This window comes from Typopeltis vanoorti, chromosome 11 (assembly GCF_054136105.1).
Source record: "Typopeltis vanoorti isolate ZY-2024b chromosome 11, IOZ_Tvanoo_1.0, whole genome shotgun sequence".
Classification (NCBI taxonomy): Eukaryota; Metazoa; Arthropoda; class Arachnida; order Uropygi; family Thelyphonidae; genus Typopeltis; species Typopeltis vanoorti.
This window is the reverse complement of record NC_143559.1, coordinates 20216665-20645371: the sequence shown is the minus strand read 5'-3', so window position 1 is coordinate 20645371 and position 428707 is coordinate 20216665. Positions and strand designations below refer to the sequence as shown.

Here is a 428707-nt window from a genome sequence, read left to right as displayed (position 1 = left end):
ATATTACGATTTAGTGTCTGCATATTTAATCATTTTGATAAATTTATCATATAAATGAAACTGATTTGTGTCTAATAAGTCAGTTTGTGGCAGTTGATAATGTTTTATGTATCTTTCAAATTTTTTATAATCGGTGCCAATTACAAATTTATTCTGACTACCTGTGCAACTCATGTTAACACTATCAGGTATAGATAGTTTCAAAAGTATCGAATGGTGATCTGTTATATTACTAATGTAGATTGCAGTGGATACCTCATAGGCCATTCTGTTTCTTATGTGATCAATGCAACTAGTCGAGTTGTACACTTCTCTTGTATTTGCCATCAATGTAAGCAAGAAACCCATGATTAGATAATATATTTTTATATTCTTCAGTTTTACTATTAATCTTATGAAGGTCCAAATTTATATCCCCCACTAGTATGATATTGTCATATTTTAAGGGTTTTAAGTAAAAGTAATATTTCTGAAACTTGATGCATATATCAGACACTGAATTAGAAACCTTTATGCATAAATAAACATCACTTATGTAGTGTATATGCTAAATACTTGGTCATGTGTGTCACTGTTTATGCAACTATTTAAGAATTCCACTTGCTGCTGGCAGTAATCATCAATAGTGTTGATCAAAATGAGAAAAACAAAGGATCTTTCAGAGTTCAGTAAAGGGTTTATTGTTGGTGCTCATCTGGCCTGAGCCACAGTTTTGAAAACATCAGAGCTGACTGGTTTCTCAAAAGGTAAGATATCCTGGGTGTTTAATCAGTGAAAAAATAACCCACATAGTTTTTGTCTAATAGGTGTAAATGTGGTCCAATTTCATTCCTGACAGACTGAGAAGAATTGAACGGACAATCATATGAGAAGGATTGTACAGACAAGCAAAAATGGAAACCATTGATTTCTGCAAAGAATCAGAAAGTTTGTCTGCAGTGGAGTCAAGAACACTGTAACTGGACACTGGAAGACTGAAGAAAAGTCATGTGGTCTGATGAGTCATGGTACACCTTATTCTGTACCGACAGTAGGCAAAGAGTTTGGCGAGAGCGCCATGAAGGAGTGAACCCAGCTTGCCTTGTAAACACAACTCAAGGTTGTGGAGCAGGTGCCATGGTGTGGGTCACATTTTGTTGGTATGGACAGGTCCCCTGATATTGCTGGAAGGTTGGGTGTCCTTAAAGGATATATATCTGAACATTGTAGCTGATGTCTGTCCTGCAATGTTGACTTTTTATCCAGCAGGTGATGGTTGTTTCATGGTCAACAATGCTACTGTCCATCACTCAAGAATTGTTCAGCAATAGTTCAGTGAGCATGACAGTAACTTCCATCATCTTCCCTGGCCACTACAAAGCTCAGATCTGAACCCCATTGAGAATGTGTGGAACATGTAGAAAAAAGATCTGGAATCTAAGCCAGTTAAAGGACTGTCTGATGAATTCCTGGTATGTTGTAGACATAGATACAACGCTGTGGAATCTATGCCAAAGTGCATATGTTTTTTAATTCAGACAAAAAGAGGTTCAACATGGTATTAAATAAAAGTTTCTAATTCAGTGGCCACATGTTTAGAAATTTAAAAATAAAATACAAACAATTATAGAATTTCTTTTAATGATCAGTGAATTATATAACCAAGAACAAAATGTCTTTTCCCATTTAAGATAACTTTAGTTCCTCTGGAAAGCACACATGACAATTTACTGCATGCTTTTCAGGTGGCAAACTAGAAGTACGAGATGATTTATTACCTCTTGCTCCATGTAAGTGCCAAATGATGCAGCTTATGTCATACCCAGTGTGAATATGTTAATGCAGTCTATGCTGCCTGGAAAGAAGTCAACAGACACCATAGTGTGATGAAGAATAAGCTTATATGCATTCATCTTAATAAGATATAGGATCTCCTTTTGTTATGATGGCTGCAACAATCCTACAGGACATACTTTCCACAAGTATACAATAGCGATCAGTGGGAATTTTAGACCATTATTGTAGGCATGTAATGAGGTCTTGGATTGTGGGGCAGATGCCCCTTGACCTCTCCCAGTACTCTAGTTCATCCCACAGATGTTCAATAGGATCAGGCTTTGTGAAGGCCAATCAAGTGTGCAGATGTTCATGTTCACAAACCACACAGTTATAGCAACAGCCTTGTTGTGCATTGTCTTGCTGAAAAAGACAATGGCCGTTTCATAGGGATAATAGCTTTGTCCAGATACCTCTCGGAGTTCAATGTTCATCACACCATAAACAGAGGTCCAAAGCCAAACTAGGAAAAACAGGACCATATTAATGGTGATTGCTTCCAATTTCATAACCTCTGTGCACCTTAGTGTTCTGCACCAGAGAGAAAACATCACTATCAAAAATAACATAGCCAACGAGACTTTTCTTATTCCCTGCATCCTCTCTCCATGTGAATTTGTGCACATTTTTATGTTGGAACGTTGTGTGAGTAATAACCCGTCCATGTCCTGAGCAGAAATCCAACAGGTATTTGCCATTATTATTAGCTTTGCTCTTTTCTCCAAATTTTCCCAAAATATTTTTGTATATCTGACAATCATTTCCTACTCTGCTATTTAGATCCCCAACAAGGACCAACTTTTCCTTTCATTGTGTCAGTTGCTTTCTCTAAGCCACAAAAAATTCCTCCATTTCTACCTTAGTAGAACCTTGTACCATAGGCACAAATACCATAGGCACAAAGGCCTGTGGTACCATAGGCACAAATAAGTCTCATTGTCCAGTTACCCATTCTGATATTTGCCCACATCACTATACTTGAGACTGCCTGCCATTCAAGAAGATTAGCCTATATTTAGTGTTGAATACTATTTCTACTCCTTTTCCTTGATTGTCATTGCCCAAATATAACATTTTGTATTTATTGCTCAGAAAGATCTCACCAGATTTTGTCTTTGTTTCAGTCACCCCAATTATGTTAATCAGGCTTCTTATGTTGATAGTACCAATCTTGAACTCTGGTGATGTTGAGTTGGGGTATGTTTTAAGATTTGTTCCAGTAGCTGACTTTTTGCTGTTTGCCCTGGTTCCCTGGTGAAAATAACGGGGGCCCCTTGTTACACCGGCCGATGCCCCAGCCAGCATGAAATTCTGTCATTTTTACTATCATTTTATATTTTGGTTTAAGCCAATAAGAATAAAATTTGGTCGGCTAAATCCCAAATTGCCAACCTATCCTCATTCGCTTGGTATCCAGGTAGATACCTGTTAAGTATCTACCTGGATACCAAAGGGTGCACCACAAGAAGGTGAGGATTGGATATTAGGTCAGAGGCACTGGTTGGTTCTCTGCATTCCTTTAAAGGTTATACAGCTTTGACCCTTAAGCACCCCATGGAGGTACCTAATAAACTTTATTATATTGCAAATGCAATTAAAAACTAGTCTACATGGTATTTCTACCAACTAGGAAGATATGCATTTGTCACGGCAGTGCGACTGCATAGCAAGTTGTATACCCTAAGTGAAAAAATGTTTGATGTAAAGTGGATGACTAATGAAATCAAAGAGGAACTACAGATGAAAAGGTGGATAGCAACTGCATGAGGAATATAAGACTCAGGCCAGCAGAGTGACTAGTAGAGATACCGAGAACAAAATAGATATGAGAATAGATTAGTCCTGAGATCCAAGAAAAATCCTATAGTATATTTTTATTATGCTACCAGTAGTAGGAGAAATGACTGTGGAAGAATAACATTGTTGGATAAAAATGAGAGTTGATTGACTGATGCAGAAGACATATTGGGTTGTTTAATGATGATCACTTTATTAGGCTATCTTATCCTGAAAAAGTAAGTTTCATTACTAGAGGGATGGAGAGAGTTCAAAGTTTAGAAGTGCATGAGGAGGGCATGTTTCAAATACAAAAGTATATTGGATATCGATAAGGCATTGAGACCAGATAGGAGTTTGTCACATGCTTTAAAAGAATGTGCTAAGGAACTGACAACTCTATTGACTTGGCTTTTCATTGAGAGTCTACCAATGGGAAAGGTGTCCAAGGAGTGACAGGAGGTTAAGATAGTGCCATTGTCACACAATACCTAATTAACTTTCTTTCTGTAGCCATTAAGGTTTCGGAGAAATTAATGATAGATTGTATACAGCATCAGACACCAAAGGGTGCACCACAAGAAGGTAAATTTATCTCTGATGGTTAGCATGGATTTGTTAAGGGATGTTTTAGTAATCTGATTACGTTTTAACAACTGCTCTTGTTACGTTATAAATAATAAAGTAACAAGAGCAGTCGATGAGTGGAAGGCATACAAATATACTGAATTTTTTTTTTTGATTTTACAAAGGCATTTGACAGAGTGCTACATGATAAGCTGATTTTGAAGCACATGTGATTAAATATCAAGTTAGTGAATTTGATATTTGCTGTCTGATAGACAGCATATGATGGAGTAATATCAACGAAACAGAAGGTCACAAGTGGGATTCCACAGGGCTGAGTACTGAGATTTGTACTGTTTAACAATATCGGTGACAATGTAATATTTATCATATCATTGATAATGTCAGTGGATTGTAGGGGATATTCAGTTATTTGTAGATGATGATGTGATGCTATGAAGGATTATTAGTAATAACATTGATGTAATGGTCCTTGAGAAGAATCTGAATTAGCTAGAAAGATGTGAAATGAATGGGAATATCAGTTTAATGTAAGATCTTGAAATTTAATATAAGATCTACATCAAGATCTTGCATCTAAACATAAGATCTTGAAGTTTGGGCTCCACCATGGGAGGCTGCATACTCCATTAGCAGAGAAGACATGGGGCCTTGAGGCAATGATTAATAGAAACTTGTAGTTTAGGGGATATATTGCAAAGATGGTATAGGTAACCCAGAGGACTGCTGCAGTATACTGAAAAGGACACTGACCAATAGAGATAGAAGAGTGGTGATTCCATTGTATAAAGTCCTGATAAGGCTACATCTGGATTATTCTGCTCAGATTCATTCACCAAGATTCAAAGCAAATTAACTTCGAAAAGGGTGCAGAGAGCAGATAACAAAAATCAGGACTGTGCAATGTTACTGAGGGCATCTTTACTAAAGAGGTGGCAGATAGGAGAGGTGATATGATTGAGACATTTAAACCATTGAGATGTAGTTGCATGGTTGACACTGGGGTGATCTATATGGTAGAACAAGGGAAGGAGTGAGTATAAGGGATTAAACTGTAAGTTACAAATAGAGGTGTGAATAAGAGCAAAGAAATGTCTTTTTTGCATGGAATTTGGTTGGACTGTGGAATGCATTGCCTTATAGGATAATGAGAGCATGAACGATGAATAAGTTTAAGTAGTGGTATATGATTGACTTTGTATTGTCTAAGATAGGCCTTCCATGATGAGTCTTGTGACTCCATGGAGGTCCAGAATAATAAAAATAACTTGCATTCTTCTACTGTGCTTCAATATATCATAGCCTTAAATTTGATAGTAATTGAAATCCAAGTTGGCAGATTTGGATTATTCAACAGACTTGTTATTGATGAGAGGGAGAACAGATGCTTTACATTTTAATAAAACGTATGAAGGAATTATGATGTTACCTTTAAACGTGGGTGTTTAACTAGAATTGTATATGTAAAAAGTTTTCAGAAGAGAAAGATGCTGCAAGCATATGAAGGGGATGACAAATAGCAATATCAAACCAATTTGATTTTTCTCAATTTCTGGATTTTTTTTTATTTTTATAAAACTGAGTTGTGTAGATAAGAAAAGAATATGAGAAATATCATATGTTAGTGATAGCTAATTATTGTTATATGTCTCTAAGAATTAGACTTTTGTAAATTCTAAAGCTCTTTTTTTTTTTTTTAAGGCATATCGAACAGGAATTAGAAAGAAAGTGGCTATTCATGATCTCTCTGTAAAAATATTTCATGGACAGATTACAGCATTACTTGGACATAATGGTGCAGGCAAAACTACTACAATGAATGTTCTTACAGGTTGGTATGTTATGATAAAATGTTGTATCTACTTGAAGTGTTTTTTTATGTAAAATTTTTGTCTTTATATTTCTTTTGTGTTATTTTAGAAAGATTGTTATCAAATTCTTGATATTTATCCTTATGAGGTTAATCATGTTCTAGGATAGCACTACATGATTAAATTCAATATTACTGCCTTCATTGAATTATACTTGCCAAAAAATTATATTCCTGTTTAATCCTTTATCCAAGTGCAAGGAAACAAAGTTTGCACATGAAGCATCTCTCTCTGAATGGGTTTTTTCTATATAGAGGCTGATCCATTCATCCATCCATCAGTAGCTTTAACAGGCACTTAAGCATCCATAGCCTTCCAAGTATCCTTGGATTTGCTAACTGTAATACCTCATATTATGGTTAGGTTACCCCATGCCTCCAAGTATTCTTGTCTGTAAATTGTTCAGACGAGAATACTTGTCTGAACAGTTGTCTGGGGCCGGTTTCCCTGTTCTGGGAATGAAAAACCTGAGTTTCCAGGCGAAAAAAATCCCCTATCTCTGCATGAGACTGGCTAACTTACCTTTTGTCAAAAGAGACCAGATAAAGGTTCCTCACGTCACTGATGGGAATCGAACCCAGGTCTTTCTGACAAAAAGGCTTTGTCTATACTGACTGAGCTACGGAGCCTCATAGAGACTGATGATTTCACATCATTTACCTTAGTATCCCATGATGCAAAACACACTTCCTTTTGGATGTGTGTGATGCTCTCCATTATGGGAAGGGGCTACTACACAGACCAGTTCTGATCTTTATTGAGGTCTCATTAGTGGAAGCTAGACCCTGAAGAGATAGATGTTAGAGACATTCCTGTAAAAGAAGTCATATTGAAATTCCTATTTAGTAAACTAGCATGTCCTTGGATTTTGTTACATTTTTCTTATTAACTTTATACATGCTTTTTTTTTTTTGAGACAACTGTGGAAAATATCAGACGACTAAATTATGATAAAAAATGTCATGGGAAGATTTTAAGAATATGGAATATCCATATTCTTAAAATAAGAATATGATAAGATGCTAAGAATATAAATATCACATCACAGAGATTCAAAAATAACAACAGCTATTGAATAACATAGATGAAAGCATACTAGAAAAAGAAATCAAAAATTATAAAGGCAACATAAAAAACTGAAGGTAAGGATATTTTCTGGATATCTATTCTTGTAGATAAATTTATACGTTGGTTATACATGACTTTAAATTTTTCAGGAAATGACAACATATACTAAATAAAATATTAATTAAAAAACTTTAATCAATACCTTCCAATATTTTGGTTATGATACGTGCATGCAGGCACTAACAATTAGCAAATGAAGTTCGTTTGCTCGTTGTTAGTGCCTGCGTGCACATATCATAGTTTTATGTTCCCAGAAGATGCCAATGTAACATTGCCAAAATATTGGAAGGTATTCATTAAAGTTTTTTAATTAATATTTTAGTATACGTTGTCATTTCTTGAAAAATTTAAAGTTCTGGATATATAGATTAATATCTTTGAAAAATTATTAGATAATTAGCAACAGAACATGTTAGAAAATATCTAGCAGTACCTTCCAGTATTAGAGGTAAAAGAATCTATCAAAAATGTGGATGGGCAGCTGGAGTAGATGACTTTCTATAGAAAGGCTCGAAATCCATTCAGGTTTACTTGAATGTGTATCAGCATGTTTCACTAATACTGAAAGCATTGGGAATAAAGGTGGTGAATTTTTAGTGTGATGCCCATACTTTCTGGCCTTATATTCCAGCAAGTATGGGTATATGCAGGGCCGGCCTTCTCTATAAAGGGACCCGGGTGCAAGAAACCTTTTGGGGCCCTAAAATATTTTTCAAAGGTAAAAATTAAAGGATTTGAAATAAATGTATTGTAAAGCCTCTTACCTGCAAATGATTTTGGCACAGGAACACAAAAAAAAAAACACATTCGAAATATAACAGGTTAACATAACGTTTACTAAACACAAAACAAAAGTATTAAATAATTAAATAAAAAATATTTAACACAAACCAAAGGAACCTGGCTCACCAACTAGCGCTCAAACTATTTACAATTAATTATTGTTTAAAGTAATAAAAAAAATTAATTTAAACACATAAAAAAATAAATAGGTTTACCATTTAGGGGCCTAGTTTTACTAACACGTATATTGCTTAATATGTATTTATTTAAATATGCGTTTTTTTTTTTTTTTTTTTTTTTTTTTTTGCTATGTCATTAGTCATTTCCGAAGAATTACAGTTTTTGGCATTTTCCTTTTCGATGCTTAATATAGCAAGTGCATTTAAGCGTTCTTTGCACATACTTGACCGAAAATAATTCTTTATCAATTTTAATTTGCTAAAAGAACGCTCTGCATTTGCTATAGTAACTGGTAACGTAAAGAAAATTTTCAATACAGTTAGCACATTTGGAAATAGTTCATTATAACTATTATTTAATATATATTGCAATATGTCTTGCACGTTATTTACATTTTTTTGGTCCAAGATCAATTCTCGTAACAAATCAATTTCCTGGATTAAGTCTTCATTTACATCTTTATTATAATATTTTACAAAATCCCTTGAGCGGTTTTCTAGTTCATTTTTTTTCTAATGTTTTTATATCAGTGATTAATTTAAAATAAGAAATAACATTGGGTATATTTTTAAATCTCTCATCTATTTGTACAATAACAGTATCAATCACAACGTTGAAAAAGTGACATCTAAATTCCTCTACTGGGTTTAGTAAAACTTCATCTTCTGCTAGTTCGGAAAATAATCTTTTTCTTTTTCGAATCTTTTTTCAGGGAAGTCTTCGGAAATATTCAAGTTTCGTGCTATCATTTTTGCGTCATCTAAAAATGTGTTAAATTTTGAATTTCATTTTTAATTTTATTCACTAAATTAAAAGCAAAGTCAAGAACAATTGTTTTTGCTTGAAATAGTTTGTTGATACTATTAATTTTTGACAATATTGTAAACCACACCGATAAGCTTAAAATAAATGGCATTTCTCGTAATGAATATAGTAGACTTTTAGCTTCAGATACTGCTGTGTTATCGTTAATTGCATCAATAAATTCTTCTAAGGCATTATAAGTTTGTTCAAACTGTGTATACACTGCTTTGACTGTGTCTATTATGGCTTCCCATCGACTATCACATAATGGTTTAAGTGTAATATTTAAATGCTTTTGTATAATTTCCCACCTTTTTGTAGATCCAGAAAATACGCAGTATAAACATTGCAATATTCTGAAAAAAATTTTACAATATATACTACCGGAAGCAGCATCACAAATTGTCAAATTAAAAGAATGTGATAAGCAAGGTACATAAATTGCATGAGGGTTTAAACTAATTATTCTTGATTGTACGCCTTTATATGTTCCCTTCATATTGCTACCGTTATCGTATGCTTGCCCTCTACAATTCATAATATCTAAATCAAGCTCACCTATTCTTTTTAAAAGCGAATTTGCTAGTCTTCACTAGTCACATCAGTTACTTCAATAAATCCTATAAATGACTCATAATTAATTTTTTGTCTACAAAATTTACATATCTAATAATTATTGAAGTTTGTTCCTTGTGAGAAATATCAGGGGTACAATCCATTTGTATATAATATATGGCTGTGGTTTTTATATCGTCTTTAATTTTATTAAGGACTTCATTACCTAATGCAGCAATAATTTCATCTTGAAATCTATGCACCAAGTGATGCACAATTCTTTTTTTCGTATTTTTAATTCTGTTTACATGATCCATTAGCACACATATTTACTTAATAATTCCATTAAACTTAAAAAATTTCCATTATTCCGTGTTCCTATATTTTCATGGGATCCTCGAAATAACAGATTATTACTTGCTAAAAATAGAATTTTAGACGTTCCGTTTCTTTATTTATATTAATTTGATTTGTTCTGTCAACAGTCGAACATAAATTAAGCCTTTTTAATAATTCTTTGCCAAGCAATAAAATAATTAAAGTGACCAACAGAAAGCTCATGATCTCGAATTACAGATGACAGTTTTCTCCATTTATTAAAACCATATATAAATTATGTTGATTGATCTTTTCCTCTTCTTTTGGAAAATAATACACAACAAAAGCAAAATACTGAGTCTTGAGCTTTTGAGTAAACTAACCAGCTGCGAAGCTGAGTGTCACCATTTGGCATTTTTTTAAAAAATAGTACGATGTAGAAAATGATCTACCTTCAACATTCTTAACGAATGCGTCTTCATGATGTTGTTTAGGTCCGGTTTTAACACAAAATAATCTAAATTTATCAGTTATAATATTTGGCCACAAACCTGGATCATTTATATTCACTTGATCACCATCGTTATTTGCTGTATCCAAAATGTTTGTATAATCAGACGCATCTTTTTCGACGAATCCCACAGTTTCTACATTTTCGTTGAAAAGTTGTGTAGCTTGTTTTGGAGCTTTCTTCTTCAGTTGAAGTTTGAATCACAACTGCTGAAGTCATAACAATTTCGTTGTCAGATTTATTTTCTAGCCATGAAAACAAATTTACTTGCGACTTTTTGAGATTTTGCTTTTCTTCTTTTTTCTTTTCTGCTGATTTCCTTTTTTGACACCCAGAGGGATACTTTCTTGGCATGGACATTATGGGTTAGGCTTTGCCTGTCGAATAAGTAAATAATATTAAATATTTTTATCCCATGAATTAACAAAAAGTTAAATATGTACATACTTTTTACAATATTACAAAATTTTAGAAACACTCATGGAATGTGTTTATTTTTTTCGTTTGTTTACTTCAGTACATCAGTTTCATCCTTCTCTATCACTATTAACTGAGTTGAAATTAACATAGTTGAGATCTAATCACGTGCAGACAGCACTTCATAATCCTGAATATTGATAATGCATTTTACATAGCTTTAAAAATAACTTACCGTATTTACTGGAATATAACTGGTCCTCGCGTATAACTCGCACCTCTGATTTTACTTCACGAAAAAAAGAAATTGAAAAGTTTCGCATAACTTTGCACAGAAAAAAAAAAAAGTTTAATCACGTTCACCTCATGGCAATAGTGACTTGCTTCCTGTGGCAAACCACGTGCCCTCCATACTAGTCAATACGTCTACAGACGCAAGTAAAAGCAGGTCGTTTTATTGTATCACTGAATAAGGTACAAACATTTGCAGTCTGAGTAATATATTTCTCAAAAAATAGTGCAATTAGAGACAGCTGGGATAAAAATGGCACTAACTAATGAATTGCATGTCCCCCTCCTTTAAAAACCATGCTATTTAGCCACAAGCAAAACCATATGCTGCACTGGCAAAGACTAAAAACTAGATGTGTGGGAGTCTGTTCCCCCCAGCTCAAATGCAGAGCAACAATAAAAATCAACAGAAAGTGTTAAAATTCGTAAACGTGTTAAAGCTAGGAAATATATAGTGAATATTGTTATGGCACTTTCAGATATTGAATTTGGTTGAAGAGAATTAGCATTTCAATTCAAAAATTGTCTGCTGACTTTTATTTTTGACTCGCGCAATCTTTTGTTAATACCACACCAATCATATGCACATATCTTTACTGACCTACTACCATGGCTGCCTGTTCATTAGTCATTCGTGAAGGATTGTTCATTAAGTATCTCAAGACTTATAAATTACTGCTAATTTTTGCTTGAAATAATGGGAAAGCAGATGGTGCTATTCAGGTAGGATGCACACAAGGAAACTGCTCTCTAGGAAGTAAATAGCAATTGCAATATATGCGGGGATTTTACGAAAAAAACTGAAAACTTTAGTTTCCGAAAATCAATGTAAAGGAAATTTGCATTTATATCTAATAAGTTAAACACATTAATTGACAATAAATACTTCCAATCCATATTTTAATGACTTACGATTTAATAAAATCCAAATCCAAATACACTTTAGAAAACGGATACGTTCTTTATGAAACGTGAAAAGATATATCAAATGATGCTAAAGGAGTCATGCCACATCTGGATGCCTGATGAATAATGCAACAACTGAACTGGACAAAACTTGTACATCAGTATATCCTGGAGATATATCGATAGCTTTGAAATAGGATGTTTGTTTCTAATTTTCTTATTACTTATTATTATGAAACAGTTGGTAGAGTTTAATTAATTATTGTATTTTTATTTGGTATAGCTGTACTTAATAAAATTGTATTATATTAAGTTAAAATATGTGTCAGCGAAGATGTTTGAAATGTATTTTTTTATTTAATTATTTTTTAAGATGAGCCCTGGGTTGCATGTCAGAAAAAAGTCATTGGCTTGCCACGTTTGGCAGGCATTTTAAGGGTTGTCCACCCCTGCTCTAGATTAACCATATATAAAGACTATAATAAATATTTTTTTCAATGGTTTCGATAATGACCAAATGATATAAATGTGTAACAGATTAGAAAAAAACTAATGATGAATCTAGCATTTTAGGGTAAAAACGAAATTGTGTTTGTTAATTTTTATATACTGCATAAATGCATCAAAAGGGTTAAGCAAAAATCCTAATATAATAGAGAAACATAGAGATATTATTATTACCGGGGGCCCTAAAATCCTGTCGATGGAATCCCTTTAGTTATAAGCAAAATTAGAAGAAGAAAAAAAATATGTTTCCGCAAATGTGTACCGACTGTGCCCACTGGATCGTGGGGCCCGGGTGCATTGCACCCACCACACCCCCTGAGATGGCTGGCCCTGGGTATATGTGAGATCTGACTAACACTGAATGAATGCTAGTCAGAAAGGATGAGAGAGTATTGCATATGTACAGATCCAATACCAAGAGAAAGCAACGGCAAGGCCACAGGTATAAATCCAGCCAGAGTAGAGATCCATCCTGAATGATGGTCATGATTCAAGTAGTTAATACAGTCAGTGAGTTTGAGATAGAAGCTAGTGGAACAAAGTACGTAGTCGGATGCTGTTAGAGAACAGATTCTCGTGAAGAGGACATTTAACTATAGAGACAAATGAACTTTATGAATACAATAGAAATATCATTATGGTGATTTTGACTATGGGGATATAGACTGGAGTCAGGAGATAGCATGCATGACAAGGGAATCAGTTTATAGTGTTATTGAGGGATAACAACCTTAAGCACCTGATGGAAGATATCTATAGATCAAGAATATTGAATCTAGTAATAGCAGCTAATAATCTGTATATAAATGAAGCATTTGTTTTGTTTACAGTTGGAGAGAATATGTGAATGATTGTGTAGTTTTAACTTGAAAGGTGACATATTATGTGAAATTTAAATAAAACAGGATATATCTTGAACTATAAGGCAGATAAACTGATTATGATAAACTGATAAAGCATCTTGGATCAGTGCCTCAGCAGAAAAAACTGCATGGTAGAGAAATTAGTAAATCATGGGAAGTGGCCAAAGGTTGTCTGAAGCAGTAGCTGATTGCATCCCTAGTCAGGAGAATAAACCAAATGAATGAACAACACTTTGAAATAAAGACTGCATAAAAAGAATAATGTGTGGATCCAATATCAAGAGATAGGCAATGACAAAGCCCTGGAGAAGTACAAAAAGCAGACTAGGAAAGTGACAATTATAGTGAGGAAAGTGAAATCAGACTTCGAAGTAGTTAGTCTTACTGACAAATAAAAATCCAAGAGTGTTTTTGCTATGTGGAAACTAAAATTATTTAATTTTTTATTTATTTTGGGAGAATAATCTTAGTAAATGTGGATGCAAGGAAGTTATTATTATTATTACCCCAAGACCTCATGGAGTCAAAGACTCATCCAGGAGGTCCTTTTATCACACACACATCTCATCATACCGTGTCTTAAACACACTCAAACTCCTTGCAGACACCACACTCTCAGGCAAGGCATTCCAATCATTCACAACTCTGCATGAAAAAAACCTGCCTCTCAGTCCCCTACTCACACCTTCTTTATACAGTTTCCAGGGATGACTTCTGGTTCTTCCCCGATCTCCCACCATTTTCTGTAGAACTTCTCCAGCATTGATCCTATAACAACCCCTTACCAACTTGTAGGTCTCTATCATATCTCCCCTCTTCCTCCTATCCACCAGACTCTGCAAATTACATCTTCTCAATCTTTCCTCATACTCGACATTCCAGAGGTCAGAAACTACTTTAGTCAGTCGCCTTTGGACCCTTTCCAACATCTCTTCATCCTTCTGAAAACCCGGTGACCAAATCTGGACACAATAGTCCATGTGTGGCCTAATCAAAGCCTTATACAACGGAACAAGAATCTCCCTACTTCTACACGTCAGTGTCCTCCGCATCATTCCCAGAAGCCGTTGTGTTGTTTTCACAATTTTGGCAATGTGTCCCCTAAATTTTAGATCCTTATCCACTATCACCCCCAGATCTCTTATTTCCTCTACCTCCAACAATATATTCTCACCAAGCATAAATTCTGCATCCCATCCCATCTTTGTTTTCCAAATATTAAAACCTTACATTTTGCAACAGTGAACTCGCATCCCCATTTCCGTGCCCAATCACTCAATTTATTCAAGTCTTCTTGTAAGGCCACATCATCTTCACTACTCTTTATGGTTCGTCCCAACTTTGCATCATCTGCAAACAACTGAATATCTTCAATATCTCCATCCAAATGTTCGACAACATCATTAATATACAAGTTAAACAGTAATAGCCCTAAAACATACCCCTGAGGCACTCCACTAGTGACTTTCCTTTTCCTGGATCGCACCCCCATACACAACTTGTTGATACCTATCAGATAGCCATTCTCCAATCCAATGCACTAATCTAATATCCAACCCCATCTGCTCTAGTTTGAGTGTCAACTTATCACGAGGTACTCTATCAAAAGCCTTTGCGAAATCCAAGTATATTACTGTGTATCCTTTTCCTCTGTACAAGGAAGCAGTCACTTTATTGTAATAAGTAAGTAGATTACTAAAACATGATCTCCCTTTAGCAAATTCATGCTGTCCATCAACCATAATACCATTGTTGTCAACCCAACTCTGGATCCTAGTTCTCACAAGCTTCTCCAACAACTTAACCACAACACCTGACACACAGATGGGCCATATAGTTTGATGCTTGAGTTCAATCACCTCCTTTATGAAGTGGCATAATCTTGCCCTCCTTCCACTCCTTAGGAACTTGACCAAGTGCAAGACTCGTTTTACGAAAATATGTCAAGGCAGGTGTTAACTCCCTGGCACATTCCTTCAGAGTACGTGGTGATATATTATCAAGTCCCACAGCCTTATTTACATCTAGTTTACTTAACTCCCCAAACACCACTTGCTCACTTGCAGTCAGTCTCTCCTCTTCATCATCAACTTCTCTCAATCTCTCCATGAAGTCACATTCACGAGATTGAAAGATCTTTATGAACTGCTCATTAAGTATCTCCACCACACATTCTGCAACAGCTGTCTTTATACCATTTTCTCCAATCAATGTCATCCTTCCATAATCATTCTTTCTTTTGCTGGCTACATATCGAAAGAACTCCTTAGGATTCTTTTTGGCTTCATTAGCTAACTGCTGTTCATACCTCTCTTTAGCTACCCTCACCAACCAAGTCACCCTCCTTGCCTGGCCTTTGTAGACCTCATGGAATTGGTTATTTCCACTTCTCTTATACTGCCTCCACAATGCCCTTTTTCTCTGTATTACATGCTTAATCTCTTTATTCATCCATCTCACACCTACCTTATTTAACCTTCTCACCCTTGGAATACATTTAGACATTGCATCTACTAGATAGTTTTTGAAAATCCCCCAAGCTGCATTGATCTCTTTTCCAGCTAACTCCTCATTCCACGCTACACCTGCAAGCTGTCTCCTGAGCTCTTCATAATCATCCCCCCCCTTGTAGTTCCACATATACCCTTTTCTCACAGTGCTTTAGAAATAGCTGAGTAGTTAAGCAATCACTTCACTAAGGTATATGTCCCAGGCAGATCACATCACTTTGATTACTGAGATGGAGGAGTTTGGGGCATGAAATCTATTGCAAGAGCTTGATTTGGATGAAGCAGTGGGATTAGTTGGGATATCAATTAGTGTTGAAGGAATGTGCAGAAGAATCATCTGTGCTGTCTCTGGCTTGTTTATTCAGAATGAGTCTCAATATAAGCACAATTCCTAATGAGTTGAAGGAAAATAAGGCAATTGCATTAAACAAGGATGAAGCCAGGACAGAAGCAACCAGTTATAGACTAATCAGTATCTCTGGAGTGGTTATTAAGCTACTGGTGAGGTTAATTAGGATCCACATCCAGAGGAAGGTGGATAGCACCTTAATCCCATATAGAGGATAGCATGGCTTTGTTTAAGGTAGGCTTGCTTTAGCCCTTTGCTCACATTTTATAACAGAGAGATAAGACTACAGAATTGAATAAGGTGAATTTTTATACCAAAATACTTCTGGATTTTGTTAAGGAATTTGATAGGATTCCACACTGGGATACAAACTGAAAGTTCTGTGTGCGCGTGTGTGTGAAGAATTGTGATATGAATAAGAGAGCAGTTGAATAACAGGTATCAAAGAGTAATGTATGGAGGTACAGAGTCTAAGAGAAGGTGACCAGTGGTGTACCATAGAATTCTATGCTTGACCCATTCAGTGCTGGAATATTTATGCTCACTGGCTGTTTCATTTAACAGTCTTTATTATCATGATTAATTTTAATAATATTATTATTAAACCTTAGTGTCAAAGACTCATCAAAAGAGTCATTGATCATTGCAGACATTTAGAATATTTTATCTTCACTTATGTCACTTTTATCAACTGTGATTCCTTTTGTAGTACACTTTCCTTCATTTCTAATTTCTTTTATCAATAGTTTATTGGTCATTTTGCCAGTTTCCTGCTATTTGTCTTCTATATTTTTCCTAGTCTTCTCATGAAGTCTTCCCTGCTAGTCTGGTTGGCCAAGTTGTTAGTGCATCCACTCTCCAACAAACAGGTTGTGGGTTTGAATACCACTGCAGGCATGGATTCTTGTGAATGTTTTTAAGTGGGAGATGAATATCATAGCTTGGTGTGAGATCACTGCCCTGCTTATTTGAAGGCATAAAGTGGCTTGCAAAAGTTCCTAGCTTGGTTTTGTTCCAGACTATGTGTATAAAAAATATATACCAAGCCATCCTTGAAAGTTGTATAAAGATGTGGTGAAGAAAGGTGTGAGGAGTATATTTTTTACATGGAGAATTGTTGGTAAATGGAATGCACTACAGGAGTGCTTTGTGAATGCAGGAAGTGTAAATGATTTCAATCTGACAAGTTCAGTATGATAGAGAGGTTGCTGATAAAGTACCCTGTTTCTGCAAGTTGACTTAGTTTAGACAGACAGGTAGATAACCATCCATTTAGATGAACACAAAATTTACGTCTGCAATCATGACTATGGTCAATCTGGTCTTGCAAATCATGTGTTGGATACCACTTACAGGATCTCCTGGAAGAAAACAACCACTCTCTATCACAGTATACTGAAAAAAGAAAGACTTTTTGGAATCTGTAGTGGCACCCAGAAATCAACCAAGTTTAAACAAATACAGTGTAAAACAATTCCCAAAATTTGAGAAACATTAATCATCACAGGTCCCAATTTACATCCTAAGCTGCCCAAATGCCCATAGAGAGCACGCCACTTAAATAGGACTTAAAAGTCATCATAGAAATGTGTTTCATTGAGTATTGTGTTGCCAATTATATATTTGGTTTAATCCTTTATCCAAGTGTAAGCAAACAAAGTTTGTTTAAACTAAACGTATTTGGTCGTTTATATAATTAAAATACAAACTTATTATTACTGACCATTACAAAAGAAAAACTACATTAGAGCCTACCAGTTTCACCAGCAAACTGTCTGGCTTTTTCAAGGTGTTTACGGAGACATAAAAACTAGTAAATGCAAATTGAAAGGAACATAAAAAAAAAACATTGTAATCCAACTAGTAGCTAAGGTTACACGTTCGTGTGACAGAGAGGACTTATTGTTCTTATTCATTATCACGCATGCGTGTTTGTTGTAAACGTGTAATGTGATTACTTGCTAGCTGTAGTTCAGATTGATTTAGAGAGAGGATCAGGTTTTTACATGAACTGTTTAGGATTTCACCCTGATTTCTGTTGAGGTTTCCACTGGTTATTAACACTATTGTGGCTTCCTTGAATAAACGATGTCTGTAGTCGTCATCCAGATATGACATGGAGCTGTTTTGCCACTCTATCATGTGGTTAGATGTACTGAAATGATGTGCTAAGCTGGAAGAGATACTTCTGTTGTGGTTTACATCACCAACATGTTCTTTTTGTCTGATTTCAAGTTCATGGAAAAACCTGATCCTCTCTCTAAATCAATCTGAACTACAGCTAGCCAGTAATCACATTACACATTTACAACAAACACGCATGCATGATAATGAATAAGAACAATAAGTCCTCTCTGTCACACGAACGTGTAACCTTAGCTACTAGTTGGTTTACAACGTTTTTTATGTTCCTTTCAATTTGCATTTACTAGTTTTTATGTCTCCGTAAACACCTTGAAAAAGCCAGACAGTTTGCTGGCGAAACTGGTAGGCTCTAATGTAGTTTGTTTTTTGTAATGGTCAGTAATAAATAAGTTTGTATTTTAAACAAAGTTTATGCCTGAAATATTTTCAGGACTGGGGCAACTCGTGGCAAAGGTGGTATAACTTCTCATCACCTGCCTTAGTATCCCATAATGCAAAGCACATCTCCTTGCAGACATGTATAGTGTTATGCATTAAGGGACCCGTTTCGACCTTTACAGAGGTCTCATCAGTGGGGAGCCAGATCCAGAGGTGGTTATACTAAGGTGGAAGTAATGGAAAAGTCATATTTCCATATACCAGTTGCCAAAAGGTGTCACACCTTATTATTAAAATTCTCTGGATTAGAGATAAGTTGATGGAAGTTTTTTCCCTTCGCTATGCTACCAATTATATATTTGATTTAATCCTTTATCCAAGTGTAAGCAAACAAAGTTTGTGCCTGAAGTATTTTCAGGTGCAAACCTGAAAATACTTCAGGCACAAACTTTGTTGTATTTTCACTTGTAAACGAGTGAAGTATTTTCAGGTTTGCACCTTAAAATACTTCACTCTCTCTCACTCTATCTCAAAACTCTCTGAAGATGTCTCAGTAACTGAGATGATTTATTGGAAGCATTAAAATTAGTTTTTAATCATTTCTTAGTGCTGTCAATACTCAACATTCAACTATGATGTCCTCCCTGCACGTAAGCCTTAATACATGCGCACCTCAGAATTTGATAGAAATGCAGGATGAAATGAAGTCGGCCATATTGATACACATGAACTCCATATATATGATCGTATAAAATTACCATTAAAAGCCCAGCATAAATCTAGGCTAAAACAGCTCCCTTTCGATAAAAATAAATGCTGTGATAAAAACAATTGCAAATAAAAATTTAAAGGAAGCAAATCATCTTTTATATGGCACAGCTTATATCATTACATAAACTAAACATACCAAGAAATTATATACTTAATTTAATCCTTTATCTAAGTGTAACCAAACAAGTTTGCGCCTGGACTATTTTCAGGACTGGGGCAATTCGTATAAAGAAGCTAAGGCTTCATATCACTTGCCTTAGTATCCCATAATGCAAAGCACATCTCCTTGTGGACATGTATAATGCTATGCATTATGAGAAGGGTCACTACACAGACCAATTTCAACCTTTATTGAGTGCTTAAGTACAGGTCAATCTCCAAAAACTTGTGCGATCCCCCAACAATGAGCAACCCGAAGGATCAAAAACTCAGCTTTGTTTCCCATATCACCGAGAACTCTCAACATTGGCTCTCTACCCAGTAGCAGGCTCACCCCACCACCGAGCAGAGCAGCTCATATTTCATCTGGGGGTGTAACAGCAAAACTGTGTCTCAGTTGACTTCATGGGCTACAGCATTGCCATTCATCACCCAGGCTTTCAGTCAGTTTTGACCTTTATTGAGGTCTCTTCAGTGGGAGCCATACCCATAGGTGATACTAAGACAATTGACTGATGATACAAAGGTCGAAGTAATGCAGAAGTCATATTTTCATATACGAGTAACCAAAAGGTGTTGCACCAAATTATTAATATACTCTGGATTAGAGAAAGTTGTTGGAAGCTTTTCCACTTGGTTATACTATAACCTAAAGATACCAAGAAATTATATACTTGGTTTAATCTTTTATCCAAGTGTATGCAAACAAGTTTGTGCCTGAACTATTTTTCAGGACTAGGACAACTCGTATAAAGAAGCTAAGACTTCACATCACTTGCCATATTATCCCTTAATTCAAAGCATATCTCCTTGCAGACATGCTATTCATTATGAGATGGGTCACTACTCAGACTGTGGTCTGGGTAATGACCCTGTTATATATGTCTGCAAGGAGATGTGCTTTGCATTATGGGATACTAAGGCAAGTGATATGAAGTCTTAGCTTCTTTATACGAGTTGTCCCAGTCCTGAAAATAGTATAGGTGACGTGTTTGCTTACACTTGGATAAAGGATTAAACCAAGTATATAATTTCTCGGTATCTTTAGTTTATATCATTACAATGAAGCTTGGTTGCAAACTGCAAGAAAGTCAAAGATGAAGAAATCTGCACCATGGAAAATCCACTTGGGAAAAAAGTCAACAAAGTTATGAATACATATAATTGATGGTGATGATGATAATTCGACCAACAAAGCAGTTATTGAAGTTAGTTACTGAAGAGCTAAAGCAAAGAATTATTGCAACTGCACAAAAATTAATTAAAAGAAGTGAAGCAAGAATTGACTAATATGTACAAAATATTCAATTTAGACTGAACCAACATTACTTCTTTCAATCTCTACTAGAAAATACAAATGCAAACAATCATTCACTGGAAAAAAAAAAGAAACACTCGAATTTTGGAAGTCAATCTGGGACATTCCTATTGAACATAATAAAGATGCATCATGGATTAAGGAAATAGAATCAGAAATGAAACAAAAACAAATGCAAAATGTCATTATTAGTGAAGAAATGGTTAGTGCACAAGCTAAATTTTAAAAAAATGGAGTGCACCTGGTAAAGACGAATTACATGGATTTTGGTTCAAGCATCTAACCAGTCTGCATGGTTGAATGGCAGGACAATTTAATTATTTGTTGAGGTCAGGCTCAATTATTTCTTAATTATATATTGAATTATTTCTGGCGATATCATTTCCCAAGCCCTCAAAATCCAGTTGCACGACAGTTCTAATGATGGGCTCTGTGAAGACATGCATATGACTGGTGCATATGCACGTTATTAACAAAAGATTGCACTACTCAACAACAAAGGCAAGCCAACAATTATTGAGTCGAAATTCTCTTCTGATTCTCTTCAACCGAATTCCAAAATATCTGAAACTACCATAACGTTAGTTTTAGCATGTTCATGTCGGGGTGGTGGTGTTTCGTCCATTTATCATTCTGACTGGACTTCTCATTACTGTTTGCGTAAAGTTTCAACCCTTCAGTTGAATTTTATTGCTGCTTGTTTGCATGCCACTTCTATGTCAGACAGGTTCTATGACACACACACACACATTAGAAGGCATGTTAGTTTCAATTCTCAGTAGAATTTTATTTGAAGTTACCATTAGTGATATGTCTTAATGACATCAAAAATTTCAAATGCAATTGAACAAACACTTATTTCATGTAATTGAAAATTTGGACAAGAGATTTTAGTTAGAAACTGTGTTTGGTGGTATAACATACAGTGTTGCTGGAGTCTATACAGCATAGTTTCTGTGGGAAGGGACATGCGATTCATTAGTTATCCCATGCCATTTTTATCCCAGTTGTCTCTAGTTACACTATTTGTTGACAAATATATTACGCAGACTGCAAATATCTCTGTACTTTACTCAGTGATACAATAAAACTACTTGTTTTTCTTGCGTCTGCAGTATAGTGGCTGTTAGGAGGGCATGTTGTTTACCACAGCGAGTGAGTTACTATCATTCCGATGCAAACATGTTTAAACTATTTTTTGTGTGAGGTATATGCAAAACTTATTTATTTCTTTTTTTGTAAAGCAAAATCAGAGGTGCAAGTTTTATGCGAGGGCAAGTTATATTCAAGTAAATACAGTACAATAAGCAGCACTGGAATACTCTAAAAGAGTCGGGAACATTCTGAGGAAAAAACTTAATGCATTGAATACAATTCGAACAATGAACACGTGGGCTATATACCAGTGATCAGATACACAACTGGCATAGTAGACTGGATAAAAGATATGGACATATTGGACCCCAAAACTCAAAAATTTATAACTTTGTATCATGCATCATGTTCACGAAGTGATGTTGACCGGCTGTATCTACCAAGAAGAAGAATAGGTGGGCAGGGTGTGATAAACTGTTGGAGAAGAAATTAGTTTAAAAAAATTGCATCTACAATAGTACTGAACAGATGCTCCAAGCCATTTTACATGAAGGCCTTCTAAAAGTAATAGGAAATGAATTCAGTTACAAAAAAGAACAGCAAAATTACTGATATATGCATGGGAAAAATAAACCCTTGCATGGCCAATTTCTTTGAGACACTGAGGAAAAAATTAATCTGACCAAGACTACAATATCTTTTATATTAATAAAAAAAAACAATTGATTCATTCCAGCAGCTCAAGAACAGGTGTTACGACCTAATGCAATTAAAGCAAAAATTGAGAACATTCAATAATAACAGTAAATGGACATATGCAATCAGTAAGATGAAACTGTAGAATATCTGATTATCTGAAGAACTGATAAATACAGCCATGATTGAGTGACCAAAATAATTCATTGGCATGTATGCAAAAAATATGGTTTTCTTATTTCTCATAACTGGTGGCAGCATAAAATAGTGACAGTACTGGAGAAAACAAACAAAACAGAAAAAATTCTCTGAAATAGAAAAAAATAACTTTAGAATACAAACCGATCAGCCTTTGGAAAACAATAAACATGACATCACAATTGTCAAACATTGACAAGATTGGATTACTGACATCATGGTACCCAATAATAACAGGGAACTGGAAAAAATTACTAAATATTGAGATCTGGCAATTGAAATTGGCAGACTGTGGCTTAAACACACCCAAGTCTTCTTGATTGTTATCGGTGTACTTGGTGCAATTTCAAAGCTATCTAACTATTTACAAGAATTAAACATCAATAAATTAACCGCATACGATCTATATGTGCTATACAAGTGATCCAATAAAATAAAAAAAATAAAAAAATGGCATTACTTGGAACAGTCCATATTTTATGATGCTACCTGACAGACTATTCTCAGGTTCTTGGGTAGAATCTAAATTATTCTGTATTACCAGTCAAATTGTTGTTGGAATGATATTTTGTTTTGTTTGTGTTTCAACTGTGATTATAATAATAATAATAATAATAATATATATATATATATATATATATATTTTAAGTGTGTAATATTTAGTACAGGTAACTCTTGTATAACATGGATGTTAGGTTCCATAGAAATGCCACGTTATATAAATCGTATTATACGAGACTCAGATCACATAGAAAAAGTAGGGTTAGGTTCCAAAATCGTTTTTTTTTTAAAGATTATATAAACAATGACATATCCAACAAAAATATATTTTTATTTAATTCAGGTAATTTATGTAAGTTAAGAAAACATATAAACTATGAAACAAATACATAGTATAAAATTATAAAAAATTATAAATTGTACGTAAACTTCATTCCACATAATGAATAAGTGTTTTAGGCAAAATAAAATGAAGTGCATATTTTAATTGTCATCACTGTCTTCAAAACTAACATTTTGTAATATTTACAAGTGACCGGATGTCATCATCACTTGAAATCTCTTGAACATCATTTGTATAATTCTCATTGCATACTTTGGCTGGTTTAATTATCAAGAAGTCAGTAATAAGACCTTGCTTATCACTATGCTACGATTTTTATTACGTTCATAATGCGGAACTAAACAAATATCCAATTGTCTCGTGAATTTTCCGAAATGCTCCATTGAGAGATCATTATCCGTAAAATAACTTTTTTGCTAATTTGTTTAAACTGAATTCTTTAATGGATTTATCACAATCAGAATCTTCGGCAGAACTTTCCCTGCCATTTGGTTCGACATCATCTATTAATTGTACCAGTTCCTCCTCATTTAAATCTATTTCCCCATCAGTTAATTCAATAATTTCATTTTCAACCATATCGCAAAAGCGCTCTAAGTGGCTATTACTATAAAAATAAATTTTTTACATAAAGAAATGCATTATATATTGTATGTAACTCACCAGAAAATAAAGTGCTCAGCTTCAGATTAACACACTTATTATTTTTAATGCGCTTTCCTGGCAGAAAACGAAGACAATTTTCAACAACAAGCACTTTATATGGTAAACAATTGATGTACTTATAAGTTTAGCACATATGTAACTACATGCGCGATACAGGTAGACGAAAAGTTTACGAAGATCGTTGAAAAATATATGAAAAGATACAGGGTTACTACAGTTTGTAGACCGCGTTATATCGAAACCGTGTTGTATAAGTACTGCATTGTACGAGGGTTACCTGTATATGGATATATATGAATAATATATAAGATGGTGATAAGGCTAAGGCAACAAATTGTAGGCCAATCTGTATATCTCAAGTTGTAGTTAAGGTATTGGAGATGTTGGTGAGATATAGAATACAAAAGCGGGTTAATAACGGTGGTATTCTTTGTACTTGTCAGCATGTGTGTGTGTGTGGGGGGGGTTGTTTAAGGGAGATCATGTTTTACAAACTCACTTATGTACAATAACAAGGTGACGAATGTATTGGACAAGCGAGATGAATATACTTAGATTTTGCAAAGTTACTACCAACCTGTGGTGTAGTAACTAGACCGAAGCAAATGGGATTGGATGATAGACTAGTGAGTTGGTAACTAGCTATCAGATAGGTATCAGAATTTGTGTATGAGGGGGCACTATCTTGAAAGAGGAAAGTCACTAGTGGTGTGCCACAAGGGGGTCTGTTTTGGGACCACTGTTATTTAATTATGTATATTAATGATATTGGGATGGGTTTAACTGGTAATACACAACTATTTGCATAAACACAACTGGTTGATTCCTCATCACTTTCCCCAGTTTTGCATGGGGGAGCATAGGTGCAAGGGGTGGAGCCCCCCTGAACTTGACACTCAGGGTAGCCCCTGAGTGTCGAGTCTTCAAAATTCGAGTCATCAGAATTGAAGGAGAACCGGCCTACCAGTCCCAGTCCGGAACATGGGGAGGGGGGCATACCCCCCCCCCACCAGTGTGTGTGTGTGTATATATAAATTAAGAAAAAGTAGAAAAAAATCCTTAACATGCTCGCAGCAGTAGAAATGTATTATAAGTTTACAAAAAGAAAAAACAATGAATAGATTTAAGATGTATGATAGGTATTGTGTTAACGGATAGCGTGGACCTCCTGTGATGAGACTTTTGACTCCGTGGTTTGCCCATATAAATAATAATAATATTGATTGGCAGTCTTACATTTTTCTTTGTTCTCTCAGAGCACAAACTAACTTACTTGCTAGGAAGTTTTGATATGCTTTCTTCTTTTCCATGACTTTGTCTTTAACTTCTTGAGTCCACCGTGAATTCTGATTTTTCTATTCATTTAGACAACTTTACTACTTGCCTTCTTAACTAAAATAATCAATGCTTTCTTATGAGTCTGCTACTGAGTCTCCAAAGTTTGATTTTTGTTTTCAAACTCTATCATTTTTTCTTGAGTAATATTTTTTAGGGTTGAGTCTACAGTTAGCATCTAAGATTTGCTCACTTTGTAAAACTTCCATAAGTATTTTTCTTTTTAGTATCAATTTTATCTTGTTTCAAACTAAATGATGATTGCTTCCTGTTTCAAATCCCCTGTGTACTCTTGTTCTTAATTATTGTGAAAAATATTGCTATTAACAATAACATAGCCAGTGAAATGTTCTTATGTCGTTTGTTTTCTGTCTATGTGAATTTGTGCATGTCTTTATGTTGGAACATGATATTAGTAATGATGGTTTATGTCCTGAACAGAAATCCAGCAAATTCTCCAAATTTTAGCCAAATATATTTAGACACCAAAAATGTAAACAATTACAATTAAATTACATTTCTTTATTTGAAAGTTTGTATTGAGAAAGCTGTGAATCTCATATTCATCCCAAATGTTTGTAGAAATTATTGCTAATACTGTTCCAGTTTTGGGCAGTTATCCTACTTAATACCTTTCATGGCTGTGTTAAATGTGATTTTAAAAATAATTTCAATGTTAATTTTCTTTGAATTTTAATGATAAATGTATGAGGACAGCTTGATCTGTGACAGATCAAGCTCTCCTCATGCATTTATTATATACTGTACCACATGCCGTAATTTTCAGTTGTTAATTCTCTTGCATTACGTACAATATTTTATCAAAACCAGCATTATTAGGTAAAATCAAACATGAACAATAGGGAAAGGAGAAAAGAATCACTGTTGCAGAAATGAAAAATAAGAACAGCAGATTATACAGGCACTGACAACATCAGCCTGGCCAAAGATTATTGGAATCAGAGACGTGGTTGACAGAAAAGGATATAATAATAGGAATAGAAGTAGCAGGGTACAGCATTTTTCGGCAGCATAGGAAGGGAAAGCATGGTGGTGGAGTACTGTTTATGATAAGTGATGACTTATGTCCTCTAAGAGTGGAGACTTTGGAAGGCAGTGACAATAATGATGTTGAAAGCATATGATGTGAGGTAGAGGTGGGCAAGACAGGATATTTATTTAGTGGGGTGTTGCTACAAACCAAGGCGCACAGAGGGTGGGGACCAGGAGATGTTTAGACAATTGAGCTTGGCAAGTGCAAGAAGAATGATTGTCATGGGAGATTTTCAGGAGGAGGGTGTGTTCCAAATACTGAGTACTCTGGATGTCAGTAAAGCTGTGGGACTGGATGGTATTTCACCATGAGTTCTGAGAGAATGTGCTAAAGAACTGACAGCTCTTTTGACCTGGCTTTTCAATGAAAGTGGCTACAGGAAAGTTGCTCAGGGAATGGAAGGAAGGTAAGATAGTGGCATTGCATGTGTGGTAGCTGACTGGAAGTATGTAATTATAGGCCAGTTTGTGTGTCATCAGTAGTTAAGATCTTGGAGAAATTAGTGAGGGACCGTATACAGCATTGGGCAGATGAGGGTAATGTTATCTGTGAGAGTCAACATGGATGTGTTAAGGGGTGCTCTTGTTTTAGTAATATGCTAGCCTTTTATAATAAAGTTACAAGAGGAGTAGATGAGGAAAAAGCATATACTGCTATTTTCTTGGATTTAGCGAAGCCATTTGACAGAGTGCTACATGATAAACTGATATTTAAGTTGCAGCACATGTAAGGTTTGGATGTCAGGTTGGTCAAATGAACTCAGGATTGGATGTCCGCTAGGTATCAGAGAGTTGTGTATGGTTGGGCAGTTTCAAGGAGGCAGAGGGTTACAAGTGGGGTCCCACAGGGCTCAGTACTGGGACCTATATTGTTTAACCATTATATCAGTGACGTTGTCAGTGGATTGCAGGGGTATATTCTTTGCCTGTCTTGCATTCCTGTTCTCTTATTCTCATCTGACACTCCTTCTGTTACTCCTATTGATTTTTACATTGCTGTCCTCTTCCTGTCTATTCACCGACACAGAGGTAAGAGCACGACTCTTACCTCTGTGTCATGCTCTTTCACATCACTTCTTAATCCAATGAAAGTCTTATTTATCTCTTTCATTATACTTTCTCCAACTAATGGCTTCTCCAATTGCTTCACAGCGATCCATTCAGATATTATCTGTCATTCTGATGCAGGTTGATCTTTCCCTCAAATTCCTCCCATTCATTCACAAACTGCACTCTTTTCTCTTCAAACAACAATACCATCATACCATTCATAATCATTACATGGGAAATCATCATCACTATCGTACCTAGCATTGTGATGCCAATTACTTTTCCTGTCACATTGTTATCTTTTGCTTTCTTCAATAATCTTCTGATATCCATCCTCAATAACAGATTATTTTCCAGTTATTATCCATGATAGTTAATATATATATATATGAATTGGTATCATATGTTGCGAACTCTTATAACAAGATATTTGCATAGTGTGTGTATTTTATGCACTCTTTTCACAGGTCTTTATCCTCCAACAAGTGGTACAGCAATCATCAATGGCTATGATATTTTAACAAGTACTAAATTAGCCCGTAGGAGCCTTGGTCTTTGTCCACAACATAATGTACTGTATGACAATTTAACTGTGGAAGAACACCTCAGATTATTTGCTGGAGTAAGTAGAAAGTAATGTATGTTGTTTTACATTACATCAGAACTGCATTTATTGAAATATGTAATACAGGCACTGTGCAAATGATTAGATCAATGTGGTTTTCCATAATGAGAATGTTATATATTGGGGATTATGTACCAAAAACAATTGAAAAATTTTCAAATGTTTAAATTGAAAATTAAGCAAAAAAAAAAAATGTAAATTTGAAGTTTTATTTTTAATAAAGTATAAACCCATTCTTGTAGATAAGCTTAAACCTGTATAATGTACAAGCATAACAGGAAGCCAAGTTACCTGTTCATAACCTGAGAGCAGATTATGAAGCTCTCAAGGCAGAAGAAATTAATGTTTTATTGTGATGTTATTATTTTTATAAAAATTTCTCTTGCAAAAGTTTGTGAACCTGTCATACAGTGGTACTGTGGATAGGCGTAAGGGATCAATAATCCAAAAACCGTGCTTTAGAGAACAAACGTTAATCTTTTTCAAGCATCTTCAGACTCTGGTAAGCAGAGTAGTGGTTTCATACCAATTAATCTCCCACTTAAAGATTCACAAACATTCTATGCTACACAGGATTCAAACCTATAACCTGTTGGTTGGAGAGTGATATAGTATCCACTCAACTGGCTGTTGATTGTATGCATGGCAAGATTGTATACTTGGTTTTGTAATAGTGGTATAGGTGAATGAGTGTGTGTAGTTTTTAAGTTAACTGGCTAATTCTGATTAAATATGTATTACTGTTGTGTATATGATAAGAATTTGTATTCTTATTGTATAATCTGTAGCATAAAAGATTTCAACAAAGATAAAATTATTTATTTTTTATGTGGCTTTCAGTTTCACCCATGAAAAGTTTCTGTAAACCTATAGTACATTCACACCATGGGTGGGCCATAAAGATTTATTTTTTTAAATTAATTTTATACATTTTTGTATTTTTATTTTTATTTTTTTACATAGTTCTGGAGACTAAACATGAAACTTTTGTAAGCCACTTCAGGCCTCTATTAAGTGAGGCAGTGGTCTCACACCAGGTGATGAAATTCATCTTCCACCAAAAGATAATCATGAACATCTATGCTCAAAATGGGATCAAAATTCATAGCCTGTTGGTTAGAGAGCAGATATGCTAACCACTCAGCCAACCAGGCCAGAAATTATTTTATTATTATTATTATTCAGGCCTCCAAGGAATCAAAAGACTCATCGAGGGAGGTCCTTCCTAAGACATAAAGTCTGTCAAGACTCATCGAGGGGAGGTCCCCCCCCCTGAGAAACACAAAGTCTATCATACCACTCTTTAAACTCACTGACCGTTCTCGCTTCCATCAGGCAATGCATTCCACAGCTCAACCACCCTCCACACAAAGAAACCACTCCTTACCCTCTTGCTCACAGTTTCCTTTCGTAACTTCCAGGAATGGCCTCTTGTCATCACTCCTTCCTGCTGTTCAAACAAGTGAAAGAACTCCCCAGTGTCAACCCTGTAACCACCTCTCAACAGTTTAAAAGTCTCAATCATATCACCTCTCCTTCTTCTATCCGCCAAACTCTGCAGTCCACATTCTCTCAGCCGATCCTCATAACTATCCTTGTACAGTCCTGAAACCATCTTTGTCATCCGTCTTTGTATCCTTTCCACAGTAAATTTATCCCCTTCAAATCCTGGGGACCAAATCTGAGAACAATAGTCCAAGTGTGGTCTGATCAGAGACTTATAAAACGGAATGATAACCCTCTTATCTCTGCAGGTCAGTGTCCTTCTCATAATAGCAGCAATCCTCTGTGTTACCTTCACCACCTTTGCAATATGTCCCCTAAACTTCAGGTTTCTATCAACCCCAGATCTCTTGTCTCCCCTACTTCCTCCAGTATAACTCCTCCCATAGAGTATGCAGCATCCCATCGATGTTTCCCAAACCTCAAGACCTTACATTTTGCTGCATTAAACTGACACCCCCCATTCATTTGCCCATCTATCTAGCTTATTTAAATCCTCTTGCAAGGCTACCACATCTGAACTATTACTAACAATCCTTCCCAGCTTCGCATCATCCACAAACAACTGAATATCCCCCTGCAATCCACGGGCTATGTCATTGATATAAAGGTTAAACAATATAGATCCTAGTACTGAGCCCTGTGGGAGCCCACTTGTAACCCTCTGCCTACTGGAAACTACTCCACCATACACAACTCTCTGATACCTATCAGACAGCCAATCCTGAATCCAGTTGACCAATCTGACATCCAGACCCATGTGCTGCAACTTAAATATCAGCTTATCATGTGGCACCCTGTCAAATGCCTTCGCCAAGTCTAAGAAAATTGCAGTGCCTTTCCCTCATCTAATGTTCTTGTAACTTTATTATAAAAGGCTAGCATATTGCTAAAACAAGAGCGTCCTTTCACAAATCCATGTTGATTCTCACAGATAACATTACACTCATATGCCAAATGCTGTATACGGTCCCTCACTACTTTCTCCAAGATCTTAACAACTACTGATGACACACAGACTGGCCTATAATTAGACACTTCCAGTCTGTTACCACCCTTATGCAATGCCACTATCTTACCTTCCTTCCATTCCTTGGGCACCTTTGCCAAAGCCAGACTTTCACTGAAAAGCCACGTTAGAGGCACTGTACAGTCCTGAAACCATCTTTGTCATCCGTCTTTGTATCCTTTCAACAGTAAATTTATCCCCTTCAAATCCTGGGGACCAAATCTGAGAACAATAGTCCAAGTGTGGTCTGATCAGAGACTTATAAAACGGAATGATAACCCTCTTATCTCTGCAGGTCAGTGTCCTTCTCATAATAGCAGCAATCCTCTGTGTTACCTTCACCACCTTTGCAATATGTCCCCTAAACTTCAGGTTTCTATCAACCCCAGATCTCTTGTCTCCCCTACAATTCCCTAGCACATTCTCTCAAAATTCGTGGTGAAATACCATCTAGTCCCACAGCTTTACTGACATCCAGAGTACTCAGTATCTGAAACACACTCGCCTCCTGTACCTCCAGACCTCGAACCAGTCCTATCCCTCTATCATTAAAACTGACTCCTCTAGGATGAAATACTCCAATAAAGTGTTCATTGAACAATTCCACTATGTCCTCTGCATCAATCACTCTATTCCCATTTTTATCCCACAACATCATTCTTCCACAGTCATTTCTCCTCCTACTGGCCACATAGCTAAAAAAATTCCCTAGGATTTTCTTTGAATCTTAGGGCCAATCTCCTCTCATATTCCAGTTTCGCTTTCCTTACCACACTAGTCACTCTTCTGGCCTGTGTCTTATATTCTTCACGCATCCTCTCTTCACCTGTCTCCTTATATCTCTTCCATAGCCTCTTTTTCGCATGCAATTCCTTTTTAATATTGTTTGTCATCCTCTTCTTCACTCGTGGTATACAACTTACCATTGCTCATAACAAATATTCTTTCACAATTTCCCACGCACTAGTGATATCCCAGCCTTCCAATTCCTTCCTCCATGAAACTTCCCGAAGTTGACGTCTAAGACTATTATAATCACCTGCCTTATAATTCCACATAAGTTCCCGTCTCTTTGATACTCCTTCATGTCTATTCATTTTCCAAGTCAACACCATATGGTCACTCTCTCCAACTGGTGGGAGAGAGACGTCAACTCAGTTATTATCAACTCTTCTGATGCTATAACCAAATCCAAAACTTTTGAACCTCTTGTTCCCTCTGTTACATGTTGCCTAAGACATTTGTCCCTCAAGAATTCTAGAAATCCCATTCCCCTATTGCTACATGCATCTTCCTCTCTCCAATTTATACTACTGAAGTTAAAATCTCCCATAACAATCATTCTATTTGCACTTGCCAAACTTAGCTGTCTAAACATCTCCTGGTCCCCATCCTCTGTGCTCCTGGGTCTGTAGCAACATTTGTCTCACTTCCTTCCAAATTCTCCACTCTGAGGACATAGGTCATCACTTATCATAAGCAGTACCCCACCACCACGCTTTCCCCTCCTATCCTGACGAAAAATGCTATACCCAGCGACTTCTATTCCTGTTGTTATATCCCCTTCTGTCAACCACGTCTCAGTGATCGCAATAATTTTTGGCCAGGCTGATGCTATCTGCGCCACCAATTCCTCTCCCTTATTCCGGATACTCCTGGCATTAGTATAAAGCATATAAATGCCATTGTTTCTATACCCAGCATTATCCCTTCTAGACTCCACTGGGCTCGGTGTTACCTGACGTTGTCTCCCTTCTCCCAAGTATCCATTCCCACAAGAGGCCACCCCTGCTATCATCCTCCCTGGGACACACTGACTCGTTCAGAACAGCAATCTCTCCAGATGCCTACGTCCTTCCTCATTCAAATGTAAACGGTCTCTCGCATACAATTCCTCTCTTTCCTCAAACGCACTCCAAGCATCGCTATTATGCCATTCAATATCACCGCTCTTCTGCTCAGCTCATCATTATCATACCTAGGCAACACACACACTATTTATCCTCTCTCTGTCTTCTTCCGTACAGTCTCAAGCAAAAATATCGTATCTCTCGCTGCCCGACTTACGTTACCACTCAAGTCATTCGTTCCTACCATCACAATCATCTCATCCATCCTTTCACCTCTCTTAATTGCCATAGCCACCCTTTCTATTGTTCCTCTGGCAAACACTCCTCACGCATCCTATCTTGAACACCACGGATCATTGAGTCGCCATACATTATACCTCTTACCATTCCCTTACTCCTATTGTTTCCATTCTCTCCTCTTCTTTCATTCCCATACCTCTCTCTCCTACCGTTTCCATTCTCTCCTCTTCTAGCACTTCCATATCTCTCTCTCTCATTCCGTCTCTCCTACTGTTTACATCCTCTCGTCTGCTAGCATTCCCATACCCCTCTCTCATTCCCTCTCTTCTACTGTTTCCATTCTCTCCTCTTCTAACACCCCCATACCTCTCACTCATACTCCCTAAATTCTCTCTCTCTCCTACTCTGATTCGCCTTGCATTTATCTCTTCCATTCTCCTAATCTTATCTTTCATACTTCTGCTCTCATTCACAAGACATTCCACCTCCTCTTTCAACTCATCTATCTCCCTCTGCAGGTCAGTCACTCTTAATCTAAATTCACTCTCCCAAACAAAACCATCTCCTAAACTTTCACAATCACTCACACCTTCCACACTATCAACTATTATTTTCTCATTCTCTCCTATCACACTACTTGTCTTCCTACATTCATTCCCCATTCCTGGAGCAACAAAGTCGGATATCGATATATCTAATGTACTTATTTCCTCCAACTGCCTGCATTTTGCGCACATACACTCTCCACTCTCTTTAACAAGCCACATATGTAATTCCCAAGACGCATACATGCCGCAAGTACTGCATGCCACAAAGTCCCTTATGATATTGCTAATAATTGAGTTCTTAAATGGCGGAGGACTTGGCGTTACACCACTTGCGACTGCTGCTAAATCCACCATCATTCCTTACTGCCGATTAGCGTAATCTTTAATAATTATTCAATTAATAAATAAGAGGAAAAAAAAGTACAAACATCAGAACATTTAAGTACTAAATATAATTAAATAAAATGAAATATAACTAAATACAGTAACTTAGCTTCGTTTTGTCTTCCACCATTACGCGTTCGATTCCGACATCCGATTTAAGATAGACTGTCAGTAAAGTTTGTGCTCTGAAGAGTATAGAAAGAAATTGTACAGCTCTTTGTGTAGAGGACATAAATATGAAAGTGAAAATAAATGTCTGAATAAGCGAGTAGTGAACATTATGAGGTATTGTATGTAGTAGGAGTGGATAGAATGAAATACTTAGCTGGATGTTGCTATAGACTAGATAATGTGGAGGGCAGTGACGATGAAATATATAAGCAATTTAGCCATGCAAATAGGAAAAGGATGGTCATTATGGTTGATTTTAATTATAGCTAGGGGTGAGATAGCATCCAGAAGTAAAGAAAACAGATTTTTCGAGTTTTTCAGACAGTATATAACAGAGGTAATGCTAGAATCGAGGGTCTTGTATTTGATCATCTTATCAGAGGATGTCATTATTGAGCAAATTTTATTTGCTTGAAACGTAGACTGTAATTTCTTGGCATCTTTAATTTATAAGATAACCAAGTGAAAAAACTTTCAACATAGAGATTCTTGGAGATTGCTATTGAAACCATTGAAGTATTTGAAAAGTTCAAATACTTTTCAAATTTTCAAGTAATTGAAGAGGTTTCAAATACTTCTTAATACTGATACTATCATACTGATTATTTTCTTATCACCCTATTTATATGTATTGATTGTTTTGATAAAGACAATACAAATTATAAATTACATATTTGTTGGAATAAGTGAGACATGGTTAGATGAGGATGACATCCTGACAGGAATAGAGATGGAAAGGTATGATGTGTTTCGTGAGGATAGAAGGGGTAAAAAGGGAGGGGGAGTGCTATTGATGATAGAGAAAGAGTTATGTCCATACAAGGTAGAGATGCAAGAGGAAAATGGGGCCAGTGGTTTTGAGGCAGTATGGTGTGAGATAGAGGTGAATAGAATCAAATACTTGGTGGGATGTTGTTATAGACCTGGTAATGTGGATGGTGGTGATAGTGAAATGTATAGTCAAATAAGCCAAGCAAATAAGAAAAGGGTGATCATTATGGGTGATTTTAATTATGGCAATATAGACTGGAATGAAGAGATAGCAACTGGAAGTAAAGAAAATGAGTTTCTTGAGTTTTTGAGGGATAACTACCTCAGACAGTATGTAACAGAGGGCACAAGAGGATTAAGGGTCTTGGATTTGGTCATCTCATCGGAGGATGTAATTATCAATGAGGTATCAAATCATCCACCAATTGGTGAAAGTGACCATGAGGTGATTACTTGGGTGGTTGCCAGCAGTGCAAGGACCCCAGTGAAAAAAGGGTATATGTGGAACTACAAGGGGGGTGATTATGAAGAGCTCAGGAGACAGCTTGCAGGTGTAGCATGGAATGAGGAGTTAGCTGGAAAAGAGATCAATGCAGCTTGGGGGATTTTCAAAAAATATTTAGTGGATGCAATGTCTAAATGTATACCACGGGTGAAAAGGTTAAATAAGTTAGGTGTGAGATGGATGAATAAAGAGATTAAGCATGCAATACAGAGAAAAAGGGCATTGTGGAGGCAGCATAAGAGAAGTGGAAGTAACCAATTTCATGAGTTCTACAAAGACCAGGCAAGGAGAGTGACTTGGTTGGTGAGAGTAGCTAAAGAGAGGTATGAACAGCAGTTAGCTAATGAAGCTAAAAAGAATCCTAGGGAGTTCTTTGATATGTAGCCAGCAAAAGAAAGAATGATTATGGAAGGATGACATTGATTGGAGGAAATGGTATAAAGACAGCTGTTGCAGAATGTGTGGTGGAGATACTTAATGAGCAGTTCATAAAGATCTTTCAATCTTGTGAATGTGACTTCATGGAGAGATTAAGAGCAGTTGATGATGGGGAGGAGAGACTGACTGTAAGTGAGGAAGAGGTGTTTGGGGAGTTGAGTAAACTAGATGTAAATAAGGCTGTGGGACTTGATAATATATCACCGCGTATTCTGAAGGAATGTGCCAGAGGGTTGACACCTGCCTTGACATATTTTTTTAATACGAGTCTTGCACTTGGTCAAATCCCTAAAGAGTGGAAGGAGGGCAAGATTGTGCCACTTCATAAAGGAGGTGATCAAACTCAAGCATCAAACTATAGGCCTATCTGTGTGTCAGGTGTTGTGGTTAAGTTGTTGGAGAAGCTTGTGAGAACTAGGATCCAGAGTTGGGTTGACAACAATGGTATAATCTTTGATGGACAGCATGGATTTGCTAAAGGGAGGTCATGTTTTAGTAATCTACTTACTTATTACAATAAAGTGACTGCTTCCTTGGACAGAGGAGAAGGATACACAGTAATATATTTGGATTTTGCAAAAGCTTTTGATAGAGTACCTCATGATAAGTTGACAGTCAAACTAGAGCAGATGGGGTTGGATATTAGATTAGTGCATTGGATTGGAGACTGGCTATCTGATAGGTATCAACAAGTTGTGTATGGGGGTGCAATATCCAGGAAAAGGAAAGTCACTAGTGGAGTGCCTCAGGGATCTGTTTTAGGGCCATTACTATTTAAGATTTGGATGGAGATATTCAGTTGTTTGCAGATGATGCAAAGTTGGGACGAACCATAAAGAGTAGTGAAGATGTTGTGGTCTTGCAAGAAGACATAAATTGAGTGATTGGGCAAGCAAATGGGGATGTGAGTTGAATGTTGCAAAATGTAAGGTTTTAAAATTTGGAAAACAAAGATGGGATGCAGAATTTATGCTTGGTGAGAATATATTGTTGGAAGTAGAGGAAATAAGAGATCTGGGAGTGATAGTGGATAAGGATCTAAAATTTAGGTCACACATCGCCAAAATTGTGAAGACAACACAAAAACTTCTGGGAATGATGAGGAGGACACTGACGTGTAGAAGTAGGGAGATTCTTGTTCCATTGTATAAGGCTTTGATTAGGCCACACATGGACTATTGTGCCCAAATTTGGTCACCTGGTTTTCAGAAGGATGAAGAGATGTTGGAAAGGGTCCAAAGGCGACTGACTAAGGTAGTTTCTGACCTCTGGAATGTTGAGTATGAGGAAAGATTGAAAAGATGTAATTTGCAGAGTCTAGTGGAGAGAAGGAAGAGGGGAGATATGATAGAGACCTACAAGTTGGTAAGGGGTTGTTATAGGATCAATGGTGGAGAAGTTCTACAGAGAATAGTGGGAGATCATTGGAGAACCAGAGGTCATGCCTGGAAACTGTATAAAGAGGGTGTGAGTAGGGGAGTGAGAGGCAGGTTTTTTTCGTGCAGAGTTGTGAATGATTGGAATGCCTTGCCTGAGAGTGTGGTGTCTGCTAGGAGTTTGTATGTGTTTAAGACCCGGTATGATGAGATGTGTGTGAGATAAAAGGACCTCCTAGATGAGTCTTTGACTCCATGAGGTCTTGTTTAATAATAATAATAATAATAATTTAGTTTAATCCTTTATCCAAGTGTAAGCAAACAAAGTTTGCACCTGAACTCATGGCAAAAGTGGACTGAGGATACTAAGGAAAGTGATGAGAACTCACTCCACATTTGCCATGAGTTGCCCCAGTCCTGAAGATACTTCAGGTGCAAACTTTGTTTGCTTACAGTTGGCAACAATACAAATTAATATTTTCTGTAGAAAGTAACTTCGGAATGTTTCTTGAATTTTATATGCTATACATAACTTGGATTATAAGAAATATATATATTTTTGGGTTCCTCAATGAGCTTTGTAGATCCCCATATGTAGTAGTAATAGGTATTGTACAAAGACTTCTCATAAGCTCAGAGGAAAGAAATATACTGTATATTCTTGTATTTTTTTGTATTTTCATCAGGTGTTGTAATATCTATAAATTCACAGTATGTAAATTTATTTTCTCTGTTTGTAATTCTATAAAGAAATAAATCAATTCCTTGATGTTTTAATATGTTTGAGATCCCTAGCAAAAGCTGACATTGTAAAAATTGTCTTTATTTTGTAGCTTAAAGGAATGAGCTGGTCAGAAGCAAAAATCGAAACAAACAATATGTTGAATATGCTACAAATGACAAACAAGAAACATTCATTATCCAAGACTTTATCTGGAGGAATGAAGAGAAAGGTGTCACTTGGCATAGCTATTACTGGTGGGTCTGAGGTAAAGGTTATGTATATAACATTCTAAGGTATATAAAACTGTGCATCCAATTGATTCAAGAAACATCATCCTCTAAGAGGAGTTGGAAGCTTGGATTATCAATATTTATTTAGCATAATTTATTAAGAGAATAATTATTTTCCTTTGAATAACACATAAATAACAGGCAATTATATACTTGGTTTTAATCCTTTACCCAAGAAAGCAAAACAATGTTTTTCACATGAGTGAAATATATTCACGTCTGAACTATTATATGCCCACAGTTAATATAACCGGGGCTGGCAATGTGCCAAGAAAAGTCAATTCATGCTGAAGGAGAGAAAGAAATAAAGGATGTACGAATTGGTCACCAACATGCGAAATCAACATGCTTTGTATGTAAAATTTTCCAACTGTTATCACTTTAAAAACTACAATGTTCATAAAAGAAAAGTTAATTTTCTGACGTAACAATAAACAACACATCCCACAAGACAGATTGATTATCCTATTATCGGAATGGATTCTCCTTCTGACATGCGCAGAAGTGTTAAAGGGTCTCTCATCTGTGGATGTACAGTACTTGTATATAGAAGCTAATGACTTCACATCACTTGCCTTAGTATGTATCCCATAATGGGAAGAGTCACTACCCAGACCAGTTTCGACCTTTAAAGACACCATGGTTAAAATAATGCAGAAATTATATATACCTCATATACAAGTAGCCAAAAGGTGCTAGACCTTATTAATAAAAATAAAAATCTCTGGATGAGAGAAAGATGTTAAGTTTTTTTACCTTGGTTCTACTATACATTAAGGATACCAAGAAATTATATACTTGGTTTTAATCCTTGACCCAAGGTATACAAGTATTAAAACCAAGTACAGGTATCCCCCGATTCACGCATTTAATTAATCCCTCGATGTTACCGCATATATCAAAATCGTGTTAATCAAATCTAATAATCAATGGTAAAAATTACAATTCGTTCATGATCGATTACTGTATTGATAATTCGTTTTATATGGTACTCTTTTAGGAAAGATAAAAAATGAATGCAAAGTAAATGTTTAATAAATACTTGTACCTACATTATTTAATGCAATTTTTTTATCAAAAAAAGTTATCAAGAGTCATTTGAACAGTTTTAGTTTTTTTCTTATTGGCATAAATCCAGACCTCGGCAAACAAGCAATAAAACATAAAGAAAAAACACTGCAAATATAATACATGATGGTACAAATTAAGTGGATATTGAATCCAACATTATTTCATAGCGAATATAGAAACTACAAGAGTTTCGTGCCGAATATATAGAAACTAAAAGTTTCGGCTTATGCAAGCAGAAACAACCTTATGGGCAACTCGTCGTAAAGGTAGAGTTGCTCCAGATCACTTTCCTTAGTATTTTCCATAATACAAAGCACATCTCCTAGAGCAGTGTTTCTCAAAGTGTGGGACACGGACCCCCAGGGTCCACGAAAGGACTTCAGGGGGGCCGCGGCAATTTTCGGCTATGCATCATTAACGCATGGAATAAAATTTAACTTTGAGATCGTAAAACGTTTCTATTGTATCACTGAATAAGGTACAGAGACATCTGTAGGCTGTGTAATATGTTTCTCAACAAATAGTGCAATTAGAGACAACTTGGTAAAAACGGAACTAATGAATCGCATGACCCCTCCCACATAAAATGCTGTACAGTAGACAATCAAAACCATATGGTGCACCGGCAACATATGGTTTTGTTTGAGTGAACGTGTTAAAACTAATAAATATATAGTGAATGTGTTTCAGATATTATATGAGGAATTCGGTTGAAGAGAATTAGCATTTCAACTGAATTGTCGGCTTGCTTTTGTCAATTAGTAGCGCGATCTTTTGTCAATTAGTAGCGCGATCTTTTGTTAATACTGCACCAATCATATGGACGTCTTCATAGCTGCTTTATCTCTACGGGCCTACCGTTGCTGTTTGTTTCGAGTTCTGCATTCACTAGCCCATTTGTTGAAGGACTGTTCATTAAATATGGTAATTTCTTTTTAGCTTTCAAATTCTTAAGTATGGATCACTAGTTAAAGACTGGATTTTTAAAATGTGCAAAAGAGAGGAACATAGTAGATACAAGCAGCTGTCAGCAACAAGAAAATGTTGATATTGTATCTGGATCAAGTCAAATTGATAAGTGTGTGTCATCTGACATCTCTAAAGAACTAACTAGGAAGAAGATGAGAAAACTTCGTAAGTACGATATAAATTACTTGAAATGTGGATTTTCATGGACGGGAAATGAAGAGGAACCTATTCCATTATGTGTAATTTGCGGTGAAACTTTAAAAAATGAAAGCATGAAACCATGTAATTTAAATCGCCATTTTGAATCGAAACATAATGAATGCAAGGACAAACCTGTCGAATATTTTCAAAATAAACTAAAAAATTTAAAAGAATCTCAAAAAGTGATGTCGATGATGTCAGGTGAAAACATGAAGGCTTTAGAAGCTTCATATCATGTGTCGCTATTAATAGCAAAAAGTGGTGCAGCAGAAACAATTGATGAAACTTTGGTCAAGCCTGCAGCAAAAATAATAGCGGAAATTATGATCGGAGATAATGCAAAAAGATCTTTTGATAGGATTTGTCTTTCAAATAGTACCGTTCATCGAAGAATCACTGAAATGGCTGAAAATATAAAACAAACATTGTTATCCAATATACGTAAGGGTCGTTATTATGCGTTGCAGGTAGATGAATCCACCGACATTACAAATTTTGCAAATCTTCTAGCGTTTGTTAGGTATGAAAAAAATCAAAAAATTCATGATGACCTTTTATATTGCCAACCCTTGCCAGAACATACAAAGGAGAAGAAATATTCAACAGCATAAATATTTATGCATCAAAACAAGCTTGATTGGAAAAGTTGTTTTGGAATAAGCAAGGACGGAGCGAAATCCATGGTCGGATATAAAAAAGGTCTTGTTTCAAGGATTCAAGCTGTTGCACCAAATGCAAAGTTGACACACTGCATACACAGGGAGGCTTTGGCTACACATATGATGTCTACATACCTAAGAAAAGTTCTTGATGAAGCTGTAAAATCATAAATTATATTAAAGGCCATCCTCTAAATGCCAGCCTTTTCTCTCAACTTTGCAAAGAAATGGGAAGCAACTATACACAACTTCTTTTCCATACCAATGTTCGTTGGCTTTCTTGTGGAAAAGTTCTTACTTGTTTATTTTAACTTCGGAATGAACTACAAGTTTTTCTTGATGAAAAGTTTGAATTGAAAAAGTATTTACATAATTGGAAATGGCTCAGTCAGTTAGCATACCTGGCAGATATATTTACTGTATTAAAATCAGCTAAGCTAACGCCTTTTTTTATTCCCGTATACGGGAGTAGGCGAGGCCATTTAGCCCTATCTAACTTTTGGAGACTGAGTGGGCAGTTCAATCTCCACTGGTACCCAATCAGAGACAGATGGCCCAAGGCTATCACTAATTAAGCGGTACGCAGTGAAGAGAGACGGCTCAAATGTGCCGCCATCTCGTGGTCCCTAACCCTAACACAATATATTTAATGTCTGAAATAATGTGGGTTCTACGGTCGATTTTCTTGAGTTTACAGGACGAAAAACCCGAGTTTCCGGGAGGAAAAACCTGCTTGCCCGTGCCAGAGATCGACTAACTCGGGAACCGGTCGAAAAAAGGCTTAGAAAAATTTCCTCTAGTCGCCGACTAGACTCGAAACCAAGTCTTCCTTCGTGCGGCCAAGCGTGGCGGTGTGCAAACGCCACATCCGCTGAGCTACACAGGCTTTGCTTGTATTAAATAGTCTTAATTTATCTTTAGACGGCAAGGAAATTTCTATATTTCATGTCCAAGATAAAGTGAACGCCACGTTGGCAAAAATGAAGTTATGGCAAAAGTGGATTGGTAATGGAGAATTTGACACGTTTCCATTGCTTCATGAATTGCTCGCAAGTTCAAATGAGCAAATTGATGATGATGTCAAAATTACTATCATGCAGAATTTAAAAGCTTACAAATCTAGAAAAGTATTTCCGTGAATTGGACATTAATACTGAGTGGATAAGATACCCTTTCAATAAAAACAAATTTTTGCCAAAGGGTCTCGTCAATTGAAGAACAACAACTTTTAGAACTAGCTTCTGATGGTTTCCTAAAAAATAAATACAGTGAGAATACGTTATCATCATTTTGGCTACAAATACAGAATGAATTTCCTGAATTAACAGATAAAGCTCTAAAGTTCATTTTTCTATTTCCAAGTTCATATCTGTGCGAAGTTGGATTTTCTGCCCTTGTAGATATTAAGACGAAGAAGAGGAATCGCATTATAGATGTCGAACCGCATCTGAGATTGAAATTAACAACTATAGAGCCAAATTTTGCTGAAATGTTATCTCACCATAAGCAATTTCGCTCCTCTCATTGATGATAAATTATTTCAAGTGAGTAAAACTTTATAATATCTTTATAAAGTTTGTTCTATTAAAAATAAATCATATTTTTTGTTTACATGAACATATAAATTCAAATAAAATAGATATTTAATTTTTTAATATTTTAAATTAATTTATTTGTTTTAATTAATTTATTTATTTTTGAATTAATTAGGGATACTTGGTAATAATGAAAATTTAAGAAGGGGTCCACAGATATCTGAAGTTTGAGAAACACTGTCTTAGAGGACATGTATGATAAATGTTGAATCCGACATTATTTCATAGCCCAATATAGAAACTACAAGAGTTTTGTGCTGAATATATAGAAACTAAAAGCAACCTTATGGGCAACTCGTAGTAAAGGTGGAGTAAGCTGCAGATCACTTTCCTTAGTATTTTTCATAATTTAAAGCACATCTCCTAGAGGACATGTATGATAAATAAGCCTTTGGCTCTCTATTTCAGTAATACATGGTGATTTATTTTCAGTTACAATCTAGAAATTATTGAACAAAGAATAAAAAACAACTAAACCATGCTATACTGACATTGGAGGTCACGGTATCTCTTAGATACAGGTTACTGTCAAATATGACAAACTTTTACATAACATGTGTTAAACCAAACTTACAGCAAAAAACAGTGCGAAATATCACTCATAACATATGAGTGCACACTACTCATGACCTTCAAGCTATCCACTGAATTGTGTAAGAATATTTATATTAAACATTTTGCATGCATCTGTCAGATCAGCTACGAGCTCCGCAGGGTTAAAGGCGCATTAATCAAAACGCTTGCCGTATATATCAAGGGATTGCCACAGTAATTTCGCCACATTAATCAAATCCACGTTAAGCAAGGGATACCTATATGTATTATTTCTTGGTATCCTTAATGTATAGTAGAACCAAGATAAAAAATTTTCAACACGTAAATAATAGGGTATAATAGTACAGGAAGATGGTTTAATGTTAAATCTGGTGAGACAAGGATGTACATTATCCCCTCTGTTATTCATTATCTATCTGGATCACATTATGAAGGAAAGTGGTATTAAACCTGATATCAAAATTGGAGATGTTAATGTCAGCTCTTTGCTTTATGCGGATGATTGTTATACTTCTAAATAAATCTGCTACAAATCTGCAAGATTCTCTGACTAAATTGAATAGCTGTTGTAATACATATGGTATGAAGGTCAGCAATAAAAAGACAAAGACAATGAAAATAGGCAGAATCATTGAAAATGCCAACTGTGTTGTGAATGGAGAACCTGTGGAACAAGTAAAACATTTCAGCTCCTTAGGCACAATTTTTACCGAAGATGGTAAATTAAATATAGAAATAGACAACAGAATCAGCAAAGCTGGTATGGTGGGAAGTCAATTGAATAAATTCATATGGAATAAGAGAGAAATTAGTCGGAACACTAAATTAGCCGTATACAAGACAGTGTTCAAACCAGTTTTAACTTATGGATCTGAGAGCTGGGTCAGAAGTAAAACACTTGACCAAAGACTAGAGACCACAGATATGAGAGTCCTGAGAAAGATTAGAGGCGTGAACAGATGTCATCAATGGCAATATCATATTAAAAATGAGGATATTAGGAAATAAATTGACATTGTCAACATCCAGGAATGCATTAGCAGAGCTAATCTCAGGTGGTATGGTCACTTAAATAGAATGGGAGAGACAAGATTAGCAAAACAAGTGTTCTCTGCCAGGTTGGCTGGAAAACGACCCAGAGGAAGACCAAGATATAGGTGGATTGATACGGTACAAAGTGCCTTAGACAATAGAAATATAAGATCTGATAATGTTGGAGTCTTGACAAGTAACAGACTGATTTGGAGGAAAATTGTAGATAGGAAGTTGGTAATGATGTAATTTTTTCATGTAGTACTGTCATATCCTGTACACCCCTTGAGGGTACATGGCAGGAATTTGATGATGATGGATAATAGGGTTTTTCTCGGACACTTGATTTTTTTTCCTTCTGCAGAACAGGCAAATCAGAAAGAAAACACATAGAATTAACTTAGAAAAATACTGTTTAGTGAATGGTATTAGATGGTGGATTGTACATTGTGGACAATGTGCTGTGTATTGTAGATGTGGTCTCCACAATGATCACTGGACTCTATGGAAGTGTTGTGTAATAATAATATTTATATACACGTGACCATGTCAGAAAGAAAAAGAAACATGAACTCTATTGTATATCTCACATCTATACATTTTATTTTAAAGTTCACATTGGAAGAAAAAATTTCTGGAATGATTTTTTTTTAAATTTTAATATCATAATCATCATCGTTTTGTATTTTGGTTTAAGCCAATAAGAATACAATTTAGTCGGCTAAATTCCAAATTGCCAGCCCATCCTTGTTCGTTCAGTATCCAGGTAAATACCCAAGAGGATGCACCACAAGAAGGTGAGGATTGGACATTAGGTCAGAAGCCCTGGTCGGTTCTCCGCATTCCTTTAAAGGCTATGTGGAGGTCTCCTCTCGGTTATACAACTTTGATCCTTATTTTTACATCATTAAAATATTTGTGAAGCCATTTCAGTTTTATTTTAAGCAGATCATTTGCAGGGGCATATGACAACAAAATGTGTTGAAAATTTATATTGCAGTAGCTGCATTCGAGCATTATTAAAATTAAGAATTGAGTGTGTAATCAAGAATGTGTTCCTGTGGTTCAATTTTATTTTCATTCAGATCTTTGACAAAAAATATTCATGATAATTCTAGCCTGAATATTTTTTGTCAAATTTGACCTGAGATGTGAATATTCTTTAAAGTTAACAGTAGTAAAGTTCTTTGATAAGAAAGCAAGCATTCGTTTAAATAATTCTGACTGGATTATGAATAATGAACTCTTCAAATACTACTATGACCACTCTTATTTAATTTATATATCAACAGTGTATAGGTCAATTTTGAGAAAAGCTATTCCGTTGTTTGCATTTGCTGATCTCTAAATTGGAGTGAAAAAAGTGATTAAGATCTCTGATGTGATTAGAGTGCTTTCCTTAACCTAATATTGGTCAGTAGGGATGGCAATGCTACCGTGCAATGGTCAGCTTTGTATGGAGGCAGTAGCATCCCCTCTTTCAAAAACTTTCATTCTGCAAAAAGTTGACATAGCCAGATGAACTCATGGCATTAACAGACACTGAACTCCTAGCCTTAGTTGCTTTGGCCTTACTTCTAAAGAACAACAGCCACAAGCATTGATTAGGCTAAATCTAGATTTTCATGTTCAGTTCTGGCCACTTGGATGCTTAAGTGATAAAGAAGCATTAAGAGTATACAGAAGTGAGTGTCTAAGATTGTCTAATGATTGGAATGTTGAATGAGGACATATTAAGGGAATGTGCTGTGCAGAGTTGGCAGATATTATTATTGCACCCTCCAGTCAGCAGACTCATCATGGGAGGTTCATTCAACTGACAATATGTTAATCATAAAGAATCTTAAAATCCTTAACACTCGTTGCATTAACAAAACATTCTGGTAATGCGTTCCATTCACTGGCAGTTCTCCATGTAAAAAAATCTACTCTTCACCATACTCTTTTTGTAATCTCATCTAAATTAATCTGATAAAATCCATTCACTAACTTAAATGTCTCTATTATATCACCTCTTTTCCTTTTATCCATATTTTATCAACCTCTCTCCACAGCCAGCAGTCCAAAGTCCTGATGTTGTCTTAGTCACTCACCTCTGGACCCTCTCCAGTGTCTCCACATCACACTGAAAACCAGGTGACCAGATCTGAGCACAACTGAGAGATACAATTGATCATTTATTGAGAGATATAAGTTGATGAAAGGTGCTATCAGATAAATATAGGCAAAATATTGCACCAGATGCAGCTTATGCCAGAGAAAAATGGAAAAACATAGTGCTGCAGCATTAGACCTAAATGTCCATTAAGCTGTTGAAGAAGAAGAATAGGTAGTGGAGAATGAAGTGTCATACCTGAAAATTGTATAAGGAAATGAAGAAGAGATAGATTTTTGCATGGAGAATGGTAAGTGAGTGGAATACATTGCCAGATTGGGTGCTGAATGTCTTCAAGCTGAGGTATGATATGTATCATGATCTAGAAAGTGACATCCTGCAATGGGTCTTAACTCCAAGGAATCCTGAAAATAATACTAATACCATATAGACTTCATGGCAAAGGAAGATGTTGATGTCAAATTAACACAGTTAATCTGGTGTTCACTGAGTCAAATTAACTCAGTGAACACCAGATTATTAATTGCATTCTGTTGTTTGCATTTACTGATCTCTAAATTGGAGTGAATAAAGAGATGATCTCTGATGTGATTAGTGCTTTCCTTAACCTAATATTGGTCAGTAGGAATGCCAATACTACTGTGCAATGGTCAGCATAAATTGGAACAAATTAAAAGGAGGAAAGGACGTGGGGGAATGATATGAAATATATGCAGCTCAAGATAGATTAAGTAAAACACATGATAGGAAAAGACAGTTTATAAAGTGGAGTTGTAGTTCACATGATACAAATACCATTAACGAATGTCCAAACAATTTTTTGGATTATTTATCATTCTTATGCTTCAACTTGGGAAGAGTGGTAACAGATCCCAATTGATGTTGCTACACAGTTTAAATCTGATTGTCAAGTTGACATTTGTAGAACACCTGCTAAAGAAATGCCTACCCACATATCTGCACAGTGTATCATATATATATATATATATATATATATATAAAAAAGTTTTGAAAAGAGAAAAGTTTTGAAAGAGGTGAAAAAGGAGATCTTCGAAAAGATGCTTAAATAATGTGGTATCCCTAGAGTTTGAAGAACAAATAGGATAAATCAATGTGCAACCTTATTAAGCAAGAGATCCATGAGAAGATAATCTGGAAGGAATATTCAGAGAATAAGGGTGAGAGGAGTTAATACAGGCAATCCCATATAACATGGTACCTACTACAACATGGTTTCACTCTAACACAGTGCCTAATGGCAAAGGAAAATGTAGATGTCATGTATTGTCAAATTAATGTTAATCTTTTTAGCGTTCTGAATGTAATGCAACATGGTTTTGCCCTAACACAGAGAGCTATGGCTATCCTTGCGCAATGTTATTTTCAAGATTTTTTTTTTGCAAGGGGAATCCTGTTATTATGTTGGAAGTATCCAGAAAATTCACTGAAAACAATTAATTGAAAGATAATTTATAAAACAGCAATTTACCAAAAGGCAATTTATCAAAAAAACAATTAATCAAATAAATCAAATAAACAATTACTCAAAAAAGCAATGCATTGAATGGCAGTTAATCAAAAACATAATTTATGGAAAGTAACTTATCGAAAACCAACAGTTCATCGAAAAATCAAAATTTGCTGAAACTACAAATCATCAAATGAACAGTTAATTGAAAGGTGAATTATAAGATGTGAAGCGAAGTGTATTTATCAAAAATAACTGCAGTTTTAATTGATAAACTTGTGATGTACTTGAAGCTTAGCATGATTTATTGGTTCCCTTTAATGTAGACGTGTATGCTCCTTTTTTTTTTTTAGGTATGTTCCTTTCAGCCAGTGTATTTGTTTCATGTATTTTACGTGTGTTTTACACAATCAGGAAAAGATGTAAAAAATATTAATTATTATTATAATTGTTATTCCCCTTATCCTCCTCTCTCTTCAACCTAATGGTTGGTGGAGTAGCAATGCTTACTAGAGAATAATTACAAAACAAGATGGTTTTTCCCATTGCCTTCTTTATCCAGTAAGTGTTTTATATTCGTAGATATGTGTATGTTCGTGGGGAGTAGTTTGAGGGATGAAATGGCCAAGTTCCCTGGAGTAAAACATTGCCATATGAGACTGGATAACTTGCCTTCATTTGAAGAGAACTAATAAAAATTTTTTGCATCCTACAAGTGACGAGAACTGAGGTCTTTCTAACTAAAGGGCTTCATTTATACCGACTGAACTATGGAGGCTCCATTATTATTAGTAGTAATAATAGTATTAGTATGATGACATCTGCACACTCACCAGTTATATGGGATGAATTTTACTAAGATTTGGTATTTGAACCATTTACAAAAATTTGTTGAACCATTCTAGTTTTCAGTTCAAGTATATTCGGGATTACAAAGGGACAACATGTTGACATTTTATATTGCAATAACTCTCTAACTTAGTGGAATATGTCCAAATGTCGGAAATTGCAAAACAAATAAGAAGTCTGTGTGGTTCAGTTTTAGTTTCAACAGGATCATATCTATTAGAAAATTTTGGTAAAGGAGTTATAATATAATAAGCTAACGCTTTTTATAGGGAGTAGGCGAGGCCTTTTAATCCTATCTAGTTTTTGGAGACTGAGTGGGCAGTTCAATCTCCACAGGTAGCCAATCAGAGATAGCTGGCCCATGTTTACCACTAATTATAGGCAGCCACTGATGAAGAGAATGACAAACAAGTGCTGCCATCTTTTGGTACCTAACACTAACAGGATATGTTACTGTCTGAAATAATGTGGGTTCTATGGTCGATTTTCTTGAGTTTACAGGATGAAAAACCAGTTTCCCAGATAAAAAACCCGCTTGCCCGTGCCAGAGATTGATTGACTCTGGAACTGGTCGAAGAAAGGCTTAGAAAAAGTTCCTCCAGTCAGCAACTAGACTCAAACTATAAGTCTATCTTCCTGCAGCATGGTACAGAGGATGCAAGCTCCACTTCCACTGAGCTACACAGCCCTTGGGAAAGGAGTTTCGAAATGATATTAATAATTCCGCTCTAGCTGGATGAAATTTTATAGTTTAGACCTATATTAAAATTTGTCAGTTTTGATTTCAATCTGATCATTGTTGTGAAAAAATTAGGTAGGACAAACTTTTTTTTTCTGAAGATAAATCACTATTTACACAATGAAGTAGCAGGTATGCTTGCAGAATAATGTAATAAAAAACAACAAAATAATTATAACCTTTCAATGACCACCTACATATGTTGTCTGCATCTTGGGTAATGTTAAGTATTCTTACCAAATACCTTAAAACAATAGTTTTGAAGAAAATTAATCTTTCGATGAATTATGAAAGAATTAATGAAAAAATTATCGTCAAATTTTTTTTTTTTTTGATCAATTGCATTTGCACCTAATCGTTGTGTGATGAACTGTAGTTCAACAAATTGTTTATTCAATACATTGCCCTTTCAATGAATTTCCACTTGTTAAATTGTTGTTCAATTAGTTTATTCGACAAATTGCTTTTTTTGATGAATAGTCTTTCAATAAATTGCCATTTGGTAAACTGCCTTTCAATTAACATAGTTTGCTGAATTTTCATGGAACCGGGGTTAATTTTTGAAATTTGCATTTTACTTTATGAATTCCTGCTGTTGATTCATTGGCCATTATTGGAAAATTTGTGACACACAGCTGTTTGCTGATGATGCAAAGATAGGTAGGATAATCAGGAGTGCTGCTGAAATTAGTACTTGAAGAATGATTTGAATATGCTGGAATTGTGGGCATGTGAAAATGGGTGTCATTTCAATGATAATAAATGTAAAGTCATGCACTCTGGTGTGATTAGATATCCACTGTTGTATTATATTGGTGAGATTATGCTTGAAGAAACTGATGAGACCAGGGATCTTGGAGTTTTAGTAGACAGGAAGTTGGAGTTCAAGGGTCATATAGCAAAAATTGTAAATACAACTCAGAGAATAATGGCAATGCTGAAAAGAACCTTGACATGTAGAGATGGGGAAGTCATTCTGCCTCTTTACAAGGCCTTGATAAGAATTCACTTGGATTATTGCATTCAGGTCTGGTCTCCAGACCTGCATTATTCATCATATCATCCCTCTTTCTCCTGTTTGCTAATGTCTACAGCCTAGAAATTCTCAGATTGAGAATTTCTAGGCTGTAGACATTATCAAACAGGAGGAAGAGGGATGATATGATTGAGACTTACCAACTTCTCAAAGGGTTATACAAAATTTTTGTAGATGGAATATTTCATTTTATAGAGGGTGGGAGAAGGACACAAGGGCATCCATGGATGTTGAGGATGAATGCTGTCAAGAAGGGGATTAGGGGCTAGATTTTTCTTTCATGGAGTAGTGTGCGATTGGAATGGACTGCTATTGGATGTTGTGTGTGCAAGTAGTGTGAATGAATTCAAGAACAGATTGTTGGTGCGGTTGGTGCGAATAGTATGGCTTCCCTCGGTGAGTTCCTGACTCCCTGGAGGTCTCTCTATTAATAATAATTCCTATATTTTATTTTGTTTGGAAATCCTAGTGATAATTTCTGTGCTATTCTTGTGCACTTGTTTGAGACCATTAAAAATTGTGACTGAAGCATGCATTTTATGACTTTAAGGGGTTTTTTTAAGTTATTTTTTTTTATTTGACCATTTATAAATTTTTCCAGGTATGTATTACAGAGCCTTGTTCTGAAGAACAAATTTAGAACCGTAATGAAGTAATTTATTTGTTGTGAGTTAAATTCAAGTTCTAAATTATGCCTATTGAAAGTAAAAAAAAAAAAAAGTACCAATCAAAAGGAACTTTATTTTTATAGAATTAAAGATACAATTTTGGATTGTCTTAAAAAAAGAGACATGGTAACATACGTTTTGTTTAAAAAGTTCAAATCTAAATGAACCAACAGTTGAGACCATAAAGAACAACTGAATAGAGAATTAGACTTTAATTGCTGCAGGATCTTTCATTTCCATAAATATAACCGTTTTTCCCTCAAGTAACAATAATTGAGAAAATGGAAAAAGTGCTTAAATATAAATGAACGATGAATGTACATTGTCTGGCATATATGTAACTCAGTTTGTAAAATGTTACTATTTTTAATAAAAATTAAGATTGAGAAGAGTTTCCAAAAGTTATGAAAAGATGGCATATTTTTGTTAGCTTTTGAAATGTAACTTTTTTTTTGTACTAGTTCTTATTCCCATATAACATGGTTTTGTACTAAACAACATTTTATAGGAATCTACCTACATTGTTATACGGGGTCACCTTTATATAAAGTGCAGTACAGAAAAATTGCAAGTATTGTACAGAAATCCGAGTCAGAGTATGAAAAGAAATTGGCTCTGTGGGTTAAAGGCAACCCAAATTAATTTTATCATTATGCAACAAGTAAAAGAAAGAATGAATGTGAAGAATAACTTTAATGAATAGAAATATGATCAGAAGCAGATGTAGTTTTAGATGATAAGTTCTCACTTTGCTAAGATCTGTCAACTAGGTACACGTAATATGGTGCATGATGCACTACATTGGATGAAGATCAAGAGATGAATGAGAAGTTCTAGAGCTGTTGCATGATCTGGATAAGAATTCAACAACAGTTACAGAATGAGATATTAGTACATATTAGAAAGGAATGTTCAGCTGAGCTGACTTGACATGGTTGTATAATTCGACTCTCACAGGAAAGATCCCATAATAATGGGAATAACGTATGATAATCCCATTATACAAGGGTGGTGCAAAGACCAATATGTCTAATTGTTGACTTCTAAGTATCTTGAGTGGTTATAAAGATGATCTGTATGCAAGTTACCGAATGGAGATCATGTCTGAATGATTTGCTCATGTTTTACTACTATGATACTGTTGAAGATTTTACCACTTGAAAGGCTGTTGCATAAATTCGAGAATTTATGCAACAGCACCCATTTATTCAAGTCAGTAGTTTATATTCAAATTTCATTTGAATATAAACTACTGACTTGAATAAATGGGTGATTGAGAAAAACTATCAGAAAGTGGCATATAGGGAGTGTGAATTTGCCAGATTTAATGTGACTAGTGGTGTTCCTCAGAGATTAGTTCTTGAATAATCGTTTCAATCTGTATATTAATTGGGTGGAAGTTACTGCATTAGTGATGACTGAAAAAACAAAAAACATAATATATTTATTTAGACAGAATATAAGAGACATAGAATTTTCATGGAGGATAGCGAAAACAGAATTGGGTGTGTTTTTACTGATGAACTGCATTCAGTTCATCAGTAAAAACACACCCAATTCTGTGGAAACACACCCAATTCTGGAAAGCAGTGCAGTGAGGCTTCTTCTTTTCAGCCATTTTCTGTCCACTGCTGGACGAAGGCCTTCTCCAGTTCCTTCCACCATTCTCTGTTCTTGGCAGTGATTGACCAATTTTTGCCAATAAAATGTGACAATTCATCACTCCACCTTCTTTTGGGATGTCTTTGGCCTAGTTTCCCTTCTTTTAGAATCCAGTTTGTTAGCATGGTGGTCCACCGCTCATCGTCTCTTCTGGATAGATGTCCAGCGCATTTCCATTTTAGTTACTTGTGGTGAAGAATGATGTCAGTGATATGAGTCTGGCTTCTTATCCAGTTGCTTCACTTCTTATCTTTTAATGTGATGCCTAGCACCAACTTCTCCATTTTTCTTTGAGTTGTTGCTAGTTTATTTTCCAGTGCTTTGGTTAGGGACCAAGTTTCACAACCAAATGTGATGACTGGAAGTATACATGAGTTAAATGTCTTCCTTTTTAAACAGAGTGGGATATCATTGTTTTGTAAAATGCTTTTCAGTTTTCTGAATGCACTCCAGGCAAGTTGAACTCTTCTAATTATTTCCTTTTGGAGTCCACAGTTTAGATCAATGAGATGACCTAAGTATGTATATGAAGAGACTCTTTCCAAGAAATTGTTTTCTATTATTATGTTTTTTTGGTATTATAAAATGATTAAACATGATTTAGTTTTTTCTCTGTTTATTTTTAGACCGATTTTTCTGCTTTCATGATATAGGTCTTCTATCATTATATTAAAGTCTTCTGGAGTGCTTTCAAAAATTATATCATCTGCATATCTTAGGTGTGTTAAGTTTCTGTTATTAATATTTATACTAAGGTTTGTCCAGTTTATATTATTAAATATTTCTTGAAGGACTGCTGTAAAGATTTTGGGTAATAGTCTTCTTGTTGGACACCTTTTTCAATTGATATTTTATTGCTACTCGTGTGAAGTTGAGTTGTTGCTGTTGTGGTGTGGTATATTTCCTGGAGGAAGTCCATATATTCTCCAGGAACTCCCTGATTTTGGAGTGCTTTGATTATTGCATTAGTTTTGATCGAATCAAATGCTTTTTCATAATCAATAAAGGCTAAACAGAGAGGCAATCTAGTGTAAAATAGATATAATGAACAAAACTATAAACTGTATAATAAATACTATGATAATGCCAAAGGCATTATATGCAAATGTGTATTGTCATCTTCTGACCTCCATGGAATCAAAAGACTCATCATGGAAGGTGTCTTTCTTTCTATCACACACACAGTTCATCATAGCATGCCTTAAATAGCCTCACATTAATTGCAGTCACTACATGCAGACAATGAATTTCCAATCATTCACTAATCTCCATGCAAAAATCCTGCTTCTTACTCCCTTGCTCACACCCACCTTACACAGTTTCCAGGAGTGACCTTTTGTTCTCTCCCCATCTTCTACCGTTTTGTGACAAACCTGTTCACCATTATGTTCATCATTAATCACCATCACCATTATTTTCATCATTAATCCAATGAAAAACCTCTTATCAACTTGTGTCTCTATCATATCTCCACCCTGTACCACTAAATTACCATTAGACTCTACAAATTGTATTTTCTCAAACCTTTATTTACTCAACATTCTCTGGAGACCAGAAACCACCTTAGTCAATTGCATCTGGACCCTTTCCAATATCTCTTCATCCTTTTAAAAACAGATGATGAAATCAATGTAGATCTACCATATGTGGCATAATTTAGGCCTTAATCTCTTTACAAGTCACTGTCCTCTGCATCATTTCCAGAATTCATAGTGCTGTCTTCACAATTTTAGCTTAGTGTCCTCTTAATTTTAGGTCTTTATCCTCTCATCCCAGATCTCTTATTTCCTCTGCCTCCTCCAGTATATTCCCACAGAGTGAGGATATATTTTAGGAGGTGGAGGAAATAAGATGGTATGCAGAGTATGATACTCTGTATCTCATCTGCTTTCCAAATTTAAAAACCATATACTTTGCAACATTAATCTACTTTGCATAATCTATAAACAATTCCCAGGTGTCATCTATCTGTGTGCATCAAGGGTCTGTTTTAGGGTCATTGATATTTAACCTGTATGTTAATGACACCAGGGAAGATCTGAATTGGATAATTTTCTTCTTCCAGAATACTGCTCCTCCCATACACAACTTTATTGATACCTATGAATCAATATCCAATCTAGCACACTAATCTATTATCCAACTCCATCCATTTCAGCGTGCTTATTAACTTACTGTGTGGCAATCTATCAAAAGCCTTCACAATAACTAACTATACTACTGTGTATGCATTTCTCTTTTCCAATGTACCTGTCACCTTATTGTAATAAGTTAGCAGATTACTTAACCATTAACATGATATTCCTTTATTTAACCAGACAAGTCTGCAATAGATATATAAACAATATGTGATTTTTCATTTTATATAAATCTACAGTATGCAATTAAATGTATCTTTTCCAGCTGTATACCATTTACTAGGTTTAGTTTCAATTTAAATTTTCAGTACTGAAACCCATGTAGTTTTTAGCTACCTTTTGTGGCACAGAAACTAATTTTAAAATGAAGTTATAACAATTTGTGCAAAAACTGTCATTAAATCTAATGCTTAATTCATTTCTTTTTAGTTCATTATTTTTCTCTTTAAAACTAAAAAATTAGTAAAATTTTCTTGCTTTTACAGATTCTTGTATTAGATGAACCAACAACTGGCATGGATCCAGAAGCAAGACGTGTAATATGGGATATACTTCAATCCATTAGACATGAAAAAACAATACTTCTGACAACTCATTTCATGGAAGAAGCTGATATATTAGGTGATCGTATTGCTATAATGGCAAAAGGAACCATTCAATGCTGTGGGTCTCCTGTATTTCTGAAGAGGAGGTTTGGTAGGAATCAGCCAATAAAACAGTTAAAATATTATTATTATTATTATAATGATTATTATTTTGGTAACCTCCATGGAGTCAACAGACTCATCGTGGGAGGCCCACTCAACCAGCATGTCTATCATAATGAGCTTTGAAGTCATTTACACTTCCTGCATTCACAATGCACTCCAGCAGTGCATTCATTCACTGACAACTCTCCACATAAAATCTACTCCTCACACCCTTCACCACATCTTTATACAACTTTCAGGGATGGCCCCTTGCTCTTCTGATTTTAACATCCACACTTTTTATAATTCCCTCTGTATTAATGTCATAGAATCCCTTAACTAACTTGAAAGTCTCCTATATCCTCTCTTTTTCTTATCTACTCCAAACTCTGTAATCCACATTCCCTCAAATGCTCTTCATAACCAACATGACAGAATCTTGATATCACTTTGATCATTCGTCTTTGGACCCTCTCTAGTGTTTCCACATCACAATGAAAAGTGACCAAATCTGAGCACAATAGTCTGTATGTGGTCTGACCAATGCCTTATATAAAGGTACCACCACCACCTCTTTATCTCTACATATCAATGTACTTTTTTTTATAACAGCAGCAATGCATTAAGATGTGCAGCTGTGCAACACTTGCGATGTGCCCTCGGGACTTCAGTCCAATGTTTACCATCACTCCAAGATCCCAAATTATTATTTTTTTTATTTTTTATTATTCAGGCCCCCATGGAGTCAAAAGACTCATCGTGGGAGTTCCTTCCTAAGAAATACAGTCTGTCAGGACTCATCGAGGGGAGGTCCTCCCCTGAGAAACACAGTCTGTCATACCACTCCTTAAACTCATTGACCGTTCTCGCTCTCACCACTCCATCAGGCAATGCATTCCATGGTTCAACCACCCTCCATGCAAAGAAACCACTTCTCACCCTCTTGCAAACAGTTGCCTTTCGTAACTTCCAGGGATGGCCTGTTGTCATCACTCCTTCCTGCTGTTCAACCAAGCGAAAGAACTCCCCAATGTCAACCCTGTAACCACATCTCAACCATTTAAAAGTCTCAATCATATCACCTCTCCTTCTTCTATGCACCAAACACTGCAGTCCACATTCCCTCAGCCGATCCTTATAACTAACATGGTACAGTCCTGAAACCATCTCTGTTATCTGCATTTATACCCTTTCCACAGTTAATTTATCCTCTTCAAATCCTGGGGACCAAATCTGAGAACAATAGTTTAAGTGTGGTCTGATCAGAGATTTATACAACGGAATGATAATCCTTTTATTTCTGCAGGTCAGTGTCCTTCTCATTATTGCAGCAATCCTCTGTGTTACCTTCACTACCTTTGCAATATGTCCCCTAAATTTCAGGTTTCTATCAATCATCAACCCCAGATCTCTTCTCTCCCCTACTTCCTCCAGTATAACTCCTCCCATAGAGTATGCAGCATCCCATCGATGTTTCCCAAACCTCAAGACCTTACATTTTGCTGCATTAAACTGACACCCCCCATTCATTTGCCCATCTATCTAGCTTATTCAGATCCTCTTGCAGGGCTAACACATCTGCACTATTACTGATTATTCTTCCCAGCTTTGTATCATCTGCAAACAACTACCCTTGCAATCCACTGACAATGTCATTGATATAAAGGTTAAACAATATATGTCCCAGTACTGAGCCCTGTTGGACCCCACTTGTAACCCTCTGCCTCCATGAAACTGTCCCACCATACACAACTCTCTGATAGTTATCGGACAGCCAATCCTGAATCCAGTTGACCAAATTGACATCCAGACCCATATGTTGCAATTTAAATATTAACTTATCATGTGGCACCCTGTCAAATGCTTTCGCTCTCTAAGAAAATGGCAATATATGCCTTTCCCTCATCTAATCCTCTTGTAACTTTATTATAAAAGGCTAGCATATTGCTAAAACAAGAGCGCCCTTTCACAAATCCATGTTGACTCTCACAGATAACACCACCCTCATCTGCCCAATGCTGTATATAGTCCCTCACTACTTTCTCCGAGATCTTACTAACTACAGATTACACACAAACTGTCCTATAATTAGACACTTCCAGTCTGCTACCGCCCTTATGCAATGGCACTATCTTACCTTCCATTCCATGGGCACCTTTTCTGCAGCGAGACTTTCATTGAAAAGCCAGGTCAAAGGCACTGTCAGTTTCTTAGCACATTCTCTCAAAACTTGTGGTGAAATACCATCCAGTCCCACAGCTTTACTAACATCCAGAGTACTCAATATGTGGAGCACACTCTCCTCCTGCATCTCTAAACCTCGAACCTGCTCTATCCGACTAGTATTCAAATTGACTCCTCCAGGATGAAATACTCCAATAAAGTTTTCATTGAACAATTCCACTATGTCTTCCTCATCAGTCACTCTATTCCCATTTTTATCCCACAATATCATTCTTCCACAGTCATTTCTCCTCCTACTCGCCACATAGCTAAAAAATTCCGTAGGATTTTCCTTGGATCTAAGGGCCAATCTTTTCTCTTATTCCCATTTTGCCCTCCTTACCATACTGGTTACTCTCCTGGCCTGTGTCTTATATTCTTCATGCATCTTCTCTTCACCTGTCTCCTTATATCTCTTCTATAGTCTCTTTTTCGCATGTAATTGCTTAATATTGTTTGTCATCCACTTTACTCCAAATTGTGTCCTCTTCTTCTCTCGTGGTATACAACTTACCATTGCTGCCAACAAATATTCTTTCACAATTTTCCTTGCACTACTGATATCCCAGGCTTCCGATTCCTCCCTCCATGAAACTTCCCCAAGTTGATATCTTAGACTATTATAATCACCTCTCTTATAATTCCACACACGTTCTCATCTCTTTGGTATTTCTGCATGTCGGTCTATTCGTTTTCCAAGTCAAAACCATATGGTTACTCTCTCCAACTGGTGGGAGAGATGTTATCTCCGTTATTATCAACTCTTCTGATGCTATAACCAAATTCAAAACTCTTGAACCTCTTGTTACCTCTATTACATGTTGCCTAAGACATTTGTCCCTCAAGAATTCTAGAAATTCCATTCCCTTATTGCTACATGCACCTTCCTCTCCCCAATTTATACTACTGTAGTTAAAATCTCCCATAACAATCATTCTTCTTGCACTTGCCAAATTCAACTGTCTAAACATCTGCTGGTCCCCACCCTCTGTTCTCTTGGGTCTGTAGCAACACCCCACTAAATATCCTGTCTTGCCCACCTCTACCTCACACCATGTGCTTTCAAAATCATTATCGTCACTGCCTTCCAAAGCCTCCACTCTTAGAGGACATAGGTCGTCACTTATCATAAGCAGTACTCCACTACCACGCTTTCCCTTCCTATCGTGCCAAAAAATGCTCTACCCAGCGACTTCTATTCTTGTTATTATATCCTCTTCTATCAACCACGTCTCAGTGATCCCAATAATTTTTTTCCAGGCTAATGCTATCTGCACCACCAATTCCTCTCCCTTATTCCGGATACTCCTGGCATTAGTATAAAGCATATAAATGCCGTTGTTTCTATACCCAGCATTATCCCCTCTGGACTCCACTGGGCTCAGTGTTACCTAATGTCGTCCCCATTCCCACAAGAGGCCACCCATGTTACCATCCTCCCTTGGACATACTGATTCGTTCAGAACAGCAATCTCTCCAGATGCCTACTTCTTTCCTCATTCAAATCTCATCAGGAAGTGATGACATCCATCAATACAGTATGTAGCCTTATATTTCTGTACCAAAGTGTAACTCCTTGCATTTATTAATATCAAAACTGCAATTCCACTCATTTATCTAAGCTAAAAGTTTATTCAAATTTTCCTGTAGAGAATTAGCATCTGCACTACTCCTGATAATTCTAACTAACTCTGCATCATCGGCTAATATTTGAAGATCCCTGTCAATCCACATGAAATATCGTTAAAAAATAAGTTACACAGTAGGGGCCCAAGAACAGAACCCTGAGGCATGCCACTGGTCACCTTCCTTTTCTGAGACTGCTCCATAATACACAACTTGTTGGTAGCTTTCAGAAAGCCAATCTTGAATCCATCTAACCGATCTACTATCTAATCCCATCTTTTGCAGCTTATACACCAAGTTCAAAAAAATCACTGTATATGAATCTCCCTTATTCAACACTCGTCACCTTATCATAAAACATAAGCAGATTGCTAAAACAAGACCTGCCCTTCACAAACCCATGCTAACATTAATAGAGAGTAACACAGAGGATTGCTGCAATAATGAGAAGGACGCTGACCTGCAGAGATAAGAGTTATCATTCCGTTGTATAAGATCCTGATCAGACCACACTTAGACTATTGTTCTGAGATTTGGTCCCCAGGATTTGAAAGGGATAAATTAGTGTATAAAGGGCACAAAAGCAGATAACAAAGATGGTTTCAGGACTGTGAAATGTTAGTTATGAGGATCGGCTGAGGAAATGTGGACTGCAGAGTTTGGTGAATAGAAGAAGGAGAGGTGATATGATTGAGATTTGTAAACTGTTGAGAGGTGGTTACAGGGTTGACACTAGGAAGTTCTTTTGCTTGGTTGAACAGCAGGAAGGAGTGATGACAAGGGGCCATCCCTGGAAGTTACGAAAGGAAGTTGTGAGCAAGAGGGTGAGGAGTGGTTTCTTTACATGGAGGGTGGTTGAACCATGGAATGCATTGTCTGATAGTCGTGAGAGCGAGAACGGTCAATGAGTTTAAGGAGTGGTATGATAGACTTTGTGTTTCCTAGGAGGAACCTCCCGTGATGAGTCTTTTGATTCCATGGAGGCCTGAATAATAATAATAATCTCAATCCTGTATTCTATTTCTTACCAGTTTTTCCAACACTTTGATTCCAACTGCAGATATACAGACTCCCTGTAATTGGAAACTTCTGTTCTCAAACCATGCTTGTGGAGAGGTATTATTTTGCCTTCTTTCCACTGTAAGTCTTTCATTAAATAACCAGGTCAAGGGCATGGCTAACTGCAGGGCCGGATTAAGATCTATAGAGGCCCTAAGGTTGATGAACAATTCATCAACTTAGATGAATTGTTCATCATCCTTTATTGATGCTAGTTGACTATGGAGCTTCCCATAATCACCCTTCTTATAGTTCCACTTAACCTTGATAACGACTTTTGATATTTGACTATAATTGGAAATTAACATCGTCATCAGTTCTGATATGTCTTCACAGAATGTGCAGGATTCTATGATAATAGTGCATAATCAAGTCGTACTATGAGAAGTGTTTCTTAAATTGTTATTTGTCAATGCTTCATTATTCTCAGATCTTAAATTTCAGTCTTCTAATTCAGTGCTGTTTGCATACTGTCTAGTTGAATCTCCTCTGGGTGTTTTTTTTTTTTTTCTTCTCTCACTCTGGCATCAAAAGCTATTTTGTTAACCTTTAGTCTCCTTTTCCAAGTGAGTGACTATACTCCCTTTAACTCTGCTTGCTTACTTGTATGCAATAACATCGGTTTCCTTTCAATTATTTTCATTGTTATTATGGCAGTGTGAATCCACCATTTAAGAGGACTAGTAGTGTACCCCAGAGATCAGCCCTTGGGACCAGTATTGTTTATTATATATCAGTGATATTGGGAAGTATCTGACAGGAGATATTCAGTGGTTTACTGATGATGCAAAGATAGATGGGGCAATTAATTCCATAGGCTGGAAATGTGCGGAAATGATAATAGCAATCAGTTCAATGTTAGAAAGTGCAAAGTTATGCACCTTGGTATAACAAGATATCCAACAGTATATCATGTAGCTGGGATTATATGCTACGAGAAATGTGGCTATGAATTTTGGAAAGTGGATAGGTTGCGTTTGCAAAAATTCCAAACGCAGCTCAGAGGATAATTGTGATGTTGAAATGAATGCTTACATTTTGCCTCTTTACATGGTCTTGATATCTGCACTTAGGCTACTGTGCACAGGTTTTGTCTTCTGGTTTTGGAAGGGGTAAAGAAGCTGTGGAAAGGGTACAGAGAAGAGTTATGAAGATTATATCTGGAATATAGAATGTAGATTATGAGGACAAATTGAAAGTATGTAGACTTCAGACACTGGTAAGCAGGAGTTAAAAAAAAGTGTCATATGATGGAAGTCTAAAAGCTTCTAAATGGGTGTTATAGGACATCATCTGATAAAATGTTTCATTAAGTAGAAAGTCGGGAGAGAACATGAGGGCATCCATGGAAGTTAAGTTTATGCTTCTTCATGAAAAGGATAAGAGCTGTGTTTTTCTCTCATAGAACAGTGAGTGAGTGAGTGAACAATTGGCCTATTGAAGTGGTGAGGATATTTAGTATGAATGAGTTTAAGAGAAGGTATGACAGATGGTGTGGGTGATGTATGTCCTCTCTCAATGAGTCTTTGACTTCAGAGAAGTCTCAGATGATAGTAATATTAATAATACTGGTAGACAGGCTTATACATTGGTTACTCATAACTATTGTTATTATTTTTTTCAGAAATAACAATATACACTAAAATGTTAATTATAATAACTTTAATACTTTCCTTTATTTTGGCAATGTTACATTGCCATCATCAGGGATCACAAAAACAATAATATATGCACACAAGCACTAACACTAGGTAAACGAGGCTGAAGGAAGGCAGCCAAAGTCAGGCCTAGAATCCTAAATGTCCCCCCCCCCCCCCCCGCATGTGGGTTGGGCTGCAGATCTGAGGATGAGTGTTTCCCAGATTTTTGGAAGGCTCATTCATCCAAATCTGTTGAGTTTAGGAAAGTTTCTCGGGGCTGAGGCAGATTCGAGGAATAACCTCTCATATTCATATTTTCTGCGGTGTAATAGAGTGGCCTTCTTCCAGCATATCCTGTCATGGGTGTCCAAAGTATGGTCAGCAAGTCCTTAGTAGCTGTAATGGTGGAACCAGATGTAGTCCTTATGTTCAGAAATTCTGATATTGACTGTCCTGCCTGTAGTAAGACAATAATAATAATACACTTGTGTGAAAACCTAAGGACGAACACTACTTCTGAAGATTACAACTACAAATGCAGATAAATCAGCTTGTGGCAATTTGTATATCAAATTATTTGTATATTTGGATAGAAAATCTTTCCTAACATATAATTGTGTACATATATACAATTTAATTTTATATATAAATCAAATTATTATAATTGAGTAATTAAATAATTATTATTTAATAATTAAATAACTAAATAATTAAATTATAAAAAATTAATTAATTAATTAAAAATAATAATTAAATAAATTTAGGAAATTTAACCTTAGCTACTTAGGTCGCGCTTTTGTGAATATAACAGTTATTGTTTAATTAGCCTTGGATGATGCCTGTGATACTCAGGTGAAAATTGTACGAATAAAGAATAATTTACGTGAGTTAATTCCATTATTATAATAGTTAGTAATATGTCTACTCACGGTATTTCCTTACTGAAACTTATTTTTTTTATTCATTCATATAAAATATATGAAATAGGTACTGGCTATCATTTGCGGATTGTGAAAGAAGATGACTGCAATATCACACAGATTACAGATATGATACACAGATATGTGCCTGAAGCTACTCTTGCGAGTGCCATTGAAAAGGAACTGATATATTTACTTTCTGGAATGTCTACCAATTTTGGCAAAATGTTTGAAGATCTCGAAAAATCAAAAGAAGAACTAGGAATAGGTGCATGTGGAGTAACAGTAACTACCATGGAAGATGTCTTCTTAAAGTATGCAATTTTTACTTAATGTATTTAGAGTGTTACTTTTACTTTCATTACGTATGTTTTTTCATAAAATATATCCATTAGCTATTTTTCTTATCAAGATGATTCTGAAATGCATTTGGAACACACATAGGCAAGTAGAAGAAATAGCTGCCATCTTCTGATAAACAAACCTTTGCTGGTAGTAAAGTAGCAAAAATATCCATTAAATATATATATAGCATCTCTGTTTTGCTAATAGTTCATTAGTAGCAAAACAGAGATGTTATAGGTCTCATTGTAACATCATTAGAGCATGGGTGGTTGTTTGTGAAGATCACCAGTTGGTATATGTTGCTCGTTGTCCAATGTGAGACTTTGACATTGTTTATTGCCTGAAATAAAAGTCTGAAACAACCCTGTTTGGTCTCTGGAGCTGGGTTTCCTTGTTTAACTTGTAGCTACCAATGGTACTGATGTAGCTTCCCGAGCTTCATTTTGTTTACAAAATTAATCATACATGTGAAAGGTTTCAAAGCCACTACCACTAATGCCTTTGATTCCCTTACAGAGAGCCCAACACTATCATTAACACTACCTGACATCTAGTGAAGAGAGGTGACTGGCAAGTACTGCCATCTCATGGTCCCTAATCCTAACACTATATTTATCGTCTGAGATAGTGTGGGTTCTACGGTCAATTTTCTTGAGTTTATGGGACAAAAAATTTGCCCATGCCAGAAATGGACTAACTTGGGAACTGGTTGAAGAAAGACTTAGAAAATGTTCCTCTAGTCAGCGACTAACTTGAATCTAGGTCTTCCTTTGGATGATCAAGTGCCATGGAGTGCAAACGCCATTTCCACTGAGCTACACAGGCTCAGTTTATTTTGCTTTTACAAAATTAATCATATACATAAAGGTTTCGAAACTTGCAATACAACTAGTGCCATATGTAGTCAAGAGTTTAAGCAGAAAGAAGACCTGTCGATGTTTTTTTTTGAATGCAGGGAGATTGTCCTCCATAGAGAGCACCACAATCTACTTAAATATTTACATTTTTAGGTTAAGAAAATGCTGAATATCATTAAATATCAAGATTTTCTGCATGATTTTTCTGTATAGTATTATTGTTATAATAAGCATCTGAATAGATGCTTATTCACGGAAATCCAATTTTAAAACATGTTATAGACCTCTCGTGTGTGTGTTTGTGGTGAGTTGATATATAAACAAATGAGGATATGCAGTTGGTTGCAGATAATGCAAAGTTGAAGGAACTATGAGAAGTGAAGCAGATGTTTTGACTCTAAAAAGAATATGAATAAATATTTGAATGACAAATGATTTTGGCTGTCAATTCACTGTATCCAAATGTACATTTTTGAAACTTTGGAGATATGGATGGGTTGCAATGTATTCAGTCAGTGGGGATATAATGAACATGATGGATATAAGAGATGGAGAGGATGATTGTGAACAAGAATCTGAAAAAATTTAGGAGCCACACAGGGCTGTCACCAGATTAGATCATGCCCTGAGGCAAACAATTAAATATTGCTCCTGATGGATTATAAGACAAAAATATAAGAAAATCACCAATTGCTATTTTGTTTTTATTACAAGAGAAACATTAATGTAAAACTATTACATAATAATGTTAATTAAATGTTTGCTCTCCGGGGATATCGCGCAATAAAACTATTCATAAGCTCTTCTAAATTTAAATTATAAGCTATCTCTGCCTCTATTGATATAGTTGCTAGACCAACCAATCTTTCTTGGGTCATTGCTGTTCGCAAATAATTTTTAATGAGTTTAGGCTTGGAAAAACTTCTTCCTGCACTTGCTACACTAACAGGAATTGTAAACAACATCTTTGGGCGGTGATTACTTGGGATAAATTTCTACAAGATTTATATATATATATGATAAAATCTGATGAGGACCACTTTTCTATTGTTGTAAAATATCTTGTTGCCCTATGGCGCCTACCATAATATGGCTGAACAAGAGCCCTTAATTAAGCAGCACCATGAGGCAGGCTGCCTCTATGCTACACTCTGTCGACGGTACTGGAGCCACCTTGCTAGAATTATGAAGATGATTTTGTAACAATTAGCGATATTGATTGCATTTTGGTAAAATTTTGTTTATTTTTAATAACATAATGTGTGATTATGGGAATTTGTGGGTTCGATACAGATTTACAGTTTTAGTAAATTTTGAAGCTTGTGGTGAATGATGATAAACTGGTAGTATGAATGAGATCTGCATGCTGAGCGGCATTAACATCAAATGTAAGTAATGGCCTCGATTTTTCAAGAATAGTTTGTTTTGTTGTCATGAGTGTAACATGTATACATGGCAGAATGTCAAGAATGTGTTTACAAAGAGAGTGAACAGCAGAAGAGAGAAGATATAGGTGCGTCAAAAATGTGATATTCTGTTGAACTAAGAGTTATTGGAAAATGAAATTCTGACTGATGAATCCAAAGTAAGCATAAATGCAGGAGCAAAAGACTATGAATCAAGTCACAAAAGTGAGCAAAACTTTAGAAGTGAAAGAAAAGTACTTATGAAGAAATGAACTGAGTGACACTGTGGAAGGCAAAGGAAGGTAAGAATGAGGAAATGAAAGAAATAAATGACAGACTGAAAGGGAGTGACAGATAATGTGATTGCCAGGTGCAAGACTAAGGTGGTACAACACCAGGGCAACTTGTTGCAAAGGTGGATAAAGGATCACACTTGGATAAAGGATTAAACTAATTTTATTATACTCTAACCAAGTGAAAAATAAACTTTCAACATCTTTCTCTAAATCCAGAGTAATTTATTAAAAAAGGGTGGCACACCATTTGGCAAATCCTATAGGTAGAGTTGACCTGCAAATGCTTCTGCCTGGTATCTCCACTTGGGCCTGACTCCCACTGAAGAGACTCAATAAAGGTCGAAACTAGTCTGGGTAGTGGCCCTTACCTTAATGCATAACATTAGACATTTCCGCAAGGAGATGTTTTGCATTATGGGAGATACTGAGATAGGAGTGTTGGTAGCTTGCTCTGCCTTTGCAACGAGTTGTCCTGGTGTTGTACCACCTTACCCCAGTCCTGAAAATACTTTCAGGTGCAAACTTTGTTTGCTCACACTTGATAAAGGATTAAACTAATTTTATTATACTCTAACCAAGTGGAAAAAAAAAAAAAATAAATAAACTTTCAACAAGTAAGATTAGAAATTTGGTGAATATGAATGAAAAAATGCAGAACAATAGAATGAAGGAAGGTAAAGAAAAAGAGGCGATAAATGACTCAAGAATAGCAATGTATAGAGATTCCTTTATGAGAGATGTGGTAAATGAGAGAGTCTACAAGGTCTGTTTTCAAGGGGGGGGGACGAGGATTAACAAGATAATTGATGCATTGGATATGAGAAGTAAACAAATAAGAGAGTTAGTGGTGGTTGTGAGAATAAATTATTTAGTTGACATAATGAAAAAGTAAGAATGGACATCACAAGGTTATTGAGGAGAGAGAAAGATAAGTGTGGTAGGAAAGGTGGTCAGTGTGTTACCAAGATATTATTATTATCTGAGACCTTTAGTGAGTCAAGGACTCATCAAGGGAGGCTATAAATCACCCAAACCAGCTGTCATACCTTCTCTTAAATTTATTCACACTAGATGCACTCACTACCCCTAAAGGCAAATTATTCCACTCACTCATTGCTCTCTGGGAGAAAAACCTAGCTCTTACCCCTTTCTTGACTGCAAATAAATTTAACTTCCATTGATGCCCCTGTGTTCTCTCCCCACTTTCCATATAACGAAAAAATTCATCAGATAATATCCTATAATACCCATTCAAAAGATTATAAACCTCTATCATATCACCCCCCCCTCTTTCTCCTGTTAACCAAAGTCTGCAATCCACATACAATCTGTCCTCATGATCTAAATCCCATAATCCAGATATAATCTTCATAACTCTTCTTTGCACAGATATGATAGTGAAGAGTTGAGATGGATAGCAAGAATCACAACTAGTGTGTTGGCAGAGCTGTGTGAGGAGAAGGGAGTGGAGTTTATAAATGTCTGGGATGCATTTGAGGAGATGGATGAAATTATACAAAAGTTTAGTAACAGGTTTAATTTAAATGGATTTGGTTTGAGTCAAATAGAGGGACTGTTGCTGGAAAGAAGTGTAATGAGTGATACAAACAAGAGATTAGAGGAAGTAAGAGATGAAGTGAGAGGAGCTAGTGAGCTAGTTGTAAATGGGAATAGTAATAGTGTGAATGATGACAATAAGAGAATGATGATGCAAGATGGACAGGGAAACTGGGTGTGTGGGGGGGGGGGGAGAACAGAAAGACACAGTATAAGGAAAGTGGATGTTGGAAGCAGTAACTAATGTGAGTATGGGGATGGCCTGGAATGTAAGAGGGGTAGTTGAGTCTGAGGAGATGTATAGCGTAAGTGGTGATAAAGGCATTTGGGCTTGGGTGGGCATGGAAATAGCATGGGTACGGCTGGTTATAGACCTAAAAGTGATTTGCTGTTTTATTTAGAAATGACAGGAGCATCTGAAATAAGGGAGATGACATGGTTTCACTGATTAAGTTTTTTTTGACCAAAAATTGTTGGAATAACATGCTTGGATAAGAATGATATCCAGAAGGGAATAGAAATATAAAGATAATGTTTTTTGCAAAAATAGAAAGGACAAGAAGAGAGGGGAGAGGTGAGGTGCTGATGATAACAAGGAAATTATGTCTACACAGAGTGGAAATTCACAAGGAAAATAATGGCACTGGTTTTGAGGCAGTATGGTGAGGGGTAGAGAGGAGATTGGTAGAAAAGGATATTTTGTTGGATGTTGTTATAGGCTGTGGGAATGTGAAGGATAGTGATGAAGAAAGGTGTAAGCTTAAGAAAGTGAACAAGAGGAGCGTGATAATTGTCAGTGATTTTAATTATGGTAATAGAGATTGGAATGAAAAGATAGCTTTTGGGTATAAAGAAAAGAAATTTCTTGAGTTCTTGAGAGACAACTATCTTAGGCAGTATGTAAAAGGACAAATGAGGATCAAGAGCCTTAGATTTAATCATTTCATTATAGGATATGATTGTAAGTGGAATGTCACATTTTCCCCTATCTGCTGAGATTTACCATGAGGTCTGGGTGATAGCCAGCCATATGAACATTCTGTGAGGAAAGAATATATGTGAAGGAACTATAAGTTCAGAGATTGAGAGGCTTAGGAGACAGCTTGGTACTGTAACATGTAATGATGAGTTAAGAAGGAAGGAGATAAATGATGCTTGGGAATTGACCAAGAGATGTCAAAGGGGGTAGATGAATGAAGGGATTAAGTACAATATCTGCAAGAAGGTAGTGTGGAGACAGCACATAGTGAATAATAGTAACAATCACTTGTGTGAGGAGTATAAAGAGCAAACCAGAAAGGTGATTCAGATGGTGAAGAGCAAAACTGCTTCAATATAAGCAAAGATTTGCAAAGCAGTTCAAGGAAAATCCTAGCAAATTCTTCTGATTTGTGGCAGGTAGAAGGTAGAATGACTATAGTAAGATATTACAGGATGAAGATAATAGAATGGTAACTATATTGCAGAGGACACAGTCAAGGAATTTAGTGAACAATTCATCAGAATGGTTCATCCTTGTTGGTGTGAAATCATGGAAAAGCTCAAATGCAGAGGAAATGGGAGAAGATGGCTTATTGGTGAGCAAGCAGGAGGAGTTAAATTAATTAGGGGTTAAATAGCTTGATATCAATAAGGCAATAGGACTTGACATATCACCCTGTGTGTTAAGACAGTGCTTCCCAAACTTATGGATGTCAAGGCCCCCCCTTTGGAAAAATTAAAAGATTTCATGCCCCTCCCCCCAAACGGGGAAAAATCCTAATACAGACATATATTATTATAATATTTATTGTATTTATATTCAATACAAACATACACACTAGGCGTATTTCTTTCCCGTGCTTCGCCGCACCTGTGTTCACTAGTAATGAAACATTAATTTAAAGCACAAAAAACATGGCCGTTTTAAATGGGCGCAAAATTTTGCATTTGTAAGCTTTTTTTGTGCTTCTTATCAATACCTTTGAAATGAACCTTATATGAATAAGTATATATTTACTAATATTCATTAAGCTCCGAAATACGCAGGAAGCAAAATTTGTGAACCAACACCAATATATGAATTTTCCATTAAAATATAAAAAAATAACAAAAAAGAAATAATAAAAATTAAATACATTTCTTTTAAGATTAAAAAAAAATCTACTTAGTCTTAAAACATTTTAAATTTGTTTCATTATTTCATGGCCCCCCTCTCAATAAAACTAACGGCCCCCAAGGGGACCGTGGCCCACAGTTTGGGAAGCACTGTGTTAAGGGAATATTCCAAGGGGTTAGCTTCGGCATACCTGTTCAACAAGACTCCTACAACAGCACAAGTCCCAAAAGAGTGAAAGAAGGTAAAACTGTTCCACTTCACAGAGATTGTGGCTACAAATTATAAGCCAATCAGTATAACTGGAGTTGTATTTAAGGTATTGGAAAGATTAGTCAGAAGTGGGTTGATAACAGAAGTATTCTCTCTGATTATTAGCATGGATTTGTTAAGGAAATCACGTTTTACAAATTTCCTTATTCACTATAAGAGGATGACAAATGCATTGGACAGGGAAAATGCATATCCACTTTAACTTAGATTTTACAAATGCTTTTGATAGATTGCCACATGACAAGCTGGTAACTGAATTGAAACACATAGGAGAGATAGCAAACTAGTGAGTTGGATAGGCGGCTGGCAATCAAATAGATATCAGCAAGTTGTATATGATGGCGCAGTATCTTGAAAGATGAAAATCACTAATTGGTGTGCTGCAGGGAGGCTGTTTTGGAACTGTTGTTGTTCAATTTGTATATTAATGATACTGAGGCAAGTGCAACTGGAGATATGCAACTGTTTGCAGATGATGCAAACTTGAGAAGAATGATGCAGAGTTAGGCAGAAGTTGTGATTTTACATTAGTACATGTACAAGTTATATGCAGAGGCAAGTAAAAGAACTGTCACTTCACTGGTATGAAATGTAAGATTATGAAATTTGATAAGCAATGATGGGATGCAGAGGTGGGGGAAATTTTGAAGCATTTTTGTAGAACAGACTGGAGATCTGGGAGGATGCTGGAACAAGGATCTGAAGTTCAGGGCCACGTTGCACAAGTTGTGAAGTCATTACAATGGATTGTGGCAATGATGTGGAGGATCTCAACATACAGAAATAAAAGGGTTATGATTCCATTGTATAAAGCCTTGCTTAGGTTTCATATAGATCACTGTGCATTGAATTTGGTTCAGAAAGGGTCCAGAGAAGACTGACTAAGGTGGTAACTGATCTTTGGAATGTGAGATATGAAAACAGGTCTAGGAAATGCAATTTCCATGACCTTGTGAATAGGAGGAGAAATGATTGAGAAGTTGGTCATAGTGCTGTTATCAGGTTAATGTGGAAGAAAATTTTCATAGTATGGGAGAGGTGGAGATAGAATAGGAAGTCATCCCTTGAAACTGTATAAGGAAGGTGTGAGCAAAGGAGTAAGGAGCAGATTATGGTGAGTGAAATGCAGTGCTTGAAACTATGGTGAATGTGGACATGTTGAATGAATTTAAGGCATTTGATGAATTTTGTGTGTGATAGCATGTACATCCCATGAAAAGTGTTTGCTCCATGGAGGTCTGACATTAATAATAATTATGATATGATGGATTATGACAATGAGGAGGACATTGATATTTTCCCTATCCTGGTAACAATATGGACAGCTTACTATTCTCCAATTAACTGGTTGCATTCAAATCCTGCCACAAAAGTTACTGAATGTCTTTAGATGGTTGATTGGTTGGTTGATTGATTTGTGGTTTTTATGGCACAAGGACAGCAAAAGTCATCTTGTGCAGGACACAGGTTACAGCAGTACAAAGGGTATTAATGAATAAATTAATAAATACTTATGCAGAAATAAATTCATGAATAAGATAAAATGGATGTATAAAGTGTTAAGTATCTGCATATTAAAGGTATTTATAAACAGTTATAAGAAAATAAATGAATAAATAAAATCTTTGTACAAGGTTTAGTATCTACAATGTGGTATCTTCGTATGAACAAATTTAAAATCAAATGTGTTTGAATAAATTCATTGTTTGCAAAAATTTTAAAAAGTCATACAATTTGTCCAAGTCTGATACATCTGTCTGAGTGTATAGGACTCAGCCAGATAAGTGAAAATATCATTTCTTTCTTGTGTGAAGTGCTCACAATCCAGCAGAATATGACTACTGGTAGGGCAGGTGTTGCATTTCTCACACATAGGCAGGTCATCAGCCCTCGTTAAATAAGAATGTGTGAGATGACTGTGGCCTAGCAAGAATAACTTCCTCTCTTCTCTTCCTACATTGACTAGACACTCAATACTTCATTTCAGGCTTAACCTCATGAAATTTGTTTGTCAGTGTTTCCTGCCAAGAGTATTGCTATTGGGCAATTAACTTTGATTTTATAAACCGGGTGTAGTGTGTAGTCAGTATAAGGGGACTGTCAAATAGTATGTTGAAAAAGTATCAGCTGATCTAGCAGCTGCATCTGGAATGTCATTTCTCTTAATTGAGATGCATCTGGGAGTCCAACACAACCAAACATCAGAATTAAACTTTATTTTGCACAAGAGTTGGAACACCTCACTAAGCACTTGATGTGGATTATACAGTGGGGAGATGATGGCCTGTAAAGAACTCTAAGGGTCTGTATAAATTATACACATTTTGGTATGAGTTTTCTTTGATATGCACAAGTTCAAGCTGAATGGCATGCAACTCTGCTGTGTAATTACTGCAATTGAGTGGGCTGGTTGGAGATAGTAATGTTAGGAAAGTAAGCAACACAGCCAACAGAGACCTCTGATCTTGAACCATCATTATACATGGGCAAAAAATCAATGGGTTACTCTGTGCATTGCACAGTTGAAGTTAGACAGATGAGGGTATTTGAAACTTCTGCATTTGACAAAGTGAGGTTGCAGGATAGGGTGCAAGCCTGCCATGGAGGAATGCTGTTTTGTTTGGTGCAGGTAATGTTATCAACATTCATGCCAATAGCTTTCGTATATTGACTTTTAACTGTTGACCAAAAGGATGGATGGCAGTCTGACATGTGTGTATATGATACAGGACTAGTCTCTTTTCTCAACATAGAGAAAAGAGACTAGTTCATGTAGGATGATCTGGAAGGTGCTTTATTTTTAGGACATAATTTTAAGAGAAATATTTTCATCTATCATTTGATTCAACATAAAAATCTGATCCATAATCGAGCTTTTGAATGAACATACATGTGCACAATAAATGCGGAGCGTGGACCATCGATCAGCACCCCCATTCAGTAAAGGATAGTGTGTGGAGTAGATTCAGTGCTCTTTGTGCACATTTTCTGAAGATGACAAATGTGTAAGAATGTTAGCTTTCTGTCAAAGATGAGTCCGAAAAACTAAGAATCGGGGTGGAAAGTGCATTTTTGGCAGAAGTGCAGAAGAAAGTTTTTTCTTCAGAAAACTTGAACACGTGACAAAGAGCCCATGAAGAGACACAATCGATTGCTTATTGAAGTTATCTTTCAATGATCCTCATATTGCAGGAATGACAGTAAATTGTGAAGTTATCAACATAAAAGCAATTTCCTATTGTGGGAGGAAGCTGTTCAGTTGAGCTCACTTTGATGACAAAGAGGATCACACTTAAGACAGAGCCCTGAGGAACTCCCTCTTCTTGATGATAATATGCTTCTCACTCAGACTTGGAACACTCAGCTAGATAGGAAGTTCTTAATAAAATCAGGAAAGTGTCTCCTCAAACCAGGATTGAACAGGTCTCTTTTAATATGCCATATCTCTAGGCTGTGTCAGAAGCTTTTTCCCTCAGATACCACTGAAATGACATGTTCGTGTTTCTGGAATGTGTCTCTTTCTTTAGGCAGCAAACTACCATTCTACTTATTGGAAACCAGAATTGGCTTGAATAAATTAGATGTTTGGGCTCTAGAAAAGAAAACATTAGAACCAAAAACACAATTTTTATGTGTGGAATTCATATTAAAAAAAACATAGAAATAAAGCGATCACACTTCCTTCGCATAAAGGACTTTAATCGAGCCACATATGGATTACTGTACCCAAATTATAGTTTTCAGGAGATTAAAACATGTTAGAAAGGATTCATAGAAGAGTAAATAAGATTTTTGTTTAAAGAAATTAAACAGAAAAAAAAATCTAACATGAAAATTACTTTTGATGATATAAAATTTTCACCTCAGTATTGAACACATCTTTCTGTTCAATAATAATGGAATCAAAAATTGGTGGGTCCTGACAGGATCCCGGTGGAGGCATAGAAGGCACTGGGGTCAGACAGAATTGACCTGCTGTGGGACCTGCTAATAAAAGTTGACAAACGGTGAAAATATACCCGAGGAATGAAGGGAAAGTACTCTTGTCCCCATCTACAAGAGTAAAGAGGATGCACAAGACTAAGAATTACAGAGGAATAAAGTTGATGTCCCACAATGAAAATCCTAGCAAGCATTCTTGATGGAAGACTGAGAAAGGAGGTGGAGATTGCAAAGGAGCAATTTGGCTTCATGCCTGGTTGATCGACGATAGATAGAAAAGTTTCGAGAGAAGCAACAGGAGCTACATCTGGTATTTATTGATCTGGAGAAAGCGTATGATAGAGTGCCAAGGCAAGAAGTCTGGAGATGTCTGAGGGAGAATAAGGTACCAGAGAAATATGTCAGGCTGGTGTAGGAGATGTACAGAAATGTGAAGACAAGAGTTCAGACCTGCTTGGGAGAGACACACATAGTTTTCCCGTGACAGTTGGCCTGCATCAAGGGTCAGTATTAAGTCCGTTCCTGTTTAATATTGTGATGGAGGTGGTGACAGAGGAGGCGAGATAAGACTTGCCTTGGACTGTGTTGTATGCAGATGACATCATGCTGTGTGCAGAATCAAGAGAAGAAATGGCAGCTAAAGTGGAAAGTTGGAGGAAAGTACTGGAATAGAGATGTATGAGACTGAGCAGAAGTAAGACAGAGTATATGTGTTGCAGAGTGGATGGCAGCCAAGAGATAGATCTGGAGCTGGTGTCATCAGGAAGGTCAGTTACTTTAGATACTTGGGATCAACAATGAAAGAGGATGGTGAGGCTGAGAAGGAAGTGGGATGCAGGATACAAGCAGGATGGAGGAACTGGAGAGAGAGAGAGATGGCTGGAGTGCTATGCGATAAGAGGGTGACGATCAATCTAAAAGGCAAAATCTACAAGACAGTAGTGAGACCAGCTATGACGTATGCTATGAAAACTGGCCCTGAGGAAAAATAACATTGGCAGGATGGAGGTGGTGGAGATGAGAATGCTTAGGTGGATGTGTGGTGTGACCAGAAAAGATCGTCTGAGAAATGACTATGTAAGGGGAACAGTGAAGTTATGAACTTAGGAGCAAAGATACAGGAGGCAAGGTATAGATGATTTGGTCATGTGATGAGGAGCGAGGAAGAGTATGTGGGAAGAAAGGTCATGCAGATGGGTGTGCAGGGGGAGGAGGAAGCACGGGTGGCCAAAGAAGAGATGAAGGGAGATGGTGGAGGAGGACTTGAGGATGAAGAACATGGGTGTAGCTACAGGCCAAGACAGGAGGTTATAGAGGAGACTCACTACAAACAGCGACCCTACTTAAGTTGGAAACACTGCAGAAGAAGTATTGAACACACCTTTCTGTTCAATAATAATGGAATCAAAATACAAAAAAAAAGAGGAATTTTAAAAAGCACTGTCATAGCATGAGAAAGACCACTGATCAAAAAAAAAAATCTGTAATTTGTTAATTTTAAAAATACGTGTGTGCATGCACACACACATGCGATGGTGCTTTTAAAAATGCTTCTGTGTGTGTGTGGGTGGGTATTCCATTGTCATTGTACTGAAGATGCCTTCAACTAAGGTGAAACTTTTACATCATTAAAATAATTTAATTTTTTTTTCTGTCTCAGTTTATTTTTGACAGTAACTAAGATCATGTGGTGGTTTCTGTGGTTAAGAAGTTCAGTCGAATTATTCCGGTTTTGTGACCACATTTTTATTTAAAAAGACTGTTTTTAAAACTAAACAAGTACTAAAAAACAAACCCTAAATGTTTCGTTAGTCGTCAGACTAACATCTTTAGGGGTAAAGATAACTAACAGTTTAAAGCACAAACTATAAGAAATTACGAAAAAACAAGTTCATTTATTGGTATTATGAACATCAAAAAAGTTCGTTAAAGAACCGAATAACAGATCTATACAACCGTTAATACGCATTAGCTGGAAACAATGCTATTTGATGTTGCATTGTGTGGTTCACTTTCACTCTGTCCAAGGTCTGAACTGGGTAAATTTTAATAAACGCTGACCAAACTTGATTTAAAATCAAACCTTGATTTTTGTTTCATTGCATAGGAATTTTAATCATATTTGCTGCCTCTTTGAATTTTCTTGTGAAACAGTTTTTATCAATGTAGGACATTTTTGTTCTGTCCCAGAGTACATTATGACCAGTAGAAGCTGTGTGAAATGTCAAGCCAGACTTATTTTCTCTCTTTTTTTGTATGTCCGTTTGATGTTTGCTCATGCAGATTTCTCCTGATCTCCCTGTCTGGCCTACATAGCAGATGCCACAGGAACAGTGAATATCATAAACTCCTGGTTTTTTCATTGGGTGATGTGGAGTTGTTGGAGGATGAAGAGATTTTGATATTTTATCAAATATCATATTTTTTGTGGCAGGAAAGTCACTTTTATGTTGTAGTTGTAGAGAAGTTTGTCTAATTTATGTGTTACATTTTTGATATAAGGAAGGGTGACTGTGTTCTTGAAGTTTGTTTATTTAAGTTTCTTGTAGGTGCTGTATTGAGAATTTTCTTAATTGTCTTAGTTTTGAAATCATTCAGTTGTAGGATCTGTGTTAAGTATTGTATTTCTTCTTTCTGCTTTTCTTCTGTACTGGGGATGCTGTATGCTTTATCCCTTAAGGTTTTTATGAGGCCTATTTTTTTTGCTTGGGATGGTGGTGTGAGGTAGCATGAAGGAATCTTCCTGTGTTTGTTGGCTTTCTATAAATGGAGAGCGATAATCTGTTTTTCCTTTCATTTATTTCTATAAGGATGTCTAGGAAAGGAAGTTTTTTATTTTCTTCTAGTTCTAGAGTAAATTTTATGTTAGGATGTACATTATTAAGATAGTCTTTGAATGCAGTCAGTTCGAGTGCTGTTTCTGGCCAAATGATGAAGATATCGTCCAGATAGCAGGGCCAAATTTTTGGTTTGATGTGCCAGTTTTGTAGAGCATTATTTTTGAAATTTTCCATATAGAGGTTTGCTAGAGCTGGTGAGAGAGGTGAACCCATTGCTAGTCCTTCTTTTTGTTCCCAGATTTGTCTTGGTAAAGGAAGAATGTGTATTTTATGCAATGTTCGTAGAGCTGTACAATGTCCGGTGGGAAGAGATTTTCTAGGATGTTTACTGTTTCATTTCTTGGAATCTTTGTGAAAAGGCTGACCACATCTAAATAAATGAAAGAAAAAACAGATTATCATTCTCCATTTATAGAAAGCCAACAAACACAGGAAGATTCCTTCATGCTACCTTATTACTTCTGTAGTACTAAGAAGTACTAAAGTATTTCATAGTACTTCTTTAGTTTTAAAAAACAGTCTGTTTTAATAAAAATGTGGTCACAAAACTGGAATAATTCGAGTAACTAAGATCATTTAACTAAGATAATATAGGAATAACTTTTGGATTATTTAATCCTTGGCCTGCTCATGGTACTAAAATGCATGTTAAGTTTACAATCTTTTAAGTGGTTAGACTGACATGAAGCAGAAAAACTGCAGAAGTAAAGAGGCCTTTTTTCATAGGACCATTGACCAAGGCACACTTATGCTCAGATTTAGTCATTTGGTTTTCAAGGGTATGCAGGTATCTTGGAAAGTGTCTGCTGAAGAGGATGGTGCCTTGTCTCTGGAATGTTGAGTCTAAAGGCAGATTGAGAGTATGTGACTTTCAGGCCGTGGTGGATTGGAGAAGGAGGCAGAGTGAATGGAGGTGATATGATTGAGATATGAACTGAGGATTTTACCAAATTAATGTGAATGTTTTCACAGAATAGAGGAAGAAGAACAAGAGACTAAAGCTAGAAGAAGAGGAGTGTGAGCAGGAGAGAAAGGCTAGGTACGTTTTTTGTATATATTGTATGAGAGTGATGAGTACCAAAAAAGTGATTGAGCTTATTTTGAGTACCGTTTAACTTATATGTTAATGAAATTAGAACAGGCTTAACTGGATATATATGAGGATCTGGCTAGACTGTAAGTGGGTAAATGAGTGGGGCTACCAGTTCGGTGTTGCAGAGTGTATAAATAGTGGGAAAATTTTGCAAGAAGCAGATGATAGATCTAGGAGTGGACGAAAGGAATCTGAACTTTAAGGGTAACATTGCTAAAATTGGGAGGACATCACAACAAATTATGGCAATGATTAGAAAGAGGATCTTGAGATGTCAAAATGATGTTAGAGTTTCATTATACAAAGCCTTAATTAGCCAAGTTAGCCAATTATCAAGTGGATGTGTATACTGGAGAGGATCCAGATTGAATTGCTCTCTGGAAAATTGAATATGAAGGGAAATTAAGAGCAGGCCATTTGCAGAGCCGTGTGAATAAGAGAAGAAAGAATGATTTGATTGAGGTGTATAAGTAGGTAAGTAATTATTACCAGTTAAATGTGGAGACAGCACTATAAGGAACTTGTGAAAGTATAGTGAGTGAGAAAATAGTGAATCATTTTAAGACATAGTTAGAGGAACTTTGTCCTTTGGCCTTCATGCAGGTTTAATAATGATAACAGAAGAAGAAAATCATCCAGAGACCATGCTTAATTAATAGACAGGATATAGCAGCCTGATAGTCTTAGTTTTGTGTCATCATTGTAACCCAAACAAACTTAAATTTCATATTTAAAAAAATGCAAAATTGGAAACTTGAAGGCAGTTCCTAATGTAACGAGGGAATTAGTATGCTGCAAGGAATGTGAAGCAGAATTTTGTTCTAAACTGGTACATGATAAGGAAAATAAATTGATGCTGAAATTCTGTTTTGTATATCTGAATGTGCCTAATGATAAGAAGTACTTTGGTAGTACTAGTTATGCATTTACATATGTATATGAAATTAAAAAAAAAAGAAAATTCAAAAAACAGCTGGCCTGTTTTCTGTGTGTTAATATAAAAAATTAAACCCTTATCTGCAGTGCTTTATCAGTGTGTTAATTAAAAACCATCTTATTTTCCAGGATCGGTCAAGTTGCTGATAAGAAATTTAATGATAATAAGGAACCTGAAAAAGTCAGTTCAAGGGATTTAGAACAGGACAATGATGCTGGTAAGTTTCACATAATTTCTTTTTTTTTTTTTAAATGCTCTAACTTTCAAGGTTTTTTTTTTTTTTTTTTTTACAATAAAATATTTCATTATTATTGTTATTATTACCCTGGGCGTCTCCAACCATTATTCACACAATACTTATCATACCTTTGACCAATCGTGGAAGGAATAGACAGGCCCAATTACCACCTAGCCAAGAAATTAGCGGCAACACTCAAGGAGTTGGTAGGTTATTCCCCTTCCTACATAAAAAATACACACAACACTTTATAAACAAAATCAAAAACATAACACTCGACAAAGACAACTTATTAGTCAGTTTTGACGTTTCTGCCCTTTTCACTAATGTCCCCATCAATGACACAATTCTCCTACTACAGAACAAATTTCCGCTCGACATTACAGCCCTCTTGCCCACGTACTAAAGTCTGGTTACTTCGTGTGGCAAAACAAATTCTACCTACAAAAAGAAGGTACAGCCATGGGCTCACCACTATCCCCCCCAATCGCTAACTTCTACATGGAAACCTTTGAGCAAAAGGCTCTTGATTCCGCCACGTTATTACGACCAACAGTCTGGCTTAGATACGTTGCTGACGTGTTCGCGATCTGGCCGCACGGGCAACAAATGCTAAACACGTTCCTCAGCCACCTGAACAAACAACACGAACGCATACAATTTATTCGAAATCGAAAGCCAAAATTCGCTCCCGTTCCTAGACACACTAGTCACACGTCTTCCTTCAGGCAGTCTATCCTTCACGGTCTACTGAAAACCGACACACACACACTGGCCAATACATACATACGAATTCATACCACCACCCATCACAAAAATATGGAGTCATTAACACCCTTAAAAACAGAGCCACAACTATTTGCTCCACCAGCAAGCCCTGAAACAAGAACTAAAAATCATTAGTGACACATTCATAAATAATGGCTATAACAAAAATACTGTTAATAAAATACTCTATAAAACTACAACCAAAACGAATCTAGATTACAGTAAAACCATAGCCATCCCATACATTAAAGGGTTATCAGAAAAAATCAACAGAATCCTACAACATTATAACCTCAATGCCACCTTTAAACCATCCACTAAACTTAAAACCATATTCAACTCCTCTAAGGATCCTCTCCTCCCGTTAGCACATCCTGGAGTCTATTGCATCCGCTGCACCTGTAACTTACCGTACATTTGAAACAGGACGGACAATCCCTGTGCGCAAGAAAGAACACATTAAATATAACCATTATGGTGAAGCAAGCCTCTCAGACCACCTTACACCAAATCAACTGGAAAAGCACCTGCTCCTTACACCGCACAAAAACCTGGTATGAAAGGAAATTTAAGGAATCCTGCAAAATCCTGATAAACCAGCCAAATATCAACAACAAAGATGGCATGAAAATTCCAAGGATCTGGATGGCACATTCATCCTACCTAATATGAAAGATACAGCATAAGTCAGGACTCTAGCCAATCCTTAGCTAGTATTAGAAACCATTCCATACCAACTGGCTGGAATGATGTTAATATATGTATATAGTAGACAACACTAATAATAGGACTCTAGCATTGATGTATAATTTTTTATGTTTATTTTAATTTTTTTTTATTTAATTTTATTTTTTTTATTTTTTTTTAATTTTAATTTTTTTTTTCCACCAGAGATCAGGCCAACAATTGTTGTAGCGGTTGGTCAGTGTCTTTAACAAACCAGTTTGATTGTAGTATAGCTTGTTCCCTGTGTATAGTTGTATGCTCCAGAAGATGACCTTGACATAAAGGTCGAAACGTTGAATGTAGATTTTAGTTATATTAAACTAAAGTTTTTATTCAAGCACGGTAGTTGTCTCCATAATTTTCAGAAATGCATTCGGATCACCGTGTAAGCCTAAAAGAAAGGACTTATCATACCTTTTTTTGAACTCATTCACCAATGAACCATTTGCTACATCTAGCAACTTATTCTACCCATTCAACATTCTTCATTGAAGAAATCTAGTTCTAACATCCTTGCTAACCACACAACTTCTCTCCCCTCCTGCAATATACTGAAAAGTCTTCAGTGTCAGTCCTGTAAAACCTGTTTAATAACTACCTGTTTGTGTTTCTATCATGTCTCTTTCATTTTCCTTATCAGTTAGTCTTTGAAGCCCACAAAGACTTTGATAAATCCTTACAGGAAACATTCCAGAAACCTGCCACAATCTTGGTCACTCACTTCTGGATCCTCTCTACCACTTCCTCATCCCCACGAATATTAACACTGCTTCCATTAACAATTCCCCCTGCTCATGAATGCCAGACACTATATTTGGAAGAGTTCCAAGAACAGTTTCTTCATTATAGTCTCTAATCATATAAATTAAAGATGCCAAGAAATTATATTCTTGGTAATAGACATGTGTGGACATGTAATAGACATCTTTATGGACATGTATAATGCATAGCATTATACATGTCCATAAAGATGTGTGTTTTGCATTATGGGATACTAAGGCAAGGCAATGTCAATTCATTAGCCTCTATATACGAGTTGCCCAGTTGTGAAGATACTTCATGTGCAAACTTTGTTTGCTTATGCTTGGATAAAGGATTAAACCAAGAATATAATTTCTTGGCATCTTTAATTTATAGTATAACCAAGTGGAAAAACTTTCAAGAATCTCTAATCACATTTGTAGCAGTCTCCAAATGAGTCTCATGTATCTCATGGAAATTACTATCTGAACTGGTCACGTGGCATATATATCATACTTCTCAAACAGATATCAAGGTTCATCTTGATTATTACATTATCATTATTATTAGTGAAATCTAAGCACAAAGTAGATAAATTAACACTTAAAAAATGCCTACTTTAAACTTCTAACAGTTTACTTCTTTAATTGTCTTTGATATTATTTTGTTCTTTGTGTTTTTTATTAAATGATTGATGGAGCATTTTTTTTTTTAATTTTAATAAATAATTTTATCTTGGCTACTAGCATGTAACAATTTTTGGTTTTTACTTTCAGAAAAAATATTAACACCACCTAAAAAGTTATCTGGAATAAAATTAACTATGCAGCAAGTTAAGGGACTTCTGTTGAAGAGATTCCATTACACCAAACGATACTGGATTCTGGTGATCCTGCAGATTATCATTCCATTTTCTGCAATTGCATTATTTTTGTCAGTTGATTACAATACACGAAATTTTAGGGCCCAAGGTGACATCCCCTTGAAACTTAATTTGAAATCAGTTTATGGAAATTCCAAAGGATTTTACAATTTTCAGAAAGAGAGTGAGAGTTTTATTAAAGATGAATACTATAAAAATACTCTTGAGCAAGCAGGTGTTTCTTTAAAGAAGATAAACAACCCCAATTTTTATATTTTGCAAACTGGAATGAAGGATTTGCAAGCTTATTATAAAGAACTTTTGGTTGGTGGCGAAGCCAAGGTAATTAATAATGAAACTCTGTTACTAAGAGCTTGGTATAATGGAGAACCTCTTCATGTAGCTGCAATATCTCTAAATTTAATGCACTGTGCTTTATTGAAATCTTTTAAAAGTACAAAAGCTTCAATTGATGTCATCAATGCTCCTCTAGAAGATAAATATATTTTTTCCTCGCACAGTGATGCCGGTAGAGTCCTCTGCGCAGTTTTTATCCCACTTACAGTAACTTTTCTTTCCTCAAGTTTCATCCTTTTTCCCATTCATGAAAGGGTTTCACAAACAAAGCATTTGCAGTTGATGACTGGAGTTAGTGAAATAATATTTTGGTCTGTTAACTTTGCCTGGGATTTCTTAACACACATGATCTGCTGTATAATCTTCCTTATTCCTTTTGGCTTTACAGATAAAGATCAAATTTTTATTGGTCATTCAGAAGCTTTAGGTAAGTTATTTTCTCATTTGGACTAGAATAAGGTATTATGTTTTAGATCTTTCACTTATTTAATTTCTGTGACGTCAATTTAGCAAGAAATGTTCATGCTAAGCAAAGCAAATTCTTGTTGGATGCACCTGTTTACCACAGTAATAATATATATTTATATCAATTCTGCACACTATAAGCACCACATGCTGTGTATGTAGATCAACACTGGTATGATAGATTTCCAATAGTCAACAGAAATCTGAAGTTTGAGGTGGGGGTACACATATATTGCTTCTCTGATGCAAAGCATGATATGAATGGTATGAATAATCCTCCACTCAATGTACAAATGAGTACACTGAGTGGAGGGTGGTAATTATTGTGGGGAGAGAGGGGCTACAACTATTGGAACATACACCAGGTAGGTCTAGGGGAAGTGGCTGGTCTTTGGTGGAACAGATAAGAGATGCCAATTTCTTATATGGTTTGTACCAGTTGTGAGGTCATATTTTTAAATGTAGGAAATATAGGAAGGTATTGATTGGGGTTTTTAATTAGTATTCTTACACATTGTCATTTCCTGAAAAATTAAAAGCTATTTATAATTGATAAACTGATTTACATTGTTATTTCCTAGAAATTAGAAGCTTAGCTAGTTTTATGGGTTTAAACGATGCTGGCATTAAGTATTGAAATTATCTATACACCAGCTAGGACCAGGCTTTTATTTTGGTCTCCTTATTAATTCTGTGCATCATTAAACTGAAGAATCCTGTTGTTAATCACATGAAACAAAATATATTTTTTCTTGGAATCTTTGTCCTCTACCATCTTCATCCTAGAAGAGGTTGTGAATTAGATGATAAATTGATTTTGGTAGTCAATAAGAATCATTTCTTTGTTTGAAGCATACATGAATATGTAGTGCCTGTTAATTTGTCTCGACTATTAACAACGGATGATGCCATCAACGTAGATGAAGAACTTCCAGTGTAACCAGCATTGTTTAAACTCCATAAACTGCCAGCAAAGGTTGGTCGATTGGTAGAGCCTCTGCTACTACTGGCTCATGAAAAAAGTTTGAGCGAGGTTAGTAGTTGGAAGGGATCAATCATTCGATGCTGTTGGCACACTCTCCCTCGATGAGTCTTTGGACTCCCTGGAGGTGTCGCATAATAATAATAATAATGCAGTATGCTACCAGCTGCTTTTGGATGTTATCTAAGAAGCAGGATTGTGGTATTTCACTGGATAGTAAAGGTTATCTGCCACTTAGAATAGTGGTTTCTGTTGTGAGTAATCCTCCCATGGAATGTAACAAAAGTTTTATATATCTGAAAAAAGGTGATATGAAAAAAAAATTGTTCAAAATACTACAATTATATGGTGTAAATTCTGACATTCATTGTCATTTGTCCATAGAACTAGCCTGTTCAAATCAGCTTTCAGGAATTCTGAATCAGTTGTGTCCCTGGAATTATTACTCATCCCAACTTTTCATCATCAATAAATAACTAGATATTAAATCTGACATCCTGAGCCAAGTACAGATCTGTGTAATATTATTTCATATTTCCTTTTCTTAGACAAAACACATTCATACATAACTTCTGATATCTGCTCTCCAGCCAAAAAGGCTGCAAGTTTGAATCCTGCCATGGTCATAAATGTTTGTGATTGTTTTTGAAAATACTAGTGGTGGTAGCTGCCTGTAGATGCATTGGTGTAGATGATGATAGTAGTTGTAGTATGCTGTAGTTGGCAGATTGAGTGGTGGGTGCCCTCCCTCAATGAGTCTCTGGACTCCTTGGAGGTGTCACGTAGGAAAGGACACACATGAATGGAAGGAAATGAAATTGATGTGGTGACTGAGGAATAATAACCCATGGCAGCATGTGATGGAAGGTACCAGGTTTTTGAGAGTGCATGATCTGGAATCAGAGAATTTGTCCATGACCACATTGCTATCATCTGGTGAGAATGGTCATGCATTGTGAATCTGGAAGGATTAAGGAGGGGTATATGTGGAACTACAGAGCTGATAATTAAAAGAAACTCATGAGGCTGTTTGGAGCATTCCATGGCATAAGAAGCTGCAACACACACACACACACACACGATCTTGGATGTTGATGGTGAACGGCAAAAGCGGTATTTGAAGGAAGTACTTGCAGACTTATATACCTAGAGTTAGGAAGTTAAATGGATAGGTAGCATCATTAAATAGGAGTAGCAAACAGTTTGTGAAAGGAATTTAAAGAGAAATGTGATCAGCAAATGAGCAGCACAAGGCCAAATTTTGCCCTCCTTACGAGTATGGCAAGGAAGGCAAAATCAGAATATGACATAAAATTAGCTTGCAAGTCAAAGGTAATCCCAAAGATTTCTTTTGATATAATAATCAATAATTTTGATGAATATTGATGATAAGGTGATTGAAGCAGAGAAAATAGATAAATTACTAAGTAATCACTTTACAAGAGTGTATTTAAAGTGCAGATATAGTAGTAACAAGTATGGTAGACAGTAATATGGAAAAAGAGGTAGATGAACCAGAGGTGCATGGGATTATAGACCCTTGATGTGAATATAGCTATGAGATTAAATGTTATATCAGCTTGCATAGTTATAAGAATATGCTAAGAAATTAGCAGTGATTTTGACCAGATTGTTTAAGTTTCAGCTCTGGGTGGGTCCAAAGGGAGCGAAAAGAGGGAAAAATAATTTCATTGCATAAAGGGGTTTCAAGACTGAGGCAAATTACCAATTGATGTGCATTTTGGGAGTGGTGGTCAAGGTATTGGAGAAGTTGGTTAAAGGAAAAATACAGAAATGAGTAGATAGGAATGGAATGCTATATTGAGGGAGGAGGCTGAATAGTTTTTGCCTTAATAACTTATTCACTTTTCATAATAAAGTGACAGCCAAGTTAGATAAAGAGAATGGCTATGGTAATTCAGAAAGGAATTTGACAGGATTCCACATGGAATTCTGTCATAAGCTACAGTAGGTGGAATGGATATGAAGCTGGTGATGTGGATAGGAGGGTGGCTGATTGAGAGATATCTGTAGTTTATTCAGAAGTAGAATCTAGGAGAATGCCTATGATGAGCAGTGTGCTGCTTGGCTCTGTACTTGGGCCATTGATATATAATTTGCACATAAATGATATACTAAATGATCTTGAGGGGAATTATCCAGTTGTTTGCAGATGATGTAAAACTGGATAGGTCAATAGTTAATAAAGATGATGTGGAGTTATTGCAGGGTGATTTAAATAGAACAGACAGTATGGATGAAGGAGAAGCACTATCAGTTTAATATACTGAAGTATAAGGACCATGAACCACTGTGCAAAGATCTGATCACATGGGTTGTGATCAGTATATTTGGGTGATTATAGTAATATCATCCAAAGATAAGGATTCTCTGTGGATGAAAGAGTCATGGATAGATAAAAGTTGCACTCGGTGGCCCTGGCAAGGGACAAGAAGGCACAACTCTTATTTGAATAGGGAGTGAGTATGTGGAATTTGGCCCTTTAATAATTTGATGTGTATTTGTTGATATTTTTTGCATTAGTTGGAAGCCACAGTGTAGGCTGAGTGTGATGATGGAATTTTGATCTGAGATATTCGTATATTGAATTTTTTCCTCCCCACTACATTGGCACAATCCTAAAGCTTGGATGAGCTTAATTTGTACTTGCAACATAATATTAATTATATTACTGCAGATATTTCTACCAGAAACTAACAGTGCATCAGCATAATATTTAATAATCACAAGGTGAAGCTAGAACAAAGAATGATGATCCTATTTACAGAACTGAGTCACAAGGATGCCACTTGGCTGGTGATTACAATTAAATCGCAAATTTAAGTGATTTGAAATAAAATAAAATTTAATTTAGATAACAAATTAATGATGGCATTACATTAAATTAATTTAAACAAAAAAATTAAAAGACAGAGGATGGAAGCACATTATTGTTTGCTATTTATGAGGATGAGACTCCCAAATCTTTGCAATAGAGAGATAGTCGTTCCAATTTAAAATTGAGCAGGTAGAAGGGATTTAGCACTCTCTTTAAATAACTGCTCAAACCTAAACCTGCACTGATGTAAAAGGTGAGTATTGGACCATAAAATATCAGGGTCAGTATCCACTCTATACTGAGCAAGGCCAGATTTTTCAGGTTTATTGTTGTTGATATGAGATTAGTGTTCTTGTAGTTGTTTTTCAACAGAATGTCCTGTTTATCCAAAATATGAGTGAAAGCACTCGTGCTGAATCTGGTAAACACTAGCGAGAGGAGGAGAGAAGACTGTTTATTTTTCATAGATGGTAACCAAGCAGAAATTTTGTTGATAGGGAAAAATGTAGGAACTAAATTTTATCTTTTCAGGATCTTAGCAATCGCCTCAGCAATCTCATCCTTGAGGATGGGCTTATAAGAGTCCAAGATGCATTTTAACTTCCTTGAGGTGAAGCTGTTCTGTAGTATGATGCACTGGAGAGTGCTCAGTGCTTGTAGAAAAGCTTGGAGCATATAACATGTGCTCTGTTGAGCAAAGATTTGAAGATGATTATATTTTTTTAGATGAATGATGTGCTGAATCTTGTTGTATGTAGCAGCTTATGAAGAAAGGTGAATTTTCCATAATTTTCTTTTTCCACTGTGAAGTTGATGCATGGGTGAAAGCTGTTGATTTAGGTTATAAAAAGGTAGGTATAGATTTTTCTGAGTCTGGTCAGATCACAAACACAATATAATATTGAACCTAAAAGAAAGGTTGGGGTTGTATTGAAGAGGATAGGGATTCCTCAACATGCTCTAAGTAGAAATTGGCAAGTGCAAGGGGCTTCCCAAAGCAGTTCCTTCAATCTGTTTGTAGAATTTATTTCTGCAAATGAAATAGCCTGAATGCATGACAGTCAAAGTACAACTATGTCTGGAGGGAACTCCTTTGATAACAAGTTGGAGAGTGTCAGCCAGAGGTACACTGGTAAATAAGAACTGGATATCAAATCTGACCATGAGGTCTGTATGCTAATAATTACGTTTTTTTATTTTTGTCAGAAAATCTGATGAATTCTTCACAGAGGCCAGCATTGGAGCATAAAAGATGAGTTAGTAATTTAGCTAAGTGATAGATTGGGATGTCCATGTAGTCAACTATGGGTCTGAGTGGAAAGTCTTCCTATGTGTTTTTTAGTAGGATGTAGTATTTTTGGTATGTATTTTTGTGGGATTCTACCAAAAATGGATCTTAAATTTTTTGATAGTGTCTTCATACCAGCTGATCACTTTGTTGAGTAAGGAATTAAATTTATTGATTTGGCTGTTGGTAAGGTGTTCTGGGTAATCTCCTGGTAAGTGGACTGATCTTGTAACAGAAGTAAATTTTTTTTTTTTGTTGTACATAAAGTTCATGATCATTACAGCTTTACCTTGTCTGCTTTTGTTATGGTGAGATGGCTATTGTGTCTCAAGGATTTTAAGGGCCTTGATTTCAGCTAGATATAAGTTTGGGGAAGGAAGTTTAGCTCTGAGTAGTAATGAGGAGACTTCTAGTTGGAGTTTATTAGTGCTATCACTTGAGAGGGTGGTTAGGTTTCTCTCAGTATTATACAGGAAATTCAGGTATGAAATTTTTAGACATTATAGCATAATCATTACATTTGGTGAGTAACAAAGTTTCTGCAGGAGTGATGAAATGTCCAGATATGCTGACAACCCATCTGTTTATTGCTGGTTTACCTTAGTTGGTTTTTGCTTTTGAGCAAGTGAGTCAAACTTACAGTTGCAAATAAGTCTATTTTTGTTGTAAGATCATTGCAGAGGCTGCCTAGATATGTCCAAACCACATTAAAAAGGTCATTGTTTAAGATCAAAGAGATTTTCTCTTGAAGAAAGGAGATGTGGTGAATACTGAGGATGAGATCACGTTTGGTGGTTCATAGTTGATTGCATATGAGAAAATGGCTGGCATTGACATAAATACGATGAGCATCTGATAGTTTCTTTAAATTTAGTATAGTTAGGAATTATCTTTGAGTTGCGGTGTTTTGTTTTTTATTTATTTATTATTTTTTTTAAGGAAATCTACACTCATAGCTTACCTTGTTGAACAGAAAGTTTACTAAGTTTGCCAGTCTTTTTGGTAATTTTTCTCCATGAAGGATAATTAGATGAATTTTTAATGGCAATTATGACATAAAGTTTACTATACACATGTATTCACAGTAATATAATAATTATATTACTGCAAATGTTTTGACCAGAAACTAACTGGTCATCATCAGTGCATCAGCATAATCACAAGGAAGCTAACACAAAGAATGTTAATCCTATTTATAGAGCTAAAAATAAAGTCCACTATCTCCCTCCCTGGTGTTTGCTAAGTTCAGTGAGTGCTTCCACTTGTACTCTGGACAGGCAAGACATTAATTGAAAATTGACTACAAGAACACCAATCTAATAACAATAAACCTGAAAAATCTGGCCTTACTTATCAAGTGGACGCCCACCACGATCAGTGCAGGATTAGGTTTGAGCAGTTATTCAAGGAGAGTGCTAAAGCACTTCTACACTGCCAAAATTTAAATTGGAATGGTTGCTTCTCTATTGCTAAGATTTTGAAGAGTCTCATCCTCATAACAGCAAGTAAGCAAGCAATAATGCATCACCCCCTTATTTTAATTAATTTTTTGTTGTTTAAATTAATTTAATATAATTCTGTGTCATTAATTTATAATCTAAATAAAATTTTATTTCAAATCACTTAAATTTGGGACTTAATTGTAATCTTATTTTATTGTATCCACCTGCTTGGTAGCATTCTGGCACATGACTAGGCTATGTGAATAGGATTATCATTCTTTGTTGCAGCTACACCTTGAAATTATGCTGGTGCACTGATGCACTAGTTAGTTAGTGTCTTCTTAAAATATTTGCAGTAATATAATTATGTTTTTGTGACTATGTGTGTCTAATAAACTAAGGCTTGGACAGTGATAAGGAATTTTGAATGGGCCTGATTTTATTGTAATCACCTGCTAGGTGGCATCCTGGCACATAACTCAGCTGTGGAAATAGGATTATCCTTCTTTGTTCCAGCTTGGTACACTTCTTTTTGGTTTTGTATATTGTATATACATATGCTATTTATAGTGCTATGCATATGACCCTTCCCATAATACATAGTAGTATTTGTGTCCAAAAACACAAGTAAATTATTATTATTATTGTACAGGCACCTCCATCAAATGTGAAAACTGTTTGCAAGAGATCCAAACTATCTACACAGTCTTTCATACTTCTCCTTGAACTCATGAACTAACAAGTGCTCACAACTGATTCAGGAAACCCATTCCATTCATTCACAAATCTCCAAGCAAAAATTCTAGTCCTCATATCCTTAATAACCATCCCATTACTCAAATTCTAGGGATAACCTCTTGTTTTGTCCTCTCTGGTACGCAGAATAAATTGTAGAAGAGAGGGGATAAAAATTGGCATGGGACTAAAGAAATTAGTGACTTATATATCAGTTCTAAAGCCGGTACAAGATCTAGAGGGAATCTGCAATTTTTGTATACCAATGCAAGAAGCATTCGAAATAAGAGAGAAGAATTTTTGGCATTAGTTGGTGCAATCTCACCAAATGTTGTAGACATTAGTGAAACTTGGCTGTCAGCAGAAGATGTGGTCACTGGAATTGAATGTGATGGGTACAGTATTTTCAGGGAGGATAGAGAAGATAGAACAGGGGGAGGAGTACTATTGATGATAGCTGATGTGTTGCAGCCAAAGAAAGTAGTATATCAAGATGATAGACATGTGAATGAGAGTTCATTTGAGGTGGTCTGGTGCAAAATAGTGACCAATGCAACCAAATATACAGTTAGATGCTGCTATAGGCCAGGGAGTACAGGGGGAGATATTGAATTCATGCATCAGCAAATTAGTGCAATGAGTGCAAGTTTAGTGATTATTATGGGGGATTTTAATTACGGTGATATCAGTTGGAAGGAGGAAATATCATGTATCAAAAAGGAAATGGAGTTCATACATCTTCTACGAGATAATTGCTTAAAACAGCACATAACTGAAGGGACACGTGGTGTGAGAGTGTTGGACCTGGTTATTGGTTCAGAGGTTATATGCGGTATATAACCTCTGAACAGAGGTTATATAAGTAAGGTGTCCTCGTTACCTCCAATTGGTGAAAGCGATCATGTGGTATTGACTTGGGAGGTTGCAAAATCTGTGGATTTTTCTGTTAAGAAGGGGTATATACGGAATACAGGTTAGGCAATTATAACAAGTTTCGGAGTGAGCTTGCAGCCATCCCATGGCAGAACATATTGCAGGGGAAAGATGTTAGCAGTGCATGGGATAAAATTGGCAGGTATCTGAGGAAAGCAATATCAGATTGTGTCCCCATGGTCAGGAAGTCAAACAAGGCAGGTGTTAGATGGATGAGCAGTAGTATCAAGCTTGATTTGCAAAAAATGAAAATGTTATGGAGAATTTACAAGGAGAAAGGTGATCAGTACACCCATGAGCAGTACAAGGCTCAAGCTAGAAAGGTTACCAGTATAGTAAGAAAAGCTAATTCTCAGATTATGAGAAGACCTTAGCCAAAGAGATCAAGGGTAATCCCAAAGAGTTCTTCTGCTATGTAGCAAGTAAAAGGAAGAATGACTTCGGAAGGATAACTTTAGTGGGTGCTGATGGTATTGAGGTGACAAAATCAGATGTAATAGTCGAGTTACTGAGTGATCACTTTTCAAAAGTCTGTCACCCAAGTGAGGATATCTCTGTACATGTAACAATAACTAATGTGAGAATTGAAGCTAAAGAATCAGAGGTATTTAATATATTGCAAAATTTAAATGCAAACACTGCTGTAAGCTTAGATGGAATATCAGCTTGGGTGTTGCGTAAATGTGCAAATGAATTGTCAACCCCTCTTACTTGGATATTTAATTTAAGTTTAAACTCTGGTATGGTCCCTATGGAATGGAAGTTAGGCAAAGTGGTTCCTTTGCATAAGGATGGCTCTAAAACTACGGTAGTTAATTACAGACCAATCACCATCTCAGGAATAGTGGTAAAAGTATTGGAAAAGTTGGTTAAAGACAAAATTCAGGAATGGGTGGATCAGGATATAATACTCTATAGAGGCCAACATGGTTTTGTTAAAGGTAGATCCTGCCTTAGCAATCTATTAACTTTTCATAATAGAATGACATCTGATTTGGACAAAGGAACTGGCTACACAGTGGTACTTCTGGATTTTGCTAAGGCTTTTGACAGGATACCCCATGGAACACTGTTATGCAAATTGGAGCAGATGGGAATGGATACTAAATTGGTGATATGGATAGGAGAATAGCTCAGGGAGAGATACCAGAAGGTGGTGTATGGAGGAGCTGAGTCCAGGATGAGGCAGGTGACCAGTGGTGTGCCTCAGGGCTCTGTGCTTGGGCCATTGTTGTTTAATTTGTATATAAATGATATAGGAAATGGCTTACAGGAAGATATTCAGTTGTTTGCTGATGATGCAAAGTTGGGTAGTGCAATAAAAAATCAAGCTGATGTTGAAAGTTTGCAGGATGATTTAAATAAGCTGGTAGAATGGGCAAAAGATAATGGATGTCAGTTCAATGTGGAAAAGTGTAAAGTCATGCATTTTGGGATTAAAAGATTACCAGCTGTGTACTACATTGATGGAACAGTACTCCAAGAGATTGATGAGGCTAACGACTTAGGGGTGTTGGTAGATAGGGAGATGAAGTTCAGAGGACACATTGCTAAGGTGTCCAAGATTGCACATAGGATTACTTGGTTGTTGAGGAACACACTGACATCCAGAGATAAAGAGGTTATTATTCCCCTTTATAAAGCATTGATACTTCCACATTTGGATTACTGTGCTCAAGTCTGGTCACCTGGATTCCTTGGAGATGAGGAGGCTGTGGAGAGGGTTCAGAGAAGAGTGACCAAGTTGGTGAGTGATGTAAAAAATGCTCCCTACATTGATAGATTGAGAGGTTGGTTGATAGGTGAAGAAGAGGGGATATGATAGAAACATTTAAATTACTGAAAGGTTTTTATAGGATTGATGCAGGGGAAATGTTTCAGCTGTATGATAATGATGGAAGAAGAAGAGGTCATCCCTGGAAATTAAAGAAGAGTATGGTTAACAAGGGTGTCAGAACAAGGTTTTTTGCCTGGAGGGTGGTGAATGAGTGGAATTCATTGCCTGACTTAGTTGTGAGCTCTTCATCTGTAAATGAATTCAAGAAGAGATATGACAGATATTGTTTTGCTAGTTTGGGTCTCCAGCGATGAGTGTACTGACTCTGTGGAGATACCCGTAATAATAACATGATAAATTTAGTTTAATCCTTTATCCCAGTGAGAGCAAACAAAGTTTGTGCCTGAAAATATCTTCAGGACTGAATATAGTGTTGTACTATCTTACCTGGGTAAGTAGTACAACACCAGGCAACTCATAGCAAAGGTGGAGCAAGCTACCAACATTCCTATCCCAGTATCTCCCATAATGCAAAACACATCTCCTTGTGGATATGTATACTGTTATGCATTAAGGGATTGGCCACTACCCACACTACTTTTGACCTTTATATCCAGGTAAGATAGTACAAAACTATATTCAGTCCTGAAGATATTTTCAGGTGCAAACTTTGTTTGCTCTCACTGGGATAAAGGATTAAACTAAATTTATCATAGTCTAACCTAGTGAAAAATAAACTTTCAACATCTTTCTCTAAATCCAGAGTAATTTTAAAAAAAAGTGGCAAACCTTTTGGCAACTTCTATAGGTAAAGATGACCTTGCTACTGCTTCTGCCTGGTATCTCCAACTCTGGGCCTGGCTCCCACTGAAGAGACCTCAATAAAGGTCGAAACTAGTCTGGGTAGTGGCCAATCCCTTAATGCATAACAGTATATATTTCCACAAGATGTGTTTTGCATTATGGGAAATACTGGGATAGGAGTGTTGGTAGCTTGTTCCACCTTTGCTACGAGTTGCCTAGTGTTGTACTACTTACCCAGATAAGATAGTACAACACTATATTCAGTCCTGAAGATATTTTCTGGTGCAAACTTTGTTTGCTCTCACTGGGATAAAGGATTAAACTAAATTTATCATAGTCTAGCCTAGTGAAAAATAAACTTTCAATAATAATAATAGTTAAGTGCTGACATTTCTCCTGCATCATTCCTCTAAAACCATTTAAGTAACTTAAATGTTTCTATCATAGCCCCTCTTTTTTACCTATCAACCAACTTCTGCAATCCACACACACCCTCAAGCTATCCTCAGAGGCCACACTACTTTTGACCTTTATATCCAGGTAAGATAGTACAAAACTATATTCAGTCCTGAAGATATTTTCAGGTGCAAACTTTGTTTGCTCTCACTGGGATAAAAGATTAAACTAAATTTATCATAGTCTAACCTAGTGAAAAATAAACTTTCAACATCTTTCTCTAAATCCAGAGTAATTTTAAAAAAAAGTGACAAACCTTTTGGCAACTTCTATAGGTAAAGATGACCTTGCTACTGCTTCTGCCTGGTATCTCCAACTCTGGGCCTGGCTCCCACTGAAGAGACCTCAATAAAGGTCGAAACTAGTCTGGGTAGTGGCCAATCCCTTAATGCATAACAGTATATATTTCCACAAGATGTGTTTTGCATTATGGGAGATACTGGGATAGGAGTGTTGGTAGCTTGTTCCACCTTTGCTACGAGTTGCCTAGTGTTGTACTACTTACCCAGATAAGATAGTACAACACTATATTCAGTCCTGAAGATATTTTCTGGTGCAAACTTTGTTTGCTCTCACTGGGATAAAGGATTAAATTAAATTTATCATAGTCTAGCCTAGTGAAAAATAAACTTTCAATAATAATAATAGTTAAGTGCTGACATTTCTCCTGCATCATTCCTCTAAAACCATTTAAGTAACTTAAATGTTTCTATCATAGCCCCTCTTTTTTTACCTATCAACCAACTTCTGCAATCCACACACACCCTCAAGCTATCCTCAGAGGGCACATTTCCAGGCCACTCACCATCTTGGCTAGTTGCCTCTGAATCCTCTCCAACACTTCCTCATCCCAAAGAAGAAATGCAGGAGACCAGACCTGAGCACAGTAATCCAGATGCAGACATACCAAGGCTTTATAAAGAGAAATAACAACTTCCTATCTTTACTTGTTAGTGGTCTGTTCTTCAAAAACCAAGTAATCTTATGAGCCACCTTAGCAACATGAGCTCTAAACTTCAACTCTGTCTATCACCACTCCTAAATCCCTAGCTCCATCTATTTCCTGGAGTACAGTTCCATCAATGTGGCACTCAGCTTGTAATCGATTTATCCCAACATGCATAACTTAACATTTCTACACATCAAACTGACACCTGTTGTCTTCTACCATACTGACAACCTATTTAAATCATTATGCAAGCACTCCACATCATTTTGATTAACTATTATCCTACCCAATTTTGCATCATTAACAAACAACTGAATATTCCATTTCAGCTTATTTCCTATATCTTTTATGTACAAATTAAACAGTGGCAGTCCTAGCATGGAACCTTGCAGCACACCAGTAGCTACCACCTTTTGCCTGGATTCTGCTCCTCTGTATACCAGTTTTTGATATATATTCCCCAGCCTCTCACTTATCCACATAACCAGTGTCACATCCATCCTCATTTGTTCTAATTCGATTTCCATGTGGCATTCTATCAAATGCATTTGTAGAAGCAGAATAATGTAGCAATATCCTTTATCCAAGGCAGCTGTCACCCTGTTATAAAAATTTAGTAAATTACTATGGCATAACCGACTCTTTACACAGCCATGTTGCTCTTCATGGAGTATTGTATTCTTATCCACTTCTTGAATTATCTTTTTTGACCAATTTTTCCAGTACTTTTACCACTCCTATGATGCTGATTAGTCTATAATTTACTATTGCAGATCTCTCTTATACAAAGGAATTATTTTGTCATCTTTTCACTCTCTTAGAACTCTACCAGACCTGAGACTCAAATTAAAGAGCCTACTTATTGCTAAAAAGGTATTGCTTGCTAAGTCTTGCAAATTCATGCAAAACCCAAGCTGATATCCCACCAACTCTCACAGCTGTATTTACATTGAGATTCTGCAATATCCTAAGAACTTCCGATTCGTTTACCTCTGCTCCCACATCAGTCCAAAACATATGTCTCAGCAGTAGTGTTGCTTTGATGATATACCCTTGCACAGTGCTCACTCAGTAACTCAACTATTTTATCTGCATCTGTCACCATCAGCAGTTTTCAAAGTTGTTCTTCCATAGTCATTCTTCCTCTTACTTACCATGTAACAAAAAAAACTCTTTGAGATTTCCTCTGTGCTGTTCAGCTAGCTTCTTCTTTTAATCTGATTTTGCCTTCCTTACCATGCTGGTCACCTTTTTTCCTTATATACTCTCCACAGTATTTTCTTTTTTTTTTTTCTGCAGCTAATGCTTGATATTACTCATCCATCTAACTCCTACCTGATTAACTCTCCTTACCATAGGTATACAATTTAATATTGCTTCCTCTAGATGATCCTTAACCATCTCCCATACACTACTAACATCCTTCCCTTTTAGGATTTTATGCCACAGCACAGCTTCCGAGCTTCCTACTATATTTGTCATTATCACTTGCCTTCTAGTTCCAAATATTATTATTATTTTATGGCATCTTCATGGAATCTGGAGATTCATCTGAGGATGAATCTCATCATACTTCTCCTTGAATCCATTCGATGTCAGGGAACTCAGTGAATCACCACTTACCAAGCAAAAAATCTGGTCTGCCCACTCCTACTAACCACATTCTTACACAACTTCCACAGATGGTCTCTAGTTCTCTGATTATTTGTCATATATTGAAAATTTTCACTTGCTTCAATTTTATAAAATCCCTTTAATATCTTAAACGTTTCTATCCTGTCCCCTCTTTTCTGCCTATCAACTAAACTTTGCAACCCACTTACCTTCAACCTGTCCATCTAGTAAGTATTCCACAGACCTGTCATCATCTTGCTCACTCGTCTCTGAATCCTCTCTATCACTTTCTGATCTAAAAGAAACCCAGATGACCAAATCTGTGCATGGGTCAAGATATGGTTGAATCATTCTCTTATAAAGAGGGATAATAACTTCATTATCTTTAATTGTTAGAATGTTTTTCAACATCCAAGTAATTCTTTGAGCTATTTTACCAACTTTTGCAATATGCCCTCTGAACTTCAATTCTTTATCCACCATTATACCCCAGCCTCATCAATTTCCTGCAATCCAATGCCATCAATATCATACACTATATGCAACCTTTTCAACTCGAAGTGCATAACCTTACATTTTGCAACATTAAATTGACAATCATTATCCTTTGCCACAATATCAATTTATTCAACTTATCCTGCAGGATATCTATATCACCTTTATCAACTATTGCTCTCTCCAGTTTGCATCATCAGCAAACAACTGAATATCCCCTATTATATTTTGCCATATATTATTGATATACAAATGACAGAATAGTGGTCCTAGTACCGAACCTTGAGGTAATCCACTAGTCACCATCATTCTCCTGGATTCTGCTCCACATATACTACTCTCTGGTGTCTGTCCATCAGCCATCCCACCCACCCATCCACGCCACTAGCCTCATATCCATTTGTTTCACTTTTTGTAATAGTTTTCCATGTGGTATTCTGTCAAATGCCTTGACAAAGTCAAGCAGTATCATGGTGTAGCCATTACCTTTATCCAATTTTGCTGTCACTTTATTATAAAATGTCAATAAGTTACTAAGGCAGGGCCTACTCTTTACAAAACCATCTTCCCACTATAGAGTATTCTATCCCTATCCACCCACTGTTGTATTTTAACTTTCACCAAATTTTTGAACACTGTAACAACCACTCCTGATATATTAATTTGTCTGTAGTTTGCTACCTCTGTTCTGAAGCCACTTTTATGTAATTGTATTATCTTGTCCTCTTTCCACTCCCTTGGAACCCTGCCTGAGCTGAGACTTAGATTGAACAACTTCATCAGATGTAATGCTAATTCTCTTGCACATTCACGTAGTAGACAGGCTGATATGCCATCAGTCCCACTGCTGTGTTCACATTCATATTTTTTAATATACTGAACACCTCCTGTTCATCTACCTCAATGTTGATATGCATCTCTGTAACATCAGCAACTGTAAAATCACCACCTGGATGACACACCTTTGCAGACTGATCACTCAGCAATTCAACTATTTCTTTTGATTCAGTCACCTTCCTACCATGTGCAATGTTTGAAGTCACTCTACCATAGTCATTTTTCATCTTGCTACATCATGAAAAAACTCTTTTGGGTTTACTTTGGCCTGTTTGGCTAATTCTTGTCTCATAGTCTGATTTGCCCTTCCTTATCATACTAGTCACCCTTCTTGTTTGCACTTTATACTATTTAGAGCCTCCATATCTCAGTCAGTATAGGCAAAGCCCTTTGGGCAGAAAGGTCTGGATTTCATTCCTGTCCATGACATAAGGAACCTTTATCGGGTCTCTTTCAACTAAAGGTGAGTCAGCCAGTCTCATACATTTTTTACATCTGGTTTTTCGTCCCTCAGAACAGGCAAACTAGCTCCTTGAACACACAGATCTACAGTCATAAATACTTAACCTCCCATTAGGGGTTCAACCTATCCTGAAGGACAGGGTAGAAAAGGGGGGAAACTCCATACAAATAAATGTTTTCTTTTTTTTTTGCAGCTCCCAGTTTATATCCCTACTCATCTACTTAATTCCAACTTTGTTTATCCTCCTGATCTTTTGGTATGTGGTCTGATACTGCTACTCTCAAGCAATCTCTAATCCCTTGCCATGCACTACTGACATTCTTTCCTTGCAGCTTCTCAAGCCATGGCACTGTTCCAAGATGACTCCTGAGTCTCTCATAATCATGAGCCCTATAATTGAACATTAACCCAGTGGTGTAGCTAGAGCTTTTGCTGCCCCTCTCAATATTCATCAAAATACTACAAAAAGTCAAAAGAACGCATTTGAAAATAAATTAAAACACTATGTTTATTTTTGAAGTAAAACTTTAATTTCAACATTCTAAAATGTTATTTTTCTTGCTTTTCTCTTAGCAAAATCATCGATGACATTGGCCAAGTCCATTTCATAGTAATGTAGGTAATTCTTAATCAATTTTATTTAGAAAAAATCCTCTCACAACTAGCAGCACTCACAGCAATCGTGAGGAAAATTCGCAGTAGTATTACAATATTTGGAACTGAATTCTTGAGACTGTATTTTAGAATTAACCACAAAAGTTCAGAAAGGTTCAAAGTGCCGTCGGGATGGGATGGACCGCCCCCCCACCCCCCTAGCTATGCCACTGCATTAACCCCTTCTTAACAGAGAACTCTACAACTGGCAACTTCCCAGAACAAAACTGCATGGTCACTCTCCCCAATTGGAGGTAGAGTGTATACCTTGGTTATGGATACATCTTCTGATGCTATTATTAGATCCAACACTCTCAAACCCCTTGTTCCCTCTATAACATGTTGTTTCATGTAATTATTCCTTAGCAACTGTATAAATCCTACTTTCATCTTGCCATACCCTCTTTCCTACCTCCAATTGATGTCCCTATAGTTGGTCTCTATACTCATTGTGCTCATCTGCCAATACATGGCATTTACATCTTCCTGTGGACCCCATAGTCTATAGCAGCACCCAACAACAATATTTTGTCTTATTTGCCTCTATCCAGGCAGCTTCAAATGAACCATCTCCCTCAGATCTAAAATCTGCTTCAACTTCTAATTTTGTTGGTGTTGTAATTCTTCAGCTATCATCAGCAATACCCCATCTCCTGTCCTGTTCCTTCTGTCTTCCCTGAAAATACAGTACCCTTTTACTTTCTATCCCTGTAACTATATTCAATCAACCAGGTCTCACTGATGCCTATCATTTTTGTCCAAGTCATGCTTACCAGTGTCAAAAACTCCTCACCCTTATTCCTAATATTTCTTGCATTTGTGTACATGTATTTCAACATCCCTTTGTACCAATAGTTAACCTTATGTAACGTCATTACCAAACTTTGAATTGAAATCTGTGAAATCCCATTTGGCAGTGCATGATCATTACTATACACATGCTCATTTATCACAGGGGTGGCCAGACACAGGGCCGTGCTTACACTTGTCCTAAGTCGGGTTTGATCCGAGGCTCTAGAGTGTTCCAGGTGCCCTTAAATTGGCTCTAATTTTTTGAGGGCTCCCAGTCAGTACCTCATGCATCTGTGCATAAGTACGGCCCTGGCCAAACACATGCTTGATTTCATCCTCCCGAATATCTATTTCCCTGGATTTACACTTCGACACTCTAACTAAACAACACTTTCTCCAAACATCTAACTCCAAAACCATATATCTTTTCTTGACAGAATATTCCTCATGTTTTACAATCTCCCAAATCAAGACCACATGATCACTTTTGTTAATCAGAGGTAATGTGGCCAACTTGGTAGCCCTTCTGATCCTGTGACCAGGTTCAATACTCTTGCACCCTGAGTTTGCTCCATCATATGCTGCCTCAAGTAGTTATCTCTCAGTAGGTGTAAATTCCATCCTGCCATGTGATCTTTCTTCCTTCTAATCTATACCTGCATAATTGAAGTCCTCCATAATAATTACTTGACTTGCACACATATTAATTTGCTGATGCATGTCTTCCACATCATCTCTGAAACCCCCCCCCCCACTAATATTAACAACCAGCCATATATTTTGCCTTATTAGCTTCAGTCTCACACTAAACTGCCTCAAAAGAACTACCATTAACTTGCCTATCTCTTAATATTTTTTCTACAATTCATTTATAATCAGTAGCACTCTCCCTCCTTCTTCTTATCTTCTCTATCCTCCCTGAAAATACTAAATCCTTCACATTCTATCCCTGTAACTACATTGTCTACTGTTAGCCAAGTTTCACTAATGCCTATGACTTGGTGAGGTTGCACTAACTAAGGCCAAAAACTTTTCTCTCTTGTTCCTAACACTTCTGACATTAGTATATAGAAACTGCAGCATCCCTTTTTCCTCCCAAATTCCCTTTACTTCCTGAACTGATCTCCCTATTCAATATGGGTGCCTTCAGTTTCCATATAGAATAAGGTGCTTTGCACTTCAGCATGCTTGGTGAACAAAGCTCTCTCTCTTTCTTCACTGCTAATCTCTTGCCACTTCTGCAACTGTTTGCTTTTGTGCTTTGTCCTGTAAAGGATAACATATACAGATGCCGTTTCCTTATTTAGGTCCATTTTGTTCTCCTGTAGAAGCAAAAGTAAGTGATAAGGGAGCAAAGGGAAGTATAAATGAGGAAACAGAAGTAAGGTGTGGCAGAATGAAAGGGTGCGAGACTACAGGCGTGACAGAGAGTGAAATTGTCAGAATTCGAGATTTCAAAATGGAATGAGGACTATGTAGAGTGACATTAAATGATTATTATTATTCAGGCCTCCATGGAGTCAAAAGACTCATCGCGAGAGGTCCTCTCCAAGAAACACAAGTCCACCAAGACCCATTGAGGGAGGTCCCCCCCCCCCCCCAGGAAACACGAAGTCCACCACACCACTCCCCAAATGCACCAACTGCTCTCACCACTCCATCAGGCAACTAATTCCACGGTTCAACCGCCCTCCATGCAAAGAAACCACTCCTAACCCCCCCCCCCCGCAACTTCCAAGGATGGCCCCTTGTCACGACTTACTCAATTTCTAGGGATGACTCATGTTCTGCCCCCTCTAGTTAGGTGTTGAAATATTTCCTCTGCATCAGTTCTATAAAACTATTTTAGTAACTTAAATGTTTCTATCACATTCCCTCTTTTGCACCTATTAACTAACTTTTGCAATCCACAACTCTCAGTCTATCATCACTAAGCACTCACTATCCTGCTCACTTGCCTGTGGATCCTCACCACTATTTCCTCATTCCAAGAAACTCAGGTGACCAGTGAGCACAGTAATCCACGTGTGGATGTATCAAGGCCTTATAAAAAGGCTTTATCTCTGCTTGTTAGTGTCATCTGTCCATCCATTTGTACTACCAAAACAATTCTCTCCTTCACTTTCCCAATCTGCATACTTAAATCCTCACTAAAATCCTTAATCTTTGCACCTGAGAAATGAGATTTCATCATGCTCTCACAATGCACTCCTCTTATCATAGAATCACTATCCAAAACTGTATTCTTTCTCTTTTTTTTTACTTTCTGTACTATTTTTCTTTCTCTTCCTCTACACCTCTTCTTTCTTTTGCTTTCCTGCACAACTGCTTATTGGACATTTCTCCAATCCTTCAAGCTCAAGATTTGTTTCACATTTGAATTCATCTGTGAAGGACTCCATATAATTGCAATCTCTCTCTCTCTCTCTAATTATCACCTTGTCATTCTCCTCATCTTCCACTGTTTCTTTCATGCTGTCACTCACATGGTGTTCACCTTCATTTGCTTCCACCATTGTACTGCACTTACAATCTTGTTGGTACTTCACCATTTTTCCATATTATCATTTCCCACTTTGCTGTTATGCTTTTTACTCTCTCCACACTTCTTGCACTCACTTTCAAAATACTTCCTACACATTCACTCACCAGTCTTGCTTTCCTTCCACAAATTTTACCCTTTGTGATGAATACATCTCTCACATGTTGCAACAAAATACTTCACGATAAACCACTCCAGATTAGATGTTAGACATTATCTATTAGACATTAGTGGAAACAAATGAAAGTGTGCAAAAGAACATAAAGTAAGAATTCATAATAAAATATTATTATCAGAATCACTTACTTTTAATTTAAATGTCTTTATTTGTAAAATTTTGGGCTAAGTTTCATTGCCATTGTCAATACAATTACAGGAAAACACAAAAAACAGAACAACAATTCAATTGAAAGCACTTGATATTATGTATGCTATCAGCTGCAGGAGAATAGCTCCATCTGCATTAATAGAATTCAAAATAAATTACAATAAATAATTTAGTTAAGATATTATTTTTAAATATAAACAAAAAATTAATTACAACACACACGAGTTGAGTATTAGTCATTACAAGTTCCCAAAATTGAGAACATTTGGGCAATTGTTTCTGTTCAGGTTTAGGTTGTGAGTGTGTTCTTCACAGCTTTCCTTGTACAGTATTTCCAGTAGAAAATAACTTTGTATAACAATTTGGTTTTGTTCCAATGAATCCTGTGTTTTATAGATAATACATAGCTTGCTAAACCAGAAATGTATTCCTGATGTTCTTCAAGATGAATTTGTGCAGAATGACCAGTTGTCCATAATAGCATGAGCTGTAAGAGCAGGGGATTCTGTAAACTACAGGATAAGAAAGAGGAGGATATTTACCTTTAGGTGAGATAAGGAAGGTACTATGTTTGCAAACTGGTGGAAAGAGACTTGTAAGTTAATCTGTTGAAGTAGTCTTGTTATTTTTTTTTCTGAAAGTCCTTTAACATATGAAAATACAAATTCTGCTAATTTCTTCTTGAGGCAGGTTAGGATGACAGCCATAATTATTGATTATTTTTTCAATAGTTTTTGCATTATGACAATGAGAGATAAAGGTAGTTCTAATAATAAACAGTTCTTTATTTCTGCATGTACTTGAAATTCAGCTTCCTTCATAAAAAATTCAGTAGATTTTAAGAATGAAATTTCAGGATTATCCTTACAACCCACAGATCTTCTAGTAAGTTTTGAGATGTAGTGTCACTCTTTACAAATATCCCTCTGACAGATATAATTGAATTACTGAATTACTTCATAATGATTTTCCTCCTGATATTGTAAAATTATTTGACTGCCAAAAAAAAAAAAAAAAGGTACAACAGATAGAGGGAACAACTATGTTTTCCCTTTCCCCAACTCTAGCTAATTACTTTATGGAACATTTCGAACAACATATTCTGGATGTTTCTTCACCTAAACCATCAGTTTGGCACAGATACATTGATGATGTTTGCTGAAAACCAAGTGGTATTTTACAGTTCTCAGTATGTAGAAAACTAACTCATACTGGTAAATACATTGATTCTAACTCACAACAACACCCTTATCAGAAAGATGGTGTAATCAAATCTTTAGTCGACAGAGCTCATAAAATATGTTCTCTTCTAAACAAAGAACTGTGTATTCTTAGAACTACCTTTATCTCTAATAGTTATAATGCAAAAACTATCAAAAAAAAAAAAAAAATCAATAATTATGGCTGTCATCCTAACTAGCTGAAGAAGAAATTACCAGAAAGATTTGAAGAAAAAATAGCAAGACTACTTCAACAGAGTAACTTAGAAGTCTCTTTCCATCCAGTTCACAAAATTAATACCTTCCTTATCTCATCTAAATACGAATATCCTCTTCTTTTTTATTCTGGAGCTTACAGAATCTCCTGCTCTTGCAGCTTATGTTATTTGTTTCATTGTTCTATCAGGAAAGCATGTTACGTGTACTTTATTAGTCATGACACCTCTAATGATAGTCCCCATAAATAATATATGATTATCCTTTGACCCTTTCTTCTTAACACTAACTTACTTCTGATTCGCATCAGCCAATCTCTTCTGTAGGGATTTTGAATCTCATCTTTCAGATATTTCATTTCACTTCTCAATTTCATTAACTCTTGTCTAAGCTCCTCTACTACAGTCCCAACCCTAGCTCCCATTTCTAATCAGGCTATAAATATACTATAAATATACTTTTCCCATACATTAATACTTTCCTTCTTTTAGTTTAAGTCCACAAATCTTTCACATTTTTCGGTGCATACATGAAGCAATTTTTGCAATGCATCATACTGGGAAAACTCCAGGGCAGAACTAAACCTTCATGCCAAGGCTTTCTGTGCTGCTGATATGTCCATCTTTACAAATGTCATTTTATTATTGTTATTATTAGCCAAGACTTCATGGAGTCAAAGACTCATCTAGGAGGTCCTTTTATCATACACACAGTTCATCATACCGTGCCTTAAACATGCTTAAATTCTCTGCAGACACCACACTCTTAGGCAAGGCATTCCAATCATTCACAACTCTGCATGCAAAAAAACCAGCTTCTCACTCCTCTGCTCACACCCTCTTTATACAGCTTCCAGGGATGACCACTGATTCTCCCCTGATCTCCCACTGTTTTCTGTAGAACCTCTCCAGCATTGATCCTATAACAACCCCTTACTAACTTGTAGGTCTCTGTCATATCTCTCCCTCTTTCTCCTATTCACTAGACTCTGTAAATTGCATCTTCTCAATCTTTGCTCATATTCGACATTCCAGAGGTCAGAAACTACCTTAGTCAGTCACCTCTGGACTCTTTTCAGCATCTCTTCGTCCTTTTGCAAATCAGGTGACCAAATCTAGGCACAGTAGTCCATATTTGGCCTAATCAAAGCCTTATACAATGGAACAAGAATCTCCCTACTTCTACAAGTCAGTGTCCTCAGCATCATTCCCAGAAGTCTTTGTGTTGTCTTCACAATTTTGGCAATGTGTCCCCTAAATTTCAGATCCTTATTGACTGTCACCCCCAGATCTCTTATTTCCTCCATCTCAAACAATATATCCTCACCAAGCATAAATTCTACATCCTATCTTTGTTTCCCAAATTTTAAAACCCTACATTTTGCAACATTGAACTCGCATCCCCATTCCCATGCCAACCACTCAATTTATTCAAGTCATCTTGTAACACCACATCTTCTCTACTTTTCATAATTCATCTCAACTTTGCATCATCTGCAAACAACTAAATATCTCCACCCAAAGGATGAAGGGCTGAGTTTAGTAAATGTAAGTCACATTAAAAATCCAAGTTTTAAAGGTATTTTACAGGTTCTTAACTTCCCAGAGCACAAGAAAGAAACTAATTTTGCAGTGAGAACAAAACCCATTATTGTCCCCCCTCCCCCAAATGGCAATACATAGCTATTGCAAAATCACCTAGGACATCCAGAAGCATGGCATATACATAGGGTTCATTTCTTCTGAAGAGTATGTGTGTGTGGGTGGGGGGAAATGAAACACAATGACTTTTTTTTGTGCCAATTAAATAGTATATTATATAAATGTATTTTGTAATTTAATGTATTAATATGTGACATGCCAGGGCAGAGTTCATCATAATTTAGGTAATGCAATGCCAGAGGTTCACTCTCTAAATTCTCTGGTCATTTTTGAAATTGTCAGTATATTTACGGATAAATAATGGATTTCTATAATAATAATATTATTATACAACAGTAATAAAATCCAGAAAACCTGGTTGGCCGAGTGGTTAGAATATCCACTCTCCAGCCAAAAAGCTGCTGGTTCGAATCCCGCTGTAGGCATGGATGTTTGTGATTGTTTGTGAAAATACTAGTGGTAGTGGTTGGCAGTAGATGGCGTTGGTGTAGTTGCAGTTCATTGTAGTTGGAGATGTGCTTTGCATTATGGGATACTAAGGAAAGTGATCAGAATTCAGTTCACCTTTGCCACGAGTTGCCCCAATCCTGAAGATACTTCAGGCGCAAACTTTGTTTGCTTACACTCGGATAAAGGATTAAACTAAATATATAATTTATAGTCTAACCAAGTGAAAAAAAACTTTCAGCAGCTCTTTCTTCATTGCAACTTTTTTAGCTATTGGCTAAAATCCCTATACTACATTGTCCCCTTCTCTGACACACAACATCAAAGATTCCATCTATATTACTATCTGAAAGACAGCTGATGTACTAAATAAATATAATCTTTGCACCACATTCCAACAACACTACAAATTAGCAGTACTAATTCATTAACAAAAAGACAGACTTCATCCTTTATCACATACATATTCAGTAGTATATGAAGTGCCCTGTGATTGTAATATGGTCTACTATGGACAGACAGAAAGATCTGCAAACATATGTCTCGGAGAAAACAAAAATTACATTCACTACCATCATCAAATTGCATTCTTAATAGAGAATCTGTAGAACAAGGCACAGTTTTTTGCAAAGATGGCAAATTAAATATGGAAATAATAGATAACAGAATGAGCAAAGCTAGTATAGTGGAGGATCCTGTTGAATAAATTTATAAGAGAGAGAGGTTAGCCAAAACACAAACTAGCAGTATACAAGACAATGTTAAAACTAGTTTTAACATTGTCTTGTATACTGTATACTTTAACATGGATCTGAGAGTTAGGTTAGAAATAAGATGCTTGATCAAGGACTAGAGGCCACAGATATGAGAGTTCTGAGAAAAATTAGGAAAGTGAAGAGATGACATCAGTGGCTGAATCATATTAAAAGAGAAGATATTAGGAAGGAACTTGGCATTGTTTGTGAATTCAAGAATGCATGAACAAAGCTAATCTGTTTTGTTCACACATTGATATGATCACTTACGTAGAATGGGAGATAAAGGTTAGCAAACCAAGTGGTTGATGCCAAGATGGCAAGGAAAAGATCTAGAAGAAGACTGCAATCTAGGCAAATGGATTCAGTTAGTGCCCTAGAAAACTGAAATATTAGATATGACAATATCAGAGTGCCAACAAGTGATAAAGTAATTTTGAGTAAAATAGCTGAGTACAGTAGTACTCAACTGTTGTAGTACTGTCATAGTATATATACATCCCTTGATGGTACACATTAGCAAATTGATGATGGCCATCATTATAGCAGGTCAGAAATAACAAACAGTTCTGCTTTGTATACCTCTTCACACTGGATTAGATGGAAGAACAATGTGCTATGTAGAAGTCATTACTATCAGACTTTTTGGAGTCTTCAAGGACTATGAAACACTCTCCTAACCTCAACAAGTATAGCTGCATTAATATGCCAAATATTTGGGAGACAGTCATCTTAAGACTGCCTTCAACCCTATAACTTAAAAACTTCTTTTTTACAACAGTAGAAGGCACTAAATTAGGACTTTATAAGACTAGTTTTAAGGAAAATAGTTGATATGAGATTGATAAACGCTGTAAGATGCTGGTTTAAAATCCAGTGAATTATAAGCCGGTTAATAATCTAAATTCCTAGACAATTCGCAAAACATTTAGACAGACTGGTTTGGCAAGTAAAAAAAAAAAAAATTTAAATCATAATCCCAATGGGTGGTGTGTGTGTGTAGGGGGGTTGAACTATGGGAATATGGATTAGCAAGAGGAGTGAACGTGGAGTGAAATAAAGAGGAATTTGAAATAATTATTTCATAATTATGGCTTCAACGAGTCTTAACAAGTTGTATTGGGTTTCCTTGTCACTTGTCTCCTAAGGAGTTGTCTATTGGACTATGTTCGTCCTTTCTTCCTATTAACATGATTTCTGTTTTTTTAGACCCCTGAAAAGGATAAATTTCCATGCTGAAGTCTCTGAAATTCCATGCCAGAAGATTGTCATTCACAGAAGTTATGTTATGAAACATTTATCCATAGAGTTGCAAAAACCTTGCTTCAGTCTCCAAATCTGAACAGAAATGATGGTCTGAAATTGTCTCTGTTATGGGAAATAGTTCTTCTCCACACATCCCATACTCAATAGTTTTTAATTAATATTTTGTCTCTTGTTTGAATTTGTCAAGTTAAAACCTTAACGTATTTTAAACAGTGCCCCTTATCTTAATTTAAGACATACTGAAGATGTTGTAGACACTAGGACAAGAATTTTATGCTAAATAAAGTTTCATGGAGTTGCTTAAGGGTCAAATCCAAATAACTGAGAGCAAACATCCAATTTGCCTTTCAGGAATGCAGAAAACTGACTGGGGCTTCTGACCTAATGTCCAATCCTCACTTTCACATGGTGCACCCTGTTAGTAGGTATCTACAGGGTACTGAATGAATGAGGATGGGCTTGCAATTTAAGACTTAGCTGACAAAATTGTACTCTCTATTGGCTTAAACCACAAATGCATATGATAGTACAACATGGTGAGATTTCATGCCAGCTGGGACGTCGCCTAGTTAAACAAGGTCCCTGCTGTTTTCATCAGGGAACTAGAGTGAACAATGAAAAGTCAGCTACTGGAACAATGACCAACTCACTCAACATCTCGAAGAAGAATAAATCCAATATCAGAAGAACTGAAAACATGAACCATCAATATAAGGATTATTAATGAATGGAAAATTGCACTTGCAGAAGAATTGGAAAAGTGCCACATGGAAATAATTGGCATTATTGAGACAAAGAAGACAGAAAGGTTAGATCTTACTAAATAATAAGTATAGGATGTTATTTTCAGGCAATAATGATCAAGGAAAGGAAGAAGTAGTGATAGCATTCAACACCAAACATGAAGATAAACTTCTTGATAGGGAGGCAGTTTCAAGTAGTTATGTGGGTAAATTTCAAAATAAGGACATGGACAATGAAATGTATGGGTCCTACAGAAGGTTCTTCCAAGGAAGAAGTGCAGGAATTGTTTGAGTTATTACAACAGGCAGCTGACAGAGAGAAAATGGAAAAAGTGGTCCTTGTTAGAGATTTGAACAGCAGAACAGGAAATGAATCCCACTAGGAATACAGGAAAATTCAGAGAAAGGGTCAAAGCTAATAATTATGGTAAGTATTTACTGGACTTCTGCTCAGGACATGGACTAGTTATTACTGTTTCAACATAAAGATGTGCACAAATTCATATGGAGAGAAGACACAAGAAATAAGAAAAACCTTGACTGTGTCACACTGCTGATAGTAATATCTTTATGCTGGTCCAGGATACAAAAGCGTAACAAGGATTTGAAATTTGAAGTGACCATTACTTAGTACAGAAGAATAAAAATGAATATCGCATTGAAAACAACAGTAGGTAAGAATGTTATTAATAGAATGAAAGTTGAGCAGCTTTTACAAGTAAGTAGTAGACTCAACTTCACAAACATTATTGAAGAAAAAATGAAACATTGAAAACAAGAACAAACCTGGGAGTCTCAGTGACAGACTCCGAAGAAGACAATGACATCCATGGTGGACATAAGAAGTTAAAGAAGTAGTCCTGAAAAAGAAGAAGGCATAATAAAAGTTCCTAGCAAATAAGTCAGCAGATGCCCTAAAAGAATATAGAGAAAAATGTGAGAGAGCTAAGTTGTGTGTAAAAGTAGCTAAACAAAAGTCATGGTAAGACTGGTAAGAGTATGGAAAATCAATATCAGGAAGGTGGCAAAAGTTTCTGGAAGCTATTGAATAAGCTTAGAAATGAAGAAAACAGTACTGTAAAAGGAATCAAAGATGTTAAGGGTGACATGAAAATTGAAGATAAGGATATCCTAGATATCAGGAGTAATTACTTTGAAGGATTGTTAAACAAATCAAGCAGTGACAGAACCATACTAGAAAATTTTCAAGAAGGAATGCAAAGATGAGTACATATCAATATTTGAGGTAGAAAAAGCTGTCAAAAACTTGAAATATGGAAAGGCAGCTGGAGTTGATGATAATTAGATTAGAAATGCTTAAGTATGGATGTATAAAATTTTGCCATGGTTTCAGTGCATAATTCAGAGGGCTTAGTCAGAAGGTTGAATTCCCAATTATTGGAGTAGAGCTCTCATAGTATCCATCTATAAAAAAAAGGAAATAAAACTGATTGTGAGAATTATTATTATTACCCAAAGAACTCAAGGAGTCAAAGACTCATCTGGAAGGTCTTTTTATCACGCACACACATCTCATCATACCATGTTTTAAACACACTCAAACTCCTTGCAGACACCACACTCTCAGGCAACGCATTCCAATCATTCACAACTCTGCACGAAAAAAACCTGCCTCTCACTCCCGTACTCACACCCTCTTTATAGAGTTTCCAGGGATGACCTCTGGTTCTCCCCTGATCTCCCACTATTCTCTGCAGAACTTCTCCACTATTGATCCTATAACAACCCCTTACCAACTGGTAGGTCTCTATCATATCTCCCCTCTTCCTCCTGTCCACCAGACTCTGCACATTACATCTTCTCAACCTTTCCTCATACTCGACATTCCAGAGGTCAGAAACTACCTTAGTCAGTCGCCTTTGGACCCTTTCCAACATCTCTTCATCTTTCTGAAAACCCGGTGACCAAATCTGGGCACAATAGTCCAAGTGGCCTAATCAAAGCCTTATACCCCTGAACAAGAATCTCCCTACTTCTACACATCAGTGTCCTCCGCATCATTCCCAGAAGCCTTTGTGTTGTCTTCACAATTCTGGCGATGTGTCCCCCAAATTCTAGATCCTTATCCACCATCACCCCCAGATCTCCCATCTCCTCTACCTCCAACCATATATTCTCACCAAGCATAAATTCTGCATCCCATCCCATCTTTGTTTTCCAAATATTAAAACCTTACATTTTGCAACAGTGAACTCACATCCCCATTTCTGTGCCCAATCACTCAATTTATTCAAGTCTTCTTGTAAGGCCACATCATCTTCACTACTCTTTATGGTTCATCCCAACTTTGCATCATCTGCAAACAACTGAATATCTTGAATATCTCCATCCAAATCTTTGCCAATATCATTAATATACAGTTAAGCAGTAATGGCCCTAAAACAAACCCCCTGAGGCACTCCACTAGTGACTTTCTTTTTCCTGGATATTGCACCCCCCATACACAACTTGTTGATACCTGTCAGATAGCCAGTCTCCAATCCAATGTACTAATCTAATATCCAACCCCATCTGCTCTAGTTTATATGTCAACTTATCATGAGGTAATCTATCAAAAGCCTTTGCGAAATCCAAGTATATTACTGTGTATCCTTTTCCTCTGTACAAGGAAGCAGTCACTTTATTGTAATAAGTAAGTAGATTACTAAAACCTTTAGCAAATCCATGCTGTCCATCAAAGATGATACCATTGTTGTCAACCCAACTCTGGATCCTAGTTCTCACAAGCTTCTCCAACAACTTAACCACAACACCTGACACGCAGATAGGCCTATAGTTTGATGCTTGAGTTCGATCACCTCCTTTATTAAATGGCACAATCTTGCCCTCCTTCCACTCCTTAGGAACTTGACAAAGTGCAAGACTCGTATTAAAAAAATATGTCAAGGCAGGTGTCAACTCCCTGGCACATTGCTTCAGAATATGTGGTGATATATTATCAAGTCCCACAGCCTTATTTACATCTAGTTTACTCAACTCCCCAAACACCTCTTGCTCACTTACAGTCAGTCTCTCCTCCCCATCATCAACTGCTCTCAATCTCTCCATGAAGTCACATTCACAAGATTGCAAGATCTTTATGAACTGCTCATTTAGTATCTCCACCACACATTCTGCAACAGCTGTCTTTATACCATTTTCTCCAATCAATGTCATCCTTCCATAGTCATTCTTTCTTTTGCTGGCTACATATCAAAAGAACTCCCTAGGATTCTTTTTGGCTTCATTAGCTAACTGCTGTTCATACCTCTTTTTAGCTACTCACACCAACCAAGTCACCCTCCTTGCCTGGTCTTTGTAGACCTCATGAAATTGGTTATTTCCACTTCTCTTATGCTGCCTCCACAATGCCCTTTTTATCTGCATCACATGCTTAATTTCTTTATTCATCCATCTCACATCTACCTTATTTTATCTTCTCACCCTTGGAATACATTTAGACATTGCATCTACTAGATAGTTTTTGAAAATCCCCCAAGCTGCATTGATCTCTTTTCCAGTTAACTTCCCATTCCATGCTACACCTGCAAGCTGTCTCCTGAGCTCTTCATAATCACCCCCCCCCCCCTTTTAGTTCCACATATACCCTTTTCTCACAGGGGTCCTTGCACTGCTGAAATTGCAAAGGAGTTTCTCTACTAAGTGTTCCAGGTAAGATTTATGCAAGCATACTTGAAAAGAAGATGAGAAAGATTGTGGAAGAGAAACTTGGAGAAGATCAAGGTTCAAGCCAAATATTGGTTATCAAGGTCAGATTTTCACTTTGTGACAAATAGTTGAGAAACTGTGGAAATATGACAAGGATCTGTACTTAACTTTTGTAGTGAAATAGGCATATGACAAAGTGCCCAGAGAAAAGCTTTTCAAAATACTTCAATTATATAGGGTGAATGGAACATTATACAGAGCAATACACAGTCTATATTTAAGTTGTCAGTCAGCAGTTAGATTTGAAGGAAATACAGGAAAATGGTTTGATGTTAAATGAGGGGTAAGAGAATTTGGCACATTATCTCCACTCTTATTCATCATCTATGTGGATAACATTATGAAAGAAAGTGGCATTAAGCCTGATATTAGAATTGGAAGCATTAGACTTGGTTCTTTGCTTTATGCAAATATTGTTGTACTCCTAAACACCTCTAGTGCAAGTCTCCAGGATTTTATAACTAAACAGCATAACAGCTGTAACAAATTTGGCACAAAAATCAGCAATAAAAAGACCAAAACTATGAAAATAGACAAGAACATATAAAAATAAAACACAGGCCAATTATAATTATTCAAATCATTTATTTCAATCAATATACTCTCCCTCAGCTTCGATACAGCATTTGGCACAGTCAATTAATTCGTTAAATGAGTTTTTTATATCGGTTTTTGGGATACTGTTGAGGGGCGTGGTTACTGCCACTTGAACGTTTTCAATGGTGGATCGCTTTCCTTTCACCGGCAAATGAAGTCGGGGGAAGAGAAAGTAGCACCCTGTGACTTCTTTCTGTGTGACCCAACACACAAACTTGTTTTTTTCTCAAAAACTGTCTCACAATGTTCAAACGATGAGATGGTGCATTATCATGCAGAAGTGACCAGCTGCCTGCATCACAATATTCATGCTGTACGCAACAAATTCTCGCTATCAATTGCTTCAAAACTTGGAGATAAAACTCGCCATTGACTGTTTGCCCAGGCGGAATGAATTCTTTGTGGATAATGCCCTTGAAGTCGTAGAAAAAATCAGCATTGTCTTTACTTTTGACTTCTCCAGGAGACTTTTTTTTCAGATCTCCCTCTTCTGGTGGTCTCTACTCAGCACTCTGTTTCAGGCTCATACTCAAAACACCACGTTTTGTCACCAGTAACAATCGTTTCAAGGAAGTTTGAGTCGTTATGAGCAGTTTTAATCAGGTCCTTGCAGTGTTCAATTCGATACAATTTTTGGTCGTCGGTCAACCTGTGGGAACAATCGCGAATTCAATTTACGAAGGCCCAAACTCTCGGTCAAAATGTTGTGCACAGTTGATTTTGGAATCCCCAATTCATCTTCAATCAATCTTGCGGACGATTTTGGGTTTTCTTTGATGAAATCACGCACTTTTTGGATGTTAATTTCGCTCAGTCCAGTTTTTGGACGGCCCAGCTTTTCGTCGTCCTCAAGCGTCTCACGACCACTTTGAAATCGCTTAAACCACTCGTAAACTTGAGTACGGGATAAGCATTCATCACTGTATGCTTTTTGAAGCATTTGATGCGTTTTGGTAAAACTTTTACCAAGGTTTAACACAAAAATCAATTGCAGCTCTCTGTTTGAAACTCATTTTCCGACCGTTCGTCAAAACACATTGTCACTCTTGGCACTATAACTTGGCTTCTAATGAAAAACAAATGTCATAAACAGTTGACACAACACTAATGAAGGTTTCCGCTTTCGAGAACAAAAGGATACACCAGGTGGCGACACTAGTTTCTTCTATTTTCTAAAAGTTCGGTTTCTTTTTGGACAGAAGGTGTAGAACAAAAAGTCTAAAATATTTGAATCGTTTAGGCACAGTTTTTAGTGAAGATAGCAGGTTAGATCTGTAAATAGACAACAGAATAAGCAAAGCTGGTATGGTTGGTAGCCAGCTGAATAAATTTATATGGAATAAGAGAGAAATTAGCCAAAACACCAAATTAGCAGTTTACAAAACAATGTTTAAACCAGTTTTAAGTTATGGATCTGAGAGTTGGGTTAGAAATAAAGCACTTGATCAAAGACTAGATACCACAGATATGAGGGTTCTGAGAAAATGTAGGGGAATGAATGGATGGCATCATTGGCAGAATCATATTAAAAATAAAGATATTAAGGAACTTGACATTATTAGCATTCAAGAATATGCCAGCAGAGCTAATCTAAGGTGGTATGGCCACTTAAATGGAATGGGTGAAGAAAGTTCTTTCCTGACATCTTGATGCCAAAATGGAGGAAAGAGATCCAGAACAAGGTCTTCTTCTGGATCTTCTGACCAAATCAATCCACCTAGGGGAATTGATTTGGTCAGAAGTGCTTTAAAAGCAAGAAATGTTAAATATGACAGTATTGGAGTGCCCACAAGCAATAACTTGATTTGGATGAGGATAGTTGATAGGAAAGATTCATCTTTCCAATCAACCTAAGGTTGATTGTGTCCTCGGTATGTAAAAAATGTTTAATGAGTCTTGCAGCAGAAAGAGTATTAAAGGAGTTGAGAAAAGGAAGAATAGCATCATTATACAAGAATGGTGCCAAAACAGAGGTTTCAAATTATAGATCAGCCTATATCTGTTCTAGTAGCAAGGCTTATACGTTGGTCAACATAACTGGTAATTAGTTTACGGAATTAACAACGCACATAAAGTATATTAATTAAAGGTAACTTTAATAAATAACTTCTATATTTTGGCAACGTCACGTTGCCATCTTCAGGAACATAAAGATATGGTATGTGTACGCAGAAAGAGAATGAAAAGCTTCTCTCTTGGCACCTTGTCATATGCCAATTCCAGATCTACAAAACTTAAATACAGATCTTTGTTGTATTCCCACGATTTCTTAACTAATTGTTATAAAGTGAAAATCTGGTCCTGACAGGCCTCTATTTGAACTGAATCCAGCTTGTTTTTCACCAAGCTTCTCATCCACAATTCTTCTCAACCTTTTCTCAAGTATACAGTGGTATCTCGCTAATCCAAACCTCTTTAGTCCGAACCCTCCAGTAATACGAACTGTGGGTTGAAAGAAAAAAGTTCTATTTATTACGTATTATTATTTTGTGTACTATTATTTTTATTTAATAATTATTTTAACTATTATTATTTATTTTATTATTATTACAGTACAGTATTTTTTTCATACTGTCGATTGTACGGTTATACTGGAGGACTATTTTGATTTATCGTGTATTCACATTTGCTTTTTTATACCATACAGCACGTACTGTATTGTCGGAATGAATCACAAATATACCAAGAGGTATATTTATGATTCCTCTTTTTGTGATGAATATACCAACACAAAAAGAGGAAATTCAAAACGTGCATAATTTGGTTAAAAATATAAATCCAGATGTTGAAATTTCACAAACAGATGTTATGGAATGGATTACAGGTAGAATCAAAAGTGAATTCGAAATCAAACCAGATGCTGAAATTATAAATATGATGCTACAGAATGAATTAGAAGATGATGATGACGATGAAGAACTCGAAGAAAAAAAAGTAAAACATGAAGAGGCAGCTGACAGTTTTAATATGTGTATAGAATGGGCTAAGCAGAATGATACGCCATTCCACAAAATTTTGTTGCTAATGCAGCTCCGAGAAGAAGCATTCGAAAAAAGTTTAGCTTCAAAGAAGCAAAAAAAAATCAGTGACTTTTTTACAAAGAAATGAAAAAACTGTTTTTTTGTGTTATTTTGTGAAACTTTTTTGTGTTGTGTACAAGAAAGTGATATTTTTTACGTAAATTAAGTTACGTACTGAACTATGCAATTATATTAAATCAGAATCCTCACAGGTACATGCAAATTAAATTTTTTACTAAAATAAACTTGTGTACTGTATTATTTTTTTTTGTTTTACATTACAGTATAGTAGCTTTTTTCTATCAGTTAATTTATTTACAGAATTAAATTGATATATCATTAGAATCTGAATATTTTTGTCTTAAATGCTAGTCATTGTTGTCTCTTGGGGGGAAATTCCCTAATCTGAATGAGTATGGTTTTTATTAGTTCGGATTAGCGAGATACCACTACTTGTATAGATCTTAGGAACACTCAGTAGAGAAATGCCTCTGTAATTCTCGCATTTACTTTTATTTCCCTTTTTATATATGGGTACTATGAGAGCTCTACTCCAATCATCCGGAATTTGTCCCTCTGTCCAGGCCTTCTGAACTATGCAGTGCAACCATTGTAAGATTTTTATACCTCCATACTTGAGCATTTCTTGTTGAATATCATCTACTTCCATTGCCTTTCCACATTACAAGCTTTTTATGGCTTTTTGTACTTCAAGTATGGATATGTATTCCTGACTGCATGCCTGTTTTTTTTTTTTTTTTTTTTACCTCTGTGCTATCACTGCTTGTTTCATTTAGCAATTTTTCAAAGTAATTATTCCATACTTTAAGGATATATTTTTTTCCAGTATTCATGTCACCTTTATCATCTCTAAAGTATTCATGTTACCTTTTACAGCATTCTTTCCTCTTTTTGAGTTTCTTCAATCTCCAGAATATCTTGCCACCTTCTTGATATTTATTTTCTATGTTCTTACCAAAGTCTTCTCAGACTTTTGTTTAGCTAGTTTTACACAGTGTTTAGCTTTTTTACATTTGTTTCTGTATTCTCTAAGAGCACAAGCTGACTTATTTGCCAGGAACTTTTGATATGCTTTCTTCTTTCCCTTCGTTGCCTCTTTAACTTCTTGTGTCCACCATGGAGTTCTGATTTTTCTATACTTGCCGACAGCCTAACCACGTCTCTCTGGCTGAATCAATCGGTGTTTTCTTCAGGACTTTCCACTGAATCTCCAAACTTTGGTTCCTGTTCTGAAACTCTTTTATTATTTCTTGAGTAATGTTTATGTATTTTAGTATGCAGTTCACATCTGAGAGCTTCTTGTTCTTCTACCATTTGGTTCTGTCTACTGCTGGACGGTCTGCCCCGTGGTTTTCCAGACCACTCAGTTTTCTGCCTCTCCCATCCATCTCGCTCCTGCAATTTGTTCCAGTTCATCTCTCCACCTTCTTCTCGGTCTTCCTCTTTGTCTTAGTTCATCCATTGATCTCCACTCTGTTGGTTTTCTAGTCCATCTCCCATCATTGCATCTGGCAATATGGCCAGCCCATCTCCACTTAGGCTGTTTAATATATTTTACAATATCCATGACACCTGTTTGTGATCTTATCCAGGTATTTGTCTTTCTATCTCTTAATGTTATTTTTAGCATTCTTCTCTCCATATGATGTTGTGTTCTTCTCAGCTTTTTGTTTATGGCTTCTGTTAAAGTCCATGTTTCTCCCCTGTATGTTAGGACAGGAAGTATGCACTTTTCGAAAGCTTTCCTTTTTAGACTCATAGGGATGTCACTTCTGAATATGTCTCTCATTTTCCCATAAGCCATCCATCCACGGTGAACTTTTCTTTCAATCTCTTTTATTTGGCAATCCCCAAAGGATAACAATTGGCCCAAATGCACTTATGAGGTAACTTGTTCTATTTCATGGTTTTCAACTTTGACAGTTCTTTGGCTTATGTATTTATTCATCATTATTTTTGTTTTTTCTCTATTTATTGCCATCCTGGCTGGCCGAGTGGTTAGCGTATCTGCTCCCCAGCTGAAAGGTTGTGGGTTCGAATCCCGCCGTGGGCATGGATGTCTGTGATTGTCTTAGAAAATACTGGTGGCAGTAGATGGCGTTGGTATAGTTGTGGTTAGTTGGTGGATTGAAGGAGTTGTAGAGCAGGTGCCTTCCCTCGATGAGTCTTAGAACTCCCTGGAGGTGTTTAACAATAATAATAATAAGTATTATTATTTTTGATCCAATTACTCTGGAGGCTTCATTTAGCTGATTTAACCTCTCTTCCAGATTATCTGGAAGAGAGGTTAAATCAGGACAATATCATCAGCAAATTAGGACAATATCATCAGCAAATTTCAGATGATGCAACCTTTCTACATTTATGTTTATTCCTTTTGTTTCCCAATCAAGGCTTCTAAAGACTTCTTCTAATGCAGCTGTAAATAGTTTGGGAGATATAGTATCACCTTGCCAGATGTGTTTTTGCACTGGAAACTTTACATTTTATATAATTACAGAAGTTGCATCATTGTAAATATGTTTTAGTGTTTCAATATATGGTTTCTCAGTTCCCTGGCTTTCAAGAGCTTTCTTACATGTCATTCTTTTCGATATGAATTTCAATTTTATCCTGCTCAAGACTAAATGGCGTTCACTTCCAATTTCAAATCCTCTATATGCTCTGGTGTCCTGCACCAGGGAGAAAACATCACTATCAACAATAACATACTCAATGAGACTTTTCTTATTCCTTGTGTCTTCTCTCCATGTGAATTTGTTCTCATTTTATGTTGGAACACTGTGTTAGTAATAACCAGTCCATGTCCTGAGCAGAAATCCAACAGGTATTTGCTATTATTATTAGCTTTGCTCTTTTCTCCGAATTTTCCCAAAATATTTTTGTATGTCTGACAATCATTTCTTACTCTGCTATTTAGATCCCCAACAAGGACCAAGTTTTCCTTTTTTCATTGTGTCAGTTGCTTTCTCTAAAGCCACAAAAAAATTCCTCCACTTCTACCTTATGTGAGACATAGGCACAAATAAATCTCATTAGTTTCCCATTCTGATATTTGTCCACATCACTCTACTTGATATTGCTTGCCATTCAAGAAGATTAGCCTCATATTTTGTGTTGAAGACTATAGCTACACCTTCTTTTCCCTGATTGTCATTGCCTGAATATAACTCTTTGTATTTATTGCTCAGAAGAATCTTACCAGATTTTGTCTTTTTTTGTTTCGGCCACCCCTATTATGTCGATCTTCTACTTATCTAATTCCTCAGATAGCTCTATTTATTTGTCATTCAGGCTTCTTATGTTGATAGTATCAATCTTGAACTCTGATGTTGAGTTGAGGTGTGTTTTCGTATTTTTTTCAGTAGTTCACTTTGTGCTGTTTTCCCTGGTGAAAACAACGGGGGTCTTGTTTAACCAGGCGACGCCCCAGGCAGCATGAAATTCTGTCATGCTGTGCCATCATTTTACATTGTGGTTTAAGTCAATAAGAATACAATTTGGTTGGCTAAATCCCAAATTGCTATCCCATCCTCATTCGTTCAGTATCGAGGTAGATACCTAACAGGGTGCACCATGAGAAGGTGATTATTGGACATTAAGTCAGAAGCCCTGGTTGGTTCTCCACATTCCTTTAAAGGCTATGTGGAGGTCTACTCTCAGTTATACAGCTTTGACCCTTAAGCACCCCTAATAATAATGATAATGTTTTAGAAATTTATTATTATTATTATTATCTCGGGCAACTCCAAGGAGTCGACAGACTCATCGAGGGAGGCCCTAACATCATGTCAAGAGCAACTATTCCACATTCACATAGTATCTATCATACCTCGCTTTCAACTCATTCACAGTCATAGCACCCACAACAGACTCTGGCAGCTTATTCCACTCATTCACCACTCTCCAAGTAAAAAACCTAGTTCTAACACTCCTGCTAACAACACTCTTGCCCAGCTTCCATGTATGGCCCCAAGTCCTCCCACCACAAATTGGTCACTCATCTCTGGATCCTCTCCACCTCCTCCCCATCAAGAAGAAACCCTGGCGCCCATATCTGGGCACAGTAGTCTAGATGGGGGTCTTATCAAGGCTCGATATAGAGGAACAATAACTTGTTTGTCTCTGCATGTTAAAGTATTTTTCAGCAATCAGTGATTTGATGAGCTGTTTTGGCCACTTTTGCAATGTGCCCCCTAAACTTCAACTCCCTATCCACCAACACTCCCAAATCACTGGCCTCATCAATCTCCTGGAGTGCGGTTCCACCAATGTGATATACTGCTGCTAATCTTTTCACTCCAAAATGCATAACCTTACACTTTTGCCACATTAAATTGACATCCATTTCCCTAGCCCAGTTCTCCAAACTATCCAAATCATCCTGCAAAATTTTGACATCCTGTGCACTCGCAATTGCTCTACCCAACTTCGCATTATCAGCAAACAAGTGAACACTTCCTCTCAGATCCTTTCCTATATCGTTAATGAACAAATTGAAAAGTAGTGGTCCAAGAATAGAACCCTGCGGCACATCACTAGTCACAAGCTGTCTTTTGGACTCCACTCCTGAATAAACCACTCTCTGGTATCTCTCCATCAACCACCCTCCTATCCATCTCACCAACCCTATATCCATCCCCATCTGATACAGTTTACTGATTAGAATTCCATGTGGTATCCTGTCAAAGGCCTTGGCAAAGTCCAGTAGAATCACTGTAAACCCATTACCCTTATCCAGTTCAGCCGTCACTGTGTTATAAAACGTGAGCAAGTTACTGAGGCATGATATACCCTTCACAAAACCATGTTGTCCCCAAATACAGTATCCCATTTTCATCTATCCAGTCTTGTATTCTTATATATATATAAGAATTATATTTCTAATTATAGATAGATAAATGGGATTGCCATTTACTGCTGCTGAGTGCAAGAACTGAATTTGAAAGTGCAGAAGAATAATTCTGTCTACTCTAATGATGAAATTGTACTCAATGAGATGGATGAGAACCTGGATCTGCAGATGAAGGATGAAAATACCTTGAACTTCTGTGGACATAACTGTATTCATTACTGTATTCAGTGAACATACATTCTTCAAGTATGTTCACTGAATACAGTGATGATGCAAGTGCATCACTGCATGAGATCCGGACTGCTATGAAAAAATTTGGCTTCAATGTTTTGACAGAGACCAGGAAACCCTGCATGTTTTACTGCATGAGATGAGCAATATAGCCATATCTAGATGCTAGAATATTAGCTATGAGGGAGGGTTGAGAGAAATGTAAATTCTAAAACATGGTATTCATTTTGATAAATTATGGAGACTAAATTACGGTAAACCTCCCAGTTAAGTCATCCCAAAACCTTCCTGTGGTAATGACCTGTTTCCACAAAATGGGGGCTCTGCAGGATGAGCATTGCCTCCTTAAATGCATATCTTCTCTAGTTATGAGATAAATACCAACTAGACCACACCATTACATTCTTTGTTTTCTGAATCAATCACCTTACACATCATAAAAATAGTAGTGTTGTAACTGTGGATTAAAAAAAAAAATGACAAAAAAAATCTAAAATTATGAAAAATATAACAAACAAAAATTGGAACAACTAGTAAAAATATGCCCCAACCCACCCAAAATAACACCAAAACTTTTCCAATAAAAATAATAATAAAATAAAATGGCTTCCATATCCATTTTATCATTGTTTAAGGAATTCATACACTGGTTAAATTCCAAATGAATAAGATCCAGGGCCCCTAAAGTAAGGATCATAAATGTGAGGCTATTGCTAGTTTGTCGCAACATTTTTTAAAATTTTATTTATTCTGGTGGAGTTAAAGCCATCAGGCCTTCTCTTACCAGAAACAGTAAATACTAATACAATGTATTAATATTATCGCATTGCAACTGATGGGAATCCTATGTTTCTGTGGATTCGTTACAGACTTCTTTCTCTTCATATTAAAGATACCAAGCAATTTTAAACCTGGTTTTACTCCATTTTTTCCAAGTAAGCAAACAGACAAAATGTCAAGTTTGTGCCTGCAATTTATGCAAGACTAGCTGATCCCACAGGTAGTGCAAGACTAGGAAACTCATAGAGGTGGAGCAAGCCCTGATCACTAATCTTAATATTTACCCTTAATGCCAAAACACATCTCCAAGAGGGGGATGTATGATGTTTTGTATTAAAGGCAAGGGGCCACTACCCAGACCAGTTTCGACCTTTATTGAGGTCTCATCAGTGGGGAGCCAGGCTAGAAATACCAAGATTTAGTAATGCAGAGCTTGTATTTTACCAAAACGAGTTACCATAAGGTGTTATAACCTTATTAAATAAAAATCTCAGGAGGAGATATAGATGTAGAAAGTATTTTTAACTTGGGTATAGTTATGTTAAAGATACCAAGCAATTTTAAACCTGGTTTTACTCCTGCACTACCTGTGGGATCAGCTAGTCTTGCATAAATTGCAGGTGCAAACTTGACATTTTGTCTGTTTGCTTACTTGGAAAAAATGGAGTAAAACCAGGTTTAAAATTGCTTGGTATTTTTAGCATAACTATACCCAAGTTAAAAATACTTTCTTCTTTCTCTTCAGAAACTACACACAAACTGTCATTACAAACTTGTTTTGTATTATCACTGTCATCTGAGCTATTTTTCTGTTTAAAGAAGGTACCAGTGTACTTATCCATAGTTGAAATAGTAGGCTTACATAAACATAAAAAATTACACGATTTTCTTTATGCTTCTCACAACCATGAGCTCTGATAAACAACTGATAATCCGCTGTTCTATTGTAGGTTACACATGACTCAACAGTGGTATTCAGCAGAAAAACCAGGAGCTACCATCCACTTCAAGTTTAATCGCTGTGCCACTACCATGATCTCTCGCTTCAAAATCAGCCACACAAGACCTGTCAAGTTTAGCAATCCCCATCTGCAAAATCTGTAACATTGAGGAAGCATCACCAATGCATTTACTAACTTATATGAATATTTCAAAATGTGAACTTTATAACAAACCAGAAAAGGTGACTTTGACATCTATGATCTGGTGTAATAATACCACGAAATAATAATAATAAATTGTTGGTTGCTGACAGTGTTGCCAACCAGAAAAGACAAAATATCACTACAAGTCTGTCAAAATTCTGCTACACTATGCTGCAATAATGTTTCCTTGTCAATTGTTGCAAGATAATGCATTACTTTTGAATGTGTATATATTAACATTATATACACATTCAAAACTGTAAACAATTGTTGAATAATAACACAATAATGTAGGCATAATTACTGTAAAGGAAGAAAAGTCAAAGGACAGAAAAATGTTCCGAGTTGGAGCACGGTGCATAAAGTTCTAGAGCCGGGGCCTCCCGGCTGAATTTAACCACGCATTAATGACACATACCTTAATGACATACACCACCACTTAGTCATCAAAGCCCAGATCTCTCTTTCCCAGCAGAACCTCATTTTGGCATCCTTCATGATCCCAGTCTATCTCAACTGTCTAATTCTGCATGATGTATTCTGCAAAAAGGGTCAAATGCTTTCTTTTGTAAAATCTAATATCCCCTGTCAAAGGCTGTACAACTTAAAATCCCCGCTTTTCGATCTGCTCTGGCTCAAGATTTCCTTACCTCTCTTTACAGCCTTCATTTGCTGCCTTTACTGCTCTCTTAATTCTGACAATCCTGCTGCCCTTTTTGACTACTATCACTAAAAATTGATTTCTTACAAATTAATTACCTAAATTGTGAGATTGCCCTATTAGGGACTAATGCCCATAAAACAAACTGGCTCTCCTTCTCCAACTTCACAGATCAAGCTGGTAGGGAAGTTGAATCATTTGCTATCAGTCATCACCTAACACAAATAGTCAATTTATCAACCAGAATACTAGACAGTCCTCATCATTCTACCAACATTCTTGATCTTTTCTTAACTAATTCTCCCTCAAAATATACTACTGTAGATGTTAGCTTTCCCCTTGGCAACTCTAACCACAATCTTATTTAAGTTTCCATCTAAACTCCCAGCCAATCTTAGCCTCATACTGCCCATGGCACTATAATTGTGCCTACTGGGATGACCTCTGGAATTTTTATGATGCTTTTCATGGTCAGATTACTACTTTTGCTCTCATGATCAAACACCTACATTGAAATAGTAACCAAAATAATCCTCGCTGGAAACCAAGCCCTGGCTCTCAAAAAAAAAAAAAAAAAAAGTGCCTCTGCATTCCATGATAAAAATGCAGCGTATGCTCAATGGCTTAAATTAAAATTTTCAGCTTATTAATAAAAGTTATCAATGATTCCAAAGCAGACTTTGTAAGAATAAAATGCAATAAAGTCATCTCCTGTTCAACTGGCAGTCAAGCCTTCTGGACCCTTGCTAATGCTGTTGGGTATAACGTTTGCCCTTCCCTGTTCACACCTCTCTTGCATCCTGATAGTTGAACAGGAGATTCCAAAAAACTGATGCCAAGGTGAACCTCTTGGCATCAGTTTTTTTTCCCTCCAACTCTTGCCCGGGCAACCAAAGCAAATCACCATACTAACACAAACTGTTCACTGTATGCATCTTCTGAACTTTTGTCATAAGTACATCATGAAAGCTTTCATTAATCTTAATACTAATAAGGCTCCTGTTCTAGATGATATTTCTCTAGTTGTTCTCAAGACTTCTGTTCCAGAACTACCACCCATCCTGTATTGCCTACATGAACTATTATATTCTCCTGGCATTTACCCAACAGCATGAAAGCAAGCCTACGTCCAGCCCATACAGAAAAATGCTGACAAAAGTTAGCCATGTAACTATCAACCCATTGCTCTCACCTTAGTACTTTCGAAAGTGATGAACTCTATCAGCAACCAGCTTCTTGATTACATGGAGACTCAACAGTTAATTAGCAGTCAGCAATCGGGATTCTGCTGTTCTCACTCAACAGCCGAACTCCTAGCTAATCTCACCCAACTTTGGACACAGGCCATGGAAAGATTTGGATAAACTCATGCTCTCGATATTTCAAAGGCATTTGATTATGTCTGGCATCGAGGGCTCCTGAACAAGCTGTAATCTTGTGGCCTCCCTTCTACTCTCTGTGATTGGACTGATAACTTCCTCACTGGTTGTTCATTGGGCCACATGGTGGGTAGTTTCCTCTCATCAGATTTCTCCATCAATGCTGAAATGCCCCAGGGCTCTGTACTCTGACCCACGCTTTTCCTCCTGTACTACATCAATGACTGCCTTTCTGTGACTTCACATCCTATTCACAGCTTCTCCAATGACAGTACTCTTCATTCTTCTTTCTCATCTGATAAACCCTGTAGTACTCGAATGTTATATGCCTGAAGATCTTCCATAACCGGTGACTTAAATACTGCCCTCCCCAACAACCTCAAATAGGGTGAAGGCAACTTAATAAATTTCAGTGCCTAAAAAATTCAAGCCTGCCTTATTACCTGCAAATAAAATCATACCTCATCCCCCTCTCACTTTTGATAATGTTCCAGTTTCCAAGATTACCTTTCTCTTCTTGGGTTAACTGTCATATCCAGTTTATTCTGGAACAAACATATTATTTACATAGCCACCTTAGTCTCTAAAAAGCTTGTTTTTTTTTCATTATGAACATTACTTCTCTTCCTCTCAACTCATAACACTTAATAACACTTAAAAAAAAGTGAAGAATTGCTCAGATCCGACCAACTTTAAAGTACCATTCCCACATTTGGGGTGGAGCACCCAAGACCTCACTAAGAATTCTTGATATTCAGAAGAGAGCAATCCACTTTAACTTAACAGATAACCCTTCTGTTAACAGACTCCCTTCAGTCACATTATCATAGGTGCTGTGTTTCAGCACTATGCCTTTTCTATAGGTACTTTCATGGGCATTGATCCTCTGAATTGGCTGCTACCATTCCTCCACTTTCTTTAAAATTTTTTTATTTTCACCATTTAAAAACTAGGAGCCACTGGCCAACACCCATACAATGTCCATATACAAACACACGAAACAAACTTCTTATTGGCTTTCTTCATTCCATCCACCTCTATTCTTTGCAACAATCTCTACCGTACTGTTTTTCCCACTGAGTACAACCTCCCACTCTTTAGAAACATATCAACAGGCTACATTTTCTCCTTAATCATTTGCCCACACATGGCACTGTAGTGATATAGGTCTTGTGACCTTTCATGTGTAGTGTCAAAAAAAAAAAAAAAAGAAAGAAAAAAAAGAAGATAGCCAGAAGAGATGCTGTATCAAACAGAATGGAAGGATATTTTACCAGATTAATAGCAAAGTGATCATTTACAGATTGGAGTAAGACAGAATAAGATGATAGGTCATCTCTTGATGTTGAATAACAATACAGTCATTCCTCGATTTACGTCTGTTTGAAGATATGTCCATGATCTCATAAGGGAATAAATAACATTTTTGACTATACGTTTGAACAAAATGCAAGTGAGCGTAAAGTAAAAAGGTTTCTATTTAGCAACAATGCATCATGCACAATGGCAACAGTGCATTCAGCATCAACCTCCCTCGGCAGTTGGCAATCAGCAAGTGTCTTCAACAGTTCCTCTGCTGATTTTGTGTTTGAGAAATAGGTTATTTGTGTATTTATCATTAAATATTTTGCAATATTTTGTGCAACATGGCCCCTACATGCCCAATCAAAAAAAAAAAAAAAAAGTGAAGAATTGCAGAAAAAGAGGCAAGCAATTGATCTTGAAACGAAGTTGCAAGTTATAAAGCAACATGAAGCTGGTAAACCTGTCAGTGTGATCGCACATGACTTTGGATGGTCTCATTCTACAGTGACGACTATTTTGAAAAATAAGGATAAAATCGTCAAGTCTGTGAAAGGATCTGCTTCCATTAAATCGATGATAGTGACGAAACAACGACAAGGTCCTGTCGGTGATATGGAAATACTACTTGCATCACGGATAGAGGACCTGAACCAGAAGCGCATAACGCTTAGCACTATGACATAATGACTAAGGTACTTAGTCTCGTCAGTGTGTTGAAGGAGAAAGTAGGACCTGATTACATCTACGAGTTCAACGCTTCCAGCTGGTTCATGAGATTCAAGCAGCGTTTTGCACTGCATAATGTGAAAATGTATGATGAATCTGCAGTTGCGGATGAAAAGGCTGCCAAGGAGTTTGTGGAGAAATTAGATAAATTATTATGGAGGAAAATTATTTGCCACAGCAAATATTTAATATGGATTAGACCTTGTTTTGGAAAAAATGTCCAAGCAGACATTCATTCATAAAAATCTAAAATCTATGCCTGTTTTCAAAGCTCCTAAAGACCGTATTGCAATTCTTACAATTCTGTTAGGAGTAATGTGGCTGGATATAAACTGAAACCATTTGTCATATGGCACAGTGAGAATCCATGAGCCTTCAAAATCATTAGGAAGCATACTCTTCCAGTTCATTATTGGAGCAATAAGAAGTTGTGGATGGCTCAAAAATTGTTTGAGGATGCCTTAATCAACTGTTATGTGAGTGAAATGGAAAACTATTATGTGAAAGAAAATGTAGAATTTAAAATTTTATTAATTCTAGATAATGCTCTGGGTAATCCACCTTATATCAGTGATCTTCATTCCAAGATGAAGGTCATGTTTCTCCCTCCAAACGCTACTTCATTGATCCAACCAATGAATCAGAGTTCTTGCAGTGTTTAAGGCTTATTATCTATGGAGAACTTTTTCACAAGCCATTTCTGCCACTGAAGGAAATGATCAGACTCTCATGCAATTCTGGAAAGCATTCAATATTTATCATGCTATTAAAAATATTGCTGTGGCTAGGGACGAAGTGACCTCTCAATGTATGGGTAGCATATGGATTTTGGAAGTTTTGAAAAAAATGAAGACCTTTATAAATTGAGTGAAGAAATAGTGGTCCTAGCAAACAATCTGATCAAAATGAATGATGATGACATAGTGCAACTCATAGAATGTGCCCCTGAAGAGTTGACCGACACAGAATTGGTCGAACGGGAGGAACATGTTGCAGAAGAGGAAGAATGAGAAATGAAAGAGGGGAAAGAGAAACAAGAAGAGGTAGTTAAACAATTCACAGTGAAGGATCTTGCAGAATGTTCTCTGCAGTTAGCGATATTCTCTAAATGGCTGAAGACATGGATCCCAATGTTGAACACTACTTATTATTATGTGACACTTCCAAGGAGTCGAAAGACTCATCGAGGAAGGGCACCTGCTCTACAGCCATTTCCACCACTCAATTCACCAGCTCCAGCAAACCACAACTACCATCATCATCTACACCATGCCATATGCTGTCCACCATCACAACTAGTATTTTCACAGACAATCACAAACATCCATGCCAATGACGGGATTCGAACCCACAGGCATTTGGCTAGAGAGTGGATACGCTAACCACTCGCTCGGCCAACCAGACCAGCTATATTAGAAGGAAACAAAAGTGATGCATTTGTTTGCTATAAACAAATTTAGGGTGAAAAGAAGAAGAGGAATAAGCAGAGCACATTGGATATTTTCATAAAAAAAAAACAAAGGTTACATAGGGAAGGTAATAAAGATGTGACTGTGGAGGAAGATTTGGGTGATTATTCTTCTGTTTCATTGTTTTATAACGTTTAAAAATTAAAATGAGAGTATACTTATTACAGTTAAGTCCCTGACCCCTATAATTTTGTGGATTTAATGTATCAACTTATGTCCTGCCAGATGGAATGGAACCCCGACATATGTCAAGGGATGACTGTATAAGTAAAGAAGTGAGGAGTGTATTTTTACATGGAGAATGGTGATTGGATTATCATTGGAAAATGTTGTGAATGTAAAGCGTATAATTGAGTTACAGAATGGCAGATATGTTGCTGATTAACTGAGACTTTGCAAGATAAGTCTGTTGACTTTATGAAAATCTGTTAATTATATGACTGTTGTTTGTTTACTTCCAATTATGTACTGGTTTTTAATTTGCTTTTTCTTGAATTTCTCAGCAACAAATCACATTTTTTTTTTTTTTTAGGCTCAGTATTTTATTTGCTTTTAACATATGGCTGGTGCTCAATACCTTTTAGTTACTTGGCATCTTTCATTTCAAAAGTACCTTCCACAGGATTTATGCTACTGACCATCTTCAATATCATTACAGGTTTGTGCCTTTTTTTTAAAAAAAAAAATATATTATTTTGTTTTATATCCTGATTAAATATTTTTTCTAACTAAAATAAATATTGTATATTGTTTGAAGTTAAAAGCATAATAGTTAGAATTGATGGCACTGTTTTTTTAGCTGTAAGGTAGTATATAATACTACTTAAATTGATATTTTTCCATTTAATTGGAAAAAGGCCATCATGCTCCATCACAGTAAATTTAGAAGGGAAAGACTTCTACTCTTTTTAGAGTCTACTGCTCTTAAAAATCAACCTAATTTAAATAAATATGGTTGCATAAAACTTCCCAAAATATGGGAAATATTAATACTTCGAGATCCCAGTTTACATCCTAGGTAATTGACTGGTGTCCATGGAGGGCACGCTACTGAATTAGGACTCTAGTCTTTCTTCCACGTGTTTCAGTTAGTTTTATATTGCCTGTGTGTGTAACAAGTCATTTTGGATTCCCTGACAATGTTTCTGTAATTGAGATGAAATAATGGAAGCATTAAATACTTAATTTAATAATTTCCTAGTGCTGTTTCATTCCATTAAACTTTTATCATGAGTTTTCCCAAATACTTAAGCCTTAACAGGCAGATAGCGACAAATATATTATGAGAAAGGATATGAAAGGTTTGTTGGAAGAAACAAGAAAGAAATGTGAGAGTAAAATTGTAGGTTTGCTACCTGGATACAACAGTACCAAGTTAAGGAGGGCAATGATAGTAAATAATTCAATGTGTGCAGGCTGTGTGGAAGAAATGGATGAGAGTTTTAGATGTGTGGAGTATGTTTGATGGCAGAAAAGACTTGTATAAGGGGAATGGCCTGCACTTGAATTCATATCGAGTACGAATGATTTGACAGAGGACAAAGAGCACGTCAGAATGGATATCAGGAGGCTGCTTAGACGGATAAAAGAGAATAGTGTGATGGGGGGTAGTAAGTGTGTTGCCTAGGTATGACTGTGGTGAGATGAGGCAGAGATCAAGGATTATGAATGATATGTTGGCCGAAATGTGTGAGGAGAGGGGAGTACAGTTTGTTAATGTGTGGAATGAGTTTGAAGGACAAATAAACTGTATGGGAGCAATGGACTGCATTTGAGTGGTTATGATGTGCGTCGCTTGGAGGGATTACTGCTGGAAGGTAGAGAAGTGAATAGAGAGAATGAATCAGATCAAGTGGGAAGTGATGTGGAAGAGCAGGAAAGTAAGGCAGGAGAGATTGAAGAGGTGGTTATGAATGGGGAAGTGAGTGGCATGAGTATAGAAAATGAGAGAATGGGTGTGCAAGAGGAACAGAGAAACGGGGAGGCTCACGGTGGACAGGAGTACACAGCGTAAGAAAGGTGGATGCTCCAAGAGGATGTGAGAGCAAGTGTGGACAGGAAAGGAATGGGATGACCTGGGATCAAGAGGAAGCAGTTGAAATCGAAGAGGGTTCTAAAATGAATAAGCAGAAAGGGAAATAGCCCCAGTCGAGCATGGAGAGATCACATCGAATGAATGGTATCAGTGGAATTAGCTGTTGTGTTTGTATACAAATGCTAGAAGTATAAGAAACAAGGCAGATGAAATGGTTGCACTAATTGCATCTGTTCACCCAAAGATTGTTGGAATAAGTGAGACATGGTTGGAAGAGGACGACATCCTGAAGGAATAGAGATGGAGGGGTATGATGTATTTCATGAGGATAGAAGGGGTAAAAAGGGAGTGGGAGTGCTACTGATGATAGAGAAAGAATTATATCCATACAAAGTAGAGATGCAAGAGAGAAATAGTGCCAGTGGTTTTGAGGCAGTATGGTGTGAGATAGAGGTGATTGGAATCAAATACTTGGTGCGATGTTGTTATAGACCAGGTAATATGGATGGTGGTGATAATGAAATGTATAATCAAATTGGCCAAGCAAATAAGAAAAGGGTGATCATTATGGGTGATTTTAATTATGGCAATATAGACTGGAATGATGAGATAGCAATTGGAAGTAAAGAAAATGAGTTTCTTGAGTTTTTGAGGGATAACTACCTCAGACAGTATGTAACAGAGGGGCACGCGAGGATTGAGGGTCCTGGATTTGGTCATCTCATCAGAGGATGTAATTATAAATGAGGTATCAAATCATCTGCCAATTGTTGAGAATGACCATGAGGTGATTACCTGGGTGGTTTCCAGCAGTGTGAGGATCTCTGTGAGAAAAGGGTATTTGTGGAACTACAAGGGAGTGATTATGAAGAACTCAGGAGACAGCTTGCAGGTTTAGCATGGAATGAGGAGTCAGCTGGAAAAGAGATCAATGCAGCTTGGGGGATTTTCATTAACTATCTAGTAGATGCAATGTCTAAATGTAATCCAAGGGTTAGAAAGTTAAATAAGGTAGGTATGAGATTAAGCATGCGATACAGAGAAAAAAGGTATTATGGAGGCAGCATAAGAGAAGTGGAAATAACCAATTCCATGAGGTTTACAAAGACCAGGCAAAGCGGATGACTTGGTAGGTGAGGCTAGCTAAAGTGATGTATGAACAGCAGTTAACTGATGAAGCCAAAAAGAATCCTAAGGGGTTCTTTCGATATGTAGCCAGCAAAAGAAAGAATGATTTTGGAAGGATGACATTGATTGGATAGAAGGAGAAAATGGTATATAGACAGCTATTGCAGAATGATGTGGAGATACTTAATGAGCAGTTCATAAAGGTCTTTCAATCTTGTGAATGTGACTTCATGGAGAGATTGAGAGCAGTTGATGATGGGGAAGAGAGAGAGACTGACTGTAAGTGAGCAAGAGGTGTATGGGGAATTGAGCAAACTAGATGTTAATAAGGCTGTAGGACTTGATAATATATCACCACATATTCTGAAGGAATGTTCCAGGGAGTTGACACCTGCCTTGACATATTTTTTTAATACGAGTCTTGCACTCAGTAAAGTTTCTAAGGAGTGGAAGGAGGGCAAGATTGTGCCACTTCATAAAGGAGGTGATAGAACTCGAGCATCAAACTATAGGCCTATCTATAGTTTGAGATCAGGTGTGTGTCAGGTGTTGTGGTTAAGTTCTTGGAGAAGTTGTGAGAACTAGGATCCAGAATTGGGTTGACAACAATGATATTACCTTTGATGGGCAGCATGGATTTGCTAAAGGGAGATCATGTTTTAGTAATCTACTTATTACAATAAGGTGACTGCTTCCATGGACAGAGGAGAAGGATACACAGTAATATACTTGGATTTCGCAAAAGCTTTTGATAGATTACCTCATGATAAGTTGACAGTCAAACTAGAGCAGATGGGGTTGGATATTAGATTAGTGCATTGGATTGGAGACTGGCTATCTGATAGATATCAAGAAGTTGTGTATGGGGGGAGCAATATCCAATAAAAGGAAAGTCTCTAGTGGAGTGCCTCAGGGGTCTGTTTTAGGGTCATTACTGTTTAATTTATATATAAATGATGTCGGTGAAGATTTGGATGGAGATATTCAGTTGTTTGCAGATGATGCAAAATTGGGACGTACCATGAACAGTAGAGAAGATGTTGTGGCCTTACAAGAAGACTTGATTAAATTGAGTGATCGGGCATGGAAATGGGGATATGAGTTCAGTGTTGCAAAATGTAAGGTTTAAAAAATTTGGAAAACAAAGATGGGATGCAGAATTTATGCTTGGTTAGGATATATTGTTGGAGGTGGAGGAAATGATAGATCTTTGAGTGACAGTGGATAAGGATCTGAAATTTAGGGGACACATAGCCAAAATTGTGAATACAACACAAAGGCTTTTGGGAATGATGCAGAGGACACTGATGTGTAGAAGTAGGGAGATTCTTGTTCCTTTGTATAAGGCTTTGATTAGGCCACACATGGACTATTGTACCCAAATTTGATCGCCGGGTTTTCAGAAGGATGAAGAGCTGTTGGAAAGGGTCCAAAGGCGACCGACCGACTAAGGTAGTTTCTAACCTCTGGAATGTCAAGTATGAGGAAAGATTGAGAAGATGTAAATTGCAGAGGTCTGGTGGACATAGGGTGGCCAGACGAACCTCATTTCAGGGTATAATACCCCATTTACTGAATTAAATTTAAAAATACCCCTTTTGTAAAATCTTAAATGGGGTACGAAAAATACCCCTTTTCGGTGTTTCGGACATAATATCCATTTTTCAGTTTTATGTACTAAATAAATAAATATTGACTATTGCCTTTACTGTGAATGCCACCAAGTAAGCAAAATGTAAATGCTACAAATCATATAATACAAAGTTTAGGTGATTAAATAAGAAGAAAATTAGCCACAGGTAAATATTTTGTTGAAATGCATTCTCAAAGAGTTGAAAACAACTTTGTATCCTACTTATATAGATCGTTATAGAATATTTATATTGTGCTTACTTTGTAATGCTCGGCACCTGTCACAGGCCCAACAAGAGGGGGAGTATGGGCTCCCGCAGTCACTACTTGAGATCTTTTTTATTTCATTGTATTAACGTAAGGCAATAGATTCTATAAATACCACCTTAACCCTTTTCACATAATGTTCCTCTTCATCGTCATCAAATATAGAAGAAGAAAAAATACAGAGGTTAAATCAAGAGGAAAAAAAAGAAGATAAAAAACATTGGAATTATTTCAACGAGGAGTGGCAGAAAACTTACTCCTGGGTGATTAAAGGAAGAGCTGTTGGTAAAGCGAAATGTTTATGGTGCAATTGTGAATTTTCTATAATAAATGGAGGTGTATATGACCTTAACAAGCATATGCTAAGGTCATAAGTAATAAGCATAAAAAAGGGAAAGTATTAGCTTGTAATCAAACTTTAAATTCATTTTTTATTTCCTCGACATTGTCATTAGTTTCGACTGAAGAATTTGACTAATTGTACCAAACTTTGACCTACTCTGTGTTTCATGCATTTTTTTATATTGTGAAAATCTACAAATATAGAAATCTTATTATAATTGTTCGTTCTTTATGTTTGATAGTGCGATTATCCCCAAGGCAATAATGAATACCACAAAACCTGATCATGAATAAATCCTTAACCATGAATACCCAAAAATCTACGTATGATACCCCAAAACCAAATTTTTAATCTGTTCACCCTAGGTGGACAGGAGAAAGAGGGAAGATATGATAGAGACCTACAAGTTAGTAAGGGGAAGGGGTTTATATGATCAATGCTGTAGTAATTCTACAGAAAATAGTGGGAGATCGGGGGAGAACCAGAGGTCATCCCTGGAAACTGTATAAAGTGGGTGTGAGTAGGGAGTGAGGAGGAGGTTTTTTCATGCAGAGTTGTAAATGATTGGAATGCCTTGCCCGAGAGTGTGGTGTCTGCAAGGAGTGAGTGTGTTTAAAACACAGTATGATGAGCTGTGTGTGTGTGATAAAAGGACCTCCCAGATGAGTCTTTGACTCCATGAGGTCTTGGGGTAATAATAATAATAATTTGGCATCAGGAGGCCTGGAAAAATTACTTATTGGGATGAGACCTAATGCAGAGAATCAGGGTAACTAGATCATCAAGGGAGGAATGGTGAAAATGTGTGTGAAAATTCATCTTTGGTATACAAACATGATAAAGATATGAATGGCTTTGAAGATGGTTTATGCATCTGGCAAAGGGGTGGAAATAGATTGCATATTTAATTGTGTAATTGCATAATGAATAGGATAGGTGCCAGGAACATCAGAAACAAAGGGGTTGAGTTCATTGCTTTATTGCAGTGTTTCTCAAACTTCAGATATCCGCATATCCCCTCTTAAATTTTCATTATTACCAAGTACCCCTTAGCAAATAATAAATAAATAAAGTATATGTCATTGTAAATGTCTATTTTATTTGAATTTATATGTTTATGTAAACGAAATATGATTTATTTTTAATAGAAACAAAATTTGTAATAGGTTCCTTTTCATTTCCCCTCCATGAAAATCCACATTTCAAGTAATTCATATCATACGAAGATTTTTCATCATCTTCCTAGTTGGTTCTCAAGAGATGTCAGATGACACACCCTTATCAATTTCATTTGATCCAGATGCAGTATCAACATTTCCTTGTTGCTTACAGCTACTTGTATTTGCTGTATTGCTCTCTTTTGTGGGTTTTATCCAATCTTTAACCATACTTAAGAATTTGAAAGCTAAAAAAATTACCATATTTACTCGATTATAACTCGCAATTTTTTCCCAAAATTAAAGCTATAAAATCGTGGTGCAAAATATATGCAGGGATTTTTGGAAACTAAAGTTTTCAGGAAAAAAATTGCAAATAGTGTGATGACTTACCAAGAAGTTCTTACTTGCTATCGCTACTTTAGGCATCAAGAAGAGTTTCCTTGTGTACATTGTCAAGGTCATCTACCCAAATAGCTTAATCTTCTTTCCCATTATTTCAAGCATCAATGGCAATATCATATTAAAAACAAGGATATTAGGAAAGAACTTGACATTGTTAGCATCCAGGAATGTATTAGCAGATCTTATCTCAGGTGGTATGGTTACTTAAACAGAAGAAAGATTAGCAAAACAAGTGCTCTCTGCCAGGTTGGCAGGAAAAACACCCAGGGGAAGACCAAGATATAGGTGGATTGATACAGTAAAAAGTGCCTTAAGAAGAATGGAAATATAAGATCTGACAATGTTGAAGCCTTGACAGGTAATAGATTGCTTTGGAGGAAAATTGTAGATAGGAAGTTAGTAATGATGTAAATTTTTCATGTAGTACTGTCATATCCTGTACACCCCTTAAGGGGAAATGTCAGGAATTCGATGATGAAAAGGACACATTCCATCCTTTATGAAATGCATTGTGCAGAATGTAGCTGGGATGGTTGAGGGGACTGTGGTCACGAATAATGTGAAATGAGGTTCTGTTAGTAAAGAGATCAGGGTTTTGATGTCTGTAAGTGGTGATGTATTTCACTAATGTTTGTATTAATGCCTCGAATGGTGGTGAAATGAATATATAAGCTTGTGTGTTACTGGTTACTGGGAAAAGTTTTGGTATTATTATAGGTGGATTTGTAGCATATTTTTATTATTTTTCCAATTTTGTTTGTTATATTTTTTATGGGAGAATCTTTTGTATCCATAGTTAAAACTCTAGTATTTTTATAAGTAACTTTCATGTGTAGGATGGTTGATTCAGAAAACAAAGAGAAATGCCATGCAGTTAGGGTGAGGTACTTGTGTACATAACTCACACACAGGATACATAACCCTGACTGCAGTCAAAATGTGTCCTCAGACATTGCTCCCTGCATACCAGTGACCAGATCTCCTTGTAGGTACAACCTGGCAGGGTGAGCAGCAGCAGCAGGATTATTTGCCAGCTGATCAGGAATCCTCCAACGGATGTTACCATCATGTTTGGTCCCTTGCACTATCTGGCAGCCAGCCTGTGAAAAATTCTTTTACCTCCGTACCCTCAAATGGAGCAGAAACTGGCTCCCTGATTGAAAATGATAATGGTGTGATGGATATGCCCAGCACGACTGACCATCACTCAAATTCCATGTGGAAAAAAAGGGGGTACAGAAACCAAGGGATGAAACTTCAGGGAAAAAACATGGCAGAAGATACTTCACATTTCCAAAAAGCAGGGTGATGGTGTTTCACCAGGTGATGAAAGACCTCTATCATCTAGAGCAGTGTTTCTCAAATTGTGGTACCCATACCCCCAGGGGTACGTGAAAGATCTTCAGGAGGTATGTGGAAATTTTCGGCTATGCCTCATTAACGCATGGAATCATTATTAAGAAAAAAAAAGAATTATTTTAAACATATATATTTCTCAATAAATTATATATTATATATGAATTCCCCTACTCATATTGTGATAACTGCTTCATTTGAATAGTTTGCAAATTCACAGGTGATCACTTGTGAATCTTCGTTCTGCTTCGTATATGAACATATAATGCGTGCCTGCAACAACGTGAAGAGCATATTGTTATTGTTATTATTTTGGTAACCTCCATGGAGTCAACAGACTCATCGTGGAGGTTACCAAAAATCGTTATATGATAACGACTAATAAAAAAAATAATTATGTGAATCATTAGTAGATGTAATTAAGACAGGTAAGCAGATATTAATCAATGTGCTTCAATTTTTGATCATATTTCAAATTTGTTGTTAGTTAAAATAACGATCAATAGGCTTGTACTACTTTTACAGTGATATAACTTTAGTAATGTATGGAAGTTATAATGCCTATAATAAATATAATTTTTTATAAATACAGATATAAACATAAAAATATTTAAAAAAAAGATATAAATGTAAAAATTGCAAAATATTTAAAAATAACAGGTGTAAATAAATCTGTATTTAAACCAAACCTAGTTCAAAAACAAACCGGACTAAAAGTATACAATACATTAGCCCCTACCAGTCTTAATGTATGGAAGTGAAATCTGGACAATAAAACAAAAAGACAAACAAAGATTAATAACACCAGAAATGAAGTTTATAAGAAAAACTGCAAAGTATACCCTATTTGATCACAAATAGAATGAAGAAATTATGAAAGAATTAAACCAAGAACCAGTAATAGAAAAAATTTTAAAATATGAACATAAATGGATGGAACACGTTCAAAGAATGAAAACAGAAAGATTACCAAAACAAGCCTTAAAGTACAAGCTATTAGGAAAAAGAAAACCAGGACGTCCTCTTAAACGATTCAACAATAGGCAGGAACAGGCCATGCTAGGCCTAAATTCTTTGATACTATTATTATTATTATTATTTGACACCTCCAGGGAGTCTATAGACTCATCGAGGGAGGGCATCTGCTCTACAGCTCTCTCCACCACTCAATCCACAAACTAAACTAACCGCAATTACACCAGCACCATCTACTGCTGACCACCACCACCACTAATTTTTCCACAGACAATCACAAATATCCATGCTCAAGGTGGGATTCTAACTCGCAGCCTTTTGGCTGGAGAGCGGATATGTTAACCACTCGGCCAGCCAGGCCGGCTAAATACGCATGATGATGATGATAAATACAGAACGAATTTCCTGAATTAACAGATAAAAGCTCTAAAGTTCATTTTTCCATTTCCAAGTTCATATTCCAGATGAGTCTTTGACTCCATGAGGTCTTGGGTAATAATAAGTTCATATCTGTGTGAAGTTGGATTTTCGGCCCTTGTATATATTAAGACATAGAAGAAGAACAGTATCTGAGATTTAAATTAATAACTATAGAGCCAAATTTTGCTGAAATTTTATCCATAAGAAATTTCACTCCTTTCATTGATGATAAATTATTTCAATTAAGTAAAAATTTATAGTATCTTTATAAATTTTGTTCTATTAAAAAAAAATAATATTTTTTGTTTACATGCACATCTAAATTCCAATAAAATAGACATTTAAATGAAATATAGTTATTTATTTATTATTTATTATTATTATTATTTTGATAAGCAGGTACTTGGTAATAATGAAAATTTAAGAAGGGGTACACGGATATCTGAAGTTTGAGAAACACTGATCTAGAAGTCTAGTTTGCGTTTCCTCACAAATAGGGAAGTTATGCGTTTAAGGCAGCAATACTTGCCCTGCTAAAGCCCCATTCTGGAAATAGGCCATTACCATGGGAAGGTGGGGATGAATGACTTGACTGGGAGAGGCTTTATATTGTGCAATCACCAGAAAGAAATTGGTTATGTTGGGCTAAAAGCAATCCAAGAAGTATTTTTAACCACAAGCAAAAGAAAGAATGAATGTGGAAGCATAACTTTACTGAATGCACGTGGTACTCTAGTGTCAGAAGCTAATGAGATTGTTCAATTAATAAGTGCTCCCTTTGCTAAGATATATCAACCAGGTGCTCAGTGCTACTATTGCAATGGATGAAGAGTTAGATGTGCATGAGAATGAGGTTGAAGAGCTGGTTATAACCTACATAAGAATTTTTCAATAGGGATAGATGGAATATCAGCATGTTTGCTAAAGGAATGTTAAACTAAATTTGCTAGACCTTTCGCACGCTTGTATAACTTTGAATCTCAACTCAGGAGTGTTATCACAGTATTGAAAGGAATATATAATTCCATTGTACAAGACTGATGCAAAAATTGATGTATATAACTACTGACTTATCAGTATCTATGGTGTGGTGGCAAAGATTTTAGAGAAGTTGGTAAGAACTCTCATTCAGAAATGGGTAGACAGACAAACTATAATCTACAAGAAGGTCATGCTTTAGCAATTGTTCATATTTTATAACAATGTTATAACTGAGTTGGATAATGGGAATGGATACACTATGTTAATATTGGGTTTTGCTAAGGCATTGGATAGGATACCATGTGAAAGGCTGTCGCATAAACTTGTAAATATGGGACTGGAATATAAACTCTTGACTTGGATAAGTGAATGGTTGACAGACAGATATCATAAAGTGATATATGGTTGGTGTGAATTTGCCAGATTTAAGTTGACTAGTGGGGGGGGGGGGGGGGACCTCAGAATTCAGTCCTTGAGCCATTGTTGTTTAATCTATATATTAATGATCAGAAAGGTCTAACAGGAGTTGTGCATTTATTTGCCAAATGATGCAAAGGTAGGCAGGGCAATCAGGGATGCTACTGATTCCAGCACTTATAGAATGATTTGAAGTTATGCACTTTGGAATGATGGAATTTCCAGCAGCATATTAGCAGGGTTATGCTACAAGAAATTGATCAGGTTAAGGATCTTGACTTAATGGTGGGTAAGAACATGTCAAAGTGAACCTTGACATGTATGGATAAGGAAGTCATTTTGCCTATTTATAAGGCATTCATAAGAATGCAGCTGGGCTACTGTGCACAGATTTGGTCACTAAGGTTCTAAGGAGATAAAGTAGCTGAAAAGGATGCAAAGAAGAGTTACAAAGATTATATCGGGATTATGGGATTTAGATTATGAGGACTGAGTGGGAGTATGTGGATTACAGATGCTGATTAACAGGGGAAAGAGGGGTAATATGATAGAGGTCTATAAATTTCTGAATGGGTGTTATAGGATAGTATATATGATGAAATTTTTCATTATATATAAGGTGAGGAGAGATCACAGTGAAATCCATGGAAGTTAAGGTTATTCACAGTCAAGAAAGGATTAAGAGCTAGGATTTTCTCTTATACATCAGTGAGTGAGTGAGTGGAATTGTTTGCCTTTGAGTTCATCTAGTGTGAATGAATTTAAGGAAGGATATGACAGCTGATGTGATGTATACTCTTCCTCGATGAGTCCTTGACTGCCTAGAGGTCTCAGATGATAATAATAATTATTTCTTTATGTAGATTACAATATGCAAATATTAATGGTTGAAAAATGAAAGAATCTGAAAAGAACTAAACCTTAAAATTTAGTGAAAATATTTGAAGAAATTGTTGATTGTTCCAACCAAGAAGATATGTCAAAATTGTTTGCAAAGATCGAAAAATCAAAATTTGTGGCAGTCCACAAGTTAGAATAGTAGTTTGGGAAAAGAGGAAATCACTTTGAAAATACCTGGTGAATATGTTCATAGGCAGCTTCAAAGAATACAGAGAAAAATGCAAGAAAGCTGAGTTAAAAGTAACTAAATAAAAATTATGGGAAAGACTAGCAAGAAGATAGAAAATAACTATCATGACAGCAGGAAAAATGTTTTTGAGTCTATGAAAAAAAGCTTAGAAATAGAGGAAAGGGATTTTTCCTCCAATTTTTAAGATAAAAAGTAATAAAAACTGAAGATAGGGAAAAAAATAGAAAAAAATGAAGATAGATATTCTGAACATCTGGTATAATTAGTTTAAAAGATTGTTCTCTCACCACCAAGAGTATAAATATATCAATAATTGAGGAATCAAAAATCCATCAGAAACCTGAAAGGTGGAAAACTAACCAGAGGATATATATTCAACTATAAATGTTTAAATATAGGTACATATCTGAGTATGCACCCTTCTGAATTATGCATTCTAGACTGCATAATTCATCGGTCATATTCCTGATGATTGGAGTAGTGCCCTTGTTAGCATCCATCTATTAAAAATATTATAAATAAAATAAAATAAAAATAAATGAATGGTGAAACCAATAAAATAATGTTATAATTAAATATTTTGTAGATGAATTCCTTTTTGAGTGTTCCAATCAAAATTTATGCAATCATACTTGAGAAAAGGCGAACAAAAATTGTGGAACAGAAACTTGGTAAGAATATAGTTCAAGCCAAATAGCAGGTGTCAGGATCAGATTTTTACTTTAAGAGAGATAGTCAATTCTTTGGAATATCGCAAAGATCTGTATTTCTTTCCTGCAGATTCGAAAAAGGCATAGATAAAATGCCAAAATGAAAATCTGTTCAAAAAACAACTTCATGGTGCATATGTGAGGGTGTTTTCATTTCAAAATGAGTTAACTGATTGTTTTATGTAAAAGTAAGGTATAAGAGAAAAATGAATGCTATTATGAAGGAAAGTAGTAATTAGGCTGATTTCAAAATCAGATATTTGGAGTTAATAAATTACTATGCAAGGCTCATTAATCAGTTACATGATTAAAGAGCCAGCCCCTGAAGTTGCTAAGCAATTAACTATATGATTATCTAAGGCACCTGTGGCATAGTGATCAAACAATGAAAATAAAAGAAATTACTACAGAAAGAAAACCACATACACAAAAAGACTATTTTTGATATTTACTGTTTTTTTTCTCTCTCTCTTTATAAATTGTTTTCAATTCAAGGTGAGTTAGCTAGTCTCATGGGAGTACATGAGGTGGCAGATTTTCTTCTCTCAGAAAGTTTATTTTTCATTCCTTCAAACAGGCTTATCATCTATAACTTGAAATGGCAACAACTATCTGAGCACTGGGTTAGAACTAAAACAAGTGATCAATGCCTTTTAGACTACCAGATGTGAACATTCTGTGAAAAATTAATGATGTGAAAAGATACCTTGAGTAGCAGAATCATGTTAAAAATGAAGATATTAGAAATTAGTATTCACGAACATGTGGGTAGAGGTAATTCGAAATAGTATGGTCATTTTGGATAGCAAAGTTTTGCAAAAACTTTCATCATAAAAATATTTTTCATTTTTTCATCATGAAAATTATTATTATTATTACGTAACACCTCCAGGGAGTCCAAAGGCTCATCGAGTGAGAGCACCTATTCTACAACTCTCCGTCTCCACTACTACTAAACCAACTGCAACTACCTTCATCTACACCAGAGTTTCCCAAATTTTTCCTATGATGAACACTTCACAAATCCTGAAATTTTAACAGAACACCTTGGTTAGAGTTGAGTATCATCAGTCTCGTATTCAAAGTAAAGCTAAGCGACACTATCGCTGTACTATTAAGGCCAGCACGCTCTGGCCTTAATAGCACAATCCACATGCAAAATGAGGAGGGCCTGATTTTCAAACATGTTTGAACTTGTCGCAGCATTTAAAACCATTCCAGGCTCATATTAAGTTTGATAATTTTTGACGGAACACTTATTCACTTTCTGCAGAACACAATTTGGGAAACCCTGATCTACACCAATGCCATCTACTGCCGACCATCACCGCCACTAGTATTTTCACAGACAAACACCCATGCCCACAGTGGGATTTGAACCTGCAGCCTTTTAGCTGGAGAGCAAATATGCTAACCACTCGGCCAACCAGGCTGGCATGTTAGAGTAAAACTATTCTAATATAAAGTTTTACTATATAATATATCTGAACCAATGAGTAGGTTTAGATGTTGTTTCTTTATTTACAAATGTGCCTCTTTCTGAAAGCATTGAATTACTATAACAGGAATTTCCTTCAGACATTGTAAACATATGTGTTGTAATACATTCTGGTTATTTTTCCTTTAAAAATAAGTTGTATCAACAAATTGAAGGAACAGCAATGGGCAATCCTCTTTCTCCTGCTATCTCCAATTTCTTTATGGAACATTTTGAACAACATATCTTTGACAACATTTCTCCCAGACCTACTCATTGGTTCAAATATGTCGATGACATTTTTGCTGTATGGAATGGCTCTTAGGATGAACTTCAACAATTTCTCACTAAGTTAAACACACTTCATCCTAGGATCAAGTTTACCCTAGAAGTAGAATCAAATAAGCAGTTAGCCCTTTTAGATCTTCTAATTCTTCGCCAATCAGATGGTAACCTACATTTCTCAGTTTATAGAAAGAAGACTCATATAGGCCATTATATCCATGCGGAATCTCATCACCATCCCAGTCAAAAGGCAGGAACTATTAAAACACTGGTTCATTGGGCCCACTCCTTTTGTTCTTCAGATGATCTTTTACAGAAAGAGCTATAATATATACCTTCTTCCTTTCTATCTAATGGTTATAAGAATTGCTTCATTAAAAGAACTTTGAGTAGTTTTAATATGCCTTCCTCTTCAAACACAGAAGAAATAATGTGCATTCCTATCCCTTATGTACAAGGCATCAGTGAACGTATAGCAAAACTTTTAAAACCACTGAATATTTTTGTTGTCTTTCGACCATTTAGAAAAATCTCCACCTTTCTCACTTCTCCTAAGGACAAGCTTCCACATCTTAATCATCCAGGTGTCTACTAGATTCCATGCTCTTGTGGATTATCTTATTTCGGACAAACAGGAAGATCTGCCTCTATTCGGCTAGAAGAACACCAATCTTATATTGAATACTTTAAATGTGAAAAGTCTGGACTTGCAGAACATGCCATCTTCACTAGACATAGAGTTCATTGGAGAAAGACAAGAGTTCTTCACAAAAGTCGGTTCCTCGTGGAACGCCTTTATAAAGAAACGTGAAACTCTGCTTCATTCTCCTAACTTAAACAGATCCGACGGCTTACGTCTATCCCCTTTATGGGAGATAGTACTTTACAAATCAGCTAATCTTTCCTAACTTTTTATTGTATTGATTTTTTTTTTTTTTTAGGAAATTTATTGACCTTTTTAGTTATCTTACACCAGCTACTTAGGTGGCGCTTTTTAGAATTGTCAGTTATTGTTTAATTTGAGCTTAATATGTACTGAAGATGCCTGTGACACACAGGCAAAAATTATACTATTAAATAATCTTTGTACGTGAGTTTTTTCCGTTATTAATTTTGTATCGATTTGTCTACTCACGGTATACCTCTTTTAAAACTTAACTATCTTGACCATTCACTTCTAGACTCTCCCCACCTTCCTCATTCCTAAGAAACCCAGGTGACCAAATTTGTACATAGTCCAATGGCCATATTAAAGCCTTATAAAGAGGGATAATGACCTCCCTATCAGTGCTTGTTTGCATGTTCCTCAACACCTTAGAACTGTTTTCTCTACTTTTAAAGTATGTGCTCTGAACCTCATCTCCCTGTCTGCCATAATCCCTAAATCCCTATCCTCATTGAATTTCTGTAGTCCAGTTCCACTGACTTAATACATAGCATAATAATTTCTTACAAATGTGCATGCATGTACAGGGTGTTCGGGATAAATTTGACATATTTATAATTAATTATATTTTTCCGTAAGTTACATGTATTAACACACACTTCTCTTCATTTAAAAGTTTGGACCCTTCTTCATTCATATACAAGATGTCAGAAAGGATGGATAGCTGGAACCCACCTGAATCATGGAAGAGAATAACTTGTATCATGATGATTCGTGCCCGCCATCAAAATAAGGATATTACGACTGCTGCACAATGCTCCCTGAATACAGTAAAAACAATCAGGCATGAACTAGAGACTTGCAATGGTGACTACGAGGATGTAGCAAGAAGAAAGATCCCTAGCAGACGATCTGATTGCGTTCGTACAGCAGAATTCCTCGCAAATCTGCAGGAACAGGTGTTGAAGAACCCTGGCATTGGAATTCGGGCTTTGTTCGTGGAGTTGCTAACTGTAGTCAAGCCCTGGATAACAAGGGTAGCCAATGGTAGGCCGTATGTATGGCAGCAGGATTCGGCCCCTTGCCACACCTCTGGGAAAAGTCAAAAATGGTTGTCTGAAAATTTCTACGACTTCACCAGTCCAAATGTTTGGCCTCCAAACTCCCCAGACCTTAACCCCATGGATTATTTTGTATGGGGCGCAGTTGAAAAAGACACCAATCGCACTTCCAGTAATACAAAAGCCCAGTTAATGGATAAAATTAAAACAGTTTTTGCGGCCCTTCCCAGGGAGACTGTAGCATCAGCTTGTTCGAGGTTCCGAAGCAGAATTGAAGCTGTGATCGATGCTAATGGTGGTTATTTTGAGTAAATCTTGTTGATAGTATTGTAATTAACTCTGCCTGTAATGTTTTTTTGTCAATTCATTAAATTTAATAGATACAAAGAAGATTTTCTTTTTCCTTACGAAACTGTCAAATTTATCCCGAACACCCTGTATACTTTTCCACATTGAAATGAAAACTATTATCCTTTGCCTATACTGTCAATCCTTTTATTTATGGTAATCTTGTACACCAGGGGTTGTTCAGCTTTACATTATTACCACAGATGCTCAGAAAAGTGAGGAGATAGAAGAAGAAATTTGTTAACATTGGATGTGAAGTCCTGTAAAGTATTCTCTGTAGAAAATACAGAAGGAAGAAGACTGTTCCAAAAGACAGCAGTAGAAGGAATGAAAGAAAAGGATGAAAACTTTGTTCTGTGATTTTGAACTTGAACAAAATTGTTCAAGTTCGAAATAACAGGGTTGTTGATTAGGATTGTTGAATAGCTGTTGCATATGTTTTTAGCAGATTTATGAGTGGGAGGATTATGAGAGAAATCCAATAAGCAGTGCCGATGGAAATATTTGTAGTAAATGCAAGCAGTATCCATTATTTGCTTGCTGCTGCAAGTACAGATGCTGCACATCTGTGTGAAAAAAAGAAGTGGAGTGAATTGGTAGGAAATGGAGGTTGGATTGCTCTTTTCTGTACTGAGTTAAGTATTTTTAGGGAGACCTTAAGGGCACCACCTAAATGTAAGAAGAATATTCAATGGAGTGGATCTGTGATTGGTATAGAGTTAATAGCTGTTCAGCTATCTCTTCTGGTACTGTTACCTCTCTAGCTAAAAGCATTGTCTTGGCTGTCACTGTTCTGTGTGATCATGCCATATAAGGGTACTATGTTCAAACAAATATATGATAATAAAAAAAAATGAGAAACCACTATAAAGGAACACAAATTTAATAATTATTTAAGAAGAATCAGTCATTTTTTTGTTGCATACTAATGGTAACCTCTGGCAGACTGCCGTCTAATAGTAAATCTTAAATGATTTGATATAGGTCATCTCTTAAAGGTGTTGTACAAATGTAGTATGCAGCATGTTTTGGATCAGTTATTTTTATGAAATATTCTCTCCCTCACACAATCTGTTATGTCATCTGTATAATTAAATTTTACTGAATTTATTTTTGAATGATATATTTACTGATTAGCACTATTATTTTCAGGCATGGTGTTAGCAGTTGTAATGTTCTCACTTGAATCCACTGTTTCTGAAGAGAAGTTTCAAAATTTGCTTTGGCTTTCAAGAATCCTCCCTAATTTTGCACTTACTTGGGGATTTGCTAACCTTTATAGTGTGAGTTTAAGAAACACTCAATGCGAAAAAGTACCACCAAAAGTATTGGAATATATTTGTCCAGAGTTAAAAGATGATGATTCAGCTCGTATGTGTTGTAAAGGTAAGAAAACTTGTCACTACAACATTTGTCACCTTCATTATGTTTTGTTTTATCTCGCCTTGGTCTTAATATATTACACTCAATATCCTGTTGTGGCCAAAATTACAGGACTTAGAGAATGCAATTTGCAAAGCTTGTGAATAGACAGAAGAGAGGGGATGTGATTGAGACATTTAAGTTGGTAAAGGGTTGTTACTGGGTTAATATAGGAGAAATTTTTCATATAATGGGAGAAAGGAGTAGAACAAGGAGAAATCCTTGGAAACTGTATAAGGAGGATGTGAGCATAAGGAGCATGGAGAGTGGTTGGCAAGGAAATGCATTGCTTGATGTTGTGGTGAATGCAAGATAAATTGCATGAGTTTAAAGTATGGTTTGATGAGCTGTGTATGTGTAACGGTCTTTGCCTCCCATAATGAATCTTTTGACTCAATGGGTATCTGGTGTTAATAATATTGTCCTGTAATTTTGGCTTCTTATAAACCAACTTAATGCCACAATAGCACAATTAATTCTATGCATGTTCAGGAGAAATCCTTAGAAGCTGTATAAGGACATAGTCCATCTTCATCTGTAAATTATATGTATTATCTGGCTGGATTGCCTGTTTTGCAAGATGAAAAATTCTCTTCCATCTCTATTCAAGCTTGGCTAACCCACCTTCAGTTGAAACATCCTTATAAAGGATAAAGGATCCTCATATCATAGATGTGATTCAGACCTAGCTGAAGAGTAGAGTATAGTATATTTGAAAAGGATAGGGAAGCGGAACAGAATAGAATAGTGTTACTAATAACAAGAGATGAACTGCTCCCTCTTGAGGTAATCAAAGGGGAAATGACACTAATGGCTTTGAGAGTATATGGTGCGAGGCAGAAGCTGATAGAACAGGATATTTAGTGAGATGTTACTATATACTAGAAAATATGGATGATGAGCAGGAAGTGTTTAGGCAGATTAGTCTGGCAAGTGATGCAAAATGAGTAAAGTGACTGTTTTGGAGAATTTTAACCATATATACTGTCCACAGAAAGCAGCAGTAAGAGAACTGTTAAAATTTTTTACTTAAAATTTAACTTTTTTTTTAAATTTAAATTTAAATTCTAGAAATGTTTATTACTGATTAAAAATGTTTTAATCAGTTTGTGGTGGAGAGAACATGAACACGAAGATCATGAGGCTTGAACTTATGGTATCATATTCTGAATTGTAACTAAAATGTCACACTTCTCCCCCCCCCAGTTAGTTACAATTTTTATAGTATCATATTTCTGAATTGTGACTAAAATGTCACACTTTCCCTCCCTCCCCAGTTAGTAACAATGCAGTCCTGACTTTGAGGATGAATAGGCATGTAAATGAATCAAGATGGAAGGAATTTATGTAGAATTATAAGGCAATTGACTATAACAAACTTAGAAAGTAGCTCAGAGAAGTACAATGGATGAAGCAATTTGAAAGAAGAGAGGCTGGTAGTGCATGGGAACTTATTAAGAAAAATTTGTTAACAGCAAAAGCAGATTGTATGTCTCACGTGAAGAAGATAGTGATTTGGAATAAATAATGTGAATATAGGAAAGTCAATCAGGAATTGCTGATGAAAAAGAGGTTATGGAAAGCATATACATATATATATATATATATATATAGAGAGAGAGAGAGAGAGAGAGAGAGAGAGAGAGAGAGAGAGAGAGAGAGAGAGTTGTAGAACAGTTGCAAATATATGGCTCAGCCTAGGAATGTGGCTATTATAACAAAGAGAGAAAAATTAGAATATGAGAGGAAACCAGTGCTGCAATTCAAGGAGAATCTCACGGTCTTTTGCTATGTGACCAGTAGGAGTAAAAATGAATGTGGATGGATGAGCTTGCCAGATGAAGATAGTAGTAGATTGAACAAGTGAGATGATATAATAGATATAATATGCTGTTCATAAAAGTTTGCCAATAGGAAAATATGTCCAAGGAGTGGAGTGAAAGTACTCTTGCCCTTATCTACAAGGGTAAAGGGGATGCACAAGACTGTAAAAATTACAGAGGAATAAAGTTGATATTCCACACAATGGAAATCCTAGAAAGGGTTCTTGATGGAAGACTGAGGCAGGAGGTGGAGATTGCAAAGGAGCAGCTTCATGTCTGGTCAATTGACAATGGATGTCATCTTTGGGTTACGGCAGATGGAAAAGTTTCAAGAGAAACAACCGGAGCTACATCTAGTGTTTATTGATCTGGAGAGAGTGTATGATAGAGTGCCAAGACAAAAAGTCTGCAGGTGTCTGAGGGAGAAGAAGGTGCCAGAGAAATATGTTAGGTTGGTGCAGAAGATGTACATAAACGTGAAGACAAGAGTTCAGACCTGCTTGTGAGAGATAAAGTTTTCAAGTGAGTTGATTTGCATCAAAGGTCAGCATTAAGTTCGTTCCTGTTTAATATTGTGATGGAGGTGGTGACGGAAGAGGTGAGAGAAGATGCGCCTTGGACAATGTTGTATGTGGATGACATCATGCTGTGTGCAGAATCAAGAGGATAAGCGGCAACTGGAACGATGGAGGAAAGTACTGGAAGAGAGAGGTATAAGACTGAGCAGAAGTAAGACAGAGTATGTGTGTTGTAAAGTGGATGGCAGCCAAGAGACAGATCCAGAGCTGGAAGGAAATGTCATCAGGAAGGTTAGGGACTTCAGATACTTAGGTTCAACAGTGAAAGATGATGGAGAGGCCGAGAAGGAAGTGGGATGCAGGATACAAGCTGGATGGAGGAACCGGAGAGAGAGAGAGAGAGATGGCTGGAGTGCTATGCGATAAGAGGGTAGCGATCAATCTGAAAGGCAAAATCTACAGAATAGTAGTGAGATAGTGAGTAGTGAGACCAGATATGATGTATACTATAAAAACTGTGACCCTGAGAAAAAATAACATCAGCAGGACGGAGGTAGCAAAGATGAGAATGCTTAGGTGGATGTGCAGTGTGACCAGAAAGGATCATCTGAGAAATGACTATGTAAGGGGAACGGTGAAAGTTACGAACTTAGGAGCGAAGATACAGGAGGCAAGGTTGAGATGGTTTGGTCATGTGACAAAAGGGAGGATGAATATATGAGAAAAAAGGTCATGCAGATGGATATGCAGGAGAGGAGGAAGCTTGGGCAGCCAAAGAAGAGATGGAGGGAGCTTGTGGAGGAGGAGGACCTGAGGATGAAGAATGTACATTTGGTTGCAGCCCAAGACAGGAGGATGTAGAGGGGACTAATTAAAAACAGCAACCCTACCTAAGTGGATAAGCTGCAGAAGAAGATTTTATCCTAAAGCAGCCTTTATTCCTAGCAGGATAAGGATGGGTAAATAATTAGAAGATAAAGACTATGCATTCCAAATACCAAGAGCTCTAGACATCAGTAAGACTATGTGAGATATCGATATATTTTAATGGAATGTGCTAAAGAACTGATCATATGAAAGCTTATGAGAACTAGGATCCAGAATTGGGTTGACAACAATGGTATTATCTTTGATGGACAACATAGATTTGCTAAAGGGAGGTCATGTTTTAGTAATCCTACTTACTTATTACAATAAGGTGACTGCTTTCATGGACAGAGGAGAAGGATACACACTAATATACGTAGATTTTGCAAAGGCTTTTGATAGATTAACGCATGATAAGTTGATAGTCAAACTGGATTGGATATTAGATTGGTGCATTGGAATGGAGACTGGCTATTTGATAGGTATCAACAAGTTGTGTATGGGAGAGGGATATCCAGGAAAATGAAAGTTACTAGTGGTGTGCCTCAGGGATCTGTTCTAGGGCCATTGCTGTTTAACTTGTATATTAATGATATTGGTGAAGATTTGGATGGAGATATTCAGTTATTTGCAGATGATGCAAAGTTGGGACGAATCATGAAGAGTAGAGAAGATGTGGCCTTACAAGAAGGCTTGAATAAATTGAGTGATTGGGCACGGGAATGAGGATATGAGTTCAATGTTGCAATATGTAAGGTTTTAAAATTTGGAAAACAATAATGGGATGCAGAATTTATGCTTAGTGAGGATATATTGCCAGAGGTGGAGGAAATAAGAGATCTGGGGGTGATAGTGGATAAGGATCTGAAATTTAGGGTTCACATAGCCAAAATTGTGAAGACAACACAAAGGCTTGTGGGAATGATGTGGAGGACACTGACTTGTAGAAGTAGGGAGATTCTTATTCCATTATATAAGGCTTTGATTAGGTCACACGTGGACTATTGTGCCCAGATTTGGTCACCTGGTTTTCAGAAGGATGAAGAAATGTTGGAGGGGGTCCAGAGGTGACTGACTAAGGTAGTTTATAACCTCTGGAATGTCGAGGATGAGGAAAGATTGAGAAGATGCAACTTGCAGAGTATTTGCGGACAGGAGGAGGAGGAGGGAAGATATGATAGAAACCTACAAGTTATTAAGGGGTTGTCATAGGATCAATGCTGGAGAGGTTCTACAGAAAATAGTGGGAGATTAGGGGAGAACCAGAGGTCATCCCTGGAAGCTGTATAAGGAGAGTATGAGTAGGGGAGTGAGAAGCAGGTTTTTTCATGCAGAGTTGTAAATTATTGGAATGCCTTGCCTGAGAGTGTGGTGTCTGCAATGAGTTTGAGCGTGTTTAAGGCACAGTATGATGAGCTGTGTGTGTGATAAAAGGACTTCCCAGATGAGTCTTCGACTCCATGAGGTCTTGGGGTAATAATAATATAACAGATTTACTTGGCTGAGAGACATATTTTTTAAAAAAGAATAAATGACTGAAAACTGAGAGATAAAAGTAAAAATACTTTTATCTCTCAGCTAAAAGAGATAAAAGTAAAAATACTTTTATCTTTCATACATGTCTTCTGTGAAGACTTCTTCGGGTGCATAACAAGAGGAACAACCAACAAAAATTGCAAAAGACCAAAAAACTATACATTAAAGCGTTAACGTATTAACATTTTTATTTCCTCTTGTTATGCACTCGAATAAGTCTTCTATGAAGATGAAATTAGTCATGATTTACTTAATTAAAATAATATTTTTACTTTTATCTCTCAGCTTTGTCATTTATTCTTTTTTTTTTTTTTAAATACACACATACTGAGTTAGCTTTGCATTAGGAATACCCATTGAATAATGCACTGGTCCCCCTATCTGTGCAGCAATGGCTAGAAACAAATTCCACAAGATGTCGAACATCTTTCATGCATAACTGAACTTATGCCTGTTGCACAACTGCCATATTCCTTGATATGACTGCTGCTTTTGATCGTGTTTGGATCAAAAAATTAATACAAACAATACATGATATTGGAATTAGAGGAAACGCTTTAATCTGGATTGCTGATTTCATCAGAGGAAGAAAGATCAAAGTCAGAATCAATACAGCAATATCAAAAGAGCGGAGAACCTGGGCTGGTGTTCCCCAGGGCTCAGTACTCAGTCCCTTACTATTCCTTCTATATGTCAATAATATTCATCCCTACCTTACAGAAGACACAAAAGTAACTTGCTATGCAGATGATATAGCCATCTGGCACACTAGTGCTAAAATCAAAGAATCAGAGGAAATTCTAAACAAATCCATGAGAGGATTAGAAAAATGGTCAAACGAACTCAAACTTAAAATCAACCCAGACAAAACAAAACTAAGTACATTTAGTACAGACAGGAAAAATAGACATTCCTACAATCCCAAAGTCATGATCAATAACAAGCTAATTGAAAAAGTCACAAATCCAAAATACCTTGGTATTACGCTTGATCAGGAATTACGTTTTGCACAACACATCTCTAACACTTCCAACAGAGCTCTAAAAAAATTAAATATACTGAAAAGGCTTTGTGGAACAAATTGGGGTGCAAAGCCAAAAATCCTCAAAACTACTTACACTACACTAATAAGGCCAATAATGGAATATGCAGCACCTATCTGGTCACCTTCGGCTTCATCGGTAAAGAAAAACCTAGACAAAATACAAGCAAAAGCATCCAAGATTATCATTGGTGCAGTCTCATCCACTAACAACATCAGAGCCCAACAGGAATGTGGGCTTGACCTGCTGGAGGACAGACGAAAATTTGCCACCATAAAATTCATAAATAATATCAGAAGCTACCAAAGTGATCATGTCTCCCTAAAAACCTATGAACATTGGAACCAAATTTGCAGACTTCACAGATCATCGACTTTACAATATGATGACACTATCAGGAAAGAAATAGGTCTTGATCAGCTAAATGTCCACATAAACAAAGAACCTCTATTTTCCAGTCCTTTACCTTCAAATACCTTCATAAATCTAAACCTTACCAAACTCTGTACAAAAAAAGAACCAAAAGAAATGCTTAAAGAAAAAGGCCTAAATACCATCAACCTTCTTTCATCCTCCAAACAGGTTATTTGTTATACCGATGGATCATCAGACACCAATATGATTAATGGAGGCGCTGGTGTTCTCCTTCTACTCCCGAAAGGTGAAAAACTTTCAATAAAAGTTGGATCTGGGAGAATCGCTTCCAATTTTACCAGCGAACTCTACGCAATAATTAAAGCACTAGAAGCCTACTTAAATCTATCATCATCTCAACAATCTGAAGGAATTATAATTTACAGTGACTCAAGATCAGCTATGGAGGCAATCAAAAATGGCAATACCAAGCTCACACAAGACATCCATAAACTCTTAAATCATCTAAAGTGTTTAGGTAAAAGTTGCATTCTACAATGGATTCCTGCTCATGTAGGCATTGATCACAACGAAGCAGCTGATAAATTAGCAAAAGAGGCCAGAGAACTCAACCAAGAAACTCATATGATAACTCTTGCTGATGCCAATGCACTAGCAAAAGCTAAACTAATTCCATTGAAATCAGTGATACAACATCAAATTCCCGAGATCAATGCTGACAGAAGGACCTCCACTACGATAGCAAGACTACGAACAGGACATTATAGAGGAATGAAGATCAATACAGATGATACGAGAACATATAGAAACTGCAACAACTGCCCCAATACGGAACTGACACCCACTCACATCTTTACCTGTCCAGCAATTACAGCAGCCTTGCAAGAAATAGATCCTAATCCTGAACAACAGCTCTATACAAACAAAATCACAGACATAGCCAAAGCAGTACAAAGAGCGCACGGAAACATCTAAGACTCTTCAAAGGACAAGACAACAACAACAACAACAACTCCGTCAGTTCACGCTCATTTCATGGAGGAGGATCAGCAGTTTTTACACCCTGTTCTAGTATCTCCCATATGTTCAATCGGGTTACGGTCAGAGGAGTTTGGGGACCAAGGCAATGTGGCAAATTCATTGCCATGTTCCTCCAACCACTCAGCAGTTGTACAAGCCCGATGACAAGATGCACTGTCCTCTTGAAAGATGGCATTGTGGTCAGGGTAGACCTTCCTGCAGATATGGATGAAGATGTTTGGCTAACAGTTTATTGTAGCATTCAGTGTTTGCGGGATGATAACCGACAGACCCAGGACATGCCAGGGAAAAGCTTCCCAGACCATAATACCACTGGTCTGTTGAACCCCAGCTGTGCTACCAAGGAATAGGGTTTCATGCTGTTTATGCCAAATGCAAACCCGTCCATCAGCAGGAAATGGGACTCATCACTCCAGACGACCTCCTTCCATCTGTTCAGGGTCCACTGCTGATGTTCCTTGGCCCATGTGAGGCTTTGTTTGTGAGTACATGGGTACCCGTGTTGGTCTCCAGATGTGGACCCCCCAGACAAAGAAAAGTAAGCTGCATGGTGCATGTGAAAATGGGTTGAACTGCCTCACTGTTGTACTGGTGAGTGAGCTATATGACTGTTGCACATTGTTTCTGAGATACCAGTCATGACACACGATGCTCACCTCTAGGTTCAACCATGTGTGGCTGACCAATGGGAACTCTTCTGCTGGATGTCTGTTCATGGTTAATCCATTTCTGGTGCATCCTTGATACAGTAGTACAGAAGCAACCAACAAGTGCATCCATTTCCAAAATTGGCTTACGTCACCACGTTTCTCCATTACTGACAAATGTTTACTGATTATATACAGAGGATAGGTGTGCCCATTTATAATAGCTGCACATGAGGTTGATATCATGTGATATTTCATTGTCACACCAAATATGTGAATCGATGAAAAGTTAACTCAGTGTATATATAATAATTATGTCTTTCTATGAGCTCTTAGTAATGGGTTCGGATTTTCAGTAGAAAAAAAGATCTTTTCGACAAAATTTGCACATTCTTTCAAAAACACACTCTTCGCCCAGATCCTGAATTAAGAATGGGACAAACCATTTTTCCAGTAGCAACTGATATCGTGTTCTTGGTACTTGTCTTTGACAGAAACATTTCCTTGTATGCATTCTTAAACTAATGGAAAAGCGCAAGAGAGCACTGAATCTCCTTTGCACTCAATAGAGTGTTTAGGCAAATTGGTTTGGCAAATGCAAAGCGGACAATCATTATGGGGACTGTAATTGTTTTGATTTTGGAGAAACTGGTAAAAACTCGTATACAGAATTGGGCAGATGAGGGTAATAATTATTTATGCAGGCCAGCATGGATTTGTTAGTAATCTGGTTACCTTTTACAAATAGAGTAACAAGAGTAGTGAATGAATGTAAGTCTTACACTGTCATTTTTTTTATTTTTTTCAAGGCATTTGACGGGAATGCACATGACAAATTGATTTTTAAGTTGCATCGTATCATATAGGTTTTGATTTTGATATCAGGTTAGTGGATTGCATTGGTGATTTTGCCTCTGATAGATATTGAGCAGCAGTATTGGGGGAATATGAAGATTACAAGTGGAATTCTGCAGGATTCAGTCATGGGACCATTGTGGATCATTCTTTGTGTCAATCATATTTTCACAGGACTACAGGGAGATGTTAATTTTTTTCAGATGATGTGAAGCTTGGGAGGGATTAGTAATAGTGCTGATGTATTGGCTCTTCAAGAAGATTTCAATAAGCTGGAAGAGTGGGCACATGCTTTTAATGCAACTAAATGAAACTTTAGGATCTGCAGAAGAAAATCTTCATACTCACTTGCTGGAGTTGTACTGAAAGAAGTGGAGGAAGCAAGGGATCTTGGGGTGATTGTAGATAGAAATTTGAAGTTCTGAGATCATGTTGCAAAGGTTGTGAAGACATTTCAAAGAATTGCAGCAATGTTGAGGAGAACATTGACCACAAGAGATAAAAGTGTGCTGGTTCCATTGTATTTCTATGCTCATATCTGGTCACTGGGATCTGAAGGGATGAAGTAACCTTGGAGAGGGTGCAGAGATGGATGACAAAAATGTTTTCTGGAATGCACAATGTTAATTATGTGAACTGCAGAGTTTGGTGAATAGAAGGCAAAGGGGGGGGATATGATCGAGACATTTAAGCTGTTGAAGGGTTATTATCATATTAACACCAAAGAGATTTTCCATATGGTAAAACAGGAAACGAAAAATCACAAGAAGCCCTCCCTGGAAGTTGCAAAAATTAGGTGATGAGTAAATGGGCAAGAAATAAGCTTTTTGCATAGAGAGTGGTAGGAGCATGGAACACATTGCTTGAGAGGATGGTGAACGTTGGATGATTTAAGGAATGGCATGACAGACTTTGTTTATTAGTGTTGACCTTCCATCATGAATCTTTGTGACTGCATAGGATCAGGAAAATAATCCTTTATCCAAGTGTAAAGAAACAAAGTTTATGTATGAAGTATCATCACGACTAGGCAACTTATATAGGAGGCAAATGATTTCACATTAATTGTCATAGTATCCTATAATGCCAAACATGCATACCCAAAAGTATATGTGCTTTGCTTTATGGGATACTAAGACAATTGATGTGAAGTCACTGGCATCCATATACAAGTAGACCTTGTGAAGCTATTTCATGTGAAAACTTTGCTTGCACTTAAATAAAGGATTAAACCAAGAATATAATTTCTTGGCATCTTTAATTTATAGTATACCAATTAAAAATCTTTAAATGTTTGATTATAAATTTTATTTATATGTAAATATAGCATTCCTTAACTTAATTTTTGTACATTCATATTATTTATTAATTTATCCCTCACCATTTATTAATACCTTCTCTACTGCTGTAACCTTTGCTGTAGCACAATATGACTTGCTGTACTTTTGACCATAAACCAACCAACCAACTCTCTCTCTCTCTCTCTTTATACTTTCCACATCACACTGAAAATTATGAAGTCTGAGCACAACAGTTGACGTGCAGATGACCAGTGCTTTATGCAGTGGCACAACAATCTCCTTCTCCTTACTTGTGAGCCCGCTTCTCATCATAGCAATGTGCCATATAGCCTTTGCAACACTTGCAATGTACTTTCTAAACTTTAGTCTGCTGTCTGTCATTGATTGCCTCAAAATCTTAAATTTCATTCATCTCCTGAAGCACTTCCATTAATACAATATACAGCCTTATAACTGTACACTTGACAATACCTTGTTCTTCATTTATTCATGTTACAACTGCAAGCATATTAATTCGATTAGTATCACTTCTTATGCCTCTTCTCAACTGAAGATTCCCTCAATCCATATGAAATAAATGAAATATTATTAACAAATAAAAGGTGGTGAAAGTAACACAGAGGATTACTGCAATTATGAGAAGGACACTGACCTGCAGAGATAAAAGGGTTATCATTCTGTTGTATAAGTCTCTGATCAGACCACACTTAGACTATTGTTCTCAGATTTGGTCCCCAGGATTTGAAGGGGATAAATTAACTGTGGAAAGGGTACAAAGATGGATGACAAAGATGGTTTCAGGACTGTACAATTTTGGTTATGAGGATCGGCTGAGGGAATATGGACTGCAGAGTTTGGTGGATAGAAGAAGGAGAGGTGATATGATTGAGACTTTTAAACTGTTGAGAGGTGGTTACAGGGTTGACACTGGGGAGTTCTTTCGCTTGGTTGAACAGTGGGAACAAGTGATGACAAGAGGTCATCCCTGGAAGTTATGAAAGGAAACCGTGAGCAAGAGGGTGAGGAGTGGTTTCTTTGCATGGAGGATGGTTGAACGGTGGAATGCATTGCCTGATGGAGTGGTGAGAGCGAGAACGGTCAATGAGTTTAAGGAGTGGTATGATAGACTTTGTGTTTCTTAGGGGGAACCTCCCCTCGATGAGTCTTGACAGACTTTATGTTCTTAGGAAGGACCTCCCACGATGAGTCTTTTGACTCCATGGAGGCCTGAATAATAATAATAAAATAAGGTACACATCTATATGGATGAAATATGTTGCTCCTCATTCACTTCATATCCATCATATATTTCAATGTAACAGTATTACAATTTTAATATGCACTTCACATCCATGGCAACTTTGACATGTAGGTTTAGACAGGTAAACAGCAAGGGGAATTAAAGAACAAGTACTGCAACAAACCACTGATTGTCATCTAGAGAGTTGATCTCTAATCCATCTCTAAAATTTGGTATTTATCCTTGTCTTCCTAGCTTGTATATCAACTTATCGCATGACATTCAATGAAATGCCTTTGTAAAATCTACAAATATTACTGCATGAGTCTTTCTTATTTAATACCTTCATTGATATATAAATAGATTGCTAAAGCAAAACTTCAGAAACTCACACTATCCATCACAGTGAATCTTATGATGTTCATCAACCCAGTCTTGTTTTCTTCTCAAATATCTTAATTGCCACTGCAGATGTGTATACTGGTCTATAATTAGAAATTTCTAGACCCATGCTTGTGCAATGGCACTATTTTGTCTTCCTTCAACTGAAGCTTCCTTCCTCAAGGCTCACATTAAACAACCAGAACAAGATCTATTCATCAATCTATTTTCCCTTTTGTGTTGGATCCAATAGTCTGTTCATGGCCAAATAAGTTGGTGTTGGTGTAAAAACCTGTTTAATGTTTGATAGGGCAGTTAATCCTATCTGCATACTCTGCTACATCTGTAAATTGTGTTTTTTTTGCCAGTTTGTTTTGGAAGGGATAAAAAGCTGGGAGCAAAATCTATCATCTCCATATGAGATCAGCTAACTGACCTTCAACTGAAAAGCCCTTATGAAGGTTCTTCATCTCCTAGATGATATGCAAAGCTAGGTCTTTCCAACCAAAGGGTATCATTGATACTTACTTGAACTACAAAGGCTCTCTTCAAGAGATATAACTAACTATTGTTCATTCTCTAAAATATGTAGTGATATGTCATCCATTTCCACAGCTTATTAACATCTAGCCTTTATATACCTCTGAACCTTTCACCTCTATCATTTGCTTTGCTGCTAAATGTTGCACAGCTTTGTTTATATACTATAAATATATGCTAACAAAGTGTTCATTAAATAATTCCCCTATATCCTTTGCATTGGTTGATGTTCTACCATAAACATCTAATCTTGACTTCCACCTAACAGAATTCCCTTGAATTTTCTTTGAACTGAGTAGCAATTTCTTTTCACACACAGCACTTTATCATACGTCTCGTTACTCTTCTAGCTTGCATTTTATTCTCATGCATCTAATCACTACCATCTTGCACCTCCTCTATAATAACATCTTTTCCTACATTGCTTGCCTAATTTCACTCCAGCTATGTTTATCTGCCTAGCTTTAGGTATATATTTGTATATTGCTTGTATTGGGTATGTTCTAATCAGTTTCCATTCTCTATCAACTTCTCTTTCTCCACAGCTCATAGCCCATAGTGCTGTTAGGTGACTATGAAACTTCCATAATCACCCACCACATATAATTCCACATATATCTCCTCTTCACAGTAACCCTTCCTTGCTTGATCCTCTCCCAAACCAGTATCTTGTTATTACACCAATCAGTGCATTGTTGATATGTCATTCACAACAACATTATATAACGATATCATCACATCCACCATTGTTGCTTAGGACAGTTCTATCAGAAACTTAAACATATTCACTTCCTTGTTTCCATGTGCCTCCTTCTCCTTCCATTCCAATAACAATAATTAAAACATCTCACAAGGATGCTAAACATGCAAAAGGAAGGATCACCTTCCGCATTCAGGGGCCGCTTTGCCTGTTTGCAGGAGGAAAAGCCCCAGATAAACTTGGGAGAAAACTTGCTGTCTACGCCCAAGACCGGCTAACTTGGCTATGTCTGAGAAACATCCTTAAGCTCCTCATGTCAGTGACGGGAATCGAACCTAGGACACTCCTTTCCCAGGCATATGGTTGCGAAGCACATAGCCACTAGGCTAACTGTACAGACAGGTCTATAACATATTATAAGCCTATAACAACCTTCAATTAAATACACTATTCTAATTTCAGTCTCACACCAAATTACCTCAAAACTGTTATGCGTACGTTCCACCTTTACTCTGAGCAGACACAGTTCCTCTGCTGCCACCGGATTCAAATTCCCATCTAGGATGTGAAGAACTTTTATGAGGGCTTTTTAACTGAAAGTGAGTTAGCCAGTTTCAGTATGGAAGGGACAGTATTTTTGCACCTGGAAACTCAGGTTTTTTGTGCCACTAAATTGACACAATATGCTAGCATCATAGCTTTAATTGCTTTGGCCTTAAATCAAAAATAACTATCCAACCAATCTGCTGTCCTTATCAGTACTTTCTTTTCTCTTTTCTGAAGATTCTACTTCCATCCATTTCTACTCTCACTAGTATATCATCCTCAATTAACTAAGCAATGTTAATTATCTTCGAGTATACCAACTCAATTAATGCCATAAATTTGGTTCTCTTATTTCGGATATTAATATACAAGCTTCTTTGAGGCTACCCCCCCCCCTCCCATCTCTTCTTACTCTGGTTCTATACTTTGCTCTTCTCCAAATTGTTTCCATGTTACTTATGCTGAATTTCATTCATATCCTTCTCATCCTCCTGTCATACTTCCACCACTCTGCCTTGCCATAATCACTTTCTCACACTTGTATTCGTATTCTGCCTGCTTCTCTCTCTCTCTCTGATCCTTAGTGACACTTGCTTGATCTTGATCGTGTAAACAGCAATTGCTGCAAATATAGTCCATCTACCTTAAACCCTTCAGTGTGGTACCTGGAAGAAAGAATGCACTATGTATGAACTTCTTTTTTCACACTGAAGTTCTTTAGCCTTTTTTGCATCAAAAAGTCTTCAATCAACTGTTTGAATTTCAGGAAGAACTACAAATTTAAAGTTGGGTTTTCTGTAATTTGTAGACCTAAAAAAAAAAAAAAAAAAAAAAAAAAAAAAAACTAGCTTCCTGACCTGGAACCTATCTGTGGCAATAATTTCTTTCCAAAAGAAACATTCTTATTTATCTCATTAAACTTTTTTTTAATATTGAAAAGTGAAACTTCATAATTTTTGTTTCTATTATATTTATACTGGATCTATGTAACTAAAAATGTATTTAATAATTAAAAAAAAATTTTTTTGCCATGTTTATAATCTATTTACATTTTTAAAAATTATGGAGACAACTACCGTGTTTGAATAAAAACTTTAGTTTAATATAACTAAAATCTACATTTGACGTTTCAACCTTTATGTCAAGGACATCTTCTGGAGCATACAACTATACACAGAAAACAAGCTACAATACAATCAAACTGGTTAAAGTTACTGACCAACTGCTACAACAATTGTTGGCCTGACCTTTGGAAAAAAAAAAAAAAATTATACATCGACACTAGAGTCCTACTATTAGTGTTATCTGTTGGTTGTAGAAATACATTGGGTGCAACAACAAGTCTATGTATCTATCTATATACATATATTAGCATCATGATTATAAATGTACATTCCAGCCAGTTGGTATGGAATGGTTTCTAATACTAGCTGAAGATTGGCTAGAGTCCTGACTTATGCCGGATCTTATATATTAGGTAGGCCGAATGTGTGCAATCCAGATCCTTGGAATTTTCATGCCATCTTTGTTGTTGATACCACCCAAATATACCACTCTCCACAGTAAATGGCACAAACTCAGTACCTTTTTTCCACTGAACTTCTTACTGACAGACCCAAACAAACTTCTGTCCCTCAAGGATTAAGGAACTATACATATTAAGATGCCACTCAAAATATTGTACAAACATTCAGCGAGTAATTTGTTAATGTATTTCATGATATGTAGCTCAGTCAGTATAGATAAAGCCATTTGGTCGGAAAGACATGGGGTTCGATTCCCATCTATGACATGAGAAACTTTCATAGGGTGAGTTAGCTGGTCTCATACAGAAGTAGAGGGTTTTTTCATAGAAACTCAGGTTTATTGTCCCTCAGAACTGGCGAACTGGTCCCTTGAACACATCTACAGACATAAGACACTCCTGGAATAAGAATTAACCAACCTATTTCGTAGGGTTTCGGCTTTGAACACCTACACGGTGAAGTGTGGGTCTACACATGCATGCAAATCAGAGAGAGAGAGATTTCATGATGGGTAATTGGGGAAAATGTTTAATACATTTGGGAAATAAGATGGGAAAGCAGTAGTTCAACAATGGGAAGTGTCTGGAATTTTAAATAACAATTATGATAATAGGTTACATATGGGATATAATCATGTAAAGGGCTGCTCTAATGTGATGTTGTTAGATACAAGAACATTTGAATGGCAGATGAATGGGGGTATCAATTCAGTGCTGTTAGTGTAAAGGCATACATGTTGACCAGAGAAGATGGAACAAAGTGTATTGTATCAGAGGAACTTTGCTTTAGGAGGTGGAGGAGACTGCAAGAGAACAAGGGATGGTAGATACATTGCTGAGGTGTCTGGGACACATTGTAAAGGTTGTGGGAAAAAATGCTGACATTTTATGGAAAATTACAAGTATGGATGATAAGGAGGTGGTGATGCTTTTGCTGTATAAAGCACTAATTAGGCCATGTTATCCATTTGCAGGTCTGGTCACTCACCTGAATAGTTTAGATGATAAGAAAACATTAGAGACAGTACAGAGACAAGTGATGAGATATCCACCCTCCCCCTTCAGGATTCTGGAATGTTGAATATAAGGACAGATGAGGGAACATGCTCTGCAGAGCTTGGCAGAGAGGAGAAGGAATAATTTGATCGAGATAGGATTCTATTAGATAGATATAGAGGAAATTTTGCATAGCATAACAGGTGGGGAGATTGAGCAGTATCTCTGGAAAATGTATAATAGTCAGGTGGGTAAGGAAGGAAGATTTTTTTGTATGGAGAAAGGTGAATGGGTGGTGAGTGTCCCAAGTTGTAATGTGTGAAAGGTGATGTATTATATGTGTTGTAGTCCATAGAGAGTTTGGCCTCCCATGATGATCCTTGTAATACTGTGGAGACCTAGAAATAATAATAATATTCTTTAATTTTGATAATATTAAAATAAACAAAAATGTAAACAAATAATAAATAAATAAAAACTTAGTGCAATTTATCTAAATTGAGATGAGATTTTAAGTTTTAATATAATTTGACAGTGTTTTTCCATTCCAAAAGTCTTCAGAATAATGATTGCTTACCTTAATGCAGCAAAAGTGATCTCTCCTTTATAGTATTTTTTTTTGGTGAGGAAATAATAATTATTATTATTATTCAGGCCTCCATGGAGGATTCGAGACTCGTCGTGGGAGGTCCTTCTTAGGAAACACAAAGTCTATCCTATCACTCCTTGAACTCATTGACTGTTCTTGCTCTCACCACTCTCTCAGGCAATGCATTCCACTGTTCAACCACCCTCCATGCAAAGAACCACTCCTCACCCTCTTGCTCACAGCTTCCTTTCGTAACTTCCAGGGATGGCCCCCTTGTCATCGCTTCTTCCCACTCTTCCACCAAGCGAAAGAACTCCCCAGTGTCCACCCTGTAAATGCCTCTCAACAGTTTAAAAGTCTCGATCATATCACCTGTCCTCCTCCTACTACTACTTTCACCAAATTCTGCAGGCCACCTTCCCACATTCCCTCAATAAGGCAAAGTTACATTTTTGAAATTTAAGTTATCTATAATATGTTGCTGTATTAACTAGTAAGTACTTTTATTCACATTAAATATGTGACATATTAAATAATATTCCCTTTCAGATCACTGTGGAACCCATTGTTTTGTGAAGCAGCATCCTTTAAGTTGGAAGATTTGGGGATGTGGTCGTGATATCTTTTTTATGGTTTTTGAAGGCATTATATTTTTAGGTTTGCTTTTTCTGATTGAAACAAGTTCCACCAGAATGTGGTACTTCATTAAAGATAAACTTCCTTGTAAGAAAGGATTTTCTACAGTAAAACCTGCACCATTTGAATCTTGTGAAGATGATGATGTGAACAGTGAACGAGAGGAAGTTGAAAATTTAGACCAACAAAAAACTTCTGCAAAGGCACTGATTGTTCATAATCTTACCAAAGTTTTTAACTATTTATATGCAGTTGATCACCTGACTTTTGCAATAAATAAAGAAGAATGTTTTGGACTTCTTGGCATTAATGGAGCAGGAAAAACTACTGCATTCAGGTTATTAACTGGTGATTTGTTTCTTACTGAAGGAAGTGCTATGATTGAAGGCTATAATGTGGTAAATAATTTGAAACAGGTAAGATTCAGACTTTAAAGCACTAATTTAAAAACTTACTATCTTTAGCTTGGATTTGTATAATAATAAATAATAATAATCAGTTAATGCCTTTTATTCCCTTATAGGGATTAGGTGAGGTGAGGCCTTTTAATCCTATCCAGCTTTTTGGAGATTGAATAGGCAGTTTAAAGTCCACCAGTAGCCAATTTTCTTGAGTTTATGAGATGAAAATCCTGCTTGCCCATCAATGATAAGATCATTGATGGGCAAGCAGGATGGACAATAATCTATATGAGGCCTGATCAAGACATTATACAATGGAACCATAACATATTTCTGCATGTCAAGATCCTCCACGTTACTGCCATAATTTGATGTGTTACATCTGTGCCAGAGATTGATTTGGGAACTGGTCAAAGAAAGGCTTAGAAAAGTTCCTCCACTTGGCGATTAGACTAAAATGTATGTCTATCTTTGGGCAGCCTAGCGTAAAGAAAACAAGGGCAACTTCCACTGAGCTACATAGGCCTAGATGTAATAATTATTATTGTTGTTATTATGTGATACCTCCAAGGACTCATTGTGGGATGGCAATCTATACCACACCATACAGTCCGTCCACCAGCTATAATACTTAATGCTTCATCTACACACTATGCTATTTACCACTTACGAATAGTACTTTTGTTTCACTGCATCTTTTCTATCTAAACATATGAGATTGGCAAACTCATCTTTAGTTGAAAGTGTTTGTATAAAGATTCTCCTCTTGGATGCATTTATAATTGTTTCAGTATGTATGCACAATAAAATTGGGATGAATTAGTTTAATACCAAATACCAATGTACAGATATTTCAGGATAAGCAACTTATTCCTTCCTATAAAAAAAAGGAATTAGTAGACTAAGGGGAAATAAACAGACAGAAGGATGATGCTTAACCAGCCTAGCAGCTTCTTCTGTTCAAGTGCTACATGCTAGAACAATATCAATGCAATTTCATAACTATTAGCATTCAAAAAATAAAAGTTTGACAAAAAAAAATTAATTTATACAATTCAGATTAAAAGTTATGTATTAGAATCGAATGATACTTAAGCCATTGTTTCAGTCGATCCTTCCCACTTGCTGTTATCCTTTTCTTCACTGACTAAACCAGGAAGTGATAATGGATCTTGTTTGTCCCTGATTGATAAATAAATTTAAGTTTATTGACCAATTTAAACATGGGAACTAAATGTAATGAATTTTAGAATTTAGTGTCATATTCTGATATGCTTGCTGACATCAGGGATGAACACTTTTTTTTCTAGGAGTAACAGTATAAACTGGAATGTGTTTGTCTATGAGTGACCATCAGAACATACACAATTTATAGAAAAAAATACTGGTGATAGGTGGTAGATGGTGTTGATGGTTGTGTATAGTGGGAAAGTTAAGCAGTAGGGGAGATGGTAAAAAGGGTGTGTAGCATAGCAGAGTGCCCTTCTGCAGTGAGTCCTTGGAGGTGTCACATAATAGAAATAATAGTAATAATTTTGAGATTATAATCATTTTATAATACTGTAGATTTTATGCAGTGAAGCATCTGTAGAGAAAATTATTATCATTATTAATGCCAGACATCCATGGAGTCAAGGACTCGTCACTATTGCACAGAAACCTCATTCAATGCATCTGCATTCACTCACTGAAATCTCAGACAATGCAGTCTACTCACCAACCACAGAACCTACTCTTCACTGCTTGGCTCATGCCCTCCTTATAGTTTTCAGGGTAGACTCTTTTTTCTCCCTGCCTCTTCCCCATTCTATGAAAAATTTCTTCCATGTTAGCTTTGTAACAATCCCTGATCAACATATGTCTCAATCATATCCCCTCGTCTCCTCCTATTCACAAGACTTAGCAAATTGCATTCCCTCAATATTTTTATAACCCACATTCTAAAGACTAGTTACCACCTTAATCAGTCTTTTGACCCTTTGTGAACATGTCCTCATCACCATGAAAACCAGGTGACTAAATTTGTGCACAATAATCTATATGAGGCCTGATCAAGACATTATATACAATGGAATAACATATTTCTGCATATCAAGGTCCTCCACATTACTGCATAATTTGATGTGTTGACTTCACAACTTGTGCAATGTGGTCCTTGTCCACCACCACTCTCGCATCTCTCATCTCCTCTTGCTGCTTCAGAGTTTCCTCATCAAGTGTATATTTTGCATCCCATCATTACTTACCAAATTTCAGAACCTTTCATTTTGCAACAGTGAACTGATAGTTCCACGTACCTGCCTGCTCATACAATTTAAGTCCTCCTCTAAGGCTGCAACATCCACTTGACTCCTCATCTTCCCATCATCTGCATATCTATAGTTATACCTACTCCGATATCATTAATATATAAGTTGAACAAATGGCCCCAAAACAAATCCCCTGGCACATTATTAGTGGCTTTCCTCTTTTGGGATGATGCACCTCCATATACAGCTTGCTGATGCTTGTCCAAAACTCTGCTCATAATTCTGGAGTGTGGTGATAGTTTAGAATCTAAACTTGTCACTTCCTTCTAAACTATCACCACACTATTCTTCTAAAGTGCTTTAAGTAGGGCTATTCTGCAAAAATATTATCAATGAAGGGTACCCACAGAGCTGGTTGAATGTGTGAAGAGTTGGTCTTCCTGATAACAGTAAACAGCTTTGTGTGGGTGTGGAGAAATATGCTTTGTTACAGTATGAATTCTTTAGCATCAAAATGGTTATTGATGAAGTCATAGGTATTGATAAATACATACAGATCATACTGACTCCTACAGAAGAGTGCTCTAATTTCATATACTGCAGCCATATCACAATGTAGAAATTTTATCATTTCATTCATTATTGTATTTTAATCAGATCAACTAACTTAACTAGCAAAGAACATCAAAATTAGAATTAAGAAAATAAATAATTAATTTGCTAGCTTTCTAAATAGCATCTTTAGATCACAAATTACAACTGTGGTAAAACACACAGCATCCTCAGAAAGCTTTATAAACATGTGAAAATGTAACTAAAAAGAACTAATATCCTATCAAGGGGGGACCTCTAGGCCAAATATAAACATAGCTAATTCAGAGAAGTCAGGCTAAATGTAGTCTTCAAAGGACCATCTCCTAGATTTTGGCAAATTAATGCAGCCATCTGTGTTGAGGTTAGGGAGGTGTTTCATAGCTTACTAGTCCAAAAATAGCCACAACTTCCATGGAGTCAGACTCGATGGGAATTTTTTCATCCCCTCACAGCTTCTCTACTGTGCTACATGGTTACCTTCTTCCATTTAATCCTGCATAAAGTATCCAGAGAATACTCTACTAGTCCCAACTTGTCATACTGATGAAAGCAAATTTAGTTTTTATGTTCTTCAAAACAGATATTAAGAGATATACCAGTCTGTCCAAAGTAGGCTAAACGCACAAGGAACTTTATACACTTCAGGATGTCCAACAAGATGAAGGCTTCTGACTGGATATGAGGTTCTGCAAATAGAGATTATATTTGCAGAACGATTTAGCCATATTTTTAGATTTATCCTCAATATAGGAAATAGGGATAGTATTCAAGTTTATTCCCATCCTTGAATTATTCCCATGTGAAAACATTTGAAGCCCTCCAACAACTAAACACACATCCTGGTTGTAACTAACTACAAGCTTGTGTAACAATGAATTTATTTTTGATTGTGGTCACTTACAAAATGAGGCAATCAGCAGCCTCAGTCAAGGTTTTAGTTTTGCCATCAGTCCTAGAAACCATGACCAACATTGAACATGGTATCTATGATTTATCCTCCCACTGGCTAACAATATTTATATTTATCTGGACATGGCCAGCATTCTGTTCGAATCTGAATCCCTCAATACAACAATAACCAAAGCAGATAAGGGTAATGCAACTCTCATATTGGATCAAACAGAATAAAATAAAGAACAGTCTTAAAGACTCTTCTACATACCAGATTACAGATCAAGATCCTATTAAATCTCAGAGGAAAAAAATGCATAAATTATTATTTTTTTTTTTTTTTTAAAGTTTACAGTTTGCCCAAAAGAAATTATCAAAAAACTAAAACCTTATCAACTTAAACAATATTGGATATACTGGACCTAAAATTTTACCAACAAAATGCTTGAATCATCTAATAGTTGATTACACTGACAGCTCACCTACAGACTATCAGCAAAATCAGTTTTGTCCTCTCACAGGCAGCACTCTGTCCTTCATTAAAAATTCTGCTCTTTCAAACATTAATAAGAAATCTTAACTTAAAGCTGACCATGATGTCTGAATCTTTTGATATTACTTTATTTACTAGTGTACTGCTTACAGATATCATTGGCCTTATTAAGATATATTTTCCACTGACATATTTGAATTCAAATTCACCATATATTCAGATTATCTTTCATGGAAACAAAAATATACAAACTGCCTGATGAGACTGCAATGGTCCCTACCAGTGGAGGCTCATGGCTTGAAATCGTGGGGGTGCTGCAACTTCCAAAATATACATACACACCGTAAGTACAGTGTATACGTGTTTGGATAAAATATCAAAATTATGGTAAAAATGTTAAAAAAATTAAACATGAAAAAATATTGTTTATTATTGATAAAATTATGCAGTTTGGTATAATTCAAAATTACTTAAAAGTCAATTAATTAACAAGTCACTTAAATTACAATAATCATGCATGTCGGGTCTACTGTAGAACACTCGAAGTTCAGTTTCAAGTTTTTCTTTTCTTGATCATGGGATATGCTTCAGTGGTCAATTTTATTTCTTCTGTAGGCAATTTATTCTTAAAATTAACTAATTTATCCTTGTCAAATAATTTAGCAGCTATTAAATGTTTAGTGAAAGAATACCTTTCCTCCATATCAACACATATGCAGTCACATACTTCCTTTGATTCAGCAATGAACGTCCTTGAAGAATTCTCACAGTACTTTGAATTTCTTGTTACCAAAATAGCAGTTTTAAAATAGTGCATTTTTCACTTCACAACCACATAGCCAACTTGTCTTTTTATACCACTCTGTATTATAACTTCTAATATACTTCTTATCATTGCTTATTCCTGGCCGAGATATTTGAATATTGGGTAAAGGATGGCCTCTAATTTTAATAGAAACTTTCTCAGCGAGAGTCAACTGTGAAAATTTGTTTTTGTAGTTCACTTAGTCACTACTGTCACAGAACTTATTTATTGAGGTTGCATTTCTGAGGTCATAATTGTCAATAACCCCAATAATGTTCTAAAATAAGAACTATAACAAATGTTATGTCTTTAATTGTAATGTCCAAATATTTAAAGAGACGGAGTAAACACGATAAGCACTACAAACACTCTATTACTGGTGCAAACTGCATATAAACAACAGTGCCGCATTACGCTAATAGCTTGCATCTCACTATAACGTGCATATGCTTGCGCGCATAGCAATATGACACTGTGGTAAACACAGTGCTGCTAGCATCTTTTGCCCTCCTAAGTGCTACAAGATGGATTTTTATTATTTTTTATACAAAATAAGAGAATTATATAGGATTGTTGATGATAAAATTAAATATTACAAGCAAATATAAATAAATTAATAAATATATTCATATATTGAGAAAAATTGGGGGTGCTGCAGTTCTGCAGTGCCTATGCATGACCCGCCCCCTGGTCCCTTCCTTCCTCTAATCAATTTCTATATGGAATTTCTAGAAAACCAACGACTGAACACAGGTACACACTAACCAACTTCTGTCTGCACTATGTAGTTGTATATTTGTCATTATGGTCTAGACATGTTAGATATATTTTTAGTGTATTTGTTGTTATTATTATTAGCATTATCATGAAACCTACATGAAATCAAAATATTCATTGTGTGAGGTCCCACTGTCATACTTATCATTAAACTGTGCCTTAAATGTATTTAACCATTTCCACTAACCATTCTCTCAGGCAGTGCATTCTGCTCACCCACTGCTCTCCATACAAGATCTTTCGACGTCGTACAAAGAACATGCGTCATTTTATGAACGCTGAGAATAGCAGACATGCGCCTCGTTTACAGGTTAGCTGATGGTAATGGATGAGCCGCTGTACGAATATATCGCGAAAGGTACCTAAGCAGATGTGTACCGCATCACCAAATGTTTGCACATTTGCATCAGAATTTGTGTGACTATGGATCATTCAGGGATCGCAGGCATGATAGTGGGCGGCCATGATCGATGCAAAATCTTGCCATGGAGGAGGTGTTGCATGTGATGGACAATAATCCAGAGACAAGCACACATGCCGGTGCCTCTGCTATAGGAGTATCTCGATCCAATGTATTGCACATTTTGCACTCTGAGTCCTTACATCCATTTCATTTGCAACGGGTCCAGTTACTGATGGCTGAAGATTATCCTTGATGTGTGGAATTCGCGCAGTGATTTCTGCAGAAAAGTGCCATAGACCCAGATTTTCCAAATTGTGTTTTGTTCACAGATGAAGCTTCATTTACCTGCAAAGGGGTCTTCAATCACCACAATGCTCATGTGTGGGCCCATGAGAACCCACATGCTGCACAACAACACTTTGCCATTAATGTATGGGCAAGTATCGTCGCTGACTGTTTAGTCGGCCCATACCTGTTACACCCCAACTGGACTCCCAGAAGTATCGGACTTTTCTGGAAGAAGTTCTGCTGGATATACTGACCACTGTTCCAATGACTCTGCGTTGGCAGATGTGGCTCCAGCCCATTTTGGCATTTCTGTATGTCAGTATTTGGACAGATCCTTTGGGTGCTTGATGGATTGGGCATGGTGGACCTGTTGCATAGCCCCCCATGCTCACCTGATTTATCGAGCATTGATTTCTTTCTGTGGGGACCCTTAAAGCCATGGTGTACAAAATGCTTATTGCCTCTGACATGGACCTCATGGCAAGAATCGGCATCGCTGCTGTTAATATCTGGGAAACTCCAGGTTTTGAAAATGTATGGCAATCGATGCATCGTCGGTGTCAGGCACGCATCACTGCTAATGGTCATAATTTGAGCATCTGATGTGAAACCATATTATGTATCCAACTACTATTGAACTGTTCAGTTACACCTAATATAGTTTTTTACACTACTTACTGCCTTGTGTTATTTCTGTATCTTTGTGTCCCTGTTAGTACCTTCTGGTCGCGTTTCCAGTCATGCTTTCCTATGTGAATATGGTTGATTTTGATGTTCTCTACCTCCCCTCAAAGTTTATTGATGGAATTTTGAACAACCCTGTATATATATATATATATATATATATATATATATATATATATATATATATATATATATATATATATATATATATATATATATATATATCCTGAGCCTCTGTAGTTCAGTCGGAATAGACAAAACCCTTTGATCGGAAAGACCTGGGTTCGATTCCCGTCAGTGACATGAGGAACTTTATCTGGTCTCTTTCAACAAAAAATTAGTTAGCAGGTCTCATACAAAGGGAGAGGGTTATTTTTTCATGTGGAAACTTAATTTTTTTTGTCCCCCAGAACAGGCAACCTGCCCCCATGAACATCTGCATTTACAGGCATAAGTCACACCAGGAAGCATAGGGCTGACCACCTTATCCTCAAGTTACAGTTGTGAAGTCCAAGAATACTTGGAAAGTTCACAGGTGCTTAAGTGCCTGTTAGGACTACTGATGATAATGATATATATCATATCTACCTGAGATGCGTTTGCGGTATGCTGAGGCAGTAAAGACAACAAAGCAGAAGGCTTGGGAATCCTTTGGAGAAAGATTAGACTCATCCTATGCAAATGCAAACAAAGTATTCTGGCAGACCATCTGCCACCTTCGAGGGAAGAAATCGTGCAAGCAAGGGCAATTAAGGCCTCTGATGGTGCACTTTTAACAACCGAGAAGGATGGAGAGAATACTTTGAGAGTTCTTAACTCGGGTGGCCCAGCAGTTGTGGACATCCAAGAGGTGCAGATCGGGGCAATGACTAGTCTCACAGCAGAAGAGGTCCATTTAGCAATAAAATCGCTAAACTTTGGCAAGGCGATGATGAAATTCGGCCCGAAATGCTAAAAGCCTTAAATCGAGACGGTGTTCTCTGGCTGACGCGAGTGTGTCAGGCTACTTGGATATCTGGGCGAGCAACAAAGCAATGGCAGACAGGCATAATAATACCAGTCTTCAAGAAGGGAGACTGGAAGGATTGCAGTAACTATCTCTGGCAACTCTCTGCTCAGCCTGCCTGGGAAAGTGTATGCTAGGTGCTTGGAAAGACGGTGCAGGAGCATAGTTGAATCAAAGTTCCAAGAAGAACAATGTAGCTTTCGTCCTGGTAGAAGCACAACTGACCAAATCTTCACTTTAAGGCAAGTCTTTGAGAAATCTTGGGAATATGCCAAGAATGTCTACACATGTTTTGTGGAGTTGGAGAAGGCATATGACCAGCTTCCTCGGGATAAGCTTTGGCAAGTAGTACAGAAGTATGGAGTGGATGGCCAACTATTAGCTGCCATCAAGTCCCTGTATGAATGCCCAGAGTTTTGTGTCAGGGTAAACAGCACAAAGTCTGAACCTTTCACAGTCTCCGTTGGCCTCTGCCAAGGGTGTGTTCTGTCACCCCCTCCTTTTCATAATATTTATAGGCTGGATTGATAGGCACAGCCGAGGCAGTGAGTGTGTCAGAATCTGAAGACATAGCATTGGACATCTGCTTTTTGCAGATGACGTAGTTCTGCTTAGCTCTTCCACAGATGACCTCCAGCAGACCCTGGATAGGTTTGTAGCTGTTTGTGCAGACACTGGAATGAGGATCAGTGTGGCCAAAACTGAAACATTGGTGGTCTCAAGACAACCATCCCAGTGCACTCTACATGTAAGTGGAGTCCCAGTGAGGCAGGTGGAGAAGTTTAAATATCTTAGGTCCATATTCACGAATGATGGAAAATGGGACGTAAAGCTAGATACTCAAATTGGCTTAGCAAGCTCAATATTGCAGGAGCTTGGCTGTTCGGTAGTATTGAAGTGGGAGTTAAGCCAGAAGGCAAAGCTGGCTGTCTTTAATACAGTATGTTCCCATCCTCACCTATGGTCATGAGAGTTGGGTAATGACCAAAAGAATGCAGACATGAATCCAAGCAGCTGTAATGAGGTTCCTTCGAGGGGGTTGCGGGGATGACAATACTCGACAGAGTCAGAAGCTCTTCAATCCAGGAAATCCTCAATACTTAACTGCTGCTTTTCCGTGTTGAGAGATCACAGTTACGTTGGTACGGGCACCTGGTCAGAATGCCACAAGAGAGGCTCCCTCAGCAGACCCTCTTTGCCAAGCCAGAGGGCCATGTGGAAGGCCAAGGACTCACTGAATAGATTATATCCAAAACCTTGGGTGGACATGTTTGGGAATCCCACCAGAACACCTGAGCTCGGTGGCAGAGGATCGTGACCAGTGGAAGTTCCTCTTGCAGCTGTTGCCCTCACAACCCAATTAGGAAAGGTGGGCCTTGAAGATGTATGTATGTATGTATGATATCTGCTAGACTGCAAATTTTCTCATGCAATACATTTCAGAAATCATCTTAGTCAATTGTCTTTGGATCTTTTCCAGTATCTCTTCATACTTTTGAAAACCTTATGATCAAATCCATTCATAGTAATCTGGTGTGCTGTCCTCACAATTATGGCAGTATGTTCCCTAAATTTAGTGTCCCTATCCACCATCATATCCAGATCTTTTATCTTCTCCACTACTGTGTATTATGCATGCCATCTTTGTTTTCCCAAATTTTAGAAGCTTACACTGTGAAACCTTTACTGGTAACCGTTCATTTTTCCATTCAAGTTCTCTTGCAACACTCACTTGCCCTTTCAGCAAGAATAGTTGGAAAGGTCTTGCAAAGCCACGTGTGCTGTACACTTATATCTTTTCTCAACTCTGCATAATTTTCAACAATATCATTAACAAGGATTAAATAAAGGATTGAACTAAATTTATTATAATATCATTAACATATAACTTAACAGCAATAGCCCTGAAACAGATCTTTGGAGCATGCCACTAATGACTTTCCTCTCCCATGCTAACCTTGCTGATATCTGCCAGACAACCAGTCCGAAATCCAGCATCCAGCACACTAATCCATTATTTAACACTATCCATTCCAGTTTAATCACCAGCTCATTTAATCTATCAAAGGCCTTTGCAAAATTTAAATAAACTACTGTGTATTTGTCACCTTGTTATAATAAGTAAAAAGCAGTGTTTTTCACTTTTCTAACTGCGACACAAGAAAAAAAAATTTATTGTTCATCTTGACCAGGTGCACACACACGATATACAGCGCGGTCTGAAAAGTTCTCGGTCTCGACCTTGGATGGCAACACTATTGGCAAGATTTTTTTTTTTTCAAAGTTGGTACATCTGTCATAAACATCCATTTAAAATTACAAGTCATTCTATCTATAATATATATAACACAAACAAGTAGTTTGTTTTATACAGCTGTCTGAAGCAAAAGTGTTGTCTGTATACCTCTTGAAATGGAGTATCGTGCAATTATAAAATTCTTTGTAAAAGAAGATTTAATGCCAAAAGAAATTCAGTCGAAGTTCATAAAAAGTTTTATGGGCACTCTTCTTCTTCATTTTCAACAATTAAGAAATGGGCTGCCGAGTTTAAACGTGGCCGTACCAGCTTTGAAGATGATCCACGTGAAGGACGTCCAAAAAGTGTAACAACACCAGAAATCATTGATCAAGGCGCAATATGGATGACCGGCAAGTCAAAGTGTGTGAAATTGCTGAGACTATAGTCACTTCAAAAGAAAGTTTAGGATATATTTTGCATGAACAATTGCATATGAAAAAGCTTTGTGCAAGATGGGTGCTGCACTTGCTCACAGCAGATCAAAAATGCACTTGCATGAAAATCTCAGAACAGTGCTTGAAGCAAGAATAAAACTGATTTTGTGCATCAATTTATTACTATGGATGAGACTTGGATTCACCGTTACACACCAGAATCCAAACAGCAGTCAAAACAGTGGACAGAAGCCGGTTGTTCAGTGTCAAAGAAGACAAAGTCAGTTCCATCAGCAGGAAGGGAAGGGTCATGGCATCGGTGTTTTGGATTGCTAAAGGCATTTTGTTTATTAATCATCTTGAAAAGGGTAAAACAATAACCGGGGAGTATTATTCTGATCTTTTAACCAGACTAGATGAAAAAATTCATGAGAAAAGACCCGGTTTGCAGAAGAAAAAAAATTATCTTTCACCAGGACAATGCACCTGCCCACAAAGGTGTTTTGGCAATGAGAAAATTAAGGGATCTGCACTACAAATTGTTGGAACATCCACCCTATTCCCCAGATTTGGCTTCCTCTGACTTCTGTCTCTTGTCAAAACTGAAACTCTTCCTCGCTTGTCAGCATTTTTCTTCGAATCAAGAAGTGATTGCAGCTGTAGAAGGGTATTTTGCAGATTAAACACACGTGTGCAATTAGCAAAAGATCTTGGACTCTCTGTGTCCACTTTGAACACGATAGTAAAAAACAGGTCAAACATTGACCTCAATGCAAAGCAATCTGGCACTATGCCAAAAAATATATATATATCCAGACATCGACATACGATGAATTGGATAAACTTGTGGCAGAGTGGTTTGTTTCTACAAGAGCATTGGGTATTCCAGTCGATAGTACTATACTCTGAGCGAGAGCCCTTGAATTTGCTGCAAGGTTGGGGATTAATGGTTTTACTGCATCAAATGGATGGATTGATTGTTTCAAGACTCATCACAATATTGTGTATAATCAAGTGTGTGGAGAAAGTAATAGTGTTGCAGGAGAAACTAAACCAGTGGAAACATGAACTAAAGACTATTATTCAGGACTATGAACCAAGAAATATTTTCAATGTTGATGAAACTGGGCTCTTTTATAACATTCTTCCAAGTAAAACGTGTTTTAAAGGAGAGAAGTGTCACGGTTGAAAACTCAGCAAGTAGAAGGTAACTATTTTGCTTATGGTCAATGCTGATGGATCAGAAAAATTACCTCCACTGGTAATTGGTAAATTTAAAAAGCCAAAGTGTTTTAAGAATGTGAAAAATCATCCTACTAAGTATGATGACAAAAGAACAGCATCTTCACATCCACCATGCATGCTCTGGATGCTAAAATGGTGGCAAATCACTGCAAAATACTACTACTGCTAGACAAATGTCCTGCACACCCTGGAGATCTGCAGCTCAGAAACATTAGATTAGTGTTCTTTCCCCTAATTGTACAAGCGTGCTTCAGCCATTAGATCTGGGCATCATCCATGCATTTAAATGGAAATATAGAAAAATGCTTGTTGAAAAAGCTGTGCTTATGCATGATAATGGTATGGATCCAAAATAAATGACCATAACCATGCTTTGGCCACATAATGCATGCATAACCACAAACGCAACTCATGCCTTCCAGAAACAATTGGATGTTACGTTTGTGGAAGAGGAGGAACAATTACAGGAGGAAGAAGAAGATATGTCAGAGCCCATCAACTGGTATGTGATGGATGAGTCTTCCTCATTGCAAGACTATGTTGAAGCTGGTGTGATCACATCAGTGGTACCAAGTGTAGAAGACATCCTTTCCAACCACCTTGTTGAAGAAGACTGTGATCAAGAACCTACCGTCCCTACTAGTAGAGAAGCAACGGAAGCTATCTCTGTTTTGAGGCAGTATACCGCAAGTGCACCAGGAGATGATGGGGCATTTAATGCCTTATACACTGTGGAGAGGCAGGTGGAATTTATAAGAGTGCAGAGAAAGCAAAAACAATCAATAATTAAAGATTTTTTTAAATTAGATAAATGTAAGTAATTGTTAATTCATTTATTTTCAGTTATTAAATTTTGTAATCTAGTATGTAGAGTCACATACTAGCAGTAAGTCATCGTTTAGCCTTTTTTTAATGTTTTTTACATTTCCTGCTATTTACACTTTTTTCCATCGGTCCCCTGGAAGTTAAAAAGGGGTTTTACTGTATATATAATGCATAGCAAAGATGGGACAAACCTCAAACACTTCTGTCTTCTAAAAATCAGTTTAGTATCAGATATTAAGCTGATAAGAACAGATACTACAGTATTTTTTTTGCCAAAAGGCCAAGAAGTGAAAAGTGTAGTATCTGTTATCAGTTTAATATATGATACAGACCTTGTCAGCCCACAAGATATTAAACTGATTTTTGGAAGGCGTTCAGTTTGGAATTGCGTTCAGTCTTTGCCAGGAGTTGCTCTGATGTTGCACTACCTCTAGGATCAGCTCTCTCCATCTGAGAGAAATGAAAAACATACATATATATGCACACACACACACTAAACTGAAACAAAATAATATATCCTTACAATATATAAAAAATAAAATCAAAAGTGTAACAGAGTTTAAAGAAAAGTATGATAGATACTGTGTAAATGTTGAATAGTGCTTGCAGAATGTTTAGGGTCTCTCTCGATGAGTAAGGACTCCATGGAGTAGCCTATAATAATAATATCGAACACTAATTTTATTAAAATGTAAATACAACATTGAAAAAAAATTCATAACAGCATAAACAAAACTTATTCAAATAAATAAAATATTTCCTATGTATGATTGACATAAAACATAGGATTCATTTTTATTCAGAGGAATAACCAGTTTGACTCATGATTTCATTCATCTTCCAAAATAACTCTGTTATTTTGGAAGACGAATGAAAATGTCACTGCATAGTGGCAAATATCCCTTCCTCGTACTGAAAATGCAAGAAAAACAGGTAGTTTTTTTGTACCACTAAATATAGTATGGACACAATTAAGGTCTATATACTATATGTTGTGACAATTTGTGTAAATTGGAGCATCTGGGATGAAACTGACCTGACTCTGCATAATCAACTGCCCTTCACGGACACTATACATTATACATCATTATCAACTAATTCCTGACAAGTACCCTCAAGGGTTGTACAGGATATGATAGTACTACATGAAAAACTTATATTCTTACTAACTTCCTATGAACAATTTTCCTCCAAATCAATCTGTTTCCTGTCAAGACTCCAACATTGTCAGAATTTATATTTCTATCTTCTAAGGTACTTTTTACTGTATCAATCCACCTATATCTTGGTCTTCCTCTGGCTCTTTTTCCTGCCACCCTGCAGAGAACACTTGTTTTGTTAATCTTTGTTTAAGTGACCATACTTGCTGAGATTAGCTCTGCTAACACATTCCTGCATGCCAACATTGTTAAGTTGCTTCTTAATATCCTCGATTTTAATGTGATATTACCATTGATGCCATCAATGGCAATGATGGCATTTCATTTCATGTTCATGACCCTAATCTTTCTCGGTACTCATACCTGTGGTCTCCAGTCTTTGGTCAAGTGTTCTACTTCTCACCCACCTCTCAGATCCATAAGTTAAAATTGGTTTGAACACTGTCTTGCATACAGCTAATTTAGTGTTTTGACTAATTTCTCTCTTCTTCCATATAAACGTATTCAGCTGACTTCCTACCATACCAACTTTGTTGATTCTGTTGACTATTTCCATATTTAATTTACCATCTTCACTAAAAATCGTACCTAAGTAGCTGAAATGTTTTACTTGTTCTATAGGTTCTCCATTCAATGCAGTTGATATTTTCAATGCTTCTGCTTATTTTCATTCTTTGTCTTGCTATTGCTGCCCTTAATACCATATCTGTTACAACAGTTATTCAATTTAGTCAGGGAATCTTGCAGACTTGTAGCAGATTTATTTAGAAGTATAACATCATCCACATAAAGCAAAGAGCAGACATTCTTCTTCTTATTGTGCTATCTTCTATCGAAGGTCAGCGACCATCTTGGCGAACCAACTGCGTCTTGTGCTAATCTGAGCAGTTGTGCACTGCTCTTTCCTGTCCACGTCTTGATGTTGTCAAACCATGATATTCTTTTTCTTCCTCTAGTTCCTTTGCCATCAATTCTTCCTACCAAAATAGTTTGTAGAAGTTGGTATTTGCTGTTTCTCATGATGTGGCCAAGATATGATGTTTTTCGTTTCTTGATTATTTGTACAAGATGTTTAGCTTTGCCAATGGATTTTAAGACCTCTTCATTGGTAATTTTTTCTGTCCATGATATCTTTAGCATTCTTCTGTATAGCCACATCTCAAAGGCTTCAATTTTCTTGATGGTTGTCGCCTTCAATGTTCATGTTTCAACTCCATAGAGCAGAATAGACCACACATAACATTTCAGTATTCGGCATCTTACTTCCATGTTTAGGTCTTTATTGCAGAATAGTGTTCTCATTTTCATGAAGGACTGCCGTGAAACTTTAATCCTTGTCTTTATATCTGTTTCTGGATCCCACCGTTCATTAAGCCAACAACCAAGATATTTATATCTTGACACTTGATCAATATTTTTCCCATTGAGTGTCAGTTTCATTGATGAGGCTGGATGTTTGCTGATGATCATATTTATTCCCATTCTTTGGCTTTCTATGTATACTCTGTCAATGAGTTTTTGGAGATCCATAATGTTATCTGCAATTAGCACGGTGTTAACAATCTTTCCATTTATTGTGATTCCCTCTGGACATTCTTCCAATGCTTTTTTAAAGATTACCTCTGCGTATATGTTGAACAGGAGTGGTGAGAGCACACATCCTTGTCTCATTCCTCTTTTGATGTTAATATCACTGGTGGTAATGTTGTCTAATTGAACGGTAGCTGACTGATTCCAATACAGATTTGTTATTAGTCTTATGTCTTGTTCGTCTAGCCTTGTTTGTTGAAGGACTTCTATTAAGTTAGTGTGTCTGACTTTGTCGAATGCTTTTTCAAAATCTATGAAACACATAAAGACACATTTCTGTTTTTCTATGCATTTTTGTATCAATATTTGGGTACAGAAAAGGGCCTCTCTAGTACCAAAACCATTCCGAAAGCTGAATTGTGTTTCACTTAGAGTTTCTTCACTTTTTCTATAAATGCGATTCTGAATTACTTTCAAAAATATTTTTAATGTTTGGCTCATTAGACTAATAAGTCGGAAGTCACCACAGGAATTTGCTTTGGGTTTCTTTGGGATAGTGATAAATGTAGATTTGAGCCAATCTGATGGAAATTTATCACTTTCATATATTTCATTAAATAGTTTTTCATGAAGTTTGATGTTATCTGGTTCTATTAATTTTAAAAATTCTGTTTGCACACCATCTGGTCCACTGGCTTTTCCTGTTTTACTTGTTCGTATAGCATTCTCTATTTCGCATTTCATGATTGCTGGTCCTTGAATGTTATCTTTTATATTTATAGGCTTCTGTCTAGTATCATTGAAAAGTTCTGTTACATATTTTATCCAAATCTGTGCTTTATTCTCTTCTTCTAGAACTATTTTTCCATTTTCGTCTCTTAGAGACACTATTTGCTTTTTCCTCAGTTTTCCGGAAATTTCGTTGATTTTCTTATACAGATTGAAATTATCATGTTTCTTCTGAAGCAGTTCAATTTCAGTACATAAATTTTTCATCCAATTTTCCTTGGCTTCTTTTATTTTTTTCTTGATGATGTTATGTGTTTCTGTATACCTGGCTAGATCTTTGTTTTTGTACATTCTTCTTGTATCAATAAGAGAAAGAATCTCATCTGTCATCCATTCCTGTTGTTTTATATTATTCACATAACCTACTTCTTCAATACTTGTTGTTACGATGGCATTCTTTAAGCTATTCCAAAGAGATTCCACACTTTTATTTTCTTCTATGTTAATCTGTTGTAATCGCAGGTTAAGCTGTGTCTTGGCACTTTTATTTATGTTTGGGTCTTTCAGTTTTTCTACATCAATTTTCTTTTTCTTCTTTTGTGATTTTTTAGCTGATTTTAATCTAAGACGTACTTCTGCAACTATGGGATTGTGGTCTGATGAGATATCTGCTCCAGGATAAGTCTTTGCACTCTTTATACTACTGTGGAATCTTTTATTTATCAGTATATAATCAATTTGATTTCGGACAATGTTATGTTGGTTATCTTGAGGCGATTTCCAAGTGTACAGTCTTCTGGGTGGAAGTTTAAACCAGGTATTTGCTATTGTTAGATCTTCTTCCTGACAGAACTGGACTAAGTGATCTCCTCTGTCATTTCTGGTGCCAAAGCCATGTTCGCCAACAATTTCTCCATCACCCCCTCTTCCTAGCTTCCGAGCAGACATTAATATCTCCAATTTTCATATCAGGTTTAATACCACGTTCCTTCCTAATGTAATCCATATAGATAATGAATAACAGAGGGAATAATGTACAGGGTGTTCGGGATAAATTTGACAGTTTCGTAAGGAAAAAGAAAATCTTCTTTGTATCTATTAAATTTAATGAATTGACAAAAAAACATTACAGGCAGAGTTAATTACAATACTATCAACAAGATTTACTCAAAATAACCACCATTAGCATCGATCACAGCTTCAATTCTGCTTCGGAACCTCGAACAAGCTGATGCTACAGTCTCCCTGGGAAGGGCCGCAAAAACTGTTTTAATTTTATCCATTAACTGGGCTTTTGTATTACTGGAAGTGCGATTGGTGTCTTTTTCAACTGCGCCCCATACAAAATAATCCATGGGGTTAAGGTCTGGGGAGTTTGGAGGCCAAACATTTGGACTGGTGAAGTCGTAGAAATTTTCAGACAACCATTTTTGACTTTTCCCAGAGGTGTGGCAAGGGGCCGAATCCTGCTGCCATACATACGGCCTACCATTGGCTACCCTTGTTATCCAGGGCTTGACTACAGTTAGCAACTCCACGAACAAAGCCCGAATTCCAATGCCAGGGTTCTTCAACACCTGTTCCTGCAGATTTGCGAGGAATTCTGCTGTACGAACGCAATCAGATCGTCTGCTAGGGATCTTTCTTCTTGCTACATCCTCGTAGTCACCATTGCAAGTCTCTAGTTCATGCCTGATTGTTTTTACTGTATTCAGGGAGCATTGGGCAGCAGTCGTAATATCCTTATTTTGATGGCGGGCACGAATCATCATGATACAAGTTATTCTCTTCCATGATTCAGGTGGGTTCCAGCTATCCATCCTTTCTGACATCTTGTATATGAATGAAGAAGGGTCCAAACTTTTAAATGAAGAGAAGTGTGTGTTAATACATGTAACTTACGGGAAAATATAATTAATTATAAATATGTCAAATTTATCCCGAACACCCTGTACATCCTTATCTAACACCAGATTTAACATTAATCCATCTTCCTGTACTTCAATTCTAACTGCTGATTTACAACTCAAATAAAGACTAAGTATTGCTTGATATGATGCTCCACTGACACCATTCAACTCTAGCGTTTTGAATAGCTTCTGTCTCTTGGCACCTTGTCATATGCCTTTTCCAGATCTACAAAACTTAAATACAGATCTTTGTTATATTCCCATGATCAACTATTTGTCATAAAGTGAAAATCTGATCCTGACAGCCTCTAGTTGAATCCTTCTCAACCGTTTCTCAAGAATATTGGATAATGGAACACTCAGTAGACAAATACGTCTATAATTCTCACATTCAGTTTTATTTCTCTTTTTATATATGAGAGTTCTACTCTAATCATCTGGAATTTGTCCCTCTGTCTAGGCATTCTCAACTATGCAGTGAAGCCACTGTAAGACTTGTGGTGTCTGCAAGGAGTTTGAGTGTGTTTAAGACATGGTATGATGAGATGTGTGTGTGATTAAGGGACCTCCCAGATGAGTCTATGACTCCATGAGGTCTTGGGATGATAATAATAATATTTGAGCATTTCTGATCGAATATCATCTATCTACTCCTGCTGCCTTTATATTTCAAGCTTTTGATGGCTTTTTCTAGTTCAAGTATGGATATGTATTTCTGATTGCATGCCTGGTCAGTGTGTTTTACCACTGTGACTGTCATCGCTGCTTGTTCCATTTAGAAATTTTTCGAAGTAATTACTCCATACTTCAAGGATATCTTTTTCTCCCGTTTTCATGTCACCTTTATCATCTCTAAATCCTTTTACAGCACTCTTTCCTCCATTTCTGAGCTTCTTCAACAACCTCCAGAATATCTTGCCACCTTCTTGGTATTTATTTTCTATGTTCTTACCAAAGTCCTCCCATGACTTTTGTTTAGCAAGTTTTATACAGTGTTTAGCTTTATTACATTTGTTTCTGTATTCTCTAAGAGCACAAGCTGACTTATTTGCCAGGAACTTTTGATATGCTTTCTTCTTTTCCTTCACTGTCTCTTTAACTTCCTATGTCCACCATGGAGTTCTGATTTTTCTATCCTTGCAGACAACCTCACCACATGCCTCTCTCTCTGGCTGAATCGATCAATGTTTTCTTTAGGGCTTGCCACTGAATCTTCAAAGTTTGGTTCTTGTTCACAAACTCTTTCATTTTTTCTTGAATAATGTTTGTGTATTTTAGTCTTCAGTTCACATCTGAGAGCTGCTCAACTTTTATTTGCTTTAAAACTTTCTTACATGTTCTTTTCAATACTAAATTCAATTTTATCATACTAAGACTAAATAGTGATCATTACCCCATTTCAAATCCTCTTTACACTCTAGTATCCTGCATCAGTGAGAAAACATCGCTATCAACAATAACATAGTCAATGAGACTTTTCTTATTCCTTGCCTCTTTTCTCCATGTGAATTTGTGCACATTTTTATGTTGGAACACTGTGTTAGTAATAACCAGTCCATGTGCTGAGCAGAAATCCAACAGGTATTTGCCATTATTATTAGCTTTGCTCTTTTCTCCACATTTTTCTAAAACATTTTTGTATGTCTGACAATCATTTCCTACTCTGCTATTCAGATCCCCAACAAGGACCAACTTTTCCTTTTTTATTGTGTCGGTTGCTTTCTCTAAAGCCTCAAAAAATTTCCCCATTTCTACCTAGTAGAACCTTATAATAAATTGAGTTTAATCCTTCATCCAAGTGTAAGCAAACAAAGTTTGCACTTGAAGTATCTTCGGGACTGAGGCAACTCATGGTAAAGGTGGACCAAGCTCTCATCACTAATTGTCTTAGTATCTCCCATAATGCAAAGCACATCTCCTTGCGGACATGTATAATGCTATGCATTAGGGGAAGGGCCACTACCCAAACCAGTTTCAACTTTATTGAGGTCTCGTCAGTGGGAGCCAGACCCAGAGGTGGTGATACTAAGGTGGAAGCAATGGAGAAGTCACATACAAGTTGCCAAAAGGTGTCTCACGTTATTATTAAATTATTCTGGATTTAGAGAAAGATGTTGGAAGTTTTTTCCCACTTGGTTAGACTATAATAAATTTAGTTTAATCCTTTGTCTGAAGTATCTTCAGGAGCGAGGCAACTTGTTCACCTTTACCACGAGTTGCCTCAGTCCCGAAGATACTTCAGGCGCAAACTTTGTTTGCTTACACTTGGATAAAGGATTAAACTAAATTTATTATAGTCTACCCAAGTAAAAAAATTTCCAACAACTGTGGGACCATAGGAACAAATAAGTCTCATTGTCCAGTTTCCAATTCTGATATTTGCCCTGAAATTGGCTGCCATTCAAGAAGATTAGCTTTGTATTTAATGTTGAATACTATTGTTACGCCTTCTTTTCCTTGATTGTCATTCCCTGAGTATAACATTTCATATTTCTTGCTCAGAAAGATCTCACTGTTTTTTGTCTTTTTTGTTTCAGTCACCCCTATTATGTCGATCTAGTACTTATCCAATTCCTCAGCTAGCTCCATTTCTTTGTCATTCAGGCTTATGTTGATAGTGCCAATCTTGAATTCTGGTGATATTGAGTTGGGGTATGTTTTAGGATTTGTGTTCCACTATACGTTATCATTAAAACAATACTAATTTTACAACTGAAATTTAACCAAAAACATTCAAACTAGTGTGCCATTTATATTTAGAAGTTTGCAAAAATGCACCAATCAATGTGGAAGAGATATAATATACCATCACATGAGGTTGAAGATCTTCAAGAAAGCTACAAAATATATGGGATAAACTCTGATATTTTCTATTATATTTCATTAAAAAAAAAAAAGAAAGTTTTTTTGGTGACCCACTAAACTGATTTCATGGTCCACTAATGGGTTGTGACATCCACAGTTTAAAAAATATGCTTTAGCAGACCCACGCTGTCCCTGAATGCTGCTGTTGTCAACCCAACTCTGAATCTGTCTTCATTAACCTCTCTAACACTTAGACCAAATTTCACATCTGGTCTATAAATAATTGAAGACACTTGCAATGAACATGACTCAATTGCACATAATGATAACTCCTTTCCCACTGATACTATACATTATCATTAAGACAATACTAATTTCACAACTGAAATTTAATCAAAAACATTCAAACTAGCTTTAGTCTTATCACCCCTTATGACGAAGAACAATTTTACCTTCTTTGCACTCCTTTGATACTTGGCCCAAATAAGTGTGACTGGGCCAAATTCCAACAGAACTCTTAAATGCACTGTGATATCTCATGAAGCCCTACAGCCTTATATACAGGGTGGTCATAATTAAACTTTCCCTATTCAGAGCCTTGTGAATCTCGATTTAATAACCGAATGTCACCAAATTTGGTAGGGAGATTAATCAAGACATGGGAAGAAGGATTCTTCAAAAATAAAATTTTTGTTTGAAAATTTGTCGATAGGGAAAATATGGTGCTGCACAATGTAAAAAAAGTGTTAAAATTGGACAGACAAATTACCTTTATGTGTTTATAACATAGCAATAAAACATTTTATATCAATTTAATTTATCAAATTATGGTTTTACAATTACTAGAGCAACATTGAGTTCACCAATGCAAAAGAGGACCTGGTTTAATATGGCCACCATTCTCATGGACCAGAAATTGCATCCTATACACAGCACTCTCAACAGCAGAACATAACATATCTAAACGAATATTTGTCACAGTTCATGATACGTTGTCCTTTATGGCTGCCAGGTTCAAGACACTGCTATGACAAAAGTTGCCTTTCAGTGAACCCCACAACCAAAAATCGCATGGAGTAATATCAGGGGAGTGAGTTGGCCACTCAACTTCTAAAAGAAGCGACTAATTACTCTTTCTTCTGTGAAGCGATGCAGTAGAAGCTGCTGCTGTATCAGTCATGTAATGTGGGGAGGTGCTATATCTTGTCCAGACATCATTACTGCTGAAGTTGTGGAATGACAAACCTGTTCAGCATATTACGATATTTCTGTGCAGTAATGGAACAAGTTACTGGTCATGACAGAGTGATGTCCTCAAAAAATAATGGCCCTATTATAAAATCTGCTGTGAAACCACACCGACTAGTAAATTTTTGAATGTAATGGGAGTTCCTGAAGCACATGGATGGGTTGATCCAGAAGCCTAAATTTGATAATTTGGGATGTTTACACAGTCCCATTCAAATAAAAATGCACCTCATCTCCCCACAGAATTTTCTAAGGCCAAGCATTGTTGACTTCCAATCTGACCAGAAACGTCAGAACAAATATTAGTCGCTTATCATGTAGCAGCTGCTGTACATGGCTGATTTTGTATGGATAAAATGTAATAATTTTGCATAAGACTTTCCATACCATGAAATAAGGTATATCCATTTGTCATGCTACTCCACAGGTGCTGCTACTAAGAGCAACATTTTCATGTGATCTGTCGACAATTGTGGTGGCAACTTCAGTTACCCGTGGTGTCAGTGGTTTCCTTCCTCTGCCAGGTCAAACTTCCAAGGATCCTGTTTCTTCAAACTTCTGAGTCATTGATCTAATTACTTCAGCTGACAAAGACCTTTATGCCAGTTCTGGCAGGTTCTAAACTCACAAAAAGTGGCTGATGCATTGCACTCATTAAGGTAAAATAACTACAAGTAACATGCAATAAGATAAAATGAAGTACATATTGTACATGACTATCAATATGAACGCATTTGTAAAGTTTTCCCTTTACTTTATAGCTCTTATAATGTCAGAAAAAAAGGTGTTCACCTTTGTTTTATGCAAATTTTCAGCTTCCTGGGCTACAACAATGCCATATTCTCCCTATTGGCAACTTTTTGAACTAAAATATTTTTTTCATGGAATCCTCCTCCTCACATGTTGATTAGTCTTCCTACCAAATTTGGTGACATTACAGTTGTTAGACCGAGCAACATGCGGTTCTGAATAGGGGAAGTTTAATTATAGCCACCCTGTATGTAACATCAAGATTATTAAATTCTCCATGTACTTCATTTATCCATCAGCCCATCCTTCTCACTTCATGAAAGATCTGCACTGTCACATTCCCAAGGATGAATACCTTTATGAATTGCTTATTTAATATCTCAACTGTGTTCTCTGCAAAGACTTGCTGACTTTGGACACCCACCATAAAATATGCTGGAAGAAAGCCACTTTACTCCATTGTAGCAAATCTAAGTACGATATACAACAGACTTTTCCTTGAAGCCAGTTTCTTAAGCCAGAAGCAGATTCTGCCTTAAGAAACTACCCTAACCTCAACAAATTCGGCAGCATGAAACTGTCCCAAATTTGGGAAGCTTTCATCCTCCATACTTCAGTCCAGCGGCCAAGGATGCCCAATTTAGCCTACTAGAGGGCACTATTTAGGACTTTAGGCCTACTCTCAGCTTCATTACTTAGCATGTGCCTGCATGTACAGGGTGTTCGGGATAAATTTGACAGTTTCGTAAGGAAAAAGAAAATCTTCTTTGTATCTATTAAATTTAATGAATTGACAAAAAAACATTACAGGCAGAGTTAATTACAATACTATCAACAAGATTTACTCAAAATAACCACCATTAGCATCGATCACAGCTTCAATTCTGCTTCGGAACCTCGAACAAGCTGATGCTACAGTCTCCCTGGGAAGGGCCGCAAAAACTGTTTTAATTTTATCCATTAACTGGGCTTTTGTATTACTGGAAGTGCGATTGGTGTCTTTTTCAACTGCGCCCCATACAAAATAATCCATGGGGTTAAGGTCTGGGGAGTTTGGAGGCCAAACATTTGGACTGGTGAAGTCGTAGAAATTTTCAGACAACAATTTTTGACTTTTCCCAGAGGTGTGGCAAGGGGCCGAATCCTGCTGCCATACATACGGCCTACCATTGGCTACCCTTGTTATCCAGGGCTTGACTACAGTTAGCAACTCCACGAACAAAGCCCGAATTCCAATGCCAGGGTTCTTCAACACCTGTTCCTGCAGATTTGCGAGGAATTCTGCTGTACGAACGCAATCAGATCGTCTGCTAGGGATCTTTCTTCTTGCTACATCCTCGTAGTCACCATTGCAAGTCTCTAGTTCATGCCTGATTGTTTTTACTGTATTCAGGGAGCATTGGGCAGCAGTCGTAATATTCTTATTTTGATGGCGGGCACGAATCATCATGATACAAGTTATTCTCTTCCATGATTCAGGTGGGTTCCAGCTATCCATCCTTTCTGACATCTTGTATATGAATGAAGAAGGGTCCAAACTTTTAAATGAAGAGAAGTGTGTGTTAATACATGTAACTTACGGAAAAATATAATTAATTATAAATATGTCAAATTTATCCCGAACACCCTGTATGTATCTTTTTTATATATGGTTCCCTGACAATGGCAATTTGACTTTGTCGAAATATTGGAAGTATTAATTAAACAGACTAATTAGTTAATATTAGTCTGTTGTAATTTATTTAAAAAATACAGTTACATATTTCATCCTGTCCACCTATACTCACACCATACTGCCTCAAAGCCAATGTCATTATTTAGTTAGCCCTTACATCTCCAACTAGGATGCACGTAACTCCTCTGTTATCATCAACAGCACTCCACCATTCTCACAAAATACATCATACTTCTACTTCTCTATATATTCTTTTCATGATGCTATCCTCAGCCAACAATTCCTGATTCCAACAACTTTTATTTATTTGGGGGGGGGGGGGGGGGGGCAGAATCAGAGATACAGTTTTGTTTCCTTTATTTCAGATACTTATTTCTAAAAAAAAAAGCATACATAATACTCCTTCTGGTTCCATAACAAGTCCCACCAACACTGTTTCTCAGATGTGACTCCTACATACATTCTTCTGGCTATTCCTCTCTATCTCCACTGTTATGTTCCTCATTCCTTTCACTCACACAACTTACCTCTCCATTCCTCTCCTATCTTGCTTTTCTGCACTTCCACATCACTTCTTACTTCTCCAGATCGTCTGTTCATTACAGTCATTACTCTCCCTTCCAGCAAGATCCTTGCCAATTGCCTTCACACCAAAACCATTTAAATGTAGTCCATCCATCCTTTAACACATTTGCAAATTGCATTCCCTTTTCTTCACACAGCTCCACTCACTATTCATAATATTTTCTTATCTCAACTCATTACTGTCATACATGGACAACATACTCGACTTCCCTTCCTACCACACTTAACTTTTACCCTATTCAACAACCTTCTGATATTCATTCTCACATTTTACTTGTTTCCAACCAAATCATTTATTCCTCTTACCATTACCAATCTTTTACTTGCTTATTCTTCATACCCAACACCAAAATCATTCTGCTCATTCTACTTCCAGGAATAAACTTCTGCACTTTCTCATTTACCATGTTTAATAATTGAATTTTTATGCAGTGTCACTCTTAAATCATTAATTAACTCTTTCATTTCATTCATTCCATTCTTCCTTACTCTTCAATACATGTCTACAGTTCTCTTCATTTCACTCTGCATACACTTCATTTCTTGCCTCATCTCTACTTTCATATACTGATTCACATTCTCATCACCATTTATACTCACTATCTTGCCATCAGTCACCCTTTTTCTCTTTGTCATTCATTCATGTTTGCTATCTTACTACAAGTTACTCTCTTTTTCTTGTCATTAGTTTCACATATACTATCTTCCTGAAGAGTATAGATGTTCTACTTGGTGGCTGGTTTTTGCTTGTCAATGGATGGGAATACTGCTGAGTTTCCTGTGATTCAGGTCAGGAGCAATGAGTTTAGTCGTGATCCTTTAGGGTCACTCATTGAAATTTACAGTGATCTTGTAGATCACTCAAGGTTTTTAGAGAGGTATCCCTGCACTTAAACATACCTTCATAAAGGTCAAAACCAGTCTGGGTAGTAGCCCTTTCCCCTAATATATAGCATTATACATGTCTGCAAGGATATGTGCTTTGCTTTAAGGGATACTAAGGTAACTGATGTGAAGTCATCAGCTCTATATACAAGTAGCCCAGTCGTTTCAGGTGCAAACTTTGTTTTCTTACACTTGGATAAAGGATGAAACCAATTATATAATTTCTTAGCATCTTTAATTTATAACTCGGATATCTGTTATTCAGTCTCATCCATTTCAATTTATTTAGAAGCTTCATGTGGCAGTCTATCAAAAGCTTTTGCAAAATCTAACTATACTACTGTACATGCCTGTCCCTTGTCCAAGACATTTGTCACCTTGTTATATTACATAAGTAAGTTAGTAAGACATGATCTCTCTTTAAAAGCCCATGTTGATCACCACAGAGAATACTGCTGTTATCAACCCATTTCTATATCGTACTTCTCACCAATCTCTCTAGTACCTTTACCACAACTCCAGATATACAGATTGTCCTATAATTTGTATCCACAGCCTTGTCACCACCTTTATGCAGTGGACCAATTTCACCTTCTTTTTCACTCCCTTGGAACCTATGCTATTGTATGACTCTTATTAAACAGGCATACTAATACTTGCTACTGCCAATTCCATGGAACATTGCCACCATTCGTTTAAGACATATGTCATTCAAATCCATCCTGCCGCCTTATCGACATCAGAGTTGTTTATTTCCTCAATTACCTCGTGCTTGCTCACAATTAAGGAATCCTCTCTCTCTTATGTCTGTCCTTTACACATAAGTTTCTCATGATTTCATCCTGATGAGGATGAAAAAACAACCTTATAAATTGATCACTAAATACCTTAACAATGTTTTCTGCGGCAGTTACCATTTTACCATTTAAGTTCTTTAACATTATCTTACCTTCTATTTGCCACATATCTAAAAAAAACTCTCTAAGGTTTTTCTTTGCCAGATTTGCCGATTTCTGCTCATACTGCACTTCTGTTGTTACTGAGTCATACCTCTCCTGGCTGTTCTTTATACTTTTCATGTAACTAGTTATAAGCATTATTTATCTTGTACTGCCTCCAAAGTGCCTTCTTCTTCTTCCAGATTATAAGCTTAAACCCCTCATTCATCCATTTTACACCTACCTTATTCAGCCCTTTGACCTTCAGAATACATTCACACATTGATGTTATGTATTTCTTTGTCTGTTCCCAAACAACATTATTTCCTTCTTGGGAACTTACTGCTCAACTCCTCATTTCATGCTATAGCTCCAAGCTGTCTAAGCATGTCATAACCACCTTCCTTTGTACTTCCACATATATATCCTTTCCTCATAGAAGTCTGCATATGGCTAGTCACAACCCAGGTGATCACTTCATGATCACTCTCACCAACTGGAGGAAAGTGAAAAACCCTACTCACAATTACATCTTATGATGAAATGATCAGATCTAAAACTTGTGTGCCCTCTTTTACATGCTGTCTGAGATAGTAATCTTTCAAGAACTCAAATTCATTTTCCTTATTCCCAAATGTTCTCTTCATTCCAATCTATACTGTCATAATTAAAAATGCCCATTAAAATTACCTATAGCAACATCCAACTAAATGTCCTCCTGTCAACCTCCACCTCACACGACACTGCCTCATAACCATTGCCACTTTTTCTCTCATATCTACCTTATGCGGACATAATTTCTCTGCTATCATTATCAGCATTCCTCCTCCCTTCTTATCCTTTCTATCTTCACAAAAAAAACAGTATCCTTCCATTTCTGTTCCTGTCAGGAACAGAAATGGAAGGATATGTAATATGGAAGTAAGGAAATGGAAGGATATGTAATATGGAAGTAAGGAAATGGAAGGACATGGATGAATGAAGAAAGATCTTCATTCATCCATGTTTCACTTATTCCAATGATTTTTAGGCAAATAAACTTAATCAGTGAAACCGTTTCATTTTCATTATTTCTAATAGTTCGGGCATTATTAAATAAACATAGTGGTTCACTTTAGGTCTATAACCAGTCCTATCCAAGCCGCTGCTTGGTTGTGATTTCCCTACCACAATACCCTTTATCAGTGCTTACCTCATATATCCGTTCAGTCTGAACTTTCCCACCCACATCCTGCTCTATTTAGTTTCTATGTTGATCATCCTCATACATACATACATTCATTCACTATTTCCAACATCCACTTTCTCTTATGCCATATCTTCCTGTCCATCTGGATCATCCCCCCTGTTTCCTCTGTTCCTTTTCCATCCCCCATCTCTCTTCATCTCTCACACTACTGCTGTTTCCATTGCCAAGCACTTCTGTCTCTTCAGTACCACTCTTCTTTTACATCTGATCTCTTGCTTGCATCACACACTGCATTACCATCTAGCAATAATTTTTCCAATGCATTCACTCCAAAACTATTCAAGTGCAATCCATCACATCTGTATAATTCCATTCTTCTTGCAAACATCCACTAACTGTAGTTCATTCTTCTCACACAGGTCTGTTAAAACACTTTTCATGATTCGACTCTCTGTTTCAACTCATTATTGTCATACTTTGCAACACACTGACACCCTTTCCCATTATATTGTTATTTTTCACTCTTCTCCATAACTTCCTGATATTCACCCTTGCATTCTTCTTATGTACACTTAAATCATATATCCCCACAACCACCACTAATTCTCTGGCTGCACTAATTTGCCAAAGATCTGGGAGGCATTCTAAGACTACATTTAGTCTGAATTCTCAAAATTAACTTTGTTTTTATCTCGTTCTTAAAGGATCCCTTTATAGGACATTAGCTCCTTTTCATTTATAATTTGAAATGTTTGTACAATGATCTAACTGTATACTCTTTTTTTTTCTTTCTTAATCTTTCCCTCTTTTACCTTTACGGTGTCAAGGGTTTCTGTTCCTTATAACTGCATCTGTTATATGAGGATAAGGTGATTGGCCCTGTGCCTTCCGGTGTGTTCTGTGTCTATAGAAGCGTTATGTTCTCAAGGCTGGTTTGCCTGTTTGTGGGAGGAAAACCCCCAAATAAACTGGGGAGAAAACCCTGCAGTCCACGCCTAAGACTGGCTAACTTGGCTATGTCTGAGAAAGATCTTAAGCTCCTCACAACAGGAATCGAACCCAGGACACTCCTTTCCCAGGCATATGGTTGCGAAGTGCATAGCCACTCATCTAACTATGCGGACTCTGTTTTCCCACAATTGTAATTTTTACTCTGAAGACTAATTAGAAATATTACTAAGTTCAATAAATTATATTTTGTTTATTTTATTCTGATGTTGTGAATAATGTAAAGCACTATTATGATTAACGGACACCTAGGTCTATCTATAATATCTATAATAAAACTCGATTAAGTTCATTATCCTGTATAAATTTTGAATGGAGTGGCATGGAGTTGAAACTAGTAACAGAAGCAGTCTTAAAAAGAACATTTATCGAAAAATGTTCAGAAGCTGTCATACCAATCCTGCACCAATCCGAATTGTAATAATGGCTAGAGCATTCCAAAATAGAAATTATTATTTTAACCTTGACATGTAAGTATAAGGAAGTCATTTTGCCTTTTTATAAGACTTTGATAAGACCACACATGAAATCATAACAGAGTCTTAAAATCATCCAAAGTCTGCATGTTCTCAGGCAATACATTCCATTTTCCTACCACTCTCCATGCAAAAAACTTACTTCTTACCCTTTCCTCACCACCTTCTTTTGCAGCTTACAGGGATGGCTCCTTTCCCTTTTTCTACCATAAGAAAAGTCTCCTTAGTGTTAACACAATAATAACCCTTCAACAGCTTAAATGTCTCGATAATATATCCCCTCCCCCTTTGCCTTCTATATACCAAATTTGGCATACCCTCAGTCTATCCTCATAAACAACATTGTACAGTAATGACATCATTTTTGTTATCCCTGTCTGTATACTCGCTTCATCCCAGTGACCAGATCAGAGCACAGAAATCCAGAAATGGTCTGATCAAAGCTTTATACAATGGGACCAGCACACTCTTATCTCTCATGGTCAGTGTTCTCTTCAACATTGCCTCAGTTCTCTGAGGTATTTTCACAACTTTTGCAATATGTCCTTGGAACTTCAAATCTCTATCCACAATCAACCTAAGATCCCTTGCCTTCCTCTCCTTCCAGTATAACTACAACAAGTGAGTATTAAGTATTCCTTGTCTGGATCCCAAATTTTAAAACATTACATTTAATTGCATTAAACTGACATCCCCATTCATTTGCTAATCTTTTCAGCTTATTCAAATCCACTTGAAGAACCAAAACATCAGCACTATTACTAATAACCCTCACATCATCTGAAAAATATAAAATTCTTCCTCTGACAATATTATTATTATTGTTGTTATTATCCAGGCCTCCATGGAGTCAAAAGACTCATCATGGGAGGTAGTTTTTAGGAAACGCAAAGTTTATCATACCACTCATTGAACTCATTGACCATTCCCACTCCAACCACTCTCTCAGGCAATACATTCCAATATTCAGCCACCCTCCATGCAAAGAAACCACTTCTCACCCTCTTGCGCACAGCCTCCTTTCGTAACTTCCAGGGATGGCCCCTTGTCATTGCTCCTTCCTGCTGTTCCACCAAGTGAAAACTTTCCAATGTCTACACTGTAACTTCCTCTCAACAGTTTAAAAGTCTCAATCATATCACCTCTCCTTCTATCCACCAAACTCTGCAGTCCACATTCCCTCAGTCGATCCTCATAACTCATATTGTACAGTCCTGAAACTATCTTTGTTATCTGCCTCTGTACCCTTTCCACAGTCAATTTATCCCCTTAAAAAATCCTGGGGACCAAACCTGAGAACAATAGTCTAAGTGTGGTCTGATCAGGGTCTTATACAACGGAATGATAACGCTTTTATCTCTACAGGTCAGCATCCTTCTCAGTATTGCAGCAATCCTCTGAGTAACCCTCACCACTTTTGCAATATGCTCCCTGAATTTCAGTTTTCTGTCAATCATCATCCCCAGATCTCTCGTCTCCCCAACCTCCTCCAATTGAGCATGCATCCTCCCATCAATGGATCCCTCCAGACTTTACATTTTGCTGCATTGAGCCGACAACCCCCTTCATTTACCCATCTGTCTAGTTTATTCAAATCCTCTTGCAGGGCTGCCACATCAGCACTATTACTGATAACCCTTCCCAGCTTCACATCATCCGCAAACAACTGAATGTCCCCTTGCAATCCATTGTCAATATCATTGATATAAAAGTTGAACAATACAGGTCCCAGTACTGAGCCCTGTGGAACCCCACCTGTAACCTTCTGCTTCCTTGATATTGCCACACCATACACAACTCTCTGATACCTATCAGTCAGCCAATCCTGAATCCATTTGACTAACCTGACATTTTAACCCATGTGCTGCAATTTAATTATCTGCTTATCATGTGGCACTCTGTGAAACGCCTTTGCAAAATCCAAAAAAATGACAGTACATGCCTTTCCCTCATCAACTGCTCTTGTCACTTTATTATAAAAGGCCATCATATTACTAAAGCAAGAGCACCCTTTAACAAATCCATGTTGATTCTCACAGATAACATTACCCTCATCTGCCCAATGTTGTATATAGTCCCTCACTAATTTCTCCAAGACCTCAACAACTACTGATGACACAAACAGGCCTATAATTAGATACTTCCAGTCTGCTACTGCCCTTATGCAGTGGCACTCTCTTACCTTCCTTCCATTCCCTGAGTACCTTTCCTGCCAGACTTTTATTGAAAAGTCAGGTCAACGGAGCTGTCGGTTCTTTAGCACATCCTCTCAAAACCCGTGGTGAAATACCATCCCGTCCAACAGTTTTACTGGTATCCAGAGTACTCAGTATTTGGAACACACTCTCCTCTTGCACCTCTAAACCTGCCCCATCCCTCTAGTATCAAAACCTCCTCCAGGATGAAATACTCCAATAGAGTGCTCATTGAACAACTCCACTATATCCTCTGCATCAGTCACTCTATTCCCATTTTTATCCCACAATGTCATTCTTCCACAATCGTTTCTCTGCCTACTGGCCACATAGCTAAAAATTTCCCTAGGATTTTCTTTGGATCGTAGTGCCAATCTCTTCTCATATTCCAATTTTGCCTTCCTCGCCATTCTGGTCACTCTCCTGGAATGTGTCTTATATTCTTCATGTATCTGTCCTCCACCCTTCTCCTTATATCTCTTCCATAATCTCTTTTTCAACTGCATTTCCTATTTGATATCGTTTGTCATCCGCTTTACACCAAATTGTGTCCTCTTCTTCACCCATGGAATAGAGCTTACTATTGCTGCTAACAAATATTCTTTCACAATTTCCCAAGCACTAATGATATCCTAGACATCCAATTCTGCCCTCCATGGAACTGCCCCTAGTTGATACCTAAGACTATTATAATCACCCACCTTATAATTCCACATACGTTCCCTGTTCTTTGATACACCTGCATGTCTGTTCATCTTTCAAGTTAAAACCACATGGTCACTCTCTCCAGCTGGTGGGAGAGATGTCATCTCACTTATTATCAGCTCTTCTGATGCTATGACCAAATCCAAAACTCTTGAATCTCTTGTTCCCTCTATTACCTGCTGCAGAAGACATTTGTCCCTCAAGAATTCCAGAAATTCTATCCCTTTCTTACTGCTTGCATTTTCCTCTTCCCAGCTTATACTGCCGTAGTTAAAATCTCCCATAACAATCATTCTTTGACATAACATATCATTGACATAAAGAATGAACTGCAATGGTCCCAGGACTGAGCCACACTAGTAACCTTCCTACTCCCTGATACTGCTTCCCCATATACAACTCTGATATCTATCAGAGAGCCAATCCACTAACCTGATATCCAAACCCATATGATGCAACTTAAAAATCACCTTGCCATGTGACACCTTGCCTTGTAAAAATAAAAAATAAAGTTGTCTTGCCCTCATCCAGTGCTCTAGTTACTCTATAGTAAAAGGTAATTAGATTACTAAAACAAGAACACCCTTTAACAAATCCTGCATAAATAATATTACCCTCATCTTTTCAATTCTGGATACGAGTTCTATGAATTTCTCAAAAATCATAACAATTACAGAAGAAATACAAACTGGCCTATAGTTTGATACCTCCATTCTATAACCATTCTTATGCAATGGTATTATCTTAATCTCCTTCCCACTCTCCAGAAACATTACCCCATCAAATTTAATGGCACAGTCAGTTCCATAGAACATTCTCTTAAAACACATGGTAAAATTCCATTTAGTCCTCCTGCCTTATTGACATTGAGTGTACTCAGTATTTGGAATACATCCTCTTCATTCACTTCTAACACTTCACCACTCATTATCATGAAGGATAATGACTCAATCTGTCATTCTTCTAAGAATAAAGCCTATATTACCAGGATAGAACACTCTAATAAACTTATCATTAAAAAGTTCAACTATGTTATCTGCTTTTGCTGCCTGATCTTCATCTCCACTTAGCAAGATAATCCCTCCACTTTCATTTTTCCTCCTACTCACTCCATACTGAAAAAACTTTTTGGATTTTTATTGGATTGCAGTGCCAATCTCCTCTGATATTCTAATTTTTCTCTCCTTGCAATACTTGTCATCACTTTCCTACCTGAATCTTATATTCCTTATGCAACTGCTCTCCACCTCTCTCTTTATATGCCTTCCATAATCACTTTTTCTTCTGCAATTCCCCTTTTATTCCTTTTGTCATCCATTTGACTTTAAATTGCTGTAACATGCTTTAACACTCAAGGTATACAATCTGTCACTGCTGTCTACAATTTTTTCTTAAATATCTCCCATGCACTACAGGCCCCTTTTCCTTCAAATTCTTTCATCTGTTGTACTACTGTAAGCTAGTTTCTAATTCTATGATAATCACTTGCCTTATAATTCTACATAACTTCCTTCTGTTTTGATACTTCTAAATGCATGTGCCTATTCATCCTCCAAACCATTACTACATGGTCACTCTCACCAGCAGCAGACAAGTATGCCATCTCAGTCACAATCAGATCCTTTGATGCTATGACCAAATGCAGAACTCTTGATCCTCATGTTTCCTCCACTACATTCTGCCTATGATAGTTGTCCAACAAATCCAAAAAAGTCAGTTTCCTTATTATTGCATGCTGTCTCCTCTGCCCAGTTTATATCACTAAAGTTGAAGTCTCCCTTAATGATTGCTCACTTTGCACTTACCAAACTAATTCCCTAGACATTTCCTGCTCATCACCTATATTCATTGGTCTAGCAGCATCCCACTAAATATCTTGTCTTATAAACATCCAATATATCTCACAGCATATACTCTCAAAACCATTAGTGTTATTTCCACTGGGATTCTCCTCCCTGAGAGTGCACAATTCATCTCTTATTATGATTAACACTCCACCACAATGGTTACCTTACCTATCCTGCCAAAATATGCTACACCCTTTGATTTCTATCCCTGTTAGAACATCCTCCTAAGTTAACAAAGTTTCACTGATACCCACAACCTTTGGAGAGACTGAATCAATCAAGGTCACAAATTCGTTCCCTTTTATTCCTAATGCTCCAGCATTTGTATACAGAAAAATCAGTGTATCGCTAGTATTCTTATAACCATTATTTTACAACTCTCATGTACACCTGGTTCTGTAATATAGTGTATGCCCCCTCATTTCTCAAGGCGTATGTTAACTGATCTACCAGTCTGTCCAAAGTAGACTAACTTGCAGGCACAAGGAACTTTATACACTCTTGGATGTTCAAAAGGATGTTGATCTTTAGGAGAACGTATAAAAGTAGCTACTTGAATGAAAGGTTTGAAAGTAGTATGGAGATCATATTTGCAAAATACTTTGATGTTTTTTCTGATGTACCCTTAATATATGGAATGGAAATGGTTTTGCTGTGATCCTGTGTGTTGGATGCAGTAGGGATGGCGAGTGCACGTAATAAAATACGTTTTATATGGGCTATAGCCATTGGCTAAAAAAGGTGTTGCAAAGATCCCTAAGCAGTTTTAAGGGCTGTATCATTTGAACAAATAGCTCTGGCTTGGTCAGTAAGAGTTTTGAGGATGCCATACTGTTGGAAAGGGTGATGATCTGAATGTAATACCTACACAAATACCTAGGAGAGAAGAAGGAAGGATTTTAGATGCACTAGTGATAGATACACTTCCTAATAGTTCATCATCCTTCTCTATCTTCAGAAAATCCACTCATGCTTAGGTGTAAATTGTTTGTGTAAATACTTAGGTATTTACACAAATAATCACACCACCACTTTTCCCAATAGTATGGCATTCTCAAAACTCTTACTCACGAGCCAAGGCTGTTTAAATGCCACAGTCTTTGAAACAGTTTAGGGACCTTTGCAACACCTTTTTAACAAATGGTAGCCCATATAAAATAGATAAAATATGCTATTGTGATGCTTGGTAGAAAACCAGAAAAATATTAGTGAGTTTAATAAATGTAATTTTTCCCTCTTGGTGTTAGTTATGCCATTAAGAATTTTTATTATGCATAATAAAGATCTTTGTAGAAGATATGGATGCGAGGTTTTCAATGTGTGGGGTGTGTTTGATAGCAGAAAAGACTTGTATAACAATGATGGCCTGCACTTGAATTCATTTGGCATCAGAGGCCTGGAGAATTTATTTCTTGGTATAAGACATAATGCACAAAGTCAGAGAAACTTGATCATCAAGGGAGGAATTGGAACAATGTGTGTGAAAGTTCAGCTATGGTATGCAAACGTGATAAAGATACGAGGGTGGTCTGAAACATTCTTGGCCTCGACCATACATGGCAACACTATCAGCAAGAGTTTTTTTTTTAAGTTGGTACATCTGTCATAAGCATCCATGTGAAATAGCAAGTCATTCTATCAAGTAGTTTGTTTTATACAGCTGTCAGAAGCAAAAGTTTTGTCTGCAGTTATAAAATTCTTTATAAAAGATTAAACGGCAAAAGAAATTCATTCGAAGTTCATAAAAGTTTATGGGCACTCTTCTCCTTCGTTTTTGACAATTAAGAAATGGGCTGCCGAGTTTAAATGTGGCCGTACCAGCCTTGAAGGTGATCCACGTGAAGGACATCCAAAAAGTGTAACAACACCAGAAATCATTGATCAAGTGCAAGATATGGTAATGGATGACCGGCAAGTCAAAGTTTGTAAAATTGCTGAGACTATAGGCATTTCAAAAGAATGTGTAGGATATATTTTGCATAAAGAATTGCATATGAAAAAGCTTTGCACAAGATGGGTGCTACGCTTGCTCATAGCAGATCAAAAATGCACTTAATGAAAATCTCCAAACAGTGCTTGGAGTGTTTTAACAAGAATAAAACTGATTTTGTGCATCGATTGTTACTATGGATGAGACTTGGATTCGCCATTACACACACCAGAATCCAAACAGCAGTCAAAACAGTGCACAGAAGCCGGTTGTTCAGCACCAAAGAAGACAAAGTCGGTTCCATCAGCAGGAAGGTTCATGGCATCAGTGTTTTGGGATGCTAAAGGCATTTTGTTTATTAATTATCTGGAAAAGGGTAAAACAATAACTAGGGAATATTATTCCGATCTTTTAACCAGACTAGATGAAAAAATTCGTGAGAAAAGACCCGGTTTACAGAAGAAAAACATCATCTTTCATCAGGACAATGCACCTGCCCACAAAGGTATTTTGGTAATGGGAAAATTAAAACATCTGCACTATGAATTGCTGGAACATCCACTCTATTCCCCAGATTTGGTTCCCTCTGACTTCTCTCTCTTCCCAAAACTAAAACTCTTCCTCACTGGTCAGCATTTTTTTTTTTCAAATCAAGAGGTGATTGCATCTGTAGAGGGGTATTTTGCAGATCTTACTGAGAACCACTATAGGGATGGGATAATGGTGCTGGAGCATCACTGGAATAAGTGTATTAGTCTAAAGGGAGATTATGTTGAAAAATGAAAATAATTTTGAAATTATAAATTTGTTTTTTCATTGTTAGGCCGAGAACTTTTTGGACCACCCTCCTACACACACACACACACACACTGGAAGCATATGGGATTGAATATAATCTCTTGCTCGGATCAGGGAATGGCTGATAGACAGATATCAAAAAGGTATATACAGTGGCTGTGGATTTGCCAGATTTAAGGTAACCAGTGGTGTACCTCACGGTTCAGTACTTGGACCATTATTGGTCAATCTATACATTAACAACATCAGGCAGGATTTATCATCAGATGTGCAAGTGTTTGTCGATGTTGTAAAGACAGGCAGGGCAATCAGGGATGCTATTGATATTCAGCAATTACAAAATGATTTGAATAGACTGGAAATTTGAGCAAACAAAAATGGCTGTCAGTTTAATGTTAGTAAGTGTAAAGTTATGCACTTTGCCATGATTAGAGTTCCAGCAGCATATTATGTTAGCGGGGTTATGCAAGAAACTGAAGAGGCAAGGGATCTTGGTGTATTGGTGGATAAGAATTTAAAGTTCAAAGGTCACATAGCAAAAGTTGCAAATACAACTCAGAGGATAATTGCGATGTTGAAGTGAACCTTGACATGTAAGGATAGGGAAGTCATTTTGCCTCTTTATAAGGATTTGATAAGACCACACCTGGATTACTGGCCACAGATTTGGTCTCCTGGGTTCCAAGGGGATAAAGAAGCTGTGGAAAAGGTGCAAAGAAGAATTACAAAGATTATATCTGGATTATGGGATTTAGGTTATGAGGACAGATTGCAAGTATGTGGATTGCAAACTGTGGTTAACAGGAGAAAGAGGGGTGATATGATAGAGGTCTATAAACTTTTGAATGAATGTTATAGGATTTCAACTGATGAACTTTTTCATCATATGAAAGGTGGGGAGAGAACATGGGGGGGGAGGCATCCATGGAAGTTAAGTTTGTTCACAGTCAAGAAAGGGGTAAGAGCTAGGTTTTTCTCCCAGAGAGCAGTGAGTGAGTGGAATAGTTTGCCTTTAAGGGTAGTAAGTGCATCTAGTGTGAATGAATTTAAGGGAAAGTATGATAGCTGGTTTGGGTGATTTACAGTCTCCATCGATGAATCCTTGACTCCCTAGAGGTCTCAGATAATAATAATAATGAACAACACTTGAGCTTTTCTATACAAATTTTAACACCATATATTCTCTCCTCCCACCCCCGAAGCAAATTCATCACATCCCTTATATTTGTGGCATATCAGAAAAGGTGGCCAAGATCTTAAAGCACAATCTTGTAACCACTTGTAAACCACAGAAAGCTAGCGACCCTTATCTGCTCTCCCAAAGACCAGACAACCTCTGGATTTACCTGAGGATAGGAGTAGGAACAGCCTCTTTAGAGAATAATAATAGGTATACAAATATGATAAACATCTTTGTGACTGCATGCCCATGTTTAATACCAGTGTATTAATCCCTGAAGTTGCTGAAGAAGAAGAAGAAATTGTAGGACGAGGTGGCCGAGTGGTTAAGGCGATGGACTGCTAATCCATTGGGGTCTCCCTGTGTGGGTTCGAATCCCATCGTCAAAGGTATTAATTTTGCCAGCCTGGTTGGCCGAGTGGTTAGGGTATCCTCTCTCCAACCAAAAGGCTGTGGGTTCGAATCCCGCCATGGGCATGGATATTTGTGATTGTTTGCGTGAAAATACTAGTGGTGGTAGTTGGTGGTAGATGCCGTTGGTTGTAGATGATGAAAGTAGTTGGTGGATTGGTGTAGATGGAGAGTTGTAGAGTGGGTACCTTCCCTCGATGAGTCTTTGGACTCCCTGAAGGTTTCATGTAATAATAATAATAAATACAGGAAGTAATAATTAAATATTTTAGTTATGATCTAGTCTGCGTTGTCAATTTCGTTAAACAACACGATGCTATAATTTTTGTGTAATTTTTTGTATTTTTATTTTTTACATAATCTGGAGACCATCTGGTTAGCATATCTGCTCTCCAGCCAAGAAGCTGCGGGTTTGAATCCTGTGGGAATGGATGTTTGTGATTATCCTACTAACTCTGTGTGGAAATGACATCTGTGATCCTACCACTCTTCTTCCAGCAGAAGGCTTCACTCCCAAAACCCTATGTAAACCACGGAAAGCTAGCAACCCTTATCTGCTCCCTCAAAGACTAGGGAACAGGAGTAACCATACAGAGTGCAGTGACGTCACATGTGAATAACTAACTAACATAATCTGGAAACATAATTAACATAATGCAGATATGAGAAGGAGAGCATCAATAATGAATGGTATGATAGTTAGAATGTGTTGAAAGAGAGGAGTGGATTACATGGATTACTGGAGTGCCTTTGAGGATAGAAGAGAGCTATGTATTAAAGATGGACTACATTTGAACAAAGAAGGATATAGGCATCTGGAATGAATGTTGTTTTCGAAGCAAGTGAGAGTATTAGTACAGGGCAACTTGTTAAGGTGGATAGAAGTAAGAACAGCCTCTTTGGAATAGACACTTAGAAAGGTAAGACATACATAATGCAGAGTCAAATGGTGTCTGGGGGAATAATAATAGGTATAAAAATATGATAATTAGTTGATATTTCTTTATACAAATGCCAGGAGAATCAGGAATAAAAAGCTGAATTAGTGGCACTTATAGCTTCAGCTGGTCCAAAGATCATTGAAACATGTTGTTGCTGGAAGATGATTACTAACAGAAATAGGAGGGTATAGCATAGTTTGGCAGACATGATGGGGGAGTATTGCTTATGATAAGTGATAAATTGTGTCCTCTCAGTGTGGAGGAGTTGAAGAGAAATGGCACTAATAGTTTTGAATGGATATGGTGTGAGGTGGAGGTGGGCAGTATGGAATATTTAGCAGAATGTTGTTATAGTCCAGTGAATAAAGAGTATTTGAGGAGCAGGAAATGTTTAGATATTTGAGTCAGGTAAGTGTAAAATAAGTGATCAATATGGGAGATTTTAACAACAGCAGTATAAATTGGGAAGAGGAAACAGTATGTAATAGTAAGGAAATGGAATTCTTTAATTCTTCAGGGACAAATGCTTTAGGCAACATGTAATAGAAGGAACATGTCTAAAGAGTTTGGTATTTGGTCTTGGTATAAGATTGTGGGATTCTATCTGAAATGTTATACCAGTCCCAGTTTTTGAGAGTAACCACGTAGTTTTGACTTGGGGGATGAATAGACATGCAGAAATATCAGGAATAAGGCAATTTATTTGGAATTGTAAAGTGGGTGATTATAATAATTTTGGAAATCGTCTTGGGAGAGAGAGATTACCATGGGAACTAGTTAAGAAATAATTATTAGTAACAATAGCAAGTTGTATACTTCAAGTGAAAAAGAGAACAAGATTTGGTGTAAAGCGGATGACTAATGGAGACTGGAGATGAAAAGGAGGCTAGCAAAAAAGTATAAGAAGAGGGGTGGAGAACAATTGTATGAGAAATATAAGACTCAAGCTAGGAATGTTAACTATGAGAAGAGATTAGTCCTGAGATCCAAGAAAAATCCAAAGAAATTCTATTATTATATGGCCAGTGAGTGAAAAAATAACTTTGGAAGAATGACACTGTTAGATGAAAATGGGAGTCGAGTAACTTAGTAGAGTTATTAATGATCACTATATTGGGATATTTCATACATACATCTTCAAGGCCCACCTTTCCTAATTGGGTTGTGGGGACAACAGCTGCAAGAGGACCTTCCAATGGTCATGATCCTCTGCCACCAAGCTCAGGTGCTTTGGTGGGATTCCCAAACGTGTCCACCAAAGGTTTTGGATATAATCTATCCAGCAAGTCCTTGGCCTTCCATGTGGCCTCCCACCCTCTGGCTTGGCAAAGAGGGCCTGCTGAGGGAGCCTCTCTTGTGGCATTCTGACCAGGTGCCCGTACCAACGTAACTATGATCTCTCAACACGGAGAAGCAGCGGTTGAATATTGAGGATTTCCAGAATTGCAGAGCTTCTGACTCTGCTGAGTATTGTCAGCCCCGCAACCCCCAAAGGAACCTCATTTCAGCCGCTTGGATTTGTGTCCGCCTTCTTTCAGTCATTACCCAACTCTCATGACCATAGGTGAGGATGGGGGGACATAGACTGTATTGAAGACAGCCAGCTTTGCCTTCTGGCTTAACTCGTGCTTCAATACTACCGAACGGCCAAACTCCCGCAATATTGAGCTTGCTATGCCAATTCGAGTATCTAGCTCTTCGTCCCATTTTCCATCATTCGTGAATATGGACCTAAGATATTTAAACTTCTCCACCTGCCTCACTGGGACTCCACTTACATGTAGAGTGCACTGGGATGGTTGTCTTGAGACCACCAATGTTTCAGTTTTGGCCACACTGATCCTCATTCCAGTGTCTGTACAAACAGCTACAAACCTATCCAGGGTCTGCTGGAGGTCATCTGTGGAAGAGCTAAGCAGAACTACGTCATCTGCAAAAAGCAGATGTCCAATGCTATGTCTTCCGATTCTGATACACTCACTGCCTCGGCTGTGCCTATCAATCCAGTCTATAAATATTATGAAAAGGAGGGGGTGACAGAACACACCCTTGGCGGAGGCCAACGGAGACTGTGAAAGGTTCAGACTTTGTGCTGTTTACCCTGACACAAAACTCTGGGCATTCATACAGGGACTTGATGGCAGCTAATAGTTAGCCATCCACTCCATACTTCTGTACTACTTGCCAAAGCTTATCCCAAGGAATCTGGTCATATGCCTTCTCCAACTCCACAAAACATGTGTAGACATTCTTGGTATATTCCCAAGATTTCTCAAAGACTTGCCTTAAAGTGAAGATTTGGTCAGTTGTGCTTCTATCAGGACGAAAGCCACATTGTTCTTCCTGGAACTTTGACTCAACTATACTCCTGCACCGTCATTCCAAGCACCTAGCATACACTTTCCCAGGCAGGCAGAGCAGAGAGATGCCACGATAGTTACTGCAATCCTTCTGGTCTCCCTTCTTGAAGTCTGGTATTATTATGCCTGTCTGCCATTGCTTTGGTGCTCGCCCAGATATCCAAGCAGCCTGACACACTCGAGTCAGTCAGGGAACACTGTCTCGATTTAAGGCGTTTATCATTTCGGGCTGAATTTCATCATCGCCAGCAGCCTTGCCCGATTTTATTGCTAAATGGACTTCTGCTGTGAGACTAGTTATTGCCCCGATCTGCATCTCTTGGATGTCCACAACTGCTGGGCCACGTGGGTTAAGAAGGCTCTCAAAGTATTCCCTCCATCTGTGGAGGATATCCTTCTCGGTTGTTAAAAGTGCACCATCAGAGGCCTTAATTGCCCTTGCTGTGCACGATTTTCTCCCTCGAAGGCGGAAGATGGTCTGCCAGAATACTTTGTTTGCATTTGCATAGGATGAGTCTAATCTTTCTCCAAAGGATTCCCAAGCCTTCTGCTTTGCTGTCTTTACTGCCTCAGCAGCAGCTTTTTGTGCCTCAATCTACCGCAAACACATCTGAGGTGACCTGACCCTAAGCCATGTTAGGTAGGACTCCTTTTTTTGCCCGGACAGTTTTTGGACTTCTTGGTTCCACCAAGGTTTCCTTTTCTAACTGCCTGTTGCCACAGCATGAGAGTGCAGAGGCAGTGACAGCTGTTCTGAACAGCTCCCACTCCTCATCAACATCTGCAGTATGCTTGGGAATCTCTTTGAACCTGGAGGAAATGTCATCGGCAAAATTCTTCCTCACAGCCTCATTTTCCAATGCCTCCCATTTCACACAGTATAGCTGCTTAGGCCTACTGGTGTTGATGGTAGCATCTGGTTTCTGAAGCCGTAGACTGCACACAACAAGGTGGTGGTCAGTTGACAGTTCTGCCCCTCTTTTCACACGAACGTCCAACACTGAGGAAAATAGGTCTGCTGAGACTATAAAGAAGTCAATCAGAGACCCTTGTTCTAGTTTATCCCTGTACCAGGTATACTTATGGACTTCTCGGTGCTGGAAGAAGGTATTCATTATGGACAGGCTGTTAGTACAGCAGAAGTCCAATAATTTCAACCCATTCACGTTAAGATCAGGGGCGCCGTTCTTTCCAACGAAGAACGGCACCCCTGACGAAGCCACCCATTAGCAGGACTGATTCCATATCTGCCACCCTGTCAAAAGCAGCATCCACTTCCTCTAGGAAGGCAGAGTATTCTGACTCCAGATTAGGTGCATAGGCTTGCACCACAGCCAAATCATGGTTTTTCATCTGAAGCCTTAACACACACACCCGTCCCCCCAATGGGATCCACTCAGCAACACAGTCTGACAGCTGGGGGCTTGTGAGTATCCCCACCCCGGCGCCTTAGCAGACATTGTTGGGCTCACACCAGAATAGTAGAGCTTCCACCCTTTATCCAGGTTGACAGATCCAGAGCCTCTCCTCCTGGTCGAAGAAAGCCTGACTAAGTCTAGCCGGTAGCGCTTGGCTTCCTCGACCAGTTCCAACTCCTTTCCTGTCAGAGAGAAGATATTCCAGTTGCCTGAAGCCATAGTCTGGTGCCGTTGTCGTAGCCATTTCCATCCCTTTGCAGAACCATTTCTTTGCGCTGTCTCTAAACACCATCCCAAACAGGTAGCAGGCCCATTGATGGAGTTTCCTCTAGCAGAGTGCTGAGGAGTGGTGTCTAAGGGAGACTATAACATATTTTTCGAACAGGTCCCCCTCTGCCTAAAACCCGAACGCATCCTTTGGTAACCTGCATGACAGACGATGTGGTATGAACATTTTCGATGGCCTGATCATATTACAGTGTTTAATAATGTCCTGTTAGCACAAGACGAAATGACACAGCAAAATAGGAAAGACTCTCCTTGAATACTCTAATAGCATTCGGGGGAAAGAGCAAGAAGAGAAGAAAGAAAGAAGCAAGGGAGAAAGAGGAGGGACCAGTCTACAGATAATATAACAGATGTATATTACATGAAGTAAGGCATGGTCCAGCATCAGGTACCTTGGGTTTGCCACGCCCATACTCACTAAAGTGAGCCCCCGAGGAAAGGATATTTCATCCTGGAAAAAAATAGTTTTATAACTAAAGGGATGGGGAGGGTTCAAGGTTTGGAATTGCAAGAGGAGAGGGTGTTACAAATTCCAAGTTCTCTGGATGTCAGTAAGGCAATGGACTGGATGGGATTTACCACATGTTTTAAGGGAATGATAGTTCTGTTGAACTTGGCATTTCAGTGAAAGTCTGGCTATAGAAAATGTGCTCACGGAGTGGAAGAAGGATAAGATAAAGTGATAGTAGAATGGAGGTGTCAAACTATGGGCCAGTTTGTATTTCTTCTATTGTTAAGATTTTGAAGAAATTAATCAGAAATCATATACAGCATAGAACAGATGAGGCTAATAGTATATATGAGGATCAGCCTGGATTTGTTAAGAGGCACTCTTGTTTTAGTAACCTAATTGCTTTTTATAACAACAAAGCAACAAGGATGGTTGATGAGGGAAAGGCATATAACTACCTTTTTTCTTTTACAAAAGGCATTTGACAGAGTGGTGACTGATAATTATGCTACAGCATATAGGTTTGGACATCAAGTTAGTGAATTGGCTGTCTGATAGATATCAAAGATTTGTGTATAAGGGAGCAGTATCAAGGAGACAGAAGATTACAAGTGAAGTCCCTCAGGGCTCAGTACTGGGACCAATATTGTTTAATCTTTATATCCATGATGCTGTCAATGGATTGCAAGAAGATATTCAGTTGTTTGCTGATGATGTGAAGCTTGGAAGGATTATTAGTAATGGTGCCGTTGTGGTAACCCTTCAGGACGATTTGAATAAGCTGGACAGGTAGGCAAATAAATGGGGATATCATTTTAGTTTTATAGGGATAGAAAACTATGCCATCTCTTTATCAGACCAACTAACAGACTCTTTCAGTTGATATCCTTATAAATATTCATTCCATTCTACAGAGGATTCAATTCCACATCTTTCCAGCTAGAGAGCAGTAGTCATTCTGTGGAGATGACATGTAATAATATATCAATTTAAAATATTGCTGAATTTAGCTATAACTCAGAATTTCAAATTATGCTTGTATCACTTAAGTTTTCTTATAGTTTCAGTCATACATAGGTTATTGTCCTCAGTTTGATGCATTACTTGATCGACTTACTGGCACAGAAATGCTGTATTTATTTGCAAGGCTTCGTGGAATTCCTGAGAGAAATATTCAGTGTTATGTTGATGACTTAATCCACATTGTAGATTTAACAGATCATGCAAAGAAAAGAACAGATACTTACAGGTTTGTACATTCCACTAATAATATTCTTGAATATAAGTTGAATTTTTCTATTCTTATATAATTTTAAAACTGCATATGCAAATTATGTTACTGTCATTTTTTCCTCTATCATAATTTTCCTGGCAAGCTTTCTTTCTTTCTTTTTATTTATTTTATTTTATTTTTGCATTACAGTTTCATTAATTATTTATAGATAACTGAGAGGAAGTCTCCTGAGGAAATTCTAATTCAAATTCATTTTGATACTTTCTGAGCAGGCTAGAATTTAAAAAAGCAGCTTTTAATTATATCCTATTAGTGGAGTTGATATATGCATTTTTCATATATCTTAATGAGAAGAAAATAAAAGCTTAGTGCACTGCATATCAAAAGTAGTGACAACCATTTCCAAAGCATGCCCTGGACCCAAAGAACTGCAGAATGTAGCAACAAGGATAGATTGAAGAAATATAATTTACAGATCTTGATAGATAGCAAGTGCATTGTCCCATTTTATCAGATGTGAACTGAATGTTTTTATTCATACTACGGTTCATTGTTTGACCAAGATGTATATCAACATTACAATAAAAATTAACTACAGATTATTTTAAACAACAAAAACCCCAAAGAAAATGGACATGGATATCACCAGATGGACAAACCAAGAATATGATCGACTATATTATTGTAAACTAAAGATGGAAATCAAGTATCCTAAACTGCAGATCCTTTGCTGCAGACTGTGGGTCAGATCATAAGCTAGTACAATAATATTCTAAGAAAATATCAACTAGAACTAGATAAAAACTTGAAGGAATTACCAAAACAGAATATGAGCATCAGAGAACATTGGTGCAAATTAAAGGAAATAATATTAAAATCAGCAGAAAATACAATAGGTTACACAGGAAGAGAAAGTAAAAAGGATTGGACCTGGAATAAGTGACTAAAGGAGAAAAGGAGAAAAATGCAAAATGACAGAGAAGCTATCAAAAGAAAATAACCTCCATGGATTATATAAACAAATAGATCAAATTAATAAGAATGGACAACAAAAACGATAATGATCAAAAAGAAAGAGGGACAACTAATGGAAAGTCAAACAAAAGGAATGGCCAGATGGTAAGAATACTTTAGAGACTTATATAATAAAAACAGCTCTCAGGATGTTATTATTTCAGTCACTGAAATGGAAGAGGAAAGAAATATCTTTATGAAAAAAACAATAGCACACAGCATAGATAAACTTAAAACTAGGAAAGCACCAGGTATTGATCAGATACATGAAGAATTCTTAAAAGCAGGAAAGGAACAACTTCTGGAACTATTAAAAACATTATTTGAAAGGATCTACAAAAATGAAGCAATACCTACTGATTGGACCAAATCAGTAGGTATTGTATATAAGTCCTATATACAATATAGGAGTTATATTTTGTATATAACTCCTATATACAAAAAAGGAGATAAAACAAAATGCAATAATTACAGAGGCATTATCCTCCTCAGTATTCCAAGAAAGGTTTTTATGAAAGTACTCCAAATACAAATTAAGCCATATATAGAACTAGCATTAGGAGAAGAGCAAGCAGGTTTCAGACCAGAATGAAGCATAATTGATCAATTATTCACCTTAAGACAGCTAATAGAAAAGATGCTAGAGTACAACCAAAATTGCTGTATAAATTTCATAGACTTTTGCCAGGCATTTGATTCAATTCATAGAAGAGAACTATGGGAAACTATGAAAGAATTTGGAATTCAGAACAAAACTATAAGAATAATAAAGAAACTATATGAAAAATCTGAAAGTGCAGTATGAGTGGAGGACACCTTAACCAACTGGTTCCACACAGAGAGTGGAGTAAGACAGGGATGCAGTCTGTTACCCGACCTGTTTAATCTTACACTGGAAGAAGCAACCAGTAAGGCCTTAAACAAAGAAAACTCTGGAATCAAAATATATGAGGAAAATATAACAAACTTAAAATTTGCAGACAACATTGCATTACTTGCAAGCATGGAAGAAGATCTACAACGAATTTCTGATAAAATAAAGGAAGACTGTATGAAATTTGGATTAAATCTAAATATAGACAAAACAAAAATTATGCAAATAGGAAAAAAGAAACACCAGTCCGGAAATTGATAGTAACAATCTAGAGCAGGTAGAAAATGTCACCTACCTTGGAGGAGTAATTGAGTACAATGGTGAAATTACTAAAGATACAAATAGATGAATTAGCCAAGCATCCCAAACTTTTGGACAACTAAATAAAATATGGAAGTCAAGAGATATCAAACAAGTAACGAAAGTAAGAATCTATGAGGCAATGGTCCTCCCAATACTTCTCTATGGAAGTGAATGCTAAAATCTCAAAAAAGCTGAAGAGAAAAAATTCTTAACTACTGAAATGGGTTGGCTAAGAAGATTACTCGGAGTATCTCTGCTGGATAGACTAAGAAACAAAGACATAAGGAAACAACTAAAACAAGAAATAACAATAATAGACAAAATCCAAGAAAGAAGACTGTGATGATTTGGCCATGTGACCGGAATTTGAAAAGAAAGATTACCAACTAAAGTCCTGTATACAATGATGGAAGGCAAACAATCCAAATCCAAACAAATCCAATTCTGCCCAGAATTTGATGGATGGACAAAATAAAAGAGGACCTGAAAACCAAATCACAACAAGCGACACCAAACTGGGCAGAATTGTTCGGACTCCCCAGGGACAGACAGAAGTAGAAAGAGTTCATTTGGCCTCATCATCATCCACATAGATGATGGAAGAGAGAGAAGAAGAAGGCAGATTATTACTTACAGTGGTGACTATCAAATGCCATTACAGTATCCAAAGATAAACATGAGATTAGATATGAAAAGTAATAATCTCTATTTAATTTTTAATATAATGTTGACAAATTCTTTATCAAAACACAGAACAAATTAATAACTTCGTGAGTCACTAATTAAATCATGAATAATTGTTTATATCTTAAGATAAATCTAATGGATACCAAAGAATTTTAATGCTTTTTTTTCTTCAATGTGGTTCCAGTTTAGATTAAGAACATAAGTAATGCTATAAGGATGCGTACCGTGAAAGCAAAGGAGATTATTTTGGCAGGTACGAATGATCTGACAGGCAACAAGTGTGGAATGCAAGAGGATACCAAATGGTTTTTTGTATAAGTGAATAAGAGGACTGCGAGTCTGCTCCCATGGTATTATTATGTGAGCACCTTCATGGAATCCGAAGACTCATCATGGGAGACATGAACTATCCACACAATGTATTATACCTCTTCATGAACCCATTAACAAACAAAGCACTCACAACTGATTCTGGCAACTCATTCACAACTCCCCAAGCAAAAAATTTAGTCCTCACCCCTACTAAACACCCCTTTATTCAACTTCCAAGGATGACCTTTTATTCTGGTGTCTCTAGCTAAGTGATGAAACATTTTCCCTGCGTCAATCTTATAAAAGCCTTTAGGCAACTTATATGTTTCTATCATCTCCCCCCCCACACACACTCTTTTTCTCGTATCAACCAACTTCTGCAATTCACACACCCTCAATCTATCCTCACAGGGAACATTCCAAACGCCACTCACCATCTGGATCATTCACCTGTAAATCTTCTCCACCACTTTCTCATCCTGTTCTTTTTTTTGATAACCAAAGGTCGTTCTCGTGACTGTAAGCCTGAAATAGATCACGAACTCACCGAAATTTCTTATGAAAGTTATTTGGAAAATATGTTTCGAAATTCTGTTTCAGAGTTTTGAGGTAGCCACAAATCCTTTCCAGAAACTCAGAATCAACAAAAATATCATTTTCCATTAAAAAGGATTCCAATTTTGGAAAAGGTTCAAATTGTCTGTCTTTTACATAACTAATCCATAACACCAGTTTTTTCTCGAATGCCTTTATTTTGTCGTAGGCATCAAGAAAAGTTAAAGAATTTCCCTGAAGGGAGAGATTTAGTTCATTTAATTTTGAAAAAAATGTCTGAAAGATAGAATGGTGTTGATAACCATGCTTCATCAATAAGGAGTGATGCAAAATCATAATTACAAACAATAAAACTTCTTGCCTCAATTGAAATAACCTCGTTAATACTTTGCCTCAGGAAAGCCAGCTAATTTCAGAAGGAAGCAAAAGCTGTATATATTCACTGCCAATTTCATCGCAGAGTACTGAAAATAACCTTTCTTTTAATGGTTGAGCCTTAATAAAATTAACTAGCTTTACTGCGTTGTGTAGCACAGTTTTAAATTCTGGTGTCATTCCTTTGGAGGCTAACGCTTTCCTATGTATAAAACAATGTACCCAGTTCGTATCCGGAGCTACTTCCTTGATCTTAGAAACAACCCCACTATGCCTGCCTGTAAGGGTGAGAGCCCCATCTGAACAGAAGCCCATACATTTTTCCCACTGGTTCCCTTTTGTGTATTATGTAATTATTGAGAGTGTGAAATATTTCTTCTACAGTTGTTTGGGGGATGACAATGTTCTACAACAGAATAACGTCATGAATGTTATTATGTGCATATCTTACGTAGCACATTAACTGCGCATCATTTGTAACATCATTAGTCTCGTCTATTCATAACGCATAATAGGGGCTCTTAACTCTTTTGATTAACTGAGATTCTACGTCACTTGCCATATCATTAATTCTGTGACGACAGTGTCATTTGAAAGACGAATCAAATCAACATCTTTTACTAACTTGTTGCCAAACATAGTTTCATATCTTTTATAGTTGGAAGTACTAAATTTTCCCTGATAGAATGAGGTTTCCCTGTTTTCACCGTGTGCAAACTTAAAGAAATAGGATGCTTCCAGTGCCTTGCTATTAATCGAACCCATGGCCGAAACTATATCTTTCCCATGGCTTAATGTCCCTAAGCATCGCTGAAAAAATTCAATTGGCTTATTTTTCACATCACAATGTTTACTTTCTAAATGTCTTTGGGGTTTTGCTAGTTTCATTTCATGCACTCGTTCGACAACACTTCATAACACAAAACACATTAAGGTTTCTGTTCACTTTCATCTCCACACCAAGTAAACCCGAATTCCAAATATGAACTATTATATTTCCTACTATACTTTTTCTTTGAACTACTTGTTTCTTCTACTTTAATAGTATCAGATTTACCCACCGTTACAACAAGTTATCACAATTAGGGTTAGCCTGTTTCATTTGCTTTGCTTTTCAAAGTCCTAGTTCTAAGCCACTTCTCCATTATTAAAAACATGTTTCCGAAAAATATATAAATACTGGGGTTAACTTACGACACACTTTGTCCAAGTATCTCTTAGCACTTTTGAAGATATACTGAGCCTTGGTTGAAGGAGGAAAACCTTCAATAATAAAAATCAATAAACAACAAACAATTGGTTGAAATGTGGATAACACGTTTACTTCAGATCTGACAAAACAGCAAAGGAAGATGGAAACAATAAAACCATATTGTTGTTCACTTCACTCCTCTTTTATTACTCATCATTATTGTAGCGGCAGAATGCAGAATGTTCATGGAATGAACATTCTGCCTCTATTTGTTGGTTTTTTAAGTATCCATTGTATTTCAATAATTTTTACTTCTTCAATTTTAATTTGTTTTGTTTGGATAATTAAAATATATAGATTTATTTATTTAAGTCTGCCTGCAGACCACCTGTGGTCTGGACTTTAACTATCTCCCATGTACTACTAACATCCTTACCCTGCAGTGTTATATGTCATGGCACAGATTTAAGCTTCCTCCTAAGCTTGTCATAATCATCTGCCTTGTAGTTCCACATATACTCCTTGACAGAATATTCCTCATGTTTTGCAATCTCCCAAGTCAAGACTGCATGTTCACTTTCACCAGTCAGAGGCAATGTGGCCACCTTAGCTGTGGATAGCTCTTCTGATCCTATGACCAGATTCAATGCTCTCACACCCTTAGTCATCATCATCATCATCAAATTCCTGCCATGTACCCTCAAGGGGTGTACAGGATATGACAGTACTACATGAAAAAATTACATCATTACTAACTTCCTATCTACAATTTTCCTCCAAATCAGTCTGTTACTTGTCAAGACTCCAACATTATCAGATCTTATATTTCTATCGTCTAAGGCACTTTGTACCGTATCAATCCACCTATATCTTGGTCTTCCTCTGGGTCGTTTTCCTGCCAACCTGGCAGACAACACTTGTTTTGCTAATCTTTCCTCTCCCATTCTATTTAAGTGACCATACCATCTGAGATTAGCTCTGCTAACACATTCCTGGATGCTGACAATGTCAAGTTCTTTCCTAATATCCTCATTTTTAATATGATATTGCCATTGATGCCATCTGTTCACGCCTCTAATCTTTCTCAGGACTCTCATATCTGCGGTCTCTAGTCTTTGGTCAAGTGTTTTACTTCTGACCCAGCTCTCAGATCCATAAGTTAAAATTGGTTTGAACACAGTCTTGTATACAGCTAATTTAGTGTTCCGACTAATTTCTTTCTTATTCCATATGAATTTATTCAATTGACTTCCCACGATACCAGCTTTGCTGATTCTGTTGTCTATTTCTATATTTAGTTTACCATCTTCAGTAAAAATTGTGCCTAAGTAGCTGAAATGTTTTACTTGTTCCACAGGTTCTCCATTCACAACACAGTTGACATTTTCAATGATTCTGCCTATTTTCATTGTCTTTGTCTTTTTATTGCTGACCTTCATACCATATTTATTACAACAGCTATTCAATTTAGTCAAAGACTCTTGCAGACTTGTAGCGGATTTATTTAGAAGTATAACATCATCCGCATAAAGCAAAGAGCTGACATTAACATCTCCAATTTTTATATCAGGTTTAATACCACATTCCTTCATAATGTGATCCATATAGATAATGAATAACAGAGGGGATAATGTACATCCTTGTCTCACACCAGATTTAACATTAAACCATCTTCCTGTACTTCCTTCAATTCTAACTGCTGACTCACAACTCAAATAAAGACTAAGTATTGCTTGATATAATGCCCCATTGGCACCTTGTCATATGCCTTTTCTAAATCGACAAAACTTAAATACAGATCTTTGTTATATTCCCATGCTTTCTCGACTATTTGTCGTAAAGTGAAGATCTGATCCTGACAGCCTCTATTTGCCCTGAATCCAGCTTGTTCTTCACCAAGCTTTTCTTCCACAATTCTTCTCAACCGTTTCTCAAGTATACTTGCATAGATCTTGCCAGGAACACTCAGTAGGGAAATACCTCTGTAATTCTCACATTCAGTTTTATTTCCCTTTTTATATATGGGTACTATGAGAGCTCTACTCCAATCATCGGGAATTCGTCCCTCTGTCCAGGCTTTCTGAACTATGCAGTGCAGCCACTGTAAGACTCTTATACCACCATACTTCAGCATTTCTGGTCGAATATCATCTACTCCTGCTGCCTTTCCACATTTCAAGCCTTTGATGGCTTTTTCTACTTCAAGTATGGATATGTATTCCTGACTGCATGCCTGGTCAGTGTTTTTTATCACTGTGCTGTCATCACTGCTTGTTTCATTTAGCAGTTTTTCAAAGTAATTACTCCATACTTCAAGGATATCTTTTTCTCCTGTTTTCATTTCACCTTTATCATCTCTAATTCCTTTTACAGCATTCTTTCCTCCATTCCTAAGCTTCTTCAACAACCTCCAGAATATTTTGCCACCTTCTTGATATTTATTTTCTATATTCTTGCCAAAGTCCTCCCATGACTTTTGTTTAGCTAGTTTTACACACTGTTTAGCTTTCTTACATTTGTCTCTGTATTCTGTAAGAGTAAAAGCTGACTTATTTGCCAGGAACTTTTGATATGCTTTCTTCTTTTCCTTCACTGCCTCTTTAACTTCCTGTGTCCACCAGGGAGTTCTGATTTTTTTATCTTTGCACACAACCTCACCACATGCCTCTCTGGCAGAATCAATCAATGTTTCCTTCAGAGTTTGCCACTGAATCTCCAAGGTTTGATTCCTGTTCTCAAACTCTTTCATTTTCTTTTCAATAATATTTCTGTATTTTAGTCTACAGTTTACATCTGAGAGCTGCTCAACTTTTATTCGCTTTAAAACTTTCTTACATGTTATTCTTTTCAATATGAAATTCAATTTTATCCTGCTCAAGACTAAATAGTGATCACTTCCAATTTCAAATCCTCTGTACACTCTGGTGTCCTGCACCAGGGAGAAAACTTCACTATCAACAATAACATAGTCAATGAGACTTTTCTTATTCCTAGCCTCTTCTCTCCATGTGAATTTGTGCACATTTTTATGTTGGAACATCGTGTTAGTAATAACCAGTCCATGTCCTGAGCAGAAATCCAACAGATATTTGCCATTATTATTAGCTTTGCTCTTTTCTCCAAATTTTCCCAAAATATTTTTGTATGTCTCACAATCATTTCCTACTCTACTATTTAGATCCCCAACAAGGACCAACTTTTCCTTTTTCATTGTGTCAGTTGCTTTTTCTAAAGCCTCAAAAAATTCCTCCACTTCTACCTTAGTAGAACCTTCTGTGGGACCATAGGCACAAATAAGTCTCATTGTCCAGTTCCCCATTCTCATATTTGCCCACATTACTCTCGTACTAATTTGCTGATGCATGTCTTCCAGATAATCTGTGGAACTCCATGGCCTACAGCAACAACCAACTGTATTTATCTTACTGTCCTTGATCTCACCAGACTGCTTCAAATGATCAGCCACCCTTGTGCCTATCTCCTATTCTTTTTTGGCTGTAATTCATCTGCTATCATCAGCAGTAATCCTACCCTTATCTTCTCTGTCTTCCCTGAAAATACTAAATCCTTCACATTCTATCCCTGTAACTACATCATCTACTGTTAACCAAGTCTCATTAATGCCTCTAACTTTTGGCAAGGTTTCACTAGCCAATGCCAAAAGCTCCTCCCTCTTGTTTCTGATACTTCTGACAAAAATGGTATGATAAGAAAAGATGGTATGATAGAGGCAAATTAAGAAGAGGGCCAACATAATTGCAGATGAGTCAATGTGTAACAGAATGGGATGGAGTTTGTGGATGCAAGGAGTGAGTTCGATTGATAAAAAGATCTACATAATGCAAATAGTTTGAATTTCAATGGATTCTGAGTTAGTTTTTTTTTAAGAAAGTACTGTTTGCAGCAAGAGTTCACAAGTGTACAATAACAGAAACTGGAGTATTTAAAGAGATACAGGAGAGCGTGTGAGTGCATATATCCTAGAGGTGAGCAAGTGGGAGAATGATGATTTGATGCTGAATGTAGCTCTCAGGTTCTGATCTTGAGTAGGATAATCAGTGTAATGTGTTGGTGAGGCTGTGGGATGAAAGGGATAATGCATTTTATGTATAATAATGTCAGTATTTGGAATAACTGGAAGTTTTTGTCATTGATTAGTTCAATTTGGCCAAAAGGATTATATGCATTAGAGACACTTAATTGATAGAGGATAACATAGAAATATAATGCAAGGGGTATAATAGTATTTTTAGAGAGGATAGAGAGTATAGGGTGGGGGGGGGGATACTATTGATAGAAGAATTGAAGCCAAAAAAAAAAAAAAAATTAGAAGTACATCAGTAGGACAGGAATGCAGAATAACAGGCAGTATGCATTGACAAATCATAATAGTGAGTGCAGATCAAGTAATTATTATGGGGTATAGACTGGAAGGAGGAACAGTCACAGGTAGCAAAAAAAAAAAGTTATAATTACCAGAGACAGCATGTTATGGAGATAACTCAGAGAACTTGGCAGTAATGAAGGAAGCCACACCACCTCGAAGTGAGGGAGAGCATTCATGTTGTCTGTACCTGGCAGATTGACACACAGAAATTTCAGTTAGGAATTTGTGTATATTTACAAAACAGATGATTATATAACAGAGGAGCCAGTTAGAGAAATGCCATGGCATAAGAATATGGATGAGAAATATGTTAGCAGTACATAGGAAGGTAGTCAAGAGATGTTTGAAGAAAGCAGTATCAGACTGTATACCTAGAGTCGACAGGATAAACTGGGTATAAGTTAAATAAATCACTAGCATTCTTCTTCTGCAGCTTCTCCCACTTAAGTGGGGTCACTGTTGATGATGAGTCTCCTCCACATCCTCCTGTCTTGGGCTGTCACCACATCCAAGTTCATCCTCAAGTCCTCTTCTACAAGCTCCCTCCATCTCTTCTTTGGCCGCCCACGCGTTCTCCTTCCTTGCACATCCATCTGCATGACCCTTCTTCCCACATATTCATCCTCCCTCCTCATCACATGACCAAACCATGTCAACCTTGCCTCCTGTATCTTCACTCCTAAGTTCATAACTTTCACTGTTCTCCTCACATAGTCATTTCTGAGACGATCCTTTCTGGTCACACTGCACATCCACCTAAGCATTCTCATCTCTGCTACTTCCATCCTGCTGATGTTATTTTTCCTCAGGACCACAGTTTCTATAGCATACGTCATAGCTGGCCTCACTACTGTCCTATAGATTTTGCCTTTCAGATTGATCGGCACCGTCTTATCGCATAACACTCCAGCCATCTCCCTTCAGTTCCTTCAGCCCGCTTGTATCCTGTATCCCACTTCCTTCTCAGCTCCTCCATCTTCTTCCACTGTTGAACCTAAGTATCTAAAGTCCCTCACCTTCCTGATGATATTTCCTTCCGGCTCCAGATCTGTCTTCTGGCTGCCGCCCACTGTGCAACACATATACTTTGTCTTACTTCTGCTCAGTCTCATACCTCTCTCTTCCAGTACTTTTCTCCATCTTTCCAGTCTAGTTCCCACTTCTCTTCTTGAATCTGCACACAGCATTGTCCAAGGTGCATCTTCTCTCACTTCCTCCGTCACCACCTCCATCAAAATGTTAAACAGAAACAGACTTAATGCTGACCCTTGATACAAGCCAACTGTTACTTGAAAACTTTCTGTCTGTCCCAGACAGGTCCGAACACTTGTCTTCACATTTCTGTACATCTCCCGCACCAACCTGACATATTTCTCTGGAACCTTCTTCTCCCTCAAACACCTCCAGACTTCTTGCCTTGGCACTCTATCGTATGCTTTCTCCAGATCAATAAATGCCAGATGTAGCTCCCATTGTTTCTCTCGAAACTTTTCCATCATCTGCCGCAACCCAAAGATAGCATCTGTTGTTGATCTACCAGGCATGAACCCAAATTGTTTCTTTGCAATCTCCACCTCCTTCCTCAATCTTCCATCCAGAACCCTTTCTAGGATTTTCATTGTGTGGGACATCAACTTTATTCCTCTGTAATTTTTACGGTCTTGTGCATCCCCTTTACCCTTGTAGATGGGGACAAGAGTACTCTCCCTCTATTCTTCAGGTATATTTTCCTGTTGGCAAACTTTCATGAACAGGTCCTACAGCAGATCAATTCCCTCTTCCCCCGGTGCCTTCCATGCCTCCGCTGGAATCCTGTCGGGGCCCACCGATTTTCCATTCCTCATCCTCTTCATGGCCTCCGTCACTTGCACTCTACTGATGTTCTGCACCATCCCCTCAGAAGGCTGCCCATCTTCTCTGTGAGTCCTTGCATTTTCCTCATTCAAAAGTCCCTCAAAGTATATTCTCCATCTGCTTCTTATGCCCATATCCCTCCATAATACTCTTCCTTCAGCGTCTTTGATCTGCCTCACATGTAAGATGTCTTTTGCTGCTTTATTTCTACATTTCGGTAGTTGGTAAATTTTTCTCTGTCCTTCCTTTGTTTCTAATTGATCATACAGATCTTGATATGCCATGGCCTTTGCCTGTGCCACAACTCTCTTGGCTTCTTGCTTTCTCTCTCTGTACACCTCTGTCCTCTTCCACTCTTAACTCATCCCACTTCTGCTTTGCCTTCCTCTTAGCTGTCACTGCCACTTGTACATTATTATTCCACCACCAACCCTCCTTCTCCTCTCTAATCTTTCCAGATGTCTCACCAAGCACCTCAATTGCACAGCTCCGGATTACTTTTGAATTATGTTTCTACCAATCTTGTACACTTTCCAGTCCATCCGAAATCCTCTCTAACACCCTCTCCCTAAAACGATTCCTCACACTCTCTTCTTTTAAGTGAAACCACTTAATTGTCTTCATCCCATGGCTTCCAGAGGTTCTTATCTTCAATCTTATTTTAAAGTCTGCACACAGCAGTCGGTGTTGCTGTGCCACTTGATCTGTTGGAATTACTTTACAATTTGTCACAAACTTAAGACGTTTTCTTCTAGTCAAAATGTAGTCAATTTGTGAACTGTTGTTACCACTCCTAAATGTTATCAAATGTTCTTCCCTCTTGTAGAAAAACGAGTTCACAATTGCCAGTTCAAACGCTACTGCAAAGTCCACAACCCTCTCTCCTTCCTGGTTCATCATTCCCACTCCGTGGCCACCATGCACTCTTTCACAGTCTCTATTCTGTCTCCCTATGTGTCCGTTCAAGTCTCCTCCGACAATCACATCTCGTTTTCTTCCAGTTCCCTCATTTCTTCATCTAACATGTTCCAGAACTCATCTTTCTCCTCTGCTGTACAGCCAACTTGCGGGGCATATACGCATAATACGACCACCCGCTCATCTCCAAGACCCAATTTCATTCACATGATCCTGTCGTTCCTTCTACCCACTTCCAGTACTTCGCCCTTCATTCTGCCACACACCACAATTCCTACACCATTTCTTCCCTCGTTATTCGCTCCAGAGTAGAACAATTTATATCCATCTCCCAGTTCCTTTGCCTTCCCCCCCCCTTCCACCTTGTTTCCTGCACACATAAAATGTTCAGCTTCCTCGTCATGTCTGCCACCTCTCTTCTCCTTCCAGTCATGCTTCCAACATTCAGTGTTCCCACTTGCAAAATCCTCTCCACCTGCTGGGCTCGCCTCTTTAACCGCACCCACCCTTGATGCGGTAGCCCTCGTCCACTTCTCACAACTGTAGGGTGATATGGCTGCACATCGCTTAAGGGGTACGCCCTAGCCCTTTATAACATTTTCTCTTTGACTCATATCATAGCTAGAGCTGGGTGAAGTTTTACGACCGATGCCCTTCCTGACATCAACCCTCACCATTTATCCGAGCTTGGGACCGGCACCTATTGAGGCTAGCTTGCCTCCTTTGGTAGCTGCATAAGACAAAATGACTTAGCAAGATAGGAAAGATTCACCCCTAGCCCTCGAATACTCTAATAGCATCAGGGGGAAGGAGCAAGGAGAGGAGAAAGAAGCAAAGAAAGAAGGGGAGGAACCAGTCTACAGAATAATATAACAGATGTATATTACATGAAGTAAGGCATGGTCCAGCATCTAGTTACACTGCCTCGGGGTTTGCCATGCCCGTACTCACTAAAGTGAGCCCTTGAGGTTTAGCATTATTAGTGAAAATTGCAGAAAAAGTTCTGGAGGGTATATAAAGAAAGTGGTTAGTAAGTCCATGACCTGTGCAAGGCCCAGGAAAGAAAAATGAGCTATACAGCAAAAGCCAAAACTAATTTGAGAGGAAGCTCTCATGGAGGAAGATGAGGCCAAAGGGAATTCCAAAACGTTCTTTCAATCTGTGTTTACATGGGTATACCATCCAGGTTGGAGATATTGCAGTGCCAAATATTTACATTCACTCCATCTGCTATCACTAGTCTGTTATCCAATTCCATCTGTTTCAGCTTGTGGTTTGGCAATCTATCAAAAGCCTTTGCAAAATCCAAGCATACCACTGTAATGTGTCTCCCTTGTCCAGTGCATTTGTCACCTTGTTAAAGTAGATAAGTAAGATGGTAAAACATTACCTCCCTTTAGCAAACCCATAGTAGTAAGGATAAAGAATACCACTGTTATCAACCCACCTTTGTGTCCTAGCTCTCACCAACCTCTTGAATGCTTTAACTACAACTCCAGATATACAGATGCCTATAATTTGTAGCCATATCCTTATCACCACCTTTGTGAAGTGGAACAATTTTACCTTCCTTCCGCTTCTTTGGAATTTGTGCTGTTGCAAGATTTTTGTTAAACAGGTAGGCCAAGGTTTATGCTAACTCCATGTAACATTCACTTAAGATATGTGGCAATATGTCATAAACTCCTATTGCCTAATTGATATTTAACTTACTTAACTCCTCATATATCTCTGGTTGCTTACCATTCAGTGTTCTCTCATTTCATTCTCTACACTTTGAAACACCCTGATGAACTGCTCATTGAATGCATTGATTGTATCCTCTGCAGCTGTTACCAATCTCCTACTTTCATCCATTAACATCATCTTGCCATAATTATTTCTCTCTCTACTTGCTGCATGTCGAAAAATACTCCTGAGGGTTTTTCTTGGCCTGATTAGGTAATTTCTGGACTGTAGCCAGAAATTACAGTATCTTTAATATCAGCATGTCCTTACCAACCGATCTTTTTTTAGCAACTTATCAATCTTTATACTCAAAAGTGCCTTCTTTCAGATTTCATGCTTAATTCCCTCATTCATCCATTTGACACCCACCTTATTCAGCATTTTGACCTTCAGAATACATTCACACACTGATGCTGTTATGTATTTCTGTGTCACTTCACAAGCACAAACACAGCAGTTTACTTTTAGGTCTATAACCAGTCCTACCCAAGCCACCTGTTGGTTGTGATTTCTCCATCACACCTGCCTTTGCCCAGTCATCTTTATCAGTGATGCATACCTCCATATATCTCCTCAGTCTTCCCCCCCCCCACATCCTGATCCATTCGTATGCTCATCACACATTCACTACCACTTTGTAACTTTATGCAGGATTAAATGCAAGATGTGCAAGGTGTTGCATTTTTTAGTGCAGAAATATAAGGCTGTGTACTATATCGATGGTGCTGTACTGCAGGAAACGATGAGATTAGAGATTTGGGAGTGATGGTTGACAGTAGACTGAAGTTTAGAGGGTGTATTGCTAGTGTTGCAAAGGCTGCACATCATAGTGCTGCTATGATAAGAAGAGTACTCTAGCATGCAAGGAAAAGGAAGTGGTTGTGCCACTGTATAAGGCACTGGTCAGACCACACTTGACTCTTGTGCTCAGATCTAATCACCGGTTTTCAATGTGATGTGGAGGCATTGGAGAGGGTCCAGAGGCAAGTGACTAAGACAGTATCAGGAGTTTGGAATGCTGGCTATGGAGAGAGGTTGAAGAAATGTGGATTGCAGAGTTTGGTGGATAGGAGGAAGAGAAATTTAAGTTAGTGAGAGGATTTTATCAGGTTAATCCAGAGGGGACTATAAAAAGAGTAGATGATGAGAGGGGAAGAACTAGATGTCATTCCTGGAAGTTATGTAAAAGTGTGGTGAAGAAGGGCATGATAAATATGTTGTCAGTTGAATGAACCTCCCATGATGAGTCTGTCGACTCCATGGAAGGTGTAATAATAATAATAAAAAAAAAAAAAACTCTGGGAAGTCACTATATGAGATAGTATCTTTAGAATCAGCATGAGCTGTGTAACACTCCTCCTACCTTACAAATACAGCTGAATTAATTTGGCAAGATCTGGGAGATTCTAAGACAACAAATATCTGAACTTCTCTGACTTCATTTTTTTATCTGATCCATAGAAGGCACCTTGATTTCATTAATTATTTTTAGTTACAATTTGAATTGTTTAGATAAATCTAATTGAGTGCTTTGAATTCAGTAAAATATTAGTACTTCAATAAATGTACTGATTTTGTTTTTCTAGTGTTGCTTATAGAATAAAGCAATAGTATGAATAAACAAAAATAATAAAATAATAAATTATTTGGTTTAACTTATTCTGATATGTCATTTTGTTTTTTGTGAGCTTACATAAAACTTTGTGGCTTAGGGTCAGAGAGATTTTAAAAAAAACTGAAGGTAAACTAGATTTAAAAAAAAAAAAATTTTATTTCAGTGGTGGTAACAAACGGAAGCTATCCTTAGCCATAGCACTAATTGGTTCACCTTCTGTTATCTTTCTGGATGAACCCACATCAGGAGTAGATCCAGTAGCCAGAAGAAAATTATGGAATGCATTAATAGCTGTAAGAGAAGTTAGTAGAGCAGCAGTTGTCTTAACTACGCATAGGTAAGAATAATAAATGATTTTTTTTTTTTTGAAATTTGTTATTAAAATTTTTTTTTAATTTAAAAACTTATCTTTAAATGGGTAATTAACTGGAAATGCATTTTTTTTTATTATTCTTTGATTTTTGTGAAAATAAAAAATACAGTGATTTCCTTTATTTCACATTCTGATCATCTGTGAACAAAAATGGAGAATTATCTCCCACTTTTCTGTAAGGATTCCTTCAACTCCATAAAGCTCTGCTAATTATAATGATAATAATATATATAGTACTCAAACCTAATAATTCTGTCAAGTGCACACACAAAGATCATATATTCCAAAAGTGTGAAATAATCCACATCCATTCACTCAAAACCACATTCACCATTTTTTTTTTCACAAATCCTGATAAAAGAAGGAAATTAATACTTTATGAACTTCAATAAGTAAATAACTGAAATACCCAACATTCTGGGTATTCTGGATATTCATTTTAAATATTCCAAAGAAAACACTTAGATGTCTTTGACCCACATAATATCCTGATATTCTGTGTGTGGTAGATATGCTTTTGCTTTAAAAAAAAAAAAAAGGCTATAGTTTATTACTAAGAGCCCAAGTTACACATTAATGGAAGTTTGTTCACTTGGCTATGCTACCAATTACATATTTGGTTTAATCCTTTATCCAAGTGTAAGCAAAGAAAGTTTGCGCCTGAAATATTTTCAGGACTGGGGCAACTCGTGGTAAAGGTGGTATAGGTTCTGATCACTTGCCTTAGTATCCCATAATGCGAAACACATATCCATATGGGTATGCATAGCATTATACATTATACATGGAAAGGATCACTACCCAGACTGGTTTCAACCTTTATTGAGGTCTCATCAGTGGGAGCTAGACCCAGAAGTGGTGATACTAAGGTGGAAGTAAAGCCCAAGGTCTACATGCATAATATCATGTAGAGAAAAGCATAATCCAAATAAAAGCCAGTACATTATTACAAACTACTCAAAGTCAGAAGGAAAGTGATTAACTATCTATGAAATTATGCATAAATGTATGCCTGGTTCATCGGTTTGGGAAACTGTTCTCTATAGCTTTCTGCCTTATAAACATATCTTCCCTAGTTGTTGGAAATGCCAACTAGATCGCTAGGGCAACTAACTTACATCAACCAAAGAAACAATACCAAGCTTGTTAGAGAGTCAAAGTGACAACTGCTACATTTCATCTTCAGAGCAGGGTTCTCTGTTTTCACTGACCCTCTTCTGACATACAGACCAAATAATACCCTAACTAGGAATGCTACTCATCATACCATTATTAAATAATTAGGGAGAGCACTCCTCCATTTGAGAGTAAAGCGGTAAGATGATTTCCACTAGCTATTACATGGGACCAAATCTGATGGCAAAGTGTTTGGTGACTTCCCAATCAGTTGGTGAATAATCTTACTGCTGCTTACTCTGACACAGTGTGCCTGAAGGGAGTCTGAGTATAGTAGTATGCAGGGATCACTGTTGAGGCCATGCTTGGATTAGAGTCTGGGAACTCTAATCCAAGCACACGTCATCTCTGCTGCATGTCCCTTCTTGATTAGTTTCTGCACTCATTCAGCCATGAAATAAATAAATACTAATGTCACTGCAGATATAAAAAAACACCTGCCATAAAAAAAAATAATAATAAGCGCTTCTACATCCATTTCACCAGTATGTGGGACATTAGTACAAACATTAGTGATGTATACACCAGCACTTACAGACATCAAAACTCGATCTGCTATTCCTAACCTAACTCCAACTGACATCCTCTGTGACTACAATCCATCTCAGCTATTCCAACTAAATCATGTATGATGCCTTCCAGAAAAAGGAAGGAATATATGCTTTTGTCAAATCAGACATTCCTTGCCAAAAGTTATCAACCCTGGAATCCTTACTATACAGTTTGCTCTAGCTCGAGCTTTTCTTGCCTCACCCCATAGCTTTCATATCAGGCTTGATCTAAAAAATAAACAGTTTTAAAGGGACATACATGTGCACTAGACATATCTAAATAACTTACACTGCTACACATGTAACAAATATTATATAGAATTTTATTCAAAAACTCCAGTATCTTTTATCCAATACATTTTATTTCATATATGTTACATGGACATCATCAGGGAGACTGTTTTACTATATTCCAAACACAATAATGAGTCATAAATGCTGTGACAGTGAATGAGTTTAAGGCGAGGTATGATAGATACTGTATGAATGTCGAATAGTTGTGATGAAAATGATTTGGGGCCTCCCTCGATGAGTCTAATGACTCCCTGGAGTTGCCCGTAATAATAATAATAATAATAATAATAATAATAAATCATGTGTATATTAGCTTGTGTCTCAATTGTAGCTGAAGTATATGATATTACACTATTAGAGTTCAGAGAAACAATTGTAGAAAGTTGGTAGATTAAAAAAAAAAAAAAACTTATGAATAGTTAATAGTGATCACTTCCCATGTGCCAGTTAATAGTGATCACTTCCCAAGGTTTTGGGAAGTGAACACTATTAATTGCTCAAAACATTTTTTAATTAATAATTATTTTACATTATTTTTTTATCTATGCAACTTTCTACACTTTTTCCTTTGAACTCAAATAGTGTAATATCATATACATCAGCTGTGACCGAGAAACGAGCTAATATATGCATAATTTAGGACTCATTATTGTGATTCACGTTTTCTCGCATTCAGAAATAGATCGACAGTGAATCTCTACTTTGCAATGAACAACACAGGTTTATTATTATTATTATCCAGGCCTCCATGGAGTCAAAAGACTCATCGTGGGAGGTCCCCCCCCCAAGAAACACAAAGTCTATCATACCATTCTTTAAACTCATTGACCATTCTCACTCTCACCACTCCATCAGGCAATGCATTCCATGGTTCAACCACCCTCCATGAAAAGAAACCGTTTCCTTTCGTAACTTCCAGGGATGGCCTCTTGTCATCGCTCCTTCCCTCTGTTCAACCAAGTGGAAAGAACTCTCCAGTGTCAACCCTGTAACCACCTTTTACTGAGAGAAGGTCATGTTTTAGCAACTTGCTCACATTCTATAATAATGTTACTACTGAACTAGACAAGGGGAATGGATACATCATGATACTTTTGGATTTTGCTAAGACTTTTCAGAATACAACATGGAAGACTGTTGCAGAATATGGGTTTGGATTATAAAATATTAGCATGGTTAAAAGGATGGGTGACTGACAGATACCAAAAAGTGGTATACATGGGATGTGAGTCTGCAAGATTTAAGATAATTAGTGGTGTACCACAAGGATCAGTCCTTGGTGCACTGTTATTCAATCTGTACATTGATGACATTGAGAAGGATCTGACAGGCGACATACAGCTATTTGCCGATGATGCTAAGATAGGTAGGGTGATTAGGAATGCTGCTGATATGCAGTACTTGCAGAATGATTTGAATAGGCTAGGATTGTGGCCATGGGAAAAAGGATGTCAGTAAACTAAAGTCATGCACTTTGGCATGATTAGATATCCAGGTTTGTATTATATTGGTAGGATTATGCTAGAATAAACTGATCAGGCTAGGGATCTTGAAGTGTTTAGTAGATGGCAACTTGAAGTTCAGGGGCCATGTAGCAAAGATTACAAATGCAACTCAAAAGTTAATTACCATTCTGAAGCGAACTTTCACATGTAAAGATAGGATGTCATTTTGCCTCTTTACAAGGCCTTGATAAGACCTAACTCGGACTATTGTGCAGGTCTGGTCTTGTGGTTTCTGTTGTGATTCTGATATATTGGAGAGAGTGCAAAGGAGAGTGTTAAAAATAATATTAGGATTGTGGAATACTGATTATAAAGATAGATTGAGAATTTGTAGACTGCAGATACTAGCAAACAGGAGAACGAGAGGTGGTATGATTGAGATATACAAACCTCTGAAAGGGTTATACAGAATTTCAGCAGATGGAATTTTTCATTTTATGGAGGGTGGGGAAAGAACAAGAGGGCATCTTTGGAAGCCCTCTTGTCTCTCATAGGGTGATACATGATTGGAATGGATTGCCGTTTGATGTGGTATGTGCAAGCAGTGTGAATGAATTCAAGAATAAATATGATAGCTAGTGTGTGTGTAGTGTGTAGTGTGTGGCCTCCCTCAATGAGTCCCTTACTCCCAGGAGGTCTCTCTTAATAATTATCATTTCCTGTATCATGATCTATAAAATAAACATCGGTGCTCCAAGCACAGAAAATTAGAGCACAATAGATGCTTGATTTCTACTGGATTTTTCTCTTCCATATACTACTGTTTGGTATCTGTCCATCAGCCACTCTTGTTTTCACATCATCAGATTCATATCGATCTATGTTTGATCCAGTTTGTGTAACAGAGTTCATTAGTATCCTGTCATGATGAAGCAACATTCTCCCCCTTCATCTAATTCAACTGTCACTATTATAAATTACTAATTATGATTAACGACCTACCTTTCACAAAGCTACATTGTGCCCCAAATAGAGTATCATATTTTTATGTTAATGTTGTTTAAAATTTACATGTTAATCTCCCAGCAAATAAAGTTCTACTAGCTTAATAGTTTTTCAATATACTGATGATAAAATGAAAGAACAGTGGAATTTTTTTTGCCTTTTTCCTTGCCACTTTATTCTCATATTCTGATTTTATTTCTTACTGAAGTTGTTATTCTTCATGCCTACACTTGCCGATGCCCATTCTTATACATTCTCTATAATGTACTCTTATTTTGCAGTCCTTCCTTACTTACCTCTATCTTTAAACTTTAAAGCATGTATTTTGATTCTGAAAGCATCTGGTGTGAGGTGGAGGTGGGAAAGACAGGATATTTAGTGAGGTGTTGCTACAGACCAAGGAGCACAGAGAGTGGGGACCAGGAGATGTTGAGACAGTTGAGCATGGCAAGTGCAAGAAGAATGATTGCTATGGGAGATTTTAACTACAGTAGTATAAATTGGGGAGAGGAAGATGCATGTAGCAATAAGGGAATGGAATTTTTAGAATTCTTGAGGGACAAATGTCTTAGGCAACATGTAATTTTGGATTTGGTTATAGCATCAGAAGAGTTGATAATAACTGAGATGACATCTCTACCACCAATTGGAGAGAGTAACCATATGGTTTTGACTTGGAAAATGAATAGACATGCAGGAATATCAAAGAGAAGGGAAGAACGTATGTGGAATTATAAAGCAGGTGATTATAATAGTCTCAGACATTAACTTGGGGAAGTTTCAGGGAGGGAGGAATTGGAAGGCCAGGATATCATTAGTGCTTGGGAAATTGTGAAGGAATATTTGTTAGCAGCAATGGTAAGCTGCATTCCACGAGCGAAGAAGAAGAGGACACAATTTGGAGTAAAGTGGATGACAAACAATATTAAACAGGAATTGCATGCGAAAAAGAGACTATGGAAGAGATATAAGGAGTCAGGTGAAGAGAAGATGTATGAAGAATATAAGACACAGGCCAGAAGAGTGACTAGTATGGTAAGGAAGGCGAAACTGGAATATGAGAGGAGATTGGCCCTTAGATCCAAAGAAAATCCTAGGGAATTTTTTAGCTATGTGGCCAGTAGGAGGAGAAATGACTGTGGAAGAATGACATTGTGGGATAAAAATGGGAATAGAGTGACTGATGCAGAGGACATAGTGGAATTGAAAGTGTCAATGAACACTTTATTGGAGTATTTCATTCTGGAGGAGTCAATTTGAATACCAGAGAAATAGGACAGGTTCGAGGTTTAGATATGCAGGAGGAGAGTGTGCTCTGGATGGTATTTCACCACAGGTTTTGAGAGAATGTGCTAAGAAACTGACAGTGCCTTTGACCTGGCTTTTCAATGAAAGCCTGGCTGCAGGAAAGGTGCCCATGGAATGGAAGGAAGGTAAGATAGTACCATTGCATAAGGGTGGTAGCAGACTGATAGTGTCTAATGATAGGCCAGTTTGTGTGTCATCAGTAGTTAGTAAGATCTTGGAGAAAGTAGTGAGGGACCTTATACAGCATTGGGCGGATAAGGGTAGTGTTATCTGTGAGAGTCAACATGGATATGTGAAGGGGCAATCTTGTTTTAGCAATATGCTAGCCTTTTATAATAAAGTTACAAGAGCATTAGATGAGGGAAAGGCATATACTGCCATTTTCCTAGACTTAGCAAAGGCATTTGACAGGGTACCACATGATAAGCTGATATTCAAATTGAAGCACATGGGTCTGGATATCAGATTAGTCAACTGGATTCAGGATTGGCTGTCTGATAGGTATCAGAGAGTTGTGTATGGTGGAGCAATATCAAAGAGGCAGAAGGTTACAAGTGGGATTCCACAGGGCTCAGTACTGGGACCTATATTGTTTAACCTTTATATCAATGACATTGTCCATGGAGTGCAAGGGGATATTCAGTTGTTTGCAGATGATGCGAAGCTGGGAAGGGTTATTAGTAATAGTGCAGATGTGGTAGCCCAGCAAGAGGATTTGAATAAGCTAGATAGATGGGCAAATGAATAGGTGGTGTCAGCTTAATGCAGCAAAATGTAAGGTCTTGAGATTTGGGATACATCGATGGGACGCTGCATACTCTATGGGAGGAGTTAAATGGGAGGAAGTAGGGGAGACAAGAGATCTGGGGGTTGATGATTAATAGAAATCTGAAATTTAGGGAACATATTGCAAAGGTAGTGAAGGTAACACAGAGGATTTCTGCAATAATGAGAAGGACACTGACCTGCAGAGATAAAAGGGTTATCCTTCCGTTGTATAAGACTCTGATCAGACCATACTTAGACTATTGTTCTCAGATCTGGTCCCCATGATTGGAAGGGGGATAAATTAACTGTGGAAAGGGTACAAAGGCGGATAACAAAGATGGTGTCAGGATTGTACAATGTTAGTTATGAGGATCGGCTGAAGGAGTGTGGACTGCAGAGTTTGATGTGTTGAAGGAGGAGAGATGATATGATTGAGACTTTTAAACTGTTGAGAGGTGGTTACAGGGTTGACACCGGGAAGGAGTCATGACAAGTGGCCATCCCTGTAAGTTACGAAAGGAAACTGTGAGAAAGAGGGTGAGGAGCGGTTTCTTTGCATGGATGGTGGTTGAACCATGGAATGCATTGCCTGGTGGAGTGGTGAGAGCGAGAACGGTCAATGCGTTTAAGGAGTGGTTTGATAGACTTTGTGTTTCCTAGAAGGGACCTCCCTTGATGAGTCTTGATAGACTTGTGTTTCTTAGAAAGGACCTCCCGCGATGATTCTTTCGACTCCATGGAGGCCTGAATAATAATAACAATGTATGAACAGAGATGAAAGATTATCAAAATATATCTTTGAAGCAGAAATGGTAGGGAAAATCCCTAAGACTTGTAACTAGAATGTCTTAAAAGATAGAAAAATAAGAATTGCTTTATTACAATCCTAAAAATAACATACTGGCCAAATTTGGTGGTAGATATAGTAATGAAATCTTAATAATGTTTTAGATATACCATGAGATGATGACTCTTGAAATGTAATTTTACATCACACTTTTTTATATATTCCTTGACAAACTCCACAAATTCTAATAATTTCTTTCCTTTCCAGTCGCTTATTGCATGCCAAAAAAGGTATGCCTACTTCATTTATAATTATGTAAAAACATATAATTATTAAGGAGCACCTCCATAGCCTAGATGAGCCTTCTGGTTGGAAATACCTGAGTTCGAATCCAATCTATGATGAGAGGACCCTCTATCAAGTATTTTCAATCAAATGGTGAGTTAACAGGTCTCATATAGAGGTAGAAGATTTTTTCTCTCAGAAACTCAGTTTTTTTTTTTTTGTCCAAACTGGTCCTGCAAACACCTATCTACAGACATAAGATAATAACTGCAAGATAGAAGAGATTAAAGCCTCTCATCTTATCTTTCTACTGCACATTATGGATCTCAGGTAGAGATCCATAATAGTCAACCTCCTAGATGGAGATGACACTTGACTGGACAACACAGAATTATTAAGGGCTCCTACTGTCTTAGATAATTATCGCTCAGCAACTCAATGTCCTTTTGTTACTAACATTATTCTTCCAGTTAAAATTTCTTGTCATGATTAATTGCTTTGCACTCAGCTGATTAAACATTGTATATTAATCTTTCTTTCCAAATATACTTTTTTTCTCATTCACTCTTTGTTTCACACCATGTGGCTTTATATCTACTGCCACTCCTTCTACTTCTTCATATGAGCTGGAAATAATTCTTCTACTTCAGCAGCAAACATATCCTTTCCATAATATCAGTACTATTTCATTTATTTCAATAAATTTTGTACAGACAAAGCTAAAACAAAGCCACAAATCCATCACACACTTATAATATATTAAATAATATATATATTATATATTATTTAATATCTGCCAGGTGGCATTTTGCTGAAAGGTTTATGTAAAGAAGGCTCCCATTTCAGCTAATTTTTTGGAATAAGTGTGTGTAGATGAGTAAGGGTTGCAGTAAAAGTTGTGCACTCGCAATGTTTCTAGTGTGGGCTTGTTTCTTTAAGTTTGATTATGAAATTGTTAAACTTGGAGTGAAATGTAGTAACTGGCAAAGGAAAGAAGGCAGCAGCTTTGTCTTTGCGGGGGTTTTTATTTTAGTTATTTCGTGAAATGTGGGGTATGCTATATGTATTAGTTTGATTATGTAGATAAATTATGGATATTTAAGGTGGATGGAAAGAAGGTGTGTGTGTGTGTGCAAAGTGTGATCTGAATGAAGATTTGATAAGTGGTAACATATTGGTAACTGAAAGTGTTAGTAGAGAGAATGCCACAAAAAGGATGAGTGCTCGTCTCATAGCAAAGAGGGATAGTGTAAAAGAGCAGCAAAAAATTGGTAAGAAAGTTTTAAAAAGTGAATGAGCAATCTAATAAACTTAACAATCAATGGTAAGAATGGTGTAAGATGAAAAACAGAGTGCAATTAATGATAAGGTAGTGAGCAAAGTTGACGATAAACAAGTATGGCTGGTGATAAAATTGAGAGAGTGAATGAAAGTGAAAAAATTATGCAAGATATGAAAGCTGAGTTGGTTAAGATGAGACAAGAGATGTGATGGATATGGAGTGAAATGAAGAGAATTCGAGATGTGTATGGAAGAATGAAGAAGATGAAAATAAACAATATTGATATGAAAGAGGTAATGAAAATCCCCGAGTGCTGTTGTATGTCACTTTGATTATTAGACGTGTGGTAAATGAGAAGATGCACAAGGTTTGTTTTCCTGATGGTAAAATGAATAGAGTGATTGAGACATAGGATATGAGGAGTAAGCGAGCAAAATAGTTGGTAGTGGTAATAGGGAACAAATGACTTGACTGGGAACATGTAAGATTAGATATCAGGTGGTTGTTGAGAAGGATAAAAGATAATAGTGTTATCGGAAAGTATATTCCTCAGGTATGACAATGATGAATTGAAGTAGAGAACAAAGATTGTGAATATGTTAGCAGAAATGTGTGAGGAGAAAGGAGTGCAGTTTGTTAATGTGTGGGAGAAATTTGAAGGATGAATTGAGCTATATAAGAGTGATGGACCGCATTTGAATGGTTTTGGTGTGTGTCATTTGGAGAGACTGCTGCTGGAAGGTAGAGAAATGAGTGCAGAGAATGAATCTGATCAATTAAGAAACAACATGAAAAAGCAAGAGAGTAAGGAAGGAGAGATTGATGTGGTGGTCATGAATGATGAAGCGGGTAGCATGAGTTTAGAGAATGAGCAAACAAGTGTGCAAGACAAACAGGGAGGCTCAGGGTGGACAGGGGAACACAGCATGAGAAAGACTGATGCTCCAAGAGCATGTGAATACGTGTGTAGACAAAAAAGGGAAGGGATGATCTGGGATCAAGTAAAAACAGTTGGATTTGAAGAAAGTCCTAAGATAAATAAGGAGAAAAAGAAATAGCTCAAGTTAAGTATGGAGAAGTCACATCTAATGAGCGGTATCAGTGAAACTTGTTATAGTTCTAGGAATGAGCTGATGTTTGTATACAAATTCTAGAATGTAAGAAACAAGACAAACAACATAGTTGTATTGACTGAGACTGTTCACACAAAACTTTTTGAAACAAGTGAGACATGGTTGGATGAGGATGACATCATGACAGGAATACAGATGGAAGGGTATGATGTGTTTTTTTGAAGATAGAAAGAGTAAAAAGGGAAGTAGAGTGCTACTGAATAAAAAAAAAGAGTTATGTCCATACAACAAAAGTAGAGATGCAAGAGGGAAATAGTGGCAGTGGTTTGAGATAGTATGGTGTGAGATAGAGGTGAATAGAATGAAATACTTAGATGTCATAAATAGACCTGATAATGTGGAGGGTAGTGAATATGAAATGTATAAGAAAATTAGCCAAGCAAATAGGAAAAGGATGACCATTATAGGCAATTTTAATTATGACAATATAGACTAGGATGATAAGATAGCAACTGGGAGTAAAGAAATGAGTTTCTCTAGTATTTCAGGAACAACTACCTCAAGCAGTATGTAACAGAGGGCACATGAGGATTGAAGGTCTTGGATTTGAAAAAGCATTATGCAGGCAACACAAAGAACAGGCAAGGGTGACTTGGTTGGTAAATGTAGCAAACGTTCAGTATGAGCATCGGCTAGCTAATGAAGTCAAAAAAAAAAAAAAAATCCTAGCGAGTTCTTTCAATATATAGCAAGCTAAAAAAAAATGAATGATTATGGAAAGATAACACTGATTGGAAAAAATGATATAAGAACAACTGTTATAGAGGATATAGTTAAGATATCTAATGAGCAGTTCATAAGAGTCTTTCATTCTTGTGAATGTGACATCATGGAGAGTTTGAGGGCAGTTGATGAGGAGGAGACTTGCCTGTAAGTGAGCAAGAGAAATTGACCAAATTTGATATTAATAAAGCTGTGGGGTTTGATAATGTATCACTATGTATTATGAAGGAATGTGCCAGGGAGCTGACATTTGCCTTGATATATTTGTTTAATATGAGTCTTGCACTCAAAAGGAATGGAAGGAAGGCAAGATTGTGCCACATCATAAAGGAGGTGACAGAACTCAAGCATCAAATTATAGGTCTCACTGTGTGTCAGTTGTGGTTAAAATGTTGGAGAGGCTGGTGAGAACCATGATCCAGAATTGAATTGATAACAGTGGTATTATCTTTGATGGACACCATGGATTTCCTAAAGGGAGGTCAATGTTTTAGTAATCTACTTACTTATTACAATAAGGCGACAGCTTCATTGGACAAAGGAGATGGATATTCAGTAGTTTCAAATTGAGAAGAATTTGAATGTGTTTAAGGCAAGGTATGATGAGCTGTGTGTATGACAAAAGGAGCTTTATAGATGAGTCTTTTACTCCATGGGGTCTTAGGATAATAATAATATATTAAAAATATAAGATATGAAAAATATGATGAGAGATCTGGGAGTGGTTGTGGTAGATAAGGACCTGAAATTCAGGGGCCACATTGCACAAGTTGTGAAGATGTCACATCAGATAATGGCAATCATATGGAGGACCCTGACATGCAGAAATAAGGAGGTTATGAAGTCACTGTATAATGCATTGATCCAGTCTCATATGGATTATTGTGCATAGATTTGGTCGCCAGGTTTTCATGATGATGAGGATATGTTAGAAAAGGTCCAGAGAAAATTCCCAAAGGTAGTCAATAGTTATTGGAATGTAGAGTATGAGGACAGATTGAGAAAATGTAAATTGTAAAGCCTCGTGAATAGGAGGAGGGGGGGGGGGGATATGATTGAGATGTATAAGCTGGTCAGCGGTTGTTTTCAGGTTGACATGGAAGAGTTTTTTTAATAGAATGTGAGATGGGGATAGAACAAGAGGCCATGACTGGAAACTGTATAATGAAGGTGTGAAAAGAGGAGTGAGGAGAAGGTTCTTTGCATGGAGAGTGGTTAGTGAGTGGAATGCATTGCCTGAGTGTGTTGTGCTTGTAGGCACATTGAATCAATTTAAGGCACAGTTGGATGAGCATTGTGTGCGATAGTGTACCTCCTACAATGAGTCTCTAACTCGAAGGGTCAGATGTTAATAATTATAATAATAATATATAGTTGTGTACTGCATCTTTTACTTCACTGTGTTTTCTTAATATTAGTTGCGTCCATGCAGCTCCTGAGATGTAACTGTTCTTGTCCTGCTTACTACCATTTCCTCCAAACTCTACTGATACAATACTTACTCAACATCTTCTCTGTATCAGTTATACTGTCTTCACTCTAACAATTCATGTTTTTCTCTTTCCTGTACACTTGATCATCAGCCATCTCATTCAACAAAATACTCTCCAAATACTTCACACTCTTTCCTATACACATTCTTTCTCATGTCAGATTAGAAGATTATCTAAATAATGGATAGCTTAACAAGATGAACAAGATGACGTAACATTCTGAGCACTAATAGAGTGTTCTGATCAAGTTCTTCATGTCAAATTAGTCACAAGTAACCAAAATTCACTTTCCTTGCTGTTGTCTGCTTACCTCTGTTGGAAGGCTATAAATTTAAATTCAGTGTGGATTTTATAAAACTTGTTCTGGCTTTGGAAATTTATTAGTTATCCTTAAGATCTACATGTCTTGACATAAAATTATTGTGGTACAACTGAGTAAAGGTAATCATCTAGTCTAGAGCAAAGACTGGTTAAAATTTAATCAAAATTATTATTATAATTACACAGATTCCTCCAGGGAGTCCAAGGACTAGTGCATTCAACATTTGCTTTTTTTATGTGTCTCTTGCTTTAAAGTTTTGTTCATCTGATTAACTCACATGCAATTTATTCTTGCTACTCTAGGAATGCTGAATGATATAGTATTAATCATCTGATGAGTATACAGAGAGATTGTAGAAGAGAGTGTAATGAATGATGCAAGCATGGGATCACACAGGAAGTCAGAGGTAATGTGAAAGATGAGGAGAGTGGTGTGAATGGAGTACTTAATCTTCCTATAGTGACCAATGATCAACTGGGTTGCAGCCAGTCATATGAGAAAATCTATGTGGAACTACAAGGCCAATGATTATGAAAAACTTAGCAGACAACTGAGAGCCATATCATGGAAAATATATCTGGGTGAAAAGGAGAGAAATATTGCTTGGGCACTAATGAAGAGCTATTTAACACCAGTAATGTTTGGGTGTATTCCAAAGGTTGAAAACACTAAATAAGGTAGGAGAAAAATAGATGAATGAAAAAAGATTAAACATGCATTATGGAAAATGAAGGCTTTATATGGAGGAAACAAAAGATGAAGGTAATGATCAGTTACATGAGTACTAAGAGATTATAATAGATTTAGTTTAATCCTTTATCCCAGTGAGAGCAAACAAAGTTTGCGCCTGAAAATATCTTCAGGACTAAATATAGGGAGATACAGGGTTAGAAGTGCCTGGTATCTTGCTCCACCTTTGCCACGAGTTGCCTTGGTGTTGCACTACTTACTGGATAAGATAGTATAACACTATATTTAGTCCTGAAGATATTTTCAGGCGCAAACTTTGTTTGCTCTCACTGGGATAAAGGATTAAACTAAATCTATTATAGTCTAACCTAGTGATAAATAAATTTTCAACATCTTTCTCTAAATCCAGAGTAATTTTTAAAAAAGGTGATAAACCTTTTGGCAACTCCCATAGGCACAGATGACTTGCTACTGCTTCTGCCTGGTATCTCCAGCTCTGGGCCTGGCTCCCACTGAAGAGACCTCAATAAAGGTCGAAACTAGTCTGGGTAGATGGCCAATCCCTTTAATGCATAACAGTATACATATCCACATAGGAAATGTGTTTTGCATTATGGGAGATACTGGGTTAAAATTGCCTGGTAGCTTGCTCCACCTTTGCCACGAGTTGCCTTGGTGTTGCACTACTTACTGGATAAGATAGTACAACACTATATTTAGTCCTGAAGATATTTTCAGGCGCAAACTTTGTTTGCTCTCACTGGGATAAAGGATTAAACTAAATCTATTATAGTCTAACCTAGTGATAAATAAATTTTCAACGAGTACTAAGAGAAAACAAGGAAGGCGACTCATTTGGTAAGAACAGCAAAAGTGCAGTATGAGAAGAAATAAGCTAATGAGGCCAAGAAAAATTCTAAAGATTTCTTTCTATATGTGAGAAGTAAAGAAAAAATTATTATGGGAGGATTGTGTTAGCAGATGGAAATGGTAGATTGGTAATGCTGAAAAGGATATAGTTGAGGTATTCAGTAAGAAATTGAGTTGGATATTTGATCCTCAATGAATGCAACATCATGAGAAGCTTGAGTAAAAAGGATATGGTAGACTGATAAGTAAGTGAGCATGAGGTGCATGAGGAATTAAGTAAACTTAATTTTTATGGTAAGCGAGCCAACACCTGATTCCAGTTTGAGACCAATATTAAACAGAATATGGATATGTAATTATGGATTCTTCAGCAATCTGCTATTCAAATCAAAAGTTTTATGTGGTTATAGAGAGTTACTGAATATCAGTTAAATAAAGTGTTATAAAAATTTGAATTTTTACTATATGAAATTTAGTAAAGACCCATTTAGGTTTTCAGTAGACCGTTTCATTTATTTTAGCATGGAAGAATGTGAAGCATTATGTAGCAGATTAGCAATTATGGTAAATGGACAGTTTCGATGCCTTGGCTCTACTCAACATTTAAAGTCAAAGTTTGGTCAAGGATATACAGTCATCGCAAAATTGCCACGAGAAAATTCTGTAGATCCTGATGCTTTGCAGCTTGTTAAGAACTACATTCAGAATGCTTTTCCAGGGTCAGAACTAAAAGATATTCATCAGGTAACAGTTTTTATTTTACACTCTTTTTCTTTCATTTTGCATTTTCTTACTAGCAAAAAAAAAAAAATAATAATGCACTAATCATTTGAATCCCACCAGCTCCATTAAAAACAAATAGTGTTATTTTAGTGGAGTAAATTAGATGTAACATCATATTATTATTATTATTTTCTTGGACATCTCTGTAGAGCTAATGATGCATTTTGGAGGCCCACACTAATCATTATTCATACAATACCTGTCATACTTCTCCTTGAATTCATTCAACGAAAAGCATTCACATCTGACTCTGGCAACTCATTCCACTTATTTACCACTCTCCAAGGAAAACATTAAAGTCCTCATACCCTTACTAAAGCCATACACAATTTCCAGGAATGACCCCTTGTTCTCTCTCTGCCATAAATTGAAAAAAATCTGTCAGTTTCATAGAACTCATTTAATAACTTATGTTTCTATCAGATCCTCCCGTTTCTTTCTATCAACTATCTTTTGTACTTACAGATCTTAAGTATATCCTCATAGGAAGCATTCCATAGACTTGTCACTATCTTAGTCACCACATCATCCCCAGGAACTTAAGTAATCAGATCTACATGCAGTACAAATATGACCATAATGATACTGGGTTAGATTTGAAAGGGGATATTCAGTTGTTTTCAGGTGTTGCAAAGTTAGGAAGAACTATGAGAAGTAGAGCAAATGTTGTGACTTTACAAGCCCGCCTGGGTGGCCAAGTGGTTAGCTCATCCACTCTCCAGCCAAAAGGCTGCAGGTTCAGATCCTACCATGGGCATGGATATTTGTGATTGTCTGTGAAAATACTAGTGGTGGTGGTGGGCAGTAGATGACGAAGCTCGCTGTAGTTGGTGGAGATGGAGAGTTGTAGAGTAGGTGCCCGCCCTCGATGAGTCTTTGGACTCCTTGGAGGTGTCATATAATAATAGTAATAATTTCAATAGACTGAGTGAATGGGCAAAGGAGCAGGATTACAATGTTAGGTTTTAAAATTTGGAAAACAAAGATGGGATGTAGAGTTTAAGCTTGGTGCAGATATATTGGAATAAGTGGAGGAAATGATATCTGGATGTGATAGTGGATAGGTATCTACAGTGCAGTATATAAACAAATCCATAATCAAATATCTTTGAATAAATTAATGTTTCATAAAAATCTAAAAACGTCTTGCAATTTGTCAAAGTTTGATCTGGTTTAGTATATATGGGCTCAGCCAGATTAGTAAAAATGTCATTTCTCTCTTGTGCAAAGTACTCATAGTCCACCAGAATATGACTAATGATATAAGACAGGTGTTGCATTTCTCACACATAGGTGGGTCATCAACCGTGAGTAAATAAAAATGTGTGAGATGACTGTGGCCTAGCAAGAACAACTTCATCTCTTCTGTTTCTACATTGACTAGACTGTCAATGCTTAATTTCAGGCTTAACTTTGTGCAATTTATTGTCAGTGCTTCCTGCCAAGAGTATTGCCATTGGATAATTAACTTTGATTTTATAAACTGGGTGTAGTCAGTATAAGGGACTGTCAAACAGTATGTTGAAAAAGTATGAGCTGATCTATCAGCTGCATATGAAATATCACTTCCCTTAATTCTGATGTGTCTAGGAATCCATTACAATCAAACATCAAAATTAAGTGTCTTTATTTTGTACAAGAGGTGTAGCACCTCACCAAGCACTGGGTGTGTATAATTCCACACCCAGTGCTTGGTGAGGTGAATTATACACTAGAAGGAGATAACTGTAAAGAATTCAGAGCCGTATAAATTGTATATTTTGGTATGAGTTTTCTTTGATATGCACAAGTGCGCGCTGAATGGCATGCAATTCTGTTGTATGATTACTGCAATTGAATAGGATTTGGTTCGAGATTGTAATGTCAGGACACACATCAGTATAGATGTGTGGAAAATCTGTATGCTGCTCTGCGTGCATTGAACAATGAAGGTAAACAGATGAGGATTTGTGAGGCTTCTGCAGTTGACAAAGTGAGAGGTTACAGGATGGGGTGCAAGCCTGCAATGGAGGAATGCTGTTTTCCTCCATTACTTTGGTGCAAGTACAATTTATGTTGTACTTGCACTAAATGTTGTTGACAACATTTTATCAAAGATGACAAAATGTTGTCAACAGTCATACAAATAGCTTTAATAGTCTCTTTAACATGCATAACAAAAGAATGCATGGCAGTCTGACGTGTGTTATACAAGACCTCCCAATGTAGAGAAAAGAGACTAGTCCATTTAGGATGATCTGAAAGGAACTTTATTTTTAGGGCATATTTTTAGGGCATAATTAAGAGACAAATGTTTTCATGCAAGTAACAGAAGGGGGTTCATTTGATTCAACATAAAGACTGAGTGGATGATGTGCAAAAAGCACTGGTAACTAATTGGATATCCTGATGAAGGATCAGGTCCAACCACCAGAGCATGTTTTCCCTTGCAGAACTGTAAACCTGGGCTCCATAATCAAACTTTGAACATAAGAGTGTATGATGAATGCAGAGCAAGAAACATTGATCAGCACCCCATTCTGTAGAGGATAAAGCATGGGGGATGTACAGTAGTTTTTTTTGCACTTCTCCCAAAGTTGACAAATGTTGTGTGCATTATGAAACTTATGGATACAAGAAAGAAAGGATTGTGTAAAGAAAGTTAGCTTTCTGTCAAAGATGAATCACAAAATCTTGACCTCTGAAACTATGGGGATAATATTTTTTTTTCCATTCCTAATTCAGGATTGGGGAGGAGAGCACGTTTCCAGCAGAAGTGTACACAGATAGTTTTTTTTCTGTAGATAATCTGAACCCATGAAAAGACACGATTGACAGTTTGTTGTGGTTGTCCTTCAATGACCCTCATGTTACAGAAGTAACAGTAAATTGTGAAGTTACAGACATAAAGGCAATTTCCTACTATGGGAGGAAGCTGTTCGGTAACTGAGTTTACTTTAATAGTGAAGAGGGGCACACTTGAGGAACCTTCCTCTTCTTGGTGATATAGCTGAGATAATGTGCTTCCCACTCGGATGTGGAAGACAGCTGGATAGAAAGTTCTTAATAAAAACAGGAAGGTACTCTTCTCTCTCTCAGACCAAGATTAAACATGTCTTTTAATATGCCATATCTCCAGACTGTGTTATATGCTTCTTTAATGCGTCTCATACATGTTTCTAAATAGACCAAATGGTCAAGGGTGATCGGCATCTATGAAAGAAATTGTGTACTGGAAAGAAGTTTGTTGCTTTCTCAGTACCAGAGAAACAGGTGCTGACAACATTGAAGAACCTTAATGCCAATATTGGACTGTTGGTTATATCAGATATCAGCCCATCTATTATGAGAATATTATGTAAAGGGAATTGACAGCTCCTCTGATGAAGCTGTTTAAGCCTTAGTTCTGGAAAGGTGCCCCAGGGAGAGAAAAAGGGCAAAATAGTTCCATTACATATAGGAAGTTTCAAGACAGAAGATGCAAATTGTATACCAATCAGTGTCTCAGAAGTGTTGTACTGGAGAAGTTGATAAAATACAGAATTGAGGAATGGGTGGATTGAATATATGATACTAATACTCAAAAAAGGACAGCATGGCTTTATGAAGGGCCTTAGTAATTTGCTCCTTTATCCACTCAAACGTCACTTTATAATGAAGTGACATTTGAGTGAATAAAGGAAATGGCTAGTCAGTGATACTCCTGGATTGCAAAGGCATTTAAAAGACACCACATGGAACTTTGAGCAAATAGAGATGGATAGGAAGGTGATGATTAGCATAAAATAGATTATGGACAAACATTAAATAATAGTATATAGGAGAAATGAATTCAAGAGAAGGTGAGCGACTATTGTATCACAAGACTCAAAATATGATGTGATCAGCTGCTGTTTAATTTGTACATCAGTGATATAGAAGTAGCGATAGTACTCAACACCGAAAAAAAAAAAAAGAAAATACACTTCTTGAGTGGAAGGCAGTTTCAAGTAGTTATGTGGGTACATTTCAAAATGGAATTGATGATATGGCTATGAAACCTATGAAACAATTCTTATTGTTTATGACACCTCCAAGGAGTCTGAAGACTCATCACGGGAGGACACCTACTGTAGAACTCTCCATCTCCTCCACTTCAGCAAACCACTACTACCAATCATCCACATCATGCCATCTACCGCCCACCACCACCACAACTAGTATTTTTTGTCTGTATGCGGGATGAAAAACCCGAGTTTTTGGGGGAAGAAACCTTACTACTTCCATATGAGATCTGCTAACTCATCTTCAATTGAAAAAGTCCATATAAAGATTCCTCCCATCACGACGGGAATCAAATTTAGTCTTTCTAATCGAGGGGCGCAATGTACCATCGTTCTTCCAATTGCACTACAGAGGTGATGAAACCTATTTGTGCCTATATCCCCACAGAAGGTTCTAAGAAAAGAAGTGGAGGAATTTTTTGAATCATTAGAACAGCCAGCTGGCATAAAGAAAAGGAAAAAGTGGTCTTGTTGGATATCTAAACAGCAGAACAAGAAATGAATCCCACCAGGTATGTAGGAGTGTTTTGGGAAAATTTGAAGAAAAGGACAAAGCTCTGTCTAAATAGCTGTTGGATTTCTGATCAGAATATGGACTATTCATAACTAATACCATGTTCCAACATAAAGATGTGCACAAATTCTCATGGAAAGAAGACAAAGAAATCAGAAAAGCCTTGACTGTGTCATTGTTGATAGTGATATATTTATGCTGGTCAGGATACAAAAGTGTAACAAGGATTTGAAATTAGAAGTGACCATCACTTAGTTCTAAGTATGATAAAAATGAACAACACATTGAAAAAAAAAACAGTAAGTAAGAAAGTTTTAAAAAGAAGTTGAGCAGCTTTTGCAGGTAAATTGTACTCAACTATACAAAAATTAGTGAATATAAAATGAAATGGTTTGAAAATAAGAACCAAACCTTGGAATCTCAGTGGCAATCTGAAGAAAACATTGATTGATTCAATGTTTACTACATACCTAGGGAGGTATGTGGTGAGCTTGTCTGCATGGATAGAAAAATAAGAACACCATGGTGGACCCAAGAAGTTAAAGAAGCAATCCTGGAAAAGAAGAAAACATACCAAAAGTTCTAGCAAATAAGTCATCAGATGTCCTAAAAGAATACAGAGAGCTAATGTAAGAGAGCTAAGCTATGTGTTAAAGTAGCTAAACAAAAGTCATGGGAAGGAAGACTTGGTAAAAATATAGAAAATAAATTTTGCCAGGAAATTGGCAAAAGGTTCTGGAGGCTGTTGAAAAAAGTTAGAAATGGAGGTAAAAAGTACTGTAAAAGAAATCAAAGATCATAGAAAAATGACATAAAAACTAAAGGTAAAGGTATTGTAGATGTCTGGAATAATTACATTGAAAAACTGTTAAATGAAACAAGCAGTGATAAAACAGTTGCAGAACATTTTCAGGAGGAATGCAAACAGGCGTGCATATCAATACTTGAAGTAGAAAAAGCCATCAAAAATTTGAAATGTGGAAAAGCAGTTGGAGTAGATGATATTTGACTAGAAATGCTTAAATATGGAGGTTCAAAATTTCTGCAGTGGCTATACTGAATTCAGAGAACCTGGTCAGAAGATAAAATTCCCTATGATTGCAGTACAGCTCTCATAGTACCCATCTATTTAAAAAAAAAGGAAAATGAATAAAGCTGAATGTGAGAATTACAGAGGAAAATCTCTATTATGTGTTTCATGTAAGATTTATGGAAGGATACTTGAAAAGAAGCTGAGAAAAATTGTGGAAGAGAAACTAAGAGAAGAACAAACTGGGTTCAAGCCAAATTGCAGGTTGTCAAAATAAGATTTTCCCTTTACTACAAATAGTTGTGGGAATATATGAAAGGATCTATGCAAAAGTTGGCAGATCTGGAAAAGGCATATGACAAGGTGTCCAGAGAAAAGCTTTTCAAAACACTACAATTATAACATGTTGTCTATATTTAAGCTGTAAGTCAGCAGTTAAAATTGAAAAAAATACAGGAAGATATTTTGATATAAAATCAGGGGTAAGACAAGGATGTACATTATCTACATTCTTATTCATCATTTATATGGATCGTATTATGAAAGAAATCAGGGATGGCATTAAACCTGATATTAGAATTGGAGATGTCAAACTTAGCTCTTTGCTTTATGCAGATGATGTATAAACTGTGCCTAAACACATCCAGTGCAAGTCTCCAGGGTTCTCTAACTAAATTGCACAATAACTGTAAAAAAATTTGGTATGAAAATCAGCAATAAAAAGACCACTTGGATTATGAAAATAGGCAGGAACGTAGATAACTTCAGCTGCATTCTCAATGAAGAACCTATAGAACAAGTAAAATATTTCAGCTCTTTAGGCATAGTGTTTAGTGAAGATGGCAAATTAAACTTGGAAATATGTAATAGAATAAGCAAAGTTGGTATGCCAGTTAAATAAATTTACATGGATTAAGAGAGAAACTAGCATTATACAAGAGAGTGTTCAAACCGTTTTTCTTATGTATCTTAGAATTCGGTTAAAAATAAAGCACTTGGTTAAAGACTAGACACCACAGATATGAGTTATGAGAAAAATTAGAGGAATGAAGATATGATATTAAGGCAAGAACCATATTAAAAATAAAGACATTAAGAAGGAACTTGATATTGTCATTCAAGAATGTGTGAATAGAGCTCTAAGGTGGTATGGCTACTTAAATAGAATGGGTGAGGAAAGATTAGCAAAGCAGGTGTTTGATGCCAAGATGGCAGGAAAGAGACCTAGTGGAAGACCATGGTCCAGGTAGAGTGGTCCAGTCTGAGGTGTCTCAGAAGCACAAAGTGTTGGATAACATCGGAGTGCTGACAAGCAGCAGACTAATTTGGACGAAAGTTGTTGATAGAAAATCAATAGTAATGTCAACTTAACAACATAGTGCTGTCACAGTGGCCTGAAGAGCCCTCAAGGGTACATATCAGTAAATTGATGATGATGATGATAATGTGATACAAAAAAATGATTTAAGGGAAAATATTCAGCTTTTTATTTGATGATGCAAAGATAGGAAGAGTGATAGTTAATGATGATGATGCAGAGATCCTGCAGGTTGACTTAAATCAACTGCAGTAATGGCAAAGGATAACAGCTGCCAGCTTAATATGGCCAAGTATAATGTCATGAGTTCTGAACTGAAAAGATCACAAATTGTGTACTACATTAATGGAAGCGAACTGCATGAAATTCATAAAGCCAAGGAATGAATACAACCACTCTCAAACCAGTGGTTTGGCTACACTGTGTTGATGATGTGTTTTCTATTTGGCCACATGGTCCAGACACATTGGATACATTTTTAGTGCATTTAAATAGCCAGAGCCCTAAAATCCATTTCACAATGGAACAGGATGCTAATGACTGTCTACCCTTCCTGCATACATTAATCACACTGCTTCCAGATGGTTCCTTATCTTTTTCTATTAATAGAAAACCCACCAAATACAGGAAGATATTTAAACAGTCACACCATTATCCAACTCAACAGTATGGTATCTTAAAAACTCACAGAGCTAGAGCTATTTGTTCCAATGACAATGCTGTTACTGCTGAACTCATTCACTTATGTCACAGCTTCTTAGCCAATGGTTATAATCTCCATAGGATAGAAAAAATACTAAATGCTCCCCAGAAATCCTCTCCATTGCCTACCACACAAGACCGCAGCAAAACTCTTACCATCCCATACATTCACGGCACATCTGAAAAGATATCTAGTGTGTTCAATAAATATCAGCTATGCACTGTATTTGAACCTTATGTCAAATTGGCAACTCTCATCTGTTCACTGAAGGACAAACTCACTTCTTTATCATATCCAGGAGTTTATGAAGTGCCCTGTTATTGTGACTGGGCTTACTATGGACAGACAAGAACTGTTGACATCTGCCTTTGTGAACATAAAAAATACATCCGGCACTATTGTTATTATGGCAAGCCAGGTCTTTCAGACCATGCCTTGGATCCACTTCACACAGGATCAATTGGATCAACTGCAGTTGATCCAATTGATCCTGTATAGCAATTTTGTATAGCAAAAATGCTATATAAAAGTCAGAGAGATTGTTTTTGGAATCAACAGAAGCTTTAAAACATACTCCAAACCTCAACAAGCGTTGCTGTATAAATTTACCAAAAATCTGGGAGACAGTCATTTTAAGACTGAATTAATATTTGTTTTTCTTTTTTTTTTTTTTTTTCAACATAAATGGTGTTGAAACATATCAAAAATGTGGTGTATGGCATGGAGAAGGCGGGAATGAGTTTGCAAAATTTAAGGTACCTTGTGGTGTACCACAGACACGAATTCTTGGTTCACGGTTATTCAGTCTTTGCATTAGTGATACTGGAAAGGAATTGACAGGTGACATACAGCTATTTGCTGCTGATTGATGATGATGCACTGATTGACAGGGACATGCAACACTTGCAGAAGTATTTAAATAGGGCTGGAATCATGAGCATGTGAAAATGGTTGTCAGTTTAATGTTAGTAAACAAATTTACACACTTTGGTGTCATGAGATATCCAATGGTATATAATATTGGAAGAATTATTCTAGAAGAAACTGATCAGGTTTGGGATCTTGGAAGTTTCAGGCAGAAAGGAAGTTCAAGGGCAATATTGCAAAAATTGTAAATATAATTCAGAGAATAAGTGCAATGATAGAACAAGGTCTGATGTCTAAGGAAGTCATTTTGCCTCTTCACAAGGCCTTGATACTACCTCACTTTTGGACTATTGTACATAGGTCTGGTCTCCTTTTTCTATGATGGTTTGGGCCTTTAGGCTTGCTTCAATTGCCATGCTTCAGCCTTGTTACTCAGTGTGGGACTCGTATACGTATAACACTATGTGTATTCCTTGATGATGGAAATTTGACTTTTTGACTTTGTCAAAATATTGGAAATATTAATTAGATTTATTGTAGTTAATATTAGTATATGTTGTAATTTCCTTAAAAAAACTAAATTATAAATAGTCAACGAATAAGCCATCAGACAGTTTACCCATATTACTTTGTAAACTTTAATAACAATATGCTTAAAGCTCATTTAGGTAAGTTTTTCTTTTTTCTTCTCACAAGCTCTAAATCTCATTAATTATTCAGGATTATTTGACTTTCTAATTTCTCCTAGTCAGTTATTTATAGTAATGATGATTGTTTTAGTATCTTCTCAGATTTTCTTTGCTTCGTTCCATTCGGTAGTCAGATGGTTATTTCATTTTTCGTATGAAGACAGGATATATATTGAACTACAGCTGGTGATTATGAAAAGCTTAAGAGACATCTGGGAGCTATAGAAAGGAAAGAAGAGAGTAGAGGAAAGGAGGTGGATGCTGCTTAGGCAATGATCAAGAGCTATTTAACAGCAGGAATGTCCTAGTATATTCCAAAGGCAATAGGGATAAATAAGGTAGGAGTTGAATGAATGAATGAAAAGATTAAGCATGAAACCTGGAAGAAGAAGAAGGCACTATGGAGGCAACATGGTGAATGTTGCTAATAATCAGTTGCTTGAATAATATTAATAATAATAGTTGGCTAGGAAAGTGACTTAGTTGACTTTAATTACAGGAATGTAGAATGGAAGGAGGAGATAGTGTATAGGAACAAGGAGAGTGAGATTGATAAATATCTTAAGCAACTAGAGGCTTTAATGTTTTGAATTTGGTAATAACTTCACAAGATGTAGTTGTTAATGAGGTATTAGCACTACTGCCAGTTTGTGAGAGTGATTAGGAAGTGGTGAAACAAGAAAAGCTTACTGTCAAAAATGGATATATGGACTTAAAAGGAGGTGATTATGGGAAGCATTGTAGTGAGTTAGCATTAATACATTGGGTAGAGCAGAAATGATGTTTGACAGTGCATGAAAATTCATAATGCAGCATCTGAAACAAGCAATGTATAACTGCATACCAAGAGTTAAATGAGTCAATAGAGTTGGAGTGAGATGTATGAACAGAGTATAAGTGCAGGCTAGGAAGGTGACAAACATGGTAAAGAAAGAAAATGTGCAGTATGAAAGAAGAGTGGCTGGTCAGGCCAAGATCAATTCAAGGGAATTTTCTGCTATATATATATATGGCAAGCAAGAGAGTGACAGTTGCAAAGGATATAGTGAAATTATTCAATGAGCACTTTATCAATGTATATCATACTATTGTAAATGATGCTGTGTAATATATAGAAGGGAGGCAAATGTTAGGAGAATTGGAAGTGAAAGAATTAGAGGTGTATCAGGTGTCAACTGGGTTAGATATTAATAAGCCTATGAGAATGGATGACATATCACCATGTTTTCTTAAGGGATGTACACAACAGTTAACTGTGCCCTTGACCTGGTTATTTAATGAAAGTCTTGCGGTGGGAGGGGTTCCTAAGAAGTGGAAAGAAGGCAAAATAATACCAATCCACAAGCATGGTTCTATGACAGAAGTTTCTGATTATAGACTAGTCTGTATAACTGGAGTTATAGTCAAGGGGTTGGGAAGATTGGTTAAGAATAGAATACAGGATTGGGTTGATGGACATAACATTCTTTATGATAGTAAGCATGGATTTGTAAAGGGTAGGTTTTATGATAGCATAACAGGTGTGTTACATAAGGGAAAATCATATACAGTGATATTCTTGGACTGACTTTGCAAAAGCATTTGATAGATTACCACATGATAAGTTGAAAGCACACTCCAACTCGACATCACACCACAGTTAAAGATCAGTACTATCAACATAAGAAGCCTGAATGGCAAAGAAATTGAGCTAGCTGAGGAATTAGATAAGTACCAGATTGACATAATAGACATCTGGAGAGATTGCTGTTCTGAATGAGTCAGTGTGTGTCCCAGGGAGGATGGCAGCAGAGGTGGCCTCTTGTGGGAATGGGTACTTGGGAGAAGGGGGACGACATCAGGTAACACTGAGCCCAGTGGAGTCTAGAGGGGATAATGCTGGGTATATAAACAACAGCATTTATATGTTTTATACTACTGCCAGGAGTATCTGGAATAAGGGAGAGGAATTGGTGGTGCAGATAGCATCAGCCTGGCCAAAAATTATTGGGATCACTGAGACGAGGTTGACAGAAGAGGATATAATAACAGGAATAGAAGTCTCTGGGTGCAGCATTTTTCGGCAGGATAGCAAGGGAAAGCGTGGTGGTGGTGGAGTACTGCTTATGATAAGTGGCGACCTATTTCCTCTAAGAGTGGAGGCTTTGGAAGGCAGTGACACTAATGATTTTGAAAGCATATGGTGTGAGGCAGAGGTGGGCAAGACAGGATATTTAGTGGGCTGTTGCTACAGACCCAGAAGCACAGAGGGTGGGGACCAGGAGATGTTTAGACAGTTGAGTTTGTCAAGTGCAAGAAGAATGACTGTTATGGGAGATTTTAACTACAGTAGTATAAATTGGGGAGAGGAAGATGCATGTAGCAATATGGGAATGGAATTTTTAGAATTCTTGAGGGACAAATGTCTTAGGCAACATCTAATAGAGGGAACAAGTGGTTCAAGAGTTTTGGATTTGGTTATAGCATCAGAAGAGTTGATAATAACTGAGATGACATCTCTACCACCAGTTGGAGAGAGTGACCATATGGTTTTGACTTGGTAAATGAATAGACGTGCAGGAGTATCAAAGAGAAGGGAAGAACGTATGTGGAATTATAAAGCAGGTGATTATAATAGTCTCAGACATTAACTTGGGGAAGTTTCAGGGAGGGAGGAATTGGAAGGCCAGGATATCATTAGTGCTTGGGAAATTGTGAAGGAATATTTGTTAGCAGCAATGGTAAGCTGCATTCCACGAGCGAAGAAGAAGAAGAAGAGGACACAATTTGGAGTAAAGTGGATGACAAACAATATTAAACAGGAATTGCATGCGAAAAAGAGACTATGGAAGAGATATAAGGAGTCAGGTGAAGAGAAGATGTATGAAGAATATAAGACACAGGCCAGGAGAGTGACTAGTATGGTAAGGAAGGCGAAACTGGAATATGAGAGGAGATTGGCCCTTAGATCCAAAGAAAATCCTAGGGAATTTTTTAGCTTGTGGCTGACATTGTGGAATAAAAATGGGAATAGAGTGACTGGTGCAGAGGACATAGTGGAATTGTTCAATGAACACTTTATTTCAGTATTTCATCCTGGAGGAGTCAGTTTTAATACTAGAGGGATAGGGCAGGTTTGAGGATTAGCGGTACAGGAGTAGAGTGTGTTTCAAATACTGAGTACTCTGGAACTGGAAGGTATTTCACCATGAGTTTTGAGAGAATGTGCTAGGGAACCGACAGTGCCTTTGACCTAGCTTTTCAATGAAAATCTGGCTGCGGGAAAGGTGCCCATGGAATTGAAGGAAGGTAAGATAGTGCCATTGCATGAGGGCGGTAGCAGACTAGAAGTGTGTAATTATAGGCCAGTTTGTGTGTCATCAGTAGCATTCGGCAGATGAGGGTAATGTTATCTGTGAGAGTCAACATGAATTTGTGAAGGGGTGCTCTTGTTTTAGCAATATGCTAGCCTTTTATAATAAAGTTACAAGAGCATTAGATGAGGGAAAGGCATATACTGCCATTTTCTTAGACTTAGCAAAGGCATTTGACAGGGTGCAACATGATAAGCTGATATTTACGTTGCAGCACATGGGTCTCGATGTCAGATTAGTCAACTGGCTTCAGAATTGGCTGTCCAATAGGTATCAGAGAGTTGTGTATGGTGGGGCAGTTTTAAGGAGGTAGACGGTTACAAGTGGGATCCCACAGGTCTCGGTACTGGGACCTATGTTGCAGACTAGAAGTGTGTAATTATAGGCCAGTTTGTGTGTCATCAGTAGCATTCGGCAGATGAGGGTAATGTTATCTGTGAGAGTCAACATGAATTTGTGAAGGGGTGCTCTTGTTTTAGCAATATGCTAGCCTTTTATAATAAAGTTACAAGAGCATTAGATGAGGGAAAGGCATATACTGCCATTTTCTTAGACTTAGCAAAGGCATTTGACAGGGTGCAACATGATAAGCTGATATTTACGTTGCAGCACATGGGTCTCGATGTCAGATTAGTCAACTGGCTTCAGAATTGGCTGTCCAATAGGTATCAGAGAGTTGTGTATGGTGGGGCAGTTTTAAGGAGGTAGACGGTTACAAGTGGGGTCCCACAGGTCTCGGTACTGGGACCTATGTTGTTTAACCTTTATATCAATGACATTGTCAGCGGATTGCAAGGAGATATTCAGTTGTTTGCAGATGATGCGAAGCTGGGAAAGATTATTACTAATAGTGTAGATGTGGTAGCCCTGCAAGAGGATTTGAATAGGCTAGATAGATGTGCAAATGAATGCGGGTGTCGATTTAATGCAGCAAAATGTAAGGTCTTGAGGTTTGGGACACATCGATGGGACGCTGCTGCATACTCTATGGAAGGAGTTATACTGGATGAAGTAGGGGACACGAGATCTGGGGTTGATGATTTATACAAACCTGAAATTTAGGGGACATATTGTAAAGGTGGTGAAGGTAACACGGTGGATTGCTGCAATAATGAGGACACTGACCTGCAGAGATAAAAGGGTTATCATTCCGTTGTATAAGACTCTGATCACACCCCACTTGGACTATTGTTCTCAGATTTGGTCCGAAGGATTGAAAGGGGGATAAATTAGCCGTGGAAAGGGTAAAAAGGCAGAAAACAAAGATAGTTTCAGGGCTGTACAATGTTAGTTATGATGATCGGCTAAGGGAATGTGGACTGCAGAGTTTGGTGGATAGAAGACGGAGAGGTGATATGATTGAGACTTTTAAACTGTTGAGAGATGGTTACAGGGTTGACACTCGGAAGTTCTTTTGCTTGGTTGAACAGTGGGAAGGAGTGATGACAAGAGGCCGCCCCTGGAAGTTACGAAACTGTGAGCAAGAGGGTGAGGAGTGGTTTCTTTGCATGGACGGTGGTTGAACCATGAAATGCCTTGCCTGATGGAGTGGTGAGTGCAAGAACAGTCAATGAGTTTAAGGAGTGGTATGATAGACTTTGTGTTTCTTGGGGGGGGGGACCTCCCCTCGATGAGTCTTGATAGACTTTGTGCATTTCTTAGGAAGGACCTCCGACGACGAGTCTTTTGACTCCATGAAGGCCTGAATAATAATAATAATAATAATAATAATAATAATAATAATAATAATAGGGGTGACTGAAACAAAAAAGACAAAAACTGGTGAGATCTTTCTGAGTAATAAATACAAAATGTTATATTCAGGCAATGACAATCAAGGAAAAGAAGGAGTAGCCATAGTATTCAACACAAAATACGAGGCTTATCTTCTTGAATGGCAGTCAGTCTCAAGTAGAGTAATGTGGGCAAATATGAGAATGGGGAACTGGACAATGAGACTTATTTGTGCCTATGGTCACACAGAAGGATCTACTGAGGTAGAAATGGAGGAATTTTTTGAGGCTCTAGAGAAAGCTACTGACACAATGAAAAAGGAAAAGTTGGTCTTTGTTGGGGATCTAAATAGCAGAGTAGGAAGTGATTATCAGACATACAAAAATGTTTTGGGAAAATTTGGAGAAAAGAGCAAAGCTAATAATAATGGCAAATACCTGTTGGATTTCTTCTCAGGACATGGACTGGTTATTATTAACACCACGATCCAACATAAAAATGTGCACAAATTCACATGGAGAGAAGAGGCAACAAATAAGAAAAGTCTTATTGACTATGTTATTGTTGATAGTGATGTTTTCTCCCTGGTGCAAGAGACACCAGAGGATTTGAAATTGGAAGCACCCACTATTTAGTCTTGAGCACAATAAAATTGAATTTAATATTGAAAAGAATGACATGTAAGAAAGTTTTAAAGCGAATAAAAGTTGAGCAGCTCTCAGATGTGAATTTTGACTGAAATACACAAAGATTATTGAAGAAAAAATGAAAGAGTTTGAGAACAAGAACCAAACCTTGAAGAAAACCCTGATTGATTCAGCCAGAGAGGCATGTGGTGAGGTTGTCTGCAAGGATAGAAAAATCAGAACTCCATTGTGGACACAAGTTAAAGAGGCAGTGAAGGAAAAGAAGAAAGCATATCAAAAGTTCGTGACAAATAAGTCAGCTTGTGCTCTTAGAGAATACAGAGACAAATGTAAGAAAGCTAAACACTGTGTAAAACTAGCTAAACAAAAGTCATGGAGAACTTTGGCAAGAACATGGAGAATAAATATCAAGAAGGTGGTAAGATATTCTGGAGGTTGTTGAAGAAGCTTAGAAATGGAGGAAAGAGTGCTGTAAAAGGAGTTAGAGATGATAAAGGTGACATGAAAACAGGAGAAAAAGATATCCTTGAAATATGGAGTAATTACTTTGAAAAATTGCTAAATGAAACAAGCAGTGATAGCAAAGTGGTAAAAAAACACCCAACCGGCATACAGTCAGGAATACATATCCATACTTGAAGTAGAAAAAGCCATCAAAGGTTTGAAATGTGGAAAGGCAGCAGGAGGATGATATTCGACTAAAAATGCTGAAGTATGGTAGTATAAAAGTTTTACAGTGGCTGCACTGCATAGTTCAGAAGGCCTGGACAGAGGGACGAATTCCTGATGATTGGAGTAGAGCTCTAATAGTACCCATATATAAATAGGGAAATAAAACTGAATGTGGGAATTACAGAGGTATTTCGCTACTGAGTGTTTCAGGAAAGATTTATGCTGGTATACTTGAGAAACGGTTGAGAAGAATTGTGGAAGAAAAGCTTGGTGAAAAACAAGCTGGATTCAGGGCAAATAGAGGCTGTCAGGATCAGATCTTCACTTTATAACAATTAGTTGAGAAAGCATGGGAATATAACAAAGAGCTGTATTTAAGTTTTCTCGATCTGGAAAAGGCATATGACAAGGTGCCAAGAGAGAAGCTATTCAATACACTACAGTTATATGGTGTCAATGGGATATTATATCAAGCAATACTTAGTCTTTATTTGAGTTGCAAGTCAGCAGTTAGAATTTAAGGAAGTACAGGAAGATGGTTTAATGTTAAATCTGATGTGAGACAAGGATGTACATTATCCCCTCTGTTATTTATTATGTATATGGATCACATTATGAAGGAAAGTGGTATAAAACATGATATCAAAATTGGAGATGTTAATGTCGGCTCTTTGCTTTAAGCGGATGATGTCATACTTCTAAATAAATCCGCTACAAGTTTGCAAGATTCCCTGACTAAATTGAATAACTGTTGTAATAGATATGTATGAAGGTCAGCAATAAAAAGACAAAGACAATAGGTAGAATCGTTGAAAATGTCAACTGTGTTCTGAATGGAGAACTTGTGGAACAAGTAAAACATTTCAGCTAATTAGGCACGATTTTTAGTGAAGATGGTAAATTAAATATGGAAATAGACAACAGAATCAACAAAGCTGGTATGGTAGGAAGTCAATTGAATAAATTCATATGGAATAAGAGAGAAATTAGTCGGAACACTAGATTAGCTGTATACAAGACAGTGTTCAAACCAGTTTTAATTTATGGATCTGAGAGCTGGGTCAGAAGTAAAACACTTGACCAAAGACTAGAGACCACAGATATGAGAGTCCTGAGAAAGATTATAGGCTTGAACAGATAGCATCAATGGCAATATCATATTAAAAACAAGGATATTGTCAGTATCCAGGAATGCATTAGCAGACTAATCTCAGGTGGTATGGTCACTTGAACAGAATAGGTGAGGAAAGATTAGCAAAACAAGTGTTCTCTGCCAGGTTGGCAGGAAAATGACCCAGAGAAAGACCAAGATATAGGTGCATTGATACAGTAAAAAGTGCCTTAGAAGATGGAAATATAAGATCTGACAATGTTGAAGCCTTGACAGGTAATAGATTGATTTGGAGGAAAATTGTAGATAGGAAGTTAGTAATGATGTAAATTTTTCATGTAGTACTGTCATGTCCTGTACACCCCTTGAGAGTAAATGTCAGGAATTTGATGATGATGATGAAGTTGATGTACAAGCTGCAGAGGATGGAAATAGTATATTGATTAGATGGATCAAATATTGGCTCTCTGAACGATACCAGCAAGTTGTGTGTGATGGAGCGGTGTTTCAAAAAAGGAGGATAACCAGTGGTAAGTCCCAGAGTTCTACTCTTTGGCCCCTGCTGTTTGACTTGTATGTAAATGATATATCATGTGGACTGATGGGAGATCTTAAGTTTTTTGCTGATGATGCAAAGTTAGGGGGAATTATAAGTAGCACTGCTGATGTTATTTTCCTTCAGGAAGCTTTGAATAGACTTTTGACTTGGACAAAGGAGAGGAGGTTGTAGTTTTTACATTAATAAGCATAAGGTGTTTAATTTTTTTGTGCAGAATATAAGGCTGTGTACTATATTGACAGTATCATACTGCAGAAAGTGGATGAGATTTGAGATTTGGGAGTGATGGTACACAGTAGACTGAAGTGTAGAGGGCATATTGGAAGCGTTGCAAAGACTGCACATCATAGTGCTGCTATGATAAAAATTACTCTAACATGTACTGATAAGGAAGTCGTTGTGCCACTGTATAAAACACCAGTCAGTCCACACTTGAACTACTTACTCAGATTTGGTCATCTAGTTTTCGGTGGTGTGGAAAAATTGAAGAGAGTCCGGAGACCAGTGACTAAGACAATATCAGGACTTTGGAATGCTGGCTATGGAGAGAGGTTGAAGAGATGCAGATTGCAGAGTTTGATAGATAGGAGGAAAATAGGTGATATGATAGAGACATTTAAGTTATGTGTGGAATGTTCCCTATGAGGATACATTGAGGGTGTATGAATTGCAGAAGTTGGTCAAAAGGAGAATATGAGGGGATATGATAGAACAAATATTTAAGTTGTTTAAACTGTTTTATAGTATTGATGCAGAGGAAATGTTTCAGCACTTGGCTAGAGGAACTAGAACAAGAGTTCATCCCTGGAAGTTGAATAAAGATGTGATTAGTAGGGGTGTGAGGACCAAATATTTTGCTTGGAGAGTTGTGAATAAATGGAATGGGTTGCAGAGTCAGTTGTGAGTGCTTTGTTTGTTAATGGGTTCAATGAGAGGTATGATAGATTGTGTAGATAGTTTGGGTCTCCTGCGATGAGTCTTTGGACTCCATGAAGGTGCCCATACAATAATAATAATCTTATTATTGAATGGCACCTTCCTTTTCTTTTCCTTTTAATCTTAAGACTGGTTTGAGTGCTTGGATGTTCCAAATTTTATTTTTAAATCGTTATTGCTACTCCCTCTCTATGCAAGTTTATGTTTTTTACGTAGTATAATCTTTCTTTGTTCAGATGGATGAGTCTTCTTGTCCATTGAGTTTCAGCAAAACCCACAGTGGTTTGAATTTATCAATTTAATTTTCTCTAGTAATAATTTTCCTGGTTTCATTAGAGTTCAGCTGTTTGTTGCTGCAATATAAGAGATTTTTGTTGCAAACCATATAGTATATTTTACACTATTCCCATGTGGATGAGAATTGAATATGTGTTGACTACACTATAAGTGGTATAATAAATTTAGTTTAATCCTTTATCCAAGTGTAAGCAAACAAAGTTTGTGCCAGACTGAGGTGACGCGTGGTAAAGGTGGACCAAGCTTTCATCATTCCTTGTCTTAGTATCTCCCATAATACAAAGCACATCTCCTTGTGGACATGTATAATGCTATGCATTAAGGGAAGGGCCACTACCCAGACCGGTTTCGACCTTTATTAAGGTCTCGTCAGTGGGAGCCAGACCCAGAGGTGGTGATACTAAGGTGGAAGCAATGGAGAAGTCATATTTACCTATATGAGTTGCCAAACATTGTCTCACCTTATTATTAAATTACTCTGGATTTAGAGAAAGATGTTGGAAGTTTTTTTTCACTTGGTTAGACTATAATAAATTTAGTTTAATCCTTTATCCAAGTGTAAGCAAATTGTAAGCTTCAAGTGTAAGCTGGGTAGTGGCCCTTCCCTTAATGCATAGCATTATACATGTCCACAAGGAGATGTGCTTTGCATTATGGGAGATACTAGGACAAGGAGTGATGAGAGAGCTTAGTCCACCTTTACCACGAGTTGCTTCAGTCCTGAAGATACTTCAGGCGCAAACTTTGTTTGCTTACACTTGGATAAAGGATTAAACTAAATTTGTGGTAATATTATTTCTCATTTGAATTATATGTTTTGTTTAATCCTTTATCCAAGTGTAAGCAAACAAAGTTTTGCACTTGAACTATCTTCAGGACTGGGGCAACTTGTGGCAAAGGTGGACTAAGTTCTCATCACTTTCCTTAGTATCCCATAATGCAAAGCACATCTTCTTGCAGACATGTAAAATGCTATGCATTATGGGAAGGGTCACTACCCAGACCGGTTTTGACCTTTATTAAGGTCTCTTCAGCAGGAACCAAACCCAGAGGTGATACCAAGGTTGAAGCATTTCGTGCAACTCGTGGCATCTTTGCCACGAGTTTCCGAAACCGGTCTGGGTAGTGACCCTTTCCATAATGCATAGCATTTTACATGTCCACAAGGAGATATGCTTTGCGTTATGGGAGATACTAAGACAAGGAGTGATGAGAGCATGGTCCACCTTTGCCACGAGTTGCCCCAGTCCTGAAGATACTTCAGGCGCAAACTTTCTTTGCTTACACTTGGATAAAGGATTAAACTAAATGTATAATTTAAATGTACAGTCTAACCAAGTGGGAAAAAACTTCCAAAATATTTCTCATTTGGATCATTATTGTTATTACATGACACCTCCAGGTATTCCAAGGATTCGTTGCAGAGGGCACTCTACTTGCTAAATACCCTCTCCACTACTACTTAATTCTCCTACTACGACACTACTACTATCAATGCCATTTACCACCCATCATCACCACCAACAGTATTTTTTGTCTGTAAATTTTGTGTGTTCTGAATGCCGATTTGTCTGTATGCAGGATGAAAAACCTGATTTTCAAGGAAAAAGCCTTGCTACCTCCCTATGAGATCAGCTAACTCACCTTCAATTGAAAAAGCCAATATAAGGATTCCACTTGTTATGAAAAGAATTGAACTCAAGTCTTTTCCAATTGGAGGGTACAATGTTCTGCTATTCTTCCAATTGAGTTATGGAGGCACCATTAAGCTATCTGTTCATGAGATTTAAATGGCTCATTATGCAGCTGGCTAAATATCTCTGCTACATCTGTCCCTACAGTTTAGTATAGTAGTAACCTAAGAAGACAAATAGACTCCTACTGCCTCATTAGCATTCCCTTTAATCAAGATATTATGCTTATCGTGGCAATACTCAGTTGTTAATGTCCCTTTTTGTAAACAGGTTCTACATTTGACATACATGCTACATATGGTGCATTGTCAGTCCATTATGAACCCTATGTCATTAGTATGCAGTGGAGAAAAATATGTTGGTCAGTGTAACATTAGTCCTGTTATCATAGTTGTAGCATAGCATTAAATAAAGTTTTCTTTTAGTATTCTTATTTTGCCTACTTGTTAATGAAAATATGAGTATTATGGCTGGACTGTAAACATAGTTGTTAAATTTATATAAAATTAATTTTCATTTTTGAATTCTGCTTTTAGGGAATGGTACATTATCATATAACTAATACATCAGTAACATGGAGCCACCTTTTCACAATGATGGAAAAAGCCAAAGAAACACTACATCTGGAGGATTACTTAATTAGTGACACAACTCTGGAACAGGTTTTCTTAATGTTTGCTCGGACCCAAAGAATGGATACTGTTTATGTTGATTTCTGAAGAAAGACACACTGTGTGCAGGAAATTGCCAAGAAAGAAAGAAAGGCCTTTTTAAAAATAATTAATGGGGACCATACCCTTTCATGCATGGTTCTCACTTTCTTTGATCTTTCCCTCTGAGTGTCCAATTGTTTATCTTAAATATGCATAGCATGTAAAATTTAAAGTTCATTCTTATGAACTTCTTTCATACTGAGTAACATTTATTCTTTTCATTCAAAAGAAAGAATACCAAAACATAACTGAAGCTCATATACATATATATGATTCATTACTGTTATGTTATTTACAGCCAACTCTCACTATAGCAAAGAGATCAATCAAAGAAATTGTTTATGGCAGACTCGGGAGGGGAATTTAGATGGATACTTTGGCAGATTCACTCATTGAGCACAGAGTGAGTAATTATAATGGGGATCTCAGTTATAGTAGTACAGATTGGAGGGAAAGGGGAGAAAGAGGAAATGAAATTTATGCAGCTACTAAGAGATAACTACCTAAAGCATGTGATAAAGGACACCTAAGATATCTGGCAATATCACTGTAGAATTCGTTCATGAGCAAGGTAAATGAGGCTTGAAGTTGCTTGTAAAACACTATCGTGTTTGGATTTTAGAGATTAAGGGTTTCCAGTTTATCTAACCCTTAGCCCTGTCTACAGAACATTAATGTATTATATACACTTACAGCCTTTTGTGCATACGATTTACATTAAAAAAAGAAATAAAAATTGCCTCCAATAGAAGAAAGTGATCATACAGTCTGGGTGAATAACAATGTGAATTTTCAGGAGACTGTTGTAGAATTACAGACACAAACCCAAGAGAAAGCTTGGAGCAATACTAAGACATAAAAAAACTGAAAAGAAAGGATGTTAGCAGCATGGAGAATGCTTAAGGAGTGTTGGGGGGGGGGCAATATTGGGTTGCATACCAGCAGTAAGGAGGATAAATCAGGCAGGAGCAGAATATATAAATAGAATCATTAAGCAGGAGCCGGGGAAAAAAATGTTGAGAAAGTATAAAGAGAAATGTAATCAACAAGCTCATCAGCAGTGCAAGAAGTGACCAGCATAGCAATGAAGGCAGAACTAAATTAGCCAAAGGAAATTTAAAAGGACATCATAGAAGGATAACACCATGAAGGCAGGTGGTAGGGAGATGACATAAACAGAAAAAAATAGTTGAATTATCAAGTGATTATTTTTGCAAGACTGTATCATTCAAGTAGACAAAATGCAATGACTAATGTGAAAATATATGAACTTTAAGGTGTTTAGAATGTATCAAAATCTCAATATATACATTCATGTGACTAGATTGGATATTGCTCCATGTGCTATTTGAAAGTGTAAAAGAATTGACAGTGTCTCTGACCAGACTGTTTAATTTCAATGGTAGCATATAAAGGAAGTGCAAAGAGCAAGATAATTCCAATACAGATAGGAGGCTGCAAGACAGAGGTAGTAATTTATAACCAGTTATGATCTCAGGAATGTTTTAAGGTATTTGAAAGTAGATAAAGGACAGAGTTCACAAATGTGTTTTTGGAATATAATATTCTATGTGGATAGCAAAACTGTGTGAAGTATAAGTTTAGCATTAGTAATTTACACATCTTCTATATTCAAGTGACATTTCAGTTATAGGAAGTTGCTACACCATGAAATTGCTGGACTTTGCTAAAGTATTTGACAGGAAACTGGATACTGCACAGAGCCCTATCATGGAACTTGAAAGGAATGAATATGAAGCTAATGACAAGAGGATGCCAATGGACCAACAGAGAATAGTAGATGGTAGAGTAGAATAGAATCAAGAAGGCAGGAGATCAGTGGTGTGCTAATTTAAGAGAAGAGTGCTACACACTCTTCTCTTAAACTGCTGAAGTCTAATTTGAATATCAGTGCTACCAGAAAAAAAAATTGGGGGCGAGGGATATCCAGTTATTTGCTGATTATGCTAATTGAGAAAGGTAGTTAATAAAAACAGAGACCCTACAGGATAGGTTATATAGATTGTATTGTAGCAAACACTGAATATCGCAAAAGCTGACAAAATAACTTAAACAATTATTTCAATATTGAAGGGTACACATTGGCAAGTACAGTAAAAGGTGGTAGATGTCTTTCATCATCTGTGAAATACCATCACCTTGCTTATTAGAGACCTGAAGTGGCTGGAGCCATGTTTGGTCACTAGAACAAGGGTTACAGTTTCTGTTCTTCCCCCTCCCCCCCTGCACTCTTCCCACATGCAGCAAGAGTGATATCCTCAATAAATACATTTGAGGGTACAGCAGTAAAACGGTTCCAGTTTCTGTTCTGCTCCCACTCTTCCCATAAGCAGTGAGAGTGATATCCTCAGTGACATACCAATCTCACTTAGGGGAGCTGAAACCATCCCCCATTCAAGGGTACAGCAGTAAAATGGTTTTGCAGGCTGGCCATTGGTTAGTACAGAAGACTGAACCAGTTAGTAATGATTCTAGAGGCTTCCCGATCATCTAGCATCAAATCCTGCAACCACATAGTTTGTCAGTTCATGACTGGAAAGAGACTAAATATTGTTGCTAAAGGGAGAACTGTCATATAGACAGGAGACAGAATTCCCTCTGTGTGATGGTATGAGTCTGTCACCTCTCACTGCATGCCCCGCTTCCTTTTTATTTCTTCCTTACTAAATACAGTAGCCAAAGAAATGCAATTTTACTTGGATCACAAAAATTCTCCCACAAAAAAAAAAAAAAATTCAACCAAAAAACCATAACAAACATCAAAATTCCAACCAAAAAGATCATTAAAAAATAACAGAAATCCAACTAAACAATACCTAACTTTACATTATGCAGTTCTTGCTTCCACAAGAGCAGCACTTGTGCGTTCATCAAACCGATATATGCTAGAGATTGCAAAACATCGAATTCCCCACTGTTTGATCTGCTATGGCTCAAAATTTCCCCTACCAAATGAACCTGCCCTTTTCTCTCTATCACTCTCCAAACTCCATTAACCATGCTGACCTCTTCAGAGTGATTAATGTAGTTCAGATATTTGGAGAGAGATCAACTATCTCTCTTTCTAAAGCTTGAATTTCTGCAGTCGAAATATCTCAACAGTGAGGTTAAGTCCTTCTTGAGAACCTTAAACATCCACAACTCATACTGGCTTCCATTCCCCAGTTTCTTCCTTACAAGCTCCCTTTCCAAGTATACTGTGGATGTCAGCTCTGATCTAAACACCTGCTCAGACTGAATAACAGAAATCATCCTGATAAGAATGAAATCTTTCATCCCTTATTCTACTCCAAATTCTCAGCCACCATCTAAGCCTTGGTTCTCAAAAAGCTGGAGTTTTGGTTATTAGGTATTCATGGTATGCAAAAGGAAAACTTCTGCATACCATGAATACCTAAAATCCAAAACTCCAGCTGCTCACTACCTATACTGCAGCTTGCAACAGTTGTAAAAGAATCATCAAGTCCAAATCAGACTTTGAAAGGGCCAAACTCACCTCCTGCCCAAATGGCTGTCACTCCCTCTGGTCTACCGAACGTAGACCAGAGGGAGTGACAGCCATTTCTCTTGCCAATGCCACTGAGCACAACTTCTGCCCATCCAAGTTTCCACCACTCTCACATCTGGATAGTACTGTAGTTACCTCAACTAAAGACAAGGCTGACTTACTGACATCACTCTTCTCTTCCAATTCCTGCATTGATGACCTGGGTAAAGTTTCTCCTAATCCACTCAGAATATCTCTCTCCACGTCACCCATAGTCTTCTTCCAAAAAGAAATCCAAAGAATCCTTAATAATCTGAACACAAACAAGGTATCTGGTCCTGATGGTATCCTGATTGTTGTGTTAAAAAAACTGTGCCCAGAGCTAACACCTATCCTGTATCGTTCTTCAATCTACCCTATTCATCTAGCATGTCGACATCCAGCCCATCCCAAAGAAAGGTGATAAAAGTCAACCAACAAACTACGATCCAATTGATCTCACTTCTGTTCTCTCTAAAATTATGGAGAACGTCATCAACAATCAACTCTTGAACCACCTAGAGACCTACTAACTGTGAACAGCAATACAGATTCTGCCGCTCACAATCTACAGCTGATATTTTTGCTTTCACTACACTCTGAACTCAAACCATAGAAAAATTTGGAGAGACTCACATGGTTTGCCCTCAACATTTCAAAGGTATTTGATCACGTTTGGCACAGGACCTACTTAACAAAACTGCTATCCTATACTCTGCAACTGGGTTGCCAACTTTCTCACTGTGTGTCATGGTGGATGGTTTCCTCCCCTGATTTTCTGCAGCAATGCAGGAGAATCCCAGAGTTCCGTTCACTCATTCTCTTCCTCTTGTATATACAGGATGATCAAAATTAAAGTATTCCTGTTTCAAGCAATACGTGGAATGCTATCCAGGGATTCAAATGCTGCAAAAATATATTGTGCATCATGTAGAAGCAATATCTGAGAAGAAAAAAAAAAGTTCTAAAATTCACTGTCAGGGGCATTGTAAAGATGAAATTTGCATATATGGCGGCTCTGCAAGTGCGAAGAGGATTTAAAAAGATGGACACAAGATTTTTCCCCTCATTTTGGTGGTTAATACCATCCACAGTGATGGCACTAGCCTTGACCCAACATGAAGCTTTGTCCATGAAGTTGTACTACCTAAATAATTGCAATGTTGTTGCTGTGCTCTGCAAATTTCATCGCTGAACAAATGTCAACAAGGTCCACTATCTCCATGTGCTCTGTGACAAATGATTTGTCATTTTGAAGAAACAGGATCATTGGGAGTTAGACCTGGCGTAGGTCACAAACCAATCAGTTCACAACAAGTGAATGAAGTTGCTACTGCCATTGTGGAGCAGGTCATGAATAACAGTGTTGGTTCTTGCAGTGCACATGCTGTATCAAGACACATGCAAGTTCCTTACACAACTATCTGGGAAATTCTACGGAAGATTCTGCATTTCTGCCAATTTAAGTTAACCCTGACACAGGAGTTGCACCCACAGGACATTGAAAGTCGACTGACATTCAATTTAACATTCCTTGCTCAAGTGGAGTTGGATGCTGTGTGGCTGTGGATGATTTTGTGCTGAGATGAGGCTCACTTTCACCTGAATGGTGCTGTGAATACCCATAAGTGCTGGGTATGGGCTACACACACCTGCATACAATCCAACAAATTCCTTTGCATTCACCCAAAGTTCCTGTCTGGTGCAGGTTTACAGCTTCATCATTGGACCATTCTTCTTTGAGGACATTCAGTAGTTGGGTCCTGTGACCTGCTCAGTTACTGCCAAGAGGTATTGCGATATGATAAAGAAGTTTGTTGTGTAGCACATTTAACAGTACAGTACATGAATTCATAATAGAAATGAATAAAAATGTGTTATTTATGCCTGAGTCATATTTCTCCTTTTTATACACACAGAAAAATTCCTACACCTACATTCAGTAGATGTAGTAATTACTATAGCTCCCTGGTGGTGAATTTTGGAACTACTTTTTTTTTTTTTTTAGATATTATTTCATCATGTGATGCACAATGCATTCATAGAAACTTTTGCAGCATTTATTGGGTGGCACTCCACAAAGCCTTAAACGTTGAGTTCCAATTCCATACATCTCTGGGATTTCAAAACCTATCACAAGAATTCTGAAGAAATATGAGTTAACAGCTATGTATTTACCTATTAACAAATTATCTTCCCATTTTCCTTCTCCTAAAGACAAACGCTCAACTATGTCTCTTCCTGGAGTTTATCAAATTCCCCTGCAACTGTGATCTCTCTCCTATTTTGGACAAACTGGACGTTCTCTTGAAAAAAGAATCCAAGAACATCAATCCTCCATTCATCACAACAAACCTGAAAAATCTGGATTGGCTCAGCACGGGATTGAAACTGACCACAACATCCTTTGGTCAAAAATTTGTCTCTTGCATAGATCCCATTTTAAATTTGAATGTTTATTCAAAGAACACTTAGAGGCCTTACTCCATCATCCTAACCTGAATCGGAATGACTGTATATCTATATCAAAAATCTGAGAAAGTCTAATCAGGATAACTCATTAATTTATATTAATTTTATGTTATTTAATATTATTAATTAATATTTTTATTTCAATCATGTCTCTGCTTAAAAATATTCTCTTTAATACTTAGTGATATAATATCACTCAGCATGATCTATTGTTAGTATTTCACCTTTTATTTTTTTTAAAAACTGTTTTTGTAGTGCCACTGAAGATTGTCTGCTATTTCCAGACCAAAATATTTGGTTGATTAAATATCTTTCTTGTGTTTACGTGCTTATATTATTCAGTCTTAAACAGGGAGGGATACTTTAGTTTTGATCACTCTGTAAATGATCTACTCTCACAGATCTCCAATCCTATCCACAGCTTTGCTGATGACAATACACTCCATTCCTCCTTTTACATTTGACAAACATTGTAGTGCTCAAGTATTAGAACCTTCAAGATCCACCACATCCAGTGGCCTGATTTTTCCTGGCACAGCCGCATTCAACTATGGTTTCTATGGCCGTAGTACTTTTTCGCACCAAAATCCTCTCTAAGATTACTCGATTCTATCCAGATGAGGGCAAATGATCCCCTCTCTCACATATCCACTTCAGTCTCTGCCTTTGCCACAGGTACTTTCTTGGACAGTGCACTTCTAAATTGGCTACTATTATTCCTCCACTCCTCCAAAATCATTAGAGCAAGAGCCACTACTATCCAACACTCTTTTTCAAACAGTCCATCTTGAAACTCACCAAACCAACTTCACTGCCTCCTCTTTCATTCCATCTACTTCTGTTCTTTGGAACAGTCTCCTCCACTCTGCCTTCTCCAAAGATTATAACCTACAGCTGTTCAAGCAAAATGTGAACAGATTCCTCTTTTCTTCTATTCCTCTTGCCCACACATGGCACTAATGTGCTGTAGGTCCTGTGGCCTTTTGTGTGTGTCTATACATAAAAATATAACGGAAAAACTCACGTAGAAAAATTATTTAATGGTATAATTTTCGCCCGTGTGTCACAGGCATCTTCAGTACAATTAGGCACAAAAATTAAACATTAACTGACAATTCCAAAAAGCGCCACCTAAGTAGCTGGTGTAAGATAACTAAAAAGGTCAATAACTTTCTTTTGTTCTACAGACGATCTTTTACAGAAAGAAATACGATATATAACTTCTTCCTTTCTATCTAATGGCTATAAGAATTGCTTCATTAAAAGAACTTTGAGTAGATTTAATATGTCTCCCTCTTCAAACACAGAGGAAATAACGCGCATTACCATCCCTTATATACAAGGCATCAGTGAACGTATAGCAAAAATTTTAAAACCACTGAATATTTTTGTTGCCTTTCAACCTTTTAGAAAAATCTCCACCTTTCTCGCTTCTCCAAAGGACAAGCTTCCACATCTCAATCATCCAGGTGTCTACCAGATTCCGTGCTCTTGTGGATTATGTTATTTCGGACAAACGGGAAGATCTGCCTCCATTCGGCTAGAAGAACACCAATCTTATATTGAATACTTTAAACCTGAAAAGTCTGGACTTGCAGAACATGCCATCTTCACTAGACACAGAGTTCATTGGAAAAAGACAAGAGTTCTTCACAAAAGTCAGTTTCTCATGGAACGCCTTTATAAAGAAGCATGTGAAACTCTACTTCATTCTCCTAACTTAAACAGATCCGACGGCTTACGTCTGTCCCCTTTATGGGAGATAGTACTTTACAAATCAGCTAATCTTTCCTAACTTTTTATTGTATTAATTTTTTTTTTTTTTTTTTTTTTTTTTTTTTTTTTTTTTTTTTTTTTTTTTTTAGGAAAGTTATTGACCTTTTTAGTTATCTTACACCAGCTACTTAGGTGGCGCTTTTTGGAATTGTCAGTTAATGTTTAATTTTTGTGCCTAATTGTACTGAAGATGCCTGTGACACACGGGCGAAAATTATACCATTAAATAATTTTTCTACGTGAGTTTTTCCGTTATATTTTTATGTATAGTTATGTCTACTCACGGTTTACCTCTTTTAAAACTTTTGTGTGTGGTAGATCAGACAATAAACATAAAATAAAGAAGGAAGTTATTATTTATTATTCCTCTATATAAGGCTTTAAAATGGCCTCATCTGAATTACTGTGCATATATTTCTTGAGTTGAGAAATGGAGAGGATCCAGAGAAAGTGACCAAGATGATGACAAGTCTATGAAAATCTCCTTGTTGACTGAAGGTTTATGGGTTACAAAATTTGGTTGAGAACAGAAAAGAGTGAATATGATAGAAACACATCATTAAAGAGATTTTATAAGACTGATGCTTAAGAAAATTTTAGTGCATACAAGGGAACAAAGTCACCTCTGGAAGTTGTATAAGTGTTTCAAGAGGAGTTCAGGACTAGATTTTTTTTTTCTTGTAAAGATGTAAAATGTGTGAAATGGGTAAACAGAGTGAGTCATAAATGCTCATTCAGTGAATGAATTTAAGGAGAGGTATGGCAGGCACTGTTATTTTTGTTTGGATTCAGTGGAGATGCCCAATGTAATAGTTATAACAGAAAGTTTGCTATAGTGAAATCTCTTTAAAATAGATATGATTTTATATATCATATCTGTCCTTAGTCAGCCTAAAGAAAAGCATCACCATCTTCAGTTCCTAGGAGATGGAACCCAACTTCCACTTATACAGAATTATTTGCAGTTGTGGTAAGCCTTACTATGGACAGACTGATAAATCAATCTTTCTCCGTCTTGAAGAGCACAAAAGAGACATCTCTTATAATAGAATCTGAGCCAGTGCCCTCGCCAGCCACGTCTTGTTCTCTGTAAACGCTGATGAAGGCCACCAATACCAAATAGATTGGAATCAAACTTCTAATATTCACAAATGTTACGACGAGCTTGAAAGACGTATTGTTTCTACTCACATGAATAACAACCTTAGCTCCAATTTGCCAGATTTGCATAGCTCTGCTGTTCACTGCTGGATGTTCTCGCGAGATCACACACACGCATATAAATGCAGCTAGAACTGAAGCGCGGACTCCAATTTGAACTTAACTGTAGTTTTTTTTTGATAGCCCTGTTGTTGCTAGTGTGTAATGTTTCTGTTTTTTTTGTATATATCTTTGTACTTTGACACCTGACGAAGTTGGCTTACCAATGAAACTAGTTGTGTCCGTATTAAACTTTTATTCTTAATTATCTCAGTGTTTAAGTCATTAAAATTATTAACATATATCACATATCTATTTATGGAATGTATGTACTGGGTCTTTTTTAATTGTTCGCTGTTGTGAATGAATATGCTATAGTAAAAGTTGACTGTAGTATTAAGCTAATTTTGAATTATGCTTAAAATTATAAGGTGATCCCCCCCCCTCCCTTCTAATTCTTCCAGTGATAATTCCCAAAAGAAAGTTTCATCAAAAAGATCTGTATATATATACTGTTTTCTACCATTATAGTTCATCTGAATTTGCAAATATTTAAATCAAGTCACTTTCATACTGCACATTTTGTGAGAGAAGAGAAAACATGTGGAAACAATGTTGTCTAATAAAGCTATATTAATAACAAGAACATGATTCTTCATTTTAAATTGCACTATTTTCTGTCATCTGTTTAAGATTTATACTGGTATTTACTATTGGAAATATAATCAATGTATACTATTTTTGTTAACTTTCATTTAATAATAAATAATATTCCAATCTTGTTATTTTACTTGTGTGATTTTTACTCCTACTTTACAGAAATAAAGAACAGATTTTAAACTAGAATAGTGAAAGCTCCAAATAAAACATTATAATATCGATCAGTTGTAATTTCATCTATATATTTTAACTGCTACCTGGTAAATTATTTTAATTTGTGCATTAATATATAAATATATATATATATATAAAACAGTCTTCTGAAGATAGTACATAATGCTTGTTCTATTAAAAAGCAGTAGTAATACAAATAATCATATGATATCATTTGGGTTTGCTGCTGATATGATGTATCAGCAGCAAACTTGATACTTGCAGAATGATTTGAATAGGCTGGAATTGTGGGCATAGAATACAGCATGTAAGATTGCTGCATAAATTGGAGAATATGGGTTTGGATTATAAAATATTACCATGGTAAGAGGATGGCTGACTGACAGATATCAAAAAGTGATATATACAGAGAATATGAGTCTGCAAGGTAACTAGTGGTGTACCTCAAGGATCAGTCCTTGGTCCACTGTTATTCAATCTGTACATTAATGATATTGGAAAGAATTTGACAGGCCAGGTACAGCTATTTGCTGTTGATACAAAGATAGATAGGGTAATCAGGAATGCTGCTGATATGCAGTACTTGCAGAATGATTTGAATAGGCTGGAATTGTGAGCATAGGAAAATGGATGTTAGTTCAATGTCAGTAAGTGCAAAACCATGCATTTTGGTATGATTATCCAATCTCATATTATATTAGTGGGATTATGCTAGAAGAAACTGATGAGGCTAGGGATCTTGGTGTTAGTAGATAGCAAGTTAAAGTTCAGGGGCGATATAGTAAAGACTGCAAATACAACTCAAAAGATAATTGCAATACTGAAATGAACTTTCCCATGTAAAGATAAATATGTCATTTTGCCTCTTTACAAGGCCTTGATAAGACATTAATTGGACTATTTTGCAGAAAAAAAACAGGAGAATTGGACTATTCTCCTGGTTTCTATGGTGATTCTGATATGGGGGGGGGGGGGAGAGTGTGCCAAAAATGATATCAGGATTGTGGGATATGGTTATGAAGACAGACTGAGAATATGTAGACTGCAGACACTAGGAAATAGGGGGGAAAGAGGGGTGATATGATTGAGACTTACAAACATCTGAAAGGATTTCAGTTGATGGAATTTTGCATTTTATTGAGGGTGGGGAAAGGACAAGAAGGCATCCTTGGAAGCTGAGAATGAATGCCACTAAGAAAGGGAGTCAGGGCTAGATTTTTCTCTCATAAGGCAGTACGTGATGAGAATGGATTGCTATTGGATGTTGTGTGTGCAAGTAGTGTGAATGAATTAAAGAATAAGTATGATGGCTGGTGCATGTAGTATGTGGACTCCCTCAATGAGTTCCTGACTCTCTGGAGGTCTTCTCTCTTAATAATATAATAATAATATGGCATTTTGACAGCAATAGAAATAGGTTGGTTAATTTTCACATTAACCCTGAAGTACTTGGAAAAATGTTAGTTACCTAGGTACAGTGTTAATTGCAAAAAAATAAATGAAAACAATATAGTAGTTTTAAAAATTGGGATTTTAACCCATTTTATGAGAATTATGGGAGTATTACTTGAGTTATCTAATCAATGTAGTCTTCAGAACTACATGTTAAACAATCTTTATGTACACATATCAAACAAGAAAGTTTCTTAAAGTTAGGAGGATAAATGGAATAAGGTGAAAAAAATGAAACAGAAAATTAAGCATGAGCTGTAGAAGATGAGAATGTTATAGAGGAGCTCTAAAGAGTATACAATATTTATCAGCCATGTGAGAAGTATAACATACAGGCTAAGAGGGTGAGAAGTGTAATAATTAAGTTGGAATTAGATTATAAAAAGGAAACTGGCTGAGACAGCAAAGCAAACTATAGTTCTACAGTATGTGGCTAATAAGAAGTGAGTTTGGATGAGTAAGAACATGGGTCATATCTTTAGCATATGTAATTCTCAGTAAAAATGTTCAATGGATATTTAGTCATTGTATTTCATGTGTGTGGAAGAGGAGGGAGGGGTGATGTAGAATACAGTGTTGACAGATTAGGTCTCCCACGATGTCTTCGTACTCCATGGAAGTGCCTGTAGAATAATAATAATTGATTATGCTTGCAAATTGTAGGAATAAATGGAATCTGTAACACTGGAAGACACTGAATTTTGACTAATATTTTTGGATCTTTAAAATGGGCATTCAATTGGCCCCTGTGAGAATTTCTTGAACTTATTAAAGCTTGTTCCACAAGCACTGCTATGCAAAATTATGATTACTGAGTGACTGTTTTCTTTATACATGCCAATAAAAAAAAAAAGTGAAAATATTATATTTAATTAGATATCAACTTGGAGCAGTTCCATGGAGGGTAGAATTGGAAGGCCAGGATATCATTAATGCTTGGGAAATGGTGAAGGAATATTTGTTAGCAGCAATAGTAAGCTGTATTCCACGATGAAGAAACGGATATAATTTGGTGTAAAGTGGATGACAAACAATATCATACAGGAACTGCAGGTGAAAAAGAGATTGTGGAAGAGATATAAAGGAGAGGGGTGGAGAGTAGATGCATGAAGAATATAAGACTCAGGCCAGGAGAGTGACTAGTATGGTGAGGAAGGCAAAACTGGAATATGAGAAGAGATTGGCACTAAGATCCGAAGAAAATCCTAGGGAATTTTTTAGCTATGTGGCCAGTAGGAGGAGAAATGATTGTGGAAGAATGACATTATGGGATAAAAATGGAAATAGAGTGATTAATGCAGATGCTAAATAATGGACATAATGGAGATGCTAAATGAATTTACTTTATTGGAGTATTTCATCCTGGAGAAAAAGGTTTTAATAGTAGAGGGGTAGGGCAGGTTTGAGATTTAGAGGTGCAAGAGGAGAGTGTGTTCAAAATACTGGGTATTCCAGATGTCAGTAAAGCAGTGGGATTGGATGGTATTTCCCCGGAGGTTTTGAGAGAATGTGCTAGAGAACTGACAGCTCCTTTGACCTGGCTTTTCAATGAAAGTTTGGCTATGGGAAAGGTACCCAAGCAATGGAAGAAGGTAAGATTAACAATTATATCAAAAAAAGTTACAAAATAATAATTTCAGAAGATGATTATTTTATATTATTATTATTAAAAGAGTTCTTGACCTCCAGGAAGTCAAGAACTAAACGAGGGAGGAAGTACTATTTGCACCAAATGTCATACCTGTTCTTGAATTAATTCACCCTACTTGTACACACTACATGCAACGGCAATATATTTCAATCCGCTCTATGAAGAAAAATCTAGCCCTCATCCCCTGCTTGATAGCATTCATTCTTAACTTCCAAGGATCCCTCACATCCTTATCCTCCATAAAATAAAAAATTCCATTTATTGAAATTTTGTATAACACTTTGGAAGTTTCTAATTCTCAATCATATCACCTCTCTTTTCTCCTGTTGGCTAGTGTCTCCAGCCTACAAATTCTCAGTCTGTCTTCATAATTAGTATCCCAAAATCCTGATATCATTTCTGCCACACTTACACTCTCTCCACTGGATCAGAATCACCACAGAAAATCAATAGGCCAGACTGGCATACAGTAGTCCAAGTGAGGTCTTATCCAGGCCTTGTAAAGAGGCAAAATGACTTCTTTATCTTTACATGTCAAGGTTTGTTTAGCATTTCAATTATTCTCTGAGTTGGATTTAAAATTTTTATTTTATGACCCTTGAACTTCAACATCCTGTCTACTAAAACTCCAGGATCCCTAGCCTCATCAGTTTCTTCTAGCATAATCCCGTGAATATAATACGACATTGGATATCTAATGACACCAAAGTGCATGATTTTACGTTTATTAACATTGAACTGACATCCATTTTCACATGCCCACAATTCCAGCCTATTCAAATCATTTTGCAAGAACTGCATATCAACAGCACTCCTGATTACGCTACCTATATATATATATATATATATATGCATCATCAACAAATAGCTGTATGTGGCATGAGAATCCTTCCCAATGTCATAAATATACAGATTGAATAACAATACACCAAGGACTGATCTTTAAGGCACACCCCTGGCTACCCTTATAGCTTGTAGACTCACATCTCCCATGCAAATAGTCAATAATCTAATCCCATATTCTCCAATTTATGCAACAGTCTTCCATGCTGTATTCTGTCAAAAGCTTTAGGAAAATCCAAAGGTATCATCATGTATCCATTCCCCTTGTCCAGTTCAATGGTAACATTATTATAGAATGTGAGCAATTTGGTCAAACAAGTTTTTACATGACCTTCCCTTAGTAAACCCATGGCATTCATTGCAAAGTATAGATTCTCTGTCAAGCCATTTCTGAATGTGAGCCCTGACCAACTTTTCCAAAACTTTCATCAACATACAATTCATGAGATACCGATCAGTAGATAGTTGGATGCATCGGTCTTTGCATCACCCTTGTGCAATGGAACAACCTAACATTCTTTCCACTCTTGTGGAACCCTCTCTGTTCTGAGACTCTAATTTTATAGTCTGGGCAATGGAATAAGCAGCTCAGCTGAACAATCTTTTAGCATCTGTGCTGATATCCCATTAGTTTCTATTGCAGAATTCTTAATCGATTTAGAAAGTTTTTTTAACTTGGTTATATTATGTAATTTTCAGGTCTGGCTCCCACTGACGAGACCTCAATAAAGGTCGAAACCAGTATGGGTAGTGACCATTGCCTAATGCATAACATCATACATCTCTGCAAGGGGATGTACTTGACATTAAGGAAAAAATACTAAGGAAAGTGATCAGTTCTTAATCCACCTTTACCACGAGTTGCTGGAGTGCAACTACCATGAATTGCCTAGATTACATAATATACATAATGTACCAAGTAATTTTATATAAACTTGGTTTTTAATCCTATTTCCCAAGTAAGCAAACAGACAAGTAAGTCAGGTTTGCACCTGCATGTAGTGCAAAACTGAGGCAATTCATGGTAGTGCCACTCCAGGCAACTCTTGGTAAAGGTGGATTAAGCTCTGATCACTTTCCTTAGTATTTTTTCCCTTAATGTAAAGCACATCCCCTTGCAGAGATGTATTATGCTATGCATTAAAGGCAATGGTCACTACCCATACCGGTTTCGACCTTTATTGAGGTCTCGCCAGTAGGAGCCAGACCTGACAATGCTAAGGTTGAAGTAATGCAGAGCTTAAGAATTTTACCTAAACAAGTTGCCACAAGGTGCTTGTGTGTATGTTATGATCCATCGAGTCATTTCCGACTCCTGCCGACTCCATGAACATACACTCTCCATTCCAATCTGTCCCTGACCATGTCTTTCAGAACCTCCAAGCATACGCCAGTTGCTTCTTTAACTCCATCCACCCATCTAATTCTTGGTCTTCCTCTCCTCCTGCTTCCATCAACTTTAGCAAGCATCATCATCTTCTCCAGACTGTCATCTGCTCACATAATATGTCCGAAGTATGACAATTTTTGCTTGATGATCATAGCTTCAAGGGAGCAATCTGGCTTTATTCTGCCTATCACTGATTTATTGGTTTGCTTTGCAGTCCATGGTATTCTTAGTAAGTGATTCCAAACACATCTATCTTCTTTCACTTTTTCTCAGGTTCCAACTTTCACATCCATACAGCACCATAGGGAATACCATTGCTTTCACGATTCTGATTTTTGTTGTGAGGCTAATATCTTTATCTTTAAAGATCTTGCTTAAATTTGTCATTGCTTTTTTTCCGAGTAATAATCTTCTAACTTCTTCATCAATTCCAGATCCTAGGAACACAAAATTGTTAACTGCTTCCATTTTCTCCCCATCTACTTCAAAATCATTAAGTTCACATGTTGCCATAACTTTTGTCTTTTTTGAGGTTAAGTTTAAGACATATTTAGTACTTTCTTCTTTAACTTTCATAATAAGTTCCTTCAAATCTTCTTTGCATCTGCTAGCAAGGTGGTATCATCTGCATACCTCAAATTATTAATATTTTTTCCACCAATTTTAATTCCAAATGACTCCTCCAGCCCTGCCATTCTTAAAAGGTATTCGCTGTACAAGTTAAACAGGTATGGAGATAAAATACATCCTTGTCACACCCCTTTACCTATTGTGAAATACTCAGTTTCTCCAAGATCTGTTCGGACAGTAGCTTCTTGTTCATAATAAAGATTCCTCAGAAGGATAATAAAATGCTCTGGGACTCCCATTGTTCTTAACACATTCCACAGTTTCACATGATCTACAAAGTCAAAAGCCTTGCTATAGTCATGGAAATAAAGGTAGATATTCTTGTGATATTCCTGTGCTCTTTCTATTATCCATCTCACATTGGCAATTTGATCTCTTGTTCCTCTGCCTTTTCAAAATCCTGCCTGTTCATCTGGCATTTCTCTCTTCATGAATGGTTCCAGTCTTTTCTGAATGATCGTAAGTAAGACTTTACTTGCATGATAAATCAATGCTATAGTTCTGTAATTTTTGCACTCTCTTGCATCGCCTTTCTTCAATAAAGGTATATAAACTGATTTTTTCCATTCTCTAGGCCATGTAGTCGTGATCCAAATTTGCTGACATAGAGCTGTTAAAATTTTAACTGCCTCTTCTCCCAGGGCTTTGAGCAGCTCAATGGGTATTCAATCTCCTCCTGGTGCTTTCTTACTGGATATCTGTTGCAGTGCCCACCTCACTTCACTCTCCACTGTTACTGGTTCCTGTGTATAATTCTGCTCTTTAAATTTCTCAGTAACTGATTTGGAGTCCTTTCTGTAAAGGTCTTCTGTATACTCTTTCCATCTTTCTTTGATGTCTGCAGCTTCTGTAAGATATCCTTTGTGTTTACTTTTCAATATTGTCACCTTGGCACTAAACTTTCCTGTTAGTTCTCCAATCTTTTTGAAAAGATCTCTTGTTTTTCCTTTCTTGTTTTGGTCTTCTATTTGTTGGCATTCCTGGTTAAAGTATTTTTTCTTGTCTCTTCTGGCTTGTCGTTGAAACTCTGCATTCAAATGCCGTACTTCCTGCAAATTTCCTGTGGCCTTCATTTTCCTCCTTTCCTGAGCAATCTTGATGGCATCTTCTTACAAACTGTTGGGATATTCTTCTTTGCTTCTGTTTTAATTATATCTTTAATCTCTTCCCATAGTTCATCTGGTTCTCTTTCACACAAATTGAGTGTGTTGAATCTGTTCTGTATGCTAAGATTGTATTCAGCTTGTATGTTTCCAAGATTATATCTGATAGACATGTGTGATGTTTTTAGTTTCCGTAGTTTCACTTGTATCATAGCCACTAATAACTCATGGTCTGTTCCACATTCTGCACCTGGAAAAGTCTTGACAGACTGAATTGCACTTCTCCATCTTCTTTGTCCAAGTACAGGTAACCCTCGTATAACGCAGATGTTAGGTTCCATAGAAATGCCACGTTATATAAATCACGTTATGCGAGACTCAGATCACATAGAAAAAGTAGGGTTATGTTCCGAAATCGTTTTTTTTTTTTAATTATATAAACAATGCCATATCGAACAAAAAAATATTTTTATTTAATTCAGGTAATTCATGCAAGTTATGAAAATATATAAATTATGAAACAAATACATAGTATAAAACTATAAATTTACAAATTGCACATAATGCATAAATGTTTTAGGCAAAATAAAATAAAGTGCATATTTTAATCTTTCATAGCACGAGGATTTGAAGATCGGTTAATAAACACTGGTTTTGTCATGTAATCACCTAATGCATTACTACAAAACAGTAGAGTAATTCTATCTTTAGAAATTTTGAATCCAGGAGGTGACTTTCATTTTTCAAAATATAAGTGCGTTTTTGCTTTTTTTTTTCAATATAACCCGGATTCATCCACACTAAACACCTGATCTGCATCACGAATGTTTATAAACTGTGAGAGCTTTTTGTTTAATAAGATTTCTATCCAAAGGAATTTTATTTCGAGTGCAATCTTCTATCCAAATCATTAGAGATTTCTCTATTTTTCCCATTAGAATATTGTGTACACGAGCAACGTGCTTTGCACCTACCATTGACCCAGCAATGAACACTTTCTCGGATTTTATGTTCATTTTGTTTGTTCGAATTGTTGATTCGTTTAAATTCAAAGTCCTTGCAACAGCTCTTGGTTTTTCTCCATTTTTCAGCCGATCCAAGATTTTAATTTTTTCTTCAATGTTGGTTATGTATGTAACTCACCAGAAAATAAAGTGCTCAGCTTGAGATTAACAAAACTTATGATTTTTAATGCGCTTTCCTGGCAAAAAACAAAGACAATTTTCAACAATAAACACTTTATACGGTTAACAATTGACGTACATTCGTGCTGAAGGGTATTTTCCCCCTAATATAAATTCGCTACACATGCGCGATACAGGCAGACACAAATTTAACGAAGATAAAATTTCATTTTTAAGTCGCACATGAAAAATATATGAAAAGATAAAGGGTTATTACAATGTGTAGACATTGTATTTTTATCGCGTTGAACAAGGGTTACTACAATTTGTAGGCCACGCTGTGTAAGTACCGCGTTATACGAGGGTAACCTGTATATAGTCAATTTGATTTCTGTGTTGTCCATCAGGTGATACCCATGTGTATAATCTTCTTTTGTGCTGTTTAAAGCAGGTGTTAGCAACAAACGAAGAATTCTCTGCACAAAACTCAACTAGTCTCTTCCCTACAGTGTTTCGAATACCTAAACTAAAACGACCTTTATTCCTTGTTCCTCAGTTCTCCCACTTTTGCATTCCAATCTCCAATAAGTAGCCATAAATCTTGCTTTGGTGCTGCATCTATTATTTCTTGTAACTTGCCATAAAATTCTTCAATGTCTTCTTCTGATGCCTCTGTAGTAGGTGCATAAACCTGAATGATGGTCATATTCATTGGATGTCCACTCACTCTGAGAGAAATGATTCTGTCACTCAGTGGATTATAACCCAATACATACCTAGCCATCTTTTTCCTGAGTAAGAAAGATACTCCATTCTTTTGACTTATCTCATGTCCTGAGTAATACACCATATAGTTTCCTGACTGAAAATTGCCCATTCCTGTCCATCTAAGTTCACTTATTCCCAATATATCCAGCTTCTTGCGCTCCATTTCCATCTTTATTATTTCCAGCTTACCTTGGTTCATACTTAAAACATTCCAAGTTCCAATCCTGTGGTTTTTTGTGAAACAGGGAGCCTCCCTTTTTCAACCAATAACATCCGTGACCAAGCTTCCTTCCAGGTTTGACCTGGACACATAAAAACTAGTTCTACTTGTGGAAGCCCTCTGTTCTTCCTCAGTTGCATGCCTTCAGGCCCCGGGGGTCTTACCATCCAGCACCATATCGTACTTTCTCATTTTTGGCATGTTCTTGGCAAGGTACAAAGATGGTTTGCCATTGTCTTCCTCTGGGATATTTTTCGACTTTCCAGTCTAGATCTGCATGCACTGTTTACCAAGACCACACTGCAGTGCGGTCTTGGTAAAGAAGAGGCTAGGTCTCTATAATAGAGATGTATTGTGCATATCTTTACCCTGGAATAATTCCCTGCAAAGAAAATTATCCCTTATCCCCCACAAGGTGCTTAGACCTTATTAAATAAAATCTCAGGATGAGAGACAGTTGTAGAAAGTTTTTTAACTTGGGTATATTATGTATTCGAGATACTAAGTAATTTTATATAAACTTGGTTTTTAATCCTATTTCCCAAGTAAGCAAACAGACAAGTAAGTCAAGTTTGCGCCTGCACGTAGTGCAAGTCTGAGGCAACTTGTTAAAAAAAAAAAAACTTTCTACATCTATCTCTCATCCTGAGATTTTATTTAATAAGGTCAAAGCACCTTGTGGCAACTTGTTTAGGTAAAATTCTTAAGCTCTGCATTACTTCAACCTTAGCATTGTCAGGTCTGGCTCCCACTGACGAGATCTCAATAAAGGTCGAAACCGGTATGGGTAGTAACCATTGCCTTTAATGCATAGCATCATACATCTCTGCAAGGGGATGTGCTTTACATTAAGGGAAAAAATACTAAGGAAAGTGATCAGAGCTTACTCCACCTTTACCACGAGTTGCCTGGAGTGGCACTACCGTGAGTTGCCTCAGTCTTGCACTACGTGCAGGCACAAACTTGGCTTACTTGGGAAACAGGATTAAAAACCAAGTTTATATAAAATTACTTGGTATCTTATTCGATTTGTATAACAGTTCTAGTGCTTCCTCCTTGTACACTGAAAACATAGTGGTAAGTTTAATGTTGCATATACTAGGTTGATAGCTTTTAGCAAAATTGCTACTCGTTAGGTGAACAATCACTACTGCATCAGTCACCCACACCATCTGCATTGAGTAGAGTTATTCTTTCAAATTCTTTCTTTGTTTTATTTGTAGCATAATAGAATTCCTTTGTGTTGTCTTTAACTTAAAGACATGTTTCTTTTCATATCTATACTTAGCTTTCTGTACAACACTCGACTCCTGGCCTGCTGCTTATAGTTATCATAATTGACATCATTATTTTGCACTCATTATACCTTATACATCATCTTTTACTTACAAATCTCATGCTTAATTAGATTTCGCTCTTACTGTATTTATTCTTCGAACTCTTGGGGCACATTCTGACATCGCATCATTTAGGTATTTTTTAAACCCTTCCTATGCACTGTCGATATTCTTCCCATCCAACAACTGACACCATGGCACAGAACCAAGCATACTCCTCAAGTGCATAATTTCCTGCTTTGTAGTTCAGCATATAACCTTTTCTGAATGGAAATTCATAAACTTAGCTACTTCCCAAGTGAGTACTGCATGATCACTGTTACCAGCCAGAGGCAGAATAGTTACATCTTTAGCTGAAACCCCTTCTTACACTATCTTCTTCTTTGAGTGACATCTCCTATCAGAGATCGGTGACCACCTTGGCAAATTTTGAGCAATCCTCAGCCACTCTGAGCAGTCTCTTAGAGTTCATGCCAGTCTGATGTCTGCCAGCCAAGATTTTCTTCATCTTCCTTGTGCTCTTCTTCTTACACTATAATCAGATCTCACACTCTTTGACCTCATGTTCCTTCTGTCACATGCTGCTTGAGGAAGTGTTGTCTCACAACAGCTCAATAAATTTAGTGTCATTCTTCTCATGCGATTTCATAGCTCCCAATCATTGTTCAGATAATTAAAGACCCCCATTATGATTATTCTTTTTGCACCCATCATATTTATTTGTTGATGCATTTTTTTTTCACTTTTGTCACTAGCAACTGATCCATCAGGTCTGTAACAAAACTCCACTGTGTATTTGATCTTTAGATTCCACTTCAGACCAGATGGCTTCAAACTCACTGCTACATGAAATAGTGTTACTAGTATTATAATCATAGGTGTCAACTCTAACTGATTCAAGTCATCTGATAATATTAGCAGCATGCTCCCTCCTCTCTTATCCTTCCTAAAAAAGTATGTCTGATTCTGTTAGCCAAGTCTCACTAATGCCTACAATCTGAGGTCCCAACATATTAACCAAGGCAACAAACTCTACCCCTTTGTTTCTGATTTCTCCTAGCATTCGTGTACTGACATGAGTTACCTGCATTCTCTTTTGTATGTCTGTCTGTTCATTCTCTTTTGTATGATCTGTCTATGCAGACGACAGACTCTTGTCTGTCATCTGCATAGACAGTTCGACAACTTGCAGAGATCTGTTCTTATCTAGTTCCTTCCACAGGCATCTTTACACATGCTTGATAGGTCCAAACTGGACAAACACAGCATTGTTCTCTTCATGTTTTTCATAATAATAACCATTCCCATCATTAACACAGTTACCTAACATTATTGCTTTTACACAGATTCCTCCCATCAGAATTCAGTTTCCCTGACTCTGTGAGTTCTCATATCAATTAATAATTTTTCAAAACTGCTGATACCAAACACATTCAAGTGTAGGCCATCCCTCTTCTACAAATCCAATCTTCACTCAAACTCACTTCACGCATCCATCGAATCTTTTGCCATCATAGCCATCTAGGTAATATATACTAATGATTTTTTACTTTCTCACTCTTTACTTGCTTTTTCCAACAACCTTTTCATATCCTCTATCATACTGAATTTATTGCTAGCTGAGTCACTGGTACTTACCAGATCTCTCTTGCTTTTCTTATTTGTTTTTCAATTGCCTGGTTAGATTTTTATTTTTGCTCAAGGAAAATGATGTTATAATACGCTCATCAATGGCATGTTTTATGATAGTCACCATGCCAGCTACACTTACATCCCAAGTTACGTATGTAATGCGTTCCATAAACCTTTACGTAAGTCAAATTTGTAAATTACATACATGCAATAAAATGTTCAATGGCTACTCATACTGCTGTCTTACATCAAAATCACAGGCCCCACCTGTGATTTTGATGCTGTGCACCATCCAGCACTAGCTTTAAATGTGCTCTCTGCATCCGTGATGCCAGCCTGCTCTTTTAAATCCATATTATTATTACAGGCAACTCCAGGGAGTCCTTAGACTCATTGAGGGAGGGCCCTAAACATCATGTCCTCACAACTATACGACATTCTCACAGTATCTATCATACCTTGCCTTGAACTCACTCACCGTCCTAGCACCCACAACAGACTCTGGCAGCTTATTCAACTCATTTGCCACTCTAAAAGTAAAGAACCCAGCTCTAACATCCCTGCTAACCACACTCTTGCCCAGCTTTCATAGGTGTCCCCTAGTTCTCCCACCACCAGTCCTGATTCTCAAAAATATCCTCTGAATTAATCCTATAGAATCCTTTAGCAATTTGAATGTCTCAATCATATCTCCCCCTTTTCCGCCTATCAACTAGTTTCTGCAACCCACAAATCTTCAACCTGTTCTCATATGGTTCATTCCATAGACCTGCTATCATCTTAGTCACTCGCCTCTGGATCCTCTCCACCTCCTCCCCATCAAGAAGGAACCTAGGTGACCAAATCTGGGCACAGTAGTCGAGATGAGGTCTTATCAGGGCTTGGTACAGAGGTAAAATAACTTGTTTATCCCTGCTCGTCAAGGTATTTTTCAACAACCAAGTGAGTTGATGAGCTGATTTAGCTACTTTTGCAATGTGCCCCCTAAACTTCATCTCCCTGTCCACCAACACTCCCAAGTCCCTGGCCTCATCAATCTCCTGGAGTACAGTTCCACCAATGTGGTATACTGCTACTAATCTTTTTACCCCAAAATGCATAACCTTACATTTTGTCACATTAAATTGACATCCATTCTCCTTAGCCCAGAACTCCAATCTATCCAAGTAGTTGTCCTGCAAGATTTTGACATCTTCTGCATTCACTATTGCCCTACCCAACTTTGCATCATCAGCAAACAAATGAACTGTTCCTCTTAGATCCTTTCCTATATCGTTAATGAACAAATTAAACAGCAGTGGTCCAAGAACAGAACCCTGCAACACACCACTAGTCACAGGCCGTCTTTTGGACTCAACTCCTGAATAAACTACTCTTTGATATCTCTCCCTCAACCACCCACCTATCCATCTCGCCAATCCTATATCCATTCCCATATGTTGTACTTTATGGATTAGAATTCCATGTGGTATCATGTCAAATGCCTTTGCCAGGTCCAGCAGTATCACTGTAAACCCATTACCCTTATCCAGTTCAGCCATCACCGTGTTATAAAACTTGAGCAAGTTACCCAGGCATGATCTACCCTTCACAAAGCCATGCTGCCCCCCCCCCATAAACTATCTCTTTTTCATCAATCCATTCCTGTATTTTTCCCTTGACTACTTTCTCCAAGACAATGACTCCTGATATGCTGATCGGTCGGTAAGTTGCAACCGTAGTCTTGGATCCTCCTTTATGCAGTGGAACTATTTTCCCCTCTTTCCACACCTTCGGGACTAAACCATATATAAGGACATACATAGCCTTCTCCTGGATAATCAGTAAACTTAACAGTATCCACTTCTGTGTCCAATCATTGATCCAGTGAGACAATTTCTCCATCTCTGATATTGAGCCCAGCCTCTTCTTGGTAATAATTGTACCGTTCAACGCTACTGCACCTTTCATACTTTCAACAATGCGAACTGTATCCTTCACTATTGTATTCACTGTCGAAATAGGTCAATTTATTTTCCGAGCTATTGTTGATAGAAGAATTTTCCCGCCTTCATACATACGAATTATTTTCACCTTTTCTTCTACAGTAATTGCAGACCTTTGTTTTTTTAGATTTATTACCAGCGCATTCGGTTTTGCGTTTGCATTCCATTTAAAGGATGGGGAAAAAAAAAAAACTAGCAGTGATAAGAAGTGACAGCTAACAGCACGAGGCCTTTACTACTATACTGCAATAAGGCTGTTAAAGATGCACCTGCGCAAAACCGCAAAAGTGTTCATAGGCGCTAGTAGATTTATTACGTAACTGCGAATTTACGTAAGTCGCGTGTTACGTAAATCGGGGTGTAACTGTAACATCCTTTTTACAATCAACTTTTACTTGTCAGATTTTCGTTATTACGCACTAGTTTACCTGATTCCGTGCTTTGTTGTTTTCCATTTTGCTGCTGAACTTTTTTTTTAAATTCTTCCTGTGTTCTTCTAAACACTGCTCAACTTTCCTTAATTCCCTCGGCGTTTGCCTAATAATATGCTTTAACCTTGCGACTTCGGAGGTTAAATTATTTTAAATATCCTCTTCAATTATCATCTTTAGTGGAGAAAACCTTGTTCACGTTAGCGTTCTGTTTCTTCTGCGTTTTTGGTGCTAATTTACAGCTGTATTAATATTACAATATCAGAATAAAAACATGTTATGAAGACGCTAAACTCAAAAAACACGAAAATCTACTCTAATATTCTATAAAACACTAATTTTTTAAGGAAAAAAAGCGCAATAAAACAAAAATGTATTTTCATTATACTTGCGTATATTTAAGAATATTCACTGACCGAGTGGATTTTTTTTTTTTTTTTTGCGTATGAGATTAATACGTGTACTGATTATTTTATTTACTGTTGTATTAACGATGCGAATACAACACTATATACTACAAAACCATAAACACTGCTTTTACCGATTGCTAGCAAACTGACAAGAATTGGAAAAACATTTTTCGAATTTTTTTTTTTTTCAAATAAACTAGCGTTTTATAAACAGGACTATTTTCAAAATCCGGGCCCATTGGTCACCTTAGTTATCACGTTCCCGAATCCGCAGATCTTTATTCAAATCATCCCGATTTAATATATAGACAACTGCATGCGTTCCGAATTTGGTAAATTAAAAATTCTTCTGCTACAATATTAAATTATACTTCTAATGCTATTTACCAGGAAACATTATTATATTATGTATTTCTTGAAAACCTGAATAATACCTTTCAGTGGCGCACCCAGGGAGGGGGAGAAGGAGCCCTTCCCCCCCCCCCCAAAAAAAAAAAGAAAAAGGAAAAAAACGCTAGAAAATTTTCCAAAAATCTTTTCCTAATTAAAATTCATTTTTTTTTTTTAATTTACATTGTGTCTTCTATTTCTATACTACTCATCGATTAGCGGTCACATAAGGTGGGAATACCCTATAGCTCTCGGGAATCCCGACCGCTGTGAACGCAAAGCGAACGAAGTAGTGCTCTTGTGGACCGAGCGCTACTTCGTTTGCCCGAGCCAGGCCAGAGGAGATCACGGGTATCATGTATTGGCAATCACTGCAGATGCTCAGTCATAGGTTGTACGCAATGTAGTGTGCATTCTCAAATCGTCTACACAACTCTCCCCCCCCCCCCGAAAAAAAAAAAAAATCTTGAGTGCTCGGCCCACTCCAAGATTAAATCCTGAGTGCGCTACTGATACCTTCATTACAACAAAATGTGAACTGGGAAACTGATTTAAACTAATCGGAAACGACTTTTACTTTAACTGTAAAGTAAAACGACTTTTACTTTACAGTTCTCTATACTAGCTCACTATGAAGTGAGCTAGTATAGAGAACTGGAACGAAAACTAAAATGATGGAGAGAGTGCAATAGTATATTCCATTTTTTTTTTTTTCTGTTTTCTGTTGAAATGAATAAGGGAAAAAAAAAAAAGTGTATGTACAGTATATATAGTGGTGCTAGGTTTTCGGCGTCCTTAACAAATTCGCAGGTTCGACAAGTGATAATATCCTGTCACTTGCGCCTTTGGTAACTGCCCCAGTGCAGCAGCGTTCCAATGATACTCCTGGATGTCAAACATGCAGTACCAGATTACTTTGATCTAGAGATAAATTTTAATTTGGCTTCAGACTTCGAGATGCATCGAACTCTCTGAATATTAACGTTGGGTGATTTAAAAAAAAAAAAAAAGTAACACTATCCCAAACGGATAAAAATTCAATCAGCGCTTTTCTTATGCAATATACAGAAGTGAAGAGTTGCAAAACATCCCTTCACTTTTCTGTTCTTATTAAATTAGCTTTCGTCACTGCTAGAAGTGAGCTACTTTGCTAGCTGAAACACTTCACGCAAACGAAAAAGATAACGAATTGGTCGTCTTGTTACTGGATCCTTAAGGTACACAAGGATTAAATAATAGTGGCTGGTTTATTCGTGTATATATTTTCAGAATTAAACATTGCTCATATTTGTGCCTTCACTTAACGTTGTGCTCTGGACCTTTAGAATATGTTCATATGATGAAATAAAATGTCACACTGATAGCTCTAAGTCAGGTACTATACAGTTCGATGAGTGCTCTTATTACAAGAATTATTAAGGCCCAAAATCAAATTGTCCTAACTTCAGTTCCTGGTAGTAGTATCGTTGTGTGTGTAGGTGGAGAATTAAGTAGTGGGGAAGACGGAGAGATGTGGGTAGCGGAGTAACGTTGAGTGCCTCCCGCGATAAATCCTTGAAACATTAATACGTGATTTTTCTTCGACAGAAATATAAGTGTTCAGGACATGGTGTGTACTTTAAGAAGAGTAATCAAATTCAATTAGCGAGAGAACTAGAGCATTCTGAAAGTAGCGAGGGGCCAATTTCATCCTCTCCGATGCCTAACAAAATCAACATTCAGCCGATTTCCTCCAGAATTCTAATAGTCCCTTTCCGTGCTGCTTAAGGTTTCCTTGAGAATTTTAGCAATTTGAGTAAAACAGATGTGAAGGGGGGGGGGGGGGGGGGAACTGTGTGCGCAGTTGCAAATTCAGCAGCGGGGAAGTGATCGGGAGATTATCCGCCTTCAAGAAATCAGAGCAAAATATTATTGGATAAGAAGTGGAAATATTCAATTAAATAATAATATATATATATATGGTTTTGCCGAATAAATACAGGTTAAGAATTTGAAAATAGTATAAATAAAAAATTTGAAATAAGTTTATATTAGTAAAATAAATATATAATTAAGTTTCTCCTACAGCCTCTGTAATATTGCAATTACTCCTCTCCGAATATCTAGGATTGCTACTGTAAACAGAGTAATTAAACACAAATTGGTTCCCAGAAAAATATCCATATGTAATAAATATGAGCAACCAGTGCGAAAGCAAAAGTTGACATCTAGAAAGCTAGGAGAGATTTGGTTTTCGATCGCTAAAGTGAACATAAACACCCCAGCAATCAGCGTAGTGCTATAAATTAAAAACTTGAAGGATCATAATAGCTCTGATGTAACTTTCTCATTTTCTTTTATTTATAATATTCGTTTGTTTTCTTTCGTGGAACATAAAAGCAATCTCACAGACGTTTACTCAGTTCATCTACCCAATAGTTTGCATTTGTAACGTGCTAATTTTGAAATTTCTGGTGGAATGAAGAATCGTCAAGCTTAGTCTGTTCTGATTATACAGCACACATCTAAGGGGAAGAAGCCATTCAAATCACACGCATCTTTATATTTGGATTTTTATCGTCTTTTTATTATAACATCTTTTCCAAATATGGGCGATTTGCATATTTATTACGAGAGTTTCCGAAAGACGAAAGTGTCTTCTAATACAGTCGATATATACACTACTTGAAAAGAAGTCAATGGACACCATACTATGTGGAACAAAACAGCAATGGCCCTTGCCTTAATAAGATATAAGACATCCTTTAGCTATAATGACTGTAGAAATCCTGCGGGGCATACTTTCCACAAATGTACGATAGCGATCAATGGGAATTTTGAACCATTCTTCCAGTAGGCATGTAATGAGGTACTGGGCTGTTGTGGAGGCCCCTTGATCTCACCCGCTGCTTCAGTTCATCCCACAGATGTTCAATAGGGTTAAGATCAGGACACTGTGGAGGCCAGTCAAGTGCGGTCGCGTTCATGTCCACAAACCACGCAGTTACAGCAGCAACCTTATGACCCAGTGCATTGTTCAGATACCTCTCGGAATATTCAGATACCTCTCGGAGTTCAATGTGCATGGCACCACAAACAGAGGTCTGAGGCAAAATTCAGGATTACACCGCCACTTCTGAATTTCATAGTTGGGGTTACGCACTCTGCTAAGAGACGTTCATGTGCTCATAGTGGGTGTAGTGTGATTTGTCGCTCCATAATACAGCTTTCCAAACAGTACATATGCTCTTTGCACCACTGAAGACGACGCTGCATGTTGGTAAATAATGTGGGGCTTGCACACCGCGGTCCTACCATGGAAACCCATGTTGTGAATGTTTTTGTGGGGATTCGTGTGCCAGTCGATGCCGGGAACTCCGTATTCAACGTATCGGCGACGAATGGGGGTTGTTATACGTTATCCTTTGTAGGATAACATGTTCAGTGAGAGTGGTGGGTAGTCCACTGAGCAATTGCAGTTGACTCCCTGTGCTTCCATCTCAGTATGGTATCACTAACTGTTGACCTGGGAAACCCCAATTTGTGAACAATTTGCCTAAGAGATAGACCTGCGACGTGGCATCCTATCACAATGTCTCTTTTAAACGCCGTCAGCTCCCTTCTCACAGCCATTTCACCTCCAGTTTCTACCGGCTACAAACTCGTTACGTGGCGCGATGCACCTTGCCCATGGGGGTGTCTCCGTCCGTTGATTTCTTTACAAGCAGTGAAGTCGACTTAGGAAGGAGGAAAGAGTTAGATAATTGTACTTTAATTTTCCAACTGATGTACTGATCGGTGGGTATCTTAAAATAAACAATAATTAAATTTGATGATTCGTATTGCAGCTCAGATCGTCTTCTGTTTGTTTACTATACCAAAATGGCATTGCTGAGTTCCCAATTTAAATCTTCAAGTGCATTCATTATGACATGATCACCATGCAATAACTAATTCTTTTACAGTAAATGATCAGATACACATAAATTAAAGATTACTGCGTGATGATCCGCTAATCATACTATAGAACACGGGTGTTCAACCCGTCGATCGCGGAGCGACTTTTGGTCGATCTCTTGTGTATTCCTCTTTACTTACAAATTTAATTAAAACTGAAAACATAATATTTTATTTATCATTATTTTGTATTATTTTTAATTCGCTTTAAGTGTATTGCTATTATTTATTTTTCGTTAAAATTGTCAAATCAGTAATTTTCTTATAAGTCCGGGTAAATGAATTAATTTGGATCAGTGGAAGTCAAACAGCGAGCCGAGTGAATACGATTATAAGCAAAGTGTAAAAACTCGATTGTAGCTTAAATATTCCAAAGCACTTTACATCGATTTTTTACTTAGGTCAAGTCCCATGTGACTATTGTAAAAAAAAATAAACTTTGTCTCGGTATAGTTTGCATTAGATGTTTTTGTAAATAACTCTTTTGAAGCTAGCTGTATATACTGCTTTAATAAGAATATGTTAGAGTGTTAAAAACAAAGGCCATGTTTTTGTCGCCGAAGCTGTACATGGTGGCATTAGAAAGATTGTTATTGAAACTTGTATGTATGAGAAAGGCTTGCAGGCTCTAAGTGTAAACATCTCCATAGTCAGTCATTAGAAGTTGTTCAAACAATTTCAAACATAGGAAAGTTGTTCAAACAACTTTCCGATTGCTGGCAACTTACAATCAAAAGAAAGCAGAGGAGAACAAAAGGCGTGCCGAACTTGAAACTTAAGATGAAAGACTCATACCGATTCTTTGGGGGGTTGCCAAACTTCATGCGAGGTCTCAGAGGAGGCCTAAATAAAAAGGGACTGAAGCAAGCAGAAGGGGTCCCGGTTCCAGAATTGTCAGAGAGGAGGCCGCCCGGTCCACGTTGCTTGAGGATTTCCCGCTTCCAGAAAGGAGCTTCTCGGTTCTAGACGTCGCTAGAGAGACTACTTCTAGGCCGCAGACAAGATTTCAGGCCAGGTTAAGGTCAGACATTCACTGTGTTGCGTTTTCATTACAATTTGATGAATCAAATGACTTCACCGACATTGCTCAGTTAATGGTATTTCAAGATTATTTAAGTAAAGAACTTTTGAAAATTATTAGGAAGGATAGGGGAGAAGATATTTTTTCGGCATTTATTAAATATATTGCTATTGTTTTATCAAATAAACAATAGCAATACACTTAAAGTATGCACATGAAAAATTCATTTTGTGCAATATTAACTGATATTGCGCGAAAAATTCTGTCATGTTTCGGACCGATATACTTGTCAGAATCCGCTTTTACAAATATGACCGTCATAAAAAAATACATTAAGAAACCAAATTACAAATGATCATTTGGATGATTGTCTGCGATTGGCCACTTCTTCATATCAACTTGACTATGAAAATATTGCGAGGTCCAAAAAATGCCAAATTTCACATTAATTTTTTTTTTTAATCAACAGCATTTCCTGTAATCAATCTGTTCTTTTTTCTAACTTTGGTTTTCCAAAATAGAGAAATAAATATTTTATTCCAATATATATATATATATATATATATATATATATATATATATATATATATATTTTGTATTAAAATAATTAAAAGTGATAAATAAATTTTTAAATACACAAAGTTTTTAGTTGTTTATTTGTGTGTAATCAGATATCATCAGGTTGGGGCAACGTGATCTATATAAGAGAGTAGATCGCCGAATAACTTTTTATAGAAAAGTAGCTCGCGTAGTAAAAAAGGTTGAACACTACTGCTATAGAAGTTTTGATTTGTGGTTATGGGACTTTCAGTACTTAAATTAATTAGTACTGAAAGTCCCAAATTTAGCAGCTTGTACCATACATATTATTTTAAAATGTTACAAATTCTAAGATAAAATACCAAGCTATTATATTATTTCTCCCTAGATGTAGGAAGAATAAAATTATTTGGATGGTCAAAATGTTAATAAACTTCAGGGCTACTGGTTTCAACAGAATTTAAAATACATACGTCACTGGAAGATTAAAAATAAATAAATAAAAAAATACGAATCAATTAAATTGAATGCACTTTTTGCCGGCAAAAGTATATGGTCATGTGATTCAGTATTAAATAACAGGATACCTTAGTGGAAAATTATCCGCTTCAGTTAAGAAATTTTAACTTTTCAAAACAGTACGGGTAGGAAGTTTTCGGGAACTTCTTACACGAGAATTCCTTCAAATACTGAAAAAAAAAATCATTCGATCCTGTTTACTTTATTCTACTCTAAGGATTCTGCATTTTGTCCACACTGCAAACTCTTTAGGGACGGAAAAATCAACTGAAGAATAAGTGCAAAAGTTGGCAACATTTCTCACAGATTGTTATTAACATGAAGAAAGTGAAAATGCACATTAATAATAGCGTTAAATATTCAAAACTGAAATCTGATTTCGAGAGGGAAAAAAATTATCAGTTTTACAGAAAAAAAGGCTATAAATGAAGGGAAAATGTTGTTGCGCCATTGAACGCATAATATACACGATTCAGTTTTTGGCAAAGCAATGAGCTCAACCAAGCACCTTCATGAGCATGAAATATTGAAATTTCTTCGTGTAGCAGAAACCATCACAAAATCTAAGAACATTATGGCAGGACATTTAAGCAGAATACGGATATCGACAAATAATGGATAAAGAATAATGGATATTATTGAGAGGATGAAATGTGATGACGATGATGTTCAGCCTGTTTTCTACCCACTACAGGGTGAAGGCCTCTCCCATTGCGGGAGGGTTGGGTCTACTTCTCTCATGGTGATCTAGTCCATCTTGGGAGAGTGTTTATTCACTTGTACGAATGAATGTGTTTAGTTGAAAGTCAATTACAAACATTCATGCCTAGGCGGGATTCGAACCTGCAGCCTCTTGGCTTAGGAGTGGATACGCTAACCACTCGGACAACCAGGCCGGCGGATGAAATGTAAAACCAAATAAAATTTTAGCAGATGCGATAAATGAAATCACATTGAGTAAGGAAAAAAATTGCTAAAGATTACTTTATTATGCTGGATATAAGTGCCCATGAAAGAAATATAGAACAGACAGATTTATAAAAAAAATCTTTCTATATGTCAATTTTTTTTGGGGGGGGGGAGTTCCAGTAGATGACACGATGAAAGAATGATTATGCACATTTTTATCAGACTAGTTACAAAAATTGAGTATAGACAAAAAAATAAAATAAAAGAGTAAATAATAATATATGTGGAAAACTGAACAGATTGCAACAGAAAAGTGGTTCAAAGTGATTCATTCAATGGTATCAAAAATGTCTTTTGACACCACAATTTTTTTTTATATCGTTCAATAGCTATTCACTACTTTTTGGCTTCAACGAAACATCGAAGTGTGATGCAAATTTATTTACCAAATATGCATTTGAAACCATCAGTCTGACATTAGGAATTCGACATCAGAAAAAAAAAAAAAAAAAAAAAAACCTCAATTAGAGGCAGGTATGCAATACCCTTTTAGAAATTGTTGTTGATAATGATAAAGATTCTGGAAAGCATTGATTTAAATAAAAGTGATACGCAACGTGATCCAGGAACCAAAATTCAATTGCATACCATTGAAAGCATCGAAGTAATGTTTACGAAAAATATATTATTGATGCTAAACAAACTGCAGTATTGACATTGACACTAACTTCTCCAACATAGAAAAAGAAAAGGATAAAGAAGAAATTTCGTCTGTAAACTTTACGATCATTCCATTAAGATCCAAACTTTTAAAATTGATTTTTTTTAAATATTAGATGCAACAATATTATCTTTAAAAGAAAGGTGTACGATGTTGACAGAATATCATGGCCTTTCCAGTGTTCTAGATGACATGTCATTTGAAGAATTACAATGACTGTGAACTATGTAAAAATTTAAAACGAAACTGACTGATGAAGATATACATACCGGCCATTGAATTAGAAAATTTTATTTATTGCCGTGTTGGGCCTCATTTGCCCGAATTACAGTAGATATGTGGTTTAGCACAGATTCCATAAAGTGCTAGATTGCATCTACGTCTACAACATACCAGGCGTTCACAAAACATTCCATTATCTGGATCAGATTTGACGGAAGAAGACTTTGATTAGCAACAATGTTCAGATATTCCTTGGAGGACACCCGACATTCCAGCAATAGCAGGTAACCTCTTCCATGCCAACAGAACATGCTCCACACTATTACACCACCACCTCCAGAAGATCGATTTGTGTTTACAAGGCAAGCTGGGTTCATCTTCATTAGACTCCCACCAAACTCTCTGCCTACTATCAGAAAAGAACAAGGTGTACCGTGACTCGTTGGACCACATTCTTTTCAGTGTCCAGTCACGGTGTTCCTCACACCACCGTAGACAAACTTTCTGGCTCTTCGCAGAAATCAGTAGTTTCCTTATATGACTGCCAATACCGATCCTTTTCGATTTCCTGCACATAGTTCGGTGATTAAATGCCTTGGTCAAATTTTACAACAGGAAGTTCTGTTTGTCCGCACAAGCCTTCTCAGGCGACTGCGATCTCGTTTCTGACAGTTTAGCAGGAAAGAGATCGCAATGCAGGTTATTTTTCCCCTGATTAAACACTATAATATCTAAACTTTTGAGAAACCAGTCAGCTCTGCTGTTTTCAAAATAATCATGGCTCCAGACAGATGGGCACCCAGAAAAATGCCCTTTATCAAACTCCGAAAGATCCTTTGCTTTTCTCATTGCGATCAACACAATTGACATTTACTGCCCAGTTGCATTCTTAGTTGCATGGAGCACGAGGTGACACATATGACCAAGTATTTTGCATTATAGGCTGCGTAAGTGACGTTTACGTATATCTGCACAAAAGTTTCTAATTCAGTGGCTGGTGTGTAGATAGGAATAATAATAACGGGACATCGACGTATGGGGAACTAAAAATCTTAAGTTGTTTTCTGAAATCTAGCATATCTCCCGTTGAAATATTGTACAATATATCTGCAGCAATAATTTATCGAATACATCTCCGAATGTATTCGATAGTCTCTAAAGATATATTTAACTTTGCCAATATCGGTTGCAGTTTAGAACATACCTTCTCAAAATGAAAATATATTTAAACTACTTCGTTCTACAATGTAACAAGAAGTGTCAAATATAAGTATTGAAATTGTCATAAGGAATTTTGTTTTCATGAAATCAAAGCATGTAACTATTTTATAACAAATTAGTCGATATCACAGTAACTTTGAGATCCTAATTATTGTGACTAAAAATTCGAATTTTCTATTCTTTTGTGCTTGATATTTTGTATGACAAAATGATTTTATGTGTGTTATTTTTTATTACTAAGAAATAAATATTATAGTAACTTTAAAAAAATTACCTGGAGGGAAGGGCGTCTTTTTAATAATTCGAACGAAGGCGCCGTAGGGCTAGCGGCGACCCTAAACACGGAAGCTGCAAAATAGTATGAATAATTAATGCGATGTTAATAACAGCTTTAAGCTAGAGTTAATTACATATATATTTTCTTATATATTTTTTTCAAAATGTTAATTTTTTGTTGCTAGCACTCCCACCCCTGGTTACACAATGGCACACACATTTTATAATTATTTTTTATTCATGTGCTATGTTTACGTATTTTTATTTTTTTAAAAAAAACTTGGTTAACTTTAAATTTTAAGAAATACCAATTTCACATTTAAGCATTATTATTCCCTATTAGATTGATTAATAATGTCATCTTCCGAGTAAGCTTCCAATTAAATAAATAATTAATTAATACTTTTGTATAGTTTTCGGGGTCAAATAATTTTTATCTTTTTGTGAATAGTATCGACTATATTAGTCTCGACGCTTTTCAGAACTATAAAATCGACTAATATAGTCTAAAATTTTAAATTCAGCATATCATATTAGACCTGGTTTTCTATTATTAGTTTCTTTTGTTATCATACTACTTGGATTTTCCAAAGAGGTCAGCGTGACAGCATGTTTATAGGTCGTTATGCACAGAGCGAAACCAAAGCGGAAGTGATTCACCTGGAAAATAAGATTACACGCACACAAACGTCCTTCCCACTTCTCTTCGACTTTCCGTGTAACTGCAGGACAGTGAACTTGAAAAACCAGCCTGTCCACCTTGAGTCTAGACTAATTCCGGGTGTTAAGTGTGGAAAAACATAGCAGTCAGTCAATTCTAGAGAGAGAGAGAGAGAGGAGGGGGGGGGGATTATATGCATGTAAAGTTCAAGGAACAGCAGTTAGTTGAAATCATTATATGGGCTGTAAAACTTATTCTAATCATTTCAATGCAGTCAGGATCGACCTTGGGGCCCTATTTAAATCCACGTTATATGTTACAAGAAATTTAATATTTGATATTTTGCTGAACAAAAAAATAAAATAAAATAAAAAAAGCAAGAAAATTTCCTTTACTTGTATAATAATAATAATTTTAATATTTTTTTGGAACTAATTCATGCTTTATTTTGTAAACAAAAATTTTCAAACATTTTTTAAAAAAAAATAATAATATTTGTAAACGTACTATAGGTATGGCGCAAAAAAAATACTGAACCTTCCACATCCCCTTTCTACACGCGCTATGAGATAGGCCGTTCAACTGCATGCAAATTAATAGAAGAGCACGTGTAGTCTACGACATTACGTTTAGCTGTAAGAATGATGTTGACGTTGGAAGAAAAGACGTTTTTGTTGGGCATTATTTTCGTTCATACGAAGTTGGTAGAACAAATGGTTCAAGCCTACGACATGTTTGTGAGCAGCTTGTTCGTCGTTTCTGCAAGCTTGCTCCAAGCAATAGTGTCATCATTACTTTAGTCGAGAGGTTCCGAAGTACCGGGAGTGTTCTGTCGCAATGCAAAGAACATTCGGGGAGACTACGAACTGTTAACACAAATGAGAATCACTGGCCTGTGCTGGAGCAAGTGTTACAGTCTCCGAAACGCATTCAACGCCGAACAGCGGTAAAACTTGGGATACTAAGGTGGTCACTACAAAGAATCCTTAAGGAGCTGGGTGCCTTCTCGTACATCATTCAGGTGGGTCAGTATTTAACAGCAACACGTGATCTCACATAACTTGATTCTTTCGTTTGGGATATGTTGAAGGAATTGGGTACTGACCCGTTTTCAAACCTTGAAGAACTAAGGTAAAAAATTACATATGTCCAGAAGATGTCACAGCCTTTGTTCTCCAAGATGACAGAGAACCTTCGCATGCGCTACAAAACCGGTCTTCAAAGACAAAGTGCCGATTTCGAGCACATAATCTACCGTCGTTAATGCTTTATGCGACCAAGATTCCACCAATAGTTGTGGATATACATATCATTATGTGTAAACATATATTTCATTGTTAATAACCTATATTAATAATTCTATGATATATGATATTTAATTAATATATTAAATTTTAACACTGTTTAATATCACATATTTCTCATACTTAAATATCTTAAAGTAGGATCCCGCATTTCTTACAGCCAGTACTGAATGTAGTATAAAGGGTTATTCAAAATAAAGGAGCGGATTGTATCTGCTTATGAATTCTTTATTACCAGCATTATAAACAAGAGTTATATGTCATCTGACAGGAAAACTGCAAGATGTTCAATTCTATGTATGCACCTCCTCAAAACGACAGTCCGTTTTTTTGAAAGACTCTTTGTAACTGGTTGACAGTTACTGAATTCACTGCCGAAATTTCTGCAATGTGGTCGGTAAGAGTGAACATAAACTTTATCTTTAATGCATCGTCAAAGATAAAAATTGCAAGGGTTAAAACAGGGTGGCCACTTGCACAGCACAAGATCATCTGTCTCAGTTGATCCTGTGCTAGGAAGAGTTGCGTTGAGATAATTACAGTGAAAGTGAGGTGGCGCCTCATCTTGTATGGAAATTAAGTCAGCGGAGTCATCTTTGAGTTGAGGGAACAACCAGATTTGTAACATATCAAAGTATGACATCCCGGTTACGGATGCTTCAACAAAGAACATTTTCCAGCGATAAATGGCACAAAACGCGTTAACTTTTAGTGAGTTTCTTAAATGTTCAATGTTTGCACGTGGATGTTCCACATTCTCACATCATGACGATTCACTTCATCCCACTTAAGCGAAAAGTTCATTCATCAGAAAAAATGAATCATGCTGTGAAGGCATCGTTCTCCATGTAATCCAACTTTTTTACGCAAAAGTAACCTTTTTTGTTTGTCCTTAGGGTGGTGCCTGCATTAACTGCAACTTGTTGCCTTTCATACGCAATCGTTTTCCGAGACACAACATGCCGTTGTTTGAGGAATTTCTAATTCCTAGCTTGCGCGGCCTGTGGATTTTCTTGGGCTGCGTACGAATGTTTGTCGAATTCTTTCAATATTAACTTCGGAAACAGGTGGACCTGGATTTCTCCCTTTACAGATGTATCCCCCTTCTTGAAATATTTTGTACTATGAGCAAATATGCTTATGACAAGGAGGTTCTTTCTTAAATTGACTGAAGTGGAGAAAAGTACACTCTCGTAGTTTTCCTATCAAGTGATGTATTACACGTGTTTGTATCGGTAGGAATAAAAATTTCGCAAACAAGTACAATCTACGCCTTCATTTTGAATAACACTGTATAACTGAAACAGTTTTAAGATTAATTAAAAATGGGCTCACCATTCCGCTTCTCATTCTGTCATTCCAACGAAGAGTGCAGTCCCAGCATCTTCTTAGAATTAACAGCTCTCTTTGAAACGGATATTTAACTTTCTTAGGAACTGGCTTGCATCAAAATGGGAACCGGCCTAAATAAATGGAAGAGAATGTATTCGCATTATGAGCTCGTAATGGACGTTTACTAGTTGCTTTATTTAAGAATGTATTCTGTCTATATACTTCATTTGATACCATGTGACATTCTATGAATATATCTTGGCTTTTTATGTCAGCATTTCATAGTTACCTTCTTAATATTATTATTATTTCGGGCTACTCCAGGGAGTCCTTAGACTGATCGAGGGAGGCCCTAAACATCATGTCCACACAACTATTCGACATTCTCACAGTATCTATCATACCTTGCCTTGAACTCGCTCACTGTCATAGCACCCGCAACAGACTCTGGCAGCTTATTCAACTCATTTGCCACTCTAAAAGTAAAGAACCCAGCTCTAACATCCCTGCTAACCACACTCTTGCCCAGCTTCCATAGGTGTCCCCTAGTTCTCCCACCACCAGTCCTGATCTCAAAAATATCCTCTGAATTAATCCTATAGAATTCTTTTAGCAATTTAAATGTCTCAATCATATCTCCCCTTTTCTGCTTATCAACTAGTTTCTGCAACCCACAAATCTTCAACCTGTTCTCATATGGTTCATTCCATAGACCTGCTATCATCTTAGTCACTCGCCTCTGGATCCTCTCCACCTCCTCCCCCATCAAGAAGGAACCTAGGTGACCAAATCTGGGCACAGTAGTCGAGATGAGGTCTTATCAGGGCTCGGTACAGAGGTACGATAACTTGCTTGTCTCTGCTCGTCAAGGTATTTTTTAACAACCAAGTGAGTTGATGAGCTGATTTAGCTACTTTTGCAATGTGCCCCCTAAACTTCATCTCCCTATCCACCAACACTCCCAAGTCCCTGGCCTCATCAATCTCTTGGAGTACAGTTCCACCAATGTGGTATACTGCTGCTAATCTTTTCACCCCAAAATGCATAACCTTGCATTTTGCCACATTAAAATGACATCCATTCTCCTTAGCCCAGAACTCCAATCTGTCTAAGTCATCCTGCAAGACTTTGACATCTTCTGCATTCACTATCGCCCTACCCAACTTTGCATCATCAGCGAACAAATGAACTCTTCCACTTAGATCCTTCCCTATATTGTTAATGAACAGATTAAACAGCAGTGGTCCAAGAACAGAACCCTGCGGCACACCACTAGTCACAGGCCGTCTTTTGGACTCAACTCCTGAATAAACTACTCTTTGATATCTCTCCATCAACCACCCACCTCACCAACCCTATATCCATTCCCATATGTTGTAGTTGACGGATTAGAATTCCATGTGGTATCCTGTCAAACGCCTTTGCCAGGTCCAGCAGTATCACTGTAAACCCATTTCCCTTATCCAGTTCAGCCGTCACCCTGTTATAAAACTTGAGCAAGTTACTGAGACATGATCTACCCTTCACAAAGCCATGTTGTCCCCTGTACAGTATCTCATTTTCATTAATCCATTCCTGTATTTTTCCCTTGACTACTTTCTCCAAGACCTTGACGACTCCTGATATGCTGATCGGTCGGTAATTTGCCACCATAGTCTTGGATCCTCCTTTATGCAGTGAAACTATTTTCCCCTCTTTCCACGCCTTCGGGACTAAACTAGACTCGAGACTCAGATTAAACAACATGGTCAAGGGCACTGATAATTCCTTAGCCGCTTCACGCATGTATAGATCATGTATATAATATATGTATATATAATGCATGTATATAATGCGTGTATAGATCAACTACAGTATATTAATAAGTTTGAAGTAGTATGTCCATTAAATAATGAGAAAAAAATTCTACAAAAATAAGAGTAGACTACACGAAGAATTTCAAGTTAACGTTTACGTCGTTCACACACAAATTTTCGAAATACCGTTAATAGGTGTCTAAAGATAGCGTTGAGCTCTGCAGTCAGTCTCTTCTGGATGACCTTCACCGAGTGAAATCAGCATCCTTTGAATTTCGTTTTCAATTTCAGAAACAAAATAAAGTCCTCCAGTGCCAGGTACGACAATTATTCAAGCACTGTGGTGGATATTGCGAGAAACTGTTTCCGGTTTCACGCACAATGTGCAGTGTATTATCATGCAGCGGAGGGGCGCGCCAGTAGTGTCCGGCGCCTGTGTGAAAAACTTTAGTTTGCGCCCCTCCCCCTCCAATAAAAAAAATGACTTTAAAAAACGTTTTTTTTTTAAAGTATTTCTTTCTCTTTGGCGCCTGTGTGCGTCGCACACATTGTTGCACATATGGCCGGCGCGCCCCTGATGCAGCGTCAGTCGTTTCGCTACTGTTCACCTCTCACTCATCTGTGAGTTCAAACTGTATTTCCCAAAACGTAACCCAAATTAATGACATTAAAGCAATGGGAAAATAGAGTTCGATATACGACAGCTTGCTTAACGACAGTTTCCCATGATCCAGTTAGGTAGTAAAAGTAGGGTTCACTATAACCTGTACGAGTACTTAAATTGTAAATCAGTGGTTAGAATTAAAGGATGTACAGATGGTTGCACAATCATGTATGAGTCAAGACTGTACACTATCTCCATTGTTATCTATCTGTATGAACCATATTATGAAAGTAAATAGCATTAAACCGTCAAAATCAGGTATACTGAACTCATATCTTGATGCGAAAGACTTTATATTCCTACATATTATAATTATTATTAAGAGAGACCTCCAGGCATGGGCGTCAGCAGAAAATTTTCCAAAGGGGGGGGGGGGGGAGCTTGGAGACAAATAATACATCAATAAATTTTTATTTAATTTTTTAATTTTTTTGTTTTTTTCAGAAGTAGATTACAGAATACAGTATTGCATCAATACAAAAACACATATATAATGTATATAAATTTAAAACATGAAGAAGGAAACAAGAATTAATATATATATAATATAGATAATTTCAATAATCACGTATCGTATAAGAATTGAATTCTCCGTCTATGGCTTGCAAACCTATTGATGACATTTTCAATAAATTTCTTCTTTACCTCTTCCGGTTTCTTCCTGTGCACACTAATCATACATAAACCTGATAAATGCGTCTCTGAGATAGTGGACCTTAACCATGTTTTCATAGGTCTCAAGATGCTAAAATCTCTTTCAGTGGTACAGGTCGTGACAGGTAATGTCATACCAATAGTTATTGCCAAATTAATAGAAGGGAAATAGTCGCAATGTTCCAAAACATCTGGTAAAGATTAGAGAATATCAGTCGAAGGAAAATATTGAGATAAATATTGTAAATTGTATTTTATTTTTCACTTACTCTTTTGACTTTGTATTGCAACTTTCTTTTATATACTTTTAGAATATTCTTGGGATGAAACTGAAAATGCTGTTTGGTTATCGGAGGAAAATCTTGATTTTAAGAAGAATGAAATTAAAGATTCTAAGTATGGGATAAATATTGATTGCCGATAAAAGTCTTCAGATGTGATTCCAGGATAATTGCACCTATATTTCTGTATGTAATAAATTTTAAGACAGAAAAAGCGTCCCATGCTCGAGGGTATATAGTTACATATCTCAATCGCTTTTACGATTATAATTTGTGAAATTTTTTACTCGATCACAGGCGGAGGAAAGTGCCCCGTTTGTCTCCCTCTGTGGATGTCTCCAGGGAATCAAGGACTCATTGAGGGAGGCCACATGCTACAATCAGTTGTCATACTAGACTGCAATTCATTCATCCTACTTGCGCACAAAACATCCAATGACAATTCATCCCAATCACGCACCATTCATTTTCAACTTTCAAGGATGCCTTCTCGTCCTTTCCCCACCCTCCATGAAAAATTCCATCTACTGAAATCCTGTATGACGCTTTCAAATGTTTGTAAGTCTGAACTACATCACTCTTCTTTATTCTGTTTGTTAGTGCTGCAGTCTACAAATTCTCATCTGTCTTCATAATCAGTACTCCGCAATCCTGATATCATTTTCAACACTCTCCTTTGCACTCTTTCCACTGTGTCAGAATCACAACGGAAACCAGACCTGCGCATAATAGTCCAAGTAAAGTCTTATCAAGGCCTTGTAAAGAGGCAAAATGACTTCATTCTTTACGTCAAAGTTCGTTTCAGCATTGCAATTATCCTCCCAGTTATATTTGCATTCTTTGTTATATGGTCCTTGAACTTCAACTTCCTATCTACTAAAACTTCAAGATTCTTAGCCTGATCAGTTTCTTCTAGCATAATCCCACCAATATAATATGGCATTGATTATCTCATCACACCGAATTATGACTTTACAATTATTAATATTGAACTGATAGCTATTTTCACATGCCCACAACTCCAGCCTAATCAAATCATTCTGCAAGTACTGCGTATCAGTTGCATTTCTTGTCCAGGGTCTCTTCAGAACGTTTTAATTGAAGTGAATAGCAGTTTTAATAAATTTACACGAAAATCAGCAATAAAATGACAAAAAAAAAAAAAAGAAGAAGAAGTGAAAATAGGCTAGAGTCTAAACTGCATTCCAAATGGACAATTTATAGAACAAGTCAAACATGTCAGCTAATTTAGGCACAATGTTCAATAAAGATAATAAATTAAATTTAGAAAATAAAATAAGAGCTAGTATGGTGAGAAACCAGATGAATAAATTTATGTGGAATAAGAGAGAAATAAACTGGAACACCAAACTAACAGGATACAAGATAACATTTAAATTAATTTTACCTTTATTGACCTGAGTTGAGTTAAGAATAAAACAGATGATCAGACGATATTAGTGGCATCAGAATAATATTGAAAGGAACGTGACATTTTAGAATACGATAACATATTACTTTGGATGATTGTTGACAGAAAGTAATTACAGAAACTACAAAGTAATTATGTAATCCTATCATAGTATCCTGTACATCCCTTAAAGGCACATATCAGAAATTGATGATTTTTCACAAGATCTCGAAACAGTTTGTAACTTAAAGAGAGAAAACAATCTGAGAATTCGGATGAAATGGAGTTTTTTTTTGTGAAGATATTTCAGTTGAATTGCTTACAGCTGCTAGCCTCGTTGGCCAGTGGTCAGCAAAATGGCCCATGTGGGTCGTTAGAGAAGGATTTCCGGATTATGTAAAAATTAAATAAATACAAAAATAAATAAATAAAACATTACAAAAATCTTAGCCTATCTGTGGTACTAATGGTTTAAAATACTATAGTTTTATAACATTTTGAAAATGGGAGTCAAGAAATTTGGTCATACATTACCTCTTTCACTGACACACTACTGATAAGTGAATTAAATAGAGGGGGGGGGAGATACTTCAGCCTTCTAATCCATCGCGAAGCTAAACAGTACGGCACTGGGATGAAGTGAGTATTGTACTGCAGAAGTACAAGGCAAACACAAACGTGTCTGCCTTGTAGTTCTTGCAAACATGAGTAACAGAAATTCACAAATTTTCGTTTGAAGTTAAACCTCAGACGAAACTGTGCATCTCTGTTACTCGTGACGTAACACACAAGAGTAGGTGAATTAAACCTTCATTACATTTCGTTTTCGGGACATGGATGTCCATCTCCTCCGCTTCTTCTGTCACAATGTAATATCACTAAAGGATGGCTTCATATATATATAAATAAAGAATAAGCAGCATAAGAAATTGATCAGTTCTGAATTTCTAGACAAGAAGTAGAGCAGTTGTTTTCCTGGTATTTTTTATTTATTTATTTTATTATTATTATTATTTTCTTTTTTATCAAGGATAAACAGGTTCGAAACTTTGGTTGTCAAATGAATTTCATCGCTGGATGTTAGACTACTACCACTGCTAAGTGGAGGAATCAGAAAAGTTCCTTGTTTGATTTCTAGAGCAGAATTCCTGGATTATTATTATTACCACGGGCTACTCCAGGAGTCCTTAGACTCATCGAGGGAGGCCCTAAACATCATGTTCACACAGCTGTTCAACATTCTCACAGTGTCTATCATACCTTGCCTTGAACTCGCTCACTGTCATAGCACCCACAACAGACTCTGGCAGCTTATTCCACTCATTTACCACTCTAAAAGTAAAGAACCCAGCTCTAACACCCCTGCTAACCACGCTCCTGCAACTTTTTTAACCAGCTTCTATGGGTGTCCCCTAGTTCTCCCACCACCAGTCCTGATCTCAAAAATATCATCTGAATTAATCCTATAGAATCCTTTTAGCAATTTGAATGTCTCAATCATATCTCCCCTTTTTCGCCTATCAACTAGTTTCTGCAACCCACAAATCTTCAACCTGTTCTCATATGGTTCATTCCATAGACCTGCTATCATCTTAGTCACTCGCCTCTGGATCCTCTCAACCTCCTCCCCATCAAGAAGGAACCGAGGTGACCAAATCTGGGCACAGTAGTCGAGATGAGGTCTTATCAGGGCTCGGTACAGAGGTACAATAACTTGTTTTTCTCTGCTCGTCAAGGTATTTTTCAACAACCAAGTGAGTTGATGAGCTGATTTAGCTACTTCATTAAAATCCGATTTTCATCCATAATTTATCCCGGCTTAAAACAGGGAAGGACGCATGTGAAGTAACTTCACGATTTTTTCCAGTTGTTTTGCAACAGTATATGGCATATATTGATTCGGTAGAAGTTCTTACACACGTACTAGACTAAGCAGAATGCTATGAAATGATTCAAAATTATACATTACGAATGGCAATAAATGAACTGAACCAACAGTACATGTCTCCCCGCAAAAAAAAAAAAAAAAAAAAAAAAAAAATTAGGTATATGAAGAGCCAAAGGCTTCAATTCGGCGACAAATGACTTGTTTAAGTTACGGGATATTACATCCCATATCGTTTCTTAGCCGAATAGGAAACTCAAAGAGTTTCATGCCGAATATAGTAGAAACTATATAAAGTTCGGCGATTCCAAGAGTAAGCAAATACTTAGACATGAGTTGCCTCAGCTTGCACTACCTTTAGGGTCAGTTGCTGCAGTATCCAGGTATTTGCTTACGCTTGGAATCGCCGAACTTTATATAGTTTCTACTATATTCGGCATGAAACTCTGAGTTTCTTATTCGGCTAAGAAACGATATGGGATGTAATATCCCTTAACTTAAAAAAAAAAAAAAAGTTCTGAGTTCAATTGCTGTGATAACATTACTGCAGAACTGTTTCACTGGAAACATTTTCATACTTATGTAATGAATGCGTTTGACAATGTCATAACTTAGCACTGTGAACGAATTTACCAATAATGAAAAAAAAAAAATAGATGTATATATATATATATATATTTTTTTTTTTTTTTTTTCAGGAAGTCGTGAAATTAATTCACTGGCACTTTTGTTCTTGAGCTTCGTTGTAAATTGCAAATGAAAACAAGAATAATTTACTGTGAAGCAAGAGTTGTTCGAGCATTACTACCGATAAGTTGATGAATATACTTCGGAAACAAAGAAAACTATTCAGTATTGTTATGAATATCAAACTGGTACCAATCTAAATAGTTTTTTTTTGAAATGTAACTCAATGCATTTATTTTCACACCAGTTCAGCCTTGAAAATGCTAGACAGTGGCTAGTGAAACTTGTTGGCTCTTTGTATATATATTTTATCATTTATCTTCTGGTCTTTTAATAATAAAAGTTATTTATTGTAATACATCAGACCAAATATGTACAAGTTTAATCTAAATAGTTTTTAGCTTTTGTATTCAAGTTATATCGTATTAGCATAAGATGAACGGCTGTCAGAAATTGGACGAAAGGAAATGGTAACTAGGCAGTAGATGAGAACTAACTTCAAGTGATATGGGGAAACTTTTTTTCGACATATTCCCGCAAATCTATTCGTCATTCAGTTGCTCTTAAGATCACGAACGTTGCTGCAGAAGTTACAACGAAATAGTAAATCTAACTGGAACATGTCCACCCTGGAATTGTTATCGCAGATAAATGATGATAATGATACTACCATCTTTAAAATACCCCTGGAGTGCAGGGAACAATGGCTAGCCCTTCGATCTGAAAAGATCTAAATTAGACTCGTCAAATCTTTATGTGGATTTTTTCAGCTGAAGAGGAGTTAGTAGATCTCATACAGGGATAGCAGGGCTTTCCTCCCGGAAGCTCGCGAATCAGCCAGAGAACAAAACAGGCAAAAATACTATTAGTATGGGTGGGGGGGGGGATGAGAGAGCAGATAACGTATCGTGGATCATAGTGAAGAGGGTTTGTGTCGTGTTCAGTGCTCTCCTGCTGTGAGTCCTTGGACTCCAGTCAACATTTATTCTAACGTATACAGCTGGACACAGAATGTGCAGTGGCAATTAGCGCACTTAATATTTATTATACAGAATTGTATATATATATTTATATATATACAGTATATATAACATTCGCAGTATTATGCAGTGGGGGAAATGTTACGAAAAAATTGCATGGGCTTATGACGTAATGACAGCAAGAATAATGGTGATATCAATGCATTTCTTTCTTAACGATGTGATGGACTATTTTCACATTTTTGCAAAGTACACGGAAACAATTGCTGAGTTTGGAGAAGTTAAGATGCATATGTAATAAAACAAAGAACAAGTGGGTTTATTGAAGATTATGACGTATTTATGTTTCGTGGAAGACTTAAAAAATATAATAATAAATAAACTGACATCGAAGTTCTTTTGAGGATTTCGGAGTAATCACATTTCATCCAGATTTATTACTATTATACATCATCAAAAAAAAAAAATCAGGTAACTCCTTTTAATCTCGTATAGGGAGTAGGCGAGACCGTTTCAGCCCTATCAAACTTTTGTAGACCGAGTGAACAGTTCAATCTCCACTGGTAGCCCATCAGCACGCAATGAAGAGACGGCTAACAAGTGCGACCCTCTGCTGTACTAAAGTAAAGTTCAAAGGATCTGGTGGTAATAATTATCTTTGTGTTTTGGATTCATTTTGGAAAGATTATTCCCTCATTACTTTCCGCTTTCATCCTGATGCACTTAACAGAACTTTTTTTTTTTTTTTTTTTTTTTAAGAGTACAGTATATCAACTAAAATAATTTCTCAGAAACAACACTTGACATACTGTATCGTTGTTTATTAATCGCTGCATAGCTTTCCTTTCCCCATCTCTCTGTCTCTCCAAAGCAACCAACTTCTAGATCAGCATCTCCATCTACAATTTGAGACAAAATAATTCGATACAAAATTCATTTTATAAAATTCTTCTTCTTCTTCTTGACTTCTCGTGTTAGGCAAGTTTGCCTGTAACGTTTTCAATGGTTTAAAAGGTCTTCCGCCCATCTCCTCCTGAGTCTTCCTCTTGATCAGTGTCCTGTTAGTTTATATTTCCAGGTAATATTTGACCATCTGTCCTCATTTATTCTTTCTATATGGTTTTTCCAGTTCATTCTATGGTTTATGATGTCTTCTGTTATGCTAATTATGGATAACTGTTTTCTTATTTCTTCATTTCTTATCTTGTCTATTCATTTATAGCCTGCAAATGGTTTTAGGAACTTCATTTCTGAGCTTTCACTTGTCTTTTATCTTGTTCTCCCCAAGTCTATGTTTCACTGCCATATTTCAGAATTGTTTTTGCTATTATTTTTAATAGTTTTATTTGGGTTGTTCTCGACATCTGTTTACTTAAATGTCTATTCGAAGTTCCAATGACTACTAGGAATTTTTGCTTTTTATATTCAATGTTGATTTCTCCATTGGGGGCTTATGTAATTTCCTAGATATTTAAATTTGTTCGCATGTTCTATTACTTTGTTGTGGATGACTAGTTTGCATCTTTTAATTTCTTTACCTTGAAATGCCTACGATTTCGTTTTATTTATTGAGATTTTCATGTCATACTGTTCTATTGTTGATTTTTCAAGGGAATTTTATAAAATTAAACGTAATGAAAGTTAATAAAAAACTAAAATTTCTGAAAGAAAAATTTAATTTATAGAAATTTATAAATAAAAGTAGATTATTCAGAGTGAGAAGAGAGAAAGGAAAGTGCGGCTATCTTTGGAAGTATGAATAGGTAAAGAATATTTGTGTATGTCTATGGACAAATTGGAAGAGAGCTGAGTTTCAGTATTGTAGATATGTTACTAGTTGAATGAGATCTCCCTCTTCTACTGACCCCATGGAGATTATTAATAAATATGCCAAACGCTTTTTCTCTGATACTGTAGAACTGTTTCAATGTGCACGTAATTTGTTACTGTTATAATACTGTAATGAGCGCATATATGAGACACTTTCAAAGACGTGACAATAACATTTTTCCATCAAAAAAAAAAAAAAGAAGAAGAAAACCCCCGGATGGAGAAGCTTTTTTTTTTTTTTTTTTTTTTTTGTTAGCATGTTCGGCAACTAGACTTGGGTTTTATTGTGTTCACTCCCTCTCGCCATAATGACACCATTACCTATATTTTGAAAATACAGTACAAAGAACTATCACTAGTGGTTTGGGTAAGTGACCACTTCTAGGTCACCAAAACAAAGTGGGTACTCCCCCCCCCCCTCTTGAGGTGGTGCAGAATTATTCATTACCGTTTACACTTTTTATAGGTTGAACGACTTTTTTTTTTTTTTCTTCTTCTATGTATGTCAAAATGCAGGAACCGTCGCACGTATATATGGATGGAAGTTTGCCTCGAACATGAAGATATTTTCAACTGTTTTTGGAGTAGCACATTAGCAAGGTTCATTAGGGTTCCCAGGTAAGGCGAATTATGTAGTTTTCATTTATGAATGAGTTAAATTTATTGAAGAGTTTAAACACTGTAGTCAAATACAATTATCTTAAACTAATGCAGGCCATAGGCAGATTAATGAAATGGTTGTATATTCTCAAGTATGCAGGAATAGAGGGAATTTCCGTTTTTTCATTACAGTTAAACAGTGTACACAGTATAGGGGAATTGGTCTTTAAATAAAGCCAAACTCACATCACAGTAACATTTATAAAAATGAGGAGCACTGTCAAATGATGCTACAAAGCAAAGAAGTTACATTTTCTTAGAAAACTGAATTTTTGAATTTGGAATAGTAACCTCATATATTTTCAAATCTTTTAAAACAAACATAACCAGCTATCTTATAATTTAAAAGTGTGGTAGTTGGATATTACCGTATGCAGCTGCAGAAACGGGATTTGTGATCCAAAGTCACGGCATTAACTCTTGAGAGAACAATCACGTAAGCTAAATAAGCTACAGCTCAAGTCTCACACTAAGGGGGCCTTCGCCTCAATGATAACTTAAAATTTAGCGAGTAGAGAAAGCCTCTTAAAAGTTATTGTTTAGCGGCCACAACAATCTTAAATTTTGCCTCGACTGTAGAGTCGCTGATTATTCAGATTACAAGAATCATCATAGCTGAAATTCAACGCTCGCCCTAACTCGTGTTTCAAGTTACACTTTTATTCCATGGGAGTATTCAATAAGACACCTATTGTTCAGTGTGTGAAATTAATGCAAGCCATTAGTTTTACACACTAACGCCTTCACCTAAATGATGAAGAACTACTTAGAAAATAATCCGCGGGGGGGACAGAAAGCGTCGTTCCAATTCTTCGTCGGTACAGATCTCGACGCTTAACTGAAATACAGGTGTTTCCTTTTTACGTTGTTTAAAGTCCTCTGATAATTTCAGTCTAATCGGCCTAAAACATGGAGAGGAAAACTTCCCCTGCACTGTTCAATAGATTTAGTAAACGTCTCCACTGTTTTTATCTACTTCATCTTAAAATGAGCAAGAAGGCTGAGCGCAGTTTCGACGGTTCTACTACTTTTTTTTTTCTTTTGATCATTGACAACGTAAGTTCCCTCTAAAATTCAGTTAGCTTAACAGCAGTCGACAACAACAGTCTCTTGTGAACTGAAGCCGACCTCATTGTGTATTGCATTTTGCAAGTAGGAATCCAAATATTCCATATAGGTGTGCAGTACCGTCGACATAGAGGCAGCCTGCCTCACGGCGCGGCTTAATAAGGGCGCTTGTTCAGCCATATTGCGGTAGGCGCCGTCACTACGCTAACAATTCCTATTATCGTAGCAAGTGCGGAAAGTTTTTCTAGGCTTAAATTGATTAAAAATTATTTGCGAACAGCAATGACCCAAGAAAGATTGGGTGGTCTAGCAACTATATCGATAGAGGGGGACATAATTTAAATGTAGAAGAGCTTAAACAGTTTTATTGTGCGATATCCAAGTAGAGCAAACATTTAATTACTATTATTATGTAATCGTTTTGCATTAATGTTTCTCTTGTAATAAAAACTAAATAGCAATTGGAGATTTTCTTATATTTTTGTCTTATAATATACTAGAGGCAATATTTAATTGTTTGCCTCGGGGCGCGACCAATCTGGCGACGGTCCTATATGTGTGTGTGATTTATGCAATGCCCATAATCCACTGTAATTTCATTAGCATCACGTAGACGAGGTTTGGCAGAACGTATAGCAGCTAGACTCGTGGTTGAAAATACATTCGTTTTATATATTTTAAATGTATGACAATGTTCAGAGGCTATAACTGAAACACGAGAATAAAGAATAGAGTAATATCAGAGGGGGGGGGCTACATTAAAAGAGACCCCGCAGATAGTACCGAACCCTATATATATATATATATATATATATATATATATATATATATATATACTATGTTTTTTCCCTACACATACATTCCTATGATAAAGTTTAGTGTATAAATTAGGCACAGTAAGTCTTTGGACTCCCTGGAGGTGTCAAAATAATAATAATATATCCGAATTGCCAACATCACTACTCTTGCGCTTCGGGGCCATTATTAAATAAACTAAGGGTTAGCACTGCGATACCGCGACAGTCGAGCTGACTGTCGCGGTATAGAACGCGGTGATGCCGAGAACTACTCAGAACGGCGCGCAATTTAAACTTATGAATTGTCTATTGCTAAAAGAAAGAGCCATAAGGCTTCATTTCTGCGATGTAAAATTATATAGGCAATGTGGATATTATTATTGTTATTATGTGATACCTCCAGGGAGTCCAAAGGCTCATCGGGGGAGAGTGTGCCAACAGCATCGAACGATTGATCCCTCCAACTACTAACCGCGCTCAAACTTGCTTAACGTTTTGCGAGCCATTAATAACAGAGGCTCTACTAATTTTTTTTTTTTTTTTTTTTTTTTTAACTAATTGACCAACCGTAGCTGGCAACGGTTGGTCGATTGGTAGTGGAGATATTAGATCCAACATTATTTCAAAGCCGAATGTTTGTAGAAACTATGAATGTTTCGTAAGTTGACCGGAAAGCTTACGAGAATACAACTTTTTATATTCTCGTATAAGTAAATTATTTTCTATATTCTAACCCCTTCAGGTTAGCTATTCCTCTCCCTTGCAGAAATACTGTTTATTTAAATTTTCTGGGAGGGAGGATATTTTGCACTCGCTTTTGTCATCATCATTGGCTATTTGAATTTCTGGGAATTACGCAAATTCTAGAAAGGGTTCGGGAAGCTGGAGTAGAAAAAGTACTGAGACCAAACCTCATGGTTGACATGATCACTATGAAGACAGATGAAAGAACTGCAATCACCAGAATATGATAGAATCAAGGGGAGGAGGGAATATAATATGACTGACATAAGTTGTTAAGAGATGCTTACAAGATAGATATGAGAGAATTGTACAAAGGGCATTAATGAATACAAATCCATCTCTAAAAATTAAACTCAGGACAAGAGGTTAAACCATCTAGATGATAAATGAATGGTAAAGTAGGAACTGCAAAAAATAACATCGTGGAATAAATATAAAGGAAAATGTGATTAATATGCGCATGAACAATGTAAAGTACAGTAAGAAGAGTGACTAGAATTGTATTAAAGCAAAAATCAAATTATGAGAGGAAATTAGCTGAACAGACCAAAGGAAATCCCAAAGAATTCTTTACCAATATCATTTTTATACGGGCACCTTCATGGAGTCCGAAGACTCAAGGCAGGAGACCCAATTTATCATACCTCTCCCTGAACCATTAACAGACAGAACACTCGCAACTGATTCTGGTAACAGATTCCACTCATTCAAAACTCAGCAAGCAAAAAATCTAGTTCTCACACCTCTACTAACAACACCTTCATTCAATTTCCAGGGATGACCCATTGTTCTGGACCCTCTAGCCAAGTGCTGAAGCATTTCCCCTACATCAATCCTATAAAATCCTTTAAGAAACTTATATGTTTCTATTATATCCCCTCTTTTTCTCATATCAACCAACTTCTGCAATCCACACACTCCCTCAATTTATTCTCATAGGGAAAATTCAACAGGCCACTCACCATCTTAACCACTCACCTCTGAATCCTCTGCACCACTTCTTCATTCCCAAGAAACCCTTCTGACTAGACTTGAACACAGCAATCCAGATGCAGGCCTTATAAAGAGGAATAACAACTGCTACCTTAACGACATATCCTCTAAACTTTCTCTCTGTCTACCCCCCCCCCCCCCTAAATCTAGTTTCATCATGAATAGCATAACAGCTAGAATGTGTGAGAAGAGGGGGATTGAAATATGTCAGTGCTTGGAGGGCATTTGAGGAGAGAAAAAAACTGTATGCAAGAGACCACTTGCATTTGAATGAGAAAGGATGTAGGCATCTGGAGAGATTGTTGTTTTCTGAACAAGTCGGTGTGTCAATGCAGGGAAACTAGAATTCCCAAGGTGGATAGTAGCAGGGGTGGCCTCTTGTGGGAATGGATGCTTGGGAGAAGGGAAATGACATCAGGTAACACTGAGTCCAGTGGGGTCTGGAGGGGATAAAGATAGGTAAAGAAGCAGTAAAAATTTTATGATTTATATTAATGTCAGGCGTATCCGGAAAAAAGAGATGAATTGGTGGTGCTGATAGTATCAGCCTGGCCAAAGATTACTGGGATCTCTGAGACGTGGTTGAAGTAGGATGATATAATAACAGGAATAGAAGTAGCAGGGTACAACATTTTTCAGCAGGATAGGAAGAGAAAATGCAGTGGTGGAGTACTGCTTATGATAAGTAATGACTTATGTCCTCTAAGAATGGAGGCTTTGGAAGGCAGTGACACTAATGATTTTGAAAGCATATGGTGTGAGGTAGAGGTGGGCAGAATAGGATATTTAGTGGGGTGTTGCTACAAGCCAAGGAGCACAGAAGGTGGGGAGCAGGAGATGTTTAGGCAGTTGAGCTTGGCAAGTGCAAGAAGAATGATTGTTATGGGAGATTGTAACTGAAGCAGTATAAGCTGGAAAGAGGAAAATGCAAGTAGTAATAAGGGATGGAATTTCTAGAATTCTTGAGGGACAAATATCTTAGACAACATGCAGTAGAGGGAACAAGAGGTTCAAGCATTTTGGATTTGGTCATAGGATCAGAAGAACTTATAATAACTGACATGACATCTTTTCCACCCAGTTGGAGAGAGTGACCACGTGGTTTTAACTTGGAAGATGAATGCATGCGGGAGTAACAAAGAAAAGGGAACGTATGTGGAATTATAAGGCGGGCAATTATAATAGTCTTAGATATCAACTTGAGACAGTTTCATCGAGGGAGGAATTAGAAGGCGAGATATCATTAGTGCTTGGAAAATTGTGAAGGAATATTTGTTAGCAGCAATAGTAAGCTGTATTCCATAAGTGAAGAAAAGGACACAATTTGGTGTAAATGGATGACAAACAATATCAAACAAGCACTGCAGGTGAAAAAGATATTATGGAAGAGATATAAGGAGAGGGAGAGCAGATGCATGAAGAATATAAGACTCGGGCCAGGAGAATGATTCCAGTTTTGCCTTCCTATAGTGAGGAAGGCTAAACTGGAATATGAGAGGAGATTGGCATTAAGATCCAAAGAAAATGCTCGGGAAGTTTTTAGCTATGTGGCCAGTACGAAGAGAAATGATTGTGAAAGAATGACATTGTGGGATAAAAATGGGAACAGAGTGACTGATGCAGAGGACATAGTGGAGTTATTCAATGAACACTTTATTGGAGTATTTCATCATGGAGAAATAGATTTTAATACTAGAGGGATAGGGCAGGTTCGAGGTTTAGAGTTGCAAGCGGAGAGTGTGTTTCAAATACGGAGTACTCTGGATGTCCATAAAGCTGTGGGACTGGATAGTATTTCAACGTGGGTTTTGAGAGAATGTGTTAAAGAACTGACAATGGCATTGACCTGGCTTTTCAATGAAAGTCTGGCTACTAGACAGGTACCCAAGGAATGGAAAGACGGTAAGATAGTGCCATTGCATAAGGGCGGTAGCAGACTGGAAGTGTCTAATTATAGTCCAGTTTGCATGTCATCAGTAGTTAGTAAGATCTTGGAGAAAGTAGTGAGGGACCATATACAGCATTGGGCAGATGAGGGTAATGTTATCAGTGAGAGTCAACATGGATTTGTGAAGGGGCGCTCTTGTTTAAGCAATATGCTAGCCCTTTATGATAAAGTTACAAGAGCATTAGATGAGGGAAAGGCATATACTGCCATTTTCCTAGACTTAGTAAAGGCATTTGACAGGGTGCCACATGATAAGCTGATATTCAAGTTGTAGCACATGGTGGATGTCAGATTGGTCAACTGGATTCAGGATTGAGTTTCCGATAGGTATCAGAGAGTTGTGTATGGTGGAGATATATCAAGTAGGCAGAAGGTTACAAGTGGGGTTTCACAGGCTCGGTACTGGGACCTGTATTGTTTATCCTTTATATCAATGACACTGTCAATGGATTGCAAGGGTATATTTACAGTTGTTTGCAGATGATGTGAAGCAGAGAAGGGTTATTAGTAATAGTGCAGATATGGCAGCCCTGCAAGAGGATTTGAATAAGCTAAACAGATGGGCAAATGAATGGGAGTATTGGTTCAATGCAGTGAAATGTAAAATCTTGAGGTTTGGGATCCATTGATGGGAGGATACATACTCAATTGGAGGAGCTGTACTGGAGGAGGAGGTAGGGGAGATCTGGGGGGGTGATGATTGACAGAAAACTGAAATTCAGGGAGCATACTGCAAAGGTTGTGAAGGTAACCCAAAGGATGACTGCAATACTCAGAAGGACGCTGACCTGCAGAGATAAAAGAGTTATCATTCCGTTGTATAAGACCCTGATCAGACCACACTGAGACTATTGTTCTCAAAAATCTCCAGGATTTGAATGGGATAAATTAACTGTGGAAATGGTACAGAGGCAGATAACAAAGATGGTTTCAGGACTGTACAATGTCAGTTACGAGAATTGACTGAGGGAATGTGGACTGCAGAGTTTGGTGGATAGAAGAAGAAGAGATGACATGATTGAGACTTTTAAACTGTTGAGAGGCAGTTACAGGGTTGACATTGGGGAGTTCTTTCACTTGGTGGAACAGCAGAAGGAGTGATGACAAGGGCCTTCCCTGGAAGTTACAAAAGAAAGCTGTGAGCAAGAGAGGTGAGGAGGATTTCTTTGCATGGAGGTTGGCTGAACTGTGGAATGGATTGCCTGATACAGTGGTGAGAGCAAGAACGGTTATTGAGTTCAAGGAATGGTATAACAGACAGTGTTTCCTAGGAAGGACCTCCCCCTGATGTGTCTCTTGACTCTCTGGAGGCCTGAATAATAATAATAATAATAATCTAGTTCCTGGAGTACAGTGCCATCAATGTGATATATGGCTTGTAATCTAGTTATCCCAAAATGCACAACTTCAGGAACTAGATTATTTAATTTAAATGATATATTAAATAATCTGAAAGGAAATATTCAGTTGTTTGTTTCTCTACATTAAACTGACACCCATTAACTTTTGGCCATACTGACAGCCTATTTGAATTGTCCAAGTCTTCACATCGTGTTGTTTAACTACTACTCTACCTAATTTCACATCATCAACAAACAACTGAATATTTCCTTTCAGATTATTTAATATATCATTTATATAGAGGGTAAGAGGAAGAATGATCATGATGGAATAACTTAAAATGTATCCTGATGGTGGGAAAGTTACAGAAGGTTCATCATCGTCATCAAATTCCTGCCATCTACCTTCAAGGGGTGTACAGGATATGATAGTACTACATGAAAATTTACATCATTACTAACTTCCTATCTACAATTTTCCTCCAAATCAATCTATTACCTGTCAAGGCTTCAACATTACTAAATCTTATATTTCTATCGTCTAAGGCACTTTGTACAGTATCAATACACCTATATCTTGGTCTTCCTCTGAGTCGTTTTCCTGCCAACTTGGCAGGGAACACTTGTTTTGCTAGTCTTTCCTCGCCCATTCTGTTTAAGTGACCACACCACTGAGATTAGCTCTGCTAACGCATTCCCGGATGCTGACAATGTCAAGTTCTTTCCTAATATTCTCGTTTTTAATATATTGCCATTGATGCCATCTGTTCACGCCTCTAATCTTTCTCAGGACTCTCATATCTGCGGTCTCTAGTCTTTGGTCAAGTGTTTTACTTCTGACCCAGCTCTCAGATCCATAAGTTAAAACTGGTTTGAACGCTGTCTTTTATACAGCTAATTTAGTGTTCCGACTAATTTCTCTCTTATTCCATATGAATTTATTCAATTGACTTCCTACCATACCAGTTTTGTTGATTCTGTTGTCTATTTCCATATTTAATTTACCATCTTCATTAAAAATCATGCCTAAGTAGCTGAAATGATTTACTTGTTCCACAAGTTCTCCATTCAAAACACAGTTGATTTTCAATGATTCTACATATTGTCTTTGTCTTTTTATTGCTGACCTTCATACCATATCTATTACAAGAGTTATTCAATTTAGTTACAGAATCTTGCAAACTTCTAGCGGATTTATTTAGAAGTATAACATCGTCCACATAAAGCAAAGAGCTGACATTAACATCTCCAATTTTGATATCATGTTTAATACCACTTTCCTTCCTAATATAATCCATATAGATAATGAATAACAGAGGGGGATAATGTACATCCTTATCTAACACCAGATTTAACATTAATCCATCTTCCTGTACTTCCTTCAATTCTAACTGCTGATTTACAACTCAAATAAAGACTAAGTATTGCTTGATATAATACCCTATTGACACCATATAACTGTAGCGTATTGAATACCTTCTCTCTCGGCACCTTGTCATATGCCTTTTCCAAATCGACAAAACTTAAATACAGATCTTTGTAATATTCCCATGATTTCTCCACTATTTGTCGTAAAGTGAAGATCTGATCCTGGCAGCCTCTATTTGACCTGAATCTAGCTTGTTCTTCATCAAGCTTTTCTTCCACAATTCTTCTCAACCGTTTCTCAAGTATACTTGCATATATCTTACCAGGAACACTCAGTAGGAATATACCTCTGTAATTATCACATTCAGTTTTATTTCCCTTTTTATATATATGGGTACTATGAGAGCTCTACTCCAATCGTCTGGAATTCGTCCTCTGTCCAGGACTTCTGAACTATGCAGTGCAGCCATTGTAAGACTTTTATACCTCCATACTTCAGCATTTCTGGTTGAATATCGTCTATTCCTGCTGCCTTTCCACATTTCAAGCCTCTGATGGCTTTTTCTACTTCAAGTATGGATATGTATTCCTGACTGCATGCCTGGTCAGTGTTTTTTTATCACTGTGCTGTCATCACTGCTTGTTTCATTTAGCAAATTTTCAAAGTAATTACTCCATACTTCAAGGATATCTTTTTCTCCCGTTTTTATGTAACTTTTATCATCTCTAACTCCTTTATAGTACTATTTCCTCCATTCTTAAGCCTTCAACAACCTCCAGAATATTTTGCCACCCACCTTCTTGATATTCATTTTCCATGTTCTTGTAAAAGTCCTCCTATGACTTTTGTTTAGCTAGTTTTACAGAGTGTTTAGCTTTATTACATTTGTTTCTGTATTCTCAAAGAGCACAAGCTGACTTATTTGCCAGGAACTTGATATGCTTTCTTCTTTTCCTTCACTGCATCTTTAACTTCCTGTGTCCACCATGGAGTTCTGATTTTTCTATCCTTGCAGACAACTTCACCACATGCCTCTCTAGCTGAATCAATCAGGGTTTTCTTCAAGGCTTGCCACTGAATCTTCAAGGTTTGGTTCCTGTACTCAAATTCTTTCATTTTTCCTTCAATAATCTTTGTGTATTTTAGTCTACAGTTCATATCTGAGAGCTGCTCAACTTTTATTCGCTTTAAAACTTTCTTACATGTCATTCTTTTCAATATGAATTTCAATTTTATCCTGCTCAAGACTAAATAGTGATCTCTGCCAATTTCAAATCCTCTGTACACTCTGGTGTCCTGCACTAGGGAGAAAACATCACTATCAACAATAACATAGTCAATGAGACTTTTCTTATTCCTTGCCTCTTCTCTCCATGTGAATTTGTGCACATTTTTATGTTAGAACATGGTGTTAGTAATAACCAGTCCATGTCCTGAGCAGAAATCCAACAGGTATTTGCCATTATTATTAGCTTTGCTCTTTTTTCCAAATTTTCCCAAAACATTGTTGTATGTCTGGCAATCACTTCCTACTCTGCTATTTAGATCCCCAACAAGGACCAACTTTTTCTTTTTCACTGTGTCAGTAGCTTTCTCTAGAGCCTCAAAACATTCCTCTACTTTTACCTTAGTAGAGCCTTCTGTGGGACTATAGGAACAAATAAGTCTCATTGTCCAGTTCCCCATTCTGATATTTGCCCAAATCACTCTACTTGACACTGCCTGCCATTCAAGAAGATGAGCCTCGTAATTTGTGTTGAATACTATGGCTACTCCTTCTTTTCCTTGATTGTCATTGCCTGAATATAACATTTTGTATTTATTGCTCAGAAAGATCTCACCAGTTTTTGTCTTTTTTGTTTCAGTCACCCCTATTATGTCGATCTGGTACTTATCTAATTACTCCGCTAGCTCCATTTCTTTGCCATTCAGGCTTCTTATGTTGATAGTACTGAGCTTTAACTCTGGTGATGTTGAGTTGGGGTGTGTTTTTAGATTTGTTCCAGTAGCTGACTTTTCGCTGTTCACCCTGGTTCCCTGGCGAAAAACATTGGGGGGGGGGGCTTGTTTAACTGGGCGACGCTCCAGCCGGCATGAAATTTTGTCATGTTGTACCATCATTTTGTATTTTAGTTTAACCAATAGGAATACAATTTGGCTGGCTATATCCCAAATTGCCAGCCCATCCTCATTTATTCAGTATCCAGGTAGATACCCAACAGGGTGCACCACGAGAAGGTGAGGATTGGACATTAGGTCAGAAGCCCTGGTCAGTTCTCTGCATTCCTTTAAAGGCTATGTGGAGGGCTCCTCTCAGTTATACAGCTTTGACCCTTAAGCACCCCATTACAGAAGGTTAAATAATGGAATTACTGAAGATTAATTGCATCATCCAAGTAGATAATGCAGTTGCTGATGGAGCAGAGTATAATGTGAAAGTGCTAGACAAATGGAAGGTACTTCCATTTGTCTTTCACTTTTTGTGCAAAAGCTACAAAAGGGCAAAACTGTGCAAGATAACTGGCAATGCTCCTCACCAAACTGCTTGATTTGAGTTCTAGATAAAACACTTAAATTAATCAGCTACTAATAAGTCTGATAAAAAGGTGACTGGCTGCTAGACATCAGCCAGTTAGATAATAGCATATTATTATTATTATTATTACTTGACACCTCCAGGAAGTTCATAGACTCATCGAGGGAGGACACTTGCTTTATAGCTCTCTGTCTCCACTACTCAATCCACTAACTACAATGAACTGCAACTACACCAACACTATCTTCCACCAACAAACTAGAATTTTCACAGAAAATCATAAACATCCACGCCCGCAGTGGGATTCGAACCCACAATCTTTTGGCTTGAGAGTGGATACACTAACCACTCGGCCAACGGCAGATTAGAATTCAGGAGAATGCCGGTGACCAATGAACAGCAGCCCAATACAGAGCAGCAGCGAGCTCTGTATTGGGCTACTGCTGTTTAATTTGTACATTAATGATAGGAATTAATTTGAAGGGAAATATCCAATTATTTGCTGATGATTCAAGCTAAGGGGCTACCATCTAAAGGTGATGTAGATCAGCGCTTCCCAAAGTGTGGGAAGTGGCCCCCAAGGGGGCCATGAAATAATAAAAACAAATTTAAAATGTTTAAAGACTAAATGTGTCATATCAAATGTGTATGTAAGATGATAAAAATGTAATATTTCATTTGATTTTTACGATATCTGCTGTGTATGCAATGAATATAAATACAATAAATATTATAATAATATATGTCTGTATTACGATTTTTTTTTTTCGATGGGGGCCTTAATTATTTTAATTTTTCCAAGGGGGGCCTTTACATCCATAAGTTTGAGAAGCACTGATGTAGATAATAACCTGAGAGCATTGCCACGATATATACAGACTAATGCTTGTCAGTTTAATAAACAAAGTGTAAGTTATGCAATTATGAAATGGAAAGATTGCATACCATGCATTAACTTGATGGAATTGGACTGCAGGAAATTGATGAGGCTGTGGAACTGGTGGGGAGATACAGTGGTGGATAGGGAGCTGTAAATTAGAGAGGGCATAACTGCAAAAGTGGACAAAGGATTACTTGATATTATACACTGAAAAGTAAAGTGTATCTAGTTGACTGTATTTCTTTTGATCAGAAGATGGTGATGATAGCTTGGATGTTGCCCAGGTAAGACAATGATGAGTTGCAGCAGAGAGCAAAGATCTTGAATGGAATGTTAGTGAAAATGTGTGAAGAGAAAGAAGTGCAGTTTTTGAATGTGTGGGATGAGTTTGAGAGATGAATGGGACTGAAATGGAATCTGAAAGGGCAGAAGTGTGAACTTGGTGAGACTGATGTGGTTGTCAATAGAGAGGAGAATGCAAGAAGAGGAATGCAAGTTGGACAAAGAAATGGGGTGGGCCAAGGGGGTTCACAGAGAGAGATACATGCAAGGAGAATGAATTCTGAAAGCATTAATGCATGCATGTATGAGGATGGACAGTTCAGGAATGGAATGGTGTATGGGACAGAAGGTGAGCAGACAGGAGCAAATGAGAAGTTACAGATGGGGGCAGCATGAGAAAGACTGGTTAGATACCAAGAAATAAATTATTATGCTTATTTATAAAAGCCAGGAGTAAGGAAGATGAAATTGTTGCATTGATTAAGTTTATGTGCCTGAAAATAACTGGAATAAGTGAAACAGTTGGATGAGACTGACATCTTGATGGAAGTAGAAATGGAAGGATATGATATTTTTCATTAAGATAGGGAAGGCAAGCAGGAGAATTATATCAGCACAAAGTTGAGATTCAAGGGGGAAAAAATGGCAGTGGTTTTGAAGCAGAATGGTGTGAAGTAGAGGTTTAAAGAATGAGATATTTGGTGGGATGTTACTACAGGCAGGGAATGTGGAAAGTAGAGACAAAAAATGTATAGGCAACTTGGTTTAGTGAGCAAGTGTAGGGTGATAATTATGGGTGATTTCAATTACAGCAATATTGATTGGAACGAAGAGATAGCATCAGGGAATAAGGAAAATGAAATTCTTAATTTCTTAAGGGACAATAACCTGAGACAATATGTAACGGAGGGTATATGAGGGTTAACAGTATTACATCTAGTTATACCATCAGAGGATACCATTCGTTGTGAATGCAGTGTCTAATCTTCCCATGGTTGGTGAGAGTGACTATGAAGTGATCACCTGAGTTTCAGCCAATAATATGAGAACTATAAAGAAGGAATATATGGAAGGCTGCAAGGCTAGTGATTAAGAAAAGTTTAGGAGACAACTAGGAGCTATAGTGGGTGGAAAGGAGGCAGATGCTGCTTGAGCATTGTTCCCAAGCTATTTAACAGCAGCAATATCTGAATATATTCCAAATATGAAAAGACTAAACATGAAGGCAGCACTGCAGAGGCAATGCAAGATGAATGTTGGTAATGATCAGTTCCATGAAGAGAACAAAGTGCAGGTCAGGAAGCAGACTCGATTGATAAAGATACAACAAAAGTGAAGTATAAGAAGAAATTAGCCAATCATGCTAAGAAAAATGAATATCAAAAGAAGACCTAGTAAGGTCTTCTTTTGATATGTGGCAAGTAGAAGAAAAAATGATTATGGAAGGATGATGCTAGTTGATGACACTGGCAGATTGATAACCAATGCAAAAGACATAGTTGAAGTATTCAATGATCAGATTCTCGTGAAGGACATTAGGAGAAGCTGGAGGAGGAACTGATGGTGAATGAGCAGGATGTATATAAAGAATTAAATATAGTTGATGTTAATAAGGCAATAGTACTTGAGAGTATCTGCTATATGTCCCAAGGGAATGCTCTATTGAATTAAGAGCACCTTTGGCACACTTGTTTAACAGAAGCCATGCAACAGGAAGAGTCTTAAGGGAATGGAAGGAAGGTAGAGAAAATTGTTCCACTTCTTAAAGGCGGGGAGGAGACTGATGCTACAAATTATAGGCCAATCTGTGTATGTGTCTGAAGTTGTTCTTAAGGTGTTAGAGAAGTTGGTGAGGGCTAAGATTCAAATGTCAGTTGATAATAGCAGTATTCCTAATGATAGTTACCATGGGTTTGTTGGGGGAAGGGGATCATGTTCAGAAATCTCCTTATGTATAACAACAAGTGACAAATTCAATCGATAAAGGAGATGCATATACAGTGGTGTACTTGGATTTTTCAAAGGGCTTGGACAGACTACCACATGACAAGATAGTAGCTAAATTGAAACAGATTGGATTAGATAAAAGACTAGTGAGTTGGTTAGCTGATTAGCTGCGAGACAGGTATAGCAGGTTTTGTATGGAGGAGTGGTATCCCATTTTGAATGTATTTGTATGGAGGAGTGGTATCCCAAAAGAGGAAGGTCACTAGTGGAGTGCCACCAAGATCTGTTTTGGGACCATTATTGTTTAACTTCTACATTAATGACATTGGGACCAGCTTAACTGGAGATCTGCAGCCGTTTGCTGATGATGATGCAGAGTTGGAAAGCGCTATGAGAAGTAGAGCAGATATTGTGGCCTTGCAGGAGGATCTGAATATGAAAGTGACAGGCAAGTGGAATGCATTGCCTGAAAGTGTGGAGGGTGCAGAAGCTGTGAATAGGTTTAAGGCACAGTTCAATGATCATAATGCATAAGAGAATATAAACCTCCCACGATGAGTCATTTGACTTGATGGAGGTCAGATGTTAAATAATAATAATTATTATTATCTATTAGTGACCAATACATGGACAGATCTATGGAATGTGCCCTGTGAGGATAGACTAAAGGTGTGTGTGTGTGTGTGTGTTGCAAAGCTTGCTTGAGAGATGGAAAAAGATTGAAAATAACAGAAATAAAAGGTATTGAAGGAGTTTTATAAGACTAATGCAGAAGAAATGTTTCAGTACCTAAAAAGTGACAAATTCAATTGATAAAGGAGATGCATATACAGTGGTGTACTTGGATTTTTCAAAGGTCTTTGACAGACTACCACATGACATGATATTAGCTAAATTGAAACAGATAGGGGTCACCCATGGAAGGTGTTATAAGATTGTGTTTAGGAAGGGTATGAGAATTATCTCTTTTGCATAGAGAGTGGCATATGAGTGGAATGGCTTGCTAGAGAGTGGTCACGAATGATTTTTCAATAATTGAATTTAAGGAGAGGTATGATAGGTATCGCATGAAAAATGGTTAGTGTGGGCCTCCCGTGATGATATTTCAGACTCCAAGGAGATGTCCATATGATAATAAAGGCTTCTCTGTGGGTAAAAGAAAGAATGAACAAATGAAGATGAGTTAACTGGTAGTTAACATGATGAGTTAACTACCAGTAGTAATTTTTCAGTAATAGTAGCTACTGAAAAATTCAATTCCTGCCCAAAATAAACCAACCAATGAAACACACACAATCAAGTGATAAAAATACATGTACTACCTAGAATAGAATTGGATGGTTTGTGGTGTGAGTGAATTTGCCTGCTTTGATGAGTTTTTTGACTTTATGAAGGTATGTTAAATAATATTAATGATGTAATTATTTTAATTTTGCCATTTTTTTCATTACATAAAAATATTGTTTGCATATCATATAACAAGTTTATTGTCATTCACAGGCTGTTTAGCAAAGCAAAATGAAAATTTGTGCAGATTCGTTTTTGATGATTGTGCTGTTGGCAACATTTTCTCCAACAACAATAATCACAGAAGCCACAGGAGAAAAGATCATCTTTACTGAAAATAGTCCCGTGTCACCGGCACCGGAAAGTCAGATGTCAGAACATGTGCCTGACTTCAAAACTAAAGGTAGCAGACAGGAAAGAGTGTTTTCATTTCCCTCCAGTGGTATATCACCACGATACCCAGTTTCAACAAATCGGTATGACACTATTCATTCTTCAGAAGGACAAGAACAGTATATACTTCAAGAAACTCACAACAGCGGACAGCAACCAATTCGTCGTCAGCTTCTCAATCTCTTTCCTACCTCAAACGGCATGCAGGTGAGTGAGTAAATCTGTTATTTTTTATCATACCTTCAGTAAATTATATCGCTTATCAGGCCATTTCTGGTTCACTTAAAGATACAGAAGTTTGTACTTCTCCATAACTTAATGTAGGTAAGAGCATAGCTATTGAATGTTAGTGATCCATTTATTTTATGTTATGGTTCAATGTAGTAAAAATGCACTCAGCTGTATGTATATTCTATTTTGGGAGTAAGTACAATAATTCATCTGTTCTTCTTCATACAACTCCAATACTCTCCCATCTATAATTTGCAACCTTTGTTGAAGGTTTCTTTATGCAAAGAAACTATTTATTATTATTATTATTACATTACACCTCCAAGGGGTCCAAGACTCATCGAGGGAGGGCAATCTACTCTACAATTCTCTGTCTCCACCAATAATGAGAAGGACACTGACCTGCAGAGATAAAAGGGTTATCATTCTGTTGTATAAGACTCTGATCAGACCACACTTAGACTATTGTTCTCAGATCTGGTCCTCAGGATTTGAAGGGGATAAATTCTCTTTGTTAACTAAATTAGTTAACAAAGATGGTGTCAGGACTGTACAATGTTATTTATGAGGATTGGCTGAGGGAGTGTGGACTGCAGAGTTTGGTGGATAGAAGAAGGAGAGGTGATATGATTGAGACTTTTAAACTATTGAGAGGTGGTTACAGGGTTGACACTGGGGAGTTCTTTCACTTGGTTGAATAGCGGGAAGAAGTCATGACAAGGCGCCATCCCTGGAAGGTATGGAACAAAACTGTGAGAAAGAGGGTGAGGAGTGGTTTCTTTGCATGGTTGAACTATGGAATGCATTGCCTGATACAGTGGTGAGAGCGAGAACGGTCGATGGGTTTAAGGAGAGGTATGATAGACTTTGTGTTTTCTAGGAGGGACCTCCCTCAATGAATCTTGATAGACTTGTGTTTCTTAGAAAGGACCTCCCATGATGAGTCTTTTGGCTACATGGAGGCCTGAATAATAATAATAATAATAATTAATCCACCAACTGCACAGAACTGCTAATACTATCATCATCATCTACACCAATGCCATCTACTGTCTACCACCACTAGTATTTTCTGTCTATAAATTGTGTGTGTACTCGTTGGCCATTTTGCCTGTTTGTGGGATGAAAAACCTGAGTTTCGGGAGAAAAACACCGTGATACCTCTGTATGAGATTGGTAACTCACCTTCAATTGAAAAATTCCATATAAAGATTCCTCTTGTCACAACGAAAATCAAACTTAGGCCTTTTAAGCCTTTTCCAATCAAAGAGCGCAAGTTAATTCTTCGAATTGCGCTATGGAAGTGTTTATCTGGCCTTCTTTCTGATCCTGCCAATGCAGAGATGTAAACTGAACAGTCAAAGATACTACCACTACTGCCTACCACCACCATCTAAGCCTATTTTTGAGAACTTATAATATTCTATGTATGTCTAATCCTACCTCTATTCTGACAATTTATAGACAGAAAATACTAGTGGTAGTGGTAGGCAGTAGCGGTAGGCAAAATTATATCCCTGGTGGTGGTAGGCAGTAGATGGCATTGGTGTAGATAATGATGATAGTATTAGCAGTTCTGTGCAGTTGGTGAATTAAATGGTGTAGACAGAGAGTTGTTGAGTAGATTGCCCTCCCTCGAGGGCAATCTACTCTAGTTTATTATTAGTATTATTAATAATACTAATAATAAATAGTTTCTTTGCATAAAGGAACCTTCAACAAAGGTTGCAAATTATAGATGGAAGAGTATTGGAGTGGTGTGAAATAGAACAGATGAATTAGCCCTCACCAAATGATGAATTAGTTAACTAATTCTCCTGCTTTTGTTACCTTCATGGCAGATATATTCATTAAGTTATCGTTTCACAATCATTCTTCCTCTTATTCAAGAACTCGTTGAGATTTACTTTGGTCTGTTCAGCTAAATTTACACTTATCTGATTTTGCTATCCTGCCCATGCTAGTTAGTTATCCTTCTTGTCTGTACTGTTTGAGCTTTGCTGATTACTGTTCTCCTTATTCCTTTTACAGCACTCTATATAAAATTATATTCAAAGTGGATAATAGATTATTTTAAACCCAAATGTTAGTGGAAACTATGAAAGTTTTGTGAGTTGACCAGTGGCGGCCTGTGAAGTTTTAAGTGGGGATGCTGCCTATACAAAATAATTTTAAAAAAATTATTTTTTTCCTAATCAGTAACCAATTTATTAATAAATAAATCAGTAGATTTATTTATTAATAAATTGGTTACTAATTAGGAAAAAAATATTTTTTTTTTTAAAATTTTGTATAGGCAGCATCCCCATTTAAAGCTTCACGGGCCACCACTGGAGTTCACTGAGAGCTTACGAGAATGCAATCCTTGGCATCCCCAAGTTGACTTAGCTTGTGCTACTTAAAAGACATGAGTGCTACCCAAGCGTCCATATATTCCTATTATTTTATTTCCTTTTATATATGCCTTTTATTGGTGCATTTTTTAAGGTTTCACTGGCCTGACTGCTGTTTCGAACTGGTTGGTTCTCTTCAGAGATCAGGCTTGTTTATGTGCAGGGATCATCTCTCCAAAAACGCATGCAATCCCACAGGTTGCCCAACAACTACTGAGCAGAACTGCTCACATTCCAGGGAAAAACATCTGCCAACCTCAGCTCTAATATAGGCCACTGCAATGGACCCAAATCCCCAGATGCTTAACAGCTCCCTCAAGGCAGAAACTCAAAGAGAGCAAAAACTCTCATTCAATACTAAGGAAATTGAAATATCAGAGAAATGTATTTTTCCTAAGTGAACTCTCAGTCAGTATGTAAAAGTAATTACTACAAGAAAGAGCCATAAGGCTTCGTTTTGATGATGTAAAAATTACACAGCAAAGTGGATACTAGATCCAACATTATTTCAAAGCTGAATATTGGTAGAAATTATGAGTTTCTTAAGTTGACTCGAGAGCTTACAAGAATACAATCCTCAGCATCCCCGATTTGCCTTAGCTTGCACTACTTAAAAGACACGAGCACTGGACAAACGTCCATACATTCGCCTTTTATTAGTGCATTTTTTAAGATTTCACTGGCCTGACAGCTGTTTTGAACTGGATGGTTCCCTTCAGAGAACAGGCAACTTGGGGATCTCAAGGATTGTATTCTCATAAGCTCTCAGGTCAACTTACGAAATTTTCATGGTTTCTACCACCATTCGGATTTGAAATAACGTTGGATCTAGTATCCACTTTTCAATGTAATAATCAAATTATATTTAGTCACCATCAGCATCGATTACATACAAAAAATTAAAATGATCTACATTTCTGAACAAAATAGCTATGATTTAATTTATTTAATACCACAAATAAAATATTGTGTTTAATCATATTTCAACCTGAGGCAGCAGGATAGGTTAAGCTCCTTATTATATATATTATACTTAACAAGAAATCCCTGTTTTAATCCTTTACTCAAGCATAAGAAAATAAAGTCTGCATGTGAAGATCCTTCACAAGCAAACTTTGTTTGCTTACACTCATTTTCAAGCATAAACAAACAAAGTATATTATTGCAGTATGCTGACATGTAGAAGGCTTTCATCAGACCGTATATGGATTACATTGCATAAATTTGGCCACCTGGTTTCAAAAGAATGAAGAGGATACTGGAAAGGGTTCGAGACAATTGACTAATGTGATTTGCTGGTTTGTGGAATGTTGAGTACAAGGAAAGATTGAGGGAATGCAAATTGCAGAGTCTAGTGATAGAAGGAGGGAGACACGATTGAGACATAGCCTGCTTGGAAAGAAGTCAATGGACACCATAATATGAGCAACAAACAGCCATGGGCACCCCACCGTAATAAGATGTAGAACCTCCTTTTGCTGCAATGATTGCAGCAATCCTGCAGGGCATACTTTCCAAGCATACGATAGCAATCAACGGGAATTTTGAACCATTCTTCCGGCAAACAAGCAATGAGGTCCTTGACCATTGTAGGATGGACATCCCTTGACCTCGCCCAACACTCCAGTTCATCCCGGAGATGTTCAATAGGGTTGAGATTAGGGCTCTGTAGAGGCCAATTAAGTGTGATGATGTTCATGTCCACAAACCACACAGTTACAGCAGCCTTATGACACGGTGCATTGTCTTGCTGAAAGAGACAATGGTCAGTTCTGTAGAAAAGCCACAAAGTAGGAAGCATTGCATTGTCCAGAATGTTCAGATACCTCTTGAAATTCAATGTTCATGGCACCACAAACAGAGGTCCAAGGCCAAACCTGGAAAAACAGGACCGTGCCATCACAATGCCATCTCCGAATTTCATAGTTGAGGTTACACACTCTGGTAAGAAACATTCACCGGGCACCATCCATCTGCTTGGTATAGGGTGTAGCATGATTTCCAAGCTTCTGTGTCCAACTACACACACTCTTTGCAACACTGAAGAATGTTGGTTTGAGTAATATGGGGCTTTCTTATTGCAGTCTTACCATGGTAACCCATGTTGTGGCCTCGGTTCTGAATGTTTTTGTGCAGATTCGTGTTCCACTTGATGCCGAACTCCATATTCGATGTGTTGGCCGACAAATGGCAGTTTTTACACATTATCCTTCATAGCATGCTATGGTCATGTTCAGTGAGAGTGGTGGATCATCCACTCCAGGCAGAACTTGTTGACGCTCTGCTTCCATCTCAGTATGGTATCAATAAATGTTAACCTGGGATGGCCCAATTTTCCAAACAAATAGGCCTGTAACATGGCATCCTATCACAATGCCTCTTTCAAACTCTGTCAGTTCTTTTTTCACAGCCATTTCAGCTGGACACAGTAGCACTGACTTTGAGAGCATCATATTCCTCCAATTTATTCCAGCTACAAACACATGGCATGATGAACCTTGACCATGGGGGTCCTCAATGACTTCTTTCCAATCAGTACATAAGGGATAATTAATGGATTATTGTGGATGAGTTTTTTTTTTTATAGAAAGGGTGGTGATAAGTGAGGGATGAACAAGAAGTCATTCTTGGAAGCTGTATAAGAGGATGTGAGTAGAGGGAGTGATGAGTAGGTTTTTAGTGTTTAGAGTAGTAGGTGATTGAAATGCATTGCATGAAAGTATGGTGAGTGTAGAGGGAGCAAATGCATTTAGGTCACGGTATGATGATGTGTGTGTGTGTGCATGAATGGGATCTCCCGCAATCAGTCTGATTCGGTGACGGCCTGAGTGACGATAATAATTATACTTTGTAACCTAGCAGTAAACCTTTCTACATATATCTCAGATCCAATCTATTTAAAACTATGCTAATACACCATTTTACTACTTGCATGCAGAAAATATGACTTTTGCATTGATTTAAACTTGGTCTATTCCTAGGTCTAGCTCCCACTAATGAGACTTCAATAAAAATCAAAAGTGGTCTGGGTAGTGTGACTCTCCCCATAATGTTTTGCATTATGGGGTACTGAAGTAACTGCAGTGAAATCAACAGACTCTATACACAGATAAACTAGTCATGAAGATGCTGAAATGTTCATGTGCAAACTTTGATTGCTTATGCTTGGTTAAAGGATTAAAACAAGAATTTTAATTTCTTGTCAAGTATAAAATAGCCTGTAACCCAGAAGAAAGTCTTTCTAATTGAAAGATGCATCTGATTTATTGTACCACGTGCAAAAGCTACCTGTAATTGAAACTTATAGGAAGGATAAGCTACCTATTGTTGTGTCGGAAAAAAATGATGAGTCACCTTTTTTCCCACCCAACATTAAGTTGTCTCAGAAGGAGTGGATAGGGACATGCTTATGCCTCCGGATGGGAAATGTACCGACTAATGTCCCAAGAAAATGTAAATATCTAAGTGTGTAAGCTCTGAACAATGTTAAAATAACCCATGAGTTTAATAGAGAATAGTTGTAAATGAATTAAAATATAAAATCATGTATAAATTGCCACGTAAATATGTATAAGCTAGAGCATGTTTTAAGCCATGTAAAAACAGTCCTTGGCCACGGCATCCAATCGGCAGTCGCCGTATGCGTGACGATACCGCTGAGGGAGGGAGCTGTTTTGAGGTATAAAGGTTTCGGCGGGGATTCAAATCGCTCTCTTTTTTCTCTTGTCTCCGGGTTTCGTCAGCACCTAGTTTCCTGTCGGAGAGCTGTGTAGAGCTTGCCGCCACGTGTAGCAAGAATTCCCCCTTGCTATGTATGCTGCGTGGGCCAAGGCTGCAACTACAATGTATTCAGATCCATTAGAAGAAAGAGCCACTGATGAAATCAACGTCAGTATTCAAATCTGTGTATGAGTGTTTTCGGTTCGTATGGAAACAAAGGAATAGCAAGGCCGCCATCGGAGAAGATACTGTAAGCAGACCAGAATATCCAGTTCAAGGCAAGAACGGTAAGCGTAAGATTTTCTTATGTTAAATGTTGGATTAAAGTAACCGTGGAATAAGGAAGCAGAAGTTAAGGAAGCATATTACTTCCGTGTAGTGCTATAAGAACAGTCAGCGATTTGGACACTTTTGTCTGCGGTTGAGAAGAAAGCGTATTAGGCACCAAGCGAATAGGAGGCCGAGGTCCAAACTGTTTGTGTAATTTAGGAACAGTAATGTTATATGGTCAGAATGTAATTAAATGTTAGCTAAAATTTTGGAGGGAGGATTAAGTAAGAATAAGAAGTATTACCCTAGAGAACTTCATGTCAGAATTATTGAGTTGTCTTGTGTATATATGCAATATTACATGTATGATAATATTAGGTAACTTAGTTATAATATAAGAGTCTGAGAATAGATGTTACGTATAGAAGTGAGAAATTTGTGTCAAGTAAGGGACTATAATATAGAAGTTTTGGATGTGATTAATTAAGTAAAGGGAACTAAGACTCTTTTAAGATTAAGGATTTGATTAACATGTATACTTGTCTTTGTGCCATAATAAATGTGTTTCTTTATATACAATCAAATGAGTTTGTCACGCTTTCTGAGGATTGAGCTACCGTTTGAAAATATATGTGCCTTGCATTAAGGGGGAAACCCATAGTGATATAAGAATCGGGACCACGACTGCATGCCTCATGATCCCTACAATTTCTTTAAGTACTCTTGGATATTGTATCAGAGTTTAGTTACTGGCTGGCGCAGTCTTTAATCAATACAAATTTGTCGGCAAACGAATATCTGATATTAAGTGATACAAAAATTAAAGTTAACTGTAAAGTTAAAGTAAAGACAGTTAGAGATATAACAATAAGGCAGTCACATAGTCACACAGCACACTAGATGACACAAAACAGTAGAACATAACACTATAAACTGGTAGCTTATCCTATATATTTTGCCACTCGAAGCAATATAGTCATCTTAAGCAGAAGAATGGTTATTTCTTCAAGAGGTAATTGATGTATTGATATATTCATTTATACTGCTTTTCTATGGAATCAAACTTTGGGAATCAGATACCTTGAAATTTCCAGAAATTCTATAATTTTTTAATGAGTAGAAATAATACAAAAAACAAAAAATCACCTACTTATTTTATTCTTTAGGTTGGACTTGACTTCCGTCTCCCATTCTTCAATGTACCCTATGCTAAACTTCTCTCCAGTCTAGTGGAACCAAGTTCCACACTCAGTTCAGGAGAACTGAATTTTGGGAGTTCTACTAGCACACTGGCCACTCTTGCAGCTGTGGTAGTTACTGCTGCACTTCTGTATCCCAAAATTTTTGGACTGTTTGGACTAAGAGAAAAAACAGGTGACTTTAGAGGTAAGAATAAATATCATTACATATTATTATTATTATTATAATGTCACACCTCCAGGGAATCCAAAGACTCATCGAGGGAGGGCATCTACTCTACAACTGTCCGCCTCCACCAACTACCTTCATCATCATTACCAATGGCATCTACAGCGACCACCATCTACAGCTTTCACAATCACAAACATCCATGCCCATGGTGGGATTTGAACCCACAGCCTTTTGGCTGGAGAGAGAGCGGATATGCTAACCACTCGGCCAACCAGGCAGGCTAATGATGATCATTATGATCATAATGATCATCATTAGGATCATTATGATCATCAGCATTATGATGATCATTAATTATTTTTTGTGGCTGGATGGTTTGGGGAAATGGAATATATAGGATAGACTGAGGGCATGTAATCTATAGAGTGCAACGAAAGGAGACAAAGGGTGATATGATTTGAGACATTTAAGCTGTTGAGAGGTATTTATCAGAGTGACTCTGGAAAATTTTTCATATAGAAAAATGAGGTGAACAAACAGGAGCAGATGCCATCCACAAAAGCTGTGAACAGATGTGGTAAGCTAGAGAAGTAAGAATTAGGTTTTATGTATGAAGAGTGTAGTAGGAGCATGAAATTTGAAACAAGAGGATGGCAAGACTGCTAACAGTGAATAATGTAGAAAATTTTTTCACTTGGATACAAAGTAAATTATACTTAACATGAAATTATATTCGTATTTATAAATTTAGGGAGACAAAAACACACACGTTGAACAGATTCTTTTATTAATTACTAATAAAATAAAACTTGACGTTTAGACCCCTGTATTGAGGTCATCATTGGAAGGATACAAGTGTATAAGGAACCAAGCTACATGCTCTAGCCCTGTATACCGGTAAACTAAATCTACATAGTTAATTAATCCTTTTCCCTAGCCTGACCTCTAGTGATAAAAAAATAAAAATAAAATAAAAATAAAAAATAAAATAAAATAAAAATAAATACATACAACTACAATAAACTGCTAAAGTCCTCATGTATAAATATTCTTCTGGATTTGTACAGTTCTGATTTTAATAATATGATTTCTTTCAGTTGCTGTTGAATGTTACAAACACTTCACCAGGTTGCCTTCTTGTAGTGGAATTATTCTATGGCTAGTTTAAGTTGTTATACAGGTTGTAGATGGGTCCTCCACATTCTTAAAATGGTTAGGCCATCATTTTTGTTGAGATTTGGGTTGTGTTTGAGCATTTCACATGACTCTAAATTTTCTCTCAAACCAGGTTTTGGTGCAGTGTAGGGACCTGGTATTTTTCCAATCAATTCTGTGGTATTTTTGGAGTGCATGGTCAGAAAGGCCGGTTTTTCCAAAATGGAGGTATTTAATGTGTCGTTTGTGTTCATCTTGTCTGATTGGGATAGTTCGCCCTGTTTCCCCTATGTATGGTATGTTACATGTGCATTGTATTTTGTATACCCCTGGGCAGGCTAGGTGTGGAAGAGGAGCTTTAGAAGAACTGAGTAGGTGTCTTAACTTATTTGGGAGTTTAAAGGTGATTTTAATGTTGTATTTGCATAGTGTTCTGTCTATTTTTTCAGAAATGCCTCTAACATAAGGAATGGCAATAGCATTCCTGAAATCTTTTTTGTTCTTACTGGTATCTTTATGGAGGATCTTGTGAATAGTTTTTTTTACTGTATCCATTTTTTATAAATGTTTGGTTGATGATCTTGTATTCCTGGTTTAGAGCTTGTTCATTAGAACAAATAGTTAGAGCTCTGTGTTTAAGGGTGTTTATGTCACCTAGTTTTTGTGTTGGGTGGTGGTAAGAATTTCTGTCTATGTATTGGCCTGTGTGTGTAGGTTTGCAGTAAACTGAGGAGAGACAGCCAGAGGGAAGACGTGTGACAAGTGTCTCTAGGAGAGGAAGAGAGTTGTTTTTTTCCATTTCAATGTCAATTGGATATGTTTGTGTTGTTTGTTTAGGTGGCTAAGGAATGCATTTAGAGCTTCGCGGCCGTGGGACCAAATGGCGAAAACATCGTCACCGTATCTGAGCCAAATTTTGGGCTTTAGACATGCTGTCTCTAGAGCACGTTGCTCAAAGTCTTCCATATAAATGTTAGCTATTGGGGGGAGAAAGTGGTGAGCCCATGGCTGTACCTTCTTTTTGAAGGTAAAAATTGTTTTCCCACACGAAATATCCGGAGTGGAGTACGTGGGCAAAGAGGGCCATGATGTTGTGTGGAAATATGTTCTGTAGGAGCAAGATAGTGTCATTGATTGGGACACTGATGAAAAGGGAAGTTATGTCAAAGCTGACTAATAAATCTCGGAAACATCGTGTATACTAAATTCAAACAAAAAACTAAGCATCAACTTAAACAAAACCGAAAATCTAGCCCTTAAATCCTTAAAAAATAACCAAAACATTATAATCACAAAAGCAGATAAAGGCAATGCCACTGTCCTTTTAGACCATACAACATACATTGAAAAAATGAACCATTTGATATCAGACCACAACACCTACCAAATGATAAACTACAACCCCACAAAACAAAACAAAAAGAAAATAATCGAATTAATCAAATCTGTCCACACATGGCCCGAAGAAGCAACAAAAAAATTAATACTTCATTATACCCAGAATTTATGGCCTGCCAAAAATACACAAACCAGGCACACCACTACGTTCGACTGTTGAAGGAATTGACAGCCCAAATTATCACTTAGCCAAAAAATTAGCAGCCACACTCAAGGAAATAGTAGGTCAGTCCCCTTCTTACATAAAAAATACACAACATTTCATTAATAAAATTAAAAACATTACACTCAACGACCAAGATTTATTAGTCAACTTTGACATAACTTTCCTTTTCACCAATGTTCCAATCAATGACACTATCTTGCTCCTATAGAACATATTTCCACAAGACATCACAGCCCTCTTTGCCTATGTTCTCTACTCCGGATATTTTGTGTTGCAAAACAATTTTTACCTTCAAAAAGAAGGTACAGCCATGGGCTTACCACTCCCCCCCCCCCCAAAGATTAACTTTTATATGGAAGACTTTGAGCAATGTGCTCTAGAGACAGCATGTCTAAAGCAAAATTTGGCTCAGATACGTCGACAATATTTTCGCCATTTGGCTCCACGGCCGCAAAGCTCTAAATACATTCCTTAGCCACCTAAACAAACAACACAAATGCATCCAATTCACCATTGAAATGGAAAAAACAATTCTCTTCCTTTCCTAGACACACTTGTCACACATCTTCCCTCTGGCTGTCTCTCCTTCTCAGTTTACCGCAAACCCCCCCCCCCCCCACACACACAGGCCAATACATACACAAAAATTCTTACCACCACCCAACACAAAAACTAGGTGTCATAAGCACCCTTAAACACAGAGCTCTAACTATTTGTTCTAATGAACAAGCTCTAAACCAGGAATACAAGATCATCAACCAAACATTTATAAAAAATGGATACAGTAAAAAAACTATTCACAAGATCCTCCATAAAGATACCAGTAAGAACAAAAAAGATTTTCAGGAATGCTATTGCCATTCCTTATTTTAGAGGCATTTCTGAAAAAATAGACAGAACACTATGCAAATGCAACATTAAAACAACCTTTAAACTCCCAAATAAGTTAAGACACCTACTCAGTTCTTCTAAAGCTCCTCTTCCACACCTGGCCCACCCAGGGGTATACAAAATACAATGCACATATAACATACCATACATAGGGGAAACAGGGCGAACTATCCCAATCAGACAAGATGAACACAAAAGACACATTAAATACCTCCATTTTGTAAAAACCGGCCTTTCTGACCACGCACTCCAAAAATACCACAGAATTGATTGGAAAAATACCAAGTCCCTACACTGCACCAAAACCTGGTTTGAGAGAAATTTAAAGAGTCATGTGAAATGCTCAAACACAACCCAAATCTCAACAAAAATGATGGCCTAACCATTTCAAGAATGTGGAGGACCCATCTACAACCTGTATAACAACCTAAACTAGCCATAGAAAAATCTCACTACAAGAAGACAACCTGGTGAAGTGTTTGTAACATTCAACAGCAACTGAAAGAAATCATATTATCACAATCAGAACTGTACAAATCCAGAAGAATATTAATACATGAGGACTTAGCAGTTTATTGTAGTTGTATGTATTTATTCATTTTTTATTTTATTTTTTATTATCACTAGAGGTCTGGCTAGGGAAAAGGATTAATTAACTATGTAGATTTAGTTTACTGGTATACAGGGCTAGAGCATGTAGCTTGGTTCTTTATACACTTGTATCCTTCTGATGATGACCTCGATACAGGGGTTGAAACGTTAAGATTTATTTTATTAGTAATTAATGAAATAATCTGTTCAACACGTGTGTTTTTGTGTCTCTAAATTATAAATATGAATGCTGATCCCCATGTAACCTTAAAAGAAAGAATGAAATTATATTCTTGTTTAATCCTTTATCTCTTATCCAAGCATAAGCAAACAAATTTTGTGTGTGATGTATCTTCATAATTAGGCTAATTTGGTTAGCCTGGTGGCTTTGCGCTTCGCAACCATATGCCTGGGGAAGGAGTGTCCTAGGTTCGATTCCTGTCCAAGACGTGAGGAGCTTAAGGATCTTCCTCAGCCATAGCCAAGTTAGCCGGTCTTGGGTGTGGGCAGCAGGGTTTTTTCCGCCAGTTTATCTGGGGTTTTTCATCCTGCAAGCAGGCAAACCGGCCCCATGAACACGCAGGTTACAGTCATAAATGCTTATGGCAAGGAAGGCAATGGGAAACCACCTTGCTCATAATCATCTCTCCCTAGAATGGTAGGGAGAGATGATTAGCTACCCTCCTGCGGCTGTATGGCAGATGGGAACCAGAAGATATAGAGGCTGTTGACTTCACATCGACTGTTTTAATATTCTATAATGCAAAACACACTTCTTTTCAGAATTGTACATTGCTCTGTTTTATGAGAATAGTCACTACCCAGACTGGTTTCGACCTTTATCAAGATCTCATCAGTGAGAACTAGATTCTGGAAGATATTAAGGGTGAATTAATGCAGAAATGAAATATTCTCCATATATAAGCTGTAAAAAAGGTACATCATGTTATTATTAAAATACTCCAGATTAGATAGCTGTAGTAAAATTTTTGCACTTACAAATAGCCTAATCATGAAGATACTTCATGTGCAAATTTTGTTTGTTTATACTTGGATAAAATATTAAATAAGAAATTATATTCTTGTAAAGTATAATTTACTCTGTAACAGAGTCACTTTTTTGCAACTATCTTTAATCCAGAGTATTTTAATAATAAGGTGACGCACCGAGAGAATATTTGACTGCTATGTTAATTCAACCTTGATATCTTCATGAGTTTCGCTCCCACTGATGATGTATTAATAATGTTTATCTCTGACCCTTCCTATTTCTGATATTCCTGACACAGTAATTCACTTCTGTATATATAACCATTCCCACCCATGCCACCTCTCAGCTAAGATTTCTTCACATCTGATCTCTCCTGTTTGTTGCCATTCAGGCAGTATTTTTCTCCCACTTCCCACTGTTCCTTTATATATCACAAGCCATTATCTTATGTGATGGCCTACTCCTACAGGGAGTGGTCTTATATATATATATATGCCTAGTTAGCTAAGTGGAGAGAATTCCCAGTCCTCAATAAATATGTTGTAGGTTCAAATCCCATCAGACACATGGATGTTTGTGAAAGTCTTTAGGTGACAACAATTTTTGTCACCTGGTGTGAGATCACTACACCATATCTTAGAGGCCTGATGTGATTAAAAGTACTGCAGAGCTGGCCTGGCGCTAGGGTCTTTGTCGCCTGCATGCAATGCCTATCTAAGCGCCCTTGTAACGATCTGGTGTGTGTGGTTCTTTTATGATAATACAAATTTAAATTATAAATTTTGAACCTTAGTTCAAAATTTATTTGAACTAAGGTTTCAAAAATTCTTGCATTTTACAAGTTACTAAATTCTTAGTAACTTGTAAAAATATTTTAATAATTTTTATAAGTGGAACTCTCCTTTAGGAAAATAAAAGAAACTCAAGATAGATGAGAAAATAAGAAAAGAATTCAGAAATAATTAGAACACTTAATATAAGTATTCAAAAAATAACATCTTTACAGCATAACAGAAAATAAATTAAATTACATAAATATACCTGATTTTTTTTTAAATTAAAATTTCAGGGTTTTTGATTTCATATTCATACATTTAGAAATAATGGTCTTAACTTCTAATTCCGCACATAAATCATTTTCAATAGCTTTTAACGCCAAACTAACAAGCCTTTTTTGTGACATACTTGTTCTTAAGTAGGTTTTAATCAATTTCAACTTGGAAAAGGAATGTTCACCGCTCACTACACTAACAGGTAAGATTAATAGTATTCTTAAAGCAATTGAAAAGTTAGGGAAGGATAAATTATTGGACACAATAAAATTAAGAATATCGAAAGGGTTTTGAATATTTAAATTAACCTTCCGAAAAATAACCTGGAAAGCACATAACTCGTCATATAGTTCTATTGCATTTACTTCTTTATTGTCACCATCCTTCAAGAGAATCTCTAAATTGTCACAATTTTTTCATAAATCTTCGTTATTAATTTGTAGTAATCTATACAAGAAATTGAAATTATCATATGTTTTTGGCTGTTCAAAACGTTCTATTAACGAACACATTGCAGCGTCTATAAGTGTATAAAACACATTCACTCTAAATTTATCTTCTGGCGATTGTGGCGTTTCGTCATGATGCTCGTAGTTAAACTGTCGTGTCTATTTTTGTCATTGAACTTCCGTACCAATTTTAAATTCTTGTTCTCCATCGACCTCTTCACTCAGTCCTTTTGCCGTTTTTAGAATTTCTTTAAACTTTGTATCTGATCGATACTCTTGTAAGAATATTTTTAAGTTTTCAATAGATTCTAAAACAAGTGTAATGTTCATATTTTTGTCATGAAGCGTTTTACTCACAGGGTTTATTCTGCTAAGTAAATCATGCCCAGTTATAAGAGAGCAAATAAATTTGTGGTCTTTTATTTTAGCATATAATGTTTGTGCTTCATGCTGAGTTTCTTTATTAAAATTTTCATTATTTAAAATTTCAAAAAGTGCATCGTAAATTTCTCGTAACTGATATCGTAGAGGACGGATTGCATTAATTTTACTTTCCCATCGTGTTTCTAATGGCTGTTTCTATGTTAATTTTTTTTTACCAACTCAGCATGAAGGACATTTCATTCTCTTACAAACGTTGGGCAATCCTTTTAAAAGATTGCCCAACGTTTGTAAGAGAATGAAAAGAAATTGTATATTTCTTGAATAATTGCAAAGAAACTAATTGTATCTACATTCACTTTGGCTGCATCGTTAATGATTAAATTTAGAGTATGAGCAGCACATGGCATGGAAAACGCTCGAGGAGTTTTGTTTAAAAGCAAATTTTGGAGCCCATATTTTTACCCTTTCATATTTTCCCCATGGTCATACCCTTGACCTCGCATGTCTTCAATGGGAATGTTCCATTTTTCCAGTTGTTCCATTATTGTTGCGCATAAACCACGTCCTGTGGAATCTGATATATCTACAAAATCTAAAAGGTTTTTTCCTGATCTTGACAATTCCACTGTCACAGGAAACAAAGCGAATAATAATGGTCATTTGTTTTGTTTTACTTACATCAGGTGTGCAGTCAAAAATTATGGAATAATATTTAGATTTTCGAATTGATAATAAAATTGTATCCCTGATTGTGTTACTTAAAGTTTCCAATATTTCATTTTGACTGTCTTTACTCAAAGCGTGTACTCTATTGTTTCGTTGTAGGGTCCTTTCAACATGATTTTCCATAACGGGATCAAACTTCGTAAACAGTTCGACTAATTTTAAAAAATTGCCGTTATTCCTTTTATATAATTTATCAGATGATCCGCGAAAAGCTAAATTTTGGCTACCGAGGAATTTTATAATTTCAATCAAGTGTTCTAAAACACTCGTCCAATGTTTCTTTTCCATTGAGTCCGGCAATCAATAGTAGTTTTGTTTTTTAAATTTTTATCAACTTCCATTTTAAGAAATTTTTCATGCGAGTTAAACTAGTCTCATGTCTATGCAAAGTTGTACTTACATTTCTCCAATTGTTATAACCTTCTACAAGACTACTTGATTCGGTAGGTGCGAAAGGTCTGCAACAAAAGCAAAAAAACAGAACTTAAAGTTTTGGAATAAACGAGATATGTTCTTGGCACGAGCTCCCTGTTTTCTATTTTTCTATTATAATACATATCGCCAAATTTACGACCATATGTATCTCTGGGATGTATTATATTTTTATTTTGAATAGGCCCCATTTCAATTAAAACAACTCATAATTTTTCATCAATATTTCCCCATTCACCTGGATCTTCTAAATTTACAGAGACTAACAATGTGTTAGTTTCGTGTTCAACTACAACCAAATCTATTCTGTTTTTCACTTAAATCCTGGGTCTTGTTATCTTGTTCAATAGTTGCAAACTGGATGATGTGCATGGTTCTTCAAACCCTGATTTCTGATGTATCGAGTTGGTTACAATCTGCATCAGAATATTTTAAGTTATTAGATATATGAAGAGCCAAAGGCTTCAATTCGGCGACATATAACTTGTTTAAGTTAAGGGATATTACATCCCATATAGTTTCTTAGCCGAATAGGAAACTCAAAGAGTTTCATGCCGAATATAGTAGAAACTATATAAAGTTCGGCGATTCCAAGCGTAAGCAAACACCTGGATACTGCAGCAACTGACCCTAAAGGTAGTGCAAGCTGAGGCAACTCGTGTCAAAGGTGGAGCAAGCTCCGATCACTATTCTTGATATTTACCCATAATGTGAACATAGCTCCTAAGAGCTGTAAGTGACCTTCTCTCATAATGTCGAACAATAATACAGCTCTTAGGAGCTATGTTCACATTATGGGTAAATATCAAGAATAGTGATCGGAGCTTGCTCCACCTTTGACACGAGTTGCCTCAGCTTGCACTACCTTTAGGGTCAGTTGCTGCAGTATCCAGGTATTTGCTTACGCTTGGAATCGCCGAACTTTATATAGTTTCTACTATATTCGGCATGAAACTCTTTGAGTTTCCTATTCGGCTAAGAAACTATATGGGATGTAATATCCCTTAACTTAAACAAAGAATATTTTAATATTTTAATAAATTTATTAAGAGCCCCAGTTTGTATCTTCAATTTTGCTTCTTTCGCAGCATGACGCTTATGATTTTGTGCACCGGATAACTTTTTAATTTTTGATTCCATTTCTATTTTATACCCACAAGAAATTATTATACAACACGACACAGAGAGACGAAATAATAGTCCGCACTGCGCTACTGTCAGTAGCCTACTGAGATGTGTACCATATGACTGGTTAACTAGCAACAAATGTTTTGTACGAAAATTCATTTCTGCACATAAAAACCGTTCACTGTTTCACTTTAGATAGACTGCACTAGACACGACATTCTGTAGGCAAGCATTTAGCCTGCTCTCGCTGCAAAATTGTAAACAGCTGGCTGATCAAAGAGGCGGCAATATACAATTTTTAAAAATTTTTATTCGGTGTATCCAGCCTTATTTATTTTAATATTGATCATTCTGAGAATTTTTTGTTTTCATGATAAAAATTTTGTTTCTTAAAAATGAACTTATGAATGGTGCCTCGGCGGCGGCGCCCCCTTCGTAGCGGCACCCGCATGCCCGTTTCCGCCGGCCCTGCGTACTGGATTGTTATGTTGAAGAAATTTGGGATTTGAGATTGATGTTTGACACACACTTGGAATTCTGGGGATATATGTTGTTGTAAGAGTTGTAAAGACTATACAGCATATTTCAATAAAAAATCTACTCTTGGACCAGATCTTTGATATACATGCACAATTAGTAAAAATGCAATTATCAATAAATGGAATTTATTTATTTTTTTGTAAAGGGAAGGATTGTGGATAGCCATACCACATATCCTGATAACTGGTAAAAATGTAATTGGATATCACCAAAGGCTATGTGATTATGGAAAGCAATATGAAAACAGTACACATAACCAGGGCCATACTTACACTTTTCCCAAGGCAGGCAGGGTCCAAGGTGCTTTGGGGCCCCTCTCATTGTTTGGAGGCCTTAAATTGGTCCTAATTTTTTGGGTCTCCCAGCTAGAGCCTTGCCTGTATATAAGAACATCCGTGCATGTAACAACATCAATCCAATCAACAGCTGCATTGTATTCAATTTTATGCTAATTTATATTACAATGCAGCCACTGTTTTCTATACAGTTATAAGTTATTTAACTAAATAAAACAAGTTTCAATTTATTATCTCATTTAGCTACAACTAATAAAGTTTATTTTAGCAGATATATAGAAAGAGAAAACATTGCAAACGGTTTCCGTTTGCAACCATTTCACTAAGCAAATGGAAACGTTGCATAGTGAAATGGTTTGTTTCACTATGCAATATTTCACTATGTAAGGCATCGTTCAAACTAAACATGGGCTTTGGCATAGAAGTCTGGTAACCATAATTCACATCAAAGATATGTACTTAAGGCCATTTCAGAGATTTAGAATGTTAGTTATTTGGGAAATATCACTGCAGATTGATGGACAGGCAGGAAATAAAAAGTAATTTTTATGGATGTTTTAACTTACTTGGTAAGGGGATTTTAATATGGAAGGAATTATTCATAGAGGACAAGAGGTAGAAGTTGTCCCTGAAAGTTACATAAGAGTGTGTGTAAGGTAGAGAGTAAGAAGATTTTTTGAAGCAAAATGAATGAATGCAGAATGAATTGCCAAAGGAGTTGTTGAGTGCGAATAATTTTAAAGGATAGCATGATAGGTATGTATCCAAATTAACCTTCAACAAAAAAAAACTTATGGATTCCACAGGGGGAATGCTAATATTACGATTATTCTTATGATTCAGGATCTCCATGGAGTCACAAGGCGCATTGTGGAAGGCCTGCCCTAGAAAATACAAAATCTATCATACCACTCCATTAACTCATTAACCATTTGTGCTCTCACCACTATCAGGCAATGTATTCCATAGTTCAACACCCCTCCATGAAAAGAAACATGAAAGCTCATAACTTCCTTATATAACTTCCAGGAATTGCCCCCCTGTTCCTCACTCCTTCCCGCTGTTCCACAATACAAAATTACTTCCCAGTATCTACTTCTCAACAGTTAAAATGTCTCAATTATATAACCTCTCCTCCTCCTCCTATCTACCAAACTTCGCAGTCCACATTCCCTCAGTCTAACCTCATAACTTTCATTGTACAACTCCTGATATCTTCTTTGTTATCTGCCTCTATACTCTTTCCAAGGTTAATTTATCGCCTTCAAATTCTAAGAACCAAATTTGAGCACAATGGTCCAAGTGTGATCTGATCAGGACTTTATACAATCGAATGACAACTCTTATCTCCAGTGCTCATCATCCTTCTCAGTATTACAGCAATCCTCTGGGTTACTTTCACCACATTTGCAATACATTCCCTGAATTTCAGGTTTCTGTCAACTATCATCCTAAGATCCCCTACCTCCACCTACCTCTTTCAGTGCAGCTCCTCCAACAGAATATGCAACCTGCTATCGACATATCTCAAACATAAAGACTTTACATTTAGCTGAATTAAACTGACACTTCCCCCATTCATTTTCCCATTTGTCCAGTTTATTCAAATCCTCTTGAAAGGTTACCACATCTGTACTACTACTACTAATAATAATAATAATAATAACCCTACCTAGATTTACATCATCATCTGCAAATAACTGAATATCCCCCTGTAATCCATTGACAATGTAATTGATTATAAAGCTTAAACAATAGAGGTGCTGGTACTGAGCCCTGTGGGACCCCACTTGTAATCTTCTGCCTCCTTGATATTGCTCTCCCATATGCAACTCTCTGATCCTATCAGATAGCCAATCCTGAATCCAGTTCAATAAACTGACATCTAAACCCATGTGCTGCAACTTAAATATTAGCTCACCCTGTCAAACGGCTTTGTAAAAAAAAAAAAAAAAAAAAAAAAAAAAAAAAAAAAAAAAAAAAAAAAAAGGAAGAGTATGCCCTTCCCTCATCAACCATTCTCGTCACTTTATTATAAAACAATTATATTAATAAAGCAAGAGCACCCCTTAACAAATCCACGCTGACTCCCAGAGACAACATTACCCTCATCTGCCAAAATCTTAACAAGTAATGATGAAATACAAACTGATCTATAGTTTGACACTTCCATTCTACCATAACCCTTATGCAATGACACTATCTCACCCTCTTTCCACCTTTCCTGTGGCTAAGCTCTCACTGAAAAGTCAGGTGAACAGAGCTCTCAGTTATTTAGTGCATTCTCTCAAAACCCTTGGCAAAATCCCATCCAGTCTCATTGCTTTATGACATTCAGAGTACTCAGTATTTGAAACACCCTCTTCTTGCACTCCTAAACCTTGAACCTGCCTCATTCCTTATTAAAACTTATTTCTCCAGGATGAAATACCCGAATAAAGTGTTGATTGAACAACTCCACTATGTCCTTTGAGTCAGTCACTGTAGTCCTATTTTTATACATAATTCTTACACAATCATTTGGCTGAGTGGTCAGTGTATCTTCTCTCCAGCCAGGAAGCAGGTTACAGCAGTGCATATGATAAACAGTTAGTAGAACAATCACAAACATCCATGCCCTTGGTGGGAGCAGGTGCTCTTGGCTGGAGAGAAGATACACTGACCACTCATATAAGCCATATATATACTCATACAAATCCTCCTCATACAAGCCATATATAACGAAAGAATTCCTTTGGGTTTTCTTTAGATCTTATGGCCAGTTTCTTCTCATATTCCAGTTTTGCCTTCCTTACCATACTAGTTGCTCTCTTGACCTGAGTCTTATATTCTTCATGCATCTGCTCTTCACCCCCTCTCTTTACGTCTCTTCCACAACTTTTTTTTTTTTACCTGTGGTTCCCATCTGATATTGTAAGTGCCCATCTGATATCATCCACTTTACACCAAATTGTGTTCTCTTTTTCATTCTCAGTATACAACTTGCCATTGCTTTTGTGCTGTTGGTAATAGTTATTGCAATAAAAAAATCCACTCGAGACAATGTCTCGAGTGGATGTCTCCACTCGAGACCTGTTGACATAAATGTTCCTTTGCCAGTTCCCAAGCGCTGATGATATCTTGCTTGTCTAATTCCTCAATCCACAGAACTTCCTCAAACTGATTTCCAAAATTATTATAATCACCTGCCTTATAATCCCACATACATTCCTTTCTCATTGATGCTTCTGAATGTCTACTCATCTTCTAAGTCAATATCTCCCCCCCCCCCTGCCATTTCAGCTGCTTGTGATATCTAAAACTAAGTTAAGAAGCCAATAATTTTATGAAATCATATGTAATAATACATAACCGAGTTCCATGTTTTTAAAAAAATCTGCAGTGTGTGTGTGCATGCGCACATGCAAATTATGTTTCTTTTTTTTTTTCTTTTTAGGTAATGAGGGCAGAGACAGAGATGACCTGATATCCAACATTAACAATATTCTTGGACAGTTTAATATTGATGGTGAATCATGTCTCAAAACTGCACTCTGTGCTGTTGGTAATAGTTATCGCAATAAAAAATCCACTCGAGAGTCTGGTGCTACACCTGTTGACATAATTCATGAAATATTGAAGTAAGTACATAATGTATTTTTATAGAAATGTGAAATTTTTCATCCAGTAGATAGGTTCCAAAGCAAAATATTATTACAGAACCTGCATAGAGCCAAGAGACACATCACATATATATCTGCTCTAGGTGTCAAAGTTTATCATACTACTCCTTAACCTAATTTATCATCTGTTTAAGAGTTTAATCTGTATATTCACCCTCCCCCTTAGCAATGCATTCAATGCACTCAAAATTATCCATGCATAAACGACTTCTCACTGCTTATGGAGCTTCCCTTTTGCTTTGCTGAAATTTCTCCCAGTTTCCTTTCCGTAATTATATCATCAGTACCAAATTCCTGATATGGTATATCCTCATGGGATGTACAGGATACTATTACAGTCTCATATCATATCACATGACTAAGTCTGCATTAATTTTTAGCTCCTTATCAATAATTTTTTCCCAAATTAATGTTATTTCTCAGGACTCCAATATTGTAATATCTTATCAGTCTTCTAATGCACTTCTAACTGCATCAATTGTTTTTTGGTTTCATTCTGAGAATTTTTCCTGCCACCATCTAGGCATCAACCATCTGCATGTAGATCTTATCCTGTTTAAATGGCCATACCAACTTAGATTAGCTCCTCTCATATAGTCTTTGAGGCTAACATTGACAAGCTGCTTTTTTTTATTACCTTCATTTTTATAATTCTGCCATTCAATACCATCTGTTTACCCCACTAATTTTTCTCAGAATTCTCAAATCCTTAAATTAAAACTGACATGAGCACTTATCTACTGCATGTTTTGTATTTTAGGGGGTCAGATATTAATAATAATAATGATTATTATTATTATTATTCAGGCCTCCATAGAGTCAAAAGACTCATCCTGGGAGGTCCTTCCTAAGAAAAACAAAGTCTATCAAGACTCATCGAGGGAAGGTCCTCCCCTAAGAAACACAAAGTCTATCATACCACTCCTTGAACTCATTATTATTAATGATAATAATAATAAAGAGTAAACTTGAGAGAGAGAGAGGGGTGACTTTGGAGGTAAGGCAAAATATATGAGCAGTATACTAATCAGATCTAGAAAATTCTTAGAGTTCTTTCAATTTTTTCTTTCAATGATTATGGAAGGATGATATTAGTTAATGAAAATGCTAGAATGACAATTACTGCAGTAGTACTACTGGTGATGAATGAGCAGAAGGTATACAACATTCATTTATTATCAACAATACCCATTGGTTACAAAGACCTGGATTTAAATCCTGTCTAAGAAGTGAAAAATATTTGTAAGAGCTTTTTCAACTGAAAGTGAATTAGTCTCATTAAAAAACAAAAGTATTTCCTTCCAGAAACTCATGTTTTTCATCCCACAAAACAGACATGCCAGGTAGATGCAGTCTATACCCTGTAGGATCATCTTGATCTGTGAAATTAGAGCAGGCTATCCTTTCTCTAATTTCACACATCAAGCTGGGAGGGAACCCAAACCCATTATCAGTAATGAATGGTTTGGTCAAACAATTTGTTCAAGAATATGACATAATCTTCATAATTTTCCTAAACCCTAGACTTATTCTTAACTACCTCTCCTTCCAACATTTGTACATGTTAGCTCTCCTCTTGGCAACTCTAATCATAACCCTATCCTTATTTTCTTTTCTACAGATCAGGATTATCCTGCCCAATCTCAGCCTTGTGTCTTATAGTGCTACAGTGGTGCTAATTGAGATACCTCTGAGGTTTCTGAAGTATTTTTTTCTGTCTCATTACTGTTTTTGTTCTGATCCAAACACCTAGTCAGGCCAAATAATCTTTGCTGCAATAAGATCCTTCATTTCTTGCTCTAATCAAAACTTCAAACTCCTACCAACCTTTGATTTGGCAATAAGTATGCCAAAACATTCCATGATAAGGCCATTGAATTCATGCTAAATTTTTATGTCAAAATCTAATCTTCTCACTCAGCCTATACTGCAGTCTGTAACAACTGTAAAAAATCAATAACAAATCCAAAGTAGAATTGGTAAGAGGTAAATGTAAAAGCTTGCCCTCTGTTCAAATTTCAGTTGAACTTACTGGTCCTTTGCTAAGATTGTTGGGTTCAACTTTTGCTCTTTCTTGTTTCCACCTCTCCCTCTCACCTTGACAGTATACCATGGCAACATCACCTAAAGATAAGGAAGAGTTTTTCCTTTTCAACAGTCTTTTTCCCCACCTCTCACATAAATGACTGAGGTAAATCTGATATTCTACAGATTGCTCACATTGCATGCTCAGATTGCATGCTCCTCTTATATTTTATCAGAATATCAGAATAGAAAAATCCTCCATAGTCTTAATACTATTTGGTTCACTAATTCAGATGGTATCCTTCCAATTGTGCTATAAACTTGTTCTCCAGAATTAACATCCATCCTCCATCACATTCCCAACTAGCACAGGAAAGCCTTTATTCAATCTGTCCCTAAAAAAAAGGGAGATAAAAGTTATCCATCAAACTATTACCTCATTGCTTTCATCTCAAAAGTAATGAAGGTCATTAATAATAAACTTTTTTGCTATACAGAACCATGCCAATTAATAAGTAATAAGCAATCTGGATTCTGCCACCTTCATTTCATGGCTGATATCCTAACAGTCTCAGTCAGTACAGACAATGCCCTTTGGTTGGAAAGACCTGGGTTTGAATCCTATCTAAGACACAAAGAACTGTTATATGGATTTTCAAGCAAAGGTGAGTTAGCCAATCTCATATAGAGGTGGTAAGGCTCCCCCCCAAGTCCCCCAAAACTTTGGTTTTTCATCCTGCAAACATGCAAACCATCCAGAAAAATACATCCTCAGACTTACTTTGGCAATAATTCCAAACAATAACAGCAGTTCTTCTAGCTAATTTTAGTGACCTTTGGATACAAGCTGTGAAAACGTTTGGAGAAACTCATGTCATCATTCATGATATTTTCAATTCATTTGATTAACTTTGGCATCAAAACCTACTTACCAAGCTATCATCCTATGGTCTCCCTCCTGTCCTTTCAAAGAGGATGATAAGATTACAGCTTCAAATTGCATACTACTTTGTGTATTTGAAGATGCTAGAGATAGCCTGTTTCCTCTCAAGTTATTCATTGCATTCTATTCTTGAGAGACACTTGTGACATGAAATTAAGAATTATCAGCATGTTAGCACAAGAATAATATTTTAATATTTGCCAAATATTTCAGTCTGAAATTAATAGAGTATCATCATTGACTTGATAGGAACAGTTTTTACAAGGTGGAATGCAAACAATTGATCATTCAAAAGTAGAACGAGCCGCGTGATGTTACATTGCTAAGCACTAAAGAGAGGTAAATTTCATCAGAGTAATGAATAAATTATAGATATCAATTCACAATTTCATACAACAATCTTAATTTATAAATTAAATTAAAGATAACATTAGATTAATGTAAGAGCTATAAAGTCTCAGTTGAAAAAAAAAAAAAATCTGCACAATCTGCTCATCATCCTTATCAAAAAACAGGAATCATAAAATGTTTAATTCACGAGTTAGAACTAATTGCTCAACTCTCCAAGAATTACAGAAAGAACTTTCCACTATCAAACACTACATGAAATTAAATGGCTTCTCCAAAAAGACTACACAACATCTGTTTGATTTCTACAATCCAATCCAGAACAACAAAGAATCAATTATGTTGAGTTCCAATTCCACATATTTCTGGAATTTCAGAAAACCAATTTCAGGAATTCTGAAGAAATATCATTTAACAGCCACTTATATCCTTATTAATAAAATATCCACCTATTTCCCCTCTTCTAAAGATAAATGCTCAACTTTGTTGCTGCCTGGTGTATATCAAGTTCCATGTGACTGCAATCTGTCGTATTTTAGACAAACCAGACGCTCTATAGAAAAAAGAATACAAGCACATCAATCATACATTCTTCACAACAAATCCAATAAGTCTGGATTGGCACAACATGAGATAGAGAAAAGCTACAACATTCTCTGCTCCAGGACTCACCTTCTGCACAGATGTTGCTATAAATTGGAATGCCTATTCAAAGAGGGTGCCAAGGCCTTACTTCAACGCCCCAACATTAATCTAATGTTGGGGCATTGAAGTAATCTTCTTGATAACATTAGATTAATGTAATCTTCTTACATTAATCTAATGTTATCTTTAATTTACAAATTAAGATTGTTGTATGAAATTGTGAATTGATACCTATAATTTATTCATCACTCTGATGAAATTTATCTCTCTTTAGTGTTTAGCAATGTAACATCATGTGGCGTGTTCTACTTTTGAATGATCAATTGTTTGTATTCCACCTTGTAAAAACTGTTCCTATCAAACCACTGATGATAGTCTGTTAATTTCAGACTGAAATATTTGGCAAATATTAAAATATTATTCTTGTGCTAACGTGTTGATAATTCTTAATTTTATTCATTGCATGTCATGATGGACAGTTTCTTCTCATCCAATTTCTCTATATCTTGGGGTAGGATACTCCAAGGCTTTGTGCTCTCATCCACACTTTTCCTTTTATACATCAATGACCCTTTCTCATTAACTTCAGATCCTATCCATAGTACCTGATGCCATTCATCTGCTTCATACAAGAAGCAATGTATGTTCATTTATTTTGATGGTACAGATTACAACACAGAATGATAACAAAATAATTAATATTTATTAAACTTATTAGCTGATATTTTGCTGGTATTATATCCAGCCTCTTCAGAGCACAAGAACAATCTGGTATAATAGTAGGAGGACTAGGTTAAAAAAACTATAACAGAGAACACAAATATTAACTAGTATTAAAACACTAACTCACAGAGCTAGAGCTATCTGTTCCAATGACAATGATCTTACCACTGAATTCACTTGTGTCACACTTTCTTAGCAAATGGCTATAATCCCCACAGGATAGAAAAAATACTAAATGCTCCCAAGAAATCCCTTCCATTGCCTATCACACAAGACTACAACAAAATTGTTATCATCCCACACATTCAAGGCACATCTTAAAAGATATCTAGAGTGCTTAATAAATATCAGCTACAACATATTTAAACCATATGTCAAAACGGACAACTCTCATCTGTTCACCTAAGGACAAACGTTTTTCTTTATCACATCCAGGAGTTTATGAAGTTCCCTGTTCTTGTGACCTAGCTTACTATGGACAGACAGGAAGAACTGTTGACATCTGCCTTGGTGAACATAAAAAATACATTTGGCACTACTGTTATGGCAAAGTCCGATGTAGCAGACCATGCCTTGGATACCCTTTCACACAGGATCAAACAAAAGAAAACGAAAATGCTACATAACAGTGTCATTATAAGTCAGAGAAATTGTTTTGGGAATCAACAGCAGCTTTAAAACATATTTCAAACCTCAACGCGTATGGCTGTATAAATTTACCAAGAATCTGGGAGACCGTCATTTTAAGATCTAATTCATACTTGTTTTCTCTTTCTTTCCAACAGCAAATGGCACCAATTTGGTCTTTAGTTCCTTGTGTTTTCAGTTAATTTTTTTTTTTTTTTTAAACTAGTCCCACTGTTATTCAAATTGTTGTTGATTCATGTGCTATGGCAAACTGTTCTCGTGCTCTGAAGATACTGGATATAATACCAGCAAAATATCAACTAATATGTTAATAAATACTAATTATTTTCTTATCATTCTGTATTTTAATCAATACCATTAAAATAAACTAACATGTACTGCCAACACATAAGCCTTTCTACTTGTTTAAGAAACAATGTAGTCTTCAAATGATTCAAGCTTCAATATCTTCCATAATTGATGTCTTAAATATTGATCTACTCACCATTCTCAAGCAGGATGAAATTAGTCTAGTGAATTCCAGTTATACTAAAATTTTATCCTATCTTCTTTCTTGGAAGAAAAATCTTAGTTCACTTAGTTTTCTGTTCTTGGGTTGGTTTTCACATTCACAGCTGCCATAAAACTGTTCTTTTTTGTTCGCAACTACTTCTGTCTTGCATAAGTCCTGACACTTTATAAATCTCAGATCTTCCTGACCATTTTTCTCATATTTGGAGGGTGTACCCAAAATCTGCCAAAGAATGCTTGACTGTTCAAGAAAGGGCAATTTGCTTAATAAATTATTTCCTTCTCAATAGGCCTTCCAAGTGTTTTTTTTTTTTCCCTCTCTCTCTCTTCAGGGATGCTACTCCACTGAACTAGTCACAACCACGCCTCTGCTTTTCTCTAATCATGTAAGAACAAAAGTAACCACTGCTCACCATCCATACACAGTTCAATTACAAACGTAATGAACCAACTTATCATCTTCTTCCTTCATTCTATCTTCTATCTCTCTTCTTTGAAGCTTTCTTCAATCAATACAACTCCCAGTTCTTAAAGAAACACATTACCAAAATTCCTTTTTTCTTCCTTGACACTTTTCATGCAAAACAACACTATTTGTGTTGATCTTTGGCTTTAATTCCAAAAACAACAGAGAAGATATATGAGAAATTAAGTTAAGGAGCTGTTAATAACAACAGCTGTTAAGCTGTTGCCGGCCTGGTTGGCCAAGTGGTTAGCGGATATGCTCTCCAGCCAAAAGGCTGCGAGTTCAAATCCCATCACAAACATCCATGCCCACGGTGGGATTTGAACTCGCAGCCTTTTGGCTGGAGAGCATATCCGCTAACCACTGGCGTTGGTGTTAGATAAGGTTGGTGGAGTAATGAGACGAAGAGTTGTAGAGTAGATGCCCTCCCTCAATGAGTCTTTTGACTCCCTAGAGGTGTGATGTAATAATAATAATAATAAAGTGACAAACCATCACAATTTAAGGGAATGTTCTGGGAAGTTAACAGAAGTTTTAGCATATTTGTTTATCAGCAGCATTGAAAGTAAGAAAGGTCCTAAAGGAGTGAAAGACTCCAGATATGCTGACTCTCATAGAAGCTGCCATTATTAAAGCATGAATTTTTTAAAAAAAAGTGATAGGTTGTGTTTTAGCAATCTACTTACAACCAAGTACAAATATGTTGGACTAGGAGATGCATATATAGTGTATGTGTGTGTGTATATATATATATATATATATATTGAAAAGGCTTTGATAGACTGCAAAATAGCAAGTTAGTAGTTAATTTAGGAATGTTAGGATTAAGTAATAAATCAGTAAGGTGGATAGGAGATTGGCTGCCTGATAGATATCAACAAATTGTGTATGAGAGCCACATCCAAAAAAGAGGAACATCACTAGTCCTGTAGACAGGGGCCAGTTTTAAGACTATTATCAGCTTGCATGTTAATGATATTGGAAGAGTTTTAAATGGGAATGTTCAGTTGTTTGCATAAGATACAAAGTCAGGGAGAGGTTTGAAAGAGGGAAGTAGATGCTATGGCACCACAGCATATACAGGAGGATTTGACTAGATTTGAGAGCAATTGAGCAGTGCTAACATTTCAGTGTTGCAAAATGTAAAGTTTAGAAATTTTGAAGGCAAGGATGGGATTGTGGCATTGGCACTACTTTAAGCTAGCTTGAAGGAAATGGAGAGAGAGAGATATATCAAAAATAGGATTATGACAAACAAGACTTGAAATTTAGTGTACAAACTGTTGGAATGGTGATTAAGACAATGAATTATTAGCAACAATGGCCTCATTAGTTTCTTCTAGCATAATCCCACTGTATCAGATTACTGTAAGCAGATTTGACTGCCCAGTTTTCAAGAGCACAAATGTATTTTGGAAATGATCTAGAGAAGGGTAAATAACCATCACACAAGTTCTGATTGCATGTTATTAACAGAAATGTGAAATTAATGGATCCATAGCATTTTTACAAGAGTGCTATCTGCAGTCAAGTCACTGTCCCGTGCACAGAAGCAGTAATAAAATATTAACAATATAACAATAATAAAATATTATTATTATTATTAAGAGAGACCTGAAGGGAGTCAGGAAATCACTGAGGGAGGCTTTACTATTTACACCAGCTGCCATACCTGTTCTTGAATTTATTTACACTACTTGCACACACACAACATCCAATGACAATTTATTCATTCATTCATTCCAATCATACACCATCTATGAGAAAAAATCTAGCCATCACTCCCTTCTTGACAGTATTCATTCTCAACTTTCCAAGAATGCCCTTATATCCTTTCCCCATCCTCCATACAATGAAAAATTCCATTTACTAAAATTCTGTATAACCCTTTCAGAAGTTTGTAATTCTCAATCACATCACCCCCTCTTTCTCCTGTTTGCTAATGTCTCCAGCCTACAAATTCTCAATCTGTCTTCATAATCAGTATTCCACAATCCTGATATCATTTTTGTCACTCTCCTTTGCACGCTCTCCATTGCGTCAGAATCACTACAGAAATCAGGAGACAAGACCTGCATGCAACAGTCCAAATGAGGTCTAATGAAAGGTGTGTAAAGAGGCAAAGTGACTTTCTTGTCATTATTATTTTATTATTTTGTGGCACCTCCAAGGAGTACGAAGACTCATCAAGGGAGGGCAATCTACTCTACAACTTCCGGGTCCACCACTTAATCCACCAACTAGACCAAACTGCCACTACCATCATCTACACCAATGCCATCTACTGCCCACCACCATCACTTGTATTTTTGTCTGTAAATTGCATGTGTTCTCAATGCTTGTTTCAGCATTGAATTATTCTCTGAGTTGAATTTACAATTTTTGCCATATGACCCTTGAACTTCAATGTCCTGTCTACTAAAACTCCAAGATATACCTAGACTGATCAGTTTCTTCTAGCATAATACCATGAATACAATACAACATCGGAGATATTCAATCACACCAAAATGCATGACATTTCATTTATTAACATTGAACCGACAGCCATTTTCATGTGCCCATAATTCCCACCTATTCAAATCACTTTGTAAGTACTGCATATCAACAGCACTCCAGATTACTTTACCTATCTATGTGTCATCAGCAAACAGTTGTATATTGCATATGAAATCCTTCCCAATGGCATTATTGTAGAGACTGAATAACAATGGACCAAGGATTGATCCTTGAGGCACACCACCAGTTATTTAAAATTTTTTTTTTATTAATCTTTGTACTGGTTATGGGCGGTACTACCCTTACATCACGTCCAGACTTGATATAGGCCTAAACAGGAGCGTGCCAGTAGTGTCTGGCGCCTGTGTGCAAAACTTTAGTTGGTGCCCCTATACCCAGCAGCATGCCAGTAGTGTCCGGCACCTGTGTGCAAAACTTGATGCAAAATTTTAGTTGGCACCCCTATCCCCCTCCAATAAAAAAATCACTTTAAAAAAACGTTTTTTTTTAAGTATTTCCTCCTCTTTGGTGCCTTTACTATCCTGGTACCTATGTACATCGCACACATTGCACATATGGCTGGTGTGCCCCTGGGCCTAAGTCTTTACAAGAACAGGCATAGTATTTTACCCTATGCCTGTTCTAGTTATCATTGTAGTCATTCTCTGGTGGCAATGCCATGCCACCAGTGTGCCCTGTACGGCCCCTCAAGGAAAGAACTTTTATATCCTTCTGCGTAAGCCCAAGCTGTTTTAAGTTCTTATAGCTATCTGCACTCCATATGGTATGTATGGAGATGGTGGCGCTGGTAAACCTCGGAGTTGCCTCATGCTCCTCCCGTATCTTACTAACTAGATCTTGGTTATACTTATGATAGTTTACCTTATTATTATGGATATAGGCTAGTGGGCATCCTGTTCCCACCACCTGGGCATCAACTACTCAAATGTCACCGTTTCTTTTAATCACTAAGCCTGGCTTACGCAAACCCGTGGAGGTTCTATATGTGGTTCCACCGCGGTCTCCCAACCTTTGTTCTTAAAGCAGTTGTTCAGACCCCATGGGTGTGGAAGCAACACTGGACTATATGAGACAATGTCTCACTGTGGTGACAGCCAGCCCTACAGTTTGAGTCGTCACTACCCTATTGATCCCGCATAGCTCGATGGGGGTAGTCGTCACTACCCCATCGAGCTGTGCGGGATCAAGTGGGCAGGGCACTGATTCTCGTCCTGATAAAGTCAATATACTCGAACCCAGGGAGGAGTCTGGTACCATCCCTTACTCAATCATGCTGGGGAGGCACCAGATATGACTCTTTTATAGGAGCACCATCTACAGAACAGTGTTGCAGAAATGCACATCTCGTGTTCTGCGGGTGCTGACTCAATTAAGGTACCTTGATCATGGGACCAGCCTTTAGCCTGGCACCTAAAGTCTTCTTGTATTAATGGGCTATAGAAAGCCTCTCTGCAGATAGGGGAAGAAGATAGTTCTAACTTTGCGATTCTGGACAGCCATCTAAGTGATGGAACCCCGAGCCTGCCATCCTTCACCCTCACATGGAAATATGCAGTGGGGGCCAGGTGGCAGTCAATGATCTCATGGCTGAACAGATAGCCTTGTCCATTCGGGACAGTACCGAGACATATATCCTACCAAGCACCAACTTGTGGTAAAAACGAGGTAGGAGATAGTGAGAAAGGAGAAACAGTCTTTGCTGGGGTTTGAGTGGAGCTTTCCTCAAAGAAGCAATCCCAGCTTCTATGATAGAAGGGACAGACGACCTTCCCGTTGGGGTAAACATAATACCGAAGATCTCCACTCTTCCAGGATGGTCAAAGCATGCAACAGTCTCCTGTGCAGGGAAAACTCTATAGTCTCGACCTTAAGCTCCTTGTCACAACCATAGGGGACAAGAGCTAAAGAGCAGGACTTATCTACATTAACAGAAAGACCTCGAATAGAGAAAAAGTCAACTGCCTGGTCAAGGACTACCTGCAAGCCTACCTTAGTAGAGGATATGAGAATAAGATTGCCCACAAAGGCCATAGCATTAAAGGAAGAAGCACCTAGAGAGTAGCCTATATGGCTAAGAAGAGAGTGAAGAAACTCATCTATGATGCAATTAAAGAAAAGAGGAGATAGAGGATCACCCTGGCGAACACCTCGCACTGCAGGAATAGAAGTCGCACGGGACCCTGTAGTGATGGAGCTACCCAAGTATAGCTTGATAACATAGGAAAGAATGGGTTCTGGACAACCAGCAATAGACAGTACTCGAAGGAAAGCAGGAAGGGAGATGCTATCAAAGACCATTTGGAGGTCCAAGCGATGCCATATATAGGGGCTTAAGGAGGTGTCGGGAATCAGAGAGAAGAGAAAAAGAAGATACATATTCTCGGCAAAGTCGTCCGAAGGGACAAAAGCTCTCTATCTATAATCATGCTGTATATGTTGCTGAAGTCATTTCCTTAGATTTTATGATAGAGTCTTAAGTATCACAGGGGAGATGGTAATAGGTCTAAAGTCTGATGCATGGCTTGAAGATTCTTTCTTCGGAATGAAAATAGTTCTTGAAGCACATCTCCCAACCTTTGTTCTTAAAGCGGTTGTTCAGAATGGAGACCACAGTGTCATGCCTCCGCATGCAAACCCCATTGGTGTGGAAGCAACACTGGGCTATATGAGACAATGTCTCACTGTAGTGGCAGCCAGCCCTACAGTTTGAGTCATCACTACCCCATCGAGCTGTGCAGGATCAAGTGGGCAGGGCATTGATTCTCGTCCTGATAAAGTCAATATACTCGAACCCAGGGAGGAGTCTGGTACCATCCCTTACTCAATCAGGCTGGGGAGGCACCAGATATGACTCTTTTAAAGGAGCATCATCTACAGAACAGTGTTGCAGAAATGCACATCTCTTGTGTTCTGCGGGTGTTGACTCAATTAAGGTACCTTGATAATGGGACCAGCCTTTAGCCTGGCACCTAAAGTCTTCTTGTATCAATGATCTCATGGCTGAACAGATAGCCGTGTCCATTTGGGACAGTACCGAGATATATGTCCTACCAAGCACCAACTTGTAGTAAAAACGAGGTAGTAGGAGATAGTGAGAAAGGAGAAACAGTCTTTGCTGGGGTTTGAGTGGAGCTTTCCTCAAAGAAGCAATCCCAGCTTCTATGATGGAAGGGACAGAAGACCTCCCCATTGGGGTGAACATGATACCGAAGATCTCCACTCTTCCAGGATGGTCAAAGCATGCAACAGTCTCCTGTGCAGGGAAAACTCTATAGTCTCAACCATAGGGGACAAGAGCTAAAGAACAGGACTTCTCTACATTAACAGAAAGGCCTCGAATAGAGAAAAAGTCAACTGTCCGGTCAAGGACTACCTGCAAGCCTACCTTAGTAGAGGATATGAGAATAAGATTGCCCACAAAGGCCATAGCATTAAAGGAAGAAGCACCTAGAGAGTAGCCTATATGGCTAAGAAGAGAGTGAAGAAACTCATCTATGACGCAATTAAAGAAAAGAGGAGATAGAGGATCACCCTGGCAAACACCCTGCAATGCAGGAATAGAAGTCGCACGGGACCCTGTAGTGATGGAGCTACCCAAGTATAGCTCCATAACATAGGAAAGAAAGGGTTCTGGACATCCAGCAATAGACAGTACTCGAAGGAGAGCAGGAAGGGAGATGCTATCAAAGACCATTTGGAGGTTCACCGATGCCATATATGGATGCTTAAGGAGGCGCTGGGAATCAGAGAGAAGAGAAAAAAGAAGATATATATTCTCAGTAAAGTCGTCTGAAGGGACAAAAGCTCTCTGTCTATAATCATTCTGTATATGTTGCTGAAGTCATTTCCTTAGATTTTATGATAGAGTCCTAAGTATCACAGGGGAGATGGTAATAGGTCTAAAGTCTGATGCATGGCTTGAAGTTTCTTTCTTGGGAATGAAGATAGTTCTTGAAGCACGTAGGTATGGTGGTATTGGTTTACTGGAAAGGAGAATGTCCAAGAAGTCTTGAAGAATATTCAACGGCACCTTCCGAAGCCTAGCCGCAGGAAAGCCATCAGGTCTGGAGGCGGAGAAATTGGATGGAAGAGCTGCTTTGATCGCCTGGATGGAGACAGGCTGGTATATTTGAAGGGCAGGAATGGACCTCAATATCATAGGTTGGTCATCATCAGGGAAGTGTGGAGGTGGAGCAGAAAAGAATGCAGAATTTAACAAAAATCATCATGCAAGTCTGCTAGAGGTGGAAGGGAAGCACCAACAAGGCTGGTCTTGGCACACTGCCCTCTATTCTTTTTATAGAGGGCCTGCATAGGCCCTCTTCCTCTGCTTCCTATTTGACAAAGTCATTGTAGAATGAGACGTAGGCTGATATTGACAAGGCATCAAGTGTTCGGAGAATTCAGCATGGAGGTACTTATTTAACTGATCTGTGATATCCATTCCCAGAAGGTGAGTCTGGATGAGAGATTTAAGAATTTGATGGTTATATTCCAGAAGAAGAGGAGGATCATCTAGAGATGATGTCAGTCTGAGAATCAAAGCCTCTTCGTCAACAGCAGGATGGTGGCTGGAAGATGGAGAGGCAGGGACAGGAGATATTACCTGTCCCTACCTGTGGCGAATGAGCTGCCAATATTGTAGACGCACATCTCCCATTTGCCACTTTTTGATATTTGTCAGTCAGCCATCCTGTTATCAATGCCAATACACTCCCATATTATGCTCAGCCAACCAGGCAGCCTGGTTGGCTGAGCGGTAGCGTATCCGCTCTCCAGCCAAAAGGCTGTGGGTTCGAATCCAAACGTAGGCATGGATGTTTGTGATTGTCTGTGGAAATACCAGTGGTGGCAGCGGATGGTAGATAGCGTTGGTGTAGTTGGTGGTGGATTGAGTGGTGCAGACAGAGAGAGAGATGTAGAGTAGGTGTTCTCTCTCGATGAGTCTTCGGACTCCCTGGAGGTGTCATGTAATAATAATAATGATAATGATAATAATATTCTCCAGTTTATGAAAGTCTTCCATGCTGTGTTCTGTCAAAAGTTTTAGCAAAATCCAAAAGGTATCATCTTATATCCATCCCCTTGTCTAGCTCAATGGTAACATTATTATAGAATGAGAGCAAATTGCTAAAAAAATATGACCTTCCCCTAGTAAACCCACGAGGTTCATTGGAAAGTAGATATTCTCTATCAACTCATTTCTGAATGCAAGCCCTAACCAACTTTTCCAGAACCTTCACCACTACATTACTCCTCAGATACTGGTCAATAGTTCAATACATCAGACTTTGCACTACTCTTGTACGATGGTATTACTAAACATTTATTCACTCTTGTGGAATCTTCTGTGTTCTGAGACTTAAATTTATATATCCTGATCATAATTATTTACACAATAATAACCACTCCCATCATTAACACAATTACCTAACATTGTCGCTCTTATACACAGATTCTCACAATTCCTCCCATCAGAATTCAGTTTCCTTGACTCTGTGAGTTCTCATATCAATTAATAATTTTCAAGACTGCTGATGCCAAACACATTCAAATGTAGGCTATTTCTCTTGCACAAATCCAATCTTCCCTCAAACTCACTCCACACATCCAAAAACTCGCATACATTCCTTCTACATAGCCTTCTACATCAAATCATTTGACATCATAGCCATTCTTCTTAATTAATTTCTATCATATCTAGGTAATATACTAACAATTTTAACTTTCTCACTCTTCACTCTTGCTTCTTGTAGCAACCTTTTCATATCCTCTCTCATACTGAAATTATTGCTATTTAAGTCATTGGTACCTACCAGAATTACGACCTCTCTTGCTTTTTTTAATCATCATCATCATCAAATTCCTGCCATGTACCCTCAAGGGGTGTACAGGATATGATAGTACTACATGAAAAAAAACTACATCATTACTAACTTCCCATCTACAATTTTCCTCCAAATCAGTCTGTTACTTGTCAAGACTCCAATATTATCAGATCTTATATTTCTATCATCTAAGGCACTTTGTACCATATCATTCCACCTATATCTTGGTCTTCCTCTGGGTCGTTTTGCTGCCAACCTGCCAGAGAACACTTGTTTTGCTAATCTTTCCTCGCCCATTCTGTTTAAGTGACCATACCACCTGAGATTAGCTCTGCTAACGCATTCCTGGATGCTGACAATGTCAAGTTCTTTCCTAATATCCTCATTTTTAATATGATATTGTGATTGATGCCATCTGTTCATGCCTATAATCTTTCTCAGGACTCTCATATCTGCAGTCTCTAGTCTTTGGTTTTTACTTCTGACCCAGCTCTCAGATCCATAAGTTAAAACTGGTTTGAACACTGTCTTGTATACAGCTAATTTAGTGTTCTGACTAATTTCTCTTTTATTCCATATGAATTTATTCAATTGACTTCCTACCATACCAGCTTTGCTGATTCTGTTGACTATTTCTATATTTAATTTACCATCTTCAGTAAAAATTGTGCCTAAGTAGCTGAAATGTTTCACTTGTTCCACAGGTTCTCCATTCACAACACAGTGGACATTTTCAATGATTCTGCCTATTTTCATTGTCTTTGTATTTTTATTGCTGACCTTCATACCATATATATTACAACAGCTATTCAATTTAGTCGGAGAATCTTGCAGACTTGTAGCGGATTTATTTAGAAGTATAACATCATCCGCATAAAGCAAAGAGCTGACATTAACATCTCCAATTTTGATACCATGCTTAATACCACTTTCCTTCATAATGTGATCCATATAGATAATGAATAACAGAGGGGATAATGTACATCCTTGTCTCACACCAGATTTAACATTAAACCATCTTCCTGTACTTCCTTCAATTCTAACTGCTGACTTACAACTCAAATAAAGACTAAGTATAGCTCGATATAATGCCCCATTGACACCATATAACTGCAGCGTATTGAATAGCTTCTCTCTTGGCACCTTGTCATATGCCTTTTCCAAATCAACAAAACTTAAATACAGATCTTTGTTATATTCTCATGCTTTCTCGACTATTTGTCGTAAAGTGAAAATCTGATCCTGACAGCCTCTGTTTGGCCTGAATCCAGCTTGTTCTTCACCATGCTTTTCTTCCACAATTATTCTCAACAGTTTCTCAAGTATACTTGCATAGATCTTGCCAGGAACACTCAGTAGGGAAATACCTCTGTAATTCTCACATTCAGTTTTATATCCCTTTTAATATATGGGTACTATGAGAGCTCTACTCCAATCATCAGGAATTCGTCCCTCTGTCCAGGCTTTCTGGACTATGCAGTGCAGCCACTATAAGACTCTTATACAACCATACGTCAGCATTTCTGGTCGAATATCATCTACTCCAGCTGCCTTTCCACATTTCAAGCCTTTGATGGCTTTTTCTACTTCAAGTATGGATATGTATTCCTGACTGCATGCCTGGTCAATGTTTTTTACCACTGTGCTGTCATCACTGCTTGTTTCATTTAGCAGTTTTTCAAAGTATTAACTACATACTTCAATGATATCTTATTCTCCTGTTTTCATGTCACCTTTATCATCTCTAACTCCTTTTACAGTACTCTTTCCTCCATTTTTAAGCTTCTTCAACAACCTCCAGAACATCTTACCACCTTCTTGATATTTATTTTCTATATTCTAGCCAAAGTCCTCCCATGAATTTTGTTTAGCTAGTTTTACACAGTGTTTAGCATTCTTGCATTTGTCTCTATATTCTCTAAGAGCACAAGGTGACTTATTTGACAGGAACTTTTGATATGCTTTCTTCTTTTCCTTCACTGCCTCTTTAACTTCTTGTGTCCACCAGGGAGTTCTCATTTTTTTTATCCTTGAAGATAACCTCACCACATGCCTCTCTGGCAGAATCAATCAATGTTTTCTTCAGAGTTTGCCACTGCATCTCCAAGGTTTGGTTGCTGTTCTCGAACTCTTTCATTTTTTCTTCAATAATCTTTGTGTATTTTAGTCTACAGTTCATATCTGAGAGCTGCTCAACTTTTATTCGCTTTAAAACTTTCTTACATGTTATTCTTTTCAATATGAAATTCAATTTTATCCAGCTCAAGACTAAATATGATCACTTCCAATTTCAAATCCTCTGTACACTCTGGTGTCCTGCACCAGGGAGAAAACATCACTATCAACAATAACATAGTTGATGAGACTTTTCTTATTCCTAGCCTCTTCTCTCCATGTGAATTTGTGCACATTTTTATGTTGGAACATGGTGTTAGTAATAACCAGTCCATGTCCTGAGCAGAAATCTAACAGATATTTGCCATTATTATTAGCTTTGCTCTTTTTTCTAAATTTTCCCAAAATATTTTTGTATGTCTCACAATCATTTCCTACTCTGCTATTTAGATCCCCAACAAGGACCAACTTTTCCTTTTTCATTGTGTCAGTTACTTTTTCTAAAGCCTCAAAAAATTCCTCTACTTCTACCTTAGCAGAACCTTCTGTGGGACCATAGGCACAAATAAGTCTCATTGTCCAGTTCCCCATTCTCATATTTGCCCACATCACTCTACTTGAGACTGACTGCCATTCAAGAAGATTAGCCTCGTATTTTGTGTTGAATACTATGGCTACTCCTTCTTTTCCTTGATTGTCATTGCCTGAATATAACATTTTGTATTTATTGCTCAGAAAGATCTCACCCGTTTTGGTCTTTTTTGTTTCAGTCACCCCTATTATGTCGACCTGGTACTTATCTAATTCCTCAGCTAGCTCCATTTCTTTGCCATTCAGGCTTCTTACATTGATAGTACCGATCTTTAACTCTGGTGATGTTGAGTTGGGGTTTGTTTTCAGATTTGTTCCAGTAACTGACTTTTCGCTGTTTGCCCTGGTTCCCTGGCGAAAACAACGGGGGCCTTGTTTAACTGGGCGACGCCCCAGCCAGTATGAAATTTTGTCATGTTGTACCATCATTTTTTATTTTGGTTTAACCAATAAGAATACAATTTGGTCGGCTAAATCCCAATTGCCAGCCCATCCTCGTTAGCTCAGTATCCAAGTAGATACCTAACAGGGTGCAACACGAGAAGGTGAGGATTGGACATTAAGTCAGAAGCCCTGATCGGTTCTCCACATTCCTTTAAAGGCTATGTGGAATTGTCCTTTCATTATACAGCTTTGACCCTTAAGCACCCCTGCTTTTTTTAATTGTTTTGCAATTGCTTGCGTTATATTTTTTGCTCCAGGAAAAGTTGACGTTATAATCTGTTTATCAATGGCATGTTTTATGATAGAGTCACCATATCAAATAACATCCTTCTTTTTTACAATCAACTTTACTTACTAGATTTACATTATGACACACTAACTTACCTGATTCTATGCTTTGTTATTTTGCATTTTGCTGCTGAATGTTTTTTATTTTTTCTGTGTTCCTCTAAATGCTGCTCAACTTTCTGTTATTCCCTTGTCATCTGTCTGATAATCTACTTTAACCTATTTCAGAGGTTAAATTATTTCAATATCCTCTTCAATATTGTTTTTAGCAGAGAAAACCTTGTTCACTACTTTGTTCTTGTTAGTTCCATTTCTTCTGCATTTTTGGTGTCATTTTACAGCTGTATTTAATATTACAATATCATAATAAAAATATGTTATAAAGCCACCAAATACCCTAGAAAATGAAAATCTACTCTAATATAGTATAAAACACTAATTTTCTAAATAAAAATAACAGAATAAAGCAGATAAAAATCACCAATTTTAAACAAGCATTAAATTACACTGACCACACAATATAACCTCAAACCCAGAACCCTCTTTTCCAGTCTTGTGGAAAGAGGGTTCTAGGTTCAGTGTAAAAAAACTTTCTCTGGAAAGAAATTTTTTAAACAGTTTTTAATTTTTTTTCTTTTCATTCTAGCCTCTCAACTGTAAAATCTGTTCTGTCAAAAGGAGGTCTCAGGCAGGCACGTGAATATGGATGGGCTGGAGGAGACTGCAAAACATATAACCAAAATAAGTGTCCTATAAATGCAGAAGTATGGAATAACTTTTTATCTAAGCTGAACTGAAATGCTGGAGTTTTGAAATTGATGCCATAAAATGCATGAATCTTATTTATATTCTGTACATTTATAAACAATCATTTTTATAAAAGATTTCATAGTCATGATCATGTATAGATTTTTTTAGAATAATTCTGTCAACAAGCCTGCATGTCCTGCTATTTTTTTTTTTTTTGAGAATTTGAATACTGCATAAAAATGAAGTCAATAAAAAAAAATTACGTGTTCTTAATCTTGAATAAGTAAATTGCTAAAGCATTACTTTTAATCCTCTTTCCTCTACTAGAGTTGCAACTTTTTTTTTTAAATTACAATATTCATTGTATTCGTGGTGAGATTAGATTATCATTGACAAATATAAGTGAGACACGGGTAATTTGAATTTTGATATGATTTTTAAATGCAGCCATATAATATGCAGAGAGATTGGAAAAAGTAATCACTTGGGAATTTTTTTTTTTCTGGATTGAACCAGATTAACACTGGTAAAACGAGTTATTTCAGTATGAATCTGGTTCATTCAAGAAAAAAAAAAATTCCCAAGTGGTCGCTACACAAGGTTCAACCTCCTTTGACTATAATCATACAATCTGCAAAAGCTCTACAGAAAATGGGCCATTCAGTAGATCATTAATACTCTTTCCCATTGTAAATATGGACAAAAAAGTTATAAATTATTTATAGAAAATTATATATTAAAAACTTGTCTGTATCAGTGTCCTAAACACATCAGTCCACACTTCACACACTCAAAACAGATGAAACTCAGAAAACAAAAATAGCAACTCATCACAAATGACAATATTCAATTGGATTGATTGGCACAAATAATCAATCACAGCCACTGATTCTTTGGTGCTATTGTCTCAGCACACACTGCCTTGCCTTCTGGGCAGTTTAAAACCACTAGAAAGCTAAGAATTTTACCTGCTGTACATCTGTTCAAAGGACTCAAAGGTGTCCGTATTTGTGACTGTACACCTAGGCTATTAATGCAAATGCGATGCAATGTTTATGCATTGAAATGCATCCTCTTCATGAAGCCTTAGTATATTGTGTTTAATTTTAGGAATCATACAAAGCCAGGAAACAATTAAAGGAATCTTTAACAGGAATAAATGCAAAAATATATCAGTAATATTGCTATTCCGTGAGTGTGCACCACACACCTAGCACAACCTGAATATATGCCCCTGTTATTATTAACTGGTATACCACTGATGGAAACCCTTGATTTTATTAAGTTACATTTCGCTCCAGATGTATATTTGAAATATTCAAATTCACCATGATGAATATACAGCCTGTATTTTCAGCCACTACAGGGTGAAGACTTCTCCCATTGCAGGATAATTGGATTTGCTTCTCCCATGATGACCTAGTTCATCTTGGGAGAGTGAATACATATTTGCATTAATGAATGATAATCACAAACATCGATGCCCTTGGTGGGATTTGAACCCACAGTCTCTTGACTGGAGAGCAGGTTTGCTAACCACTTAGCCAACCGGGCTGCCAAATTCACCATACATCCAGGTTTTCATAGAAAGTAAAAATATACAGACAGCTAGAGGACTACAGATATTCCCACCTCCCCCGTCCAATATCTCTATGAAACAGTAGTTAATACCACTGCATACAAACCAGCAGTCTGGATGCACTATGTAGACCATGTGATTTTTTTTATTTGGTCTCATGCCCTAGATACATTTGTAGCACATTTAAGTAGCCAACATCCAAAATTAATTTCATTACAGAAGAAGAAGAATCATATGTCTGTCTTTCTTTTCTGGACATGCTAGTCACATGACTACCAAATGGCTCATCTGTTTATAGGAAACCTACACACATACTGGAATTATTTATATAAGCAGTCACTTGACCATCCACCTTGACAGTTTATCCTCAAAATACCAGCCTTATTTGTTCTAATGACACAGCCCTTTCTACAGAACTCGGTTATCTTCAAGACACTTGTATACCCAATGGCTAAAAAATAGAACAAATACTGTATGCCCTCCTCTCACACCCAATACACAGGATCACAATGAAACTATTGACATCCCTTATATTCAAGGTCAGTCTGAAAAGATTGCTATACTTCTTCAAAAATATAATTAACATTCTATTTTCAAACACACATCCATCTAACAGCCATCGTCCATTCTCCACTTCACATAAATTTCTTATACCCATGACTTTGCTTACTTGGACAGACTGGTAGATCTGTTAGCATCTGCCTTGAGCATAAGAACTACATTTGTGTTCATCTGCATGGCAAGTCAGGACTGGCAGACCATACTCTGAATACTCCTTCCCACAAGATTAAATGGAAGAAGACAGCTGCGTTATTTAGACGTGTGAAGTCTGAGGTAATAATTTTAGAATCAATGAAACAATTTTCTAACCTTAATAAATTTAACTTGACCTCTCCAAATCAACTTTGTTTTTTATCTGACCCCTAAAGATCAACTTACTACAGCTTCAGTTCCTATTTGGAATTACAATTTGAATTGTTTATGCAATAATCTGATTGAGTGCTGTGTTTCTTACCACGGTTATAATCTTTGTCCTGAAGGTGCTTGCTTTAAATCCAGGAAAGTATTAGTGACTCAATAAAGTATTAGTAACTCAAGAAACGAAATAAATACATTTATTTTATTTCTTCTGTTATTTATAAGTGTGAGAAAAGGGTATATGTGGAACTACAGGTGGGGTGATTATGAAGAGCTCAAGAGACAGCTTGCAGTGTAGCATGGAATGAGGAGTTATCTGGAAAAGAGATCAATGCAGCTTGCAGGATTTTCAAAAACGGTCTAGTAGATGCAATGTCTAAATGTATTCCAAGGGTGAGAAGGTTAAATAAGGTAGGTGTGAGATGGATGAATAAAGAGATTAAGCATGTAATACAGAGAAAAAGGGCATTGTGGAGGCAGTATAAGAGAAGTGGAAATAACCAATTCCATGAGGTCTACAAAGACCAGGCAAGGAGGGTGACTTGGTTGGTGAGGGTAGCTAAAGAGAGGTATGAACAGCAGTTAGCTAATGAAGCCAAAAAGAATCCTAAGGAGTTCTTTCGATATGTAGCCAGCAAAAGAAAGAATGATTATGGAAGGATGACATTGATTGGAGAAAATGGTATAAAGACAGCTGTTGTGGAATGTGTGGTGGAGATACTTAATGAGCAGTTCATAAAGGTCTTTCAGTCTTGTGAATGTGACTTCATGGAGAGCAGTTGATGGGGAGGAGAGACTGACTGTAAGTGAGCAAGAGATGTATGAGGAGTTGAGTAAACCAGATGGTTAATAAGGCTGTGGGACTTGATGATATATCACCACGTACTCTGAAGGAATGTGCCAGGGAGTTGACACCTGCCTGGACATATTTTTTTAATACGAGTTCCTAAGGAGTGGAGGAGGGAAAGATTGTGCCACTTCATAAAGGAGGTGATCGAACTCAAGCATCAAACTATAGGCCTATCTGTGTGTTGTGGTTAAGTTGTTGGAGAAGCTCGTGAGAACTAGGATCCAAAGTTGGGTTGACAACAATGGTATTATCTTTAATAGACAGCATGGATTTGCTAAAGGGAGATCATGTTTTAGTAAGGTACTTACTTATTACAATAAAGTGACTGCTTCCTTGGACAGAGGAGAAGGATACACAGTAATATACTTGGATTTCGCAAAGGCTTTTGATAGAGTACCTCATGATAAGTTGACAGTCAAACTAGAGCAGATGGGGTTGATTATTAGATTAGTGCATTGGATTGGAGACTGGCTATCTGATAGGTATCAACAAGTTGTGTATGGGGGAGCCGATATCCAGGAAAAGAATAGTCACTAGTCACAGTTAAACAGTAATGGCCCTAAAACAGACCTCAGGGGTCTGTTTTAGGGCCATTACTGTTTAACTAGTATATTAATGATATTGGTGAAGATTTGGATGGAGATATTGAGTTGTTTGCAGATGATGCAAAGTTGGGACGAACCATGAGGAGTAGTGAAGATGTTGTGGTCTTACAAGAAGACTTGAATAAATTGAGTGATTGGGCATGGAAATGGGGATTGAGTTCAATGTTGCAAAATGTAAGGTTTTAAACTTTGGAAAACAAAGATGGGATGAAGAATTTATGCTTGGTGAGGATATATTGTTTGAGGTGGAGGAAATAAGAGATCCTTATCCACTATCTGGGAGTGATAGTGGATCTGAAATTTAGGGTACACATTGCTAAAATTGTGAAGACAACACAAAGGCTTCTGGGAATGATGCGAATGACACTGACGTGTCGAAGTAAGGAGATTCTTGTTCCGTTGTATAAGGTTTTGATTAGGCCACACATGGACTATTGTACCCAGATTTGGTCATCTGGTTTTCAGAAGGATAAAAAGATGTTGGAAAGGTTCAAAGGCGACTGACTAAGATAGTTTCTGACCTCTGGAATGTCGAGTATGAGGAAAGATTGAGAAGATGTAATTTGCAGAGTCTGGTGGACAGGAGGAAGAGGGGAGATATGATAGAGACCTACAAGTTGGTAAGGGGTTGTTATAGGATCAGTGCTGGAGAAGTTCTACAGAAAATTGTGGGAGATCGGGAGAGAACCAGAGGTCATCCCTGGAAACTGTATAAAGAGGGTGTGAGAGGGAGGTTTTTTCGTGCAGAGTTGTAAATGATTGGAATGCCTTGCCTGAGAGTGTGGTGTCTGCAAGGAGTTTGAGTGTGTTTAAGACACGGTATGATGAGTTGTATGTGTGATAAAGGGACCTCCCAGATGAGTCTTTTACTCAAGAGGTCTTGGGGGTAGTAATAATAATAACATTTACACTGCTGAGGTGTTAGTGGTTAATCATAACTGCTATTAGCTAAGCCTATCATTAAATTTGTTGTAGTAGATAATTTTCAATATTGAATTTTTTTAACCTTAGCATTCTGCCTAAGAAACTGTGGTCAGGACTTTTCAGTGGTTTGTTATAGTGATCTAGTTTGTTATAATATTGCTAAAGAGGATTGGGTGTTGGATCAGAAGTCCTGGTTGATTCTCAGCAATCTTCATATGCTATCTGAAGGTCTCATCCCAGTTATTTAGTTTTGGCCCCTACAAGATACATTTATAAATAACAAAATACAGAGTATTAGTATTATTTCTAGGTCTCCATGGATTCAGAAGAAACATCATTAGAGGTCATGTTCTCCACTCACTATGGTAATGCATTCCATCATTCACCATACAAAAAAAATCTCCTTTTTACTTCCTTACTCACATAACTCTTACACAATTATCAGGTATTTCCTCTTTTCTCCTACCACCTATTTCCTAATTAAATTTATCTGAAAGGTTACTCTCACTAACTTGTTTGCCTCAGTTATACTACCTCTTTTCCCCAATCTGCAAAACATTTCCTTAATCTTGAACTCAGTATTCCTATTAGACAATCACTTGCCTCTGCATTTGCACTAATGTTTCTTTATATCACATATCCTGGTGGCCAGGTCTGTGCACAGACATTCATAAGGTCTGATTAGTGCTGTCCTTATTATGGTATCAATTTCCTGGGTAACCTTACCTTTACAGTGTGTTCCTTTAATTTCAGTTCCCTCGCCTTTAGGAGCAAAGTTGCTCCTGTACAGTAGATCTTGTTCCATCTCTCTCTCTGATCAAAGTGCATACACATCACTTAGCAACAATGATCTGACATCCCCATATATCATTCAAAATAACCTACCTATTCAAATATGCTTGAAACAACACTACATCAGAGCTTATTGAAATTGCTCTTCCCAGTTGGCATCATCAACACCAAACAATTGAATATCTCCTCTCGAGAAGATATTCAATTGAGAAGAGATATCTACTTTCATTGAATCATCGATATTTAGATCGAATAACAGCATTTACAGAACAGTTTCCTTTCCTTTTTTGAGGCATTACATCTCTTGCTGGCTGCTATCAACAACCATTCATTTACTAGGTTACTAGCTGAATATCCATCTTTATCCTATTCAGTTGCAACAATGGTTTGTCATTTGGCACTTTATAAAACATCTTTGTAAAATCTTGAAAAATTACCATATAAATATATATATCCTTACCAATACACTTATCACCTTGTTACAAAATATAACTATAAATGAAATAAGACATCCTTAACAAACCAAGAAATCTGTATATTCCCATCAATCCAAGTTTGTATTTCATTTCATCCCTTAGTACACACCTGATTCACAAATTGGCTTATAGTTTGATGCCACAAATGTGAACTCTTCCTTATGCAGTAGCTCTGTTCTCCCTCCCCTCTCCCTCTTCTTTTCTGTGACTGTTCTGATGGCAATCTGTTGTTGATAAACTAAATCAAGGGCACTGTCACCCCCTTTGCATGTTCTCTTTGTGTGTGGAGATATCCCAAGCAAATAATGTCAGTCTTCATTAAACTTTTCTTCTGTTAGCCACATAATTGTAGAATTCTCTGAAATTTCATTTAGCCATTTCAGCCAATTGCAAACTCTTTTCATACACCATTTTCTCTTTCCTCTCTATACTCCTTTCCTTTCTAGCTTGTACTTTATCTTCATTACACTATGGGTCACCCTGTTCTTCATACATTCTTCTTTCTCTCCAGATCTTGCATATTGGATGATTCACCTATTTATCCTCTTATTCCTAGGAATGTAATCTGACATTACTATAAATAGCTAATCTTAACAAAATCCCAGGTATTTGTGATTTCTCCCCGTTTCAACAATAAATTGTTGAAATAACTTCACAAAACCATGCAACTCAAACACTGCAGACTAACTATCTTAAATGCTAATTCTGACAGAAATTTACACAGCCTTTCCACTTATTAAATAAAATCTCATTTTTTTCTTCACTCAGTAACAATGGCCTTCTTCCAGTACAGTATACATAGACTGGAATTTTATATTTAGCATATCAGTTGTGAGTGAGGAGAGTATTCTTTATTAATATATTATTAATGGTAAGGAATTTAACTTAGTGGAGAGTTTGTCTCCACAGGGTATCTCCTTTCTGGATTTACATATTCAAAGAAAAGAAGACGGTTCCATCGCCACGTCTGTCTATTGCAAGCCTACATTTTCAGCTCACTACATTCACAATTCTTCCATTCATCATCCATCTCAGAAATTTGGCATCATTAAATCACTAGTTTCCAGAGCACACAAATTCTGCTCCTCTGAAGATTCTCTAAACCAAGAACTAGAAATGATCAAAAATACAGCTATACTAAATGGATATAATCTTAAAACAACTCAAAAAATCATTCAGTCACCTTCCCGCACATCAACCCAGACAAGAAGAAGTCCATAGGATTCCCACACCTTACGTCAAAGCCATCTCCGAACGTCTTTCAAAAATTATGAAGAAATACAATTTTGCTACTACTTACAAACCTATCAACCAAATTTATAACTTGTTACAAATTTGGTTGATAACATCAGAGGTGAGAGTTTGTCCTTCTCCTAAGGACAAACTCTCACTTCTGATGTTACCTGGTGTTTATGAGATCCCATGTTCCTGTAAATTGTCTTACTTTGGTTAGACAGGTAGGTCTATTCAGAAACGCATCTCAGTATATCAAGACCACATTCGTCTTTTCAAACAACAGAAATCTGGTCTCTCCCAACACGGAGTTAAAAATCCAAACCATAGGATCCATTGGGAGAAGTCTAAACTTTTACACAGATCTTTATATAAATATGAACATTTATATAAAGAAAGTACTAAAGCCCTACTACTCAGACCAAATTTAAACTGCAACGATGTTCTTACTATTCCTGAAGTATGGGAAATTGTCATACAAAATTGTGTAAAATAATCAAGACCACATTCGTCTTTTCAAACAACAGAAATCTGGTCTCTCCCAACACGGAGTTTATAAATATATATATAAATATAAATATATATAAATAAATAAATATATATATATATATATATATATATTTTTTTTTTCCCAGTTATATTTAATTTTCTTCTATAACACATTACTGCACGCATATTGAGATCCCATTGTAATCACGCACCCTAACTGTATGTTATTCCTAGTATTGTTTTAACTACTGAACTGATGATGTCCCAAGATACTTGGGATGAAATATTTACGAATTAAATAGTCATTACTGTGGCTGGTACGTGTGTTTTTAGTAATATCAGGCAATGCATTCCACTCACCAACCACTACTGCTCCTTATGCCGCTGCTCATACCCTCCTTACACACCTTCCAGTGATGTCCCCCTTCTTCTACCCCCTTCCCATTCTATGAAAAATTTATTCTGCATTAACCTGTTAATCCTTTACTAACTTAAATGTCTCAATCATATCCTTTCTCTTCAAGGTTTTGCAAACTGCATTCCCTCAATTGGTCTTCTATTTCCACTTTCCAAAGACAGTTACTACCTTAGTCAGTCTTTTCTGGACCCTTTCCAATATAGGATCATCATCATGAAAACCAGGCGACCAAATCTGTGCACCATAATCTACATGAGGCCAAATCAAGGCCTTATACAATAGAACTAAAATCTGCTTATTTCTGCAGGTTAAGGTTCTCTACATCATTGTCATAATTTGACGTGATGACTTCACAACTTATGCAATGTGACGTCTGAACTTATATCCTTGTCCACCACTACTACTCCAAAGTCTCTCTTGTCTCCTCAACATCCTCAAGTTACATCCCATTGTTGTCTACAATATTTCAGAACCTTGCAATTTGCAATATCGGACGGACAGTTCCATACTGATGCCCACCAGTGCAAATTTTTCAGGAATGATACATTACAGTGAACGTAATATGTTTGCTTGATTCAGAATAGAGAATCTGGAGTGAGTGCTGTTGGACTGAGGATGCAAAGGCAGTGTGAAGTATAAGAATGTCCTCAATAGCAGGTAGAAAGGAAAATGAAAAACTGTGAATAGTAATGAAGCAGGCAAGGCTGATGGCAAGAGAGTGTGCACTTGATAGAGAGATGGTGTGCAGATCTGACAGCTACAGAGTGATTGCTAATAAGATAGCATGAGAGTGGCAAGAAAGCGAGTACAATGGATGACAACATAACAAGCATGAATGACAGTGAAAAAGTTTGCTAACAAACACTATACCCACTTGAGTAGTTGAAAGCATAGATAGCTCTACCTACAAAGCTGCCAATCAGTTAACAAAATCATACAATCTATTTAAGCACTCCTAAGGCCACATCTGCTTGATTCCTCATCACTCTCCCCAGCTTTGCTTCATCTGCAAACAGTTGTATATTACTAGTTAAACCTATCCCAATATAGTCCTAAATCAGACCCTGTGGTACACCATCTCATGGAGTGCAAGGACCCATAGTGGGAGGTACACACTGTTAAACATAAAGCCCATTAAAACATGCTTTGAACTCATTCAACATACCATTCACCAAAATAATGAAGTAATATCAAAGCTGATCCTGATATCTGCATTCTTTAGGTAAGATTATTTTATTAATGTTTTAAAGTGAATACAATTTTTTAAGGAAGGCAAGAAAATTGCCTGTGGGGAGGGAGAGTGCTTTTGTTAACTTACTGGCAGCTTTGTAGGTAGAGCTATCTATGCTTTCGACTACCCAAGTGGGTATAGTGTTTGTTAGCAAACTTTTTCATTGTCATTCATGCTTGTTATGTTGTCATCCGTTGTACTCCCCTTTCTCACCACCAGTCTTTCATGCTATCTTACTAGCTGTCAGATCTGCACACCATCTCTCTATCAACTGCACACTCTCTTGCCATCAGCCTTGCCTGCTTCATTACCATTCACAGTTTCTCATTTTCCTTTCTACCTGCTATTGAGGACATTCTTATACTCCACACTGCCTTGCATCCTTGGTCCAACAGCACTCACTCCACATTCTCTATTCTGAATCAAACAAATATATTACGTTCATTGCAATGTATCATTCCTGAAAAATTTGCACTGCTCATATTATACATGTAAGAGTGAAGTCTATGTAATGATCTTGCTCTCACCACTATAATCTCAGACAATGAATAAAAAAAGCATATAGAAATTAATCAATAAAGAACATATAACTCAACTGAACACCATGTATCAATCTCAGCTATACCGAGCAAAATTAATTTTAAAACTACACAACATTACCACACAATAAATATAAAATTTAGCTTATCTTGCTGCTGCTCTTACATTTTCCAACTAGCCACTTACAAGTTTCTATAGAATAACAGTTAAAACGCTAAATTAGCAGTGAAAAATACAGTGTTCAAGCAGTTTTAACTTAATGATGTGAGAGCTGGGTTAGAAATAAAATAATTGATCGAAGACTAGTGAACACAATTATGAGAGTTCAGAGATTTTTTCAGGGGGAGAAGGAGGGGAGGGGTAAGGCAGGGTGTGAATAGATCAGGGAATCATGTCATCTCTCCATTTCCCAGTGGCGAAATCACATTAGAAATGAAGATATTATAAACCAACTTGATATTGATAGCATGTCTAAGGTGGTGTAATCATTCTGTTTATGTAGGTGTAGAAATGCTAGGAAAAACAGTTGTTTGAAGCCAGAATGGCAAGAAAAAGAACCCAGAGTATGATCGAGATCCAGGTGGATTAAGGCAGTTAGCGGTACCATAGAAGACTGAAATGTTAAATGTAATCATACTGGAAATCTGACTAATAACACATTCATTTGGTAGAAAAGTGGTGATAGGAACTAGTAATAATGCAACTTAGCTTAATTATGTACTTCTACTACCACCATAGTAACCTGTGCACCTCCCCCACCCCCCCTTGATCAGGAATCTAGTAATGATATACCATCCTCTTCAGAGCTATTAGGAGGATGGCTACCATAAGTTTATTATCTAGCTTGCTGTTGTCCACTACTACTACTACTGAAAGACTATATTCTGCACTTTACAAGATTTTGTAGTGTACTGAGTGGAGCAGACTACAAAATAATGGCATGTAGCTTCCCATTACTGAAAACGTGGCAGGTAGGGAGCATCGTCATCAATATGTATCCTCATGGGGATACAAGCATTTGATCCCATCAATAAAGAAAAACTTATTCAAATATTAACAAGGAAAAAAAAACTTGGAAACATTCATTTCAAACTGCTATCAGAATACAAGAGCAGAGTTCAATATAAAAATATCACAACTAAAAACTTGAAATCAAACAAGCAAGGAGTTATGCAAGGATGCCCACTCTCCCTATGCCTTTTCAATAATTTCATTCAAGAACTTATTAAAGAATCTTTGTCCTCAGCAAAAAGAGTAAAAGTCAATGGTAGTTCAATTACTCATATTATTTATTTATTACTCATATTATAGATGATGTAGCAACTATAACACAACAAATCAGATCTACAATATCTGCTTACAAAATTACAAGAAATCTGCAGAAATTATAATATGACTATAAATTCATATAAAGCAATGATAATGAAAACAGGAAGACACTCAGAAATACAGATAACACTAATTATCAGGAAATCATTGCCCAAATTAATGGTTTTAATCACCTTTAGTGCATACTTGACTTCAAATTTAAATGGCAGCAACAATAAAACAAAGATCGCCATAGCATGATCAACAACGAATAAACTTAATAAAATTTGAGAAAAAAAAATTCCTACAACTTTAAAAATAAAATTATATGAAAGTATAATACCACCAATAGATCTCTATGAGGTAGAAATAGAAACTTTGACCATTAAAAAAGAAACAGAGTGAAAACGGTTTGCTTTTGAAATGCGTCAGGAAAATAAACAGAATTCATTGGACAAAACAAGTGCTGCAACATTTGAATATCCCTAATTAGCAATTTTTATCACAGTTAAAAAGCATGACTTCCATTGGATTTGCAACATTGTTCAAAAAGAACTAAAGAGTCTTCCTCACCTAGTGTCTGAAGGCACTATGGAGGGTACTGTTGTGTACTGAATAAGCTAAGAAATGTTTTAACATAAAATATTCAGGTTACAACTTTAATTCAACATAGGCAGAGAATGTGGAATGTTGGCAATAGAAAAAGGATAACTTTGTGAATGCAAATCAATTTAAGAACAAGGAGTTGTATAGAACTGTATAAAATGCTTGTAAAATATAATATGTAATACGTGTGGGCCAGATGTAGAAATCAATAAACTGTTAAATCTACTTAAGAACCCCGTTTCTAGTACTAAAGTAGCTAAGCCTGCGAGCCAGAGTTCAAGGGTCACTTTTAACTGTCCTGTGTTATGCATTCAAAAGGAGGGAAGGAAGTTACTGGAAAGAGAAACTAAAGCGCTTTCCAGGAAGAGAAAAACAAGTGCATGTGCGACAAAATAGAGGGAGCTGAATAGAATGACGTAAATACACGTGACTGCATTGGCAGGCATCGCGACGGCTGAAAAATAATGAGAGGAGAAAAGATAACAAAAAGGCCATGCAAACCCCATTCGAGGCTTTTTTTGGGTTCCTGGTTCCTGACCTCTCTCAGACATAGGTCGAGTTCGTCGTCGGAGAAGTCCCTGGCTGGCCGTGGAAGGCATTGGTTCATCTGTCGCAGCGTCTGGAATGGGCCAAGATATATATCCTTGGACTAGGATAGCTGTGTTTTGTCGTGCGACGGAGGAACCAAGCAGATGCTGTCCATTTCAGGCGATGTTCCCATGCCACCTCCCATCTTTTTCCGCAGAGATTCCATTCGAGTAGTCCGACCGAAAACAACCAAATAGGAAGCTAAGCCAGAAGGCCTTGATGACCAGACAAGGCAGGAAAAGAGACAAAGCATCAAATCAGAGACAGTAAGGTAGACTTTTGTATTGTGATTTCCAGTCATAGAAGAGTGTGATCCCCTAAGAGAATATATAAGATGGACTAGATTTATGGAACTATAAGAATTGTCTATGACTTGGCTCAGGCCCATTTATTTAAGATTTGTTTGCCCTACAAGGCCGAGTGTATCTCTGTATGAACTAATAGTAGTGTAAAGCAAGTTAACTAATGACCACGTGTGTGAAGAAGAAATAACAAGTGCCTAAGAATTAATGCTGAAATGCTTATATTAGTAGTCTATGCAAGTTTATTTGTGTGTTTAGTGTAATTAGTTTGTGCCTATGTCTTTACTTGAGAATACTTCTGATTATGTTTATATTGTATACTTGTATAATTAATTGAACTTATTAAATTATTTCTTTCAAGTACCTGCCTGACCTGTTTTGTCGTATGAATTCAAACAGCCGCTCATAAAATATTAACGAACTTAGCGGGATAAACCCAGTGCATGAATGACTAAAGCGAGCCATGACTGTAAGAAAGAGATAAGCGAATGGGGGTATAAAATTTATGTCAGTTTAATCATCATGTATCATTCTGAGAGCCATCCTGGGTAAGAGTCCCGTCTATCCTAGGTATTAGCTGGCGCAGTAAAAATATAAATTTTGTTAATGCTTATCGGGTGAACTCTATCAGAATGTTGTGTGATTAAACTGTAGGGAGGCCAATAAGACTGCTTAGAATAAAAGGGAAGAAAATTTGGTAAAGGATAAACGTTTATTTGCGTATATAAGAAAATTAAGATTACAGTATAAGGATAATATAAAGTACAACAAAATACAAGGATGTAGACAGATACATTAACAGTACAAGACCTATGAGACAATCAAAATTAATAAGGCATAAAACCCTTCGAACAGCATTGAACCTTCAAAGCTGTTGGCAAGTGAAAGAGCTTCCTTTGGACAGAGAAGGGCATAAGGCTATTATCCATGATGGAATTAACCCATCTTGAGGAAGGAGGAAAAGCAGAAGAAAATTCTCATGGGGTGTAGGTACCATAACAGCAATAAATTATTAAGTTTACATTATTACTAATCATTTATCAACAGTTTTCTTTATTAATATACTAATTGTCAGCACGCCAATATCATGACCTATATATTACTTCAGTCCTCTTGGTTTTCCTCTGGATCTTTTTTTCTGCCATCTTAGCATCAAACATCTATTTTGCTAACCTTTCCTCACCCATTCTGTTCAAGTGGCCATACCACCATAGATTAGACCTGCTCACAAATTTTTGAATGATGTCTAGTTCCTTCCAATATGTTTATTTTTAATATAATTCGTGAATCAAAGTTTTTTTTATGTGGTTCCCATCCACAAAAGGTTATCAGTAAACCTATAGTACGTTTGTATCATGGGTGGGATAAGGATTTTTTTTTCCCATTTTTATCAATTTTATTTTATATATATATTTTTTTGTAATTTAGTTTTACATAGCCCAGAAAGCCTGCTCTAGAGAACAAACATGGAACTTTCTCAAGCCATTTCAGGCCTACAATAAGCAGCATGGTAGTCTCACACACCATTTGTTCACTCCTCTAATTTTTCTCAGAACTCTCATATCTGTGGTAGTCTTTGATCAAGTGCATTATTTCTAACCTCATTCTCAGGACTATAATTTAAAACTAGTTTGAATACTGTCTTGTATACTACTAGTTTGTTTTGGCCAATTTCTTTCTTTTTTTGGGTCTTGGATTTGATTATCTTATCAGAAGATATTGTTGTAAATGAAGTGTCACATCTTCCTCCAGTTTGTGAAAATGACCATGAAGTAATCACTTAGGTGGTGGCCAACCATATCAGGACTTTTGTGAGAAAGAGTTATATGTGGAACTACAGGGCAGGTGATTATGATACTCAGGAGGCCGCTCGTAGCAATATCATGGAATGAGGAATTGCACGGGAAGGAAATCAATGCTGCTTGGTCTCCACTCAGGAAGTATCTGGCAGAGGCAATGACTGAGTGTATTCCAAAGGTCAGGAGATTAAATAAAGTAGGTGAAAAATGGATGAATGAAGAGGTGAAGCATGCAATCTGGAAGGCAAAAGCATTGTGGAGGCAGCATAAGAGGGGTGGAGATAATCAGTTACATGAGGAGTACAAAGAGAAAGCAAGGAAGGTGACTTGATTTAGTAAGGGTAGCAAAAGTGCAGTATGAGCAACAGTTAGCAAATGACACTAAAAGAAATCATACGGAGTTTGTTCGATATGTGGCCAGTAGAATGATACTGGTCAGTGATAATAGGGGAATAATAAACAAGGAGGCAAATATTTGTTTAAATATGATATTGTCGGCATTGCACCAATACGGTGAACAATAGCGATAAAGATCATGTTGTCAGGTGATTTCAATTTGTGGGATTTTATTCAGTGCAGTCTGTAGTAGTAATGAAGACTGAGTGAACAAAAAAGAAAAACAAGTTAAGGTAAAAATTATTTATGGGGACTCAATGATCAGGGGAGTACTTAATGAAAGTGTAACAAAATCGTGTTTCCTGGGTGCAAAAATTCACGATATTAGCCATGTATGTGTGCAATCTGTATCCAAGATAAGTCGTTGGTACAAATCATTTGAGAGACAAGATGTATTCTATGAAGGATGATGCAAAGGAGTCGTTAGAAAAGGCAAAACCGAAGAGAGGGGAAAGTAAAGATTGTAAGTCTCCTACCATGCTATGATAGAGGCAAACTGAAGAGGAGGGCATTGGTAGCCAATGAGTTTATATGTGGATTGTATAGAAGGAATGATGTAGGATTTGTGGTCCGTGTTTGATGGAAAGAAGAAGGATTTGCACAATGCTGATGGACAGAATCGAAACAGTTTTGGGGATAAGTGTCAAAAAAGAGCTTTGTTCACTGAGAATGCTGAAGTGCAAATTCAGGATCAATTAGGGTGGAAGCAAGTGAGTTTGTCTGAAAGCACCCACGAGGCGAGTGAGTGTGAGAATCACCAAGTGCAGAATCTAATCTCCGAAGTAAAAATATTGAACAGTATAGTTAATTCAGGAAGTAAAGGTGGGTGGGGGAAAATAGATGCTGGAATTTCTATACACTAATGCCAGAAGTATCAGGAACAAGAGGGAGGAGTTTTTGGAATTGATTAGTGCAACCTCGCCAAACATTATAGGTATTAGTGAGACTTGGTTAACAGCAGATAAAGTTACAGGCATTTAATGTGAAGGGTTTAGTATTTTCAGGGAAGACAAAGAAGATAGGATGGGGTGAGGAGTACTGCTGATGAAAGCAGATGAACTGCAATCAAAAAGAATAGGAGACAGGAAGCAGGGTGGCTGTTTATTTGAAGCAATTTGCTCTGACATTATGGCAAGTAAGACAAAATATACAGTTGGTTGTTGGTTGTTGCATCCATGGAACTTCCTGGATGATCTGAAAGACATGCATCGCCAAATTAGTACAATGAGTACAGGTTGAGTGATTATTATGGGGGACTTCAATTATGGAGATACAGACTGGAAGAAAGAAAAAAAGATCACATGGCAGGAAGGAAATAGAATTCATACAACTGTTGAGAGATAATTACTTAAGGCAGAATGTGATGGAAGGAACCAGGGGTGGGGGGAACCTGATCACAGGATCAGAACTATCCATACCTTGGTTATGGATAGTTATGGATAGAAGAACTATTCATACCATAACATTACTTCCAATTGGTGAAAATGACCATACTAGTCTTGACTTGGGAGATTGCAAAGCATGATGAATATTCTATCAAGAAGGGATATTTGTGGATTTACAAGGCAGCCAATTATGAAATGCTTAGGAAGAAGCTTAAATCTGTACCATGGAATAAAACACTGCAGGGTATGATCGTTATTAGTGCATGGGATATAGTTAAGGTTCATCTAGAGGAAGCAGTATTAAATTGTATACCTAGGTAAGGAAGCCTAATCAAGTACAGTAACCCCCCGAGTTATGTAAGTAACGCGTCCCGTAAACCTTTACGTAACTTGAATTTTACGCAAGTCGAATTTGTAAATTGCTTAAGTGTAACTTCGTAAGAAACTGCAGTATTTATTATTATTATATGTATGTATATATATAGATATGTACAGTATATTATTTACACAGAATTATTTTATAAATGAAACATCATGCAGCTGTATTTACTCGGATATAAACTATAAAAGTATGAAAAATGTAGAAGAATATAAAAACAAACTGAAATAACACTTTTCAAATAAAAAAGTGTCTTGTGACAGCTAATTTAGCTCTGTAGTGGGAGAGTCGGCACTGGTGGTGGATGGTTGTGAAGAGAAATGCTGTTCTCTGGCAACTTCTACCCCGCTCGATGTTGAAGGCTGAGCATAGTCGGGGTCGTCTGAATTGTCATCTTGACGTTGTTGTGAGCGGCATCTCACAAACATGTCTAGAGTAGATTGTGCGGTCACATGCTTTTTGTCATCGTAAATGGTCTTGTAGCTAGGCATATCGGAATGGATATGGCGGCTAACATTCTCGAACCGCTCGGTGTTTGGATCCATCAATTCTAATTTTGCTAGTGCCATGTCTATCAGGTTAAAAGCCTCGGCTAGTCCCTTTGTTGTAAATTTCTTAATGTCTGGAGTTGGCGGTTCAATCGGCATAGTATTTTCTTCGGAATGCCTCCAAATGAATAAAATCATCATTAGTAAGCTCTTCATCGTGACTCAAAAGAAGCTTGTTAATGTCAACGTTATCCACTTCCAGCTCTAATTGCTCTGCCAGTTGCACACACATCTCTGTCGCTTGCTGTAATTCTTCTGTCAACTCAAGAACTGTATCAGTCATTGTCTGCTCTCCTTCCTTTAAACGATTTTGCACCATTTCTGAGCAGAGTTTCTTCTACACAGCATTCATTGTTGTCCGCTTGACTTCATCCCATACCACCTCAATGTTTTTAATAGCATCAAGGATATTATAATTCTTCCAGAAATCATGTAGAGTAATGCCCTCACCACTATCAATGGCCTTGATTGCTTGGGAAAACATATGTCGCAGATAGTAGGCTTTGAAAGTCGCAATAGCGCCTCGATCCATAGGTTGCAACAGTGCGGTGGTTCTAGGAGGCAGGTAAACAACTTTTACGTCAGAATGAAAGTCATCCAACTCTTCCGGGTGGCTGCGGCATTATCCAGGAGGAGAAGCACTTTAAATGGGATTCCTTTCTTGGCACAATATTCCTTCATCTCGGGAATGAAGTGGTTATTGAACCAGTCTGCGAACAGCACACGTGTAACCCAAGAATTGGTATTGGATTTCCAGATTATGGGCAGCCTACTCGGGTCAATGTTCTTAAAGGCCCGCGGTCTCTGGGAATAGTACACTGTAAGCGGTTTAAGTTTCAAGTCCTCTGAAGTGTTGCTGCCAATCATCACAGTGATCTGATCTTTTGCGACCTGGAATACAGGTATAGATTTTTCCTCTTTTGCAATAAATGTCCGTGTTGGCATCCTCTTCCAAAACAGAGCCGTTTGGACAACATTAAATATTTGCTCATGCAAATATTCCCCCTCCTCAATTATTTCTGCCAGAAGTTTGGGAAATTCACTTGCCGCGTCTGTATCTGCACTTGCTGCCTCACCCGTGACTTTGATGCTGTGTAGATTTGTATGCTTCTTGAATCGTTAGAACCATCCAGCACTAGCTTTAAATGCACTCTCCATGTCCATGATGCCAGCCTTCTCTTGTAAATCTTTATGTAAAGACCTAGCCTCCTCCTGGATAATCAGAAAACTCAACAGTATCCGCTTCTGTGTCAGATCCTCGATCCAGTGAGAGAACAATTTCTCCATCTCTGAAATCTAGCCCAGCCTCTTATTGGTAATGATTGTGCCCTTCAACATTACCTTGGCTTTCACGCTTTCAACAATGCGAACTTTATCCTTCACTATCGTATTCACTGTTGAAATAGGTCGATTTATATCCCGAGCTATTGTTGATATAATTTTCCCGTCTTCTTACATACGAATTATTTTCAACTTTTCTTCTAAAGTAATTGCAGACCTTTGTTTTTTAGATTTATTACCAGCGCATTCGGTTTTGCATTTCGAATCCATTTTAAGGGTAAATAAACAACAAACACTAACGGTGATAAACAAGTGACTAAACTAACCGCGCGAGGCATGGACTACTGACGGGTCGGGGAATGAAGGAATTGTTTATGGAATCCTTATTTCTAATTGGTAGGTTTCAGTTTGAATGTTACGGCTTTTGCGCACTTGCCCTCTGCTGCTCTCGGCTTTTTACTGGTGACCTGTCACTGCCTGTTACTATTCGTTACATTTGCTGTGAATGCTGAATCTAGTTAACATTATGTCGTTGCATACTGCAATGGATGTCAAAGACACAAACAAGTTCATACGCACTAGTAGTTATAATTTTCGAGATTTATTACGTACTGCGAATTTACATAAGTCGTGTATTATGTAAGTCGGGGGGGGTTACCGTAGAGGTTAGATGGATGAGTAATATTATTAAGCATGAGCTGCAGAAGAAGAAAATGCTGTGGAGGGTATATATATATATAGAGAGAGAGAAAGGTGACTAGCATGACAAGGAAGGCAAAATCAGATTATGAGAAAAATCTAGCTAAGCAGGCCAAAGGAAATCCCTAAGAGTTCTTTCGTTATGTGGCAAATAAGAGAAAGAATGCCTATGGAAGATTAACCTTAATGAGAGATAATAAATTTAGTTTAATCCTTTATCCAAGTGTGAGCAAACAAAGTTTGCACCTGAAAGTATGTTCAGGACTGGGATAAGATGGTACAACACCAGGCACTCCTTGCAAAGGTGGAGCAAGCTACCAACACTCCTATCTCAGTATCTCCCATAATGTAAAACACATCTCCTTGCAGATATGTCTAAGGTTATGCATTAAGTGAAGGGCCACAACCCAGACTAGTTTCGACCTTTATTGAGGTCTCTTCAGTAGGAGCCAGGCCCAAGTGGAGATACCAGGCAGAAGCATTAGCAGGTCATCTCTACCTATAGGAGTTGCCAAATGGTGTGCCACCCTTTTTTAATAAATTACTCTGGATTTAGAGAAAGATGTTGAAAGTTTATTTTTCACTTGGTTATAGTATAATAAATTTAGTTTAATGCTTTATCCAAGTGTGAGCAAACAAAGTTTGCACCTGAAAGTATGTTCAGGACTGGGGTAAGGTGGTACAACACCAGGACACTCCTTGCAAAGGTGGAGCAAGCTACCAACACTCCTATCTCAGTATCTCCCATAATGCAAAACACATGACCTGCTATGGTCATGACATGACATGACCCACATGAACAGAGATGACCCGCTACTGCTTCTGCCTGGTATCTCCACTTGGGCCTGGCTCCCACTGAAGAGACCTCAATAAAGGTCGAAACTAGTCTGGGTTGTGGCCCTTCACTTAATACATAACATTAGACATATCCGCAATGAGATGTGTTTTGCATTATGGGAGATACTGAGATAGGAGTGTTGGTAGCTTGCTCCACCTTTGCAAGGAGTGCCCTGGTGTTGTACCACCTTGCCCCAGTCCTGAACATACTTTCAGGTGCAAACTTTGTTTGCTCACACTTGGATAAAGGATTAAACTAAATTTATTATACTCTAACCAAGTGAAAAATAAACTTTCAACTTAATGAGAGATGATGGTCATGAGAAGACAGAACCAGATAAAATAGTTGAGTTACTGCTTTAACATATGTTACAGATACTAATATGGGAACAGAGGTGGACGAATTGAAGGTTCTTTGGTTACTGCAGAATCTCAATGTAAATACAGCTGTGGGATTAGATGGGATATCAGCTAGGATTTTGTAAGAATGTGCAAGGGAACTGACAATGCCTCAGCTCTGGTAGTGGAGGGTAAAGTAATTCACTTGCATAAGGGAGGCTCTAAAACTGCAGTAGCAAATTATAGACCAATCAGTATCTCAGATGTGGTGATAAAAATACTAGAAAAATTTGTCAAAAAGAGAATTCAAGAGTGGGCTGATAAAAATATGATACCGTATGAGGGTCAACATTGCTTTTTGAAGGGTCGGTAATGCCTTAGTAATTTACTAACTTCTTTCAATAGAGTAACAGTTGAGTTGGATAAAGGAAATGGCTACATGATGATTTTGTTGATTTTAGCAAGAGCATTTGATAGAATACTACATGGAACTCTGTTGCACAAATTAGAACAAATGGGAATGGATATGAGACTGGCTAAGTGGATAAGAGGGTGGGTGCTAGACAGAAATCAAAGAGTGGTATATGGATGGACAGAATCGAGGCAAAAGCATGTGACTAGTGGTGTGCTACAAGGTTCATTGCTGGGACCATTGCTGTTTAATTTGTAAATATATGATAAAGAAATAACCTGAAAGGAAATATTCAGTTGCTTGCTGATGATGCAAAATTAATAATTTTGCATCATCAGTAGATTAATTGTTAACCAAGGCTATGTGGAGACTTGCAGGATGATTTAAATAAGCTGTCAGTATAGGCAAAAAATAATGGGTAGCAGTTTAATGTCGAGAAATGTAAAGTTATGCATTTTGAAAAAAATAGATTACCATATATCATTGATGGCACTGTACTCCAGGAATGCCTGGGGAAGGAGTGTCCTAGGTTTGATTCCCATCGGAGACGTGAGGAGCTGAAGGATCTTCCACAGCCATAGCCAAGTTAGCCGGTTTTGAGCGTGGACAGCAGGGTTTTTCTCCCTAGTTTATCTGGGGTTTTTCATCCCGCAAAGCAGGCAAACTGGCCTTGAGAACGCAACACTGCGGACGTAGGATACCCAGGGGCGTAGGGCTAACCACCTTATCCTGTGAACAGTTTAGGTCCAATGATTAATAAAGCCTTGACACCGCAAGGCAAAAGAGGGGAAAGGAAAATGAGATAAGGCCTTGATATGCCCACATCATCTGGATTACTATGCTCAAGTCTGATTCCCTAGGTTTCTTGGCCCTTCACTTAATGCATAACATTAGACATATCTGCAATGAGATGTGTTTTGCATTATGGGAGATACTGAGATAGGAGTGTTGGTAGCTTGCTCCACCTTTGCAAGGTGTGCCCTGGTGTTGTACCACCTACAAACAGCAATGGTCCCAGCAATGAACCTTGTAGCACACCACTAGTCACATGCTTTTGCCTCGATTCTGTCCATCCATATACCACTCTTTGATTTCTGTCTAGCACCCACCCTCTTATCCACTTAGCCAGTCTCATATCCATTCCCATTTGTTCTAATTTGTGCAACAGAGTTCCATGTAGTATTCTATCAAATGCTCTTGCTAAAATCAACAAAATCATCATGTAGCCATTTCCTTTATCCAACTCAACTGTTACTCTATTGAAAGAAGTTAGTAAATTACTAAGGCATTACCGACCCTTCAAAAAGCAATGTCGACCCTCATACGGTATCATATTTCCCCATTCTTTGCTTGGAGAGATGTGAATGAATGGAATGGATTGTCAGTGTCAGTTGTGACTGCTTTGTCTATTAATGGGTTCAAGGAGAGGTATGATAGGGTAACCCACAAAGAGTCTTCAGACTCCATGAAGGTTTTCATATAATAATAATATAATAGAGGTGTATAACGAGCAGTTCATTATAGTATTCGATCCTTGCGAGTATAACATGATGCAGAACTTGAGAACAGTGAGAATGAGGAAATAACCACTGATGTGAGTGAGCAGGAAGTATATGAGGAACTGTTTAAACATGATGTCAAAAAGGCCATGGGACTTTTCTGGCCAACACATATGTTGAGGGAATGTTACAGGCATACTATCAGGCAACACATTCAACTCACCAATCACTCTCCATTCAAAGATCAGCAGCTTTAGTGTACATTTTTAAAATCAGTCTTAGATTAGCCCGGTTACAGGAAAATTCATCGAAAAGCGAATTCATCGAAAGACGATTCATCGAAAAGGCAATTCATCGAAAGATAAGTCGAAAATGCAATTCACTGAAAATTTAAAATTTTCGATAATGTTCTGGTAAAATAATCCATTTAGAACAAAAAACTTAACCATGCAGGACAGCTTCTTGTACTGCAACTTCTACTAATTCTGCCAAGTCAGAGAGTTTTTGTAATCCAGTACATAATTTGGACATATTATTTCTTTGTCACCCCGAATATAGCTGAACTGAAAACTGGAAAGGTTCGACATTTTCTTGTAAAAGTTCCAAATAGTGAATCTGAGTAAAATTCATCCCATAATCATTTCTGTATTGAAGTCGCGTATTACTACTAACAACAATAATAATAACGAAGCCCGCGTAGTTCAGTAGGTATAAACGAAGCTGTTTAGTTAGAAAGACCTGGGTAGTTGGATCCCATTTACGCATCATTTTTATCAGTCCTGTTCTGCTAAAGGCAAGTTAGCAGGCATAATATAGATACGGCTGGGCTTTTTTTCCTGAAACAGGCAAATCAGTCCCATGAACAGACATGAAACAATTATCGGACAAGAAAGACTATAAGAACCATATTGTTCTATAATTTTTCCCTATGAAAGTAGCATTGTAATCTCCTTATTCACAGTTCAAGTTTTGTTCTAAATGGATCAATTTTCTCATAACATTTTCGAAAATTTTAAATTTTCGGTGAACTGTTTTTTCAATGAAATGCATTTGCGACGAATTGTCGTTCGATGAATTGCCTTTTTGATGAATTGTCTTTCGATGAATTGCCTTTTCGATGAACTCTCCGGATACTGATTAGCCCAGGTCCCAAAGGAGTGGAAAGAGAGCAAAATGTTTCCACTTCATAAAGGGGATGATCAGACTAAGGCTTCGAATTATAGTCCACTGATTGTCTACAGTTGCGGTCAAGGTGTTAGAGAAGCTAGTGAGAACAAGGATGCAGAACTAGGTGGACAGCAATAGAATTTTCTTTAATGGACAGCATGGGTTTGCTAAAGAAATATTGTGTTTTAGCAATCTGCTTACTTATTATAACAAGGTGACAAATATATTGGATGGGGGAATGCATATACAGTAGAATATTTAGATTTTGCAAAAGCTTTCAATAGATTGCACATCAAAACTAGTAGTTAAATTGGAACAGATGGGGTTGAATAGTAGATTAGTGTGTTGGACTGGAGTTTGGCTGTCTGATAGGTATCAGCAGGTTGTGTAATGAGGAATGATATTCCAGAAAAGGAAAGTCACTAGTGGATTGCCCCAGAGATCTGTTTTGGGGCTATTGTTGTTTAATTTATATGTAAGTGGCATTGAAAAGGGCTTAAATGGTGATATACAGTTGTTTGTAGATGATGAAAAGTTGGGGAGAGTTATGAAAAATAGAGATGATGCTGTAGCTGTGCAAGAGGACCTAAATAGACTGTCTGTATGGGTGAGTATGTGGGGTTAGCAGTTTAATGTTACAAAATGTAAGGTTTTAAAATTTGGGAAACAAAGATGGAATGTAGAATTTATGCTTGGTGGGGAATATATCGTTGGATGTGGAGAAAATATGAAATCTTGGGGGTTATGGTGGATAAAGATCTAAAATTTAGAGGACACATTGCCAAAATTGTGAGGACAACACAACAAATTCTAGAAATGATGGAGGACACTGATTTGTAAAAGTAAGGAAATCCTGAATTAACAATTAAACAATTGTTTAATTATATAAGGCCTTGATTAGGGACATAAGGACTAATGTGCACAGATTTGGTCACCTAGTTTCAAAAGGACAAAGAGATGTTGGAAAGGTCCAGAGTTGATTGACTAAGGTAGCTCCTGATCTCTGGAACACTGAATATGAAGAAAGGTTGAGAAGATGAAATTTACAGTCTAGTAGATAGGAAGAAGAGGGGTGATATGACAAAGACGTACAAGTTGTTAAGGGCTTGTTATAGGATCAACATTGAAGAGGTGTTTCATAAAATGGTCGGAGATCAGGGAAGAACAAGATCATCCCTGGAAGCTGTATAAGGAAGGTGTAAGCAAGGGATAAAGTAGGCACGGTATGATGAGCTGCGTGTATGATAAAGGGACCTCCTAGATGAGTCTGACTCCATGAGGTCTTAGGAAAATAATAATAATATCTTCATTCAAATTACTGCCTGTATCATTTATGTACAAATTAAACAACTGTGATCCAATTACAATGCCCAGTCACCTTTCATGTGGATTCTGCCCCTCCATACATACTACTTTTTTTTGTCATCATCATCATCAAATTCCTGCCATGTACCCTTAAGAGGTGTACAGGATATGACAGTACTACATGAAAAAATTACCTCATTACTAACTTCCTATCTACAATTTTCCTCCAATCAGTCTGTTACTTGTCAAGACTCCAACATTATCAGATCTTATATTTCTATCCCCTAAGGCACTATGTACCGTATCAATCCACATATATCTTGGTCTTCCTCTGGGTCGTTTTCCTGCCAACCTGGCAGAGAACACTTGTTTTGCTAATCTTTCCTCTCCCATTCTATTTAAGTGACCATACCAACGGAGATTAGCTCTGCTAACGCATTCCTGGATGCTGACAATGTCAAGTTCTTACCTATTATCCTCATTTTTAATATGATATTGCCATTGATGCCATCCGTTCACGCCTCTAATCTTTCTCAGGACTCTCATATCTGCAGTCTCTAGTCTTTGGTCAAGTGTTTTACTTCTGACCCAGCTCTCAGATCCATAAGTTAAAACTGGTTTTGAACACTGTCTTGTATACAGCTAATTTAGTGTTCCGACTAATTTCTCTCTTATTCCATATGAATTTATTCAATTGACTTCCCACCGTACCAGATTTGCTGATTCTGTTGTCTATTTCTATATTTAATTTACCATCTTCAGTAAAAATCATGCCTAAGTAGCTGAAATATTTTACTTGTTCCGCAGGTTCTCCATTCACAACACAGTTGACATTTTCAATGATTCTGCCTATTTTCATTGTCTTTGTATTTTTATTGCATACCATATCTATTGCATACCATATGGTATGAAGGTACCATATATAGATATGGTACCTTCATACCATATCTATTACAACAGCTATTCAATTTAGTCAGAGAATCTGGCAGACTTGTAGCGGATTTATTTAGAAGTATAACATCGTCCGCATAAAGCAAAGAGCTGACATTAACATCTCCAATTCTGATATAAGGTTTAATACCACTTTCCTTCATAATGTCATCCATATAGATAATGAATAACAGAGGGGATAATGTACATCCTTGTCTCACACATTAAACATTAAACCATCTTCCTGTACTTCCTTCAATTCTAACTGCTGACTTACAACTCAAATAAAGACTAAGTATTGCTTGATATAATGCCCCATTGACACCATATAACTGTAGCGTATTGAATAGCTTCTCTCTTGGCACCTTGTCATATGCCTTTTCCAAATCGACAAAACTTAAATACAGATCTTTGTTATATTCCCATGCTTTCTCGACTATTTGTCATAAAGTGAAGATCTGATCCTGACAGCCTCTATTTGGCCTGAATCCAGCTTGTTCTTCACCAAGCTTTTTTTCCACAATTCTTCTCAACCATTTCTCAAGTACACTTGCATAGATCGTGCCAGGAACACTCAGTAGGGAAATACCTCTGTAATTCTCACATTCAGTTTTATTTCCCTTTTTATATATGGGTACTATGAGAGCTCTACTCCAATCATCAGGAATTCGTCCCTCTGTCCAGGCCTTCTGAACTATGCAGTGCAGCCACTGTAAAACTTTTATACTACCATACTTCAGCATTTTTAGTCGAATATCATCAACTCCTGCTGCCTTTCCACATTTCAAACCTTTGATGGCTTTTTCTACTTCAAGTATGGATATGTATTCCTGACTGTATGCCGGTTGAGTGTTTTTTTACCACTTTGCTATCACTGCTTGTTTCATTTAGCAATTTTTCAAAGTAATTACTCCATACTTCAAGGATATCTTTTTCTCCTGTTTTCATGTCACCTTTATCATCTCTAACTCCTTTTACAGCACTCTTTCCTCCATTTCTAAGCTTCTTCAACAACCTCCAGAATATCTTACCACCTTCTTGATATTTAATTTCTATATTCTTGCCAAAGTCCTCCCATGACTTTTGTTTAGCTAGTTTTACACCCTGTTTAGCTTTCTTACATTTGTCTCTGTATTCTGTAAGAGTAAAAGCTGACTTATATGCCAGGAACGTTTGATATGCTTTCTTCTTTTCCTTCACTGCCTCTTTAACTTCCTGTGTCCACCAGGGAGTTCTGATTTTTTTATCCTTGCACACAACCTCACCACATGCCTCTCTGGCAGAATCAATCAATGTTTTCTTCAGAGTTTGCCACTGAATCTCCAAAATTCCTGTTCTCACACTCTTTCATTTTCTTTTCAATAATCTTTTTGTATTTTAGTCTACAGTTCACATCTGAGAGCTGCTCAACTTTTATTCGCTTTAAAACTTTCTTACATGTTATTCTTTTCAATATGAAATTCAATTTTATCCTGCTCAAGACTAAATGGTGATCACTTCCAATTTCAAATCCTCTGTACACTCTGGTGTCCTGCACCAGGGAGAAAACATCACTATCAACAATAACATAGTTGATGAGACTTTTCTTATTCCTAGCCTCTTCTCTCCATGTGAATTTGTGCACATTTTTATGTTGGAACATGGTGTTAGTAACAACCAGTCCATGTCCTGAGCAGAAATCCAACAAGTATTTGCCATTATTATTAGCTTTGCTCTTTTCTCCAAATTTTCCCAAAATATTTTTGTGCCTCACAATCATTTCCTACTCTGCTATTTAGATCCCCAACAAGGACCAACTTTTCCTTTTTCATTGTGTCAGTTGCTTTTTCTAAAGCGTCAAAAAATTCCTCCACTTCTACCTTAGTAGAACCTTCTGTGGGACCATAGGCACAAATAAGTCTCATTGTCCAGTTCCCCATTCTCATATTTGCCCACATGACTCTACTTGAGACTGACTGCCATTCAAGAAGATTAGCCTCGTATTTTGTGTTGAATACTATGGCTACTCCTTCTTTTCCTTGATTGTCATTGCCTGAATATAACATTTTGTATTTATTGCTCAGAAAGATCTCACCAGTTTGGGTTTTTTTTGTTTCAGTCACCCCTATTATGTCGATCTGGTACTTATCTAATTCCTCGGCTAGCTCCATTTCTTTGCCATTCAGGCTTCGTACGTTGATAGTACCGATCTTTAACTCTGGTGATGTTGAGTTGGGGTTTGTTTTCAGATTTGTTTCAGTAGCTGACTTTTCGCTGTTTGCCCTGGTTCCCTTGCGAAAACAACGGGGGCCGTGTTTAACTGGGCGACGCCCCAGCCAGCATGAAATTTTGTCATGTTGTACCATCATTTTTTATTTTGGTTTAACCAATAAGAATACAATTTGGTCGGCTAAATCCCAAATTGCCAGCCCATCCTCGTTCGCTCAGTATCCAAGTAGATACCTAACAGGGTGCACCACGAGAAGGTGAGGATTGGACATTAGGTCAGAAGCCAAGGTTGGTTCTCCGCATTCCTTTAAAGGCTATGTGGAGGTCTCCTCTCAGTTGTACAGCTTTGACCTTTAAGCATCCCCCCTTTTATTTGTTACTGTCCATATTACCAGATTCATATCCATCTGTACCAATTTGCATAACCGAGTTTCATATAGTATCCTGCCAAACACCTTTACAAAATTCAGCGCTTTCATTGTGTAGCCATTCTCTTTATCCAGCTCAACCGTTACTATTATAAAAAGTTAGTAAATTACTAAGGCAGGACCAATCCTTCACAACATCATGCTGCCATTAATGGAGTCACATTCTTGTCCTCCATTCCTGAATTCTCTTTCTGACCAACTCATCCAGTACTTTTACACCACCACCACCACTCCAGAGATACTTATTGGTCTATAATCTGCTACCACAGACTTAGATCCTCCTTTAAAAAAGAAATATTTTGCTCTCCTTCCACTCCCTTGGAACTTTGCCAGAGCTGAGACTTAAATTAAAACAGCCTTGTCACCAGTTTTCCTGCAGATTCTCATAAAAGCTGAGCTGATATCCCATCCAATCCCACAGCATTGAGATTCTGCAATATCCTAACAACCTCAGATTCATCAACCTCTATTTTCACATCAGTCCCTGTCACCTCTACTCTAACAATATCTTCACTTAGATGTATATCATTGCAAAGTGGCCACTCAGCAGCTCAACTATTTCCTCTGCCACCATTCTACAATCAGCATTCGTTAAAATTATACTTCCATAGTCATTCCTTTTCCTACTTGCCACACAACGAAAGAATAACCTGGGATTTGCTTTGGCCTGTTCGGCTAATTTCTTCTCATAATCTGATTTTGCTATACTTACCATACTGATCACCTTTCTCCTTATATACCCTCCACAACATTTTCTTTCTTTTTTTTTTTTTTTTTTGGCAGCTCATGCTTAATGCTACTACTCATCTGATTCCTACATGATATTCCTTCCTGACCTTCAGTACACAGTCCGATATTGCTTCCTCCAGATACCCTTTGACTATCCCCCGTGCAGTGCTTCAAAATGTCTCCAAAGCTTATCATGACCACTTGCCTTGTAATTCCACTCATTATACTCTTTCTTAACTGAAATTTCCATGTTCTTCTGATCCTATAACCAGATCTAACACTCTCATACCCCAAGTCCTCTCCATCACATGCTGCTTCTGGGAATTATCTCTCATTAAGTATATAAATTCCAATTTCTTCCTACCATGAGATCTTTCTTTCTTCCTTCCTATCTATGTCACCGAAGTTGAGGCCCCATAATAATTACGCAACTTGCACTCATTTTACTGCAACTCGCCTTGATGTGAAAAGTCAATATACAGATTCCTCTCATTGCGACAAGGATCAAACTTGGGTCTTTTCCAAATGAAGAATTTCATTCTGTTATAATTCTTTGAGCACTCCTACAGTCCCATATCTTCCAGCACCTCTTAAAGCACCTATGCATTACAGAGGTGCTTTAAGAGGTGCTGTAGGAGTGTGACTAGCAAGGACAATTTGAGTGGAGGATAGTGAATGAGTGAAATGGACTGTCTGGGCAGTCGTCAACACACTGTCAGCAAATGACTTTAAGGAGAGATATGATAACTATTGTACATATAATGGTTACTATGGGATTTCCAAGATGAATCTTCAGATAAGTCTTCTAACTCCAAGGAGAATATTGGAATTAAATGAAGCTTGGGAACTTCTGTACAGTATGGAGTGACCTCTCACAATTAGGGTCATGGAAATCTGTGGAAGAGCAAAGTAATAAACAATAATGAGGCTACAAATGAAAAGCAACATTAGTTATTTCTGCTTTCAACAGCCTAATATTGCACATAACAAACATAAGCATGGGTCACATAAGTCTGAATATTGAAATGTGTTTGAATAAATGGATGTGAAATGGATTAGTAATCTTCTTAAGCAAGAGATTTTTAAGTTGAAAATATTATACAGAAAACAAGTCTAAGTATGAAAAGAAACTATCTCTACAAAGAAAAGACAATCTAAAAAAATTCTATCATTATGTTGAAAATAAAAGAAAGAAAAATCTCTATAAAATGCAAATGATGTGGGTGACATATACAGAAGAGATCATTAAACTAATGAGTGTCCATTTTGTAAAGAGCTTTCAACTAATTCACACTGGTGTGTGCAATACCAAGCTCAATGCTACCTCTTCACTTGATGAAGAACCTGAGATGTATGAGAACCAGATCACAGGACTACTGCATAAACTGAATTAGAAGTTAGCAATTGGGAGAGATGGGTCATCAGCACAGATGCTAGAAGAGTGTTCATCTAAACCAGCTGTATAATTTGAATCTCAGAATAAGGAAGATTCCACAGGAGTAGAAAGAGTCTAGCTATAGACCTATCAGCTAGAATGGTGGTGAAGAATTTTGAAAATTAGGTAAAAGCTCGCATTTACAAACTGGTTAAGAGTGAATGTGCATTCTGCAAAGTTAAATAAGGGGAATGGATATATATACCAAACTTTTGGACTTTGCTCTTTTGATTGGATACAACATGGAAGGCTGCTGCTGCTGCATCAGTTGGAAGATATGGGACTGGATTATATATTGTTAGCTTGGATAAGTGGATGGCTAACTGACTGATATCAAAAAGTACTGTATGGAAGGATGGGGAGAGGAAACTCTCGAGTCTGCAAGATTTAAAGCAACCAGTGATGTTCCACAGGGACCTGCACTTTATCCATTGTTATTCAGTTTTTGCATTAATGACATTGGAAGAGAACCAACAGGTAACATACGGCAGCTTGCTGATGATGCAAATTTAGCCAGGGTAATCAGGAATGCAACATGTATGCAATGTGGTTTCAGACATGAAGCACTTGAGTAATGATCTGAAGCCAGAATTCTAGGCATGTGAAAATGGCATCAGTTCATTGTTAGTAAATGTAAAGTTATGCACTTGGGTGTAATGAGATATCCAATGGAGTATATCACACTGGTGGCCTTATGATAGGGTGAGATTATGATCAGGATGGGCAACTTTAGTTTTAGCAGATGGGTTGAAGTTTGGTAGCCATATAGCAAAAATTGCAAATACAACATGGAGGAGAATTGCAACACCGAAATGAATTGACATGCTCAGACTATTGTGCACACAAAAGTGGCTTAAGCAGCTCATCAGATTACTTGGTTACTGAAGAATACTTTGACAAGCAAGTAATTATAGTGTAGGTAGTGTGAATGAATTCTGTAATAGGTATGGCAGCTTGTGTGGCTGATATTCACCTCCCTCAATCAGCCCTCACTACTTTTAGGTCTCTGATAATAATAATAATCACTTAGTGAGTTATTAATCAAAAACACTTAAGTTAGTCTATAGTCAGTTAGGGACACCACATTGTCTGCATTGTACATTCTGTGCATGCACAAACACTCATTTTTGTAATTAATAGCAATTTAGCTTCACCAATTGATTCTCTATTTTTATGGTTCTCGGTCCTTTGGAATTTTACATTTTTATTATAATTTCTAACTTCACTCACTACATTACGATTTGCTGAGTGATTGGAATTTTCAGAATTGGAATTAAAATCGGAATGTTACTAAAATTTGGAACTTACAGCCACCATACATTATGTACCTCCCATAAAACATGAAAAATTCTTAAGTTTTGTCTTCTTGTCAAAATCCGTGCGTTCTACTTACCTGTAAAATGCCCTATACCATCTCCATCAGAATCTTTCAAAGCTTCAACTACAACTTGGTAGAAGCTGTACGCTTCCACCATTCAGGTTTAGCGGGTTGAATGCAATGAGACCGTTTTTAATATGGTTATAATTAAAAAAAGAAGCCAAACCAAAGTAAACACAAATAACAGAGTAAATTTCAAATAAATCTAAAAATATCTTTTACTATGAAATACCAATTCATCCTCTGCAAATAAGGATGATTTGCGTGAAACAGCGACCGAATTCATTTTCGGAGAAGCCAGTTCTCGTTTATGAGATATACTCTTATTCCTATCACCCATTGTAATTTTGAAACTAAATGAAGGTATTCAGGTAGAAGTAACTTCTTTCTAATAAAAGTCCACTAATAAAGTCAACTATGCAAAGTAAGAATCACACAAAAATATGAAAAATATGTGAATGACACGTGATGTTTACTTCACTTTTTTAACAGCATCGGGTTTATTTCACAACGGTGTAAAAGATTACGTGAAATTCATTCCAGAAATCAAAGGGATTATAAAGTTATTTAAAAAATGAACTAAAGTCTAGATTTTCGAGCCAGTTTTTGGAAGGAAAGATATGTGATGACTTCGGAACACTTACAGCTATCGGCACCAAAAATTTTTTAAAGTGGAATAATAACTTCCATAACACTCAATAACTATCACTATCAACGACTTCGGTAATACCTTTGCAATGGAGAAACCGTAATTTATTCACTTTTTATAACAAACTGACATGGCTAGCGTATGATATTGCTGGCTTTCGAAAGGGCAATATGCCGGACACTACAGGGGTCTCTTACACAAATTGGAGCAAACAAGTGGGAGATCGTGAAAGAAGTTGGTGACACGAATGAGACGATGTCGAATAGAAATCAGATGTTAGTATAGAGCAGTATCTAGGAGAAGATAGCTAATTACTGGAGTGCCTTATGACTCCGAGGCATAATTATAAATGATTGAAAGCAGATTTTACAGTTCTTTCCTGATGATAATAAACTGGAGAGTACATTATAAAACTGACGCAGAGATCAAACAGGAAAACTCTGTTTTCTTGCTGCAGGAAATGGATATGCGGAACTGTATGCAAAATATAGCTGAACTAAGGCAAGGAGATAGAGATGGCTTAATCTGAAAGCACGTGTGATTTGGGAAGTAGCCTCACTGTTGCAATGTGTAAATCGAAATTTGGAAGAAAATGATATAATGCAGGGCATGCAGTTGGTGGGAATATGTTTGAAAGAGGTGAAGGATATAATCCGAGGTGATGGTCGACAAGGGGGTAAAATTTAGGCTGTACTTCTGGAATTTGGCAATAGTGAGAAAAACATCAGAATGTAGCAATAAAGATGACATATCTCCATTGTATAATGCCTCGATTAGGTTACGATGGACTATTATATGCAGATTTGGTCACCTAGTTTTCAAGCCAGTGAAGTTATAGAAACGATCCATAAGTTGCTTTCAGGACTGAAGGATGTTGGGTATCAGGACAGGCTCAGATAATGTCACATGCAGAGCCTGGTTGATAAGAGGTGAAAAAGGAATGATATGATTGAGATATACCAACTCTTCGTGGGAAGCTCCACTTTCACATACACAGCTCATTGTACCTCGACTTAAATGCATTCACTGCCACTGCACTCATCACACTCTCAGGCATGCATGCCAATCACCCACCACTCTCAATGCAAAAAATCTATACTTTACTTCCTTGCTCACAACCACCTTATACAGTGTCCAGGGATGGTCTCTTATTCTCCCCTGTCTGCAGATATTCTCTGAAAACTCTCATTCATGATAATCTAATAATTACCCCTTATCAACTTATATGTCTTAATCATGTTTCCTCTCTTCCTTCTATCCACTAGGCTGTGTAATTTGCATTCTCTTAATCTTTCCTCATATTCCACATTTCAGAGACCAGAAACCAACTTAGTCAATCGTTTCTGGAACAGTGGCAGTCGGTGAAAATATTAAGTGGGGGTGCTGCATATACAAAATAAAAACAAAAAAAACCACCTTTTTTTTTTTCTAATCAGTAACCAATTTATTAATAAATAAATTTACATATTAAAAAAGTGCTTTATTAAAAATATTCACCTTCATCACGAACAAACACCAATAATAAAAGATTCGTATCTCACAGAAGTAACGCGGTGGCGGAATGATTTGTAACGTGCAATCACAAGCGCAAACGAATATCGGCGAGTCTGGCTGCATTTGGCCAAACGCGATAATTCTGACACTGCGTTAGATCGCAGTGTCTTTCTTTCGTGTAACGATAATTGAAAAAAATATAATTATTTTAATATTTTCAACAGTGACACTTGTCATAATTCAGCCTTGTATCTATAATAATTAAATAATTATATGTTATTTTAACAGAATAAAATAAGATTTCAAAAAATAGTTCACCCTCACCACGAACACGCACCAATAATAAAAGTTTCGTATCTCACAGAAATAATGCGCGTAAGCATACGATACACTGCCCAAACGAGCAGTGTCGGAATGACTTGTAACGTGCAATCACAAGTGCAAACGAATATCGGCGAGTCTGGCTGCAATTGGTCGAACGTGATAATTCCGACACTGTGTTAGATCGTAGTGTATTTGTTTCATAATGTAAAGCGTTAATCGAACTATTCCAATTACTAACTATTCAATCACTGCCGAAACATAAGCTGTAACCTTCAACATGTTGTATTGCATTTATATAATGTTGTAAGCATTGTTATTATTTATAAACACAAACAAAATTTAAATTTCATTTTTTCCTGGAGGGTGCTGCAGGAAAAATTGCGGCCTGTACACAATGCTTATGTACAGGTCGCAACTGTTCTGGACCCTCTCCAACACTTCATCATCCTTTTGAAATCCTGAAGACAATTTGTGTGCAGTAATTCATATGTGGCCTGAACAAAACCTTGTGCAATGGAGTTAAAAAATCCTTCTACACGTCAGTCTTCTCCACATCATCCCCATAATCCACTGTGTTGTCCTCACAATTTTAGCAAAATATCCACTAAATTTCAAGTCTCTATCCACCACAAACCCGAAATCCTTTCGCTCCTCTACCTCTTCCAAAATATCTCCACCAAGCCTATACTCTGCATCCCATCTTTGCTTCCAAAATTTTAAAACTTTACACTTTGCAACATTAAACCGACATCCCCACACATTCTCCCATTCAGGTAGTCTATTTAGGGCTTTATAAAGTTGCCACATTTGTTCTACTTCTCATAACATTCCCCAACTTTGCACCATCTGCAAACAACTGTATATCGTCATTTAAGCCGTTTCCAATATCATTTACATAAAAATTAAGCAACAATGGCTCCAAAACATACCACTGGGGCACGCAAATAGTGCATTTCTTCTTCTGGGGTATTATTCCCCATACACAACCTGCTGATACCTATCATACCTATCCACAGCCAATCCATGCACTAATCTACTATCCAACCCCATTTATTCCAATTTAACTACTAGTTTTTATCTGCAATCTATCGAAAGCTTTTGCAAAATCTAAATATACTACTGTATATGCATTCCCCTTGTCCAATGTTTTCTTCACCTTATTAAATTAAGTAAGTAAATTGCTATAATAACAATAATGTGGAAAAGATTTCCATGGAATGGAAGGATATAGGGTTAGAATAAATTCCCCTCCCTGGAAACTCTATAAGTAGTAAACGGAAGAGTAAGGAACATCATTATATACAGTACATCATGTGACTGAGAAGTTAAATACAATGCAGAAACAGTGAATGAGTTTAATGCACAGTTCAAGGAGTTTTGTGTGTGACAGTGAAGAACTTTCATGATGTCTTTGATTCTATGGGTTTAAATTAAATGAATAAATTCGCTAACGCCTTTTATTCCCTGAAGGAAGTAGGGGATGCCGTTTTAGTCCTATCTAACGTTTGGAGACTGAATGGAAGTTTATTCTCTGTAGTCAATCAAACAGTGGTGTACCCAGAGGAGGGCCAACGGGCCCTGTCCCCCCCCAAAGAAAAAAGAAAAAAAAATGAAAAAAATTTCCAAAAATATTTTTCTAATTAAAATTCATTTTTTTTTAAATTTATGTTGTGTCGTGTCTTCTATTTCTATACTAAGTATGAATTATCGGTCATATAAGATAGGTATACTCCATAGCTCGCGGTAATCACGGCGTTGTGAACACAAGGGGAACGAAATAGTGCTCGTGCGGATCGTTTGCCCGAGCTCAAGTTGTGGGATAAAAAAAATTTGAAAAACCGTGTGCAATAGCTCCATGCAAAAATGCCATTGATGCAGTTTCGAAGTGTGACAAAATGATACATCCTAATATCTATAACTTATTAGAAATTTGTATATTTAAATTGTTGTTGGATGAATTAGAAGCTAAATCCAGATTATTTTAGGATTACGAGGATTATGAGATCTGTTCACCCCGAAAATATCCAGTGAGTAGCTTGACTGGCTAAAAGAATTGGATCAGCCTTCCATGTTTCCAGCATTTTAAAAATCTGTGCTTTGCACTATTTCCTACTAAAACATGTTCATATGAAAGAACGTTTCGAAAGAAGTATATAAAAAACCTGCTGCTTTCGAAGGAAAATATTACAGTGTTCCACTAGTACCTCTACACATTCATGATTTGGAACTGTAAATGAGAATTATCTTTCTCAGTCAATGATGTATCAAGGAATTTAATTCCATGACACATGACGAGGCATCTCATTTTCTGGGAAAGAAAGATGAGGAAACTTCAATCTATTGATCAAATTAAGTTAGCTGATAACAAATTTAAAATGGAGATTATATGAATTCATTGTATTTTTATACAGGGTGTCCCAAAATTCACGCAAGAAGTAATTTTGATACAAAACACAGGTTTTTAATTAAAAATTGTTATTTCTTATTGATTCATAAAGTATACAGTATAGGGTTATGCATGGAATAGCATATCGGGTAAATGACCTCCACGGCTTTGCTGGCACATACGCACTCTTTTGTCGAAATTTTCCATGACCGTTTTGCATAAATGTGGCTGAATTTCGTTGATACAGCTCTCAATTTCCTCCTTCAAGGCGTGGGTGGTCGTGGGCTTGTTGGCATAAACCTTAGACTTCAAAAAACCCCAAAGAAAAAAGTCCAACGGCGTTAAGTCACATGATCTGGACGGCCAATTCTGATCACCAAAATGGGAAATTACACGACCAGGAAATGACTCATGCAGTAATTGAATTATTTCTCGGGCTGTATGGCATGTGGCACCGTTTTGGTGAAACCACATGTCGTCCACATATGTATCTTGCAATTCAGGCACAAAAACTGGATTATCATGTCGCGATAGCGAACACCATTAACTGTCATTGCCTTACCAGCCGCAGTTTTGAAGAAGAATGGACCGATGATGCCTCCAGCCCAAAAAATGACACGTTGTGGATGCATTTGTTTCTCAACAATCACTCGTGGATTTTTTGGACCCCAAATGCGACAATTTTGTCGATTAACGAAGCCATCAAGATAAAAATTAGCCTCATCGCTGAAGATGATTTTGTTCGAAAAATAAGCATCCACTTGTTGTTGTTCCATAATCCATTCAACGAACTCTCTTCGCTATGTGTGGTCATTAGGCTTCAGTTCTTGAGTCAATTGAACTTTGTAAGCATAAAAATGCAAATCTTTCGTGAGAATACGCAGTAGAGAGCTTCTCGAAATGCCCAATTCAAGACCACGGTGCCGAATTGATGTTCCTGGACTCTCAGCAACACTCTTACGAACTGTTTCGATATTTTCTGTTGAACGACTTGTTGAAGGACTGCCAGAGTGTATAAGATCACTAATTGATCCAGTTTCCTTGAATTTTTTTAATTAATCGTTTCACAATTAATGAAGTTAAATCACTATTCTGACCATATTTTGTACGAAAATTGCGAACTGTAGCTGCCAAACCTTCATTATTTTTAAAATATTGCTCAACAATGAAAATGAGTTGTTCTTTCGTGTAGCGCTCCATTTTTAATAACCCTGAACTGTCAGCTGTCACGCTGTCTTTTTTTTTTTTCTCGTTGGCAACACTTTACCGCACAAATGGCGCTAAATTTAAATCTTGCGTGAATTTTGGGACACCCTATATAACCTTGTGAATTGCTAAAGCAAAACTTTGGTGTTTTTATTCACTTTTTAAGTGAATGTTTTTAAAATATTAGTTTAGTTATTTGCATTTCATTGGTTGTTTCATGAATATGAATGTCCTTTATGATCATAATCCATAAACGGCAGTCTTTAAAGTAATAACGAAATTACCTATTTTTAATATTTGTTAGAAATTCAATTTTTTTAAGTGAAGACATGCATTTTGGATTCAGGAGATCAGCAAGTGTATATAATATTGAAGAGAAAGTACTTCAAGAAATATGATGAGAGCGATGAATTAATAGTGATTTTTGAGGGGAATTTTTAACAGTGGAGAAAATAGCACAAAGGGTCAATTGACTAGTCAGAACCACATCGATTAAAGGCTCCTGCCCTTCGTACATGAATACTGCAAGCTGCATTCATTAGTTGCCTGTGCATAGCTGGATATCAAAAGTGTCGAGAGTATTCAGGGGAAGGTAAAAGATGGTGATACATGCATGCTTCTCATGAGATAAACTGAAGGTCCAGTAGTAATTGTTTTGCTACTTTACATGTATTCCTATTATATTAAGAATTGCAGTTAATTATTTTTTATGAACGTGGCGTGATGAGTGTGTGTGTGTGTGTGTGTGTGTGTGTGTGTGTGTGTGTGTGTGTGTGTGTGTGTGTGTGTGTGTGTGTGTGTGTGTGTGTGTGTGTGTGTGTGTGTGTGTTTTGTAGGGGAACTGTATGTATTTCTGTTTCAGTTTGTATTATGAATGACGGACAGGGTGGGTGTTTCTTGACCTCGGGAAGAAAGGTTTTAGACACAGTCCTCTAAAACACTTCGACCAGTGTTTTAGAGGACTGTGCCGCAGCCCACAAGAACTAAGTAATCATTTAAAGTCAGTGAAACAAACAAATTTCCACACACACACACACACACACACACATACACACAAAGGACTAATTCCCGAAACGTGGCCACCAATTACCAAGCACCCGTGCCTTTCCAGATTTGTTTTGGGCTCATTTGTCGTGGGTTATGTAGTCTTTTGTTTCCTTGGATTAGTTTTGTGGTTGTAAAAACAGTATCAATTTCAGTGGACAAACATCTATATAAGATGAAATGCTTCTGCTCAACTTTATACCTATCATGGTACATTAATTCAAAAAAAAAAATCAGCTAACGCCTTTTTATTCCCGTAAACGGGAGTAGGCGAGGCCATTTAGCCCTATCTAACTTTTGGAGACTGAGTGGGCAGTTCAATCTCCACTGGTACCCAATCAGAGACAGATGGCCCAAGGCTATCACTAATTAAGCGGTACGCAGTGAAGAGAGACGGCTCAAATGTGCCGCCATCTCGTGGTCCTTGACCCTAACACAATATATTTATTGTCTGAAATAATGTGGGTTCTACGGTCGATTTTCTTGAGTTTACAGGACGAAAAACCCGAGTTTCCGGGAGGAAAAACCTGCTTGCCCGTGCCAGAGATCGACTAACTCGGGAACCGGTCGAAAAAAGGCTTAGAAAAATTTCCTCTAGTCGCCGACTAGACTCGAAACCAAACCTTCCTTCGTGCGGCCAAGCGCGGTGGTGTGCAAACGCCACATCCACTGAGCTACACAGGCTCTCGGTACATTAATTTTGTATTAAATATAATTCGGAAGCAACAACAGCTGATATTTTCACATCAAGAGAAATCCCACATTGCATATTTACATAATCAATTTGAGCATGTGTAGCTCAGTGTATGTTGCGTTTGCAAGCCACAGCGCTAAACTGCACGAAGAAAGACTGTTTTGAATCTAGTCGGCGACTAAACGACGGACATTTATCTACTCTAAAACTAGAGAAAATTTTTCTAAGCCTTTTTTCGACCGGTTTCTGAGATGGTCGATCTCTGTCACGGGCAAGCGGTTTTTTTCTCCCGGAAACTCGGGTTTTTCGTCCCGTAAACTCAAGAAAAACGACCGTCGAATCCACACTATTTTCAGACATTAAATATATTGCGTTAGGGAACACGAGATGGCGACAGTTGTTGAGTCGTCTGTCTTCACAGTGTGCTGCTTAATTAGTGATAGCCTTGTGCGAACCGTCTCTGATTGGGTACCAGTCAAGATTGAACTGCCCACTGAGTCTCCAAAAGTTAGATAGGGCTAAAACGGCCTCGCCTATTCCCTATACGGAAATAAAAGGCGTTAGCTGATTTTTTAAATATAAATTTGATGTTGAGTTTCATTACTGGAAGAGAAGATATACTGACAGTGTATATAGATATACACTGTCAGTGACAGTGGCACACTCATGATTTGATCTTGGGGGGCGAACAGAGTTGGGTAGACAATTTCAGAATACACACTACGCATTGCATACGACCTATGCCTGAGCATCTGTGGTGATCGCCAATACATGGTACTGGTGATCTCCTTTGGCCCGGCTGGTGCAAACGAAGTAGTGCTCGATCCACCCGAGCACTACTTCTTTCGCCTTGCGTTCACAACGGCCGTGATTCCCGAGGGCTATAGAGAAGTGTTTCTCAAACTTGTGGTCTGCAGACCAGAAGTGGTCCTCGACGATGGGACAGGTGGTCCGCAGGCAGACTTAAATTAAATAAATAAATGTATATATATTTTTTCATTATCCAAACAAAACAAATTGAAATTGAATAAGTAAAAATTATTGAAATAAAATGATTATTAAAAACCAACAAATAGCGACAGAATGTTCATTCCATTAGCATTCTGCCGCTGCAATAATTTGTAGCGGAAGAATAACGAGTAATAAAAGAAGAGTGAAGTGAGCAACAATATGATTTTATTGCTTTCGCCTTCCCTTGCTGTTTTGTCAGATTTGAAGTAAACATGTGTTAACCACATTTCAAGCAATTGCTTTTTGTTTATTGATTTTTATTATTGAACGTTTTCCTCCTACAACCAAGGCTCAGTATATCTTCTAAAGTGTTAAGTGATACGACGTGATACTGGGATTAACTCACGACACAAAATGTGTAGTGCGTTAACCTAAATAGGGCTAAATACGGCCTCGCCTACTCCCTGTATATACGGGAATAATAATAATAAACAAAAAGGCGTTAGCTTATTATTATTATTTTTTTTTTTAAATTTTTTCAACTACTCTTGGGACATTAAATCATGGAAAAGATATAGTTTCAGCCATGTGTTCGATTAATAGCAAGGCTGGAATTTAAGAGATAGAATGTTGGAAGCATCCTATCTCTTAAGTTTGCACATAGCAAAAATTTACTAATTCTAGCTATAAAAGATGTGATAAAAACTATGTTCGCAACAAGTTACTAAAAGATGTCGATTTGATTCCTCTTTCAAATGACACTGTCGGTCGAAGAATTAATGATATGGCAGGTAACGAAGAATCTCAGTTAATCGAAAGAGCCCTTATTATGTATTACAAATAGACGAGACTACTGATGTTACTGATGATGCGCAGTTAATATGCTAAGTAAGATATGCGCATGATAACAATATTCATGACCATGCTCTGTTTTGTAGAACTTTGTAATCCTGAACAACTGGAAAAGAAATATTTCACACTCTCAATAACTACATAATACACAAAGGGATCCAGTGGGAAAAATGTATCGGCTTCTGTTCGGATGGAGCTCACGCCCTTATAAGAAGGCATAGTGGGGTTATTTCTAAGGTCAAGGAAATACCTCCGGATATGAATTGGGTACATTGTTTCATATATAGGGAACCGTTAGCCTCCAAAGGAAAGTTCACCAGAATTTAAAACTGTGCTATACAACTCTGTAAAGGTAGTATATATATATATATATATATATATATATATATATATATATATATATATATATATATATATATATATATATATATATATATATATATATATATATATATATATATATATATATATATATATATATATATTTTTTTTTAATATTTTTTATTTTATTTTTATATTTTACATTTTTTACATTTTGCGCCCCAAACCTAGTTGCGCCCGTCTCTTTCGCCACGCCCTCGTTACGGCACTGGTTATCAGCACTATTCTATCTTTCAGACATTTTCGAAATTAAATAAACTAAATCTCTTCCTTCAGGGAAATTCTTTAACTGTTCTTGATGCCTACGACAAAATCAAGGCATTCGAGAAAAAAACTGATGTTATGGATTAGTTATGTAAAAGACAGACAATTTGCACCTTTTCCAACATTAGAATCCCTTTTAGTGGAAAATGATATTTTTGTTGATTCTGAGTTGCTGGAAAAGGTTTGTGACCACCTCAAAACACTGAATCAGAATTTGGAAACATATTTTCCGAATAACTTTTATAAGAAATTTATGTGGGTTCGTGATCCATTTCAGACTTACAGTCACGAGAACGACCTTTCGTTATCGAAAAAATAACAGTTAATTGAGCTTTCAAGCAACAATGGGCTTACAATGCAATCCAGAATCGAGCCAAACCAAGATTTGGTTCGATTCTAGATCTCGCCATCAGTGAGAAGTGAATTTCGGTAATTCCACTACATCAACTGATTCGGTTACCTCCCTACCTTTGGCATTCTTTAAAATCATTCTGCCGTATACATTTTTTTCTTTTACTTGCAACATATCGAAAAAAACAGTTTGGGATTCTCTTGAGCCTGCATGGCTAATTCTTTCATAATCTGCTTTTGCTTTTCTTACCACACTCGTTACCCTTCTGGCCTGCGCTTTATACCGTTCATGTGCCTGCAGGTCACCTTTCTCTTTAAATTCCCTCCACAGTTGTTTCTTCTTTTGCAGCTCAAGCTTAATGGTGTTATTCATCCATTTAACGCCTACTTGATTTTTTATTCGGACACTAGATATACAGTCAACCATTGCCTCCTGCAAACACTATTTAACCGCCTTCCATGCACTATCAACATCCAGCCCTTGCAGTTTTACATGCCATGGCACTGAACCAATCAAACTCCTACGCTTGTCATACTTACCACACCTCTCTCCATTTTATTCTCCCTGTCACTCCTGAACACACTATACCCTTCACATTCAATCCCACTAGCTATATCATCTTCTGTAAGCCATGTTTCACTAATGCCAATAACCTGTGGCCTGGAAGTGCCAAGCAATGCCAAAAAGTCTTCCTTCTTGTTCCTAATGCTTCTGGCATTAGTATACATGAATTGCAGAAGCCCATTTGTCCCATCCCTATTTTGATGCCTTATACTAACTATCCCATTCTGATTTGTTGTCCTTCATACTCGCTCGGGCATATTACACACATTCATACACTCAACTGTCTCCCTAAAGTCTGCATATGTATCCCCCCCCCTTAATTACTCTAGTTTCCCTGATTCTGCACATCCACTTCCACGTCATTCAACAACACCTTTTCAAGTCTCTGTACACCAAATCTATTCCAATGCAAACCATCCTTATATAAATCCTTTCGCCCATCGAACTCACTCCACACATCCACAAATTCCACACCACTCCTGCATAATCCGCGCATAAAGTCATTAGCAATTTTGGCCTCTTTCTATATTCTTCACTGTCATACCGCGGTAACACACTCACCATCCTAACTCTCCTACTCTTCTCTTTTGCTACCTCAACTAATTCCTTTAAATCCTCTCTCATAACATATGTTTCCATATGTATTCAAAACATGCTTTTAGATTTATTATGTTATAAATGGCGCAATTTTACCCAAATGTTGGTAACCCCCATATAGGTTTTTAAAAAAATTACATAACTTAGTGGTCCGTAGAATTGTTTTAGGCATGCTACTGGTCCTTGGGCTTAGAAAGGTTGAGAAAAGCTACTATAGGGTATTCCCACCTTATGTGACCGCTAATTCATAAGTAGTATAGAAATAGAAGACATGACATAATATAAATAAAAAAAAATGAATTTTAATTTAGGAAAAGATCTTTGGAAAATTTTCTAGTGTTTTTCCTTTTTCTTTCTTTTTTTGAGGGGGAGGGCTTTTTCCCCCCTTGGTGCGCCACTGGTCAGTGATATTTTCATCATTGACTATATTTAAATTAGTAATATACAGCATGCAATATAACTTATTAGTTTTCTCCAGTATAGCATGTTTTGATTTTAGCTTTCAATTTACATTGAGTTTAGTAGGAAGAAAATTAGTTATTTACATAGGCGAAGTTACTTTCAGGAAGGTCATATCCCAAAGAAACGATAGGTGAATGACAATAATCATTTTCTTATATATAAAAGGAGGAAAATGTTCGTTAAAAAATAATAATTAAATAAATTAAAAAAAAATGCTTAACAGGTACGATGGAACTATAAATATGAATATATCGTTAGTACGTTCACTTTTGTTGCGTAATATGATGTCATTTTTATTATTATTTTATATGTGCAATATATGGCATTTTTTTCCTGGGTTTTACTTGGCTTATTTCCTTTTTTGAAATGCGATGTTTTCAAAATTTGTCACGGAATAAATTGTGCACTTTTGTGTAGCTGTGCATTTGTTCCTACTCTTACGTGCGGCGCTGCACTTCGATTCCCTCGTGACACCACCCACTAGGTCACATGATATTGTTTATGCAGGTGTTGGAAAACAGGCTATCGTCGTATAGTCATACCATACTATATTATATTAGATTATATACATTAGGAGGAAAATACTAAGGAAAGTGATCGGTGCTTAATCCACCTTTACCACGAGTTACTCAGACTTGCACTACGTGCAGGTGCAAACTTGACTTATTTGTCTGTTTGCTTACTTGGGAAATAGGATTAAAAACCAAGTTTATATAAAATTACTTGGTATCTTGAATACATAATATACCCAAGTTAAAAAACTTTATACTTTATATAGTCGGGTCTCTTTTTATGCGGTAGATACGTTCCATAGAAAACGGCATATAAAAATCGCACAAAAAAGTCCTAACGTACGTTGAAAAATTAGGGATACGTTCCATAATTTTCTAAAACCGCATAAAACCGAAGCAATGAATTAAATTAACCTAAAATCGCATAAAAAAGTTTATGAAAATTCAGGAAAATAAGAATGCCTAAATTGGTTTTAAAGCTTTATTCATTTAATTTTATTGAAAAGTAACATTTTTTTTTAACATTTTGTCATCAGAATTATCATCGCTATTAGACAATATTCGGCAACGTTTGCGAACAGGTGCAAAATCACTTTCATCACCAGAAGAGTTAATCAGTGCATCAGATCTGTATGGTAAAGGCAGTGAGTGGTTCTTCACGAACAGAATTAGTTTCACTCTCGTTCTGTGCTGATTTTTTTCTTCTGACAATGTAATCAGTGATTAAACTTTGTAATGATGATTTCACTAATTTTTTATACAGCTCGCGATATCCAGACATACAGTTCTTCAGCTCACGTTGGAATTTGGAATTTAAAGGCTTGTTCAGAATTTGTGTCATTAACAAGAAAATGATTTTCCAATTTATTGCACAGTTCAAGACCTTCTCGAATTATATTTGCAGTGAGGGGGACAGGATTCTCTTCTGCTTCACTATCGTTTTCTGAATCTTTGATGACTAAAGTTAATCGATATCCAATAATATCAGTCACTTAAGGCATTATCCACAAGCAATTCGTTTACATCATTCTGGCTAAATGTATCAAAACCTTATTCACCAATTTCATGTGCCAATGTAATGATTTCAGCTGATAATGTAGATCTTACATGGTTGCACTGTTTGCAATACATCCAGGCCAAACTGCTTTCCAGCAAGCATTTAAAGTTTGTGGTCTTATTTCAGAAATAGCAGATGCAACATGATTTAAGCAGTCCAAAATATTTTGAATTAATGAATTAATTCATTAATTATTATTAATGAATGAATTAATGATTCATTTTCTAGTTTATCCACTATAAATTGAAAAGTGTGCTTAACGTAATATTTTTTAAAAGTAGCAATTATGCCTTGAGCTAATGGCTGAATAATGCTTGTTGTATTGGGTGGAAAAAACACTACCTGCACATTTGGATGTTCTAAATGCGGATGACTTGGTGCATTGTCAACAATTAATAAAACTTTATAAATTCGAGTGCTTTTTGCTTCATATATGTTTCCACTTCTGGTACAAAGCAGTTATTGAACCATTCAGTAAATACAGCAGTTGTTACCCAGGCCTTTGTATTAGCCATCCAATGTACCGGCAGCTGTTTTAGATCTTTGCCTTTTAGAGCACGTAGTCCTTAGGAATCGATTTACTAGGAGGGGGTTTCAACATTAGATCTCCTGATGCATTGCTCAGACTTTGGGATGTAAGTTCGACTAGGCATTTTCTTCCAAAACAATCCTGTTTCGTCAGCGTTAAACACTTGATCGGGACAATATACACCATCTTCAATAATTTTGGCTAACTTCTCTTGAAAATGCTTGGCTGCTTCTTCATCTGCTGTTGCAGCCTCGCCTGTAATCTTCACGTTATGAAGTGCATTCCTTTTTAAAATCCCAGTTAACCATCCTTTGCCAGCCGAAAATTCTTGATCAGCCTGGGAATCGGAAGTAGATGGCTCCAATTGCTTCATCTGTTCATATAATAGAAGAGCATTTTGTTTATTTAAATAACCACTTATAGGAATTCCCCTGAGTTAATTCTTCAATCCAAATTACGAGCTCTCGTTCCGTGTTTTCTAATAAGCATCTCTTGAGTACGATGATAATTTGGCACTTAGTTTTGTGCCAGAAATGACAGATTTTCTTATTGCAACTTCATTCTTTTTAATTACTCTTATAGTAAATTCGCCTAAAATAAAATGTTTATCAGTCGCCATAGACCCCTCTCCTTTTGCTAAGCGATCTAAAATTGCAATTTTCATTTCCAAAGAAATTGTTTTTCTTTGGTGCTTTTTTTTTTCTCCATTGGGCCAAATTTAATTAATTATTAATTAATAATCAATGATTAATTATTGATTAATAAAAAAAGGCTAAATTAAGAATTAATTATTAATGAATACATTACAAAATAACCAAAGTGTTCCATGAAAATTTCAGGATTTGTGAAGTGTTTCCGTCGTAGGAAAAATTTGGGAAACGCTGGATTACCCTATTATCGGAATGCATTCTCCTTCTGTTGACATGCGCAAAGCTGTCGAAAGGTCTGGTATCTGTGGGCGTGCACCGAATAACTTCAAATTCGCGTAAAAAGAGACCCGTGTGTATATGTTACTACATGACTCCCTGGAGGTGTCATGTAGTAATAATAATAATACACATTATCAGTACAATTTTCGGGCAACAATAAGAACTGAATTAAAAAAAAAAGTTCGTATGCTTAGATTGGAATCCCTCTACGGGATTGTATATAATACAATCCCGTGTTCAGGCTTAAAGCAAATGGCCTGAAATTAAAATGATGCTACCATTTGTGTTCATGTAAATTGTCTCACTATGGAAAAACAGGAAAATTTATAAATAAACGTATACTTTAACATCAAGACTACATCCGTCTCATCAAACATTGCACATGGAATTGAAAACGCTAACCACAGGATCCACTGGAATAATGCTGAGCTGCTGCATAGAACAATATATAAACATGAATATTTACATAAAGTGCTGAAGCCTTATTTCATTGACCTAATCTTAATCGAAATGACTATCCCACTGTTCCAAAAGTTTGGGAAATTGTTATCCTCAATTGTATTAAATGGATTTAGCTGTTATATTTTAATTTTAGCTTAGTTTTAAGCTATGAACGACTGAATATGTAGAGGGGTTCCAATCTAAGCATGTGCACTGCTGTTTTTTTTTTTCCATGACATAGTTGCCAACTTCCTTCTAGGGGATGACACTTGAAGATGTCTTATAATACATAAGATGAAATATTTACATAATAAAAACAAAATTACTGTGACATACTTGTTACTTTCTTCTCTTCTTGAGTATTCTGCAATCGAGCAAGTTCTTCTCTTAGTAGCAAAAACTTTCCTTCCACTCTCTACTCTTCTGAGCCTTCTCTTCCAAGGTTGTGTACCTGTCTCCATTCAGCATGTCATGTTTGAAGAAAGTGGTGTAGCATTGTTTTCCTTACTTGTTACTTTATAGTTATGGATATCTCACAGGTTTCACTACATAAGAAAGAAGGAATCTGTTCATATTTTGCTTGAACAACTGAGGTTTGTAATATTTGGGGACGGCAGAGTGTGGGGAGATTGTTCCAAAGGATGAAATGAAAGAGGAGGCAGTGAAGTTCGAAGATGAACGGTAAAGGGGTGTTGGTTAGCAGCGGCTCTTGTCTTAATGATTTTGGAGGAATTATGTGGCCAATTCAGCAGAGCATTTTGCATGAAAGTATCTGCAGAAGAAGCAAAGGCAGAAACTGTACATCTGTGAGAGAGAAATTGAAGTGGGTATGTGAGAGAAGGTCATTAACCATTGTGCTGTCTTCTGGACAGAATCGGGTAATCTTAGAGAGGATTTTGGTGCACTACCCCAACTATGGGAGCAATATTCCATTGCTTGGCAGATTTGGGTCTTGTAGAGAGTTTGAAGTAGTTCTTGTGTGAAAAAGTACATCGTTTTTTTGGCGGCTGCAGAAGCTATAGTTGAAATGAGGTTGTACCAGGAAAGATCTGAGGAATAGGTCAGTCCAAGAAGGGAAATCTGATTGTACTTGGATATCTCAGTATTACTGAAGGTAAGGGATGCAAGCTTTCTTGCAAAAGATCAGACAGGACTGAGTTTTGGGGAATCGAAATTTACAAGGTTGTCCTTGCCCCACTGAGACATAGCTATGAGATCTGTGTTCAAGTCGCTGGTTGTGATAGATCTTAATATAAATGTCTTGTAGTACGCAGATGCACGCTTATTATTGCCATATACAATAAATGTTGGGATTTACTCTATGACGAACTGATTTCCGAATTTTACTTGAAGCCATCTTAAAATGGAGTGATTTTCAATCTTTAAATTTCTAACATGTCCCGGGTATATGACTGGAAATGAAAGGTCTTCTGCATGGTGTTCGAATACCGAAACTTACAGGGGATAGCTTCTTCCCAACTGCTATGCACATACATATACCTTCCAACCATAGTAATGTTTGCTGTTGAATCAATTTTATTTCATCTACATTTTTACTGCTTTCACATCATTCCTATAAAAATATCATCAGACAACTTTATATCACATTTGTACAGAGGTGACTTTATGAAATGCGTAACCACGTTTCACATCATCTGCACATCCTTACAGATGCTAGATTTAGGTATCTGCTTAATACGTATATAGATGACAATCATGTACAGCTAAGTAACTGATATGTTTCATTGTATCTACATCAAACCAGCACACTGATGACTTGTCCAGTGATACTCCATTGCCCATGTCTCTAACATAAACGATTTTCATTTCAGGGGTAACTGCCGCGATATTAAACGTTCAGTCACATCCTGAGGAGGTAAATAAATGTGGTACTTTCGATCCTAAACGGATTTGAAGATGACATGTTGGGAATTCTTCCCATTTTCGATTAACTACAATGTTACAAGCATTGAAATTTGTCATGACCCATAATTAAAATTCTTGAAGAATTCATGAATTTGCAGGAACTGGTTGTAAATCAACTTCAAACCATAACCGATCACATACATCAGTATATCCAAATGGATATCATTAATTTTCTTGTGAAATTCTCTATAAGCCTGATCACGGTTTATGTCGAAAAAATTTCAATACAAAGAAAACAAGTAACTAGTAGCGACTTGTTTTCTTTTTCATTTACGATACTACACACGCAATTTACAGACAAAAAAAAAAAAAAAAAAAACCAGTGGTGGGCACTAGATGGCGTTGTGTGTAATTGGTGGATTAAATAGGGGTGACCAGGAGCTGCAGTGTCCACCTCATTGAGTCATGAATAACCATACAATATTGTCTTCTCCCTCTCCTGCAACTGCATTCATTATATTCTCTCGACTCTTTTTTTACCATTTGTCATCAGTCACTTGTTTTTTCATACATGATCTTCTTTCATACGTTGTGTGGGTTTTAGGCCGAGACCAAGTCGGAAGCATACCATGTACTGCTTCCTGTTCATTTTGTACAAGAAAATCTTGGGCGCTTTCGGTTGGAGACTGCCATTGAGCGACTGATTGGCCTAACAAGTGAAATCACACTATCTGCTTAAAAGTATTAGTTCTTTCTTAGTATATTGGTCTCAAAGTTCCCCCTGCAGCATTCAATATATTGAATTCAATATTAAACCTATTCTATAGAATAGGTTTAATCAGAATCATACTACAGAATGACCTCGAGATCAAAATCCGAAGATATTTGAAATTTTGGTAATTTGTGTATTGAAAGCTTTATGAAATGAGGAAGGCATATACCATCAGTAGAAAAACAGTGGAATGGATCGATGGCCTAAAATAGTCTTGGGACACCTATCTCTAATTGGCCTCTGGTGAAGACTGAACTTCGCTCTGTCTCCAGGTGGAGTTGGGTGCCTGGAGAAATTTTCTCCAGGCACCCAACTCCAAACCCATTCATAGTTCAATTGTTTTAATCCATCAAATTAATTGTGTGCATCTACAAAATGTAGACCATACCATCTGACTGAGATAAATTTGAGAACGCCAATCAATCTTTTCAACTGAATGAAATACAGACATAACAATAAAATTCAATAATGGAGAAAGTTGTGTGGAAAAATTAATATTTAATATTTATGCCCTGAAAGTGTTCAATTCATCCCGAATCACATCTCAGCAGTCTTTCCTGTTTGCCATTTTTAGTGACTTTTCATATTCCTTTCATCCCACATTGTCACCTTTTATACTGATTAATGAACATGATAATTATCAACTCTTTCATATATTCCCTTTACATTCTAAATATATAGTCTTTAATCTCTGCCATGAATAATCATACAATATTGTCTTCTCTCTCCTGCTCACTTTTGCAATTGCATTCATTATATTCTCTCTTGACTCATTTTTTTACCACTTGTCATTAGTTACTCATTATCTAAATTGGTGAACATTAGGAGTGCAATCAGAAAGAAATTTTACAGAATGAGGTAACAAAAATGTTAGCTAAAGACTGCCAACTCAGACATGCACAAATGCTAAGACAAAAAAAATAAAAAAATTGTAATTTGAAAAAGTGAATAATTGAAGCGGATGGTCAATGAGGCTCCTGTTAGAAAAGGTAGGCATGGTTTTGAGGATTGGAGATAGTTATCTAATTTCGAACTAAGACCATATTTGTTGATGAAGTGGATCAATAAGAGATTTGCTTTTTTTAATTCTGCTCATAAAAGACTTTTCCGTAAGAATATATTCTAATTTTTCTATAAGCCACGAGTGGGCTAAGGATGAGAAAAATACAGAAAACTTTCTAAAAACCAAACACAAAAATCCAGGTAATGAGAATCATCTAATATCACCAATAAAACATTTGCTGTATTTTATACTCATTGAATTCAGGAATATCAATAATAATCCAGCTTATTAAGACCTAGATTAGAGCCTCCATAGCTCATTTGGTATAGATGAAGCCCACTGGTCAGAAAGACCTAGGTTCAATTCCCATCAGTAACATGAGGAACCTTTATCTGGTCTCTTTTGACAAAAGGTGAATTAGCCAGTCTCATATGGGGAGGTAGGTTTTTTTGCCCCCCCCCCCCCCAAGCTAACTGACCTTGTGAAAACACACGGATTAGTCACGAATACTCAAAGCGGTTCTTCCAGCCATAGGTCTGATTAGTCAGCTATGCTGGTCCCGAGGCCAGATAAAAATAGGTGGGGGTGAGGGAAGAGAAACTGAGACAGTGCCATATCCCCCTGTAAAAGGGGCTCACGGCCATTGTATCATCATACAAAATAAATAAAAAGACCTAGATGTTATGATGCAGTTTAAATCCTTTTAAAACGAAATAGTCATGATTAGCACTACACAGATTTATTGCAATATGTTGGATGAGCCCTTTCAGAACTCATTGTTACATGATTAGTGCAGTTTGGTTACCTTGATGATGCAGATACAGGTGTTGTAACTTAGAGTATCTCGGCAACATTTTCTTCTTTCTTTACATAATAAATAATTCACATCATGAATGTGAGGGATATTCACACTGACCTTTTTTTTTTTTTTTTTTTAACTATATGATTTCACCCATGTTGTACTATCATGTTTTATTTTGGTTTAACCAATAAGAATACAATTTGGTCGGCTAAATCCCAAATTGCCAGCCCATCCTCGTTCGTTCAGTATCCAAGTAGATACCCAACAGGGTGCACCATAAGAAGGTGAGGATTGGACATTAGGTCAGAAGCCCTGGTCGGTTCTCTGCATTCCTTTAAAGGCTATGTGGAGGTCTCCTCTCAGTTATACAGCTTTGACCCTTAATATGACAAGGTGCCAAGAGAGAAGCTATTCAATACGCTGCAGTTATATGGTGTCAATGGGGCATTATATCAAGCAATACTTAGTCTTTATTTGAGTTGTAAGTCAGCAGTTAGAATTGAAGTACAGGAAGATGGTTTAATGTTAAATCTGGTGTGAGACAAGGATGTACATTATCCCCTCTGTTATTCATTATCTATATGGATCACATTATGAAGGAAAGTGGTATTAAACATGATATCAAAATTGGAGATGTTAATGTCAGCTCTTTGCTTTATGCAGATGATGTTATACTTCTAAATAAATCTGCTACAAGTCTGCAAGATTCTCTGACTAAATTGAATAGCTGTTGTAATAGATATGGTATGAAGGTCAGCAATAAAAAGAAAGACAATGAAAATAGGCAGAATCATTGAAAATGTCAACTGTGTTGTGAATGGAGAACCTGTAGAACAAGTAAAACATTTCAGCTACTTAGGCACGATTTTTACTGAAGATGGTAAATTAAATATAGAAATAGACAACAGAATCAGCTAAGCTGGTATGGTAGGAAGTCAATTGAATAAATTCATATGGAATAAGAGAGAAATTAGTCGCAACACTAAATTAGCTGTATACAAGACAGTGTTCAAACTAGTTTTAACTTATGGATCTGAGAGCTGGGTCAGAAGTAAAACACTTGACCAAAGACTAGAGACTGCAGATATGAGAGTCCTGAGAAAGATTATAGGCATGAACAGATGGCATCAATCACAATATCATATTAAAAACGAGGATATTAGGAAAGAACTTGACATTGTCAGCATCCAGGAATGCATTAGCAGAGCTAATCTCAGGTGGTATGGTCACTTAAACAGAATGGGCGAGGAAAGATTAGCAAAGCAAGTGTTCTCTGCCAGGTTGGCAGCAAAACGACCCAGAGGAAGACCAAGATATATGTGGATTGATACGGTACAGAGTGCCTTAGACGATAGAAATATAAGCTCTGATAATGTTGGAGTCTTGACAAGTAACAGACTGATTTGGAGGAAAATTGTAGATAGGAAGTTAGTAATGATGTAATTTTTTTCATGTAGTACTATCATATCCTGTACACCCCTTGAGGGTACATGGCAGGAATTTGATGATGATGATTTCACCTAAACAATGCCATTCCTATTGTGTTTTAAAGAGTCATGTGAACATTTACTATGTATTGTCCTATGTATAATATACAGTACCTTCTGTCAGATATGCACTCCTTTAGTATATGAAATAGTCAACAATGAAGAGGTTTATTTTACCAGAGTTAAAAAAAAATTGGATAATGAGAAAAACAGGATACTATTCATTCATGAAAAAGTTTTTATTATTGTTTTACAAGGAAAACTTACAGCAGTTTAAATTATTAACCATTTTCAACAGGTCTGTAATATATTATCTGATGACCTCATCTGTACAATATACACAACATCTGATGCACTGAAAAAATGTCTTATGAGGCACCTTGGGTACTTCTGAACCTCAAAGAATTTATAGCTAACATTATTTACAAATTTCTGTCACCTTCTTGCACAGATCACATGGGATTCAGTCGACACCAAGTTCTGTTTTGCTCTAACATCTCCAAGACAATGCACACAATATGTCTGGAGTAAATAATTACCTGAAAAATGATATTTACACTGCAAAAGCAAACTCAACTGACTTGAATTTACCACACCATAACCCTATAAAGTCTGAATGTATTAGAAATGTGACAATTACAAGTAGGAAAACATGGTAAGGACAAACAGTTTGTGAAGAGAAAAACAACTTAATGCTCATCTTTCTCTATTATATGCATGTGTGTGTGTGTGTGCACGCACAATCACTTTTAAAATGTGTTCCTATGAAAGAACACATATAAAGGTTACATTTAAAATGTAACAATTTATGACTGCATAAATACACAAAAATCAAAATGATTAGTTACCCAACAGAATTTTAAACCACCATTTAAAGATACAATTCATTTTTTTTGGTGATTAATGTATTAGGAATAAATCTTTAACCACTAGGAGGTTAAAAAAGGGAATTAGAAAATTAGGAATACATACATAAAATGCAAACAGCAGTATAATACCCAAAGAATTATGAGGATAACAAAGACAAAATTTCAGCTAGATATCTATTAAAAAAATTGGCATAGAGATGATGCTGTCTCTCACTCTACACATTTCAATATTCAACAATAATAAATATGTGATTTCCTCCCCTTCAAATATTTGCATAGGTTGCTTTTAAATTAAAGAAAAAGGAAGACTGACTTGGGTAAAATACTACAAAAAATAATTTAGGTATAAGATGAATTAGCTGCTTTAATTTATCAGTTGATATCAAACAACACATACAAAGAAAAAAGAAGCTAATATAATATGCATGTTAGCAATAAAAAATATAGCCTATGAATTACAGAGCCAAATTAATAGCTATAATTATTTAAAGTATAAAAAATAACAATTCCAATTTTTGATAGGGATTTTCTTCCTGAGATATACATTAAAAAAAATGTATCTAAACAACTTATGTTGGTGAGCTCTGATTGAAATCACATTTTGATACAGAAGTTTTGATATTACTGATGCTGTTTATTATGATTTGATGCTTGGTTATCTTAATAATCCTCAACTCAGCCACCTTTAATTACATTCAACAAGTTAACATAAAACACAATAGACTAACTCAAATTAGATAACTGTAGGCATAAAAGAAACAGGTCAATCACACAAATCAGTGATACAGCCCTGACCCTTAAACATGCAGTACAGTCAATGTAACTTGGCAGCATGGGCACTCCATTTTGTAAATAACATAAAAATGATAGAAAACAAAACAGGATTTTTATCCACCCTTTTCAGAGTTATAAGACATCAATATTAGAATGAATAATAGCATGCAATGAATTACTCTACAGAGATTTTCACTTTACTTTTGCTCCTTTTCAATAGTTTATTTATTTTTTGTATGAAAAAAAAAAAAAAGTATTAGATCAGTGTTATAGGAAGGGGAGAGTTTCCAATATTTTATGCACTACAGAAAATTTGATCTATCATGCAATGGGTGACACCAGTTCCTTGCACACTGAATTAAGTGTTAAATTCCTAAAATAGGCAAAAAGAAAGTTGTTACTAAATATTAATTTTTGAAACTGAACTTTATCTTTATGTACATATATTTTTTAAACTTTGCCTGATTAGTACATATTTCTCTAGGAAGAGTTTTTAAAAGATATACAGATGTGATAGGTTCTGTCCATAGCTAACATCATTAGAAAGAAGGCTCTGAAATATGAGCTTAATAAGTTGGGAGAAAACTCACATAATGTTGCAAGCAGCTGTACAATGGGGGATGAATTCAATAATTGGATAAATACTTATGAAATATATTTTTCTATAACTCTTAAGTAGCTATATGCTAATATGAATACCACTCGCTTAAAATTTAACAGTATTTAAGATATATATATATATATATATATATTTTTTTTTTTTTTTTCACATAAGTTAAGAAAAAATGACTAGTATTGCACATATGCCAACAAAAATTTCTGAAAATTTAATACTCATGTAAGGAATATTGGTGGCATATCTGACACGTTAAATATATTTTACAAATGCAGTTATATCATTTTAATGGATGCACTTGTTGAGTCTCATCTTTGGATGAGAGTATAATACTTAATAATTGCAGCAACCAAGCAAAATGTAGTATAGGGTTTCCAGCCTAGACTTCCTGATCTAAAATTATATAGTATAATGCCCTGGGTGAGTCCTGAGCCCAGTCCATGCAAGACTATCCAACTGCCAAGTTCGCTCCGTTAAAACTGAGTTTTTTTTCTTTTTAAAAAAAGGTAAACTCTTTCATAAAACTAATAAAATCATGCCTAATACTAAGAATTTCATTTTAATTATCAATATCTATCTTTCTACTGGTAACCACATTCACCCAATGGCTAAGTGACAATAAGACAAAAATAGTTGGGATCCACCTCTTGAGAACATACATTATTTTTAGTTTACAAACAAGGAATATAGTCTTTATAGTGATTCACAACTTAGTTGCTATGTAGATGCTACATGAAACGATGTTTTTAACACAACGCATGCCATTCTAATTTATCTGGAGGTTAGGTGCCTATATTAACAGTGTGAATGAATTACTATGAAAAAAGAAAATACCTCTATACCTTTAGAGCAATGAGTAACTATGTACACATGAGAAATGCTCTTGTAATGCTTTTTGAAATATTAAGGAACTTTACAGCTTTTTGCAAAGTTTTAGAATAAGCTAACATATACAGGCAACTATCTCAATTGCTTTTATATATGTTTTTTTTTTTAAAGCTTCATTTAAGTTTCTGTAATCAAAAGTTAAATAATGGTCAAACTTTTTGTACCATAAATATGTGGAATCTCTAAGAGAAATGCAGATGACTAATTAAAGGGAGAACTCTTATCACTTGCCACTTATTCAAATAACTATTATCAGATGGAAAGCATCAAAATCAATGAAATTTATTCCTTTTTGAAGACATTTTTTGTAACAGAGCATGCAATAAAATGTGTCCAGTCAATATCAGCTTATATAGTGCATAGAAACTATTATACAATATATAAAAGAAAACCGAAACAGGTCCTGGAATGTTTCCTTATGATATGAAATAAACTCAAATAATTTTCTCAGATGCTTTACCACAGCTGTTTCAAATCTAATTAGCAACAATGGGCAGCTTGTTTTTACTTGCTGTCAACATCCATAGTATTATGAATTAAAATAGCATATATTCTCACTGCTGTGCAATCCCACCACACATCTCGCTTGCATGTACAGGTGCATGGCTCAGTGTGCATGTAGTTGAGGAGGAGGGAGGCAGAGTTATTCAGTTACTGTGTGCAGTCCTCAGACTGCCTCTTGAGCTTTGTTCATTTACTCAGGTTTCCCAGGTTCTTGCTAATCAGGTTTACATTTTTTGTACACTAGCTTTCATATCAAAAACTCTTAAGTAAACACACACACACACACACACACACACACACACACACACACACACACACACACACACACACACACACACACACACACACACACACACAGAGAGAGAGAGAGAGAGAGAGAGAGAGAGAGAGAGAGAGAGAGAGAGAGAGAGAGAGAGAACATTATGGACGAGTCTACCATATTCTAACATTCAATTATTGGTCCTGCTATCCATTTCTCAAGCAGGTCTGTACATGAAAAACTCCACAATGAGCTCAGCTAACTCATTTCCAGTTGATTAACTATTTCAACTCCAAAAAAACTATCTTAGAAGACAGAATGAATGAATGCATATCCCAAGTTACTTATTGCATTCATTCAATATACAGTATATACATGTGCACATAGTGGTGCTGATTTTGTCCAGGAGTGGGGAACTTGCATAAACTATGGTATTATTTTGATAACCTCAAAATATATACAGTAAGCACATTCTTTACCTCATCTGGTATAATTACTGAACTACAGTAGCCAGATTACTCAAGCAGGTATCAGTTTCATTTCCAGTGGTAATCTAATTTCATTCTAGGTCTTGTTTTTCAGTACATACAGTCTATTAAGACAAAAGGTTTCAACTTAAAGATTATTATACCATTAGGATATAATGACCTCCCCTTTCTAAAACAGGTATTTTGCTGTCTGTACATCTTATAACTAAAAAGACAAAGTAAAATATGTAAATATAGTAATACTTCAATTTTATATATATATATATTTCTGCTTTTTAAGTAGGTTATTTGAAAATACTGCATAAAATAAGCACAACATATGTATGATGTACAACAGTATTTTTTTTAGATATAATCCAAGGACTCTTTACATGAAAAATTAACACACACTCAAACAATGAATGGCTTTAGTCTTATTCCGAAGAATAAAATTAACAGTTTTATAAAAATTATAAGGATAATGATACAATTTAATTGGCATTACAATAGAGATGTTAGCTGAAAATGGTGTTATTCTCTGATATGATGAGTGAGTAAACTTCCATGCTGTTAATAATACTTATCATCGCACAGTTTTGAAATTTTATAATAAAGTTAAAACATAACATTTTTATGTGAAAAATAAGAAAATTCCCAATTCTCAATGTTGATAATCTCACAATATTGGGAGAGGTGGGAAGGAATCTGGGCCACAACTTGAGAAATACTGATAGGTTAAATCAGGTGCTAGACCAGTGTTGTAGGCTATCTCTATGGATGGTATTTAAGCCTCTGTAGCTTAGTTGCAAGGATATACCAATATTTATTTTCTGTTGGAAATATTTGATTTGAATCCAATTAATATTGCAAATAATTTTTTATGGCTTTTAGACTAAAGCAGAGTTCACTAGTCTCATATGGGGATGGCACCATTTTCTCCTGGTTTATTCATCCCATATAACAAGTAAAACCATCAGAGAACATGTGATTAACAGACATAAGCATAAATAGTTATGAACTGCATTATTAATGAAAGTAGTATTAAATCTGATATATGAATAGGAGAATTAATTAACCCTAACTTTTTTAACTATATACTGAATTAAACAACTGCTGTGACAAGTTTGTTATGAAAATCAGCAATGGTAAACATGGAGCTAGAAAATAGAAAAAGAGAAATCAGCAAGAGACCAAACTAACTTTGTCCATATATTTGTTTTAATATATGGACACTACAAAGATGGGTTGGAAATAAGAGTTGATCAAAGACTGGAGAAAACTGATATCAGAGTTTGGGAAAATTCACTGGAATGAATAGATATCAGAAACATTAAAAACAAAGAAATTAGAAAAGAATGCAATCTTATTAACATTCAAGAATGTTAATAATGCTCAGTACAGCTAAGCTAAGATGGTGTGGTAACTTAAACAGGAGATAAAAGATTAGAAAACCTTTGAAGCAAAAATGGCAGATAAAAACTTAGCCATAAGCAAGTTAGAAGCATTTTATAAAATCAAAGTGTAAGAGTTGATCAAATAAGAGACCAAAACTAGTCACCAAATCTTAGCAAGTTAGATCAAGAAAACATCTGATACATTACATAAGTGAATGCACCAAAAAAAGTCAAAAACAAATCTAAATCCACAAACCTGCTGATTATCTTTAGGGTCAAAAGAGAAACCTTTCCCTAAATCTCCCTCTCTCTCTTTTTCATAAATGCATTCAACAAAGATAAAGGAATTCAAATATATTCCTAATTCTGGAACAAGTTTCTAGCTCTAAATGAAATAAACTGCACATTTTCAATGAAAACCCTTTCATAACGATGTTTATGATCATTTATAACTTTTTACACGTAATGATACAAATATCAAATATCATTTAACCTTTAAGGAGAGCCAAATTCAAAACTGTTGAAACTGTTGTAGAATCAATGGAACTTCTAATAAAGCACTAACAACACACACTTCAGATATCACCGTGTATCAACTTTCCTGAGTAGGAATGCTATATAAAAATATTGGACTAATACATTTTGGTTTTTGCACTTAAAGTAAAATGCCAAAAAATGCATTTATAGCAATCATGTGATTGCAAATATAATATACCACACTTTATTCCCAAGCAAACAACACATTATTCTGTTTAAAAATATGCTAAAAATTGTGCATTACTAATACTTACACTAGCATACAGAATTTTGAAGCAAGTACTTTTTTATGCTGATAGAACAGTATCAAAAGTAATTAAAGTATACAGAACTTGATATATGCTTCTATGACAAAATCATAATTCAACTGTCTTAAAAAAGATTTCTCTATATTAGAAATGGATTTGGGTTTATTTCTTAATATGACTGAACACAGCGGTACACTACAGAACAGTCTGCATTCCATGTTGTGACCTTGATGAAATATTGGAAGAATTAATTATTTTTAATCCTTTCTCGGTGCTGTTTCACTCCACTAAGCTTCTAATGTGATATTCTACAATAGTGTGTGTGTGTGTGTGGGGATGGGCTTATCCAAAAAATTCCAACGAAGAGAACTAATACAATGCCAGGTTATTGATTTTTCAATCTTAGTTTTTATTAAATACTTTCCTTTTTCACAATCACAAAAAACATCTCAGTTTAACAAAAAAAGAGGAAAGAAAAATCTGATCACCGTTAATGAATTCATGTCACTTAATTTGGCTATTATTATTATTGGCTTAGCGAGTGGAGAGCATATGGCATAGATATATTATAATCTATTCTTAGCTTGCTTGTATCAATCAAGAACAGCAAATATTTTCTCAATGAATGGAGGACATCAACCAAATCCAAGTACAGACATAGAGTCTACCACATCTAAGCATATTCTTCTGGTTAATTTTGTCCAGTGTAAAAACATGGATACTAAAACCAAGGGAAAGCAAGTTGAGATAGAAAAACTGATTCAAGAAAGCAATTAAAAAGGATAAAAGCATAAAACAAGAATTATCATAATTTCAGGATGAGCAAATACTAAACATGCCTCACAATGCATTTGTTTGGATTT

At 36.9% G+C, this 428707-nt stretch overlaps 1 protein-coding gene, 2 non-coding genes and 1 pseudogene across 3 annotated transcripts; 3 read left to right on the top strand and 1 right to left on the bottom strand.

The window, feature by feature from the left end:
- The first annotated feature begins 5601 nt into the window (after window positions 1-5601).
- On the top strand, window positions 5602-311342 carry LOC150101354 (phospholipid-transporting ATPase ABCA3-like). The gene is made up of 15 exons (XM_090400778.1): window positions 5602-5616; window positions 5881-6010; window positions 28348-28502; window positions 38134-38289; window positions 55558-55768; window positions 63297-63543; window positions 67523-67865; window positions 78994-79087; window positions 82120-82989; window positions 147309-147542; window positions 164651-165153; window positions 210545-210732; window positions 226695-226868; window positions 241558-241780; window positions 311240-311342. Exons 1-15 carry the CDS (start codon window positions 5602-5604, stop codon window positions 311282-311284), a joined length of 3588 nt encoding a protein of 1195 aa, XP_090256904.1. The 3' UTR covers window positions 311285-311342.
- Window positions 178217-178363, bottom strand: LOC150101357 (U2 spliceosomal RNA; annotated as a pseudogene).
- LOC150101356 (U2 spliceosomal RNA) lies at window positions 178332-178521 on the top strand. The gene has a single exon (XR_016549110.1). It is a non-coding gene; the product is annotated as a U2 spliceosomal RNA (small nuclear RNA).
- Window positions 203921-204001, top strand: TRNAS-GCU (transfer RNA serine (anticodon GCU)). The gene has a single exon. It is a non-coding gene; the product is annotated as a tRNA-Ser (tRNA).
- Window positions 311343-428707: the final 117365 nt, after the last annotated feature.

Coding starts and splice junctions, on each gene's coding strand:
- LOC150101354 (XM_090400778.1), top strand. Junction 28,503..38,133: donor ACCTCAGATTATTTGCTGGA/GTAAGTAGAAAG, acceptor TTTATTTTGTAG/CTTAAAGGAATGAGCTGGTC. Junction 147,543..164,650: donor AGCTCGTATGTGTTGTAAAG/GTAAGAAAACTT, acceptor ATTCCCTTTCAG/ATCACTGTGGAACCCATTGT.